At 40.1% G+C, this 555,306-nt stretch overlaps 20 protein-coding genes, 3 long non-coding RNA genes and 2 pseudogenes across 40 annotated transcripts; 13 read left to right on the top strand and 12 right to left on the bottom strand.

Moving 5' to 3' along the window:
• The first annotated feature begins 1,403 nt into the window (after nucleotides 1-1,403).
• lsm4 (LSM4 homolog, U6 small nuclear RNA and mRNA degradation associated) lies at nucleotides 1,404-6,707 on the top strand. Its single transcript, XM_033621154.2, has 5 exons — nucleotides 1,404-1,533; nucleotides 2,108-2,149; nucleotides 3,524-3,622; nucleotides 4,063-4,243; nucleotides 5,786-6,707. The coding sequence occupies exons 1-5, from the start codon at nucleotides 1,531-1,533 to the stop codon at nucleotides 5,899-5,901; spliced, it is 441 nt and encodes a 146-aa protein (XP_033477045.1). The 5' UTR covers nucleotides 1,404-1,530; the 3' UTR covers nucleotides 5,902-6,707.
• A 2,255-nt stretch (nucleotides 6,708-8,962) lies between these two features.
• LOC117254283 (E3 ubiquitin-protein ligase rnf213-alpha-like) lies at nucleotides 8,963-65,128 on the bottom strand. The gene is made up of 67 exons (XM_033622451.2): nucleotides 65,026-65,128; nucleotides 64,294-64,400; nucleotides 63,749-63,867; nucleotides 57,736-58,470; nucleotides 57,361-57,557; nucleotides 57,032-57,181; nucleotides 56,598-56,797; nucleotides 56,145-56,407; nucleotides 55,735-55,988; nucleotides 54,739-54,945; nucleotides 54,150-54,342; nucleotides 53,560-53,615; nucleotides 53,303-53,462; nucleotides 51,527-51,658; nucleotides 51,281-51,379; nucleotides 51,065-51,187; nucleotides 49,947-50,136; nucleotides 49,490-49,663; nucleotides 45,688-45,837; nucleotides 44,650-45,275; nucleotides 44,001-44,160; nucleotides 43,705-43,922; nucleotides 42,286-42,423; nucleotides 41,886-42,041; nucleotides 40,446-41,727; nucleotides 39,538-39,722; nucleotides 39,248-39,391; nucleotides 35,161-38,742; nucleotides 32,095-32,225; nucleotides 31,744-31,839; nucleotides 31,506-31,627; nucleotides 31,205-31,318; nucleotides 31,016-31,065; nucleotides 29,972-30,122; nucleotides 29,680-29,815; nucleotides 29,265-29,450; nucleotides 27,901-28,025; nucleotides 27,639-27,799; nucleotides 26,844-27,047; nucleotides 26,281-26,468; nucleotides 25,155-25,275; nucleotides 24,790-24,890; nucleotides 24,490-24,669; nucleotides 23,948-24,093; nucleotides 23,591-23,693; nucleotides 23,216-23,330; nucleotides 21,976-22,183; nucleotides 21,696-21,886; nucleotides 21,431-21,553; nucleotides 20,635-20,745; nucleotides 18,936-19,178; nucleotides 18,602-18,689; nucleotides 18,313-18,347; nucleotides 18,093-18,196; nucleotides 17,575-17,719; nucleotides 17,156-17,330; nucleotides 16,551-16,639; nucleotides 15,817-16,068; nucleotides 14,857-14,986; nucleotides 14,621-14,698; nucleotides 13,603-13,783; nucleotides 13,130-13,334; nucleotides 12,690-12,767; nucleotides 11,944-12,141; nucleotides 11,357-11,446; nucleotides 10,652-10,830; nucleotides 8,963-10,303 (listed from the first exon to the last, which is right to left on the bottom strand). Exons 1-67 carry the CDS (start codon nucleotides 65,103-65,105, stop codon nucleotides 10,147-10,149), a joined length of 15,570 nt encoding a protein of 5,189 aa, XP_033478342.2. The 5' UTR covers nucleotides 65,106-65,128; the 3' UTR covers nucleotides 8,963-10,146.
• Nucleotides 65,129-85,522: 20,394 nt separating this feature from the next.
• LOC117253464 (transcription factor JunD-like) lies at nucleotides 85,523-87,579 on the top strand. The gene has a single exon (XM_033620938.2). It carries the CDS (start codon nucleotides 85,722-85,724, stop codon nucleotides 86,541-86,543), a length of 822 nt encoding a protein of 273 aa, XP_033476829.1. The 5' UTR covers nucleotides 85,523-85,721; the 3' UTR covers nucleotides 86,544-87,579.
• A 4,288-nt stretch (nucleotides 87,580-91,867) lies between these two features.
• rab3ab (RAB3A, member RAS oncogene family, b) lies at nucleotides 91,868-124,647 on the bottom strand. The gene is made up of 5 exons (XM_033622285.2): nucleotides 124,557-124,647; nucleotides 102,752-102,976; nucleotides 96,176-96,294; nucleotides 93,864-93,988; nucleotides 91,868-93,574 (listed from the first exon to the last, which is right to left on the bottom strand). The coding sequence occupies exons 2-5, from the start codon at nucleotides 102,974-102,976 to the stop codon at nucleotides 93,384-93,386; spliced, it is 660 nt and encodes a 219-aa protein (XP_033478176.1). The 5' UTR covers nucleotides 124,557-124,647; the 3' UTR covers nucleotides 91,868-93,383.
• LOC117254194 (uncharacterized) lies at nucleotides 96,977-102,927 on the top strand. 2 transcript variants are annotated; one of them, XR_004501457.2, is made up of 4 exons: nucleotides 96,977-97,130; nucleotides 98,292-98,356; nucleotides 98,469-98,552; nucleotides 102,789-102,926. It is a non-coding gene; the product is annotated as an uncharacterized LOC117254194 (long non-coding RNA). The 2 variants fall into 2 exon arrangements; XR_004501456.2 differs by lacking the exon at nucleotides 98,469-98,552 and having other exon boundaries at nucleotides 102,789-102,927.
• A 3,900-nt stretch (nucleotides 124,648-128,547) lies between the features above and the next one.
• On the top strand, nucleotides 128,548-136,659 carry LOC117254304 (mpv17-like protein 2). Of its 2 annotated transcripts, none has more exons than XM_033622487.2 (6): nucleotides 128,548-128,661; nucleotides 131,835-132,158; nucleotides 132,305-132,466; nucleotides 132,842-132,918; nucleotides 133,899-134,027; nucleotides 134,519-136,659. In XM_033622487.2, exons 2-6 carry the CDS (start codon nucleotides 131,969-131,971, stop codon nucleotides 134,615-134,617), a joined length of 657 nt encoding a protein of 218 aa, XP_033478378.2. In that variant the 5' UTR covers nucleotides 128,548-128,661; nucleotides 131,835-131,968; the 3' UTR covers nucleotides 134,618-136,659. The 2 variants fall into 2 exon arrangements, with proteins under 2 accessions (XP_033478378.2, XP_078025006.1); XM_078168880.1 differs by having other exon boundaries at nucleotides 132,842-132,922; nucleotides 133,903-134,027.
• Nucleotides 136,660-140,615: 3,956 nt separating this feature from the next.
• On the top strand, nucleotides 140,616-146,289 carry LOC117254303 (mpv17-like protein 2). Its single transcript, XM_033622486.2, has 5 exons — nucleotides 140,616-140,981; nucleotides 141,860-142,021; nucleotides 142,121-142,197; nucleotides 144,450-144,578; nucleotides 144,724-146,289. Exons 1-5 carry the CDS (start codon nucleotides 140,792-140,794, stop codon nucleotides 144,820-144,822), a joined length of 657 nt encoding a protein of 218 aa, XP_033478377.1. The 5' UTR covers nucleotides 140,616-140,791; the 3' UTR covers nucleotides 144,823-146,289.
• A 5,904-nt stretch (nucleotides 146,290-152,193) lies between these two features.
• Nucleotides 152,194-154,235, top strand: LOC117254464 (mpv17-like protein 2). The gene is made up of 4 exons (XM_078169124.1): nucleotides 152,194-152,591; nucleotides 153,646-153,807; nucleotides 154,037-154,117; nucleotides 154,216-154,235. Exons 1-4 carry the CDS (start codon nucleotides 152,402-152,404, stop codon nucleotides 154,233-154,235), a joined length of 453 nt encoding a protein of 150 aa, XP_078025250.1. The 5' UTR covers nucleotides 152,194-152,401.
• A 3,430-nt stretch (nucleotides 154,236-157,665) lies between these two features.
• LOC117254289 (mpv17-like protein 2) lies at nucleotides 157,666-161,600 on the top strand. 2 transcript variants are annotated; one of them, XM_033622461.2, is made up of 5 exons: nucleotides 157,666-157,913; nucleotides 158,455-158,532; nucleotides 158,870-158,946; nucleotides 160,464-160,592; nucleotides 160,834-161,600. In XM_033622461.2, exons 1-5 carry the CDS (start codon nucleotides 157,724-157,726, stop codon nucleotides 160,930-160,932), a joined length of 573 nt encoding a protein of 190 aa, XP_033478352.1. In that variant the 5' UTR covers nucleotides 157,666-157,723; the 3' UTR covers nucleotides 160,933-161,600. The 2 variants fall into 2 exon arrangements, with proteins under 2 accessions (XP_033478352.1, XP_033478351.1); XM_033622460.2 differs by having other exon boundaries at nucleotides 158,455-158,616.
• Nucleotides 161,601-166,514: 4,914 nt separating this feature from the next.
• On the top strand, nucleotides 166,515-181,429 carry cist1 (colon, intestine and stomach enriched 1). The gene is made up of 4 exons (XM_033621184.2): nucleotides 166,515-166,682; nucleotides 172,523-173,023; nucleotides 173,435-173,598; nucleotides 179,157-181,429. The coding sequence occupies exons 1-4, from the start codon at nucleotides 166,622-166,624 to the stop codon at nucleotides 179,199-179,201; spliced, it is 771 nt and encodes a 256-aa protein (XP_033477075.2). The 5' UTR covers nucleotides 166,515-166,621; the 3' UTR covers nucleotides 179,202-181,429.
• Nucleotides 181,430-182,787: 1,358 nt separating this feature from the next.
• On the top strand, nucleotides 182,788-184,797 carry LOC144463677 (uncharacterized; annotated as a pseudogene).
• A 753-nt stretch (nucleotides 184,798-185,550) lies between these two features.
• On the top strand, nucleotides 185,551-317,115 carry pde4cb (phosphodiesterase 4C, cAMP-specific b). 7 transcript variants are annotated; one of them, XM_033621125.2, is made up of 18 exons: nucleotides 185,551-185,735; nucleotides 201,708-201,758; nucleotides 213,747-213,949; nucleotides 295,753-295,944; nucleotides 296,721-296,762; nucleotides 298,174-298,210; nucleotides 299,725-299,798; nucleotides 299,882-299,931; nucleotides 300,200-300,312; nucleotides 303,347-303,440; nucleotides 308,113-308,285; nucleotides 308,374-308,472; nucleotides 308,692-308,856; nucleotides 308,968-309,067; nucleotides 309,535-309,689; nucleotides 310,334-310,456; nucleotides 311,543-311,725; nucleotides 313,515-317,115. In XM_033621125.2, the coding sequence occupies exons 2-18, from the start codon at nucleotides 201,744-201,746 to the stop codon at nucleotides 314,109-314,111; spliced, it is 2,415 nt and encodes an 804-aa protein (XP_033477016.2). In that variant the 5' UTR covers nucleotides 185,551-185,735; nucleotides 201,708-201,743; the 3' UTR covers nucleotides 314,112-317,115. The 7 variants fall into 7 exon arrangements, with proteins under 7 accessions (XP_033477016.2, XP_033477018.2, XP_078025003.1 ...); XM_078168877.1 differs by lacking the exons at nucleotides 185,551-185,735; nucleotides 201,708-201,758; nucleotides 213,747-213,949 and adding an exon at nucleotides 218,308-218,690; XM_033621124.2 differs by lacking the exons at nucleotides 185,551-185,735; nucleotides 201,708-201,758; nucleotides 213,747-213,949 and adding an exon at nucleotides 260,157-261,316.
• Nucleotides 254,368-267,174, bottom strand: LOC144463676 (uncharacterized). Its single transcript, XR_013491718.1, has 3 exons — nucleotides 267,036-267,174; nucleotides 265,469-265,580; nucleotides 254,368-256,102 (listed from the first exon to the last, which is right to left on the bottom strand). It is a non-coding gene; the product is annotated as an uncharacterized LOC144463676 (long non-coding RNA).
• A 2,800-nt stretch (nucleotides 317,116-319,915) lies between the features above and the next one.
• Nucleotides 319,916-323,634, bottom strand: ifi30b (IFI30 lysosomal thiol reductase b). The gene is made up of 7 exons (XM_033621131.2): nucleotides 323,424-323,634; nucleotides 322,040-322,228; nucleotides 321,889-321,960; nucleotides 321,714-321,803; nucleotides 321,431-321,583; nucleotides 321,012-321,080; nucleotides 319,916-320,177 (listed from the first exon to the last, which is right to left on the bottom strand). Exons 1-7 carry the CDS (start codon nucleotides 323,565-323,567, stop codon nucleotides 320,118-320,120), a joined length of 777 nt encoding a protein of 258 aa, XP_033477022.1. The 5' UTR covers nucleotides 323,568-323,634; the 3' UTR covers nucleotides 319,916-320,117.
• A 443-nt stretch (nucleotides 323,635-324,077) lies between these two features.
• On the top strand, nucleotides 324,078-363,486 carry LOC117254145 (uncharacterized). Its single transcript, XR_004501455.2, has 3 exons — nucleotides 324,078-324,229; nucleotides 324,395-324,558; nucleotides 363,319-363,486. It is a non-coding gene; the product is annotated as an uncharacterized LOC117254145 (long non-coding RNA).
• On the bottom strand, nucleotides 329,028-353,227 carry LOC117254143 (phosphatidylinositol 3-kinase regulatory subunit gamma-like). Its single transcript, XM_033622182.2, has 12 exons — nucleotides 353,103-353,227; nucleotides 349,294-350,039; nucleotides 346,031-346,162; nucleotides 345,494-345,599; nucleotides 345,221-345,319; nucleotides 343,971-344,151; nucleotides 342,182-342,307; nucleotides 341,871-342,013; nucleotides 341,535-341,711; nucleotides 339,329-339,400; nucleotides 338,678-338,839; nucleotides 329,028-338,494 (listed from the first exon to the last, which is right to left on the bottom strand). The coding sequence occupies exons 2-12, from the start codon at nucleotides 349,556-349,558 to the stop codon at nucleotides 338,305-338,307; spliced, it is 1,653 nt and encodes a 550-aa protein (XP_033478073.1). The 5' UTR covers nucleotides 349,559-350,039; nucleotides 353,103-353,227; the 3' UTR covers nucleotides 329,028-338,304.
• LOC117254144 (GTP cyclohydrolase 1-like) lies at nucleotides 355,334-357,446 on the bottom strand (annotated as a pseudogene).
• On the bottom strand, nucleotides 361,983-402,284 carry kank3 (KN motif and ankyrin repeat domains 3). Of its 4 annotated transcripts, none has more exons than XM_033622179.2 (13): nucleotides 402,186-402,284; nucleotides 381,220-381,294; nucleotides 379,462-379,576; nucleotides 378,686-378,770; nucleotides 375,989-377,782; nucleotides 375,095-375,197; nucleotides 374,362-374,625; nucleotides 374,110-374,200; nucleotides 373,396-373,615; nucleotides 371,921-372,063; nucleotides 366,355-366,555; nucleotides 363,504-363,605; nucleotides 361,983-362,772 (listed from the first exon to the last, which is right to left on the bottom strand). In XM_033622179.2, exons 4-13 carry the CDS (start codon nucleotides 378,720-378,722, stop codon nucleotides 362,710-362,712), a joined length of 3,018 nt encoding a protein of 1,005 aa, XP_033478070.2. In that variant the 5' UTR covers nucleotides 378,723-378,770; nucleotides 379,462-379,576; nucleotides 381,220-381,294; nucleotides 402,186-402,284; the 3' UTR covers nucleotides 361,983-362,709. The 4 variants fall into 4 exon arrangements, with proteins under 4 accessions (XP_033478070.2, XP_078025001.1, XP_033478071.2 ...); XM_078168875.1 differs by having other exon boundaries at nucleotides 378,686-378,766; XM_033622180.2 differs by lacking the exon at nucleotides 379,462-379,576.
• A 22,547-nt stretch (nucleotides 402,285-424,831) lies between these two features.
• Nucleotides 424,832-428,278, top strand: LOC117253338 (angiopoietin-related protein 4-like). Its single transcript, XM_033620698.2, has 7 exons — nucleotides 424,832-425,553; nucleotides 425,809-425,919; nucleotides 426,058-426,148; nucleotides 426,752-426,865; nucleotides 427,177-427,272; nucleotides 427,366-427,650; nucleotides 427,757-428,278. The coding sequence occupies exons 1-7, from the start codon at nucleotides 424,861-424,863 to the stop codon at nucleotides 427,936-427,938; spliced, it is 1,572 nt and encodes a 523-aa protein (XP_033476589.2). The 5' UTR covers nucleotides 424,832-424,860; the 3' UTR covers nucleotides 427,939-428,278.
• Nucleotides 428,279-430,627: 2,349 nt separating this feature from the next.
• On the bottom strand, nucleotides 430,628-448,455 carry LOC117254323 (dipeptidyl peptidase 9-like). 2 transcript variants are annotated; one of them, XM_033622518.2, is made up of 21 exons: nucleotides 448,287-448,455; nucleotides 445,105-445,195; nucleotides 443,792-444,036; nucleotides 443,083-443,195; nucleotides 442,580-442,753; nucleotides 442,030-442,198; nucleotides 441,821-441,931; nucleotides 441,495-441,623; nucleotides 440,949-441,010; nucleotides 440,768-440,868; nucleotides 439,810-439,987; nucleotides 438,333-438,492; nucleotides 437,760-437,839; nucleotides 437,090-437,260; nucleotides 436,244-436,379; nucleotides 435,867-436,012; nucleotides 434,668-434,814; nucleotides 434,173-434,325; nucleotides 433,870-434,012; nucleotides 433,483-433,594; nucleotides 430,628-431,927 (listed from the first exon to the last, which is right to left on the bottom strand). In XM_033622518.2, the coding sequence occupies exons 2-21, from the start codon at nucleotides 445,158-445,160 to the stop codon at nucleotides 431,835-431,837; spliced, it is 2,679 nt and encodes an 892-aa protein (XP_033478409.1). In that variant the 5' UTR covers nucleotides 445,161-445,195; nucleotides 448,287-448,455; the 3' UTR covers nucleotides 430,628-431,834. The 2 variants fall into 2 exon arrangements, with proteins under 2 accessions (XP_033478409.1, XP_078024999.1); XM_078168873.1 differs by lacking the exon at nucleotides 448,287-448,455 and adding an exon at nucleotides 445,390-445,683.
• Nucleotides 448,456-449,112: 657 nt separating this feature from the next.
• Nucleotides 449,113-476,491, bottom strand: dazap1 (DAZ associated protein 1). 5 transcript variants are annotated; one of them, XM_033621511.2, is made up of 13 exons: nucleotides 476,355-476,491; nucleotides 475,108-475,148; nucleotides 472,860-473,026; nucleotides 472,233-472,298; nucleotides 469,562-469,669; nucleotides 469,279-469,327; nucleotides 463,280-463,362; nucleotides 459,894-460,041; nucleotides 459,684-459,716; nucleotides 458,916-459,086; nucleotides 456,372-456,536; nucleotides 452,604-452,696; nucleotides 449,113-449,996 (listed from the first exon to the last, which is right to left on the bottom strand). In XM_033621511.2, the coding sequence occupies exons 1-13, from the start codon at nucleotides 476,384-476,386 to the stop codon at nucleotides 449,827-449,829; spliced, it is 1,326 nt and encodes a 441-aa protein (XP_033477402.1). In that variant the 5' UTR covers nucleotides 476,387-476,491; the 3' UTR covers nucleotides 449,113-449,826. The 5 variants fall into 5 exon arrangements, with proteins under 5 accessions (XP_033477402.1, XP_033477403.1, XP_078024997.1 ...); XM_033621512.2 differs by having other exon boundaries at nucleotides 458,916-459,065; XM_078168871.1 differs by having other exon boundaries at nucleotides 469,562-469,666.
• Nucleotides 476,492-491,116: 14,625 nt separating this feature from the next.
• gamt (guanidinoacetate N-methyltransferase) lies at nucleotides 491,117-496,125 on the top strand. The gene is made up of 6 exons (XM_033621017.2): nucleotides 491,117-491,386; nucleotides 494,147-494,292; nucleotides 494,417-494,480; nucleotides 494,744-494,811; nucleotides 495,071-495,181; nucleotides 495,855-496,125. The coding sequence occupies exons 1-6, from the start codon at nucleotides 491,209-491,211 to the stop codon at nucleotides 495,993-495,995; spliced, it is 708 nt and encodes a 235-aa protein (XP_033476908.1). The 5' UTR covers nucleotides 491,117-491,208; the 3' UTR covers nucleotides 495,996-496,125.
• A 5,582-nt stretch (nucleotides 496,126-501,707) lies between these two features.
• ndufs7 (NADH:ubiquinone oxidoreductase core subunit S7) lies at nucleotides 501,708-508,718 on the bottom strand. Its single transcript, XM_033620995.1, has 8 exons — nucleotides 508,641-508,718; nucleotides 507,674-507,710; nucleotides 506,629-506,700; nucleotides 506,405-506,525; nucleotides 505,183-505,362; nucleotides 504,810-504,856; nucleotides 504,560-504,648; nucleotides 501,708-502,189 (listed from the first exon to the last, which is right to left on the bottom strand). The coding sequence occupies exons 1-8, from the start codon at nucleotides 508,654-508,656 to the stop codon at nucleotides 502,092-502,094; spliced, it is 660 nt and encodes a 219-aa protein (XP_033476886.1). The 5' UTR covers nucleotides 508,657-508,718; the 3' UTR covers nucleotides 501,708-502,091.
• A 3,854-nt stretch (nucleotides 508,719-512,572) lies between these two features.
• Nucleotides 512,573-523,681, bottom strand: LOC117253670 (uncharacterized). Its single transcript, XM_033621256.2, has 5 exons — nucleotides 523,447-523,681; nucleotides 519,218-519,502; nucleotides 517,314-517,880; nucleotides 516,517-516,730; nucleotides 512,573-513,629 (listed from the first exon to the last, which is right to left on the bottom strand). Exons 2-5 carry the CDS (start codon nucleotides 519,489-519,491, stop codon nucleotides 513,374-513,376), a joined length of 1,311 nt encoding a protein of 436 aa, XP_033477147.1. The 5' UTR covers nucleotides 519,492-519,502; nucleotides 523,447-523,681; the 3' UTR covers nucleotides 512,573-513,373.
• A 2,240-nt stretch (nucleotides 523,682-525,921) lies between these two features.
• ctdspl3 (CTD (carboxy-terminal domain, RNA polymerase II, polypeptide A) small phosphatase like 3) lies at nucleotides 525,922-537,824 on the bottom strand. The gene is made up of 11 exons (XM_033621137.2): nucleotides 537,554-537,824; nucleotides 535,258-535,381; nucleotides 534,188-534,331; nucleotides 533,332-533,446; nucleotides 532,942-533,053; nucleotides 530,744-530,830; nucleotides 530,272-530,334; nucleotides 529,781-529,860; nucleotides 528,271-528,397; nucleotides 527,873-527,968; nucleotides 525,922-526,433 (listed from the first exon to the last, which is right to left on the bottom strand). The coding sequence occupies exons 1-11, from the start codon at nucleotides 537,689-537,691 to the stop codon at nucleotides 526,368-526,370; spliced, it is 1,152 nt and encodes a 383-aa protein (XP_033477028.2). The 5' UTR covers nucleotides 537,692-537,824; the 3' UTR covers nucleotides 525,922-526,367.
• Nucleotides 537,825-555,306: the final 17,482 nt, after the last annotated feature.

Raw genomic sequence — 555,306 nt, 5'->3', positions numbered from 1 at the left:
CAATTCTTGATTTTAACGGGTTGTATTTTTTTTCCTTTTTCACTACATATAGTCCCACAGGATCTTTGCCTAGTTGTTCTCAACCCCTTTCACTTGGGGGCTTGGGGGCTTCTAGTCCATACTCAGCACAGATGTTCCTGTACACTATCCATGCCACTTGGTTGTGCCTCTCGGTGTACATTGTCCCAGCTTGCATCTGATATCCTGCTGCTGGACTGATCTTAGGGACCACTTTGCACAGCCTGCACCTCGGGTCCTATCTACTATGGTAGACCCGTGCCTTTATGGATCTGGTGCTCAGGGCCTGTTCTTGTGCTGCCACGATCAAGACCTCTGTGTTGTCCTTCAGGCAAGCCTTCTCAAGCCACTAGTAGGATTTCCTGATGTCAGCCACTTCCTCTATCTGCTGATGGTACATCCCATAGAGGGGTTTGGTCTTCCACGATATTTCCTCTTCCTCATCATCACCCTCTGTCCTCTGCTGCCAGAAGCACTCAGTCAGCAGGTCATCCTGGGGGGCATCTTCCTGATGTATTCTTGGATGCTCCTTGTTTAATCCTGAATTGTGGCTCGGACACTCACTGAGCCTTGCCCTCCCTCTTTTTGCTGCTCATAGTGCCTCGGGGTGCTTGACATTGGGTGGAACCCACCATGCATTCTGAGGAGTTTTCGTGTCTTGACATCAGTAGCATCCATTTCCTCCTGTGGCCAGCTCACTATTCCAGATGGGTATCTGATGACTGGTACGGTTTACATCTTGATGGATTTGGTCTTATTCCTCCCACTGAGCTGCCGTCTTAGCACCTGCCTTATTCTCTGTAGAAGACCTGAGCACAAGCTATATTCACAGAGCCTTTACTCTCTGTTTCACAGCCTCGTCCTACATTTAAAAAGTATGCAGCAAAACAACCAAAGAGCTAATAGAACAATGGTCATATCTATCAGTTAGTAAGAGGTCGTCAGTTTACTTGTAAGAAAATAAAATAAAAAATATGTGGAACCCCTTACACAAAATAAATAAGTGGCAAAAAATGAAAAACATACTTTTAGTAGTCCCAACGTTTTTCATTTATTTATTTCATGTACAAACATTTCATGTTTTTTAAATTTTCTTTTTACTTCATTTGTTAGAAAAGTTGAACAGCTTTTTGTTATCACTAGGGCCTACAGTATCCCTCCCTGGATCACTCGTCCTCCAAAATTCTAAATGACAATTTAATAACTTAAGCTTTGACATCATTATAATAATAACCATAAAATGTTTCCATAAAATACTTCTGGTGGAAAGTATCACCAGCCTTTTAGCGCTTCACTCTCACACATTTATTTGGCTCCACTCGACCTAAATATGATGTAGAAATGTCTGGCAGTACCTCTTCTTGACTGCAGAGGGCAGCATCTCACACAGCCATTATTACGCACCACAGCACCGGAAACGCATTATCAGAAGAAGAAGAGTAGGTTGCAAAATCGTGTTACTGAAGGTCCAAAACAGCAAGTGAAACTTCAACCTTAAAATATACTATCACAATGGTAAGTATTTTACTGTGGTGTTCAGATTAAGTGTTTTATTTTTAAGTAGCACCTCTGCTTCTAAGCTAACGCTAACTGTGTTGGCACCACTGTAGCGCCGGGTCACAATGATGCTCGTTATGCTAGCCAAGTTAAGCTAATAGCTCCTGCAGCTAAACTGAACATAATTGGCACAAAGCGGCTGTTTTAAAATGTGTGGCGACTTTACAAGCAGCGACAGGAAACCCCCATATCATGCTGAAGTGATGACATGAGCTTACTAAACGTTAAATTCTGGTGGTTTGTTGTTGCCTGTCAAAGCGGCAAGTTTGTATAGTGAGCGTGACGCTATGAACACAGGATTCACATAGAAATGCATGCTATGAGAAGCTGCAAATAACAACTGTCCCCGTCACCCTTTGTCAGACACACTGCTGGGTCAATCAATGTATCAGACAACTTCTAGTAACGTTAGCTGTGTATGTATGAAGATGAAAGTTGTAGTCCTGGGAGTCAAGCTTACTCAGGTAACTAGATAATGTTGATGACAGGTGGTTTCCTACATGTGACCTGTGTTTTTTCTGTCATTTAACAGCTTCCACTATCTCTGCTGAAGACTGCCCAGAACCATCCTATGGTGAGGAGACACTGAACTCTTTCTGCTGTCAAGTAACTTGTGATATCACTGTGGCAACTGCATATATTTTAATGCCAATTATCTATACATCATTTGATTAAATACCCTGTCAATCATTATGAGTAAGGTGTATGTCAGTGTATCAGATTAGAAAGTGATCAGTGAAAAAATTCATACAGACTGAAAGCAGTTGAGAAATACAGTAAGTGTCTTACTGTATGTAAAACTATGTAAAGCAAGTAATCTTTCACTGAATGTAGATCTGTAAGCAGAAGGTAATATTGTTTTAGTCTGTCATCCAATCAGTTTATTTTTTAGAACAACTTGTAGACAGTTACATGGGTTTGGCTGTCTGCTTCCCTTTGACTTCGCTTACATTTTTAATATCAAATCAAATCTATATAGCACATTTAAAAAAATAAACGCAGTTGACCAAAGTGCTGTACAAATGAAAAGAAAGACACACAAATCACATAGTACTATAACATGTACAAATAGGGCTGCAACAATTAGTCGACTTATCGATGACTAATCGACTATTAAAATAATCGGTGACTATTTTAGTACTCGACTAATTATTTGAGTCATTTTTCATAGAAAAGTACTATAAAAATACCCCAAAATACTCTTATTGCAGCTTCTTCCATTCAAATATTGGCAGCTTTACACACCCTCCCATGATGGTGAAGTAAAACCCTTTGGCATGAGTACGAAACAAAACATTAGATGACATAATTTTGGGGTTTGGAAGAGACAGACTGACATTTTTCAACATTTTAACACATTTTTTGATAAAATGATTAGTCAACAATGAAAATAATTATTAGTTGCAGCCCTATACACAAATACAAAACAGAGTAAGACCGAGATAATAAAGATAATAAAAATACTGAAATATTAAAACCACTACGAGCAACCAAAGGCCATTGAAAACATGTGCATCTTAAGATTTGTCTTAAAAGTGTTAATGGAGGGTAGCATTTGATCGAGAGTAGAAGGCTATTCCAAAGTGTTGGAGCAGCTACCGCAAAGGCATGATCTTTACTGTCTAATGTCTTACTATGTATGTACTGCGTCTGTGTGCCTCTGTTGCTACTTCAGCTTTGACTGGGTCAGTTTTCTGGTGAAATTTGTGTAACATGACTCGATAAATTACCTCCAATCTAGGCTGCCCTCTCACCTTCAAAATTTAATTGGCTGAAGTTCAGTTTGGTTGTTTTTGCTGTTATTGGGAAACAGCCTATAATCCCTGTGTGTAGTTTTTTGGGGTTATACCACAAGAAAACTTGTGCCCTAGCTTCTGTTGTACACCCTGCACTGTGTTGTCAAGACTCTAAAGCAGCTGGCTGTTTCTTTGTGCCCTTGTCTCCCCAGCTGGTGGAGCTGAAGAATGGGGAGACGTACAACGGTCACCTGGTCAGCTGTGACAACTGGATGAACATCAACCTGAGAGAAGTCATCTGCACCTCGAGGGTAAAGCTGAGCTTGGGTTTTATACAATTATACATCTGTGTGTCCAGTGTTTACATGTAGCTTTAGCTGTAGGTGTCAGTGTCTGCAGAGTCTGCTGTAGATATGTAGGTGCATCTCTCTGAAAATGTAACAGCAAAGAAAGAGAGTGTTTACAAGCACTTACAAGCATACACGTACTCTAAAGTACACATTTTTAAGGTTTGTTTCTCTTTCTTTTTTTGTCCTGTAAATAATTACACAAACAACTTGGGACCTAAGAAAGAAAAACAGACGATAGAAATGTCAATCACAGTACAAAACAGTACAACCTGGCATTATAATCTTGATCTACAGACCTAAAAGGTGTAGAATGAAGCTCGTCATGGCCACCCTTTTTACAAAACAAATTTGTTGTTAAAACATGACTAGGATGCAATGACACCTCCACTCCACTCTAACAGGATGGAGATAAGTTCTGGAGGATGCCTGAGTGCTACATCAGAGGAAGCACCATCAAGTATCTGCGAATCCCCGACGAGATCATCGACATGGTGAAGGAGGAGGTCGTGTCGAAGGGCCGCGGACGTGGAGGTGCCCAGCAGAACAAACAGCAAGGCAAAGGAAGAGGAGGAGCCGGCAGGGGTGAGTGGAAACGCTCTCTGCTGATCAGACAGACTACTGCAGGGGCGTGCTTTTGTGCCTGCTGTCATAATGTGAATATTTGCATGCCAATTTTGGATTGTTCTCAGATTTCTTAGCTATTCGTCAAGAGTTTTGCCTTAACATTTGTAAGAGGGCTCAAGAGCTTTTGAGCACCACCATTTCGACTATTATGAAACAAATATCTGGAGCAGATAATGTACTTTTAATTTGCACAGGTATCACACAAGTAAAATGTGTCCATATCTGTACCCCTTGGGTACTTTGTACTCTCTTTTAGTAGCTAAATAGTTCTCAAAACAGATCTGAAGCGCAATTCTGAGGCTGTTCTGTAAATGGTTTTCTAATAGATGATAAATATAGCAACTTCTAATCAACCTATATCAATTTCAAGATTAAAAAAAATCAACGATTACATCCTGTTCATGCCTGGGTTAAGCCACACTCTATTTTCAGTTTAAACTCTGCCCACTTATAGTACAGATACAGATAATTTAGTTGGTTAACCCTATGGGCCCTAGGCGTTTTTGGGGTATTTTTACTGCCTTTACTTTTAAGCTCATATCACAGTCATTATAAAGGCTACATACACATGCTATATCTTGGTTTTTTTTTTCAGGACAATCTGGGCTAACCAGATTTGCCATCATTCCATGTCCTACTGTGTGCCTGTATTTTATATTAATTTTTATATCAATGAAAAAAACAAATCCTTGTGACTAAATTCTTACATTTTTACATGTATCTCAGCATAGCAAGTTGGAAGTTGACATATTCTGCCATATCTGAAGAGGGGAGACTCTCTGGAATCTGGCAATATAAGAACCATGATGCTGGGACATTCTGTCACTTCACAGCTGTCCAAAACATGTGGTTTGTGCCAGGCGGACATGATTGCCAGTATTTTTTCATTATTGCAAGAAATTTGACTCATTCACAAGTCAAAAATGTGTTTTATCTGAAAGAAACATGCAATATTTACATCTAAGATAATGACGGCACAATGATGTGTGGTATCATTGGAAAGCTCTGCTCCTGCGCTTTCATGTGATATGCGTGGCATTTCTGTGCGACCCTGCATTCGCGAGTAATCCATCCAACAGTAATGTGTGTGCAGAGCTGTATGAAAGCTCTGTTATACATAATTTTAGTGTAAATTTATCTTTTTTTTTTCGCTGTGAAAACATTGGACTACCAACAAGTGCTTGGTCTTGTCGGAAAGCTATGATTCCGCTGTTTCACGTGATATGCGTGGCTTCTCGCTATGACGCACGGTCGCGGAGAAAATCCACAGAGAAGAACAGGTGTGAATTTGGAAGCACTATGCGTCGTTCGGGCCCATAGGGTTAAACAGATGCAGATTATGGTGTACCAAATCACCAATGTACCAAATATAACAAATCCAGCAAGCTGTAAGTGAGAACACATTGCAAATAGAAATCTCTCTGAACAGCAATTATCACAGCTAACAAACATTAAAATATTTCTCATGTCTTTCTCGCTCTCTCCTATGTCTCTCTGTAGGTCTGTTTGGCGGTCGTGGCAGAGGAATGTCAGGTCCTGGTCGCGGTCAGCAGCAGCAGATGCAGCAGCAGGACAAGAAACCAGGCAAACCACAGGGAATGAAGAACCAGCACTGACGGACAACATCACACCTTCAACAAGACATCCTGTTATTCAGAGTGATTTCTCCTTCAGTACACGAAGATAAAATGAACTCTCTGGTGTTTCCCTTTGCTGTGATGTTCGTCTGAACTGACCATTGCAGAAATCACACTGGGAGACTTTAGGAGAAGCTGTGCTTTTGCACTGAATTTTGTTTTTTTTTTAGCATCTGTAAGTTGGTATTAACATTTTTAGTATGACCATTTACCAGAGTATCAGTCACTTCTGACAGACTCCTTTTCTACATTAGTAATATTTATCATTACAACTCTGCAATAACATGATGCATCATAAACTACATTATATTACCCCAAGCTGTTTTCCATCAGTTGGTACACTGGATTGTGGTTTTTATTTTCATTTTTTTTTGTCTCTTCAGGTGTAGTTTTCATGGTGAAAAACCTCCTCAGCCCCAACTTCTGTTGCATGAACATTTTTATAATGCTCTTTATTTTTGTCTTGTTTATGACGTTTTGTGGTCTGTCTGCTGCACTGCCATGTGGTCAGATGACGGCAGGTGAAACAGTAGACCTGGCAGTTGGGTGGGCCAAAGTTCAGTCCCCGAAAATAATCCCTTATGTTGAAGCATTTATAAGATGACACATCATGATGAGTGAGATTTCCAGATTAAAAAAAAAAAGATTCTCATATTCTTAAGTCTGAAATGGATAAGTCCAATATGTGTCATCATGGTTGGTTTTCATTTTATTTTTGTAACAGAAGACGATGTTGTAATTTATTTACACGAGAACATGAGAATAAAAAGACTTTTGTTAAAGCAGTCGTATTTACTTAAACATCATTTGTGTTATGATTTAGCCACAGTTGGTAGCTATTTGTTCTGCTAACGAAATACTTCACCCACTAAATGATCATTCATTTATCATCGAGACTAAAAGTGAAACATGTCTATGCTTAAACTTTTAGTCTCTTTCAGAGAGGGCTGAAGGCAATGCATGGGTTAAGGAGGTACTGACGACACGACTGAATACAAGAGACTTGGATTATACTGTATGAGTTGTGTGAGAGTTTGTAAACAAATGATCTGAGGTAGTTTTGCTGTTGTTAAACATGGTCCCCAATTACTTCAGTTGACCTTCGCTAAGTCCCGCCCCCGGACGCAGACTGACCAATCATAGCGTAGCATCAGGCCAGCTCAGACCAGGGTCTGACAACAACACAGCTGTGCTCCATTGACTAATGCAGTTGTTTCAGGTTTCCTTCATTTTCAGGCTGGTTTTGTGGATTTGGAGCTAAATGTTGTGCCTGGGGCACGTCGTGTATTAATGATACTCGTTACCTGGAGAGGTTGGAAAAAGATGTACGTTTCTTCCCTGTTCCAAAACCAAAATCAAACCCTGAAAAGTGTAGGGTTAGCTAGCTAGCTACTGAAGATATAGCCTACTGAATGTATACACATGCTGCTTTTGCTTTTTAATGATTATAACAGTGAATAAAAGCCGACCCTGCTGTACAGGAACCAGTGAAGGGAAGCAGGGAAACTTTGCTGATATTCAACCAGCTGTGTGTCATCACATTCTGAAACACTGTTCATCTGCACACACCGTGATGCCACACAGCTGGTTCAATATCAGCAAAGTTTCCCTTTATATTCATTGTCTTCTGTGGTGATCAGCAGTGATGTGGTGGTTCACTTTTACATTGATCTGTAGCCTATAGTTCGGCTTTAGCTTCTAACTATCTTTGTCTTTTTAACCTTGTTACGACCCCTAGCTCGTGGTGGGAAAAGGGAAGCAACATAAACCAGTTGTAGTTGGTAAAAGTAAAATTATTTATTAAACAAGGTTTGGCAAACAGAAATTGTGAGGCGAAGCTAAAGGAAAGGGCTGATGGATGCTGCTCAACTTAAAGAAACAAATAGAACCAAAACTAGAGTATTAATAAGGAGACTAAATAAATCTAAAGCAAGAAACAAAATCGCTAACTAACTCTAGACTGGTTCAAAACATAATACAACTAGAGCAGCACCCCTTAACCTAGTGTGTCTAAACAGTAGAGATACCTGTCAGTATCGATAGTGCAATCAGTTATTGAACCTTATTTTACCTAGCCCAGTCTTATCTATCTAGTGCCTCATATACTTCAATCATTCAAGTTAATGCCACATTAACATTTCCATAACCCGAAAGACACGTTTGGCAAACTACTGTACAGCCGCGCCGATTGATGAGCTGGCTGAGGCTTATATAGCCTTGCTCCTCAACTGCAGCCTGGGGATTGGTGGAGCTGATGTGGTACCGTGCCAATCCAAACGAAGGAGACGTGGCCAGGAGATGGACGGTGGGGGGGAAGGCACACCTCCTCAGCGTGAGCCAATCAGGTGCAGGGGATCACACAGCCTGCTCAGCATAAAACACACAACTATATATCAAGTTAAACTATGAGGCAGGGGTACGGCGGCGGTGGCCGTAATAAACCTGTTGTTGCTGCTGAGTCAGTTTGACATCCTGGATATATCCTTCAAACACGGACTGTAGACCCCTCTGTCTGCTTCTCTCTGGAATCACTGTTTTATTGTTCCAAAAATATGATAATATTTCTTCAGGGAGTGCAGTTAGTTACAGAGCGGGCTCCATGCTTACTCTGACAGCTTGTTGGACCATCACAAAAGGGCGGGGCTTAGCAAAAGGTCAATTAATTGACATAGTTTTCTACCCAAAATTCAAGGTAACAGGGCTTGTGTAATTAATCTATAAATGGTCATTTTGTGGGTGAAGTATTCCTTTTAACAGCCTGGAATCAAATTGCAATATTTTTGCAGCTACACTCATTCACTTCCTTTAATTAGGTGTGTCCTTTACATTTTATATAGATATAATATTCTTGATTTATAGCCGGAATTAGCTACAGAAATGATTTTAAATACTTAGAAAAAAAGAAAAGTAGAACTGGAATGAGTGAGAAGGTGCATGTGGACCATATGCTGTATAATGAGAATAAAAGTTAAAATTCAAAGGCAATGTCACAGTTTTCAACAAAGATTCAGTCTCACCAGTTCCATAATCACATAAAGGATTTCATATGATAATCATAAACTTTATTTATTCAGCATTTTTTAAGACAAAGTCAAAACAGGGTTGAATAAAGTATAAAATATTTTAAGGACAATCAGGCAGATAAAGTCAGATGATAAAAATAAAACAGAATAAAAATACCCAACAATGATATAAGATAAAAAATAAAAAATATAAAATATGCTAAAAGAATTTCATATAACAGCACCTGATTGTTCTTTTTCCTTTCTGAGTGAAAATCAGTTTACACTCGAAACAGTACGGCTGTTGATGTCACAGGCTGCACATACATATATATAAAATGATTCATTGATCACTTACACAAATTTAATAATTTCCAAACTTAGTAATCATTCATTTAGAAAATAGAAATATGAACTCCAGCTCACAAATGTACAATTGTGAAACTGACTGGAATCTCATGACACGCATTATTTATTATTTGACATTTTAAAAATTGTCTTAAAAAGTTTGGAGACATTTTGCTCCCAATTTCCTTATTTAGATTTTCTAAAACTAGGAAACACACCCATATCCAGGCTTTCAAACATCCCTGGTGTCACTCATGGGTGATGTCACACCCTATGACCATTTTCCAGAGCTTGTCACCCTTTAACATGACCAGATGGAGCAAAAATAAATCAGATAAATCAAAAACATCAATTAAATTCTCTCAAATCAAAACAATCAGTTACTTAAACCTATAAGAGATAAAGATAAAAGAGATAAAAAAAAAGATAAAATAAAATGCAAAAATGTGTATCACATTAGTATCACATTTTTTCTGTGCTTGCTTATAGTGCCACCGTGCAGATTCATTACCCTCATTATCAGATTGTGGTGGTCAATAGTAAAATATATTTTAGCACAAAAATGTAATCCTGAAACAGATAATATAAAACAGTTACACAATATATACTAATCAAAGTCACACATTTCCTGAATGCATTTTTGTTTGAGTGAGGCTCACACAGTAATTCTTCAACTGATTTATAATATAGTTGGTTGTTTCATTCCATTTAAAAGAGCCATAAAGTTACATTTTTAGTCTTTCATACGTAATTATCACAGAAAAAAATAAAAATATAAACATGTAAAGGACAAAATAAAATGTAACTTCTTTGGTTGTTCAAAAATTAAACTGAAAAACTCAAATCTCATCTCAAATCTCCAAACTCCTCCGGTTCACCCCTCCCTCATCCAGTCGTGTTTGACTGAGACTGTGTATTTCCAGGTCTCCACAATCTGGGACAGCAGCAGATTTTCAGGAAACGTCTCCTCCACGTAATGAGGCACCTCAACTTCTTTCCGGTCCATGTAGGCACCCACCGTCTCTTTCACACTGACAAGAAGGAATAGTTTTTCAGTAAGGGTCATGTTTGCATACATGCAATACAGTATATACTGTACACATACTGTTTTCTGGCTTTTACCATGATAGGAGATTCTTGTTATTGATCCTTTATCTTTAAAAGTTGTTTTTTAACCTACTGGTACTTACAATACAAGGAATTAAACACATAGAAGAGAGCAGCGACTCAAAACTGCAGCTGAGAAAATTGTAGGTTTAATTTCTGTTGTGGATTTGGGTGGAGTCAGTCAGGTATAGGGAGTTAATACACATCTCTTTCCAGGGCTACTGGTGGGAATAACTGCATTAATAAGAAACAATTTTGTTTAAGATGTTTACCTCCAGGATGGGTTGAAGTTGTCGGTGGCCCGTAGGCGGCCCAGACTCAACAGGAGGAACTCGTGCATCTCAAGCAGCCATTGGTCCACGTTTCCCCTGACCACGAAGCCTCTCAGATCAATCTTGTTTTCCTCCGTCAGCGGCATCAGATACTCAGCTGGATATCCCGAAAAGGGCTCCTTTTTATAGAAACAAGCCAAATTATTTGAAATGACTGAAATAAGAGTAGTGTAAGTCGTGATGCTAGTGCCTATGTTTTTTGTTTGTTTGTTTTTTTAAGTGATTTTCTATCAAGTGCTCTCATTTTACTTGGAACCATTCATTCATTTTCCTCTAACCATTTATCCTGTTAGGTGTCGCGGGGGAATGGAGCCTATCCCAGCTGACACTGGGCGAGAGGGGTACATCCTGAACAGGTCACCAGACTATCACAGGGCTGACACATAGAGACAGACAACCATTCATGCTCACATTCACACCTACGGCCAATTTAGAGTCACCAATTAACCTGCATGTCTTTGGACTGTGGGAGGAAGCTGGAGCACCCGGAGAAAACCCACGCTGACACGGGGAGAACACGCAAACTCCGCACAGAAGGGTTCAAACCAGGAACCCTCTTGCTGTGAGGCAACAATGCTAACCACTGCACCACTGTGCTGCCTACATTTAACCAGTCCCCCAAAATCCTGCATAAGGAAAACTTACCCTCCTGAGAGGCAGCATGTGTTCAGATTTGAGGGAGGAGAGGAGTTGCCACAGAGAAACACAGTGTCTGAGGTGACATCTGCCCAGAGCCTGAAGAGACAACACAGCAGAGTTGAGAGCCTGACAGCACACAACAGGGAATTAAAAAAGATATTAACTTACATCTACAGTTTATTTTCTTTAGTTTATGGGGTTTTGAGGGTATAATTAAGATTTTTGGGACTTGGCCTTTACCTGGAAAATGCCACTTGAAAAGACATGTACCGACTAAGAAGAGACACATGACCACAAAGAAACATGAAGTGACTTAAAGGGACATAAAATGACTGAGAGGTGCTAAACAGCTGCACAGAGACACAAAGAGACGACTACAGAAAAGACAAAACCAAGGACACAAAATGTCCACATAGAGACACTAAACCACAGAGGCTAAACAACAATAAAGTCTGTGTGTCTTGCTCCTTTGTAGAAGAGGTGGTGGCCTTCTGCATAACTGTGCCCAGGAGCCGTTATCTCATTTTCTACCTATGCTTGAGTTTTAGGGAACCTTAGAAATGATTCCAGACAGAGGCTGCATATGCACCGACCTGCAATACTTGGCCATCTGTGTGGTCGGCCATCTTCAGAGTGTCGTGGAGGTAAGTGACCAGCGGCATCGTGGGATCACCACCAGTCATCGAGATGAAACCCAGGATCAGCTCTGCAATCTTGAGCGCCTCACACACCTCGCTATAGGAGTGCAGCTCTCTGGACAGGGCATTCCGGGTCAGAGAGGACAGAGCGGCCTACGGGGACAACAACAACAACAACAAAGTATGAAGCTTGAAGCCGAAATCTCCTGTAAATGTGTGACCTCTGTATCTGTATGTGCATAACAAATGTCGAATTGTAGAGTTAAAGGTGACGACTGTGAATTACATTTGCCATTCAACTTGACCCTAATGTAACAAAACGGTTCTTAGCATTTAGGTGAAACTAGCTGATGTTTACACTGTTAATTACGACAAAGCAGCACTGTGAAAGAAAATAATGATCTGTTTTAGATAAGATTTATTAATGAGTAAAGAACCCTCAGCTGTGGTAACCTGCGTAAGACAATTTCAGTGTTTTCTGATATTTTATAGACATAAAATTACCAGTAGATTAATTGTGATAATGTGTAATTGCAGCCCTAGTAAAAGCAAACCTTAAATCTGTATTTGTCTTTCCAGCTGGGCTGGTGTGAGGTAAAACACATTTAGGGCAAAGCTAATTGTATAATCTAATATGTAGTCAAACATCATAATTATGTTGCTAACTATGCAAAAGCAATGTACAGCATTCAATCATTTACCTGAGGTACTTTTCCTTTGACAGCTTTGAAAATGGTTTCATAGTCTCTTTCTTGTGTGTTGACCAGCGTGGGGATCCCCTAAAATAAAACATAGTGAGCTGAGTGAAGCAAGGAAATAATACAATCACCCATTCTTGAGGATTGGGACAACTGTCGTCCTACCAAAAAAATTATGAAAAAATTATAACTCATCAACACACTAATTCTGTTTTTGGGGTGAAACTTTTTTTTTTAAAGGATTTATATGTATGACAAAAGTTCTCTATACCACAAGGACCCCTGTCTCACTTCCTGGTTTCCAAACAGGCGTGACTGCTGCTCTAGTATTGGTAAGCAAGGTGGTGCAGTACACATTACACTGTACGGAAGTGGTTAAGCTTGTGAGTGTCCATTAATGCTCCTCTCATTTACTTTAACTAAATCCGGCTGTGTGGACTCACTGTGCGGGTGATGAGGGGTTTTCCCTGCAGGAAGCGGGTGAGGATCTGCTGCTGGATCCTGGACAGGTCATACTGTGATATCGTCTCGTGGCCGCGTTCCAAGCTGTACTGGCAGTTGGATAAAACCAGAGGAAGCAGGTCCTTCTCCAGCTCATAGCGGATCACATGCTGCTCCGTTAGCTCTGCCACACTCACCCTGTAACTGCTGCGCACATCACCATCCAAATATGAACTTTATAGTCCAGTAATATCATTTATTTTCCCAAACTAATAAACCACAAGCCCCTTACTCCACATTTTTTGTTTTAAAGTTGTTGTAGATCTTAAGAATACAGAAAATATATTTATCTTTGTGCTATGTTTTTGCATGTTTAGCTTGTTCACTACAGCTGTTTGAAAAGTCTGCATGTGCATTTTGGAAGTTTTTGGACTTGGACACTTGTTTTTTATGTAGTTCCATGTGTATGTGGTACCTGCTGTCCTCTCCAGTGTGTTTATCCACAGCGTTCACCAGCTCATTATGTAGAGCCACCAAGTAGCTGACCAGCCCTGTGGCACACAGGCCTGGACCCTGACGCCGGGGCAGGAGGTACTGCAAGTCGCTGGTCAGGTCCAAATCCTTGCTGCAAAATTCATCTGGGATCTTCAGCTCACCTGTAGGGCAAAAAAGACAGAAATGATTTCTTATTCCCAACATAACAGCATGTATGTATTCAGTGTGTTATTTCATTAAATTTGTTCATTCAAACAATCACTGTTGCACCAAAGAAACTATTTCCACCAACTCCCTTTCCAACGACACCACTTTGAATCCAGTCTGTGGTGAGTGGGCAGAATCACAACATTCATTCATTCATTTTCCATAACTGCTTATCCTGTTAGGGGTCGCAGGGGGGCTGGAGCTTATAACATTATAAAAAATGGCCTCATGTTTGTAGTAAATGTAGTATAGCTGACATTGGGCGAGAGGCAGGGTACACCCTGGACAGGTCGCCAGACTATCACAGGGCTGACACATAGAGACAGACAACCATTCACACTCACATTCACACCTACGGACAATTTAGAGTCACCATTAACGTAAACTGCATGTCTTTGGACCCGGGGTAAACCCATGCTAACACGGGGGAAACATGCAATCTCCACACAGAGGAGCTCCCCCACCCTGGGTTCAAACCAGGAACCCTCTTGCTGTGAGGCGACAGTGCTAATCTAATGCTATTCTGTTTACTTGACAAGATGAATTTAAGAGAGTTGTGACTATCAAGGCTCAAATAATGGAGCTACAGTAGATGTACTCTGATCACTGTGTAAATGCAAACAACGTAACACTGCTCAAGTGCTCACAGGATACATGACACAATTGCAGAATTGCATTGCTCTGGTTACAGATGAGTTACTGAAGGTACATTTAAACTAAACTCTTCTTTATCTTTATGGCAATTTTAACAAGATGGAGTTTTCAAACAAAGGAGGAGGTGCTTTACTTACTACTGGTTACAGACTCTCTGAGCAGATTCCATGTTTTCAGGAAGACGTCGATGTGTTTCTCATACCATGCCCTCATTTCTGAAAGAAAAAAAAAAATAAGTGAGACAAAGAAAAATGTGCAATCTTTTTTGTTTCCTGTCCCCATCAATTGTCAGTCTATTAGATTTTAGCCAATGCACTTTTAATAACAAACAAGTCTTGAACCCAGTCATTCCTCAGAGATGTCACAGCTGTACCTGTCTGCCTCTCAATGAACTCTCCAATGGAGCCCACTATCTGGTCTGTTGCGTTCTGGAATTTTCTCACCAAGCGTTTCTGCAGGATTAGGATCTCTGGAAGGAGCTTAATCTGCCGAAATTCTCTCTCCTGAAAAAGAGTAACACAAATTAAACAGATAATCAAGCCTTATCCATGTCCTTGCACCCCTCCCACAGACTTTTCACCCGGCTGTCGTCAGGAAAATAGTAATGGAGCATCTGCTGAGGCCCTTCAGATTCATTTACACCCTGCTGTCCCTAAGCTCAACATAACAAGTATTACTTGCACCATACTACAGAAATATCTTTGGGTAACTGCTGTGCATTGCAACACTTTACATTGGCTTATAGTTATTTACATACACTACTTATCTTTATATTTTCCTTATACTGCGCTGCATTTTTTGCACTATATGTTTTATGCTTGTCATGTATTTAGTTATGTACCTGTTCTTGTATCTTGTTCATTCGTTCATTCTTTTGTTTTGCACCAGAAACAAGGGCAAGAGAATTTGGTTCCTCTATGTATTGTACTAGATAGAGATAAATGACAATAACGTCTCTCTTGTCTTAGTTCTTAATTTTTTATGAGAAAATGACAACTTATTCTAAGTTATCTTTTGGGCATGACTTACATTTGGTCTCAAGGTTGCATAAAAGAAAGCCCCATGGAGTTTCCAAAATGCAAAGATCCTCTGAATGTGCACACATTTCAATATTGTGTAGAGGTGGACTTTTTAAATTGTTGGTGGCACCAGATCATAGGTCAGGAGTCAAAAATAATTATGAACCATCCTTTGGAAATTAATTTCTACAACAAAATTTACAACAACCTCGCATGTGATCAAGAAAGATGTCCTGCTCTGGTTCAAACTGTTGGATGGTGAAGTGAATTGAAAGCCACTTAGTCACAAAGCTTTACACCTCACAGACATTCACCTTCTGCAGGAACCTCCAGAGAAGAGGCAGCTCCTCCTTTTGGTCATACTGCTCCACAGTGTGTGTGAGGCTGAGCAATGAGAGCCTCTCCCTGCAGCTCCACACCGGTGAGCTGTGGACCTGAGAGCCCTGGGGCAGCGACGTCAGGAAGGTACAATCATCGCCGAAGGTCGTCCGCATGATGAAGTTAGAGGACACACGGGAATCCATCCTGATGCTTTCCTTTGCCTCTTGCAGGAGATGATCAAGATCCTAGACACAAAATATTGGCAGTAGTGGAGGGGGAGTTTACTGCAGCGATGGAAACATTTGTCTTGTGCAAATGGAAACCATGAAAATTTGAGGTAATACATGTGAGAATATGAAGAGAAGCAGCTCATTCACATTAGACATAATATTTAGATCATACTAAAAGTAGCTCATAATAAAAGTAGATACCCATGCATTACATCTATGTTAATGCACATTTTCAAATATCATAGAAGCTTTATCATTCTTCATAAGAAGAAAAGAAGAATATAAAAAGTTTTAACCCTTTAAGGTCAGACAGGGATTTCCGACGAGGAACTGAAGCTGTTATATCACCCTCTTCTAAGCCAGACTCCATACAGAAAAACAGTGATTTAACATCACTGATCACAGGAGCTGCTGGTCTACTGCTGCATCCATCAGTGTGTTAGTTTGTGTTATTGTGTGACTTCTGTGTTTTAAAGGGTTAAGGTGAAAGGTGTTACCCTCAACCGAGGCGTCATAATATCTGCAGCCACAGTAGTCTCCCAGGTGTTTCTGGATGCTTTGGTTGTTAGGCGAGGATCAATACCAGCTGGTTAGAGTCAAACAGAGCGTATATTATAAACACATAATGTACTGTTGTGTTTTATATTTATAAAAATTACGTAAAAATAAACAGAAACTTCCAGAAAGGTTACACTTCTTTCATACATGTAACATTTTCACTGTATCCTACAGATTCAGAAAATTCAAAGCTCAACTCTCTAGTCATTAGTGTAGGTTGTATGTCTGTACATACTGATGGACAAAAATCCTGGAATTCCTGACCAAGCAAGAATACCTAGGATGGTAAATTGACAGAGGGAGCAATAAGCTCCATGATTTATTTTATAACAGACACAATGTGGAAACAGCCACTTCCTGTCGATCCTGTTGTTTCCCGTTCTCCACGAGCACCCGACACAAGATTTTGATCTACATTTGTAATACAGAGCAACCAGTCGCCCCTCTTTGTCTAGTTTATAGAGCTTGTTGGAACAGATAGAAACATTGTGAGAAACAACTGTGTGTGCTAACTGATCTTGGTGTTAACTAGTGGTGGTCTTACAGTGACTGCCCGGCACTAGCTCTTGCAGGGATTTGATCACCAAGTGGACAGTCGTAACAGTGTTGTCAGCTCCTCCTCCCAGTGCCTGTGACAGCTGATCCAGATCCTTTATTATGTGTTGACTGAGAAACAAACAAACATCCTCCACAGGTGGCTGGATGATGGTCTGAACGAACTAAAGAAACAAAGAGTGGGGGACAAGTCAGCAGGCACAATTATTTGTTACATTTATCTATTTTGCAGAGAGATCATTATTTGGATAGAAGCACTTTATATCTCAGCTACACACAATCCAGCACAGTTAGCCAGAGTTACTTTGAAAGTGCTATTACTGTGGTGTACTGCTGCTACAGTAACTGCTGATGCACATTTTCAGAGAGTTGATGTCTCATTTTGAGAGTAACTCTTCATCCTCTCACCTGAGACTTCTCTGAGGCTCCCAGCAACATGGCCAAATGTGTAACCAGCCTGACCAGAGTGAACGGACCCAGAGACATGTTTTTGGTGTCTGGGTTGTTTCTCCGCTCAGGGTCTCCCAGGATGTGGCCAGGCCTTGTGCGATCACTGAAACAACAGATTGGGGAGTTTTTCCTTATCCAAAGTGAGGGTCCGTGACAGACCGTGATGTGTTGTTGTTGCTGTATATATTGTAAAAAAACCCTTGATGAGGGGTCTACAACGTTTTTCAGGCCAAGGACCCCTTAGCTAAAGAGAGATGGAGCGGGGACCCTCAATTTTTTTGAGTCTCCAGAAATCACATGACATTGAAACAACTTGAAACCTAGTAGTTCCCATCAATCTCAATAATATTGGCAGCTGGCAATATATTAGATATATCAGGAAGAGATTTAACAGGAAGTACACTTAATTCGGAGAAAACATACTTTTAAAAAATTCATTTTCAACATGAATGCATGACTGTGGCTTGACCACTTACTTCTGCAGCTGAATTGGTCTGAATCCAAGCACGGCGAAATGATTTACCCCTCCAACCTGCTCGCCACACTCCAAACATTTGCCTCTCTGCATGGGCAGGCCACACTGCAGCGGAACATAGTAGATCAGATCATTTTTTTCATCCACTGTATGATTTTAGCACATCGTGTCTGTAATCACTGCGCAAATAAATAAAGTACAGCTATGTAAAAATAGCTTACCTCATCAACAAAGCACGGATGATTATTTGGACATACTGTGAAAACATATAAAAACATAATAATTCTATATAACCTGGTTTACTGAGACAGAAAATGAATGAAATTTAGAACCAGTGGGTGGATTTATGCAACTCCTTTAGCATTCACTGTGATAATGCTAACCCAGAGCAATGCAATTTATCTGAGGACTTTCAGACATCTGTTATATTTGAGAAACTATCCCAGAAACCCAGGCTGCAAGAAAGTATAATTTAAAATTGAGGTTTATATATGAATGGATGATTCTTACCATACCAAGTGAGGTTCCCATAGTTTTGCTGTATGGCTGCCTGAGCAACAGCTAACATGTCATCAGGCATTGTGGGTATAAATGCCGTCTGATAGACAAAATCAAATGAAAATGTAAAAATTAGCATGAAGGTAACATGAAAAAAAAAACATTTTTCATACAACTGTTCTGTTATAATAATCTGTCTTGGAAAAAAAAGCCCATCCACTTAAGTTTGAAAACACTCCCAACACTAACGTGAGGCACCTCAAGGCTGTAAAATTGACAGCCCTCTGTCATCTGACACGAAGGAGAGCTGCAATGATCAAGAAAGGCAGATATGACACATGCTTACCTGCATGTTTTCAGGAAACAGACCAAGTTGCTTGAGTGGCATCAGGAGGAGGTGATTCCCAGTGAGCAGCACAGCTGCCAGATGGATGGTCAGCTCAATGATAGTGTGGTCCAGGATGGTATGACCAGGGTTTATGGACAAGTCTCCCAACCTGTTATGAACCAGGGCTGAAGCAAAATCCCTTACTGCTCTCTGATGTAGGTACGTTGAGCCCTGGATGAGCTCTCCAAATGCTTGACATCGCTGCAGGGAAAATGTAAGATGTTATACAGTGGCAATGAGCAAGATTTTTAAAGCACCATTCTACAACATGACGATGAGATATTATCTTAAGGTTGCACTAGGGTGGTGACATTTCCACCTTTGTGTAATAAGTAAGTGGAAACTGGAGCTCTGCAGTATGCAAGTGACTCATTTTATTTTAAATCAGTGGTTTGGATGTGTGTGCATGTACTGACAAGTGGAAGGCCTTATTGCAGCCATAAAGCACTATCCCTCACTGGCTTCTCACACTTTCAACAGTATAAATTGTGCTCTGCCAAGCTAGAAGTGCTGCTGGCTGAAGAAGGGTAAATGTTTCCTTTCTCTTTGACTCTGTCTACAAATTTTTGATAGATGACCTGCAGAATGTGTTCCTCTTTCTTGTGCAAAGCTAAAGGGATTTGTTAGCGTTATGCACTGCCCACTGAGGTGCATCAATATGGAAGCATTTTCACTCAACATACAATCTTACTATATAATGACGAAACTCTGAGTGTCTGTGTGTGTGTGTGTGTGTGTGTGTGTGTCTGTCTGTCTGTCTGTCTGTCTGTGTCTCTGTTCCCCGTTTTTCTCCTCACTGACTTGGTCAATCCATGTGAAATTTGGCACAGTGGTAGAGGGTCATGGGAGATTGTGAATGAAGCAATATTACATCAATTGGCCAAAGGGGGGCGCTACAGCAGCCGATTGAAATTGCAAACTTTGAATGGGCATATCTCATGCCCCATATGTCGTAGAGACATGAAACTTTGCACAGAGATGCCTCTCCTCATGAGGAACAAATCTGCCTCAAGAACCCATAACTTCCGGTTATACAGATTTTCCGCCATTTCGAATTGTTTGAAAAACACTTCAAATCAATCTTTTCCTAGGAAGTTTGACCGATCTGCATGAAACTCGGTGAACATAATCTAGGGACCAATATCTAAAGTTCCCTCTTGGCAAAAGTTGGAAAACTTACTAAAACTGAGCTTCTATAAGGCAATGAATATTGTGGAGGGTGTGGCTCATCACATAAAGGTGTATAACATCTCAAGGGTTTCACCGATCACCACGCAACTTTGTAGGCATATGACCACACATAATCTAAGGGGACCCCTCCATTATTGACCCCATCAAACAAAATGGGGGCGCTAGAGAGCTAATTTCTTATCTAGGCCTAACCATATCGATTTTTACTAAACTTGGTAGATATGTACAACAGGACGCCTCAAGGTGACCAGAGAAATTTAACTCTAATTGGCAACTGGGTGGCGCTATAACAATGCGACGGATCGCTGCGGCTCCCACTGTGGCTGAATGTTGTTGTTTTTTTTCTAATTTTTGATATGACTAAGTCATGGTATGGTATGCTGTACTCAATGGGTATGGACTAGTCCTTGGATTATTTTACACACATTAACACTACAGCACAGCATCAGCATTTGGGGGTTGGTACCTCAGGGGTTGGATGGAGACCTGTATTTGCAGATCTGTACAGAGTGGTAACCTCTCGGAAAAGCGCCAGAAGGATGAACAGTGTTCGATTCCTTGGTGGTGCGGTGCATCTCTAAATCAATGAAAAACAAACACAGATTAATTTGTGAGCAGCTGATATTCAGACTGACTAAAATTGGTCCTAGTATCAAATATAATAATGAAACAGATCTCAAGGAACAAGAGTTATAGCTCTTTAACTGCAAAATTTTAGACCTTTAAATATATATTTCCTCTACCAGGCAGTCATTGACTTCCATTCTATACAGTACTGTGTGAAAATCTGATTTGTGCAGTCCATTGCAGCGAACCTTGAGTCACTCAACTTATTTTTGGTAAACATTGCATCATCATTGCATGGTTATGCATTTTCAGAGCAGATTTCCTCACAGCTATACTAAAACTATCGGTGGTAACCCTAAACTTGACCCATTTAAAAAACCAAGACGCTGCTAGTTCATTTTCATACAATACAGAAATTAATGGAAGCCATGTCTACAATGGTAAAGACTAAATAAAGTAGAATCCTAACACACAGCAGCAGTGTTTGATTGATGAAAACAATCACCTATGATGTAAAATAACTTCTGGTAAAAAGGCTAAAGATTAAAAATCACTGACATACCGTGCATTACATTCACTGAATAAGTGAAAAGACCTTATACATGAACTACCCATATAGATAGTTTGGAAGAAACCGCATGGAACATTTAGTCTACTTGTGGCAGCAAAGAGTTTGGTAAATTGAATTCAAATACCTCACAGACGTCTTCTATCTGCTCAACATCACCGTCCACAACTGCCTTGGCAACTGCATCCCTCACCGCCTTGTATTCCTCTCCATACACAAGATACTGGTCCATCTGGCCTCCGTCTTCATTCTGTTCACACCATGAGTGGAGTTAGAGGAGCAAAAACAATATTAATGTAATATAGCCAAATTGAGGTGTTATTTATAGATGTTCTGGTGGCTCCCTGATTCAGGATTTGTTGTAGTAGATATGCTCATGAATGGCGGTGTACCTGCTGGAGGATCTCTGTCGGGAAAAGCCAGCTGAACTCTGGTTGTTTCACCAGCGTCTGGACGAACTTGACACCCTGCCATTCGCTGAGCTTACGGATCAGGTAAACGCGGTACCAATCGTTCCCACTGTCCTCACAGAGCTTAATCACCATGTTCAGGAAATCTTCTGCTCCATCTGGGACATTGTTGTCTGTAATGGCAGCGCAGTTCATAGACTCTTATTTCATTTTACCGATAACCAATGCAAGCTGTCAGAGCAGTTGTGAATATATCTCTTACCGGACAGTCTGTCACTGATGAGGTGGGCAGCCATGGTGAGGGACAGACGCAATCGGGCAATGTGCTGCAGATGTTGAATAGACACTGCTGCTGAATCAGCAGTGACTTCAGCCAAAAAGAAGCGCAAGAACTGTGTTTCACCATTGTAAAATGGCTTCAGCAGTTCAGCCCTGTTGCCCTCCTGAGGCATTTTCTCCCACATGGAATCCTACAAAGACAAGATGTTGAAGTAGCATCAGTTACCTCACTTCAGACACTGAAACAGCAGTTTGTGGTACCGCACTGTAGGACAGTGCTAGGCAAACAGGGTCCAAATCTGGCTCTCGAGCAAAAGTATCTACCCCCCTGACAAAGTCAAAGTTTTCTCTTTCATATCCGCCATCAAAACTTTTGCATATTTTTTTTTTTACATATTTAAATCTAGTTGTGTAGAGGTAGTTGATTGGGTGGGTGTACTGCCAGGGAGATAGGTAGGTTACCTTGTATACCCTCTACCACACCACTGTGTAAATCCCAAATATGACCTTCTAACATGTAATACTGCAGCCCATGAGGAGATAAATCAATATATAAATGAATCTGTTCCTTAAATGAATCAATAGAAATAAACAAACATATAAGAAGTTCAGACTTACATTTCCACAACACCTGTGCAACAATACAGAAAAAAATGGCCTATGATTGAAGCTAATTGCTGCCCTCTGCTGGCGGGTATCCTGTAATTGTCCTGTTTTGTATAATGAGCCGACATAAAACACCTCCTGTAGACGTACACTGACCTTACATTGCACCCAAACCTGCACTTAACCAAACACAAATTATTCCTGCCCCTATGCTCATATCATTGGTGTAGACTAAGTCCCAGAAAGGCTCAAGTTAAAATGACAGAAATCACAACATCTGGCCTCACTATTTATTTTTATCACCACACAAATAGAGAGTTTGAGTCCTACACTCAGATGTCCTGTAAAGACCTAATAGAAATAAATAGGATGTGCATCGTCCTGCTGGAGAAATAATTTGGTTTTGGGAGCTCACACTAAGTGTAGACTCTCACAGCAACACAGTTTCAATGCTGCTTCATAAATTGTAAAATGTTTTAAAAGGTTTCCTTTACTTATTTTTTTATGTGAGAACTGAATGTTTTGAAGTCTTCGCGTCCATCTTTCATTTATCCATTTCTCCTCTATTAAACATAATAAAACAGTACTGTAATAGTTTTGTTTAAAAGATGTTTTACCTCCAAACAGTTGATGTACAAAGCGTAAAGCTCTGCTTTGTCCACCTCATCCACAAATCTGCTTTCTTCAACTGATGACAAATGCTGCTGCAAATATTCCTCGACTTTATCAAAGCTGAAAAACAGTTCGGTTTGTTATACACTTGATACAGCTGAGAAAAGCTTTGTAAGCTGAAAAACAGGAGCTTAAATTTGTTCAGATATTTTTTCACAACCGAGTCCATTTATGTGATTAAAGAAGTAATGCTGCCCAGCTCCTCTGCAGTGTTGCTGACAGAGCTGCCATTTACATCTGTATGTAGCTCTACTGATCTATGATTATTTAAATTCATCTGTTGAATTTTAACATTACAGTGACATGTTAAGTTTACCAACCTGAACTTCAGCAGCAGCTTGAGGATCACAGATCGCACGACTGGGTTTTTATCTGGGGACTCATCAAAAGGCGACAGATCTTTGGTGTAAATCTGTTTTTGTTCTGGTTCAAGAGAAAATTTAGAGTAAATATTAGTAATAACAAATGAAATGAAAAAAGATAAATTATTATCATTGTCTAAAAAACAACCTGCATATATGTAAAATAAAACTGTATTGAAGGTCCCCAGTAATAGACGTTTTTGAATATAATGGCTAAAGCTGTCACATGCAATTTTCAGACAAATCGAGGTTCATTAAGACAAAACAGATTTTGTTATTTCATTCTTTGATAAGGGGCTCTTCAGTAAGCAGTACCTGTCTCAACCATCAGGTAGGACAGCAGATGGTTGATGACATCTCTGGCTGGTGGTGTGTTGTCCTTGAAGCACACAGTGGAGAGCAAATCAATGAAGAAACCATTGCAGCGCCGCCGGAATTCTGTAATTTTCCCGATAGATATCCTGCGGTCATAAAAATCAAACATAAAATAAAAAATAAAAAGCAATGGCATTTCATTAGTGTTTATTAGAAAATATCCAAATGTTACAAAGCATAGCCAACTGATTCCCCAAATATATATACACAGGATATGTGTATGTACAATAGAGTGCACACATTTCTTTTATGATGAGCAGCTCATTAAACAGAGGTGCTAAGCACTGCACAGTGCAAAAACAGGCTCCTGTGCACTTAACAACAGTGGTGCTGTGACTGAAGGCCTACAATCAAGTTAATAGCTTATATCCCGTTAACAGTTGAACCCTACAAGCTCTGCAATGGCTATTCTGTAACTAATCCTGAAAAGAGTGAGTTATACCTTTGGAATGATATATGAAATATTTTAAAAAAAAAATTACCTGATATCCTCGGAGACGTTTGGCTGAAAGTTATCTGGTAACCGCTGCCTGCACCTGGGACAGGAGGTCTGTCCTGCATCAATGCTTTCCCTGATGCATGTTGAGCAGAAGATGTGATGGCATGGCAGCCCTACAGGGTCCTGAGGCTCCCTCATGCACACCGCACACTGAAATCCAAACCTAAAATAAAATAAATAAAAAATCAAACCAACACCAATTAGTGTAACTGAAGTGCAGCCAAAGAGCATTCATCACTATTTTATTCAAAATTACTGAACTGTCAAATGATCAAACTCCTACCTGAAAATCTGATCACTTGCCCCCTGCTTAGAGGACCTCAGTACTTTAATTACAGCTTGAAAAGCCTTCATTGATTTTACATCCGCATTTCCCTCCAGAACCTTAGAAATAGGTGAAAAATATTGGCCATAAATAAACCATGAGACACTAAAATTCTCCTCAGGGTAGATGAGTTAAAAAAGGACCTCCATCATATAAAAATCTTTTTGACCTATAATCAATTAAATACAGTACAGAAACAACATATTTAATGTTCAAACTATTTTTATTTTTGTTTTGCACACCATCCCAACCTGAATCAGGATTCAAGTTGCACTGCTTGTGCCTATTTTGTCAAATACATCGCTCATTAAAAATCAACTCACCCTGCTTAAGGTCTGAATGTGATTCAGGACGAGTGTTCTGAGCTGATTTTCGTCATTCTGGAGACCCAGAAGCATGTGTTCCACAAACAATGAAAGGATGTGGATGCGCTTCCAGCCATTGCTATGAAATATTACAGACAATAATCACAGTTAGTTTGTTGTGGAAATATATGCAGATTCATTTCAAGAAATGTTACATCCGTGCAAGGTTTCCCAGTAGTAGAGATGTAAGCTCCAGAGGATGGTTTAAATAAAAGTCACAAAGACTTCCTCAGCCCTGATTTTCTCATTCTGCCTCCCTGTTTCTTGCTTTACCCAAATTTTAACTTCTTACTTCCCCAGATGCCCTCAGACTGTCTCCCACCTGTCCCACTCTCTTAATTGTCTGCTCGCTTATTTCCACTTGTCCTGCAGTATATAACCAGCTGATTTCCACTCATTCCCTGACAGATTGTCACTGTTGCTTGTGCTTTCAATCTTCTGAAACCTATATCCTGTACCTGTACCTGCCTGGCTGCGCTTTTTCCCTGCGCCATTGCTGCTGTCCTGCGAATTCAATACCTCTTCTGTTGGGACTTGCCATTAAGCGCATGTATCTTCACATCTTCAATTCACACTGTTACTGTCTGCCTCACACTTGATCTGCATGTTAAACTCTGTGGGTAACCTTGCTCTGCTGCTTGAGTTAAAATCATTTTTAAGGTGTTTGCTGAGAGATGTCTGATAGACAAGTTGTAGAAGCAATCAACAAGCCCTCAGTAAGATTGAATGATTACTTTCATCTCATTTGAGGATCTAGATCCCTGCTTTACTCTCTGACCTGCTCCCTCCAGTAGTTATTTTAATAACAGTAGTTGTGAATACAGTTTTTGGGCATTTCAATAAGTTGAATGAGGCTTTATTTATTTATTAATACATCTATGCTATTTACTTTGACTCTGACATTTTCTTACCATGTCAAATACACAACCATCTAAGCACACTCACACTTATGAGCAATTTAAAACTAAGTCAGGTAACATGTTTGTGACCAGACTGTGGGAGGACACCAGAGCATCCAGACAAAACACATGCACACACATCATCTAGTATTTTACTCCCAATCCTGTACAGAGCAGCATCTTACCTGACACCAGGGAGTCTTTCTTTGCATCGCTCTCCATATTGTCTGGTGTTGTGTTGAGAGCCAATCAAATCCAAAGAGGCTTGCAGCCTCTTCACCTGCTTCAGCCACTGCTGGCAGAGCGCATCCGTATCTAAAGTAGGACGCTCCAGGCATTCAACACATGCCATGGCTGCATGGACATCCAAAACCTACAGGACAGCGAAATAGTTCGGAAGTGATTCAGTAGTTTTTGCAAAATTTGAAGGAATACTTTAACCACAAAAACCTGAGTACTTTAAATTTAACTGAAAATGAAACTCATCTAAGCTCTCTTCAAAGCCAGACTTCAATCCTAGCATTTATTTCATTATTTTAATTTTTGATTTATTTTTTTGAAAAAGCCTTTACTGAAGGTTCTGGTCTGATGTCTGTGATCAGTCATAGCACGATCCATGAATGTGCATTGAAATTACTCAATGACAAATTAAAGAAAATATAAGCATCACAGGCCTGAAGTTTGTAGGATGGATATATATTTGTTTTATTTTTGCAGTCTGAGAAGTCTCCTCAGGAAATGTGTTTACCATCTCTGGACAATCTCTATTGAGCTGCTTTCTTCGCAAAGGAGAAACAACCTCCGGATGTAGAGATATCATCCGTGAGAGGTTCTGAAGACGGCTCTGGCAGAAATGGTAGGCGATGTGGATGTCAGAGAGAGACAGCTCATTTTCATCTCTTCTCCGTGTCCGTACTTCATCCACACAGCTGGTCAGGGCCTGACACAAGAGCTGAGGAGGAAATGCACAAATAGATCAATCACACAGTATTTGTTTTTAACTACAGCAGCCTTAATGAGTAATCAGTTAATGGTAAGTTTGACTGAAGCATTTTCAAGGTTTGTCAAATCAATTTCTCTGATAACCCAAGTATTACAAAATTAGAAAAAGGAAAATGTAGGTACATCGTTAATGCTTATTTATGTTCCATGAGTTAAACTTTTTCTGCCTTCTTCTAGCCATGTGCAGCATTTAACCACAGTTGTAATGACTGGTGGTTTTGCCTGTTTAGAACTGCATTATTAGTTTAGCCCACAGAGGGCCAAATCTGCCTATTACTTATCAAAAAGCACCAGGTTAGAATTGCAGTTTGAGTGTCATTTGTACAAGTGCTTGCAAAGAACAATACTCTGCCTCAGAAAAGCAGGCATAAATGTAGCACAAATGAAATTTACCACAAGGAAGGCTGTAGTGGGGGGAAAATAAACTTGCATTAAAAATGAATGGTTTGTAATTAACAAAAAAAACCCACAGCATTAATGAGCATAATATCTGATTGCTATTGCAACGTATACAATACACATACACTTTGTTTACCCTCACCTTTAATTCTTCATCTGATGCCACTTTCATCGTCATGGAAACAAAATCCTGCAGGTAGCGCTGGAAGAATTCTTTCTTCATTTTTTTATTCACATTATTAGCAATGTAACTGCCAAGTGGAGTGTTCAAGAACACCTCCTGGAATTGACGAGGTGAATGAGCTGCAAAGAACAGTTAAGAATTTCACTAATAAGTTGGGGTTTAATCCGTCAGTTACAAAGCATGGTTTTTGGATATGTTATTTATACAGGAAGATATTTACTTTCATGTCTGGATGTCTGCATCATGAGCCCATCCAGGAAGTCTTTGATCCACCAGCTGAAGGGCATGACGCAGCGCATGATGTGGCCACCTGTGCTATGGCTTTGTACCATTAAGACACCAGAGCTGAAAGAGAAGCAGGTAGTAAATATTAGGCTATGAATGCATTTTTGCCAGACAGAGGAATCACATTATTTATTTTTTAGGCAGACTAACTTCTAGCTGGTGCTGTAATTCACTTGAATTTACTTGCATATTTTCTTGAGTCAGAAAGCAAACCATACAAAACCAGCAGATGGCAAAACTGGGTTTTTTTTACAATTATTTTTCTTTAAAAAATAAAAATAAAAAAATTATATATACATATATATATATATATATATATACATACATACATATATATATATATATGTAGAATTACAGCCTTGGGGTCGTATGCCTCTGGGAAAAGTTAAGTTGTGTTTGCTTGTGTTTATCCTATTAGACATTTGAGCAAAACTTAGTCATAACTAGTGTATGAATTCTTGAGTTCTGACCAAAAACATGTTTTTTGTGGTCAAAGTGACCTTGACCTTTGACCACCAAATTCTAATCAGTTCATTCTTGAGTCCAGGTGGATGTCTGTGCTACTTTGAGGAAATTCCATCAAGGCCTTCTTGAGATATCATGTTCACAAGTATGAGACAAACGCAAGGTCACAGTGACCTTCATCTTTTGACCAAATTCTAATCAGTTTATCTTTGAGTCCAAGTAGACGTTTGTGCCAACGTTAAAAAAAATTCCCTTGGGGTATGCTTAAGATATCATGTTCGCTAGAATGAGACAGACAAGGTTAGAGTGACCTTGCCTTTGACCACCAGATTTTAATCAGTTCATTCTTGAGTCCAAGTGAACATTCCTGCTAAATTTAAAGAAATTTCCTAACAGTGTTCTTGAGAAATGCGACAAATGGGATCACAGTGACTTTGACTTTTGACCACCAACTTCTTATCAGTTTATCTTTCAGTCAAAGTGGACATTTGTGCCAAAGTTGAAGAAATTCCCTCAGGGTATTCTTAAGGTTTCACATTCACAAGAATGAGACACAAGTTAGAATGACCTTGGTCACTGACCACCGAGTTTTGATCAGTTCAAGCGGATGTTTGTGCCAAATTTGAAGAAATTCCCTCAAGGATTTCTTGAAATATTGCGTTCATGGGAATAGGACAGAGGCATTAAAAAAACTAGATAAAAAACAGACTAAACAACATCAGTGGTATATTGTCAATAGTATTTTCAACATTCAGACCAAAGATGTAATTCAATCTGAAATCAAAGCATTTGTGCTGAACAGATACCGTGATCATACAACCAAGAGATACTCACTTGCTTTCCACCCTTACGTAAGGTACATGGAGCATCTCCTTGCTCCCAAATATCTCAAGCCATAGGTTCCTGATGTCATTGCACTCATTCAGCAGAAGGTCCAAATTGCAATCTCGATCAATGACTGACACCAAGTTGGCTAGAAGTGGAGTAACAACTGCTTGGATTTTCCTCCACAGTGTGTGTCTGTGAGAAATATTGATGACTGTCTTAAAATCAGTCTGACATTTGCATATGTATTTAAAAAAGTGATAAACTGACAGTGATAAATAGCTGAATATCTTGTTTCGCTGAAGTTTGCAATAAATGATGAATAAATGACAGCTGAAGATTGGATAGACAGACAGACAGATAGACAGATAGACAGATAGATAGATAGATAGATAGATAGATTAGGTAACTGCGAGGGACCTACAGGAACGTTCCCCCCTCTTGAAGAGCGCTGATATTGGATGCCTCCTTGAGAACCCAGCCCTTTGGATTAGGGGTGTCAGCCTCATAGTTCTCTAACAGTGAGTGGAGCCGCTTCCTCACAATGTTTGTAAACAGACCTTAAAAACAAAATTAATTTAGAAAAGCTCTTTTGTTTCAGTAAGGCAAATTTTGAAAAACATCTTGACCTTATAAATTTTCACTGCGCACAGAGTAGGCATGTATAACGATGGCCCGTTATCAAATATGACCCAGAATGAAACTTAATTTTTAACCTGGTGTCTGATCTTCATCCAGAAGTGTGAGCAGGTTCTCAACTCTGTTAGTGCTGAGTTCTCCACCGTCTGCCGCATCTCTGAGCATGCTCACTGCACTCTGCACACAGCTCCTTATCAGATCTGTTATATCAAACAAATCTCCCAAAACCTGCAAAAATATTCAAAAAATAAACAATGAACAATGGCAGCCCAGCATTTGAAAAAAACCTTGACAAAAATAAAAATCCTGGAAGTAAATCCTCCAGCAAAGTTCAAAAGCCCTGGCGATGATGCCGCACTTTTGTCATACTATGGTAAAAACTGTGAAATCATGGTGAAACCATGAATTTTATGCCAAACCATGTAACAGTCTCAGCTGTGCATGGATTCTTCCCATTTTTTATCTCAGTATACCTCCTGACAATTACTTCTAGAAGAGTTCAGCTTGAGATCTTTATTATAACTCTCAAAGCCCTTCCCGACTGGTACCAGGTTACATCACTGATCTCATCTAAACTGTATAATATATTCTATATCAAGTGTTTGATATAGACTTTACAGACCTAGCTCTCTTAAATTACTTGTTATGCTGGGTATGTCTTGTGTCACCAGTTAAAAAATACTGCACAAATAGATGAAAGCAGGGGAAAACTAGAGACCATCTTGCAATGGGATCACTCCAGCCACCATGCAGCAATCCACAACTTAAAAAAATTGGGCCATGGCCATAAAATGAGGGAAGGTAAGGGTAAGGCAGACATATAAACACCTGGCAACATACTCAGAATGGCCTCTGTGGTTGTTCCCGTGACAACATGGGCCACCAGGATCACATTTTGCCATGATGACACACAAACTCACAAGGTGAAAACAACATCAGCCTTCGCAACATTGTCACAGCTGGTCTAAATTGGCAGCAAATGTTAAACTGCTCCAGTTGGTTAGTACATGACCATGGAGAAAATACAATCATTAACTGAATTTTGGTCATGTGGCCTGACTCAGCATCAGCATCATCTTGTTCTTCCAGGTTTATAAATAAAGGTGATAAATTACACTTACAGCGGAGTCATCATTTTGTGGCACACCATTGTGGTCCTCTGTTTCCATGGCTTAGACATAAAGAAAATTAGAGGTGAATTTATTGTCTCACTTAAAATATATATCAAAATGATTTTTGATAAATTTCCCTCAGGTGGAGTATTTTCATAGACTTAAAATATATATATAAAATGACTGATGATGAATTACCCTCTGGTGGATCTTTAAAAAGTTCACTGATGCGTCGTTTTTTCAAGGAATGAACATCAGACACAAACTCTTTTGATCTTCTCAGATCATCAATGTGAACAGACCTCCACAGACCTGAAAATAAATAAATAATAATAATTTTTTTTTTTTTTTTAAAAATCAGATTAATGAAAACACAATATGTACGTTTTACTTGTTAGTTAAATTGTCTGTTCTTTCTATTTATTTGACTGATTTGATTTTGTGACCATTTTGCCAATTTTACTACTTGTGTTGATACATGGGTGACAGCAGGACTAACCTCCTTGAAACCCAACAAAGGAGGTCCCACCCTCGATTCGAGGAAGTTTGGTGATAAAGTACACAAATGCCTTTGTGTCATCAGTAGTGGCCCACTTATTTATTTCGTTGATGCATGAATACCTGAGAAATCAACACATTAAGTATTAGTTAAAGAATAAAAAAGACAACAAATGTGATCTTTTGCAATAACGTTAGAGATGTAAAATAAAGTAAGATAATGTGGTCTTCACACTCACTTGGCTGAGGAAAGAATGTTCCTCCTGTGGGAGTCTTCATCATGGTCTGTTTGGATGATCAGCACTTTGTTTGCAGGTGTTGAGCCAAGGAATTCCCTAATACCAAGACACAGACATGAATTACATTTGAATAGACAGTGACCACTTGACAGTTGTATGGAGGCCCATATATTGTATTTTCTCGGTAAATGCACAATATTATCAGTTTTATAAATGTCAAATAATTGACAAATCCCCCCCCCCCCCCCAAAAAAAAACAGGCACAAGTACGTGTGGAAAAGGCCACCACTTAGTTAGAAATTAGCTAGAAATTAGCAGATGTGACATGCTATTTATACTATATTTACACACCTGATTTTCTTGAGGAACGAATACTCCGTGTCAAACTGCTGCAGAGATAGTAGCTTGATATCATCAAGCTTTATCACATTCTGCAGTTGTTGGGTGTCTGCTGCAGTCAGCAGCCTGGAAAATGTTGTGACCTTAAAACAGCCAAAAGAACTGAGAATTACAAAATGTCAAGCAATTCATTTTTCATTTGCCACTGCTAACAGAAAAGGCCTCCCACATATAAACTACTACAGTATATTGTTTTGTGTCATCAGTTTGGTATTATTTATCATAAACACCAATCAGCCAGAACATTAGAACAACTGGCAGGTAAGGTGAAATGATCAATGCTGTCATTGATCGTTTTGGTACAGTGCCCCCCAGCAGGACAATGCACCATGCCACACCATAAAAACTGCTTAAGAGGAATGTGACGAAGAGCTCAAGGCGATGACCTGGCCTCTAACTTCCCAAGATTCCAATCTGATCAAGCTTCTCAAAATGTCTGTAGAGGAGCGCTTCCAGGACTCAAATTGTTTGCTTGAGGTGCTCTTTGGATGGGATGATTATATATAGCAAAACTCAGGAAACTCCAAGGCACTCTCTTTCAAAAAATTAAACAGCCTTTATTGTTATGGCTTGGTCATCTTAAACCTTTAAAAACTCTGACGCGTTTCGGCATACAAGCCTTCGTCAGGGAGTCAAAAAACGACTCCCTGACTCCCTGACGAAGGCTTGTATGCCGAATCTTAAACCTTTAAAAACTGTGACGTGTTTCGGCATACAAGCCTTCGTCAGGGAGTCAAAAAACGACTCCCTGACTCCCTGACTCCCTGACGAAGGCTTGTATGCCGAAACTCAAAGGACCTGCTGCTAATGCCATGGAGTTAGACACCACAGGACACCCCCAGAGGTCCTGTGCTGATGCCTTGACAGGTTAGAGCCATGTTTGATCCAAGGAAGCCAAGGATCGGTGGTACCTCTGGGGTACCATGTATGTCCCACAAATGCTTTTTAAGACTGGGATCTGGTGAATTTGGAGGACAGGTCTATGCCTTGAGCTCTTTATCATGTTCCTCGGACCACTCCTGAGCAGTTTTTATGGTCAAGCAGGATGCATTGTCCTGCTGAGGGAGGGGCACTGCCATCGGTGAGTGCCGTTGCTAAGAGGGGGGCTACTTGGTCTGTAAGGTGTTAAGGTGGGTAGACTGCATCAAGTGGCATCCACTGGAATGGCAGGACCTAAGGTATTGCAGCAGAACGTTGCATTGGAACAAGATGATGAATGGCATTCACTTCACCAGTCAGTGGTTTTAATGTTTTGGCTGATTGGTGTACATATTGCAATAATTTATACACAGTCAGGTCCATAACTATTTGGACAATGATACAGTTGTCATCATTTTGGCTCTGTACACCACCACAATGGGTTTTAAATGAAACAATGAATACCTGCTTAAAGTGCAGACTCTCAGCTTTCATTTAAGGCTTTTTTCAAAAATGTAGTATGAACCGTGTAGGAATGACAACCATTTCTTCACACAGTCCCCCAACTTTAAGGGCTCATAAGTATTTGGACAAACTAACATAATCATCAATTAAACAGTCAGTTTTAATACTTGGTTGCAAATCCTTTACAGTCAATGACTGCCTGAAGTGTTGGACACATAGGCATCATCAGATGCTGGGTTTCTTCCCTGGTGATGCTCTGCCAGCCCTTTACTGCAGCCGTCTGCACTTCCTGCTTGTGTTTTGGGTGTTTTGCCCTCAGTTTTGGCTTCAGCAAGAGAAACGCATGCTCAGTTGGATTCAGGTCAGATGATATGACTTGGCCATTGCAGAACATTCCACTTCTTTGCCTTAAAAATGTCTTTGGTTGCTTTTGCAGTATGCTACAGGTCAATGTCCATCTGCACTGTGAAGCATTGTCCAATGAGTTTTGAAGCATTTGGTTGAATCTGAGCAGATAATGTAGCCCCAAACACTTCAGAATTCATCCTGATGCTCTTCTCAGCAGTCACATCATCAATAAATACAAGAGAACCAGTTCCACTGGCAGCCATACATGGCCATGACATAACAGTACCTCCACCATGCTTCACTGATGAGGTGGTGTGCTTTGGATCATGAGCAGTTCCTTCCCTTCTTCCTTCTCTTGTCTTCCCATCATTCTGGTAGTTGATCTTTGTTTTATCTGTCCATAGTATGCTGTTCCACAACTGTACAGGCTTTTTAGATGGTTTTTGACAAACTCTAATATGGCCTTCCATTTTTAAGGCTAACCAATGGTTTGCATCTTGTGATAAACCCTCTGTATTTATTCTAGTGAAGTCTTGTCTTGCTTACAAGAGCAGCAGGATGAAAGCTGAAGTGTTTGGGGCACCATTATCTGCTCAGATTCAATTAAATGCTTCAAAACTCATTGGACGATGCTTCACAGTGCAGATGGACATTGACCTGAAGCATATTGCAAAAGCAACCAAAGACATTTTTAAGGCAAAGAAGTGGAATGTTCTGCAATGGCCAAGTCATATCATCTGACCTGAATCCAACTGAGCATGCGTTTCTCTTGCTGAAGCCAAAACTGAGGGCAAAACACCCAAAACACAAGCAGGAAGTGCAGACGGCTGCAGTAAAGGGCTGGCAGAGCATCACCAGGGAAGAAACCCAGCATCTGATGATGCCTATGTGTCCAACACTTCAGGCAGTCATTGACTGTAAAGGATTTGCAACCAAGTATTAAAACTGACTGTTTAATTGATGATTATGTTAGTTTGTCCAAATACTTATGAGCCCTTAATGTTGGGGGACTGTGTGAAGAAATGGTTGTAATTCCTACACGGTTCATACTACATTTTTGAAAAAAGCCTTAAATGAAAGCTGAGAGTCTGCACTTTAAGCAGGTATTCATTGTTTCATTTAAAACCCATTGTGGTGGTGTACAGAGCCAAAATGATAACAACTGTATCATTGTCCAAATAATTATGGACCTGACTGTATATAATTTGTCTTATGTCAATTAAACATGTCACAGTGTTGTGTGTGGACTGTTTCCTGTAACATTTAATGGAACAGTAAAAAAATTACCTCAGTGAAGAAGACGCGGGACTGTTCCAGTTGCCTTGTGTGATAGACAATGTAGTCTCCCAGTGAACTGTGCATCTCATCTTGGACGTATTTTTCCATTAAATGTACTCTTTCGTCATCAGGCAGCCTGGATTTGTCCAAACGAACAACCGAGTCAGGAGTGGCACAGTTGAGCAGAATGTCTTTGGCTTTGTGCAGCATGGTCTGAGCATCTGTTTCAGCACCTTCATTCTCTGTTACTTGCAGGACCACAGAGGAACAGGTGTCTGAGTGGTAGCCAATGAAGACATCACTTGGAACATATTGCTTTTGCATGGAGTGTTGACTACTTAGGGAGACAAAATCGTCAACCCATTCCTGAAGTTGTCTGGCAATGTCCTTCTGGTCATCACTGAGAACAGTGTTGATGTCAAGGTAGTGTTTCTCCAACCTGTTGATCAGTGGGATTGGAAATTGCTCATAGACCACCTCTTTCTCTTCAATGACGATGAGCCTGAAGTTTTTGTGAACTCTGCATTTCACACGATGTGTTCCTAATCCAAGATCAACATACTTTTGACCCCCCAAAGTCACATAGTATTGGTTGAGAGCATCATACAGACTTTCATACAGATTCTGAAGGTTCAGAAGCACAACTGTTTGTCCAGTCTCCATGCAAACCTTGACGCGATTGATGTTCCTACAAATCTGTGTGTACTCCTGATCCTTTGGGAAACTAGACCCAAAGATGATTTCTGGATGGATGTTGTGAAGTGAGAATATCTGTTGGAGAATCTGAAGAGCTGCGTAGTTCTTTGTGAGGATCAACAGGTAACGACTTTCGTCTCCTTGGCAAGTTGTAGAGATACTTTTCTTGACCAAATCAATGGTGGTGAGGTTGGCATTGGCAAAGTCATCTCTGAGTTCCTCGCTGAATATGCCCATCACATTCACATCATCTTTTCCACTGAAGTTTCTCAGGACTGCTCCAGTGATTTGCTCTGCGGAGGGTCTCTTATTACCTGATTTGGTAATTGAAAATATCATCTTGATCAGACTGTAGAAATCCCGCAGACCAAAAAAGCCCCTGCCTTCTTTGCATACTCTCATATATGCCTTTGCAAAAGGCTCAAAGAGGTGTTCGATCTTTTTACGAACCATTTCTTCAGACGAGCATATCCCTTTAGCACTTTTGATGAGCTCTTTCTCATTTGGATCTCCACGGGACACAAATATTCCACGATTCATCTTGGCAGGGTCCAGTGCCCAGTTGGAAATTCCAATGAACCCAACCCTTTTATGAGGTTCTGGCTCATCATCGACACAGCCCTCTTCCAGTAGTGGGTGCAGTGTTTTCAGTGGCATTTTAGGGGAATCTTCAGCCAATCCAATCTCATCAAGAACAACTACTGAAATATATTCATCCAAGTTTTTGCTTTCCTGAAAGCGGGCACACTGTTTGAATGTGTTAATGATTCCTTCAGGAGTTGAATGAGGGCTGCACTGGAAAGACACCAGATGTATCTGCTTCAGCCTCTTGTAGAGCTCAGAATGAGAGGAAGGGCCCTGCATCGCATCTGCAATTAGGGTTTTGGACAGTGATTTGGAGCTCCCTGGTTTCCCAACGATAAACAGGGGAATTCTTAGTTCAACACAGATCACCATCATGAAGAAGTTTTCTTTCAAAGCCTCATTTCTGGCTATTGTCTTCCCCATGGGTACACCGTTGAGTAGGAGGTCCTGCATGAGATTGATTTCCTGCTGTACTCTCTTTGTGTTGTATTCACGAGGAAGCAACGGGCTGATGGTTTTCTGATATGGCGTTTTGTCCTCCAAGCAGGACTGATAGCACACTCCAGTGGCCATCAAGAGTGACCAAATTACTCTGTCATGAGCAGGTGAAAACGATGACATCTTTGTGTTTTTTTTCTGAGATGCATCTTGAAGGAATACTGTCAGCTGCGCAGCAAACATGGAGTGATTTTTGTGAAACCACACAAACACATGCATGCAACGCTCAACATCCCTCAAACTGACAAAGCTGCATTCATCTTTCCTCTCCCTCATGAACTTTTGTGATGACGACAGCACTTGAGTTATAGTTGGAATATAACTACTTGCAATTGAGTTGGCATTTGCCTCTCTTTGCACTATTTGTTTGATGTACATTCTCTCTGCTGTGTCACTGAGCTGCCCAAAGTCCCAAACAAGAGGAATCATGCTGGGGGGTAACGCATGTACACGATACACAAGCTGGCGGAGAGGGATTGAGCCAAGCCTTTCTTCAGTCTCCTCAGCCCTGACCCGGTAGCCCAATCCAGATGTCTCCAACCTTTCAATCATCTTGTCTGTATGCTTTCGGTAGGGGTTGCATGCAGCAACAATCTGTAGTCCTGTTTGAGAGCCAAGTTGTTGTCCCTGCACAGAGTTATCACAAAGTATCTCCTTGATGCTGCTGATGGCTTCTGTGGTGTTTGCCTCATCAAAGAAAAGAACAGAGTAAAATTCATGATTCTCTTTATTGGTCCTTGCAAGATGTTCAGCTTCCCTCACTTTCTCATATATCATTGCTGATGTTGTTCCTCCATGGACCTTGACCAGTTTCATGTTTTCTGTGGGTGCTCCACACCTTCTCAACTCACACATAAACTTGATGAGCCTCGTCTTACCACATCCTGTTTCACCCATTATGATGACTGGGATGCCGCACCTAAATCTCATATGGATTGCCATCATTTTGAGAATATTATCGGTGGTCAGCTCATATGTTTCATCAGGATCTGTTGGCCACTTGATGCCAAGCACACTGCACAGATGCTCAATCTTGTCAGCTCGAGGAAGCTGATCAAAGTTCCTATTAAAAGGGACTCTCTGATGTCTTAAGCCAGTGTACAGCTCCTGAGTCATGATGTTACTCTCTATCACCTCTCCTGTCAAGGGATTTATGGCATCAACCCCCCTCTGGTTATTGGGCTTCAGGTGAAACCCAATGAAAGTCATGGATATTCGGTCATCATTAAAAAAGATGTATGGATGTGGCTTGGATTCCCACCTTTTTCTGATGAGGAATGGGGCCAAGTCTCTTTCATTAAGCCCACTGATGTCAACTTGTTGTCTCCCTGGGCTCTGGTCAGTGATGTTTAGTGAGGGGGTTGCAAAGTCTTTGGACATCAGGATCATGAACTTAACAACAAAGTTTTTGAACCCTTGAAGAGTGTCTCCAACCAACTCAAATTTGCAGAAGACTGAATTTTCACAGTCTTGCAACTGAAGATTAAGGAACCAGACAAAGTTACGTAGCTCTGCCCAAGATGGATCGAGAACGCCACAGTAGAATAAGAATATCTGAAGACACTTTGCATGAGTCCCTTCAGTGCCCTGGTAAGTAAAGTTGTCAAGATTGGTATTGTTGTAAAAACGCGTGAGGTACTGGTATGGCCTTTGATAAGCTTCACTCCTGAAACATTCGTCATCCATGAGAGGGTCGTCACTCTCCAAGTCAGGGTTTTCCTCTTTCCTCATTTCCAAAGTCATAACATCCTTTGGTGCACGACAAAGTACCTTTGGAAAAACATCTGAGAAGGCAAAGTTTTCCTTTTGTCCCTAAAAATATAGAAATAAATATATGCAAGTTTATAATCAATTCAGCCTGTCCTCTTATTCTAAAATCTTAAGAAATTTTAATTCACTAAATAGTTATATCTAAATCTCTTTCTATCTACTAATTGCAATCACCATCAATTATCCCTGTCCTGATAGCACTTAACACAATATGCTAGATGTGGTTGCACTTGGGGTATCACCATTTCATTTCCATCTCAATCGCTAAAATCAAAAGCAGGATTGGAGACATCAAAATCAAAATTTGAATCGAACTGTGAATCTAAAATCGAAAGTCTAAACAAATGGTGAATTTGGTGAATCATGACTCCCCTAGTATCTCATTGTGTAGAACCACAAATCACATTAAGTTATTTGAGGGTCTTTTATCAAAACATTTCAAGGAGGGGTGGATGGACAAGGATACAACGATGATATCCATAATAATAAAAGGAAATCAATACAAATGTGTGGTATGACCAAACACAAACAGTAAATCTCAACTTACAGATCTGGGCTGAGTATTTGTGGATTCTAGTAACTCGACGATGTACAAGTGTTTGTGGCTGCAGCGCCACATCTGTCCATCTGAATCCATCAGGTACCGCAAAAAGAAAAGCTTGAATAGGAATTCATTCAAGCCTTTTTGCACCTGGGTATTAAAAATTGTATAAATAGAAAAAAGTCTTAATAGTATTGGATAAAGCAAATTTTGAACATCTCTAATATTCTCTGAGAACCACATTGTTCAAAAACTCAAATAACTTTTATTATCATGGTGATGTAAATATTGCTTACCGAGGATGTGACATCAAAGTGAAACACCTTGAGGTCTTTTTGCTTTGGTGTGTCATACAAAGACTGAAGAACCTTGTGGTCATCAATCTCATGTTCGGTTAGTCGGATGCACTTCTTAAATGCAGTTCCTTGTTCAACACTTCCCTCCAGCTTTTCATACAATCTTTGGACATACAATGACTTGCCTAAAATGGTAGAATAACCAGAAATCATTTGGTTGACTGAAATCATGGCATCAACAACAATGATCACTCATTAATAACTGAGTAGAATATGCTATAGATCTCTGTCTCTAGGAAGCAAGAATTTAATTCCCATAAATCACAAAACAGGATCAGTTTGATTCTGCACCTTGTTTTCTATAATTAAAAATGTATAACTGATTTCAGTCCAATGATCTTATAGACTTATAAGGTCATTTTCAAAATCACATAATCCAAACCTGAGAATGCTGATATTTATCTAGAGACAAGCATTATTCAATACAACAACTGGTTTAACAAAATGCAGTAACATTTCCCATACAACTCGAAGCCTGTTTTCAAATGGCACACCAAAAAGTATTCCCATGTCTCATGTTCCCGAATATGTGACAAAAAAACTGCAAATTGTCTGGATATCCAGCAGACAACTTTGCCAAATGCACAGATTAAGACTTACGGAATTAAACACATGAATCTGCATATGGATTTAAAGATTTGGATGTCACTTCAAGATATATAAGCAAGTGATCTCTCTCAAGTTCAAATTCTCAATATTTACCATATAATGCATAGCTATAGAAATTGCTGTTATTTCTGTAGTTGGTTTTGTTGATGGGCTATCTGCATAACTACTTTACATATTTCTGACACAGAGAGTAAATTAGTGATATGAGGAGAAAGACCTACTGTACAGGTAATACCCACCTACTCCTGCACGTTGGGAACTAACAATGCCAACAGAATGGCCACCTTTGAACACAGCATTCTTGTGATCTGAGGGGACGGTGTAATGCCTGGACAAGTACCTCTGAATCCTTTTCAATGACTCTTGTGGCACAAAGTCTCTTTTGAACTGACTGAATGCAGTAGGAATGTAAGTGTGCTCCCTGTCAGAACTGCAAAAGATCACTAGCCTGTAATCATGTTTAAACAATGACCGCAGTTTTTGAAAACACTTTTCCATTGCACAGCTAACATCATAGGTTAGTTGGTCCGCCCAAAGCATTGTGTAAATCTTCTGGCCGATGTCACCTGGTGTGAGGCATCTCCTCAGGAAAAGCTCTACCTGCTCGTAGGATGTTGCAGGGGTACACAAGAGGACCTCATCATAACTTGGCAGTGGCTGATAGTCACTGGTCATGTACAAGCAGATACTTGAAGTCAGGACCTCATCTTGTGGACAGATTATGAGATTAGGTTGGTTTGGGTTAAGGCCTTTTGGGAGACTTCTTCTAAGAGAATCATCTTTTGACTCTGAGAGCACTGGTTCTTCCCATTCATTTTCAGTTTCGTTTTCTGTGACAGTCATCATTTTCAACAGATCCCCTAAACTCCTAACATCCAAAAGGTCATGGAAAAATATTCCCTCATTCTTGATGTAGCCATTCCACAACTCTTCCAGTTCTTTCAGACCAACAGTCTCGTCTGCCTTGTGTGCTGGATCATCGACTATAAAATGACTCTCATTGGCTGAAGACATGTTGCTGTCTTCCTGGTGAAGAAAGTGACTTCGAAAGTCAATATCTCCATTTATCCTTTTTCCAGGATCAAATTGGTTGTGAAACCTTCTCCATGCGCTCCAGACATCTGATGTTGTGCAATTTGGTTTGATGAAAGTGAGCATCATTAAAGCTTTGTCCTCTATATCTGCATTCACATTTGTCGGAGTCACAACAGTGCACAGGTAGAATATTTGTTCTGCTGTGAAGTAGTTAAGGTAATAGTGATCAGACCTCTGTTTGTCCATGAAGTTTCGCCAGTCATCAAGAAACAACTCCATCTTCTCGGACAGTGCTGTAAGTTGTTCAACTAGACTTCCGCATATCTGGATGCGCTGCTGGATCTTGCAAAAGTTGATGTCCATAATGATACATGGGTCACTCTGAGGTTTGCAATAAATCTTTGCTTCCCAACACCTGAATAGTGGGTTTCCTGCAGCATAGAGGTCTACAAATACTTTGGCAAGTCTTTGGACATTGTCAAACACCTAAATATGAAGAGAGAAAAAATTAGACTACAGGCAATGTACAAAACATAGATCATTCTTTTAAACATGAATTTACAGGAAAGCAGGCTTAAACTATACTGTTTTTTTGTAAGAGAACTATAAATCTCTTATCACGAAGATATACAATTAATATACACCTCAGCAAAATGTTCCACTTCACTCTGTTTTTGTTCCCCTCTTCCAGACATGAGCATAAGCTTATTTTGCAACTCTTTCAGGTCCTCATAGGTGTATGTCATGTTTTTCTCATGTCCATCCTGAATTTGCAACATCAGGGAAGTCTCTAAAGCAAGCTGTAGAGGGAGAAATCAATATGACATGGACTACATTAGCGTACATGTTTCACATAACATAAACAAGACAATAAAATACATTTTAATTTTGTTGATTCATATTTACATTATAACTGTTAAAAATTGTTAGGTTTCTGTACAATATATTGTTATGTTTTTTGGTGTGTTTTGTTTTGTGTGTGTGTGTGTGTGTGTGTGTGTTTCTTTCAAATTAAAGCATTATTTCACAGTCAATTTAGTGTACCTTTTTCTGGTTTTGGCCCTTGATGGTGTATATTCCTCTCTCATTGATGGATGTAGCCAGCGACAGGGATGAAAATTCAACAGATCCATGGCTTTCCTTAACAGTCTTTAACCATTCCAGATGACGTGCTGTATCCCACTGAAACAGACACCAAACAAAAAAGAATCTGAATGTAATTACAAAGTAAACTAAAAATGATCAAATTTTTTGTGCTCTATGAATAGCATTTATAGAAATGTATGAAACCGGATAAATAAGACTCAGCATACATAGCAAACTAGGTAGATAGGACGCCTTAGAGGATACTGCTTTTCCCAAAAAAATTGTATTAAATGTTGAATGTGCACTAATTATTGTTATTTCATATTTCATTTGACTGTAATTCCTATTCATTAAGATAAAGTTTTACTGGCCAACCTAATTGCTGATATTTGTGAAAGAAGACACACTAGAAACTAGAAACTAAAATCTAGAAACTACTTAACAAGACCTCTGAAGCACTCACCACACTGATGCTAGTGGTTTTCGAGTGTAACCTTATCATTTACTTTTTTGGAGAGCTACTTCCTGTTTTAACCTTGACCTACCAAACTCTTTATAGTTGTCCATGTTCTGATATAGGATATAGCTGATTAATCAATCTTTATTTTTCACTTTCAAATACTTTGGTTTAGATAATACGACAGCAAAGACCCAGTTCTGACCGAAGACTCGCGACAAGACTGTTTAAAAACTTTACAGGGAAAAGCTGCAGCACTGTAATCTGGCCCCACTCAGCTCAGCTCAAGTCGGTTGATAGACGCTCTGCAACTTAAGGCACATCCTCTGTTTCATCTGTCCCCTGTATCTATGGGCTCTAGCTCGCCTGTTGTCAAGAAGTGCAGAGTTATTATCAGCTGTTCCCCCGCTGAAACGCTCTCTAGATAGTAATTTCTCTGCTGATTAGAGATGCCACTTACTCCTCTAACCAATGAAACTGGTCTAGGAATAGATGTGAGAAATTGCCAAAAGACGGGACATCTTCTGTCCCAAATTCATGGCATAAATTTGCATAAATCCCCTTGGTATTCCATTGAAGCATCCGTGGATGGCTCCAAAATCTCTAACCTCTTTTTTTTTTTATGTCTGTGCCATTTAAAGAAAAAAAAAAAAAAAAGCCTGAAAAGCTGTAAGGTAGGTTGGAAGTACAAAGAGTCGTTTTGATGGAGACAATACACCATCTCGTTTAGTTGCATTGGTGTAAACTGGCAGGTTTCAGAACATTGTAAACCGGCGCATTGCAAGTAGTTGGACGTTTTAACACATCATCTCATGAATCTTTGGTCTAAACTGGTCATTTTTGACAGCATGTTAAAATTTAGTGGTTCTCATTTAGTTATAGTGGCAGTAATGGTGGTAATATAAAGGGTGGAATCTCACCAGCTTCGTTGGTATCTCTTTGTCATTTTCAAATGCCTTCCACAATTTTGACAATGCCTCTTTGAAGGCCTCAAAGTCAGAGTCCTCCTTCAGTCCATACAACATGGAAGAGTAACCGAGAACAGCGTCATGAAAACAGGCCACTCGATCCACATCCAGGTCATTTTCTCCAGCAGAGATGGTTGCCAGGTCAACAAAAACTTTCAGCTCACTGATATCTGCAATTACAAATTTCCTGAAGCTGACACAAATCGTTGTGTTTAACACTTGATAACAAATAATGGTATCTACTGTACCTTTAAGTTCTTCTTTAACCCATAGGACAAACTCTCCGCTCTGACTGAGCTTCTGAAGACATTCCCTGCGATCCTTCGTAATGTCCATCAGAATCGTTTTGGCCTTTATGAAGGTATCATCTATGTAATTCAGGTTGTTTTTCTTGAAGTTAGCTTGATTCTGAAAAAAAATGAATGTACAGTATGAAGTCACTGGGTTTATGATTCATGATTCCAGTTTAGATGGCACTATAACAGCCCAATTGACAACAGTTTATGACTACACGAAGTTCAATCTTGTAAAACTCTAATCTTAATGATATAGGACAGTGAGTGATGTACTCATCAAAGCTTATTATTTCAATCTTCATTTCACATTTCAATCTACACAACAACGAATGTGTACAGTGGAATAGCTAATTACTAACTGACCCCAATGTACTTCAGTATGTCTACAATCGTGCATGTAGAAAATATATATTTTACAGCTGAATACAACTACATCTCCCTCTATATCCACCAAGAGTATTCCATCCTTATGAATGATGCCATGTCAGTAGGTCTGCTGCTAATGTCTTACAGGTAAAGGCATTTCTGTAAAACACCTTTTTAAAGGAGAGATCTGGTCTTCCGAACTTTAGGAAGAGCAGCAAATTGTTAGGAAACGTACCATTTGCAGCAATTTCTCCAATGCTTTAAAGTCTCCATCTGGACATATTGTTTTCCTGATATCCTCAATGATTTTGGCAGATTCCATTGCAAGATGAAGATCATGGTACTGTTGAATCTGCTGAATCCTCCTTGTGATCCATCTTCTGTTGTCAGATGGATTTGTTCTGCACATGATGTACAAATCTGTCCGCAAGTCTTCGTACTTTCCCTTATAGTCCTCAAAGAGGCTGTCTATTTCCTCCAGTAACAGTTCCCCACTCTTCAGACCATCATAAAGCTCTCTGTACTTGCTGTAGCAGTTTTGGAATATTCGACTGTAGACCAGGTCGAGAGTGTAGATTTCTTCATTGACACCATGATGTTCAGTGTCATCTGTATCTGTATCAGGTTCGCCTCTTGACAACTCTTCCACTTGATTCATCCAGCACATTTTGAAGATTGAGCTTTCTTTAATGGCATGGAGTTCTGAAGCCATCTGACGGGTCTTATCACAAAGGTTGAAATAAGTGACCTGCCCAGCTGTCGGAGAGGTCTGTCCATAAAGAGTGTGAACCTTCATGAATTCACTCAGATTCATCATCTCAATGTCCTGATTCAGTTTTTTGTCCAACCCATTGAAGTCAACTGTGGATTAAAAATATATTATTAAAGATGGTCTTTTCATAAAACTAGGCAGTCTATGCAGTAACAAGACACAATCACTTTCTGAAATTGGTGCTACATGATCAAAGAAAAGAGGGGAAAAAGGCTGTGGCAATTGCTTTTGCTCAGTAAGTAGAAAAACTACCTAAATGCAATGTGTTGCACTGCAGCAATAAATGCTCCCACTGGTAAGGGACATAATGCAAGCTCGTCTGTTTGACCCACTGGCGGCCGGCTGGTAACAAATGATCTTGTATTACAGTTTAACAGTAAGCTTAAACATGTTTCTGAAGACATTTGAGGTGAGAAATAGGCAAAGCAGTAACAGAATCATGGTTCTAAAATAAGCTTGAATTTTAAACATTTTTTCTCTCAGTGTGCCAGGGCTGCCTACCTTTGACATGTTGTGGAAGCTCCTGACAGATTTGAAGAAGACCCTTGACCAACTCCTTCTCACGATGGACAGCTTCTGCTTCTTCTTTTCTTAGTTTCAGTAATTCTCTCATACTGTCATCTCTACATCGACCATCATCACAGAGGCCATCTAAAGGAAATTATAGAGGAAATTACAGATTAACAGTAGCACAACAGTAGACTTACAACTGTGAGCCTCAACAAAGAGTAACAACCACTGGACCTGTTAAATATCCCCATATTGATGTATGTACAAACACACAGCATACAAAAAGAATATGAAGATAGGCATGCTTTAAGCAGTGGTTCTCCACCTGGGGAACCGCCCCTCCCACCAAAGATCACAAGATAAATCTGAGGATTTCTGAGATGATGATGGGGTAGGAAACAGTAGAAAACAAACTTCCGTGACACAAATGGTCCATTCATTTTTCTGATTTTTCTCTGATCTTTTTTTTATTTTTAGTAAAATATTGAATAATTGACCAGTCCTAAGTACCAACCCCTTAATTACTGTTGCTAGGTCAGACAACCTTATCTAAAAGAAAACATGACAATGCTGGTTCAAGCAATGTAGCTTCAGAAAGCTGTGTAGAGAACTAGTATGACAAGACTGTTAGTTCCCATCGCTCCTGCACTGCTGGGAATGTGTCCCCTTTACCCCTCCTGAGGATCAGTAAAAATACTATATATGCACTTACTGACTACAGACCATGGTGCTGACCTATGCTGTGTCTCAAGTCGCGTACTTCTGTACTTACACTTAATATTTTGAGTGCATAAGTGCGTTCACACTGAGAAGTATGGAAATATGCAGTGCACTATGAGAACCCAGATTGTGCACTCAAAACGGTCAAGAAGTTGAGTGTGGAACTATGGACACTTCTCAACCTCAATGGTTGCCACTGGGCCACTTTTAAAACTGGAAATGGCGGCCAAGGACTGTGTGACCGTGAATGTCACTGCATTGTACAACTTCATGTTTTTTGCACAAAGCACCACTATACTGTTGTCAGGAATAAGCCAGCAGTATGTTTATTGGGTTAATTTAGTCTGTAATGATTTGGTACTGCGAACAATAAGGTGAATGCTAATGCTAGTTTGCTAACTAGCTAATTTGCGGTCGTCATTTCCAGTGAGTGCACAATGGCCGTGTTTGGCTTGAGACAACACTACCCTGTCAAAATTCGCACACTACGCCAGTAAGTACATAGTGCACAAAGTATACTACATGGAAGTGTACTAAGGGAAGTATGTGATTTGAGACACAGCACTAGTCTGTCTTTTTACTGTAGAAAGTTACTTTGGGGCGGCACATTGCCTTACAGAGATAATATGAACATAACTTATATGAACTATAATTTAAGTCATCCTAAAATATGTCAACAAATTAACATTACTACCAAAATAGGGAGGAAACAAACCTGATTGACGCTGGTGATCTGACATTAGACTAACTCCTCTTGAGGCTATACGTTAACTAGCTAGTTTGCTAGCATTTCACTAACATTAGCTAGCTTAAAATGTGACTATGTCATGTGTCCATGAAGATTGTGAATATTCCCCAGCCACATCTTTTAGCCACCTTCAAAGTTTGGTTTTCCCATAGCATATCTAAGTCCCCAGGACAGGGGAAAGTTAAAAGGTTCTGCCATACCAAAATTGCTCAACCGTTATTGGAGCACAGAGTGAAAGGGGCGGGACATAGGAAGGGCTAATTTGACCTCCATAGACCTTGAACTGCTGCAGTCTTATGCTCCAAGCTTTAACAAGTGTAGACTGAAATACACTATTAGGTTGAGCTGCTGACAACTCATAAACAACTGATGCGGGATTTATACTTGTGCCTCAGCTCTACGCAGAGTCAACGCCAAAGTCTACGCACGTGGCCTACGCTGTTGTGAGCATTTATACTTGTGCGGTGGTGTCTGTGTCACTCTGCAGTTACACCTCCAAACCACTAGTTGGCAGTGGAGGTTTCTGTGAAGTGCTGTAAAGTTTAGTTGATTCAAAACATACATTAAACATGGCTTAATAGAGACAATTTCAAACACAAGTACAAATCGGCTTCATTATAACTCGCAGCATTCACAGACAAAGCACTTGTCTTTATCTGAACACATTTTCCCCACAAATACAACATGCTAATGTTATTAGCACAAGCATTTGGCATTTTACATTGTATAATTAGCCTTGCAGCTAGCGAACTTCTCTCTACTCATGTGAAGCCAGGAACAGCAGCAACATTTAACAAAGGTAATATTACAAAATTCAGCTAAATTACAACTCACAAGATTCACCAATAAAACAACTTCCTTATACTAAACACGTCCTTCAAACAAATATAACATGCTAACATTATTAGCACAAGCCTATGGCATTTTACATTGTAGAAATTAGGCTAGCGACGAGTGAAGATTTCCTCTACCCATATGAAACCGGGATAAATCCCACACAAGACTTAAAATGCTATTTTGTGGAGGCTTTATTGTCCTCACAATTTATTGTTTCTTATCTGTGAAACTGAAGTAAAAAAAACTTTGTTTCCACTGAGGGAAATGGTTTCAGCTTACAAAAATATACAGGAGGTCTGCGTCACTGCGACGTGTAGTTACATTTCTGCAGAGGTGCACATCAGGCTACGGTGTAGTCTACAGCGTAGGCTCTATGTCAATGCAGAGCCTACACCGTAGGTACAGCATAGATTCCACGCAGAAGTATAAATCCGACTTAAAACTACACAGGACCACAACTACACTTAGTCTCTTACACAGACGCCGATGACGTCAGCACGCTGGCTGACTCTGTCGTCTGTGGACCTTCCCATAGGGAAGTTGTAATAGAACTAGTGCTGGCTCCCAGCGACAGTGATGTGATTGGATCCAAATCCGTGTACTTCCGTACTTCCTCGACCAACGGCTGATTAGCTTTGCCTTACACCCGCCTACACCGGAATTGCTGTTCCACGAATTGTTGCCCGTAGTACAGCAGAAAAGGAAGTGTTCAGTGCATCGCAAGAAGAGATTAAAATGGATATGATTTCATTTGATTCAGCTACAGTGCAGAGCTGCAACATCTCTGTTACATGTAACACACGTGCCGCACCTATGGCAACGCCGTCACGTGGTCTGGATATCCCCGCCCATGTCTATTACAAAACGAAAGACGAATGTCCCCAGACTCCCATTCCGAAGTAAGGGAGGCTGGTCACGCGAGACTAAACTACACACTGCTTTTTTGATAGGAGGTACCAAGTCAAACAGGCTGGAGACCACTACCTTAAAGGATTAGTTCATGTAGTTCATCACAGAGACCTCTGCTGCCCCTGCAATACAGTGCTGGTGATTATTAATTTGATTGGGCTGCTGATAGCACGAAAGCATTATGACTCCATATGAAAATTCAACAGCATTGTCTTAAGAACTATATCATTCTTACTATTGGCTGGCTGAACAACCCCCCCCCCCCCCCCCCGAAAAAAAACTTGCAGTAGAGGTCTCATTGATGGAGATCTCAAAAGTTGATTAAATAAAAACAAATCTACCTGCATCATTGGATATGACCACTAAGAGTAAGTGGGAAAACTGCACTAGCATTGACATGACTAAGGAATACAGAACTAAATTCTGGTTCAGCTCATACTTAACTTTACACAGAGAATCTGGAGTAGCAGTAGAAGAAGTAGAGGAAGTAAAAAAAAAAAAAAATGAATAAAGAGAAGTCAAAGCAAGAGGAAGTTGGGGAGAACGAGCAGCAGAAATAAGACAGATATTCCTTCTCACCGATCTTCAGCAAGTCAAGAAATTCATGTTCTTTCTGGAGGATTTGCTTTAAAGTTTTGATTTGGATTTCTCCACTGAGGAACTTCTCTGACACAGATTTGAATGCTGAAGTTGCCAAAGTCATCCTGATTTGTGCGTCATCGGACAATTTGTCAGTCAGTCCTCCTCTTAAACCTGGAAAACAAGCATGCAACCATAAACAACAAAAGAGTTTCCTGTGCGTTATGTACACAATAAAACCTATAAAAACAGTTGATCACTAAAAACTGTGAGACAATAATTAAATAGACTGACTTGAGATGAGCCCAAAACTGCCCAATGCCAGCCAGCCTTCACTCTCTTTCTTTAAGCATTACTATTATCTTTTAAGTAAGAGAGTGCCCGTATGCTATTCATCAATGAAGAACAGATTCCAAATTCATTCTTGTAACATTGTTTATTATATTTAAGTATTTACCTGTCATTTGGAAAACAGTTTTGGCCATTGGCCAGTTTAGAAGGTACTCAAATATTGATTCCTCGCCTTCGATGTATTTTCCATTTGCATCTGTGGGCCATGTCTTCATCACAACAACAGACATCAGCTTTCCAAACTTTGTGATATCATGTTTCTCAAATAGAGCTGAAACAGCTCTGCCAGATTTATCCTAAACAGAAAAAAAGGTTACAGTGAATATAAAATCATTTAGTACCAAACACTGGTAGAGTCCAGCCTATGAAAATTGTTGCTCTTTTTTATATTTTGTTAAGAAGATTCAGAAAAAAATGTGCACATCTAATATTTGTCATGTAGGTGTGTTGGAGGGGAGCTCAAAATCTTAAAGAAAAGAGAGATGTACTGATTTCATCAATGCATTAATTGCATGAGAATCTTTTTGGTCAAAACTGTATTTTTTGTCTTTCTTTACAAGGTTAAGTGTCTTTGGAAGTCATTTATTACAGGTATTCATAATTGCAGCCTTGTAATATTAATATGAGTTGTTAAATAATTGTTATAAACCCTTAAATAGTTTACAACATTAATGCTCAAAGTGTGGCCCGTGGGCCAGTGGCAGCCATCAGAAAAATTATGTGTGGCCCCCAACTATTGCATGAAATGCATGCATCATACTTTCAGTTGTGGTCCATTTCAATAATTTAGCTTACATTTAATACACAAGGAGACTGCATCGAACTGCACCTCCCTAACAAGCGTCTGTCAGGTTATGGATTGACAACTTGTTGAAAGCTATTGGTTGCATAGCAACAAATGGTGCCGCACAAGTGTCCTGAAAATTACATTTTATCATCAGCGCTAATGGCTAAAGTCAGCGATTTTGGTGAACAAATCACAGCTGCACTTTTCCTGTACAGCTCTCAATCATATGCTGGCTTCCTAAACTGGCACTTAGTCATCAAAAGTTTGGGCACCACTTATCTACACAATCTCTCACTGCTTATAGAAGGAGTTACAATTATATAATAATAAACACAAAAAAGAGATATCCTTAAGCACTTACATTTACATTATATGATATTACAAAGCATTCATTAACTGCTTATTCACCACCTCAAATCCCAAAGCAGAAATCATACCTGACAAACAGCTGCAACTGCCTCCAATGCACATTTCTCCATTGTGTTGCATAACAGTGGACTTGTCTTGCTCAGTTCTTCCATCTTGTTTGAGTATATTCCAATTTGATTCACTGGTTGTTCCTAGCACAGAAGCACACATGTTCAGTTTTGTTTCTCAAGTGCACATGTAAAGATCTGTACAGCATATAAACACAAACACAACTTCAGTCTTACTTGTTTTAGTTTTCCTTCAAACTCTTCCATGAAGGTTCTTCTCCAGAATGAAGTGTGTTCCTTGTGACTGAAGGATATTGAGAGTAACTTCTCCCATACCTTGAAAGAGAGACATTGATTTTAATATGTCAGCTCTGTCACAAGTACTTTATACAACATCAAATGGCTATCACACTGGAAAAAGACTATTTCAAGGTAAAACCATAACAGAGAACAACGTATACATTATAATATTTTTGGGCTCACCTTGATTTCATCAAGTACAGCAAAGGAACACCTCCAATCATTGAGCAGTTTGTTTTTGAAGGTTTTTCTCCGCCATTCCCTCACTGTCTCCAGTGTCTCCCCTATTGACTCTTCATGAATTCTCTCTCTTGCCTGGAACAGCAGTTCAAAGTTACAGTGGATGTCTCTATCTTTTGAATTTATTTTACATGATCCAAAAACTCTGCTTGCATTTATGCATTAAATTTAGCTAGTCATTACTTTAAGCTTTGCTGTGTACCTTGCTTTAAATGATGAACAACAAATTAACAAACAAACGTGAGACTTCTTTTAAACACATGAAAGTGTAGCTACATATCCCAAAACTGGTGGTCACAGTATAAAACCAAGTCAGTTTAACTTCAGGGATATCAGTCTATCCATTTAGGAAGCACAAGTGATTGTGAATCAGGTTCATCTGCTTTGGTGCAAATGAAAGTGACAACAGGTGCAATGGAGAGGCAAAACCAAGTTGTGTGTGTTGTGTTTTTACATGTGGTGGCCACAGACAGTTGCTCTCTCCTTATCCTTCCTGACTGATTCTGCTCTACTTTTGTGTTCTGCTAGTGTCCTTGTCACCGCTGGTAGCATGAGGCGGTACCTGCAGCCTATTCGGGTTGCACTGGTGATACAGCACAGTCTCAAGAGCATGGAGGAGATACCAGGAGACTAGCCATTACACAAGGAGAGCTGGACTGGGCCATAGAAGGGCATCAACCCAGCAGCAGGACAGGTATCTGCTCCTCTGTGCAAGGAGGAACAGGAGGAGCACTGCTGGGTCAGTGATGGTGTGGGAAGGCATAACCTTGGAGGGTCACACAGACGTCGATGTCATAGCTGACAGTACCCTGACTGCTTTTAGGTATGGAGATGAAATCCTCACAGCGATTGTCAGACCTTATGCTGGTGCAGTGGGCCCTGGGTTCCTCCTGGTGCAGTGGGCCCTGGGTTCCTCCTGGTGCCGTGGGCCCTGGGTTCTTCCTGGTGCAGTGGGCCCTGGGTTCCTCCTGGTGCAGCGGGCCCTGGCTTCCACCTGGTGCAGTGGGCCCTGGCTTCCTCCTGGTGCAGGGGGCCCTGGGTTCCTCCTGGTGCAGGACAATGCCTTGCCTCATGTGGCCAGAGTGTGTAGGCAGTTCCTGGATGATGAAGGCATTGATGCCACTGACTGGCCCTCTCATTCTCCTGACCTAAATACAATTGAGCACCTGTGTTTTGGTGCATCTGACGCCACCAGGACCATCACAGACTGTCCAGGAGCTCAGTGAAGTCCTAATCCAGGTCTGTGAGGAGATGCCCAAGGACACCATCTGCCGATTCATCAGGAGCATGCCCAGACCTTGTTTGGAATGCATACAGGCACGTGGGAGCCATACACACTACTGAGTCACATTATGAGTTGCAGTGATAAAACGTATGCAAGTTGGATCAGCCTGTGATTCTAATATTTACTTTGATTTTTGTTGTGATTTTAAATTCAGCCCCCTTTGTTGATTTTGGTTTCCACTGACTGTTGTCATGTGATTTTGTTCAAATTACACAATGTACATCAATAAAACCTTTCAACTTGAATGCTTCATTTATCAAGATCTGTTTTTGAGCAGTGTAATTAGTAATCCATATTGAGTTGAATCTTTTTTCTCTGTGCAAAATAAAGAAGCTGTTGCTGTTAACTGCTTCAGGCATTTTCAGCCTTGACTTTGGCTAAGTATGGACACAATAAAGTGTGGCCTGTCAAACAGACTGACAGATGAGTCTCACCTGGGAATTGGTGTGGTCATATGCCTTGGTAATGAGACAGACCAGATCAAGGAAGTAAACAGGAACATCACAGCGACCTGGATCTGTTGTGTGACAGCAGATAGAACCAAGAAGCCTTGCTGCAGTTTTCAGGCAACACTCTCCATGTTTATCATCAAAACTATGGAGAAAAGTATTTGATTATTGTTGTGCATTGTTGCTGAAATTCCTAGGCATTACTGCAGAGATAGTGTATTACTGTACTAATGATTTTTTACCCTTTACTGCGATGGCTTTCTCTGTCGATAAGACATCGTGCCAGGTCTTCCAAAGCCTGTAACACATAATATGAAGATATAGCAAGACATGCAATAACTGGGTCAGTGGAACAAGTTGTAAAACTGACATCATCATCATCTCTCAAGTTGATACTGCAAGTTTGTTAGTAAACATTTGCGTATCCAGTAGTTAGCTCTCTTAGCTCTGTTTTTGGTCTCTTACAAATCTTGAAGGAAATGTGTTACAGTTCTCTATAATGTTACCCAGCCAGTATCTAACTGTGTCTGCCTGTTGTCTGGTGCTGAGGAGGTTATCCACAGTGGGTTTTGAGTGTTATTTTCTACTGAATGTAAGCAGTGAGAGTGAACCAAATCAGTAAAATTGCAAGTAAGACACTTAAACAACAGGTTTAAACTTGATATAAAGCTTCATAAAGCCGAGGGGAGCTGATTTAGGTGATAATTCTCTGAAGGTTAATCACCATGAGTGACCCCTTTCATATTGTTGCATTGTTTTTACACTCATTTGATGCCATCAATTTATTGTTATTATAAAAATATGATCTTATAGCCAATTTAAGGATACATACCATGTAGTTGGAGTGATTGATCCCAGATTTGATACTGAACTGTATGTAATGAAGAATGTCTAGGAGCTCCACGCGCACGCTGGACATGAAACTTTTTAGCTCATCCACATTCAGCAAAGACATCCAGGAGTGCACAAGAAGACGATCAATGTCTGCCAGGTACGCATGCTCTTTCATGGTCCAGATCACATTCCTTGGGGGTGCCAGGTGGTGAGGTTAAGAAAAAGAAAATCAGAATATTCCACAAATAATACATATCACAATCTGGGCTGCTCTAATAGCAAATCAAGGAGCCCCAACAGGCCAACAGAAGAACATTTACTCACTTATATTAGGTTTCTTTAGGGAATATGTGGGATAAGCAATGACATACATTTCAATCTTAATGATACAAAGCTGGCTATTGCGTGAAGAAGTTTGGGTTTAGGAAATATATGAGGACAAAACATTTGGGTTTGGAATTTCAGAATATTTAAGTGATGTGCAAGATTGTTTTTTATGATTTTTTTGTTTAAAGACTTTTCCAGATATTTCAAAAGGTTCTTTAGGCCTTCATGTGATAAAGTTTTTGTAGGAGAAAAACACATACCTAAGATAAGGATCCCTGTTTGAATGTGCTCTGTTGCTCCCACTCAAACCTGTCCAGGATTCAAACTCTGGATTCAGTTTGGGTGGAACTGGCCCAAATGGTTTGCTTTCTCCTCTCAGTAGGTGAATCAGAGGGATGACCAAGACCCACTTCTCAATATGGCGTTGTCTAGCATTGTTGCACAACATCTCAACAGCATCTGCAACACTTGAAGTCAATAACAAGTTAATGTTTAGTTTCATTATATTTACAGTGGAAAAAAAGAATTCAACATTTGAAAGTTCAGCATCTACATTAAAGTGCCAAAACAACAGAAAAACACTGGCATCTCCTCCTCTTCCGGCTCTTTGATTTAATAGCACTGTTACTGGTAATTAATACATTTCTGCCATCACCTGTTAAAGGGACAGTTCAGTTATTTTTAAGTTGGTTTGTATAGGGTATTTATCCATAGACAGTATAATACATACAATTGATGTCAGTCAGCATGTTCCACATGGAAGCTAAGGAATCTACCCACAGAGGATACACACATACACAAATATGCTACAAAATTAACCATCTATAGTGGCCACCATCAGCTTGGGCGGTCACCTGGTGGAGAGCTGCACTCTACCGAGTGCACTTTTCTAATTTTCCCTGTCTTGTTTTTGACTACTCTATACAAATAAATAAACAAACCTGAAGTTTACGCCAAGTTGAATTTTGGATCATGTATGAGAACAGCTAACAGGGTCCCTCTGACTGATACAATTTCCTGGCCAAATAACAAAACTGACTGAACTTTTAACGTTAGAGTGAATTGCCTATGTAGTGTTCAGGGTGACAGTCACTAATGTCTTCTCTTAAAACTAAAATCTAAGGGTCTCTTGGTAATATTTTTTTCCAGTGTTTTTTTCTAAATTATGATGTGTATTGTCATCATGATAATAGTAGAAATAATAATAATAGAAACATTTGTCAATGTTATGCAAACTTAACTCACACATCAATTACCTCTTTTTATCAGTCAAAGGGCCTGCAAAGTTTTTCCAGAAAGAGAAGAAATCATGTGGTGGCATCTTCGGCAGGCAAAGAAGATCACACAAGTTGGATAGCTGATCCATCATGTCAACTTTCAGATACTTGTTGTAGATCAGCAAACGAACTACTCCTGCATGCAGAGGTAAGAGGGATTTTGTTGTTCCTTTTTGCCCTCTGGGTGTGAGATTGATGTTCTCTTTCAGAATGTGTCTGAGCAGGTTTTTCACCTAGAAAAAGTAAAGGAAGAAAGTAACAATCAATGTCTCCACTGTACTGTACTGTACTGTACTGTACTGTACTGAAAGCTCTTTTTAAATTAATTTAATTTGCCTCAGTTTTTCAGGGACCATGAGCTGTTCTAGAATAAAACACTTGAGATGTACCTGTTCTTCATTGTATGGTAATCCCCATGGTTTTATCATGCCATCATGAAGTACAGGATAGCTGTATGTATGAAAGAACTGGCGGAGCAGTAAAAAGAAGTTGTCCACATTTGGTTCAGTCCAAATTGTAAGAAGGTCAAAGATCATATCCAGCATCACCCTGCCAGCTTCATCTCTCCCTTTCATCACAATGTCTTTGGTCGAACGCCAGAAACCCTTCTTCAGCTCAGGATAGATGACATCATCATACTGGTGCCACTCCCCTTGAAAGTCCAACAGATCAAAATTAATAGGGGAATTTTATGTGCTACAGAACAGAGCCTTCAACCAAATCAAACCATATAATGGTAGACAATCTATGTGTTGTAAGACTGTGTCTCTACAAGACCTCAAAGGTATCCTTTGAGACATTTCTGTGCTGCAATTTCTTGTAAATTATCAGTCAAAACTTACCTTCATGTGTTAAAAACTCCTGCCTGATCGCCAGGCACCTGTTGATTAGATAATTTCCATCTTTCTGGTAGATTGTCTCATACATGAGGTGATTTTCACTGTGCTTGTAAATTACATATTTGTAGGGTATGTTCTCATGAACGATATTCTTGGGAATCATGATTTGTCCTTCAACGAGATAGCTCTTGTCTCCTAAAGGCCTGTGAAACACAGCAGTGATTATGAGTGATAGGACAGGCAAAGATGTGACAAACTCATAATTTCAGAGAAGACAATCCACTGGATAATAGTGGCTATACTGCTAGGTGGTGAAGAAAACTAAAAGAAAAACATGCACATCATCACAGTCTGATTTTATTATTTCTAGGTGGAGCAATGACAAAACAGTTGTTCTGGTATGATTATAAAGAATATGTTTTTAAAAGTAGACATACCTAGAGAAGGACATTTGCATGCCATGTTTATCCCATCCTCCAAACAATTTTTCAGACCTTAAGAAAATCATATCCTTCTCTGGATCCAAATGAAAATCTTTGGAAGTGACAGCATGGAAGCACACAGGCATATAGTCACTGCTCAGTAAACTGAAAAAGAAAAACAAGTAGATAGAAGTTAACATACATCATATTTTCTTTAAAAAATCAAAACCACATTATCAAAATATTTTGTAGTGGATAACATACTGGATTAGAAAAACCTGACTAAATTATAGCGATTAAATTAGATTCGGTTTTTGTAACTCTAAAACTTATTATAAACGTACATTTGTGTAGCCTGAAGTTCGGTAGATGTTTCTGAGATATTTGCTGCCACTAAAGGACCGGCCTTCTCATCAGTCCAACCGGAAGGGCTGGAGGGCACTGGTGGCCTGTGGATATTTACATCTCTGCTGCCTGGCTGTTGCTCCTGTCTCTCTGCCAAGCGTGTGCTTGTTTTCTCATCTGATTTGGTGTCAACAGCCTGTGAGGAATAATCAAGATTTGAAGATTACACAAATGTAAAACAACAAGTTCCTGAAGTCCTGCAAGACAGAAAGAATCAGCTGTGTAGATCATGCCTGTCAACTCTCACAATTTACTTGTGAAACTCAAACTGTATTGTCTTTGCTATTTATAAAAATCTTGACGATATAAACTACCTCAGTGTTTTGGTAGGTTTCCTTTGTTGCTGGATGGGGATCAGCAGAATACTCAGACTTTTTGGTGTTTGGGTCGACTGTGTAACATCTCTTATCTCTGGCTTCTTGGTCTTCTTTGGTGTCGGTTTGCTTAGCAAATGTAAGCTGTTCAGTGTTAGGCTGATTTTCATTATCAGAGAGATTTTGTGTCTCCTGAGATATTGTCTCATCCTTATTTGGTACAGAGGCAGACCGATTTACTATCAAATCACATTCTTGAGGGATTTGCTCAGATCTTTCAGGTGCAGTGGAACCTGTTTCTTTAGCTGATGTTAGAGATGACAGTGGCCCAGATTGAGTGTTACTCGGCTTGTCAGCAGGAATTTGAACTGCATCAGGTCTGTCCTCTGTACTGTTATCTGATGAGACCTCTGTTTGTTGCTCTGTTAGTTTATCACTGACAGGTGTCAGGCAGGGCGGGCCGGCGGAAACAGCCAGGTTGGATCCAGGCGCCGCCTCACTGCATGGCTGAGAGTCTCTTTCAGGAGCTGTGGCAGAAAGCCTCTCTTCCTCTGTACGAGTCTCAGGGACTTGTGTCCTCTTGGTAGTGACAGATTCACCATCTGAGACTGTCTGGCTGGGGGATGAGGGTGTGGCTCCTTTTTCCAGAGTATCTGGGCTGGCAGTGTTATCTGATGACTCCTGTGTTGTAGCACCACCTCTGGCTGCCTCTAAGTCATCACTGACTGGCTGCACCTAAAAGACTCGAAAAAGTTAGCATGGCAAGTTGGCAGACATCAGTTTCAGACTTACAGACCTATCTCTAAGAGGCAGGTATTACCTCATTATTTGAATGGTTGATGTGTGAAGCCAGTGAACCACATTTTTTTCAGAAAATATATTAAGATAAAAAAGTAAGGCAGTGCCATGTTTTTTAATCATTTATAACCATGTGAAACTGAAATGTTAGTAGTAGCTGTTAGATCGGTCTGAACTTGCAGGTCGAACTTGGTCTACTTGGCAAACTAGGTCACTATAATAACTTAATGTGACTGACTTCATTTCAGTAAAGGTCCAGTGTTTGAAATTTAGGGGGATAAACTTGGAGAAACTGAATATAATAAGTATATTTTCTTTAGTGTATATTCACCTGAATATAAGAATCAGTGGGTGAGTTTAAGTACTGCAGCTACCCTTAAAAATTACGTACTGCTGCATGCAGTATGCACACAATCTGGACATAAGACTTCCTCATGACGTTATGCCTTGAACTTTGACCCTCTGACTCATATATCTGTTACCATGGAGATAAAACAAAATGTTGTTCACTAAGCTCGCCAGAGAGTTCAACCCAGATGGCACTGATGTTGTTATTTTGCAACATGTAATAACAGCATACATTGTAGATTCTAACATATTATATACACAATAGTAAAATTACAAAGGTTACACATTTCTCTGTCACTGTTATTTAATACTTAGGCCCTTATGTTGTTGGCTATATTTATAATTATTTTATTCAAGTAAACATTTAATATTCCTATTGCTGCATTCCAGGCAAGTTTCTGAGCCCGTAAGTCGCCACTTCAAGTCACGACTCATGACTTCATAACGTTCCAGGCAAGTCACACCAAACTGTCAAACCAACATGGCGGACCGTGCAGGGTTTATGTTTGTTTACGATCACTTCTATCGCCAAAGGTGCCGGTTCCTTGCTCATTTGAGCGAAACGGAGAAGGAGAAACGGTGCATAAGGTCACAGATGCTATTATACTTTTTATTTGATGTTATCTGTGTGTTTGGAAATGTATCGATTTATTCTTGCACTGGAAACTAGCTGTTAGAGCGGCTGCCAATAATGCGTTAACATTAGCAGATTTAACGTTAACGTTAGAGCAATACCTTGCTATAATACACCATGGGGGCTGCCACTGTTGTTTAGAGGGCTGTGTGACTTCAGAGAGCGTAACTGGGAGTACATCGATCTGGTAAGAGTTCACGGGTGGTAAGTTATGGGTTTGACTGCCATTCCAGTGCACTCTCATGGGGAGAAGGTTGTAAAAACACGGGTTACGGGTTGCCTGGAACGCGCCATATCATTGCGACTTCTAACAGTCAATGTGATGTATCTTTCGCTACACAGAGGATTGTGTGTCAGAATACCCAGAGAAGTATGCTAGCTTGCATAATGCAAAATTGGACCGGATGTAGTAGAACATCGTGGTATTTTGCAGCAGGTTAAAAACATGAGCGGAAATAATTTATGTAATTCTTATTTTTTTGTGGTATGTGTTCCATTATATTATTTAGTAATTTTACCAAAATCCCTCACTTCTTCTGTTGTTTCAAAGTTAGTCTTCTTGGGAGTGGGAGTACTGTATTTGTTAGTGTGACTGCGCCGTCTGCTGACTATGAGTAGATGTACCACGCTACTTCTCTTCTTTTACTTCTGGCCTCTCGTCTTCTCCTGGTTTTGATTTAAGTGCACAGAGCAGCTTATCAACACATGATATAACCAGGGTAGATGATTTGAGTAGGTTTTCTGTTGGGCATTTTACCTGTGAAGTGAGTTTTGAGAGATTGAGTGAACTAGCTAACCACATTGTTCCTGTGTGTGCTAGCCATTTTATCTTCACATGGCATACACGTTTAAGCTTATCTTTTTCTCGTGTCAGGCCTCTTGTTGTGAAGATAGAATACACATGACAGCGTTTTGCTCTCTGTGGACTCAAAACAGGTAGCCCTATGTGTGTTTGTGTTGTACTCTCATTACCATGTTCCGCAAATATATTATTTATTCCAGAGTTTCTATATTAAGTGACTGTGATGCAGAGTAGTTTTCATGACAACTGGTTTGCTTGATGTCAAACATGTCAAGGTCATTTATTAACTAATGGTGTAAATCAGAACATCTGTTATTCAGGCTCCATTTTATTTTTTTTTGTATTTAATGTACATGTTTTGTGTTAGTTTCAAGTTGTTAGTCAGTCTGCAATGAACTTGGCTGCTAGAGGCGTGTTGTTGTGAAGACTGAATATGCATGACAGCATTTTGCTCTCTGTGGACTCATAACAGGAATAAACCTGAGTTTGACAAGATATGTCAATGTTCAGCATTTGATTGTGCACCAGAACACAATGCAGTGTGGCCAGCATCTGCAGACCGTTCCAGCTGCACATTTGACATACTATGTATTAGGACATACTACAACTTTTTTGGGCATACAATATAGTATAGTATCGTAATGCAGAGATTGTGTATTCTTTACCTTAGAATGAGCTGTTTGAGATTGCCTGGCTGCTGCAAGGCTTTAGCTCTGGAGATTGGTGGTGTAACGTTACCTGTGAATGCTGTACCCCAGTGCCCACAGAAGAGGAATGCCTCTGTTGCAAGGAATGGGTACCGGTTGCAGCCTTAGCTAAATGGTAAACAACAAACATGGCACCACACCGGTAAGGTAAGACAACACGTTTACATGTCGTTTTCTACATGTTCTCTGATATTTATCCTAACGATATGAGGCGGTCTTTGTGGAGAAAAAGCTTGTTTAGTGGACTAACTTTGCACTTGAAAGGATGCCCGTTCAATTATGTTTTAACAGGTCTGATGCTACGGCTGTATCTAGGCTAACGGCTAACATGCTAACTATTATTTCTATGTCACTAGTGACTTGAAACAAATTTAGGACGATAGGAGACGGGTTGAAATAAACCGAAATTTCCCTTTAAATATAGGCCTCTACCAAACAGTTGATATGTCACTTCATGGTAATGGTAAAATAGAAAGAAAAATTCACAAATCATGTACTGTTATAATGCCTACAGTATGGACATATGTCAATTTCTAATCCCTGGAAGTAGTAGTATTAGCTGTACTATTATTACTGTATCTCCACATATTTCTTCTAGATATTTATCATTACTGTACTTTGAAAACCTCTCAGAAATGGAAAAAAAATCATATTGATAGAATTCTTTTCATCAAATATGTAATGGAGTAACATAAATGTATGGTATTAACAGCTGTGAATATTCATCCTTTTTTATTTGATAAAAAAATGTTAATTTATTATTTTAGCATCACTGCATTAACCATAAAATGCCAACTCAACCATTTGGTTCAGCATGGCTTTAGACAGTAAAAAAAATCATACTTATAAAATTATTTCACCATAATAAAAACATTAAATGTGTCATTTAACAACAATGAATGATCGGAAGATTTTTTAATTTCTTAGCAAATAGCTTTATTAGCTTTACCATTAACAGACAAATGAAAAGTTTGGTATAGCATGTTTTTAAAAAAATGTTTGACTCTTATTAGCTTTTATTCATTTATTTATTCATTGTATGAAGTTACATAAATCTGTTCAGTAAGACCTCTGAATCTATAACATGCTGAATAAATCTGCCTACCTTTGAAAATCCCACCACACACAGACCATATCTAGAGTGACTTTCTTTGTACCTTCCTGCAGGAGGCAGACTGCAAAGGCATACTATTAAAAGAGACTGCGACATTTAGTGGATTTTTTTTAGCATGACATACTTCAACTGAATCGTAGATATGGTTTAATCAGGTTGAAAAATTAAATTCAACACATTTTTTTTATTAAGATACAGTGATTCAGGGTTTAACCACCTGACAGGCACATCTGTGATCCTCCTTGATTTTGGGGCCATGATGGGGCCTCCAACAAGCCAAAGTGTCACCTTAGGCTGAAGCCCTTTTGAGTCCCAAGTTGCCAACCCAGTCTCACTCTGAAGATGTTGAAATCTGTTGCTTGGGCAGTGACTTGCAGTGTCAGACACTGATGAAAAAAGCTGGCCTTTAACATTGGCATGACACACAACCGGTTGCCATTATAGTTGAACGCAATCAGCGGCGTGATAAGAATGAAAATCAATGTGGCGAAAGACTGAGGGTAGTAGGTGGGAGGGGTGGTGGATGGGCCCAGCAAACACTGACCTTCACCTGGGAGAGAGGTGTTCACATCCCACAAGATTATAAAGCCAAACCCTGTTAGTTTTTCCTAAACCCAACCACATGTGTTAGTTGTTGGAGGAAGAAAAATGTCAATTCGCATTGTTTTACTGAAGTAGTGCTTTTATTTTGAAAGAGACTGTATGTAAACTGTAAATTTCCTGTGAAAATGGAAGTGTAGTTTCAAAGAATACAATGCATGTCACAGGCAGAGCTTGACACTGCATCCCAGAACGTCAGCATACAACGCACCCAGGGTTGTTTCTAGATGTGGAAAGTCCACAACCAACCGTTGATATGTGGTCAGGGTCAGAGCAAGAATGTGTTGAAGTTATGCCGACAAAGCCCGGTAGCATTATGATACATTTGTCATATGTTTACATTAATGTTTGCATGAGTTTTTATCATACAAGCATGGCTAAAATGATGTCAGAATCCTTCAGAATTTCATATTACTCAGTCACACCAGAGCTGGAGCACTGAGCAACACTCTCTCTGTTCAGCTCTCTTTGCCAAACCAAACATATCTGCTGCTTTGTTGTAGCTGTGTTACTGCTAAATAAAAAAATAGTCAGCATAACTTCATGTGGACACATTCAGTGTTATTTGGTCAGCTAAAGTGTTTAAGGAAAAGGAAGGAAATCACAGTGGGTTAGGAAGATAAAAAGCTGCAGGCGGAAGGCTCTTACGGCAGCCATCAGGGTAGACTAACTCAAACCAACACCACAGCCCAATTCTGTCTTTACAAAACAAAGATGTTTAGTTTTTGCTGACACTGTCACAGAGATTTTAATTCAGCCATATGTTGATGACTGAGATAGTAGTTGGAGGTGGTGTTACACTGGATAATATTGTCTTGAAAGGTATTTTCCATTTGCTAATCATCAAACCTGTTCCTCCTGTTCCTGCAGTGTATGCATGTAGACAGAACGTGTTTAAATTTAACACAAGAGGAAATACAAGTTGCTTCAGACTGAAAAACAGTGCATGGACTCTTTCTCTTTCGATTTTTTTTAAAGGTTGTTGGTTAACTGTTTCTTAGCCTTGTCACCTTTATCTGGGCGGTGTTTTTCTCGTCCTCTGCAACACCTTTGGTGACCTGGTCTTGATCCTCCTTTTGGTTCTTTTCCTCAGCAGTAGCTGAGGGTGCGTCTGCTGACGGGGCCCCATCTGGATAATAATTAATGTTATATGACATATTAGTTAGATAACACAGTAAAGGTATCAGTCTTTTAAGGTAACAGGACAATAAATGACACACTTCAGCTGTAAGGCAAAACAAGCTGGGCTTTCTGCTGATAGATAAATCATACTTATGCAGCACAACAATGTTTATGGTGATGGAAAACACAGTCTATCACAGAAGACTAGTGGGTGTAAAGTCCTTTTTTTCTCATTTTCATCTTGGTTAAAAGTCCACCTGCAGCACTGTTTTATGTTTGTATATGAGGAAGCTTTCTGTGACTGTGATGACATTGATAGCACATTAGTTGTTAATACATTAACAGATGGATGTCAAAACAATCCTGCACTACTATCTATTTCACCCATTACTGACATTAGAGGGAAAAAAAAACAGTTTGTGAGAAAACTTACCTCGGCTCCTGTTTTGGGTCAAGACAGATAACTTGAAGCCACATTCAGGACAGAATTTATATGACCGATCCACCTGATTTCCACACTCAGGGCAAAACATGATGAACCTGTTCGGACACATAACATAAAGAATGGAAGCAAAAATTTTGATCTAGTTGCTGACAAGGGTGTAGGTTTCATTTCAACACAGAGGGACACATATGAAACAGGCAGTGTGGTGGGCGTATGGCAGAAAAAAACACTTCCATGCATTCTGATGACTTTTTATGCACCAATGTCTGCAAGTTTTTGTGTTTGTGTCTTTAATTTTTCCTTTTATTACCATACAGTTATAGTAGTTAGTAGTTATAGTAGATAGGCTACTATAACTGTGTGGTAATTCACCCCAATATGAAACTAGTAAAGGATTTATGTCTTCCTGTGTTATGCGTGTAGTAGCCCTTTAACAGGACTTATTTTCTCACTTTCTTCTCCTCCACCTTTTATCATTTTAACTAGAACACAGCACAAGATGGTCTGGGAAACCCTCTTAAAATTAGATAACATAAAGTCAAGACAAATCCTATGATGAATTAACAAAGAATACTCATAGCAATGCAAAGAGAGATACAAAAAAAAGCTGGTAATATGACTAATCTCAGATTTAATATTACAGACACACCACTTGAATATTCTAGTCAACAAAACTTACTCTCAAACTTGTCAGTAAAATGAACTGTTCAGATAACCTACCTTGTTTGCTCATCTTCCTTGCATGTTGGCACTAAATGTCTGAGCTGACAGCTGACGTTATATAGCCTACTGAGGCTCATGGATTTAGTTTTGCTTTCATTTACAATAAATGGGTGTGGCTACTTTGGCTTTTCCAGTCACGCTCATTAAACAATGACTTGCCACAATTTCTGCATATTGAAAGTGAAATTTTGAAAAGGCTTGTTTTGTCAGGCTATGAGAGATGTTTCATGTACTCTCATAGATGACAAAAAACAGCAGATCTTTACATCTGAGAAACTGGAACAATGGATTAGGTCACGGTCCTCATTCAAAACAGAATAATTCATTATCAGAATAATTTCTGATACTTTTTTCACCTAAAAATGCCACTGACACTTTTAATATTATTTATGCAAATATCATTAACAGAGACCACCTTTACAAAGACAACCAAACATAAAGTGCAATCTAATATATGATGCATCCAGGTGTTTCCAAGGTGGGAATGATCTCATTGATACTAGTAACTTCTACTACAAATAATAGTTCTTATGTAACTCTGTCTTTCAAATAAACATCAAACAGACAGTTTAAATGACTTACTTTCAACTGAATTCAAATTTTAAATTCTAAAAAGTTGAAAGTAATAAGTGAGAGGTTCACAAAAAATACATGTGCAAGAGAGAGAGATTTCTTGCCTGTGCTTTTATGTATGTGTTTATGCCCACTGAGCCTTAAAGCTGCCACGCCTGCTGTTAAAACAGGAATGATTTTCTGTAGCCTCAGCCAAAGTACAACACCCTTATCTGTTAACTGGTTCTCACCAATGACTTGAGGCTGGTGACCCACTTATGTGTGACTAAACATAACTGAACCATAGATAAGATCTGTTTGCTGATCCATACTCTCCCTCCTTACTCTCCCTTCAAGGGGCACTTCACCACAAAATCGAAAAATATATATTTTTCCTCATACCTGTATAACTGTTTAACAGTCTGGATTGTTTTGTTGTGAGTTGCCAGCTGTTATCTGGAGTTATCGGCCATAGAGATGTCTGCCTTCTCTTGAATATGATGGAACTAGATGGCACTTGGCTTGTGGGGCTCAAAGTTCCCAAAAAACAACACACATTTAAAAAAATCCTCAACAGCAAGGTTTCTTTCCTGAAATCGTGACCTAGTTACACAATACAATCCACAGACCTTGTTGTGAACAGTTTCATGTAAGAGCTAAGCATGCAGCTACTTATGGACGAGAGGGAGAGCGTGAGATATAAACACCAATGGCATTCTCCTCAGCTGAGCTGTAACGTTGGCTAGCTCAGTGGTGCTAGGTGAACTAATAGATGCACACTTCCTTCTGCAACATGATATGGTTGGCAGCTGTAGTTTGGTGCAAAGAAAATAGTTCCTCCATGAAACTGTTCACAACAAGGTCTGTTGATTATCTTGAGTAATTGGGTCATGATTTCTGGAAAGAGACATTGCTGTTGAGTTTTTAAAATGTATTTTTGGCACTTTGAGCACCACAAGCCGAGTGCCATCTATTTTCATTGTATTCAAGTGAAGGCAGACATCTCCACGGCCGATCTCCAACACTCGACAGCTCACACCAAAACAATGTAGACTGTGAAGTAACACTATAGGGAAGAGGAAAAATACGTTTCTGATTTTGAAGTGAACTGTCCCTTTAATCCTCTGCCTCCAGCTCAAGAGATTATTATTATGCAATTTCTATGTATTCACTCTGTGGTCTTTTCATACACTGCCATTCTCCAACTGTCCAGCAGCCGTCACTAAAGAGCTTTCCTGCCCCGGCTATCACCACCTAAAGCTGTTCCCTGTTCCCCCAGCACAGCCTAGTATTAGCACTCAGCCAGTACCTTCCCATTGCCAGCTTACTAGTTGTAGAGTGCCAACCATTACTCTATCTTGTCTGCCCTTCTCAGACCCACTGATCACCTGCCTGGCCTTAGCCTTCTTAGTACTCTGTTGTCCACATTTAAAGGGCCAGTGTGTAAAATGGGTTGAAAACAGTGACATCAGTGGTCAAATTCTAGATTGCAGGGCTCACTCGGTCACCCCTCCCGTCGGGTAAATGACGGTGGCCTCGTAGGGACAAAAAGCCTTGCGCACGAGTTTTTCAGGAGTAGGTCTATCTAGCGACGAGGTGAATATTTATTTAGAAATCTAAACCATGTTACGATATTGTAATGAATCCCTCACGAGCAGGAGACCAGAGGAGCGTTCGGGAAAAAGGCCAGTTTATTTGAGCACTCCAGAAACTCCGGTAACACTCCAGGGGGTAAAAGACTCCGTCCCAAACTCTGACTCTTCTGGCGTAACACACACACTTCATACACACATACTCGTTTACCATACCATACCACCAATCTCCAGCCCGCACACTGACTGACAGCGTAGCCTGTAAACAGAGCTCAGCTGTTTATTTAGCCTAGCAATATCTCCGGACTATAGTAGCTGCAATGGACGACTTTGAATGTGGTTTTGAAGAGTTTCTTGTAGCGGACACAGACCCAGAGCCATACCTGTTTGAGCCGGAGCATACAGATGAGGAACTCCATGTGTTTGATGCTGAGCGGGCAAGAAGAGAGGCTGAATGCACAGAATGGGATTCGGTGCTACTGCTACCATCATTGGGGAGACATATCAGGAGGAAAAGCGCCGCAGAGAGTGCATCACAAGGAGTGAAGTTGCGTCTTCTTTTCCTCGCAGATGACGGTTCGGGTTCATTCTCTCCTGTTGCGTGGTAAGTGTGGTCCATTCGCAAACTTTATAACTAAAAAAACTTTTCACTACTCTCTATGGACGAACTACTAACACTCTCTGCTGTTTCCTCCTCCTTCTTCCTTCCTTCCGCTGTCTTCGTTGGTTCATTTATACACGCGAAACACATTCTCTGGCTGGCTGGATTGACCGCTCGGGCTGCCGTACATACATGGCAGCGCAAGATGGCGACCTCTCTAAAGCAAGGCCCTTGCTATATATATATATATATATATATATATATATATATATATATATATATATATATATATAAAAGCATAATTATAAGGCTACGAAAACCAAACTCATTTTATTTTATAGCGATTATACACTTGTATAAACATATTAATGGGTAGAATATTCAGATTCAGATTCAGATTGACAATAAACCATGCCAAATATTACACACTGGCCTTTTAAGTTCCAACTCTGTGTACAGATTGTGATGCCACCTGTCCAGGTTAACCATTAAGTTTTGATATAGGACAACCACCGCTCCACCTAGCTTAGTCTTGGCATGGTGCTGGAAGCATCAGTAAGTCTAAACTGGTAGAAAAGATCACCAAGATCACACTTACGTCTGTGCTGTGTGTTACTTTACAACTTAAAGTGAAACACTGCAGAGATGTAAATGTGCAGAAATCTTTTCATCCATAAGTTTTGAAATCCATAATGCCATCACATTCATCTGTGCAGTGGAGTGTTATAAAGTAACGCTGCAACTTTATCATGATGGAGACACTTTCCACGGGGACATCCTGGACATCTTTCAGCCACCTTTTTCGGGTATCAGTCTGACAGAACTACTGCCAAGACATCATGACCTGGCTTCTGTGCTTAAACATACCCTGTGGAGTTTTTCAACAACGTTAACTCTACGGTACAGAGTTTTGATGATCAAGTCCCCGTATTGTATCTCATGCTGCACTACCTGGACACACAAGGACTCCCAAATACCCACATAGAGATGACACAATGCACATTACACATTACTTCGTTTTTTTTTTTTATCTCCAATTGTGGCTCTAAGATATTGTCTTACATTTCGTCAGATTAAAGCACAAAATTACATTTCTTGATGACTGGACTTTGAATGCTTCAGAGGAGTACTGTTGCCGAACAGAACCAGTTTAGGGCCCAGAAGACAAGGAGGAAGTGTCGACCAGAAGCGCCATACCAACCTGAGTTGCCCATGCCGTTTCATTCATCATTTCCGTAAATACTGGATTGATGTTTAAACACCAGATTGCAGGATGACATTTTCACTGTATGACAAACAAGTTCACCCAATATGTAGCTGGAATGTGTTGTATCGTAGCTTTAACATTTTGGATACGTACAGTAAATGTTGGAAAGAAAACAGATGTAACATTCATTGTTCTTTAAAATAAAACAGGAAGGGTTGTAAACACTGACTGGGAGAAGAAAATGGACAACTGGAAGAAAAACTGCAGTAAAGAAAAAGATCATGGGGCAGAACAACCTTTGAAATGTGATTAAATTCAGAACTAAGGCTTTGCCAAAGCAGCTGAATTGCCACAAGGTCTATTTTAATGGCGCTGTAATGAAACTGCGGGATGTAATGAGTTCATGTGGGGGGAATGTGCAGAATATTTTCCTCCCAAAATGCATGCATGCATAATAGCCAAGATGGCATTTGTAAGGGGGAGGAAAATAGCACTATTTTGCACTGCCTCTGAAGTCAGTGCTCAAGGAGTGTGCTAAATCATATCATCTTATTGCCAGGCTGAATTGTTGACCGTGCTAACAGGCTTGGACTGTGTGTGTGTGTGTGTGTGTGTGTGTGTGTGTGTGAGTGTGTGTGTGTCTGCTGGGGGTGTGGGGGCTAATCTCAATGCTGGGCTATTGAGTCCTCCTCTTCTTCTTTACCACCCACACATCTCTTCCACACACATTGCAGTCGCCAGCCAATCGCTACCTCTCTCCCTTTCTTTTCCTTTTACCTGCGTCACTCTGCATGTGTTGCCATGGCGATCACTGATGCTCCCCCCACACTTTGTCTCTCTGCCTCTTCCAGTATGAGGATGAAGCCGACTTGTGGCTGATGATGCAGGCAGGCTGCACACGTCATTACTTCCCTCGGGAAGAAGGCCTATTTTTACCACTGGGCACAAAGTATACCAAGCTGCCCAACATATTTATGGAACCGCATCTAATCCCAGCCTGCCTGGAAAACATCTCTCCCCACGCTTCACATCTCTCTCTCTCCCTCTCCATTCATCTCAAAGAAATGCCATTCCTTCAAAGGCATATTTTTATCCCTTTAATTGAGATGACAGCACTTGTGAAGGTTTTGATAAAATCTTGTTTTAGTATCTGCACTGTTTTATCTGTGGTACTGAGGGAAGATTCCACAAACATACTCGCTCTCCACAGGGAAGTCAGAGGTCAGTGTCACAGTCAGCCAAGAAGCACTGGCCCCACAGCTGGAAAAGATTCAGTGTTTTGCTTGAGGCTACTTCAGCTGCCTGTTGTATCAGGGACAGTGAAGGAAATCGGCATGACATTGCCCGCAGGTTTCTGACTGGTCATTTTGAAACCAGGAATTTGTGTTTTCTGTAGAGTTATGTTGTATTTTTGGAGGCAGAACATCCACGGCTGGGCACAGAAAAAAGAAAGCCAAGTGGACTAATAAGAACTTTATAAGGTTACTGCACACTACCACGAATCAAGAATGTGCTAGATGCAAAAAATATAATAAATGGAAAAAAGTTAAGATGTTCACTGATTGTTTGCAACGGAGATAAGAGTGTGGATGTTTTGTCTTCTTTTCAAGGCAGACCAAAATTCACTGTGTTATCTAATGCAGACCTACTGTGGCAACTGAAGATGGTGCATACACTCCAGGCTTAAACTAGGACAGAGAAAGCTGGAGCTCAGCTCTGTCTCCTTCAATATCACATCCTATCCCACTAGTCTTTTAGTTATTTAGTCTCTCCTTAACAACAACATTATTTTGATAAGTGATTTTCTGAGAAACCAATTTCTACAACCAAGCTGATGTTGACAGCTAGCGATTAATGTTATCAATTTTTGTTGCTTTGTTGTTTTGAATATGACAAAGGCAGGTGGGCAGGTATTTCTTGTTTTACAGATGGTAAAACAAAAAACAGAAACAACTGAAAAGCATCTATAAAGAAGCAGATAATAAAATATAAGCACACAATTTAAAAATACAATACACAATGATAAAGGCAAGCTGAAACCAGGAGACTTTCTGACTATGGAATGCATCAGGGTGTCTACAGATATAACCAAGTTCAAATTGAACAGTAAGGAATAATGTCAACAACTGGGTAAGTTTAAGTTTAATGTTACTTACTTACTTATGCCTTACACACTTTTGGGGTATAGGCCGTTGACAAGGGACCTCCAGAGTACCCGATCACTGGCTTTCTTTTCTATCTGTGACCAGGTGTATCCCAGCTTCTTGGTGTCTGCCTGCAAAACCCTTTGCGAGGTGTTTCTTGGCCGACCTCTCTTTCTCTTCCCCTGAGGATTCCACGTCAGAGCCTGTCTGGTGATGTTTGACATTGGTTGTGTGCCCTATCCATTTCCATCTTCTTCGTCCAATGTCATCTTTAGCTGGAATTTGCTGTATCTTCGTCCAAAGATCTTTGTTGGTGATCTTGTCTGGCCAATGGATTTTCAAGATTCTTCTCAGGCACCTGTTTACGAAGCTTTGCACTTTGCTAGCTGTGTTATTTGTTTTTCTCCAGGTCTCGGCTCCACAGAACAGGACTGATTTTATGTTGGAGTTGAAGATTCTTGTTTTTGTTTGTTGTTGTATCTCCTTTGAGCACCATATGTTCTTAAGTTGTAGGAAGGCTGCCCTTGTCTTACTTATTCTGGCTTTGACATCTGCATCAGTTCCTCCCTCTTTGTTGATGATGCTGCCCAAGTAGGTGAAGGACTCTACTTCTTCAAGTTGAGTATCTTCAAGTGATATTGGTCCCACAGTTTAAGGTTAGAAAGTTTAATGTATTAAATGTAAAAAGACAAAAAATCTCATCGCTGTCATACATGCTTTTTATTATTGCAATTCTCTGGTCCGTTCAATAATTGTAAACAGTCATTGGGTCTGTCAGGCTAGAGAACTTTTTGCGGTAATGTGACCGAAAATATTTAAGGCCCATCAAATATGAATTTAAGACTTTTCAAGGCCTTATATTAAGAAAACTTAATATCAGACATTTTTAAGGACTTGTAGACACCCTGATACATGTTCAGAGGGGCAGTAAATACTGTCACTAACAACATTCAAATAAGGTGAATCTTGACCTAGATTATTTATGTAAACCCAGAGTCACAGAGGTCCTAGGATCGTTCCCTGGGGGACATCATTTAGGGAACTGGAAGTGATGCCTTCAGCTTGTATCAAATCATGTGACTTGCATGTCTTTGGACTTTGGTAGGAAATCTGGGCACCCAGGGAAAACCCGCACAGACATGGGGAAGTACAGGAAAACACAGAAAGCATCAGCACGGCTATTCAAACCCACTTTTCCTGCTGTGAGGTGGCAGTACCAACCACTGAGCCACTGTACTGCCCAGCAGCAGCAGCAGAAGCAGCAGAGTTTCTGTTCAGATGTGGCAGATCAACCTGTTGTCGTCCCACATTCACTGTAAGTCTTTGTGGCGACATTTAGCATAAGACCAAACAACCAACCTCAAGGGTGATATTGACATGGCATGAGACAGTCACAAAACCTTTCCACAAAATGTCATTTAGATTTTTCTGTTTCATAGTCTGTTTGGAAAATGGATGGAAACCTCCATTTGAGGTAAATGAGGTACGTTGTTTAACACTTCTGTCTCTACTATCACTCTCATTTTCTTTATCTTTGGTTCTGTGGGATTATTAGATTGTTGAGACAGCAAAATAATAAGAATAAATGCGTACATATTAAAAAAAATGATACTGCAAAACTTGCTTAAATTAAACTCAACAGGCCAATATCAGGGACAGGCACCTATATGGGACAGCCTTTTAATTCATTTTACACATAACTGTTGCTAAGCAAAGATGGGGAAAACAATCAAATTGTTGATTTAAACCAGTATTGCATAAAAAATTAGGCTACAAATAACAGCAGTTATGTGTCACGTTAGGAGACTTTTTTCACAGCACTCGAGGAAAACACCACTTTCTCCTGTTAAAACAGTTTTCATAACTTTTATTTTACTGACAAAAGTTTAAACATTTGTATGTGCAATCTAAACAGCTATCTAATGTTATCTCAGGTGGGTAGTCAATAATCTGGTTTTATACATCCAAAGAACTTCTATAAAAAATATATGCTCGGCAACCAGACCAGGCGTCTAATTGACCTATGGCTAAGCCACGCCCCCCTCCACTCACTCAGACAAACTATCAACATTCATTGACTGGTCGCTATGGCAGGTGTCACAGTACACGGCATTTCACAGGAGGCAATTGATGATTTTTGGGGACATAATGATCAGATGTCATTGAGAAGTAACCAAAAGGGCCTAAACTACACATTGGAGGGACATAGTCATCATTTTATTGTTGAGAAGGTCGATGAAAAGCTTAAATTACAAGCCAAAATTTACAGGTCACAGTGTACGCTTGTGAACCGCATCTTGTTGCCGTCACCATCAAAGACAACAAGATAAGTGCCACTGAAGTTAAGGTTTTTGGCTCAGAATATGAGAAAAGGATAACAGCCTTTTTATCATCTTTACCAACAGTGTCTTTTCATTAGTTTGGTGCTACAGTATTTACACTGAATCATTCAGCATAACTTTTTCCAACCTTTGTTATCTCTGCGATTACAGATAAATTAATGAAGCTAAGCTCCAGAAGTTAACATTAGCTTAACTAGAGCCCTCTGGACAACAGCTAACAATGATGTACGATCACGAAAGTACAAAACTAGAACAAAATAGGCTAATGATCTCCCAGCAAACAAGGTGACATGATGAGCAACGCAGCTAGGAGCTAACGTTAGGCTAACTTTAGCTAACGTTAGCTAGAGATGTTAAAGATAACTTTATATTTCTTTCCAGCAAAGTGACAATATGTTGCCTCAAACACAATGTTGACTTACCTTAAAACAGATGTAGACATCATTGTTAATCTTATTCACGTTAAGTTGATGTTGTGGTCTACCGCACAACTTTATCCAAAGGAGACACTTTACTCAGTTGAGATGTGGTTTAGGAAAGGGTAAAAAATACATCACCCAGCCTCTCAGGATACCTTGTGTCGGAGTTGCATGTACCCCATGCACACCATTTGATCATTTTTAAACTTCAAATCTCCGAAAAAGCTCATAAAACCGAACAAAACTGACTTTCTGTAATGCATTTCAATGAACGTCCAGGCAGAGAATGTCCGAGTGTATGGGAATGGCTACACGCACTGTGATTGGCTCATCACATTTGAGGGCGGGACTTAGCCATAGAACAATTGAGACAGGCCTTTATTTGTCTGTAGGTTCGCCAGGCTAATAAAAGGGACTGGGCATTTAGTTGGGACGAGGCTTTTAACTGAAGTTTTATGGTAATCTTTCTAAATTGCTACAAAACTAATGAGGGGTGAGCAAGATAAGCAGTTTAGTATAGCATTGAGTACACTCTCAGTTTCAGTCTTTTTTCAATTTTAAATAAGCAAGAAAACAGGTAAAAAAAAATAAATAAAAATAAGGAGTAGTACCAAATGAGTTCAATACTGAAATTTCTTAGTGTGAAGACTAATGTGGGGTAACATTAGCGTGCAATGCTCCAGTGTGTTACATGTGTAACATGTCATGGAAAAAAGTATTAATCAATTTTAAGATGCTTTTGTCTGTTTTTCTACAACAGCTTGTATTTAACTATGAAAAGGTGTAGGCCTGATAAGGTTTTGTGGTTTAGTGTGTGAAACTGACAGAGTGTGTGTGGGTACAGGTGTGTTTTGTTTGAACACACACACACTTTGTGCATGTGTTTCTCACGCCTTCCACGAGCGGAACTTCCCACACTTTGAAACTACGTCATCGGGTGCAGTGGAGCAGGTTAGCGGGACAAATACTCATGTACCAATACTTGTGTTTTTTTTTTTTTTTTACCTTATTACTGAATGTATAGTGATGAAAACAAATCTTCATCTCAAAGTACCCGTGATAACTGAAAATTCAAAAGATGTTTCACCAAAATCCCATTCTTGTCCCTTTAAATAGATGAGGAGTGCAATGAGGACACAACACACTCCTCCCTTTATATATACACACTGAACCACAGAACCCTTTCACAATAAACATTTTAGGCATTGCATGATCTGATCTTTAATTAAATCAAAATGTTGCTATTCACCACAGCTGCAGCACCACATCTGCACATGGAGCAATATATATTCCTGTAAACCCAGTATGATGTGTGAATGGTAAGTGCTGCAAAAGGAAATGAGATCTAAGATAAAGTTTTGTCTGAAAGGTTATTATTTTTGAGCACACATGCCCACACAATTCACATACCTGCACTTTATCATTGTTGGCCCTACATTTATCTAGCTCACTTCTTTGAGAGAATGCCTTGCAAGCTTATATACTTCCATGTTTGCTTGCCAACCAGTTGTCAGCAAAGCTTCCGAACTTCACAGAAATGAGGGTGAAATTAAGCTTTAAAGTTTTGCCACACACAAGAAGATGAATGCTGGTTTATATTTATACCTCCAACCACATATTGCTCAATACAGTACAAAATGTTCCTGATCTCCTTTGCACTCTGGTACAACGGAAGTTGAACTGCTCCAACCGATGCCAGGCATTCCTGACAGCTCATCACTCTGTGCCCCAACTTGCAGCAATACCCCACAGCCACCGATGACAAATTGTTGCTGGAGGTCTGAATTTACTCCTCAGCGCACGGTGACTGGCATTTAAAGAATTTATAACATTTAACTGTCAGATGACACACCATTATTCATGTCATCAGTAGGTACACTTTCATTGCTTTTTCTTGCCATCATACGCCCCTTTCCTCATCTTTTCTGAGAGGGAGCTGAAGCCATCTCAAAGCTACCAGACTCCACAAAAACAGTATTTTTACCTTGTAGAACATGAGTTGCTGATCTACCGCTGCCTTGAACACCTAGTGCATAAGGTCAAGTGGTGAAAATATTGAAATTAATTGAAAAATATAGAGCACACTTAAACTGATATTGATTTTTTAGCTCTGTGTTTTTAGGTGTCTAAAATATATATCTTTTTTTGCTGTGCCCCCCGTCTACAGCAGTCCACTGTTTATCCTTTGTGCTGATGGATTTGTTTTTATCAAATATCCCAAAAAAGCAACACAGTACACAAAATAAACACAACAGAAACGTCAGGTGGGACCTCCATGTTTAACTATTTATCTTTAAATGTTACAGTTACAGCTGAAAATGACAACAGACGTAAAGAGGTTTTCCCGCATATCTTTGCAATTGCCAGTTTAATTTACAAATTAAATTTTCTAGTTGCCAATTGCCAGTTGTCCGCTTGGAAGTGATTGTAGTCGTTGGTGCACCGTCACAGGAGTTCGATATTTTTCAACCTGAACCCTATTTTTTCCATGTTTTTGTGTCTAGTGACTAATTGAGACAACAATTCTTTGTGGTCCTGTGCTGAGAGAAAGAATGCTACAGGAAACTGTGCACCATCAATTTACATTCATAAAATGTGTATAGTTTTGCCACTGACAGGCTTAGATTGTTATTAGAAGTGTTTGACAACATTACAGACAGAACCCTACAAAGTCTGCACAGTAGTGATTTCCGCATTGTCAAGGTCCCGCACAAACACCTGTATGACCAGTCGCAAGCAGTGCCATTGATTGTGAGAACACCGTTTGGCGAGCCTGGTCTCACTCCGAAGTCGTCGAAATCCGCCACTTATGCAGTGACTTGCGGCATTAGAAACCAGCAGGAATGAAAGGCATCCTTTAACGTGGGCATGATACACGGCCAGTTGCTGTTATAGTTTAATGGCACCCGGCGACGTCAGGGGGAAACGCGGCAGGACAAGGATGAAAGTTAAAAGCGCAGAAAGTCTGAGTGGGGCAGGCGGGAGGGGTGGTAGATGAGTCTAATGCATCCCGTAAAATTCTAACGCCAAACTCTGTTCTTTTTTCCGAAACCTATCCACGCGCTTTTGTTGCCTAAACCCAACCATGTGTGTTTGTTGTTGAAAGAGACTATATGTAAACTAGGGTTTGGAATCTCTCTGTGATAGATGATTCGATACGTATCTAGATACACGGGTTACGATACGATTCAAAAACGATATGTTTTTAATACAGAATGATTCGATACGATTCGATACAGTGTAGGAACGATACGATTCGATACGATTCTATGGTTAACATTTGTTGATGTAGACATTAATCATACATTACAAAATAAAGAAGCCAGTTCTATAAAAGTGACATTCTTACAGTATTTTCAAATTTGTAAAAGACCACATCCCCAAGCATTGTTGCTGTATGGCACTGGCAAAAATAAAATAAAAAGTCAAACAACAACAAAATCACATGTCAAATGTATTTATTTTTAGACATAGACCAAAAAAGTCTTGCTGAATGAACATCATTTTGTTGGATGGGATCAATATAAAAATGAGAAGAAGTTTTAAACTTTAAGTGAAGTGAACTCTAAGTAAAATTTAAGTGCTTTAAACCTACTTGTTGTGTTGTTTTTATGGTATTGTCTGTGGTTTTGTATGTATCTTATATGGACTTGAGTCTGGAATAAAGTTTATTATAACGCTGTACAATATAAACATAAAGCAGAATAAAATAATAACATGCAATGTAGGGGCAGAATCTGACATCTCCTGTTATTAGTTGATATCATGGACTGTGATGACTAGCGGCCTATCACTGACAGCATGTCAGACTATTTCTCTGTGTTTGCTACACTCTGTTTGTCATTTATAAAAAGATAAATCACTTTTCTATAATACATCAATGATATTTCAATGGAATAAATTACTTACTGACTTATTCGTACTTAAAAAACAGTATCAATAAGTGATTAACATAGGGGGGATCAAAATAAAATAAATAAATTAAAAAAAAATCAACCAGCCACCCTCCTCCCCTGACAAGTAAAGAACAGTCCCTAAAGTGTGGTGAGGTTTGTGGAAATGTGACCTGCTCGTTTCTCCTCTGACACGTCACATACCTGTGTGCTACCAGGGCTCGCCTGGTATTTCTGGGCAGTCATGACACCGACGAAGACTTCTTGGACCTGGAGCTGGGCTTGTCGGTCACCAGTAAGCCATTATCATGCACCGCCATATTTGACAGGAATACGTATTTCTGTCTGTGTCTGTGACCCTGCGTTCAACCCACAACCGGCAGGATTCGCCTTTAGTTTCTGCTGCGGCTTGGCTGCTCCCTGGTTTATCCAACCAGCATTAGCTTCTGTCTTCTGTTCCTCATCTCTACCGGTCAAGCTGGCGCTTATATTTACATCTATTATCGTTGTCAGTAATGCCTGCTACGGAGCATGCCGCCAGCTCTCGTGTTGTTTTAGAGATGCAAACTGTTAAAGCCAGACAACCGATTGCTAGTCTCGCGATACCGAATCCATGACGCAATCGATTCGTCTAAGGATTCATGGCTGATTCGTATCGATTGAGGAGGCTGCTACCAACGTAGCCATATCTCTTGCTTGTCAAACCGGATATCCAGTTGTATCGGTTAATTGTTCCCAACCCTACTGTAAACGGTAAATTTCCTGTCAAAATGAAAGTGTATTTTGAAAAAAGGCAATGCATGTAACAGGCAGAATTTAACACGGAGTCACAGAATGTAGACAACCAACACACCCAGAGTACCTTGCACATCATGGGCTCTAGTTTCACAGACCTGGCGAGGCGCACCGCAGCGGACCTGCGCTTCGCCAACTGGGTGTGGCCAGGCGGATTTTGCAAGTTTGGCATACCGTGCGCGTTGGTGCAGCTACTCGTCTTTCCCACCTCCGTCCCTCCTACCTGCGCAAGTCGGAAAGAGGGAGGAGAGAAGGCGCACCAATCAAATGAGCCCCTCTCCTCGCCCTTAAATGCGCTGCACGAAGGCATAATGAGAGTTTACTCAATTCGCCATGGCAGAAGAGAGCAACAGCGTCAGACGGCCAAACTTCTCCCAGGAGGAAACTGATGTTTTGGTCCGGGAGGTCTGCTCGCAGTGTCCGAATATACGGAACTACGAGCAGACCTCCACGGGCTGATGATACAAAGGTAGCCTGGGAGGAGGTCACCACAATTGTAAATCAATGTTGCGTTTCTCTCGTGCGCGTGCACTCTCTATTTCTCTCTCGCAGTCTCACTCAGTTTCTTTTCTTTTGACTTTTCTAGGATGACAGATGCTGAATATATACTCCCTATCTGATGCTGTGGCCGTTTGTGGTTGGCTGAGAGGGATGTGAACTCATTAGTTTTGTTAATCAAATCAGGTTGGGTTTCCATTACGCGTGCCAAACGTGCCAAACGGTGCCAATCCCCTTTGATCTGACATCAGATGTGACAGATAGAGATACATTTATGTGCTGATTGCAGATAGTTGAATTGAATAGTGTTTTTTGGGGTATTTATTGCATCGTTAATGTGCCTGATATTCTGGAAACCTGCCTGTGAGGGTTTTGGTGACGTGTGCGCACTGTCCGCCGGTCAGCCAAACTTCGGCTTTCACCGGCTGCACTCCGCCTGCGCTGACAGTAGACCTGGTTTCAGCTGGCGAGCTTTTAGCGCACCTTCGGCGAAGCCTTTTGGCACGAAACTGTCAGTGCGCCAAGCTGGATCTGTCGACACCTCCCCCTACTGCGCCGCCACACCCATCTCAGCGCACCTCGGTCTGCCAAACTACCAAACTGCGCGCGCCTCAGGTTGCGCTGCTCGAAACTAGCTCTGTGCGGGGTTCACCACCCTGCGCCACCCTGCGCTGCGCCGGGAAACTAGAGCCCCATATCTGGAAGTGGAAAGTCCATGACCAAACACTGATAGGCTATGTGACTAGGTTGGAGTGAGAATGTGTTGAAAATACACACAAATTACTGGCTCATGATTAAAGGGATATGCACCAATTTTGGTGCACTGCTTTTTGTAGGAAAGTGAAACAGTGAATAAGAACAGCCTGATTAATTGTGCACAATGGCCTGTAGGGAATACAATGCAGCCTGTTTCACTGCTGCAGCAGCAGCAGCAGTCTCTCAAAACAGGATCAAGTTTTTAAAAAATGTCTTCATTAGTCACTTAGACATTAAAACATGGGAAAATAGGGTCCAGGTTCAAAAACCGTTTCCCTTTAAGCTGTAGTGACTCTGAGGATGACACCGCCTGTTGTCAGTTGGTCAGCACACCTCTTTGGTCCAGAGGGAAATATCTCGACAGCTATCTGATGCATTATCATGAAATTCACCACAGACAGTCGTGTTCCCCGAGGATGACTCTTGATGAGCTGTCAATCCTCCAACTGTTCATCTAGCGCCACAAGCAGGTCAGCGTTTGTGCTTATCCAGTGAAATATCTCTGGGTTTAAAATTTAATTCAATAGTCCAGTTTGCAGTTTCACTTTGAAATTAGGTTGTCTATTTTCTGCCAGTTTGAAAATGCACATTAAATTAAATTTTCTTGGCAGTGACATGTTATGGTCTAACTATGCATTCACAAGCATGCAATTAAAATTCAGTTTTTACATTTTTGAGTTCAGTCATGCACACGCAAGAGATAAAATCATTCATAGATTCATATTAACTCTACATTTCAACAGTTTTCTCTGACATTTTTCACTGTTGTTGTCTCATGCTCACATGCTATTTTTACATGCATGGCTAAAAATCAATCCACATGAAAATAGTCCTGCAACAAAATCGTCTTCTGCTTGCTTGGTATGTTTCACCGACATAAGTTCACTGCTTTTGTGTTTTGATTTTACACACTGATAACATGGCAACAAACATTTTAATGTTTTTAGGGTTTCCACAGTCGTGCAGAGCTGATCATCACGTGTCAAGAACAAATTCATCAACATTTATGTGATTATTAATGTGAGAGTAAACTGTTGTGTTTAACTCATTGTAAATGTATGTTGCTCACATTTTGTACTGGTGTCTTTCAAATTAAAGGGAAACGAAAGACTGTGGTGTGTGCATGTGCTCTGTGTGTGTATGTGTGTGTGTGTGTGTGTGTGTTACATCCTTTTCCAGCAACCGCTTACCCTTTTTTTCATGACTGCAGGCTCAGCACCCCCACTCTCCCTACACACTGATACCCAGCTTTCAGACAAAAATATCTCTCCTCTGTTGGTTTACTCCCCCCACCTCCATTTCCGCCACAGTGTTAAGAGATCTGACATCACAGGGTCCATCATGTGATCCACCCACACAGAGCTTTGCAGTGACGGATGGGATGGGGCCTACCTGTGACGCACATACCTCCTCTGCATAACCCTTTACAAGCCAGAGCACTGGTTGGTAGTGAAGGAAACAAGGACTATTATTTCATGATATTTGGTCACATCTGTGTGTTTATGGACAAAAATAACATCACATGGAAAGGGAGGAAACCAACGCAGAGTTGTCACATTAAAGGAACAATCCATCTGCAGTATTCGGGTGCTTATTGTGTTTTATATTTATAAGCCACCTGATGAAAAATCACAACAATATCTAAAAAATTAATTTACTTTATTTAATTTACTCCTTTATTTGCACAGTAGTATGTTACCCTATGTATATATTTTATATTTTAGTAGTTGTAGTTTAGTATTGATGGTATATTCTTGTATATTCTTATTATTGTGTATTCTATAGATATTTTTTCTCCCTTGTATTTACCATCTATCTATCTATCTATCTATCTATCTATCTTGCTGTGGCTTGAAGTGCATTTGTACACAACAGTAGTTTTATACAAGTGTATAAAAGTATGGGATATTATAGGAGTTAGAAAAAATAATATGACTATTACGGGGGATAAATGCCTATTGGATGTGGCAGCAGGAATAATATGGAAAATCCTGACGAGATGTATCACCATACAGAGCTTCCACTAAAATGAAGATTTTACCGAAGGTTTCCACCTCATTTATTTCACTTTTAAAGAAACCCACTTAAAACAGGCACTGCTAATATTCTTTAATGTCTTCTAGTTGATTCATACAATAAATATTAAGGGAAATACATTTCTAAAAATGCCAATTTGATATCAATTTAAAAATTGGGAGGGAAAAAAATAGAAAATCTGTGATGGAAAATTGAAACTCTTTAGTGGAAACTGAAATAACCATGTGACTTCTTCATAGCAAGGGTGGGTGTGTGAGACCAGATCCACCTCAAAAACATCTTGAAACTGTTAACTGACCGGAGCAAGTGTTGAAATCGGATCAGTTTCACATTCAACTTCTCCAAATTCTCAAGTGCAGGAAAACAAGTGCCTTGTCTGGGAGCATAAAACAGAAGCAGCCTTTCCTGAGAGCAGACAGCTGTTCGTGTCCAGAATTATGCAAGCTGATATTTCCACTGTATCCTGTGGTTTAGCAATTATCATTCATATGTCGAATATAAAGGAATGAAAATGATAAAATGAGGAGAACAAGGTGCAGAACATTCTAGCCCTTATGTTATTTGTTTAAAAATGTTTGTGGTGTATCCCTCCTCTCCATGGCAACGAAACTGGTAACAAAGATCATCTATTGAGAAAATGAGTGACTCAGTATAAAAAAATCTCAACATGAAGTCCATTTATAGTTTTTCACAGAGCTTTCAACCACATTGAGGCCATAACAAACTTCCTATTAGTTGTTTTTTTAAGGTAAATACTTTATTTAACTATAACTCAGGAAGTGGGGGGAAAAGAAAGATGTCATATTTTGTTGTCCTTATGCTAAATATGGTTGGTGTGTTTTTGGGAAAACCCACAAAACCCATCTCTCAGACACAGTTAACATGAACATCAAGCATCCTTTTCATGGAAAAATTTACAGCTTCAGTGACAGAAAAACTTTCAAGACTTTGAAAACATGCTGGATGTTCACTAACACAATGGATCCCACACTGGGGTGCATTTTGCCTTTGACTTTGTGGGTATGTACAGAATAATTGTTAATCGTTTCCATTACTCGGTTGGACCCAGAGGGCACCTTAATGACTCTTATGAGTTTATAAAGTCAGCTAATTGACCCTTCGCTAAGTCTCGACTGGACGCAGACTACAACGTTTCGGTCATGGACCTTCATCAGGTAGGTCATCTAACTGATGAAGGTCCATGGCTGAAACGTTGTAGTCTAATAAATTTAACCTTTTTCTGCAAGTGCAAACAGTGTGCAGGTGTTCTCCTTTTTTATTTATTGTTTGCCCCACCTATGCACCTGTCTAAGACTGTTTTGGTGTGCACAGGACTTTTTTGACTTTCCATCTCAAGTCTTAAAATAAAAGTAAGTCTTTCTATACAGTATATTTTGTTTATAATCCCCAGCCATTGGGCCAATGTTGGAGGATCAACTTGCGAGTTATGGCTTTCCTGCTACTTGCCAAAAGTATCTTTAAAACCGTTTGAAACCCTTTGAAAGTGGCTTGATTTCTTTTAATCTCAAAAAACAGTGGAAAAACCAAGCAGGGCTTCCAAGGGCAAAATCATAAAAAGAAAAAATGAGGGAAGCCACTGTGAAGCAAAGAACACATCCTTTAATGGCTCAAATCTACAGCAAACAGCGTCAGGCAGGCCACCCTTTGGCAACTCACTTTGTTCAACATGGACATTTGGAAACAGAACTAAACTTTTGCGTTATTGAAAAAAATTGAACCTTCTTCTCGTGGTGGAGACTTTGAACGCAAACTCTTACGAGCAGAAGCACAGTGGATACACTACTTAAATACAGTATCTCCACATGGCCTAAATGAGTCTCTAGATTTTCAATGCTTCTATTAACTACCCTTTCTTCTTCTTTCTATTTTTCTGTGTATATGTGTATGTATATTGTTTGGTGCCTTATAGCTTAATAATTGCAATTCCTGTAATGCCATGCATTTTTTGTGCAGCAGAAAGCTCCTTTTGACTGAGTTTTTTGGTTTGTCTCAATTGATTCATCTGTGTTGCAGACCACACCCTATCCACACCTGCCTAAGATGAAGTGTTCACTAATTGAATCCCCCCTCCTACCTATATAGTTGACAGGACTGCACATGCTTACCATTGCTGCCTGAAGAAGACTTTGACTCGAAATGCGTCGCAGAGTGGCTGAGTGGACTGCATGTTTAAGAGTGTATGTGTTTTTTGGCCTGCCTAATGCTGTTTGCTGCAGATTTGAGCCATTAACAGACGCATTCTTTGCTTCACAGTGGCTTCCCTTGTTTATTTGCCTCGATTTCCCTCGACAGTTGGCAATGAACAATGAAACAAAAAATGACCCCAAAATTAGCAAGAAATTAGTAAAAAGAAAAAACTGAAAACAGGAAAATTGGTAAAAAGAAAAAAAAAGAAAAGAAAAAAAAGACCAAGAAATAGTGCTTGAAAATTATAATAATTCTCTAACCCACTTTTAATATGTCATAATTATAATATATATAGTTTATATGGCTTTTCCTTTTCCTTATTTTTTCATTCATTCATCTTCTAACCGCTTCATCCTCTTGAGGGTCGCGGGGGGGCTGGAGCCTATCCCAGCTGACATCGGGCGAGAGGCAGGGTACACCCTGGACAGGTCACCAGCCTATCGCAGGGCTGACACATAGAGACAAACAACCATTCACACTCACATTCACACCTACGGACAATTTAGAGTTATCAATTAACCTAATCCCCAATCTGCATGTCTTTGGACTGTGGGATGAAGCCAGAGTGCCCAGAGAGAACCCACGCTGCCACAGGGAGAGCATGCAAACTCTGCACAGAAGGGCTCCCACACCCAGGATCAAACCAGGAACCCTCTTGCTGTGAGGCAAAAGTGCTAACCACCACACCACTGTGCCGCCCTTTTCCTTATTTTTTCTAAATAATTTTCTGAATCTATTTTTTTTTTTTCAATTTGTGGGACATTTCTTACCAAGTTGCTCAGCTTTATTGTTCCATGTTTTTGAAAGAAATGGCACCAATTTGCTCGAGGTTTAAAGGTTTGAATACTCGAGAAAGGTTTCTAAAGCAGCACAAGCAAAGTGATGTTGCTCCAGCTTTCAAAGGGTTAATAAATACTTATCTTTGTTTGGGGAAATTTAGGGTATTTTTCCTAAGTATAACGTGACATATGAATAGACTAAATCCGTCCCAGTTATGTTATGATGTTTTTTGCTTTTAACAGTGGCCTAAGCACATGCATAGAGACTCATGGGAGTTGAAGTTTTTGATAAGCCAACATTTAAAAGCATGCAGTCATAGAAAAACTAAAAGCTTTGTATTACAGTAAACATGAATGGACATACCGTAATTCAATTTTTAATATTTTTAGGAGTAATACAGTACAGTTGATATAGGCCTAGGCCTAATAAACATTATTACCATATATTTACATAGCCCACAGAGTACTATTTTAATACCTTATGTCCAATGTGCACATCCCTCTGTCTCCTGGTCTGTATCTGGGGCAGAGTGAGACATCTGTCCTCTCTCCTCGTCTCTGCTCGGTTCGTCCCATTATTTAAATTACAGTCTGGAAAACGTAATTTCTGCCCAATGCGCGCGCGCGCTGCTGTGACATAATGGAACGTGCCAGCCTAGAAAAGCTTGAGGCGGCGCGCGCGGGCGTGCAGTACACTGAGATCCTTTACGAGAGTAGAAGGCAGTCAACGGTCTCTGTTCAGTGTTAGACATATTTGTTCAGTACAAGATATTTAACAGTAGCTGCTGTGTGTTTCTGTGAGGTTATGGGTAGGGCGCCGCTGTGAGGGAGGGCCGAGCACAACTACTTGTCATTTTGTCCACGGAAATAATGATGAAGAAGGATATTAACTTGAGCCTGGCGGACGAGGCAGACCTCAAACCGCATCTCCGCGACGCCGAGAGCATCCTCAGCTCCCCGGACCTCGGGCTGCTCAAACTGGCCTCCCCGGAGCTAGAGAGGCTTATCATCCAGTCCAACGGAATGGTCACCACGACACCGACCAGCTCCCAGTTCCTCTACCCGAAGACGGTGACAGACGAGCAGGAATTCGCGGAGGGCTTCGTGAAGGCGCTGGAGGACTTACACAAGCAGAACCAGCTGAGCGGAGCCGCGCAGACGAACAGCAGCCTGGACCTGGGCGCTAACATCGCCCCGGTCACCGTTCAGCCGGACCTACCGGTGTACACGAACTTGAACAGTTACGGCAGCGGGCCACTGGAAACCACTGTCAACTACTCCACAGACACGGTCCCTTTCCCGCCTCCTCCGTCGCATCATTTGGGGACAACCCCGCCGCAGCCGGAGCTGTCTCGGGTCCAGCCGCTGAAGGAGGAGCCTCAGACGGTCCCGGACGTTCAGAGCTTCGGGGAGAGCCCGCCGCTGTCTCCCATCGACATTGACTCACAGGAGCGCATGAAAGCCGAGAGGAAGAGGCTCAGGAACCGGATTGCAGCCTCCAAGTGTCGGATGCGCAAGCTGGAGCGGATCTCCAGGCTGGAGGACAAGGTCAAATCTCTGAAAAGCCACAACACGGATCTGGCCTCCACGGCTAGCCTGCTCAGAGATCAGGTGGCCCAGCTGAAACAGAAAGTCCTCACCCATGTTAACAGCGGCTGCCAGCTGCTGCCACACGAAGTACAAGTACACTAGTCGGAGGTGCTGACCTGCAGTGGGGCTACTGACCAGCATATAAGCTTCATGGACAAACTTAATGTTGGTTATTCTGTATGTAGCGTAGCCCAGATGTGTGCTGTTGCCAGTAGAATGAAGGGTGCCAGGCTATGTAGGCCAGATTGTACATTAAAAATCGGCTTTTTAAATGGCTTTGAGCATCGGTGATATGTAAAAATACATGGTAGAACACAATTCAAGATAATGTGTGATGAGACTCTTCTGATGTTATCGGCTAGACATTTCATTCGTGAAGCAATTTACATGATCCACCTTGTCGCCTCCGCCCAATTGAGACCACACATTGGTATCAATCACTTGATTTAAACATAAATAATCACGAATTGGCTTATTGGATTAATGCCGAATTGAAGATCGTTGGCCTGCAATATGAATCTATGTATTAAACCCTGTTCTACCTCGTATACATGTGTCCTGGTGAACAAAGCAGCATTAAACTGCAGTTCTTTTCAGTGGACATTGGCCATGATGACAGAAAGAGGCACTTATTGGGACTATATGCTCAACTTCATTACAGAATGGACATATCTAGATATTTTTTTCTTGTAAAAATGTTTACAGACTGGCTTTAAATATATACAGTCTCAAACCTGGACCAAACATATTTAAAGTATTTCTACAGTGATATAACATTTATGACATATATCCTTAATATATGAGGAATTGGCTGTAAGATAAAAAAAAATGCATATACACTCACATTTACCATTTGTATTTGCATGTTGTTTACATACTCGAATGTTGCCCACAGCTGGGTGTCAAAGGGTGCAATTAATCAGTGTTTATAATCTTTGCTCTTTACAAACACATGTATTAATCTTTTTTTAAAGAACTGTACTGTGTCCCTATTTCACTGTGTTCTTGTTTCAGTGTGAGGAGTTGTAATGTTTTTGTTGCACTGACTGTTGCTGTCACCTCCAGCCTACAGTTGTTTGGCTGTATGCTGCTGTGTTCTGAATTAAATGCTGCTTGGCAATAAACACTGTTTCCTCCATTTTGGTGAAGCTCTCATATTTATGTGCATGTTGGCAGTGTGTGCAGCAGTAAACCAGCTGTTTGTGGTGGTAACCATTAATTTTCAGACTGTGTACTGTCTCATGAATGTGTCCAACTAACTGGGTTTCCTGAGTATTTTGTTATGTCTTTCATTGCAAGTTATTCTCAAGAATAACATTAAAAATATTGCAGTGATGGTTTTATTAGGTAACAAAATATTAAAAAAGACAGTAAGGAAATATATTGTATATTGTTATATGGCAGTACCAACACAATATTCTGAGACTATATCTAACTACAACTTAGTCAATACAATATTATAGAAAGTTATTTTTTCCTGGATCACTTAATTTACATTATTCTAATCAGAGATACATCTATAGTTGCTCCTCTGATGGAGACTGAATAAGTGAAGCCAGTGTTGTGTAATAACAGGATATTGGGACTGTGTGTGTAGATGTCTGCATCACATCATCATATTGGTGTCTTTCTCCCTCTGTTGGTTAGTTGGGATATTGCAAATGATGTTGCAGTGATACTGGTTGAAATTACATTTTGGTGAATATATCTAGGCAGTTTTTGATATCAAAGGATATGAGCCCAGCCATTAAGTTAGATGAGTGGTAGTGGGCTGTTTTGCTGCTGTTAGGTATGCCACATTTTGTCCAAATCCATCTCTCCCTGCCTCAAAGTGACTGACTTCCTCCAGTGGTAGAGATCAATATGCCCAAAACAGCATATCTGTTCCCACACTTTAACCCAGCGTAAACATTACATGATTAAATGTTGCAATTATTGTTGAACAGCCTGTAGTGCAGATTGGTATTGTATGAGTAATAGTAATGTTAGCAGTAGTAATTAATTTCGGTCCTTATTAACATTTTTTATCAGATGAATGCAGGTAAAAAGAAAAAAATAACAATGAGGCATTAAATTAAAAGAAAAAAAAAAGACTGAAAAGGTGTTTCAAAAGGAATGTGACTGAGAGATATGCTGCTTTGGGCAGATTGATCTCCAGTACTGGGTGAAGATCTAATTATTGCACCACAGGTCAGGTCATATGGTATGACAGAAGGAAGCATGCTGTCAGTCACTTTGAGCCAGGGACAGATGGGATTTTGACAAAATGTAGCACAACTGTGGGCGGCATGGTGGTACAGTGGTGAGCACTGAGGCGTCACAGTAAGAGGGTTCCTGGTTCAAACCAAAAGGTATGACAGAAGGAAGCATGTTCTCAGTCACTTTGAGGCAGGGATAGATGGTTTTCTTCCATGCAGAGATTGTTCTCCCTGTGTCAGCGTTTTCTCCGGGTACTCCAGCTTCCTCCCACAGTCCAAAGACATACAGATTAACTGGTGACTCTAAATTGACTGTAGGTGTGAATGTGAGTGTGACTGGTTGTCTGTCTCTATGTGTCAGCCCTGTGATAGTCTGGTGACCTGTCCAGGGTGTACCCTGCCTCTTGCCCAACATCAGCTGGGATAGGCTCCATCCTCCCAGTTACCTCCAACAGAATAAGCGTTTACAGAAAATGAATGAATGTAGCATAACTAGTAACAGCCCACCACCACTTGTCTCATCTCGCCCTGGGCTTGTATTCTTTGCTGATATGAAAGTCATTTTTGCGGAAATTCTAATGTAACACATGAGCAATAGTGGATCATAGTTTTCACATTCACCTGGATAGTTGATGTCAGGAGCCCAGTGCATGGGTGGATTATGCCCCTGGGCACAGGTATGCAAAAGGCCCCACCACCTCTCATATATAGAGGCAAGACACATACTTTGTGGTGGTTTTGTGTCTCCTTGTCTCCATCTCTTTGTGGTTTGTTGTGTTGTTGACTTCGTTTTGTGTCACTTAGAGGCAATTTTGTGTCTCCTCGGTCAGTATGCATTCATTTCAGTGACATTTTGCAAATAAAGGCCTGGGAGCCTGTGAAACTTTGGGCCCCTAGGCCTGTGCCCTGTAGGCCTGCTCAGTAATCCATCTGTGGCATTATGCACTAATTAATTATGTACTCACTGAGTGTGTGTGTGTGTGTGTGTGTGTGTGTGTGTGTGTGCGGTGTGTTTTCACTATAAGCAGCAAATCTGAAGAGCTGCTTCTTGCTGCACAATATATTTCTGCATCACTTAACGGTTGCGCTGCTGCCATGGTCCTGCCTAATCTGTTTTGTACACACATCTATTACACATCTGTCATCCTGGAAGAAGGATCCCTCCTCAGTTGCTCTTCGTGAGGTTTCTACCATTTTTACCCTTGTCAGAGGTTTTTTGGGGGAGTTTTTCCTTATCTGCTGTGAGGTCAGGACAGAGAGATGTCGTATGCTATGAAGCCCTCTGAGGCAAACTGTGATTTGTGATATTAGGCTTTATGCATAAAATTGAATTAATTTGAATTGCCAAAGAAAAGTGAAACAGTGACATCTTGAGGCTGCTGGGACAATATGCATCCAAACATTTGCCATCAACGTGACAAATAATCTGCTAAACCTATGTGACTCTGAGCTTTCATGACACCAAAACATTAAGTTTTTATAAATAATGTTTTCCACCTGCAGTTAAAACATTTATGATGCAGTACAAGTTTTTTCTCAGTTAGTGTGTATCTATAACATCAGTTAATTTGAGGATTCTAAACAGCAGATACCCATCTTACCCTCGATGGCACAAATCTTCAAAAACAAGAATAAACTGATTGTTAGTAACTTTTTATTGTTTTACCACAAAGTACAGATAAAAACATCCACAGCATATTCTCTCACCTTAATGGCCCAAACTGAGGAGGAAGTGACGAGGCAGTGATACGAGACCAAAGAAAGTACATGTTCCTGCGTGCTAGTAGAAGATCTACAGTCGGCAACTTCTACCAAGCTTGATGGCATTTCTTTTTTTTGTGTGTGTGTGTGTGTGTAGATACTGTAGTGTGTATTGCTTTTGTAACAGAGTGACACATTCATTCACAAGCAGGCCTAGTAATGAATGCAGATACAGTACAACATGGCTCTTTTAGGGGTTTTCAGGTTTTTACTGTCATTTTTTTCCTCTTTTTTTTTTCTTTGTTGCAAGCCTGAGTCGATACAACACAATCCACATATATGACTCGAAGGTACAGTATTTACAGATCTGGTTTATATAGAGAGGAAGACGTATTAGAAAGGAGAGAACAGTTTAAAAGTTTGGATTTTACCGGAAAAGAAACAGTCACAACCAGTAAGAAGTAAAATATACGCAGGGTCGAGATCGTCTCCCAGGTTTGTCGTGATCATCACTCCCTTTCTTATAGTAATCAATACTTTGGTGGGACACTGACTGGGGCCTCATTTTCTCACACTTTAACAGCTCGTCTGTGATTTCAGGTTGGTATGCTACACTTGACTAAACTTAACTAATGCAATGATTAACACTCAAAATAGACACTTTCCTGGATCTGATCTGCTTTAATCACATGGTGGTCGATGATTCCAACCATCATAATGACTTTGCTTGACGAAACATGACATAAAATTATCCCTAAATGACCAGAGTTCACTTCAGCGCTTGTTTTATTACAGTTTTAAACTCAGACATGCTGCTCGTTCTGGCATCCTACAGCAAAAACAGTGAGCTGCTTCTACAGCAATCTTTGGTGAGGTGAAAAGAAGGAGTACCTGGCAAACCAACTTTAGCTGCAGAAACTGTATTAAAACAAGTGTACAAACATGGTCTGAGTGTCTGGTGTAGGGGGGATCATGCACGCCCAGAGTGGGTGATGGTGTGTAGCCTTGTTGTTACACAGCATTGGAACCAATCTCTAGTGTTAGAAAACTGAGCAGCAGCCAGGTCTGTGAGCATTTCAGCCTCCAGCTGTTCGATGCTTGTTTGACTTTTAACAGTGCTGTCCATACTTCACCTGAAGACTGAGCATCGGAGGTAACGTTACACACAAACAGACATGCAGACACTGTAATACTGATTCTGAAAAAGCTGCTTACTGTCAAGCTGTCTGTTATGAAGCAAGGAAACCCTATACTGCTGTGTGTTGGCTGTATGGTGATTTTTCCTTTCACTTCCTGGGTCAAACTATCAGATAAAGGCAAAATACCACAAAATGATGCCACAAAAAATATTGTTTGCATCTTCTAAACTAATTCCATCATGCTTTTGAGACTGATGAAATGTTTGAATGATAAATGTTACAGGAACTTTTGATGCTTGATAAAGTAGCTGTGACTTGAAAAAGATATCAGGGAGATAAAAAACAAAAAGTTTGCAACTGGAGTCAAGAAATTGCACATTTAGCATTGTTTTTCGATTTTTAGATATCCTTTAATTTCCTTTTTTTGTATCAGTACCAGTAGGAATCATCTTGAGGCTGTTGGGACAAGAAGCATCAACCCTAATTACAGTGTTACTGCTCACCAGGAGTGAAATCAAATAAAGATTTGAGCCTTGTCCAGCTCCAATCTTTATTTCATTTTGAAAATCTCCTGATTTCAGCTTCACTACAGTCGCTGTCTGGCTTAATTCAACATTTATGATGCAGCACAAATCCCCTTCTTCTAATCTGAGAGCCATTTTAAAATGCTTCAGTTTACTAGCAGTCGTGCTAGGAATCACACTCGGTGAATTTGAAGGATGATAAATGTATCAGTAATTTTTCAAGGGTCACAAGCAGGACGTTTGAATTTCTGATGTCTCTGAAAGGAGGTGTGAGACCAAACCGACGGGGAAATGAAATGATTCACGGAGGAGCTGCCGAGGCTGCAAACAATTCCACACATCATCCAAACAAACCCAACAACACAGACCTCTTATATTTGTTACTATCCTCATAGAACTTCATACCTTTTCAAATTCATTTCAAGAAATGCATACCTGTAGATATTATATATATTGCACAACATTTATATGTACATTTGAAATAAATATAATTAAATAAAATGTGTCTCTTCATTTTTTTTTTTTTTTGCAATTTTTTTTTACGTAGCTCTATCTTGTTCGTATTTTCCCCCGCCCAGTGTTGAAAGAATAAATGCGGCACCAGAATACAAAAACATAATAAAAAAAAACGCCAAATGAAAAGGCTCGGATGAATAATGAAAACAAAACACTTGCTCAAACCTGCGATATCCATGTTTAGATAGCAGCTGAGACAACAAATGAAACAGTTTGATTCTGTGTGCATCCAGAATCATAAAAGAAACATAACACATCAGGATGGAGCAGATTTCAGCTGGATCATCCCTCCCACACTCACTCCACTGTGACTTTCTCGGTCACCAAATCCGAGGCTGACATCTATTCAAGACATCTGACTGACATGAAACAAAGTACTGTAAACATCGGAAGGATTTAAATGGCACTCTGAGGACGGATGCCGTCAAATCCTTCTTGTAAAACCACACTGAGGAACAGGGAGACAACGGAAGATGGCTTGAAGACCTTCAAGAACCTGGTTTGTAAAGAGTCTGAAACACTGGTTTGATTAAACTTGCTTTGGCATCAGACCAACTCCCACACTGATCAAAGAAACACTTTCTAGCTCTTTTATTAGGAGGAACCAGACACAAACACACCTCTAGCACTGATCCACTAGCATCTCCAAGTGTTTCAGACACTTTTCAACCTGGTTCTTGCGCCCCTAGGCAAATGATCCTTGCTAGGTTACAGAAAGAAGCAGGAAAATGAGCAAAGAGGGTGATGGGAGGATTTGACCCGAGGCTCGAGGCTCGAGGCTCGAGGCTCGAGGCTCGAGGCCCGAGGCTGAAGGACGACAAGGAGGAGGAGGGAGGAAAAGGGGTTTGGGGGGAGTAGTCAGCTTTAACATGCACAGTCCTGGTGAGGAGGAGCGGGCTGCTCTGTCAGCTGGGGCCCCTGTTTGGCCCCTGTGACGGCGGGATCTCCAGCGTCCAGGCTCTCGGACATCTTTTCACAGATGATGTCGACCAGGCGCTCAAAGGTCTGCTTCACGTTGATGTTGTCCTTGGCGCTTGCCTCAAAGAACTCAAAACCTGGAGAGGAAACAGGATGTGGAAGAGGGTAAGAGGTTTACTGAGGATGTGGTCATTTGTGTAACTCCATAAAATGGTAAAATGTAAACGTAGCAGCTTGTTCTCTTGGTCAGTGCACAGTGAAATATCCTGATAGCTTATAAGATAGATGTTTTGATCCCCTGACTTTTCATCCAGCTACACAAACAGACCAAACTTCCTGCCTGTCAGTTCAGTTCAGGTCAGTTTACCTAACAATGAGTCACAGATAGAAAGTGTGTATTTGTGTTTGTGTGCACCACAAACTCACCGAGGTGCTCAGACAGCTGCCGGCCTCTATCTCCGCCCACCACTCGCTCGTCCTCCATGTCACACTTGTTCCCAACCAGCAGCACCTGGGCATTGTCCCACGAGTACGTCTTAATCTGAGTCGACCTGGGAACCAACACAGCCAGCAGTCAGAGACGGTGAACACACTGCATGCAGGCTGAACGTGACCCAAAGTACCAGTTGTTCCTCTCACGTGTTTTCTAATCAACGTGTACAGTAAAAAAGCTACATCCAGTCTTCAAACCAAGTTCTGGATCACAGCGACTGAACAGAGCTACAAGATTAGAAATTGACAGCAAGGAAATGTTATTGCATTATTATTTTGGCACAATTTGGTACAGTGTTAGAAGAAAACTTGATGTTTCAGTCACAGCTGAAAAAATCAGACTGTATACGAAATGTTTTGTTACAAGAATGAAAATCTGTTTCTCGGGTATGTCCTCAGAAATTCCAAAGCACAAGAATATTTGTTGAAATATTGCATACTTAACCCTCGGGCTGTGACTAACAATTACTTTCTTGATCAGGTTATTATTTGTTTGGTCTATAAAATGTCAGAAAATACTAAAAAAAATGTCAATCAGGGTTTCCTTAAGCCCAAAATGGCGTCCTCAAATGTCTTGTTTTGTCCTCAACCCAAAGATATTCACTTTACTGTCATATAGGAGCAAAGAAACTAGAAAATATTTACATTTAGGGAGCTGGAATCTTAGCATTTTGACTTTTTTTTTTTTTTTTAGAAAATTATATAATAGTTGACAACTAACTAATGAATCAATAAATCCTTGCACCTGTAACCCCATCCGTAACTCCTTCGACCTCTCTGTACATTGATTGGCCAGGAGTCCAGCTCAGCCACATCTCAACAGTAAACATGATCAAGACAAGCTTTTCCTCTGACCCTTATACACTATCTTACTATATAATGACAATAACTCTGTCTGTCTGTCTGTGTGTCTGTTCCACGTTTTTCTCCTCACTGACTTGGTCAATCCATGTGAAATTTGGCACAGTGGTAGAGGATCATGGGAGGATGTGAATGAAGCAATATTACATCAATTGGCCAAAGGGGGGCGCTATAGCAACCCATTGAAATTGCAAACTTTGAATGGGCATATCTCATGCCCCGTATGTCGTAGAGACATGAAACTTTGCACAGAGATGCCTCTCCTCATGAGGAACAAATTTCCCTCAAGAACCCATAACTTCCGGTTATATAGATTTTCCACCATTTTGAATTTTTGGAAAAACACTTTTGGATCTCTTCCTAGGAAGTTTGACCGATCTGCATGAAACTCTGTGAACATAATCTAGGGACCAATATCTAAAGTTCCCTCTTGGCAAAAGTTGGAAAACTTACTAAAACTGAGCTTCTATAAGGCAATGAATATTGCGGAGGGCGTGGCTCATCACATAAAGGTGTATAACATCTCAAGGGTTTCACCGATCACCACGCAACTTTGTAGGCATATGACCACACATAATCTGAGGGGACCCCTCCATTATTGACCCAATCAAACAAAATGGGGGGCGCTAGAGAGCTAATTTCTTATCTAGGCCTAACCGCCATATCGATTTTTACTAAACTTGGTAGATATGTAGAACAGGACGCCTCAAGGTGACTGTAGATATTTAACTCTAATTGGCAACTGGGTGGCGTTATAACAACAGAAAAATGCTTAAAAATGGCTAAAATGCGACCGATCGCTGCGGCTCCCCCTGTGGCCCAATGTCTGTTTTTTTCCCTAATTTTTGGTATGACTAAGTCATGGTATGGTATGCTGTACTCAATGGGTATGGACTAGTGAGTGTTATTAGAGTTTCACTTCCCACCATGACCAGGTTTTTTGTTTCATCCTCTTAAATTATAAGTAGACTGTAGATGGAAAGCAAGAGCTGCTCTTAGTATGATGAAAAGAAAAAGGATGAAAGTGGCATTAAAATAAAAGACTTTGACATACTGTAGTAGAGCAGTTCACAGTGAAATTAAGATGAGCTTTAAAAACCTCTGGACTTTTTCTTTAAGGACAAATGAGAAGACACAACAAGCCAAAGTCCCAGTAGGAGACAAAATTTGATGCTCTGCACCGTTAAAACAACACATGCAGAAACTTGAACCTGATCATGTGCTCTGTTCATCAGTGTATCTCTGCATCTGTTTCCACGCCAGTTATCTCAATAGCACTTGATCCATCCTCCACACAGCACTCCCTCTCACAGGCAAAACTCCACGGTGTCAGTTTACACTCCAGTCATGTGACACACACACACACCAACAAGCTAATCACACACCAGTCCTGGACGGCGCTGAAGGACTCCTCGTTAGTGATGTCATACATGAGGATGAAACCCATGGCTCCTCGGTAGTAGGCCGTGGTGATGGTGCGGTAGCGCTCCTGACCCGCCGTGTCCTGGACAAAAATCAAAAACAAACAACACCAGCAGTTAGTTTTAATTAAAATCTTAAAGAATCAATTTCACAATGACTTCTGACTGATTAGGGGGAGGATAAACTTTTAGTCTAATGGATCTTTTTTTCCTTATTTCTCACATGTCAGACATTTGGCACAAGACCTGCAAACACTCTGCAACAACAATATCATCACTTATTCTGTTAGTCAAAACCTCAAAGACAACAAAAAGACAAAATAGGCTGAGCAGAAACATAAGGGTTTTTAAAGTCTATTTTTCAGACTGTCAACACACACAGTATCAAATTAAAACATCAGAATCAAGCTCAATAATAGGAAACTGTCATGATCCTAGGTTTTTGTTCATATTCTGTTGTCCTGTGGACTTTGTTTATGAGTTTTCTGTTTGTGTTCCTTGTTTCATGTTATTCAATCATGTTTAATCTGCTTCCTGTTTTATTTTGTAGATTCTCTCCTCATGTGTCCTGTCAGGTTTTACTTCCTGTCTTTGTGTGTTTTCCAGCCTGTTTTCTACCACACCTGTCTTCCTTCAGTCTCGTTAGTCCTTCCCTGTTCCCAGAGTCTTCTCTTCACACCTGTTCTCTATTAGTTTTGTTTGCTCCACCCTTGTTGTTAGCCATTTCCCTCCTTTTGCCCATGTCTTCCTACTCCAGCTGTGTCTCGTTCTTGTGATTAGTTTTCTGTGGATAAATACCTGTGTTTCCCTTTGGTCTTTGTCCGTATGTCTGTGTTTCTCCTGCATTCATCCTGTTGGTCATCCTGCATTCATCCCTGCGTTACTCCTGTGCTCATCCCTATTCACCGTGTTTTTCCTGGTTGGTTTTCATTTTTCATTTTTTTTCAAACCTTGCTTTTTGGGTCCTCCCGTAAACCATAACGTAACAGAAATATTGAGAAATCAAAACAAAAAGCACTGTGGAAGCAGAAACAGCTGATCAGTCATGTGAGTTAAACGTTACGCTACGTTGACGGACACACGACTATTGGCTCATTGATAAGCCTCTGTTATTCTGACATGAGTAGTAGGCATACTGAAATTCACTGCCGGTCTGCCAGCTTTTTCACCCCATGTCATTTTTATACATGTCTAAGCTTAAATAAAAAGACCCAGATTTTTTTCAGGCTTCAGGTTATGATAATTAACTGGTATTATACAGCAGGATAATATTGTCATAGTGCAGCAATCTAATTAGAGATGGTCTAACCCAACTGGCAAATACCCAAGAGCCAGATAGTGTTTAACTCTTCGATTTATATGTCTAACATTACAATGAAACACTTTTAATAGCCACCACAACACACGAAACAGCCAGCAGCTCAGTGTTATTTCAGTGTAATAAGTTACTTCATCGATGCTATGAAAGAGAAACACCGCCCACACTGCTGACGACTGCAGAAGAGAAATTAGGAGAAACTTTTGTCCTGCACTCAAAGCTTTGGTGCATCAGCAAATTAATACAAGCCAACATTTTCAAATCTAGTGCTTTAACCTAATGAATCTGGCTCGCCAAATGATGAAGTAGAATCTGTATGGTGCAGAATTTCAGGCCAAATTCACAAGCTGTCGAATCCTTTTTAATGCTACCTGGTTTTGTATTTAAAGACACAATCCTTGATCGGTTTATGACACACCACTCTCTCATAGCTAGAGTCATGTTCACCAATCTTGTGTCCTGCAAGATTTACATACCCGATTTTAACAAACAAACAACAAAACAAAACACAAAAAGTGTTTTATGAGATGTGTAGACACAGTGCAAAGATTCAGGAACTTATTTGAGAAATTATTCACAAATTTAAGGCCAAAAAACAACTTTGGGTTCTCTGTAATGATTTCAGAATACTTGAGCCTTAAGAAAGCCTGAACATTCAACATGTCACACTGACCCATAATTCACAGGTGCTCCAGTACAGCCAGCGTATTAAAGGGCCTCTGATGGTTTATAAAATCTTCATCACCTTTATTTTTGTTGCAGGTTTTATCAAACAGTGATCCGGCCTCTCTCTCCCTCGCTCTCTCTGTGCTTGGCCCCAAACCCAGGTGAGATTGGATGTCAGTGCTAAGCCCTAATGAATGCTCAGAGAACCAGAGCCCAGTGTTTCTGATACCCAGCCAAGCAGCTCCTGGTCCAACAGCATCTCTCTTCTGTCAGTGTGGAGATCAGCGGAGCAACAGACTGAGACTGACATGGAACCAGCTGCAATCACTGCCGCTACTGTGAGCGGACAGCTTTTTGGTATACCTCGTTACTTATGAGTATTCACAAACTGCTTACAACTACAACTAGTGTATCACAAACCATTTATCAACTGTTCATACACTGCTTAAAGGGACAGTTCACCCCAAACAAAAAAATCCACGTTTTTCCTCTTTCCTGTAGTGCTATTTATCAGTCTAGATTGTTTTGATGTGTGTGAGCAGTTTTATGTAGGAACTATTTTCCTCCGACTAAATTATACTTCCCAACTGTGTCACTGCGCAGAAGGAAGCGTGCATCTACTCATGGACAACAGGTTGGTGCTTTTAACAGTGCAAGATGTAAACGTTAATGGTGTCCTCCTTGGCTGAGCTCTAACATTAGCTAGCTCAGTGGTGCTAAGTTAGCTAGCAGTAGATGCACACTTCCTTCTGTGCAGTTATTCATTTCTGATCCAGTCAGTGTACGGTGAACTCCCAAGCTCGTCCAACTTGCATTGCTGGGCGCTAGCAAAAACCCAAGCATGTCCACTGTGCCCAGCAAGAGGTTCCCCAGAGCACATTGTGAGCTGCTGGCCTAAAGCCCTGGGAGAGGGGAGGTACTCCTGGTGCCATGACCAGGTGCTGAAGGCAGTGGCGGACATCCAGCAGAGGTAACATCAGCTCCCAGCAAGCCACAACATTGCCTTTGTCAGAGCAGGGGAGAAACCTCGGGCAGAGCGTAAGGTCTCAACTGGGCTGCTAGCCTCAGCTCGTGACTGGCAGCTGAAAATGGACCTTGGGAGGCATCTTAAATTTCCGGAGCATATTGCAAGGATGTCACCAGGGCCAGATTTGGTCATCATCTGACTCCACAAAGCAAGTAGTGCTTCTGGAACTTACAGTCCCTTGGGAAGATGTGATGGAGGACCCCCATGAGCGAAAGAACGCTAAATACCTTGAGCTGTTAGAGCCCCAGAAAGAGTGGTTGGAGGGCCCGTTGTGAGCCAGTGGAAGTAGGAACTCAGGTTTCTTGGCATCAGAGGGTTGCAGGAGAGGAAAGCCATCAGAAACATCAGTGAGGCTGCAGAAAAAGCCTCAAGGTGGCTGTGGATCAAGAGGGCAGATCCATGGTGTAGCATGCTGCATGGACACAAGCCGAGGACTGAGCAACCCCAGCTGTGTCGCCCAGGTGAGTGTGTGGTGATTCAAGAGCAAAAACATCCTGACCCTGAGTTCAGCCGCACCATCTAGGTGTTTCAAATAACTACGTTTGGTGGGTGTAATTTGGCAGCAAGAACATTGTTCCTACATGAAACTGCTCACACCAAGGATTCTGGATTATCTTGAGTAGCTGGGTCATGATTTCTGGAAAGAGACTTTGCCGTTGATTTTTTTCAAATGTATCTTTTTGGTGCTTTGAGCCCCACAATCTGAATGCCATCTTGTTTCATTATAATGGAGAGAAGGCAGACATCTCTAGGGACGATATCTCCAACACTCAGCAGCTCACATCAAAACAATCTAGACTGATAAATAGCACTACAGGAAAGAGGAAAAATATGTGTTTTTGATTTTGTGGTGAACTGCCCCTTTAAGAATGCAAAAAAACCAACAGGCTGTACACAGATATACCTCTTGGCTTTTCTGTTCCTTTCTTGGGCTCATTAATGTCCATATTCACACAGTCACACTACAGAATATTATGTGACATGTATTGTAGCGAGCTGCAGCTCTGACATTTCCATACTGCTGGTTATAATGTACTGCTGCTTTATGTCCTGTTCATCCACTCAGTGTGCTGCAGGCCACTCAGGATGAGAGTATCAGCTCTATACCTAAAATGTGTAGTCGTGTAGGTAGCACTGAGTGGTGTTACATAATGAACACATTGGAGTACTCATCTTTCGTTCACCATGAACCCTGATGCAAAGTTAAAACTGTGAACATTTTACTGTAGATGGGCAAACAGCTTGTATGCAAAAATGAATGTGTTCTTTTTACAGCAGGGAGATATAATCCAGTTAACTAGTCTAATTAGGTGAGAGGCTGGACATAAACTTGCTGTGAATACTTGAGAAAATCAAGAAAGAAAAAAATCAAATTTTTAAAATTAAAGGGAAAATATACAGTTTTTAAATATTTGGGCTTTATTAATTATTGATAATATAGTCAGCCCAATATCTGAAAAAAGAGGGTGTGCAACCTTCAGTGTGATCTACAGAACACCAACGTTGTGGCATTTACTGTTCAACATAATACACACTGAATTAATGGAAATAATGCTACTGTTTCAAGTGAGATAATATGTATGACACACACTATAAGTGTGCATCTGCTAATCTATATAAATGGGATTAACTGCACACTGTGAAATAAATGTGTACATACTGTATGTTGACTTTTGAGCTCATGACCAACCATTTTCATTTTTACTCTCAGCTGAGAGATGGGGGGATTTTATGTGTGTGTGTGTGTGTGTGTTTAATATCTACTCGGGTGAGATGTGTTGTAGTGGGGGAGGGGAGAGCAGCACCCAGTCATCTATTTCTCGTGCTCTGATTGGCCGATCATGTCTGCCTTACCAGAGGCAAGACCTGGCAAAGGCTGACAACAGCGACAGCTCTACACACACACACACACACACACACACGAGGCTCTGCTCACCATCACTGCTCTGTTTGCAGCAGACCGCGTAGTAAAGGTGGAGATGATGCTTTGATTGGTTCCTCGGGGAGCTTGTCTTTACTCTGCTCTATGATTGTGTTTACTGCTGAGTCCTCAGGAGACAACACATTTCTAATGCAACAAACGCCGCCCTGTTTCCTCCTAAAGGCACAGCAGAGTTACTCACTGTGTTTTGGTCATTATTACTTCTATTGTATTCGACCCCATCTGAGGGTCAGCTGAATGAGCAGGCTGCAGAGAGGACAACACTGCGTGCAAATGTGTGTGTTTACTGTGATCTGAGGACAGTTTGTGTAATAAAACTGCACCAAAGGGCAGCGTTTCACAGAGCCTGCTGCTCTGTTGAACCTGTTATGAAATATCTTATGAAATGTTATTTGCTGTATCATTAAACATTGTAAAAAACAGGACTAACATTCAGGCGTTGCTTTAGAGATTCAAATGAGTATTTCGAGGACAGAGCATCATCTGAGTCTAGCTCACCTTCTAATCCTGATTTTGGAAACGTGTGAACACCAAATGCAAAAGTGTTTGTAGCTGCTCTGAACTGGGTGAAACGCTTTGGTGAATAATGGCTTGCAATAATGTTTTACTCGTTTTCATTAAAAGTGACAGAAATAGTTGTGTGGTGTGAAGGAGAGGGGCTTTCAAACGTTCAGCTATACAACATGCATTTTGTTTGATGCATACCAATGCCCAGGGAATTAAGAGGCCACTTTGTGTCTGTACAGGTGCTGCCTTTGCAGCCATAACAGTGCAGAAAACCTCTAACAACTTCAGCAAATCTATCCTGGAACTGTGCAGAAATGAACAGAGGACAGAAAAAACAAATAGACCTGAAACATGGTGGAAGCACAGTAAACAAGGTTGGAAACATGTAGCTCAAAGATCATATATGAAAATGCTGCTCACATGTTAGTCTCACCACCAGACAATCAGAGATCTCCGCCTTCTGATAGTCTGGGGACACTCCTTTCTAAAGTGTGTTTAACACACCGGAGAAAATGGCCGGCAACAAAGCAACGGCTCTTACATTTTTTTAAAAGGACACGCCCTCCTGGAAATGTGCGCTCCCCCTTTTCTCGTCCACAAGGAAACAAAAACACAGACAGCTTGAAAATGGATGCCGATAGATTTAACTCCATTTTATCAAACGTGTGCTCAGTCCACAAAATTGTGGAAATGAAGGACTTACAGTGATTTTGTTTAAAACTTTTAACGCAGTAGGACTATCTTTACGAGCCACCGAAGGACCGCCCTGCAGATTTACTATTGGTTCTGCAACGTAGGGAGTTTTTTTAAACTCTGAAATTGTATCCGCCCATCTAAACACAAAATCAGGGAGAAAGACATCAGTCTTTAGTTAAGCAAAGCGTCTAAAGACTGACTTGTGAGTCTACTCATATGTTATATGTCATACTAGAGGCAGACCCGGTTGTGTCATCTGTGTTAAAAGGTTGAGTGAAGAAAATCAATGGGACTCACTGAACGTCAGCCTGAAATTCACCGCATACATACATGTAAATTATCTGTTTCATGAACTCCCCCTCTAGGAAACTTAACATTTCTTACCCAGATCTGTAATTTGATCCTCTTGTCGTTCCTGTAGATGGTCTTCACCTTGAAGTCGATGCCCACCGTACTGACAAAGGCCGGTGTGAAGGAGTCATCGGCGTAGCGGAACAAGAAGGAGGTTTTGCCCACACTGCTGTTGCCAATGATGAGGATCTTGAACATATAGTCAAAGTTTTGGTCCGAAGACTCCTTCTGCCCATAGGTTGCTGTTGCTGAGGCCATCTGTGGACAGGGACAAAAGAGAAACACAAAACTTTAATCAAATGGCCGCTGTGACTTCAGTCATGGCTGCTGCAAGTGGTGCAACTGCACAGAGCCTCACAATGCAGTCTGATGCCCTAACCCAATAAACTTTAAAGCTAATTTTGTGTCTGTCTAGTGACAATACAGGTCACATGAAAAAAAAACAAAACATCTATGGAATTTTGGAAATCCCAGTTGGAAATTTCAACTGGAATGCCTTGAAGTCAGAGGAACTTCACCAACCCCAGGCTCTAAATTTCAAGATGGCTGCTTTGCACATCGACACTACTGAAACCTGTAGCACTTCTGTCTGATTTGTGTCTCATTAAAACGGTCATACAGACAGTCCTGTCCTGTGTCCTCCTGTGGACATGTTGCTTTTTGGACTTCATGTGCAAAATACAGCATAATGCATTGTGATCAATTAGATTGCTAACAACAGCTAACCTGGCTTGAACTAGTATTGCTAACAATATCTTATTTTTCTGACTTGAGCTGAAAAGCAGACAACTCGGGTGTGGCATCATTCCCAGCTTTGACCTCTGAGGTACATGGAGCACAGCATTATTTCTTCCTGGGTGGAGGTCCAGGGTATACCATACTATTTTAACAATAAAAGGATATTGCATCTGAGATATTACACAGATTTTACCACTGAGTTTGCTGCAGAGAGAGCAAAAAAAAGTGATTTTCTTGTAATTAGTCACATTTAGCTTATGATGAGTCCATCTACAGGATTTCTTTTAGCGTTTCTGTATTAAAATGCAGCAATGTGACTATCAAAAAAAAAGTTCTACGTTCTTTCTCAGGCTTTACCTGTGCCCAGTCACCCAGCTCCCATTCAGTAATTTTCCATTTACCCTGCAGCACCTCAGCATTAGTCATGCCCACATCACCAAGGCTCCTCAGTTCACCTGTTCCTCATCACTCACAGCCAGTATAGATACTCCAGCCTCACAAACACTCGTTGCCAGATTGTTCTTCACCATTCATGCAAGACTCTCCAGCACTTTGTTCCAGATTGATTTCCTGTTGCCAACCCTGCCTGCCTCTGACCTGCCTGCCTCGTCTGATTTCCGGTGAATGCATCAGCATTCTGTCCCTGACCATCAGCCCTGCGTTTGCGTCCTTGATTCGTGTTTGCTTGTGGCTGCTACTACTACAGTGTGACTGTTTCCTGTGGTCCAGAGATTTTTACCATGTGGCCAGACTTGCCATTGTGTTCACGTCCTGTGGGTACTGACCTACTACCCTCTGCCTGTACCCTACTGACTTGTCTGGTTGGACTGTGTGTTTACATGGTTCCGGATCTTTGGCCTTCATGACTTTGTCTCCTGCCTTATGGGCTAATGTCACCGCCCACTCACCTGCTTCCCGGCCCGATTTGACCTGCCAGACCAGCCAGGCCATCAGAGACTTTGTGAAGAGAGAACTGCCCTGTGTGCTGTTTACCTGTCCTGTGCCTGCTGAGTGGTGCTATTAAACGTCATTAACAACTGTTCCTGGCTTCCTGTGTGCTGCAAATGGGTCCTAATACAACCTGTTACATGAAAATTGTGTTGTACAATTTAACTTGACTAATTTAATTCAAATAACCAGACTACCTCACTCTCCTCCCACTTTAATAATGGTGGCAGCACTTTAAAATAGACCTTTTCTGAAAGAAAAAAAAAATCTCTTTGATCCACTCCTGAAACTTTCTTTCAAGTAAGGTGATAAAAGTTTTAGGGTAAGATCTGATGGCACCATGAGGTTTTATGATGAAATCTATGCTGTAAGTTTCTGGCTCATCCTTCTCCCCCTTTAAAGGGATAGTGCACCCAAAAATGAAAATTCAGCCATTATCTACTCACTCATATGCCAATGGAGGCCCTGGTGAAGTTTTAGAGTCCTCACATCCCTTGTGGAGATCGGCGGGGGGAGTGGCTAGCACACCTAATGGCTGACAGCGCCCCAGACTAACGTCCAAGAACACAAAAATGAAACCACAAAATAACTCCAACATGCTCATCCGTAGTGATCCAAGTGTCCTGAATCCCCGACATAAAAAGTTGTTTCGAAAAACTCAACTCCGGTTGAGCACTGGAAACCTGGTGGTGTAGTTGTTTCAAATGCAAAGCAATGCCAACAGATGAGGAAAGTCTTTGCTGCTCAGACTGGGAATTGGCGATGCCTGCACTTGAGAATCTGGACATCAGTACTGACGAGACTGCTGCTCTTCAGAGACCGTGCATCACCGATCACCCTGAGAGCGCACACGTGAGCGCGGAGCACAGAGAAGCAGTCAGAGCTACAGGCTACAGTGAGGCTAAAAACAGAGTTCAAATGACATTTTTCGAAACAACTTTTTATGTCAGGGCTTCAGGACACTTGGATCACTACGGATGAGCATGTTGGAGATATTTTGTGGTTTCAATTTTGTGTTCTTGGACGTTAGTCTGGGGCTCTGTCAGCCATTAGGTGTGCTAGCCACTCCCCCCGCCGATCTCCGCAAGGGATGTGCAGACTCTAAAACTTCACCAGGGCCTCCATCGGCATGAGGGTGAGTAGATAATGGCTAAATTTTCATTTTTGGGTGCACTATCCCTTTAAGGGCAGTGGCCTTGTGGGTAACCTGTGAGGGTGTGAAGTGTGTTTCACTCTGCGTATGGAGGGAAGCAGCTCTCTCAGGGTGTCATGGTGAAGACGCATGCAGCAAATAGTGATCATTGTCAACAGAATTAGGCGTCTGGATAAGGTCAGGGCTACTGTTAGGCCTCATGAGAAGTAACGTCATTGCTGTGAATGGCACCTGAACACCCATCCCTCCTTCTGCAGAGTGGTCCGGACCACTACAAGCTGGTTACCAGCTAAGAACAAGCCAAGCTAAAATTAATGTTAATAAGCCAGCGTGTTCCCAACTATGGTTGGAGCCAGTAAGCTGTCACTGAGAGAGGTAACGTATACATCTGAGGTATTGTAGAGAAATTTGGAGAAAAAATCTACTACACAGTCTGGATATTTACAGGAAAAACACAACAATCTTTTTAACACAAATCAGGAGCAATGGAGCAACAGAGAAGAGCATCCAATCCACCCCCCAAAAGGGATATAACTATACAGAAGATTTATATATAACTTAAGAACATAAAGAAATCTGTAACTACAAAGGTGAGAATGCTAAGACAAGTTAGCTGATCTGATACAGCTTAAGGTAAAACTACTTGAGAAAATGAGGTGTAGAGGTGCAAGGATTAGTTTGCTTGATTGAGTCATCATTTGAATCATTTTGTCTAAGAAAAAAAAAGATGGTTTAAGCAGATTTGCTGCTTTGCTGTGCCATTAATGAGAGTAAACTGAACTGTTGGTCAAATAAAACAAGCTTTTTGACTACATCTTCTTGGGCTGTGGGAAATATACTGTTTTTCAGAAAATTTTATAAACAAAAATGTCAGTCCATTAATTGAGAAAATAAAGAGCTAAATGATCAAGGACTCTTGCTGATTTAGATGCAGATACTGCATAGTTTAAATTCTGGACATATGTGCCAGAGTGCCACAATCCTTCATCCAGGCACATCTGTTCCTCCTGATGTAGGCGTTGGACAGAACTCTGGGGGGTTTCTGCCTTATCTGAATTAACAGCCGCCTCCTTTACAGTCATGAGCAAAAAACACACTTAAATAAAATGAAACCCAAACCCTTTAAAAACATTGGAGGGTATTTTTCATATAAAGGTCATACATTTAATGATTGTTTAGACAAAAGATGAGGTTCTGTCAGCATCTGTAAGACTCAGCCTAACAGATGATGGTGATTACCTCGTCAGGCTTAAACACTGCACATTTGCTTTATGGTAATTAATCAAAGCGGCACATTGTTATGTCAGGGGAAAACAGAAAACCCATCAGTTTTTTCTCAATTTGGCAAAACATCGTGGAGGCAAATGGCTCAATCAGTCACAATCAGCTGGGGACGTGCGAGGAATAATTCACTGCACAACCAGCTGCACGTTGAAGTCAGTTTGGACTTTGGTATTCAGCCGCTAAACCTGTATTTTAACATCAACAGCTTGTTTTGATGTACCATAAATTAGCATTTTAAGAGGATTATTTAGGGTCAGGTGTTACAAACATTGTTGATGGTCCCTTAATGACAGGAGTCTCATGCTTAAAGCTAAAGTTACAGCCTAGGAAAGAAGCAGCCTGACATCTACACCAATGATCACAGCCCTAACAAAGGATTATATGTCAGTGACAACTTTAAATTCAATGGCGTACACACTCACAATCTACAATGGCAGGTATTTACTTCAGGTTAGCTCTATCTGCTGATCATGCATTTCCTTCATCAGCTACATGAATTTCCAGGGATCTACTTTCTTTGTTTGCTATCGATCGGACTCGAAGAGCCTCATGCTGCTTGCCCACATTGCTTTTGTGCTTGTGAAGGTTCAGAAATCTCTATGACTGTGGTGAGTAAAATGTTATCATGACAAACGTATTAACACCCAGGCTGACGGATACCAAATTTCCCTTTAACAGCCTGAATGTGACGCAGATCATTAATAAACCCTGAACTGGCTTGAGGCTGCATGCAGGTGGACATATACAGGCCACATTTAGAGACATGTGAGTGGTTATTTCTTTTACACATGTATGTACAATTTGTATAAAGTTAAAAATTGTCTTCCTCTGTTTTGAAACTGCCCCCTGACACAAATTTAAGCAACCAACGGACCTGCTTAATGTGCAGGTCCGCATGATGCGTTGTTGTGATTTGAGGGGTGTGTGTGTTGGCTTCTCTACAAACCTGAATGGCCCCTTACACACACACACCATAAACCTGAAACTACCTGTACAGTACATTACCCGGAGGAGCTGTATGTGAGAATGCAATTTCCGAATCTCAGACATTAAACTGACTTTACCCTGATGGCTATCTAGAACAAAGTCGGTCTAATGTCCGATTAAACCCATGTGTGAATACAGCAGGTCACTGTCCGAAGGGCTCACAGCAAGCAAGTGGGTGTGTGGATCAGATTTCTACAATGTGACTCATGCAAAACCGTACGAAAACAAACATGCAAGGATGGAGAACATGGGTCATCACACAAAGATGCCAATGAAAATGTCTAACTGGAGAGATGATGAGATATGGGCAATTCTATTGGAAGGACCAAAGCCAAAATCATCGGACAAATTCACGGAACAGTATGAGACTTTGTTATTTATGATCAGATTACGAAACGGTGACATGATCACAGTGGTAATCTGCGTCATGTTCCGCCTTCTGCATGCTCTACCCAGGCACCACCCCTTGGCCTAGACCAAACTGAGTATTTCCAGGAGGTGAGAATGCTTGTGACACAAACATCTCCTGTTGTGTGCTACATGTGTGAAACTAAGTTCCTAAGAGAAGGGTTACCCCTAACACCTATTACTGCAAAGGTCTACACTGAAGTGTACTTGGAGACCTTTGCACATGGGTCTGGTTATACTTTAAAAGAACAAGTTGGTACACTAGTCAATCAGAAATCTAAAGTGTTAATACTGTACACCTTGGAAGGCTGGATGACAAGCCAGCTATTATACATGTAGAGAGGGGGGGTGTAGATGTGAAACTGGTAACATATGGGGATAACAGGGCACATCCAGGTGTCTCCTGGAAGAATTCACACTGTTGACCTTGGCTGTTCACGTGAATAGTGACAGAAATCGTTGTGTAAAGAATGAAAAAAGAGAGCAAGAGAGAGAAGTTCAAACCCTGCTTCCACCTCCACACAGCTGACCAAACATGGCACGAGGTGGGTGTGAATTGTCAGTTTCGGAAAGTCACAGTAATTATCGGACATGTGCGACCAAATCTATTCGACCATCTGACAAACAGCTTTGAAGAGGCATGCTGGCACCTTAATTCTGACCTCAGTAGAAAAAACAATCAGCTGAATGACTGAGACTTGCAACATTTGCTGGTATGCAGCCACGCTATCTACGAGTGGGCTCCGAGAGCTCAGGGCTACAAGGGCTAAAATAATTCAGGAAACCTTGTCGACTCTTGAGAGCACAATGACTCGAGCCCACAGGCCTTGGAGTCACTGCACCCTGCTCTATATTTAGACCGTTATCTCCACTCGGCTGCAGTGGAACACGAGAACTCACAGGGAATAAAGCACAAACAAAACAACTGCACCCTCCTTCGAGCTCCGGCCTATCGGTTTACATGAAGGAACACAGAGATGCTTGTTAAATAATGAAGAAGCACCGACCCTTCCTCAACACATTGTGGTGTTTTTATGCAAAGAGGCTGAGGAGGCGGTCAGAGATGTGAGTTAAAGCCATCACCAAACCTGATACACATAATGTAACTGTATATGGGGTTCGACGCAGGAAGCTTAAGTGAAAAACAGTAATGAAACCAGAAATCACACAAAAACGGTTTTCATCATTTCGGGTTTTATTCATGTAAATCAGGATTTTTTTCCCCAGATACCTTATTTGAGAACATCTCAAAGAAAACGTAGCAGCACGGTTGTCAATTTCAAATTTGTTCCTCAGTGTCATTTAACCTTTATTTAAAGCAGCTGTGTGGAACTTTTCGTTTTTGTTGATTATAGCGCCCCTTTGGTAGAAGCGGTATGACACCCGCAGCCTGGTGTCGTAAAATTCCGACTGCAGCTGGCAATTACAGCATGCATTTGTTTTGGAGAGCGAAAGGATTAACTAACGTCAGATCAGTCCAAGTAATTAGTGGAAACAACAAAATTACTCAGTAAATTCTCCTGTCGTGTTTCTGTTCTGATCTAATCTAATCTGTTGTGTATTTTGAGCTACTAAGGCTACCGTAGTAGTGTGAGCCTCAAGTTATTCTGGGTAATGTAGTAACCGTTGTTGTGCTACTGGAAACAGTGAGAAGCAGCCGTGTACGTTCGGTGTAAGGAGAAATAAACAGTTAACAAGTCATCTGCTGAGTCCGCATTATTATGTGAAAAGAATACTCCGACGATTTGGGAGTTATGCCCTTTCTCTATCATTTTCATATTGAGACAACATGATGGATATCTTGGCACTTGTAGGGAGTCAGTACATCTTGCGCGGAGGGATAGACCGGTGAGCTACAGCTGCAGCTGGCTCTGGGACAGGTATGCTAGGTCACTTGGTAAAAGCAAACAAAGAGACGACACGGACGATATTACTCACCCGACTGAAATCTGTCCATCAGCTCCTGCAGGCCTGGGGCGTTTTTTCCAGTTCATCTTGAAAAAAAGTTTCAATCATGCCAGGATTAGTGATTGCTGCAAAGTTTTCACTCCTTGTGATGCACTCTCTGCGGTGCTTTTCCCCCTGATGATATATCTCCCCAACGATGGTAGCACCGAGTCCCATTCTGTGCATTCAGCCTCTCTTCTCGCCCGCTCAGCATCCAACACATGGGAGTTCCTCATCTGTGTACTCCGGCTCAAACAGGTATGGCTCTGGATCTGTGTCCGCTACAAGAAACTCTTCAAAATCGCGTTCAAAGTCGTCCATTGCAGCTACTATAGTCCGAAGATATCCTTAGGCTAAATAAACAGCTGAGTTTTGTCTACAAGCTACGTCTGTGCCTGCTCACCGGTGTATCCCTCCGCGGATCACAGCGCAGGACGTACTGACCCCCTATAAGCGCAATGCTAACCACTGAGACCCAGCCACTGGACGTACAGACACAAAAAAAGATATCGATCATGTTGTCTTAATATGAAAATGATAGAGAAAGGGCATACCCCCCCAATCGTCGGAGTATTCTTTTATGTGAAGATACACAGTGAAGACATAACATAATCCTAACACAGCAAACCTGTTACCTGCAGCCTTCGCTTGCAAAGCTAACGCTACTAACGTTAGGTCAGTCCAAGTAATTGGAGTAAGTGGAAACATGCTAACGTTACACACAAATTAGTAGTAAAGTAAGACCTGTTCATAAATGTTCTGGTGTAGCTCTGAATTTCTTATAAACTGAGGACAACTGCCTGCTGTATATTTGTGTTCACGGTCACAGTCACAGATAATTTTAGATGATGCTCCTTCGTTATCCGCCATGACATCAAAAGTACAACCAAGTCCTCATAGATACATTTCTGGTAAAACTGTTAGATGTTATGTGTTCAGCAATGCCCGTTGTGTACTGCTTACTTGAAGAACACTGTAAACACGGCTCCTTCTTCTTCTGTGGTTTAATGGCTGCAGGCCGCTGCGGGCGAGCAGAATCACTTCCGCCTCGGGTGCTGTATTCTGGTTTGCTGACTTCCGCTGTGTCCGACCCGAGCGAAGCTACGCTAAATAGCCATATAGAGAAAGGCTTTTTTGTCGCTGTTGGGTTCAAATAAATATGCGGATCTTCAAGGGGGGGTGATACGAACTAGGGACAGTTTTATTAATGGTAAAAAGTTACACACAGCTGCTTTAACTAGGGAGTCACACTGAGATTAAAACCTCCTCTACAAGTGAGACCAATAACTGAGAATAGGTTAAACAGCAGCATCCAACACAAACAGGACGACAGCATCAAATCACTACAACAGGTACAAAATACATCACATAATATGATGCATTCACGAGGATGCAATATTTAGTCAAGAGATTGTTACTTAATTGAAGCAACTGAAACTAGCCATAACCACTTCCTTTATTCTAAAGGCCCAAACACACCAAACCAATATCAAAGAACTTGTGGCAACAAAGGCTGAATGTTGCATTGCCTTGTGTCTGTCTTGGTCAAAAAGTTGCAATTAAAAACAACAACAACAACAACTAGCACGTACGTTCTTTCCTGTGAAAGTAAATAACTCTCCGTACCAGTAGGTGGCGGTTGTTTGTATTTATCATTCAAAAAGGGAAACCAGGAATCAAGATGATAGGCAGTTAGCACATTAACAACACAATCCACTCTTGAAAGAACAAAGAATATTTACCGTGTGCTAGCATACAATAACACAAACAATTACAAACCATTTCTGCTTAAGAGCTCATTGGCTAAAGAAAAATAGTCTGACCTTATGGAACAAATTTGTTTTGGTTTCACTCCCTCTTGACTTTAGCACTTTGTTTACTTTCCTCACTTCCATTTCACTTCTTGTGCTCTGAGCTGACCTGTCAATCAGAGTGATTTCATTCACTGACAGGCTCTGCTGTCGCCAATTCCAACCAGAAAAAAGCCAACAAGGGGCAACTGTGCGGGACACACCACACCAACTAAGGCAACAGATGCTCACTGACGGCCCAACATTGACCAACGCCCGATTGTAAAAGCTTGGTGTGTTAGGCCCTAAGTTTAAAATCATTTTAAGAAGTAAGGGTCAGAAGTGTAAGGCTTGGTCTGCAGACTGTTCCAGGAACAAGGACCATATTAGAACACACTTACTGGGGCAACCTCAAGCTCACCTGGCAGAGTGTGCGCCCCATATAGGCTGAGCCCTTTGTAGCGGCCCAAGTTCCATTCCAACCTGCAGATCTTTGCTGCGTGTCATCCCCACTTTTTCTCCCACTCTTCCTTCAGCTATACCATTATTAAAGACAAAAACTGACCGTGAAATAGTCTTAAACAAAAGAGAACAGGCTTGTTTTGCCAGCCTCCGTGCTGATAAAAGGCACCTTAAACCTGAAGCCATTTGTGTGACCTACAATTACTGCTAATTATGTCTGCAGATTTAAAATCTTCTGGCTTAGCTGAGTAGGAAATTTGCCCCAGGTGATCTTATAGACTAAATGCACAAGTGTTACTTACACAACCCACACATAGTGAGAGACGACCATCCTGTTGTGTTGTGTAAGGTACAATGATGGCTGCTGGAGCTAGAATTAGTGACATCCTGCACCTCAAGGCTGAGTGTTACAGGGGGTCAAGTTTGGACAAGGTGAATGATGAGGCAGATCTCTAAATAGTTTCACCAAAATCGATCTGAGTCAGAAATGGGCCTTGGACTAAGTGTTTTCTTGATGCCATAGAAAAGCAGGAATTTAGCCTGTACAGAAATACCAGTGCAAATGTAATGTCTTTATGAGATAATCAGCATAGTGTTTAAAATTTGACTTTTGTCCAACCTAATTCCCAAGTACTTGTAGTTATCCACCGACTGAGACACCAGAATCCTAACATATTAAGAAAAAAAAACCTAGCCCTCTGGTGTGTTGCTTGCACGTTGTTCTCAATATTTTGGCTCTTTTTTGGCACATTGTGTTCATATTTTCAGGCATCCATTCAACATTAGGACTTATTTATACTAATTTGTCCAACTACTCTCCATCTCCAGCCTTTACAACGGGCCACAGTTCCTGCACTGTTCATTAGCGGCAAACGTAAACAACTTCAAATCAGCCGTGACTCAGCGTTTTGACCCTGCCGCACTTGATCGGCATCCAATCAAGTCTTTTTAGAGATGACTGAAAATGTGAGTCTCAGTGCTCTGCAGTGAAGTGAACTGCAGTGTGACTCACTGAGGGGGAGAGCGTAATCCACACCAACCACAGGAAATGAGAACAAACACAGAGGTTGAAGGAGACATACAGTACGATGACAACCGAAGATCCTGCCTGAATCAACTGACCCACAGGAGATACTGACATCCCACAATTCATTGATCCAACAGCACTCAAAGGACAACACGCCTACAGACCAGTGCCACATGATTATGCCGTCTAGTGTACGTATTAGATTCTCTTAGCAGGAAAAGACTGGTCTGATGTCTGAAATGATCCACGTCAGTCATGTGTGCAAATGTAAGGTTGCTTTCATGCACTGTTTGTATGTATACCAAAAAAAACTAATACACCACAATTTATCCCATATAATTATGAGAATAATTTGTGTTTAAACCATGAAATTGAGAAGGCTGTGATCATGTGACCAATGCCCCGATGGGAGTGAATAAGAAACTAGTCACAGTAGGTTGGGGTGGTGGATGGATCACAAAACACAGGACTTTCTCCCAGGAGAATGGTGTTCAGAATCATGTGAAACCAGGTGAACTCCGAGTTTTTTTACGGTATATTATCACAATGTTTCTTTTCCTAAACCTAACCTACATAACTGTACTTGCTTAAACCTGACCTAGGCTACGTAACTTTAAGTTAAGTACATAAGTTTCCATGAAGTATGTAATGTCATTGGTGGAGTGCTAATTCATTAGATATTATACAAACTGTTGTACGGGCATACCTTGTCTTGAAAATGTTTTTACCTTAATTTTTATATGGACTGTTGAAAGACTGGCCTTGAACTAAAAGAGATCCGGATACACAAAATGGAAAAATTGTGACTTTTGTTTATAAGCCCTGGTTGGTTTGTTCTAGAGCATTACAATACGTAAACTTAAAATCTGTTAGCATTGGACCCATTATGTGCTCATCCAGATAATGTTCATTTATTGAAGAGATTATTTTCCTGATGCAAAAATTTAACAAAAAAAAAAACCTCGAATCCTAACCCTAGTTGAAAGAAATACAGATGGGTGACATGTTAACCAGAAAAGAACAGCTTTAAGTGTCTTTATATGATGTTGAACCACAACAAGCTGCCTGAACAAATTAAAGAACACCAAAAGATACTCATATTATGATCATATTATTTTGATGATGGTGGTCAAAATGGCTGACCAACACGATGCTCCAAAATCTCTCACAGGTGTTAAGTTTGGTTAAGATCTGTCCAAAGTTCAAAGTTTGCCTAGCTATAACTTAAGGTATTTTCTAAGTTGAGATTTATCACTAAGTCAAAACGGGTTGCACCAATGATGTTCAAACTTTTTGTGCCCAAGACACACCAAAGAGCAAACCAAAATCTCATGGAACACCTGTATCTGTGCACAATAGCCTCTGTAACATATGCTATCACTTTTATCACAACATAAGACAATAAAAATAAGAATAAGAAAAAGAAATGTAAGGTAAAAAGGTAGCTTTTGTGTTAGTCTCCACACATAGTAGTTCTTATGTACAGATTAGCTGTTACAAGTTATTTACACTCAGTAACTGTGAGGTGTAACTGCTGTGTAACAAACTGATTAAAACAAATGTTAACTTGCTAATATATGACATATTAAAGGGATATTATTGGTGAAGTTTCCATCCAAATGTTGTGCAAACTTGAAATGAATTTTCAAAAATTCTATAATGAGTTATGTGCATCCAGGTTAACAGTCGGTGGTGCTGATTCTACAGGTTCTTCAACCACTGCAGCGTGTGCATGTTACTAAACTGCTTTTTTAAATTATGTTGTGGCAACATATTCACTGAATGAATTATGTTCAGAGACAATGTTTCTTTCCCCTAATGAAACACTAGATGCTTGTGCAGTGTAGACTTTGCAAGGAAGTGGTCGGGAAGGATGGTGGGCGCGCAAAGTACATGATCTTGACACCAGAACTTCTGGTTCGCGTCCAAAATCCTGTCTTAGGTTTGGGCAACAAATGCACTTTGGTTAGTAGTCACTACAAGTGGATACTCTATTGCAAGACTGCCCATTTTGATGGAAAGCAACTTAAATACTTTATCAGTGAACATACTATTCCCTCAAAATGTAATTGCTGTTTCAAATAAGTTGTGTATAAATGTAATTTATAGGAGACAAGGCTGTGGAGTCTCCTCACAGATTCACCTGGCGCCATTTTTCATCTTGTCAGCTGAAGCTTCAGTGACAAAAAGGTCACACGTGCATCATGATTTATTCACTAAGTCTGTGTACATTTGCATTTTGTTTTTATCAATACATCTACGTTTCTTCCTCAGCCGAGGGTAAAAGATTTTTTGCAAAATGTTTTACATGTGTAGGATTTTCATTCAGTTTTTATGATGCGTAAATTAAAAATGCACACATGACAGATGGAGACACACACTCATCAACATATCTGATGTGGTGCTCAATCAGCTACATGATAACGTCAGGTGGGAAGATTTTAACAAACTGAATCTAAAAATGTGACAAAGAGTTTTTCTCAGGCACCGACTAAAACAAACCTGCTGGAAGTTAGATCACACTTGATCACAGTCGGGGTTTGGTGTTCGATTTCGTCTTTGGCCGGCCTTATTAAAAATGTATCTGCTCGTGTTACTGTTGCACCAAAGTGTCTACTCAGCACAGCAGACATTTCAGGCCATGTGCTCTTTTATCGACGAGTTTCTCTGGGCTGAGTCAGCGGTGTTGCAGTTATAGCGCATTAGGCGATAAGTTTTAAACTTAGAGCCAAGGTCTTACAGTCCGTTTAGATTCTCCTCTTCTTCTAAAAGTTCTGATTAAGCTTTCCACCTCTGCCCTTTAAACCTTTCTCTTTTCTTTCCTAGCCTTTCTCTACAAAAATTAATCAGCACTTCAGGGATATTTGCTGCAGCATGATCTGACCCTCTGACTCTTTCCTAATGTTTTTTTTTTAAATGTTGGGTATCTAAAACTATGATTTGTGGAGCTTGTTCTGGACCAAAGTGCTGGTTTAAATACCAAAAATGAAACGCTAGCACGTGACAGTTATTAATAGCTGCGATTAGAGGAGGTTAAAAATTAGCAGCCACAGTTAGAAGCCTGGATCTTGTCAAACACTATCACAGACTTTTGTTGGCTGTTGAGTGTCTACTGTTGGTGGTGAGATTACTGCAGCCTTTCCGCTGCGTCTCTGAGATTAGCTGTGGAGAAGAGAGTTTGCTTAACCTTCACCAAACACTGATTTGATACAGAAGCTTACAGACCGCGGGCCTCTGTGCTTAATCTCAAAGTAATTAACAAATTCTCATTATGCAAATGTCTTTCGGGCTGCACGACGTTGCTGCTGCTTTCATTTGGCCTCGATGGTAAACTGCCTCTGAACAAAGCAACAAGTCAGGTGTGCTGGACTGTGAGTTTGTTACAATTTATGATTTAAAGAAATTGCATTTGTACAATGGACTATAAATTACATTTATGTGACGCCTGGAGCTATGGAGCTGTAACTAACAAAGTGTTACATCATTGATTGTTAGTCTTTGATATCTTTGAATCTTTTGCCTGAAAAATGCCAAAAATAGTGGAAAATGCACATCAGCTTTTTTTTTTACTGCCGTAAGTGACGTCTTCAGATGTCTTGTTTTGTCTGACCAACAGTCCAAAACCCGTAAAATATTTATTATGATATAAAACTGAAAATTTCTTTCACTGGAGAAGCTGGAGACAGATCATTTTTAGCATTTTTGCTTTTAAAAAATGACTAAAACAGTAATTCGACCATCAAAATAGTTGCTAATTAATTTTCTATCAATTATCGATTAATCGACTGATCGTTTCAGCTCTACCTGTTGCATAAACAGAGAATCTGTTCAGCTGTTAAAGCTGCAAAACCTGAACTAATATTCTTGCATATTTCGTGAGGGTTTCTTTATCATTTTCCCTGTGTCATTTCTTATTGAGCCCAGTCTCACTCTGAAGTCGTCGAAATGCCTTTAGCGTCCTTTAGCATTGGCATGATACGCAGCCGGTTACCGTTATAGTTTTAATGGCGCCCGGTGGAGTAATGTGGTGGGACAAAGACAAAAGTTAAGGCAGCGAATGTCCGATTGTGGCAGGGGGGAGGAGTGGTGGATGGGTTCAACAAACACCAACTTTCAACCAAGAGAGCGGTGTTCGTGTCCCTTAAGATTCTAAAGCCAAACCCTGTCCTTTTTTCCTAAACCTAAACACATGCGTTGATTGTTGAAGGAAAGAAACGTCAGTTTGCAGTGTCGTACCGATATACGATGTAGTGCGTTTATTTTGAAAGAGACTGTATGTAAACCTTAGATTTCCTGTGTAAATGGAAGTGTATTCTGAAAGAAGACAATGCATTAAGAGGCAGAATTTGACACGGTGTCCCAGGACGTCAACAACCAACGCACCCAGGGTACCTTGCACCTTGTATGTGGACATGGAAAGTTCATGACCAAAACGTTATTATGTGACGAAGACGGAGTGAGAATGAGCTCATTCTCCATTTGTCCTTTTTGCTGCTAAATGTGCTGACTCATGACTCTATATCAATCAGTCAATAAAGTTTCATCATGATTATTATTATCATTTAACATTTGGTGTAGCGCAGTAATATTGACTTTTTAAAATAGATTTCCTGTATTTCCTGTGTGTCAAACTGATTCTAATGGTGCAAGAAGAAATGAAACAATCTCCAAAATGAAAGGCAAAATTCTAAAGGTCCCGTCAAACTGGCATCAAGAGTAAATTGCTCTCCTGCAGTCTGATGTCCACAAACAGGCCGCTGAGGCGAGACTGAATGTCAGGAGGGACGTGATTTGAAAGGTCAAACTAGGCTGCGAAATGGACACTGACACTTGCTGCTAAGGATAACTCGGTGCCTCCGTCATGAAAGAGAAGGGACACGATATTATCAGAGAGAGAGAAATCTGTTAATAATAACGATGGCCAGACAACACAGAAATCCCCGTCTGATGTCATTGCTGTCAATTAAAGACCCTGTTTAAACATGGTATCAACATGCATCTTGGGCGATCAGATCACAAGCAGATAGAAGAAGTGTGAATCCAGCCAATGCATCCTCAATGCATCTTGCGACCCCATCGCTCAGACTACTATGGGACGTGGTCTGGGCCACATGTGGCTACTCTTTTAAAGCAGTGTGTTCGAGGCCACATTAAAGAATCATCTAGTTGGCTGGCGGTCTCTGCATAGGTGAACGTACATTCTTATTCGCACACCAATGGCGTCATTTTAAAGTGAGAAACACACCACATATATAACACATTACCAGTGCAACAAATATCTTGGGCAATTTGGTTTGCTAAGAACACGCAAAGGAATGGAGCCCGTCTGTATTGTTTTGGTTTTACCCACGTGTCAGTGTCTTGCAATGTTCTTCTTCATCGTCATCTTTTATCTGTTGGCAGACTAGGCAAACTAAGTACATAGTACAGGTGAAAACAAACAGACATAGAGGTGTCTATATGTGATCTGATCACTCAAGCACGTGTTAATATGAAGTGTAAACATGGCTGTAGTTTTACATTGTGAGATGGTTGTCCAAATATCAAAAGTGACTACCTGGTTGAGTTACTATGACAGAAGGTTTTTATATGATATAAAGATTACTTAAAAAGTTATGAAATTATGAAAACTCTATGGAGAAAACATTCAGCTCCACATCCATCCACTTTCACTGATGCAGCTCAAGAGCACATTGTCAGTAGTTACACCTTCGAGCCCCCCTCTCTAACCAAGTGTTTTTCACTAATCCTAATTCAATCATGACTAAGAGTTGAGAGCGTCTGTGCTGGACAATGACATCATCAAGCTCTCCTCTAAACCTGTCACCTAAAGGAGATTGACGTCCTCCAGGAGCTGAATTGATCCATAGCTAAGTGCTGCTGCGGCAAGCTAGTCAGGCTCATTTAATCAGTTGTAGCTGGCTTCCTGCGGACTCACAGCTGATCCTCAGCTGATCCCTGATCATCCAAACACCGTCCTGCTTTAAGACAGTTACTGACGAACCCACTGAGACGACTGACGGAGGCGTCTTCACCATCATGTGGCAAAGAAAACACTCAGAGAGAGAGAAAAACATGTTGGGAGTTTTCTGAGGTTGGGATAATCTCAGTGGTTTAAGTTAAAGTTTGCTGAATCTGGGGAAGTTATATGATGCTTGGTGGAAAGTAACTGAGAACTGCACTTATGTACAGTTTAGAGGTACTTGTGAATTACTTGAGACATCTCTTTTCTGCTACTTTATTCACTTGGAGTATTAATACATGATATAATCAACAAATAAATTATGATGTAATGTTAAAGATTAAACTATCAAACAGAATATAACGTCATTAAAATTAGCTCCACCTTTACCAGCTGCGACATTTAAGTGATGCACTCATTGACACACCAATACTTAATAATGTAATGTAATACATTACTCTGAAATGGGTCATTCTGCATAAGGAGTACTTTTACATTTGGTACTTCAAGTACATTTTGTTGCAAATACTTAGTGAATGAAGTATTTGAATGCATGGCTTTTATTTGTAACAGTATTTCTACGTCATTATTATAGTATTGTTGCTTTTAATTCCTTCGCCCATTTCAGAGTCAGATGGCCAAAGTAAATTGGCTGAGCTAAATATCTAGTCGGCAGGGTTGCCTAATTTGTTTCATGTGTCAGAGGATCAAAACAGCAAAATCGGAAACGTCTTTACAATGTCTATTTTGACCAAAAGCACTTAGCAGCACAGTTCATGGTGCTGTCTGACGACCACATCCATACAACTGATACTAGAAAACACTTGAATGCAGCATATAAAAAAACGAAGTGGCTGAAACTGGAAAGACAAAAGTCGTGGAAAACGTTGTGGAAAATCTCAGAGAAAATCAACAAGCATCAAGCACACGTGATCTCAAGTGATATGTTTAAACTAGCTAACATTAGCATTCAACAAACTATTAAGTATAAACCTCCAAATCAAAACTTGCACTGCCAGTCATGATGCATCCCTCTTGTTCTATTGCCTGTACTCTTCATACCCAGTTATACAAATAGGTACCTTGAAAAGGCATCATCTTCCGAATCAAGCAGTAACTTCCTACCTCTCTCTTTAACCAACATTAGCGAGTGTAGCTATTTCACAGATCAAATGTCAACCAGATTGATCTTCACACAATTAAAACAATTTTGCAACAGTGAGTGAATGCATCACATTTCCCTCCTTATCAGAACAAACAGGCAGTAGTGGAAAGTAATAAAGTACATTTACACCGGTATTGTACTTAAATACGATATTGAGTGTCTCCAGTTTATGCTACTAATGATTAAAAGTAGTTTAAGTCAGCTCCACCGCGACCAGCTTAAACATTTACATTTTTAGTTCTGTACCACTAAAATATTAATACATCAAAAATAATAAGCCAGTAATATGATATAACACTGACAAGGGCCATTTAGCATAAAGAGTACTTTTACTTATGCTACTGTACAGGGCTGGGTATCGTTTAATAAATGATGATACCAGTATGAATACCAGTACCCTTCAGTGTTACCAATAGACGAGTACTTTTGTACAGTACATTTGATCCAAGGGATGCACAATATTGGATTTTTTGGCTGATAACTGATACCGCTATCAATATATCCACTTTTTCGACACCTAATTTTCATCATCATCAAGTCTCTTCTGTAGTGGAATTAACATCATATAATGCATACATACTGTTATCCACCAGCAGATGGAGACATGAAATACAATTCTTTTCAGTGGATGTAATATTCATTCATTGTGCCAAATAAGCAAAAGCAAGTTGGCCAATTCATTTTAAAGCCAGTATCGGGCTATACCAATGACACACCGATACTATCGTGCACCCCTATTCTTTTTTTTCTCCTTCATTCAATACCATTGTAAATGGAAGAATTCGGTTACATAAAATGCCAGCAGATGTCACAAGTGTATACTACAGCCATATTTTCAAACATTCTGGTGGCATCTTGACCCATTGAACTTCCAACTCCATTAAATACGTTGCACTCGACCTCACCACACCAAAGACCCTGTTGGGGGTTGTGGGGGGGCTGGAGCCTATCCCAACTGTCATTGGGCGAGAAGCAGGGTACACCCCAGACTATCACAAGGAAGACACATAGAGACAGACAACCATTCATGGTCATATTGACACCTATGGGCAATTTACAATTGACCTAACCTGCATGTCTTTGGACTGTGGGAGGGAGCTGAAGTGCCCGCAGAAAACCCACGCTGACATGGTGAGAATGTGCAAACTCCGCACAGAAGACCTGCCCCACCCATGGGTTCAAACCCCCCGACCTGGGTATGATCCAGCAATCCTCTTGCTGTGAGGCGACAATGCTAACCACTGCACCACTGTGCTGCCTGGCTGTATGCAAAACCATACAAATAGTCATATTTTTGTAGATCTGGGTACAAGAAGAAGTCGCGTATTGTTTGGGAGAAGTTTCAATACTACTTGGTATTAGGTTATTTCGGTCTATACTTTAAAGTATTCAGCCCTGATTCCTAGCCCCACTTCTTTGAGTACATGTTGTTGCCAAAACTTCTACTTCCGTAATTTACATTATTTGTATAGCATGGTATATCAGTACTTTTACTTTGTTACTTTTACTTAAAGAAATGATTAAAATATTTCTCTCACCACTGCAAATAGGCTGCAAACAGACTCCAAATGTGAACAGACTGAGAGCTTAAAAGGTTTGCACAGTTCTGAAATGTTCTACCAAACATGAGAATTATGTTTTCTCACCCAAAATCACAACCAGGACCAGTTAGCAAAGCTAGTAAATCTAAAATTAATTAAACAGTTTGCCAAACTTTGATGATTGTAATATTTGTCTACCACTGGATTAAATCAAACATGATTCAAACTCAAAATATCTGTGAAAATATGTAAAATAGACCACTCACACTGCTGTTTGCATCTGTCCTCGCTGCCTGCTGTGCTGCTCTCTTTCTTAATAAATGTCTACTAATCAGTGGTTTTGATGCTAAATGCTAAGAATAAAGAAATAAATAAGATTCAGACTTATTTTCTCAGCAGGGAGCAAAAGTGGGACACTAAAAACTGCACCATTGCAACACAAAGTTGTACAAAAAATCATTGAAATAAATCTAACAACACTTCACCTCATTTATCCGCACATCAGACAGCCCTGTGTGTGTGAAACAATAACCACCCATGTACCAAAGCAGAGAAGATGCAGTGGCTTTATGCAGCTGCTGTCCTGCTCCCAGGTTGCCTGAGACGGCATTTTCCCCCTTTTCCTCCAATCACGTGTCTCCTTTTCTAGGAAGCGTGGGGATGCAGATGAGAGGAGGGGAAGCTAAAAATAGCTTCTCTTCTTTCTTTCTGTTTTTTCTTTCTCCACAGCAAACAGAGAGCAGAGGGCGGGGGGCACTCGGGATGTGGGAGGGGTTTTTTGGAGCTGGAGTCTGCAGGTGAATCCAGGACGGTTTGGATTAAATACAGTGTCTGTTTGTGAACCGGTTTGTACTGAATTCATAAATATTTATGTGACACATCTCTGCCTTGTTTTTATGTGCCTGTTTCTGAAACATACTGATTGAAATGTAAAGGCTGTTGTTGAGGTAGAAATCTTTTTTCTTTCTGCACAATGACACTTATGGATATAAAATAGCATATTTGTTTTTTCTTATTAGTGTGTAGCAACATCAGATCATTAGACAGTAGGTATAAAATGTCTTAATTTAGACATAAATCTGAACTTTGAGTCTGTTTTTCAGCAGCTGTGGTCACACAAGACTCATAACTCTGAAAGACTGACTCAAATGTAATAAAGTTATCGACCCAGCGAATGACTCTGAGTCCGGTTGGTGCTGTAGCCGTGTTTGTCACAGGCTACATGGACGCGTGTTTAACCCAGGAGAGGCAGCAGATGCGTCACTCTTGCCTCCAAGTCTCACTGCCGGTAACTTTACTGTCAGCAGAGGAAGTGCAGATGCGACCTGCAGACTGTTGGCTCACATTCAGACTCATCAAACACAAGAAACTTTGCAATCCCTGCAGGCAAAATGAAAAATCACTGCAAGAAGTGTCTCAATCTTACAGTTTATATAGCTCTGTTGTACAATAATATACATTTATTCTAATGATCAAACTGCTGACTGACAAGGCTGAAGCAACAACCACATTATTACAGTTTTCAATGCTGTAAAGCTTTGAAATCAGCACACACACACACACTGCATACAGACGCTTTCATGTAGCCTATAGACTCAACTGATAATATCCATTCAAACAGCCTATACTGAGGAACCTGGGAGCTATGTTATATGTATTTTTCCTCCTGTATGTGCAGGATAACTATGTATATATAGCCTTTTTTTCCTATTACATATCCATTCATTCTGAGGTGAAATGTGCTGTTGCAGTGTAGGAAGCTCACACATACACGCCAATTTCCATGAAGGCACAAACCTACATCTGATTGGTTTACGACTAAATGTTTCACCTAACCCCAGGAACACAACAGTCCATATGGCTCGTTTCTTGTCTTAGATTATAAAATAATACGCCTGTAATCATTAATATATTTGGACTAATAGTAATTCCATGGTGACCCAGCACGTTATTTCATGATAATGATCAAAATGCATGTAAAATAAACATACAGGCTATGACTGCTCTCGCCTGGTTTGCTGTATTAGTTGATCTGAAGTGTTTGAATTTATTCTTTTGTTCCTGCCTCACACACATTTAGACCCATTTTCCTGGGTAAACCATCGGACGGTGTGAAACGCCTTTTCTCCTGCAGGACAGGCCCCGAGTCAAACCACAGATCCACTACACCAGCAGCAGCCTTCACATCCAGCCTCACAGATTACACCAATACATATGCATTTCATTCATTTACGACGGATTTATGTGTTGTTGTTTTTTACAATAAAATCAGCTGTTCTGAAGCATCTTATGCCAAAGGGTCATTAATCTGAAATCATTTAGTATATACTCAAACAGAAGCGCCCAATACAACAGCAATATATACAACACAATGTAAATATAACATGTATGTGTATGCGATAGATTAATAAAGACGGATATCCCACCTTTATAGATTTCTATCCGGCTGATATCCACCGCGTCCAGCACCCGCAGATACACCACCACTGTCAAGTCAAAGAGGCTGAGTAACACCACTTCCGACGGAGAATTTCAGAATAAAAGCCGTTAAAAATGACGAGCCTTTTTTTTGTTTTTGTTTTTAAAAAGGAAAATCACAATACATGATTAAAGAAAAAAAAAATCAATGTTACTACTCTGATTTCATTCACTCAAACCAAGAAATTAAAATTCTAATTTTTATTTTTTGCATTTCGGTTTTATGTAGCCTAAACTCGACCTCAGACAGTTTGGTTGAAGACTGTGGTATGTTGTCTTTATGCAGTCTCTGTGTGTTAGTATGAAAAAAATGTAAGTTATTACTCAATAATAACTCAATGTCATTACTTTATTTTATTATTATTATTATTATTATTATTATTATTATTATTATCATTATTATTCATTACACTCCTTGACATAATACATTGAGCCTACATTACACCTCACAAAATTCTTGATTGTGTCCTTTATCCCCAAAATTCAGACTTTGCACGTGTCCGTCTGTGTAAGGCAGTTCAGGCTATAAACCATGCATTTAGCCAGGGCTTCTTGTACACATGACTGGTATTTTCCCAAGGATCAGACTGAAAGGCAAACAGTCAGTCATGGAGATAGGCAACATTTCATCCACCACGTATCCAGCCACACGTTTGATTAAAGTTTTCTAACTTGTGGCCTGAAATTGCTCATGATTACAATCCAGTTTTGGGGTGCCAGTAGCTTAGTGGGTGGGCGTCCCATGTGCGAATTTACGAATCCTAGGCTAGTGAAGGACTGACCCACCTTATTCTGCCTTATTCTGCTTCAGATTGGCTGACCCTGACCTCCTGCTTCAGATTGGCTGACCCTGACCTCCGTACCCTAACCCTAAGTAATCCCTTAATCCCAAAGGAATTAACCTAGCCACTTCAACCAAATGAAGGCAACAAGTACTAGCCAATGACAGGGAGAGTAGGGCAGGTCATTCCTTTGCAACCCTAGAATTCGCAAATTTGCAATCTATGTACGAAGACAATGTGTTTCCTGTAGTGGACATGGATTGGATCCCAGCCTAAGGCTTCATGTCATCTGTTCTCTTTATCCCCCCTTTAATGCTTATACTGTCCTTAAATGCAAAAGCCAAAAAAAGTCTTCGAAAAAAAAATCAGTTTTGGTTGTTGAGCCAGTGTAGGGCTCACTTTTGGTGGGGTGTATTTCCTGGTACTTCTCCTTACAGCAGTGTGTTTCAGGAGGTTTGTGGGTGTGTTTTTCTCAGTGGAAGGTGTCTTTGTACCACAATCTGGAACAACAATGTTCTTTCTTGAAAGCAAACATTTCTATCTTCCAAATGAGCTTGCCATTTTGTTATGTACATACACAACAAAAAATTAATCCCAGGGATGTGATTAATTGCTGGACTTCACATCAGTTGTGAGGGGTGATAATAAAAGTAAGGTTGTAATGAGTTATTTGGTTTTTAGGGTAACTGTAATAAAATTATTGAATTGTTATGTTAAACTACTTGTTACTAGGAAAAGTAATTTTCTGACTGTAGTGGGTTACTGCCAAAACTGGTTGCAGCTAAAGTAGCCTGATGCCTCAAGAGGCCTGGTTAGTACTTCACTACACCCCTCCAGACTGTTTCATTTTAAAATTTGTAGTCTCTACACCCAACAGACACTGACTCAAGTGACATTACTTTAAATTTAACGAGCTCGTGTTCTCTACCTTCACGCGAGTCAATGATTTTACTGTGAAAGAAAGACACATTTCCGGTGTTTCTGTACCTCCACCATCTTTACGCAACCAGAGCAGTGTTGAATGACAGGTGGGCGGGATTTTGTGGAGGATTGACAGTCCGTCTGACCAATCAGAATCCACAGCGTGACAACTGTCCTGAAACACCCCGCCTCAAATACTCAACCTGACATTTTTTATTGATGAGCGCTGCCGGAGAGACTGAATTATTGATCAGGAGGTCAGCAGTAACCACTGCGGCCGTTTCCACCCATTAACAAAAATATTACTGCAAAAACACAGGCCTGTCAATATTATAGGAATAAAAAATAAATAAAATTAATAAAAAGTTTAATCAGTCATAAGCATAGTTAAGAATATTAAAGGATAAGTATAGTAATACTGGTGTATGTAATGTAAGTCTGCTGATTATTCCACTGAGATTAAATTAGCAACAACATATCTGCAATGATAAATCATAAAAAAAACTAAAGGGAAAGCACACAAAGCCTGTTTTAAAAAGAGGTTAAAGAAATACTTGAATGCACAGAACACCAGCCCATCTCAAATAGATGATGTCATATAATATCTGACTGTATGAATCTTAATGTGAAGCTCCTCTGGTCTTTTATTTCTCACTCACTGTTTATGCTGCTTTTAGTAGTACTGTTAATTTTGAGCTGTAACATTATTTTATTTCTGACAATTTAGAAACAGTGATTTTTTGATGATTGTTTTTGTAGTTTTCCTGTTTTCTTAAGTATGTTGTTCCTTTTTGCCTTGAATTTTTGAATATATATATATTTTTACGTTATGTTGTAATGTTTACTTGTGTGAACCCCAGGAAGAGTAGTTATTTTGTAGTGGCTAATAGGGATCCAAATAAATAAAAAAGACCTGAAATAAGATACAGGACATTGGAATGGAACAATCACAACATATTTCAGAGATATAGATGGTGATAAGATGGTCTAGTTTTTATACATAAGTCTCTGTAATAACAGAGAGGGAACACAGGAGGAAGTCTCTCTGACACAGACACACACCTGTAGACTGATGCAAAAACACAGATATCAACCAGCAGTGTTCTGTCAGCAGAAACAGAACAAGAGACAACAGAAGATGAACGTAGTGTTTTACATTTTTATGGAATGATAGGCTAGTTATAAAATGTAAATATGAAAAATGGGATTTGTTTTTGTTCATGAAAATAGATGTAATGCAGATAATGGTGCTATATTTGATTAAATCAAATGTTCTATGACATTTTCAAGTTGGCACAAGGCCAGTACGGACAATAGTAGACTAAAAATAGCCAGACAAATCAAATCTTGGCAAAACAAATACCTATTTGTGAAATTTAAAATTGCTATCCCATCTTGTCCAGCTTAAAGTAAAATATATACACATTTTTCTTGATTTGTTTTTATTGATATTATTTATATTTACTCTGTCTGTATTTTATGTCTGTTTCTTCCTCTTCTGTTGTTGTTGTTTATGTTCTTGTTCTTGTTGTTGTGAAGCACTTTGGACGTCTGCTTATAGAGAGGTTGAAGATAATTCTTTATTTTTACTTAGATATATTTTGAATGCAGGACTTTGAAATGTCCTATTTAGGTTATACAAGATTTGCTCCTTCAAAATGAATATATAGGCTATATTCTATATCTTTTTTTTTTTTTAGGTAAAGAGGGAAAAAAGCCAAGTTTTTGGATAATTTTATATTTCTAGTTAGCTGTATTCGCCTGGAGGTATCACCTGCTCATGTCTTCATCACTCTTGCGTCTGCGTATCAATCAATCAATCAATCAATCAATCAATCTTTATTTATAGAGCACTTTTAATACAATAAAATGTAGCACAAATGCTTTACATGTTAAAAGCACAGCCTCCCCATCCCTAACAGATTCCCCACATACCCCCTCACCTCCCTCACCCCCATCCCGATGTGATTTTTTTTAAAAAAAAAAAAAAAAAGAAGAAGAAGAAAAAGAAGAAAAATAGAAAGAAAAAAGAAATAAATAAAAAAAAAACTAATAAGAGAGGGAAAAAATGAAAAAAATAAAAAATATATAGTGTATAAAGCTAGAAGATATTGTGGATTGTGTTACAAAGACCAAACACTGAGTCAAATTATGATCTGTAGGTTTAATGGAGCTGTTTTGACAACTGTTCCTCCAGACCAGCAGGTGGCGCTTTAACATTTACTGTATCCTGTGTAAAACAGGTCTGGTGCATGGTCTGGTGCCAAAGTCTGTTCCCCGACCAGGTGTTGTTTCTCTCCTGTAGGACGAGTGTTTCTCCCTATAGTTTCTGATCCGTGGTTGGGTTAAGGTAAGGTTGTGTTCAGATTTAGCACAGTTAAGTGTTTGGGGTCAAATTAGGTCAACGGGAGGACTGCATATTACGGGGGAGCAGATTTCTTCATGACACCGGCTCAGACGGGGAAAACGTCCGTCAGATGCATGCGGAGTCCAATGGAAAACACTGAGCTCATTGTAAAAATAAAAGTATTATTTTGTACACATAAGGTGAATGTCAGTGCGGGAGTTGTACATGATAATAAACGGTACATTAACCGGTTGTCTCCGGCTTCATGGTGAGGGCAGCCGAGCGGTTAGTCCTGGTTTAAATTAGCCAGGCAGCCTCAATGCTAGCTAATGGCTAATGGCTAACTGCTAATGTCATTCACAGCAGCATCTGCGTGATCTTTGGACCTAACTCTTACACAAGTTTCTGTCTGTGTCATCTGCAGATGTACAGGCGAGCCTATAAATAGGATAAGATTAATCCCCTGTTAAACAACGAAATAACTGATATGATAAGCAGTCCATGCAACAAAGTATATTTAAAGTATATTCATTTAAAGGCAGGATCAGTAAACACAGGAGCTCCATCCATACAGGGCACAATTGTTTGCTGGGCACCTCACTAAATTGGTGTGGTGGTCAGGTTTTTATTCTTTCTTTAATAAATCAGATACAGTATACAAGGCATACATGGAATAGTTCTGGAAAAATAAAAGTAACCAGCGATGGAAGAAGTATTATATGATATTTTAAGTAAAAGTACCAATACTACAGCATAAAGTATGTTACAGGTAAAATTCAAACTCTTTGACAAGTATAAAACTATTAGCATCAAAATATATTCAAGGTACCAAAGGTAAAAGTAGGCACAACCATTATTCCTTCAATCCAGTGGTGTAAATATAAAAAGTGCAGGCAGTGCGATTGCACTGGGGCCCCTGTGATGGAGGAGCCTGTAGAGATAGCGGGCCCTTGCGAGTGATTCAGATTGCCACCTTGGAAATATACCTGTGTTCAAAGATAAATGATAGAAAGAAAAGAATATTATTAGGTGCCTTTTGCTATGTATGTCCTCAAAAAGTCAAAACCATCTGCGTCAGGTTTTTTTTTTTTTTTAATAGTCTGTAGCTATCTAAAACAAAATGATGTGCTCTTTCTATATAAGCTATAAAATCTATACATGTACTATAAAACCAGTCAGTTAAGTAATTCATTTCTTGCTTTCTTTCATATTTTTTTCAGATATTCAATGATGATTGCTGGGTAATATGAATGTTGATGTTGTCCAGTGTCAAGTCTATATTTTTGTTAAGACTATACATGCATGAAAACGTGCACAGGGCCCGTCGTAACTTCCTTGTGCGACTGCTTCAGTCATATATATTATCCTGTACTATTATCCTGTACTGTATTTGTAATCATTGATATATTAATGCTGCAGCAGGTAAAGGTGGAGCTCATTTTAATTGCCTTATATAACCTACTGCTGGGTAATCTATAACCTATACTTTTATGTCTGTTTTTATTGTCATTTTTATGACGAAATATAAAAACAAGATACTGTTTCACGTCTAAAACCGGCACATTTAAATCTCTAAAATTATTCAATTAATAAATTGATAAGTAAATAAATCTAAAATAGAAGCTACTATAAAGGCCATTAAAGTGCAGGGAAAAAGAGTGCAGTCAGAAGACTGGTGAGTTCTACAGTTAAACAGTCTGATCGCTGAAGGATAAAACTGTTCCTCAGACGTGTTGTCCTGCAACAGATGCTCATAATTTATGATGTGATTCATATTTTGTATTTATAATCTTAATTTGTAAAGTAGGTAAAGTTATCAAATAAATGTAGCAGAGTAAAAAGTACAATATGTGCCTGAATTGTAGTGGAGCAGAAGCATGAAGCAGCTTAAAACAGAAATACTCAAGTGAAGTACAAGGACCTCAAAATTGTACTTTAATACAGTACTTTGATAAATGTTCTTTGCTAAATTCCACCATTGAAAGTAGGCTAACCAAACCAATACAAAGCCACTCTGGAGTCCAATCAGAGCACATTCAGGCGTAGACTGAGACCAGCGAGGAGCAACCACAGGGGATCTACTCTACCTGTGGCCATCAAACAGAAAACTCCTCTCCCTTCTGTAGGGAGGAGAGCTCAAACAAAGGATACTGACTGCAATATTCACCTACATTAGGTGCACTGTTACTTAATATGATGCATATTATTACTTTTTAATATCTTGTGCAATATTATTCTTTAATATAATGTTCACTGCAATATCATTTTCTCAGTCATGTGTTATATCATATTTAATATAACATTGATTATCAGGAGCAGTCTGTTTTTCCACTATTTTAGTTCATTTTTAGTAACTCTTGTACTTCTGTCTTATATATTTGTATGTTTTGCCAGATATTTAATACTCTATTGTTTTAAAACTGGGCCCAGTGAGTGACCCTGACCTGGAGAACCCATTAGTTGACTGGTTTGTACTGGTTGTGAGGCGTTAAAATTGTGGTTACTGCACTTAGTGTTACTGTAATTCGAAGCATTGTCTGGCACAAGAATTTTCTTTGGGATAAATAAAGTTCTACTGAATTGAATTGAATACAACTTGACTACAAGTCTGAAAATATCTGGCATTAAATGGAAAATGAAGCAGACAGAGCCTTTGTAATGACCACTATATTTTCTTTGTGCTGCTTGCATGGGGCCCTAAGTGGTGTGGGCCCCTGGGCCTGTACACAGAATGCCCATTGGATGATTGCCCAGGACCTAGAACACCCAGTAGCCTGACATTTTTTAATCATGCATTGGTATTGATCAGGTCAGTTTGGGACCCAGAGGTGGTGATATGACTTCCTTAGGAAACAAAAAGAAGCCATCTGGATTTACAATTTCAGAAGCTAACAATCAAATAAGAATGAAGATATTAGCATCCGAGAGCTTTACAGTCATTTTAGCAATTATTTGATAAAGATTTTAAATACCCAGGTTTTACATTCTTATTTTTGTGAAGACGTTTTATGACTGTGAGATGTTTGTTATTTTGAACGCTCTGCTGTGTTGAAAGTGCAGCATCATTTGGAGGCTGGTCGTCTATGTCTGTAGCCCTCACTGGATAACCGATGGACATTCAGCTTGCTTGTAGAGTATCTATAGTCTGGTTTTTTTTCCCTCTTCTTTAACTTTAGGTAGATCACCCTGATGAAGGCCCTGCGGTGAAACACATTAAAATAAAGAAGGTTCTTCCAGTTCATCAACTTTCCTACAGAGAGAGTCGGAGAGGTGTTTTTCTCCCGCTGATGAGAGCACTCTCGCTGCAGTCATGCTTCCCCGGGTCGGTAAAGAGTTTCTGGTCCGGATACGATTCAACTGGCAGCCATTTTTCCGGGGCCGGGCCCTGCTGATCACAAACACCCTGAGCGGAGGAGTCATGCTGGGGACGGGAGACATCGTGCAGCAGAGCTGGGAGAACTTCAAGAAGCCAGGCAGAGTCAGAGACTGGAGGAGGACAGGTGAGAAAGAGGGAAAAGTTGAACTCTGTCACTCAGTAAATCTCTCAAGTCTTACTACAACAAGTTGGAGAATAGTTGTGCAATGTGTTAAATTTTGTCATTGTTATGAGTCTCTTTCTTTGTCCCTCGAATTTCTCTGCCTACAGGTTTCATGTTTTCAGTGGGCTGCTCCATGGGCCCACTGCTGCACTACTGGTACATCTGGCTGGACGGAGCGTTCGTGGGTAAAGCTCTAAAAACAGTTTGCAAGAAGGTTCTGGTGGACCAGGTGGTCGCCTCACCGTTTTTGGGGATGTGGTATTTTTTAGGTGAGAAAGACTTCACATTTTATTGACACTAAGCAGCCTGTCTCCTTCTTCTCCTAGTGCCCACATACACACCTCAACATTAGTCAAGGTGTGTGCACATAAGCAGTTTCACTATGAAACACACACGTAAAACAGAGTGAGTCAAAGGTTGTACTTAAAGACGTAGGTGAGGTAAGACAAAAGTCGATGTGTGTCAGTATCAAAGGTGGATGAAGTTCAAAGGTTGTCTGTGATAAACAGTTTGGATCTGACTGAGGTTCTGTTCATGAGTGTCAGTCATGTTTTATAAGAGCTCGTCCAGCCCTTATCTGAAGTTGGAATTGATGACGCGTGACGCTGACGCACATCTGACAGACTAAACTCTGTTTATTGCAGGTATGGGTCTCATGGAGGGACACACTTTGGCCGAAGGTTGGAAGGAGTTTACAGACAAGTTCTGGGAATTTTATAAGGCGAGTAACATGTAGGGGTTTAGATCACCAGTTTCATCACCATACAATACTATATAGATTATCTGGACAACAATACAATATTTGCAGATATCACAAAGATTGCCATGATATGATTTCAAATCGATTTCATTCAGGGGCCTGCGAGCGATATGAGATGGTATTATATTAACACACACACACACACACACACACACACACACACACACACAGACAGAAGGAGCTGCCACCCTCCTTAATTGTAACCGATTAAGTGCAGTAAGTTTACTTCAAATTAACTCCACTAACACACATAACACAGCACATGGGATAAGGTAACCTCTCTGGAAGAAATCTTTTCATTTTAACCCAAAATATAATCTTTTCCCTAAAACTTCAGCCCTATCTGGCTCAAAGCCCTGAAGGCAACCTTTCCAAACAGCCATCAAACATGGATGACTAACAAGATCATTTAACAAAAGCATACATTTTAGCACAATAATAACTGTCAAGGTTCATAGACAGAACAAGTATTTTTGCTTGCCACTGTCCGAATCAAAAGCCAAATTAAAAAGATAGGTCTTTAATTTATGTTTTTAAAATGCAGAGAGAGCTCACCGTTCTAATATCCAGAGGTAGTGAATTCCACAGTTAAGGGGCGTAAAAACAGAAAACGCTCTCACCAGTGCTTTTATGGGACACATGAGGAACATTTAAAAGTGAAGCAGTGGAGGACCTGAGTGATCTGGCTGGAACATAAAGTGATAGAAAATCTGTGATGTATGTAGCTAATGTATTGTTATTATTATATCAATGACTTCTGCAATGATCTTTTTATATCGTTAAGATAATAACGTCTGTGAAAAAGCTTACTGGCAGTTTCCTCTCAATGATTATTAAAACAGATATTTTGGTTAACAGTCAGCTGAAAGTGGCCGTTTCTACAATGTTTGCTCTGTGTCATCAGCCACACTTTGTTTATGCTCATTTGTGTTGTTCTACAGGCAGACTGCTGTGTTTGGCCTGCTGCTCAGATGATCAACTTTTACTTTCTCTCGCCCAAATTCCGTGTTGTCTACATCAACTTCGTCACCCTAGGGTGGGACACCTACCTTTCCTACCTCAAACACAGAGTAAGTCCACCACACAGGAGATTCAACAGAAATTCTGCATCCTGAATAGTTTTCACCTCTTTTATAAAGAGAATGGGTTTGGTTTGGGGGGCAGACAGCATGTTGCCTGTTACATCATGTGGGCTGCGTCGTTGAGCGCAGTGGCACTGAGAACATTACGTTAAACACAGTTTGAGCTGTTCGAAGAATCGTTTGGTTTGTAATACATACTAAACCAAAAGCCTCATACTGAATGGTTCAATACAAATACATGCATTGTTACACCCCTACTATGCAGGATTTTCCTCATAAAAGATAATGTATCGACTCAAACAGGAGAAATTCCTCTCAATCATCAATTAAAACCCACTGGAAGTGTGTGGTGAAGTGTTTTTCTGCAGACTCTGCGCTCTAGCTACAACTCTTCTCCACTATTTCTCTGCTCATGCTGTCGATTCTGTCTGTCAAAGTTTGATTGGTAATGTGTGTACTGGTTTCTGTTGTGTTGACAGGATGAGAGCCACCCCACTGAGCTGGTATCAGACAGCAGTGCTGCAGATGTACAGCAGGAAACGCTCCCACCACCCAAACCTCTGAAGGAAAAGGCTTAGAGACAGAGTTCACACTCAACTGTGAAGTCCCTCATTGAGGCAAAAGAACATTTTGCTTTTTTATCTGTTTAAACTTATTTTTTGCCTCTGCATTTGTAAGACTGTAATAACAGATGGTGTTTTTCCTCCGACAAACCGTTCCTCTCTCAAGAACACAACCGTGTTTCAATCTGGACTCTAAAGAGTTGTGGATGTGTAATCGGAAGTGCTGGAACACTTTCCCCGTCATGTCTGTAGAGTTTTAATGTGTCTCCGTCTCATTTGTCAGTTTATTTATATCTTAATGATGTGCACTCCTGCAGGAACATTCAGGGATGGAAAGCTGTCTCACTGCCTGTCATGTTAATGACGGTACTGGTTCTCTTTTTTATCACATCCTGAGTGAGTGTTACTGCTGCATTAACAAGACTTCAGTGTAAGTCCCCGTAGATGAGAGGTAGATGAGAGTGTCTGTAATGTGAAACTCGCATCGTTGTTGCACTCAAAGATTTAAACTGTCTTGACATCCAACCATCCAAGTGTCATTCCTTTTATTCGACATATTATATATTTGACATGATATTATATATTATATATATATATATATATATATATATGATGTGAAAGAGCTGTTATGTTTTTATAACTATTACATTAACAAGAACAAACATTGCCTTAATATATAAACCTGTGCTGTGCGCCCTTTTTAATGCCAAATGACCCTGTGTTCAGTTTGTCCCTTTGAGGTAGCTATAAAAACAAATGCCTGATTATGATTTTGTGTTTAAAGAAAATGTAGAACAGGATTATTTTTAAAGATCTTCTATTTTTTTGTTATATTAAATTGATTGTGCAGCTGTAAGTGGAAACCTGATCCAAGACTGCAGTAGTTTTATACTGGTGACTGTGCATGTGAATATCTCCAGCTGCCAATTTATGACTAAGGCAGGTTTAGTTTTGGCAGGTCAGGTGATTAATCAGCTCAGTGCATAACTGTGTGTGTGTATATCTTTAGTGTTGCTGCTGTGTTTATATAACAGATTTACCACCAATTTGCACCCCTAATACAACATAACATGTATCATTAGCGTACCAGTGTTTTTTTTTAGATTTTTAATATATCATTGTAGAGGCCTTTAAAGAAATCTGACTGCTGAAAAGGTGCTTTTGTTTTATTGTTTTTATTGTTGAGTAACATGAAAGTGCGCGATGACTTTGTTGTAGTACCTTGTGTCCAAATTATACATTTTGTGGCATATAATCAGAAACTTTAAACATATGTAGCTATTATGTAAATTATGGAGCAATAAAGAACCAGGAGAGACAAACCTTCCAGTAATTACTGCTCTTTGATATTTTCATGTCAAACAAGAAAAAGACAGGGACATTCACTGTAGGTAATGTGTGTGTGTCATCTTTGCATTGCTCTGCTAAGTATATTTGTCAGTCCAGTTTTGCAACATTTTTTTAATGTTATACAAACAGCAACAATATGCAAAGTATAAATGCAAGTTTATTTGTGTAGCAGCACCTTTCTATTGTAATTCAACCTTATTTTCATGTCTTGTCATTCCTAGATGGTGCAACCTGCTAAAACATGTAAAAGTACACAAAAAATAACTGAAGGTTTTGTGGAAAATTCTGCAAGGTAATTTTATACACTGTCAACAACCTAAAGACACAACATGCATTAAAACAACAGTCAAAAATAGGAGTTTATTATAGTAAAATGAGTTGAAAACATGAAAGGAGATATTTGGCTGCACAGAAAGTAAAACATCACACTGTGTGTCGCAGGAAAGAGCTTCAATTGTAATTGGTGACTATTTAGAACCACCATCGTACAAAGTGAATGTCTATGTGTGGCAGCTGCCAGGTGTATAGTATAGATATTTAGACACCTCTTACGTGAGCCAGACAGAAATTTCCTTGTTTATTACTGTGCATAAATCTTCTGTGTGTACTTTGGCCTCCAGCTCAAGAAACCCTCTGGTGCTGGCACTTTGTGTGTGTACATTTTTTGAGTGTGCAAATAATAGATAAATAAATAAAACAAAATAAAATGTGGTAGGGATGCCCTTTTTTTCCACTTGAACACTGGCTCTGCAAAACGTCTGTGCACAGCACTGGGCCCCAAACAGCCTTATTTGTTTCGATATGAAAAATGTTGAATTATGTTATTATTCTAAGTCACTGTACCCCAAAATAACAAACAAAATGTCCAAAAGTACTTAAAAAATATGCAACTCCGCTGTATACTACCTCCTAGCTGTGTTGTGTACTTCAGAGGAAAACATTGCACTACTGCATTTACTCAGCAGAGAAATGTTACTTATGTTGCAGATTGAGATTTTACCATCAAAACACAATAAATGTGATGAACTAGAAAAGCACTCAGAGAGTGCAGTGCTCTGCCAAGTATGTGATACCCCCCCCCGCATCAGATTTTGCAGCCTGCATCACAATTAGGTTATTCGCATCACTATCATTATTAGGTTATATATGCCTTCACCATGGAGACACTGTGGTGTATTTATGTCGTTTTTATTTGTAGCAACACAGAATATGATATGTTTTTTTGTATTTTTCACTTTCTTTTTTTCCAACACAGAACATTAACTTCAACTTTAGAATTACAACAATATTTAGGAAGTAGAACAAGACGTGCTTTCCGGCCACCAGATGGTGCTATTTTCACCATCTTTAGAAATTGGAATTGCTGCTGAGGCTGTCAGACGATAGACTTTATTTACTATTTTATCCACTTTGCTTCAACCGATCACCACCAAAATTTTATCATCTGTTCCTTGTCCCATTATCCACCTTTCCTCAAAATCTGTTCATAACGTTCTGAGTTATTTTGCAGATAAACAAACAAACAGGCAGACAGACAGACAAACAAACAGACCAATGCCGGCAAAAACATAACCTCCTTGGTGGAGGTAATAATTATTATTAAACTATCAAACAGTTTATTAGAATTGAAAGCTCCACCATGAACATAAAGAGGCAACAGATAGGATTCAGGGTTTTTTTTAGCTTGGCGCCATCTAGCGTCAGTGGTGTCGCGTTGCACTATCGCAATGACCAAATTGACCGTGGGGATCAGAGATAATCAATAAAATGTAGGTTGTAAAGCCACCGGTATACCTCTATGTATTTGTAGAATGAGAAGGTGTGTGGGCATTTTTTTTATTTATTACTAGCGGTAAATAACTATTTGTAACTGTTTATAAGATCTCGCGAGAACTTGTTTTCTGAGACAGACAGGGCTCAAACAAAGTTAACGTTCTCTTGATCTGTGCAGATGAAAAATGCAGCTTTAGTGTCAGAATGTTGGTAAGATGTGTAGCTTGTGGAAAATGAACCCAATATTTACTTTAGTGACTACAGGGCGAAAGAATTGACCATAAATTGTGATCACGTTCATTTTCCTCATTGACGATAATACATTCAGAGCTGCCGCAAGTCTCCTACGGGGGCGTGGCGCTGATGTCACTGAATCAGGAAGTGAGTTGAATGGGGTATCTTGTTTTATCCAATATCTCTGCAGAAGCTTATTACAAAGCCACTAAGTAACCTATGTAAACACTGATAGTCTGATTTTACTGTGGCCACTACCCTGTGCAACCTACATTATTTTCATAATGATATATTTAGGAAAAGATGCTATCTGTTGCCTCTTTAAATACATTAATTATGTGGTATTAATAGTTTTACTATCAGTAATTAATAGTTTTACTTAAGAAAAACTAAGTTTTGGGTACTTCTTCTACCACTGCTAATACCAACAGATCACAAAATCTGCCCCTGAAAAACACACCAAAGTCCCAGCTGCTCGCGGTCAGAACCACTGGTGAAATACACGTAGCATAGGTGTTCATTTCCAATTGTTAATTGTTTGCTTTGATATAAACACTGAGGTGTAGAGTTAGTGTAGAGTTAATGGATATCATGGCTATAATAAGCGAGGATATTTTGCTGACGGTAATGTTTTTAGTGTTAGAAGTTAGAATAGTTAAACACACTAAGTTGTAGTGGCAGGGTGGAGCTGCCTATGCTCCTTGACTTCAGGGAAGTGAAGAGAGTCCATAGTAATATTAGTAAATCCACCATCAAGCAGCAAAGTAAACTCAGTCCACACTGCAATGTCCTTGGGTGCCCAGGTATACATTATGTGTGTGTGAAGTAGATTGTATGAACAGTTCTCAAGATATGTGTGTAAGGATATGCACACACACACAGAAACCCATATTCCAATGATGTATATCATGTTGTTTCTGTTATATTTTAAAATGCTGTGTGATCTTATAAGGTTGCTGCCTTGGTGTAAAAGACATGTTTTGTCGTCTCTCCCTCTGTTCCTGAGATATGACATTAAGTAATGGCCAGAAAAGTGTTTTATGCTGAACATTATGATGTCACAGTGAAGTTGACCTTTAACCTGTTGGATTTAAAACGTTATAACTTAATCATTTTATCATATTAGACATTTGTGTGAAGTTTTGTCATAATTAACATATGAATTCTGGAGTTATGGCCAAAAACATATTTTGTGAGGTCACTGTGACCTTTGACCTTTGATGACAAGATTCTAATCAGTGTATTCTTCAGTCCAAGTTGACATTTGTGTTAAATTTAAAGAAATTCCCTAAAGGCATTCTTGAGATGTCGTGTTGAGTATGAGACAGACAAGGTCACAGTGACCTTGATCTTTGACCACTCAAATCTAATCAGTTCATCACTGAGTCCAAGTGGACATTTGTGCCAAATTGAAGAAATTCCTTTGAGGTGTTCTTGAGATATCGTCTTCACAAGGATGAGACAGACAGATGGACAACCGGAAAACATACAAAACATGCCACAGCCTTGGCTGTTACTTGTTTGGAGGACTGACAACAGAGGCAATTGCACCTAACACTATAATAACATTTCTCCACATCAGAAAACATGGATTGCCAGAAGCACCCAGGAAGCCATCAACACACACTCTGCAACGTACAGCTAACAGCTGCAGTCTGGAAACATGGATAACAATAAAGCGGCAGCCTACAATGTAAAAAGAGCAGTAAAAAGTCAAAATGGGACCACAGGAGGAAAGTGGAACTACAGATCCAGGAGAGCAATCCTAGAATCATGTGGCAAGGTCTAAGAAGTATGCCAGATTACAAGCCCAGCCCCACCTTCTTGTCAAGTGCCGATGTGTCTTTAGCTAGTGTGCTAAACAATTTCTATGCTCGCTTTAAGGCCATCAGTAGTCAACAAGCAAAAACAGCTGGATGGGTGGGTGCACTTTATACATTTGTCACCCTTTCTGAGCATGACATCAAGAGAGCCTTTAAACCTTGAACACCAAGACAACAGCAAGACCAGACAGTATGAGTCAAACTATGTACTGACCAACTAGTGCCAGTGTTACCATGATATTCAACCTGTACCTAAGTCCAGTCATTCTTGTGCCCAAGAAAACAAGACCAGCCTGCCTGAATGATGACTGCCCAGTGGCACTGACCTTAATGATGAAGCGCTATGAACGACTGGTTAAGGATTACATCTGCTCCTCACTGCCCAGCACACTGGACCCACTGCAGTTTCTCTACTGTCCCTACTGATAAACAGAAGACACTGTAGCACACTTCCTCCACACCGCCCTATCTCACCTGGTCAAAAAAAGGAGCTTCATGAGATTACTGTTCATTGACTACAGTCCAGTGTTAACACCACAGTTCACCAACACCAGGATCGTCACAAAACTCAGGGATATGCCTGTGGATCCTTGACTTTCCTTGAATTCCTACAGGCAGACCCCCAGGGGATCTGGGTGGGTGGACAAACTTCTGTTGTTTTAAATACACAGCAAATAGCTGTACAAACAGTGACTAACCAACCTGTGTACTTTTGTGTTGAGGTGTCTGTGTTTGCGGTGCAGCATCATTTGGAGGCGGGCCACCTATGTCTCCAGCTGTCATTGGATAACTGATAAACATTCAGCTTTCTTGTGGTGAAGTCCTACATACATGGTGTTTTTTTTAACACTGGTAGATTACGCTGACGATGGCCTTGAGCTGAAACATGTTGGAGTAAATAAAGAGGATAAACACCAACTCAGAAGTTAGTCAACTTGGCCACAGTGAGAGACAGAGAGCTGCTTCTCCTGCTGATGACAGACAGTACGTACTCTGCAGTCCAAAGGTCATGCTTCCCCGGGTGGGTAAAGAGTTTCTGGTCCGGATTCGGTTCAACTGGCGGCCATTTTTCCAGGGCCGGGCCCTGCTGGCCACAAACACCCTGAGCGGAGGAGTCATTCTGGCGCTGGGAGACATCGTGCAGCAGACCCGGGAGAACTTCAAGAATCCAGACAGAGTCCGAGACTGGAGGAGGACAGGTGAGAAAGAAAGAAGAGCAAAGCATGAGGGATGCAATTATTGCTTCGTCTGAATAGTTCACCATCAACCCTGAAGGTGCTGGTGACTGCTCTACACATGACTGAATGACTGGCCTCACAGTCAATGAAAAGAAATGTAGACAGTCATCATAGCGCAGTGTGTTGGATAAAAGTGTCTGCCAAATGAATGTGGGGGCTTTTCATCAGACTGGTGACTGTCTGATGAAGAGCATAACGCTCGAAACGTCACTTCATTAAACATTTCAGCATTGGAGCCCTGCGGTGTGCGAGCTGTTTGTTGTTCGTTTCAAGATATATGGCATTGCAACCAAATTTCAAAATGTTTTTCTAATAGTGTAATACCCCCACAATACAGTACCATGGCGCATTAGTTGAGAGGTTGAATCTCTTTTTTTCAATGCAAAATAAAATTCCAAACTCTCTCAACCAGTATTTCCAAATCTCCATCTATTAACCCTTTGAAACCTGAGCAAATGGGCTTGATTTCCTTTAAAACATGGGGAGAAGACAATGAACAAAAATGAGCCAACAAATTAGCAAAAAGAGAGAATTAAAAATGAGAAATTTTGTTAAAGTAATGTTAGTAAAATGTTAGTAATTTATTTATTTTTGCAATTGGTGGGACATTTCTTACCAAGTCAGCTTTTGTCCCATGTTTTTGAAAGAAATGGCACTAAATTGCTCGAGGTTCAAAGGTTCAAATACTCAAGAAAGGCTTCTAAAGCAGGACAAGAGAAGTGATGCTGTTCCAGGTTTTTTATAGAATAACAATTGTATTCTGGAGAATATTTGTGTTTTGAATGACTCATTCATTTCCATTAATTCTCCCGTTTCTTTCCTTGGCCCTTTACCCAAAGGTTTCATGTTTTCGGTGGGCTGCTCCATGGGCCCACTGTTGCAATACTGGTACATCTGGTTGGACGGAGTGTTCGTGGGTAAAGCTCTAAAAACAGTGGGAAAGAAGCTTCTGGTGGACCAGGTGGTCGCCTCACCGTTTTTTGGGATGTGGTATTTTTTAGGTGAGAAGGATGTATAAGAGCTCCTCCAGCCCTTAGATGAAGTTGCTATTACTGAAGCGTGACGCTGAGGCACATCTGACAGACAACTGTTTCTTGCAGGTATGGGTCTCATGGAGGGACACACTTTGGCCGAAGGCTGGAAGGAGTTTACAGACAAGTTCTGGGAATTTTATAGGGTGAGTAACATGTAGGGGTGTAGATCACCAGTTTCATCACCACTGCTACAGAAGAAGCTGCCACCCCTTTCTTTTTTGCTTTTGTCCATAAAAGATAAAAACAACACATAGATGAGTGTAAATAAGTACAACCAATTCAGTGCAGCAAAGTTTACTTCAAATTAACACCACTAACACACATAAAACAGCACATGGGATAAGTTCATCTTTCTGAAGGAAATCTTTTCATTTTAACCCAAAATATAATCTTTTTCCTAAAACTTCAGCCCTATCTGGCTCAAAGCCCTGAAGGCAAACTTCTCCAAACAGCCATCAAACATGAATGACCAACAACATTGTTTAACAAAGGTATCACATTCAGCTCAGTGATAAGTGTCAAGGTTCACAGATGAAACAAGTAATTTTTGCTTGGCACTCATTCTTAGCTTAAGCACTTTTACATTGCATAGTCACTGCATGCTCCGACACAACAGCAGTGTTGAATTTCATCCTGCATGCTGAAACAGAGTAGCTAATGTTGCTGTAGCGAGAATTTAGCGTGTGAGATGCAAGCGAGGCAGGTGCGGTGTGTTTCCTGAGTATTTTATCTCATAACAGCATTTTTTACATATCACGTGTGCTTATTCTGTTCACGTGTATTTTCTCAGAAATCCAAAATATTTCCATTCTGCTGATTTATTCCTGATCGTCTTCTTTTAGTATGTTCGCCATTATCTGCCTGGCACTGTCTGACAGTGACACAGAATTTCCAAATAAAGGCGTATCCTAATGACGAGGATGGCTCGATGTTTTCACTTTGCATCGATGATTTGATTTGATTTGATTTATTTATTTATTTGAACATGTAGAAAATAAAAATAAAATAAAAATAAGCAATTGATTAAAGCAATTAGAAAGAGACGAAAACAATATATTCACATCTCATTTACATGTTCAAAAGGAGTAGGAAGAAGTATACACTTATCTGGTCCTACCCCTTGTTCACTCAATACTCATATCAATAATAATAATAATAATAATACTGTAATAACAACAATAGTAATGATAATAGTAACAATAATAACAACAACAACGACTACAACAATGACAATGACATACGACAACAACAATAACAACAACAACAACATATAGATACACTCACTTACATATAACATATCAGTTATGACTGTTGTAATCCCTCCTCCCTGTATTTGATATCGGATCATCGATCACTGAATCAATACATTGTCACAACCCTAATAACATGTCAGGACTCACCTGTAGATCTGGATCAGCAGATATATTTGCATTGTCATCCACTCATCACATCAGAAGTTTTCCTTTGTTCTTAACCAGAGATAAAAAATTAACTTTGAAGCTTTTTTTGCATTTGCTTCTGTAAATTGAACTGTAGCCTACATGTCTCGTCTGTGCTTGTGTCCTTTGGTGTTTATGTAAATCGCAAGTAGAAAAAAAGTCTACCACTTTGATCCAGACTGAAATTTCTCAAAATTGTTTGATGGATTATCAGGAAATTTCGCACAATTATTCATGACCTCTTGAGGATGAAATCTACTGACTTAAGCCATACCCTGACTTTTCCTCACCTGTAACTTCATGTTTATTGCTAATCAGCAAATGGTAAACTGCTAACATGCTAAACTGAGAGTAAAGACAGTCAGCATTTAACCTGCTGAACATCAGCATGTTAGCACCATAGGTTAGCACTGACATTATGAGCATGTTAGAACGCTGACATTAGCATTTAGCTAAAAGTAGCAATGTGCCAAAGCACAGCCTCGCAGGGCTGCTGGAGTTCCTGAAGTCTCTCAGGCTTGTTTTGTGTTTTAAGGCTTCAAGTTGCAGAATATTTACTCACCTTCAGCATCAAACAGTTCCCCCAGTCTTTCTTTGTGTTACCACTGACCCTTTGAACTGTGATCAGTATAGTTGATTTGTAACAATCATTTGTAATCACCATGTTAGCTACACACGTAGCAGGAAACCACTTAGCGTTCAGCCATCTTGCAGTGCAGTGTAGTTAATGTATTAATGTATTAATGTATTGTTATTATTATATCACTAACTTCTGCAATGACTTTTTTATATCGTTAAGATAATAACGTCTGTGAAAAAGCTTACTGGCAGTTTCCTCTCAATGATTATTAAAACAGATATTTTGGTTAACAATCAGCTGAAAGTGGCCGTTTCTACAATGTTTGCTCTGTGTCATCAGCCACACTTTGTTTATGCTCATTTGTGTTGTTCTACAGGCAGACTGCTGTGTTTGGCCTGCCGCTCAGACAATCAACTTCTTCTTTCTCTCGCCCAAATTCCGTGTTGTCTACATCAACTTCGTCACCCTAGGGTGGGACACCTACCTTTCCTACCTCAAACACAGAGTAAGTCCACCACACAGGAGATTCAACAGAAATTCTGCATCCTGAATAGTTTTCACCTCTTTTATACAGAGAATGGGTTTGGTTTGGGGGGCAGACAGCATGTTGCCTGTTACATCATGTGGGCTGCTTTCTGTTGTGTTGACAGGTTGACAGCCCCCCAACTGAGCTGGTATCAGAGAGCAGTGCTGTAGGTGTACAGTTGGAAACACTCCCACCGCTTACACCTCTGAAGGAAAAGGCTTAGAGACAGAGTTCACCCTCAACTGTGAAGTCCCTCATGGAGACAAAAGAACATTTTGCTTTTTTATCTGTTCTATTTTCTGCCACTGCATAATTTTGCAAAACTGTTATAATAGATGGTGTTTTTCCTCTGACAAACTGTTCCTCTCTCAAGAAAGCAAGCACATTTCTGTCTGAACTCTAAAGAGGAACATTCAGGGATGGAAAGCTGTCTCACTGCCTGTCATGTTAATGATGGTACTGGTTTTCTTTTTATCACGTCCTGAGTGAGTGTAACTGCTGCATTAACAAGACCTTAAATGAGGCACTACGGAATCAAATTTGTTTCATATGTATTGTAACCACGTGGAAACGTTTTGTAACTGTGTGAAAAAGTTTTGTATGAATGCATTCAGATCCGTGAATGTGTAAAAAAATATCCGAACAAATACACTGAACTTTTGAATCCGTACAGAGATCCGTGGCTGTGCATGACATTTTGTGAGCAAATGAAAAAGATTTGCAGTTATGCATCAAAGTTGTATAGTTGTGGGGCGTCGGTAGTGTAGTGGATCGTGCTGGTGCCCCATATAAAGAGGCGATGCCTCGCTGCAACAGTCGCGGGTTTGACTCCGGCTCACAACCATGTTGCATGTCATCCCCCCCACTCTCTCTCACTCTCCCATTTCACTCTGTCCTGTCAATTAAAGGCAAAAGCCCCCCCAAAAAATCTTTTTTTTAAAAAAAAGTAAAAAAAAAAAAAAAAAAAAAAGAAGAAGAAAAAAAGAAAGAAAAAGTTTTACAGCTAAATTATTTTTTACAGTTACACATCAGATTTTCACAAGTACGAAAAGTGTTACAGTGCACCAAGTCCACAGTTACAGATCAGACCTTCAGGTACAAATCTAGTCAGTCAGGCATGAACTGATGAAGCCTCTTGGATGAGAGGTGAAACGTCTTCATAGACAAATACAAAGTCCAGTTGCGTTCGATTCAGTTTCCTTGAGAAAGCTATTAAGTTGCTCACAGAAAAATAATAAACCAAAATGTCCTTTTATATTTTGAGAGTGACAACATGTTGTTGTAAACAAGCCTTACAGTTACAAAACCGTCGTGTTTTAAACAACGGTTAATAATGAAACGCTGCATCCTTAGCTGCTACAATTATCCATTAAGGGTAGGTTTCTTTGCTCCACTATGACAGTAAACTGAATATGTTTTACCTGTGGACAAAACAAGACATTTGAGGATGTCATTTTGGGCTTGGACCAGATTTTTGGTTTTATATGTGTAGATGCTGTTTTTTGGACCATAAAATGGTAAAAAAAATCAGGTTCAGTTGATCAGTGTTTCTCAAATGGGGGTCCGCAGTCTAATTTGTGTCAGTTTAGGGCTCCCTTGTATGAAAAAGTTTGAGAACCACCGGACTAAAGGTTTGAGGGGTGCAGCCTCAATACAATAATGTTGAATAAATATTTATTCTGTTACTCGACCTGTATGTTCCTTGTGTTATTTTGTTAAATCAATTCATTGAACACTAATTCATAAATTATAATTTGGCTCGGAGGGCTTTACCGCTGTGCTGTACATGAAATGTATTATGCTTATACAGTCACGCCAAGAAACTTACAGACATACAAACATGCATGTTTTCATAATAGTTGTGATACATGTATTTCTGTAGCCCAGCCCACGGACTGAGTTTGTGTTGTGAAAATTGCAGAGAAGTAATTCCAATTTAAATGTAAGTCTCACATTGTCAACTTGTCAGGCTTTTTTATATCTTTTATTGTAAATGAATGGTTCATAAATGGCTCATACTTTAAGAATGTAGGTTAGTTTTACTTCCTTACACTAAAAGAAAGGGAACAAATTGGAATGTGTTATTTAATATTCAATGGATTGACCAGACTGGCCAACATCTGATCAAATTGGGCAGTATGTGGCCCATGAAGTAAAATTACTATGACACTCCTGGTGTATATCATTTCAAAAAACAGAACACAGGAAAATTACTTGTGAAATCCCCATTATTGCAGACATAATAAATACTAGTGACTGGCAAACACCATAACAAGTAGACATCCAGTTTGATCATGGTTTTATTACTTCCATCATAGCTGACTGTAGACAGTGTGATGTAAAGTCTGACCAGTGTAACTTAGTGTATAGACTGCAAAAAGGAGGGAGTTAGTTTTACTGCATTAGAAAATGTCAGAATGCAGGAACTAACATATTTCATGCTAGATGGGTTGAAGGTAGAAGTAAATTTCAGGGTATACTGTTGAACATTGAGTCAGTTCCTCGGTTGATTACAGACTGTCAAGTGTCTGTAGGTAAATTACAATGTCACACTACAACATTGGAAATAACTTTACATAATGTGAGGTGAAAAAAGAAAATAAAGAAAAAAGCAACCCGTAGGATTATGAAAAATATAAACATGAACCCCATGTGAGGTATCTTTTATACAGGTATGGATCCTAAAAGTATGCATGCAAAGGGTTGAATGCACAGCAGGCGTGAAAAGAAATTTTCAGTTTTGTACCGAAAATGAAATGCAAACTGTACATCAACTCATCATGCTGTGCCTCACGAGGGTTAACTGCATGGAGATGGATATGTAAACACAGGTTGGCCTTTACAAGCACAGTATCCTGTGTAAAAACTGAATTTAAATAAAAAATATTCATACTACCTGCATGAAACACAAGGCACTGTGAACAAGTATATACTGTGCATAACTGTTGTTCATGTGCTTATAACGTGAATCATGGGGGAACTAACTAATTTTTCAGTAATAGTAAAAGATTATGAAAAGAATGTCTTCTTTTTTTAATAGAAGATTTTTTTTATCCACATTTCATAAACACTGAACAATGTACCAGAGACCAAAGTGCTGTCTTCTCTTCCTACATAACTTTGACTCAAATTTGGGGAACAGAACACTCTCTCTACTGTCATGGGTCATCACTGCCCCCTCCCTGTCAACATCTAGGTCAGTAAGGACCTAGGAGAAAAAAACAGGGTTTGGTTAGTTCATACAGTACAGGCCAAAAGTTTGGACACACCTCCTCATTCAATGCGTTTTCTTTATTTTCATGACTATTTACATTGTAGATTCTCACTGAAGGCATCAAAACTATGAATGAACACATGTGGAGTTATGTACTTAACAAAAAAAGGTGAAATAACTGAAAACATGTTTTATATTCTAGTTTCTTCAAAATAGCTACCCTTTGCTCTGATTACTGCTTTGCACACTCTTGGCATTCTCTCCATGAGCTTCAAGAGGTAGTCACCTGAAATGGTTTTCCAACAGTCTTGAAGGAGTTCCCAGAGGTGTTTAGCACTTGTTGGCCCCTTTGCCTTCACTCTGCGGTCCAGCTCACCCCAAACCATCTCGATTGGGTTCAGGTCCGGTGACTGTGGAGGCCAGGTCATCTGCCGCAGCACTCCATCACTCTCCTTCTTGGTCAAATAGCCCTTACACAGCCTGGAGGTGTGTTTGGGGTCATTGTCCTGTTGAAAAATAAATGATCGTCCAACTAAACGCAAACCGGATGGGATGGCATGTCGCTGCAGGATGCTGTGGTAGCCATGCTGGTTCAGTGTGCCTTCAATTTTGAATAAATCCCCAACAGTGTCACCAGCAAAACACCCCCACACCATCACACCTCCTCCTCCATGCTTCACAGTGGGAACCAGGCATGTGGAATCCATCCATTCACCTTTTCTGCATCTCACAAAGACACGGCTGTTGGAACCAGAGATCTCAAATTTGGACTCATCAGACCAAAGCACAGATTTCCACTGGTCTAATGTCCATTCCTTGTGTTTCTTGGCCCAAACAAATCTCTTCTGCTTGTTGCCTCTCCTTAGCAGTGGTTTCCTAGCAGCTATTTGACCATGAAGGCCTGATTGGCGCAGTCTCCTCTTAACAGTTGTTCTAGAGATGGGTCTGCTGCTAGAACTCTGTGTGGCATTCATCTGGTCTCTGATCTGAGCTGCTGTTAACTTGCCATTTCTGAGGCTGGTGACTCGGATGAACTTATCCTCAGAAGCAGAGGTGACTCTTGGTCTTCCTTTCCTGGGTCGGTCCTCATGTGTGCCAGTTCCGTTGTAGCGCTTGATGGTTTTTGCGACTCCACTTGGGGACACATTTAAAGTTTTTGCAATTTTCCGGACTGACTGACCTTCATTTCTTAAAGTAATGATGGCCACTCGTTTTTCTTTAGTTAGCTGATTGGTTCTTGCCATAATATGAATTTTAACAGTTGTCCAATAGGGCTGTCGGCTGTGTATTAACCTGACTTCTGCACAACACAACTGATGGTCCCAACCCCATTGATAAAGCAAGAAATTCCACTAATTAACCCTGATAAGGCACACCTGTGAAGTGGAAACCATTTCAGGTGACTACCTCTTGAAGCTCATGGAGAGAATGCCAAGAGTGTGCAAAGCAGTAATCAGAGCAAAGGGTGGCTATTTTGAAGAAACTAGAATATAAAACATGTTTTCAGTTATTTCACCTTTTTTTGTTAAGTACATAACTCCACATGTGTTCATTCATAGTTTTGATGCCTTCAGTGAGAATCTACAATGTAAATAGTCATGAAAATAAAGAAAACGCATTGAATGAGAAGGTGTGTCCAAACTTTTGGCCTGTACTGTACGTCTTTGTTAAAGGCTCGGTTATGGGAAAAAAATTAAACATTCCAGGAAAAGTGTATTACATCACCTTAATGTATGTCTCTTCCTGATACGGGGAACTGTTAAGTCCCATTTGCTAAAGCTGATAAGGAGTGTGGCTGCCAGTCTGCAGATGATGATCAATCCACACAGATGCACATGGGTTAGGGGGAGATACTTGGCAACATGGAAGAAGGATGTAGTTAACGCAGAGTAGGTGCAATGTGAAATGACAAGGACACCATCTTCATCAAGTATGTGAAACACATTATAGATACAAGTCAGAGCTATCAAACGTCACATAGCACTATGCTTGGAATTCCTCCATCACACTGCTTTCACAGCCTTCTCACAAATAATAACTACCTGTTTTGCCTGAAATTCTACATGTAGGCAATAACTCATCACAGACAACAGACACATCAGATTATACTACATGAATGCAAATTTAAGCAGGAATGGGGGGTTTTGTCACTGAACTGCTAACATACAGGTTTGTGAGCCTGACAAGTTGTCCAGGATAAATGTGTACAATGTATTGAATTAAGTATGACTTCAAAATGTCTCTGTTTCCTGCTAATGTTACATGACGCACACAGGTAAATGTTGTGACATTATGATTGATAATCTCTGCAAAATATTTATATTGTCCTTCATGTTAAAACGTTAGAAAAAACACTGATTCATTTCCACAACTTACTTATCTACAGTGTAAATACTGTGTACATGAAGTATCAGTCTGTTATAAAATCAGCACTAAACATATGCAGGTTCTAATTCCTAATTTCAGGTGCAAATTTCAGCATAGGAATGATTTCGGCTATCTTTTATAACTTAGATCTCCGTAAGGTATGTGAGGACTCTAAAACTTCACCTGAGCCTCCCTCGGCATATGGGTAAGTAGATAATGGCTGAATTTTCATTTTTGGGTGCATTATCCCTTTAAGTAATGGCCAAAAAAGTGTTTAATTCACAACATTATGATGTCACAGTGAAGTTGACCTTTGACTTTTTGGATTTAAAATGCTATAACTTTAATATTTTATCATATTAGTGTGAATTTTTGTCATAAATAACATGAATTCTGGAGTTAGGGCCAAAAACATATTTTGTGAGGTGACCTTTGACCTTCGATGACAAGATTCTAATCAGTGTATTCTTCAGTCCAAGTTGACATTTGTGTCAAATTTAAAGAAATTCCCTAAAAGCGTTCTTGAGATGTCATGTAAATGAGAATGAGACAGACAAGGTCACAGTGACCTTGATCTTTGACCACTCAAATCTAATCAGTTCATCACTGAGTCCAAGTGGACATTTGTGCCAAATTGAAGAAATTCCTTTGAGGTGTTCTTGAGATATCGTCTTCACAAGGATGGGACAGACAGATGGACAACCGGAAAACATACAAAACATGCCACAGCCTTGGCTGTTACTTGTTTGGAGGACTGACAACAGAGGCAATTGCACCTAACACTATAATAACATTTCTCCACATCAGAAAACATGGATTGCCAGAAGCACCCAGGATGCCATCAACACACACTCTGCAACGTACAGCTAATAGCTGCAGTCTGGAAACATGGATAACAATAAAGCGGCAGCCTACAATGTAAAAAGAGCAGTAAAAAGTCAAAATGGGACCACAGGAGGAAAGTGGAACTACAGATCCAGGAGAGCAATCCTAGAATCATGTGGCAAGGTCTAAGAAGTATGCCAGATTACAAGCCCAGCCCCACCTTCTTGTCAAGTGCCGATGTGTCTTTAGCTAGTGTGCTAAACAATTTCAATGCTCGCTTTAAGGCCATCAGTAGTCAACAAGCAAAAACAGCTGGATGGGTGGGTGCACTTTATACATTTGTCACCAGGGCCATAGCCAGGGTTTAGAAATTAGTGAGGTCCTTCTATTCTTTTCTCTTTGAAATTTTTACTAAGTTCCGGACCTCGGTGACCTCATAGCTGGCTACAGCCATGCTTGTCACCCTTTCTGAGTATGACATCAAGAGGGCCTTTAAGTCTTGGACACCAAGAAAACAGCAAGACCAGACAGTATGAGTCAAACTATGTACTGACCAACTAGTGCCAGTGTTGCCATGATATTCAACCTGTACCTAAGTCCAGTCATTCTTGTGCCCAAGAAAACAAGACCAGCCTGCCTGAATGATGACTGCCCAGTGGCACTGACCTTAATGATGAAGCGCTATGAACGACTGGTTAAGGATTACATCTGGTCCTCACTGCCCAGCACACTGGACCCACTGCAGTTTCTCTACTGTCCCTACTGATAAACAGAAGACACTGTAGCACACTTCCTCCACACCGCCCTATCTCACCTGGTCAAAAAAAGGAGCTCCATGAGATTACTGTTCATTGACTACAGTCCAGTGTTAACACCACAGTTTCCCCCAGGATCATCACAAAACTGACTTTCCTTGAATTCCTACAGGAATGGGTGGACAAATCTCTGTTGTTTTAAATACACAGCAAATACCTGTACAAACAGTGACTATCCGGCCTAACAGATTTGATGTTCACCAACGCAGCGCTTAGAGTACACTTCCTCAGGCACAGGTATAGTTTATGACTGTGAGATGTTTGCTTTAATTTTGTGTGTGCTTTTGTGTTGAGGCGTCTGTGTTTCTGGTGCAGCATCATTTGGAGGCGGGCCACCTATGTCTCCAGCTGTCACTGGATAACTGATAAACATTCAGCTTTCTTGTGGTGAAGTCCTACATACATGGTGGTTTTTTTAACACTGGTAGATTACGCTGACGATGGCCTTGAGCTGAAACATGTTGGAGTAAATAAAGAGGATAAACACCAACTCAGAAGTTAGTCAACTTGGCCACAGTGAGAGACAGAGAGCTGCTTCTCCTGCTGATGACAGACAGTACGTACTCTGCAGTCCAAAGGTCATGCTTCCCCGGGTGGGTAAAGAGTTTCTGGTCCGGATTCGGTTCAACTGGCGGCCATTTTTCCAGGGCCGGGCCCTGCTGGCCACAAACACCCTGAGCGGAGGAGTCATTCTGGGGATGGGAGACATCGTGCAGCAGACCCGGGAGAACTTCAAGAATCCAGACAGAGTCCGAGACTGGAGGAGGACAGGTGAGAAAGAAAGAAGAGCAAAGCATGAGGGATGCAATTATTGCTTCGTCTGAATAGTTCACCATCAACCCTGGAGGTGCTGGTGACTGCTCTACACATGACTGAATGACTGGCCTCACAGTCAATGAAAAGAAATATAGACAGTCATCATAGCGCAGTGTGTTGGATAAAAGTGTCTGCCAAATGAACGTAATGTTGCAGGATAGCGTGGGGAACATGTTTCTACAGAGCATGTTTCAAACTTTGACTGCTCATACAGCACCTCAGATAATTTGCACAACCTCAGTGAATGCAGACTAAAGCTTTTATGTGTTTTTGGTTCTAAAAGACCATAAAGGAGAAGGTAAAAAAGGGTAAATGTTAAAAAATACAAGATATATGGCATTGCAACCAAATTTCAAAATGTTAGTTAAGAGGTTGAATCTCTTTTTTTCAATACAAGATAAAATTCCAAACTCTCTTAACCAGTATATCCAAATTTCCATCTATTAACTCTTTGAAACCTGAGCAAATGGGCTTGATTTCCTTTAAAACATGGGGAGAAGACAATGAACAATGTAAGAAAAAAATGACCCAAGAAATTAGCAGAAAGAGAGAATTTAAAACAAGAAAAGTAGTAAAAAGAAAGAAAGAAAAAAAGAAAGAAAGGTAAAGACAAACAAGGTAATGACCTGGAAAGAGTGTTTAAAAATTATAATAATTCTGTAACCTACTTTTAAAATGTTATGGTTATAATAAATATAGTTTGTTTTGTTTTTTTCCTCCTTTTGAAATTAATTTTCTATTTTTTTTTATTTTTTATTTTTTTTTGCAATTGGTGGGACATTTCTTACCAAGTCAGCTTTTTTCACGTTTTTGAAAGAAATGGCACTAAATTGCTCGAGGTTCAAAGGTTCAAATACTCAAGAAAGGCTTCTAAGGCAGGACAAGAGAAGTGATGCTGTTCCAGGTTTTTTATAGAATAACAATTGTATTTTGGAGAATATTTGTGTTTTGAATGACTCATTCATTGCCATTAATTCTCCTGTTTCTGTCCTCCACCCTTTACCCAAAGGTTTCATGTTTTCAGTGGGCTGCTCCATGGGCCCACTGCTGCACTACTGGTACATCTGGTTGGACGGAGTGTTCGTGGGTAAAGCTCTAAAAACAGTGGGCAAGAAGATTGTGGTGGACCAGGTGGTCGCCTCACCGTTTTTTGGGATGTGGTATTTTTTAGGTGAGGAAGACTTCACATTTTATTGGAGACAAACACACAATGTGTGTCAGTATCAGAGGTGGATGGAGTACAAAGTTCATCTGTTTAAACAGTTTACAGGACTTGCATAAGGTTCTGTTTGTGAGTGTCGGTCATGTTTTATAAAAAGCTCCTCCAGCCCTTACCTGAAGTTGCTATTACTGAAGCATGACGCTGACACACATCTGACAGACAGCTCTGTTTATTGCAGGTATGAGTCTCATGGAGGGACACACTTTATCTGAAGGATGGATGGAATTTAGGGGGAAGTTCTGGGAACTTTTTAAGGCAAGTACACCTGTCAGGTCTCACCTGTGGATCTGGGTCAGCAGATCAGTGCAAATGTACTTGCATTCATCCACTCATCACATTGGAAGTTCTTCTCTTTAGCCAGATATAACCAGGGATAAGAAGTTAACTTTGGAGCTTTTTTGCATTTGTAACTGTAAGTTAAACCAGTACTGTGCACAGACATTATGCAGAGCAGGTGCTCAGGTGGAAAAAAGGGCACCCCTCCCACAAATTGTTCACAAACATTTGTGCACAGTAATGAACAGAGACATTTCTGTCGGGGACGCTCTCCTCTCCTCTCCTCTCCTCTTTTGAAAATAGTCATGCACTAATTCTTATAATTATTTTCCAAAGAATCCCAGAGAACAGAAATGAGCAGCCCAGCACTGCTCCTCTGCTCCCTTTACGCAGCACAGCACCAAACTGCATGTCATTTTTTTTTAAACTGATTGTCAGAGACTCGACATGGGAGACATACACATTATTTCAAATTTAATTTTGGTTTAAAAAGACACATGTAAGTTGGAAAGCAATTCGGCATCTGTCTCCGCCTGCACCGGGCAGCTGGTGAACCTGAATCTGGCACAGAGTTGGAGGTAAAAGGTGTGATTTTACACCACACTAGCTTACTTCTTGTTACTGTAATGGTGGGTTACTGCCTGAACTAGACAGACTGTATTCAGGTGAGCCTTTAGAAGTTATAGATAGGGGACAAACTCTCCCATACTGGACCCCTAATCCACATCCCCTCCAACACCACCGGTGCACGTGGGGTCTATCTGTGCAGGTGCCTGAATTTAACTGTAGCCACATATCTTGTCTGTGCTTTTGTTCTTTGGTGTTCATATAAAACACATGGAGAGAAAAAAAGCTGAAATCGAGCATCAGTCTGATTCATTTTGTTGCTGCCATCTCGAGCCTTTTTAGCCACGCTGGCAGTGTGGCTCTGTTGATGTCAGTGTCAGTCCACCACTTTCAACCAGACTGAAATATCTCAAAACGTATCTGATGAATCGCCATGAAAGTACAATTATTCATGGTTCCTTTGGTCACTTGTTGTGTAATCAGTTCAGCTTTATTTATGCTCACCTGTGTTGTTCTTGCCTGCAGGCGGACTGCTGTGTTTGGCCTGCCGCTCAGATGATCAACTTCTACTTCCTCTCACCCAAGTTCCGCGTTGTGTACATCAACTTTGTTGACTTAGGATGGGACACCTACCTGTCCTACCTCAAACACAGAGTGAGTCTGCCACACAGGGGTTTCAACAGAGATTATGCTTCCTGGACAGTTTTCACTCCTTCTATTGAGAGAATGTGTTTCATTTTTACTTATTGTATAAGCATTTAACGCCATTTAGTTTTATATCTGTGCCTTAATAAAGGTTAAAATCTTAAAACTCTGCCATTAATGTGGACGAATTAGGAGAGAACTAGTTTTCTACTTGATCAGTTATTAACAAGTGAAGTGATATTCATTAAATTGATGTGTGTATTGGATTCTGTTGTGTTGACAGGTTGACGGCCACCCCACTGAGCTGGTATCAGACAGCAGTGCTGTAGATGTGCAGCAGGAAGTGTTAAAATCGCCCAAACCTCTGAGGGAAAAAGCTAGAGATGGAGTCCTTGTTCAACTGTGAAGTCCCTCATCAAGGCAAAAGAACATTTTGCTGTTCAAACGTCTTTTCAGCCTTTGCAAAATGCCGCAGGACTGTCACACAAGACGGGCTGTTTCTTCCGACAGACCTTTTCTCTCTCAAATTTAAAACAACCACGTTTCTGCCTGACCTCCTGTCAAAAAAAAAATACCATTAAAAATTACTACAAATATGTATTTTAAGAATTTAAACCCTTTAAATGCCAGTTTTCATTTGCATAATGCACCTTTTTTTTTGGTTGGAAAAACAAAGCTCAAAAGTTTAATTATTTTCTGTATATTTAAGTCCAGGGGAACTTTTTAAAAAAAAAATAAAAAATAAAAATATTCATTCTTTCACAGCCTGGGATGTGTCAATCATTAGCAACAGCATTCTTTTTCTTTTTTTTTTTTTTTTTTGATGCCTTTTATATTTTTTGTGCAGTGTCAGGTTTAAAAAATCCATCTGGTTACCTTAGAGGGAAAAAAATGTCCCCTATTAAAACTGCCATAAAGTTAGATATGAATTTTTTTTTTTTTCAACCAACATCAGTCCTGAGCAAAACGACCAAATATGAATTCCTTCTCAGAATTTTAACCCTTTAAATACAATTTTTGACATGATGCCATTACGTTCATTGTGTTGTTAATAAATACTCACACACAAAATGAATTTTCATCCATAAGCTATAAGCTATAAGACATTTTGTCACAGCTGCATACACAACTGTAGCCTAATCTCCCCCTGTGTCCTGTGAGACGTGAAATTTGACACGTGAAATTACAACAATTGACTGACAACTTAAAACTGAATGTTTTTATAAATACACTATTTGTTGACTTCACAACTGTAGCACAACTATATACACAACTGTAGCCTAATCTAACAGCACAGTTTGCAGCCTGGCTGAGAGCACTTTATTTTTCTTGATTTTTTGAAAAAGAGCTCCAAGGCTCTGTCGTATGGAAACTCGGTCAGAGTGGTCCATGGATGCTGAGTAGCATGCATGCAGCCAGATGGTTCCTCTGCAGCCTGTTCCTCAGGTCTGTCTTCAACTTCACATAAAAAAAATTAGAAGTGTGTTGAATACTGTTGATCTTGAATGTGCTCTTACACTGAGCAGGTTGTCTGTAGAGGGAGCGTGGTACCTTTCTCTCACCCTTTTCTCTCCCTCTACTTCAGACTGTCATCTCTTTGCCTCCTCTCTACTCTTGAGCGCGCCATAGTACAGCCAGACAGGCAGGTGTTCGCTCCTCCTTTTCATGCTGTGTCTGACTTATCAATGTCATCTTGTTGTCACAGCGTCATTGATACTGGCTCTGCTCTGTTCCTGGGGGGTGTTTGCTGCTGCTCTCCCTGCCTTGGATTTCCCATGTAGGTGCATGGAAGGGCAGAGAAGTGTGCTCTGTCTGCCTTAAGGCTTTCCACATAGGCACGCAGAAGGGCGGAGAGGTGTGCTCTCTCCACCTGAGGCTTAGGCACGTGGAAGAGGCATTCTGTGTAAGCTTTGGAAAGGCAGAGGGGCCCCAGAACAGAGTCATACCCACAAGTATAATACTGCAAATGGAAATAAAGTTTTCTTTGACTAAAGTGGTTCTGACTGAAATAGTAATACTAAACTGAGCAATCACAATAGGATCCTTATACCATTTGGTGCTTGGGCCGTAATGATGTTTTAAATACAGAGCAAATACTTGCTCACACCAACCCACTGTTTAGAGCATTTACTCCTCAGGCACAGCAATCTTTTTGAATGTGTATTTTGTTGTGTGCTTTTGTGTTTGTAGTCCTACATACATGCTGTGCTTTTTTATTTTTTTCGTTTTTTTTTTTTTTTTTTTTGGTAGCTTATGCTGATGACAGCCCTGAGCTTAACTGTGTTGGAGTAAGAGAATAAACACCAACTTAGAAGTTAGAGAGACAGAGAGCTGGTTCTCCTGCTGATGACAGTACTCTCTCTGCAGTCCTAAGGTCATGCTTCCCCAGTTAGGTAAAAACTTTCTGGTCCGCATTCGGCTCAACTGGCGACCACTTTTCCAGAACCGGACCCTGCTGCTCACAAACACGCTGAGTGCAGGGGGTATGCTGGCACTGGGGGACATTGTGCAGCAGACCTGGGAGAACTTCAAGAAGCCAGGCAGAGTCCGAGACTGGAGGAGGACAGGTGAGAAAAAGAGACAAGCAGAGCTATTGTGGAAATAGCTCACCGCATTATATTCCATTATACTTTATATTTTGAATTGACACCTGGCACCTAAATTTTGTGTTTTCCTTTACATAAGTAAAGACATTTCCACTATGAACTGATGCCAGAGGGCACAAATTGATGTACACAATCTTTGATTGATTCTGTGAGAGTCATCAATTTCTACAGTAATAAATCAAACTTTGATTGCTCTTACAGCACCTCAGATAATCTGTACAAACTCAAGGCTCAATAAAAACGAAAACTTTTATTTGAATTTGGTTCATGTGTTGATAAAAGATATCTGTGATGCCTGTGCCAGGATCTGGGTGGCCTATCACCTCTGCAAAACAATTTCTTCCCGGGAAACATAATATTCAGCAGAATTTGAACAAACTGATGGCTTTTATTTTCGAACATGTATAAAAATATTATAATTAAATATTAATATTATTAAAATATATTAGTATTTTCATTCAAATTAATTATTTCTTTTTGCTCTGACTTTCTCCCCCTGAAGGTAAAATGTTGACATTTGGCTGCTCCTTGGGCCCGGTGCAGCATGGCTGGTACATCTGGCTGGATGGATTGTTCGTGGGTAATACTCTCAAAGCGGTGGGCAAGAAGGTTCTGGTGGACATGCTGGTTGGTGCACCAGTTGTGGGAATAGTCTTTTTTATGGGTGAGAGGCATTTCAGAATTTATTTGGCACTAAGCAGCCTGTCGTAAAGTGGGTGAGGTAAGATGACGATGTGTGTGTATCAGAGGTGAATGAAGTTCAAAGGTTGTCCGTGATAAACAGTTTGGATCTGACTGAGGTTCTGTTTGTGAGTGTTGGCTATGTTTTATAAAAGCTCGTCCAGCCCTTATCTGAAGTTGGTATTGAGGATGCTTGGTGCCGATGCACATCTGACAGACAACTCTGTTTATTGCAGGTTTAGGTCTCATGGAGGGACACACTTTATCTGAAGGATGGACGGAATTTAGGGAGAAGTTCTGGGAATTTTATACGGTGAGTAACATGTAGGGGTGTACATGACCAGTTTCATCACCATACAATACCATATAGATTCTCTGGACAACAATACAATATTTGCAGATTTTTAAGGCAACACCTGTCAGGTCTCACCATGTACATGCTTATCACATCAGAAGTTCTTCTTTGTTCTTAACCAGAGATAATAAATTAACTTTGGGGGGGGGGTCGGTGGCTTAGTGGATAGAGCAGATGCCCCATGTACAAGGCTGTTGCTGCAGTGTGTCATCCCTTCTGTCTCCCCCCCCTTCACACTTGGCTGTTCTGTCCATTAAAGGTAAAATGCCCCAAAAATAAAAAATAAAAGAATTTAACTTTGCAGTTTTTATATGCATTAGCTACTGTAACTTAAACCAGTGGTTCCCACATGGTCCAACCACGAGGTCCAGTTTTCTCCTTAGTCATCAGTTCAATTTAATATATTCAGTGTCATACTTGCTTTTGGCCATGTTGTCAAGCCTGTTTGTTGTCTCTGTGAAGTAGCTGTCCGTCAGTCACTCTACAGCAGGAAAAATTTCAAGATAAAAGCTCTATGCCGTAAATTCACTGTACTTCATAACAAAGTTTTTTTATTTTTTACAAACTTGACACTTTAGCGAGTCACTTGCGGTCCATTTAGAATGGATCTGCAACCCACTTTTGGGCCGCAACCCACCAGTTGGGAACCAGTGACTTAAACGGTCCTGTCTATGCTTGTGTCCTTTGATGTTCATGTAAAACACAAGGAGAAAAAAAAAGCTGAATGTGAGCATCGGTCCAGTCCGCTTCATCTTGTTGCAGTCATTTAAGCCTATATTGTATAACAATCATTTGTGATCAACCAGCCCTGTCTCCTAGAAATTAGGTTTGTATGTTACTAAACTGCTTTCTTAATTACTTTGTTATGGCATGTAACCGCTGCCTGGATTACGTTCAGGGATGACGTTTCTTTCAGATAACAAAACACCACATTCATGTACTGTGTCGGCTTCAAAAGGAGGTGGTTGGGGAGTATGCCGAGTGTTCACAGTGCAGGACTTTGACACCAGAACTTTGCGGGTTCTCGTCCAGGTGTCCTGTCTGAGGTTAAGGCAACAAACACATTCTTGGTTAAGGTTAGGGAAAGATCGTGATTTCAATTAAATGTTAATGAAAAAGGTAATAGAAAAAATAATACTGTCGTCAGTATGAGGGGACGGTCTATTGCAAGACTGCCAACTTTGGCGAAAAACAACTGAAATATGTTGTCAGTGAACTATTTCTGAATCATTCTCAACATTTTTGCGACTTGCCAGATGCCTCAATCAGCAACATTTTCTCATCACGTTAACAGAAAACCTAATTTGCTCGTTATTACGTTTCCCTCAAAAATCTATTTGCTGTTTCTGATTAGCTGTATTTAAACTTCTGTAAAAAAGATATTTTGGTTAAAAGCCAGCTGAAAGTGAGTTCAAACAATGTTTGCGTTGGGTAATCAGTCTGTTCTTGCTCACCTATGTTGTTCTTGCCTGCAGGCGGAGTGCACTGTTTGGCCTGCTGCTCAGATGTTCAACTTCTACTTCCTCTCACTCCAGTACCGTGTGGTGTTCATCAACTTTATTAGCCTAGGGTGGGACACCTACCTGTCCTACCTGAAGCACAGAGTAAGTCAGCCACACAGGAGATTTAATGGGATTCTGCTTTTTGGATTGTTTTCACTTCTTTTATTAAGAGAATGTGATTTATTTTTTACTGACTACATTGCCACTAATACGAATTTGAGAGATATAGTGTAACTCTTCTCCACTATTTCTTTGTTCATGCTGTTGATTGTGTCTGTCAGAGTTTTCTACTTGCAGTGATATTAATTAGTAATGTGTGCATTGGTTTCTGTTGTGCTGACAGGTTGACAGCCCCCCCACTGAGCTGGTATCAGACAGCAGTGCTGTAGATGTACAGCAAGAAATGCTCCCACCGCCCAAACCTCTGAAGGAAAAAGCTTAGAGACGGAGTTCTTGCTCAACTGTGAAGTCCCTCATCAAGACAAAAGAACATTTTGCTTTTTTATCTGTTAACAAACGTCTTTTTGCCTCTGCATAATTTTGCAAAAGTGTTATAACTGATGGTGTTTTTCCTCCGACAAACCGTTCCATTCGAGTTTCTGTCTCAACTCTGAGGAGTTGTGGATATTTAAGTGGGAGTGCTGGAACACTTTTCCCATCATGTCTGTAGAGTTTTAATGTGTCTCTGTCCAGTTTTTTCTGTTTATTTATATCTGAATGATGTTCACACTCAGGGATGAAAAGCTGTCTCACTGCCTGTCATGTTAATGATGGTGCTGGTTTTCTTTTTATCACATTCTGAGTGCGTGTAACTGCTGCATTAACAAGACCTTCAGCAAGGCACTTCAATGTAAGCCCCAGTAGATGAGTGTTTGTAGAGTAAAGCTTGCATCGTTGTTGGCTTTGAGGTTTTCAAAGAACTGTGAATGTTGATGAATTACATTTGTTTTATTGTTTTTTGTTTGTTTGTTTTTTGAATGACATGAAAATCTGTTAAGTATGTGATGACTTTCATTTAATACCTTGTATCCTAATTATGCATTGTGTTTGATCAAAAACATGCAGTTGTCATCAGTTTTCCCCACAACAATAAAGTTTGGACAAGCAGATAATAAATACAGTATTGTGTACAAAAATCCCATTTCAATTAGGACCACTTTAGTCAAAGAAAACTTTATTTCCATTTGCAGTATTATATTTGGCGGTATGGCTCTGTTCATGTGCCTTTGTGGAAAGCCTTAAGGCAGAGAGGCAAACCCCCCTGCCCTTCCATGCGCCTACATGGAAAGCCAGAGGCAGTGACAAACATTAATGACATTGATAAGTCAGACAACATGAAAAGGAGGAGCTGGGGTGGAGGCAGGTTGCAAAGCAGCTTGCAGAGGAAGCAGCAACAGTAGACAGGCCAGAGCAGAAGAGGGCGCCCTGAATGACATTGGTTGCATAGAAAGGAATCATGTGATCTATCAGCTGACTCCCTTCCATCAATCAGCTGCTCCATCAGTTTATTGGGCTGTTTGAGATCAGCTGATGTAGCTGGGATGTGAGCTGAGCTTGACATCGTGTCCTGCCTGGGAGGGCAGGGAGGTTTGCTTTCTCTGCCTCAGGCTTTCCTGATTTGTACGTGAAAGGGCAATCAGGTGCATGGAAAGCAATCAGGTGTGTTTTCTCTGCCTTATGCTTTCCATGCAGGCGCCTAGAAGAGGCTTTCTGCCTAGGTCCGAGGAAAGGCAGAGAGGCCTCAGAACAGCCATACCACCAAATATAATACTGCAAATGGAAATAAAGTTTTCTTTGACAAAAGTGTTCCTGAGCTTTTTCCAAGTCAAAGCACTGGGAGCGGTCGCACATTAAAAGTGTAGCGCTGGGTGTGACACCTTTTCTCATATGCTCTCGCCTCATTGAGAACCATTAAAAAAGAAGCTAGTGCTAAGAAAAAAACAGTATGTGGACATAGGCCAAAGTTTTCATGACCGTGGATAACTTAGATCATTCAAATGAATGGCTCTCATTTGACACAACTTTTTTCTGTATTTTTCAAATCTTGACTGCTCATTCAAATATTTATGTAGAAACGTCATTAGAACTCTGAAACAGTCACAAGACATGGGACTTTCTTTCTTCTATTGAATGTTTTGATATCTTTTATACTTTGCCAATAGCAGATATGCACAATCACAGTTTAAGTCTTAAGCGATTTTCAGACCTCTTTTTAATCTAATGTGTGTGAGAAAGTCAGAGTACGTGACATCACACTCACTGTATGTTGTGTTCTCACCAGGCGGGAATAAAACGATTCAACGAGTGAATTACGTGATGGTCGCGACACAAATGACACGAAATACGCGAATTAAGCAGCGCAAATTAAGATTAATTATGAAATTATGATTTTGTATCATACGCTTACTTGCGAGAATTTAAAAATCTGAACTTCAGGGACCAATTTGCACTGTGATAGCCAATCAGCATTAAGATCCATCACAACCTCCAGCAGTGTTAATTTTGACAAGAGTTTTTAATTTCATTTTAGTCTTAGTCACTCACCAAAGACTGGATTTAGTTAAAGTCAGATTTTAGTCTTTTAGTTTTGTTTTGTTTTAGTTAAAATTTAGTCAGTGGAAATCAGTTTTAATTTTAGTCTTTTGATGTAATTTGACAGTTTTGTTATACTGTAATAGATTTTGCAAAAGGATGTTTGTCATGGTAGTAAAAACTCCATTGTAAGCATACCTTTAACTGTGTGTTTAGTCATTTAAACTAAGAATGTACCGTATTACTCTTGTATAATAAAAATGAATGTCTAAGGCTCGTTAGAAAAAGTGCAATACATAATCATGTCCTTCACAGGTTCTTGTTTATTTTCTGTATATTTGTACAACAAATGACTTACAACCTGCAAGAATAAAGCTTAAATCCTCTTAAGACATCAAAAGAAGATCAGCTTAACTGTTATGCCCATTTTAATTTACTATTTTCTTACAAGGGCATCAAAACACATTTAATCATATGCCCATTTTAATTCAGTGTTTGTTAAAGGGCCGCCAGGATTACAGCGCCCCTCCAAGGGCCGCAACGGTCATATGTAACTTCATTGTTTATGCTGCCCGTGTGCTCAGAAGCACACAAAAAAATGCATTTTTGAGTAATTTCCGAAAAGTTATGATAAAATAAAAAAAATATTACAGACTGACAACCACTGTCCAATGTCTCATGTTAATTAATTAACACTATTTGTCGGCTTTTTATAATGCCTTTTTTTTTTTTTTTTCGCTGCAGCGCTGTCTCCAGTTGAAAGTTGTGATTTACTGAATACATTCTACAATAATAAATTAGATTAACTTTTGGTCTATAATATTGTTACGCATTTTAATAAAAAACAACTTAAGAATAAAAGAAATAGACAACGAAATAATTAGTGGAAACTTTTTTTTTATTGATACTCCTCCTCTCTGACATACTAACACACACACACACACACACACATTGAACACGCGATTGAATGAATGAATGAACATTGGAAGTGGTTCAGCTGCAGTCCCGCCAGCTGGTGCGGTCACTGTAGAGACTACATTAGTTTTTTTATTATTAACAAAATGTTTTTTTATTGACCGTATGAATGGTTTCGTTTTCAAATAAATATTTGGAAACGAAAATGTATGCTTTGGTGTACTTTTACAGAGTTTTACAGGCGTTGTTGTTCCCAGCTTCCCGCTGTGGAGCCAAGGCTTGTGTGGCAAAACTGGACGTGCAGCGCCACCGCACGGAAGGCGGGGGGAGGTCATCCAATCAGAAAGATAGACTGAGAGTTTGAATTTGAATTTAGATAATTAATTGGTTAAAAAGGAAAACAATCAAGGCATTGAGGATGGTTGTAATCCGGATTGTCTGGCCGGCCAGCGTCAGCTTTTTCGGCACGTTTTTACTCGTCACTTCACAATGAACAGAGATTTCGTTTTAGTTTTTGTTGTCAGTACTTATTAAATTTACGTTCTCGTCACAAATTAGTCACGGAATAAAGGGTCGTCAACAAAAAGTTTTCGTTTAAGTTTTAGTTGACAAAATTAACACTGCCCTCCAGGGATGAGTGACGCTGAGGACATACCAGTAGCAGTTCATGCATCGAGCCAGAGATTTTATGTGCGCATGACACGAGTTATTCGCGCATATGCAGCGAGTCAACACAAAATGTTCTTGCATTCAAACTTGTGTGAGTAACGCAAAGCGAAAATTCACATCGTGTTTGGTGTGAAAACAACATTAGAGCGGAGAGCAGCTTCAAACTCAGCAAGGTGTCTTCTCTCAAGGTATCAATATGTAGGTGATTGGAGTTACAGTCTTTGAGGTAAAAGCAGGAGTTTGAGAGGTGTGTCTCAAATTAAACTTTCTGAGCCAGGAGTGACTCTGCAGTTACCATCACTATCAACCTTTATTTCTACTCATACTGAAAATATTCCTCTTTTGACATTTAGAAGTATGATGGGTGTAAGTAACAAATATTAACTAATGAAAATTGAGATGATGAAAATACATGGGAATTGAAAAACAGAGGGGTAAAATGTCAACCCAATCAGTAGACAAAATGTTGGTGCTTTTACAAACCACGGATACGTTACATTTCTACATTATTATGTAGCGGATATGTTGAAACTTTACCTTTCTTTATAATTCAACAACACTGTGGTTACTGTGGTACTTAGGATTAGGCACAAAAACCATTTGATCATGGTAGGAAAATCTGAACACCCGCTTTTCTTATCCTGGCTGGAAACACAACAGTGTCTCAGTATAAAGCAGTCACTTTTCATGGCACTTTCCTAGCAGGAAACACAGTGTGAAAAAAACAAAAGCATTTCGTGGCACTATCCCCAGTGAAAAATCAGCATTTGATCTCTGAAAAACATCATGTTTGGTGCCTAAAAAGCAGCTTGTAAAACAGCAATGGGTTGCTAAAACATAACCAATTTTGTTGTTGGTCTCCAATAGCAGTCTAAAGTGGTTTGCATCTTGGCTGGTGTCTTGTGTAGGTGTCCCTCAGTCCACCATCCACTATCCCTACACCTCCAGATGACAAAGTCAGCTCATATACATGTAATCTGAACCATGTCACTTTAGAAACGTTGATATGTATGAAATGAATCAATGTAACATATTCTGGGATTGCAGGAACATTCAATGCTGTTAGCTTCTTCTGGGCTGAAAAGGGTGTGAAATGAAAAATAGAGTGATAAGATATCAAGTGATTTGGTTAATTTAAAGCCAGTTTGATTAAACAGATGGTATGATGAAAACAGAGCCATGTTTCGTCACTTTCTACATCTTACATTCATCCCCAGCCAACCTTTGTATGTGGGGTCCACATGAGTAATATATGGGCTGAAAAATGGGCCCTATATTGGGTCATGGGTCATTCTGGGGCTACCTGAGTACAAAGTAGGTATGGGTCCAAAATGGGCATCCTGTCTGGGGCCCACTTGGGTTAACCCACCTATGTGGGAAAATGTCATGGGGCCGGTATGGAACCTGTGGACAGTCCCCTATAGGGCCCATTTTTCAGCCCATTTACTACCCACAAGGGGCCCGCATACAAATGTTGGCTGGGCCAATCGTCATTCACAAAACAAAATGCATCACTGAAGGAAAGTGGCCTCAGGAGTGGAAGTAACAAAAAATTATTTTGAAAAAAGGAAGAGAATTAAATGCTTACGAACTAATAACAGAAGTGATGAAATACGGTACATGTGAATTGAAAAACAGAGTGATAACTTGTCAGTTGTCTGCTATTGAAACAGTGTTGCTCTGATAATCAACTTGGCTGCTTTAACATCGTCTACCATTCATTATTCACAACATCCAACTGATTTACATCATTTACAGCAAGCAACTTTTGCTACTTCCACCCAGAATGTCAATCAAAATAAAAAACGCCCACTGAATGACTGTCGCTTTAAACCGAGAGCAAACACACAGCATTGTTTAAACATTGACCAACCAGCCTGAAGGATTTCATATGTACCAACCCAGCGTTTAGAGCACTCCTCCTCAGGCACTCAGCACATCCTGCTGTCAAGGATGTAGACTGTGTGTGTATTTGAATACTGTCGATATGACCGCCAGCCTTTTCCTCTCTCAACATGCCTGCAGCGATGCACCTCACTGTGCTGTTGTGCCTGTTTGCAGTCGCCGCCTGTAAAGGTAAGCCAACATTTCACATTTCTACCTACTGAACTGACGTGTTTCATTTGTTTGAGAGTTTGAATTGAACGTCATGTTGAAATATTATGAAGATGCAAAGTTATGCAAACTGGAAACGTCCTGTAGTGGGAGGCAGCTTTATTAGCGATAGGTTTCTTCTCAGTATGAAAAGAACACTGTATTTAGTACCATTTTAATGTCTACAACAGCAATATCTGAGGCCAGGGTTGCATTAGAAGTTGGACAACAATCAGCCTTGAAGAGAGAAACCTTTAAACTGAAGCAACATATTATTGTGTATTGTTGTAAATTACAAGTCAACGTTGGTCCTTCTCCATTTTGCACAATAGTGATTATTAAAGTGAAGTATGAAGTGCTACTAGTAAATCATGAGAGGAAGTTAAAGTAGCCTAAATAGGAAGGTCACATAAGGGTGGAAAATGAAGCAAATATTTAATCAGGGAAAGTGATCCTGATAACTTTCTGTGGCGTCTGCTACTTAGGCAAACACATTAATGCACACAGGCATGCAATGCCAGCTGGCTGCCACCTGTTTGTCTGCATCATCAGTAAACACATATCATTACCTGACAAACAGATGTTTCTGCTTTGGTTAACACGTCACAGACTCTACGGCCTTATCTGAACCTCAAACTGAACTGCTATTTTATGACAGGACAAACAGCTTCATTAGTTGACCACCTCACCTCAAGGTGCATCTAGAAGAAGAATAAGATATACTTTATCAAATCCATTTTCACTGTTGACATTTACACACAAGCCTGAAATACACACACATGCACAAATGGGCACCTCTCCAGATACCAGTCCACACTCCAAGCTTGGTCAGTATACTTGAGCTGGCGACCCTCCAGTTCTTAAGTCAAGTCTCTGTAGACTGAGCTACTGCGGCCCCCAAAGAGGCTGTTAAGAAACTTTTGATAATGTTATTAACAGATGGAGCAGATAAGTAAAACTATGTATGTGTACTACTACTATATAGAGTAAAGCATTAGATTATTATTACCTATCTATCAATGTTTAAGCAACAGTTTATTGAAGTTAATTGTGTAAAGGTAATTTTTTAACTATGTTATCTTCATTATGGATTGTTCTGCTTATTTTCCTGGTCAATTCATTTGTTGTTAGTTTATGAAACATAACGAAGTAGCAGGGATGCACAACATTATCGGCACGTCATCAGTATCGCCCAATATCGGCTTTAAATCGAACTATGAGAATGGCCAACATGCTTTTTCTTATTTTTCTCAATGAATGAATATTACATACATTAAAAAGCCATGTATGTCATGTCTCCATCTGCTGGAGGGCCACCATGACAAGATTATGTATGCATAATATGATGTTTATTCCACTACAGGAGAGACTTGCTGATGGCTAAAATTAGGGAGGGAAAAAGTGGATATAAAGATAATGGTATCTGTTGACAGTCAAATGAGTTTTTACATATCAGCATATCAGCTATTGGCAAAAAATCCAATATTGTGCAGCCTTAAAAAAGTGAGAAACGTCCATACCAATTAGTGACACAGTTGGTAGTTTGTGATCCCTGGAGCACTCTGTTCGCAGCAGAATAAGGAACTGACCATTTAAACCACGTCTCCCCTCCATAATTCTGTCAAACGTACACTCACTCCAGAATAAAAAGGACTTGCTACACACCCGTTGCCGACTAGGAAGGGCTTTCTGAGACATCTATATCATTGCCCTGACCAAAACCTGGCTTGATGAGTCGGTCTCTGATGTGGAAGTCAGCCTGGACATCTTCACAATCATCAGGTCTGACAGAACGAGCCAGTCAGGGAAGATGCGGGGTGGTGGGGTCTGCTTTTACATCAATAACAGGAGGTGTAGCAGCATCAAGATGTGTATGCCCATCCTGGAGATGCTGACCCTGTTCTTGCGTCCTTACTATCTCCATTGGGAATGCCCAACTGTTGTGGTCAGCTGTGTTTACATTGCCCACAGCACAAACATCAAGGCAGCAGGGGAGTTGGTGGCTGAGGATACTAATGCTATGTTGGATAAGTATCACAGAGCCCCAGGGTTATTAGTGGGGGATTTTAACAGTTATAGACTGGACTGTGTGCTACCATCATTTCTTCAGTATGTGGACATTCCCATCAGTAGGGATAACATCTTAGACATATGTTATGGCAATGCTTTGAAGCCAATTTACATAGTGGCTGGATGGTTGGATATGTTTTTTTGCGTATCGCAACCCCTGCGAATTGTCATGTTTCAGTATCAAGATCTGATGTATTCGGTCCACTAACATTTAGAAAGTTATTCAAGACACAAAATTAAATAATTTTATTCCCATTCAAGTTAGCAGAGTGCTAAACCAGAAGTCAGCTGTTTGACCGGGACAATTTAGCCACTCAGCTGCGCTCGGCCATGCTCAGCAGCTGTTCAGTGGTCAGTGGTCGGAGTACACCATCATTCAACTTCAACACTCCCTGGCATGGCTCTCTCTGACTGGGGTATTGTTGATGGAGATCTGAACATTAGGGTTTCTGTCATCAGGGATTACATCAGCGTTTACATATACAGCACCATTCCAGTTAAGACAATGAAGAAATATCTCAACTCCAAACCTTGGATCACTCCCCAAATAAAACAGAGCTGAAGGAAAAGCTCATAGCCTTGAGGCAAAAAGACAGGCCTAAACTCCAAAGGGCAAATCAAAGAGTAAAAATGAAGGTATTTAAGACAAAACTGAAATTCAAGGATAAATTGGATTTTGAATTCAGCAACATCAGCACCAAGCAGGCATTATAGAAAGTGAAAACCCTAACTGGACATGAACCCAAACCCAAACTGAGTGCAGGAACCGACCCAGAACTGAATACACTCGACGCCCACTTTGATACCCACTCTCTACTGTATGTGAAGAGTGGCTGAGAGCTCTCCCCCTACCAGATCCTGAGGAACAGTGTCCTTTATAGAGTAGGGGATACGGCGCCAGCTTAGCCGACGGCGTCAGCACCTTTGCTGGGACAGGGCCATGGAGCCTTTACCAATTCTCCACTCACTCTTTTGCAAATCTTACCAGACTGCCACACCTGCTACCCTCTGGAAAACTGCTACCATAATCTGTGAACCCAAGAAATCTGCACTGTCACAACACAGGTGCACTCTTCACCCAGTGGTGTGAGACATAAGAAATAATATTTGGTCCCCCCTCACCTCAGCATCCCATTCTGATCAAAAACCAAACAGTTGAAATAGCTGACAGTTTCAGATACCTCAGAGTGACACTGGACAATAGACTTAGGTTCAACTGGCACACCAATGACATCATAAAAGGGAGCCACCAAAGATTATTAGCCATCTGCAAACTTTAAGGACTCTAAATTGCCCCGTCTCCTCCTATTGCTGTACCAGAGAGTTATTCAGCCCAGCCTACTGTACAGCTCCACCTGCTTCTTTCACACGTTATCAGTTACTAATAGGGCTGAACTCACACGCATAAGCAACACCGCTGCAGAATAATTGGTTTCTCCACACCCAACCTCACAGAGTTAAAAATTAGCCATTGCACGCATTGCTATCTCAGTAGAACAGGACATCAAACACCCAGTCAATCACTTCCTTACCCCACTGCCCTCCGGGTGCAGGTACAAAGCACTTAGGTGAAGAGGGGCTAGCTTTGGGAAGAGCCTGATCCCTGCAGCCATAGCTGCCTTCACTATTAGGCCTTGCTGAACAGGCCTGAGTGAGCACTCCTGTCTGTGTTGCTACTGTGATGTTGTCCATGTTGTTACTGTTTGCTGTTACCAGATAGTGTGCATTGCTGGGGAAAAAAGTAGCAGAATTGGAAAAACTTAAAGCATCCATGTTAGTGCATGTTTGTATCCCACTGGCTAGCTCATAGCCGCTGCTTTGCACTGGACTCGTATGGTGGTCACTACTGATATCAGAACATTGTGGAAGTGTAGTGCCCACTCTCCAGTTCCCCCCTGGCTAACACCATTAGCTCTGTCAACACTGTTGCTGTTGTTTAATTATGGAGTTAACATCATTAGCTGCTAGCTGCTGGCTCAGCCACCTTCATGTTGAGGACCGTATCAAGACAACTCATAAAGCCTTAGAACATAGAACCTTTAAGGAAATTACAAGTACCTCAAAATTCAAGACTTTTCTAATCATCTGGATGTTAAAATATTCCGTCCACTGCATTATAAAAAAAATCTCATGTTGCAACTGTTTCCTATCCAAAGAAATGGTAGCTGCAGTTGTCACATCTCCTTGCTCAGTTTGTATGAAGTGAACCAAAATGTTCATTCTTACCAACATTTTATATTTTCATACAAAATAATTTGTCAACATTTTGCTTGTGTTTTCCAAATAATTAAGAATATACATGATTTATGGTGAGTGGGAGACGCAGTTGCAACCTTAGAAAGTGGTTAAAATATTTTTTATTGTGATGTAGACACAATATTTTTTCATGTTGACGGTTAGAGTCTTTGAGGATTCTGTTAATAGTCCAGCGCAAATATTGCTAAATGACCCTCTGGCCAGTGATTAATGTATTTACTTGGATGGGGCCACAGGCATTGAAGGCTTCAACTGACACACCAACAATGCTGCTTGTTGCTTGTTTTGGTGCACCGAGCCTGGACTCCAGCTAAAGAGTGTTTCATTTACTCAACACTTAAATCAGAAAAGCAAACACACTTCATCCAACAGCTCAGCTTTGCTACCTAATCTACGTCTTCTCTCACCAAGCAAATAAAACAAACATTGAGATTGAAAATACTGTATTGAAACTAAACATTTTAATTCAACATAAAGGCAGAAATTTTTATTTGATTTTTTTCCCCAAGATATTTTATTTAGTTTTAAATCTTAAAAAAAAAAACAAGACACAGCAACAACAAAAAAACTTAAAAGACCTTAAAGCTTAATGCTTAAAGACCTACTGTTTCTGTGCAGATATGCAATAGTGCATAATAGAACGTGGCAACAGTGCCATCTTGCTCTTCACTTTTTGTTGCATTGTCACCGTCTGCTGGAAACAACTAGCACTGTAATAATGAATAAGTGTGTCCTATGGCAAGGTGTTAAGGTGCTTATAAAGAGTGCACTCTGTCTCCCTGGTACTGATAACACAAATATTAGACCTGATTAAAAGCGTGGAATACAGTGGGTAAAAGTCTCTGCTTCTCTTATGATAAGCAACAGTTATTAATAGCACAAGAAATACAGACAGAAACAGCCTTCTTTGCGTCATGTCCTGATTGGCTACTCACCCATTTATCTGTGAATCATTGTTTTATTGGTTTTACACTCACTTACTAATATTAGATGAAGGTGGGGTCAGAAGGAAGCTAGTGTTTAATTAGTGTGTATTGTTGAGCTGGGCACACATTAGATAATAATATGAGGCATAAGACAATATGAAATAGACTAAGGTTTGTGGTTAATTTCATACAGTTTATCTTTATTTGAAGTAATATTAAAATGGCTTAAATGCAAAAACAAATTCACTTGATCATTTAAGATATTTGGTAATAATTTATTACATTTGCTGACTCTTTCTCATTTGATGAAGCACATAAAAGAGGAAAACTTGGGCGAGTCTAAGTGCTGTGTTTGTGCATGCAGTGTCATTAAATAATACTAAACGGAACTGGATATAGTCACCTCCTGTGTGACACGTAACTCCCAGTTACGCCTCTGCTTTTAGTCCAAAACATCAGCTTGGTTATCAGCCTTGAAAGTGCCAACTAATGCTCCACTAGCCTTATATTGATTAGGTGCAAATGCCATGCATCCTCACAGTGTTTTTCATGCTGTTTGTTTCTTTGCAGACACCACCACTTCCTCTGCAGTCAAACAGGTAACAGAGATTACCACAAGTGCACACCACACCAGTTTGACAGTCACTACCAAAGATAAAGTCAGTCCGGCTGTGACTACACAAGATAAAGTCAGTACAACTTTGACTACGCAAGATAAAGTCAGTACAACTTCGACTACACAAGATGAAGTCAGTACAACTTCAACTACACAAGATAAAGTCAGTCTATCCAGTGTGACAACTACCAACAACACACAACAGCCTCTGACGACAACAACACACCAGAGTACCTCAGCAGCCACTTCAGAAAAAGTGTCAACATCACCACCACCCTCGACTTCCCCCCACACACCCAACAGGACAGAGGAAACACATTCCACTGTCACTCCTCCTCAGACTCCAACGACCGACCAGACATCCAACGCGACAGTTTCCCACGGACCGACACTCCCGCCAACGTCAGACTCACCAAACGTCACGGCAACAACCTCTGTAAACACAACCAGCTCAGGTGAGACTATTGTTAGAGCTTAGGTGTCTGGGTGTATTCTGTTTCTTTCCTGAATGAGAGAACGATGTTTAAATCAATGGAGAAAATGTGACAAAATCAAAAACCTGCTACATTTTCCCTCATTTAGTCCTTGGTGGTTGTTTTTGCAGCAAAAGAGATCTGTAATACATTTTGCACTTTGAGAGCTCTTTATTGGCAAATTTAGAGTTGCAATTCTTTCCTCAGTACACCTTTCTTTTTGACTGAAGCAGAAATATGTCTTATCCAGTTTGTTGAGAAGTTAAGAAGTAACTTTTTGCAGTGCTGGACCTGTCACATTTGCCCCCCTAAGATTTTTTAATAATAAAAAAGGCCACTTATGCCGCCTATAGGAAGATCTGTCACTGAACTATTGGTTTGTCTCACCCTCAGGTCTCTTACATGAGTGGGGAAAACATGACTTGGAAGCAAACCCCGGGCTTGTGGCCATCATTTGTATCTTTTGTATCGTCTTAGTTCTTTTGCTGGTGATTGCCGCCATGAAATGTATCCAATCACCGAGGTCCAACTTCGAGAGGCTTGATGACATGCCGATGGTGAGTAGAAAAAAGGAAACTGATGTTTTAACTAATTTTGAAGTTTTCATTTGTGTGAAACTACTTTTCAACTAAGGCAGCCTGGTGGTAGCATTGTCGCCTCACAGCAAGAGGGTTCCTGATTCGAACCCAGGTTGTTCTCCCCGTGTCTCTCTGTGTCAGCGTGGGTTTTCTCTGGGTACTCCAGCTTCCTCCCACAGTCCAAAGACATGCAGGTTAATTAGTGGCTCTAAAATGCCCTTAGGTGTGAATGTGAGCATGAATGGTTGTCTGTCTCCATGTGTCAGCCCTGTGATAATCTGGTGACCTGTCCAGGGTGAACCCTGCCTCTCGCCCAATGTCAGCTGGGATAGGCTCCAGCCCCCCTGGGACCCCAAATGGGATGAGGGATTATAGAAAATGTTTGAATGAATGAATAGTTTCTAACTACTTACATTTAATCTTATCTTGAGAATACATTTGGATGAGCCTGAAAAAGGTTATGTTTTCATTTTTAGCCATGCTAGCATCGCATCCATCAGTCAGTTGGTCCAGACTGAAATATTTCAGAAATTACTGGATGGATTGGAAATTTTGTGGGCCTACATGCTTTAATAGTTTCCAGAGGATTAGCTATGATCTTGTTGCTGATCCTTTACCTTTTCATCTAACGCAGTCATCAGGTCAAAACTGATGACATATGACACGCTTTGTGTTTAGTGCTAATTAGTGTTAATGTAAGCGAGATAGTTTAAGATGATAAACATGGTAAACATTACCATTTACCTGCTAAACATCAGTAGGCCTACAGAGACAGAGCACATTTAAGTCCCGCCTCCGCTGGAGGGAAAAACACTTTATTGATCTCCACTGACTTTGGATTGAGTGAAGAAGCCTCCTTGTTTTTTCCATCTGTTAGCAAGCAACAGAAAAATGTCTAAAAGCTGCTGTGTGATGGGATGCACTAGCAACAGGTTGAAGAACTCAGCTTTGAAGAGGATAAAAGTGGATACAGACATGAGGCATCAGCAGAGAGAATGGGAAAACTGTGGGATTCTAATACTTTGTACCCTGTGGACAGCAAGCATTTTGCTAATTTGGCCAGACAGACTGTAGAGGTTGAAGCTAACGAAGCTTTGCAAGGCCCGGTTTTGATCTGTGTTAGCTTGTGATTCGGTCAGAAAGCTGTAAATATTAAAGTATGTCACTACTGGCCATTCATTGGGATAATTTCTCTAAGATAAATAATGTAAGGAGGAGGGACGCTGAGGAAGACAGACAATATTGAGTCTGTAACTTTTCCTCTCTGGTAGACAGGTGTTAATACACAATAAACATGGGCGGATAATGAGACAATGGGCCTCTGGGCACAGATACTGTATGCTTCCTCTTCTACACAGGAGCAAGGCACACAGACGTGTTGTGGTTTTACATCTCTTTGTAGTTGTTTTGCACCTTTTTGTGGGTTTGTGTCTCTCTGTGGTCACAGTTAGTCTTTTCCTGCTTGGTACATGTTAATTTGACATTTGTCATTTTGCAGATGAAGGCCAGGGGTCCCCTGACACTTGGCCCATTCAGTAATCTATCCATGACACTAAACAATGATGATATGATATGGTGCCATGCCTTGTGTGTGCAAGTTGCCTGGTATTTTCACCAGCAGGGGGCAACACTTGCTGGCGATTAGCTGCATGTACACTATGATTACAAGGTGTGACTCTGGCAGCAGTGCAGTGTCTTGCTCCGCAGGGAAATGAACTGTCAGTCCTGTCAACTGTGTAGGAGCTGGCATTTAAGATGTTTTCAGCCTCCCTGTGTCATCTTCTTCCTTTTTCTCTCAGCAGTGAGCAAAGTGGTTTGCTGCTCTCTTTTTTCACACAAACAGGAAACCTGACTGGATTATCAGTGTGTGAAAAAGTTTCAGAAACAGGACAGTGTGTGGTGAGCAATGACTAAGCACTTAGTTCAGAAATCAAACCTTACTGTCAGAACTGCATCAGCGCCTCAGATGTCACCTCAGATGATGGGAGCAGCCATCAGGTCTCCACTGTGTTACTAACAGAAACAAAAGTAAAAACACACATAGATTAAAATGACTGTCACCAGCTATATCTCTAAATCTTTATTGCCACAGGAGTGTAGCTGCTGTAAATAGCATTCAGGACACTGTGTGCTGCGTTCAACATACACAGCAGCAAACATCATATGGGTCCAAACATAAAACAGCTGATTTTGCAAACTGGGCAGGAGAAGATGAGCAGATAACTTTCATGGTTAATAAGTGTCTTTAAGGTCTGTTTTCAGGGTTCAAAGTGACATTGTGTTATGTTGTTCGCCTATTTACACTAAAATTAGTGTCCTTCATCCAGAGATCCCTTCTTTATTTTAATCTCCTCCTCCATCCTCTCAAATTTAGCTTAAAATTTGTGCAACAACACTTCAGAAAAGTTATAAAACAGAACCTTCTGCAGCCCTGTAGTATCGACACTGAAGAATAAGCAATGGAAAAATGTGCTTCTTTGCATTTTTTATTTCTTTTTGGGCAATGATACCCAACCCAATCATGTACCCATCACACATTAACTCAAACACTTGATGTAACATTATGAAATCGTGTTATATCTTGTTGTCTTGTTGTAGTTTTATTGTTGTTGTGGTGGTGTCTTAGTGTTGTAGTGTTTTTATGTAATAGTGTCTTTTAGCAGGGAAATTATTCTCTGTTTCCTGCCCAGGGACTACAGATGAAAATGAGCTTATAGCTAACTCTGGTGCAGATAAGTAGCTGTACATATATATATATATATATATATATATATATACAGTACAGGCCAAAAGTTTGGACAGACCTTCTCATTCAATGCGTTTTCTTTATTTTCATGACTATTTACATTGTAGGTTCTCACTGAAGGCATCAAAACTATGAATGAACACATGTGGAGTTATGTACTTAACAAAAAAAGGTGAAATAACTGAAAACATGTTTTATATTCTAGTTTCTTCAAAATAGCCACCCTTTGCTCTGATTACTGCTTTGCACACTCTTGGCATTCTCTCCATGAGCTTCAAGAGGTAGTCACCTGAAATGGTTTCCACTTCACAGGTGTGCCTTATCAGGGTTAATTAGTGGAATTTCTTGCTTTATCAATGGGGTTGGGACCATCAGTTGTGTTGTGCAGAAGTCAGGTTAATACACAGCCGACAGCCCTATTGGACAACTGTTAAAATTCATATTATGGCAAGAACCAATCAGCTAACTAAAGAAAAACGAGTGGCCATCATTACTTTAAGAAATGAAGGTCAGTCTGTCTGGAAAATTGCAAAAACTTTAAATGTGTCCCCAAGTGGAGTCGCAAAAACCATCAAGCGCTACAACGAAACTGGCACACATGAGGACCGACCCAGGAAAGGAAGACCAAGAGTCACCTCTGCTTCTGAGGATAAGTTCATCCGAGTCACCAGCCTCAGAAATGGCAAGTTAACAGCAGCTCAGATCAGAGACCAGATGAATGCCACACAGAGTTCTAGCAGCAGACCCATCTCTAGAACAACTGTTAAGAGGAGACTGCGCCAATCAGGCCTTCATGGTCAAATAGCTGCTAGGAAACCACTGCTAAGGAGAGGCAACAAGCAGAAGAGATTTGTTTGGGCCAAGAAACACAAGGAATGGACATTAGACCAGTGGAAATCTGTGCTTTGGTCTGATGAGTCCAAATTTGAGATCTTTGGTTCCAACCGCCGTGTCTTTGTGAGACGCAGAAAAGGTGAACGGATGGATTCCACATGCCTGGTTCCCACTGTGAAGCATGGAGGAGGAGGTGTGATGGTGTGGGGGTGTTTTGCTGGTGACACTGTTGGGGATTTATTCAAAATTGAAGGCACACTGAACCAGCATGGCTACCACAGCATCCTGCAGCGACATGCCATCCCATCCGGTTTGCGTTTAGTTGGACGATCATTTATTTTTCAACAGGACAATGACCCCAAACACACCTCCAGGCTGTGTAAGGGCTATTTGACCAAGAAGGAGAGTGATGGAGTGCTGCGGCAGATGACCTGGCCTCCACAGTCACCGGACCTGAACCCAATCGAGATGGTTTGGGGTGAGCTGGACCGCAGAGTGAAGGCAAAGGGGCCAACAAGTGCTAAACACCTCTGGGAACTCCTTCAAGACTGTTGGAAAACCATTTCAGGTGACTACCTCTTGAAGCTCATGGAGAGAATGCCAAGAGTGTGCAAAGCAGTAATCAGAGCAAAGGGTGGCTATTTTGAAGAAACTAGAATATAAAACATGTTTTCAGTTATTTCACCTTTTTTTGTTAAGTACATAACTCCACATGTGTTCATTCATAGTTTTGATGCCTTCAGTGAGAACCTACAATGTAAATAGTCATGAAAATAAAGAAAATGCATTGAATGAGAAGGTGTGTCCAAACTTTTGGCCTGTACTGTATATATTAATTTAATTTAATTTAATTTAATTAATTTATTTATTTATTATCAGACCCCATAGTTTTTTAAATATAGGCTTCCACCAAATGGTTGAGATGTCACTTCATGGTATTTATATAACAGTACATGATTTGTAATTTAGATTTTTTTTCTGTCTGTTATAATAATAATAGTAATATAGTATAGTATAGTAATATGTTAGTATACCAGTGTGTCAATTTGTTACCATTGAATTAGTTATATTACCAGTATTAGTATTATTTCCACATATTTATTCACCAGTAGAGGCACTTTGAAAGCATCTCAGAATTGCTGAAAATTCCAATATAATTCTTTTCGTCAAATATATAATGGAAGAACATTAGCTATATGATATATATATGATCTTTTTTATTTTATAGAAAATACATCTATTATCTTAGCATCACTGCCTTTATTTATTTGAAATACATATTATTAATATGAAATTATTTTGGCATATATACAATGGATACCATTAAATGTATCATTTAACAACAGCGAACGATCAGAAATGTATTTATTTTCTATTTTTTTTGTAGCAAATACTCAGTTTTAGTTACATTAGCTTAGCTTCACTACCTTTACCACAAAAGAATAAATGAACTGTTTGGTAGAACTTGTTTGCAAAAGATTATTTAACCCTTATTAGAGTTTTACATTTTGTATAAAGTTACATGAATTTGTTCAGCAAGATCTCTGAAACTATAACATGCTGAATAAACATGCCTACCTTTGAAAATCCCACCACACACAGCCCACATGTCTTTTTGTTTCCAACCTCTTGCAGGAGGCGGACTGAAAAGGCATCCTGTTAAAAGACATAGCAACATCTAGTGAATTTTTTTCAGCATAACTTACCTAAACCGAATGGTAGAGATAGGTCAAATAGGTTGAGTTAAGTTCAACAAATTTTTCATTAAGATATAGTGACTCAAAATGTGCTCTACCAAATAGGTGAACACAATGTTAGACGGGTAAAGGTCAAGACAAAAGCAGGTTTGAAACACCAGATGTTCTAAACAGGCGTTTTAACACCACGCTGGTTGCAGGTTAATATGAAAATGTTTTGCTCCTTCTAACCGTTTTGCTGTTTCCTTTCATCTCTCCAGGGCAAAGTGAATGAGGAATCTCCATTCGCACACTACTCAAAATAACAGAGAAGACTTCATCAGACGTTGACGTCCAAGAGGAGCTCAGTCTACTGTACGACTCTGATGATTCTGGATAGAGAAAAAAAAAACAGAAATGTTGTCCACCCAAGAAAGAGACAAGTTTGATATTTTCCTCTCAGGCTCTTATTTCTCTACAAAGCACTTTTGTCAATGACTGGAGAATTTCTGCCTCACCTTTGACTCTTGACCTGCAAGTTTGGCTGCTTATAATTCTGCTGATTGAAGCTGGATCAACTGTTGCACTTAGTCTTCCTCCATAGGTTCTTCTGAATAGAGAATCAGCATGAAAGGTACAAATATAAAATGAATGTTTCCTCAATTGGTGATGCACGTCCTGGTGAGCATTTGTAATTCAGAATTGCACTCTTGCATGTAACAAGTGACATTATAAGAATACAGCACATATAAAGTTTCCATGATAATGTGGGGATTTGTGTCGTCAACAGTGCATAGGAAGTTATATTTTCAGGGTTGAAAGTGTACATGAAATTAATATTATCTGCATGTACAATGCCTTTTTGGGCAGTTATTATATAGAAATACAACTCTAATTGGAATTGACACGTATTATGTTATTTATTGCCACATATGATGTATAAATAATGTCTACCCTGGCCTGAGGCATCCAGTACAAACAGTTTTCAGATGTAGGAATAAACTCATTGGCTGAGATACAATTCAGCAGGAACCGTGAAGAAACAATTTGATAGAATTATTATGGCAAAGAAATATTAAGACTGCCAACACCAAGGAAAGATGAAGACACAAGAAGCAGGAAGGTAACATTTGAACACTAGCGAGAAAATGCAAACTAGTGCGGGACTGTACTTCGTCATGCCGAACCTGCAAATTGAAATAGTTTCGCTTTGTTGACTTATCAGTAAAACCAGTGGTTCCCAACTGGTCCAGATTTCTTAGTCATTAGTTCAAGGTCCACACAGTATAATACATTCAGGGTCATACTTGCGTTTGGCCATGTCATTGAGTTAGTCTGTTGTCTCTGTAAAGTATCTGTCCACTAATCACTAAATCTACAACAGAAAATGGCACTTCAAAATAAAAGCTCTGTGCCTGAAATTTACTGTACTTCAATATAAAGTGTGTTTTTTACAAACTCGTGAGTCACTTGCGGTCCACTCAGAACAGACCCACAACCAACCAGTTGAAAGTCACTGAGTTAAACTGTAACTCTGGTCAATTTGAGTATTTTGGCTTATAACAAACAATGACACAAGTCTGTAGACACATGACAGACAGATGTTAGACAATATAATAACACTAAATAGAGTGCATTAAGGATGATGTGTTTTATAGGCCAACAGGGAAGTTAATGTTGCCGTTGTTCAATTTTTCCATTAAATTTTGGATTTCTGCAGAAAATAAGCTCTGTGGAAAACAGAAGTTTATGACATTTACATGTGTTGTTAAGCAAGATAATCTTCACAAAGCAATACCAATTTTGCAGTCACCAGAAGTAAAAAGCTAACGTTAGCCTATAAACAAACTACACCATGGATGCATGACGTAAAGTCGCCATCACAACAAGACGTTAAAGTTGTGTTCGGCGTGATGACACACAGTACTCTCATTTAGCCACTTAGCATCCGCCTTTTCTATCATAAAGGCAAGTGCAGGCTTTAAAATTCACAAGTGGGGAAATTTTCTGACGTATTTACGACATAAAACAAAACATGAAAGTCTCTCAAGCTTGTGTTAACCACAGACCTTATTTCAGGCATCTAACTAAAAACCCTTTCAATAAACCCTTTGACGTAAAGATGAGGGAACCAGGAGTGCTAAAATGCTAACTCATATCCGGGCTTTAGGTTTCATTCCTGGAGCACTGCATATTTTTCACTCTCACTCTATATATCTCTTCACCTACAATGTTGACACATGTAATCCTTTACCAAATCTTATGTGTGGCAAAGCTGCTCTCTTTCATTCATTTTAATTCTGTTAACATCTCTCTCTAGTGATGGCTGGGACACACACAGCTCTCTTCCAAAGGAGAATAATATATTCAAACTACTTTCATACCTCCACAAAGTAATTTTGCTGCATGTTTACGCTCAGGGATCACAGTAAATGCTTTTAAAAATCAGGGTGATCATCATATAACCCAACAAGTGTGCATCACACACTGGCTGTTAGACAGATGTACATAATTGTGACATTTTGAATGAAATAAAAGGAATATTCCCAAAACACTTTGCTGTTTTTTGCTTTTTCATATCACTGGATGATTCCTGACTCAGATTAACGTTATGCTCAAAAGAACCACTCAGCACCCTGCCTGTTGTCTTTACCCCCAACGTCAACGTGTCAAGTTTCTCCAGGTGGATGACTCAGACTTCAGATGAGGGCATCCTGGACAAAATACCTGAAAACTGACACTAGCTTTCACGTCTTTTTGATATTGATTTCTGTTTTTCATTTTCATTTTTGACCCACTTTTAACTGTAATGTTCTTAAAGTCACTGCTTAGCCTGTTTGTGCTAAATGAAAAAACATTTGTATTGTGTTGTAACCTATTGGCATAAACACAAAGCAAACTTTTGGCAGGAGTGCAAAATGGAAATGAGGGGTGTGTGTGTCTTCCTCAAGTTCTGGTTAACCCAGGTGACGTCTACGCTGAGTTTTATTACTCTCGCTCATATTCTGAGATAGGTTTGTGTGTAGCTGGATGCTCAAACTGGGGTTTAAACCCACAATCTGCTATTCCATAGATGATGTCACTATCCCTTGTGCCAGGTATATCCACCAAAAACATTAAAACCTCTGGCAGATGAAGTGAATAACAATCTTACAATAAAATGTTCTTTTTGGAAATCTTGGGTCCTTGCATTCATGTTGATGCTACATGATGCTTCACCCACCCAAACACCAATTCAGACCAAGTACACCAACCCCCCCTGCCCCTGCACTATGACAATGGCACTCCCCGCGATGGCAATGCCCCATGTCGCCCCACAAAAACTGCTCAGAATGGCCCCAAGATGTCAACCTGGACTCCAAATTCCCCAGATCCTAATCTGATCCATCACATGCCGGTACCCCAGAGGACACCCAGATTCACAGTTGGATCAGACTCGGCTCTAACCTGTCAAGGCATGGAAAAGGTGTCCTGTGGTGGTTGGAACCAGGGTGTTGGAGGATTCTTTGAGTCCTGTTGTGCATGGTTGTTCAGATTAGGATCTGGGGAATTTGGAGGCCAGGTCGATGCCTTGAGCTCTTTGTCACGTCCCTCAGGCCATTCCTGAGCAGTTTTTGTGATGTGGCGTGTATGCATTGTTGTGCTCGGGAAGCCACTACTATTGGTCCTGTTGCCATGAGGGGGGTGAAGTTAAATGAGTTGTTAAAAAGGTTTTTCAGCTGCTATTGTGGCCAGATTTTTCTTGAAAAGGTGCAGACTTCCTGATTAAATGAAGATTAATCAAGTAACTTAAAAAACATTACAAGATTGCATGCACATTATTTCATATTAATAACGCCTGTAATATAGCCTACATTAATAAAACACACAGGGGGCACTCTGCATAATGAGGACTTATACTTTTGAGTTGACTTTTCTATTACAGTTTTTCTCAAATGCTAAAACACAAAAGCCAATCCTCTAAACCAAATGACCAGTTGTCTAAACACATTTACTAAATCTAGCCATCATTTGCCAATATCATAAACACATTTCACATGAAGACACAATTCACAAAACACAATCCTCCGTTCTCATAAATCTAAACACATTTTTCCTTGCTAAAACACAAGTTGCAAAAGAACTCTGCTCATATTCTCAAATGAAAGCTCATGTGATGCAAAATGCTTGCCACAGTCAGCAATATTTGAACACAATGAACACACCTGGCGTCATTCATTACACACAACGACTCAAAATTGAAGACACCTGTTGCTAATGCTGTGACCACATGTATAAAAGCAAGTTCAGAGTGCACAGTTTCCAAACAAACACAATGGATGAAGGCAGAGTCAGGGGAAGACGAATCCGAGTCAGAGGAGGGAGAGGAGCTGGCCATGAAAGAAGAGGAGCAGGCCAACGAGGAAGAGGAGTTCAAATCAGAGGAGGAAGAGGAGCAGGCCAACGAGGAAGAGGAGAAGGTCCAGGAGGGAGAGGAGAAGGTCCAGGAGGAAGAGCAAGACAACCTCGCACCATCATTACAGACGAGATGCGAGCAACAGTCATTGACCATGTCATTGTCCATGGCATGACAATGGCTGAAGCAGGACTAAGAGTCCGTCCAAACCTGAGTAGGTTCACCGTGGCCAACATTATCAGGGCATTCAGACAACACAACAGGTATTGTACTCTATTGCTTTCTTTGTCACAATACAGTTTTACAAGCCTGTGAAAGTAGTCTATTTATTATATATTTCAAATCAGTTGTTATTGTAAAACATGTCAATTGACAACACATGTTTCTGTCTTTAGAGTTGAAAGAATGCCACATAGAGGTGGGAGGGCTGCCATATTTACAGCGGCACAAGAAACCCTCATTGTGGATATGGTTCGTGAGAACAACCTCATCAGACTCCGGGAGATCAGAGACAAAGTCATTGCCGATAATGTCAACTTTGAGAGCATTGATGATGTCAGCTTGGCCACAATAGACCGAGTTCTCCGGCGCCAAAAGATGCGGATGAAACAGGTCTATAGGGTTCCCTTTGAGCGCAACTCTGCGCGACACAAAGACCTACGTTACAAGTATGTGCAAGTAAGTATACATCCATGTTCACAGTACAGTTAGTGGACATACTGTGTTGCTCAGTGGCCTACATTACTTCTGGACAATACTGTGCTACCTGATTGACTGTTGTTCTGAACACCTGTGCACTTTCACATTTTCACAGAGGATATTACAGTTGGACGCGATGGCCAGACCTCATGAGTACCTCTTCCTGGATGAGGCTGGCTTCAACTTGCAGAAACGAAGGCAAAGAGGCCGTAACATCATTGGCCAAAGAGCCATCACTGAGGTTCCTGGCCAACGGGGGGGTAATATTACTCTTTGTGCGGCCATGGGTTCGGAGGGGCTTGTCCACCGGCATGCTGTCCTTGGGTCTTACAACACCCAACGTCTCCTCACCTTCCTAGAGGAGCTAAAAGACATCCTCCTGGACCGCCAACAACACCATCCTGGGCCCGCACATCCCATTTATGTGATCATTTGGGACAATGTCCGCTTCCACAGAACAAACCAAATCAGAGAGTGGTTCACCACCAACAGTAACCAGTTTTTAAACGTCTGTCTGCCACCCTACTCCCCTTTCCTGAACCCTATAGAGGAGTTCTTCTCATCGTGGAGATGGAAGGTTTATGACAGACAACCATACACTAGAGAGAACCTCCTAAGGGCAATGGAGCTGGCCTGTGCTGACATTCCAGTGGAGGCCTTCCAAGGATGGATTCGCCATTCCAGGGGGTTTTTCCCGCGGTGCCTGGCAAGAGAAAATATAGCCTGCGATGTGGATGAAGTGATGTGGCCCGATGCAGCTCAGCGACATGATGCCGCACAGTGATTGTGGTGTGAATAAAGTAAATAAAAAAACTTCACACCCTGAACATGTTTTCAAGAGTTGTTGTGTGCAATAGATTCTGTTTTTGCATTGAGTTGTGTTACAGTAGTGTAGATGCAGTATTTTCTATAGATTTATACTCTTCATATGAAACTCACAAATCTAAATGCCTAATCCTCTACAGAGATCTAAGAAGATCCGTTACTGTAAAGTTTCTAAAAAAAATATGCATTGGCAGTTATGAAACAAAGAACCTTCTCACAAATTGAGCATTGTGTTTTCAATTGTTTTGCTGTAGTGTGTAATGATGTGTATAGTGTTTACATTTTTGAAAGCTTCGAGCTGCTCTTTTGGTGTGAAAGTTTGAGTTTTGAAGTGAGAAGGTGTGGTTGTGTTTATGTAGCTTTAGAAAAGGGTGTTGTGTTTAGACATTGGGGAACATAGAGGAAACGTTTGTGAAATGTGTTTTAGCATTTGAGAAAAACTGTAATACTAATGCACTTAAGACAGACAGACAGACGTTAGGGAGTCACTGTGCAGGCGTCAACCACAGACAAAAGGTCAAGAAAGATGAGTAACAGTGAAAAACATGCAAGGAGGCATGAGTAGGCTAAACTGACAGATAAGGACACACGTACACAGATTTAGGTGTGTGTGAGCTGTGTGAACAGCCAGGTTAATGTAGGGTAGTAAAAACAATAGAGGGCCACCGTAGCAGACCTCATGGTTAGTGTTGTAAAGTTGTTTACGTCCCACAGCTCCACTTCCTGTCATGTGATCCGCGCTCGCTGACGTCACAGTGACAGCCGTACATGTAGCGCTGCATGTTGCAGAGTTTGAAGTCTAACTTCGGTAAGTTATCTGCGGCAATAAAAATGGAAAAGAGCGATAACTGCGGCAGCATTACCTGACGGACGACTCCGACAGGCTCAGAGGAATTTTCCTGCAAGAAAAAGCTACGAGAGAGAAGACGGCTGCGGTGCGGTGAGTGAAAGTGAATCTTTAAAATTAAACTTTAAAATACTGTCATATGGCGGTAGATGCGCTCACAGAGGCAGCCGATGTCTTGATTGTGTATGTTTACCCATGTCAAAGTAAAGTTGGTAAGTGCCTGGCAGATGGTTTGCTCATGGGAGAAGAAAATGATTAAGACACCGATTTCACTACGGGAGTTTTGCACTATACATACAGAATACATACAGGGACATAAAGCGTGTCAGTGATACTCAACAGTGATTTTACACTGATAAGAGCTTAATGAATGTAATGTGTCATCCTCATAGTGCACTCAGTAGATTTAATGTTGTGTTTGTGCTGCATTACAGCATGATTTCTTCAATATTCTCATGATATTCCTGTAAAAACATGAAATATTTATATGGAAGTTTGTCACAGTATTCATGTATCACTGCTATACTCTCTTATAAAGACACCCTGTTGTAGTGTTTGTATAATACTCTTTAGAAATATCCTTGCGGCGCATGTTCAGTAGTAGTTTTCCAGTCATGCTTGTGTTGTATTGTAATGTAAGCAACACTGTGTGCTCAGCTGTTCAAATAATTAAGCTTCATCAGCAAACCAACATGGAATGTATTTCCCCAAAATATTTATGCATTCCCTTCTCCTGTCTTTATCTCCTTCCTTCCTCCATATCTGCTTCCTTCATTTGGTCTCTATGACACACACACACACACACACACACACACTGTGCGACATCGTCACATCCTTTTCTTTCTTTCATGATCTCTCCCTCCTCCCTTATTCAGAGGAAGAGGTAAAGGTTTTGCTGAAACGTATCTCTTTCAAGCAATCATCATTTTTGTTCTGACTCATACACACATTCAGAATTGGGAGGTAAAAAAGATTTGTCAGGAAATTCATATTTCAGCATGCTCAGACTACTCTCTGTCTCCACACGTGTTTATTCCCCTTCATCATCTGGCTGGGGCGGCTTTTGACCTTCTGTGAGTTGGGATAATTTGATACCTTCTTTACACTGGGATGATATTTGGCTTTCTTTAAGTAATCAATATGATTAATCGAATTAATCTAATCTTTTTTCTTTCACTGCTGTGTAGGGTAGGATCCAATGCGCTTGTTTAGTGCCTTACTCAAAGAGAGTGCACTTAATTATTTGTTGTAGATTCAAACCAGCATCATGAGGAAAAATAGAGTAAAGAAGAGTAATTATTACAGTTCTTCTTCTTATTATTTTTGTTGCAATTAGAGCGATTTTATAATTTTATATGTACATTTTTATTTATTTATCATTTACATTTTGTCTGAATTGCTGAATTCTTTTCCAAATGTCTGCCGTTGAAATGTCAGGGACCTTTTGGCATTGTCTGTTAAAATCTTGAGGAGTTTTTTCATCAGCCTGAAAGTAAAATGTGATCCTTCGAGTGATGCAGTGAGACATATTGTGTGACATAGTGTATCAGACTGAGAGTGTTTCACTGTCTTCACTGTGCTTACCTTCATACTCACAGTGCAGTTACGCTATGCAGCACAGAGCCCCCTCAGGGTTAGAGTCACTCTGTCAGACCTGTTTCACTGATGTAGGAAACTTTGGGATTCCTTCACTCACATCAGTTAAACAAGAAACACAGAAAATCAGGCGTGACTGTCCTCTCTGTGTCCATTAGATGGCGTGCTGCTCCAGCGCTGAGCCGCCTTGTCCTGCTCCTATCATCCATCACGATCTGAGGCTGTTGTATATGCAAACATTTGAAGAGCCAGTCCCCAAATTTACTTTTGTCTGACTGGATGACTTACTGGTAATTTGACAGAAAAATGCCATTTGTCTTGTCACCTCCCCACAGAGATCAATCATGAGAATTAAAAAACAGACCTGGGTTTTTATTGACAGGTGACTTTATTTGTGATTTGCAAGTTTGTCACAGCAGCAGTGTTTTTTTTCTGTTTGTCGTGAATGTTGGTTTGAGGCTGTTTTCTGTCCCTGTCCAGTTGCAGAAATGATGTCATTTGTCATAGCTGTCGTGTTTTAACAAAATGCAGAGTTGCTGGTTTAAAACTCACTAACAGAGAGTACTGATCCACTACAGAAAACAAGTAGAAACACACCTACATATGGAGATTGATTGTGACTATGACTCGCTCCTGTCCTTTAGTGATTACTGTCCACTGTGTCCTCTGTTTGCCTGAGTAACAGTAAGTCATTTTGTTTGAGCTGGAAACCAATATGTGGGTTTAGCTAAGCTCCTTCACTTCATGTGTAACAAAGGTGTGAGACACAAAGATATTTGGCCACAGTGGAGGTCAGACATCTCACTCTGTAGACTAACAACTATTTGAGGTCGCACTTAACATATTCTGCTATTTTTTATGAAAGGCTGTTTGGAGGGACTGCCGCTGCATGAACCTTTTATCTCGACTCAGCAGTGTTTTTTTTTTTTTTTTTCTCCCATCAGGTCCACCACAGAGTGGAGCAGTTGTCTAAGAAGATGTGCTTTTCATGATTTAACAGAGCATTGGTTATCATGAAAAAAAAGGTTTTATGGTTTTGAAATTGCCATATTCTAAAGATGTAATCAAATTTTGAGCACACTGTTAGTTCAGGCAGGACACAATGTCAAGCTTAGCTCACATCCCAGCTACATCAGCTGATCTCAAAAAGCCAAATCAACTGATGGAGCGGCTGATTGATGAAGGGAGTCAGCTGATAGATCACATGATTCCTTTCTATGCAACCAATGTCATTCAGGGTGAGTGGTGTGGTGAGTCTCATTCAGAGCACCCTATTTAAACTGCTCTGGCCTGCCTACTGTTGCTGCTTCCTCTGCAAGCTGCTTTGCAACCTGCCTCCACTCCAGCTCCTCCTTTACATGCTGTGTCTGACTTATCAGTGTCATCTCTGTTTGTCATTGATGCTTCTCTGTTTTGTTCCCGAGGGGTCTTTGCTGCTGCTCTGCATGCCTTAGGCCTTCCATGTAGGCGCATGGAAGGGCAGACAAGTGTGCTCTCTCCGCCTCAGGCTTTCCTCATTTACATGTGGAAGGGCAAAAAGGTGTACTGTTTGACCTAAGGCTTTCCATGCAAGTGCATGGAAGGGCAGAGAGGTGTGCTCTCTTTGCCTTAAGGCTTTCCACGTAGGCACATGGAAGGGTAGGGAGGTTTGCTCTTTCTGCCTCAGGCTTTCCTCATTTGCACGTGGAAGGGCAGAAAGGTGTACTGTCTGACTTAAGGCTTTCCACACAAGTGCATGGAAGGGCAGAGAGATGTGCTCTCCCTTCCTTAGGCTTTCCACGTAGGCGCATGGAAGATGCTTTCTGCGTAGGCCTGAGGAAAGGCAGAGAGGCCCCAGAACAGAGCCATACCACCCAGTGTCAGAAATTAGCAAGGGCCACGGGCCATTTGGCCCGCAGTTTATCCAAGAATGCTGCCAAAAGCCATGTTCCGGGGGCCAAAATTGCCCCCCAAGTTTTTGAAACAACTATATGTATTTATATTTTTAACAGTATTACAATCTGACATTAAAGTATAATTTTATTTTCATTAAATTAATTTACCGTCACGTCTACAACTCATTTTCCAGACATAATCAATGAGATTGCACTGATTACGTGAGAGTAATCTGACAGAGAAGGGGAGGGGGCTTTGCTGTACCATAAGTATAAATTAACCATTTCTTGGGTGATCTGTGTCTACACAATGACAAATTAATGAAAAATTAAGGTAGAATGAATGCTGAATTTTAAATTAACTTACTTCCAGGATGGCATCTAAGGAATTTACAGTAATTTGGCCTTTTTAACAGTAAAAGTAACTGTAATGTGGTGAAACATTAGTACTGCTATCAGTAGATTAATGGTTAAATCATCACATTTAAACTGGTTGAATTATAGGAAATCTGAGTGATATTTTGCAACCATAACTTTATGTAACCCATTATTTATTTTATTTATAGTGGTTTCTACTGAAGAGTGAAGACACTATATTAGTTGGTTTTGCTTTTCATGTGCTTATTGTTATAACATAATTACAATTTTTTGATGGCCCCCAAACATTTTGAAAATGCTCCCATTTTTTAGACCGTGGGGGCCAAAATTGCCCCCAAAATATTTTGTTAATTTCATACCCTGATACCACCCAATCTAATACTGCAAATGGAAATAACGGTCCTGTGTGAAATATAATCAAGTAACCCAGACAATGTAACTTTAACCGAATTGCACTAGGATGATTATAGTTACTTGTTTTTTGTAATCTGATTACATGTGATCTGTTACCACTCATCCTGCAGCACGTAATAATAATATATAAAGCTAGAGCTGCAGTAATCAGGGGAAACAGTTAGCCTGGCTCAGTCCAAAGATGACAAAATCTGCCGACTAGCGAAAATCAGTGTGCACATGGGTTTTTAGCATGGAGATCAGTGAAAATATCACAGTGGTTACCTCTGTTTTATTCTCTTCATTTAACTATCGTTCTGTTAAACTTAGTGCCAACTAAATTTTGAACGATGTTTGAGTGCTGCTATGGGGGAGACGGCTGTTATTTTGTGGCAGCGTGTTAAATTTCCCATTAAGTAAAAAAGCCAGATGTTAGCGGGTGAAAAAGCTTTTCTGAAGTCTCCGGGTAGAAATTGTTGATCTTATTCTTTTATATTGTATCAACAATGGGCTGTAGCGGTAAGACATAGCTGTAATACTGATGATTAAAATTCATAGGGGTGTGTTGGTTGGGGATGAAGGTTGTGAGTCATATTTTCCCGCAGTGAATACCTTGTGTCATAGTGAAGCTCTTGAATATTGCTTAGACTCTTTGTGGTCCCTTATCAGCTCAAATCTTAACAAGCATATCAGATGTGCGTCACCAAGACAATGACGGCATCACAAGATGCCTTGGGTGTTCACTTTATGATGGCTGATTGTAGAATTTAAGACAGGAACACCGCCATTGAGGTAGTTAATCATTACAGACCATGCTGTGCCAGGACAGAAGGCTTCACACTACGCACACTGTGAACTTTTGAATAATTGCAGCATGAGATGTCACAGCTGTTAAATAGGTAATGCCGCTGTCCAGGTTTGAAAATGGTTATATTAAAAGCATTTTCACTTTTAGAGTCACTGCTCTGAAATGTGAAATATTAGTACTGAACACACTTAAATAAACAGCTTTTGAAATTTTAATTAATTGAAAATAACCAAGATTTCTCTGACTGTAAACAGCAGACAACATCCTGTATATTTGCCTTTCAGCTAAATGCTGTTTGCATGTGCAGGAGACGCATTAGTATCTGAGAGCTTGCCTATTAAGCCCTCAAAGTTATAAATTGAAGTTATAAATTCTCATTGCAGAAAAATCACACATATAACTGGCAACATTAATGATGGCCCCTTGGTGAAACACTCCTTAAAATCTGCATCGTTTGAATTAAATGTCAGCTCGCTACAGATAAGAGAGATGGCAGGCTGTCTGCACCCAGAGCATCGCCTTACAACTAAACTGTCCGAAACTGATCAAATGTGTTGCTGCGCTGACGCTGTCAAACGGCATCTTGAAACTGGGTAGAGCTGTGGTTCAAAGAAGGTCTGGCAGACTGTGGTGAAGCGTATCAGGGGGCAGAGGGTTTCCACGTCCACTAGAGAGGCTGAAAGCTGACGATTTTTTTCTTGGGGGCAAAAGCAATAAAGAATGCCGTGAGTTTTTTAAAGACTTAAAGATGTGGAAGGATTCATATACTGCAATTAGAAATCTCTCAGTGAGTTCATACTTCTGTCAAGGCTCCACATCCCTCTGATTCTGATTTTCACAGCAGACATTTTGACTTCTCTCAGAGTTGTGAAGTGGGAGGCGCTATTTTGGACACCTCTGGTTCTGGAAGGAAAAGTCTCATTCATTTTTCCCATGCACAATGTTAGGTGACTCACAGTTGGAAGGTTCCTCCGGCTGATATTGGTATGAAACTCTCCTGGTTGAGTCATCAATCACATCCAGGCTTTGTAAGAAAATATCTGGTTCTTTAAATTAAAAGTTGATGGTAGAAGTGAAAGAACCTTGAGGGAACATAACTTTGACTCTCAAGGTGCATTTTGGCAAGAAATATCCAATCATAGAGGTTAAACTTCTGTTTTGTGCCACTAACGTTAGACAGGAGATAAAGATGAGGTTTTGAGAAAACTGAAATGGATTCATTCAGCAGCTGTGGCATTGTGTTTTGTTCACAAATTGGACAACTAATTTGATTGGATTTAGCTATCACTCTAATTTAAGCCTCGGGCTGACTTCTTTGTTTTTTTTCCCATAGCAATGGTATTCCAGACTCATGGGTAAGCAGCGCTACAAGTCAAAGCCACATTTAAGATGTCACAGGCACTTTTATAAAAACAGACTGTGATCAGAATAAAATGCAAAGACAGGGATTTTTTCCCCCTGTTTGAAAATATACAACTGCACAACATGTCATTGAAAGTTCTATAGAATAAAAAGCAGGGCTGTATGTTAACTTTTTGCACAGCACAGGCCACAAAACTATAACATGAGTATAAAAGTATCAGGTAGGTCTAAACCCATTGGAGTTTGGAACAATTATAAATCTTTGTAGGGGGAGTGAAAAAGTGGTTTTCCATGGCCTTTCAAATGAATCTTGTGCTGGAAAATGATTGAAATCTTTTTATTTATTGAGGCTATTAATTTTATGTATGCACAGAACATCAACAGATAGACCGAGGGAGGGAAGGAAAGAGAGAGTTTGTTTGAGTTATATACGTCTTGTATATGAAACGTCTGTGTTGTTGCTGCTTTTTTAAGACAGATCTCTTGCCTGCATCCAGTTGCTGTCTCAATGTCAAACATTAGACTACAACTACTGGAATGTGCGTGTGCTGCGGTAATTTCAATCATCTCACAATTTAGCATAGCACGTGCATCGTGTAGACCTTTGTCACACTGTAGACTAATTAACAGACAGATTAAACAGAGTAGCAGCTCTGTGGTGCTCTTAGTGTTGCTGGAGAACTTGTGAGTGCATGAGTGAGGCGGAGCTGAGAGGAGAGATGCACACTGGTATGCGTTATGTAACGCAACTTGACCCTATATTGATAAAAACGGTATTGTCTAAATTTCTATCTTGCTTGAAAATAGTAATTTTATCGCCCAGCCCTAAGCGTAATTGCCTTGTTAACTTCAGAAAGCACACTTTATTCGAACTCACCAGCAACAAACCTCACACAAACCATCTTAGTTAGTTGTGTTGTCAATTAGTCTTTTTTTCATTGTTCCAACAATCACCTGCACTGGTTTTGTCGAAATAAACCCTCAATTCACTGAGTTAGATGTAAAAAAAAATTCAGCACAATCTCTTTCACGTGTTCCTAGCTGGTTGTTTACAGTCCTGTAACATTATCCCCACCACTGGCAGTCGCCATGTTTGCCAGCTCAGCCGTCTGTTCCAGCAATAGAGACTGACTTTTAGAAGAGAAGTGTGTGATGTGCGCTCCATACAGTACGTCCTCAGTACAGCCTTTCCACATGAGTTTGAGAAAGATGAGTGTCTGTATTTTTGAAGGTATTAACAATATTCTACATATTCTGGTATACTGTAATACCGTGATACCACCCAGGCCTACTCATGGGTATTGTAGTATTTAGACCTGACTGCCTCACTAAAGTGACAAAACAACCTGTCTCAAAAACAAAATGGGAATGATTAAAACAGTTGGATATCATGTAAGGGAAAGTTTGAAATGGGAAAACAAAATTGTGAGAAACATTTACAGACCCAGCTTCCCCATTCACAGCTCTGTAGTATTGTGACAGTTTAAGTTTAATTAATACCATTAAAGACTGCTCTGTTCTTGTGTTATGCTGAAATCAAGGTCCGCCCTCATATTTTTGCCTCTGCACCAATGTTCGACATGGGTGTGCAAACATACCCACAAAATCTTTTTTATAAATTGCCATCCAAATTTGTCAGAGCAAAATTTGTACGTGGTGTAAACGGGTTTTAAGCCCTTTAAATTTTTTAAAGCTGCACGTATGTACGTATGGGTCTGTTTTACAAGTCAGATGTAATGTAGAGTAAATTAAATTGCACACGTCTACGAGTCTGTCCTTTATTCCTTCAGTTAGCCATAAATGGATGCAGACACACTTCAGCTGTTTGTGAATACACCTGAATAACACCTGTTAATCAGGAATCTTTTTTAGATTACAGCCCTCATATCAAAAGCGATCAATAAAATGAAAACACCAGTCTACTTTCGTTCATATCAGTGGGAGTGGACAAAAGGTCAAACACATCTTTCAGTATAACACAACACCACGAACTAAACTAACTTTAACAGCAGATTATGCACATGCAAACAAGAGACACATTTCAGCCCTTTGCATGCAAACGCAGACATGAAAGGTTTTTCTGTTCTCAGTCTCCAAAATCTTAGACCATTAAAAAACAGTTAATCATTTTAACCATCATGAAGGTGGAATTTATCCAACAGGTTCTCCGAATGAATTATAGTAATAGGCCTAATAGTAATAATAATAATGATAATACATTTTACGACACGACACTCAAGGTCACTGTACAGGCAAAGATAGAGGAAACATCAGATGAAAAAAGTCAACGAGGTAAGGTATAAAGTAACATAGAATAAATAAATAAATGATAGAATAATAACATAACAATAGATAAATATTCACCAAAACAAGTTTACAGTAAATAAAATGCTAAGGAAATAGTGGATGTGTGTAGCTAGACAGATGGGAGTCATACTGAATAGGCCAGTTGAAAGAGTTTTGAGGCGGGGTTAGGTTGTGGGGAGAGAGCTGACACTACGAATGTCTGGTGGAGGGGGTTTCAGAGGTGGGGAGCAGATTGGCTGAAGGCTCTAGACCCCATGGTGGTCTGGTGGGCTGGCGGGACAGTGAGATGGATGGAAGAGGAAGACCTGAGAGTGTGGGTGGGGGTGTGGATGTGCAAGAGTTGGGAGAGGCACAGATTAGAAATTTACACAATGCATCAATTGTCCATTCCCTTCAGAATGTTTTTTGATCTGACGCTCATATCAGCAAGACAACATAATTTGTCTGCGGCTCTGCACCTTCCACAACTGTCAAGAAAAAGCTGATGTTGTTTGTCTTGAGAGGACAGTCTACAGCAATTTATTGAATGGATGTTGTATAAGACTAAATTGATTTTAGCTGGATGTACTTTTACTGCTAACTGAGTGCATGCAGGTGAACGTTCTTTATAGGTGAGAAATAATATGCTAACTTGCTTTATATGTCAGACACAACAGTTTTTGCAGATGTTACAATACCAGAGGAGAGAGGAAAAAGGTTATTCTGAGTTAGCAGCAGATGTTGAGTAGAGATGCGATACAATTATTCGATTAACAGAAAATTAATGGGCAACTATTCTGATAATTAAATAATCATTTTGGTCATTTTTTAAAGACTATTTCTTCAGGTTTTTGCCTTTATTAGACAGGACAGGAGTGAGTGTGAAGGGGGAGAGAGGGGATGGCATGCAGCATGAGGCCATAGACTGGAATTGAACCCACGGACGCTGCAGCAAGGACAATGCCTTTGTACATGGGACACCCGCTCTAAGCACTGAGCTACTGGGCGCCTCTGTTTTGGCTATTTTTAAAGCAAAAATTACAATTACTAGTCCATTGGTTCCGTGATTATGTACAGCATACCATACCATGACTTAGTCATACCAAAAATTTGAAAAAAACCCATCAACATTTGGCCACAGGGGGAGCCACAGCGATCGGTCGCATTTTAGCCATTTTTAAGCATTTTTCTGTTGTTATAGCGCCACCCAGTTGCCAGTTAGAGTTAAATTTCTCCAGTCACCTTGAGTTGTCCTGTTCTACATATCTACCAAGTTTAGTAAAAATCAATATGGTGGTTAGGCCTAGATAAGAAATTAGCTCTCTAGCGCCCCCATTTTGTTTGATGGGGTCAATAATGGAGGGGTCCCCTCAGATTATGTGTGGTCATATGCCTACAAAGTTGCGTGGTGATCAGTGAAACCCTTGAGATGTTATACACCTTTATGTGATGAGCCACGCCCTCCGCAATATTCATTGCCTTATAGAAGCTCAGTTTTAGTAAGTTTTCCAACTTTTGCCAAGAGGGAACTTTAGATATTGGTCCCTAGATTATGTTCACAGAGTTTCATGCAGATCAGTCAAACTTCCTAGGAAGAGATCGATTCTAAGTGTTTTTCAAAAAATTCAAAATGGCGGAAAATCTATATAAGCGGAAGTTATGGGCTCTTGAGGCAAATTTGTTCCTCATGAGGAGAGGCATCTCTGTGCAAAGTTTCATGTCTCTACGACATACGGGGCATGAGATATGCCCATTCAAAGGTTGCAATTTCAATCAGTTGCTATAGCGCCCTCCTTTGGCCAATTGATGTAATATTGCTTCATTCGCATCCTCCCATGATCCTCTACCACTGTGCCACATTTCACATGGATTGATCAAGTCAGTGAGGAGAAAAACGTGGAACAGACACACACACAGACACACCCACAGACACATCCACACACATACAGAGTTTTCGTCATTATATAGTAAGATTGCCAGTTTTAGCTTCATAAATGTGAGTGTGTTTTGTGCTTTTCTTCTTTGTACACAGTAGTACACAGTAGTAGAATGAATATCTTTGGGTTTGGGACTGTGGGGAATTATAGAAGGGATTTTTTTCACATTTTTTAAAAATCTTTTATAGACAAAAAAATTGGTTAAATAATCTGCATATTAATTGATAATGAAAATAATCAAAAGCTGCGGCCCTCATGAGGACAGAAAGCAGACGTCCACCCTGTGTTAATGGGCTGAACTTTGTAAAAGCATTAATATTGACTGGTATTCACATTAAAAGACATGAAAAGCAGAAGTGTTTTTCTTTTACAATAAATGTCTGAGAAATTGATGTACTCAACTGTTTTGGATGCAGAGCATGAATAAAACATATTCATGTTCTGTTTAATGATGTTTGTATGAAAAAAAATTGAATAGCAGATTGAATTGTTATAGTCTGAGCTAAAGGAAATTTCAATAATTCATGACCTTCATTGATTTCTTGCAGCTGATAAAATGGTCTCCTCGGACACAAATCTGTGGTTCAGCTCCTCGCCCAGAGCTACTGTGGGTTTTAATTGACAGGAATAAAGTCTGATTTGAACTGCAGAGTAGGATAATGTAATGAGAGCTGTGACACAACATAAATATTCAGTGAGGTGTTGATACATCAGCATAGAATTACTGGAATACTGTGAAAACTGTTCTGTACCATAAAGCCTGTGTTACAAATTGGAGGCAAGTTTGAAAGACGTTGGTATTTTTAATGTGTGCTTTTAATGAAGGAGACACTATTGAGTTGCATTATGGGAAATGTGGGATTGGGACTACAAGTCAAGACCATTTTTATACCTCTGTTCTGGTGACAGCCGTGGCCGAAAGCATAATGTTTTCAGGTTGTCCGTCCATCCATTCCATTCTCATGAACACAATATCTCAAGAACGCCTTGAGAGGATTTATATAAATTTGGCACAAACATCCACTTGGACAAAAAATGAATGAATCAGACTTTGGTGGTCAAACATCAAAGGTATTTTTGGCTATAACTCAAGAATTCATACGCTTATTATGACAGAATTTCACACAAATGTCCAATAGGATAAAATAATGAAGTTATGGTGTTTCATATTCTAAAGGTCAAAGGTCAACTTCACTGTGACATCATATTGTTCTGTAAAAACACTTTTCTTTCCATTATTCAACATGATAACTCAGGAGCAGAAGGGGAGACATTTGGTCAGATACTGAATTGCAGACACTAATCTTGGGCTCCCACTTTGAAGCTGTGCTGATTGTACAGGGCTCGACAGTGCGAGCATTTCACTCACATTTGCAACTAAAAATAGGTGTGTGCGAACTGTAAAAAATATTTAGGGGCACGTGTGCGCATAAAAAAACAGCCGAAGCAGCCTATATTTTTGTCAATAAAAAAAAATGATAATCTAACCGCAGAAGCCGCCTTCCCTCTTCCCTCTTCCCCGTGTGACACGGTTATGGGCGGTTTTCCAAGCCACTGTCGGCACAATGAATATAAGTCCCACTAGGGCTGTAAAGGAATATTCTAAATTCAAATTTAAATTCGAATTTGAAAAAAAAATGGACCTTCGAATGTGAAAATTGATATTCGATTGTGGAGAAAAAAAAAACACCACCGCAGCTGTTCTTTTTGCAAGTGGGTGTTGGCCTGGGCCGCTGCACTGAACGCACTGCATAAACGCCAGGGCCACGCCGCCCGCGGAAGTGCTGCTGGTCGACAAGCGGTTCTGCTCCCAGCTGTTGCCTCCGTCACCCCCCGGCTTGACACATTTGCTCACGGCGCGAAACGGAGCTGCGTGGCGCAGCCGGTGTGGATGACACAATCGGTTAACATGGGCGGCAAAAGGAAACTGGCTTCGCTTCGAGGCGCTTCGAGGCTATTCGCAGCGCTTCCACGGGCGGTGTGGCCACGGGTCAGAGAGGGGGGGGCGAGCGAGAGGTCCGCGGTCGTTTCTAACGTAATGTTATAGATAATTGTTTTATGTGTTTTAATGTGTAGGTATGTAAATGTTTTCAATGACGTTTATGTTGAAATAAAAATACCTACAAGTAGTTATGTTTCCTTGTGTTAATACATTTACAAGTATGTTTCCTTGTATTGGTTTGCCCTCTTGTGGACATAATGCGAAAAAAAAAAAATTTGAATGGTTCGAACCTATGAGTTATTCAGTTGCAGATATCCGCAATTGTTATTGCGGATATCTGCAACTGAATTGTGGATATCTGTAATTCCAGTTTGAGATATCTACAATTTAATTTTGACTAGTCATAATTCAAGTTCAAGATATCTTTAATTATCATCAATTGAAGATATCTACATGGTCCTTTCTAGATATCTTGAATTGAGTTTCAGATAGTCAAAATGACGTTGTAGATATCTGTAACTGAATTATGACTAGTCAAAATGACGTTGTAGATATCTGCATCTAAATTATGACTAGTCAAAATGACGTTGTAGATATCTGCAACTGAATTATGACTAGTCAAAATGACGTTGTAGATATCTCAAACTGGAATTATAGATAGTCATAATGTAATTGTAGATATGTATAATGACAAACCCCATACACATGAATGGCAAAAATAGTTACAGATATCTGTAATTCAGTTTTGACTAGTAAGAATGATGTTATAGATATCTGTAATTCAGTTTTGACTAGTCAAAATGACGTTGTAGATATCTGTAACTGAATTATGACTAGTCAAAATGACGTTGTAGATATCTGCATCTAAATTATGACTAGTCAAAATGACGTTGTAGATATCTGCAACTGAATTATGACTAGTCAAAATGACGTTGTAGATATCTCAAACTGGAATTATAGATAGTCATAATGTAATTGTAGATATCTATAATGACAAACCCCATACACATGAATGGCAAAAATAGTTACAGATATCTGTAATTCAGTTTTGACTAGTAAGAATGATGTTATAGATATCTGTAATTCAGTTTTGACTAGTCAAAATGACATTGTAGATATCTGCAACTGAATTATGACTAGTCAAAATGACGTTGTAGATATCTGCATCTAAATTATGACTAGTCAAAATGACGTTGTAGATATCTGCAACTGAATTATGACTAGTCAAAATGACGTTGTAGATATCTCAAACTGGAATTATAGATAGTCATAATGTAATTGTAGATATCTATAATGACAAACTCCATACACATGAATGGCAAAAATAGTTACAGATATCTGTAATTCAGTTTTGACTAGTAAGAATGACGTTATAGATATCTTCAATTAAAATTCATACTAGTCACAGTGACATTACTACTAGTCAAAATGACGTTGTTGATATCTATAATGGTAATTCTGGATAGTCAAACTTAGCGATTAAATGTTAAAACAGCTTGCCATAGAGAAGAGCCTGAAGTAGACCCGGAAGCGGTCACCATGGAGCTGTAACTCCTGAACGAGCCTGTACTCCCCCAAATCCTGTCTTGCGCACCTTGCTCTCCGCTTGCTCTGCGCCCTAAAATTAAATTGCAATACTTTTTCAAAACTTGATGATTTTACCTTTCTGTACATTTTGTATACAAATTCATTAAATAATTTTGCTCGAAAATGTCTATTTGCATCACGTTTATTACGGAAAACACATTATTTGATCAATTAACATTGTGCCCCTAAAGTTCTTTGCGCGCTCCTTACTTTTCAACTTAGGAGCACATGTGCTCCTTGGGGAAAAAAGTTAGCGTCAAGCCCTGTTGTATAGATTTTCATGCTGCCGGGTTGAAGATGTGTGAAGCGTCCATGTTTTAGATTTTGTAGTGTCTTTGCAGCAACATCCATATTTGAAGCATTGTAAACAGTCATGGCTACATGAGTCTGGACAGACATAAACTGTAACTCTAACTTGACTGGTTTGCGTAGATATACACCCCTAAGGCAGTAATTCTAGTTTAAAAAAGTGTGTGTTTGTGAGTCCCTAGTGCAATACCCTGGAGTACCTCTGCAACCTCAGGGTGAGTAGTTTAATCCCCAGCCCCCCCTGGGTATTGAAGCTGAACTCTTAGACCAGTGTGTGTGTGGTGTGTCTGTGAGTGAACGTAAGTTGAGCCATAGCCAGGATTTTAAAAGCGCTGAAGAGACGAGTTCCTCTTTTTCCTAGTCATTTTATTTATTTTGTTAACACTCATATTGTCTGTAATTTTATTTCCTAACATGAGGGTATCTGTTCTGTAAAACAATGTATTTTCAAGTGTCAAATTTTTATTAGCTAAGAAAAACAATCCTGTTTTCTCAGCTTTTTTTTATACAATTTAGTCGGAGAAGTAGAATTGACGCAACCTGTGAGGAAGAATTTAATCCGTTGGTTTTTCTGAAAAATGGTCCACTTAAAAGATGCCTAGTTTCAACTGGGTATTGATCACATGCTGCCAACTACAAGGAAAAAATAAATTTATATAAAAAATAAAATATAAGCCTAAATAACTACTGGACTAAGCCAGATACAGTCCCCAATGTGGAATGTAAACTTCCAAAGTGTCCTTAATGGTATACACTGAGTAAAGGTACTGTGAACCACTTGATCTCAGGTTACAAGCACTACATCAGCGCTGTTTACCATTTTATGACTAATTACCCCTCATATGAATAAGAATGTCTCTTAATTTAATTTAGCTTTGAACCCTACACGACACATTTTGTCCCTGCTGTCAACTTTTTGTAACCATTTGTGCTTTTTGTGTTAAACTTTTTTGTTATACCATCTTGCATCTTGTGGGCTGAGCCCTCTGTGCGTGTGTGTTTAGAACATAAATCAGTTAACTAAAGTCATAAAAGTGCTTCATCATGTATTTTTGTAGCTGGACAGAAAGGCTTTTTAGCCTTTGTGGTGCCTCCAGCGTGCTCATAGATCAATCCGCCATCACTGAGCACATGGTAATGCCAGGTGGTGTTGATGAATCATATGAATACTTTGTAGATGAGTCCTCATTAATGTTTAGTTTTCATAGGGCCAGTTACACTTTAATTTTCTTCTTTATGTGTGTTAGAGACCTGCATCATACTTCCTATACTACTTATTTTGTTTTTTTTCTTGTGTAATTTCATTTACGACTGCAAAACCAAAGTAAAGATTCAAAGTGATTCCCGTAAAATGACTTATCAATGCCAGAAATCTTTGCAGACAGTGAAGTGATAGATGATTAATTTGCCAGTGAGCAATAACAGAATGTTTATGTTCATCTTGTCATGTGAGACGGCACCAGTCTCTGTTATCTCCCCTTAAAACAAACATATTCTATCATACCCTGTACTTCATAATGATCAACTTGGATTACAAAGAGTGATGAACGTCATTTTAAAACCACCTCTCTGTTGTCTTTTACTTTGTTTCAGCTGCTGTCTTGCTGCTGCAACAAATAACCAGCATCAATGTCACGGCTTGAGGTAAATAAGGTTCATGACTTCCCCTCTTACTCACACACATACACACACACACACATACACACCCCTCCTTTCTTCCTTATCAAGTCCATGGTTAACTGAAGTAAGATCTGACACTGCAGCTGTACGTCACATTGTATCTCTCTGATAAAAGTTTTATCTTTACTTCAGGGCATTGTTCGCAGTTAATAAAGACACAGGGGACATGCATATACACATGCACACACACACACACTCAGAACAAGTGTCTGATCTGATGACGAGAAAGAGTCACGTCTGTTGTTGTTGGAAAGCTAGGAGCATTTTAAAATGGCTTTTTTCTCCTACACAGAATAATGCTTCAAAGACTGTTTTGAAACATGGATTCTGAAGGGCATATTGGTGATTATAAATTTAATCTTAAATAACTTTAACCTCAGAAGGTCTAAAAGTCACAGTAGTGAACTCAACTTCCTGGCACATTACCAACAGGAGTCAATGTACACCAGAGGTGGGAGTAGGTCACACATGTGCAAGTCACAAGCAAGTCTCAAATTGTGGTGAGAATCAAGCAAGTCAAGTCATTGCTCAGGTCAAGCAAGTCACAAGTCAGGTAGGAAATTCTGATGGGCCAGTAAGCTAATAAATTAGCCAAAGAGACACATTCACATACCTTTCTTTTTGGTTCTATAGTAATAGATAAAGTTGGATGTTGTGTTGTTCTTTTCTTACTATCGTCAACAACAACATAATCCTTGAATCAAATGTCATTATTTTTGGGCTAGTCCCCTCTGTGAAAGCAACCTCGTGCGTTGGTCTCTGCTGCTCTGATGCGTCCTAGTAGGTTGCCAGATTTACAGGTATTGCTGTAGAAATAACCCAATCAAGCTTCAAAACCAAAATGTAATTTCTCAATATCTAGGAAAAAGCAAATATTAAAAAAAAAGGCAAGTCCTTTTGAGTCATCTGTCTCAAGTCTAAGACACGTCTCAAGTTATGAATACCATATCAAAGTCAAGTTGAGTCTTTTATCACTGTAAGTCAAGCACGTCTTAAGTCCTCAAATTTGCTGCTCAAGTCAAGTCAATTATAAGCTCTGGGTCGTGACTGACAGAATAAGATCCAAGCGGCCAAAATGAGTATCCTCTCTGGGGTGGCTGGGCTCAGCCTTAGAGATAGGGTAAGGAGCTTGGGCATTCGGAGGGAGCTTGGAGTAGAGCCGCTGCTCCTTCGCATCTAAAGCAGTCAGTTGAGTTGGTTCGGGCATCTGATCAGGATGCCTCTGGGGCTCCTCTTGGGAAAGGTTCTCCAAGCACATCCAACTGGTAGAAGGCCTCTGGGCAGACCCAGGACACACTGGAGGGATTATATATCTCGTCTGGCCTGGGAATGCCTTGGAGTCCCCCAGGAGGAGCTGGAAAGCATTGCTGGGGAGAGGGATGTCTGCAGTGCTTTGCTCGGCCTGCTGCCCCCACGACCTGGCCCCGGATAAGTGGATGAAAATGGATGGATGGATGGATGTTGCGTTTAGTGTTTAAATGACACTAGCAACACTACAAGTTAGATGACAAAGTAGATGTTAACAGTCTGCTGCTTTTATCAGATTCTTGCCAGTAAACATTGAAAAAAACTAGAGCTGATATTTGTTTTTTAAAGCACAACTTTATTTCCTACTTGAAAGAATCTCCATCTACCCTGAAGTGTTTCCAAAAAGCTACAGAGATCAGATTTTTTTATGTGGGGTTGTATGAGGTACTTATAGTCAGTGTGTTCGTGGTTGGCACATCCCCAGTTTAGAGGAGCAGGCAGGAGTACTGCCACAAAAAGACGTTGTCTTTTTAGTTGAGTAAAAAAATCATCTTCAATTAAAAAGTTTCTGCGATTAAGAGCAAGTTGCATATTATGTAAAAAAAGAAAGAAATTCCCTCTCTGTGTCTGCTGTTATCTCTGAGCTGCAGAGCAAATTCAACCACTCCTGTGTTCAAAAGGACATTTTTCTCCATAAGAGAAATACTGTTTTCCTGATTTCAGACAGAAATGTCAGCTCCTTACACTCTGTTTCCATTTACACTCTGACATTGCGTCCACTCTAATAGATTTCTGTGGGGAGGGGGATTTAATATTCCCTAACCAATCACTAGAGACTAACATATGCACCTGAATCTAACGTCAGTTTGAGACCACACTGATGTGTAGCCGTGCCAACATACTTGTTTTGTTGGGGGTTTTAAGTGTGAAGCAGAGCAAAGCAAAAAATAACTATGATGTTGAGAAGACGTGCCGATTTAGGAGAGGCCTCAATAACTGCGTCTGTCTTGTTTATAGCGTTTGCCAATGTTGTTATTACTCCTCACTGGCTCCGGCGCACAGCTTGACAACACTTGACAACAGCTTGACAACAGCATTAGTACCCCCCCCCCCCCCCCCCCCCCCCGCTGCGCTCATTGGTCTTTTTTGTTTTGACCGGGAAACTGCTGTTTTGTGTCACGATGCCAGACGAACCTGTCAACTCGACCTCGGTGGAGTGGGCGGATACAAAGGTCTTGACCCAGGCACAGTGACTGTGACATCCTTCTAAACCTGCTACTTATTTATGTTAAGAAAGCTCTGAGGTGCATTAAACCAAAAATGTCATCAACATTTACCACAAAATATCTAAATCACAATAATACAATAAAGGTTGGAATTATATCAAAATGAATAAAATGCTTTAGTCTGACAGATGGCAGAAAATGACCATTATGCTTTGTTACAGATTTCGACTGATGCAGCAGTGTTACTCACTCTCAGCCTTTTATATTTATGATCACAGACAAGTTTAATAAACTGAGCTGTAACCATAAACCCCCACAGCTCTATAAGTTAACTTTTTGAGTGAAAAAATTCCATCTTCCACAAAAACATTGTGTTTCCATCTGCCTGTAGAGTTAATCATGGCACACACACACACACACACACACGCTTACAGAAATAGAGGTAGAGGGTTGATTGGAGACTGGTTCTATTTATGGAGCGACAATAATTATACTCTTTGCACCCCTGGGTGTTATTATATGTACAGGTGAAGGTTTCCAGCTTTGCATCAGAGGAACAGCTTCTTCTGGCTGTCTGCCCTTTAACACTCACACATGTCACACATCACTTGCACAGTGGGAGGAATTTCCCCGCACAGCTCCTCTCACCATTAGAATAGATTAATATTCATTTTCCCAATTAGGAAAACAGCGGCGGCTTTGATTGCTCTCATGGAAGATCACCCTGTCCTGATGAAATGCTCTTGTCATCTCTGATTACATCACACTGTTAAAGGGAAAGTTCACCTCTAAATCAAAAAGTGTTGGAGGTGTCGGCCGTAGTTTATGTAGTAAGGTAGTACGACCAAACTTCACTTGCCAACTGTATCACTGTGCAGATGGAAGCATACATCTACCTGTCACAGTGTGAGATGTGCCATGGGGAGCTGCGCCACAGATAGACCTTCTCAGGAGTAGGTCCAAAAGCTGGGCTGCCTGCCCTCAAGCGGGAAGCAGTGACATCTCGCCACCACAGCCAACACCCGACAACACCAGACAACCCCGCTTCTCCCCCTCAAACAAGTGTGTGTGTTGTGAGACTCTACTCACCTCTGTCTGCAGGAGACCACTGAGAAATACGGAAGTGTATTGCATTCACTTGACAAATAAAAAAAAGCCCTGTTTTTCTGAGTAATTTTTATTTATTTATTTTTCTGTTTTTTGGTGTTATTGTTTCTGTTTTTCTGAGTAATGTTTCCCCTGTTTTTCTGAGTAATTTTCCCCGTTTTTCTGAGTAATATTTTCTGTTTTTCTGAGTAATATTTTATGTTTTTCGTGGTAATTTTTTTCTGTTTTTTTGTGGTAATTTTTTTCTGTTTTTTGTGGTAATTTTTTTTCCTGAACGAGGAGACGAGATACTTCAAAATTGGGTTAGGTTAGTAGCAGGTTGTAACAATGTTAGCTGACAAATGTGTATGGGCATGATTTCAGTTGTCAGGTAATGTTGTTACAACCTGTTACTAACCTAACCTGTTACATTGAGCGATAGGCCTGCACTAGAATGATGCAGTCGAAAACATAGCTAGATTATCATACCCTGTGTGTAACTATTTACATGCCTTACCCTTATTGATCCCGTAGTTGAAATTGTCTAGGAGCAGGAGCATGGGTGCAAAATACATCCATGAGCAGGAGTCACCATGGATGCAGGGGTCACTTGCAGGTGCCAGGTGGGAGCTTCTTGCAAGATTTTGAAGTATCTCGTCTCCTTGTTCAGGAAAAAAAATTACCACGAAAAACAGAAGAAAAAAAAATACCCCGAAAAACAGGGGGAAAAAAAATACCCCGAAAAACAGAAAAAAATTACCACGAACAACAGGGAAAATATTACTCCGAAAAACAGAAAAATAAATAAATTACTCCGAAAAACAGAAAAAAAATACTCAGAAAAACAGGGCTTTTTTTATTTGTCAAGTGAATGCAATACGCTTCCGTAGAGAAAGGTGTTGTAAGTCTCTCAGTACTTTTGTAGCTTCTAACTGAATCTCTGTGGTTTGGAGTTTGGGTTCTCTCCTGCGTCTTGCTTCATGTCCGCTATCCGCCGTATCAGAAGGTGTATGAAGTTTCTGCTTGAAAAGTCAACATTTCCTTATTTTGCTGCTTCACAATAAAAGTTTTACATAATAAAATAACATGGGACTGTTATTGTGAAGGATCTACAGGAAATGAAATGTGTTTATCTCTGAATTAGCGGAACTTTGTTAGCGGCTTTTCTTCAGTAAAGGCAGGTGTAATAATACAACAGGGAGGAAAGTGAAATCAGAAACAGCCACAGTGAGATGCTGCAGACGAGAGGCTCTTACTGCACCTCTGCAAACAGCTCACACCCAACAGGTAAACTTCTTTTACCTGCCCTGCTGTGTTAAAACACACACAGCAAAAATAACAGGTGACTTTGGCCGTGGATCAGTTTGCAACTTGCAACTGAACATGTAGCTCATTTGGTAGGAAATACAGAGATATATAAATCGTGTATCACCAATTAGCCTGTAACCGAGATATGAATTTTTGTCCATATCGCCCAGCCCTGAGTGCTAGATGAGCAAGCAGTAGATGTGTGCTTCTGTCTGTGCTGTGATACAGTTAGCAGGTGTAGCTCAGAAGAAAGAAAATAGTTCCTTCATGAAACTGCTCACAACAAGGTCTGTGGATTATCTTAAGTAATTGGGTCATGATATCTGGAAAGAGACATTGCTGTTGAGTTTTTCCAAATGTATTTTTGGAGCTCTTAGCACCACAAGCCGAGTGTCATCTAGCTCCATTATATTCAAGAGAAGACAGACATCTCAACGGCCGATAACTCCAACACTCTGCAACTCAAACCAAAGATTGACAAATAGCACTACAGGTCAGAGGAAAAATATGTATTTTTCGATTTCAGGGTGAACTGTCCCTTTAACAGTCAGAGCTTGTCTGTGTGTGTGTGTGTGTGTGTGTGTGTGTGTGTGTGTGTACACACTATGTGCAGCGGGGTGTGCATGTATAATGTCTTAATCTGTAAGCATATGCATACCTGTTTTTTTGCATGGGGATTTAGTGTATACATACATGCGTATATGCTGTGTAGGGCAGATGGGAGCACAGTGCATTGTGGGATACCTGTGGAGTTAAACATTGGATGCATATTGGATTGTGGACAGAGCAGCAAGATGGATCAGCTACCACTGACAGCACTGATCACACACACAAACACTCTGAGTATTACGGGCTTCTTCCTCTGATGGCTTAAATTGTCCACAATTCTATTTTTCCTTTTTCTTTTTTTAAATTTTGACCAGGATGTCTGATACTAGTGGAAAAAACACTGTGGGGAGCAGGCAGGCTTCAGCTTTAAGCCCTACCAGTAACAGACAACATACAGATCATAAATATCTAGCACTCGGCTCTCCTGATGAGCTGAAACTCACCTCTGACACTCATAAAGTCCTTTATTTTGAGCACAAGAGGCTGAATTATGACGGCGGCCTTCTGTTTTTATCTGCAAGACAATCATGAGGATTGGTGGAAGGTGTCCAGAGCCAAATCACAGGGATCTGTGTAGTGACACAAAAGCTTTGATTAACTGCACTTAAGGGCAATTACCACATTTACACAACAGGCTAATCAATTGCTTTGCAAAAATAAGAACAAGAGGCCGATGGAGACAGAGAGACATTATCAGCAGAGAAAATCATAAGTCTAAGATGAACAATAAAACAAACTGTAATAATGGAAATAAAATTATGAATGAGACTTGCCAAAGAAGCTACAACGAGAGCGTAACAGTGTAGTGGAGTAGAAGTACAGAGTTGCATGAAATGGAAATACTCAAGTAAAGTACAAGTACCTTAAAATTTTACTTAAGCACAATACTTGAGTAAGGAGCAGGTGTCATGTTCACCCTCTTAGTTTGGCTTGCACTTTGGGGTTTGAGAAATGACTTTGTGGTTTTGTATTGACGACACATTTATATGCACTCAGCTGAGCTGTGATGAGCCACTACTCCGTGACTTCAACACTAGTGAAGTTGAGGTTTGGGGTTTGATTCCCACTGTGTCCCGCCACGCTGTGCACTCAAAATACGACAAGCACTTTGGGAAAGAGCGTGAGCGTTAAAACCCTCTTGATTAACAGAGAAACGTGACGAGGATGAGTCCCATCAGCCCATTGGTTTTTGAGAGGCAGAGCACCTGTTGTCACATCTGATCACACACCAGCCTCACTGCCTCCATCTCATTCTCGCTTCTTGTGTGTGGCGTGGCAGGAGATCGGTCAGGTGACAAGACAACCAGCTGTTTCCTCTCGGCTGCTGATTGGCTGGAGGAAAATGTGTCATTCAGATAGAAAAATAATAAAGGAAACAACATGTTGTAGCAAAGCAGAAATGTGTAAATGAAGTTATGTTGTGCTGTTGTCAGGTGAAAATGTCATCGCTGCAAAATGTCAGCGCTGGAGGGAAGATATCAGATCAGTGTGAGCACTGAAAAACAGCAGTGTGCAACACTACAGAGCAAACTAATGTTCATCCAGTGGCTGCTCTGACACAGAGAATAAAACCCAAAATAATAAATAAAAATTTCTGTGCCACAGAAACCAGTATGAAAGAGTGAATTATTATTATTATATGTGTCAACCGAAAACCAGCACTGGGTTTAAATGCACCTGTGTAACCAGGTTATTGTCTGATACTCCAGAAACCTGATTTTTTGAAATGTCCTGCAAACAAAAAACTCTGTTGCTTTAGTCAGGGTAGAGGATTAGAGTAGTTTCCATATCTCGATCCCTTCTCCTGTTGATTAAGCAGCAACGTCCATGGCAAGTGGGGGGACTTTTATGTAACTCACCCCTGTAAATGTTATTAAGGCTTACACACAATTAAGGGCATGGCTGCTTTTAGTGACAGGCTGTCTGCTAGGCGCATGAGACAGATCCTGCCCATGCTCCTCCCCAGCTCCATTCTCTTGTTCAAAAATGGTCACCCTGCGTCACTCCTGGCTCCAAAAATCCAAGATGGCAACAGCAAAAATGCCAAACTCCACAAACCAAGGAGGTTACAAAGAGAAGAAGTCACAGCGTCACAGTGCGTCATTTCCTTGTGCTCAACACACACGCGTAGTATCTGGTCTGTGACTGCCAAAAGGCTCAACAGCTGGCACACTATCATACAACATGGGGATTATTGATTTGTTTCACTGAGGCATCTCCAGTCAGCCTCAGGTTGGAATATATTTTATACGAAACATAAAGACGGGGTGAGAATTACAATTCTGCAGTTATTGAAAAGGTCTTTAATAGCAGACAATAAACAAATGCTTTCTATATGAAAACATTGTATTGTATATCGGCCGCCATCCATTCGAGCATACTTAAAACTTCTGTTGGGCCGAGCACAGCCAAAGAGCACCTAAGGCAGAGGTCAGCAACCCTAAATATCAAAAGAGCCATTTGTGACCAAAAAATAATTAAAAAGAAATCTGCCTGGAGCTAGTTCTAAATGAGCATTCAAAAATATGTTTTAGCACAAAATGGCTAGCACAAGGGGTAGACTTTACCTTTGAAGCGTTGGCAATGAAAGCAAACAAATCTGTCAGTGCAATATTAAATTCTGTATTTCCCTTGGAGACCTCAGAATTGCATCTCTGCTTTTCGCAGATGATGTGGTTCTGTTGGATCCATCACACCGTGACCTCCAGCATGCACTGGGGCAGTTTGCAGCCGAGTGTGAAGCAGTTGGGATGAGGGTCAGCACCTCCAAGTCTGAGGCCATGGTTCTCTGTCAGAAACCGGTGGATTGCCCTCTCCAGGTTGGGGGAGAGTTACTGCCTCAAGCGAGGGAGTTCAAGTAACTTGGGTTCTTGTTCACGAGTGAGGGTAGAATGGAGCGTGAGATGGTTCAGCGGGTCGGTGCGGCTTCTGCAGTGATGCGGGCGCTGTGCTGGTCCGTCATGGTGAAGAGGGAGCTGAGCCGGAAAGCAAAGCTTTCGATTTACTGGTCCATCTATGTCCCAACCCTCACCTATAGTCATGAACTCTGGGTAGTAACTGAAATCGCTGATATAAGCGGTGGAAATGAGTTTCCTCCGTGGGGCGGCTGGGCTCAGCCTTAGAGATAGGATGAGAAGCTCAGACATCCAGAGGGAGCTCAGAGTAGAGCTGCTGCTCCTTTGCATCGAAAGGGGTCAGTTGAGGTGGTTTGGACATCTGACTAGGATGCCTCCTGGACGCCTCCCACTCGAGGTGTCCCGGGCACGTCCCACAGGTAGGAGGCCCCGGGGCGGACCCAGAACACGCTGGAGGGATTACATATCTCGTCTGGCCTGGGAATGCCTTGGGGTCCCCCAGGAGGAGCTGGAAAGCATTGCAGGGGAGAGGGATGTCTGGGGTGCTTTGCTCGGCCTGCTGCCCCCATGACCCGGCCCCGGATAAGCGGATGAAAATGGATGGATGACTTTTACTTCTATGGATTTGGAATCCATAACCAGCCTAGCTATGGAGACTCAAGACCAGCCACTGCTGTTAAGGTTTGGCAAAATTTAGAGGAAAAGGCGTATGATGCACTTTTTAGTTGACAAATTGTCAATTGTTTTTATTTTTTTTTAATGCATAGGCTACACATTTTTACAGTTGGAGAATGTAATAATTTCTTTAGGCCTACAACAGTGATGATTAAAAATGGAAATGTTGAAAATAAATAAATAACCGTTATTAATTTTCATGTGATGTTTCATGTGTGTTTTTTTTTGTCAAGAGCACAAGGAGCCACTGGAATGGGGCTAAGGAGCCACACATGGCTCCAGAGCTGCAGGTTGCCTACCCCTGACCTAAGGGGACACCATTCTTTTATCCTAGCTCCAGTTACTTTGTGCATATATAAAACCCCGTAGCTCCAATGGGGTCCGAGAGTGTGTCCCAACCTTTCTTTAATAGCCTTGCCACAAACCAATAGATGACGTGTTGATGGCTACATCCATTATGTTTACACAGTCTGTGCTGTATACCTGTAACCATGATAAAAGCCAAAGACTCTCAACAGGGAGAATAGAGTTGTGGCAGCTGATTTACTGGATGAAAGAAAACATCATAAACATGCAGCGAAACATCCTCTTAGTTAAAATAATTCCAGCCAAAGGCAGTCTAAAAACTGAAAATAACACAAAGAAGCCTCTAGAAATCCAATTAAATAAAATTTCCACTTTCAAACATTTGACTGTTAAATTCAGTCACATTCTTGTAAAAGCTTTGGAGAGAAAGAGAAGGAAAAATTGTGTTCAGCTCTCCGACACAAGCACACAGAAAAGAAAGTAATAATTCCAAAATAAGGTCATGGTAGAGGACAAATCTCATTACTGACTGGTTTCATGTTTATGATGGTTTGCATAACCTGATTTCTCTGCGTAACCTGGTTTCTCAGTGCATGTGAATGCACCACAGTGCAGGAAGTGAATTATCTGAGTGTGAGTCACCAGCACTGCTCTTTAGAACGTTTCACATCCATACGGTTTATGTTTTTGTGGATGAAATTTTACTGGTTCCTGTGTGTAATTTTGGTTCTAAAGGTAGTAAAGAAGAAATAAAGTAACCTGGTGTTACTAGAAGGGATTCTTGAGCCTCTCTTCAACTTGCTCAACAGATGGAAGTTTAGATTTTTCTTGTCTATGTGGGCTTAAGGCAGCTCCTGACAAAACAATCCCAACTAAAGGTCCGTTTAGGTCAATCTTGCCAAACTGAGGTCAGTGAGGACAATTTCTTTTGGAAGCTCAGAATTCGACAGTCACACCCACTTCACACCATGACTGTCTAGCAAGGTTTAAACTAATCTCTCAAGCCCTTTTTTTTACATTCTTTACACAACTATTTATGTCACTTTTCATGCAAACAACCAAGTGCAACACTTTCAACGTCTTCCAGGAAAGACTACAACCTTTGCATGCATCAACTCCAAGACTGCGGAGCTGTACATCCAGTACACGGGTTAAAATCCTTTGTCTGATTGTAACTGCCTAGGAGAAATTAACCAAAGAGAAAACCTGTTATTTCAAAATCTGTAGATCCACAGGAAAGAGTTGTATCGATCTCCAACAGCGCTGGACACAAAGACGATGTGATGGGTAATGGGTGTGTGTTGCAGCTTGAGGTGGCCTGTCATGTTTGATTTTTGATGCCTGACAGCACCAAGCAGGGAAATGAGACTTGCTGTTCGCAGTTTCTAGGATGGCAGATCAATATCTATCACCTCTCTCTGAACACCTCTCACCAGGTGACAACTGTGCCGACTCAGCTGAGGCACAAATGATATAGCTGCTGGGGCCAGCGCCAAAATGAGCATGGATTGTTTTTGGGCTTTGTGTTATCTTGGCTAACTCAATATCATTGGACACTTTTGAATTAGGAGAAGTAGTCTTGGTTTTGTAATTTAACAACACACACACACACACACACACACACACACACACACACACAGAGGCAAAATCTCACACTGGATTTGCAGAAAAAGCTGCTGTGTCTCCGCTTGTCGTCTTTCGCTGCTGCAATCCGCAATCACAGTGCATTAATGGGTATTAAATGGATTTGGAGGGAGAACATTCAAGAATAGCCAATTTAATGGTCAGGGCAGGTGACAAACAAACTACTTACTTAGTGTCAGATGTGAAAAGTGTCTCTGCTACGCCTGCAATAACCACAAGGCAGATCGGGCAGATGCCACACGTCTGTGGATCAATATGTGTGAATTCATTATTGATTCAGTTATTTCAAATTGAGACAGCTAATTAATTTTAGCACTTAGTTTGTCATGACAAGACTCTCATGATTTTCAATTGGACTATTACATCATATATAAACATAATATATTCATGCACCAACAGTGATGTTTTGCACACATATGGTAATTGTAACTGATTAGATGATATTTCATAGTTTCTGTGGGACATCAAAGTCTCATCTCTAATGTTTTATTAATGAAGCGTCATTTGTGTGGTTCACTTAAATGAAGTACACAACATACTTGAAGAACAGTGTGTATCAAAACATCTGTACATCAGCACATTATGTTGTAAAATCTACTCTTCATATACACTGTAAGGTTGAAGTGGTAAATTCATTGTCTGAAAAACATTGTCTACAGAAAATGTATTGTGCCAATCCACCAACTGACAGACAGACATTGCCACATAGAGCCTTGGTACTGGCACAGTGAGGAAGAGCTTCTGCATTGAACTGCATTACACTGAGAGGTATTTGTAATATTGATGTAATTCAGGTCGGCAAAGTATTAAAAACACCTCTCAGTGTAATGCAATGCAGTTACACAGCACTACAGACAAACTGCAGCCTCCAGAATGACCAACAAGTTAAATAAACATCTCTCTAGCATCACACTGAAGCTATGTCTAAACTCATGTCTATATCATGTTTGATGTTTTAGACACGTGTTCTCTCTCTCTCTTTCTCTCGGGAGCAGCGTCGTCGGGAGTCTCTGCCTGCGGTGCACCAGGTGGTACGGCGGCGTTTCTCTGGGACGCTGCAACTGCCCCCTATGTGTAGGAGACACTCCTGCCAGGAGCACCCATATGACGCCCGGCGGCCATCTGCAACACATGGGCTGCCCCTGGACCAACTGGAAGTGCTGTACAGCCAAGCACTGGCCAGTCATGATGAGAACCGGTCAGTGACACACACACTTTTATTAATTATTTAATTTTTTTTTTTTTCCCCCTCACATATTACGGAGATTAAGCTCTCTTCCTGTTGGGTCTTATGCTTTATATCACTGGTGACTGTGTGCACCACTCCTACATTATCTGAGAGCTTTTTAAATGCCGCCTGGTGAAGTTCATGCAGCATATTTTCATCTGAAAAAAATGGGGTTTTTTTGTTGTTGTTGTAATTCATCATCAGGAGTTGTTGTGGTGTGTTTAGTTTTGATTTGTAGCATCTGTTGCCCTGCGTCACCAAGGCAAATGATGTGTGTCCCACTCAATGCTGACGCTTTTTCCAGGATATCTGGTTGATCACTCAGTGTGATAGAAAAAGTCCAGACGAAGTGGTTGAAAAGCCATGGAGATACAGCATTTACACTTTTTCCTGAATACAGACCCCCTCCCCCCTTCCTTCTTTCTTTCGCTCTCCCTTTCTCTCTCTAAGGTCAGCGGGCAGAGTTACCTCGGCTCATTAGCTCTGACTCCTTTTCTTGTATCTCAGTGTTTGGTGCAGATCAGGTGAACGCTGGGGAAACAGCAGGGTTTCTGTCTGTCTGTCTGTTCAACTGAAGCTTTCTGAGTGACAGTGAAGTTAACAGCTCTGCACACACACACACACAAACACACACACACACACACACACGAAGAAGGGCGAAATGTGTTGTGTGGTTGCAAGTGATAATGAAAGCCTTCTTCCTTTCTTAAAATGCCTGGTAACTGCAGAAACAGTAAGAGGCCTGTCACTGAAAGGTCAGAGGTGTGTGTGTGTCTGTCCCTATCTTGACATTACTGTATCTCTATCTTCTCTGGACATAACAGTTTACAATCTTCATGCTGCAACACTTGGAGACATCATGTATGTGTGCGCTGTCCAGATATTAATGATCGAGAGGTAAACACAACGTGATTATGATGTTTGAGTGTTGGTGTCTTTTCCTGCTAATAAAGCTGAGTTTATTAGAAATAATGGCATGCAGCCAATTCTTTCAGCGAGTAATAAAGAACTGTATGCCACCCATTAAAGTTACAATGTGTAATTTACGTGGTTGTTTATTAGCAAATATCAACTATTGCTTTCATAAATATATATTTACTAAAGTGTAATGCAATTCACATACAAATGGAAGCTTTCTCATAGGCCTAGAATGATTTCTCTACATATACACAGGCAGGGCGCGGTCTGCTGCAGGCTGCCTTCTTACATTGCCATATTTGAATACAGTGGCCGAAAGAGATATACGCACTTCGCCTTTCGCGTTTACCTAGAACTTGCTGTCACTGGAGACAGAGAAGGTGAAGCTCAATCCGGGGCGCTTCTGCGTGAACCTGCTTTGTACTTTTATGATTCTGTCGCACCTTAAATGGAGGACCACACACATGTTTTGCCCTGTAAGAGGGAAACCACGCCACCAAATGAAAGAAAAAGATCAGATAAGCGAGGACAGGACAAAACGTGAGTGAATATCGGCGTTGCTTATTCCGGGTGGAAAAAACTCCTGTGGAAGAACACTCTGGAGACGCATATATTATAATCGTACCAACCTATATTTGCTGCACTGTGCCGTGACTATCACATAAACGTGTTATTTTAGCATTACTGTGCTAATGTTTGCTCGTGTTACCAAAACAATTAGAGATAAAACACTCCTAACGTAACACAGATAACCTATATGTCACTGGTAAGCTATAACACATTGTAGCGTCTGCCAGGACGTGTGGAAAGGATGACGCAGTTATTCGGCAAACCACCGTTTATTACTCAACAGTACAGGTTACTGTTGGCTGTAACTACACCAAAACAACCAACAAACAAGAACTTAGCTGTAACTCCAACTGTGCACTCCTGCTCTCTCCTCCAGCTCGCTCATACACACACCAGCACACGCACTCACACAGCTCTCATCCCCATGACACTCGCACCCCGCCCCCCTACCTATACTCATTCAATCCCAAACATGCCATTAACTCACAGAACATTGACATTATAACAGAACATTTACTGCAGGGTCGCTACAATATCGTAACATGGTTTAGATTCCTAAATAAATATTCACATCATCGCTAGATAGGCCTACTCCTGAAAAACTTGTGGATGATGCCATCTCTGTCTGCGCAAGACCTTCTGTCCTACAAGGCCACCGTCACTTACCCGACAGGAGGGGTGAGCGAGTGAGCACGAGTGAGCCCTGCAATCTAGAATTTGACCGCTGATGTCACTGTTACTCATCATTTTTACACACCGAAGCTTTAAATAAAACGGAATGTTATATTAAAACGAGCAGTACTTCATCAAAAATGGCCTAAAGTAATAAATGCCGACTACACTTTTTGTCCTAGATTGCCATTGCTGAGCAATCTTTCTGTGTTTCTACTAGTGATCATAGTCTTTAAAATTTCATTGGCCCTCAGAGCATGACAGAAATATTAAAATGGTCTCCATAATCAGCCCCTAATGGTTGCACCAAGTCAGTATGAGCATTCGAGAGTAGCCTTCAGTATTATATGGAACCACAGTCTAAAAACAATTAGGTTTACAAGTAAACAAACAAGTCTGCAGGCTTTCAAATAGGCTGTACAGTGGTGCCCCCAGAAGTCTTCCATTGGGGTGGCCAGATGGGCCCTCTGCAAAACTTTGAGTGGCACACCAAAACCAAAAAACATAACTGAATTTAAGAAAATGTATTATGGTGTTGTAGTACACAGGCAGAGTTGTAAACTACGTCAATATAGAGCAATGGATCTGCATACTAATACTTTAGTGTCTTATTTTACAGTCAAATACAAATTATTTGATGTGCATAGACTACTACGGTACAGTCAACATTTTGAGTTCCACAACAATCATTTTTTTATGTGTTATCTATCTATACATGTCAGGCGATTCATTGTTCTTCAGATAGGCTGGTTGTCCTTAAAAAGATATACAACATTAGTTTAAAGGAGTACTTACTAGGAACAAGCCTTCTTAAGTTTAAGGGAAATTTGTGGGTGCCCGTAGAACCTATCTTCATTCAGATACCTGGAGGTGAGAATTCCAGTGATCCCTTCTGAAAATGGCCGTTCCAGTTGTTCCCTCACTAAAATTTAGCTAAAGTTTGGAGCATTATTAAGCCCCCTGTCCTGACAAACTATGCCAACATGGTTGATACTAATTGATGCCTTAGGTTGTCTAGTTTCAAAAGATGCCAGTAACTTAACCCTCGCTTAAAAAATGAGCATAGCACAGCCTCTTAAAGGGACAGTTCAAGTTTTTTGAAGTGAGGCTATATGAGGTACCTTTCCTTAGTCAGTGTATTACCTACAACAGAGGGTGGTCAGCACACCCTCAGTTTGGAGAAGCAGGTAGGAGTCCAACACGGCAGCTAAGCAATGCAGTGCTATGGAGGGGGTCAGCAATTAAACATATTTAGCCACCTAAGAAAAGTCCCACTTAGAAAACATCTATGACAGACAGAAGTGTACTTGGTTGTAACCAGTGGTTATTTGAGTTACTGTTGCCTTTCTATCATCTTGAACCAGTCTGGCCATTCTCCTCTGACCTCTGGCATCAACAAGGCATTTCGGCCGGAGAACTGCTGCTCACTGGATGTCTTCTCTTTTTACAATACGATATGATACGATATACTTTATTGTCCCATAGGGAAATTTGTCTCATATGCACTGCATACAATGAAAACACAGACAAACAGTACAGTAAACAGCAACTAATCCCCAGTGCAATATAAATAACATCGTTTTGGGACCGTCCTCTGTAAACTCTAGAGATGGTTGTGTGTGAAAATCCCAGTAGATCAGCAGCTTCTGAAATATGCACCAGCAAGTTCAAAGTCACTTAAATCACCTTTCTTCTCCCTTCTGAGGCTCAGTCTTGACCATGTTTACATGCCTGGATGCACTGAGTTGCTGCCACGTGATTGGCTGATTAGCTGTGTGCTAAGGAGCAGGTGAACAGATGTACCTAATAGAGTGACCTGTAAGGGAATATATTCCTTATACTTGGAAGATTAGTGGCCTATGTTATCAAAATTGATGTCCTTTAATTTGATGTCATTTGAGTAGTTTATTAATGTTTCACCACACAGAAGTGACAGACGACACAAACAGCTTGCAGGTGAAACATGTAGCCTACCTACATTTTGTGGTTGTGTTATTTTGCTGAATAGTGATCATTGGCGTTCAGAGAAACAGATGGAAGACTGTAGCGAATGAACAGAGAACAGTGAAGACTATAAAAGGAGAGAGAAGCAGAGACGAGATGAACAGAGAGTGAAGGAGGAGAGACAGAGGAGAGATAGAGTTGGTGTTGACTGAGAGGCTCACAGTCGTTTCAGCACTCCGGCTCGTGGACAGCAGCAGCAGCAGCACCATGCCGCGCGCGCAGCTCTAACGGTTTGCAGCGCGCGAGGCTTCCTCCTCACATTCCTCCTCACACAGCCCGTTTATCGTCGCTTTTCTTCGACTAAAACTCGGTTTGAAGAACAAGTAAGCGCGCTAAAGTAGAAAATGGAGTGTACCACGCTGAGCAGAGAGGGCGCGGGACTCGCCAAGCCGCCGAAACATCTGTGGCGGCAGCCCAGGACTCACATACGGATCAAACAGCGCTTCCACTCGGACACCGAGCGCTACCTGTGCCGCAACCGGACCCTGGAGAAGTTGAGACCCGGGCTGAAGAAACCCCGCATGTCCTGGCCCTCCCCGCTGAGACGGTAACCCCTTTCCCCTCTCAAGTGTCTGAACAAACCACACCTTAATTCGGCTTACTGAAGTTAAGTCAGTTTTTTGGAGATAAAGAAAGATATATGAAGAAAAGTCCCAACTTCTATCGGACTAAAGTTGACCCGTCATCAACTGGAGCAATAATTGATGATTCATAGTTTGTTACTCTGCTCCCCATTAATTTATTTTTTTATGTGACATGTTAATGAAGGAAAGGTGCATTAATGTGGTCAATTAGGAGGTAAAAATGTCATAAACCAAGGTTATAGCAAAGTCTGATAAGACTGGCAAGATATAGTCAGGCTATTTAATAGATCTACTCAGTTACATGAGATAAACCATGGAGACTGTGGTTTTGAAAGTTATTTAGGATTGATGACACCAACTCCCAGTAGACAAAGTGTAGAAAAGATTTGGCAAAATGTTGTTATTTATATTGATTTACTTACCAGATGTGTTCAGGGTCATCAGTCTCTACTGGCTGTTTTAGTGTCAAAGCAGAAAGTCCTTCTCCTCTGTGTTGCTCTCCACCAAAACATCCTAACCCTGCTTCTGACATAAATCCATGATGAGTGTCAGGGTGTTGGCGAAGCTCTCTTTTAAAATATTAGTGAGTCATTAGAAAGGCTGTAACAATGGAGTTATGATGTGATTAGGGCTCTGAGTGCTCCCCTATGTCATTTGGTTTAGATATTGAATCAATAAATCGTCAGTCAAGTTCAGTAAATTCTTTCCTTAAATCTTAAAGCTGCCCAGGGCTTCTGCCAATATGACGTTTGTTTCTCTGTCTGAATGGAGCACAATAGAACGAATGAAAATAATCACAGATGGTGAGGAATCATCCTTTTAAAAAGATGAAGGTGTGTGTCTTATCATGTCAGCCTTCATGATCCCAATATTCCCCTTAAATGTTGCTTAAAGTAGCTTCCAAGTCTGTGATATTATCAGAGATTATTTATTCTCTATATGCCTGTGCTGATGTAAGTCAGTCATGCTGAATGTCTTAATTTAATAGCTAGAATCCATCAGTAAATTATAAATGGATTGTTCATCACTTTTCTATGCATTGGTGTCTGTGGAAACTTTAGGATGTTTACTTAAATTGACAGAATTCATTATATTTGGAGAATGCCTGTTTGCACAATAGCATTTTCACTGATGGACCTGCAAAGGTGTTTGTGTCGTTGAAAGCCATTGATTTTTATTGACTTCTTGGAGCCTGTCAACTCAGTCAGTTTGCCCACCTTCCAATTAGCCCCTATAGCGGATATTGCAAAGCACTGAGATGGTGGTAGCAGTTGAGGAAATTGCCGAGGAATGTATTAAACCTTATAGCCTGTATCCTGGGGAACACTTGTTCGCTAGGTGTGCTCGGTCAACATGGCAGAGGGCTTCGTGAGGGATCAGGTTCACATGACTTTCCATGCTGCTGCTGGCCTGTGACACAGGCTGGAGGAAAACAGAGACACTGCCATGATTGGGATGTTTGATATTTGATTTTTTTGACCTCTTGCAATAAATAAAATAAATAAAATCATGCAATTACCCTTCATTGCAAGAAAGCATGCGGTTACAGAATAATTAGTTGTCATGATTATTGGAATTAATCAGACTCCCAACATGTGACAAAATAAAGAAGGCTGTAATTTTGGTACTGGCAGGTGTTTGGGATTAAAAGCCCGTGAAATAACACACTGTGATTGAGCGGATGTCTCCTGCAGAGGTTGTCTACCTGTTCCTCAGGCTGTGCTTTCTCTTGTACTCCGTGCATTTTGAGGGATGATGGAGGAGATCTGAGTGATGGTTTAGCTAACACTAAACTGCTCTGTAAACCTCATCAGTCAGGCTGACGGAGGGCTCAGACTCCCTCTGCTTCACTGTGTCATTCCTTACTCTTTGTACTGGAGCACTGCCAGGGAAGAGATTGATGGCTGTTGCTCGGGGTTTGCCTCTTTTTGTATTATTTTACAGCTCCTAATTTGAAATAACAGCCTTGCTTTTGGGCTAGAGAGACTTGAAAATGCGTAAAAGAGAAAGAAATAGAGGAATACAATAAAATTATTATTTTTTTTTTTAAAGATATTTTTAGGGCGTTTTTTGCCTTTAATTGATAGAATAGTGAAGTGTGAAAGGGGGAGAGGGAGAGAGAGACATGCAGCAAAGGGCCACAGGCTGGAGTCAAACCTGGGCCGCTGCGGCGACAGCCTTGTACATGGGGCGCCTGCTCTACCACTAAGCCACCGACGCCCCATAAAATTAATATTTTATCACAGTGACATAACTCTTGGTTAAAAATGTATTTCATCCAGTATGGGTTTGTGAAAACTCATTTTGCGGGATGTCTATGTTTCTGGGTGGAGATTTAATGCCATGGCAGCTTTCCATCTAACACTATTCTAGGTAAACACTGCCCATTCTCACATTGCATCATCATATGTGTCCTGCAGTTCAGTGTGTCAGCGGCAGACACTGACCCTCCACATTTGGCCCGTGTGTGTTGTCTACAAGAAAGAAGATGAAAAGCTAGAGTGTAAAAGATAGTAAACCATCTCTGTGACTGGCTGAGTTGAACAGGCATAAAAACCGCTGTCAGTTCAGCTCTGCTCCCCAGACACAGCTTACTGTCAACAAGCAATGCTGCGGATCGTCTCACCTCAGAGGCTTTTCACACACAAGCTGAAGTGCTGTTTTTGTCCCCTGACAGTGCACTGAGAAGATAATAACCAACAAAATTCTTTCAAGGTTTTTGTTTTTTTCCGTCTTGGCACCAGTGAAGCATGGACTCTGCAGTATGGTGTATATCAGTATTAGCATTTACATCTGTTGTGCACTATTTGGTTTGTGCATTGAGATACTTAAAACGGAGCTGGAGTATGTTTACACTTGACAGAACGTGTCTAGAGCTGAACCACATGACTCATTTCGGACTGAATATCAGCTTTGTTGGGCGTTGTTTGTTGTGCAGCATACAGGAGGGAACAAGGAAGGTTAACTGCTTGCCAGATGTAAGATTACATTTCTGACATGTCAGAAATTTTGGTTGTCTGTCTTCTGGCTCTTGTTAAGTTGAAGCAAAGCCATAGTCAGTGCCTTTTTCTTTTTTTCTCACACAATCAATCGCACAGTGAAACCGATACCCAGCTAGTATGTTGATGCTGCTAAGTTGTGTGTACGTGTGTGTGTGTGTGTGTGTGTGTGTGTGTGTGTGTGTGGGGGGGGGGCACAAGGGAATTTCTACTTCACCTCCCCTTGTAATTTACACATGCTTTAAAATAGACAGTAAATCCCTCGCGGAGCTTGTCTGTTTTGAATTGTCCTGTTAGACTTAAATGAGCTTCCTGCATGAATCTGCAAGTGGTGGTTTATTTCCATTTAGATGGTTTCTACAAGTGGATTGTTGTTGTCCAATGTGTGTTTACAGGTGTTCGCTGCAACTGGTCTGGAATATCTTTAGACATTGGCCTTGTTTACACATTTCAGAAAGATTTTTTTTGTTTAGTTGGCATTTTTACCCATATTTTTCACAGCTAAAACTAAAACTGTCGTATATGCCGCCTCAACCATCAGGCTACCAGGGTGCCCCTTGTTTACACATTTGATGTAGCCTAGTGTTTTTGTTGTATCCCATTCTGTTTACCATCAGATTATCCAAAATGCATGTTAGATGTTTTTTGGTGTGACACTCTAGGGTTTGCACAGGTAACGTCTTTGATAAGAAAGAATGGCTTTGAATGTAAACCTGTCACAGTGAATCAGTTCTTAGCATTTGACCTTTTGTGGAAGGGACAAAGGTCTGATGCATTTCCATTCCATGTGGCTGCAATGGGAACAGTTAGAATAAGATTAAATAAATGTTTTTTTCGCACACCAAGTGTCAGGTACATTTGCATTTGCTCCTCTGCAACCTCTTACCCTTAATGACTGAACGCCTGCACTGCGGTTTCATTAATGTGTACCAATAAATAGTTTACTGCTCTTTGTTGAATATCTACAAACAGGTTATGCTCGCTGCGTTTTTATTGCTTTATTTCTATGTGCATAGATTGTTTCAAGGCTGAGGTTGTTTTGCATTGATGTTACATGTGGATCTCATTGTGGAGCATAAAGATCTGAAATGTACTTTATTCATTAGCGTCATGGTCTTACCTAAAAGTGAAGTTAAGATGATTAAGACTCAATAAAAAATCAATTTAAAGAAAGTAGACATTCTAATTTGCCTGCTTTAATGCAGCCACATCAAATGTATTTACGTATTAGACCTTATATACCATACTTAAAATGCATCAAAATCACAATACAGTAAAAGACTATAAAAGCACTGACAGGCAAAGTGAGAATCTGGCAATGAGATGATACAGTGTGTGTGTGGAGGTGTCTGTTTTTGTCATTGCATGTGTGAAAACAAATTATAAATACAGATACTAATGGATGGTCTGAGTTCACTCACACCAGCCTCTGTAGAAGTTGAATGGGCATAAAAGAAACACGCTTGCCCAGTCAATGCTTTCCTTCATCCTCACAGTCACCACTCTACCTCGACGATATCATGTCAGTTATTTCCAGACACTATCTAGATTCCTGCCAGTGTGAATGCCGTCTGCACTGACTGCCCAGCATTGAATGATGACGGTAGAAATGCTAACAAGTTAAGATGGTGGTAGGAGTAAGAGCAATGAGTCAGCCAGTTTTATAGCCACCAACGACAACACTGCTTGTATCCTGCGCTGAATATATCTTCCTTTATTTGTCCCAGAATGTCTCTGATTGTGTGATCATTCCAGATGACTCAGATCAGTTTTAAATATAAAATATCCGCAATACAGGTGGGATGAAAATTTATGTAAGGACTGAAATAAATCATGAAAAGTTATGAAGCCACCTCTGCTTTATGACAGCTTTATTATGATAACTGGTTATAGCCAGCATGGATGTGGAAGCGAGGATGTTTTGCCTTGCTTGCATTGAACATGTAAGCCCTATCTAATGTGTAGAAACCTGTTCAATATGTGGTAATTGTTCTGAAAATGAGCCAAAATGCTGACATTTATTTCTCAGTGAGCTCTGCAGTCCTTTAAAGAGAAGGTTTGAAACACAATTACTTTTAAAAGGGATATTTTGTGAAATGAGGCTGTAGACTAAAGTGTGTTAAATTCAGTCTTTATAGAGATGATATTGGGTGTCATAGTGCTGGGCGCTTTGACCCAAATTTTATAATGGTATATTTTAAGATTCTCGAGGTTTCATGATATATCATGGTACTCTTTGTTTTTATTTATTTATTTATTTTTTAATGCCTGGACCTTTATTTAAGCAATATCACACTCGAGCTTGTGATGTTATACTCGTATATTGTCACGGCTGTGATTCGGTCATAGGCACGAGGCCGCAGGCAGTTAAATAAGCAGGGCTGATTAAGAAATGTTGAAAAATGAGGACAAAATAGATAATTTAAACATTTTATTTATTTATATAATGCAAACATGGTGCACCAGGCACTTACTCTTTATACACATTTATCTGCACATTACTATTAATTGTGCAGCCGGTGAAATAAGTCTCTGATGACTGCATGGTGGACTGTCGCTTCACAGGCACAGTCGACAAGTTTGAAAGCAGTTGACGGCCAATTTTGTCTGCCTCACAGTAGTCTCGCCACCAGACAATCAGAGATCTCCGCCTTTAGTTAAGCAAAGCATCTAAAGACTGACTTGTGAGTCTAGCCTCATAGTCGCAGCTTCGTTCTTGCTTTTCTCCAAGTCATTGAGCTCCGCTGATGAAACATTGATAAACCTGGATGTGTGCTCAGATGGATTCAGCTTCTCCTCTCCCTCATCTTCCTCTGATGACCATTCATACTTCCATTCAAAACTTATTTTAGGAAATAAATCCATATTTTTGTCTGATTTCCACATAGCACTGTGAACACAGCGTAGTGACCACTTCGCTTGCGATGATGGCGTCCGGTCGGTCGGGTCAATCTGCTGGAGCCCATACATCCAGCACACAGGTGAGAAATGTTAACCAAGTTTTGGGAAATCATAACAAACATTAAGGGGTCGTTTTTGTGACAACATACATTTTTTTTGTGACGTCTTCTAAGTGGCGAATTTGTCAGAGCTGGAAAGTGTGATTGTCCACAGCTCCATCATCACGGCCCTGTTGATGCTTCCTCATCCAGTAAAGGTGTCCTCTGGATGAAACCTTTGAGCTTGGGGAAAAGGAAACAATCCTAAAACACCTCCCTACTCACCTAACCCGGCTCCAGGTGATTTTTGTGGCTCCAGGTGATTTTTTTCCCCAAGGTCAAGCTTGGGGAAAAAAATCACCTGGAGCCGGGTCAGGTGAGTAGGGAGGTGTTTTAGGATTGTTTCCTTTTCCCCAAGCTCAAAAGTTTCATCCAGGGGACACGTCTGGATGTGGAAGCATCAACAGGGCCGTGACGATGGAGCTGTGGAAATGTATGTTGTCACAAAAACGACCCCTTAATGTTATGATTTCCCAAAATTTAGTTAACATTTCTCACCTGTGTGCTGGCTCCAGCAGATTGACCTGACCGACCAGACGGCATCATCGCAAGCAAAGTGGACACTACGCTGCGTTCACAGTGCTATGTGGAAATCGGACATATCAGCACTTAAAATGTGGCTGTTGAACTGCAAAATCTGGCATAATTTATCGCTCTTATACCGCAATTGGTGCTCAGTACTGTCTAAAACAGATTTCTAAATGCAAGTTTGTCACTGGCATCAATTGTTACACTGCCAGTCACATGAATATGGTGTATATAAGTGTTGAGTCAGAATTTTTTTAGTTCGTACGTTCCCTGAAGGCACTGTCACTCATGATTCCAACCCCTCTCAGTTGATGCCACACCCCTCACGCCACATCAGGGTCAAAAGTCTGAAACTGAAAAAAAAAAAAAAAGATTTGAAACTGAAAAAAAAAAAGATCTGAAAGTGAAAAAAAAATTGAAAGTGAAAAAATAAGATTTGAAATTGTAAAAATTAAATCTGAATCTGAAAAGATTAAACATGCAACTGAAAAAAATAAGACCTCAAATGTTAAAATATATACGGAAGTGAAAAATGAAAATAAATTATTCATTCAAAAGAATTACCAAATTATATTTAACGTGAAAAAAACATCTCATACACTTATTTGTATTTTGAATACACTGTTGTATTTTTCAAAATTCAAGCTCAACACATGAATTTTCAGTTTCAAATTTTATTTTTTCAAGTACAAAACTTTTGACCCTAATGTAGCTCCATACAGTTCCAGCTTTTCTGTTTTTTTCTCGGTCATATAAAACCTAATATCTTTGGGTTTTAGACTGTTAGCTTTTCACATTGGACTTTTGGGTAAGTTGTAAAAGAATGTGATTTTTCACTAACTTCTGACATTTTAGAGAACAAAGATTAATAAATGATAAAATGATGATACAGTAGCTGCAGCACACTGGGTCCCAGCAGGATTGGAGAGTGATTGTTACATAATTTCTGGAATTCAGAGGTGTATGAAATGAACTGTTCCTCTGCTGTTCTCTACAATGAAATTGGTGCTCTCATAACTTTGGCTTCCTGTCAATGCCAGAATGTCATTGAAGTTTGGCTAAAAACCTGGTGGAATATCAGGGCAGTGAGCACTGCTAGGGGTTTGTTTGTGCAGCGACCCCAGAGAGCGTGGTCTCTCCTTTCACTAGAAATCATGATGTCAGATTAATTCTTGCTATGCTGTGTCTTTTTATGACTTTTATTGGATGACTATTATTTTAACTTTTTGAAAATGTCCTAAAAAGGATCAAAAGACAGATAATTTTGCAGAGTAGTAACATAACATTCACTCCTGTCTTTTTGAGTTAAAGAAAAATCACGAACTTGATCTGCATCCAGTTCTGTATGTGTAACCTGGGTCACGCTGACAGACTCATAAATGTCACTGAATGAGCTGGCAGAGCCAACAGGGCAGATGTCACTACAGAGTAAATGGCCTCTCAGGTGTGTGTCGAGACTGAAGGCTACTCTCCAGTCTGAATTACAATGAATTATCAAATAGAGATTCACAGTCTTGCTCAAGGACACTTCAACAACACATGTTGCTGGTGATGGAGACATGGGAATGAACTGGTGGCCTTTTGGCTATACAGCATGTTCTCATATTGTAACGTCTGCATTGTGTATTCCAAGTGGCTGTACTCCCAGGCCACGAGTAATGAGAGAGGAAAGTGCGATCTGGCGCAATGGTCAACTTGAAATGGGAACGGCCTGCTTCGAAAGCCCTTCTTACACCGGGATGGTGAAAAATTGCACCCGTTGCTATGGAGCCCATCTGTTTTCCAGGGCTAATCACATAAAGGGTTCCCCACTAGGTTATCGGGGGGGGGGGGGGGGGGGGGGGGCGGCTATCGAGACAGAGAAACTGAATGTTATCTAACCAATCTCATGTTAACAAAACACACAAAAGCATGTTGTTTGCTAATGTAGGAGTGTTAAATGTACATCGCTGCATTAGCTGACCTGTAGATGTACGTTGTTGTGTGGATGTTCTGAGTGACATTTAGGAGAGACCATTTAATGCCACTGGGACCACTGCAGGAAAAGGATTCTCCAGTGAAATTAAAGGCTGCTGATGGATTCTGCCTATTTAGTTCCCTTGTGTGTATAGCCCTTAGACAACTGCCATTGTGTTGTTTCTTTTATTCTTTTCATGGAAGGAGACTATGTTTTACATCATTTTTGTGGTCTTGTAGTTTTGATAATATTTTTTCCACTTGAGTCATAATTTAAGAGGTTCTTTAGTGGAAGATTCGCACCTCAAAATGAAAATATTCTCACACATTGTTGCTCCTTTTGGCCCAGGATTTAAGTTCATTTCTGGTTTCAGAGCTTCAGGAGATGATTATTTTACTGCTCGTTATGCGGCTAATCAAATTTCCCGTTCAGAAAACAGAACAGAGGTATTTTTTTAACTTAAAAATAGAGTTTGCTTTTCGAGCTTTGCAGCTTTTTCTCTCCACAGTTACATGTCTACCTCACTACATTCAGGCTCATGTTCTCATAACCTACTGATACATGTATCTACTAAAAGCAATGCACCAGAATTAATTTATAATCCATGTAATCAGGATGGCTGCAATCACATGACCAATGTGCAAGGAAGAAAGTAGTATAAAGAGCGATATGGAGGTAGGTTGGGGTGGTTGGTGGACAGAGGACCTTCCCCCAGGGAAATTGGTGTGAACTTTGAGTTATTTTAAGGTACGTCATCACCATGTCTCTCCGTCTAAACCTAACCTACATAACTTAACGTTAAGTACGTAATGTGACAACACCATTCGTGGGGCACTAATGAGGATATGGTGCTAGATTTGTTGTATATTTTCCTGTAGTTTCTGAGAACAGCCGGTGTTATTATTATTAGTTTGTCACACTCTGTGCTGCCCTAATGAATGAATTTACAGCCCAGAGTGCTCTCGTTGAGAGTCCAAGCAGTTAGGTGCTTCCTTTGAGAGGTCTGAAACAGAGTCGTGATTGTAAAAGGTGAAGATGAGTGTCCAGTGGTGGGCACATTGATTTATTATCATTGTGGTTTATTAAAAAGTTGACAGAAGAAACACGAAACAGCCTGAACCCGTCCCCCACACTGTCAGCCAAGACAATCAGAGTGGTCTGTGGAGACACTGTTCAGTCTCAGAGTTTGTTTTTCATTGGGGCTGTTCGGCAGTAACAATTAGTCAGGACTCTGGAGACTGCTTTCAAACAATGACAGGTTGAAGACAGGCTGAAAAAACTCTCAACATGTTACGTTTCAGAAAGGGCTCATATTAGTGAATAGCTATGAAAACAGTAATTCATGGAGTTATTATGTGGTCGGTCAGAATATGTGGGTTTATGAAGGCTGCCACCATATTAAGTAACAATATTCAGTGTCTTTAAAGTTGACTATTAGTTTAAAATAATAATCAATAATCTTGATGGTTTGAGGTTTTAAATATTCATATTTGAAAGTGTCTGAGTACAGTATGTTTACACAGATGCAGTACATATACATGCACTACATATCATACCAGGACTCTGCATTAGAAGAATAAAAAAGAAGATTTCTTCTTGTTACATGGCAATAAAAATGTTATTTACTTAAAAGGGAGCTGTTGGATTAAATTGTTTTAAGAGGTCAGGATGTAGCGCTTGTTGTATTTGGTGATTAAAATGTAATAAGCTATTAAGTTCCTTTAAACAGACTCGTGATACATAATGAATGTAATTTATCCCCGTGAGAACAAAGCACAGCAGAGACTTTATTTCTCCACCCTTTGTGATTTGTCTTTGCTGATGACAGAGCAGTACAATTAAAATGTAAATAGGATGAGGTTTAATTATTTTTCACAGAAAAACAGCCAGATACCCAACTCCCTGAGAGGCACTTGTGAGTTGAGTTGTTTGTTTGCTGACATCTAAGAGCTGCCCGGCATAAGAGACACAGCTTAAAATCCTTAAAAACAGGACACTACCTCTTTAATAGTTTCTGTCATCTCAACATATTTGTTCTTTCAGCTGTTTACTGTACTTTATTCCTCATGTCATGATGGCATTTTAGGCAAATCATGTATTCAGAGTTTGTCTCTGCTCAGCTGGCAGGATGGTGACTGTTTTTTTCAGGAGCCCATTTTGAATCAGTAGATTGCAAATAGATGAAGAGACCACCCCTGCACAGAACAATCTTTCGGAAAGAAGTGAATAAGCATATTCCCCAAAATGTTGAGCTATTTCTTTAAAAATCGCTTTTAAGTTTCATTCACTCATTATTTTCATGTGAACCCTGAATCACTGCCTTCAGCTGTTCAAGCCGCTGGTTACTGCAGAGCAAAGGCATATGTTTTAGTTTGGAAGATCAAACATTTTTCTTTGGATTTTTGTTTGTTCATAGCAAATACAATGTGACAGATGGGGATCGTGAAGCCATTTCTTCTTCCTCTATTATTTATAGCAGATACTTGCACTGAGCTGTCTATGATTTTATTTTATGTTGAAGAATGTTCAACCTGACGTATATAATAAAATTGTTTGTTTGAAACAAGACATAAAGCTGTGATGTAAAGGCACATTTGTTGAAAAAATGTTGGTTGCCTTTCTTGCTCTCTGTGCATTTGCCTCCAGCTGGTCGTAAGACTCATGCAGAATTGACAGTGTTTACTCATTTCCCAGACAGACCAGTCGCCCATGGCAGAAACAGGTCAGGCGTTTCTTGGAAACTGCTGTTGTTGCCTGCTTGATAAACTTGTTTGTTGATTTTACTCAGGATATGATGTTTAATGGGCTCTGATGCCCTGTTATACTTTCATAGAATAAATTTGTCACTGCCTTCCTCCCTGCGAAGGAACAATAAATGACACTCTCAAGCCTCAGCACGGGTGTAAACATAGAAAATGAAGTTTCCTCAAAGCTAGACATTGTAGATGTGTGTGGAAACATGACTCCTACTGTACATTATTCATCCACAGATGCTGTGTGTCGACTTTCACTCTAAAAAGCAAAGAGAGGCAACTGTATTTAAATTGGTTTTGGGAAATTTGAAAGCATACATAGTAAAGGAACCAGTTCTGCATGTTCCACAGGATTATGCTGTATGTCAAAAGATAATGCAATAGTGTACATAGCAATAACTTGTTCCCTGAAACCCTCAGTTCTGTCAGGAACACCTTAGTCAAAGAAAACTTTATTTCCATTTGCAGTATTATATTTGGCGGTATGGCTCTGTTCTGGGGCCCCTATGCCTTTCCTCAGGCCTACGAGGAAAACCTGAGGCAGAGAGAGAGAGCATACCTCTCCAGCCCTCCATGCACCTATATGGAAAGCCTAAGGCAGCAGCAAAGACCCCCCGGGGAACAGAGCAGCATCAATGACAAACATTAATGACATTGATAAGTCAGACACAACATGAAAAGGAGGAGCTGGGGTGGAGGCGGGTCGCAAAGTGGCTTGCAGAGGAAGCAGCAACAGTAGGCAGGCTAGAGCAGTTTAAATAGGGCACTCTGAATGAGATTTGCAAATTTGTTGCATAGAAAGGAATCATGTGATCTATCAGCTGACTCCTTTCCATCAGCTGCTCTATCAGTTGATTGGCTGTTTGAGATCAGCTGATGTAGCTGGGATGTGAGCTGAGCTTGACATCATGTCTTACCTGACTTAACATAACTGTGACTTAAGCATGAGGATTCATGGGGTGTTTTCAGACCAGAGGAACTTTTTCACAGTAGAACAAAGAATTTTATTATGTTTGCACCGCAAAAACTAGAAACAATCATAGTTCTTAGAACACAGTTTTGAGGGACTTGCCCATATTTTAGAGTAGCTACTCTCCCAGCACAAAAGGAACCATGAATGACAAAAGTGTACAGTGATTGGTTGAATTCATGAGACAATGCACCACTGGCAATTGCCATTTTTCAAAAACAGTATATTGGAGCAGTAGATTGCTGTTGTTGTATGTTGCACAGAAGTGGCGGCCGGCTTACATCACGTCAGAGTTCCTATTGTTGATGCGAATCCAAACAGAAAAAAAGCTGTTGAAGGTACGCTGTTCTCGGGACAGTGCCTCAGTGGGCAGTTCTTCTCAGAGTCACAGAACTGTTTGGTCTGAAAAAGCCTAATATCTCAACTCGAGGTTCCACTTACTATCCTTGTTTTTTTGCTAACTTACAGTACACATCCAAAATAGGGCCCCTCTCAAATTGTGTTAAAATAATGTTTCCCCTTTGATGGGACAGTTTGCCGGGATCCGACTACACAGTATCAGCTCGATAATGGCCTGACCTGTCTGACATGGGCTCATTTTATTCCTTGTAGTGTGTCAGATTGGAAGACAACATGCATGTATAAATCAAATAATATTAGTCGAGACCCCTCACTTGACCGATATAGCTTCAAGTAGAGTCAAGTCTTTTTTGTGTGTGTGTGATAGAAAGGCTTTTGCCCTATCAGGCTCCAAATTAATGTTATCCTCTGGCGTCTGCTTAGACGTGGTGAATTTAAAGCCCACAGCAACTCTGTATGATACAGTCTCTGGCTTTTGTTTGATAAATGTTTGAAAAAATGGCATTGCACATTTCTGATCTGTCGTTAGCGCAGTTAGCTTGTTTACTACTATATTATGAGTGTTACTGCCACACTGAATGTCTTGCTGAACCCTGTTAAAACTCTCAAACTCCACATGAAAAAAAAGGAATAGTTAAATTCATATTGAACAGCCAAATCTGATTCGACTGGCATCATTTGGAGTTGGGTACAGCCCTAAAAATTGCTACTTACAGGACAGGCTTACAGTGGAATTTTTCCCAGTCAGCTTGCGACAATTAATTATGAATGCCATGAATGCCAAATAAACAGGAAATTAAAAAATAAATGACTCCGCAGACACTATCTGCAATGTGAAGAATGTCTTTTATTATCTCTCCAGTGGCATCCCACTCACAAGAGAGCAAGTGAATTATATCCAAATGGCACAAGCAGGCGGTTCGATCGTAGCATCAGGCAGCACTGTTGCCTCTCAGCAAGAAAGTCACTGTGGAGACTGCACGCTCTCCCTGTCCATTTCATATCGAAAGACACATATGTTGGGTTTTAGGAAAATTTCCGTCTTTGCCTTCAAACTGGAGCTGGTCACAGCTTTGTACTGTGGCATTCACTGCCTCTAAATCATGAGGATTTGACTTATTAAACCTAGCCTGTAGTTGAGGAATTAGTGAGTCCTTAGAAATGGAAATGGCTTCCTGTTTGTGTAATGGACACAAGATGATCTGAGAAGGGGGAAAGCCTCTAATCTCAACTGAACTCATTGTTATTATTTGGAAAAATCCAAAGGCTGTTTTTCCTCTATCTGCAGCAGTGTGGGTTGTTGGGTGACGTGCCATCTATTTCTGAGTAGCAAGCAATCACAGCAGCAAATAGGGTTTCTGATCCATCTGCCAACAACAATGCAATAGCTTGATGATGGAGCACTACAGGAGATAAACAAAGCACTTCTTACCCATGTGTATTCAATGCCCGCTGATTCAGTCAATGTACAACAGATCAGAGAAGTGAATGTAGCTTCTCTCGATAAACCTTGACCAAGACTAAATACCAAACGATACTCAGAGAATAGAATAGAGATTTGCATCCCTGTCCTTGCACTGACCTCCCGTTTGTCAGAGGCAACTATAGAGAGCTCTTAGATGGCACATGCCTGTGTCAAAACCCAGCACTTTCAACACCCAGCGGATATCAAACTCATCACAACCAGCAAACTTCAGGATAAAATAGATTTTATTATCATGCAACGATGGCCTCACAATTGTATACAGTAGGTAACAATAAAGACAACCATAAAATATACTTTAAAAATCATTTATAGAGTTCCAACTTCTGTGACAGCAGACAGTATGACTCTGGCCCTAGAAGTTAAATAAATAGATAAATAAGGTTATAAAACAAAAGCACAATGCAGCACATATGGTACACTTAAAAACAGTAACTAAGTAAAATTTATATAGTGCTTTTGGCAGACATAGGTCACAACAACTGCTTCACAAGGGCAAGATACAACAAGACAGAAATCATAAAAACAAAGTGGCTACGTGAGCCATGTAGTGAAAAGTGCATGCAAACACACAAGAAAAAAAGAGAAATTTGAAATACACAACATCAATACATAAAATTTAAAAAGTAAAGCTCTAGTACATAGTTACCCAAACACCTGTCTAAACAGGTGTGTCTTCAGCTGGCTTTTGAAAGGTACCACAGAGTCAGCAGATCGTAAGAGAGCAGGCAGAGCTACGGCTGCAAAAGTATATGATCAAAGAGAGCGAGCTGAAAGAAAACAGGACTTTGTAAAACATGTATTGGTTACGATGCAGACTGGAGATCCTTGCAAGTCAAACCAATTGAACCCGTTTTGAAATGGGCCTGTGGAAAACCTAAATGAACCAAAAATAGACCCAAACAGAAACAGAAAACTAACACTGATGACAGTATAATGTGCCACTAATAACAAGCAGCCATGCTTAAAATAGTCTCGCCACTAGACAGTCAGAGCTCTCCGCCTTCTGATAGTCTGGGGCCACTCCTTTCTAAAGTGGGTTTAACACACCGGCGAAAACGGCCGGCAACAAAGCAACGGCTCTTGCATTTTTGAAAAGGACACGCCTTCTCTGAAATGTGTGCTCCCCCTTTTCTCGTCCGCAAGGAAGCAAACACACAGCTTGAAAATGGATGCCGAGAGATTAAACTCCGTTTTATCAAATGTGTGCTCATCCGTGAAGAAAATATTTTTTCCAGCGGATGTCTTAGTTACAACATGATTGAGCTAACTGGAGTAGTTTCATGTCGTATCCGACAATGGGAGGCTTTTAACAGATGACATCCTGATGCAGGGCTGCCAAGTTTCAGAAAATGACAAGAGTGAGACTTTAGTGTCATGATGCGTTCGGAAACTTTTTTTTTTAACATCGATTTGGCCTGTTTAAACGTCGATTTATACCTTAAGACTGATGTCCTCACCTCCATGCCAGCGGCTCTCCCTGCACTGTGGCCTCCTAATGCTAGTTTTACAGTGGTTCTCAAAGTGGATTCCAGGGACTCTGTGGGTTCCTTTAGGGGGGTCTAAATTGACCCTTACAAGGTCTGTACAAATGTGTACAAATGGAACCAAATGGACCCATTGGGGTCCATTTGGTTCCATTTGTACACTGTCAGAGTTAAGGATAGACCTTGAAATTTAGAATTTTGAGAAACACTGCTTTAGGAGGGTCTAAATTGATATTTACAAGTCTGTAACTCTAACACACACACACACACACACACACACACATTGAGACTAACGTTAGAGTCTCTTTTTCAAGTGTGAACTGGCCAGTGTGAACTGGCCAAGAGAAGAGGCAAATAAATGTTACACAGCTCTGCAACAAATACAGGACAATGATAGACTTATAGCAGCCTTAGAACAGTACATATTAACTAGGAAACTCAAGGAGAAACAGCGAATCAACAGTGAACAAAATTGGGTAGTTACCTACCGTCCGTCTTCTAGCAAGCAGGAGAACGTCGAGTGGGTTTTAAATGTCGGCGCTGTTGTGTGTGAAAGATAGTTAGAGACGCCAAGACCCGCCTTACGTTGCTTCTGATTGGTTTATATTGCGTGGTGCCTTCCGTGGTTGGTTAGATTTAGGCACAAAGGACTGATGGATTGGTCTGGGATTGGTTATCTCGGTCAGTCAATCAGAGTTACTCGAACTACAGCAAGCCGCGAGGACCAAAGTTTATTATCATGAAAAAAATAAATATAGTGTATTGAATGGGGAAGTATAAGTGTGAGAAATGTCAAGTGTGGCGAGTGGTGTGAGAATGGGTCAAATTGCGTGACTGTCACACTCAAAGCGTGACGCTTGGCAGCTCTGTCCTGATGTTAGCTGTCCCTGTCAGCTGCAGCCACTGATGCTTTCTAGACATCGTGATTTCCCAAAACTGAATAAATACCACACACAGCAACACAAACACAAACACTGCTTTGCTAGCTCAATCATGTTGTAACTAAGATATCCACTGGATAAGATATTTTTTTCACGTACCGTTTAATGAGTTATTACCTATTACAGACACTGCTAACGGCTAACAGGGCTAACAGCTAACGGTTAGCCCAGCTAAAGTAAACGTGCACACAGAAATAGTAATGTTTGTTCAATCATTGTGTTTATAGACTTTACAAACATCGGATTAGTCTAAACGGTGATACAGTGATGTGAAAAAAATGTGATATATATATATATATATATATATATATATGTATATATATATATACATATATATATATATATATATATATATATATATATATATATATGTATATATATATAAGCTCTGCTGGTTTTCTACCCGGAAGTATTTGTAAACAATAGGGCGATTCCCTCTATAGTCCGGCTGGACGGATGAGTCATGGCCTTGTAAAGGATTATGTTTGTTTCTTTTAGTTGGCGAGAATGTGTCGCCGCAAACGGGACAAACATCTACTAACTTTGACGGCGTTTTCTGCGAGCGCAGCTGAGCCATTTTGTACCGCTACACGTGTTTCTAGTGGGACTATGTTTACAAGCACAAGAGTTCAGCGAGCCACCGAAGGACCGCCCTGCAGATTTACTATTGGTTCTGCAACGTAGGGAGTTTTTTTAAACTCTGAAATTGTATCTGCCCATCTAAACACAAAATCAGGGAGAAAGTCATCAGTCTTTAGTTAAGCAAAGCGTCTAAAGACTGACTTGTGAGTCTATGCTTAAAATGAATAGCAGTACCTCTCATTTTTTTCTGCACATTTCTCACTTTCTCACCTCAAAAACATTTTTCTCGCAATAATTACATTATTAAGCATCATGTGATCAAAGTTTTGTTTCAGAGCTGCTGCAACAAAATGAGATCTTACTCAACCTGATTAGACTGAATACAATTTGGACACTACCCAACCTGGGTGCTATATTGGGTCTTGATTACTGAGCGGACTTGGGAAGGCTTCTGGTTCGTATCTATAGCACTATAATCTGACTTATGGTCATGTGCAAAAGGTGATAAATTTTACCCAACCAACATAACATTTTCATAAAATATGGCACAAAAACCCCTGCAAACTTGACAATTCTTTTAACTGATATCAGAAAGATATTTTACACAAGACATAACAGGTAGCAGTTATGGACGACTGCAAACTCTGCATTTGCTTTGATTTGGGCAGTGCATATCTTAATAATGATAAAACATTTTCTGGGTGCCCAGTCTGCAGTACAGAAAGAAAACTACACACACAAAAAGAAAAGACTTAGAATGTTCTGTACACTGACAGCAACATCTGGTGCTATGAGCCACATCAGCAGTTTCTTTTAACACAGCGATTTTGGTGATATTTGCCACCTCACCTGCTGATTGCTTGTTGGCAACAGCGTCTTCACCTTCACCCCTCCCTGTACCCACCTCACACAGAAACAATAAATCTGCACCGTCTGTAATTGCTTTAGCTTGACTGGTAATATGAGAAGCTAGGACAACAGATCCATTCCAGGAGCAAACAGGAGGCGGTAGGCATAATGACTCTGATTCATCACATCGTTGCAGATCTGTTGGTGTGTTGAGTTGAGGGGTATCTGTGCCGATTACTCAGACACAAGCAGAGAATGGGATTCATTTTCCTGTTTGAGCAGGAGGGCCTGGCCATTTTGCAGGGAAACGGTCGTCTCCCCGTTGCTGTTACAGCATGTTAATCATCATCATTGTATCGTTGCCAAATTAACTGTGATACATCAGTTTAATTGTCAGAAACAAAAGAGATCATGGTGAAGACAATAAATAGCCCCCATTCCATGACTTGTTGTCCTGTAAAAACATTTTTGATAGGAATTTAGAAAATTAACCCAAAATAGCAAGGTTTTGTTAATTTTTTCACAGACTGACTTTGTGTTGTAGTTTGCGTTAATGCTATACTAAAGACTCTATACAGTTTAGAGGCATGAAATATTTAAAATAGTTACTTTGTCAGTAAAAAAGTACTTGTTACATTTGTACTTGTTAGTCCATTGTGAATATATTACTACTGCAGAATCTTAAAGACAAACACAAAATCTTATTTGAGGTTTAATTCTCCTTAAATATAAGTAGAATGGGCCTTAAACTATTTATCTTGTGGCCATTGTACAACATGTTGAAACATAATATGGCAGTCCAGGGCCATTTTACACCAGTGACTCACAGTGTTGCTGAAAGCCTAAGCAATAATGAATTTATTTTAAAATGCTTAATATAGCACAACTATGGGCCATGCTACAGTTCATATGTGTAATTTGTTACATACATGTGTGTGTTGTATTCACAGATTCACTTCACAGCAGGTCTGTGATGTGTGCTTTGTGCTAACCGCCATCACACTGACACCCTTTGCCTCAAGAGACTGTTATAATGGGATTAAAGTAATAATTTGTGTTTTCATTTATTCCTAACAGAATTAAAGCTGCATTAGGTAAGATTTGTATGTTAAAATACACCCGCCTAACCAGCCCAAATCACAAACTGGTACTTTAAAGAGAAAAGAGGTTCATGTCCCCCAGCTGAGATGCTGTTGATCAGATGTAATGAAATTCTTGTCTGACATATGGAGACCACTGGGAAATCTCCTACACACACAGAAAGAGACTTTGAAACTTCAGAGCAAAATTCAGATTCAGATTTAACTAACTGAATTTGATTTTGAGAACAAACAGCATACTCAGCTGCAGGCATGATGTATGGCGTAAATTACTGCAACCTGTCCCCTTATCAGCGAATCAGAGAGAGCTAGAGTCACCAGACGACTGAGCTTGTTGCAGTTTTTTACCTCCACCATCGCCCTTTCTTGCCACTGCAACAGAGAAATGTAGGCCTTTAATCAGATAAGTCTGTATGACTTCTGGGTAAAGTGTTTCTCAGACTTGAAAAATAACAGCCAGTGTACCACAGACCACATTTATCTTGTTAGCTGAAAACAAGGCTTTTCAGGAGATACCTTGTTAGTTGTTATGATTTACATCAGGCTTTCGGACCCACCTTATCTAATCTGTCTCTTGCATTGGTAAGCTTTTTATGTTGTGTATGCTAGCAACACGTGACTTCAAGTTTTTTAAATTCCCTTTACCACATATGAATGTTCAGGCTACGGAAATTTTAAAACAAAGTTTTGCTTTCATTGTGCATGTACTGTTAGTCATGCACACCATGAGCTGATTATTATCAACTCGCTTTTGTTACCGGAAAACCACATCTTTTTTTGTTCTGGGGCTCTTTGTGTGATGATGCTGAGCAGTAATTAAACACTGTGAACATACATACATACTGTCATGCAGAAGTTTGATGGGATCAGTAGACGTCTTCTGTTGTCTTCTGTGATTATTAGTTGTCAGCGTCGACATATGTGTTTCTTTTCCAGCTGTATGCTTTGTCACCATCAATTTTCTGCCCCCACTCAAACGATAGGGGTAATAATGATAATGATATTCCACACCAATCACAGACAGACTTTACAATCATTTTGAATATTTAATTTCAGACAAACATTTCAGACTAGATTTCTGATGATCCCACAGATGACATCTTCCTTACTATCCTGTGTCCTTAAACCCAAAAGCAGCTGAACTTGAGAATCAGAGTCACTGGTTTTTAAACAAACAGCATAAACATTTCAAGAGAGATCAGGTAGCTAATGGTGCACAGGACTCAATTTTCTAACTCCCCAGAGGATGGCTGTTTGTGTCTCATGGGATTTCTCAGTCGTATGCCTCTTGAATAAAGTATCTCACTTTTCTTTTCTCTTAATTACACTTTAAGGTTTTCAGATGCCAAACCATGTACATATACACACTTAACTGTAATCCCCATGACAGACCAACACTCTCAGACATCAGGTGGACCTAATGGACACCAAATTACACTACACAAAGCAACATTTTTAAACACTGATTCAGCAAGGAGACCTACACTTCAAGGAATCCCTGTTTTTTAGTGAGTTCCACGTCTTCAAATCACAAGGTATGAAAAACACTGGACATGTTCTATTTGGCCATGTCAGCATGCAGCATGCTAAGTAGTGGCAAAGGTGTGGAAAACTGCTCAACTGGAGTGGCAACAGCTGGTGTGTTGAATCCATGGCTGAATGTCTCTCACGTGATGAGCAAACAGTGGCAGGTGGTGTGGCAGAAGCTGTGGTTATGCTCCTTGTTTAAAATGAAGAGTGCTTGTAAATGTGAAATATCAGGTAGGGCGTCAGCTGCAGTAACATGGATTTTTTATTGAATAGTCGTTAATTGCACGGAGGCCATCAGCTCCTGGAGGTGTTTTCAGTAACTGTAAAATGTTGCTGTTTATCAGTTGTATCATCTGTATTTTCTAAACTAAGGCATGGTTGTAAGGGGATAGGAACATTTAAGACCTGACAGTTGTCACAAATTAGTAAACTTTCAGATATGGAAACACTTCACTTCCCTGGACAGTATTACATATGCTGTATCTATATGATGTTTATGATAAACAGGTCAGGTTAGAATTAATTGGCAACTATGTAGTGATGAGCAAAAACTATGACAGGTGAAATGTGTCCGTTTGGCTGGATTTTTAACATAAAACTTTCAAACATATTGCAATTCAAGAATGAAATTATATTTATGTATTGTGCATTACAGCCGTGATTCATTCAAAGAATGAACTAGACTAATAAACAATATGTAGTGTTTATTGTTTTATAGATGACAGAATTAGTGGTCTGCAACTCAGCACCTGTGATGACGCAAAATGATAATGATTAGTATGTGTCTGAAATCTCTATTTACACTGACAAAGCTATTTAGTTTGTATCAGCAATCTGAGTCACATGGATTTGTTGTTGCGTGAGTTTGGTTTACATTTTTATTTACTGTAATTGGTAGCTAATGTAATTGTTCTTAACACTCTGGCGTCTGGAAGTTGTTATTTTTGTTTTGAGTTATTTGTGATGTTTTGCATAATGTGTATAGGCTACTGAATAGGGGTGTGCTGTATCATATTGTTTACGATAATACCAGTTTAATTTTTAATATGATATGAAAAAATCATGTCAGGATACTAGACTACGACTTCATAATGACGTCATACTGTTACACATGGCAACAACAAGCATGTCTGAAAGCTAAATTAATACAGACTCTAGTGTGGAATAAAGTCTGGCTTTGTTAGGCCTGGGTGTCCTGAATGTTTTATGAACAGTCCTGCACTTTTTCAGACTCTTTTAGTGACCTACTGCTCAGAGGGAACTCATTCAGCTGCTCCTCTGGCAGCAGCACAGCATCTCTCCCTCTCCTCTCTTGCCGTGCACACGGGAGTCGGTGTTGTCAAGTGATTTTGACATAAACCTTTGGTAATGTAAACTTACGTACTGCTTGTGGCTTGACAAAAAACTGCATATATATGAATGTGCAATAGTTATGGTAGCATAACAGCCTGTCACAGGTTACAGCGTGATGATTAGAGGAGAAATGGCAGAGCATAAAGGTCCAGGTGGAAAAAATCACAACTCAATTATGTAGGATTTGTTAAGAGAAGGAAATCACCTGTTGATTTTAGGGATGTCCTGATCCGATATTCGGATTGGTATCGGCCGCCGATATTAGCAAAAAATGGGCATCGGCATCGGATCGGACTGCATGGAAAAATGCTGATCCAAGAACTCAGATCCAGTTTTTTATGGAGTCCGCTCCAGGTTTTCCGGCCTGCCCAGCGCTCCACGATTCAAGCAGTCCATTCCAGTGATCTGCTCCAGCTCTTACTTTCAATCCACCAGGCCAGCATGCAGACGGCAGACACACACACGGAGAGTAGGAGGAGTAGCGGTCAACTTAGTTAACTGACTATTTGTTTTCTGCTCTGGTTTTTTGAGAGTGATATTTTTATTTGGTTTACACTCTTACTGTTTAAGTAAAGAGCACTGATGGCATTGTTTAGGGCACAATTAGTGAAACTGGAGCCATGGATGGACTACAAAAACACTACTAAAATAACTGAAAAGGAAAGGCTGCATTGTTTGTTAAATGCCAACAATATCTTGTGGTGTTAATCTGTTTTTTATTTATTGGGGGGCCAAAGCACAAGTGTGTGGAGTCTTGCTGCTATTTTAATTTCATTGTTAGACATTTTAAAGATTTCTTGTGTTGATTTATTTTCTATTTATTAAGGGGCCAAAGCAGCTAAAGCAAACCAGCTATATTTTTTATTTAATGTTAATGTTCAAGTTTAAAGTTTGTTTATTTAACCCTATTAACAATAAACAGGTCAGTTTCTCATACCAACTGTTGTGGATCATTCTAACTAACCCAATTATGTACTTGTTCTTGTTAGAGTAATATCGCTTGATCAAACCTTTTCTAACATGACTGACAACAAAATAAGTGAATATGTATAATACGCGCTTGGATCGGATCGGTATCGGTATCGGCCAAAACTCAAGGCTGTAATATCGGTATCGGATCGGAAGTGAAAAAAGTGGATCGGGACATCCCTAGTTGATTTATATATATAGATCCCAGAGTACAGTTTTTTGTAATTGGGAACTGTTTAAATGTGTAATTTGTGGTAGATTTTATTTTGTTGAACTATTAATATTGTATACAGAATCTAAATCTCTCTCGGAGTTAATGTTGTTCACAAACTAAAGAAATTATTACTTCATTATAAATTCATTTTTGTTTAGTTTTTACTGAATAATTGAAGGTAAACTTTTAGGTTGACATGTAAAACGATATCAATTATTTTGTTGCAATCCTATGTTCTTAAATGAATGATGAAAAATGTTTATATCGTTATTGCAAAAAAAAAAATGATGGTTTACATTATCCTCCAGGTAGAAAACTCCAGTGTCATGAACATAAATGATAACGGTGCGGTGCTAACGCTGCCTTAGTTGGTGTGTTTTTGGCCATCTACAAAAGGCCCACCTAAAAAAAACAGTATCAGTTTTAGTGTGCGCTATAAAATCTCCATTTTACTTTGCAAGCACAGAAGTTCCTGGTCTACCGCTGCCTTGTTTCATTAGTGTGTAAGATAAAGTGGTGAAAATGTTTTAAATATAGCATACACTTAAACTGATTTTTTTTTTTTTTTTGGTGGCTAAAGTACATTTTATTGCGGCCCCTGTCCACAGCACTACATTGAGTATCCTTTGTGCAGGTAGATTTGGTTTATGAAAGATGCTGGCAAAGCAACACAACACATAAAATAAGCACAGCAGAAAGGTCAGATAGGTCAGACCACCGCTTTAACTATATTTCTGTAAACATTACAGTTACAGCAGAAAATGACAACAGAAATAAACAAGTCTGCCAATTCCACATACCTCTGCAGCTGAAATCAATTGCCAGTTGTATGGCAGTGTATGTAATTGTCTGGCATTTTGTGTTGTTGAGTCAAGCCAGCAGGTGCCATTTTATATGATGAGTTTAGAAGGAAAACTGGCACACACAGACCCAATCGCTGGGTGGGTTTTACATATCAGAAAGGCATGTATGATTATCTCCACCCATCACAGGGTGACGAGGGTGGGGATGCAGAGCTCTGTCTGTGTCTCTCAGTTGTTATAAATCAGCCCTGCCTAGTAAATCATTATTCAGCAGAGATGTTATCTGGTTTTCAGCATTCAGGACAGACAAAGATCTGCATTATGGCCCTGAACCCTCTCAACTTCACCTGTTTACTCAATATAAATTAATGAGTGCTAAAGGGTTTGAAATGGTAATATGAAGACAGAGATATTTTTTTGCAGCAGAATCCATTTTTTTCATCAAAAAAGTCAAGCTCATATGTATGTCATTCATAATTTAATACATCTTGAGTGCCTGCAGGGTTGTTGGATTAGATTTGCTGAAAAGCAGCTGAGTCAGTGCTCCCTTATATTTTTGTGGATATGCCACACTCTCTTATATCTAAACGACAGAAAAGGTCGATTTCCACTGACTTCCAAAATGATATATATGACCGTCCTAACCAATGCAGTTTTACACGCACAGATGTTTGCTGGTACACTAAACTAAAATGCTAAAATTTGTGGTTAGGTTTAGGCGACAAAACTAGAACACATCAACATAACATGATGTATGACACATGACAGATGTCACATAAGTCACAGTATGCTACACACATGGTTGGGGAGTAATGGAATACAAGGAACTAAGTTATGTATTTAGAATACAAGATATGAGTACCTCTATGCCATTACAGTTATAGTTTAAATTGGTGGCATTTTGAGTACAGTTACTGTCTTTAAAAATAAATTACTTGGAGGGATTATTTAATTTGTTGTTTTATTTTCTCCAACACCATGCCCTAACTAAACGTGATGTGAGCGAGTGTCAGTTTGATTTTATTGTTTTTATTGAAATGTCCTGTCTGGCTATGAGTGTGCTGCCATTTTGAGCTGAATTTCTGTCAGTTGCCCTGTTTCTGTTTGTTCGTGTCGCTAGCTTTGAAAGCTCTGCAATGGCCGAGGAACAGTGGATCTGTGAAGCTGAAATGACATATTATCAATATGACACCTCCTCATTTAACTGTAAAAACATACATAAGGTGGCATCTGGCCGGAGGAAGATGTGTGTGTTCTTTTATGAACATAGAAAGATAGACAGTTCTATCTATCTTTCAGTTCTCGTCCTTTTTTAAGTGGTCACATCTCCACTGGATCACTCAGATGATTGGTAGCCTATATGGTTTGTTTACATGTTGTTTACATGAAATTCATATGAGGCACACATTTACCATGAACAGATTTTTTGGCATGACAACATAAGATCCAGAAAAATGAGCTCAGCGAGATGATCTTGGAGTATTCTAAAAGAAATCTAAAGGATTAAGAATAACTTTCTTAGTTTGAGTAATCTAATGCAATATGCTACAATTGACATTTTAGGGCATGTATTCAGTAATCTGTGGTGGAATACATTTTAAAAGTAATCCTCCCAACACTGACTACTGCTTAGAGAAGCTACCATGTATGCTCTCCTGGGTGAAAGTCCTGTGGTAGTCTTACCCATCTATCACCCCTCCCGCTCGTCCTATATGAACTTCTTCGATTTTTAACATTAAACAGACTGTGTTGTTTTATAAGCTGTGTCACCTTACTTCCTCCTCTCTCCCCTGAAAAAGTAATAATATAGTAATACAGTGCGTGGCAGTGGTGGCACAGTAGTACGGACGTTTTACAGTAGAGAAAATGTAGTGCCAAAGAAAAGGGCTGTCTGACAGTGAGGTAAAGCAGTTGAAAATAATCCCCAATAAAGCATCCACTTAGACAGATGTTAATGGGTGGGACTCCTGCCTGATATTCCAAACTGGGGGCACTCCAGGCATCATCTACTGAAGGTAATACACTGATGATATACAAGTATCTCATATGACCAGGGGTGGAAATCCCGGTGGGGACCGGGGGACATGACTCCCCCTTCAGTAAAGCTGTACCCCCCTAGAATCATTTGAGACACAATTAATAATTTTTGAACAATGCAGTAGTATTTATTGAAAGCACAATGTAAGTGGTGCTCATTTCCAACGGGTGGGGCTGCTTGGCAGCAGTAGCAGCGTGTGGCTGGAACCGCTGTCCACATCGTGCATCACAGACACAGTTTAACTTACACAAGTTACAACACATCCCATTTACTGTTACAACAAGCCCCAGGCCCAGGCTGATAATATAAACTGTCTGCAACATTTCTCCTGCATTGTTCAAAAGCCTACTCAATTACGAGTGCTGCTAAGCTAAAAGCTAATGATTAAGCTCAGAGTTTAGTGATAGTCAGAGAGGACAGGAGAGAAAGAAGAGGGAGAGGACAGGACAAGAGCAGTCAGTGGCGGAGCAATGGATACCTGTCTGTAGGCTCTCCACCTGTCAGTGAGACAACCATGAATGACGTGCACTCTAACTGACAAGGAGCGGTCATTACGCGCGACCATTATGCATGGTTGTGGCGGAGCGGCTCGTATGGGTACCTGTCTGTAGGCTCTCCTCCTGTCAGTGAGACAAACATGAAAGACATGCAGACGAGCAGTCATTACGCGCGACTATTACACATGGTTGTGACGGAGCGTAGCTAATGGGTACCTGTCTGTAGGCTCTCCTCCTGTCAATGAGACAAACATCAAAGACGTGCAGACGAGGAGCGGTCATTACGCACGACTATTACGCACGGTTGTGAGGTGCGCACCGGCAGATCTCACAGCACACTGTTTATAAACCAGTTTACCAGTTTAATTGCAGGAAATGTTTAGTTTTAGTTTTAGTTTTAGTTAGTATAGACATTCACTCTGCCTGTTGGAGAGATAGAGAGAAGATTAAAGCGTCAAATTGCGGTAAAAGATGCTGTATAAAAGACAGGCTACAACTTTTTTCCTTGTCCCCTCCTGGAATTATTTTCTAAAATTTTACTGTTTATTGTCCCCCCCAACTATGAAATGGGATTTTCGCCCCTGCATATGACCCCATTTAAAAAATCCCACACTAACCCTAAAATTAAAACAAATGACTATTTCCCTCTCAGATGAAAACGTCTTTCTACCAGTACAACACCCTTCACTGTAGTGTCTCCAGTGCCTCTGTAATAGTTAGAATATGGCACGCAAACAGTGCTACTAAACTCATTTTATATCAATTAACAAATAAGATTAATATAAAAACCTTAACAAGATTAATATAGAAACCTTTTCCTGTTAATATTACAGATGTCAAGTGAAGACAAATTGCACAAGCCTCCAAATGTCATGGTATTTCTTTACTTTCAGAGGAGAGAAATTGCCGATGGAATAAAAATTGTTCCCCCAAATGGCTGGGAACCCCTTAATGTTCTGACCTTTTGCTGACAGTAAGCCTTCCAGTCTCACCCAGGGTCTTCAACCAGAATGGGGAAATAAAAGTGTGACCTTCTGGTAGAAACTATCAATGTGCCACCACCCTTGGGACTGTCAAAAGGTTTGCTCATTCATGAGTTCCCCTTATTTTTGGATTAGCTCTTCCTCCCTGTAGTGTCTTGTGAATGGAAGTTTAACCTTTAGTGCAATTTATTTGCTGTTAATCATACTACAAAGGGCATATCATACTGTTCACTAAAGAGAGTGTTGGTACTGAAAATACCATAAATGGTGAAATTTGATGGGTGAAAAACATCTTTTATGACTAAGACAATGAGATAGATAAACAAGATACCAGCACAGCACCCTCAAAGGATGCCACTTCAGTAATTTATCCAGCTGTATGTTTTGATTTACTTTGCTGTTGGATACCAGCAACTCCAATGACATAATTTGGACTACATACCTTGTTTTGTTTTTCACTTACTCCACATACGTTCCCTGTCTTCACAACTATTTCAGCATAGGCATTGGAGAAGCCTAAATAAGCTCTAGTTTTGAGAAAAAACAGATATTTTATCCATCTACTGTACATTCGTACTCAAGATATCTCCCATGATGCCTTGAAACTTTCCTAGATAACTCGGAGTTAGACCACCTGTCAGGCTGTTCTCAGTGCTGCTGGCGAGCGAGCGCGAAGTGTAAATGAAGTGCAGTGTAATGGGATGGTAACAGAAGCCGATTGGACATGTGTAAATGAACACTCCTCAGCTTTAGTAACACATTTCAGTGCTACTTTCCTCACTATTCGGCGGTGAAACATTCCACCTCTCAGCAGTAAAGAACATATGCAGTTTCTAAATAAAGCTAATGCCCCAAAGTGTTCTCAGTTCTGACAGAACAACAGCAAATCTAACATGTTCACTCCTCTGAACGGAAGTTGGAAGAAATAATGACTAAAAGTGGCTTTTTTAAAGCCCAATATTTAATGGTTAACATCTGATGTGGTTATGAGGTGCAGGACAATTCATTCATTCTCTTTTTTTGTTACAGTTAATGTAGTCTGACTCACAGGATGTGGATTGTGTCTATAAATCTGCAATTGGCCAGCTATTTTAAGTCAGCATTCGCCCCCCGCTGCTGTCTGCTATGGTTTACTGCTAAGGTCTACAACGAATAAAATAGCTTGTAAATGCACCTCGGAAAAGCCCAAACTCCAGCTCGCAGGACTCTCATAGCTGATGTTAATCCTTTGCAGCAGCATGCACCAGTGACATTGACTTTACTAATGTACTGATCAGTTCCACTTCAAGAGCTTCTGTGATAGGGTCCTAATAATGTTCTGCTAGAGCCACATACAGCTAACAAATCTATCACTAAAGGTTGAATCACACAGTCCCCATGCGTCCGTTCCTTTTTTTCCCCAGTGTTTTCTTTTACAGAGAATTAGCCATTTTCATGCCAAGGCTCGCTTCCCCATGTGCAAAAGTTCCACTAAAACAAGTTTACCCCAACACTATTTTGCAAGAGCACTGTCGCTGCCCTCTGGTCTTAGCATAGCCCAAGAAAATTGTGATTGGTTAAAAGAAATACAAACAAGCGAGAGCATTTTTTTTCCTCTATAGCAGAATGTGCCTTCAGACCTTTCTCTAGCGCTGACACAGTGCTGTGGAGCTAGGTCTGGCTGAGCGAGACTACAGTAAATGTATGTTATTGTTTTATTATTGTGATTGAAGGCTACATTTTCACAAGGATTTTTACCCTTATTAAAAAGGGTCTTTAACTTTAAAGTATGCACACAATCAAGGCCTAAAAAAATCTGCTAGTTTTACCGATTACAGCCATTGTTTCATTGTTTTCTCTGCGTCTGATAAATTTAGGTATTATAGGAAAAGACGTGAATAATCAATGAGACAAATTAATTATACTGTAAATATATCCATATGGAAATCCCTCTGTAGGTAGATACATCTCAGAAATGGACAGAAAGATATTAAAGTCTGCCTGCTGTTGTGCCACTGGATCTGTCCCCGTGCCAAACTGAGGGATGAGGTAATCAGAGCTTTGCGAGCATTATCGATGAAGAGGTTTTCAGTGCAGGCCGTCCTTGTTCTTTTGGAGCCTTGCCTTTCTTTTCTCACCAGGTGATGTGTTATGTGAAGCGCCTTGCTGCTGGTCAGCTGAGTAGAGCTGTAAAGCTGCCTGAGGGCTTTGGAGATGCTGGTAGTGGGAAGTCAATCTCCTATCAGTGTTTCACAGATGGACATCTTTACTGCCGGGAAAAACAGAGGAGCATCAATGTGAATTTGTGAAAGGTTGGTAAGAAAAAGATAAGAGGAAAGACACCAACTGATTTTCTTACCAAGGCAAGAGAACATCACATTTACAAGTCTTGTAGCTTTGCAGAAAAAAACATGATTTACACTCTTAGCATTGCCTTTGTAGAGCAGAGTTGCTGAGAGGCTGACAGACCATTAGGACAGGGGGTGTTAACATCAGTGTCATTTCTTCATTTCTTGCGATAATATTCAGAATTTGACTGAAGTATTATAACTTTTATAACACCTCTTTAACAAGGCAGGCTGACAAAGATCATGGTCTTATTGACAAGAACAGAAGTGTATTGTAGTGTTTGATTTAGGACATGACAAAATTAAGTTGTATATTCAGTTGTTGATTTGTTAAAACTGCCCCTGCCCTCAATTTCCAAACAACTCAGTGTTTGCAGACCAAACTGAGTCCCATATGGGCTGCTTTACCTGTTTGTTGTGTTTGCTCTTACCTTTTTTTTTCAGCAGCAGATTGAACCATAAAATACTTTTCCATCTAAAAGTTCCCTCTGCTGTTTACTTACATTTGTTGTTAATTTTTTTTTACTACAAACCCTTTACCAGGGGGTTCCTCAAGGAATCCTCTTGGGTCTTCTTATAATTAAAATCTGCCACACTCCTTAAACCTTTTTGATTTACAGATATTGATATAATCATTGACATGATGATGACATTAACAATATCAACATTTAAGTTCACCTTAAGATGATCCAGTAGAACTTTTTTTTATCACCTGGTCAATTACCTTCAGATCTGCAGTGTGTAACTATGGCTGAAGCCCCAGGTGCGTGCAAGGTCACCAGGCGGAGATGGGGCCTCAGCAGATGTCCTGTTTGAATAACAACATACTGTTTGCCATTGAGGAGCTCCCGGTTGCCTAGGAGATGCAGCAGACCCTGACAGACAGTTGGATCTGATGCTGTGTGATGAAAGATGTGATGGTTGAGTCTTTTTCTTGCTGACAGTCTGGGCTGAGCTTTCATCTTCAGGGCCTTACTCAAAAGTTAAGGGCAGATAAACCAGTAGAAAGAGAAGACGGCAGTAATAATAGAGAATAGTTAGGTAAAGTAAGTAAGAGAAAAGTGTAATGTAGTTTAGTATGGTAGTGTAATGCATCATATTAATTATGGACATGTAAAATGGTCAGATGTATTTTATTTAAATTGTTTGTTCAGTTCATGACTTTCATGTGTTTGTTGAACCTTGTGTCAGAATGTAAGATGACAACTGCTTGATCTTAGACAACAAGGATTTTATGAAGCATTTTATGAGACATATCGACATCCCTCATATGTGATGGATGCATGTCATGTTGTTGGCTATGGTGAGATGTGAAGTGCTGTACCTCAGGCGTAAAGGTCAGATGAGTCACACATGGTTGATAGAAGTGACTGAGAAGGTGAACTTACCTGGTAATGCTTATGATATCCATGGGCAAGACTTGAGGAAAAATATTACCATAGTTTTTCCGCGCAGCTGCAAAGGACTGGGGCGCACACTTTACCTGATGAGCAAGAGGTCCCCCCCCCCCAATGAATGTTTTTGTTTGATAAATGTGTGAAGGAAGTGATAAATTCATATACTGCATGAATTTGAAATAGAGGAAAGTGGCTGGATGATCTACAGGCAGCAGGTATTGTCAAAAAATTTAATCTTGTTGCATGTGATCCATACAAAATGAAAAAAAGTGATTTTCCCACGACTTGATGGATTTGCCCAGTGTGGACAAGATTGTTGTTGCATATTACCACATCCTCCAGACCTCCTAACGTTACTAATGTTACACAGTGAGCCGATGAAAGTGTAACTATTTTGTGTGTAGTTGGGACCATGACTGTAACGAATGTTGTCTTGTTTTTGGCCGGATGAATTAATGTGCTAGTATAACTGTGTTTTATATTTCAACTCTTTAAGGTTGCATGGATGCATCAGGCTAATGTTACTAGCTAACTTAAGCAACTATGTTCTGGCTCAACCGTTCCTAGAGGTCTGATGAAACACAGCTAAAAATCTGGGTCGTGACTAAAAACCTGGAGACGCTGTAACAGCACATTGTAATTGCATCTAACTTGAGGCATGTTTAACACAATGCTTTATTGTTAACGTTTGACATTAGTTGAATCCACTCCTCCAGGCTTAAGACAGAGGTCTTTGTTGCACACCTGCTGCTGTTCTCAGTGAGTTTTTGTTTTTATTTCTCCCCTTTATGTCCTACTATTTTTTGGGATGTTTTTTCCCAGTTTGATCGATTGGAACAGCCATGAACAGTGCAAATCATAAGAATTTGTGCAGTGCTGGTGGTCTTTGCCTTGAGATGCCTGCCCTCGATCTGGACAGCATACAGATGTATGATGTCATATGCAAAGAAGCTATTGTTTCAGCCGTAGTGGCACAGACAGTTAAGCCTTTATGTAGAGTTATTAAAACTCAACTTTGTTTTTGTTGACAAATTTCAACTTTGGACCATGGTTCCTTTTTGCCCATGCATGTTGTCTGCACTTTGCATATATTGCTATAAGTGTCATGGACTTCGCCAGACCAGATCAGAAAAATGCAAATTTGTCTGGAACCTCTCAGTTCATTTTAAATTCCCCGGGCTGTTATCAACTGGTGTTGAACATAATGCCTCTGGACACAATTGGATAGACCCACAGCCAATTAGAGTGAATGCAACATGATGTAGCTGAGCAATGGACAAACAACCCACCACAGTGTGCCAAGATAAGCTGTGATGGTGTTGCAACAATGGGCTCTAGTTTCCCGGCGCAGCGCAGGTGGCGCAGGGTGGCGAACCCCGCGCAGAGCTAGTTTCGAGCAGCGCAACCTGAGGCGTGCGCAGTTTGGTAGTTTGGCAGACCGAGGTGCGCTGAGATGGGTGTGGCGGTGCAGCAGGGGGAGGTGTCGACAGATCCAGCTTGGCGCAGTGACAGTTTCGTGCCAAAAGGCTTCGCTGAAGGTGCGCTAAAAGCTCGCCATCTGAAACCAGGTCTACTGTCAGCGCAGGGGGAGCGCAGCCGGTGTAGGTTTGGCTGACCGGCGGACAGTGCACACACGTCACCAAAACCTCACAGGCAGGTTTCTAGAATATCAGGCACATTAACAATGCAATAAATAGCCACAAAACCACTATTCAATGCAACTATCTGCAATCAGCACATAAATGTATCTCTATATCGACTGTCCCGTCACATCTGATGTCAGATCAAAGGGGATTGGCACCGTTTGGCACGTGTAATGGAAACCCAACCTGATTTGATTAACACAGCTGCAAACTAATGAGTTCACATTCCTCTCAGCCAACCACAAACAGCCACAGCATCAGATAGGGAATATATATTCAGCATCTGTCATCTTAGAAAAGTCAAAAGAAAAGAAAGAGAGAGTGAGACTGCGAGAGAGAATGAGCGCGCACAAGAGAAACACAACATTGATTTACAATTGTGATGACCTCCTCCCAGGCTACCTTTGCATCATCAGCCCGTGGAGGTCTGCTTGCAGTTCCGTATATTTGGACACTGTGAGCTTGGACCTCCCGGACCAAAACATCAGTTTCCTCCTGGGAGGAGTTTGGCCGTCTGACGCTGCTGCTCTCTTCTGCCATGGCGAATTGAGTAAACTCTCATTACGCCTTCACGCGGTGCATTTAAGGGAGAGGAGAGGGGCTCATTTGATTGGTGTGATGTGTGTAAAACCCACTCCACACCTTCTCTCCTCCCTCTTTCCGACTTGCGCCGGTAGGAGGGATGGAGGTGGGAAAGAGGAGTAGCTGCACCAGGGCCCACAGTGTGCCAAACTTACAAAATCCGCCTGGCCACACCCAGTTGGCGAAGCGCAGGTGCGCTGCGCCTCCGCTGCGCCCGATCTGCGAAACTAGAGCCCAATATGTCTGTGAACGAGTGTTCCCGTTTTTGCCATCAGAATTGAAGCTAAAAAGCGTTTTTACTCACTCTACTAAAAATATTTAAGACAAGAGGAAAGGCCAGAACCTTTTTTATTGACTTGTTGATCTATGAAAATGCCTCCAAGGTGCTCCTTTTTACAGTCATCGTACAGTCAAGCACACTTCATTTTAGATAAACAGTTGTGATTGGCCCATCAGATCTCAAGTTGCTGGAAATCTGTCAAAACTGGCAGGGGAACAGACGCATATTGCAGAACAAATAAAACATTAGCTTACAGATTGATCTGGTTCCCAGGCAAATGAACTATCAACCCTTAGCATAAAGTGTTTTTACAAGTTTTTTCCTGTTGTACTTTCAGTTTTGACCTCAGTCTCATGTTGGTTTGAAAACTGGTATATAAAAATGCCGTCAGACTACTTTTATAGTAGTGAAAGTAAAGTATAATGTCAGCTCTTTGTTGATTTGTCCTCAGAGCTCACTCAACCTTCATTAGGAAATACTGTGAGGCGGTAGAAGGACTTTGTTTCGATTACTGCTGTACTGACGCCAAACATAATCAGCGTTGTGTCTTTTTGTTGGTATTTTATTATCATCACTAACATCATAATTGCTTGTCAACACTGAATGCTGACAGCAAAACATAATGAATGAGTCATTTTGAATAAACGACAACCTTAAGCAGCAACTATCCTAATTTAATGAATGACTAATCCTTGATTCAAATATATTTAGCTCAATATGTATGACATTAATCTAAAAATGATAGTGATGAGATTGAGGTATGAAAGACGGTCTGAAAAAGAAAAGGAAGCCTGCAGTGAGTAATAAGTTCTGGACATATTTTTTAGTGTTTAATGTTAAGATTCTGGTGATTTCCAATCAGGCTGTTAGAGACCATACTGCAAAGCTTAGTCGGTGCACCACAACCAGCTATTAAAAGCAAAGATGTCACCTTTGAACAAAGACACCGACAGATATCAATGGGGGTGTGACCTGTAGTCGTTCGATCAGTGGGAATGTGCTGAGTGCCTGGTGAGAGTCTGTATACCATGGATAATGGCTTTGATCCCAGCTCTCGGCCTTTTCCAGAGGAAGTTGTCCAGAATGAGCCTCTTCATGTTCCTGGCTCCTCTTCCCCCTGGAGCTTGCTGGGACTCGGTGATTCCATCTGGACAAGCTTATCGCCGCTCTGTGCATCACTCCTCGCTCTGTAACCTGATCTTATGTTGTTCCCCTTTTTAGGCATTTAGCAGGCATATTTATGTAGATTACTAGCAGATTCATCTCAAATCCTGAGAACACCAAAATTATGGAAAGACCGCTGTTATTACACACAATAGATGGAATAAATAGTCACATTTCTGCATTATAATTTTGTGAAAAATAATGTGCTGATTAGTATAAGTCTAGTGATAATTTATATATGTATTTTCTTACACTAAAAAAACACCAGGAACGCCTAAATACAAGTAATTGATCTTACTAACAAGTATTTAACGTGTAGTAGCCAAACACTGAGATTGCTTCTTCCTCTGTAGCACAAAACAAATCAATAACTCACTCCGCTGTGCTAAGAGGAGCTCTGTATAGTTTCAGAGCATTAATAAAGTAGCAAACAACTGTTAAAAACTGTAAAGATTTACTTTGTTCACTATGTAAAGTCACACTCCCTCTGTGTGTGTCTTAATCCGAGCATCTCTGTTTGTTGTTGTGGTAGACAGTCTGGCTGTGCGTGCATCTTAGTGCATGTGAGTACTGTGTGGCGAGCTAATTGCACTTCCCTCATACAGAGGTTAAGGCTGATAACAGGATGGGGTCATATTTATTTTGCCTCCCACACGAGCTGTTCTGCTGCTGCAAATACTCACCTGCGTACCAAATTTTTGGCATTAAGTCGTTGCCAACAAGGCACTATTTACTTCAGTGCCATTCTTCTTTAGTGAATCATTTTGCCTTGAAAAATGTAAAGGAAAGTATGTATTTATGACCTGTTTTTAATGATTTACATCCTGGCTTGAAACAAAGGGGCTTGTGGCTGAGAGCCGGTGACAGGGTAGAGAAGCCGGAAAGTAATCTATTTTTTCAAACTGATTTCATAACATTGGATTACAGGAGATATCCTGAAGCTCATGGCTGTAAAAGGCTAATTGTTGTTTACCTGGGTTAATGTTGATGAAACCTCATATTGGGTGTTGCACATTGTTCTCCAAAGAGAGGCGACAGAGGCAGCGAGAGAAAACCTGCCATCTTTAGCTGAAGGATGTTATTTAAAGCAGCACCAGGCCACCAATTAAGTCATCATTATCTGAACAATGAATAACCAAATCTTACTCACATTATCGCTGAGAAGTATTGTTGTCTTTATTTTTTTAAGCAGGTAGAAAGCATATTTTAAAGGAACAAAACTGATATTTGTTTTAATATACTCTACATAATAATCTTTGTGTGTGTGTGTGTGTGTGTGTGTGTGTGTGTGTGTGTGCGCGTGTACAATTTTACATAGTGTTCCAGCTCTTATGGATGCCCTTTAACTGAGACACAGTGTCTAAAAATATTTGTGTATTTTCCTCATCCCTCCCTTTTTAGAAACATGCCCAGTGATGAATGTTAAGAGTTTTCAAATGCCACTGGTAATGAAATCCTGCTTTGGAGAAAACATTAATACCTAATACTGTTGATAAATCTTTAGAGTGAATAGGCTGAATTTGATGGTTGTGCTGAAAATCTTTTTCTTTTCTTGTCTTTTTTTTTTTTTTTTTTTTGCAGGATGCTGAAATCAAGTTATTCTCCTGAGTTGAAATATGTGATTTTTCTTCTTGACGGAGTGAAAGTATGAGTTATTCAGCCCTCCTTCCCTTTCAAATTGTCATTTTGTCAGTCACCTTGATGAACTGTCATCAGTCATAAAGCTGCCTACACACACAGTACTGTATTTAGTCTGAGCTGCACTTACAGATGACAGAATCATTACAAAGTAAACAACTCAGCTATGATACGTTATAAAACAGTTTGTCTGCTGTGTATGCAAGAACTGTTTTTTCTTAAAAAACAATATAAATATCAGGGGTGTTACAGAAGTCATGTTTCAGTGGGAGTATTGCACAGCCTGAAAAAAAAAAAAAAACACATGTAGAAGAATATGTCTCTTTAAAGTTATTTCAAAGTTGTGTGAGAGTCAAAGACAGATAAAATCCTCCTGCTGAGGGCTGAAGGAACATTTTACCACCTGGCAACTTTGGTGAATTATTTTCATTATAAATATAATTTACGTAGTGTACAAACACTTTCTCAAAATGCAACAAATCACAACAGGCTATAAAACTGAAAAACTCATTCATTTTCTGTAATTGCTTATTCTGTTGGGGGTCGTGGGGGGCTGGAGCCTATCCCAGTTGTTGTTGGGCCAGAGGCTGTGGTACACCCTGGACAGGATATATAGAGACAGACAACTATTCACACTCACATTCACACCTACGGGCAATTTAGAGTCATCAATTAACTTGCATGTTTTTGGTTTGTGGGAGGAGTACCCAGAGAAAACCCACGCTGACACGGGGAGAACATGCAAACTCTGCACAGACCATGAACCAGGAACCCTCTTGCTGTGAGGCAACAGTGCTAACCACGACCCCACCGTGCCGCCCACATAATAATAATCATATGTGTATAAATATGACTAATAATAATTGCAGTAGTAGGAGGAATCAGACAGGACCACGGCAGCAGTGTAACCACGACACATGATTCAGACCTAGCTGCGATATGAGGGAACCTGCAAGACAGTGGAGAACAAAGGTTCCGGAGAAGAAGCTGAATTAGTGACATGCAGTAAAACCAAGTAGCAATATGCAGTAACAGGCTATAAAACTGAAAAGCATCTCTTATTCCAAAAACTGAAAATGCCCCAAAGCACATAATAATGATAATAATAATAACTAAAAAAAAATGTGCCTTAGTTCCACCTTGGCTATATTTAACCATTGAAAGCATCCCAGCATTTGTCATCCTGGTGATAGGATCATCTGGGTGATGCTACTGAATGTGCATTAGCATGTTCGGTGTGTTTCTGTTCACATACCCCACAACAGTGAAGCAACACGGACACACTGTCCTCGTCTTATACCCAACCCTCTCTCTGCACTGTTGGAGCTGATGAGGAGCCACAGGCGGGCTAAACATCATTGCTCCTTCCTTGGCAAAGACATGCTGGTGATTTGCCTAAAGCAGCCTAAGTGCAACGAACACCGGCTGTGTCACATGACGCTGCAGGGGTTTCATTTCGGTGTCTGTCGCACCTGGACCTCAAACACAGCAGAAGTAGTCATCTTGATTTCTACACCAAGCTCACTGCTGACCACACCCCGTGCCTTACTCATTTAACATGGTTTAAAATATCCTGAGAATCAGTGGAAATCTACAAAAAAAGGTGCAGGTGTAATCTTTAATCTTTTTTTGTTACATCTGTATCAGATACAGTTTGGTTCTTAGAAACACTTATTGTTTCTGTGTTGTTGCCTATTTCTAGATCTGCATACACCCAAGTAACCCCAAATCTCCCTTCTCCTTTTCATCTCCTTCACCGCATCGCCACAAAGCACCTGAAGGGTCATTCATTATGAAAGCTAAAATCACACGCACGCCCACTTTTAGAGGAAATCTCTTTTTTATTAAAAAGACAGCCTTGAGAGATTTTAATCGGAGCTGCTGCTGGCTCAGGAAGTGAGAAGCATTTCGCTCAAATGAAATTGTATTTATGTAGTTAGGTTGTTTCCATCCCTTTTTATTAAAAGTCCTTGGCTGAGCATGAGAGAGACAGTATGATGCAGTTACACCTACAGATAATGGAGCTTAATGGATAAAGCAGCGGCACGCTTTTCAGGTATCTAACGCAAGTTGATCTGTGTGTGTATGTCTCGGCGCAACCAGCACTGCTTGTGTGCTTGTGTGTGTTTGATCTTGTGTCGGCGGTGGGAGGAGGAAGGGTATGTGAGTCAGCCGAATAAATAGTTCCATGTATCCTTAGTCGCTTAAAGAAAAGACACAGGATTCAGCTCCTCGTTTTTCTCCCCATTGACTCATGATGGCAGCAGTTTGATTGACTCTGCCCACACGGTCTACAATTTTTTGTGTTTTTAATTATCAAATCCCACTCAACCAGCCGTATTCAGTCACAGGCGTAATGGTAGACTGTGTTAGAGATGATGTGGAGTGTTTCCAGGGTTAGAGGTTGAGAAAGCACTGGGGCCTCGTATTGTGGAGATACATAACTTATTTTAAGTGCAAAGAATATGCATGAGCACTTTTTTAAATCCCATTTTAACTGCATATGAAGTGTATGTACAAGTGTGTGTGTGTGTAGATTGTGAGTGGAATGGAAGCATTTATTTTTATTGCTATTTTATCACTATTTATTACCCAAGCCCGGTCCTTGAGTGCACCTGAATTTCCTTATATGTTTGTACAAGGACAGCAAAGAAATCTGAAGTCATTTGGATGCTGTGTGGTGCCTTGGAAAAAAAATTAACTGATGATCTAAAGTTGGACTTCTCCAAGTCAAATCCCCATAGGATGATTTGACATTTTGTTATCCTGAGTTTATGTCATCTGGCTCATATTAGTGTATTTGTCTGCCTAAGTGTGCTTGATATATATTTGTGCGTGGGCCCCATCTGCTGGTCACATTTGGCGGCTCTTCATACAACAGCTGTGTTTTTGTTAGTGAGCTCATTGCAGTGACCCCCCCTGACCCCTCCCGAGTTAAATCAGTACTTTGGCAGTGGGCCCCTCAGGCTCAAGAGCCCTCCTCTCTCACTACTTTTAATGCTTCGTTAAAATGGATGCAGAGTGACATAGTTATGAATATGAATGTTGGAATCATTTTATGATTTGCCATAAAGATGTGAATGCTCTTTAGATACTTTACAGACGCAATTAAAAGGCGTACATTGTGGGTTTTGAAGGTCCAGTGTGTAGGATTTAAGTGTATATATGGGCAGAAATGGAATGTAATATAACAGATATGTAATAAGTACCTGAAAATAAGAATCAAAATGTTTTTGTTACCTTAGAATGAGTGGTTTATATCTACATAGGAAGTGGGTCTTTGTCTACGGAGATTGCCAGAACAGATAAAACAAAACACTGAGCCAAGATAAGGACATTTGCACTGTAGTTTGCAGCCTCTTTGCAACGAAAGCATTGAAAAACACTGACTCCTTTTGATGTGAAACTGCTTTAATTCAGTGTCTTTACTGGTTTTAATCACCTGTTTTGTTTGCTTTGGAGAGGAGACCTCTGCGAATAATTCAGTTCCTGGTAAAAACCTCCTGAACCATGAACACTAAAGGAATTCTAACCAGGAGAACTCTCAGCTGGTTACAATCTGCAGTCCTCACCACTCCATGCCATTAAATCACCCTCAATCTTACACACTGCTCCCTTAAGTATTGATCACATTGCTCAGCACCATATGGCACATGATAACACTGATTAAACCTATACCATTTGCTGTTCTAAACATTGCGCTTTTAGCTGTGATTGAATAAACAAAAGGAAAAGCACTACCAACAGAAACCCAGACGACTTCAACATAAAACCTCAGCATTAAGGCATTGTAGTCACACTGTTTGATTGGCAGATTATCTCTGATAATTGCAGTGCAGAGATGGTGCAACAATGAATGTCTTGATGACAAAGAAGGCTAAAAAGAGGTGAAAAAAGAAGAAAGGATCTTGTGTAAAGCACTTTTAACTCTTTGAATAATGCCTGAACTAATGAAAGAGATTAAAAATCCTGTGTATGTTTCACAGTCACATTGTCTTGATCTATTTTCTGATGAGGGAGTTATTACATTGAGACAGATATGTGTTGATTTAACCAGCTTTGTTCTCAGATCACAATCAGAGTGAAAATATTCCAGTATTTGCTTTTGTCTGCTACCATCTTAGGCACACCAGTGCTAAGCATCAGGCCAAAATACTCCTATCAGCCATATGCAGCAGAATCCTGACACAAAGCCAACCATTGGCAACCTTTTGTCTTTCGAATCCAAACATGAGTGGGCTTTTTGCTGGACTGCTGAGGGCTCGATGGGCTCTTGTTCACAGGGGCAGGTGTGATGATTCAACAATGAGCAAGTTGTATCCATGGCAAACCACCTAAAGATAACACTGGTCCGGCAGAACTATGTTCATGCTGACCATCTTCGGACCTTCTGGTTAGATACTACACCAAGAGCGTTATAAAGTCCATGGCTGATGTGTGAAGCCCTGGATGCATGGTTTACACTAGTTAAAGATAGTGTGCCTGCTGTTAAAAGTACCATTTGAACCTTTTTTTTACATTTTGTTACATAATAAAATTCAGTTAAAATAAATTTAATTTAAATTTAATAAATAAATTTTCAAAACACTTTGAATAATGGATAAAGCGGTGAAAGAGATTCAAAATCCTTTGTATGTTTCACTGACCAATTGTCTAGACCTGTTTTCCAATGCAGGAGTTATAAAACTAAGACAGAAATGTGTTGGCTTAACCAGCTCTGTTCTCAGATCACAATTGGAGTAAAAATATTCCAGTATAAAGGTCATACTTGCTTTTGTCTGGTACCATCTTAAGCACATTAATGATAAGCATCAGGCCAAAATAGTCCTGTCACCCATATGCAGCTGAATCCTGACAGACAGACAGACAGACAGACAGACAGATAGCCACTGGTAACTCTTCTGATCTGTGAACCCCTGATACTGAACATAGTGTGAACCTGTGTATGTGATAAACAGACGGGGAATGCATTGTAAGGTACATGTGAGGCACGCTTACGGAGTATTAATGAACTGACTTGTGTAATTTAGGAGCAACTTGTATTTACAGCATGCTACTTATCAAGGGAAATGTTTAGGTACAAGCAGATTTAGGACTTTAGTTTGTGTATTTTGGCTGAAATCACAAGGTTTTGTTTTGGGTAGAGGAGGTTTGGGTCACTGGCTGTCTGTAGGTCAAAGATGAAACTTGATCTCTTTTTCCATCTCCCCTCACCCCCGTTGGGAAAGCACTATTCACTTGAGATAAGACATAAAGTTTCAGTGACATTTCCGGGGTTCCTGTTATCTTTTATCTCAAGCGGGCTCTGTTTTTAGACAGAGTGGAGCCCTGCTGACCGGCATAATAAAAACATAACCAGGCTGCAGCCTCTCAACGCAACGCAGCTCTGGCATGTGTCCACACAGGCAGAGCTGTAATCACTGCTTAATGTTTGTGCCCTGATGAGCTGAGGAAGGACACAGATGTAAACTGGCGTGCTTGGTGGTTGCCAGTTTACTCCTGCATGAAGGGAATGCTGGTCACAGCTAGCTCACCCTTGGTACAAGCTAACAACGCTATAATTCAGGCCTGGCCATATTTAGGCAGGGCTCAGTGCTATGTAAACAGAGCTTACTGCTGAGGGGAGGGCTCACTCCTGCACTCGTGTCCGTGTCCATCAACAGTGCTTGCACATAGCTCTGTTGTGAAAGGTAATAAGATTCTCAAGCCGTCAAGGAAAAGTGGATCTGAAGAATTCAGAGACTCCCACAAGTGTGTCTTAGTATGTGGTGCATCATTGCAAGACAGACTTGAGAGGTATTTCATGAATCTCTTTGACGAACGCTGCTGCTTTGAGATGGACGACCTGGAATACCTGTCAGGACTGCAAGGGCTGCACAAGAGATTCGCATAAGAGACCAGGTATCGTTTAACCTTTAAACGGCACCATGAGTGAGACACTCTGGGAAAGCTCTGGGGAGGCTGGTTCCTTCCCACACAGCAGCACTCAGCCCACCAAGTTGAAACCGCAGTCAACGTCTGGATCACCCTGTGGATCCCCAAGGATGTCCCCCTGCAACTCTCCTCGAAACTCCCCCCGACACTCTCCTCTGCTGTTCCGCAAGCTCCTCATGAATCGCAGCATCGCCCTGCAGAGGCGCTTCACCTTGGCACACACACCCAGGTAGTATTAAAAATGAAAAGCCTTTGGCATGGATGTTGAGTGGTCAGGATTTACAGGACAGGGACCCTGCTGAACCTGAATAAACTCAAGTTGTTTCACGGGGTTAATAGATACAAGGGCATGTCTCAGTATTACAAAAGCTGCTTTTTCACATCATCAAAATGTGTGTCATGGGTTAGCTGTGGCAAAAAAAAGGCCCATTGTCTGATGGGAAGGTAACTGTAGGGAATCATGATTTTGGTGACGTCGGGCCGGTGTCATCTCAATGGACCTCATTGTTCTTGCAATGAAAGAGAGCGTCTTGTTTTGTGCCTAAGGTGTTCAGCGCTGCCTTCATGGAGGCCTGGCATAGGTCAAATGGTGACGAGAAAGGATCCTATAGAACTGGACTGCTTTTCTCTGACCCGAGTTTCTGTGTAGCAGAGACAAAGCTGAGTTCAGACGGATTACGGACACCTCACCACAGTAAACCCAAGGCTGACGCTTAATGCTGTGCCATTTGTTCCTCATGACTCAAACAGGCGTCATGTGTCTCTTTTACGTCAGATCAGATTGAGCTGAATTAATGTTGTTGCGACAATGCATGTTTGGTATTTTCATGTCCCTTGTAACATAAATGTTTAAACATATCAGCAGACCTCGGGTATGTAGGGAGATCATTAGCCGTTTCAGAGGAGAATGTTAAGTATAGATATCAGCGTGACTTTTCTGATTTCTAAAATAGAAACTAACCATGGCAGTGCGAGAAAAAGCAGTTCTTGTGGGTAGTGACGAATGAAATAGATTTTCCATGTGCACAACCGTGACCTGTATGTCATTTGAGGAAACGCAGAGAAAGCTGCATGGAAAAGAAAATCACTCTGCTATCGGAAGCCCTCATTCTTCAGACTTGTCCGTTAACACACAGCAAAGGGTATAATTTGAGCCATGCAAGTTTAGAAGTCTGTAAGTGATGTTTTTGAGAAACTGTTAAATTGAATTACTTGTAGAACATGATTTAATAAGCTTTAAAAACATTTTAGGCTTTTTTTTCGTAGAATCGCAATGCTGCATGATGATCTGAGTAATTGCCGCTCTTACAGATAGCTGTTTCATCTGAAGAGGACTTTAATACTGTCAAACAATAGCGTTTCCCACAGTTATCTCAACAATGTTGTCCTAAGTCATTTGATATTACATGCTGTCACCATGAGGCTGTGGGGGACTCTTTCATGTGGCTACATGCTGTTTACAACAGTAGTCTTGGTTTTATTCCTGTGGTTTTAATCGAACCTTCTCATTGTCAGTTTCATATACAAATGAAATTAAAGCTAACAGGGGAAAACAAAGATTTAATAAACCTTTGAAAACCCAGAGGAGTATTGATATTACAGTATGATAAGGTGTGGCATTTGCATTAGAATTAGTTTGGTTACATGCATAGAGCATATACCACAGACACCACACGCACCTCTGCTTCCTCTCGTTACTCTTCATTAATCCAGCTAATGTTCAAGCTGTTCAACCAACACTTTCTTATTAAACTGTGATGAGAAAAGCTAACTCACAGCCGGATGTCAGAGAAAAGTAATTAAAGTTAACCAAATCTTACCAGGTGTGTCAAAGAGTAAAATTAAGCTATTATATTATAACTGGAAATCTTGCTGGGAAGTGAAGTGCAATAAAGAAGACTGACGACCGGAGGAACGGCTGTAATGTTTGTGTAAAATTCATAGTCAAAAAATATAATTACACTCAAAAATATAAATTTTCACAAGAACATATTGTGCAAACTGGTTTATTTAATCAGGTAAACATGAAACCTATGGGTGCCTCTACCATACACCGTGAAAGCAGATACCTGTAGGCTGTTCAGGGTTTTTATGTTTTCATATTTATCCTATTATCTCAATGCCTGGATCCAGTATCCTTGGATGAAATTGTGAGTTTAATTCCCTGCAAAACTCAAGCCAAGAAAACTTTTTTTTTTGGCAATTTTGCCGATATTTGACTCAGAACAGTAGGGAGGTGATTGTACAGAGGGTACATTCAGGGGTGCAGGTGATAATATGGTCAGTGTCTTAAACATTTGGGCCAGCAAGAAATCAGGCAAACTTAATTTATGGTGCACCTGTAATGCATTTGTGTGTGATTTAGACCCCGCAATAAATACTGTAAGCACTGCAAAATCTCTATAGAACTATTTTTATGTGCACAGTGAAACAGTTGAGCCAGTGTTTCAGTTGCAATGTGTAAGTAAATAAAAAAGGGAATATGAAATAATAGAAATTCATGAGTAATATAAACATAAAATCCCCCACAAGGCTTTGGTCGATCAAGGCACTACTGAAGGGTAGGGCACATCTAAATGTGCTTAGATTACTTTACAATAAATTGTTTAGTTTTAGGGTGTTACACCAGGCTCAAACATCTGTTATTTATTCTAGTATTACTTCAGTTTATTGTTCTTATAAGTTACTTTAGACTGTTCACATGACGCACAAGTTATACCACATTTGGAAGATAATCATGTATGTCTATACAGCATCCTCTTTTTAGGTCACAGTGTTCACGTAGTGCTCAGGGAAGTGGTTGTGGTGGCTTTGACTGTTGCCACGTAACAAGTGTCCCTCCATATAAAGCTGTTTAAGATGTTTGAAACCTTAAGTGTTAGCAGTTTGAAACACAAGCTCTACCCTCACTGCTGCCAGTGGCCAGTCCTCTCAGCTGCAAGCCATGTGGAAATGGAAAATATGGCACAATTAAAAAGTTATCAGAATTTTGTCCTGAGGTTTGCATTTGCTTCGGAAATCCATAAACATGTCTAGAATGAAAATATAAATATTTCCTCTGCAATGGCACATGAAGATCTTTTTTCTTTATTTTAACAATTATTTCAAAGACTTGACTTCAAGCTTATAATGTTTTCACAGCCTGGTACTGGTGAGATTTCACAGCTGTTTACTGTAGGTTAAAACATTATTGCTAGGAATCTGTTGTTGGGTTTCAGATGAGAGATGTGGGTGTGTGTGTATGGCAGGGGTGTAATCTCACCTCTGAGCCAATAGTCTATTGGCTGAAGCACCATCTAATACTGTAGCTTCTGACTTACTTTATATAATGTGTGAAAAGTCAATGAGTGCAGAGAAGTGAAATTTATTTTCACACTCCTCCTCAACTATCTCTCTGACTGTGGCAGATTCTTAAAGTAGTAGTTAGGTTTTTCCTTTCTGATTTTCCTTTCTCATAAGTTTTTAAAGTAACATCACCCTGTTGAGTCCCAGCGATCTTTATAACCTGTCGTTTGTGTGTGTGTGTGTGTGTGTGTGTGTGTGTGTGTGTGTGTGTGTGTACTAGGGCACGGTATCGTTACCTTTGAGATATCAACCAAAGTAATACAATAAGAAGCAGTATCACAACTTCCCAAGTCAAATGACAACCTTATTTGATCTTCTTTGCACCGGGATCCAGCAGGGAGTTGGGTTGGTCTAGACTCCCTGCTGGATCAGCAAACTTTCTGTTGCTGCCATCTCCAGAGGCGCTCTACTTTAACTACTTTAAATGGTCAGTTCAACATCTGTCCCAGTATGGAGCTCACTCTCTTGCAGTATAAGCTGCAATCTGTACAGTCTGTGGTGAAGTTGAGGGTGTTGGCACTTCAGCGTGCCACCAAAGGTTCAAACATGGCTGTGCTACAGGCCACTCCAATCGCTTTATGGGTTTCAAATGAAGTACTCTTTTACTTTTACTTTCACTTTTGTTGGGGAGCATGTTTGCTAACAGTAACCAATAATCCAGTATACCTTTAAGTATTCAGTTTTTCCATCCATATTTTTAAAATGTATCTTTAAAACATGTACATGTAGACCAAAGCTGAGATGTTGATGCTGATTCTTGTAATTTGATGATAACTGACTTTCGATTAATCCTTAAGCAAAAATCATAGACTGTATGTTAAGGTGGACGACATGACAGCTCCCCAAAAGTGAAGCCGGCACATCTCAATCGACCCCTGGTGGCTCGTTGCAGTACAGGTCATAAAGCCTGCCCTCTCCGTGTTAGTGGATGCGACATGGGTCAAACTAAACACTCAAAGTGTACATCAAATACATTTTTCCCAAAGATAGTTTCTCGGTGACACAGTTGATGCAGTGGTTAGCGTTGTTGACTCACAGCAAGAAGGTTCCTGGTCTGAACCCGGGGTGGGGGGGTTCGAACCTTGGGGTGGAGTTTGCATGCTTCCCCCATGTCAGAGTGGGTTTTCTTGGGGTACTCCAGCTTCCTCCTGCAGTCCAAAGATATACAGGCTAGGTTAATTTGTGACTCTAAATTGGCCGTAGGTAGGAATGTAAGTGTGAATGGTTGTCGGCCGCTTTGTGTCAGCCCTGCAATAGTCTGGCAATCTGTCCAGGGTGTACCCCGCCTTTCGCCCAGTGTCAGCTGGGATAGGCTCCAGCCCTGCTGCGACATCTAATAGGATAAGCAGTTAGGGCTAATGAAAGAATGAGATAGTTTCTGTCATTACAGGTAGTTTTTTCGTCAGGCTGCTGTATATTTAAGCCCAGCATTCTCTGATTCCAGTGCCTCAAATAAGAAGATTTGTTGCTTCTCTTTGTCATTTATCATTATAAAACGATTTCTTTTTGTCATTTCGTAGACTAAACATGGAATTGATTAGTGAAAAAATAATCTGCGGATTAATCTATAATGAAAATAAATGTCAGCAGCAGCCCAAATTTATACCATCATGTGACTGTAAAACTCTACACTTTTTGTTAATGTGAGATTGTGTTTGTTTGGTACCCTACCCCTCCCACCCTGCCTGGCACCAACTCTAACAATATCCCCCTGTAATTATGTAGCTGCAGGGCAGCAGAAGGAGGGTGTTGGGTCAGGCGGCCCGTTGATCTCACGTGTCAATGAAGGCTGAGCCAAGCTAGCTCTGCCAGACACAAAACCACCCGCCAGCCATGCTTTAGAATCAGATCTCCCATTTTCAAGTTAGGACTCACAAAAACATTTCTCTGTAACTGTCTAAATGTAGAAGTATTTTCAGTCTCTCAAAGCTTAGAAAGCTTAACTTATACTTAACAACAAAACTTTTAAGCGGAACCCTTGCATATTCATCTTTGTGTTGGATATCCTATACAAAACCTACTCCTTGACAGCTCTAGGGGACTCAGTGGGCTGTCCTCAGCGACCTCAGGGGACTCTGCATGCTCTCACACTGCTAAAGGAAGAGGTCAACCCTCGCTGACGCTACCCTGCAGTAATATTGCTCTCAGCAGCAGCTCAGCCCTTCCCCTTTCCTGCATAACAGAGTGAGTGACTGACAGAAGCAGAATAACAAAGCTGCTTTGAAAGTTTGTAGACTTCTCTACAGATCTTCTATACCATTTGGAGCTGTGCTACTAAAGACCCTTTCAGGAATGAAGTCAATGTCACGTCTGGGATTAGGTTGAGTATTTACAGCAAGGAATCACTGAGAGTGCAGAGACAGCTGTGGAAAGTCCTGTGTAGCTCAGTCTACACTTACAACAGCCTTTTCTGCTTCTTCCTTCTGGAGAGACTAATTGAATATTACACTCTAGTCAGCCTTGTTGAGTCTTGCCTGGGACTAAAGAGGAAGAACTCTGACACATTCCTCAATGTTTTTTTTTCTCTTCTGTATCTTGAGGTACTAGGGATTAATCAGATCAATCCTCAATCTGACTGTGTCCGTTTTGTTTTCATTTCTCACCTGGAGTCTTCCTGCATTTTGGATTATCACAGCACAAACCCTCATGGAGTCAATCCAGAACCACCCGGTGGTTCATGGGAGAGAGATAACAGACTGAGGTGTAAAGTTCAATAATCCACAAGAGGCTTGGTTCAGATGTGCCGGTTATTTCCTTCACAGCCCAGAGTGTCTTTTATGTGTCAGGAGCTCGAGGAACAATGAACAAGGACCTACGATTTTCAAGGAAAGGGGCGCCGACTGGTTTCGGACACGGTCGGAGACACTCGTGTTTGGGGTATGTTCCTAAAACTATGCATCCTGCATCCTCTCAGCGCTCATATTCATGTGAGGGAGTGTCCATACACGCTGTAGAGTACAGCTGCACACATGACTCACAGACTTGGAGTGATTGTTACTTACAAAAACTTACAGATAAAATGTAATCCGTTGTCTGAAAGTGAAAAATCACCAGTTGCAACATATCAAGTTTTGGTGGTGGTGCAGAATAAAAAAGTAGACCAGAACACAGTGGAATATCACTATAGTTTTCTTCATCTGCACAGTATTCTAGGAAATTTCATTGATCAGTCATCTGTAGTTAGTTGGTCTGTTAAGATAGAAAAGGATAAACTGGGTTTATAATTAACAAACTTGGATTTGTTCATCAGAGAAACTTAAGATGATCTGATGGGGAAATGTTCCAAACAGGAAATTTCATAATGAGTATTTCATAGACAATGCTGATGGAAGTCTGTACAGTAGAACATGTTGTATAGGCTGATATAGTGGGATGTGTGTCACTCAGCTGCCTGAGAACTGGGGCCAGTGTGGGGCTTAGTGGTTGTTAAACTGTATTTTTTTATTTGTTGGCATTTTACCCAACAGCTTCTGAGAGGAAGCGAGTTTTGTTTGTGGCAAGTGTCATTCAACAGACTTCCTGTTTTTGTATAAGGTCTTCCAGAGTTTGATGACCCTGAGACTAATGCTGCTGACTGAACACTTAACACTGACGTGAGTGTTGGACCATCTGAAGGTGTTTGTATTCAGGCAGTTTAAAAGCAGATGCTAATGCCGCAGAGTTTACATATTAATAAGTGTTGCATGTGCCTCGATTTGTAAATGCATTCTCTGACACTGTGGGTGTGTATGAGTGTGTGTGTGTGTGTGTGTGAGTTGCCAGTCTGTGAGCAGAGGGAGGGTTTTAGGGGGAGAGATAGCCCCGCCTGTTGTTGCTGATGTACATCGAGGGACTGAGTCATACTCATTACACTGACGACAAACACGCTGTCTTTTGTGTGTGTGTGTGTGTGTGTGTGTGTGTGTGTGAAGTTATAAGCACATGCATGTTCCCCTTGCATACATTTCTAAATGGGTTTTTATACTTTCTGATAAGGCTGGGTATCAGTACTCAATACCTTTTGAGGTATTGACCGAAACAACCCAGTACCAAGAAGTATCAAAACTTCTCCAGTCAAACCATACCTGCATTTAATCGTTTTTGTACCCAGATCTAGAAAACAATTGTGTGTGTTTAAAGCGTTCTTTAATGTAATGCGACATGTAATTGGCCCACTATGGCAGCAGCCACGGTCCATACAGTCTGTGGTGTGCTGTGGCGTCTGGTAGCATTTTACACAACTCTATGCTTTCACATAATGGGTATCAAATGAAGTATTCGCATTGTACCAGTATCACTGTGAGGGTACTGGTATTGGTACTGGTACTCTAATTTCTTTAAACAATACCCGCCCCAGGTTTTGCTGTGTTCTGTTTTTTGTTTTTGCTTGTGTTCATGCCTGTTCCTGAGCTGGGATTGGTGGGAACCACCCAGTTCTTCACTCTCCTGCTGGGTCAGTGGTTGACTGGGCCTCCCATACCGCATCCTAGCATGACCACAAACACATGCCACACCTTTAGTTCCATCACCCACAGCAAAAACCATACAGTTAAAGAAGAGCAAAACTAAGAATTATAACATGAATGACAAAACTGTCCTTGGTACAGAAGCGGACTTTGCTGTACATGTCGCTAGTAACATCTTTGACTGTAGATTTCGGGAATAGAAATATAAACTTAACCTATATACATGGAGCATTTCTGATGTAAAGTGCAGCTCTATACCAAAAATACTTTTAGTGGGCTTGAAGCATTTTTTGTTATTTTCACTGGCCCTAAATTGTGATTGTGGTTGTTTGTTTCTGCTATATTCAGGAATGTCACTGTTCCCATTCTTGCCAACAAAAGGCCTTTAAAAACTGGGTCTGTTTATTTCATATGTGTTTAAATCCGTCATCCAAAGGAAAAAAAAACAAAAATAATAGGCACGGAAACCTCACACACTGTGTCCAAGTCTGATCCGCAATACGGGACAAACTGTAAGGACACATTTGTTCCCTGGCTTCTTTCCTCCGGAGGTACCTCCCTGGCTGTCTCCACTCTCTGCTTGCGGTTTGCATTTGGCACCGCGGACACACCAAGGAGCTGAGCTGTTCTCCCTCTCTGTCTCCACACTGTTGCTCTCTCTGTCTGTATGCAGCCTTCATCCTCTGTCGTCATCATCATTCACCTGAATATTACTGTCTGACCTGTTGAAAGTAGACTATCTCAGTTATGAAATGATACTGTGTGACATATTCCTCTCTCTTGTTGCGAGCGTATGTGTCCTGCAGGTTACTCCCCTTTTTGTTCTCTGCCCTTTAACCTGTTTTGAAAACTTTAATAATGGATGGAAGTTTTGGAGTCAGGTATTTATTTTAAGATGTACAACATCAGGTGAAAATCTTATCTAGAAACTTGGCATATCTGTCAACCAAATAGATTGATGTACTAAAGGGTGAGGGAAAGTAGGGGAATTTGGCAATGTTACTACATCATGACTTGGCAAGTTTTCAAAGTGACTTCCCCAGTAAAGTGAATGCTCCTGATAACACATGACAGAAGTGGTAAATGTAAAATAGTCAATGTCTTTTCAAGCTGTGTGAATATCAGATAAATCTAACTGAGACAGCCTACGCAGTCCCCTGTCGGTCCCACCTTATCATACAGTCAAACAGTGAATTCCCAGTGAGAGACTTGTCTCTGACCCCGTACGGCCACAGCTGAGTCCAACCAGAGCAAGAGTGATAAGGGCGGGGGGAGCAACAATAACACAACAGACCCCCAAAATAAAACCCCCGAGCCTGGAATAGTTCCTCAGCCCCGCCAGCCTGGCTGCACATAACACGTGAATGTGACATGTGTTTCTCATTGTTCGTGTATACACTCTCACACACATGCAAACACCCCGCCAAAGCCACCCGTCCCAAAATCCATATTGATTGTTCCACCAGAGAACTGCTGTTGGTACTTTGAGGTCATGTTGCCATATTAGTTGTTGTGTTTTACCAGCAGTGGAAAAAAACAGTTGAGCGAGGTTTGGAGTCAGTTTTGCTCCGGCAGTTTGGATGTGGAGGATGTTTGTTTGGGATTGGGCGCGAGATGAGGTGTGGTCTGTCAGACAGAGCGTTGAAACATTTCATCTTTCACACTTCAGTGAAGTTTAAGAATCACACAAGAAATATAATAGCTGTAGAGATATTGACCCTTTGGAATTCTTGCTGTTTTTGGTTGTTTACTGTTGTATTTAGTGCCTTGCCCTCTTGCCTTGCCTTGTGTCTGTGGTCGTGCTCAGAGTGGGTCTGTATAAAAATGTTTGTTTTGCTCCTGTGTGTAAATTCACAGTAGTTTCCAGGTGCAGAGCGACCTCTGCTGGAGAGTCAGACTCTCTTCAGCAGACTGAATCAGCAGTACACTGACTTTACACACATATTGGCTAAATATCAACGTTCTACGATGTCTTAGATAAAAGAGTTTGGACACAGTGAATGTAAATGTGGGTGTCGTTGGAAATCCTGAAGCATGCTTGGTCATCTTATCTTGGACAAATAAAGATTAAAGCCAAAAACAACCAGATGAAGAGACACTACCCTCTGAAATGACTAATTCTGGTCAGCTGCAACTGCAGGTTGTGTGTTTTGTGGGAGGCGCAGGAGAAGCAGCATGACTTTAATCCTTCAGGAAGATATAAATACAATAAAGAACTAAGTGGCAACCGCAGGTCACATTGCCACAAGTCAGACGAGTATCACAGGACTGTATGTAAAAGCAGCACAAACTATAACTGGAAAAGTTTTCAGTGTGATTCTTTGTTTTAATTGGTGACCTCACAGATGTTGTTGTACACTCTGAGGCATTTTTTGTCCTGACTAAAGCAACTCCATGATAAACTCCACCTGACTGGTTTGAAGGATGTTAACCAAATCAGCCACAATGACAACCAGCAGGAACAAAATCCTGCAGACTGCATGGTTGGAAGTCTCTGCACTCAGATCAAGGATTTCTCCACAAGGTGGTGTAAGTCTTTATTTAGATTCTCTGGTGGCACTAATTCACTGTAGTGAGTGCAACTCATACATGTGCTTACAAAGTGTTGCCTGGTCTTTAAGACAGCCACGACCACCATCTCTGTTCAGCTGCACATTACTAAATTATTATTAATTATTATCCATTAAATGGAGAATTAAATCACTCAAAAATATATAATATAAAAATATACTACTTTCACACTCTCTCTTCTCTCTGACAATGAGTTGACACAAGCTCCGCTGCAGTGCCTCTGCAGCCCCGCCTCCTGTCACTCACAGTGCTTTCTTTTTGTCACTTATCTCATTTGCTGTGGTTGCAGACAGGCTTCTGCAGCACCTCTTTCTGTTTTGTACTTGTACTTTATTGTATTTTGAATAGGTGACAGTCTCAGAGGGTTTTGAACATGTGCACTAACACAAGAAGAAATTTTGATAATTGACTTCAGTCATTCTGCTGTTGTCTGCTACTAACTAAGAAAATGAAAGGCGTCGTTGTCATGTTATAGCCTTGTTAAGTATTTTTTTAATTAAAATTTTTTCCTACGGTGTCAAAAATCTCATCGAATATGAATATTTTTCAAGGTGATGTATCAGAGTTGCAAATTCCAGTATCGTGACAACACTGTGCAACATAACTGAAAGGGTAGGTTCAGTGTTATCAACTGTACTGACACCAGTATCGAGCTGGGATTGGTTCCAGCCTGGGGCAACCATCTAAAAGGATAAGCGGGTATAGCTAATGGATGGCATGGATGGACGATGGACAATTTCACACACATTTTTAGTTTTGATAAACTTGCTTGCTAAAATTGTTTGTCAAAGACTTCTGTGTAGACATAAAAAACAAACATGATGGATACTATTTCCAGTAACAGGAAACTCCCAGTGTAGCATACACATATTTACTGTACTGAAAAACAGTGAGTTTTATTAGTGTATTTTGCAGATGATATAATGTGCATGTACTGTTGATTAATTAGGGGAAATAAAGACAGGAAATCTGAAAGAGATCACAGTGAAACTTTCAGAAGAATAAATAAACCTTATATAGCTATAGTATGAGCTCCTGTTTTCAAGAATAAGATCTGTTGTGCCTTTTGAGGCCCAGAACCTAAAACCATATTACCACATCGAGTGTTTATGCTCACTGAGAAGCTGCAACTGAATGCAAAGGTTATCAACACTGAAGCTGTCGGTGAAGTTGTGTAATGTAGAGCTCTAAAGTATAGAAGACACGTACATACAGTACAGGCCAAAAGTTTGGACACACCTTCTCATTCAATGCGTTTTCTTTATTTTCATGACTATTTACATTGTAGATTCTCACTGAAGGCATCAAAACTATGAATGAACACGTGGAGTTATGTACTTAACAAAAAAAGGTGAAATAACTGAAAACATGTTTTATATTCTAGTTTTTTCAAAATAGCCACCCTTTGCTCTGATTACTGCTTTGCACACTCTTGGCATTCTCTCCATGAGCTTCAAGAGGTAGTCACCTGAAATGGTTTCCACTTCACAGGTGTGCCTTATCAGGGTTAATTAGTGGAATTTCTTGCTTTATCAATGGGGTTGGGACCATCAGTTGTGTTGTGCAGAAGTCAGGTTAATACACAGCCGACAGCCCTATTGGACAACTGTTAAAATTCATATTATGGCAAGAACCAATCAGCTAACTAAAGAAAAACGAGTGGCCATCATTACTTTAAGAAATGAAGGTCAGTCAGTCCGGAAAATTGCAAAAACTTTAAATGTGTCCCCAAGTGGAGTCGCAAAAACCATCAAGCGCTACAACGAAACTGGCACACATGAGGACCGACCCAGGAAAGGAAGACCAAGAGTCACCTCTGCTTCTGAGGATAAGTTCATCCGAGTCACCAGCCTCAGAAATGGCAAGTTAACAGCAGCTCAGATCAGAGACCAGATGAATGCCACACAGAGTTCTAGCAGCAGACCCATCTCTAGAACAACTGTTAAGAGGAGACTGCGCCAATCAGGCCTTCATGGTCAAATCGCTGCTATGAAACCACTGCTAAGGAGAGGCAACAAGCAGAAGAGATTTGTTTGGGCCAAGAAACACAAGGAATGGACATTAGACCAGTGGAAATCTGTGCTTTGGTCTGATGAGTCCAAATTTGAGATCTTTGGTTCCAACCGCCGTGTCTTTGTGAGACGCAGAAAAGGTGAACGGATGGATTCCACATGCCTGGTTCCCACTGTGAAGCATGGAGGAGGAGGTGTGATGGTGTGGGGGTGTTTTGCTGGTGACACTGTTGGGGATTTATTCAAAATTGAAGGCACACTGAACCAGCATGGCTACCACAGCATCCTGCAGCGACATGCCATCCCATCCGGTTTGCGTTTAGTTGGACGATCATTTATTTTTCAACAGGACAATGACCCCAAACACACCTCCAGGCTGTGTAAGGGCTATTTGACCAAGAAGGAGAGTGATGGAGTGCTGCGGCAGATGACCTGGCCTCCACAGTCACCGGACCTGAACCCAATCGAGATGGTTTGGGGTGAGCTGGACCGCAGAGTGAAGGCAAAGGGGCCAACAAGTGCTAAACACCTCTGGGAACTCCTTCAAGACTGTTGGAAAACCATTTCAGGTGACTACCTCTTGAAGCTCATGGAGAGAATGCCAAGAGTGTGCAAAGCAGTAATCAGAGCAAAGGGTGGCTATTTTGAAGAAACTAGAATATAAAACATGTTTTCAGTTATTTCACCTTTTTTTGTTAAGTACATAACTCCACGTGTTCATTCATAGTTTTGATGCCTTCAGTGAGAGTCTACAATGTAAATAGTCATGAAAATAAAGAAAACGCATTGAATGAGAAGGTGTGTCCAAACTTTTGGCCTGTACTGTATATAAGCTTTAGACTGTAAAATAATAAACATGTCTATTAAGTTGATCAATGAAAAACTAGATCTCTGTAGTTGTGAGTTTCCATCATATCCTCCAGAATCCTCCAATATAACTTTGATTCTGTATATCAGTATAAACTTGGTACAGTCTGACACATACACTCCCAAACACACTCATGCACACACATGCATGGCACTCCCCCCTTGCAGCTTATTCTCATTACCAGACGTTATGTTGTCATAGGAGCCAGCAGCCAGCTGGACCGTAGAAGTCATTTGGCTGCTGGATTTGGTTACACAGCGGCCTCACAAACACCTCATTCTCAGCAAACCTCCACCCCGGCATCTGTTTCGAGGTCCAACATGTTTCACAAGCACGTTGCAAAGGGAGAGAGGAGAGCATTGGTGGGAGGGGTACGGGGCTTCAGTTTAGTTGAACCAAGGCAAAAATCAAAACATGGTAAATAGCTCAATGTGATATTGGGAATCACAGCATGAAAAACGTAATACTTGTTCCTTCTGTGGTTCTTGGTATAAGAAACGGACACAAACAACAAGTTCTGGAGGATTTTTTGTTGCAAGTGAAGTACTGGAAGTCCGCCCTTTGTCTGTCTGTCTGACTGTGTTAAGTCCTGTGAATGATTTAGCTATTATTTGATGCATGACCTTAAGCTCAAGTCAGCACTTGTTTGTACAAAAATAAAAAGTTAACCAAAAAAGAAGTTTGAATGAAACTTCTGTAATCGACCTTATCATGGTGGAAAGGTTTGCATGTGTTGTAAAGGCAGTCTCTCCTCCTAAAGACAATGTGGACACATGTAGGAAGGTACTCTAGGAGCAAATCAAGACCCTTGTGGATCAGTGCATTGCCAGACAGGCAGAGGCCTTGGTGGTCTGGAGGGTTTTCTCAAACTATTGGTGTATTATTACTGCTCAGCCTCCCTGGGAAAGCCCATACCAGGATGCTGGGAAGAAAGCTATGACTGGTGAATCTGAGATCCCGTAGGGGCCATGCTGACTCTGTCCTGAGGGAAAAGGGATACCAGCTCTTTACTCTTGCAAGGTTCTAGAGGGGAACAACAGTCTAAATGTGCTTTGTGGATTTGGAAAAGCTTTGTTATTGTGTCGTCTGGTTGGCTTGTTTGGGGTGCTGCATGGATATGGAGTACTGGAGACACTTAGCAGCACCTGTGAGGCCACCAAACTGTATTTCCTTCTTTGGATTGGGAGAACAAGTTGCTTCCCCCAAGTGAAGGTGTTCAGTTGTCTCAACGTCTTGTCCATGAACGACGGTAATGCAACAGATTTGTGCAGCATTCTCAGTAATGTGGACATGATACCAGACTGTTGTGTTAACAGGGAACATGTGGTGTGATTCAGACCCAGCTCCACTGAAGTTGAGGAAAGGGTCAGTGTGAATAATCACGGTCATACAGAGCACAGAGTAGTTTAGGAAAATACTCGTAATAGTGTATTAGACTGTGCGATGGGTTGAGTTATACGAGGATTGGTTCATATGACATGTTGTCCGACAACATCCAAAGTGATTCGAATGGCCACACTCAAAGGCGAATGACAATCTGTGGTCATAAAAATGAATGGGGGAAATGGTGTTTCCAGGGCTTTCTTGACCCTGCGACCTGCCATTCTGATGCTGTATACCAGCCCCTGAATTCCATTTGAGCAAGACTGTGAGCTTCTTTTGTCTCCACAAATGCAGAGGAATCTTTGCCTGACTGCCTTAATTTTGTTTGTTGTTTTGTTTGTTTGTTTGAAGTAGCACGCATTTTAAATCAAACTGAGGCAAGACTTGAAGACAAGAGAAAAAAAATGCACCCCTTTATATCTTAGCTAGAGTGGAGAGGGAGTTCAGGCAGCAGCTTTCAGATGAACTGGGTCAACTTTAGCAGGTTGAGAGAACAGCTGAAGGCATAACATCTGATGCTGCCTCCACATCCTCACCACGTCATGGCTTTTGATAGGTCAAGTCAGTTTTTTAAACGTCTGACATTTTAATGCCCCGCGCACTCCACCTCCTCTTTCATGTGTCTGGCAGCACGTCCTATTCAGCGGCCTGCCCTGTTTCTTAAAAGACAAATATTTGTCTGCCATGTCGACAGCAGCAAGACGGTCAGTTGGTGAGATCATCAGGTCCAGCGAGTCCATCGGTCCCTGACTGGTGAGACTGAGTGGTGCTCCTCTGCTGGAGCATACTGCAGGTTGGAGCTCAGAGCTTTCCTGTGAATTATACAGTTAAACCTGCTGATGTGCTGTGTATGGTGCAAATCTAAAAACATCCATAAGGACATAGAGACTATTATAAGACCGTGGGAATGCATAAATGAGTTTTCACAGAAGTGAAGCTGAAGGAGTATGTGTTAGATTGTGATCAAGGATCTGTTTGTGGTTGCTGTATTTTGAAAAGGCTTTAACTTAATTTGTTTTATGTTGAGTCTGTCAAACGTGTGTGTGTGTGTGTGTGAGTGAGTATGCTGAGCCTGTAAACAGTTAAAATATCCACAGGAGGCTGCCACACTGCCTCAGAGAGCTTCCCCTTTCAGAGGCGGTGGTCATTGAAACACACACACTGCACACATACACCACACGTTTACCACATACTCTGCATATACATTACCCTACGTACACACACATTGCACAAACTCACTCTACACACATGCATACACGTGATGCAACTACTACGACCGCAGACCCCCTCTATCTCCCTCACTCACACACACATGCTGCACATACACTGTCACATAGTTCATGTCTTTTTTAAAGCCTCAGTAGTCCATGTGCCAGAAAAGACAGAGAGAGCCATAGAGAGACAGAAGGAGGGAAGGAGGGAGGGAGGGAGGAGGGTGGGATCTCCAGAGAAGAGAGAGAGAGCGCACTGAAGTTAAAGGAGCTGAACTCCTCAATGTGGATTTGAAACCAACAGCTCCAGCTCTCCTCCTTCAGCTCTCCAAACCGCATGAAACAGCAGTGCTGAGGAAATGACTCTTTAAAACCCACTCTGCTCTGATCCTGCTTCCTCCTTTTCACCCTTGACTGGTTTCTTGACTGGAGGCATGCCGCTGAAACACACCGAGGAGGGTTTTCCTCCGTCCGTCTGCGCCTCAATGGAAACCTGGTGTGGTGTGGAGACAGAGGGGAGAGCGCACGAGAGCCAAGGAGTAGAGGAGCACCCGGAGGAGGAGGAAGAGGAGGATTAGTGCAGAGCAAAGCAGAAGGGAGACAAAAACAACCACAAACATGAGTTTACCGACTAACTGTATGTATCTGGCCCCCTCGGTCCAGGATCGCTACTTCAAAGTGAGGAATGGGAATATCTGTGGATCGCCGTGCGCTGTCAACCGGCCCATCGACATTGTGCAGAAACGCAGGCGGTAGGCCAGATGTGGTTTTAATCCAGATGTTGTAGATGCACAACTCTAAACACACTGCTGTCTATTCTCTCTTTTCTTTTTTAACCAGTTACACAATTCTTCAGCTGACAAACACTTCAGTGAGTTACGATAAAATCACTGTAACTTTACTGTAATATTAAAGATATAAAATTCTCATAGGGAGATACAGTGTTTTTATCATAATGAATAATCTTTGTCTCCTATGGTATTATTTCAATAAGATGGGTGGTCATAACATCACGAAAACCCCAAATACATTGCAGTCCAATTCCACAGCCCTGCAACAAATGTGAGATTTATATAAGTTTATTCTATATGTAATATATTTGAAAAGGTCAGGGAGGCTTTTACTTTTTCTGTATTTTCCACTAAAATGTGTCCATTTTTTAGTTTATTATAAAGCACGTCTTGAAACATTATTTTAATACAGCTCTCATTATGTTTTAACTTGCTTGTGATATTGTACCCACCCCCTCAAAATCACAATATCACTTGACATTGAATTTATTATTATTATTTTACATGGTTTTAGCTGATCAAAAGTATATTTGTGACTACAGTTTATTGTATATTTTTTACAGTGTTACTGCAGGCATTTTATATTGTGTCAGGGCCTCTCAGTACTTAAACTGATCTTATTTTATTAACAACAATCACTCAGGTATTATCAAAAGAAGTTTCTGACTTTGACAGTAAAATTGTGCTGTAATATTCTCATCGTGATCTTGGTTCCAGGTGTGTCTGGATACAGCGTCTGCCTCCAAATTGTTCCTGTAATATTCATAATAAGATACACAATCTTTTTCTTGTTACTCAGCATGTAACATTTATAACCTCATGATATTCCTATTATTCATACTTGACTTAAAGTATAATGAGTCTGAGCTACTCAGAGGTCAGAGTGACCTCAGTGTACTTAATGATATTTGATGATATTTTTGATTTCATCTCCCGAAATATCACCATAACACCCCTACAGTCATCGTCTGTCTGTGCTGCTCAGTAGTGGGTTTATACAGAGACCTATTTCATATATTTTCCCTGATGGTTGGAAGATTTCATCAGTCTATTTCATCCCAAACAGGCATAATTAATTTGTGATTGTGTGTGTGTGTGTGTGTGTGTGTGTGTGTGTGTGTGTGTGTGTGTGTGTGTGTGTTTGGGGTGAAGCTTAGTCTTGACAGTTTTTAATTTCTCATCAATAATCGCACAATTTTTAGGAAAACACATGGACATTATTGAAAATACTCATCTTTATCTACTGTATCTCTGCTTGTTTTTTTTACATTTCTCACACACACACACACACACACAAAGAAACCTAAACTTAATGTGCACATACAGTCAGAAGGCTCAGGGTCAAGTGTGAGAGTATAATAATAATAATAATAATAATGATAATAATAATAGAAATTAAATGAATGTAGAATTGAAGTTGTAGACGATTAGTTTTTAAAGAAGAAAAACAGATAATGTCTAAAACAAAAAACAATGAGGGCAATAGCCGTTAGCTTATTTGTCTTTTAACAATAAGCGCTTATACTCACCAGATGAGTATACCTGAAAGTGCCTGCAGTCGTAAGGGCCGCAGAAGGAAATGTGACTAATTTTGTAGCCAGCCTTTCAGAAAGCCATGACGACAACAGACTTGTTGGGCGGGGAGGGGGGATCAAAGTGTCTTTATAATGTCAACCCACCAATAAAAAACCTTCAAAGGGAGATCGCTAATGAACACAGAGTTGGATGTATTTATAGCCCTGATGGATCGACCACATGTGTGTAATAACACACTCAGAAAGCAGCGGAGAAAAGTAGAGTGCACTTTGTAATTGTATGAATCCCTTTAACCCCGCACCCTGTGTAGTTTCCATTAATTCCTACATGGAAACATGCTGCTCTCATCATCATCCCTTTAACTTGTAAGTTTTACAGTTAGTTTTGGCAAACAGAGATTAACGTCTGTCAGTGCGGATACTTAGCTCATGATGACGTAGGAATTTGGTGTGTGTGAAAGGTTTCAGTCATCTCTTCTTTACCCACAGTCTGATAAAGTTACTCAGTTTTGCCATAGTGCCATATTCTGTCTTGTCTTTTCACTTTCTGTTCTGTCCTTTAGTTTTCTATTTTGTCCTGCTTTATTGAACTCTTCTGTCCTCTTACATTACACACATAATGTTTACCACAGTACTGTTGATTTGACTGGTAACATACATTTACCTTGGATTATCAACATCAGTGTTACAATATAAAAATACAGAATGATTTTATCCAAATCGGCCCTTTTTATCTTGTCCTAATCAGTATTGCTCATCAGTATTGCTCTTTTAATCAGTAGGCCTGTAACTTCAGCGATGTTGATAATGGTGATGATGGAGACTGCGTCAGACTCTGACTTACCACCCAGCGTGGACCAGTGATGTCAGCTAGACACTGACTCATACAGTGAGAAGTGGAGCTAACAGCTCATCAATCTTGTAATAATAACAACAATGAAAATGTAAATGTCACCAAAGTTACTCAGCACTGTGAGATCAAAGCACCTCAACAGCCCCATAAAAAGCCACCTAATGACAGAGTTAATGGATCTTGCAAACATTCACCAGCATAAATTACAATATACAAATAAAACATTTGTATTTGAAGGACCCTTCTGTCTTTTTGTTGCCACTTTAATGCTGTTTTTTTTAGTTCAGGTGGTTTAATCCTCAGTGTTTGACTCCATTTATAGCTGCTCTTCAGTGTGTTTGAAGTACTGAGTTAATTTAATACAATAGATTAAAGCTCTGATGTGATATTTCTTGAAGGTGGTAGTCGACATGATTTAGTTGCTGAGGTCAGAGGCGCTTTGTTCTTTGCATGTTGGTGACTGTCATGATGAAATGTGTAATGTATGTGTGGCCTTTTGCTCTTGGCTGCTTGCGAAACGTCACACTAAACACGTCACAGGTCATAGTTCCTCCACAGAATTTAACTGAGTTTGTGTTTACATAAGGATCAGTGTTCTAATAGTTTATAGCAGCATGATAACTGCAGTTTGATTTTTTAATTTGCAGTCTCTCTCTGTGTTTTGGCTAACTTTGTTTTGTTGTGCAGTTGTCAACCAGTTTGTATTTTTTTAAGTTGTTTTTCTATATTTTTATGTTGAAGCTGTTGATAGCAGATAGTTTGTGCCGCTTACATTCACATTTGACAATTTAATATCCACTACCTCAGATTTATCCTTGCTCTCATTCTTAAGTTGTCACATTTGTGCCTTTCTTGTTGGTGCATCAACACATAATCAAGCAATGCTGATTCCAGAGTTCTGCAAATTCCTTCCTTCCTCCAAATACTTCATGGGTTTTTGTCATGGTGGAAAAGTATCTGAACAGTATGTAATACACAGCTTTTTAAGGTAAGATAAGATAAGATGTGCTTTATTGTCCCCTGGGGAAGATTTGGCATGGCCAGTAGTGCTACACCCAGCTACAGTTAACTTGAAGCAATAGTCAGCATGACAGTTCAGTGATACCCTCAGACATAATACAGTAAGCTACACGTTTAGGAAAAGGAAGGCTCAGGGAAGAGCTTTGCCATCCCTGATTGTGTGTTGGAGGTCTGAGATTTGGCCACAGTGAAACAAGTGCCTGCAGCTCTTTATCTAGTCTGTGTACTGAACTGATCCAGAGACAAATCAGCAGTAAAAAATGTCCATCTGTTGATTGTTAACCTCAGTCCAAGCTTAACTATCCTAAACATCACTTCTTCTACAGCTGCTTTGTAATTAAAGTCTAATAAGGTTTCTTAACTGAAAGGCTGTTTCTTTGTTGCAGCTGCAGGAAGTGATGACAAGGAAAGAGCAGTATACTAGCGCTGCGAGCATGGTCGTGTTGATATAAGTGTTTTCAGCTGTAGCTGACACCTGCGGTCAGCTACTCTAGCTCTTTGTGTGTGATGTATTGTGCTCATTCTTTTAGGCTTAGATATGCATGGAAACTCTTGTGTGGACAATAATATTCTCACAGCCCAAAACCACAAGATCTCTAAATCACACTGATGAAATTAGTTTGTGGCTCTCAGCTTTTTTACAGCAGAATAACTCTTCACAACTATTGACTCGCTACAGTTGTTAGCAAATGAAATGCTTGGATACGTCTCTGTCTTTAACTGTAGAATTAATAACACTGTTGATGAACACCTACAACCTATACCAGCAGGTGAACTTGGCGCTCCCAGGAGCACTCAATTCAGGTCTTTTTTTAACTTTTATTCTTTCTCTGAACGCTAAATTACTTTCTTATCTTGAGCATCCACTCCAGAAACTTTTCTTGGACACTTCTTAGGGCTTTTCTGCATATCTTCCACCATAATCCTGGCTGCTGCTCCATCACAATGGTCTCCCCACCCTTGCCTGTGAAAGAAATCCTTATTTTATACTGTCAACATACCTAGTATCTGAAGAAAACATCAGTAGTATTCGCATACAGATGAAGTATTAAAAAAAGGAAACCAAAAGCTGTGCCAAATCTAACATAAATAAATGAGTCTCTCCCCCATTTCGCTCTGGCTGGTTGACGTAAAATGCACCAGGAGGGCGCCAAAACTGTGACACACAGAGGGCTTTCCCTGGTGCCGATAGACTTTATCAGCACTGTGCAAACTAATTTGGTAAGATCCTGAATGTACCAGACATTCATTTATATGTCGAAGTCCCACTTTAGCTTTAAGTAACAAACTAAATAATAAGATAGGTTCTATGTTTCCCTGGGGCTCTAGTCAGTCAGAAACTTCCATCATAGTAACCATCATCAGATCATGATACCAGTGGCTGGCTGATGTCTGATATTTAATTTAAGGCTGACATTTGAGCCAAATATCAGTTTAACTCATGTAGTCTCCATGCAGGTATCGTCTGACTTTTTGTGCTATCTACATACGATCTGTCCCTTCCAACGGCTCAGAAATGAGATATGACCTTTGGTGGTGTCACAGCAGGTTTGCCAGCCCTCGGGGCCTCAGCCCATATGTCAACACACAACGACGTGACGCACAGCTCCATCCACATGAGGTCAAAGGTCACCGTGAGCTGCCAGCATGTTGCAACATAATGTAAACGGAGAGTCACGTTAGTCCTGGTTCACCGCCCGTTTAAGTACGCTGTAAGTACCAGCTATTGGTCTTGGTGGTCGTATCATCCCCCTGCAGCTGGTAAGGCTTTACTGTCTCAGGCATGTCTTGCCTTGAGTATCCTCGCATGATATGGATCTGATGGGTTCAGTTAAGGAGACTCTTGCTTTCCACACTGAATTCTGCACAACTTCACTGATTGAGTAGGCTGACCAATCGCAAGAGCACTATGTATTCTGCCCCCCAAAAGGTGCTTAGGTAATAATGAACTTTATTAATGTACCACCACAATAAGGGCAGAGTGCTCTCACATGAAATAGACATAATGGACAATTCAATATAAAAGGACATTTAAAACAGTTTAAAACATGGATTAAGTGATTCATAAAATCATAGAGTTGTAAAACTAGAAATCATAAAACCAAGTAAGATTTAAAAGTTTAAAAAATTTAAAAGAGTTGCAGCAGCCTGAAGCATAAAAAGAAAGAGTTTCTGACCTGTTTCAAGACAGACAGAGCAAGTTAAAGGCTAAAGTGAACAGATATGCTTTTAGCTTTCTTATAGAAAATATTTAGAGAGCTAGCTTCCCTGATATCTATAGGTAGTGTGTTCCATAGCTTTGGGGCGTAATTGACAAAGGCCGCATCTCCGAACCTCTTCCAGCTGTTACTGGGAACCTCCAGTAAACCAGCAGCAGATGATCGCAGTGTTCTAAGAACAAGGGAGTTATCAATGTAGCTCAGTCCCAGCCCATGTAAGGCTTTGTATACAGGGAGGAGGACCTTAAAATCGATTCTAGATGTAACAGGAAGTCAGTGCAGAGCAGCTCAGACTGGCCTGCTGAGTTTTGAATGAGTTGAAGTCTCTCGGTGTTTTTTGGGAGGCCAGTAAAAACTACATTACAGTCGTCGAGTCAACTTGAAATAAAGGCATGAATCAATTTCTAGGCATGTTCTTCATTTAGAAATGGTCGTACCTTGGCTATGTTTCAGAGGTGGAAAAATGATAACGTTTTCGACGTATGATAAATTAGGTTACATCCTTCAGATGATTTTAGCGTATCCCCACATCACATGGAGAGGAAATTTCGTAAAGAGGCTGACTGATACAGTATGCTACTGTAGAAACACAGTGGGAATTCCTGGCACAACTTCACCTGCTTCCAATGTGTATGAATAAGGAAAACAGTCTATGGAGGTCAAAACTCCAGGAATTCTTGTAGTATAACTAACAACTTAATTTACAACAAAGCTTGGAAAGATATTTACCTGCCAATTAAAATTATTTTATAGTTTGAACTCTGCTTTAACCTGAAGTGTCGACCACATTCCTCCTCAGATGATAGAGGTTCTCAAAGTATGAAACGTGTTAACAGGTGGTTGTACAGTATGTGAAGGGGGGACCATAAATTATCTCTGTTCAAAGATGGCGTTTGGCTTCAGATGTTTATGGCCTCCTTGATCTTTCTACGTCCGTCCACTGACTCCTCCCAGTCGCTGCTGTGACTGATTTTGGTCAGATGTTCACAGACAGCTGTTGTTGTCTGTTTATGTCCATTCAGGATCTTTGCCATTTCACAGATGTCGTGCAAAGTTCCCCACAGCTGTTGCATGTGATGTCATAATGATGTAATACATCACTCCAGTTTTCCAATCTAGGGTTATTTGTCTTTAGGGTTTAATAACAGACGTTTTCAGATCTTTATGATATATACAGTATTCTACAAAGATCCATCATCCCCAATACATAAAAGGTTATACCTAACTCATATATTCAGCTAATAAAGTCTGAGGACTGACAGGAAACATTGACGTGCCAGTGGCTGCTCACTGGACTTGATCCCAAATCGTTCGCGCAATTCACGGCTTACGCCTCAAACCACTGAACCACAGGACGCCTCTGCTCTGTGTCCCTGGAGTCACTCCTCTGTGTTCCTACAACAAACACGCCTCAACAGAAATCCCACTGCGTCCACAAGTGCAGCCAGCTGGTTTCCGGCTTGTATCTTTTTAGCGTGTTTCATAGCATCCTTTGTGTTTAAGTCTCTCATTTGGTGGAAAAACAGAACTGCAGTGAGCGGAGCGTTCAGCTGGGAATAATTGCAGGCCTGAGAGCTGGTCGATCGGCATTGCAGTGACAGCCATGAAACCACAACTGACGTCAGCAGACAAAGTGTGACTGTGTTTGTGTGACTGCGTGTGTACTTGTGCAGAATATCACAGCTAGAATAGTTGACTGAGTGTTATCCTGACATCTCTGTGACTCCAGGAATGATGATCAACTCAAGGGGTAGATGAACTCTTCACAAAGAGGCTCTGTCACGCTATTTCCTCGCAGGATTAGACAATAGTGTGGTTGATGGACTTTTACATAATCTAAACAAATGAAGTAATAAGGAGTCCACATGCAGCCTGTTCCTGCGCAGTTTGTCACAGGTGAACTCGATCACCTACACAGACCTCAGGGCTCTGCGTACGCAGCGGGATGCCAGGTAGGGAAAGGCATGGGGACTGGACTTTATTTCGTTACAGATTACAAAGACTGCAGTGATGTGACAAGATGGTGTGAGTGTGTGTGAGTGTTTTATAGATGCTGTCATCAGTTTATGCTGCATGATACATGAACATTGACTCAGGGTCATATGGTGTCTGGTTTTTGCAGTTAGATGAGATTAAAAAAACAAATACTATTGTGGGTATAAACACGTTTGCAAGTATCATTGTTATGAATATCTGATATTTTCTGTTTCATCCTGGGTTATTAATGCAAAAACAAAATAATAATATTTGTGAAATATAGGAATGCATCCAATTTTTCTTCTTCCAGTGCCAGTTGTGATATCTCCACTCTGATGATAGCGAGCACTGATCCAATACCCGTGCTTATTTGTGTGCCTCACTGTGTAGAAATCATGGAGATCATTTTTAAGGATTGCTCTAGCACTAAAAACTAAGAAACTGAAAAATTGAGTGCATCCCTAAGAAAATGTACATACAAAATAGATTTTATTCTTTAATATGTTTTTTTATCCAATGCCGTTTATTCTATTAAAGAATAATCTTACTCCTCTTAATAGTGTTAATGATAATAAGTGCTACACACTGAAAGCACTTAAAACAATTATGACAAAAAAGGCACAGAAAGACTTGAAGAAAACACACTCCCCCTGTTTTCTGCATCTTGTCGTGCCCCGCTGATCAGTGATGTGATTGGCTGCTGCTGGTTTGCCCTTGGCTAATTAGAAGAGGAAGTGGCACACTCCAGCCTTACCGCCGGACTCAATCACTGTATACCGAAAGGCGCCAATTAGTGCCGTATGAACCTGATTAGAGGAGCACTCAGCATGGCCTGTTGCTCAGCAAAGACAGACAGTGTGTGTGTGTGTGTGTGTGTGTGTGTGTGTTCGTGCCCTAAACCAGCCTGTCCAGTTGCGCACCAGTGTGATGTAAGGTTGTTCGATTTTTACATTGATTCTGGAGCCAAATCTAGATCTCTACTGCTGGGGCTATAATCACACACTGCCTCTGTGAGCGTGTGTGTGTGTGGTTCTGGGTGGTTCTGGCCCAGTGTGTTACCCTCCCAACCATTTTCTAATGATGTTAATGCTCATCAGCCACTGTATGGATTTCTCCCTGGCTGGATGGACAGACCTAATCACTGCACATAGACTCCACGATCAATACTCGTCCGGAGGAGTGAATCAACCTTTGAGGCGCCCTGCACACCAAAAATTTAACCACTTGAGCACTACACTGGTCACTTTTCATTTTTAAAGGGCCAGTCTGCTGAAGAGGCCACCATTGAACCACAGTTCAAACACCCAAGACAGCAAACAGCTGCCCTGCAGATGTGTTTTTGACCAAACAACAAATCACTAGCCGCACTGACCAACCTCCCAACTCCCAAGACAAGAGAAAACATAATGTTTTAACAATGACCCATGGATAAAATAATCTAACCTAAAAAAAACAAAGGGAATTGTCAGGTTTTGTTGCGATCTATCTACTCTGTAGCTACAGTCATGGGCGGATTGTAAGACAATGAGCCTTGGGCACAGTTATGCAACGGGCCCCACCACCTGTCCTACAAAAGAGCAAGACACAAAGACTTTCTTTCTCTTTCTTTGGGTTTGTGTCTCTATGGGGTTATTTTGGGTCTCTTTTTGGCTGTTTTATGTCTCTTAAAGGGATTTTTGTGACTTTTTTGGTCGTTTATTGTGTCCCTGTGGTTATTTGTGGCTCTTTTGATCATTTTGTGTCTCTTTGTAGTCATTTTGTTCCACTTTGTTGTCTTTTTGTGATCATTTTGAGTCTCTTCCTGGTTGGTGCGTGTTAATTTTAGTGACATTTTGCAAGTGAAGGCTAGTTGGTCCCTTACACTTTGGGCCCCTGTGTCTGTGCCCTGTGGGCCATAGCTATAGTAAATGTAAGCAGAAAGTTAATGCCTATGCTCTGGATTATCAGAAGATCTACCTTAGAAGTTAACAGGGGATGTTATGGTAACAAAATACTCCCAGCTGCACAACTGCACTGATTGCACACACTGTAGTCACACAAATACAGTCGACACACGAAAGTTACAGTTTTAACACTCCTCAGTATGTTATGATAATTATGCACATGGTTGCACACAGTATTTGAGTATGGATCACAGCCTGTAATGTTAGGCCTTTTATCTCACCTTCTTTCTACCGTTCTCTGTTGTTGCAGCAATCAAAACACATGTCTGTTGTTTTCAAAGGCGAGAGTCCTTCCTCTGCCTGTAGGTCAGAGGTCACACAGAAAAATAATAACACAGCAGCTGGCTTGACTTGGTGCAACCTTCTCCTCCCCTTGGCTATATTTAGAGAGACATGAGCTGCTCTGAGATCAGATGTTGGGCAGAGAGTGTTTGCTCTGTTTGGACAGCGATCCACAGTGGCTGGTCAGGTGGATGGAAAGAGCAGCTGGCTCTTTACGGAGTTGTGGTAGTCTCGAAGAAGAGTAGTATTACATGATCTTTGCATGTTATGAAATGTACGCTTCTCTCTGTAGCAGACTGAAGTACAGTAACACTGCGGTAATTTAGCTAATTTAGCTAGGGCTAAGTGAAATAATGTTACTGCTAGTGGAAACTGTTTCTCATTTGGGTTGTCAATAAAGTCAGCTACAGCACCTTGAGGCCTTTGTGGTTACAGGGAAATTTTCTAGATGCTAACCATTTCTCTGAATGCTATTACCTGTATTATTGTGTATAGCGTTTCTATATTCAGGTTGAACTAAGGTTGCTTTATGCAGTGATGAACTCAGTATATGTCCAAGAGCCTCTTGTGGGCACCTCTTGTTCAGACAGTCAGCGTCTGTAGAGCACTGCAAAGCTGCCTCATTCAAGAGCATAATATAACACGCTAACGTTATTAGCACAAGCCTATGGCCTTTTACATTGTATAGATTAGCCTAGCGACGAGCAGAGATTTCCTCTGCTCATATGAAGCCAGGATAAATCCTAATGTATAAATCCCCGAAGGGTTAATCAGAAACAAGACTTAAATGTTATTTTAGTGGAGGCTTTACTGTCTTCACAATTTATTGTTTCCTATCTGTGAAATTAAAGTAAATAAAAGCTTCCTTTCCACTGAGGGAAATGGTGTCAGCTTACAAAAATAGACAGGTCTGCATCGCAATAATGTGTAGTTACATTTCTTGGGAGGTGCATGTCAGGCTACGCCATAGGCTCTATGTCGACGTAGAGCCTGTGGCGTAGGTATGGTGTTGCTTCGATTCGTTAGTATAAATTCCGCCTTGGCCTCTAAGCTGTTGGTGCGGACTAATCAGTTATAAATATGTAGCTATTTTGAAACAACAAATACAACTATTTACGGATGTTTTTTTATATCTTTTAAGATTGATTTCATTTATTTTATTAGCACAGGCTAGTTATATAAAGTTGAAGAAAAGTGGAAAGATACTACTCCTTCAGAAAGTGGAGAGTGTTTGTGATGAACTCAGAGCTATAGACTTTACTTGTGGTTTGAACCAGGTGGGGTTTTTTGTTTCTTGCTTTGATATACACAGATCTGGGTCTGCATAAATAACTCTGCTGCTTGTTTTTTTCCTGCCCTGCTGCCGAACATCTCCTCTCTGTGTGCTGTCATCATGAATATATAAACACACACACACACACACACACACACACACACAGTACAAACATTGCATAGTGACAGCGAAAGGAAAGATCTGTTAGGCAGGGGGCTGGATGAGGGGGAAGCGGGTTGTTTTTCTGCTGCTTTCAGATCAAATATACAATAGGTTTGAGGTGTAAAGCAAACAAACCCTCTCCACTCCCTGAACTCTCTTACTCCCACACACACACACACACACACATTGCCCTTCCAAAAGGTTCTTCTCTAACTGCTTTATATTTATGCTGTTTTTCTCATTTCAAATCATGTAAAATCATTAGTGAATTTAAAGGGTGGGAATCAGTAGAGTCCCCGCAGCACTATATTATCACGATACCCAAGTCACAGTGCCGTATTATTGTCATTTTAAGAATATTGTGATAACATATATTGTAGTAGTTTGCAATCAGTTACCTATTTTCATCTGTAAGTTACGCCCCCAAAGGCAAACTTTGTCAAAGTCTGTTTTATCTAAAGAGATAAAGTCTTCGGTCTGTTCTAGTAGGTTACTGTAGCTTTAATTTGTATTTTCAGTATTAATGATTTATACTTTTTAAAAATCGATAACTTGGCTTCTGTGTATCAATACAAAATTTCCACACAAAATATCATGACACTTTGCTGTATCGATTTTTTCCCACACACACACGTGCACACGCACACACACATTCATGTATACCCTAGCCTGTTTTCCTCCTCTCCTTCTCACCTCTCACCTCCTTCCTGGTGTGATGCTCTAGGCCCCTCGGCCAATTCCCACGCTACAAGGAAAGAAAACAGGAGGGAGCATGTGTGTGTATGTGTGTGTGGGTTGACCTCTGACCCTGTGCCTGTGTCATCCCCCATCAGAAACAGAAAGTTCCTTAAATCCCTCATCCCTGGTTCCCATGAGCACATCACAAACATGTGTGCACGGACAACAAGGGGGACTGGTTGTACTTTGAATTTCCCATCCTTAAGGGTTTAGATTTTGATGCAATTGCAGAGGCTAACTTTAGGAAGAGGCTTTACAGGGATGATATAGGCCTCGGATTCAAAAATGTTCTCTGGCTCTGGGCATGGCCATACATCAAATTGGTTCGCCAGTTTTTGTACAGTGACATTTTTAGATAAAGATAGTGACTGTAACTGTAAAAGTTAACCATGATGTTAATCCCTTATGTAATTTTAAGTCAGAGTTAAGATAAAATTGTTATGTATCCAAACAGGCTGGAGCCTATCCCAGCTGACACTCTGCGAGAGGCAGGGTACACCCTGGACAGGTTGCTTGACTATCACAGGGCTGATTTAAAATAGTTGGTGAATCATTTTCTGTCATTTCACTTATTGATTAAATGGCCAATTGTTTTAGCTCCATACTGTAATCCCAGTTTAATCTCACCATTCAGTTTCCAACGAAGACAAATAAGCAGTCCTTTTTATTTGGTTCCAAGGAAAAAGAATTCCTCCTCTTCGATATGTCGATGAGCCATAACCAAAACATCCTGGGAACAAAAGCAGAGGTTCAGATGTGGGTGTTGGAGGGTGTGTGTGTGTGTGTGTGTGTGTGTGTGTGTGGGTGGGTGAGTGTGAGAAAACTTAAGTAAAACAGAGTTAAAGAGCGAAAAGGGAGCCATCATTTACGTCAGAGAATTGGAGAACAATGCTGGAGGCACGAGACAGAGCAAGGTCAACTTGTTGTGTGTGCTGCAACTGAACAAGACGCCAGCCAGGCTGCCTGTTTATCTGCCTGTCTGCCCGTTTAAAGGGAGAATGCCCATCTTACCCAGTAGCAGGGGTACGGTAGTAGCTTCATCTGGAAATATTGTTATCAACTGTAGAAACTCAGACTGGTTGGGCTCTAGCTACAGTGTCATTTATATTTTACATAACAGCTTGTAATTAAAAAACTTAATATTTGTCCAGCCTTGATTAATAGCCTTTACATTTGCTCTAAAAGTTACATTATTTTTCTTTTTTGCAGCAGAAACCAAATATGTCCTCAAGGAGCCATCCATTGTCTGTCCAATACTACTCTGTTATTCTTGTGATGGGAGGAAAAAAAAATCATAAAGTACAACTGGATTACTTTACATGAAAGTAATGAAATGCACAGTATGTTCAGCTGGTTTCAGCCCTGCTGTACATAATATGAAAATTACAAAGAAAGTATCATTAGGACTGATAAAAAATAACTCACATAGACACAGTAAAGATAGATCATTATACAAAAGACAAGTTTTGAGCAGAGCCTTGTTTACAGGACATTGCAGTACCATATTTTCCTCAGTAGTGGGAGCTGTCTTACTATTAGAAGCCTGGTCAGCTACTTCTGAATGGGAATGAATGCCATTGACTAACAGCGAGCTCTGGTGAACTGCAGCCACTGAAAAGCTCAATGGGGTTTATCAATGTGTGAAAATCTTACAACATCAAAAGCACTAAAAATCTTAATAAGTCTGTGCTGTGTCCACAATTATTTATTATAATTATTACGATTTCTAATTAGCATGTATAATTTATATTATCTAATTTATGAACTTATAATTATAATTTAGCTTCTTCTTGGATGCATGCTTCTTAGTTACGGTCTGGCAAATGGTTGCTACCTTTTCATTAAGTCCCAAACATCATGATCACAGCAGAATAAGAGGGAAATAAGAAAGTACAGGCAGAGGGCAGACTCTCTGCAGATAAATACACCACCATACACTTTTAGTGGGTTATAAGTGATGATTGAGAGGGATTACTTCTGTATGAGTCCTTACATTTTGTAGGACATCCTGCATTTTATACCTTAAAAGAGCAGGGAAAATCCAACATGTTCAGTTGGTGTTTGATTAAATCTCAGTGTCATCCAGTCAGTGTCAGAGGTGGATGAGAATAACAACTTGAAAACCTCATTTCATTGCTTGCTAATATATTTTACAGGATATTTTTTCATTAAAAGCTGGTAATTAATATAAATAAATAGAGGTGGCAGGTGACTTTGAGATGCTAATACCAAAATGTACAAGTCTGTGTTTCAGTGGAAAGATTTAGTGTCCCATGATGGTTTTTCTCACACAAGAAAAAAGTGAGGTCAGATATTGCTGAGGATGTAAAAACTACAGATATGACACATCAATAAAAGTGTAAGCTGAATTTGAATTTGAAAGACATTTTAAAGTCATGTTTTACTGCTTCAAGGACATAACTAAGTAGCAGTAAATACCATCTGACTGTGTTCAGTCTTGGCAGGAGCCATGGACACTGTCAGAGCGTCCTTGAGCAACATGCCTCAGCATCCTACCTGCTCACTCAGATTTATCTGAATAAACAATAAAAAGAAAGTCTCAAGTTTAAGAACTGGAGAGAAAATACTATGGTCTTGAGGTCTACTTGGAGTCTTCTAGAGGCACTCAACCAATCAAAATGCAAAAGAAAATACTTCATGTATGTATTCATGAGGAGGAGAGAAATCATCTGCACCCTGCCTGGGGTGGGGGGTATCTACGTAAGCTCCGTCACAAGTCTCCCAGTTCCCCTCTTTCCTGGCAGGCAGATCTATTTATAGCTTCTGACGTCACTGGTCTCCTCTGATGGAGCCTCGTCACGGCCGACTACACTGAGCCAGGATGGGGGTTGGGGGGGTGTAAAACGGGGTTGGCTGAGGTGTAGTGAAGTGGTGGGGTGGGGGTGTTATCATTGAGGTAAGCCCTGCTGCAGCCCTGCTCCTCCTCTCTGCCGTGCCACACCAATCAGGTGTGAGATGCTGAGCCACATCACTGTGCTGGATACAGCCTTCCTGATCACCCCCACCTCCTCCTCCTCCTCCTGTCTGTCTCTCTCTGCTTCTGTGAATTGGGTCTTTCATTCAGCATCGATTGCATAATAGCCATCTTTCATTTATCAGGCAATGCTATTGCTGGAGCGCTGGAGGCAGGCTGAGCTAAAAATACACACAGAAGCAACCTTCCAGTGCTCTGTTGGTGCTCTGTTTTCTATTGTCATGACCAGGGAAGGAGGGGGGAGTTACAGCAGATAACAATGGACCTAACTGGTAAAAAATACACACGAATACCTTCAAATTACAACTCAAGTATCCACATACTGATACATTAAAATCTAACTTTAATCACAGAAAATTTGTGTCTTCTAATGCAGTAATGTGGAAGATATTTTGTGTTAGAGTTCAGGTCAGAGAAGAAAAGAATAGTTGTGACCAAAAGGTCACTGGTTTCAGTCTTAAAAAGAGTGAAGTTTGAGCAAGGCATAGCCCTGCTAAAGAAATGTAAACCGTGGTGAGGCTGAAAAAAGATGCTTAGGACACTTTCCATGAAGAAAAGCGTTAATCTTTCACTATCGTATCACCCCCTCTGTGTGCTCAGACAAAAACTTAAAGTCAAGATCTCTTCTGCCCCTCCTTGTTCATCTTCTGTGCTTCTTAGTGGTTACTTCACTAATTTGGTTCAAAGGAAATTTTGGGATAAAGAGAATTTGTTGTGTGAATGTTTGTGATACCAAACCCTCTAATTCAGACCCTGCAGACTGACCTCATCGTGACTGGAAGGATTTCAAAGGTATTAAATCAGGGTAGAGTCTTGCTGCATCCAGCTGGCCAAAAAAAGGCAGATTAATAGAAATACAATTTCATTTTGATCATACCAATGAAATCCAAATTTAAAAAAGGATGCTCGTAGACGTTAAAGAACTTTGTTCAGTCATAGGGGTGCCTTTCAGTGTGGTGGCTGCGATGGGGTGATAGCGGGAGTGGCGGGGGGGTTTTTATGGGTAAGCAGCTCTACTGACGTACCACGCGTGAAGTCAGTGTTGACGTCATGTGGAGATAGCGGAGGAAAAGAGGTGTGTGAGTGTGTGTTTGCGAAAAGTGAGTAATCACAAGGTCACCTGTTGGAAACGATGCTCACAATCAGGGTGGAAAAATTGAATCTAACGTTTTTGTCCTTTTTACAGCATGTAGACATTGCTGTCTTCTTGCTGTTGAGGATTTTTCATACCGTCAGATTAATATTCATATCCTGTTCTTGTGTCCTTTTTTAATTTTAACTGCCTTATTTCTGCTGTCACTGACTTCACTGTGATAGTTTTGTCTCAGCAAACATGCTGCTGCATTTCAGAAACATTTGATATTTGGACACACAGCCTTCTGTACTTTTAGCTCCACTCACACTTACACTGCATGGCTTTTATGATATGTGGTTTATCTTAGCTTTGTCTTATCCTTATCTTATCTTTGTTTTTACTGTTTCCATGTATATGTCTCCAGCAGCTACAGGAGCTGTTTTATATTAGTGTCAGATTGTTTGGGTGTCACAAGGTTTGGATGTAAAGCTGAGAAATGACCCCAGTCAATAGCCCTTTTTACACAGAGATCACGCCATAGGGCCATTAAGAAGTCCCGTCTTTATGCTGCCTTTCACTTTGTCGCAGAACCAAATAACGGCAGCGTCAAGCCACTCTATTGTGTGATTTTAGACAGCGTGCCAGCATTGCACAAGCAAAAGAAGCATGATGGGCGTGACATTTTAACACAACAGCGTCTGCCTCTAGTGTGATATATAGCATATACATTGGCAGCACTTCCTAAACAATAACAATGGCATTAACAAGGCGATTAATAATCATTTATAGTCCTTGTTAAGTGGCGGCAGATCTCGTCCTCTGTTTGAAGGGTAAGGAGCTCCCTGATCTCATTGTATTCCCAATTTGTGGACATTTTCGGTTGCTGTTCTTCTTCTCTGAGTTAGCTGGTAACTGCTACAAGCTGCTTTGAAATCTCCTGATGGTTGGTCACACACACAACACGTCATCAAAATGTCAGACCCATCCCGTCCATGCTCCTGTCCTGCCAGTTGTCCCTTTTACAAAGACGTAGATTTGGCACTGTTAATACCTCCGCTACTTGCTGAAAGACGAGACAACTCTGCCATAGTACCTGTTGAATAGCGATAGCGAAATATTCTATCGGCATCATGAGAATAAAAAGCAATGACTGTCCAACTTACTTAGTGTGAAAGTCCATGGCATGGGCTGGCAGTCCAAAATGTATCTGAGGCATTCAAACTTTAGTTAAAAGCCCATGGATATGTATATAATGCATAGATTAATGGCCCACACTAAGGACTGTCACACTAAGAAAGACAGTCATTGCTTTTTACTCTTATGTGACTACTTGCCCTATCCTTGAAGAGCACCTGATTTTTCATGATCATGTACACCAAGGGTCTTGACCCAGTCCAGCACTTTCTATTTTATTCTTTCTCTCAGTATCCTTGTTGAATACTTGAATACTTCTTCCACTAAATGACCATTTGCATGTCAGTTACTCACCCTGTGTTCCTTGAATTGATAAAGTTTTGCTGTTGTTAAATGTGGTCCCCTTTGAATTTTCTTCATTTTTGGATTCTTCATTTATCGTTGAAGCATGCAAAAAAGAAACCAAACAAACAACAGTTGTTGTTTTTTCACAAATTAGACGTAACATGGGGTGAGTAATTGATATACAAATGGTCATTTTGTGAGTGAAGTTGTGCTTTAAGTCATTGAGGTATGCAAATTAAGTTCAGTAGCATCAGCAGTAATAGTAGTGGTACTAGTGACAGTAATTGTAGTAGTAATTGTTGCATTAGTTGCATTAAAACAGTAGTGATATTTACAGGTAGCCTGATCCCAGACTACCCACAATAATTGAATTAAAGGACTAATGAAGTGAAACAAAATAGCACTCTGGCTCAGTAGCAGGTGGAAACAATAGACACTGTAACAGTAGTATTTATGTATTTTGTCTTTTTCTCTCTCTCTCTCTGTAGTTTTGATGTGGAGAATGGCCTGTCGGTGGGACGCAGTCCACTGGACTCTCAGACTAGCCCGGGTTCTGGTCTGGTACTTCAGGCCAACTTCCCCCACAGTCAGCGCCGTGAGTCCTTCCTCTACCGCTCCGACTCAGACTTCGACCTTTCTCCCAAAACCATGTCCCGCAACTCGTCCACTGCCAGCGACCTGTGAGTATTTTAACTACTTCATGTTCAATTTGACAGTGTGGGGTCACTGATTTGGAGGGAAATCTATTGGTTTGCTTCACAGCGCAAAGAATAAATGACCGTTCTTCCAGGAGAAACAGCTACGAACTATCTTAAAACAATGTAAGGCTTGAAAGAGCCAATAGTTTGACAGTGTTTAAAGATGTGTTTATGTAAGATTGTTTTTTTTTATCTAGGTCCAGACTAGGTGCTGGATACCAAAAAAACCACTTAATCTCCATGTTTCCCATGTCACTCAGTAGTAGTGTGCCTCCACATAAATTTTTGTGACAGTGGGATACATGAAGTAAATTCTGACGCCCTCAATTGTAACTCTTTCATGTGGGAAAGAAATAGATTTTGTGTTTCTTGCCCTCATTTGATCCATACAGTATATAAAACATACAGTAAATAGCATCAAATCACATGGAGTGAATCACTACTGTTACAGTAGAGGAAGGGAAACACTGGAATTTATTGTCTGTATTTACTCATGTCCAAAAAAGTGCATATTTGGCACCTGGCTTTAAAGAGGCTTTTGGTAGCAGAGCTCATGTTTGTCAGCATGAACATCAGTCAAGTTCAGTTAGTATGTACAACTAACGCTGAAGCTATAATCTTATCTGGGAACTAGTTTTTCATCCAGTTTCTACCTGTTTATACAGCTAAAGATTTTTCTGTACAGCTAGCAGTCTCTTTGAAGCCAGAGTGTAAATGGGGCCTCGACCACCAATAGCTGTCGCTCCTTTGTTTTGAAGGGAGGAGGGATTGAAGCATTGGGAAGTCAATTGGCTACCTCGGTGAGACAAAGTGTGAAGACTGCTGTGACCTTTCTGTCCATCTCTTCTGTTGTTATGATCCAAACCTATTACCCCCTCCACCTCCCCTCCTACCACCCCACTTATACACCACCTTTCCCTGACCACGACCTGAAGAAAATGCCTTGGATGCTCAACTCGAATATGATCACCCCTGCAAAGTTTTTGAAACAGTCCCAGCAAGCATTTGACAGATGGTGATTTGGTATCACAAGTACAACCATTTGCTAATTTGATGAAAAGGCTGTCTGATATTTAGGCTTTGATTTTACAAAACTGTGAGAACCAATGTGCACAGGCTGTCATACAGTAGCTGAAGTTATTCAACGTCAAAATGTTTGCTGGACAGGCTGACTTTGAACCTGTACTTTTCACTGGCAGCATGAATTTACCCTCAAGTCTGAATGGTTGTGAGGTGCATGTTGAGACCCTTAAACTTTCAGAAACCTCCACCTCTTCAAAAGTTGTCCAAAGGTTGTTTACCCAGCACCCAGCTGATGCACGAACACTGCTCCTCACCTGCACATAATACCAGTTATACAAATATATATCTTGGAGGCTTAGAACAAAATTAAATCTACATTAAGTGATTATAGATATTTGTAGAAACATGGGCCTGACACTGGGCTATTGAGTTGTTAGGATTAATGATTAATTATGTTAATGACTAATTAGCAAATATTTGCCGACATTAGCAACAGCATCCTAATAGAGACAAGTTTCTTATCAGCCAGTGACAGTAATTTTAATATTCACTAACCTTTGAGCTCCACCAACCAATTTACCAATCACTGTTTATTGGACCACATATTGGACAGGTAGCAGCAGACACTCAGCTTCTATGAGCTTGATTACTGGAAATATCAGTCAGTGGTTCTATATGGCAAACCTAATAAGAACCTTGAGGCCAGAGACCCCAAAAAATGGGCTACAAATGTATCATTTCAGTCATTTATTCCTAAAAACATCACTTAATGCAGGTTTATTGTGACTGGTTAAGTTATACCTCAATGGGTAGATGCAGTAATGATAAATATTCCCTTGCCAGTAATGAGTGTTAGTCTTTGTCTTTCTCCTCTCTCACCTCATGTGTGTTGAAACTAAATTTGAAGCAGTAGTTCCTTGGCTCCGAGGGTTAACTGTAACCTGCATCTTTGCCTCTAAGAAATGTTTGTATAACTAGAAAAATCCCCTCTCCTTATGTCCAGTGTGATATTTCAGACCAACTATGGGAACTGTACCCCTTACTCCTCCTTTACAATCCCCACATTAAGATGATGACAACAAACAAACACATTTGTTGTCATTGTTGGCGTGTTTGTGTTAAGAGTTTTTTTGTATCACACAGCTTTTTCATTGGATGTCTGTTTGTGTTTGTCTGTGGTTTTCGCAGGCATGGAGAAGACATGATAGTGACTCCGTTTGCACAGGTTAGTAGCTTTGCGTATAGTTGGTTTTGTGAAACGTGAATGTCCAAAAATGTACTGGCAAAAATATACAGAATCCCAATCCACTATTTCCCAGCATTGATTTGATGAGAGGTGCAAACTGACAATGTGTACAACAGGGGTCAAAAGTTTGGAATTATTTTATCTAAAACTTATCTAAAACTGATTATAATGTTGTTTAAACTTTCGGTGTCAGTGAAGCTTCAGTGGAGTCCTGACCGGGATGGTAGCTCATTGCTGCAATACACAGTAACCACATTAGCCAACTTCATTTATTCATTGGGTGGATTCATTAGTCCAGCTGATACAATCAGTGTCAGCACCTCCTGAATAAATGTGGGTAGTAAAAACATTATGTCAGCACCAGATGCTGTCCATAGTGTGCCTGTTAGGATTGACTGTATATGGTATTTAATTTTTATTGCGATATCCTAGCTCAGAAACTCCTGTTGGTCCTGCTCTGACAAACTGGGAAGGACACAGATTTCTTTTAAGGCACTAATTATATCTACTGAAGATTTATTAACAAAGCAATCACACAATCACAAAAGTTTGAATGTGACAAAAAAAGGGGGGGGGGGGGGGTTCATGTAATGTTACTTGATGCTGGCTACTGTACTGTATTTGGTCTGTAGCGGTGGGTTTAAGAGTATTGGCTTTTAGCGTTGAGCATGATTGAGCACAAACATTCTGGTCCTTACTCACCGGTTTGAGGAATAAGAGATGGTTCATTTTTCACAGAAAACACCCACACACACACTTTGTATTGAACAGCTTGCTCTGATTATGTGTGTGTTTATGTGCTTCAGCGTTCGCCCATTATTAACACAATCTGTGTACGTGTTATACTTCCAAACCAATGTCTAAAATTTTCTTTTGGTCCACCTGCAGTTGGATATTAAAGTGGAAATAGACAAGTGTTTTGCTTTAACTTATCCTTATGAAGTAAATATGTAATGCACAGTGTTATGGCTGTAGGATAATGGCACCATTGGCGTTTAAAAGTTGTGTTGAAAAGTCGTCTGTTTCCACTTTAAACTAATTTACTGTACAAAGTGATATTATTCTACATGTTTTCAGTGCTGCATTACAAGACAGTATTGAAGTACAATTTTAAAGCTTGAGCTCGAGCAAAGACCAACACATTTAGATACCACTGCCTCAAAAGCGACCGTACAGAAAAGCTTTTACCCACACTGATTGCATATTGCACTGCATATAAACAGTGTAAGCTGCTGGTTGCTGTCCATGTTTGTTTTGGACCAAGGACATGCAACATATTAGCGCTCTCACAGGATCTGCCGGCACGAGTACATCCAGTCATTTAGTCATTTGTGCTCCAAGTTGGTCAAAACAATCTTTATGTGTGGTTTGTCCATCCTTTGTAGGTTTCAGCTAGTCTTTACGTTACGCGAAGTGTGGACATGTGTTGGTTGTCTCCGTCCAGACCCATTCACACACCTCCAGCACTCAGACTTCTGTTTTTACCCTTTTAGGTTCTTGCTAGTCTACGAACAGTGAGAAGTAACTTTGCTGTTCTGACCCATCTGCAAGATCGTGTGACAAACAAGTAAGACCAAGAAAAACAGACTGGATGACTAACTGCTTGTTTTCTTCTTATTCTACTAACACCTCATCTGTTCCTTGTTCCAGGCGGCCGTCGAGCAGCAACCAGCCATCTATGTGTAAACCATGTCTCACAGGTCAGTGTTAATATCTCTGTATAGTGGGACGAACTGCAGACACTTTCATGTCATTGTGTTTCTATGAAAATGATGTACTATATTACTGAACATGACTTGTTAAAGAGTTTGACCTTTTAATGGATTTATGCTGTTGCTTTTGATAAATGTAAACACAAGCATAAACACAGAACACCTCATGGCTCTGTTTTTAACCAAAACATGTGCATGTGGATGTTTTCATAGCAGTCTGACGTATAACGTGTTTGTGTGACCTCTAACCTTTCAGAGGAGCCCTACCAGAAGCTGGCGGTGGAGACACTGGAAGAGCTGGACTGGTGTCTGGACCAGCTGGAGACGCTGCAGACGAGACACTCAGTCAGCGAGATGGCATCCAATAAGGTGAGAGGACATGTCTCTCTCTCTCTCTCTCTCTCTCTCTCTCTCTCTCTCTCTCTCTCTAGATACTCTTAAAGAATGGATCAGTGAAGTTGTCTCAAAACATTTCATTACAGATCTTAGGAGGTGCATGTGGACAAATGTGGATAATGTATTTCTGTTTAGGTGGTTGAAAGCTGATCATCCATCATACGACATTTGGCTTGACAAACTATGTGACCTTTATCAGATGGTGCAAATCGCATTTTCACTGAGGCTCCAAAAGCCCAAATTCATATAGAGGTGGAGTCCTGTAATCATACTGTCCTAAGTGGCTTTTACATCAGGGACCCAAGCTTGGATCTGAGTACACTTGACCCCAAAGCCCAGTTCATTTGAGTAGTGTGAACACTGTGTACGGTATGCAGGCATGGTTCATCCATCTGTCCACATGAAAAGGTGGTCCAGAGTACAATTCACATCTACTCCAGTACAGTATGCATTGTGTGTGAACAAGTACTAATAAAACACGGAAGTGGACTGCTGTTTTAAGTGACTACAAAGAGTTTTTAATTGGTTATGGAACAGTCTCAAATTAACATTGATGCCTCTATATCAGACAGCAACACAGCCCACCGCAGTTAGACCTAGATCTGGTTTCGCTCCTACGCTCAGCCTGAGTCGAAACTCCGGCCAGGAGCAGAGTCTCACCTTGCTGCTCCACCAGTCCTTGATGATGATGGTGCCTGGGGCAGCAGTGTCCGTCTGCGCCGCTTTTTTCTACACTAGAGCAAAACAAAAATGTGTCGTAGATGGTGATGCAGGTGTACTCGGGTACAGAAAAACATTACAATGTGAAAGCTGAGCAGAACGGGAGAGGAGAAGGGGGACAATGGTACTCAGGCCTGGTACGAATCAATTGTAACCTATATGAAAACAACCTGAAACTAATTACATGCCATATATTCACTTATTCTCCAACAATTTACACTACCTCTCCCTTCCCTTAATCAAAGGTCTACATCCATAAATAACACATAAAGTTATCTATGTCAAGAAAAACTGACATAATGAACTGTGAAATTATAGTGAAATTGTTTTGCACTGGCTGAAATTAAGATGAAAGTAAGTGCGTAAAAACTTGCATCAGCTGTAAACACAACGAACTTCTGTTTCAACAGCAGAGCTGTCCTCATTTGGGAGTCATTTCTACAAAAAAATATATTTATTTTCAATCTAATTTTGCCTGAGCTGAGCCTCGAGATGTTTGTTTTCATCATGACAACAATGGCTTCTTTTTTAGCTTAAAAAAGAATCACAAGCAGGTCATATGCTTTGAGATCAGATTGTGTTGCTCCTGTCCATGTGTCCGGAGCAGTGCAAGTCCTCTTAGCTTTTTCCTGTTTATTCATGTTAGGAAACGTCATGAGGGGAGAGGTTCAGATGTTATGACACATGCAGCTGCTCTGTGAACACGGCCAAAACCACTCGGGTTCATGAATGGCGTCTCTTTCCATTGAAAGAGTTAATCAGCTTCTCCTCACTTCCCTCCTTCCTACTTCTCTCCACCGTCTGGCTGCTACTCTCAGAACCCCTTCCATCACCCAGTCAGCCAATCAGATCCCTCTCCTTCACCCAGCCCCTAAAGCCAGACGAATCTGATTGGATTGAGAAGGGGACTAGTGCGCAGGGCGGGGGAGGGGGGTTCCTCACAGCCTCTCGCTCTCCCTCTCTCCCTTTTTATGTTTCTCACTGACAGTGTGTGACAGTAGTTGGATGAGCAACTGCAGTCCACACCCAGTCTCCCCCGATGGTAGACCACATCCCCAGTCTTCCCCACCTCTCCCCACCCCTCCCCTCCCCCTCCGACCCCTCCTCACCTCCAGGACCGCACATGGGACGGTGGGAACTTTAATTTACAAACAGACCTCTTTTCATGTTGGGGTCATCCGTGCTGAGCTCGGGGTAGAAACTGAGCGGGAAGCCCGTCACTAAGCAAGCAAACTTGTCTGCTTGTCGTTTTGGATTTCTAGCGACCTCTAACATCAACATGCGTGGGTTGACATGCCTGCGTCGGCTCTCTGCATTTGTCTGTGCTGGAGACTCAGACAGGTGAGCGATGGGGAGCGCTGCCGGCTTGCCTTGTTTACATTGGGACGTATTGATCGGCAGTGCAGGCTTTGCAGGGGAGCTGAATGCTGAGGGAGCGTGCCCGTTGGATCTGACTCAGGGCTAGATCCACAACAGGGCTGAATGTTGAGATTGTGTGTGTGTGTCTGTGCATGTATGTGTGTGAGTGAGTGCATGAGAAACTGAAATAGAGGGAAAAAGGAAATGCATGTAAGAAGGAGTAGCTGTCATGATTTTATAATGTAAACAGATTGTTAAGAGCTGTGACTTCGTTTACAGCAGCCGGAATATGTTATTTGTAAATGATGTGATGGCGTGTGTGTGTGTGTGTATATAAGAGTAAATCCTGAGAAAAAGCATGAAAGAGATAGCAACTGTGTTGAGAAGCTACAGGAGAAGCAAATCAGATGATAAACAGAAACATCTTTGTTAAAGCTACAGGGTTATGTTTCGTGTCAGTATGTATGTTTTTGTTTGTGCCCATATGTGTGTCACATAGTAGCCACTGCAGCATCACTCTCTCACACAGATCCCCTCCCTCCTCACTCAGCCACCACGTGCCAACGTTACATAATCAGTGTGGAAGTTACCGCTGCGATAAAACTCAGGGGGAACACTGAACAGTTCTGTTTTTAAAAAACTTTCACTGGTGCCACAGTGCAAATTTCTCCTGCATGTCTGCAGACAGACAGCATAGTTAGAGATGTTGCAGCTTGTCTTCTTATATTGGTCTTGGTTTGTTGACACAAAATACCTCCACCATGGTCTTATGTGTTCTGTTATATAGAGGTATCACAATTAAGTTTACTGTTATAATGATAAATGTTTAAACATGCATCTTATTAGTGCATGTATTTTACCACATGTATCTGCAGTCCTACACTGGCTTACCTCACTATTTGTTTATGGTTTTGTTGTGTCTGTGCAGTTCAAAAGGATGCTGAACCGCGAGCTGACGCAGCTATCAGAGACCAGCCGCTCAGGGAATCAGGTGTCAGAGTTCATTGCCAACACCTTCCTAGGTGAGTTTTAACACCAGACATGGAATGAATGACAGGACGCTCACTCTGTAGAGAGGAAAGTGTTTTAGAGAGAAAGAACTTAATGGTCATTTTTGGACGCTGTAGCTTGTAGTGCTGTTAAATTGTGTTGCCTTATACTGAGAGGTGTTTTTAATATTTATTCTACTCCCATACATATAAATGGAATGCACAAGAAAAGTATCCTGAAATATAATAAACTACATTTGGCACTATCACAGACATATCAGTGTCTGCGTCTGTGGTGCTACCTAGCTCCTCTATCAAGAAGTAGTTTGCGTAATTGCCTCATCTGGCTTTATTGACTGTTCTGCTGTCAGTTTTATTATATGACCATTACACCGAACTGCTGCTCTGTTGGTGGGGGTGGGGTGGGGTGGGGGAGGTCTTTAAAGAAAGAGGAATAGTTTACTTGTGTTTTATTGGAACAAAGGGTCAGAAAAGAGGGTCAGGAAAGAGGAGGAAAAAATGGTTTTAAGTAAACCAAGAAGAAGAGAAGGATTTTTTTTAGTAGAGAAAAAATTAGGAGAGAACAATTTAAAAAAGGATAACATGGAAGAGGAAACTGAAAGACAGTAAAGGAAGAAGAGAAGTGGCTATTTAAGAATAAGTTAAATATATAAAATACAAGATTGCTTAAAAAAGAGAGAGGGAACAGGTTGTTTTTGAGGGAAAGAAAGTGAAAGAGGAGGATTTGTAAAGAGTCAAGGAGAGGGGAATATCAGCATTTGGAAGGCAAGAAAGGAGAAGGAGGGAGAAACTGATAATGTAAAGAGGATTTTTTTTTTAAATGAAGAGAGCATGATTTCAAAGCAGAGGAAGGAGGGGAGGAGTGTTGGTTAATAAGGAGGGATGAAGAAGGTGAGGATTTTTCCTTCCCTAAAAGAGAAGGAGGCGCGGCGACAGACAGCATTCCCGGACACATTGTGTGGCGTTGTCGTAGCAACAGGGTGCAATATTATTAGACGGCGTGTTGCATCAATAGGAGGCTCAGTCTTCAGCAGCCGTGCCGGCAGGATGGAGGTCTCGCCAAACGAGGATGGAGCTGTCAGTCGGTTGCCGTTTTGACATGAGTACCTCGGCATCAAGCCCAGCTGCGTTTGGAAATGAACACCATGGTTTTGGGTGTGAGGAAGAGGAGGCACTGTGAGAGAGGTGAGAGAGGCCAGACAGCGCCTCGTGTGACGCTGCCACTCAGGTCGCTCTGCATCCTTATGGTGGCGTGTGCTTGTATCTGGGCTCACATCTGGATATTGTTCAAGCAGTCTAATAAAAAAGAAGGATGTGAAACACTGAGGATGATCTGTGGACGTGAGGTAACGCAGGCTGTCAGTGATGTCAAAATGGGATCATTATTTCCTCGGTTTGTACAAATACGGATGAGTCATTTTCAACACTATCATGTCAGCTGGGACATCACCTTCGTGTCAACAAGTCATATGGAGATTTTGTTGATTCTGTCAGTGGAAACCTTGTTTTGATGATATCCGTGTTTTTGCTTAAAGGACTACAAGCTCCACTGTGGGTTAGAAAAATAAATCTCCAACCTGTCGACACGATGAAGCCTTCTCTAACCCACATTTGGAAAAACACGAGAAGCGCTTTGTCATCAAGCTCAGGACAATGCTGAGCTCCTGAGAAGCTGACCGGTTTTACCCATCATCCTTAGCTTTCTACTACAGGCATTCTGCAACTACTGCCATGTAGCCCTCTTCATGTACACCTTGTTTTGCTCTGAGAAAATACCTAGCTGTATACTGCAGGTGTACTGAATCATACCTGTATACATTCCTGTTTGTGTTGACCTTCCAACCGTGGTCTGTATACAGTAAATACAGCATACGTGAATAACATATTGCTGAGATTTAAATCTAAATTTAATTCTATTTTTAAGTTACAATTAGATTTTACATACCACATGTACTGCCTTAAAACGGTCTTTAATTGTTTAAAAGAATTTGTGTTTTATACTGAATATGATCTACATGAGCAATGCGAAGTGTATTTATTCACAAGTTAGTTAACACAGATTTTAGCTGTGTTATGCTGAAAAGAAGCACACTTTCCCAAATTAGACACATTGTTGTGTTGATTTAGCATTCATTCATTCATTTTCCGTAACCTTGAGGGTCGTGGTGGGGCCTGGAGCCTATCCCAGCTGACATTGGCCAAGCGGCAGGGTACACCCTGGACAGGTTGCCGGACTATCACAGGGCTGACACATAGAGATGGACAACCATTCATGCTCACATTCCCACCTACGAGCAATTTAGAGTCACCAATTAACCTGCATGTCTTTGGACTGTGGGAGGAAGCTGGAGCTGACACAGGGAGAACATGCATGATATAGCAAAAATGACGTATCTACGTGTCTATTTGTGTAATATTTAGGTGAAGATCTGTATGTGACACATCCTTTACTTGTGAACACATCTCCTTTTAGCCTGCCCGTCTTACCTCAGCTGAAAACATGTACAACTATAACACTTACAATTGTACAACTAGTAGTTTTAGTTGAGGCTGTTGTGATGTTAGCAGCTGCAGTATTAGTGAAGTATCAGTAGCGGCAGGTGCAGTATTGGTAGTAGAATTTGTATTAACTGATGCACCCACTATAATAATTGTAGTGTTAGTGGTTCTCACACCTGTAACTGTGCATGATTATTTAAATGCTGACAGTATAATCAGAGATCAAACGGTTACCGGTTTCACAATAAACCCCAGTAAAATTCCCCATGGTTAGTATTACTGTTGCATAGTTTTAATTATCTTTAAACCGTGTTTGATTGCTGTGCTTTGAAAAACTCTCAGTAAATACATTGCAGCATCAATCAAAGTTAGCAACAGAATCCCAGACGCAGGTGGGCAAGGCGTAGCACGCAACATTTTTTTTTTTTGCATCACTCACTGGAAACATGGCGGACACCGGTACCAGCACACCGCAGCTTTTTCAGCTTTGCTGTTAACAGAGTGGGCAAACCCAGTAATGCCACTGGTGCCTGGTTCTCATCTCCAGTGACACAGACACTCAAGCAAGCATTTCAGAAAAAGACTGCTTGTGCATTAGTACAGGTTAAAACTGAAATGATTTAGTGTGTGTATCAGTACATGTTTGAACATGTTCAACACATTTTAACAATACTGCAATTGTACTGATAACCGAAATGTTTAAACCGTTTCATGACAAATATAACATTTGTATCAGCAGTATTAATGATAGTATAAGTGGTTATTGTAGTTGAGTAGTTGATGGTAGCAGGATTGTAGTAGTGGACCAGCAGCAGCAGAGGTAGAGACCATAGTTGGTAGAAGCACTAATAGTAACAGTACTGCTAATATCATAAACATTAAAAAATAATAATAAATCAGACATCGTGCGTTCTACTACTGCTAATTGCACATTTCCAACACAACCCCATTGATACAGAAGAAGTCAAAATCAGTTACAGTCAAAGTTCAGGCAAAGACATTCAAGTGTTCTTTGACAAGAAGCTTAACTTTTAAAATCTTGGTCCACTGAAGCTGAAGAACGGTTTCATTTACCAAAATCTCTCCTGCAGGAAGTGAACGCCAAACAGACTGAAATATTTAGTGGCATTTTTAGTGGATATATAATAACATAAAAAGATACATGGGATGCTGAGGACAGAGACGAATGCTTCAAGGTGTGTTTGAGAGACAGAGAGAGGGGGAGAGAAGGTGGACTATTTCACACAATGTCTCCCTAAGTTATTAATAACTTACTCAGAATGCTGCTTTGTCACTTTTTGTCCCGTCTGCCCAAGATATTTACATGAATGATCAATCACTAATTATAAGATGGCATGGCCCCCATTAACATAACTGATGTGAATTGAAATGTTAGTGTTGTGTTTATTTTAAAAAAAAAAAACATAATGCTTTTTGTAAAATAATGAAAATAATTATTTAAAAAATGTATACATTTTAACAATATTATTATATTATTATATTATAATTTAAATCCTATGAAATACTATACAACTGTAGAATTGATGAAAACACAATAATCAATTATTGCACAAACACCTCAGCACAAAATGTGTGTGTGCGTAAATTCTGTTCTGACCTAAAAACATATCCCAAATAAAAAAACATCGGTGACTGTCGGAATCCTCGTGAAAACTGTGTAAATGGGTTTTAAGAAGAAATTTGTTATTGAAACAGTTGGTGAATGAGGCCCATTGAGGTGAGGCATTGTCTCGGTCAGTTGTTAGAGAAGGAAAACAATGACACTATGAATGTGACTAATGGCTAATAAACATACTTTATGATTTACGTTAGCTCGTGCAGGGTTACAGTAGAAAATATAGCTGATTGTAATCAGTGGTTACTAACAGCTGTCAGCCAGATCATATTCGTCAAGGTGTGAATGAAAACCTACACGCCTCCTACACAATGTTACATTTTGTTTAATTTAAGAGGTGTTGATGTAGCTCTATAAGACAATTATCTATAAGAAATTTGCTGCATCTAATTTGTGTTGTAATAATAGCTTACCTGCTTGAATATGACACAATCCCTTTGTCAGTGGCGCAAATGTGGAACAATTGAGCAAAGTCTGAATATTTGGAATGACTTGAAGACACATGAATATTCAACAGTATGCGTCTATGTCTGTTTGTACACGTTGCAGAGAAACAACATGACGTGGAGATCTTGTCTCCGCCTTCTAAGGAGAAGGAGAAGAAGAAAAGGCCAATGTCACAGATCAGTGGTGTGAAAAAGCCCACACAGAGCCCCAGCTTAGCACCCGCCTGCATCCCCCGCTTTGGAGTCAGCACACCCCACGAGAGCCTGCTTGGCAAGGTGGGTCCACACACACATTCACAGACACAGACATAGAAACACACACAAATACACTTTGGCTGACAGGTGTCCTGTTTTCCCTCTCCAGGAGGTCGAGGACATTAATCGTTGGGGTCTGGATATATTCAAGATAGCAGAATACTCTGGAAACCGCCCTCTGACGGTGATCATGTACTCCGTCTTCCAGGTATGAGGATCCCTCAACTCAAAGTCTGCTCACTTTTCAAGAGAGGTGAAAAATTATGAGGATGTGATACGTTATAAAACTTAAAACCTGTAAATGAAGTTGGTTGGTTGCAGCTAACCTTAAAGCAACTTTCTTAGTCATTTGAACCAACGCCACTGAAGAGAAAAACTGTGGTCCATACTTGATGTGATTCTGATTCTCTCCTCTTCACCTTGTCAGGAACGGGACCTTCTGAAAACCTTTAAGATCCCAAGTGACACCTTCATCACCTTAATGATGACCTTGGAGGACCACTACCATGCGGACGTAGCTTATCACAACAACATTCATGCAGCTGATGTGGTGCAGTCCACCCACGTCCTCCTGTCCACCCCCGCTTTAGAGGTGAGCTGAGGAAACTGATGTTATTGTAGCTTCTGGTTAAGTTATAGTTACTATATAATATCAATGTATTTGTTTTTAATTCATATGTTTCCTGTTCTTTGTTCATCCCAGGCGGTGTTCACAGACCTGGAGATCATGGCTGTTCTGTTTGCTAGTGCCATCCATGATGTCGACCACCCAGGAGTCACAAACCAGTTTCTAATAAACACAAGTATGTTTCTTTTCACACAACTACTGTACCACAACAGAATAAAAATTCAAATTCAAATTTTATGCTTGAGCAATTTTAGATTTATCTTTAGAAAAGAAATGTTTTTTACTTTAAGATAAATAGTTTTTTTGCAGGCCAATTACATTACCTACGTTTCAAGGATATAAAAGTTGAAACATTTCAAAAATGTAACAGTTAGAAATATGTTCAAATGGGGCAACACTTAATAACTGCTGGGACAAGAAGCATTCAGGACGATTTTCAAACACTTTATAGTAACCAAGAACAATTAAATTGTGTGTTCCTCATAATCACACTGACGTATTGACTTCTTACGCTGCAGCTGAGCTAGGTCTGCTTCATTTTGACTAGGTTACCATTAGCACTGATTCAGAAAGCTATATTTAGAATCATGTTTGAGGTGTTCTGTTTCATGGTTTTAACAACTTTAATCTACATTTCTGCAGGTTCAGAGCTAGCACTTATGTACAATGATGCCTCGGTGCTGGAGAATCACCACCTCGCTGTGGGCTTCAAACTGCTGCAAGAAGACAACTGTGACATCTTCCAAAACCTCAGCAAGAAACAAAGAGACTCCCTCCGCAAGATGGTGATCGACATGGTGAGTCTGATGCAGTTTTCACACGACATATTGAAAGAATTTTCAGCCGTGTTGTACATGAACTCCTGAACTGTTGCTTTACAGTGTGGTTTTTCTTTTGTTCTCAGTTCTGTAAAGTTTGTGTACAGTAAAACCCTGCTGATGCAGTATATATAAAGGTTTATCACATTATGAGTCGGCCAGAACATGCAGAACAATCTGAATCATGAGAAAAAGATTTTGTCTTGTTGTTGACCCACCCTAGGTATAACTTGAAGCAGAGAGGCAAGAAAACAGTGTCTTTGTTTTCTTTTCTTTTCTTTTTTGTGTGTTTTTGTTTCCTGAATCAGATTTAGTAACTCTTTGCAATAGTGGAAAATTTTAAAGAAGTGCAAGGACAAATATGTGCAAAACTGTACCTCACCTCAATTTAAAAAAGAGTCGTTGCAAGACTAAAAGTATGATCAGAATCATTTCACATACACACTTCCTGCATCATTCATAACACTCCAATCACTGTTAAACCCAGCACAACCTGGTGTCTTTGGAAATGTAAGAAAGAACACGAGAACACCACATAATACAGACGGCATGTAGCCTACAGGTCACACAGGAAGCATGAACATGCATCATTTAATTGATGATGTGTTGAATGTCTTCTTTAGGTGCTTGCCACAGATATGTCCAAACACATGAACTTCTTGGCGGACATGAAAACAATGGTGGAGACCAAGAAGGTGACTAGTTTGGGAGTCCTGCTGCTAGACAACTACTCTGACCGCATCCAGGTGAGAAAACACCCTGCTGACACTGAACATCAGAATATATGTACTGAATAAAGTGTAGTATTCATAAGTCCTACACTGGAGGATTGGCTAAAAAAACAAACAACCCCTAATATATAAAATAATTAAATGTATGTTAAATATATTTGATACACTTCAAAATACATTTAAAATAAAAATAAAATAAAATAAAATAAAAATGTATATTAAATGAACAAAGAAACAAATAAATAAGGGGGGGAATTATATTGGGAAGTAAATAAATAGGGAAATTAATACAAAGGTAAATAAATAAAGAAGCAAATTTAAACAAAAATATCCTTTCATGTTCACATTTTTTCAATTTATTACTGCTTACATTTCTTTTTAATATTTTTGGTTACATTTATTGACATATCTAGGTATTACTGAGTCATTTATTCATTAATTTTTAATTTGCCAGCTTCTGTCCTCTGTAAAGTACATGATGCTGTAGACATACCATACAGACAATGGAATATATAGCTATTTATACTGTACAGTAATTATACAGTGTATGACCTGCTTACTAGTATACAACCATAATACAAGTAACTGATCATCAGCATTATGACTCTACATATTACACATATAATCCAGTATTAACAGTATGATCAGCAGCACAGACTTTGTGGTTTTATGTTTCAGTCTCAGTGAATTGTGTCAGATTTTAGAAATGGATCAATAATCTGTCGCCATAATGATAGTGAGCAGTAAACAATAAGCAGTAGAGTCTCAGACTCTGGCAGCAGCATGTTTCCACTCAAACCTTCAGTCGCAGCAAACTGAACAGTTCCTATGTTCACTGGGGAGTTGGTGTGAAACTGCTGCCACCTGCTGGACTAACAGTGGTTATTGCATCTGTATCTGTGTATCGTTGTAGAGTTAAAATATATCTACATATTAAATGTAACTAGCTTTCCTTACATTTAATATATCTACATATTAAATGTAAGGAAAGCTAGTTACCTTTCTTAAGTTATGACAGCTGCTTTTTCTGAGTAATTGTTGGTGAGGTTTTGAAAACATGACACATCACCAGCAGGGTCTGACTCAGCGTGTCTCCTCCAGGTTCTGCAGAACATGGTCCACTGTGCCGACCTGAGCAACCCAACCAAACCACTGGAGCTTTACCGCCAGTGGACGGACCGCATCATGGTGGAGTTCTTCACCCAGGGAGACCGAGAACGGGACAAGGGCATGGAGATCAGTCCCATGTGTGACAAACACAACGCCTCCATAGAGAAGACCCAGGTAACACCCACTGACACACATGGATGTTGAGAAAAAAATAGAAAGTTCAAGGAGTTTAAAGTTAGTTTCAGTCTTCAGGTTAACATGAGAGAGCATCGAAGCAAAACTTTAAGTAATCTAATGATTACAGGTAAACATTACTGTGTCCATCATATTTGTCATGAATTACATAATCATTATCCTGTGATTATTCTATTAAAGTAATTGTTTTAAAATGTGCCCAGATTCTGTGTTTTCTGGCCAGCATGCTGTTTGCCATCTTGCTGCTGCAGACTATCAGTATTGGTTGCTTGTTTATCAAACATTACATCAGCATTTTATTACACACATGGTGCATATTTTTTGTTTTTGGCAGATTATAATTTTGTAATAGATACAGTAAAAAATATTCCATACATTTAAATTAAATTACTTTTATCAAGTCCAGACCGCAAACACACATTAATGTCTTTCAAAATCTGACTCTAAACACAGATGTGTCTCCAAAAATTCAGCATCATTTTAAAATGATCCTTTGCAGCGCTCTCACTAGACATGTAGCACTGAAGTCAAGTCAAGTTTATTTATATAGCACATTTCATACAACAAGCGTAAACTCAGTGTGCTTAAGATTCATCATACACGACAAACATAAAATATCAGAACAAGCAGGACATGATAAAAACAAACAAAATAAGAAGGTATTATTATTATTATTATTATTAACCCCATTATTCTTAAAAAGGGTGATGTAATAACAATTCTAATTCCTAAATCAAATCAAAATACACTTTAAAACCTAACTAAAAACTTCTGTACTATAGTTCATGTGGAGGAGAATTCCAGAGAGTAGGACCATAATGACTGAAAGCACCATGAGCTGATTGAGAGGTGATTCTAGGTACAGTGACTCGACCTTTATTTGATGATCTAAGGGATCTCTCTGGTGTGTAATCTGTGAGCATGTCCACAACATAGGATGGAGCTAAACCATTAAGAATTAAAAACAATAAGAAGTATTTTAAAATCATTTTTTTGTTTTTATTGGGAGCCAGTGTAGAGAAGATAAAATAGGAGTTATGCGGTCAGACCTTTTAGTTGCGTTTCTGGAAGTTAAGATCAGCATCTAATATCACACACACCACAGTCATGCTCACTTTGACATGCTCACATGGTTTTACAGACAGGAGAGTTAACAAAGATTGAATTTCATTCCTCAGCCTTTGGTCCTACTAACAGAATCTCTGTTTTGTTGTGATTAAGCTGAAAAAAATCTTCACCATCGTAAGTCTGATATCTGCGATGCACTGGACGAGGTCACTGAAATCACATCCTGGGTGTTAAAAAGAGCAACAAGTTCATTTTTCCTCTTTGTAACCTGATGCCTGTTGTTTTGGTTTCATGGAAGTGTACATGCATGCCTGTGTCGTCAGCGACCTCAGATAATTTAACACACAAATCCTACCTGAGCAACTATATTACCTGTGTTATAGAGACCACACACTTAAGGTCACCAGTTTATTTGATTTGCATGTTAGGGTCGTCCATGGACACTTAAAAGCAGTTAAAACTGAATTTAAAAAACAAATTTGATATGTCTACAGTCTAAACACCGTCTCTGTCACACTGACATGTTTCAGTCCCAACACACAGTGCTGGTATTCATCCAACATGTCCCTAAACAGCATCTTAGCAACCTTCATCTTCACTAAATAAGCTTTACTGTATGCACTAATATGTCTTTTTGTTTTGTTTGACATCTTTTGTCCCTGTCTTATTTGTGTGTTATTAAAATTATTTCTGTGACTAGGTGGGCTTTATCGACTACGTAGTCCACCCTCTATGGGAGACATGGGCCGACTTGGTGCACCCAGACGCCCAGGACATCCTGGACACGCTGGAGGACAACAGGGAGTGGTACCAGAGCATGATCCCCCGCAGCCCGTCGCCCTCCAGCCCCGAGGAGCACCATGCGGAGGTGATGCCAGGAGGAGCAGCTGTGGAAGCAGGAGGGGCCGTCCCTTCAGGAGGAGGTGGAGGAGGAGGAGGAGGAGGAGGAGGAGGAGGAGACAAGTTCCAGTTTGAACTCACTCTGGAGGAAGAGGAGGAGGATGAGGAGGAGTTGGAGTTGGATTCTGACCTGGAGAGTCCCCTTGAGGAGGATTCCCACTCAGGTGGGGAGCGGCAGCGGGACTCCTCCTCCCCCTCTTTGTCCCCAGACCCCCGCAGCAGCACCAGCAGGTACCGTCCCCCCTCGCCTCACCCGTCTCGGACCCTGAATCTGGCTGCCATGTCGGTGCGGAGCCCCCACAGGACGCTGGCCTCCCCGGGACGGGAGGGCACCAACAGGGACAGAGAACTGAGCCAGGAGGGTGACGGGGTGGCGTGCCTGCGTATGGGCACGTAACAACCAGCACAACCTGCTCCGCCTGAGAGACATGAGCGCTGGATGTGGAGAGACGGAGGCAGGGCAGGCCTTTACCAATAAAGTCTGTAAAATCACTACAGTCCCTTTACACTGGAGACACCCGCTCTGGAGAACAGAGGGATGTTTGCCTCTGTTTTATTTTCTATTTTAACGAGAAGAATCATTTCAGCCACCTTTGGGTGCCCGATCGGCCTTTATGTCCCGTCCTGCTTTGTTGTAGCTTCAGTTCAGAGTGTCCCAGACAAAGACCGCTGCATTTTAACTGGGAAGAAAAGTGATACTCTAACAAGAACAAAAGGTAAAGGAAATGTCTTCCTCCAAAAAAATTTTTTTGTGACATTCAGACATGAGAATGAAGATCACGGTGGTCCGACAGGGTTTTGGAAATTATTTTGCACCATAGTTTTAATTTTAGGATATGAAATTACTGAGTCCAGTGGGAATAAGTGAGTATGATTTCTTTTTTTGAGAATGATGTGAGAGATGAATCATTTTACCAAATACAAGATGTAGATGAGAGAGAAGCGATGGACCTAAACCTCAGGGTATGAAGAGAAACATAAATCTAATGTAGCACGGATGTAGTGGGTACCCCTGACCTGACCCTCCACCCCAAACTGTCTTTCCTGTTTGATTTACCTCCAAACCAGAGACAACTGAGACTTTGTTCGACCTGCGTGTCTCTACATTTGATTAAAACCCTTTAACAGAAAATTTGGCAACTGAAGCAATCAAATAATATATATTTAAACCAGCTTGTAGCACCACAGAGATTGAACACTGAAGAAGACTGTGCCACAGTCTCACCTGTTGAAAGTGAAAAAAGACACCACCTGTATAATTAGTCTGGGCTTTATTTTTTTACCTGAGATGATTTTAAATGGTGTCATTGTTTTAGGGTTTTGAACAGTTCTTTGTTGTACATTTGCTGGTCTTGTCTGTGTTTATGTGCTTGAAAAGCATTTTTTATCAGGGTGCCTCCGGTCCGCAGTAGCACTTTACTGTCTCTGCCCTTCAGCTCTTCTATTCAGTCACACAAAGGGCTTCGTCCACTGTAGGCCTACTGATCACACAGACACAGCACAGGACGTCTGACTCCAGGTACCAGTAGGTGGGGCAGGAACACACACTGGTTGGTTGATTCAGAATTTCACAAACTAATTTAGCCAACAACAACTTTCACAACCTTCTGGCGGTCTGATAATTTTGGAATTATAAAACTCCTTCTGTTTTATGAGAAGCTTTATTTGAGTTGAGCTGCAACGATTAGTTGTTTATCAGTTAGCTGATTAACAGAAAATTAATTGGCAACTTTTTTGACATTCAAATAATCATTTTGGCCAAGCATTTGCTGGTTTTATGCTTCATAAATGTGACAATTAGATGCTTTTCTTTGTCATAGATGACAATACATCAAATAGCTTTGGATTTATGGGCTAATGGTCGGATAAAACAAACCAATTGAATGCTCCTGGATCAGCATCCCTCATGGCATTTCTAAACCAACATTGCGACCAACCAATCACAGCCCTCTGACATCATCAGTGTGCTGCTCCTGTGCTTCTTTCAAAATTCCTTTGTGCTTCTTCAGAGCAAACCTCGTTTTCCAAATCAAAGTTAGTACAATTGAACAAAATCCTCAGTAACATTGAAGAAAAACCTTGTAAGCTACTGCAGGGTTAGCGAGTTAGCTTGTTAAGTAGGTAGGCTATGCTAACGAGTAAACTTGACAATAGGCTAAAATATTGTTCATTGACATTAAAAGGAAGGATAAAAGCATTTTGCAGTTGCAAAGACCTGTAAAGGACACATTTTCCCTCCTTTTTAAAAGCCTATTCAAAACTTGATGAATAGCCATGATGATGATGATGATGGTCCTGGATAAACTTAACCAAATCTATCCAGGATCAACATGGAAAAAAGGAGGGAAAATGTGTGAACCACAGGAATTTGTAACTGAAAAATACCATTATCGTTATTCTTTGTTAGTCAACAGCTTACATGTTAGCATAGCCTACCTACTGAGCAAGCTAACGCGCTAACATTCAAGCCTATTGGCAAGCTTACTTGTTAGCTTAGCCTACCTAGTTAGCAAGCTAACTCACTAACCCTAGAGTAGCTTAAGGTTTTTGTTCAGTGTTGCTGAGGATTTTATTTAATTGTATTAACTTCACTTTGGGAAACTAGCTTAGCTCTGAAGAAGCATAAAGTGAGTTTGAAAGCACACTGATGATGTCAGAGGGCTGTGATTGGTTGAGTGCAATCTTGGCCCTGGAGTTCTATGAGGGAAGTTGATCCAGGAGCGTGTCCTCCTTGGCAAAATCATGGCGTGCTTTAAAGGTAGGTGTTTAGTTACTTTCTGACATTTTATTTACAAGATGATAAATCAACAAAATAATGGGCAGATTAATTGATAATGAAACAAAGCATTAGTTACAGCCTTAGAAAAGAGCTCTGTGCAAACTGACTGCCCCTTTATTACCAAATACAGGTGCAACCAACAAATCTACCTGGGCTGCATCTCTCTCTTTAAGGCAAACTTAAAACTGCACTGTTCTCTGAAAACATCTGAAGCTTGATACTGGGAATCTTCCTGACAAAAAACAGCAGCCTTTCTGAATCTGAAAAGTCTTTTTCAGAGTCTTGATGCCTCTGCTTTTGTATCCACTACTCAGTGTTTTGGAACTTGAATTGATAAGTGGTCCCAGTTATGCTCATACATAGCCTCACCTACAAATTGATAAAAGCCTGCTCTTCTTCCTCAAAGCTTTAAGGATATTGCAGGTGTACTTATATATTTTTCCTGTTGTCAACAGATCCCATGAAAAGACCAAAACCGTCTCTCAATATATTTACGACTTTCCATTTCCATCTGTGGTCTCAACCCAAATATTATTGTTCCTCCAGGGATGTAAATAATTTAAAATGTGTCACAAAATATTTATTTTCATTTTTTTAAAAGGGAATTTTACTTTTTAGCAAACATGACTCAATCAGCAGTAATTCACACATTAACACACCTTAGTTGTATGTTGTCCGACAACAGTGCACACGTTCATAATGAAGGAGTCTCTTAGTGCAATATTGTGGCTCACTGGTGTTTTTTTTGCACAACAGTGGAGTTCTATGGCACAGATAAGCTGCTACACAGTCAGTATTTGGTAGTTTGATCAGTTCATCATGGGTTTTTGTCTTTTCATGGGCTCAATAAGGAAAAATGTGTCATGTCACCACATTTATCCTTTAGTCGGGACCTGTCATTATTTCCTCACCTACAAGTTAAAATTATGTGAGCTAGAAAAGCTCTTCAATACTCAAACCTCAAGTGAATATGATTGTTCCTTTTCTTGAACATTTCACACAGAAGTTAAACATTAGCCCAAGTTAAAGGCCTGTCTGCTATTTTAAATGTTTTCTGTAGGGATCTTATAATTCCAATCAGTCACCGTGGTGTTACTGTCCCACCCTGCCGACAGGATCTGATGTAGAGATCAGAAGGTGCTGACAGGAATGAATCGGATCAAACAAACTAGATTGTGTTCCATCAGGTTATCAGTCTTATTTGATAGATCGACTGGGATAACTGTGTGCCATTAGTGTTTAAAACACACCAACACCTGCCAGCCTACGATGCTGTACATTTTTACACTAGAGATTTTAACCTGATGATTGTATCAAAGTCATTGACTTTATAGTGTTAGTTTTTACGAATGATACGTGTTAACAGTATTTAAAGCAGACCGTTTATTAGATTTTTGTGCAGCTCATGATCAGTCCGTTCAGCCCTTTCCTTAATCAGATAGCTGAGACTCGAGAATGTGTGTGTAGTTTTCAGGAGTCCATGTTCAGTCTAGAGCAGTGTTTGTCGCCGTCACTGAGGTAGAGAGACCAGGAAGCAAACGAGCACTACACGAAGAGATGATGCACTTCCTGGTCCGGCAGTCATAGAAAACACTAGTCTAACAGTATTTCATTAACTCAGCTAGTAAGCTATATCGATCAGCCTTACATGTGATGGGAGCGGCTGGAGCCTAGTGTTAAAGGACCATTGTGCTGTTTTTAACATGCCGAGCCTCAGAGTGGTGTTTCAGCTACATTTCTGGAAAACTAGAAGAAGCAAGGAGACTGCTCTCAAAGAATCAGAGTACATATGAATCTTAAATTTCTTATTACAGCAGCAATATTCTGCTTCTGTCCTTACACATATTCTAAAAAAAAAAATCAAAAGAGAAATCAAGCTACACATAAAGAATAATGTCGTTTTCATGTTTTGCTGGTTACACACTTTACTTAGCTTCCAGTGTCAAAACCCCTTAGAACTCCATGATGAAAATGCCAGAGCATTTGGATGTTCTGATTACTCACGGACCTCGCCTCATCGACAGGCCAAAGTTTATACTTGCACACAAGAAATGACAGAAAAGGCTTTGTTTTCTGATCCTTGTGGCCTTTTATGTAATAAATCTTTTTTTTGTTTGTTTGTTTTTATACATGAAAGACTTGTGCAGTAATGAAGGTTGCATCCTTTCCAAAAAGTTGCTCTGCAATCATCCACGTAGCTTCCTCTTCCTTTCCTAGTTTTGGGTCTTAGTACCAAATGTATCTAATATTTAATAGTGTACTCAGTATAAACCTCAAGTCCACCCATCAAACTCAAGCTCTTTTAATTCAGATGGCTGGTATGCAGGTACAGTACCTGTTAAACGCTGGTTAAAAAGCACATTTACTTTAACTGCAGTAGATAAAGGAAACAGTTAGAAGTCAGCACTTTGTATAATATTTTGAAATATGAAGCTGCTGTTATTCAAAAATGATGAAGGACAAAGAAAATTATTCTTCCTCTCTTAAAACCTCTGATTCTTAAGATTTATGTGAAACTTCTGTCTTTAGGAAGTATGTTCTTAATACAGTTTATATCATGGAAGTCATCTAAATTACATTACATGCCTCCCTTTGTGTGACGGCTTTAACACAGCAGTGTTAACACAGGAACTGATGAGTTTTAATTTTTCCTGTTAGTATTGAACACACTGAAGCAGTGACAGTCACCATGGCAGAACAGGAAACAATGCACAAGATAAAGTCAAGTACAAATCAATCATTTGAAGCCCTCATTATAAAAATTCCTCCATTTTGAATGAAGAAAACATGTCACATTCATGTGAAAAAAATGCTTAACATACAAATCAGCACTGCATTTTCATCATGTGGGATTACTGTGGATTTGAAACATGTAACGACGCCTGATTTCAGTTTCCAGTCAGCTGAATGTTGCTCAGTTCGGAGGCGTTCACATCGGCATGTTAAAACACAGCAGCGTGGCCCCTTACAAGAAGACATCGGTGCCATACAGTGTTAAATGTGTTGACGAGGAGAGTCGCTGCTCCCTCTCCGTTATTGTGTCACGCTGATACTGCCACCATTAATGTTCATGCTGTTTCCTCAGCCTCTGTGTTGTGCAAACTTCTATAAAAGATATTTATTCTCCAAACATGTCTGTCCGGACAAAGTACTGTAACATAGGACTTTTGAGTTTATGTTCTGGAGCCTAAAAATCAAGTATGCTTTACAAGTGTACGCCTGCCACTCCAATGTTTTTGTCAAAGAAAATAAAAACTATATTTTTGTTTCTCATTCTAAGCCAAAAGACTCTCGGGAGTTCAGGGTGTTTCAAGTGGAAAATGCCAATAAATAATATGGAAATTTAACCGACTGGTTGTTTTGTTTCTTAATTGATGACACTGACACAGGATCTTCACAGAAATAATTAATTAAGCACTATAATATGTATAAGACAAGAGATTTATTTCAATTTACAATCAAATCCCAAGAGGCCCCTAAAAAAGAACAGTATACCACATCCACACTGTTGTTATAAACTACAAACTAAATATATGTTAACATGTTTTTTGATGCTGTTATTTGGTACATTATGTAGGTTATGATTTACTGTTTTCACACATGTTGAAGTTGGTTTTGTCGAGTTCAGCAGAAGCCTCTGTTCAGTCTGACTGGAGCTCCTGTGCAGGCTGGAGGCTTCACACCCTGAAGACACCACACAGTTACACACACATTTCACACATCTGACGCTCACAGATTATAACTGTCAAATATAGTAACAAACACTATCTGTATGTTAATACTGGGACATACTGTCAGGGTGAGCAGTAATGGTCAAATATATAGAATAAATGTTTAATATTTTTAAAGTACTCATTTTCCCTCCTTCACTCTGGCTTCTTTTTTTTCACCCACAGTTTTGTTTGACATTTTCAGGGCCGACATGAATCAGAGTCTATGTTTCAATGCCAATTTACGGACAAGTAAATATACAAAAGTTAAGTAAGGCAAGGCAAGGCAATTTTATTTATATAGCACCATTCATACACAAGGCAATTCAATGTGCTTTACAAGAGAAATACATTAAAAGCGATAGATCATTAAAAACAAGAGCTAAAAGCAAGAAAATAAATAGTTAAAAACAGTGCAGAAAAAAAGTACCACTATACATTTAGACACAGTAATAAATAATATCAATAAAGGTATTATTATTATTATTATTATTATTATTATTATTATTATTATTATTATTATTATCATTATTATTGTTATTATTAAATTATTTTTAAAAATAAATTAATAAATAATACAGATAAAAAAATAAAATGGAAAGACGTAGTAGCAAGAAAAAGAAAGAAAAAAATCTGAAAAAAATTGAATAAATAAAATGAAAATATCTTTGGCTTCTTTTTCATTTTTACCCTATGAGAAGATTCCCCAATCTTCTTTACATGTATTTCTAACATGTATTTTACTTTAATATCCCGTGTGTAGAGTCACAGTAGCTGGAAACAAAACTAAAACAAAACAAGTCCTTACCTTGTAGAGTTGGCAAACAGAACTGAAAAGGGACGACATCGCCTTGTCCTCATTCTCCTCTGTGTATTCCTGAAACACACAAACAGCTGATGATCTTTAATTCGAGTACAACTTTTCGTCCTCATTACACATCAATTTTTAAGAGCGTCATCAGCAGCTTTCCAACAACAGGCAAAAATCCAGAGGTGGTGCACAGTATTATCCCAAACTACATCCATCAATCCATCATGAATCTGAGACTTCCATTAGATAATTATTTGACCTCATAATATCATGAAGGACATTTAGTATTTTATGATTTGAGTTCCTTATTAATTATTCAACTTTACACATTTTAACTCATCAACAGCTCAATAAATGACATTATAACTGGGTCCAGAGGAATATTTTTAGAATTAAAAGTGTGCATAGTGTTTTACCCCGTTGAAGGTGACCCAGGGGACGTGTGTGTGTGGGGGGTTCAGCGCTCTGGTCATGACAGCGTTGGCGTGCATCAGCTGGTGACCCAGACTTCCCCTCACACAGGAGTCGACACTCAACCAGGTGACGGAGGGCGCGTAGAGCTGGAGACACTGAGACAACAACATCAGCAACACATTAGATTAAAGCAAAAGTCTTTAGGGATTTTACATGTTTTTAAAAAATCACGTCACTCCCTACTGTGTTTTGTGCAAAGCCTCAGTTTATTTTGTGGATACTCACAGGCTGGGCAGCACTGAGAACATCTGCAGCCGACTCCATGCAGTAGATGATCTGAAATGCTGTATGTCCAGTTAAATGGATGATACAGGCCTGAGAAGCAGATCAATCTAAAGTCATCATGTTGTATTGATTGAAATGTGGAAGAGCAGCAATGCACGTTAGGATACATTCAAACCTCAATCATGTTTCCTCTGCATTCAGGCTCTCCATGCTGACAGGTGAAGGGAGAGTTGGCTGAAGGAAGCTCCTACAAGAGGAGAGTCAACTTTCAGAGGCATGTGATGATAGTTAGTTAATATATTAACAGAGGATAAGGATCAGTGTACCTTAGCGTTCCCGTAGGGGACCAGAGTGACGGTCATGATGTCCTGCAGCATCATCCAGGTGGGGAAAAGCTGCTGGGTGATGAAGACTCTGCAGGCTGGACACAGACTCTCATAGTACAGAGTGACAGATACTGGAGGAACAGCTTGGTAGGATCTGGTAGCATTCACTTCCATACACTGCTTCTGGACCTGCAGGATGAATATATGACACAGCAACTTTGGTTTCTGGAAAGTGTCATGTTATGTTTATGTATAAGTTTATAAAAGAGGTTGTAGTGAGCTAAGCAAAAGGAATCATCTTGAGCGTTTGAATCTCTTTTCCAGTTTGGTTACAATAGCATGCAGCACGTTCTGCCAGGTCAATAAAAATATTCCTGAAAGCAAACGGTATGCAGAAGAAGAAACAGCGGATAAGGTGGTGAGAGCAGACAAGATCCTGTTTTAAACCAGAGGGGAGAATTAATTCAACTGTTTAGTGAAAAACAAAAAGATGATTTCATAACTAAACTATTTAAAGACTAATACAGCATCTGCTTGCTTTTCTTCTTCTCATTTCATTGTTTACTGTGCATAGAGGCATCAAATGTCACTGTTGCCTCTGATGTCTTGCCAATGGGAAATTTATTAATGGTATTTATATTTTTATTAGTATAAACAGACAACAAAGTCTGTATGTCAAGAATCAAAGAAAACCAAATTCCTGTTTTTTTCTTTTTTTCTTCTGCTCAACTTTAAACTGATTAAGTGTTTGTGTGCTTTGACCCAGTCGGTCACATGAAGAACCACTGGTGTTCAATTTCTGAAGCATGACTCTCATTTAAACACAGACTCTGACTTTTTTTTTCCCTCATGTTTGGGACAACGATACTCACTGACAACACTAAAATTAAAGTTATTAAAATATAATAACAATCAGCATTTTTAGAGAATTTACTCTTTCCTCATACAAACGGGAAAAAAACTGCTTGGCATTTCAGCTGTTAACATGTAAGCACATGAGAGGACTGTTATAAATTTTCTAAAAGCCTGTAATTCCATCAATAAAGTAAATAAAAAGAATAAAATATAATTAACAAATAATAATAAAATTAAACAAAAATATCTTTCAGTATTTGGGTGATTTTTTTCCCCCTCTTTTGTGAGAGGATTTCATAGATATTTCTTCACATTAATCACTGAGAGAAAAACATATTAAGCTGTTGTTGCATTTCTTATGCGTCCACATTATTATCTAATAATAATAATAATAATAATAATAATAATAATAATAATAATAATAATAATAATAATAATGATTACCGTTTGTGAATATTGAAGTATTTTCTGCTGTGACTCCATATTGGCAAACAATAAAAACAGATCTCTGTAAACAGACTCCACTCACATTGCATGCTATCGCTATCTCCAGGGACCGACACCACTGAGACGGCGGGTACCGGCAGGACGGTTTGGGGTGAGACTGGATCCCGGAGCTGCTCCGGTCGGCCCACAGGAGGAGAAACACAGGCAGCAGTCCTGACAGCTTCATGTTTAGTATGAGGAGTTCACCACACACTGCAGTCACCGAGGAGGGAGGACTGAAGCTGCTCCTCCTTAGAGCCGCCCAATCATCAGCTGATTAACGCCAGGTGTGATTGACTGCTGCTGCCTTCAGGGATCCTCGGAAAACTCCTACTTCCGCCTCCGTGAAGAGACAAATTGGGGTTTATTGCAGCAGTTTAATGGTTCAAACTTTTGTCTTGGTATCAGTGGCAAATATGCAAGAAAAAAAAGATTTAGTGATGTGACAGCCTCCACTTGAAATACTTGGCTTTTAGTGTGGTGGTTTGCCTCCCCCTAGTGGTGACATATGAGTACAACAGGGTTTGGGCACCTAGACTTATTTCTAATTAAACTGAAAAGTGACGGTCAGTGGAGGAGCCACATGTTTTCCTTTGTGCTTATTTTGTTGTAATACACATTTTGTACACTGGGCGGCAGTCACCTGTAATGAGTGTGCATTCACACACAGGAAAGTAATTCAGCCAAGTGTGTTGGATGCCCGTGAAGCATACAGTGTTCCTACAGGTAGCATGGCTACAACTGAAATGTGGTTGGCCTACTCTGCAACTAAGAGTTGATGATGTTTGAGCTGGATGCAGGAGACGTTTTAAATATTTGTAAGCAAGAAATGAAGTCAGAAGAGCAAAGGTAAACGTTTGTAAACATTTGCTTTGTGAAACAGGTGATGACTGCTGCACCCGTCAGTTCATTTCACCGACACTGCAGCACCAGTGACTTCATGGACAGCCACTATAGTTTGGAAAAAATTGCTTTCTTTAAGGTTTAAACCTATCCTCGCACATTGTCTTATAGGTGAGGGGTGCTCCTGTACAGGGAGGGAGGACATGAAGGACGCCGACTATGGCTTATCCAGTGTGAAGACAACGACCCATGGACAAGGACCACACCTTGGCCAGCAGCACCTCCATGAGCTTTGGATTCAGCAGGACGCCGATCAACATTGATTCCTCCTGGAGGTATGACTAGCACAACTAAACAATATCCATTAGACTTTGTGTAACTTACACACAGTTTGGGGGCGTAAATCCATGCTTGGTGGTGGCTGAAAAGGAAACAAAACTTTGAGTTTTAGTGCACGTAATGTGTAAAAATTATGCTTACTTTTTCATATAACCATGTAGCTTGTACAGTTTACGGCCCTGAACATTTATAGAAATGGAGCCATCACAAAAATGCCTCATGGTGGCCATGGCGGCCAATGTAGTTTAACCAAATCATGTATTGTTCATCATATTCATCATATCTCCTGAACCAAACATGTTAACACAGAATAGGTGATGTCTGCCCCGAGTTTTAATGGTCAGTGACTACAATGATGCTATTTACAACACCATAAACCCTTCAGCTGAATTAATGGTGAATTCAGTGACATGAGAACGAAATCAGAGTGTCTGAGAAATAAGGCTAGACTGTATAATATCATATCTATTGCATACATGTTGTGTAGAGTTTAGATAGCTTAATTATTTTGTTTATTAACCCTGACAAGACTATGACTGTAAAGGACAAGATTCAGTATGACCTCAACAACCTAGTTTAACAGAATGTCAAACACACAGATTTTCTTCAAAAAATGTATTCCAGAAACACGTTTAATTGTTTTGTTGTTGTGGAACCCATTCTTCACTGTCTCCTTTATCGTCTCCTCCACATTGACACAGAGCTGTGCACTTTGAGGATCCTTTTTTGCATTAACAATGCCCCAGCAGCCTTTCTTGCAGCTACAGCTTAAGAGTTCAGGATGGACTGGCTTAGCTGTGGAAGAGTTAGCCACAATGGTCTCCATTCACTTGGGTCCATCCAACCTCAGTCTACTGAAGATTTGGTCTGACCTCAAGTGTTTGTCCCCAACAGTATTCTTCTTGGTAGACTGCGGCACCAGTGCGGTGCCAGTGTGGTTGGGAGGATTTGCTCTATTCCTCTTCCCTTCTTTGAGAACAACTCAAGATGAGCTTGACTGATGTTGAGTTTGCCTCTGGTGAGATCATATAGGAGGATTGTGATGTGCTCCACAATGGAAATGACCTCCATTGGAATGCTGTGTGCCTCTGACAGTCAGGAAGGTCTCTGTTTAAGTATCATAAGCATTCCAGGTATACCATGCTGTCTACTCTCCCCTGGCTGCAAATGCAGATACTGTACCACTGCCGGTGAAGGCATGAAACACAGAAAGAGCCTTGGATTGCCAGAGACTTCGCAGTCTCATGGGCAGGTATGTATCTGAAGTTCTCATCAGTCCCTTATTCCACTAACGGCTCCCCAATGTCCAGGTCTGACACATGTGCTGTGGCTAGGACTACAACATCTGTGTCCAGAGTGTGTAGGGTTAGCTTTTGTGGCATCATCCGCCACGCGGAGTATTATATGCCTCTTTATGCATATGAAGTGTAACCTGATCTGTTTCTTGTGCACCACTGGGTGCGCAAGTGGAAATGACCTACACAAGTGGTGGCATATAGGACTGGCAAGAACTTCAGACACATACCTGCCCATGAGACTGCCAATCCAAGGTCCTTCCTGTGTTCCAAGCCTTCACTGGCTGTGATACAGTATCTTTATTTACAGCCAGGGGAATAAAAGCAGCATGGGATACCTTGAAAGCTGATACATGGTTACAGAGTCCTTTATGACTTTGTCAAAGGCTCCAAACTGCATTCCAAAGGAGGTCATTTCCATAGTGGAGCGCTTCACATTCCTCCTCCATGATCTTAAGTGCTATATCATAGACAGCTGGACTTGCTTGAGTTTCTTGAATACATTTCACCTCTCATCCAAGAACCTGCTAAAGTTTTAATTGCTGGGTGAGGCTTCTGAATTCCTGTACCAGTCAAAGGGCATTCTTCCTAAATTGTTTAGTGATATGTTGGTGAAGATTGCTAGAGGATGAGAGGTGAAACATCTTCAAGAAACTCAAGCGAGTCCAGCTGCCTATGATATAGCACTTATGATTACCATGACCTTGATGACTGAGAATCTTCACCAGCATCTTCTCTGCAATCTCACCAGAAGCTCATCTTGAGTTGTTCACAAAGAATGGAAGAGGAATGGGGCAAATCCCCCTAACTAAGAATGCACTGGTGCCGCAGTGTACCAAGGAGGACACTGTTAGAGACAAGCACTTGAGCTGGCACCTAATATGCCATGTCCAACAGATGGGTGTTAGATGGACCTAAGTGAATAGAGACCATGGTGGTTAGCACTTCTAAAGGCAACCCAGTCCATCCTAGCTATGTTTTCAATTTAATGCTTCTGTAAAAGGTTTCATTGGTCCCCATGGTAATTAGAGACGCCCTTAACATGACTGGTTCAAGAGATATGATGAAAAATGCATTATTCGGTTATGATGGACAGTAAAATGGCCGCCATGGCCACAACGAGGCATTTTTGTGACGGCTTCATTTTTTAAAATGTTCAGGGCCCAAAGCTGTACAAATGTACCAAGTTTCATGCGTTTGTGAAAATGTGAGCATATCACCTCAAATTTGACACATTTTGTATAGTTCCCTTCTTGGTTGCAGTAGCAAAAATGAACAAGGGTGATGATTTGTTGGACTTGCCTGCTGAGGCTACAGAGGCTACCACAAATTACTTGGAACGACAGCCAACTGTCTGATGACTCTGATGATGATGGGAAAACCAAACCAGATAGGTAGCTGGTAACTAAGAAGCAAGGCAATTCATGAAAAATTGAAAAAGCTACAAATCTCAAAAAGGCTCAGTTAAACAGAGCAAGCAATCTAAGGGAATTAATGAAAGAGTTAATGCCAGAAAAAGATTGTGAATCTGAGGTAAAATGCACTTCTGCCAAGTTTGTTGCTTTGTGTGATAAAGATAGACCATTGCATAGTTCATAAATGGATTTGAACTTGAAAGGCATGAAACATGGTTTAAAGCAAAATATTATCATTACGTTAATGATGTGCAAAAGTGGTGTAAAGGTAGGTTGTTTCAGAAATGAAATTGAGGTCACTGATGATGTTCTCTCTGAGGACTGTGTTAAATCTTGCCATAAAGCATCGATGACGTAGGTAGGGGTGCTTTGGTCGTCTCTGTCAGCTTTGCTAAATTTATGCTAAATTTAGGCTGTCGTGTTGGTGGTGTTGGTGGTGCTTATTGTGGCTGGCTTTGTATGGTGGTGGCATGTGGCTGCGAGTCACTTATCAGAATGAGGAAATCAACTCACCAGTCTGTAAACTCTTCTTCTGCGGACTTCTAGCTGGCCAGGTCAAGGTTTTCAAAGGTGAACATCAGTAAACATTGAGGAAAAGATGAAGAAGAGTGGACACCAGCTGAACTAGTGTCCTGTTAGCCATTGTACAGACATTGAAAAATAAACTGGATGACCTCTGTGCTGCATCAGGAAATGTAATATCTTTTGATTTACGAAAACATGGCTAAATTTTGGACAGCGCCATTCAACCAGGTGACTCTTTTTTTATATGCTGATCTGACAGAGTAATTGCTGTTCGACTTTGGTTAGAGATTGTAAGATGTTGTGAGTGTAGCAGCAGCTGTTCAAGATGCTGAAGTAGATATTTCAAACCATTACTATGAGCAGTAAATGTCTAATTCTAGGGTGTAAACTATGTTGTTTGATACTGCATTGCATTATACGTAGGGCTGACAAGAATGCTTTGAATCCGCAACTATTGCCATGTGAATTTACATCCAAATCAGTATTCGAAATTCTCCGTTGCACCCCATTTTTGCATCACCTCAAAAATCCCAAATAGCCCATTAATTAAGAAACAGTAATCCAACAGTTTGTCATTATGCATCAACAATAATTATTAGTTATTTTCAGACAAGGACATTAAAACTTAGTGAGTTTTGAGACTCTGACACCAGCAGTCCAGCACTACTGAAACTGCTACAGTTTGACTAAAGGTGACAGGTTTACAGATATGCTACCAAAATGTCAAAAAAATCAAGTGTCTGGAATAGTTCTGAAATTTGGCCACCAAAAATTCGAGGGCCAGAGGAAACTGGCATATCTCAAATCTACAGTGAGCTTGGAAAATGCCTTAATTATTTTCTTTAACGAGTTAAGTCCTATTGAGGTTTTTTGCTTCTTTTGTCAGAATTTCGACTACATGTAGTTAATTTATTTTATTTTACCTTTATTTAACTAGGAAGTCCCACTGAGATTGGAAATCTCTTTTACAAGACAGACCTGACCAAGGTAGTAGTAAAGGTAGCAAATCTATGTGTAGTGAATATGCGAGATACTTGTGAAGCCAAAGTTGTGGTACCATAGTACAGTCTTCTATATTTGCAGTGTTTTTTTCTAGGCTTATTATCTAAATGGTATTTGTGCTATATAGTGGTTTATACTTTGTTAATCCAGGCCTGAGTTTTTTGATCAGACCACCTCAAACCAAAAGTGTTGAAGTCCTCAGGTTATCAAATAATACTCACAACAATTAATTAAACCACCATCTCAAATTTATTTGGGGATCTAAAAGTGTATACATGAACAATGATGTTCTGAAGTGGGTAAAGTCAGGTTTTACATCAACAAAAAAATGTTTGAAACCATCAGTTTTCCTCAGATATGACTTCTAAATGAAACACAAGCTATTAAAAAATGTATGTTATTGCATAATCAATACAGTAAAATTTAAACATTTTCAATAACAGTATTTTCTCACAGCAATAGGCTATCAACAAAGGGCAGCTAAATGCTTTAGATCAAAGCAGAAAGACGAGTCCATACAGCCACAACGGAAAAAATAAGAGTTACAGAAACATCAAGTACTACGTTGACTGTGATGCAGAGACAAGTAGAGGTATTTGATCATATGCACAGCTCAAAGTGAAACAAAACCTGTCTAAATATGTCAAGTCCCTGGATTTTAAACATCTTAAAAAGGTGATAAAGGTCCTCCCATTTAACTCAGGCTGAGATGGAAAACAAACCTAAAATGTTGTGGTTAGTGTTTGACTAATCTTACTGCTACACCCCACCACGTTTATGGCATGGAAGACAGTTGGTGGAGCCGAGCACTTTGTGAACGCAAATATCCCTAACTTACCAACCTCCTCCCTCTGAACCCTTCCTATAACCACTCCAAACCCTTAATACACATAACCATTCCTACACTTTATGAACTCAATCTGTCTCCAACATAACGCCTAACACATACCAAACCCACCTGTATCTCTTACAGTGTACCTACATATCCACTACATTCAGTCAACTCTATACCTTAAACCTAAACACAACCTATTCACCACACAGACCATTGATCTCCATTAATTCTGCAAAAGACTCAAAGTTTCATTCACTGCAAACATTTCTGAACATTTAGTGCAAACTGTTTTTAATTAAATATTTTCACAATATCCAGGCCAAGCCATACATTATAATTAAAGTTAGTCAAATAAAACTACTTTATAAAGGTTGGAGGAGAGATTGTCTTGGTTAAATGTACAAAAATTCAAATACCAACTAAGCCATGAACTCAATTCTCAACTCTAGTATTAAAACCAACATGTGACATGCCCATCCACTCTCCTAGCTTTCAAACCCACACCCTGTGCTTCCCTCAAGCCCCCAGGCACAGTGTTGGGCTTTGAGGCCAATTTGACACAGTGGTCAAACTGTGGAATTACAACTTCCACATCCGTCATGTGACGCTTTTGGACCCAAAAAGGCATTTCCCCATAGACCAACATTGTTAGATACACATCTATAATTCAATGGATAATTTTTAAGAGCATCACAAACCCCCTTCCCGAAATATTGGGATTTTATCCAGTCTAGAGCTGCACAATTTAATGATTTTATCCCCATTCAAATTAGTGAAGTACTAAACCGTAAGTTAGCTGCTTAGGTGGGAAAAGTTTATAGCGCACTTGCTTTTTTGGCTCAATGATTCAGAAGACAAAGTCAGTTTTTTTGGCTTCATGCCCCACAAAGCAGCTTTCATAGAAATGAACAAGAACCCACCTCCAACACTCTATCCAGTTCTCTTTATACATCCACGACGTCTCGCCCTATGTGGCTAACCATTTCCTGCCTTGTTGTTGAACATTGCAACTGGTGTAAATTGCATCCAATATGAACATATCCCAGGGAGAAAGAATTGTGTAAAATATACATCCCCCTCTAGGAATTACACCTTGCATTATTACCACTAAAACCTTCATCATGTCTTTACACCCCACAACTTTAACAAACAAGGTTAACTTTTTTTTTCCAAGCAAACACTAGTAAGGCTCAATCAATCTTCCATGCCACAAATCCATGGCATCTAGCACAACTTTAAAGAGTTGCTCACTCAGGGGAAAAAAAAATCCAATTTATTTTAACCCGTTCAGGATCCAGTTATGTTCCACAACACAAAAAAATATAAAGAAAATTATGTTGTGCTTTTTTTTTTTTTTTAACTCTAAATGCACTCTTAAATTATCAGGTTTTTTTTGGTTTTTAAATGAGGAGACTTTATTATTTGTTATTGTTTCTGTCTGTTCCAATGGACGGAGAATCTGAATGCAGAGACCACCCTTTATTAACAGTATTAATAGGTCTTAACAGGCCTTTTTTTCAACAACAAACACAAGTCAATTTATTTTTCATGAAGAATTAACTCATATTAATGGATTAAGTGCTGCTTTAAAACACATTGTATATATATTGTATTGTATTCCTTATCACGACTCTAAAATATTCTCAATTTCTTAAGTATCTCCAGAAAACAGTACAGCAAAAAATCCTCCTGAGATTATTATTCTGTGAACATAATCCAGAAGATGCATTAGAGGCTGATACAGTATTTTCCCTATGTAATTTGTATTTTATTTTTTAACAGTATTTCCCTATTTATTTGATGGTGCTCCAAAAAATCCTGATTAAAAACTATAAATATTTCATATGATTTTTTTGACATGTGTAAGTAATACAATATCGCATGGTTACTTTTAACAGTTTAAACACAAATTATGTACTTTAACAACATGATTTATACACCAAAACATGACTTGCACTTCCTTCCTTGACTCACAGTCGGACACATTTGTTAAAAAAGGGGGCGTGGCTCTATTGCAGTCCATTAGTCTGTGCATTTGGGTGGAGTCAGATGACAGTAATGTCTCGATCTAGATTTAGACATCCTAGAACAGTTACGTCCATTGGAAGGGACGGGGGGGATCTGAACGGGTTAAAATTCCCACATGGGAGGTTTTATGGAGCACGTGTTAGTTAACTGTCAAATAAAGACGACAGAAGTCTAAAAATAAAAATGGCAATCACTTATTTTTCTTTTCAATTAGTCAAACATTTATGATGTTGAAAGTGCGACAGGCTAAATGATAGCTTACCAAGCTAGCTAATATCTCAGTAATTGAAAAAGTAAAACTTTAATCTGCTCCTAAGGTTTTTTTTTCTTTTGACATAACAGTATTTTTTATAGCTGTGTATAATTCTGTTATACAACAGCAAATGTATCATGGTAACGGTTGTTAAAGCATTAGGTAATATTAGGTTATGAAGAATTAGTTGGACAGAACAATGATTGTGGCTGAAAGTACATTATGAGACACTTCATAATATGAGACACCAGTTATTCTCCTACGAAACATCAATCATTTTAAAATGTGTTTCTCGTTATTTCTCACGTCATTTTTGTTTGCACAATGATAAAACAGGTAAGTTACAAAAAGAGAAGGTGACAACCGAAAAAGACCAAATTGCACAGATACAATAACAAAATAAAGACGTCTGACTTTACAGAGCTAGTTACTACTAAGTGGTCAGCTCATTAAAGAGATGGGAAAAAAAAAACTTTTGAAAACTCATATCAGTGCTTTATCAGTGCTACGACAGATCAATCTCATAAGCAACTTGTCCATGTTTAGCACCACCACCTGCTCCAGTAGCAGGGTGGATGTACATGACGGCTGAAGTATCTCCACCTCACATGAGATACATATGTGCAAATACAATGCTTTAAATCTAAACCCCACAGAGCAGTGGTGTAGTCTATGTTGTGTGTTTGTGCACATATAAGCTCTATAACCTTTTCTGCATTCCTGCTACAAAATTAGCTGGGATATGTAAAGTTTTCTTTTCTGAGAATTCACAAAATTAACATACATTTATATTTCAAGTTATGGACTAACATTAACACTTAATTTATCTATTTAATGTGCAAAAAGTACAAAGAAAGAGAGAGAAAAACAAACCCCAAATGACAAGGGACAGATGGCTGGTTTTAGTTCCACATGCCAGACGTGCACTCCATCATGCCTTACGTAATAGCATTAATTTAGGTGTATCCATCCATGTTTACTGTAGAACAATTCACTTTAAGAGGAAAAAACTGTTTTACAATTAGGCCTGGGCGATATCACAGTATTACACCAGGGTGTTTAGAAATAACGAAGGTATGATTTTCAGTATCATAAAAAGCATGGTCACTCATATTTCTGTTAACTTAATACTTGAGAGGCTGTAATACAGATGTAGTGCACATCATGCACCACATGAGGTCAGACTGGTGCAACAGGCAGCTGAGCCGACTGCGAGTGGTGGGGACAACATTACAGGACTGTAAACAGATGGCCTGCAACAGCAGAGAGAGACCACAGGGGAAAACAGCACATTTTCACATGTTACCTGGTAAATTAAGACCCGTCTCCACCAAACACTTTTGGTATGGTACCTTTGAAACCAAAAGTAACCCTACAGACATGGTACCTAGACCGTAGCGTTTCCAGGGCAAACATTATTCTTAAGTGGAACAGTGGACTAACTCACTAAATGACTAACAAGATTAACCAAGGCGGGGAGTTTTATTTTTTTTCTGTGGAGTCAGAATTTAGTGTTTTACTACAAGTTAACAAGACAATTAAGCTAGTCTTAGTTCAGTAAAAGGGAGAAAATTTAATTCGGAAGGTGCACAATTGTATTTTTCTGTTTAATAAAAAAAATAGGTGTAAGAATATTATCTGTCTTAACACTGTGTGAGGTTAAGCAATGTTGCTGGTCAGGATGGGGTAGTGTCGCACATATATACCATCATGCCAGTAAAATTTAAGGAACATATGTAGGTATGAAAAAATAGATACCACCCAAGCCTAGTTTTAATGAACACCCTGTAAGGCTGGAGATTCAGGCGAACAGAGCTCAACAGTCTGTCAGCAGGTGTGAGTCATGTGTCCCGTAACTTCACAGTATTCTCTCTATTTGCTTTTAGACTACACCACTGTTACAGAGACCTTGTTTCTACACAGAGGAGTGTATCACTGCTTGTCCATAAGCACTGTGTGTTACAAAACAGCATCAACAGCTGATCAAAGTTTCAAAATTTGCTTCTTCACTTTAAAGATTAATGTCACACAGGTTGAACATCCTGTATGCAGCGCCATCTTGTGGCTGTGGTACGCTCTGTCCACAACCTGTGCAACGCAGCACTCTACATTTTACTACTGTGCAACGCTATATCGCAGATTCATGTGGTCACAAGCACAACAAAGCACACCCAACCTGAAAGCTTTTCCGTTTGCTTTGACGGGGCAGATATCACAGTATCACTCATACAGTATGACTGACAGGTGATCTCGGAGAGGTGTATTTAAGGAAAACTACAGCAATGACTGCTTAGCACCAGTGATGGAGACAAAGCAAAAAAAAAAAAAAAGCTTGAGGATTTCACAGAATACAGCTAACCCATCAAAGAAAGGTAACAAAACATATCTTTTATAGCTGGTGGTGAACTTATAGTACCAGAACCGGTGTCAAAACAGTATCCAGCCGTATATTATAATCAGTAATACATATAATACTTAGATAATCTGTTAATGATGGCATGCAAAATCAAACATTTACACCTTTTCACTGCCACAAAGTGGGACTTGGACACAGTGTTTCCAGCTCCCTTCATGACAATAACCAGTCTGACAGAACTGATAACTTCAAGTGTGCAACGAGCATCAAGCACATGTTTGACTAATGACCGCTAGTGCATTTAAAGTGACCCATTAAACAGGAAATACATACAATAACTTCAATGGGCAGCCCAACCTAACACTGCATATTTAATAACTACTGTATTTTTTACCTATAAAAATAGTTTAAATGATTCACTGTATCTCACTATAAGCACCACTTCATTTCCGCTCACAAAGTGCACGATCAGAGGAGTCCCTGTTACCTACCTGGGGCCCGAGGCTCCTGGGTAGGCCTTAAATGTAAACAACTTCAACTTCAAAATATAATATTTATCACCATTTTGAATATACCTCACTCTTAAAGAGAAAGTAAAAAATCATCTCAGGTATGTTCTGCTGCTGTGTACCAACATTTACCCCACTAGTGAATTCTAATATCATAATTTTGTCACATTTTATGGTAAAATACTACATTTGGTCCACAATAGCTGGAATCATACCTTGTTAGCTAGTCGTTAGTTAGCCAGCAAAGCTAACTAACAAGCCTGCAAAATTTAAGCAATGATAGTTTCATATGTACTTCTTTACTGCTCCTTTAAAATACTATGTATCAGTGATACATTTTCAGCTCCTGTGTCTTTAGTTTCACCTCAGGTCATGGCTAAGATTTAACAATTGTCTAAATTCTACACCACTAAAATTATGAGCCTTTGTTTTTCTAATTATCTTTTATAATTAAAACTTAAAGTAAATTTTAATCACCAGGGGTCAGATGCATAAAGGATGTGTACACACAAAATCCATGCATACGCTTTTTCTCACACATAACTCTGTATTTATAAACAAAGAATGTGTGCACCTCATGTATACGTGAGATTCAGCGTCCACACGTTTTTAGCTGAGATAGTGGTGGATGATGTGATAAAGATAAGATCAGATTGATGGTAACCTTTTTTTTTTTAGGTTGTCGAATTTCACTGGTTATGTTACTATTTTTGCAGGCTGTAAAATGTCAACCAGAGGTGCATTTAGAAAGTTAATTTCAATTCATTTTTTTATTTGCATTCCATCTTAGTGATTGTTTGTTACCCTGTGAAGCTCTTTGTAAAGTCAGTTTCAACATGAGCGCTCTGAGTGAATCACTGATCAATGAATAATTGTTTAATAATAATGATTATTAAGATTACTGTGTTGGTTTGCAGAAATGTTACTTGAGTCTTTGAACAGAAAATCCCTCACACTGCTCCTTCAACGGCTTTACGATTTATTGTAACACTAATGTTTTCGGTCCTACTGGGTCGTCTAGAGTGTCCAGTTGGACTGAACATTAGTGTTAGAAAAAATAATTGTGAAGCTGAACGAGAGCAGTGTGAGGGATTGTCTCTTCAAAGACTCAAGCGATTTTTTACAACGCACCTGCGTCTGCGAAAGTCAGATGTGTGAATATCTCCCTTAACAAATTGCAGAAATGTTAGTAAAAGTGGTACAGAAGCTACAAATCACCACAGCCGTGTGTGATGGCAGCCATTCTGGCACCATTTGAGAACACTGTTGATGCAACACAGTTAGTGAAATTGCACTTTCTTTACCATATTTCTCACTGTCTAATGAGCAGTGGAGGTGCACAAGTATCGATATACACACAGATGTATGTATGTGTATGTGCACCCAGCGCCGCAATGAATGAGATTTTAAAATCAGAATTGGGCATATGCATTGCTTTATAAATGAAAAAAAGAATGCATATTCATATTTCTGCCTTTGTGTGTACACACAGTCTTTGTCGTGAATCAACACAGTTTTATGCATCCAGCCCCTGGTACACAGGCCCATGTCACGTGCACAGCATCTCGTGCCAAGTGTGATCTGAGCTCAATGTGGAAATTTCTGGGGAATAAGATCCATGTGACACTCACTTTTACAAAACAGTTAAATGTAATTATTATAGGGAATATGATGCTATTCTAGGAACACAGCTACCTTTGATAATAATACTCTCTCTCAGGGTACTCCAGGGTTTTTGTGCTGTTGTAACCTTGTATCCAGCCTGACACAACGTCACTGTTCAGTCCATCCTAACATTGTTGATTACACCCAACACACCATGTAGGGGACGAGACATCGCTCCTGAGAGTAACACAAAGAAAATCACGATGGCTGGAACAGGAACACTTAAGGGCACTTTTCAACCAGAACCCAAAATCTAAATACCATTATCACTCCACATCAGACTCCAGAGAGTTAGCAAAGCTCCTGGATCAACAACACCAACCAAAAATATAGAAACTAAAAAACAGCTGACTGATTCTCTAAAGATTAATCTGAACCAGACTGATATCTCCCAGATACTTAGAAGTAATTGTGCTTATTTGGGGTCAATAATCCAAAATGTGCATGTACACGACACACAGAAATGCTTACATTGTCAGCCTGTGCCTCACGTCTGCTTCTTCACAGTTAATACCCACTCATATATTATTACTAACACATTAAAGTGTTCATGAGTGAGTTTAAAGCAACACGTAGATTACACTAATTTAAACATGATTGTCCCTTTTTTCAGTGAATGAAAATAATCTTCTGATAATCTGAAAGATGCTATAATGACAAAAATAGGGGCTGTGAAGCATAAATATACCCCAGAGGTAAAATCCATGAGCTCCTCTTTCCTCTTATTTGTAATGTCCTGAAGATAATGTGCAGAATAAAGATGACAGTAAGAAAATAACTTCTTATATATCACTGAAATAAAAACCTCTTTTCAACCAGCAACATCAATATACGTGAAATCAGTGCCTCACAAGTCTCCAGCTTGCATCTGTGTGCTCGTGTGTACTCTGGTTGTCTTGTTTTGGATAAAGTGCTTGTGTGTCTCCTCAGTTTCTACACTACACTACCCATAAAGCACATGTGCTTGGTAGTGCAGAGTCCCATCCTGAGCTCATTTCCCCAGCTTAAACACTGCAACTGCACTGACTGTATTGATTTAAGATATGCACTGTGGAGGGAAGGTGGCTGAGGCCAAGCATTAATTTGGATAGTTGGACAAAATTTTAGTCCGTGTTTGAGGCAAGACTGGCCAAATCTAGAGACTGTAGCGTCAACACTGTATGAAACCTGCTTCTTAAAAAAATCAGTTTCTCTCCACCAAGAAAATATATCCTCCTTTTCATAGCAAGCCAAATTATCTCTCTCTATTTTGATTGTTCCTCATCAGTTTAGTATTCTGAAGCTAGATACTTGTATTTTGTGTTACCCTGATATCATTGTTATAAACCACTACACTGCTAAGATGTTTGCAGCTTTAATACCGGCAGCAGTTTGGGAAACTCGCTGACACCACCACCAGTGTTGTTATGACGAGGCAGTATTCCAGGACTACCTCAGTACTGCTGCACAAGATTTAATTCAATGCCGAATTCTGTGAACAGCTAAGTACTTAATCCCAATTGTGTTTTGCAAGCTGTATGTGCAGATGGCGACTAAATGGGATTTTTAATATTAGGAATAATAGCTTTAAAAAAATAAACTAGATTAGAGCAGAGTTACCGTTAATATGCAGCCACTCTATTCAACTAAAAAAGCTGACAGGAAGTGAAGTCATCAACCTTGCTTTGACATCTTACCAGTGTAGGGTTTTTAGATATCCAAATCTGAGCACTGAAGCTGTTTCTGGAAATTCTCCTATAGTGACGACACTAACCGGTACCCTGTCAGAGTCTGGCAATAGTGTCCATGTTGGTGCGTCCGTGGTGCAAATACAGTGAAGCGTTTGGGAAAGTGCCATCAGGGTGGCGTGCTGGTGTGTCTCAGCTGGGCTGCTGGCTGAGAGCGGGCCAGGCCAGGGTTACATTCAGCTGCTGGTTGTGTTGGATCAGGGATGTGTGTCGGTAGTGGAGGACCAGCTCTTTTAGAGATGGGTACAGGTTGTAGGGCTCAGCGAAGCCATACCCTGTGGACGTCCTGTAGATCACACAGTGCTTCACATCCCCATCCACGCTGCATGAGACACAACATCACAAAAATAATAATAATAATATGGATGTTTTTAGGGACAGGTTAGGCATGAAATCTGCACTGCACCCACGTCTGGTAAAAACACATGATCCATTAGGATTAGAGAGGAGGCAAAATGTTGCGATTTCTTAAATGAGTAAGGGATGCAAATGTGATGGTACTCACACAACAGAGCAGGCAAAGGAGCCTCTCTGAGTCTGGCTGTCTCTGATCAGGAACGTCCCGTCCCTCCTCCCTCTCAGTAGCTCCTCTGCCTCCTTACGCCTCATACCACCAGCGTACCAGCTCCTCTCCTCCTGGTCGATATCATCTGCCAGAGTGTACGGGCTAAAGCATGATGAGAAGGTGGAAGGGTTAGATTAATCCAATAAGTATGTCACTGCTGGAAAGACGGTCTATTCATAAATTGGGCTGTCTATGCAGTAGAAAGACGCAAATATTTTTAAAATTGGTGCTACATGAACAGAGAGAGCTTTGGTAGAAAACCTACAATTCCCAGAATGCACTGTGCCACACCTAGAGTTTCACTGATGTAAAATTTTCATGGTACGATAACCATAAAAAGATAAATCAATAGTGTTTTTGAAAATGAATACAGTATCACAAAACATAAAATTAATATACTCAAGTGTAATGATATTTTCTCAGACCCCTGAATTGCACAGATATTTGCATGTGTCTGTGCATATTTTGAGACCTCGGCACATAGAAGCATGTTTCAGATTGTTGTGAGTGGTAGTTTGTATCAAGTATAATAGAAATTGCAATATATAATATAAGTTATATAAGCTGACCAGGATGAATGAGGATACTCACTCTTCTTCTTCATTCCTGATACCTAGCCAGTCATTGATTTGGCTCTGCCTGGTGCCTTGCTGGGTGAGCCAGCTGAAACGGAGAAAACAGTAAAGACGGCTGCAATATGTTGATTTTTAGCAAAACATGTGATATGATATACCCTGTCAGTTCTTCTATTTTTACTCTATCTTACTATATAATGACGAAAACTCTGTCTGTGTGTGTGTCTGTGTGTGTATCTGTTCCCCGTTTTTCTCCTCACTGACTTGGTCAATCCATGTGAAATTTGCCCTGTATGTCGTAGAGACATGAAACTTTGCACAGAGATGCCTCTCCTCATGAGGAACAAATTTGCCTCAAGAACCCAGAACTTCCGATTATATAGATTTTCCACCATTTTGAATTTTTTGAAAAACACTTAAAATGGATCTCTTCCTAGGAAGTTTGACCGATCTGCATGAAACTCGGTGAACATAATCTAGGGACCAATATCTAAAGTTCCCTCTTGGCAAAAGTTGGAAAACTTACTAAAACTGAGCTTCTATAAGGCAATGAATATTGCGGAGGGCGTGGCTCATCACATAAAGGTGTATAACATCTCAAGGGTTTCACCCATCACCACGCAACTTTGTAGGCATATGACCACGCATAATCTGAGGGGACCCCTCCATTGTTGACCCGATCAAACAAAATGGGGACACTAGAGAGCTAATTTCTTATCTAGGCCTAACCACCATATCGATTTTTGCTAAACTTGGTAGATATGTAGAACAGGACGCCTCGAGGTGACTGGAGAAATTTTACTCTAATTGGCAACTGGGTGGCGCTATAACAACAGAAAAATGCTTAAAAATGGCTAAAATGCAACCGATCGCTGTGGCTCCCCCTGTGGCCCAATGTTTGGGGGGGGGGGGGGGGTTCTAATTTTTGGTATGACTAAGTCATGATAATCACGGATTATCACGGAACTGTCAGTGTGTCATTCTGTCTGTCCCACATTTTTCTACTCACTGACGTGGTCAATCTATGTGAAACTGCACATAGGCATTGAGGATTGGCATAGGTAGAAGGTGACAAAGCTACCAATGGGTATGGACTAGTTTCATTATATTAGATTTTGCTTTTCTTTTTCTTTTTTAGAAATTAATATTAGTGTTGAGTATCATCGTTTCAGTATGCAGCAGTCTTATTATACATTGCCAAAACACACTTGTGTGAAATGGAAGAAATTTCCAAAGAAAGTGAAAATTGAGGGTAGTCAATACATAATAATGTCAGCAGACCATGAGTCTTGCTTTATTTGTTGTAAAGTAACCAGTCTGTGAGAATGATCGTCTAAACTTCTCATTCACAAAACCTGAATAGGACAAATCTGCTTATCTGAATGTGCTGAAGATAGGAAGACGCAGCCTTCACATCGAAGTGAACAACTCATGATAGCCTGCGAGATAGCCGTGGTTGGACACATTATATTTTCTACTTGTCCATCCCATTCTTGTGAACATAACATCTCAAAAAGTCCTTTAGGGAATTTCTTTAAATTTGGCACCAATGTCCTCTTGGACTCAACGAAGTACATGTACTGATTTCAATTTGGTGGTCAAAGGTCACTGTGTTCCCCAAACATGTTTTTTTGCCATAGGTCAAGAATTCATGCACTAATTATGGCAACAGTTCACACAAATCTCTATTAGGATAATAATTCATGAATAAATGATGAAGTGATGTCATTTTATATCCAAAAATTCAAAGGTCAGCTTCATGATGGTATCATAATGTTTTGCATAAAACACTTTTCTGCCCATTATTCAGTGTCATATCTCGGCAACAGAAGGGGAGACGTTTGTTCAGATACTGAATTGGTGACACTAATCTTGGGTGTCTGAAACGTATAAATCTTTTGTGCTGTCGGGTTAAAGATGTGTGTGAAGCGTCCATGTTTTAGAATGTATAGCTTCTTTGTAGCAAGATCCATATTTAATGCATTGTCAACTGTAATGACTTCACATGACTCAGGACAAACATGACTGGCATCCAACAACCGCAAGGTGATAATTCTAGTTGTCTATTTTGTCCTTTTTATGTACTTGATATATATTTTAATGAAAATAAATAGGATTAAGATATTAAATCTATAATAATCTGTAATCTGTACAGACATGCACCCACTCTTTTGAAAACAGAGTCAAATCTTCATCGTGAGGCACTGAGGGACTGAACTTACAGCAGGTATTGATCTCTGATCTTCCTGAGCTGCACAAGGTCGGGCTTCAGGCTGTTCATTTTCTTGTCGACCTCCATGTGAGTTACCGCCTTTCTCCTCAGCTCCTCCTCCAACTTCTTCTTGCTGTTGTGTATCTCCTCCACCCTCGACTGCAGCTCATCTGAATTGCTTTGAATCCTGGGAGGAGGAAGGAACATCAGTATGAGCATGGCCTGCAGTGAATGTCTTTAATTTAGATTTTTGCCTTTTGTTTTTTCTTAAAAACTGAAAATAAGTAAAACAGATGACACAAAAAGTGACTGAATTAGAAAAAAAGGTCAGTACTTTAAAGCATACTTGTCTGACTCTGTGCTGTTGTCTAATGTGAGGAACATGTCGATGTATTCTTTGCTGTAGCGTTCTTGAGTTTCGCACTCCTCCTCAAAGATCCGGATTATTTCACTGAAAGCCTCTATGGCTGTCCGCTTGCTCTGCAGCTCCTGAGGAGGAAGAGCAACAAATTTTTACCTGAATATTCAAGGCCTTACAGTGAAGACTCCGTTGTGGCAAAGCAATCAGAAGTGAAACATTTACTTTAAAAGATATTGCTTTGAACCAATAAAACCACAGTTATACTTATTAAAATGAAGATTAGGATGCTGCTGTACCTGAGAGGTTTGGTTAAACTTCTCAAACAGACGGTCGTACTCTTTGCTCTTCTCTCTGTATTGCTCCTGAAATATCCTCAGCTGTTCTCCAACTACATCAATGTCAACTTCCATCCCAACCTGCTGCTGCAGATGAGAATGTAAAAGATACTCAAGACCAAGTCCATGTTTTAAAGCTCCTGTGATGCCTTTTGTCTGATCTAAACTAAACAGAAGGTTATCACTATTACTAAAAATGAAGACATTAAACGCATCCTTAAAAGAAACTCATTATCCATATCTGATGCAGCCAAAACCACACACAGGCCCACAGAGATTCAAAGAAAATCCCCACAGTGGGTACGTTTACATGGACACTAATATTCCACTATTATTCCAAATAAGACAATATTCAAAATTTGATGTGGATCATGCAAACTGTATTGTGTGGATTTTCCAAATTAAGCGGGATTTATACTTCTGCATGGAATCAACGTCGTACCCTATGTCATAGCCTGACATGCACCTCCCCAAAAATGTAACTAGGCGTCGCAGCGACGCAGGCCTCCTGTCTATAACTATTTCCCTCAGTTGAAATTAAGTTTTTATTTACTTTAATTTCACAGATAGGAAACAATACATTGTGAAGACGATCGAGCCTCCACAAAATAGCATTTTAAGTCTTGTGTGTGATTTCTGCTTCGGGGATTTATACTTTGGGATTTATCCTGGCTTCATATGAGCAGAGGAAATCTCAGCTCGTCGCTGGCTAATTTATACAATGTAAAATGCCATAGGTTTATGCTAATAATGTTAGCATGTTATATTTGTTTGGAAAACATGTTGAGTGTAAGGCACTTGTTTTGTCAGTGAACCTTGTGAGTTGTAACGGAGCTGAATTTTGTAGTATTACCTTTGTCAAATGTTGCTGTTGTCCCTGGCTTCATATGAGTAGAGGAAAAGTCCGCTAGCTGCTAGGCTAATTTATACAATGTAAAATGCCATAGGCTCGTGCTAAAAACATTAGCATGTTGTATTTGTGGGGAAAATGTGTCCAGCAAAAGTGCTTTGTCTGTGAATGCTGCGAGATACAGTGAAGCTGATTTGTGTACTTGTGTTTGGAAATGGTCTCTATTAAGCCATGTTTAATGTGTGTTTTGGGTGTATTTTAAATCAACTAGACTTTACAGCACTTTGCAGAAATCTCGCTGCCAACTAGTGTTTTGGAGGTGTAACTGCAGAGTGACAGACACACCACCGCACAAGCATAAATGCTCACAACGGCGTAGGCTCTGCATAGAGCTGACGCACAAGTATAAAGCCGCAGTTTGTGACACATGGCCTCTTGTCTGTCTGTGTTCGCCTCTGTGCGTCATCATGGAGACATTTACACAGCTCACCAACAGTTTGCAAAGCTGGTGTAGAAATGCATCATCAAAAGGGGTCAGGAGGAGAAACACACCTACTTTTAAACCTTATGAAATACTTGAATATCAAGGGGTTTTTTGATATGCACAAATATCAAATAGCCAACCTTTTCAAGGAGGTGGTTTAAAGAATGAAAGAGGGAGGCTGTGTTCATATGGTCGAACAAGTCCGCCACCGGTAAGAAAACATTAAGAAAGTCGTATTTTGATGCAAAGAAACAAAACGTCAAGCTGCTTGAGCTGTTCCATATTAGGAATGTTGTGTTTTTCAGAATAAGGGCAAAACACCGGAATATTTTGTGCATGTAAGCGTACGTAATATTTAGCAAATAGTTGTAACATAAGACGGCACACATTCAGAGCTCAAGGCCTCATAAACTCACCTGCTGGTATCTGGTAATGGGGTAGAGTAGCTGTGTGTCCAGTTTAGAGTTGTACTGGGCCAGGGACTTGTTCTGGTAATACTTGATCAGGTCCACCACTGAGGGAAAGGCCAGTGGCTCAGAAAAACCATACTTCCCCCCATGATGAAAGATCTTTATCAGTCTGTTGGAGCCATCTTTCCTGCAAAAGTCAAAGCATATAACTGTCGCACAAGGCTGCCAGTAACCCCCCGCCCCCCACAAACACATGTACACTCACCTACCTTATACTGCTGTGCATTTTAGGCTGATTCAAGTCAAAGAAGTCTTTATTTAAAATAGACCATTTTGTCAATTTTCAGGCTCCTATGTTACTGTATTCGTCCTTTAACACTTTACCTTACCCTCTGTTGTCAAAGGAAAACTCTATTCAGCCACACACCCCATCAAAACAAACATCTGATGTTGCAGCAAGTAGCTGTAAGAAATCAATATTTGATATTTGCTGAGCAAATATTCTGGTTTCTTTAAGTTGAACAGTTTGCAAGTGGAGATTTTACGTGCCTGATGTCATTAAGGTGTGTGATCCAAAAATTTCACAAGCTCTGCAGAACTCAGCACAAATGTTGCTGGTGCAAGATATATTTACTCTAATGCAGACAGGAGCAGCCGGTCAGCATCGTACTTGTGGGCACAGCGCAGGATGAATTTCAGATATGGAAACATGAGAAGCGTTTCTTATCGGGCTTAACCACTGATGTAAATGCTTTGTCTTCAACACTCGACCACAGTCCTGCACGTCCAACCAACACAGTGAACCAGCATTAATTTAAGGTCTCTTCCTTCAGACAGATGTGAGACAGACGACTGGTAAAACAGATGACTGAAATGTATTCAGCATACTAAGGGTGTTATGTTGCTGAGCGCTGGAGTGGGTGCCAAACTCTAATCAACAAAGCTTTATATCTGAAACCTAGTCCGTCCTGATTCAACTAAAATTAGACAGAAACCAGGAAATGTATAAAGTTACATTATAAAACCAGTAAAACTAAATATAAGCATCCATACCAGCCAACTAAAGTTAGATGCAGAAACCAGGAAATAATAACTGACCTGATTTACAGCAAACATAACCTTCCCACAAGATACAAAGCACTGATATTTATTATATTATTACCAGCTCAACACTGTATTAAACACACACACACACACACACACACACACACAGTATCAGCTGTTCTCAAAACACAGAAGAGTTAAAAAGTAGTTACCTCAGTGTGAGAGTGTATTCCCCCTTCACCTTACTGGAAGCATCTCGGACCAGGAACGTGCCGTCAGGAGTGTTTCTCATCATCTCGTTTACTTCCTCTCTGGAGAACCACAAAAGACATTAACGTTTCAAATTACTAAAGCAGGTGTCTTAAGCCTTAAAGTTTTATATACTGTAATATACTGACTGGTAAATGAATTTACATGAATATAAACAGATTGATTTGTATTGTTGTCAGCAGATCATCAACATGCCATATGAAAACATTCAGTACCTCGAGGTATTTCCCCAGTACCACTCCGCATCAGATAGATGGTTGTCATCACAGCTGGAGTCACATGCTGCCATCGCTTTGGTTATGTTGTTCTTGGGTTGAAGTTCTGACCACAAAGGTGATTAAACTTTTGGTTACAAATACAGAATTACAAAGGCAAAAATTTCATGTGTGCATCAGTGTCAGATTGTTGGACTCATTTTAGTTTTAAAGATTAAAGGTGCTGTGTCTAACTCTGGAAAAAGATAGTTGATTGTCATTCCCAGGTCATCAAATACCGACTCTTTGGGTTGGTGGTTTGGTCCATTTTCCGATTCAAAGTGTCAATATTTGATGACCTGGAAATGAGACTCGACAACCAGTTACATACAGCATCTTTATACTTAAAGAAGCTACTTGTCTCCACCCATTTGTCTCCTTGCATTGTTATACAAGAGCATATGTTGCATATTTTCCCTTATTTTGGACCATAACCAATATGCTACAAAACACCTGTTACACCTCTAACAAGCAGAACAAAGAGATGCTGCAGAGTACCTCCGTCCTTGACGATGTTGGTTCTTAGTGCATCGTCATGACCAACAGGGGAGGAAAGGTCCTTCAGGAACTCCGTCAGGGTGTGAGACCGAGCCTCGCTGTCGTTTTGGCCCATCTTGGACTCCAAGGACTCTGCAACATCACCCGCACATTGACCCAGTGTTACTCCTGACTTCAGCTGAGACCAGACTGTATGTGGCTATCTGCACTTTGTAGCTGTTCAGCACACACTGCTGGCCCACTGACAAGGAGTCCAGAGGGAGATATCGTTGTGTTGCTTAGTCTTGCACCATGTGGGAGAGTCTGTCCAGACTAGTCTGCTGACAGGTGACACTGTCTGACTGCCTAAAATACCAGAACGGGCACTCCTCAACACTCAGGCACACTCAGCCGCGCTCGATGCTGCTCAGTGCTCGACCTCGCCTTGCCTCGCCTCGCCTAACAAACAACAGCTGTCTGAGGCGAGATGCCATGTGGGCCTGAAGGACTGGAGCTGATGTGCCACTGTTTTTGGTTTATTGTTCCTGTGTGTGTTAATGTGGCATTAGGGAAGCAGGGGAAGGTGAGAACCTGTCTGTCAGGCATTTCCTGAAAGCTTTACATTTATGTGTGAATTGTTTGTGTTTACTAGTATGTGGCTACGCAACACATGCGCTGATACGTGTGTGTGGTGCGAGGTGTGTTATTAGCAGTTGATGTAAATCATCCCTTCAGCACTTGTGATGGCATGTCTGGAGATGCATTGAATCGCTGCTGCCAACAGAGCTGTATGTTGGAGGGATCATACGTATGTGGTTGTAAAATTAGAAAGGGCGTAAACTCATTAACCCTGGGCCCACAAACTGCAAAGCTCTGTCAAAACTTGCCTACGAAAAGCTCTGCATCTAATAAATCTTGGATTTTGCTTAATCGTTCAACTCACTAAGCCCTTGACACTATGTGATCCCAGCTGCTGACATTTCTCCTGGAGTAATGAAATTCTTGTTCTCAAGAGCTAAAAGGATTCGATGATTAATCGAGCGACAAAGCATTATTTGGCAACTGTTTTGAAAAGTGATCGTGTGTAAGTAATAGCTCAAACAAAATGCCCAACATTCCCTAGTTCTAACTTAATCACGGGGATTTACTGCTTTTGTTTGTTCTGGTAGTAAAATGAATATCTTTGGGTTTTGGACCAAAAAACAGTCAATATGAAGATGTCGCCTTGGGTTATGAGAAATTTAATATAGTAACCGACAGATTTATCAGCTGTGAATACTATTGTTAGTTGCAGCATTGGAGTCCTCCATATATTTTTAAAAAGTCCACTGTAGGGTCATGTTATATTCATTAGTTTTCAATGTTTTCACCATGTTTCTGAGAAATCTGGAGCCTCAATGACTGCAACGGTGTCAGCAAGAGGTGCCACTCAGGCAAATCGAGAAATCTTTATCTTTAGAGTAAAAATATTTTAAAGAAACACTGGCTCACATTTGATTAATTCTTTAAAAACTAAAGTGCAAAGGAAGTGCTTTATTTATTGCGTGTCTGTCCATCCTGGGAAGGGGATCCCTCCTCAGCTGCTCTCATTGAGGTGTTATCAGTTTTTTCCTGTTTTTTGGGTGATGAGTTTTCCTTATCCAAAGTGAGTATCTAAGGACAGAAAGTGCCGTATGCTGTACAGATTATAAAGCCCCTTGAGGCAACTTGGGATTTGTTATTGGGCTGGAGAGGGATGTCTGGAGTGCTTTGCTTGGCCTGCTGTGGATGGATGGATGGATGGATAAATAAAATGGAGTTGACTGGATTCTGTAAAGGTTTTATTTGGCATTGATTGGACCTTTGTTACTGCAGTGCTCCTTAGGTAGTTGACTGTGTCCTGTCTTATATTTCGATGATTTTTTTTAAGAAACATATGAATTTAATGCCGAGTCATTTAATATGCTTCATGGCCAACCACAGACTTTATATAAAGATGGAAGACATGACAGCTCCAAGCCCACAGGAAGAGTGCCTGGCTTTGAAGATAATTTTACATAGAGGCCAAACCGTAGAATTACAACTACCCAGTTTGTCACATGATGCCACAGGGCCCCAAATAATTTTTTCCCATAGACTTGTGAAAGAGATGTCTCTAAATCAGTGGCTACATTGTTCTCAGCCTCACAACCTCTGAGAAACAACATTTTTAATGTGAAGAACTGTACAGTTGAATCATTTTATCCCCATTTATGACAGCAGAGGGCTAAACTGGAAGTTCCCCGCTTGGCCAGTGGAAGCCTCTAGTGCACTTGCTCAATGGGCCCAACGATGCAGAAGCAGAGCTGAAGGAGCAACTTTCAGCGCTGTAACCAGATCTCCTTATACATCCATAGACAACTCCCCCAAAAGTGAAGCTGGCTGCACTATAGGTCATAAACCCCACCCCCTCAGTGTTAGTGGACGGGACATAGGCAAAACTAAAAACTCAGAGAGCTTGTTATAAAAAATAAAATCCAAAGGTTTCTTTGATTTTAGGTAGTTCATATCATGCTGATTGTTGAAGTGTTGATTTTTTAATGTGTTTTAATTATTTATTTGATGCTGTCAAAAGTGGGTGTGAGCTTATAACTGACAGCTGTGTGTGTCAGTTGCTATGCTCACAATTGTTTCGGGCCAATGGCACTGAGGCTCAGGCAGGTGTATGGGAAGGACCTTGATACTTGCGCTCAACTACCTGTTCATTATTGCACATAATGGCAGCTCCCATGTGCGGGGTATTTAGGCTTCCTTTTCGTACAGTGGGAGAAACATGTCACCCATTGTTAAATGTGCCCACAAGGGCCTTTGAATAGTTCCAACCACCTAAACAATGAATATGGCTTTTACTCCCTGATGCTTGGATGACTGAGATAACTTAACTTTGCTACTCTGATACATGATATATGACATATGTTTACCATCGTCATTGAGATAGCACTATACTTAGTGTAAATGTTACCGTTACACAGTGGCGTAACAGTTACACGTAAAACACAGATGACACAAACTGGCAGTAGATACATGTACTGACAGACAGGAATGTCTCAACTTCCTAACAGCTCATTAAACGCAACAGGGTTTTGGAAATCATCTGCTTCGTTGCAGCTTGGTTGAGGTGACACTTTAGCAAAGCCAGTGGGATTGTTTCTGCATCTTTTTCTCATCTGACTGCTGTAATTGTTAACATGCATCACAGTTACTATTAGCAAAATGATATCAGCATTGATGCTTTAAAATACTTAGTATAGCACCTTTAATCTTACCTTGAACTGCTGGTGAAGGCTCAGGCCTAGTAGCCACGGATATGTCTGACTGCTGTCGTGATTGGTTAAGTGGTGATGACATCATCACAGAAAATACAGAATGAGGCTCAGGATTATCCCCCATATGGTTGGTGCTCTCGTGGATGACCACAGCCTCGTCCCTGAGATGGAGGGATGCTAGCGATGACGTTGGGAAGTCAGCTGGCTGCAGCTCTTTGTCCTCGGCGCAGTCGAGAGCTCTGAGCTGGAAACCCTCTTCTGCCATTTTCACAACACAGACTGAAACGGTTTTATTGAGGTGGTGAAGCAGCAGGATGTTGGGTGCCACGGTGCTGTTGATCACATACTATCAGCTTACAGTTACACTCATGGCTGAGGATGGAGAGGGTGACGAAGCAGAGTTCAAGGCTGCCCTGTGTTGTGGAGGTAGAGCATGTTTCTCAGCCTGAACACCCGGTCTGACCTCATCACAGCGCAGAGCGACATTGCCAGTAGATCCTGTGTTTTCACTTCAGTGTACTCAGTGGTCGTTTTCTGTGTTCTGCTTCGCAGTCATTTGCTTGAAGGGATTCATACCTGGGAGCTACCCACAACAACCACAGTTTGTTACTGAGCAGCACAGTGACGGCTTCATAGACACCTTGACACTAGTTATTGAGCTGTAAATTCACTGGAGAGTGACAGACCGAAGCGCGGCTGTCTGATTCCTTCCGCAAGGACACACACATCACCTCATGTCAGAAAACCTAAAACAAGAAGGCACAAATAAAGTTCTGCTGTAAAATGGGAAAATAAACCTTTTGGCATGCGAACATCTGGCCAAATAATGGTGGAATAATCTGCACTGTTTCACAGCTCCATCCCATATTTGATATTTGGGGCAGTTAAACTGTTACCTATTACCGCTTCATGTTCCAGACTCGCTGTCCACTGTGTAGCTGCTCAGTAATTTTGAAATTTAACCTCTGGTATTATCAGCGTGATTGAAGGGGCTTCCTGGAAAACAGTTTTAGATAAACTCAGTTGTTGCAGTTGTTGACAAATGTTCAACACTGTAATTAGCTGATAGGTGTTACATATACAGCCTTAAATGTATCAACCATGAGAGATATTTCCAACCTTTATTCTGTATCTCATATCCTCAGACCAGTGTCAGAAATGTGGCAAATAAATGAGCAGGACTGCTTTATGACTATATTGTTTTGTTTGTTTGTTTTTTACAAGATTTTTGCATGACGAATTACATTAAATTGTCAAGTATTTAATAAGACATTTCTGTCTGGTCATGTCTGGATTTCTCAACTGCTTTGCCAGGAAATTAACCATACATGGAACCTTTTATGTTACTGTTTGTAAGGAAGCAAATATTTTTATTGCATCACAGAAATGACACAGATCTTTTTTATTCGGCATTCTTGCCAGTGAAAAACACACCATATCAAAATCCAGGCTTTTCAACTATTTGAATGGTGTCATATCTTCTGATATGAAATATGCCAATGCTTAATAAAGATTCTTTGCATTTGTTTGAGGTTAATGTGTATGCATCCTGTTTTTGCAGAGTCTATTTCATTACTGGTTGTCCAGCAGTCTCTTTGGATACTGCAGGACACGATATTCACAATTATCTCAATAATGGAAATTCACAGCAATCAACTTAATGTGTTTTTATCACGATACGCGATAAAATTGTATATCTTTCTATCCCAAATCACAATATATATCTAAAATGCAACATACCGCATCATGTTTTGAAGACTGTATCAACATCACCCACTCTTAATGTTCACTGATATCAAGAGGAGCAGGTTCATCTCAGAGCTCTACGCAGAGGCTCGTTGTATTTAACACAGCTCACACTCTGTGAGTGCAGTAGAAGCAAACGCCTTTTTTTTTCCTTTACTGTACAACTTGTGAGGAATTCTCAATGCTACATACAAACGATGAACTAGAAGTCATCTATCATAAAAATGCCAGGTCCCAGAAGGTCTTAAGAAAAATGTAAGAGGTGTATTTGACAATTAAATATCTGCGCAACGGACAAGATCTACTGTAACAGAATAACTGGAAACATTAAAGTAGATATTACAATAAAAATTTCATGGCTTCAGCACTGGACCTTGTTTGTCCCGGGATCAACATTTAACATCCTGAGAAAAACACCTGACCAAATAATTCTCTCACAAGGATTGTTTTTCTTTACAGAAATGACAACGCACATATGTCTTTTCCAATTGTACATTCTTACTCCTTGAGTGAAAGTAATGGGGAAAAATAATCTGCGTGTAACGTCCAGGAGTAAAGGATATTGCCTTTTGGATTCCCTTGGATTTCATGGGATTTTGGTTTTTGGGATGTCAGCGTCAACATTTTTTTTAATATAATGACTGTAAAGTGTTACATCATGAAGCCCATTACATGGTTAAGAATTTAGGGGGACTGTGGTTAAATCTGCTTCCTCTCCCAAGCATCTGGGATTAGTCAGCGCTTTATTATCCTCCTATACCCTTTACAATATGACATCCTATTAAAGAGACGTGAGGGTATCATCTGCGCTACAAGAGGAAAATGACCGGAACTTTCATTAAAATTGATTTTGATTAAAGATCTGACCTTTTTTTGGAAACATGGTTGATCTGATCACATCGCAATACATAAGGTTTTAACAGAAAAACAAAGGGTGATATTTGCCGTAACTCTAAACTGAAGCTAAAAAAGCATGGTAACCTCATTTAACTTCTTTAATAAATCTTTTTCGTTTACTAAATCTGGACAGCTGATGCTCCTCAGCAACAATTTTAGTATCAAAGGCATCGAAAATACTGATTATGTGACAACGTAAATTTACTTGATCAGCACTGGTGTTGTTGATAAACGGATAACTTAAACTGCGTCTTTTCTATGAAGAAGCATGCAGCATAGTATCTAAGTTAACAGAATGGTGCAACATAGCAGATCAAAAGTCGAAGCATTGGAAATGGCGTCGGCATCAAAGTACTTCGAGTGGTACGCAGCCATGAAATCTTCACGGCTCAATGTTTACGGGACATTTTGTCCAGTTCCTGTTGAGCTGATGTGAGACACTAAACATGATTTGGACCAAGTCCTGCATTCTCTGTCATATAAGCCAATTTTCTCATGTTTTAATACGTTCCTAAAAAATAAAACCTTCCAGTATGCACCCATCTGGGACGACACACAGCCGGGTTATTTCAATATCAAAGCTATCAAAGCTGATAAGTCAGTTATAAGTCTGTAAAGCGTGCTGTCCCAAAGCAGGTTGTGTTTAATGATGATGACCTAATCAAAACAAAGTAATTTGTGTTTGATCAACACATGCATTATTATAGGAATGGTTGGTCCATGAGGAAAAGCATTGGTGAGAAGTTAAGTCTTTACGTATGTTGCATTTTACAGCAGCGCTCTGCTAAGACTGTCCCGTATTTTGTCAGCGTCAGTCAGTTGAAATCGGTAGTCCACCATCCAACAAAAAACGATGGACGATATTTATTTTGCTGATGACGGTCTACTGATTGTGTCTTGTTGTTGTTAAATATTCAGTCGTATCTGCTATCGATCAATGTTGAATCCCAAAAGCGGGACGGCTGCTGTACGCCATATTTCCCCCCCCCCAACGCCTTCGAGCTTTTCATCATCCCGTACCTAAGCTTGGAATGACGAAGAGATACGAAGGCTGAACATGCACGGAACTTTCAAAATGGCAACTTCTGGTGTAGATAGCATCAGGACAGCCTGTAACAATGAAACATCATCAGGAAACTCGGCAGGATGGGACAGTGCGCACCTACCTGGGCCAAGACAGGAGGGACCGAGCAGCAGGGGAAGACAACGTTTCATCGACATCCATGAAGCGGCGAAGAGACGTGGCTGGACGCACACGTGGCTCAGATCAAACCAACCACCGGCCTCTGTCCTCACGCCATCCAATGTCCCTCCACCCCCCCACTCCTCCCATCCCGTCCTGCCTCTCCTCCCGTGTCCTCCATCTTTTAAAGATCCTCTCCACTTGGTTGTTGTCCGTCCCCTCTGAGTGCCACATTTTCCCACGATGCCGTTCCTCAGGGTATTTCCTTTCCTCTTCACCGAAACACGTCATGTCTTCATTAAAATCAAAGCTTTTTCAAGACATTTCCCACTTTGTTTTTACTTTTACATGCAATGACAGAAGAAAAACTCCACTGATCTGTGGGGTGCAGTGTTAAAAAAAAGCTCTAAAAATATAAACAAGTATGAAAAAAATCTATAAAAATGCTGCAGGTTTTGGAGCTTGTGCAGGTAAAGGAGAGGGAAAAGTCAGAGCAGCTCTACTCTTCACACCGTAACTCTTTTTCACAGTTTGAGAGCACAGTGTGGATGCACAGTGGGGGGACAGGAGCATGAGAATGAGTCGGTGGGAAAAAAAAAACTCCTATATAAATAAATAAGGGAAGGATGCCACTGTTGCTATACAGAGCGAGGGGCTTAGTGGTCTCCTGAAATCCTATTGGCCGGCCTGTTGCCATGTGCTCGGGACTCAGCAGAGATGCTGCTAACAAATCAAGGAAATGTTCTAATATTAGACTGTATGTATCTAGGCAGCGGGAGCCCCTGACCTCTCAACTCAGCCAGCGTTACGTTCCACTTCACAGATCAGCATAATGAAAGAAGTGGTGTGGAAGTAACTGGTTAAAAAAAAATGTTACGGCACTGTAGACAAAACAGCAGACACAGCCCCCCACCACCCCAACTGCCTCCATGATATCCCAGTCAGTGCAGCTACAGACGGACAGAGAGGGAGAAAACAGATTCATCTTCTGTTGATCGCTGATATTTATCAAACACAAATGCTCTGACTGCTCTGCATGTTGGTTCTCTGGGCAATTTGTAGAACATGCAATGCAGTCTCATACTTACAGGTTCTGCTGTAATAAACTGGTCCATGCATTAAAAATTAAATTGTAACTGGTGAGCAAAGAAAAAAAGGCATTTATTTTTAAAGCATGCTGCTGATTCCTCTGCTGGTGTATGTTGTTTTACCCTATATCCTGCATTTGTTTTTGTTTTTTGAATCATACTTTATCATTTTCATTAATATGGAGCTGTTGTCTGTGTTGCTCATTCTTTAGAAAATCTGATGCAGATGAGTTTTTGCCTCTTTATTTTGATGCCATGGCTCCTAGCAGTGGGTTTCCAACACATCCATTATGAGGTTTTTATCTGCTAATTATCTGTTGACAAACTGAATTTCTCGTGCAAATGGATTTCACATGATCCCAAAAACTGATATTATGGAGCCCAGTAGATATGTGCAGCTTTCCTGTAAGAGGAGCCATTTACATTATTGTAATATGCTATTCTAAGGCTTTTAGTGGAGTAAGACATTCATTCATACAGTGCGTGGTGTTACTAAATATCTACTCATACTTCTTGTAGGTCTGTTAGGCCACTGATTCCCGCCCCTTTTTCTTAAGGGACCTGTTTTATGTCATTCAGTAAACTGACATTGCATGACTAAGTGATATGGATATTTCATACTATATTCAATGCATAGGTCCTGTGCAGGTCCTTAAAAAGTCTCAAATGAACAAAATACTGTGGGATCACATGGTACAATACGCAAGATCATAGTTTTTTCTACCACTGCTTCATTGTATGACTGCATGAAGATCATACAGTACCATCTACAATAACAAGGACATTGTTCTTTTAAAAATTAAAAAAATAGAATGAGCATTGACAAAAATAAGAATAGCTTTATGTTTATTTTCAGTGTAACTTTGTATTGGAGATATTACTTTAAGCACCATGTCGCCATTATATTAATTAAACATTACCACAGTGTGTTGAACATATTTCAAATTCCAACGTACGTTTGGTAAGACATTCCTCGTGTGTGACACTTAACAGGATAAATACATATAAATATCAGCTTAAGAAGGGTCACAACCAACACCATAAAAACACTAATTCCCTGAAAGTAAGACTGGCAGAAATGAATAACTCATCAGGTGTAAATGTTCCCTTCTCACATATAATCTGTTCACTTCTTTATTGCAAGTTCAGGGAACTCCCTCCTGATTTTGGGATCGTCATTAAATCCTCCCAGCATCACACTTGTAACGGTGCTGGCGTTCATCTTCTGCACACCTCTCATCACCATGCACATGTGTCTGAAATAGTGATTTGTGCAGAATACATGAGACATCAGAAATGACATGAATAAGACATGAATCTGGGTGTCGACCCAACTATCATCTTAGTTTCACCATTGCTTGAGAACGTACCTAACAATATCAAATATAGCCGTGATAAAGGTCAATATACTTGTTTATCCAAAAGTGATTAAGAAAAAATATCTACTTGTAATTATGTGCAAAATATTTGACCTGAATCTAACAGGATTGAAATAAATGCTGAAACAAAAGAAGCCCAGCAATACAATGTTATCACAATGCTTAAGTCATGATGCAATAATATTGCAGTTTTAGATGTTTTTATTACATCTTTTATTTTATTACTTTTTTTAACTGCAAGATATGTCCCCTAAGGAAAATTTTGTAAGCAACTGTTTTATCTGATAAAGTTTTCACTCTCGCTTCCGTTGTTTTTATTGCAGTAAAATATATCTATTGGACTGCAAAATCAATCGAAACCAAGCCTAAACCCTAACCCTAACCTTAACCTTTGGGTACCAAAACTTGAATTTGTAATTGCAGTATTAACAACTTTTATAAAAATGAAAAAGAATCAATATCTGGAGTCCCTCTTTCAATAAAATATTGCCATGCAAAATAAAGCAATGCTACGCTGTATAGATTTTTTTCCCCACACATGATACTTACACAGTGTCAATCACCAGTGCTACTCCGGCAGGCTCCAGCGCTTCAGAGATGGCTGAGGCAATCTGTTTGGTGAGACGCTCCTGAACTGTGGAGAAAGTAACACATAACATTTGACACAGAAATATAAAGAAATTAGGAGAAAAAATAAAGCAAATGAAGACATAAGTGTTTAATATATCAGTGTAGTATAATACTTTGATTTGTGTATGTATGTGTGCGTGTGTGTGTGTATAAACCACCTACCTAGCAAGCTTGCTTAGGCCAACCACTTTCTTGTTTGGGAGGTACGCTATGTGAGCCTGAAACATTTATATCATGAAATATAAATTAAAATATTGTCCATAATATACATATACATTTTTATACATAATACATGTATAAAAACATAGTATCGACAAGTAGTCATTAGACATGGGCCAGTATCGTCAATTGGTTTACGCTTATCACAGATAAAACTGTAAAACTGTAAAATATCTTTCTCAGTAACAATTCTGGTCTCAGCTTTTTAAATTTGAGGGATCCTTTTCAATAATATGTCTGTGTTTATGTTATGAAACAAATATTAGCCAGTAGATTTTTATCAGATATTCTGTATTGAATTTGACCTATTGTTTTTACATAATCCGGGTATCCTAAGTAGTTACCTTGCCAAAGAAGGGCACCAGGTGATGTTCACAGAGAGAAAACAGCTCAATGTCCTTCACGATCACCATCTCTTCGTGGTTTTCGTCTAAGATTGCGTCATTTAAGATATCTGTGGATTAGATGTGATCTTTACATTCTGTATTACACTGGAGCGAAAAGTTAAAAAATCAAAAGAATATGCTGTATATCCATCAATGAGGAGTATTTAGCAAAAAGAAATAATACAAGTTATGAACTTTTATTGTGTCATGAATTCGACATGAGACAAAACGTCTTGACATTTGAAAGTTGCCCAGAACCGTATCTATGATTTCCTATCACAAATTGATTGATTGATATTGAAATTCAGATCAAGTTAGCACCACTGAAAGTTTTTAACGAGATAAAGAAAGAAAATCCATCACCATCTTGAGGCGTTTCTTTGTAGCCTTTAGTGAGGAACTGCATGGCTTTGGCTGCACGTAGTGGTGTACGTAAAAGTCCCTCCCGGTTGATGTCCTCTCCCAGCTCACTCAGTATGATGGTATAAGCCTTCTTAATGTGAGACAGTTTGTCTACATCTTCAGAGTTCTTGGAGTTCTCTTCTTGGCCCAAACCATTATGGTCGCACATGTCCAGGTACTCGTCACCTTCTTTATTCATCTCTGAACCCAGGTGAGACTCCATTTTGGTTCTTGCTCTGCTGTCAGTCAAAGAGAGGCTACTGCTGGATACAGTGAGATAGGCCCTGTGGTACGCTGTTGCCTCGATGGTTGCAGAATGTACACTCTGGTTTTTATACCATGATGTGGTGCCCTAAGGCTACAGCATCACTGAAGCCTCAAGACACCCATGCAAAGTTTAATTATGTGAATAATTTTCTGATTTTTCAGTGACAAGGTATCAAATCACCACACAAATCAATTCCAAATCCCCTTGCATCAGATGTCATGAAACAGCATTTGACTGATCCTGTGATTTGAGTTTGAATGGACGTCCCACGCTCTGGTTTGAGGTCATAGACTTCGCTCACATGCAAGCATTAACGTGCTTGTAAAGCCTTTGTCTACGGTGAAAATAAGCTGAATGACAGAAATGACTGTGTGTCAATATAGCATCATCAGCTATTTCTTCAGCATATAACTCCTAAATATCTGTCACTGTCAGCCTTGTGAATCTGTTATCATCTGGCCATAGAAAATGTCATTTTAGATACCATGTGGATCTTTTACACAAACTTCTTGGGACCCAGTAAATTTCCTTTGGATACTTGGAAAAATTGTCAGTCTACCAAAGCAAGCTCACTCAGTTTTATGTTGGACATGATGCTCCACAATACCCTGGAAATCCAGAGTTGATGCAAGAGCACAATTTGAATTTGCTCTGCGAGTCACTCTGGCAATCAGTAATGATGCTCATTACTCATGCCGTTGGAGCCGAGCTGCACCAATCACATCGGTGTATCTGATATAGGCGGGCCAGAGGCGAGCTAAACAGATGACGACAGCGCTGCAACGACGAAGTCCGGAATCAGTCAGTAAACATTGCAAGATGGCTACGGATGAACACCAGTTGTTTGTTTCAAACAACTGGTGTGGCCGCTACAATGAACGAGTTAGGCTGTTTTGCCGACCGGATAGGGCAAGAGTCTAATCTACCAGTTAGCTCCGCTGGTAGCGCTCTGGATACATCACCCCATGTATTGTTCTGATTGGTTGTAGTGTTATCCAATTCTGTGCAGTGATATTTTCAAATGCATGCTTGGTGCCCCACGAGTTGGGCCATTTTCTTTACTCATAGCCAGACCCTAAATCTTTCTAGATTTGGGTCATCGGTTGTTGTATCAGTATCCACCACAACAAATAGATGATTATTGAAATTCTGTATCGTTGCATCTTTACAATACACATTTGTTGGTGACATTTAGTTCCGATGCAGGGAGTAGTGTGATATCCAGGCGTGTAGGTCAGACTGGGTGTACAGAGTGCTGACTTTAATTTCAGAGTCCTGGGTTCACGCTCTATGTCACAGTTCAACACAAGGTCAACCTTCACCCTGCTGACTGTCTTGTGCTTCAGAAGAATGCTGGTCTTTTTTTTCTTTTTCTTTTGTTAAAGATTATTTTTGAGAGGTTTTTGTCTGTTTTATAGCAAAGCTGGAGAGTGACAGGAAAGGAGGGAGAGAGGGGGTTTGACACATAGCAAAGGGCCACGGGTTGGACTCGAACAGACTAACAAATAATACTATGACATACTATACTATGACATTTATTTTTACTTTTTATGGCATTGTATACTATGACTTTTTGTTTTTTTACTTTTTATGGCATACTATACTATGACTTTTTTTTTTAACTTTTTATGGCATACTATACTATGACATTTTTTTTTTTACTTTTTATGGCATTGTATACTATGGCTTTTCTGTGACTTTTAATGGCATACTATACTATGACTTTTTTTTGTTAAAACTGTTAAAATTCATATTATGGCAAAAACCAATCAGCTAACTAAAGAAAAACGAGTGGCCATCATTACTTTAAGAAATGAAGGTCAGTCAGTCTGGAAAATTGCAAAAACTTTAAATGTGTCCCCAAGTGGAGTCGCAAAAACCATCAAGCGCTACAACGAAACTGGCACACATGAAGACCGACCCAGGAAAGGAAGACCAAGAGTCACCTCTGCTTCTGAGAATAAGTTCATCCGAGTCACCAGCCTCAGAAATGGCAAGTTAACAGCAGCTCAGATCAGAGACCAGATGAATGCCACACAGAGTTCTAGCAGCAGACCCATCTCTAGAACAACTGTTAAGAGGAGACTGCGCGAATCAGGCCTTCATGGTCAAATAGCTGCTAGGAAACCACTGCTAAGGAGAGGCAACAAGCAGAAGAGATTTGTTTGGGCCAAGAAACACAAGGAATGGACATTAGACCAGTGGAAATCTGTGCTTTGGTCTGATGAGTCCAAATTTGAGATCTTTGGTTCCAACCGCCGTGTCTTTGTGAGACGCAGAAAAGGTGAACGGATGGATTCCACATGCCTGGTTCCCACTGTGAAGCATGGAGGAGGAGGTGTGATGGTGTGGGGGTGTTTTGCTGGTGACACTGTTGGGGATTTATTCAAAATTGAAGGCACACTGAACCAGCATGGCTACCACAGCATCCTGCAGCGACATGCCATCCCATCCGGTTTGTGTTTAGTTGGACGATCATTTATTTTTCAACAGGACAATGACCCCAAACACACCTCCAGGCTGTGTAAGGGCTATTTGACCAAGAAGGAGAGTGATGGAGTGCTGCGGCAGATGACCTGGCCTCCACAGTCACCGGACCTGAACCCAATCAAGATGGTTTGGGGTGAGCTGGACCGCAGAGTGAAGGCAAAGGGGCCAACAAGTGCTAAACACCTCTGGGAACTCCTTCAAGACTGTTGGAAAACCATTTCAGGTGACTACCTCTTGAAGCTCATGGAGAGAATGCCAAGAGTGTGCAAAGCAGTAATCAGAGCAAAGGGTGGCTATTTTGAAGAAACTAGAATATAAAACATGTTTTCAGTTATTTCACCTTTTTTTGTTAAGTACATAACTCCACATGTGTTCATTCATAGTTTTGATGCCTTCAGTGAGAATCTACAATGTAAATAGTCATGAAAATAAAGAAAACACATTGAATAAGAAGGTGTGTCCAAACTTTTGGCCTGTACTGTATACTATGACTTTTTTGTGACTTTTTGTCACATACTAATTATGGCATTTTTATGACTTCTCAATGCAACTATACTGTGACTTTTTATGGCATACTATACTAAGATGTTTGATATTTTTATGGCATACTATAGTATGACATTTTTATGACTTTTATAACAAATTATACTAAGACTTTTTTGGCATACTATACTAAGACATTCTTTTTTACTTTTTGTCACATAATATACCATGACATCAATACAATGTCCTGTTTTCTCCAGAGTGATAACCTCAGAAACCAAAGATTTCCACATAGAAACAGAAGGAGGTTCGTCTCCGACCCATTTCACCATGATGACTTTCCTTGCAAGCATTAGAGTGATTGAACTACTTCTGTATGCTGTTTAAGAGAGTAAGGGATGTGTCCAGGCAGTTTTTTTGGGATATTATACTGTGACTTTTTTATGACCTTTTATTGCATATTGTGCTATGACATTTTTAGGACTTTTTATGGCATACTATACTGACTTTTTTCTTTTCTTTTTCTTTTACTTTTTATGACATACTATGCTATGACTTTTTTCTTTTCTTTTTTTTTTTTTTTACTTTTTGTGGCGTTCTATACTGTGACATTTTTGTGACTTTTTTGACATACTATACTATGACTTTTTTTTTACTCTTTATGACATACTATATTATGACTTTTTTTAAAACTTTTTCTTGCATACTATACCATGACATTTTTTTCACTTTGTCACATACTATACTATGACTTTTTATGGCATACAATACTAAGATGTTTGTCATATTTTTATAGTAAATTATACTATGGCTTTTTTGCATACTATACTATGACAATTTTTTCTTACTTTTTGATACATACTATACCTTTTTTATGACTTCTCATGGCAACGTATTATTACTTTTTATGGCATACTGTACTTTGACTTTTTTGTGATTTTTTTTTATGGCATACTATAGTATGACTTTTTGTGACTTCATATGACATGCTATAACATTTTTTTTACTTTTTATGGCATACTATGCTATGACTTTTTTTTTTTTTTTTTTTACTTTTTATGGAATTCTATACTATGACTTTTTTGTGACTTTTATGACAGTATGACTTTTTTTTTTTTACTTTTACTTTTTGTCACATACTATACTAATGACTTTTTTAAATTTCTCATCACATACTATACTATGACATTTTTATGACTTCTCATGACAACAATATGGCATTTTATTGCATACTGTACTAAGATGTTTATGATATTTTTATGGCCCTTGTCCTCGTCCTCGTCGTCCGCTTATCCGGGTCCGGGTCGCGGGGGCAGCAGCCTCAGCCTCAGCCTCAGCAAAGAAGCCCAGACAGTCCTCTCCCCAGCCACTTCCGTATGGCATACTATATTATGACTTTTTATGGCTTACTATACTATGACCTCTTTTGGCCAACAATATTTTGACTCTGTAAAAACTGCTTTAAAAAAAAAAAAAAAAAATGTTTGCAATCCTTCATGAACAACCACATTCCATCAATTTTTATGTAAATATGTTTATTTCAGACATGAATATATATATATATATTTTTACGTATATATTTATGAACATACAATGCACAGTTAGTGCAGACTATGAAGGTGAAGAGGTTCACAGATCAGTTAACCAAGGCAGGACAGAAAGGGAAGACCAGAGAGCAACACACACTGGCTGTGTCATGTCATGTGATATCTACAGTACACACCTCACATGCAGACAGAAGTAGTCAAGAATGTGTAGCCAGGATTTGCCAATTCAGGGAACCAATAAAATAAATTATCTTCAGCGTCTACACTTTATTATAAAACAGTGATGTGTCTTGACACATTTTATTATAACAGTGTGTGGGCTTACATGGAAAATTATAGTTGCAAGGTTTTGTTTTTTTTATGTGTATCACATCCCCGCGGTGTGTGTTGCCCTTAACAGTAAAAATATTAGTGAAGTGCAAATAAATGTAAAGGTCTCATCTCCTCTCACGGGAAAAAAACGAGTGCCAGAGACCTCATTTAGACAAGCCAGGAGCTCTTATTAGTCAAGTATATTATATAACCATTCATGGCTTTATGGAAAAATAATATTCTCATATTAACAATACTTATAAATGCAGGACATATGGCAATATATAAATACATATATATTTAGGTAAATTCCAGTGGAGCTTTTCACAGCTCAGATCCAGTTATGTTTGCTGGTCTGTCCGTCAATGTGAGTGGCCATGATCCTTTCAGTCTGAAGGCCAAGACTTACTGGGGCTGCTGGGGCTCTTCGGCTGAGCCTTCGGACTCCCCTGAAACACACAATGTGAAGAAAATGGTTTAAATGACGTTAAAATAATTATTTTGCTCTGCCATGGATTATATTTTAAGGTTAAGAGCCATTCAGTCTTGAAGGAAATTCTTCTGTATTGACTGTTAGTGTACCTAATTTGTATTGACATTGTAAGTTTAGATTAATTTAATGGGGATGTTTTTGTAGTGATAAAATATACGGTTTTCTGTCTCACCAGAAAACACAATCCACAGAGGCTTAGTAACACCTATAGGGGGCAGCAGTGCACCTTCAGTCAGTGCTGCCCACACCCAAACTGCAGCTTGGAGCGCAGCCGAGGAACTGATCCGACCCACTTTAAATACAACAGACGTTGCTCACTGTACAGCTATGTTGTAAGTTTGACCTGCACAGACTTCAGCCTGCTTGCATGCCATTTCCCAGCTGATCTAAAGCTGGTGGCTTTCTGACCTTTCAGCTTGTAAACCCAAAAATGAACCACGGCCATCTGAAAAGTGAACTCTTGACTCCAAATGTTGAAATATATTCTTTCTTTTTTTCCCAGACAGTTCTAACAAGATAAAAAACAGAACACGACAAGTCCGCATTAAAACTAAAGGTGACTTTCCCATGAGGTAGGCCATATTTTGAACTTTGTTTTGTTATGTCACTGTTTTTTAATACTTTTACAAGTGTGACTACCCAATCAATTCTCCACAGAGGAGACAGTGGGTCGGATGGTGGACTCACCACAGCAGGCTGGGTCTTTGCATAGTTCATATGGGCGTAGAGCAGTACAGCTGTGTCATTGTGAGACGCCTCCAGTGCGATTGACAGAGCATTGCTGCCATCCTACAGACAGAGGATAGAGGGAGAGACAGAAAGAGTGGGAGGGCAGAGAGAGTAAAAGTGAGTTTAATAAAAACATAAGAGAACAGAGAGCTTCATAGTTTGAGATGGACCATGTTACATCAGTCTTATGATGGATGTTGGGACAACTTGTTCATTCCAATCTGTTATGTCACTGTCATGCATCCTTGATTGGACAATAAACAAGCAGGACATTCACACGCCCTACATCTTCAGGATTTCTTTGATGTAATAGCAGAGAAAGTGCAATTACAAAAGCAAACACGTCAAGCAGGACTTGAATCCACAGTGAGCAATCCTGTGATTTAGACCCTATAAAAACTATTGGTAAGAAGTAATATGGTTTCATGTTATGCTGAAAAACCAGAAACTGAATCTTATTCGACAATTTAATCTTCTGCCATCCATGCAAATTTCTCTAGTTAAAATTAGAGGTGAAAAGGTGCATACATTTACAGTTAGGTACATAACTCAGTTTAGGGTTTAGTACATTTTCAGTACATTTTTTTCAACTATTGAATCAAAATGTCTGTTTAGGTTATTTAGTTATGTAATATTGGTCGATATGTTAACCGATATGTTTTTGTTTTCTTTAATTTCAAATACTGATATCAGTAGTGAGCACGACTGCAGCTGTAGGACACACACAACAGACTGAATTGTACACGTAAATAAACAGACGCATTAATTGGAGCAGTTGGGAGTGGTTTAGTCTGTTTGATTGTCTCTGCTTTTAGAGAAATAAATTCATTCAATTACCTTTCAACAGGTTAGAACATAGTTTTCGTCTGTTCCACTTTTGCTAACTGTAGCCACGACTTCCTGAGAAACCGAAACAAGAGATCAAAGGGCCCTGATGCACCAAGCCGACGGTCAGCTGTGCGTTAATATCAGGCCGATGGTGAGCACCCATCGTCCCAGTTTTTGCTGCATGCCCTACACCATAGGCACTAGTTGGCCCTGCCGGCTCTTTTTCAGCCAATTCAGCACGTTTAATCAGTGTCAGACCTGGCAGAGCCCATCAGTGAGTGAAATCACTCTGATTGGCAGTTCAGGTTAGTGCATGGCAACAGAAACACAAAGTGAGGAAAGCAAACAAAAAGCTAGAGTCAAGAGGGCGTGAGATCAAAGCAAACTTGTTATATTGGGTAAAATTGTGTTTTTAACCATTGAGCTCTTTAGCAAAAACAGTTCTTAATTTTTTTGCGTAATTGTTCACTAGCACACAGTAAATCCTGGCAGTCTTCCAGTTTCCCTTTTTGAATGACGAATACACACTACTGCCCACCTGCTGGTGTGGAGAGTTACTTCCTCTCAAACAGGCGCAGAATGTACGTAATAGTTGGCCACTGGCTGTAGTCTTTGCGGTGTGTTCTTGTGCAACTTTGGCCTTTGGCGCCACTAGGTCTTTGATGTCAATTTGGTGTGTCTGGGCCTTAATTTGCAGACTCTTCCAGTTTCTCATTTGCGTTCACTGTATGAGCTATACATCCAGGGGGCTAACCTGCATGGCGTGGTGTAGCTAACAAGCTTTCCAAGTGGAACTCTAATATGATGGCGTTTATTTTCCACACAGACGTAGACCATTTAAGACAACGTTAATTAGACAGAAATTTCATTTATAGAGTACCAAACCGACAGTTGTGTATCCTCACACTTCCAGTTAAAAGAATACATGAAATAAAAAAGGTTCAGCACTATTTTTTTTTTTTGACATGTAACTCCACTGTGTCTCACAGTCATGTTTGTCATTCTGTTCTGTGTTTTCAGAGGACAGCAGTAGTCAGCCCCCCCCACCCTCCCCCTTAGTCTACCTCTCCATCCAGCTGTGTTGCACTGAAACACAATCCAGGAGTTGCCTGCACTGAATGGCCAACTCATTCGTGGCACAGATGTGAATGCTCAAATATCTGTCTGCCTGGCCTTTCTTCAAGCATCCATACCAATCCTCTGTAAAATCGCTTTAAAGCACTCGGCTGTGCAGATTAACAAAAAACGAAACAAAAAAATGTCACAAGCAGCAGTGAGAGGAGTTTTGTTCCAGGGTAAGCATTCTGCTGTTTGAGAAAAGGAAATGATCATACTGACAGACTGATGCACTAACCCTATAACAATTTAATGGATTTTTGGATTTGTTGCGTAATACAAGTCAACTGGATGACAAAATCATAAAAGTCTGAAGCTTTTAGAGTCTAAAAGAAATTACTAATGGACTTTTTCCACCTTTTTTGTTGTTAGGACATTAATAGTTGCTGCTGACTTAGAGCATGTGGTGAAGTACGCAGAAGACTGGTGCAAGAGTCTGCAGGGCATGTTGTCTGAAATCTGCAAGTCTACAAATGTGAACACAGGAGTTATGGCTTTTTAATTCATCCCCTGGGGGCTTCTGAGTAGCCCAGTGATTGTGCTTCCTGTAAACAGCACTGATTTCAGTAGAAGGCAGATGAAACTAATCTGATCATGGCTCTTTAGCACTCAGCCTGTCCGTGCTAACAAAGAAAAACACGAAAGAAGAGAGGCAGAAAAAGAGGTGACAAGGAGAGGAAACTGCAGAGAACTATTTCCCATGAGGCGCCGTTTCCTGAGAACAGATTAAGCTGAATCCCAGACAAAAAAGTGCTCAGATATTTTCAGCAGTCAGAGATCCAACAGTTGGCTTCATCTGTAAGCTCAGGGTAAGTTACTTAAAGTTTCCCTCAGTGAGTGCATTAGCTAAATGTTAATGCCTTACATTATCAACAATGGATATGTCACAACCAGGCTGTTCCAGGAGCAGTTTGACGATCTCAGCACGGCCATGTTCACTTGCACACATGAGAGCTGTGGATCCCTCGTCGTCCTGCACGTTAACATCAGCGCCACACTCCAGCAGTGCCCGCACCATCTCCTGCCGACCATGGCTAACAGCTAGCATCAACGCTGTCTGGCCCGCCTGCAACAGTAAGGAAATATGAATGTAATTTCCTCCTAAGAGAATACAGCTGTTGTGAGGTTATCATATGGCTTACCATATTTATTTAGTGATGAGAAAATTTACACCTGAATAAATATTGCAAAACAGACAAAAAACACTGACCAGTACCAATGTTATTGTTCATCTATCTGAAACAATGTGAAGGAGGAAATTGTTTACTTTAACTAAAGATTAACTACAAAAGGTATTATTTATACAGATAAATTTCATTTTTCAGCCCTACACTACTTCATTTTTAAAGTCAAATAAATTTCAGCGAAGTGCTGCCAGTCTTCATAGCTCCTCAAAACTGTTGTGCCTTGCTTAAGAGCATTTCTGTTATTATGCAGCAATAATTTATTTATTCAACCCAAAATTTCCCTTGTAAGTTAAAGCTGACAGGTGAGTTTTTATAAAAACAACTTTTATATATATATAACATATTTGCTCAAGCTGTTTCTACATCCATACAGTAGTACATAAGACAAGTCTGTGGAAAAAAAACATGTTCCACCTCGTTGTGCTTCTAAAGGCATTTGTTAGAAAGTACTGTATGCTAAAAAAAAAAGTCATGAAAAAGTGATATTATAGTATGTCATGAAATATCATAGTATAGTATGTCATAAAATGTCATAGTATAGTATAACATAAAATGTCACAGTATAGTATGTCATAAAATGTCATAGTATAGTATGTCAAAAAAATGTCATAGTATATTCTGTCAAAAAAAAAAAGTCATAATATAGTCTGTCAAAAAATGTCATATAGTCTGTCAAAAAAGTCATAGTATAGTCTGTCAAAAAATGTCATAGTATAGTCTGTCAGAAAAGTCATAGTATGATCTTACATACTTGTAAGTATTTGAGTGTTACAGCTACTATGCTATTATTTTCCTATATGCAATGACGTGTATGTTGTGAACGAATGTATGCTGTTTAATGTAAAATCAATAAAAATTGTTAAAGAAAAAAGTCATAGTATAGTCTGTCAAAAAAAAGTCATAGTATATTCTGTCAAAAAATGTCATAGTATAGTCTGTCAAAAATGTCATAGTCTGTCAAAAAATGTCATAGTATAGTCTGTAAAAAAATGTCATAGTAGTCTGTCAAAAATGTCATAGTATATTCTGTCAAAAAATGCCATAGTATAGTCTGTCAAAAAAAATGTCATAGTATATTCTGTCAAAAAATGCCATAGTACAGTCTGTCAAAAATGTCATAGTATAGTCTGTCAAAAAATGTCATAGTCTGACAAAAAAAAGTCAGCATATTCTGTCAAAAAATGTCATAGTATAGTCTGTCAAAAAAAATGTCGTAGTATATTCTGTCAAAAAATGTCATAGTCTGAAAAAAAATGTCATAGTATATTCTGTCAAAAAATGTCATAGTATGTCAAAAAAAAAGTCATAGTATATTCTGTCAAAAAATGCCATAGTCTGTCAAAAAATGTCATAGTATAGTCTGTAAAAAAATGTCATAGTAGTCTGTCAAAAATGTCATAGTATATTCTGTCAAAAAATGCCATAGTATAGTCTGTCAAAAAAAATGTCATAGTATATTCTGTCAAAAAATGTCATAGTACAGTCTGTCAAAAATGTCATAGTATAGTCTGTCAAAAAATGTCATAGTCTGACAAAAAAAAGTCAGCATATTCTGTCAAAAAATGTCATAGTATAGTCTGTCAAAAAAAATGTCGTAGTATATTCTGTCCAAAAATGTCATAGTCTGAAAAAAATGTCATAGTATATTCTGTCAAAAAATGTCATAGTATGTCAAAAAAAAAGTCATAGTATATTCTGTCAAAAAATGCCATAGTACAGTCTGTCAAAAATGTCATAGTATAGTCTGTCAAAAAATGTCATAGTCTGACAAAAAAAATGTCAGTATATTCTGTCAAAAAATGTCATAGTATATTCTGTCAAAAAATGTCATAGTATAGTCTGTCAAAAAATGTCATATTACAGTCTGTCAAAAAATGTCACAGTATAGTCTGTCAAAAATGTCATAGTATATTCTGTCAAAAAAAGTCATAGTATAGTCTGTCAAAAAATGTCATATTACAGTCTGTCAAAAAATGTCATATTATAGTCTGTCAAAAATGTCATATTACAGTCTGTCAAAAATGTCATAGTATATTCTGTCAAAAAAAAAGTCATAGTATAGTCTGTCAAAAAATGTCATATTATAGTCTGTCCAAAAATGTCATAGTATAGTCTGTCAAAAAAATGTCAAAGTATAGTCTGTCAAAAAATGTCAAAGTATAGTCTGTCCAAAAATGTCATAGTATAGTCTGTCAAAAATGTCATAGTATATTCTGTCAAAAAATGTCATAGTATAGTCTGTCAAAAATGTCATAGTATAGTGTGCCAAAAAATGTCATAGTATAGTCTGTCAAAAATGTCATAGTATAGTGTGCCAAAAAATGTCACAGTATAGTCTGTCAAAAATGTCATAGTATAGTCTGTCAAAAATGTCATATTATAGTCTGTCAAAAATGTCATAGTATATTGTCAAAAAAAAAGTCATAGTATAGTCTGTCAAAAAATGTCATAGTCTGTCAAAAAAAGTCATAGTATAGTCTGTCAAAAAATGTCATATTACAGTCTGTCAAAAAATGTCATATTATAGTCTGTCAAAAATGTCATATTACAGTCTGTCAAAAATGTCATAGTATATTCTGTCAAAAAAAAGGTCATAGTATAGTCTGTCAAAAAATGTCATAGTATAGTCTGTCAAAAAATGTCATATTATAGTCTGTCCAAAAAATGTCATAGTATAGTCTGTCAAAAAAATGTCATAGTATAGTCTGTCAAAAAATGTCATATTATAGTCTGTCCGAAAATGTCATAGTGTAGTCTGTCAAAAAATGTCATAGTATAGTCTGTCAAAAATGTCATAGTATAGTCTATCAAAAAATGTCAGTCTGTCAAAAAAAAAGTCATAGTATAGTCTGTCAAAAAATGTCATAGTATAGTCTGTCAAAAATGTCATAGTATAGTGTGCCAAAAAATGTCATAGTATAGTCTGTCAAAAATGTCATAGTATAGTGTGCCAAAAAATGTCATAGTATAGTCTGTCAAAAATGTCATATTATAGTCTGTCAAAAATGTCATAGTATAGTGTGCCAAAAAATGTCATAGTAAAGTATGTCAAAAAAATTTCATAGTATGGACCGTTTCATTGCTTGGTCCCTGTTTACTTCCTGTCAGCTTCTGCATTAACATACATTCAAACAGGAAATACAAAGGGACCAATTTAGAATGTTTATGTTGTCCAGTTTGAAACGGTCCATAGTATGCCAAAAAAGTAGTAGTATAGTATGTCATAAAAAGTCATTGTAACGTATGTGATTTAAAAAATGTCATAGTATGCTATAATATGCCATAAAAAGTCATTGTAAATCATATTCCTGACATCACAATACTGAGTGAAGTTTAGACTACCGGTGAGATTAACAGGGTTAAAGCGTCACACATTGTTGGGTAGAAGCATATCTTTAAAGATCGATCTTCAAAGATAGGGGTTACAAATGAAGATCGGTTTGAATCAGATGAATCGATTGTTTTGACCCAGCCCTACTAAACGGTACACTAAAATATGTTTCTGAACTCATATTTGGCCAGCGCTGCCTAGTCAGTTAGACAGTTTGACTGAACTTCACAGTGACTGACATGATTGACAGCTGCTTTAGAGACCCCTCAGCTCTGATTGGTTGTTTTTGTCCATGCATGGTGGATTCTTGCAGATTACATTAGAAGAAGGAGGATGAGTGTGATTTTATTTACAGATTATATGTCTCATGTAATACTGTGTGGGTGTGTGGATTATAAAAGTTACCAACCACAGCTTTAAGGGGTGAAATTAATGACCTACACACAAACAGCCTGCTTCCCTGGCTCTGTCGGCCGCAGCTTCCCCTAAACAGTGCCAGGTGTAAATGTGGTCCCTAATTTAACATGGAGAAAACAGTTCTGAGAACAGCTTTGCTTTGAATTTCAAAACCTGAGTCACTAATTCAAAGAAAAAGTGTTTTTATAAATGTCACCCAGCACATAAACACCCCAGAGTCCATAAGCTGAACTTAAAACACAGCAGAAAATAGTACAACTTGAATTCCTGATTCCAAAATTGCATTGCGTGTCTCGTGTTTTGTTCCCCACAGCAACAATAACAGTAATTGGATTTATAGCCAGTGGTGCTATAAATTTAGAGTCCTATGACTTGGCAGTGTGAGAGCCTGTCAGGCGCCGTGTCCAAACACACACACTACACAACCTGATTAGATCAAGCAGAGAGATAAAACCACTTAAAAGTCAACAGATTCTTACAAATGTGTCACGTTGCGTTACACATTCCCCTAACTCAATCTAACCTATAACCAGTGAATAAACCAATTATTCATCTGGCTGAGAATGCAGTACTTCATTACAACACAGGAAGTACTCTTTTAACACGTCCCCTGCTTAAATAGCAGGCAACAAAGACGGCTTTTATCCCATGTTTTCTTTACCTTCACCTGTCAAGTAGGAATCAAGTACACATTCATTCATTTGTTTTGACTAATTTAAAAAGTAATTAAGTTGTATTTAACTTCTTTGAGTGTTTGTGTGTGTGTTGCTGCAAATGTTTTTGTGAGTGTCACACACTATAAACCAGCAGGGAGAAGCCAAGTTGAGATTCGGCAAAGGAATGCTGTAAAAACTCTCTTTCGAGTGCAATCTTAGTAACAGATCAAATTAGTGACTCGTTCACCTCACACTCTCTTATTTGGCTGTAATAGGTAGAACTGATTCTATGTTTGGTTTTATAGTGAATGATTTCACATCAGCAGTTTAAGTGGGATTAAATTCATTTAATAAAGCCAGCTGAGCCAGGATCGGCACTTTTTGTAAGTGATAAAATGCTTCAGGCTGTTGGAGCTGACTACAGACTCACTGTGAGTCTTTGTGTTCTTTTTATGGAAACATGTTGGTCATTCACACTTCTCAGGTGATACATTTTAAATAAAGAACTGTATATTGGAAAATATGTGTGTCACAAGTAATGACTTAATCCAATATGCACATTTTAGAGCATGAGAACAAATTTTAATAAGCTACATAATTATCAAAACCAGCATACACTGATAAATCTATTTAATCCCACGACTTTTATTGTATGGTTTTACTGGCAGGGCCTTTACATCAGAAGTGACACACACACACACACACACACACACACGAGAGGAATGACTAACTGTGGGAACACTGAGGGAGTCACAGAAAGTGGCTACAAGCAGCATGTTAGGAGTAAACAACACAGTCAAGTGTTGTGTCTAGTTCTGCGATGACCTGACGATGACTTGCCTGGCTGGCCTTGGCGTTGACGTTGCCCTGACTGAAGAGCCTCTTGACCACAGCCATGTCCTCCTCCTCCTTCACAGTAGAGAGAGCAGCCAGCATGATGGCTGTGTAGCCCGCCTTGTTCTGCTTATCCACGTTGCACACACCTGCGGGAAACATGCTTAATACTGTACTGTACTGTAAGTACTGTGTACTTTAGCATATATGCAAGGTCACAGATACGCAGAACACATTGCTACTTGCATATAGATACATATACATTTACACTGAGTTGCTAGTTTATTAGGTACAGCTAAAACTAATGCCATCTAAAACAACAGTCAGTTTTATTCAAGAGAATATATATTAGAATTGGTTTCACAGGGTTTTACAGGTCTAACATAAAGCTTAGTTCTCCAGCAGGCTAACGTCACCTGTCCTTTAACAAGACTGTATTTCTTCAGGTAATTAAGCATAGTAGTCCTTTCACACTACTATGACAGTGTGTCCATATAGGGTTTCAGAAAGGCACTGGTGTCAGGCAAGCAATCATATATTAGATGGGGTGGGACTCATCACCCTGGTAACCAAGAAAATGGAGAAGAAGCTTGTTCTGCAGCAGCTGATCACTGACAATCACTGGTTACTGCTGTTTGATGCAGCGCTGAAGGAGCATCTCCTTAAGCCACTCTCCTCCTTTTCTCTTTGCCTGGTTAGCACGAGCTAGCACAGCAGCAGCTAACAGCCGACACCGAGCCGTTAAACATTCCCAACAAACTCACATGGACACTGAAACAGCTTAACACTCTCTATGTAGTAAATGTTGGGTGTAGCCGTGCAATGCTAACAGTAAGCCCTGTCACTGCATATACAACTTTCCTGGGCACGTAGCAGTGATCTCATGATAAACAGAGACAGACTGTAAAACAGAGGGACAGGGAGACACAGCACCTCTCTTTATCCTCTTACAACAATTAACCATTAACATTATAAGACATTGATGTTTTGTTGAGTTTAGGTTGAGTTGTGATTTTTTTTTTTTTTTGGGACTGTTTAACAGCATGGTGTTGGATGTTAGCTACTGCTGCAGCTGAGTAGCTCATGCTTACCCAGCAGATGTTAAACTGACTGTTTACCCAGGAGGATGGCAGCTCTGGAGATGGCTTTAACAGAAAGTCTGATAATCCGGCTAGAGGACAGGATGGTCTGGGATCAGACCAGCACAAAAAGGATTGAATGCAGATATCACTTGACTGGAGACATTTGGATACTACTTGGTACCAAGTTGTTTCGGTCAATATCTTAAAGGTATCAAGTGCTGATTCCTAGGCTTGGGTGTAAATACAAGAAATTGGCTCGCAGACATTGGGTTCCCAGACGTGAGGTCCACAGTTGGACCCTTCTCAAATAACTGCTTGCGTTATTACCAAGATTATCTTCATAGCCTGTTTGCTAGCATTTTATAGTGTAGTGTGTATTATTCTCAGAGGGTCACTGACCTGTGTCCAGCAGCAGCCCCACCACACCAAAGTTGGAGTGGGAGACACTGTAGTGGAGAGCTGTGTTGCCGTTGCCATCCGTCATGTTGACTACATGCTCCAGCAGCACCGAAGATACCTCCGAGAACGCCATCAGGTAGTCTGAGACCCGTGAAGGCTGAGCCATCTTGGCGCTGGAGATGCGGAACCACTCGAGCTGGACTGTGTGGGTGCTGGAGAGCTGAACATGAGGGTGGGAAGTCATATCATCTATAAGTATCCATTACACACAGACACAGCATCTGGAGCGTATTCATCTCAGCAGGTAGACAATAATAAAGCTGTATTTTACTAGAGTTGGTTACTCACCCACATTTTCTCATAATATGGTGAAATTAAAAACAGCTGTGTAAACAGTGTGTTTTGGCAGAGTCAAACTGTATCTGATGTGTATATTATCCTAACATTTCACTGAATGTCAAGGGAAGTTTTTTTTAACCATCCGTTGTTAAACTCAACAATGATCCCGTTCCCAGGTCTTTTCTCAGTCTACACACCTGTTATTGTCCCATGAGGCTCCTGTTGTTTATAATTAACGTTTGCTGGTGCCTAAAATATCCCTAAAACATCAAATACAGTCGCACAGCTTTCATCAACTTTAAGTAATTACGATTTTGCACTATTTTGAAAAATGAGTAGCTTGATGAAAGAGTAAAGAAGCATGCAGGGACGCACCACTTCCTTACTCTTCAGTGTTTTGACATCATCGTTCAGGTGGTTCTTCATAATCAGGCACGCTTCACGCATTTTCGAGCTCAGCTCAAACCTGTAAAAAAAACACGTCAGTCAATGTGTTCAATGATCAGATTTGATCTTTGAGATGTAAATCGCAGCTCTGCACTTTAATCAGGAAACTTATTTCTGAAAGTGCATTCAGCAGTGTAGCAGCTCGCAAAATGTACTCTTTGGTACTAAGTAACAGCGTACTTCTCTTTCACAGCATCAGATGAATAATTTGTGGCTCTCAGGGTTTCCTCATCAGTGTCACTCTCATCCAGGTTGACGTTTCTTTCCTCCTCTGACGTTTCGTCGTCCAGAGCCACCTCGTCCTCCTCAGTGCTGTCCAAGCACTCGCCTTCTCCACTTTCTCCAGAAGAACTCCCATCCTCCTCCTCCTCTTCTTCCTCCTCCTCCTCCTCCTCCTCCTCCTCCTCCTCCTCCTCTTCTTCTTCACTGGATGTAGATTCATACCTGGGGGAAACACAGATATGTGGTGGAATAAAGTGCAGCTTGGGCTGTTGAAATTTTAGGCACTCTGATGGCTCCTTTTTTCAGTAGGCAACACGATAAGTGAGGAAAATGTTTTTTTGCTACTTGTCAAACCTTTAACCTGGTCACAATTGATTCAGTTTGACTACTCGCCAACTGTGTCAAACTGCGTCGCCCTACAAGTGTCTGTCAGGTGAGGAATGACAACTTACAGAAAGCTTGACACCTTGTGGGAATTGCACTCTGTCACTGATGCTAGTGCTGTTAGCATAAGTTAGCAATTTTGGTGGACAACTGTACAGTTTAATGTGGAAGTCAGATGGAAAGATTTTGTTTTATGCGTGCACCTTTCCTGTGCTGCTCTCAGTGAGAAGCTCTGCTCTAGACCGTCTGCCGCTCTTATTTTATTTTTACTGTGGTAAAAAATAATATAAGGTTTCGTGTTACCCACCCTCCATTTAGAATACCAACAAACTGCAGGCTCTTCTTGCCAGTGGTGCGATTCTCGCCTGCGTTACTCCCATCCTTCCTCTTCATGATTGATTTCAGCATACCTGTTACCGCGAAGGAAGCAGATTGATCAAACATTAGTTCAAACAAAGAGAAACACTCACACATGACGTAAACAAAATCAGTCTGTCACTGGGGGATTGAGCCATCTCTTTAGACTATGACATTTTTGCTTTCTAGTAGAACTGCTTATGAAACCAATTTGTTTTTTCAATAGCTGTGTTCATTTTTCAGTAAATATACTTCATATCTGAGAGGGTATTTCTGTAATTTCTGAATACTGACAAATAATTTTCAAGGAAAAAATGATGTTATTTCTAACTTATTATATTAGAAAAAGACATTACAGAGACATACAATCATAATTAATCATGAGTGTGACCTATTGAGTCTTTGATCCAGTGCACACAGGTCAGCTTGTCATGCAATAATGTGAAACTGCCTGCAGGCAAACACAACATTCAGCATACATGCAAGTGTCCACTAAAAAAATGAAGACTTAATATTTACTTGGTTATAAATGAGATAGTTCTTTGAAGCTAATTCCTATTTTCCCTTTACATTAGTATCAGATTACAGGTGCTGTAGTTGACAAAAACAGAATTGATGGAAGAAACTTTGACCTATGCATACAAACATTTTGGAGACAGAAAATTGGCGACACAGATGGTGAGGTGGAAGCCTGATTGTAAAAATTGTTGAATATGTTTTGGCGCATGCCGTTTTTGGTTTCTGTCTGTACATACATTCTTAGTATGGATCCTAGGCATTGTTTTCTAAATGAGACCCCTGATGTGTCACCCTTCACCGAAGGCAAATACCTTGAAGTTCTCACCTGTCTTGGTGCTGCTGGCTGCAGTCTTCTCTTCTCGATCTTCCTCTTTCTTCTCAGCCATACAGACCACCTCCTCTCCTGGTGAGACCTTGTAATCAGCGATGGTCAACTGTCTCTTCTTTGGGACTGTAACTTTCTGCTCCTCCATCTTTTCCTCAAACAAGATCTCCCACTGGCTCGCAGTGCTGACCACTGCAATGAGAGCTGGTTCTTCTGTCTCTGCTACAGCATCAGTCTGAGTGCCTTGTTCCATCTGAGCTACCTTTAGGCTCTCACCTACACATGCATCGCTTACCTCAGGACGACACAAAACTGCAGCATGCTTTACCGCAGCAGTCAATGTCTCTACTTGGGCATTCGTCATGTCTGGTTTTGCAAGAACCCCCTTCTCAAACGTGACTTTGGAGGTTTTCTCCTCCACCTGGGCTTTAAGGAGCCCCATGTCTTTGTCGGCCGCACTCAACCTGTCCTCCAGAGCCACAATGGACTCCTGCTGGAATTTAATGGTGTCCTGTAAGGTGTCAATCTCCCGCTGTGCTTCGCTGGTCAGCCCAAGTAGTGACTCCATAACCCAAACCTCAGCCTCCTCTGTCTCCACACTGGCCTGTACTCCCTCCTCATGAACCAGAGGGACCTCAGTTTCTGTGCCCCTCTCACAAACGTTTACCTCAGTGCCCTCAGAGGCATCTTTCACACCCTGGCTGTAATAGAAAACAACAGAGTCCATCGGCACATCGTCCCCAACAGCCACTGATTTCTTCTCAACGACGGGAACTTTTTCTGGAGCTTTTATCAAGACTTTCGGTGAAGCTTTTGTAGCTTTCTCATCCTTACACTCAAATTTCTCAGCCAGCCTTTTCAGCTCCCCAGATTTTGTGAGGGGTTTATGTCCAGGTGAAGTTGGTGCAGCCAGTCGACTGTGGATACTGTGGTCAGACTGAAGGGTCTCTGTGGTTTGGGTAAAAGATTCTGTGGTCTGTTGCTTCTGCTGGGCCTCCTCCATGGCTGCGTTCTTCTCCTGCAGGGCTAACAGGAGCATGTCTTTCTCTGCACGAAGCTTGGCCACCTCTTTCTCAAGTGCAGGAACACCTTTTACCCTCTCTTCCATCTCCTTCAGCTGTTTCAAGGCTGTAGCCATCTGCTCTCTAACCGTCTGCAGCTGGCTGGGTGGGATTGGTGTCATTGTGGTGCCAGCAGCTGGAGTGCTGCGCCCAGAGGTCTGAGGGCTGGGTTTAGTCAGGCTACTCAGCAGAGGCTGGGTGGATGGAGAGGGTAAGCGCTGTTTGGGAGGATCTGTGAGCTGGATGCGCCCCCCGTTCTGGTGCTGGTGGGTTTGTTCCTGCTGAAGCCGCCGGCTGGTTTCCAGAAGAGTCCGCTCCACTCTGGGGTTGCGCTGCGGTGGAGGAGGTGGCACTTTGGCTCCAGCTGACAGGGGAGGAACATTGAGGAGAGTCACGGGGGAAATACAGAGTCCTTCACAAGGTGCTGACCCAAGGCGGTTTCGTGGTGGCGGTGGCGGAGGCGCTCTGCCATCCTCACTGGCCGGGGACGCCAGAGACTCTGTGGATGTCCAGCCACTGGTACGACCACCTACACTCCTCTGAGAGAGTTTGACCCCTCGGCCAGAGCGGCGGGAACCGATGGGTGCCCGACGGAGATTGTGCCCACTTTCTATCTCTTCTACATATTTGAGGAAGTCCAGATCCAGCTGGAAACCATACGGAGTCTGGACGGAGTAGGAGCCTGACTGGTCAGCCTCCTCCTGGCTGGGGTAGATGAAAGGAGAGCCCAGATCTGAAGGGAAAAGGACATGTGACCGGACAATATGGCTATGAACTTAAAGGTAGCCTTTGAAGCTTCAATATGAATGAATAAAAGTTCTGCTTACATTCAGTGTTTTTCACCAAAATGCATAGTGTGGAATCAAGTCAAACAAACACATTAAATGTACTTCTTGTCTCATAAAACACTTGCAAAGCCCATTTTTAAAAATGTTTTACACCTGCATTATTTGGGATAATAAACTACTACTTCTTCTATGTGCCTCAGGGTGCTTTCAGACCTAGAGTTGTCGTGATTTGGTCTGAATCAGGGACTAATTTATTTACACAGTTGCATAATTGCCTAGAGTTGGTTCGTGTTCTCACGGCAGTATTTACAAGTGGATCAGATCAAATGCCTGCGTGAGAAAGCTGCTCTTGATTGGTCAGAATTTCCATGCGGGAAAAATCCAGGACATAAAAACGTTGAAGAAGAGTACGCTTGCAAGATAAATGTGACACTTTCTAATGTCACAATGGAGGGACACTATGAGGGTTGCAATTGTTGTTTTAACACCTGCCAAAACGAATCGCACTTAGATTCGAACAGACTTAGATTCGACTTGAGTTCGATTGAACCGAACCAAACAGGGCAGGTTTGAAAGCACCCTTAGTGTTAATACAGTATATCTCATATTCAATTTCAAATATATTTTGTTTCTTGTGGTTTGACAGCACTGTGATTCCATCTGAACCATTTCAATGTGGTGAACTAAACAAAAATTATTTGGCTTATTACAACAGTAAATTGAAACACTACCGCACCCTGCAACACCCAAACCACATCTCAAAGTCTAAATATTGACATGTTCAATATTATAAAAGAAACTGGGATATGAGAGACAGAAAACAAGAGCATCTTCATGCAGTTCCTTACCAGGCAGCTTTGGGTTAACTTGCACTGACTGAGTCATTTTTCAGGAGTGGGACCTTTCAGCACACAGCTTCAAATCAACACCTGACTAAAGAAAACACACGGTGACATGAATGCATTTGTCATGACTGCACTTAACAAAGAGGAAGGAAAAGGATCATAGTTCTAAAAACACTGCACAGTAGTTTGGTGAAAACATCGGCACAAGTTCATCACTTGTTACCTTCGGACTGTCAGCCTGTGTTGTGAGTTTATATTATTTTGTAAGCATCAAAATCATTCTCTAAATGCTCCCATGTTTTTGGTCATAGGAGACACAACAAACAAGTGGCTCCTTGCTCTCACTTTGATGGCGGACACAGATGCTTCTTTATAGGAGTTGTAAACGTACTACAAAGTGCAAAAGTGCCTCAACAAGTTTATGAGTTTTCTTTTGGCTCCTTAGCACGTGTGACTGAATTCAAAAGAAGGTGAATTCCTTTCCTTTCCTTTCAGAGATAAAGTGGGTTGGTTAAATGGACTGTTTGCTTTTCCTCTTTAGAGGTTTTGAAAGATGTTGAGCCTGACATCATCTGTACCTCTGTGTGTGAGTGTGTGTGTCTTCAGCTTTCAAGCTTTTGTACTCTTTACTAGAAGTTGCTTGAGCTTTCAGATCTCTGCAGTAGACTTTCTTAACTATAAGAGACGTTTTGAGTCACTAAGAGTGCAAGATGCGTGCCTGGAATTCAGATCGACATTTGTGTGCGAGTGTGTTATGTAGAGAAACTTCTGGCACTCACAGTGAAGTTGGCGGTCAGGGAAAACACCTCAGAACAAAGTCAAGAACAAAGAGTTGAACAGTGTCCAAAAACCACAAGACAGCTGCTACATTAATGACAGCTTCACACCATCCATCTGTAATGAGAAACCACAGGATTCTTGTCACATACATACTGCCCCAGTGGGAAATCCAACATTCTGTTTGTCTCATGTGTCTGAATAAATACATTGTATGCCCAAAGAAACTAAAGGGCCCTGAAACACCAAGCCGACATTCGGCTGTCAGGCCGTCAGTAACGGTCTGTCACCCTTGTTTTTGTGGTGTGCCCACACCATTGGCAGTAGTTGGCCCTTGTTGGCTTTTTTTAGCTGATTTAGCATTTGTGTAGACATCAGATATGATGGAGCCCGTCGACAAATTAAGTCACTCTGATTGGCAGTTCAGCTCAGGGCACATGAGGAGAAACGGAAGTGAGCAAACAACTAAAGTCAAGTTTTATTAGTGAATAGTAAATATCCTTTGTTCTGTCAACATCAGGTTGTGATGTTAATGTGCTAACTGACTATCGTCTTGATTCCGTCCTGTCAATCTTCTGGTTGCCCTTTTTGAATGATGAATACAGACTAACGCCACCTGCTGGTATCAAGAGTTATTTCCTCTCACGCAGTCGTAGAACATGTATACTTGTTGTCATCGTTGGCTGTAGTATTTGCGGTGTCTTGTTCAAGTGCAACTTTTTAGCCGAGACACTGGATATTAGGCAACACAACAGTCAGCCTTTGTTGTCACTAGTTGATGTCAGTTTGGTGTGTCTGGGCCTTAAACTACGTTGTAAAACAATGCAAAACAACAACAGCGACTTTATTCTAACATTAATTTTTTTAAACAATATTCTAGTTTTAAGTAGGAAGCAGTACATAACATCTGACTGAGACTGAAGCTAACTGATTTCTACTCTTCATCATCTTTAAAGGAATACTTACCCACAAGATGACTGTTTCTATATCAGTTACACACCGTGTTACCTTGAATTCATTAAGAAAACTGTTTTTATTGCATGCCACAACATTAAACGAAGAATCCAAAAATGGCAAACATTCTCAATGAATTGAAGTCATAGGCAACCATATTTAACAACATCAAAACACCAGTTTACAAACTCTCACCAAACTCGTGAAGTATAATCCAAGTGTCATTTACCCAGTCGTATGCTCCATACTTCCCAAACACATGCATTTTCGCTAAAACCTTACTATTTAAAAAACTTTTGTACGAACAGTCCTACGCACAGATTCAAATACGTGCTTGCCCATGTGCACTACTCATATGTTGAAGAGTTTTAAACAGTTAGGTTGTAATGCATGTGTTTTTTACTACAATTCATCAAGAATTTTCTCAGTTTTTGGATTCTTTGTTCACCGTGGAGGCATGTGAGAAAAACAAAGTTTTCTTCACATATTCAAGTTAACACGGTGAGTAATTGATATGCAAATAGCCAATATCTGGGTTAAGTATTCCTTTTAGAGACAAACGTGATCTGTTCAAAATGTCTCAATAGAATCAACAATGCTCTTCAGTTTGATCCAAACAAACAAACTGTGCTTCAGGAAAAGAGCCGAGAGAGCTCATAACACCAAGTTGAAAACTGCATTTAACTGGACACTGTCTGGATAATTGTATACCCATTACAGAGAAAAGATGGAAACGTTGACTGTAATATGACACACTGTAACTTAACACAGTAAAATGAATGCTGTTATGTTGCAGAGAAGGTTACCTCTCTCAGCCGCTCAGTAAGTGATTCATGCAGCTGGAGTTCAGGCTGGTTCCCTTCTTCCTGCCGCACTCAGCCCTGGGAAAGAGAAAACACCCACCATCAGATCTCACACATCAACAGCAGTGTACAGCACATTATTATTTATATTATACAGACATGTGACAAAATAAATAACAACCCTGAATATAAATAGGAGACCAGCATAATGGATGCAGATACTTCTACGAGAATATATGCCAACAAGCACTGAAGCTGCTCAGGAGGATTGTGGCGGCCCAACACCTTCCAACAATGTGCATGTCACAGTTTGTCACCTATGTGTAAATAGTACACAGATTGGGCTGCACCGAATCGTTGGCTCCAAAGCTTCATTTGTAATGTTGGCATCATATTCTAAAGCAACATTCAGATGGTGCATGCCTGTTCATTCTGTTTAAGCTCGACATTTCTGCACAGCTCCAGATAAACATAAGGTAAAATGGTAAATGCACTTGTATAGCACTTTTCTAGTCTTCTGATCACTTGCTGGCTCCAACACATTCACACACTAGTGGCCAAGGCTACCATACATAGTGCCACCTGACTCAATACATCAGTTTATTACCCCAAAAGTCTTTCCAGCTGTTGCTCACCAGGAAGTGTGTTATTTTTCTATCTTTTGCAGAAATACATACATCTTTTTTTTTTTTATCTCAAAATTAAGAAATGATGAGAAACATCTCCAGGGTGTACAGCATGAAGAGAGAAGTCAGAGAAGCTAGAATAAACAGCAAGAATGAAAAAGCATTAACACTGGACAACAGGATGCTAGTGTAAACTCTGACACGATGTGCGTCCATCTGCACCGCCACACACCTCACTATCACAGGTGTGAAGGTTTACTAAGTAAATTACAGAGTTGCTGTCCATGTGGGTCATGTAAAGCCGATGTTTTTTGGGTGTAAAACTTTTAAAACACAGAGAGACAAAGATTCATGCAGCAGAAAGACAGATACACTGTGTCTTTAAAACACGTACAGTCTCAGATACTGTAACATGTACCCCCGACCCCCCTCCATACACTCAAACACGCAAACATACGTGCAGTCATTCATTTTGTTTCAAACACACACACAGATGTGTTTTCCAGCAGCCTCAGGCACATTCCTAACACATGCTGTTGCAACACGCTGGTCGTCCTTCTAGCTGACTGACTACTGATAACCTATAAACACACACACACACACATCACCTGTCAGCTCAGACTGCGGCAGACAGACAGTTTATTGTTAAAGTAAAGACCAGAACATTTAGACAGACAGAGGACTAATTACCACAGGTTATATGATGGAGTTATTCTGGACAATAGCTGAGTTTAAACACTTGGTGAAAAGGAACAAGACTTTTCTCTCACCGATAACGATGTTTCTGCTCAGCATCAGCCGCCACTCTGTTTCTCCTCAGCGTTTCTGTCAGTTTCTGACTCTCAGGTCAAAACACAGTGAATGTGATGCTGCAGCAGTCGAGCCAATCACACACAAGTTATACAAAAGAGGTTTTCAAAGATGTGGTCTGACCTTGTTGGCTTACTTTGGTCTGAACCAGAGGGAGGTGGTAGTTTACTGTAGTTTGAGTTTGTTTAGGATCAAACACGAGCTAACCAGAGCTTATAAACAAGTCACATGACTCAAAGGCGGTTAGTTTATTGGGCAATTTTAGCGGCATGTAATCCTGTCTGGATGGAAGAGGTTTAGATGTTGAAACAAATCTGGCTTCAGTTGATGAAACTTAAGCTCCTTCTCTGCACTCTTGTTCCACATATATCATCAGATGTGTTTTAGTGACATCTGCAATACGGTTGGATTACACTGCTATTTATATTAAAAAAAAAAGGTACAGTATATCTCCTTTGATGTCTTACTAAAGCAGGATCGTATCAGACTGAACTTGTTCCAGTACAGCTGCGACACAGTTTGTATCAATGACAACAAACTATGTATCTTTAAAGATAAAACAAAGAGCACATGCACTTCTGGCGAGGTTCTGCTCTAACATCATCATTATTGGCTCACAGAAATGCACACAGCACCATGTTTTCTATGCGTTAATAATTATGACTGTATGCAGGCACTACGTCATTCATAGTTTGATAACGACCCCAAATTTAACATTGCAAACTAATGCCAAGTACATATGATGATGACAGTTTTACTCAGACATACTGCAAACTGTCAGAGCTCTAACAAGTATTAAATGCATCTCTATACCACTAATTTATGTATCTTTATTGACCAAAATTCAGGTGACATCTTTAAACCAGGATAAACGTCTCATAGGACCAAAAAGCTGCACAAAGATGTAAATTTTGAGCTATTTCCACTACAGGAACTTAACAAGCGGTAACTTGGCGTACAGCCATCGCCACGGGTTCTGCTTCTGTTTCCACTAATGTTATTTTTCTAATATATCTGGAGATAAATTTCATCACTGCTTAAGATGTGGTACTAAATCCAAACACTGCCATCAATAAAGCAGGATGTGTGTGTGTCAATGTACAGATGACACAACAACACAGTGGAAACACAGAGTGGAATGAAAGCTTTACAGGTTACAAGTCATTCAAAAGACCCTTTAATATGCCAACTGAGTCCATGAGTATACAAGTATTGTATTTTAAGGCTGAGTTTAACCGCACTAAACTAACACCATCTACACCATTATTATCATGAAATAGTATCTTGGCATGTCACAATACCAGAGATTTAGTAGTCGATAACGATAGCAGTGAAATTCCACAATTCTCAACAGCAAATTTACAACAGTAAAAACAAAAACAAAACTATAAATCCTGCTTAAACATGCACTCCTTTATTAAAAACATTTAAATTTCATGCATTCCTGATGAGCCGTCTGGAAAACAAAGTACTAGTCTCTGTGGGTTCATGAGATTTTGTGGGCAAACAAGCCTCAATTTTTATATAGCTGACAGTACGTTAACACACCTCTCCATTGTTGTTATTCAGCACATGTGCATGTGAGATATGACAGTTGGTCTTTGTGTTAGGCTGTTTGTCCCGCCCCTCCTTCACTGTGAATGGACGGATGGTGTCAAAGTGACGAGTGCACTGTTAACCTGAAGAACACTTCCATCTCTGCAGTGTTTCACTTTATTGTTAAGCTATTTGACTGAAAGCAAATATACCATAAACTCAACAACAAAGTGAAACACTGCACAGATGTAAGTGTGCGGAAATCTTTTTCGACCAGTTTGAACTTACTGATGTTTCCAGCACCTTGCCAAGACCAAGGCGGGTGGAGCAGTGGTTGTTCTGCATCAACTCTCTGTGACCAGGGGGAAAAAAACACCAAACATGCAGAGCTCAGTGAAGAACAGACGCTCAGCACCTCGTCACACTGCTGGCGTTTGTATCATAATGTAAAGGCTAAACTGTCGCTGCAGCTGCACTTCTGACTATGTTCAATGTGTTGTTGTTCTTCCTGGTAAGTGTTCTTCTTTTGGCACTAAACAGCTGACTAGAACATTTGTAGGTGTTTATGTTGCCTCTTCAGGTCCATAAGAATCGCATCTCCAGTGCCATCAGTACTGCAGAAAAAATGAGTGCTGTCACGTTTTCAGAATCATCAGTTCTCATGTCATCCCTAAAAGTGTTTTAAACTTTTCTTGAAGTGTCCAAAGACACAATTATGCACTTTAAAGTCTCGATCAGTCGTCCACAGCAGCAAACAAAAAACACGAAGGGCAACCAAAAAGATGGCTGCCTCTCTTAGGGGCTGAGAAGTACTCATTTCTGTGGAGCATTATTCATAAAACTGGATTGCACAATGTGTTGTTAAGTTAATTAGATTGTTGAGTAAACAAAATTAACCCCCAACAGTCAAGTCTTTCCTTTTCCTCCTCCTCCCCACATCTATTCTCTTTATTCTCCCATTCATCATTATCCTTCTCCTCTTCCAGTCATCAGTTTCCCTCATTTAAACATTCTCTTTTTTCTTTCTCAGCTTCTCCTCATCTCTACCCTCCTCTAATCACATGACTCACTTCTCCTCTGACCCTCTTCTTTTCTCACCCACCACACACACACACACACACACACACACACACACACACACACACACACACACACACACACTCTCCTCTCAAGTGTTGCTGTTTTTCTCCCTGATTTGATGACAGGCAGCAAATTACAGACTTCAGGGAGAAGCTGCATTCCTTCTCTCTGCACCCCCCGAATCCTGACCAGCTGAGAGCCACGCTGTCGAGTCTCACACACACCCACACACACACACACACCACTGAGTGCCAATGCACATAATGACACTTGCAAGCCAAAAACAAAATAACAAAAATGCACCAGAAACACATGTACGTGAGGGCACATACCAACAGAAACACAGTGCATATATTCACACAGACAGCCAAAACACACACACACACACACACACACACACACAGAGTCACATGATGCAGTCAAACAAAGACGATGTTCACGGCTACAAATTTCAGCGAACACACTGCGGTCATAACACCTTAATTTAGTAAAGTCTTCCCTGTGTTCCTATTGTGAACAGATAAAGCTCATTGTTCTTCAGACTCACTAAAAACAGCCTGAGACGTCTGTATTTCCATGGTGACAAATTACGTTACATTCTTCAGTTTTCACACAGCAATCAGTTTTAAACTGTGGCAGCTCATAATCAACACTACAGCCACATTTCTCCACACTGCAGCCACACAATAATGTGCGCTATCTGCCAGCACTATCAGCAGCTAAAAGTGTTAACTAAAGCGAGGGTGTGTTCACTGTGATCCAAGAAGGCTCTACATCTATTTTCATCTGTTGAAGGATGAGTGCGGTGTTATTGTATGCTTCCAAAATGTCCAGGAAGTTTCCTGGAAAGATTGCTGCAGAGAAAACAGAGACAGTGTTCAACTGGCACAATCCCAATTATTTTCCTTTTAATTAGTGCACAGCAAGTCAGCTGCACACGTAAATGAATTAAAAGATCAATGACTGCATATTTCCTTGGCTTGCCTTTTGAGAACATTTCTATTTTCTTTATAACTTCAGGCCAATTAAATTATTAGGAAATTACAAACGCCTAAAGTGAAGCACTATCTTGCTGTTATTGTACTCACCAACATTCTTGCTGAGGTCTTGCAAACACAACCATGTCCAATGGGCAGTCAGATGATTTTACGGGTTGTAAACAAGCCGACAGTTAACCAAATTATCTGAAACACTTGATCTGGAGGTTTAATACCAAGCGACACAGGAAATGTCAGTAACTTGCAGGAAAACGAAGCATGCACGACTACACAAGTGTGGTAAATTTCAATCTATGAATTGTGAAAGATGTTTAGATCATGTTAGATTGTATGAGTGTTCATGTTCTTTATTGTGTGTGCAGATCTCAACAGTTAACTTTAGTGAGCATAGTTCCATTATCCCTGATAGAAATTAATACTAAAATGAGACCAAAGTGGATCAGACTTCAAGCAGTTGGGATGCAACAAGCAGAAGTAGAAGTAACACACACCTTATGTCTATAAAAATAACTTCAATTTGTACTTAAGTGAGCAAAAACATTTCCTAAAAATGTCAAACACAGAACACTCTGTTGTTGGTACAGTTTTTCCCCCTCGGCTTCAGTAGGAACATGTGACGAGTGGAGAAGTACCACGAGCGGACTCACGGAGCAGAGAACATCGAGCTGTCCTGCGTTAAAGAAGAGGAAATGTCGTGCTGGTTCGAGGCTTTGGAGCCATGTTCTGAAACGGTGACCTCATTCCCACCGCCAGCACCACCACCCTTTTTCCCCAAGAAGAGAAGTCAATCTGACAGACGAGGAGGGAGTGAAAGCCGACATCCTCTCTCGGTGACAGCAACTTGTACCGTCCTGCTGCTTTACATGAGAAAAAAGTCATTCAGAATTCCGCACACACAAACACACACATGCACACACATAGCAACAGAGACACAAAGCACAAATACAGGCCTCCACCCTGTATGACACACCAGGATTAATTTACATGTGAGGAGATTCACTGATTTCATTTTCAGTTTGACACAAAAGTCAAATCTTATCCTGAAACTAACCACTGTTCATTTTTTGGATGAATAATGGATATAATCATTCCAGCTGCTGATCTGAACTGTATTTAACCAAAGTAAATTGAATATTGGGTATTTAACTGTTTTTTGGTCAAAACAAGCATTTTTCTGACAATTCATAAACTAAACCAATCAAATATAAGAAATATTCAATTCAAATCGACAACAAAACTTACCATCAGTTGCAGCCATAAACAATTTACTGATAATAATAGCATCTAATTTCTTTAATTTAACTGTAATGCTTTTTGTTCCTTTAATCCAGTCTCACCTGAAGATCCATTTAGTAGCAGTTCTGGAGATTTTGAACCTGACCCATGACCTTGACCTTCATCAGCAGAAGAGCAGCTACTAGATGAACTGTTGTGTTGGAATATTCCATTTGATCAAGAACAAACTCTGAACCTCGACTTTGAAGCCAACATGGACAAGAAGTGGTCAGAAAAATGGAAATGGGAACATCTGTGATTCCTCAGCTGCTGACAAAAATCATGTGATGTGATCAAACGCTGCAGAACAGCTCCTAAATAGACGCTGAGGTCAGAATGTTCTGCAGCTGCTGTGTCCAAAATCAAGCATGAAGTCTGAAGCTCGACTTATTTGTTGCTTTCTGAAACAGGAAACATCTTGACGCAAATGTGTGTTTTAAAAAATCTTAAACTCTCATCCCAGATCATCCTAAACTTAAATCTAACCACTAATCCTGAACTTTATCTTCTGTAGGAGGTTTGTTACATGTCTTTATCCTTGTGAGGACATTTAGGCCTAACATACATTGAACACAAGCAAACACACACACACATGAGGGCCTCTCTGCTGCTGGGATAAATCTGCAGTTTCCTGAAGGGAAGCCCACTACTCCCCTAATAAATCCCCCCTCATCACCACACACACACATAACCCCTCCGTGCCCCTGTGGGAGACCTCCCATTGTCTCCCAGTAGGAACTGGTGGGGGGAGGGAGGAGGGGTTCTGCCAGGAAACCCATCAGGCCGTCCTGAAAGCTGCTTCCTGAAGGCAGCAGGAAAACACCGGCGAGAAGACAAGCAAAAGCTGAGAGCTGAACAAATAGAGCCAGTGTGACACGAACACACACACACAAACACACACACACACACACTGCGGCATCCTGCAGCCAACAACAGCACACAGGCCGACATCACATGATGCATCACATGGAGGTTAGATAACATGTTATCACTTTTGGCTGAGGACTCAAGTGTTTGTGTCACACAATAACACACGCTCACCTCTCGCTATACATACAGTATATACACACACACACACACACACACACACACAGCGTTCTGCCACTTCCTGTCTGCCATCTCTCAACATATAGATGCACACTGAGTCTACATCTGTAGTATGAAATGTGCTATATAAATCAACTTGGCATAAATCACACGCTGACCTCACGTCACTAACATCTTGTGTGTCCTGCTGTATCCAGATAAAAAAGAAAATCAATTTTTTTTCCACAATCAGGTTGACTTCAAACATCACATGCGTCCTGCCTCCCCTCCCTCTTCCTTCCAGATTCTCCAGCAAACACAATCAGGCACATTCAGCCTCCACAATGAGGCTTTATGCCCGTTTGGTGGCAATGCTGTTTTCAAGAAGTTTTGTGAGGCCTCCTTGTTTTCTCCACAACCACCAGACCCCCCTCTACACTCCCTGCCTTTTCCCCGACTGTGTCCAGGTTCAAAATGTCACATAATGAATTCAATAAAGTCGCCGGGGAAGTCGAAGACATGATGAGAGAGTGAACTTGAGCAGAGAGCTGAAGGCTCCCACAGTGGATCTGAAGATGCTGAGAAGCAGCTGCTCTGACTTTAAGTGTTCACATGAAGCATCTCATGGAGGATAAAGGGAGGCGACTGTGAATGAATGCTGACATCCACTGATTTAATACTGCGCCTCCTTCTATGTCAGATCTAATTTGATGTATAACATGATGAAAGAGTTGCAATCTTTTTCTACTTTAATTGGTGATTTTCATAATTGCATTTCATTTCACTTTAATTCATTCAGTCTAACATGTCAGCCTGTTTCTTTTTGTTTTGCCCTCACCAGCACTGTCACTGTCAAATGTGCAGATTTAAGAGTTGTTATTTTCTGTGATTGTTGCTCCAACTGGCTGAAACAGCTGGTTTTCTCACTATAATTCAGATCTATTTGGATCACAGAGCAGATCAGAGATGTGGGCAGGGATTCAGAGGTCTGGGACCAGGCTTTGATCACTTATGTTTCCCCAAAAAACTCTTTCAACGTCAACATGTGTTTAGACCAGGTCTAATTTTGACACCCAATTTGGGATGTTTCTGGTCTGTAGCAACAGCCTCACTGCACTTTAATTTGGTCGACTAAATCTCAGGACATATTTAACCAAGATTCATTTTAATTTTGTAACTTTTAGGCATTTTGGTCAAATAATCGACATGCAGAAAACTATCGAATAACCTGCAAGCAAATGTGGCCAATGACAGCAGTGCCAGCTCAGGCTACCTCAACTCCTACAGCACACCTGAAGCTTTGTCCATTTCATGTTCTATGTTTATTGATTGAACTTGAAGGATAGGTTTTGAGTCTGTGTTAATACAACACTCACCATACTGTATGTACATTGAAATGGGTATTGACTGCTTATATAGTCCTTATTCTGAGTAAAACATGTTCCAATTTGAGGCTTCAGCAGTCTGAATTTGTCAAATCATGTCGGTATCCTCCAAAGCTGCAGTCTTTTTGGAAGAGAAATTTGACTGTGTGTTCCTGTCTCTCACTGCTGCTCAGCAAAGAAGCACAAAGTTTCAAATTAACGCTATAAAAGGAAAGAAACTTTGGAAATGTCCTATAAAAATGACTTACAATTAGAGTCTCTTAGTCAGTTTCTGCATCTGCCGGTAAAATTGTGGGTTTTGATCCAGTTAGGTTTCAAACATGGATGACCACAGAACCAAAAGATCTGAGTGGACATGAATGAATTGTGGGGATGGCAACATTGAGTGTCTCTCTCTGGAAATATAATGCTGTTAGCATTGGTTTGCAGCCTAGAGAGCTGCCACTTAGTCAGCTGAGACTGAGGCGGTCCCATGGCTGAAGGCTGGCTGCCCCTCCCTGAAACAAAGCAGCGCTCACAAATTGAGTTTTCCCCAATTAGCCAGTTTCCAGCACTGATGTCACGTTGCATTTTGGACCAAACGCACCTTGTTTTCCCTCCATGGTGAGATAAACACTCCAGGCCTGTTTCCCCAAACATTAGACTGAAGCTTTGTAGAGGCTGCTTTTTAAATGCATACTTAGTTTTCCATCTGAACTGCACAAATGTGTCTTTTTCTCTCATTTCCTTTCTTTTTCTAATAATTTCAGGTCTTTGTGTTTTCTAGCCAAGCCAATAACTCAAATAAACCAGCTTTAAGCATCTCTAAAAGCCTCCCTGAGTTGACCTATATATCAGGTCCACAGATTTGTGTTTAAGACTCTGACCCATTTGTCTCTTTCACAACAGTAGCAACTGGAGCCTCCAGATGTTTGATTCTCGTAACTGCAGAACAGCACCAGATGTCAGCAGCTTTCTGCCCAGAAACAACTGAAATATGTGTCCGTTATCGTGCTGTTTCCTCCACCGGTGAAAATTATACCAGTTCAGCATCTCTTTGATGGAGAGTGTCGGGGTAATGACAAGGCACTGGATGAATGTAGGTCTTTGAAATGTTTCACAAAAGCTCCTGCGAACACACCTTCATCACCATGGAGCTGCTCCTGTGGAAAGTACATGTTTGTGGGCTCTAATTCAGTTTTCCATCAAGCACTGATTCAGTTAGCTTGTCAGTTTCAGGCCGCTCATTACTCCTGAGAGGCGATCTGATGTCCACTGGGCATTACATAACTTAATTAAACATATCGATACCATGCAGTCGATGCAGAGACCATCTGCAGAGTGATGTCATCTGAACTGCAAAGGGGACTCCATTCACTGAATTTGGCTTTAACTCACTCTTCTTCTTTTGCCCTTTTTTGGTCATTTATTACACTTATTCTGTGCTTACAAAAACCTCCTTGTTTTTGCCGTTTTATTGATCTGTTTCTTTCCCAGTATGTTTTTGCCACTTTCTAATTAGACTTTTTTTTTCTAAGTTAAATCATTTACTAATGCTTCACGTGAGTTATAAGCAGTGACAACCAACTTTTAGACATGGTTTCCTAAAACTTATTCTAATAAACAGCATATAACTGCTCTGTAAATGGAGAATTAAATTATTTATTGACCATTAAAACCTTTATAAAGAATGCCCTATTAGAAAGTGAAACCTGTATTTTTAGTCTTTATGATTTTACAAAATGACTGATATTCATAAAAAATACAAAACAAAGAGAAAGACATACAGTTAAAGCTCAGAGAGGCAGTTTCATTTTGGCGTCATTTGGCAAAAATCTTATAATAAACTTTGAGCACTAGACCTCTGCACCTCCTCTTCACTGTTTTCAGAAAGCCTCTAGGCCCAGACACACCAAAGCAACTTCAGAGAACCAGCGGTGACGAAAGCCCCTTGCTGCATCGCTTCACGTTACCTGTATCTCGATCTAAAAGTTGCACATGAACATACCGCAAAGACTACAGCTGACGGCCTACCAGTACGTATGTTCTGCGCCTGCACCAACAGGGTCCGGGGTTGCCGATTAAACATGCTAAATCAGTGGAAAAAAGGCCGTCTAGCACCAACAAAGGCCAGGGATGCTCACTGACAGTCCAACATTGACTGATGTCAGACAGTCACCTTGGTATGTCATGGCCTTAAAAGAGAATCCAACAAACGAAATAAAAAATGTTGATACCAGCAAAAAGTTTCAGAGATGGACAGAGAATGCTGTTAATAGTTCACAGCGAACAGCTGCAGCTTCATGTTCAAGTGTAGCTAACATTAGCTGGAACAATGAATCACAGTGTGTCATCCACTTCACTCCCCGCCACTACATACCATCTCGCCAGGAGACGGACACCAAATCAGTAACTGTAGCAACATGATTCCAGCCAGCGCAAACCCAAGCTCTGGGTGACTGTACAGCCCTGACTCCCTACTGGATCAGCAAACTTTCTGTTGCTGCCATTACACAGGTTAAACTCAGCACTGCCACTGGACATTAGCCAGCTGTGACACCCAGTGCTGGGGAGTTTGTGCTGGCCGAATTCAAGCCAATACAGCTGTCTACTGATGGTCTGTCTCCTAAGCTGCTGCAAGCTTAACTACTGGGGAAGTAGTCCACAGCGGTGGGGGGCAGTGGGATGGCTAACGTGAGCTTGTTTATTCTTGTCTAATCTGTGGTCTGATAAACAATAAACTGTTGGGAGGGGCTTGGGACAGAGGAGGGAGAAAGTTGGGCTACAGGAGCAGGGCTGCATTTTCAAATTATGCTAATTTTGTTTTAGCTTTGTTTTGTTTTGTTGGCCTTTTACAGATTTCTGCCAACCCCAGCTTTACATAACAGTTTAAAAGAAAAAGAGAGACAAACGGGGATATCAAAAGGAATAAAATTAGGATATAAAAGATTGTTTTCATCTTGCAGTGGAGACTCAATGTGTCAAGCCTTTTTACTGTATATATGACTTCATAGGGCAGAGGTGCTTTTTCAGAGTGCTACAACATCTGTTCCACTATGAGCCAGTGAACAGAGGTGATCTCTGAGCTGCCACACCAGTCTAAAACTGGAGTTCGAGGCCTCACTCTCACTTTACCCTCACAGACATCACTCTCACTTTGCCCTCAGAGACATCACATTCAAAATCTCGAGACGGCGTCAGAGAAAGTCTGACTTCAACCACAGACTCAAACATCCCTCTCTTCAGTAGCACACAAAAACTTTTATTGTTTGATCCAAAAATGAAAATTGGATTCAAAATGTTTGTGGCGTTGCAGCGACAAGCGGGAAGTGTTTCCAAAAGCAGTCGCGGTTTGGTTCTTCCACAGAGAGAAGTGGTCAGTTCTGGCAGAGCGAGAATCTGACCTCTTCGGTGCTCGAGCCACAAGGGTCAAACCAGTCTGCCACTATCACCATTTCACCAGCCAAAAAGTCTCTTAGGGTCAAATATCACAACCTGTAATTTACGATCAGTGTCTGGTAGACTCAACAAATTCACCAGATGAACCAAAATGCAGCAGCGACTGGTTAGTTTGGCGTTTTCCCACCCTGATGTTTGTGCACACAGTTTGATTATTGCCTCTTTCCCAAGTACTTGAGTTAAGATGGGTATTTTTAGCCCTGTGTTTTCTCATCCAGGGTTTCTCAGGCAGCAGAGATAGCAGAGGGAGGAGCATCTGAGTGGACCACAGTGGTAGAGGCTTACCGTCTATCCTATAATCCTGTATTTTTGTCTCTGTATGCTCTTTATAGTTTTCTATTTTTATATGCATGCTTATTTCTGTTTTATAATACACCACTTATTGTTTACGTCTTTTACTTTATCTGTTTACCTGTAAATTAATGTCTTTGTGCTGCTGCAATTACAGAGTTACCTTGCTGGGGATCAGTAAAGGTTTACCTTATCTTTCTTATCTGTGGTCCTGTTTTGTTTTCCTGTTTATTTCATAAGAAAGGTATGACTGGTTGTTACTTTATGTTCAGTAATTTGCAACAATTTAAAAGATTAATCTGGTGATACGTTTTTTTTCTTTATGTAAACAAATCCTACGAAAAGACTAGGGATGATAACGATTTATTGACAACCGAATAAATGGTCATTAAGACACTGGACAATGAAGCAGGCAAAGTGAGGCATTCTTCCGTTATATTGGATGTCTTTCATATGTCTAAGCCTCTATATCTTTATATGATTCATAAGTAATGCAATGTTTTCAGAGAATAAGCGCTATGTATTTGTGAGCTTTGATTGAGTAGAAAAGCACCTTGGTATTGTTTGGTATAAGCCGTTTTTTTTTTGTTTGTTTTTACTTAATCACGATTAATCAATTGATGGTTACCAATGATTGATCAGGGACAGTGCATACAATTTGAAGCACTGGAAAAGACTAAATCCAACAATGAATTGACCCCAATAAAGAAGTCTTTGTAGCCGAAACCTGTGCCATACAGCTCCACTGTTGCTCTGGGTGACATGTTCCTTCATTATGATGAACTCTGGCACTGAGGTTTATTTTGGGTGCCACACAAACACCGTCCTGCTGCTGTAAACACTCTTGAGCAAGAAATGTGTGTTTATCTGTGGCTGAAAATAGTCCCAGACAAATGCACTCTTTACTCCTGTTTGAATAGAATTAGCTAAAAACTACAGTGCCCAGCTGTTTTAGGAAATGATTTACCCCAGGATTCCTGTGGATCCTCAAAAAGTGTTTTAATAATCTAAAAATAAGGCCTTGATTCGTATAAAAGTGATTAAAATTCATCTTTCAAGTCTTAAAAATGCTGAAACATGGAAAGTCAGATTTTATACATCTTTTTTTCTAATGCTGCACTTCAAAATCTCAAAATAATTAGTAACATCTGTCTTTTTTAATCTTTTGAAATAATTTACCAAATGCCTCTCACATTAACGTCACACAGAACACTATAGCGGAACCAAAGACAAAAACACTCAGAGCAGAGGATCCACTATCAACTAGCTAGCTGTCTCTGAACCCTGGACGACACAGATTAGTGCAAATCAACAAAAACTGGCTACATAAGCAAGATTTTGTCCCATGGCTGGAACTAGTACAAGGTGATGCATGCGAGGCTTGGTGTATTTTATGTAAAATGGTTATCAAATTCAGCACTATGGGAATCAAGGTAGTGGAACCCAAACACAGACACAAATCACCAAGTCATGTTTTACATTACTATGAAATTTGGGCAAAATGATCCCTAACCCTAAGTAACTGATGTCAGTTCATGTTTTCTTTCTTTTTTTGTTTTTTATTCAATTTTGGTTGTACTAAAATTGGTCTTTAATAATTTCGAAGTGGCATCAAGATAGTCTTTATAAGTCTAAAATCTAACCTAAAACATATGACATATTTGGGACCTGTTTTTTGAAGATTTTGTCAGTATGAAGAACCAGTGGGTTTTGGGACAGACAGGGAATGAAAGTCAGGAAGCCACTGGTATGACAATAACTAAAGAATTCCTGCGGCCTTTTCATTAAGTAACTTTTAATTCTTTCCTAAACTGTTCATGATGTTCCACTGCTTCAGAGTCTGAGATAAGAAGTCTGGAGCCTCAGGCAAGAGCTGACTGTGGATCCATTCAGAGAGACGACCTTTGGCTAATTTCCAATCAGTAAATGAATCTACAGAACACAGGGGTGGTCTGTTATATTCAGGTCACAACGTAGGTATTTAATCATCTGGAGATGTACATCTTTTTCTCACCCTTATAAACTCATAACTCTCAGATATACTGAATATGATCCTGAGATGCTTATATGACTTTTTTAAACATATGATCACAAGTTTTCTCAAACGATCAAACACTATTTTCTCATGATCACAAATGAAATGTCTTTATTTTCCAAGATAATTGAGTTTTTCTGAGATACAGTGTGACTTTCTCATTTCACTAAAAAGTTTGTCTCAGTCTAAAAGCTGGACAGAGTTCTATAAATGCCAAAAGAAGAGATCACAGCTGACTGAATTTATACACAAGGCCACAAGGAAAGACTTCATGATAAAGTTAATCAGACAACTAAAGTCAACATTATCAAATTAAGTTAAATTTCTGCAAAACCATGAGTCTGCCATCTCAAGATGACTTTAAACATGTTGGACATCTCGAGATCACAATTACATTCAAACTCAATCAGGGGAAAAAAACACTTAAACTGTTTTTGTGGGCTTCATAAACCATGATCTCGAGACTAACAGGGCAAATAAAATTATGAGAAACTCCTATGAATATCCAAGCGTCTACCAGACACAAAACAAGTGCCTTTGTTTCACGATTAAATGTTTGTCTACTTACTGTTTATTACATTCTGCTTCATACAGTTGTCTTGTTTTGCAATTGCTCTTTAATTCTTGTCCAGCTTGAAACCAACTCTGGAGCCATTGTAATTGTACTGCTACAAAAAAAAATACATTTTAAATAAAACACTTCCTTTTTCTACCTGGTAAAACTAAAACTAAATGTGGGAAACAGGCAGCTGCTTTTCTCAAACGCACTGAACTTCTGAAGAGCTTTTCCTTCTTTCAAGAACAATTTGGAAAGCCACTCCAATCAGTGGATCTGGCATGAAGCTGAAAGTGGTAATTTCCATTTTCAAAGCCTGAATGCCTGCTAATTATGATGAAAACCTGCAGCTATCAGGTTCCAGGCAGCCCTGGCACTTAAAACTAACTGCTGCCTTGGAAGATGAAAAAAAGCTTGAACTTTAAAAACCTAAACAAACTACAGTGACTTTCACAGAGAAGAGAAATCATGTTTTAACTCTCCTGGAATTATTATTGTGATTTTAAATCAGTGGATATCAGCATTAACAACAAATAAAAAACAGGCTCAAGATTACTCCTTTAACTGATGAATAACTGATCAATGGCAGGAGATGTATTCACGACAGCAACAGACAAATATTCCATTTAAAAGTAAACATAATGTAAAACTAGAATCACCGCCTCATGGTTGCGTACCTCCACCAGCCAGTCAGTTACAGCTTACATCCATGTCTGTCCAAACCTTGTATGTAACCAATACAGTTGACAATGCTTTACATATGTTGCTGAAAAGTAGCTACAAATTCTAAAACATGGATGCTTCACACACATCTCCCTGACAGCACAGAAGATCTATACAATCAGCACAGTTTCAAAATGGACACCCAAGATTAGTGTCACCAATTCAGGACTTGACCAAATGTCTCCTCTTCTGTTCCTGAGATATGATGTTTAATAATGGCCACAAAAGTGTTTTTGCAGGACATTATGATGTCACAGTGAAGCTGACCTTTGACCTTTTGGATATAACACATCATCACTTCATTATTTTTTGCAGCTAGACATTTGTGTGAAATTTTGTGTAATTTTTTAAATTATCATAAGAATTCTTGAGTTATGGTAAAAAAAAAAAAAAAACATCTTTTGTGAGGTCACAGTGACCTTTGACCTTTGACAACCAAACTTTAATCAAGTCATCGTTGAGTCCAAGTGGACGTTTTTGCCAAATCTGAAGAAATTTCCTCAGTGTGTTCTCGAGAACCGACAACCCAGAAAACTTTGAAGTTGAATCTTTAGCAATGCATCATAAACTTATCATGTGTTTTCTGTATAAAATATTAATATGAAATGTAACTAATGTGGTGGAGTAAAATAACAATATTTGCCTGAGATGTAGTGAAGAATAAAGTAGAAAAAAATGGAATTACTCAGGGAAACTAAAAGCACCTCAAACTGCACATAATTACAGTGCTTCAGTAAGTGTATCGAGTTACTTGGAAACAGTGGAGGTGTCAGCGGAGAAGACTTGAGCAGTGTCATCCAGCAAAATGCTGCGTTGGCAAATCAAGACATCAAAGTGTGCATTCCTGGTGTATTAGTTTGTAACAGCAACACTGTATTTCTACAGTTTACTTTGAGACTATTGAAACAAAAAGATAAAGCTGGTGCCTCTCCAGACTTGTAAAATCCAGTGTCACAGTGCTACAATCCTCTGCGCTTTGTTTGGGCGTCTGACGAGACTTTTAAGGCTTTAATCTGTTACTCAAACTGTTTCATTGTCTCGCTTGTATCTGAAAAAACCACCTACGTCTGAATGTCCATATAAAGCTGCACTCAGACATTCAACTCATTTGTACTTCAGATGGATGCAACAAGAAGCTGCTTGAAAACTTTGACATTCAACACAAAAGGAATCCAGTGAGGTGACGTCAGGGAACTCATGTTTAACAATCTGGTTTGTTTGCAAAGAACAAAGAGGAAACAGGAAGAGGTTGTGAGCACCATGATTCAAAAATCAAATCCGAAGAATTCTCAAAGGCTGCAGAAGCAACAAGAGGTCTGTCCGCCCTCAGCAAGAGTTACTGTTCACAGTAAAGGAGACAATAATCCAGACACAATCCAAATCAAATAACACAGGCTGTTAGTCAACTATAAATGTAAACACGGACGCTGAATAAGACTGTAAAAACTGCGTGTTCACACAGCGGCAATTAACTCCCAACACAAGGGTTCTTTTCAATTGCAAACCCACCAGATCACCTGTGGAGAAAATGACAATTTTGTTTACGTCGTAGTCATCTTAACGCCAGTAAGTCCAGCTTTCTCTTTGCTCATCATATCACTGCAGTGCACAGTCTGGAGGGAGGCGCTAAAATAAAAACCACTTGTAATGGAGCTAAAAATACGACAGCATGCATGTTATCAGGCTCATGAGTGCAAGCACAAAACCCAAATTTAATTCAGTTTGATTTAATAAACTGTCTGTTGTGAGGTGTAAACAAGGTGAGAACACATGAACATGAACACGTGTGTGTGTATAAAATAATTAATAACAGGACCAAGGGAGGAAATATCAAGAGTATCAGAGTGTAACACTGACCTCCTGACACCTCCAACTAAACTTACAGTGAATCTATTTTTGAGGCGACAGCAGTAAGTCAAACCCCAGAGTCCCGTTGCAGGAAGACAGATTCCCCCCGAGACAGCGTCAGAAAGTTGTCAAGAGATTATCACTAATTTAAAGGTCAAGTTTCTGTTTACTCATCCCTGTATAGCAGATTGTCCCGTGGTTATCAATCTGGGAAAGTGCTTTGCCTTAGTTATATTTCAAAAACAACAACCTTAATCTAAAAGTGACAAAAGAAGAAGACAGCAGCCATTTAACACGGCGTATCAAGCACAAAGTTCTGTTTCACTTTACCAGTTGAATTTCAACAAAAAGGCCACCACATCCTGACATTCCTCACTTAGATAAACAAACATTCATTGTTTCTCTTCAGCCTTTTGTCCAGTCGGTGTGTAACGAGTTGTTAACGTTTATTCCCAAACCAGACAATAGACCCCCCCTTTATCTGTGGTTACTATCAAATCATTTACTAATAAACAATAAAAGATAAACATAAACAGGAGCAGCCATCATCACCATCATCATCATCAAATTGGACGATCTTAATTTGTAATCAAAATCATATGTGCAACTTCCTTTAAACAAACACAATCTATTTTCTTAGTTAAGATTTTAAATAATGCCGCTTGATGCTTAGGGCGTGTGTTGTGTGTTTACAGTATGTGCAATACTGTGATGTGTTGTATGTCTTTAATATATTTTTATGACATACGCTTTTCATTTCTTCTGGACTATTATTGTAAGGCAGCAATACTTGTGCAACTCCTGAGTCCAAGACAAATTTCCCTACGGGGACAGTGAAGTATATCGCATCGCATCACATTGAATCGTATCGCATCGTATCAAATCGCATCACATCATATCGAATCATATCCCATCTTATTTATGTAAGCACAGCCACCAGAAAGAGCAATGATACCAGAAATTTCAGCAAAATTCCAGCTTTCAATTACATTTTTTGTTTTTGAAAAATCCAACACCAATATTTTTTAAATTATTTTTGTTCTCCAGTATCTGTGCAGGGCAACAACAGTATGGTTAAAGTTCAGAGAAAGATGATGGATATGGAGAATGGTTAACCCTGCAATAACTGATTTGTTTGGGCCAATTGGAGCAACAGGAAAAAGCTGCCGACATATTATTAACATAACATCATTTCAGTTGATATGCTGAACATCCAGCAGTGATGGAGCAACATTATCATTCATTTAAAGGTCGTGTTTGTGTCACCTGATGAACATAAGTCCAGTATTCACTCTGTTTTAGCTCCATTTTGGTCTCCATCCACTCCTGAATGAATTATCTGTCTTTTTAGCTGCTAAATGTTCCGTTATGTTCACCAGCTAGTCTCGAACTGCGTCTGTCTGCTGTTTGCTGCTGAGCAGGTTGTGTACAAAGGGTTTTCAGAGCTTTTTCAGCTGCCTGCTTCGGCCGAAAACAAAGCCGAGGGAGCGGAGAGCGAACCAAAACAGTAAAGTTGCGGCCAGACAGCAAAACGAGTGAAACTCAGTATAAATGTCCGTAAATATGAGCAGAGCTGCAGATTCAGGTGATAATTCTCTGTGTACTCATCACTACAAGCGACACCTTGCACATCAGTCATTACTTATGTTTTTATTATAAAAAAAATAAGATTATAGCAGCTTGTGTATGGAGAGCGAAACAGAATGTTGTGCTCACGTCATCAGGATGGTCTCACCAGACTTGAAAGATACTAGATCCAGATTTAAAAAACAGCGGGCAGTGAAGCGCACACCACTTCCTGCGTCTCCTCTTACAGCAGATGACATTATTACTGTTTATTAGCCTGATATTTTTAAATCAGCCGCCCTCAGTTCCAGCAACACAAGCAACAAGCCGCCCTCAGATCATCTCACACTGTCAAAGCTCATCAATCTGTCACGTTAAATGTATTCTCGGAGTCTTTAATTAAACTTTTGATTTTCTGCGTCTTCCCAGAATCCCGTTCCACAACCCGAGGGTACGGGAGTGACCATCTTGTGCTCAGATGTTTCTGCCTCTTGTTTGGTGCATTTCTTCCTGTATTAAAGCTTTTTGATACTTATGGACTGTTTAAAAATCATGTTTTGAATTCTTGATATGACTGACTCAACATCCAACACCACAGAGTAAAAACTCTGCTCTGGAAAACTGAGGAGACGGAGATGATGCACTGAGTAATAACAGACCAGCTGAGAGCGAGGAGGGGGGGTCAACACTTCTGACAATAGCAGAGGTGGAGGGGGGGATTTCCATCCCATGATACAGCCTCACCCACAACACTAGCTCAGATAGGCTATTTCTTCTATCAGCTCCATATCTACCAGTAAACAAACAAACCTGATTTACCAAACACTTTCCAAAATAGAAGTGCCTTACAGGAGAAAGAAAAGGGGAGAGAGGAGGATAAAAGAGCCAGAGAACAAGCTGAATGATGTGTTCAAAGCACAAAAATAAACCAGGGTATGAAATCAAGAGGGAGCCAAAGAAAACAGAGAGGGGGTTTAAGATGCTTTTTAAAGACTTGCACTGATTTGTGGAGCAACAACAGCAAAAGCATGATCACGAAAAGCACAATACTGTGTTCAAATCTGCTTTACAGATCAATATCTATGGCTACAGATTACAAAGGTTTATCACTATGTCTGTCTGTTGAGAATATCTGCATCTAAAATGATCAGGCTGATCACAGTAACTGTTTACTCCTAGACTATAACACCACAAAACACCAGCTTTAAGAAAGTAAAGTTACATTTTGAGTACAAAAAAGTAACTTTGGTTGGGGGATTACTTAAAATGTTATATGTTAGAGAGACTTGCAAGTAAAATAAACACTTGATATTAAAGATATGTCTCAGAAAACCCATAACAAATTGATCTAAACTAGAAGTGCCAATGAGTTACAGTCACTTTTAGGGCTATAAAACCCATAAATAGACATGCATCACTGTAAAGATAGAAACTAAAAGTCTATATTAAGATATTAAAGGATTTTGGTGACATTCATGTAAGTTCAAAACAATATAACGCACAGTAAGATAATAAACATACAAGTGTAAGACACTGAAAGTCCAATATATAAAACATGAGCATCAACAACACACATTTCCTGCAGCTTTTCTTTTCTGCAAAGACATTAAACATTAGTTTCTGATCTATACTTCACCATAAAACTTTGATGCAGCTAATAACTAAAATACACGCAGAGTGAATCGTTTAGTTGTTTGTTCACAGAGTCGATCAGTCGGGCTAATCGATATGTATCAGTTTCATGTGTGTTAATCGATCCCTCTGGCTGTGTCTTACCTTCTGGCTTCTCTCCGTCCAGCCTCAATGAGACTTGTCATGACTTTCGGAGAAGGTAAGAAAAGTTTGGGAGGAGAACGTGAAAAAAAACTCTGCCACTCTCACTGATGTCAAGTTATATAACATTAAAAGGAGATTTCCAGGTAAGGTTTTCAAAATAAAAGCACAAAGGCTGACGTTTTCGTTGATTCCTGCTGGATCCCTGTTGTGGTTAAGTAATTTATATGGATTTTGGCTATCTACTGTTTTATCTAACATAATGGTGATTACACTATCTAAAAACTGGGTAAAAGTCGTAAAAGTCAAACATATATCAACCAAATTATTATTTTATTACAGGCTATATGTATTATTATAGAAAACAATTAAAACACAGTTTAAAATAAAAGGACAGAGGCCTCTTTGTCACATGTGGTTTTGAGGATGTTTGACTAATGTGCAGATTTTTTTTCAGCTCATTCAACAGTTTAAATTTATATTTTTCACCACAGACTGCTATTTTGTTATGTTGTGTTTTTTAATGTTTCTGTGGTCTTAAAAAGATCAGCTGCAGTTAGTTTATGTGTCAATGTTTATGTGTAAGGTTAATGTGGCCCCGTAACTAAATAAATCCACGTCGTTATTTTTTCTTTTGTTTTTATTTTATTTTTTCTTTTATTTAAATTTTTTGCTGTGTGCTTAACAATTCTTTAACAATTGTTGGTACCTCTCACAAAGTTGGCCTATAAAGGAAATTTATTTTACTTTAATTTAGCCTATTCAAGCAGCCTACATGTGACCATACAAGTGTTCTTTTTTCCTCTATGACACTGTAAACTTATCATTATGTAGACCCTATATCTTTCTTCATATACAAGTGGCCATTCTCCAAACATCACACAGTGATTTGTTGTTGTTTATTTCCCTGCCTAGCAGCAACTCTAGTTTTTATTTATTTTACTACAATACAAACAGTAATCTTTTCGTAACCAAATTTTGTTCAACAATTTGCATATGGTGATACAGTAACACAGTTTCATGTTTTTATTTTTCAGAAATATTAACCCTTTACCCCCCAACCCCACCCCAAAACAATCTCCTCCCAGCTCATCAGAAACGCAAAGTAATGAGAAATGAAAAAAATGATTGAATAACATGCATAGACACAAAGTAGGTGTGTACCTTATTTAAAAACAAAGATGGAGAAATAAATGAAATAATAAAGAAATATTAATAAAATAAAAGATAAAAGTCAGCTGGTGATACTCAAGATCAACATGTCAGCCCAACCTTGTCTGCCCCTACAAAATCACAATCCAAAATGGATGTACCCACCCTGTTCCATCTCCAAATACAGTAGTCGCTGTGTGCATATGCTTTATACCCCCAAACAATCAACACTTGTCTTTCTCTGACCATACTCTAATCTAATGTGATAGATTGCATTGTTTTGAAGTTGGATATAAAAATAATCTTTTCCATAAATGCTAATCTTGCTTGTCCTGTCAACCACTTATGATGCATTTCCATTATTATAAGAAGATGCGACAACAAGAAGCAGACATGACATTATCGTCATACTGGAGTTATAAATAGCTGTCTGGATTATAGGAGCAATTAAAAAATACATGCACACCACATATCACAGCATGCACTGAAGAATAGCATGATTAAGGGGAAAAAATAGGCTAAAACATGCTTTGTTCTTTAAATGTTATAATGTAATAGAACTTATAGGCTGTTAAAGGCCAAGACAACAATGGTAACTGCACAACAAGACAGTTTGGAAGGCTGAATGTAAAGTATTTTGTTCCTTGTTTAAACCAAAGACTACATTTTAGCCTGTCTTTCAAGTCACCAAGTCTGTGCTTTTATGTTGAAAGCCTAATCACGTATTTCATGTTTAGCTGTTGATGTTGACGCAGCTTTCTTGTATATATCGCTGACTGCAGCTTGAAGGAATCAATGACAGGCAGCTCGATCCTCCAATGAGGAGGGAGATCCAGAGTAAGTGCGCGGTGACGCAAGAAGGGCGGGGCTTGTTTGTCATTTTGGTCAAATGGCGCCAAATCATACATTACGTCGTGTTTTCCAGGATTTACATCAGAATAATAACAAACTGTTGGGCCCATTGACCTCCTTATAAATATAAATATAAATGTTTTCTTACATCTTTTTAGTCAGCATGAAGTTTGTCTTAATATAATGTGATTCTACTGGTTTATTTTTATCAAAGACAACCTGTGCTCTTATGTACATATATATAGTTTGTAGATTTTTTTTACAGCCGGTTAGTAACAGTTAGAGGAAAGAAACTGTAGTTAATATGTAAATAAACAGCTTGGCCTTCCATAATAAAGCCTCATAAACTGCATTATCCCCTATTCAGCAGCTGAGGACGCTGTTGGCTTTCAGAAGGCAGTCAGAGGCTGTCTGTACCTGAAACCAACTTCACACTTGACAACAAATTACTGTCTAACAGTGCTGGAAAATAGACTTACTAAACAGACCAGTTTGGAGGTAGTTTTACTTTAGTTGAATATTTAAATCTTATGCTACTTTATACTTTGACTTCGCTACATTTCAGTGGGAACCATTGTACTACATTTATCTGACAGCTGGAGCCTATGATCAATTTATAAAAGATAGATAGATAGATAGATAGATAGATACTTTAAGTACATTTTGCTGTTCATACTTTTGTACTAGTGAAATCTTGAATTTAAAACATTAACAGACTCTTTAAAGAGCGGTATTGCAACTTTTACTTCATTAAAAGATTTGAGTATTGCTTCCACCAATGAGTTCTGTTACATACAGTAGGTAAATGTCATCAAAATGCTTTTGAATTAGAAATCTAAATCTGATCTATCACAATAACTGAACAATATAACTGTATGACTGCTGCTGTAAAGTCCAACTGAGCATCTGGTTTGCATCTGTTGCTCTGGGAAACAACATAAACTATCAGAGAAACAGGGATGTTTTTATTTAGTTATAGTTTCCACTGCCTTCAGTTGAGGCTGTTTCACTTTTCTTTTAAAGGCATTTAATGAGGCTCAAGTTCAGTTCACATCTTTCAGCTTACTGAATAATAATATTTCTTTAGATTTAAAGGATTTAGTAAGCCTATGTGCGTCTTACATTTGTTTGGAGTGGGAGTAAATATGGGGTTCATGTTGAGTATCAAAGTTCATTCTTGGTTTTGGAAACAGTTTGACTTAAATAGAAATCATCTGAACACTTGCTGGCTTTTTCCTGAGCTTTTAACTGGATCACATGTTTTTCCTCACTGTCTTCCTCAGGTAATGGATGTTTGAATAAGAGGCCATTCACATCTAACATGGGTTATAATACCTGTTATCAGATGACAAAAGCTAAATTCATACAAAAAATGTGGTTGAAAGTTCATGGAAAAAACAAATATTAAGTGGACCCTGATGTTTCTGTTTTTTCAATCAGAGTAAAGTAAAATGAGGTTACATTAGAACACGTTATCACATGACTGACGCAAGTGACACAAGACTGAAAGCTTCACAAAAGGCTTGTAAATGAACCTTGAGTTAAAAAAAATTTCTAATTGTCACAAAATGTCTTCAACTCATGCTGGATTTTACAGATTAACCGTTTAAAATACATATAATAAAATCTCTCCAACACTCTTGCAGCTGTTTATATCTTTCATCAAGCAGCAGGGAAAACTGATATGTGTGAATCTGAGTAATGAGGAACAGCAGCAGTGATGATGTTTTTATCCTGCTGTCACAAAAGAAATGTCAATAGATTGATTGGCAGGTCGCAACGACCAGGCAGGACAAAAAAAACAACAACGATCAACTTGACACAAGATGCCTGCGGCGCGTGCAGTTTTCCAGGTGGCCTTTTACCTCTTACCATTGTGTAAGATTCACCTCAAACACCTCTCTAAGGCTCACTTAAAATTAAAAGCTGTTCTTTTTCCATTTTTTTTGTAGGCTACATCTGAAAGGTAACTCTGAAGTTTTTTTTCCCAACAGTTAGAATCACTGTAAGTGCCTCTGTCATTGAGTTATACAAGTTTCAACTCACTAAAAAAAAAAAAAAAAAAATTAATCATTTATTTTCTTGAAAAAAAAAGACAGTGATGGCAGATGACTAGAACTGGGAGGTATTAGCTGGACAACACAATGGAGCCATATTATAAAGCCATATTGTCAAAGTTCACAGTAGATAATATCACAGAAAATAAACATTATAGATAAGTTTTGTCAAGGCGCTTTTCAAAAAAAGAGGGTAAAACGATGAACCAAATGTGTGGATATGAGGAAAAAAACAAGTCAACAAAAACAGAAATGTCTATTTAGGAACTCACTGTATGTAAAACACTTCTATAAAACCTTAATTGATAGGAACAACAGAGGAGCCAATTGTTAGTTTTCAGTGTACATATAACTCTCTATGGTGCCAGTAACCTGTTCAAAACTGCACTCAAGGTCAGGAGAGTCAATGACTACAAGACCCATAAGTCACCAGGCCAATTGCTGGCTATTGATTGGCTCCATGACCTGAGAAGTGAGGCCCCTTCTTTTCAACACAGGCTCTCGTTGGCTATTGTGGCCTATAAGGGAGGGGATATAAGCTCTCTATTGGGTCAACTCAGGTGTCAACCAAAAGGTCAGAGTTCAATTGACATTTTGATACTGAGTTCTCTGGAATATTAACATGCAAACATGAGCTGTTGGGTACAGTAAGAAGAGGAATATGAATATATGAAATGATGCAGCAGTCTGTAGATATCTATGGATGCAATAAAATTAACTAAATATTTTGCTGGTTTTAGATTGTCTTGACCTTTGTGAGTGTATGAGGGCCGTTTCTGTTGGGTTATTGCTCTGTGGATTATGGTAAGGCATAATATAACTGTTAGTTTGTTTGTCTGACAGAAGTGTTTATTGTACCTGCCGTGGTAGCTATATCTTGCTTCAACTGAACCGTAAGGAGTGTAGCTTTCTATTGATAGGTCATATGAGTAAACCACTTAAACACAGCTGTTGCTTACATATCATACCATAATCATCTAATAAACCGTATGAGGGCTTGTGGGCGACCTGTTGGATTGTTTCTAGCACAACAAAAAGTGGTTGTTTATCATCGAGACGTCGCTGTGTTTCCAGCCAGGATTGTGCCACCAAAACCAGGTATTTTCTAACTATAACCAAATGGATTTTGTGCCGAAACCTTATCACATATTAACCACAGCATTGCTGAAACTTAAGTTTTGAACGTACCCGCTACATAATAACATACAAATGTAACCTATCCATGAACTGCAGTAGTAGCCAAAGGCAATGTTTTCAGGTCACTTCAAAATATTTAATCTCCCTTCCTGGTATAATTGCTGGTGTCAAGATGTCCACCCACTGACTGTACTCCTACAGTGACCGTGACGAACGTGACGCAGTCTGCACGAGTTGTTGTGTTCTGATGGACGGTACAGATGGAGGAAGCTGCAGTTAGTTGAGACATTTTACGGCTTGTCTTTCCTGCAGGTCAGCTTGACCTCCAGTCCAGAGGGTCACGCTCACTCACAGTAAATTAAGCAGACCCAAGAGACACAAACACACCCTCATCCTCCCACAGCTTATTTTACTGCTGTCAGCTAAAATCCTGACGGCTGCAAACTTTTCTGAAACCTGACAGTAAATTGCAAAAATAAGTGAACATGAGAAATACATCAACATATGCATTATTATCAAAGAACAATTTGTGTTGAGAGTAATTCCTTATAGCCTGTAATTTAGTTTTCCCTTTTCTTCCTTCTGTCAGTGCACTTCTGTACACTTTGTTCTGCTTTATTGCCTAATTCTCTGTCTTTTATTCTAATGTATGACATTTGAATATTTGTTTATATTTTTTCTGTTTGTTTAGGCCACAGCTGCATTTCATTGTGCTAATCCTGTATTGCACAATCACAATAAAGCTGAACCATGGACCTCAAAGAGTTAATTCATCATTGTACCAAATAATTAACTAACATAACAAGAACTATTAGTCAGACTTTTTAACCTTTCCACTTATCGCCCCTTCTAGTGACACTACTTTATCTCACTCAGGCTGTTTTGGTAAGAAACCACTAACATATGTTGTAAAGTTATTGTTCTGCAATATTACCACAGATCAGACACAAGACAACACTTCTCTAAGGCCTCCACCCTAAAGTGTTCTCTCCTTATCATAACGTTATAAACTTTATAGGCGATAAACATCATTTTTCTTCCAAATTCAACCAAAGGGAGGTGAACACCCAGTTTATCTCACCAGAAGAAAATATGGGCGGCTGCCATGATGGAGAACTGGCACCGTCACTCTCAGTGTGAGTCATTACTTCCATGAGCGAGATGGTTTTTATTCAACAGTGAAACATGGACAAAGCCAGGAAATAATCACAGTGGCTGCTCCATGCAAACTCCTCATGGCATGTGTGACGAGTGTAGAAAAATGGAAGTTGCTCACAGATCTTCCTGAACGAGCAACATTTAGATTATTAAATTGGAAATTACAGTCACAGTATGTTTCTGTACTTGAGCTACAATGGAGCCGAAGGAGAACGATCAATTCATGGAAGATAGATGTTATTTGGATGCTCAATATGGGAGATTAGTAGATGTTTTTTGGCCACTAGGGGCGCAGCAGCATCACCTCATGAAGTCAGTATGGTCACAGAAGTCTAAATACTAATTAAAGTCCAGGTAAAGCAGAAATAAATATGTGTAATGAGTTTGTCAAACCATAGAAAATGTGTTATTAACCACCAAGCAAAATTTGAGTTAATGAAAAAAAAAACGCCTAGTATATAATATTAATAATATATATATTATATATTATTAATATTATTATTATTATGATATTATTATATAATATTAGGTTTCAAAATCATGAAAAAATGAGCAGCAGTTGCTGCTGAAGCCGAAACAAAGATTGAGCCGCTGTCTGTGAGGCGTTAGAAGCTAAGCTAGTAGCACAGTAACTTATATGACCCGCAAGCCGAAAAACGAGCTGCGGCGCAACTTCAGACTCTCGTTAGCAGCTAACCCAGTGGCACACTCAAGTCTATGGAAGAACAGCACACGCCCTCTGAACCACTGACCAAGAACCACTCCCCAGCTATAGCCTCTTGTTCATTAGCTAACGGCTAATGTAAGCACAAAGCACACACCCACAGCAGTGAGCAGCAGCTGTCTGCAGGCCAGGGTGCCAATTCAGGCTGATAGACTGAAAGGTATTGTGAAATTTCAATTAGTAGCCTGGTCTATTATTTGCTTAAATAGCTGCACTCAACAGGCCATTAATTTGATGTAGCTCTGATAGACAGTGCATCAGAGAGAAAGAGAGTTACGGCACCCAGCATACCAACACTTTATCCTGTTAAAACAATATTCACAACTTGGATTAATTTTTATGAAAAACTCTTTTAAATTCTTTTTATCTGAGGACCCTTATGGACTAAAGGAATATGAATAACTTACAGGGTAATTGAGGAATGGACACATAATTTGAGGTAGTCAACAACCTGCTTTTCTACATCTGAAAAACTTGAATTAAAAACATTGAACTGCTTGGCAACCAGACCAGGCATCTAATTGAGACAGGCCTTTATTTGTAAAAAAAAGTGTGTAGCCACACCAGGCTAGTTAAGGGACTGGGCTATTAACTGCAGTTATGTTAGTGATGGCTGCTGTGCTTGTGCCCATATGATTGTTGCATATCACAGAGATGTTTATTTATGTATTTATCAGACTGACAGAACTCAGAGCTTGTGGAGCATAACGAACTCGCCTCTCACATGTAGGGGCTGCATAAAATGACACTGATGCTATGTGCTGCACTCTAACACTGGTAGTTATGTACTATCTATATAGCATAGGAGAAGTTGTGATAAGGATGGCTTCAGTGCGTCATCGAGCATGCTTTTAGCCCTGCCTAAAAAATCCTGGACACAGAAATGGTGAAAACAGTTTAACAGTCTAACTCCACAGTGCAGTACTACAGTTCCGAGTCTTTGCATGTGTTTTCAACAAGTATTTTTTAACATGGATAATGTGTTTAGAAAGAGATCACTGATTTTGCTTGACCCACAGTTTAAAAAGACAGAGAGCAACATTAGTTTTAGTTTTAAGTTGTGTTTCTGGCCACATAACCACCTCTACTTTAATCTCCTGCAACACTTGAGGGAAATTTTCATACAGCAGCAGCAGCATACAATTGGTTCATCAGAGCAATTCACTAAAGCTTCATTCCACCAAGCAGTTACACATTGGAACGATTATTTTCGCATTTCCATTGTCAAAAGTTGTGGATGGTACAGAACTGTTCCATACCATCCCATTTTTTCATCACCCCTCTGCTGAGGTACCTAGCACACTGACTGATACTTAAAGCTGGAGCTAGAAACACTGCAGTCTGTTGATCAGTCATGAGAGTATCATCACTCTTGCCCGTCAAGGCTGCAATGCACAAACCCACTAATTTTAAATATCCCACTGATTGCAACAGAGACTGTAAACACTCCAGTCTGTTCTTTTTTGTTCTGAAAACAAAATGTAACCCCGTTAATAATGCAAATGTTCCTCTGCATTGCCCGAGAGGAGGAAATACAGTAAATTCCGCCAGTACGTCCTCTGCATCATACATCCCCGGAGGATCTCAATGCTGATTGGCTATTACAGTTCCGGTTTTGCAACTCTTGGAATAAGCGTATGGCGCGAAATTGTACTACTTGCTTTATTCATGCCGCTTAATTTGCATCATTCGCTTCGCATCCATCATGCTGCTAGGTGGGCATTCTCATCTAATCATGTCTTTACATGAACTTCACATGTAATTCACTTGCACGAATTCTTTTATTCATGCTCAGTGTGAACACCACATTACAGGGAGTCTGTACCAAGGAGCAGCGTAAAAGTGAAGCATGTGCTCTCTGCAGCAAAATCAGGGGGCTGAAATATCCCCAGAGGAATACTGCACACTATCCACCCTGTTGTGCCCTGTTCACCAAGTGTTTGGTGAAAACATGGCTTAGAAACAGCTGCCAGCGAGAGCCACAGGAGTGAACCAAAACAGTAGAGCTGCAGGTAGTAAAACCAAAACAGTGAGTTAAAGATGCTACAAAGATCTATAAAGCTGGGGCACCTGTAGCTCAGTGGCTAGAGCAGGTGTTCCATAGACTCTGTCCTTACCACAGCGGCCTTGGGCTCGATCTCAACCACGCCATCACCTCCATTCTCCTCCCTCACACACAAGTCTGTCCTGTCTAACAGAAAGGCAGTCGCCAAAATAAAAAATCTTAGAAGTTGCTGACACTTTATACATAATGTGCCATCGCATTGATCCATCAAACAAAAAAAAAAGATTGGTGCAGCTGCAGCTTTAAATAGCAATGTTTACAGATTTTAGAGTTATTGCCTGTTGTAATAAAACACAGATAATTAACTGGTTTTAGGTATATTTCTTATAAAACACAGTACCTGATCTTTAAACTAAACCCAGACAAACAATTATTTATTGTGCTGGTTTTTCCTTGTAAAGTCAGTGTGGAGAACAGGGTGCCTCGCCCTCTGACTATTTACAGTACTCTCTGCTCCCAGGTGACACCTTCACCTTTTATTTGTGTGTCTTTGACCCTTCACCTCCTTCACTCTGTCATGGTCACTCTGTAGAGACCTCTATACACAGTGAGTGACCGCAGAGGAAAACAGAGTTGGAGGCCAAACACCAGCAGCTCTTTATCAGAACAAAAACTCATTTCCCCACCTAGCTGCCTGTGGTACTGACAGGATGGAGATAGGAGGAGGATACCTGTTCGTCCCGTCACCATGAATCAAAGTCCAGAGACTCTGGCAGCAAAACATGTTTTCTTTAGTGTGGGCCTCAAGGAGAGTCCAGGCAAGACCAAACAGGAAGAAGTCATAAACATATTAACATTAGTTTAAAGGCCTCGGAGGCGGGGAACGGGCCCCTTGTTTGGCTTCAGCAAAACAAGTTTAAGTGGTCGTTAAATTAGAGCTGCAACTAACAGGTATTTTCTTTATTGATTAATCTGATGTGTTTTTTCCCATTAATCGATTAATCATTTACTGTGCAGCATATAAAGAATTGGCATGTAAACATGGCGATGTCCAACACCTGCTTTTTGTTTTGTTCAACCAACAGTCCTGTTTTCAGATTCAGGATATTTATTATTTTGTTTGACAGTGTTTTTTTTAAATACCCTTTAAAATACCCAATTATGCATCACAGTTATTGATCCATGTTCAGAGGATTTAAAGGTATACTGTGCAAGATTTACTTAAAAAAAGTATAGATGAAATAATCTCTCTCAGTCATCGCTTATGACCCACTAGAAGTGTGTGGTGGTGTTTTTATCTGCAGAGACTGCCATCTGCCTGGACTTTGTTATTTTCTTCCTATTCTGCTGTGTTTGGATGCTCCTGGGCACAGCGCACAGGTGAGGTCAGGACTGTATAAAAAAGTAGTGACCAGGTGCCAGACCATAAGCCAGTGGTTCTTAAATGGTGTGCTGCGGCACACTGGTGTGCCGTGATGCCAATCCAGGTGTGCTGTGGGATTTTGTGATAACCACACATTATTACTGCAATATTCAACTGGGCCTGTACAGAAAGTTATAGTAAATTTTTAATTGACTGTATCAGTATGCTCTGAACACCAAATCCCTAATAAATAGGCAAACTTTTGCAAAAATTTTTAATTTAATTTAAAACACCTTTACAGGGAACCTATTTTTCACCGTTCATGTAACATATAGACTACAGACAATTCTTGCATTGAATACCCTTAAAGATCACAGCTAACCTAATCAGGCTACGGCTGTGTCCTTCTCTACATGACTAACTCTGTTCAAATGAAAAATGACTGTACATCATGTCATAAACGCTGACGGGAGGATGTAACTGCACATGTCAAGCTCAGACAGCTAAAACTTGTCTTGGCTCAATCAAAAAGTTTTAGATCCAGCAATCTTTCTGCTTCATTTTCAAAATAGGACAAATACCCGTTAATATGCACAATTTTATAATTTACATTTCTTTCCCCTTTAACATTATGCATGTAATTGTTGTAGGCTGTAGTTAACAAATAAAATATTCAGTAAAACTATATTTAAATACAATGTTTGTTTTGTTGAGTTTGGTTTCAGCAAATCATTTTAGTGTCTCTTCACCATCTAGGTGTTCTTTCAGAGTTTTTTTTTTACAGTGACAGATAAAAGAGAACTCATTTTAGCATAGCAATTAAACAAACAAACAAACAAACATTATATTAATAAATACCGACATAATGTAGCAGTGATCGGCAACTTCTGTGTGCAAATACCAGTTAAGGTTTCCCTGGATGTATTTATGTTTACAAAACACAACAAATAAAAATGTCAAATTTTCAGTGTTTAAAAGTGAAAAAAAATTGTCTCTTGATGTTTTCAATGCTCATGGACTGCTATATGGAAAAAGATCTGGGCCATATTACAAGAACAAGAGAAGACACAACAAGAATTCAGATTATTTTCACATAATTTTAAAATTAATTTTAATACCATTAATATTATAAAACAATGAAGACAAGATTACTAAGTGCTGAGTGAATATCCACAAACATTAATCTGATATCTGTTTTAATACACGTGGTTACAGATAACATCATTTGGGCTGAACACATAAATTTTTCTCCTCATTTTCACATGCCTGAGGCTTTCCTCCGAGTTTCTGGGTAAAAGGTGAACTATGTAAGAGAAGTGATTTGACCTGTCTCACAGTGGAGGTCACGGACAAGCAGAGCATTAAGTAATGTGACAGTGGGTGCAATGAACCTTTAAGCCCCTCGTGAGTAAATATCTGGACTGAAGTAGAGGTTAATACCTGGTTAATACCACGACAAAAAAAAGGTCAACTGGGGTTTTACTTTCAGAAATGGAGCAGAGGTCGGCCAGTTATTTATATTTAATACAACAGGATGAGTTCAGAAGAATTGTTAGGCGCACATTTGTTGTGTCATGTATTTAAACTGAAAGGCAGAAATGTCATTTTAGTAATGCAAACACAACAGTTATTGGGTTTACTGATGTGGTGGGCAAAGGTAAGACAAAGAGTTGAGAGTCCCGTTAAGTTCAGGCTACGTTTAGGTGAACCTGAATCTCTTCAACATGGATATCACACAGCAGGTTGTCATGTAAAACACAACGTCTGGTCTCGAACAGCCTTCAGTTTGTTTGATTGTGGAACAGAAGCACACAATGCAGCTGCCTGTTCAGCATCAACAGATCCTGTCACAGTTGTAACCAAATAACGCTCCTGGTCAAAACAAGACTAAACATGTCAGGATGCTTCAGCCAAGGTGCCTGTTAGATGGTGGAACAATGTAAGAAACATCCTCCGCCCCACACACACACGCTTCCACCGTTGGAGCTGGCAACACTGCATCTGACAACTTCTGTAACGTTCCAAACATAAACAATGCAACATTTACACCCACTTCAAGTTGTGATTGGCCCGCTGTGCAGAGACGAGAAAGTTGGCAGGTTGCCTCTTTTCTCAGAGACAATATCCATCACTTTTCATGTTTACGACAGTACAACACTAATGAATGTCTTCCAGGAAAGTGTGCGCTGGTATCCCCAGTTGAACTACAACAGCGTCCTCTCTACAATGACCGAATGTTAACCCCACTGCTTCAAGTGTGGCTGCCCACGACAGCTATAAACACTCTTCCTGCAGAAGCAGTCCCACAACATCTCATCAAAACTAGTTTGTTTCGAGGACGCCGCTGCCTTAATAGTCTAAAGCTACTTCAGCAGCATTGTGGGGCCATGTGCTAATAGGAAGACTGGCTCTTTCAAGCAACTTGGTTCATGTTGTTTACCTGCCACAAGTGAACTGACTGACTGTTTGCTACGTTCCACAAGCTGTCTTAGATTTTATGGGATAACCAAAATGCCACTGCACCACCATGGCGTGGTAGTGGTTAGCATTGTTGTCTCACAGTAAGAGGGTTCCTGGTTCAAATCCTGGGGTGGGGGAGCCCTTCTGTGCAGAGTTTGCATGTTCTCCCTGGGACGGTGTGCGTTTTCTCTGGGTACTCCGGCTTCCTCCCACAGTCCAAAGACATGCAGGTTAAGTGATGATTCTAAATTGGCCGTAGGTGTGAATGTGAGCGTGAATGGTTGTCTGTCTCTATGTGTCAGCCCTGTGATAGTCTGGCGACCTGTCCAGGGTGTACCCCCGCTCTCGCTCAATGCCAGCTGGGATAGGCTCCAGCCCCCCCGCGACCCACAACAGAAAATAAATGAATGAAAAAATGAACTAAAATGCTACGCCACAGAGAGATGAAAAATGATTTTAAAATGAGTAATATATTTCATCATAATTTTAATCTACAATGATCTCCCTGTTGGTCACTGTTTCCTGTTATTATGTGAAATACTTTGTAAAGTCTGTTTAAACGTAAGCATGTATGAATCAGTGATCATTGCTCCAATGGTTCCTAACGATGACTGAGATTTTACTGTGATAATGGTTTACAGAAATGTGTTGAATGGTGCTAAAGAAAGCCACAGCTGTAAAAACAACAGTTCCTGCACTGTTGGAGAACCTCGCCAATGCGACACAGCTGGTGAAACTGCATTTCTTCTTTGCTGCATTTCTCACTGACAGGTCAAATGAATGGAAGAGGAGCACAAATATCGATATATTCAAATGCATGATTGAGAGCATTTATAAATCCATTTATGGTAAATTGTGGGTGTAGAAATGAGGCTCGTGCATGTGCACCCAGCACCACAATCATCGAGATTTTATAAACAGAATCATGCGCACAGCTTTATAAATCTGACGAAAAGAATGTGTACTTTCTACTTTCATGTATACACAAAGTTTTAGTCGTAAATCTATAAAGAGTTTTATGCAGCTGACCCCTGGTCTCAACTGATGTCAATCAAAATGTTTCAGATTCCATGAAGGGACCATGAATGTTATGTACAAATTTTGTTTCATGTCATCTAATAGATATCAAAATATTTCACAGGATAAGTGAAAACTGTGACCGGATGGTGGCGCTAAAGGGAAAGTCAGAGGATCATCAGTGAAAATCAGTAGGATTCATCCTCTAGGATCATAAATGTCTCAATGAGATTTAAATCCATCCAGAAGTTGTTGAGATATTTCAGTCTGAATCAAAGTGATGTATCGACCATCACTATTGTATTGTTTTTTTTGGTTCAGGTGCTGATTTAATAACTTGAGATGTATATTTTCAGTGTTTCACAGAAGTCATTAAAGCCTCATTAACACATGAAAACAGGAAAAGTATTTACACAGCCCACCTCTGGCTTACATACCTTCGCCTCTGTTGCACTCTTTGATCAGGGAGTGGATGCCTCGGAGAAACGACGCTGCTTTCTAGGTTAAAGTGCAAACTGGAGAATTGGATTGTAAAAAAAAAAAAAAAAAAAAAAAAAAAAAAAGGCAACAGGTCCTAAAGCAAGCAGGCAGGAGCACAGGATATAGATGCTGTGTGGGGGGAATCTGGGTAAAAGGTCAGTGAGATGCACGTGAATGAATGGCGGACCAACCTTTGAACTGTAAATAACAGACGCTTTTTATGAATCCCCCATGACATCAACATAAGCTACACGCTAGCGTTACCTTTCACACACTTTTCTTTTCTGCCAGATGAACTGAACTGCCCTCTAGATGCTGAAAAAAACTGAAGAGACAAGCCAGAACGGAAGTCTGTTTTCCAAGAGGTACATTTACTGTTTGAAATAGAGACATGAATAAATAAATAAAAGCACAAAACATTAAAGTTCTGGTATTTTTTAATAGGATTTCTGGTGCAAGTATCTAAGTATCTAAGTATCTATAAATGTCCAAAGACAACAAAATCCACCTAACAGAACCTCTCTAGCTCACTAACTAATGTGTCAATTGTACATGGCGGGTGAGTTGGTTTTGTTTTGGTTTTTGTGGTTTTACGGGTTTATGAGCCGGACTTTTTCTTGGCAAGGACCCAGGAAGTTACTGGTCCCAGCCAAGAAATAGTCCAAGCCACGTAACTGCCAGTAAAACCACAACTTGTCATTTTTACCCTTCAGTGTTTGTACAGATTAAACAAACCAGATATAATGTGTTAATACTGAGCTTTAGAGGTGCTGGTAAATGGATTTTGTCATCTTTGGACAGAGTCAGGCAAACAGTTTCCCTCTGTTTCCAGTCTCTAGGATCAGCTAAGCAAACCAGCTGCTGGTGGTAGCTTCATATTTATCGTACATGACATGAGAGTGGTATCAATCCTCTCATCTAACCAAGCAGAAACTTCCGCTGCTGAGAAATGCCACCAAGGGAAGTGCCAAAAACTGCAGTTCTTTGAACGGCCGCTTGAGGCTGCCTCCAGAAGCCATTTGATCCTTATGGACCCTCATGATAAAATGCCCACCTTAACAAAAATAAGCATATTTACAGTCTGGTACAAAAAACAGTCTCTCTAGCTAAGAGACTCTGCCAATCACTCACATATATTTTGGTCATGTATAAAACTACAAACATTCTGAGATGGGATTATTCTGATTCTTGAGAGACTTTCAGGATCCAAGGGACCCACAGATTTTGTACTTGGGATTAATACCTGACAACATTATTCAAAGGACAGACACTTATCTGGCATGCAAAAAGGACATTTCTGGGAATTGGCTGAAATGTGACCCTCCAACTCCAAGACAGTGGAGGGATATTGTAGAGGAACTATATTCCATGGAAAAACTGACCTTGTACCTGAGGACTAAAGCAAGGACACATGTGCAAAGCTGGGATACATGGACAGACTATAAGAGAAACGAGGTGCTATTTAGTCAGGCGGTCTGAAGACATGTACCCAGATGTTTGGTAAATAAATACTTGAAAATCAATAGATATAGAGTTCGCCATTAGCGGTGTCTGTATTAACTCATTAACTCAATATACGGTCCGTGAAAAAAATATTTTTTCCAGCTGATATCTTAGTTACAACATGATTGAGCTAGCAAAGCAGTTTTGTGTTGCTATGTGTGGTATTTATTCATTTTTGGGAAATCACGATGTCTAGAAAGCATCAGTGGCTGCAGCTGACACGGACAGCTAACAGCAGCAGCAAAGCTAACATCAGGACGTCATCTGTTAAAAGCCTCCCGTTGTCGGATACAACATGAAACTACTCCAGTTAGCTCAATCATGTTGTAACTAAGACATCCGCTGGAAAAAATATTTTTTTCACGGACCGTTTATCGAGTTAATACAGACACCGCTAACGGCTAACAGCTAACTACATCCCTACGTCGCCCTGGTCAAAATGGTCGCGCAACGATTAAGTCACATCCAGAGCCCGTAACTTTACAGGAACCTTCCTCCTACTCCGCTCTCTCAGTGGAGACACGGCGGTTGAAAGGGCCGAGCGAGAGAACGTTCCTGTAGTAGTTCCTGCCCCCCAAATAGTACCAGGAACTTCTTCAGTGGAAACGGGCCTGGTCAGATATACCCTTCGCTCCTACACAGCTCCAGCCTCTCACCCGAACACGGTCACTTCTGGCTCCAAAAAATCAAGATGCCGACGGCTGAAACACTGAACTCGAGGCTTCAAAATGGAAGTCCACAAACCAATGGATGACGTCGTGGTAGCTACATCCATTATTTTTAGAGTCTATGCATCAAACCCTAAGCAAGAAAGCAAATGAGCGTATTCCCTAAAATATCAAACTGTTCCTTTAAATTATATTAACTGTGCATGCCAACAATGAAGTTAACTGATCCATCCAAAGGGTAAAAAGAATTCTGATGTATTTATTGCCTCAATAATGGTGTTTGAGTATATACTTACAAAGAAATCAACACACTGATCTGAAATGAAACTGGTGGAATAATAAGAACATATTAAAATGGGATCGATGGACATACAGTCATCTATAGCAAAGACTACTTCATTAAATCACATTACAGTCTCTGATAATCTTGAGGTGAAAAAGAATCATATCCTGAGGATCAGGCAGGATAGTTTCATCACCAAGATTCGTGTGTTAAATCTGTGTCTCTGCTACGACATCTAAAAATCAAATCAATCTCTAGTCGCTAATTTTAGGTTTTTTGTGTCCTCATCTTGTGTTTCTGTGAACCAGCTGTGTTTGTTTTAACTGATAAAGACTACTCAAACACTCGAGGTTGAAGATCCCGATTAAAGTTAAAAATAATTTCTGATCCAGAGGGGATGTTTTCGTCTCTGCAGGCTTCGAGCATGTCCGTCTCGCCCCTGCAGCTGAACATGTCTGATCCTAAACACAGTCGGATATTTTCTGCCTCTGAGAGGCTGATGCAACATACCAGACACGTGACATCGTCCTCACCTTTTACACACTAACCCACTGGTGCCTAAAAACACAGTCTACCCCCACTACCAACAACACTACCCCGCCCAGCGGTGTGGAAGCTCATGTACTATACATGTGCAGATCTGATGGGACATGTTGTCTTGCTGTAATCTGCCCACCAGGTTCAGGAATGTTTCTGCATGTGTTAGAGGAAGAGAAGTGTGATGAGTTAAGATTTATAATGTGCAGATAACCCCAGTTCGTCTGATGTTTAGAGACAGTATTATTATTTTATCAGATATCTGCCGGTCAGTGTGTCATGCACCAGATACAGTCATGCATGTGTAACTCTTATTATGTCATTACTATCACTGAAAAGCAGAAATAAATATGTAGGGAGATAACTGCAATCAACATCTACATTTGAACTTTGACACAGTCACACACATACAAAGTTCATAGAGCTGATTTGCATTAACACATTAGTTCTAAATGTAAGTAGGCTATGTTAGGGGAAGTGTCGAAAAAATTGACAAACGTTTTAGAAAATTTAAATCCTTCATTTAATCACCAGATTTCCTGTCACTGAAAAGGTGCAGAGTTTAAATTTGTTTTAAAAGTGTTTCAACTGATGGCACAAGCTTCAAATCTTTTAAAGAAACTATTTAAGTCTGAAGAGTATTCTTTATTCAAAAGGCAGGGTTTTCTGTGGGGCATCACTTTAAAGCTGAATTAACTGATTTGTTTGAACACTTGGAAAAAAAAAACACTGACATATTATCAGCTTATCAAATTGACATTTCAAACTTGCTTGTAAAGAGTCAACCGTTTAAATGTCCTGCAGACGCTAAGCAACATTATTATTATCATGTTTCTGACCACCTGATAAATGTAAACCCCGTATTCAGTCTCTTTTAGCTTTGTTTTTGGTATCCACCAACTGAGGGAAATATCTGGTTATTAAACTGCTAAATGCTCCACTGTGTTCATCTCTAACTGTGTCTGTCTGCTGTTTGGTGGTGAGCAGATAGGGCATGGTGGGATATAAGAGGTTTTTCTCTGAGACCAGCTGCTATGGTGGCTTTATACTGAGTTTGAGCTCATTGTTTCGCCATCTTACCTGCAACTTTACTGCTTTGGTTCACTCTCACTGCTGTCAAAGTGTAGTTTTCAGCCGCAGCAAGCTGCTGTTTTTCGTGAACAAGCTCTAAAAACCCAATGTATGGGGCATCGGTGGCTTAGTAGATAGAGCAGGCGCCCCATGTACAAGGCTGTTGCTGCAGCGGCCCAGGTTCAACTCCAGCCCTTTGCTGCATGTCATTCCCTCTCTCTCCCCTTCACACTCAGCTGTCCTATCATTTACAGGCAAAAACGCCCCCCAAAAAATATCTTTAACAACCCACTGTACACAACCTGCTCAGCACTGGAGCTGGGGCAGTTTGTGTACTTGTGCAGAACTGTCACAGGGGTCAAAATTTGGCGTGTGCAGCCAAACACAGAATACACGTAGACTGAGCCACGTAATGCAGATCCAAAGTTCAAAAGCGTGAGTTCTTCTTGAAACTTTAGATGAACACCGTTTGCAACATGTGCACATCAAGTGGATTGGCGTGGAGGTCAGTCACAATATGGCAAGTGCAAATTAAACTGACTGACCTGCGGGTTCCCGTTCAGCTAAAACAACAGAGGGTTTTTTTTCATGAGATCCAAACGATGTGTCAGCGTTACTTCACTGTTGTTGGTCATGTGAATGGAAATACATTAAACATGCTGATGCACGTTTCACAGCATCACCAAGATGTGCTAATCACCAAGATGATAAATGTTTGGGTGCCTAAATATTTAAATATAGCCAAGGTCAAACTAATTGAAACACACTTCTGATGCACAAGTTTCAATGTGTATTTTGATATTTTCAATTTCATATCAAAAGAGATGCTTTCAGTTTATAGCCTATTGTGACAGGTTTCTTTTTGGGACAGTGTTTGTTTAGCATTGATACAGTGTGACACAGAAGTGTTTGAAGTGTTCCTAATGTTTATAGTGAAAATGTAGATGCCAGAGGGCAAAATGCTCCCTCAGTCCTCAGCAGGAGGGTTGAGTCTGTCTTTGACTCTTGCTCAAACGTTACTGCCTCTTCAAAATAAATGGAAAGATAGGTATTCTAGTAGATTTGGGGATGTTTTTTTCTGCTGCAACAACTCACACCAAACCATGACTTTTGTGTACCATTACACCCCAACTCACCACCAAACAGCAGAAACAGTTAGCAACTACCTGGTGCACATAGCGGAGTTGTTAGTAGCCTAAGAGCCAGATATTTCCCAGTTGGTGTAGACCAAAACAAAAGTAAAAGTACATGTAAATACTGGACAAATAATGGGCAACACTCATGAGATCATTACTGCCTGTAATGGGCAACAAACAATAATTTGCTGACAGTGTCATTAAAAAACTAAAACAAAACAAAGACTTAAAAAACTCAAACACCCTCAGTTTGCTGTTCAACATCCTGACTCTGAGGATTTAGTTTCAACATTTTCTGACTACCACCACAAATTTAAACGAGGGTAATTTCAATACAAACACTCAGATCCTCCAGTGTCTGAAACCTCCCAAACATTTTTATTTCAACCTACAGGAAACAGCTGTTATTGTAATGGAGGCCATGGACATGCAGGCTGCCTCGTCCAAACACAACTTCATCTACAATTCGAACATTGTGTCTCAGTACAGCTGAGTAGGGACGTAAAACTTCCTGCTTCCAGCTGATTCAGGACAGAGCACATGAGCTGGGAGGTTGGAGGATACGTGCAGAAAGTCTGCAGCACAGACTATACGTGCACAGGATCACACCATGACTGTGCGAACAATGATGTAAAGGCAGCTAGATGTCCCGAAGCTATATTAGGAATACAAACAACTGAAATCAGGTCTCTTGGTTCATGTGTGAGACGAGCATCAATGTTTGTTTAAGTTTTATCTTACTGTACTTTGTAACTGTGCAACATGTCATGCAAATATAGTTCCTCTTTGACTGTCTGGTTTCACTTTGAGTCATGACCTTAAAATTAAACAAATGTCTCAGCAGTTTTAAAGCCTCCAAACCACCTATTCCTGACAGGCTATTTCTTGGTGTATGTGTCAGAGGGTAAGAATAAAGGAATTTCCACAACAGTTTGTTACTCGGTGATGACAGTCAAACTTTTAAGGTAAGGTTTAAGATATTGCTAAAAACACAACATATAAATCACTGACTGTGTAAAGATGTACAACACGTCTACATCCCAAATTTGACCACTGCCATCTCACACTGTGATGTCATTTGGAGCCCGAGTCTGCGCAGTAGCAACCTCTGAGGTATCAAGTTCTCGCACAGACACTTGTCCAACCAATCGCAAGTAGCGTCACTGATGATGAGCTCACAGACTGGCACACAGCGGTCAGTCATGACGTCAAACCCCCTTTTTATAGCATCAAATACCTAATTAAAACCAAACTTGTCTTACTGACTGGGGTGATCCCGACTTTTCATCTAGTGCCGCCATGAGGTTCACATTCGTGGTTTTGACTGAAATGTCTACTCAACTTTTTAAAATTATTATGGAATCAATCATGTCCCACATACATCATGATGAACTGTAATAACGCTATTAATAATCTGACTTTTCCTCTTGCGCCACTGTCAGGTCAAAATCTGAATGTTTCTATTACTTTGGTTTATAAGAAAACACATATAAAACCGATTTCTCCATTTACTGTATATTAAGTGCTAATTAGCCAGTGTTAACACGCTATATTCAGAGGTTAATGGCTTGTTTTTGTATGTAGTATGTTGATTATAAGACTAGGGCTGTTACTAAGGACTATTTATTATTCTATTTTTACTGACAAATGCTTTCTTGATTAGTATGTTTTAAAAACATGGGGAAAATTGTACAAAAATGAGCATAATAAATTCCCTAAAGGCCAAGGTGACGTCTTCAAATTATGTGTTTTGTCAGACCACCAGTTCAAGACTTAATAACATTCAATTAATCAACACGTGAGACAAAGAAAAGCGGAACATTCTCACAATTTAGGAGCTAGAAATGTCAAATGTTTGTAATTTTAGGTTAAAAAATATCGATTGATTGTTTATATAGATGCAGAACATTTTAAATGTATTCATAAACTGATCCTTTCATTACCACATAACTTCGAGCTTACAGGAAAGTTCCCTTTTTAATCTGACCAACATAATGTGTGTTTCCTAAAAATGCTTTCCTGGACTAATATCACAGAGCTGTGGTTTGCCAAAATGTACCGCATGTGTGCGTCATGTCATCTGTACCTCATCAGTACACCACGTGCCTTGTGTCTGGGTGTATACGTGGTGCGCGTGTGATTGTTGGATTGTGTTGTCAGGCCCGAGTCCGTAAAGAGGCCTGAGGGGTGAACTTTCCCCTACTTCTCACACTGACTCCTCCATCTTTGAATATTTTCCAGCATTCCTGTTTCGTCCTGAGGACACACAGCAACTCCCCGCTTCACTTACTGAGATAAATTTTATTCAGTTATCAGTGTTTTATTTGTGGAGGATACAAAATGTGGTCATCTTGTTAACCACTGTATTGAATCACCTATCTTTTTATCTGTTATGGATGTCATACTGGAATTTTGTTTTTCTTTTTTAGGGATGAAAAACACTGAAGTTAGATGAACATGTCAGTCAGTAATTTAAGTTTTCAAAGTATTAATGCAAACAGAATATGAACAAATGAAACCTGTGAGATGTGGGATTATCATGTTACATTAAATTCCAACAATGAAACAAACATTAATTGATTAGTCGATCAAAATAAAGTTCAATCGGCCACAATTTTGAAAATCCATTAAATGTTTTAAGTCATTTTTCAGCCAAAATTCCAAAACATTTGATTGTTTCTCAAATGTGAAAATTAAATGATTGCTCTTGGAATAGTATTTAAACATTTTGGGGTTTCCAACTTGTTGGTCGGTCAAAACATGACCTGTAATGATGTCATCTTGTGCTCTAGGATACTGTGATTTTTCATTTTTCAGTGTTTTCTGATATTTTATAGACAGTTAATCACTTAATTTAGACATAATCAGAAAACTAGTCAATAGTAAAAATAATCCTTAGCTGCTAGTATTTGAACACAGCTGGAAAAAGCTCAGATTACATGTAAGAAATTTTAATTTACTTACTTATTAAACTTTAATTATTTCACCCACAAAGAGCTGAGCTTATAACATAATCCATGTCTCTTTCCTGTATCAGCAAGAGTTTAATCAGTAATTTAGACCTTTCATTGCATCATGATCCAAGTCCTCATAAAGGGCACCCACTATGAAACTCTCCACGCCTCCAACCTCCCTCCACCCCCTCCTCCAAGATCCAGCAGCCAATTAGAGGAGCCCTCTGCTGCAGCACTGAGCTATAAAAACCTCACAGTGCTGACCGTCAGCACACAACAGAGACAGAGAGAGAAATCAGAAGCAGCTTTCACACTGAAACAGCAGGACACAAAGATGAAGATGCCACAGCTTGTCATTCTCCTGCTGACCATTCTGGTACACGCAGTGGCTGCTTTCCCCACAGACAGAGGTGCCCAGGACAAACGTGCCTCCTGGGACGACGTGAACGTGGTGGCTCACGGCCTCCTGCAGCTGGGCCAGGGTCTGAAGGAGCATGTGGACAAGACCAAAGTCCAGATGAGAGACATCAACACCAAACTGAAGGCCTTCAACGGCACGGTGGCCGAACTGGAGAGGAAGCAGCAGGAGCAAGATGAAGCTCTGAAGGCAAGAAGCAAAGAGGGAGAGGAGGAGAAGGAGAAGGTGGTGGCAGAGCTGGTCGAGGAGGTGAGGGCGAAGGTGCAGGAGGGGCGGACACAAAGCGAGGACATCCACACCAGGATGGACAGACTGGAGGAGAGGCTGGATGAGATGCTTAAAGAGCCAACACTGGACAGCAACAACAGTGAGCACACGGGAGTCCCATTTGTCCAGGTGAGAGAAAAATACTGCTTTCATGTTAATTCAGCTTAGTGGATGAAAACATACTGTAAAGGCCTGTGTCATATTTGGAGTCCAGATCCTTCAGAGATCATTTTAACTTTTAAATAGACTTCAACAGCTGATCTGAAGCCAAAATAGATCTACATATGAATCAATACCACCTAAATACCTCCATCCTACAGGGAGGGATGTTATATTGAAAACACAATGATGCCCCCATGCTGACGAAACGTTTTATTTTTCCAGAGGCTGGTGGCAGCTCAGAACAGACGCATTGACGCACTGGTGGAGAAAATCAAGCAGCAACAAGACAAACTGGAGAAGCAGAGTCTACACCTGCAAACACTGCAGAGCAAGGTGAGCTACACCACAATCAAATACACAACACGCCTCGTATGATTTAGCCGAGGATACCTAACTAAAATATTACATTTATCTTAACAATAATGTAAGTGATACGTTACAGTTTTCTGACATTGCTCTGTGATCCACCAGGTCGGAAACAAGAGAGTAAAGTCACACCGACGGAGAGATGGAGAGACGGCACTGAGGGGAGAGCCAGTAGAGCAGAGCATAGACGCATCAGGTAAGAAAACACAGTTAAAAAAAAAAAAAAAAAAAAACTAAATGATGTCGAAAAACCTTTAGACCAATAGCTGATGTGAGAGGTTATACACTTTGAGGGGAAACTTGAGCCACCTTAGAAAAACTAACTTTCTCCGGGCATTCCTCCTTAAGTACTAAAGGTATACAAACACGTATTTTGAGGTGAAACACAAATGCCTTACAAGTACACGTCTACAGATCACATAAAATAGTTCTAAAATCTGAGCAAACGTCATCCAGTTTAAAACAATTTGCAGCAAGAGAGGGAATTTACAGGATTAACAGCACCAAGTGGACCAATATAGGAGCTATTAAAACATCCCCAAGTGATGTAAGGAGAAAAAAAGTTCACCTTTGCACCTGAATTTATACTACACGACTCGCTGGCAGAGCAGCTCACATGCCGTCCAAAGATCAGGAGAAAATGAGAACGACAACTTTTCAAAAACACACCTATTGTACTGAGTGTTGTCATGACAAGGAGCAAGCATGTAATCAGTATCTGCATATGCACTGGAGTGAATTTCCGAAATCAAACCTGAACTCGACTGATCAGAGTTTTCTGTGTTCTGATTTTTCCCAGGTTGGGCCAGAGACTGTCAAGATCTGTTTGCACGAGGGCAGCGAGCCAGCGGCGTCTACACAATCCAGCCAGAGAACTCTGAGCCCTTCAACGTCCTCTGTGAAATGACTTCAGGTGAGTCTCAAGGCCGTCTGGTTTGAATTTGCGCAACAACACTGTTCCACGACTGAAAGCTGAAAGAGGCAACTTTTTGTCCAAAACTACAACAGTTTAAATCAGCAGTTAAAAACACTAACAAGAGGGACCTACGCAGAGAAGTTAAAAGGGTCGCACATTTCAGCATTGACAGACCCTTAGAGATTTAAACCACTTTCACATTTTGGCCAACAAAGAGTAGAGTATTCCAGCACAGTGTCAATACAATAAAACATTCATTCTGTGTTATAAGCCTCGTTAGCTCAATCTTTCTCTTCCTCTCTCTGCAGAAGGTGGATGGACAGTCATCCAGAAACGTTACGATGGATCCCAGAACTTCAACCAGCTTTGGGAAAGCTACAAGAAAGGCTTTGGCAACCTGAATGGTGAGCACAAGCTCAGCAAAAAAAAAAGTTCTTTAAATATCTGCGTCACTAAACCTCAGTGGCAAAAATTAATCTTAACATTCATCCCTTCAGGTGAGTTTTGGCTGGGCTTGGAGAGCATCCACACCATCTCCAAACAAGGCCAGTACGTCCTACAGGTGGAGGTCTCTGACTGGGCGGAACAGCAGCAGCAGGAGGCTCGTTACCGACTCCAACTTGACGGAGAAGAAAAGGAGTTCGCTCTCCACCTGGAGCAGGAGTCTTCATCCAGTAACCAGGTGGCAATAATGACAACTGGAGAATCTGGTCTTCCTTTTTCAACAGCCGACAGAGACAACGACCTTGCTGCAGATGTCAACTGTGCTGACCTGCTCTCAGGTACGACGGCTTCACTGACCCTACAACCTGAATACACATTAACTGTCTAAGTGGCTTAATCACTGGATAAATGAAGTTATTCATAAAACTGCTCTTTCTCTTGCAGGTGGTTGGTGGTTCAGTAGCTGTGGTGAGTCAAACCTCAACGGCAAATATCCCAGAAAGCCGAACATGCTCAGACAACAGCATCACAGAAGACAAAGGATGTTTTGGACATCCACAGAGGGGCAAAACAGCTCAGTGAAGACCACTCTTCTGAAGATCGCCCCTGCCACAATAAAGCAATAAGCAGATCAGTCTGTCTCAGACAGCACAGGACTGAAGAAAACATGACTGTATTTAACTTTAATGAATGATCTCTGCTGTCACGCACTGGATCATCAGATATTTCTATGCTGTGCCATACGATCAGCTCATTGTCTCAGTGGATATATTCAGTCATATTGACAGTAACTTTATTCCCTTTGTAAGGGCTCCTTAAGCTTATTTTGTTCTACTTACTGTATATGTTTTAAACACCTCTTTGATAATGCACAGTGTATTGTTTTTAACATTTATACACTTTAAATATTTTATATTTCATTTATATGAAGTGAATGAAAATAAAGTTTTTTAAATGTTTAATAAATCCTGAGTCTTTGGTCATGGTTGAAGGCGACTGAACGCAAACACAGCAACCACCCAGCAGCATGTGCTTCCTCTGATGAATGACAAACCATAACGAGAAACACTTTAAGTTCTTAAAATGATCATTGCAAGTACAGCAGCTTGCATAAGTAATGCATTTCATAATGAGTCTCTATACAGTTCCAAATAAAATACAAACTTTGATTCAATATATGATTATATATAACATATATGTGAGATATAAGGCAATCCTATGAACCACTGACACTCAATTTAGGGCCCGCGGGTCAGACAGAGTGCTGGGTGGCCCCATGACCTTTTAATTCACAGTGAAAATACATTGATATACAGTGGGACTTTGAATGCATATAAGGTGACAGAGTGCATAAAAAAAGCATCAAAATGAAGCTTGTTTATTAAAAGACAGCACCATGGATTATTAATGTTTATTTATTGACTGGTCCCTAGCCTCCTGTCATTTTGCAGACGTGACCCCCGGGCAAAGCAAGCTGAGAGGAGAGCTGAGCTTTATATGCTTGTTTGAATCAATATTTTCCTTTACTTGTAATATCTCTTACTGGGGAATTCTACATGTCTGTTGTGAAGTGAATAAACACAAATGTAATTTAGGTGTTTCTTGCATCATAGTTAAAGGGTGCATGTTGTTGAAGCTGTGTTGTTACCTCTCATTGATTATGGTGATGTAATTTACAGACATGCTGCAGCTTCAGTTCTAAAGCCTTTGGACAGTGTATATCACTCTGCTCTTAGATTTATTACTGGTGACAGGTACAGAACACATCATTGTGTTCTGTATGAGAAGGTTGGTTGGCCTTCTCTGGAAGAGAGGCGCAACAAACATTGGCTTTTATATATCTTCAAGGCCCTCGTTGGAAAATTACCACCTTACATCTCAACCTTGTTAGTGTGGAATGCTGGTAGCTATACAACCCGCTCTACCGATCTGCTACTTCTTAAAGTTCCTCGAGCATGTACTGAACTTGGTAAAACAGCTTTTTCTTTTGATGCTCCAAGCTCATGGAACATCCTCCAACACTCTCTAAAAATTCATGTTCTTCCTTCTCTTTCAGAGTTCAGGACTTTGATTTCTAACCATTGTGTTTCACATTGCAACTGTTTTACCTGATTCTATTCTATCTACCTGGTCACTGATGAGATTGTTGTTCACAGTGATTATTCTGTACTGTTTTTATTGTGCTGTGGTTCAAATGTGTCTGTAATCTCAACGACATTGGAAATGAGGGAAACCTCAATGTCCTTCGAGACTAAATAAAGGTTTGAAATGAAATGAAAATGTTTTATATATGTTTCTACAGGGAACTTTATAATCTACCTGATCTTGATTTAATGGCTCTCAGGAGCATCCAATGCATTATTTGGAACCTAGTCTAATTTTTATTAAACATCTCGTGATTTTCAAAGGGTTGAGCAGGATTTGTTTGATGCTGCTGCTCCCTGCTGTGGAAATGCTAAAAATGCAGATGTGTCAGGGTTAGATACACGAAAAGTCTCTCTCGTGCTCTAAAGTAAAATGTTTTCAGCTGATTTTCTGATCAGTTTTGAACTTTGTCATAAATGTAAAATAATTCTGTTGCATCTATGTTTTACCTCTGTACATATGGAGCACACAGTTGGAGCAGAAACAGAGTAGATCCATGAGCAAGCAGAGGATATTTGAGTGCGAGGGCAGGGTTTTTGAACGTAAAATCAATAAATAATGCTCTCAAACTGATAGACCACTCTCTTGAATAAAGATAGGGATAAAGCTCCATATGTACATTGTGTGATATATGTGAATAGGATAAAACTCTTTATTTATTCTAGCTGCTTCTTTTCAGCATAACTCCAGACACCAAAATAACCGTTGCATTGAGGTTATTCATATGTCTGTTGAGTGTTCGTTGTGTTGTTTTTCTCTGTTTGACTGGGGAGCCCAAGGATGAAGTCTCACGTAGTGCAGATTTTGAAGCTTCTTGGGGTAAATGTATGATTTTCGGTTGGTGACTTTTGGTATGTCTGTGTTGAGAAGGTGTCCTCATAAGCCCCCTGAATCATCTCTCTCACTCCTCTACAAAATATTTGCATTTAGTTTCTGTATCTGGCATCTTTAATGAGGGTCATGAAGTTGGTTCATGTTGTATTTTTATCACTTTTTGTTTCATTTCCTCTCCCCAGAAGCTCAACACATATCAAAAGGCCCAAACTGTTTATATACAAATTATCTAAACTTGTAGAGGAATTATTTTCTGTGTTATTTTACAGGGGGAAAAATACATATGAAATACCTTTAAAAATAATACATTTCATTTGGTGACAAGACTTTGGAAAAGATTGTTCACTTCTGTTTATTTCTTCAATATCTGAGAGTACATTTAACCATGAAACAGGTCACGGTAGTTCATACAGATGGTCATCAAACGCACACGAAACAAGGCATTTTATTGTCTTAGGTCCTCAGACAGATTCCCTGATATATACTATACGAGCGGGGGCTCTTTAACTCTTGCAAGGCACCTCAGACTGCCAACAGTTGTGTCATACATCATCTTATAAGTCAGTTTGTTGGCACCAAGGCAAATATACGTAATATGTGCAAAAGTCCTCAGCAGCAGAAGAAGAAAGAGAAGCTCTCCGTGAAATTAAAGCAAGCGAGTGAGTGAAACAGCAACAAGTCGCTACATATTTCCACCTTCTATGAATGCATAAGTATTCATAAAAATATTTTTTAACAATACACAATAAAAATGTGGCATGTAACTTTTTTTTTCCTTGTAAATCTGCCAAAGTGTGGCACAGTACATAAAAGGTTATCTATGAGAGCACACGAGGGCACAGAATACACCACAAAGGGGGTTAAGAGCTCGCTTGTGTGCTCTTATAGAGTTTCATGTTTACTATCTTCACTCCAGTGTTTATTTGCAGACACAGGAAAACAACAACTTTATGAGTTGGGTCCCAAAAAAACAAAGTGACAGCTCAATAAAAAAGGAATAGGCACAAAAAAAGAGAGAAAGCTGCACACGTCTGCACGCGGCAGGTCGACTTCTATACTTTTTGCATTGCTGAAAAATTCTGTTTATGGTGCAACAATCAACATTTTCATCATCAACATCATCACTGTGATTTTTTTTCGTTCCACCACCTGTCGACGTTAAAAAGCCTCAGCCCTGTTTGTTCTGGGCGAATGGCGCCCTCTGCTTGTTTTGGGGCTTAAAGCAATTTAGCAGATCCCACTCCACTGTCAAATACAGTGTGAAGACTTTTTTCTCTCAGTGATGGTCTCATTCAGGGTGACTCCACTAAAATCTGAATATCAATATTGTAATCTTTAATTGATGCTAAAATGCTTCAGCACCTTTAAGACTGATGAAACAACTCTTGAGGTGTGATGTGGTTTGGCATAGCTTGCATTCAGAGCATCATAAAATCGAGTGGGAGGAGGTGCAGGTTTAAATAAATGGAGGAAAGGGAGAAGAGGAGACAAGAAGAGGAGGTTAGGAAGTGAGAAAGGGAAGGTCAGTGTGTAGAAAGGCTTATCAGAGGTTCTGCTGGAGGAAGTGCAGCAGCGTGATCTCGTAATGCTCTCCAGACTCCGGACATCGGATGCTGTGTCGCTCGTTGGGATACACCTGGAATAACAAAACGGACATGTTTGACCATCTCGGGATCAGCTGGATTCTTACATCAAACATTTTTAAGCTTTTCCAGCACCTTGCAACAGCTACACATGCGTATATACAAAGTATACTGATTATTTCATCGCTATAAACAACCAAAGTTTTGTGACAGAGTTCTACAGCAAGGTGACACATTAAAGGAAAACACCACATAGTTTCATGTTTCAAAATGACTTCAATTTCAATAAATATGTAAAATAAGAGAACATTAATCTCTGAGGTGTGCAGTCAATTAGCCCCAATAATGTAGGTACAAAATATTGTCCAAATCAAAACAAAGCAATGATGCTTTTCAACATCTGTGTTAAATTACATATTTATATACAGTGCATATATGTGAGTATTTCACTTCTTCTTCACGTTAATCCATTAGTCTTTATTACGATTATTATATATTGAATCTAACAAAATGATACATGATGTTAGTAGTCAGGTTCCAGGTTTGTAGATATACTTTTTTGGATTAGTGAGAAATAATCAAGTATCACTTCTGAATTTTTCCAAAGCCTGTCTTGGATTGAAATACTAGAAAAACTGCAGAAGCTTTTGCACCTTCCTTCCTCCTTAATTTAATGTATTAAAAATAAAGAGACCAACTGAAGAACAAGAGCCAACATGACTGTTTATCTTTTACACTCATCCTATTTTAATGTGCTTTGTTGTGTTGTATGATGACCCGTCGGTCTCATGATAAAGTTGTTCTTTATTCTTTATACAAGTGTTGTGTTGTTTTGACCCCCTCAGACTTTATGAAAAAAAACACATCCAGATTCAGTTTCCCACCTTCATCACTGACGCTACATCCACACTAATAATTTTCATTTTAAAACACTTTCATTATCGCTACATTTACGGCTAGCATCCACACTATTCTGCTGTTTCGGGACCCCGTCGGGGGAGACATCTGAAAACGCTGCTTACCTCGTTTTCCTCTGAAAACTCCAGGGTTGCCTTTTGGAGACTTTTGTAAAATCAAGGAGCACACACCACATTTGCTTTCTGATTGGGTCTTATCAATCATGGCGTCATGGCCAGAGCATTATAGCTATCACTAAATACTTTTTGTGATTTCATCATCCATGTGCGAGTACTAATTTACTTTAACCATGACTTCCTTCGGAGATGGATAGTGCTTCCGACCAGGACCACTCTAATTAGCTGTATTTGCTTTGCAATGACTCCCAATCTGTTATCCACCTCCGTGACCGGCTCATTCTCATATTATTCTCAGTAACAGTTTCACCTCATTGTCGGTCTAAGCAAAGAAATCTGATCTTTTTGCCATCTCCTTATTATTTTCTGTAACTAAGCAACCAACCGCAGGGTAGATAATCTGCTTCCTGTTTACACTGCCATGTGCATGTCCAGTGTATGTGAACAGTAATGTCATATGCATATTTAGGTGTGTCAGTATGGAGTCAGAAATTATTTTGTGTATGGTGATCAAGAACGCATTTGTGTGGAAGTGGCTTCATTAAAGTCAGTATGAATGATTAAATCCACCTACCTGCAGGCTGTAAGGCTTGCCTGCCCGGATGAGTTGAGACACCAAGAAGTTGGTGTGGAAAAAGTGCACATTCTCATCTAGAAACCCGTGAAGGATCAGCAACCTGTTGGGCCTGGATTTAACAGAGAGATGAAGTTCTTAGTTTCTCTTGTCATGTTCTCTTGAGTTAACGTAACTGATATGACAGCTTACAGGAAATCAAATTGTACATCTTGACCTCATTAACTGCAGAAATCAGCCTTGCTGTGAGGTGGATGACACAAGCTACAGTATAATATTGCCTTGTACAGTGGGCGTCTATCACAGTTGATTTGTGGACATAGTAACTAATTAGCAATAAATTCAGAGCATTAGTACAAAGTCTGTATATTTAATGACAGTTCTCACTCAGTGGGGAGTTTGTCGACATGCAGTGCGACTGAACAAGCCTCGTATCCCTTCTGGTTTTTTTCAGGCGTGTCCAAATATCGCTCTGTGTAGCCGGTGTCGTAGGCCATCCATAACGTGACCGGAGCTCCTGCAATGGCAACCTGAAAAAGACATAAATGGGAAGTCAGACAGAAGCGTTTTTTTAAATTCCTTCCGCTATAAAGTGTATTTGGAAATGCAGCTAAAAGTGCAGATTGAGTTATTCATCTATCAATCTCTCTACTGCTGAAGGATCCGTAAAGAAACGTTAGTGGTTTTGACCTTGAAGACGTCAGGTTTGTGGATGAGGCCCATGAGGGAGAGGAAGCCTCCATACGACCAGCCGTGGATAGCAACACGACTCAAGTCTACAAACTTGTACTTCTCAGCTACGTAGTGCAAACCCTCCACCTGGTCTTCAATCTCCACCTGGCCCTGGTTGGAGGAGAACAGAAAAGTAACTCACCTGGCATTGACACCCTTTCACTGCCCATCTACATCCAATGTGAACACACGCACAAATTTAACTATCCAAGTTAAAAAAAGTGCTACAACACAAACTCAGGGGGAAAAGGGACTATATCTTCTCATTACAAACAGTCGTATGTGAATTGATGTCACATATTCTGCTATATAGTGATGAGGTCATAAAACACCATATGTTATTATCAGTAAATTATCTAATTACTTCTGTAAAGACATAAAACATTTAAACACAACACTGTTCATTCCTCTACACAAGTCTGTCCTGAAGCAGATGATTCATGTGACAACTACCATTTTGTCCTTCACAGCTCCTTCAAACTTGAGACCCCGCTGACAGGACCCTCGTCCATCAATGACCAGCACGACATAGCCCAGAGACGCCAGCGTGCTCAGCCGCAGGTACTTCACTCCTTTATAAGAGTTATTCACTAACTGGACCTGGAGAAAAAAAACACAATCATAGCAATGTCACTTGGTCAGAAAACATTCCCTGTTGCACTTAAATTATATGCTCGGCTAAAGTGTCCGAAAGCAGGACTCTTACTGCTCGCTCACAAGTTTCTCTTGCTGATCTGCCTGTTTGAAAAAATCAGCAACATGCCTTCAAAGGCAGCTTCGTATTTTTCATCCTGAACACTATTTTCCCATGTTTATGTGTCTAAGAAACTAATGGGAACAGCATTTTTTAACATTGGTCCAGTATTGAGTGAGAGCCAAACAGGCTGCAGTGTAGTTTGTGAACCCTTAATGTACATCCACTAAATGTTCTTGTTTTTGCCGCTGACAGGCTCATATTAATATTCATGTTGTCTGACAATATTATGGAGAGGATCACTGCAGAAGCATATTTTTTCAGATGCTTCTTGTTTAACTAGAAACTGACCAGAAATTGCTGCACCCAAACCCACCAGACTCCATTTTTTCATCATTGTAAAACACACTTCATCTGGACTGAAAACAAAATAAAAGACGTCTTGGTTTGTCTTTTTACCATTCCAGCAATCACCAACTCTGGTTTAGTTACAATATAACTATAACAAGTCAGATGTGAAAATATGCTGGCTACACACGAAAATCACTGTTTAAATGGAGTCTGGTGGGTTTGGCGATGGTGGTTACAGGGCTGTTCCTGGTTAAACAAAAAAGGCTTTACCATGTAACAAAAAGGTCTGTCTCTGTAGGAATCCTTTCTATAATGTTGCCAGACACTTGAAATAACAATCTAAACCTGTCAGCGGCAAAATAAAGAGCTGCTAAGCCGAGAGGTGGTTCATTAAGTTTCAGTTTAACTATTGTGCTGTCATAGCATGGTGCACTCGTGATAAACACAGATCAAAAACTGAAGGAAACCTTCTTAATATCAAATCCTGCTGGGATGCATTCAGTTAACCACATTTAAAAATAATCACAAAAAGAGAATGTTGATCATTGTTTATTGCTCCTAAGGCTTACATGCCGTGAATCAAATGAGACAGCGGAAAAGATCAAACCTGCGGACCGCCGTAGACAAAAACAACGGTGGGATGCTTCCTGCCAGGAACCAGGTTGTCTGGTTTGTACAGCATGCCGTACAGCTCGAAGCCCGACTTCCCTGTGAAGCTAAAGATCTCTGGAGGACTGGTTTCGTACGGGAAAACTGGGAAAAAAGCAGACACAAAAGAAATAAGATATAAATATATATTGATGTAATATAATGTCGTGGGAATTTACTTTTAAACACAATGTACACACGTCTCAGACAGTTTAAATCACTACTTATGAGTGTCATCTTAAACAAGTGGTAGAGAAAAACAAACTGAAAAAGGAAACTTTCACAGCTGCCAGAAAACATTTCATTTCATCTCAACAAAGCGTTTGTTTTCAGTACCACTGGACTCCATCATGCTCGCCCAGAACTCAGGCTCTTTGTGTAGTGGGTCGTCTTCAGAGCCCTGCAGCTTGTAGACGTGCACACAAGGTGATGTGGTCAAGCTGCTGTAATGACTGACAAACAAGTCAAAGGTCTGCGAGGGAGAAAACAAACAGATATACAAAAGAGGGTTAAAAACAGCATCTACACTAATTTATGTTTCTTCAGAAATCCACAGAGGAAAACAATTTTTTAAAAAATCCACCATGCAGGACAACAAGGGTGAGGGTGCTTATTTATGATATTTTGTGCAAGTGAAAGTGAAACAGCATGGACACACTTATAGCACACTTGTGAAATAAACAAATACAAGAACAGTTTTATATCACTTTTAGACAGACGCCTCAATTATATCAGAGGTGAATGACACTGACTGATTACAATAAAACACAAGTGTTGTCCTGATAATCTGTTAGATCCTAATTGTTAATCACAAATTTAAGATGTATGACTGGCAAATGTAGCACTAAACAAGTTGGGACCAAGCAAAAAATGTACCACTACCACAGAAATGTCTGCGTCAGTTGCCTTATACTCAGAAGAAAAGATTAACAAGGACACTATGTCATCTGACGTGTTAAAGAAACATAATAAAAAATTAAATATTAAATGACACAAATAGTTTCTGAGCAGCTTGTTTTGGGAACATGGAGAGAAAAGTTGAGTAAAACTTCCCATTCACAAACTTAAAAAAGTGAAAACTGCACTGAAAACTACTTGATTATTATGAGTTGGAGTTGGAGTTGGAGTGTGTGTGTGTGTGTGTGTGTGTGTGTGTGTGTGTGTGTGTGTGTGTTGAGATACCTGGCTCACTGAGCAGCTGTGGGAAAAACCAGGTTTGGTGAGTCGGACGATTTCCCCCGGGGAGTCGTAGCTCACAACATAAAGGTGATGCTCAAGAGGAGAGTCTTTGGTTCCCTGGAAGTAAACCAGCTTTGCTTTCTCGTCCACCCAAATCTGAGGACTGGACGAACGCTGCACAAACAACACAGGACAAGAGACACTGTTTGTACGTGTTTTCTTAAAGACACACACAAGACAAAAAAAATCACCTTGTTTCAATGTTGGTTTCATCATTAATTTGCTTCGGTTACTGCACATAACTGTCGTGCTTTTCATTTCAAGAGTTTATTTTACACTGGTATTTCTTGTGTCATATTCTTTACACTGACAGTTATGAGTTTGTGTATAATGGGGGCTGAAGTCTACAAAAACATGCAGTTATATGTACACTGGCTCAGTTCAATTATCACACTTAAAAATTATTAAGACATCATAACAATCTTATTTATTTAAAGTCTTGTTGCAGGAACTCTGACGTCCATTGACTCTGCTCACTGTACATCATGCAGCGCATCTCAAATGTTATTTACAACTCAGTGTACTGACGAGTTGGTGGTGTTGGTTCATTAGTGCTGCTCTAGATACAGTTAAATGTCAGCAACCATGAACAGATATGTGGGCAGGGCTTTACCTTCGCTCCGTGATTGGCCAGCACCTCCCACTCCCCGCTGGTTATTGTCACCTCCTCTTTAACTGGACATTTGAAATCATCTGGTGAGGGAGGAGAGAAAAGAAGTGTTACACTGATTAATCAACTGACTTGTTTGACAACACAGGGGACATTAAATGACTTCACATAAATCATTTCAGAATATGTTTGAACATGGTGCCTCATGAGAACACAGTAATATTTAACTGAGACAATGATTTAAAGATTTGTTTGCAGACAAACAATAAACAGTCAGTAAAATAAAAACTACACCACACCAAAACGAAACTTAAACTGGTTTTGTTTTTAGGATGCATTGTTGTCAAGGTCTATGGTAAACTATTCCTCCGTTTTTTTTACTATATCTAAAATTATCCACAGATACATACAAATTGTGTTTATTACACAGCTGAAATTATTTCCTGTAATATGCTGCCCGCAGAATGCTTCATTTCCTTCCTAAATTATGTATTGTATCTTTTTAAAAGTTTTATGTGTGTAAATAAAGAAAGAAAGAAACAAACTGTGACTTTTTGTGCTTGTTGATGGTGTTACCTTCAGAGTGTGTGTAGCCTTTGGCCCAGTTGTAGCTGCCCCGCTGTAACACTGAGGTGATCTTATACAAGTGGCAGAAACCTGTTTTTGATTCATTTACTGTGATAAAGGTGATCTCATCATCACTGGTTTGGATGAATGGATGGAAGATGTCATGGACCTGAAAGACAATCAGACAGTCATGATGAAAGCTGCACTATTTCAGCGAGATGTCAAACATTAACCTATCTTATCAGCATAAATCATTAAGTGGGGCTAAAACAATCCATAACAAATAACTGAATACATACTGCTCACAGTGACAGAAAGAACCACAGCATGAATTACGAAACCTTTCATTTTCAATACCATCAGAGCCTTATAAGGGCAAATAAAATGCCACGACAAGCTAGTAAATCTAGCAACTCACTTGCCCGACTGCGCAAGTTGTTAAAATAGAAATAAACACATTGTTTTTTTTTTTACAAAGCTGATGATGAAAGTCGCTGGAAGTGAGCTGTCTTGCTTCCTTTTCATCTCAGTTGAGAGCTGAACATGCACAACCCTGACCAGGCACTCACAGGAAAATAACATTTTCTAAAATCTTAAATCAGATACTTCTATTAGAATGCTTGCATGTAGTGTATTTTGACAGAGTAGTGTTGTCTCAAATCAAACACAGCTGTTGCACACATACTGGACATGACGGTCACAACATTTGTCTGCTTGGCGAGCTACAACTGGGTGGAGCACCATTGCCAACATTTGACAATGATTGTCACTTGCCAAAATATATTCTTGCTATGGCTGCTTGTTTTCTCACGTTTTCTTCTGTATTTATTTATTTAGTTATTGTATTAAAATTAACGTGCTTTTGCAACATGTTATGGATGTCTGTGGCTGATACTGGCTGGCTCTATCACCAGCTGATCTACCAAATTAATGATAGCTGCTGCATTTTGCAAATATTTACAACTAAAGCATCTGACCACAAATCTGATACTAAAATCCTCTGCAGGGAAGACGACAATTTAATATGCATAAACACCAATGTAACCCATGATCGCAGATGGTATAGCTTACACCTCAACACATTTAACTTCAATGCCTGATGATAAATGTGCCGTTGGCGTTTGTATCATCACTTGTGGTACCAAATTACTCCAGAATTAATCTACTAAAGCGGTAGTCAGCTAAACTGAAGGGCAAGCAGTTATTCATATTATCCTGTAAACATGAGTTTAGTTGGGTGGCATTAGAGGATGTGGGCGAAACTCCAATGTATTGTGAAGTTTGCCGCAAGTTTGAGAGCAAGGCTTCTATAACAGGGTCGTTTTCATGATAGGTAACTCAAGTCTTTGTTGTCATTTGATAACTGCAAATAAAACAATTTGTATAGAGGGAAGGAAAAACTGACTTCAGGCAAGTAGATTTCTGAACCACTGGATGGAACAGGCAAGAGAAAAATGTCTTAGAAAGATGTGGTGTCGGGCCTCACATTGATCCAGATGTCGCTAGTCTCCTGGTAGATGACGAAGGGCTGGACGGCGTCTCCGAGGGCCTCCAGGCTCTCCTGCCTGCTGGCCTCGTCCTGATGCGCGGGGATGAAGAGCGCTGGAGGCAGCAGGACCAGCTGGAGATACTGCTGTCGTCGGTCCATCATAACCACCCACGCACTGACACACAGAGAGACGAAGAGCTGTGACAGGTGTGAGCATGCGCAGTATACCGACTCCATGCTACTGAGTTGTAGAGCTCAGGTTTAAAGGTACAATGCGGAAGATATGGCCAGAAGTTTAGTTAAAGACATTCAAAAAATAAACTCACATTATCAACAGAATGTGAAGTAACAGTTCTGACATTATGTCAAAGACATCTATCAACTGTGGTGCAGAGTTTTCTACTGATTTAGCATGCTAACCCTAACTAACCAGTCCCGCCTTGTAATGCCACTATCACCTCAAGAGGTGATAGTGACTCACTGTAGCGTCCAGTCTACTCTCAGTTCAACATGGAAGGTTGAAGAAAAGCTGCACAAAGCTGAACAATCCACACTGAAAAAAATTCCAAATGGCGTCAATATATGTGGTTTTGATGTGGCTATTTTTTGCTACTGGTCTTGTTAAACTAAGCAAAGCAAGCTATAACATAAACTAAAAGGTCAACGCCACAGGTGAAGATTATAAGGTAGCTGTGTTATTTTGACCATCCCTCAGAATTTTAGCAGTTTGGTTTAACTTTGCATATTCTTGCCTTGGTGCTAGTTAATAGTAGTTAGGTTTTTTTTTTAAATAACTGACGACTGTAAATTTAGGTTGTATAAACCCAGGAGTAGATAGACTGAAAAAATATAGAATGGTTCATCACAAAAATTTTTTGGAGCATGTGGTCAGGCGTTACACACTGCACCTTTAAAAGCTATGGGTGGTGTTTTTTCTACATCTTAAAGAACTTACTATCTGCCGTCTTTTGTCCATCCAGCACGGGTGATATACTCAGCATTAGGGAACAGGCTGGTGAAGGGAGCAGGCAGCACTTTCTCCTGTGTGCTGACAATCTGAGGGAGAAACAACAAGAAGCTGGCATCTGGGCATCTCTCTGAAGAGTAAACTAACACGGCACTGCACAAGCACTCACTTTGCCAAGATTGTCCGTCCTGATTTCTGCTATTTTGAGAGTAATGTCGGGATTCTTGCTGCCTGGAGAGAAAACAAAACTGAGTTATGTACCAACATATAAACACACATGAAACCTCTGTCATCAAGTGGAGTTTTGAATCTGCATTAGCTCATTGGAGCAGTTTTCGTATCTTATCATTCTTAACGTGCCACAACAGCACCAACAATGACACCTCTGCCAGTGAGTAAACATGGATGTTAACCATGCAGCTTTCAAACTTGGCTTTGCAAATGTTTTATGAGGAAGGAAATGCATTCAGCTCATGTTTGTCAGACCTCAAGAATATACACAATGTATTTTTTGGAGTAACACCTAATGTAAACATAACTTTTATTTGATTGAAACTCCACGGGCCACCTTTAAATGAACTCGCCTGCTGCAGATTTATTTTTATCATATTCTTCTTACCAGAAGCAACAAGTGCGTCACATATTTCACAGTGCAAATCAAAAGTGTGTGTGTGTGTGTGTGTGTGTGTGTGTGTGTGCGTGTGCGCGTGCGTACCTGCACGTGGGTATCTGTAGACATCCGTCTGCCGCTCCTCCAAAGCCGGAGATGGAACATGAATGATCTCAACCTCAGACTCGTCCACCTCCTCGTACAGAATCTGCAGAGTCTTACCACCATCTGATTCTGAAGCAGAGGGAGACCAGTAAAACCAGTCAAAGACAGTTTTGCTTACAGGACAAACCTGACCCATGTTTTTAAGCATTTTGTCTCATATAAGTAAATTCTTGTAATTATGCATCTAATAATAATCAATCTTAATTTTAAAACTGCCTACATTATGATTATTATGATTGCCTCCTGCTGTTGTCTCTATTTCTCACCTTCACGAGCAGCTGGCGACCACCAGTATCCTGTGAAGCGGTCAAACTCTTCCTGCGTGACAAAAGTGGCTATGCCGGCAGATTTGGGGTCCTCTTTTGGGTTGTCAATACCTAAGATGAAAAAAGAAAAAAACACACAACCACTGTGAGAAAAACTTCAGAGTACCAGGAAAGACTCTCTACGAACATCTGACCATCTCAGTCCTGACCTTTATGGCAGAAGGTGAGCCTCCTCTCTTCACCCGTCTCAATGCTCGTCACCCATATGTCATTGTTGTGGATGAAGCCGATAAAGTTGGAGTCCCCGGGGCAGATCTTGGGGTCCATGCGTGTGCCTGCACTCTGGCTCTTTATCTCGACAGGCTTCATGGGAGACGTCTGCACAAACACACAGAGAGGTTAACGCCTGACGTAGTTCCACACTTAATGATTAATAAAAAAGTGAAAACCTTAAAAACATCAACTGATTTTCTGCTCTAAAGTCTGACCAGAGCTTCTGTCTGCTTCTGAGAACCACTGTGCACATTTACGCACAAGGAGCAGTGTTACTTAATTGATTCTTTCAGTAGCTAAAAGGTTAGCTCTGTTTCCTCTGTCAAGTAGCACTTGCCCTACAGATTGTTTAAATAAGGCCCCATAAGTGAGAACAGCTGAGGCATTGACCAACTGTTCAGAAGCCTTATTAACCCCTGCAGGCCTGTGACAGTCATTCTGTGCTGTGTGGCAATGACAGTCTTACTGAACTGTCCTTCAACTCACAATGAAGGTGTTGTTTCCACCGTCACGGCAGTAGTACAGACTGCTGTTGGCCTGGAACAGGAAGAGGCCACTGGGTCGGTGATAATCATAGGAGGTGATGCCAGACACCCCCAAACGTTTCCTCTCCCGCAGCAGCTCCTCCTCCCGTGAGAAGCCCCCGTGGAGAGGGCTGGCCTGAGGTCAGGGGTGACAGGAGGACACACAATGTGACAATGCTGGCCGAGCGAGGTTAAAGTCAAAGGGAGTTTGTTCAGGGCATGAAAAACAAACGGTAAGAAAACACTACCACGCTACAATAAAGAGGGAATCATTATGAATGTATTAATAAACAGAACATGATGTGGACTAGGTTATTTTGTCTTTGGGAGGGGAAATGTATAACAATGGTTTTAAACTCCTTGAAGAAAGAAGCCATTATGAAAGGAGTGGTTCATGATCATCCTCTGAACAAGAATACTAAAAATCACATTAAAATGTCAGAGTTGACTAAAAATCCTTCTCACCTGAAAGCGATCCAGCATTTGTTTCCAATTCAAAACCAACAGAGCATCTTTGCGGACCTTCTTGGGAATGTCTGAGTAGAGTAAAGCATTTTCCCTGCTGGCGTAAGGCATTCCTGTGAGAGCAGAGATGCTTGTTATAGTCAATACCCAAGCTACCATGGGTACAGGTTTTACAGGCTCTATGTGGTACACATCACGACACTTGACACAGCTCTGGAGATGATATCACACATTACAACTAACTGCTTGAGACATGGCAGCAAAGAGTGGCAACCATTTTGCAGACACCCCGCGCACTACAGCTGCAACAGTAAGAAGCAGAAAGATGGCCATGAAGCAAAATGGTGTTCCTTGTTGAGTTTCAGGTTTTCTCCAGCACACACCGACTTGATCTACTGCAGCTCTGTGGATATCAAATGAGTCTGAAAACAGTTGCAAGCTGGCAGCTCTGACTCACCAGCTGTATCCACAGATTATTCACAGAAGCATGCTGTTTTTCTAACAGACTGCGACGAAGCAACTGAATCCACAGGCCAACAAGTCAGCGCCCACTAAAAGCACCCAATCTCAGCTGTGACATTTTTTGACATTTATTGTAGAAATTTACATTATTTGGCACTTAGCATGTATTAATTTCAGACTCTGCCTGAAAATGAAAAGATATTTCAACAACTGTAACAGCTCCCAGCTTTCAGGCCCCCGTGCTCACCAAGGTAGTAGATGCGGTGGGAGTGCGGACTGGTTTCATCTTTCTGGATGAACTGGAAGTCGTGTGGAGCCTTGTTGATGACCACGCCTGTGTACTTGCGGCCATTGTGGATGATCTTCCGCAGGCCATCCCATGTGTGCTTCTCCACCTGGAACTGGGTGGGATTCACATCCTCCATCTCAACCACTTCTGTGCTGTCTGAGAGCTCGTCTACCCCCGTCATACCTGCCAGTGCTTGTTTGACGCTGTGGAGAGACACTCAGACCGGTCAGATACATCTACAGTAAATCACAATGGGAAGGTAACTAGCAAACTGGCAAATGTGGATCTATTTTTGATTACCTGCAGTCTGACAGAAACCAAACTATGTGTTAGTCCTGTAGTCATATAATAATGCAGTACTCCAAAGTACCCCTGAGGATGCGTACCCCCATTTGAGAAACACTGATCTAAGTCCTGGATAAAGCCAAGGTGGCAGCGTCGCTCTATGGATAGCAATGGTGATTGTTGATACGTCCCTCACTTTGGTCCAGAATGAAATATCTCAAAAACTACTGGATGGATCATCATGAATTTTGGTACTGAAATTCATGTCCCTCTCAGAGGGAATCCTAATGATTTTTGCGATCCCTAAACTTTTCATTTATTGCTACTAGCAGGTCAAAACTTGCAAAAATTGCAATACTTTGGTTTATGATCAGATTTGTGCACAACTAATGATATTCCCATCAACCTCAGCTGTGCTTTGCGCTAATTAGCAATTGTCACCATGCAAACATGCTAAAGTAGGATGGTAAAGATGGTAATAATGACCTACTCATGAGCATGTTAGCATGCTAATTTTAGCATTTAGCTCAGGACAATGCTGTACTAAAGTACAGCCTCACAACATGGCTGTATAAAAATCAAATATTTTTAGGTCGCAAAAGCACAATGAATGAAATAAAAATAAAAAAATAAGATAAAATAACATAATAAAACAAAACATAAAACATACTAAAAATACAGTATACCAGATCAATAAAAGGCTTTACATGATGTCAGACTAAAAAGTAATACTGGTTCTGCAAGCTCAAGATCTTGGTCAGCATACATATTTTCATTAATCCCAGCAGAATTTAAATGCCAAATGACAGATTTTGCCCTCTAGGTCATTTTCTAAAATACAAAGTCTTATCTTTTAAACTTTCTGGGCAGTAAACACTATTAAAGAAACTTGCTTTGACTAAAACTGTTCTTTCATCAAAATGAATGAAAATGAAAACCAAATAAAAATGGTTCCAACAGCTGTGAGTTGTAAAAATGCCCCATACCTTTCCTGGCCGTCTTCTGTTTTGTCTTCAATTTTCAGCCTCTTTACTCTGTGCATTAACCGTTCAACGACCCTGGACCAGACCTGACACCCTGTGGGAAACCAGGTGAACACATGAGAACTGAAGACGTCAAACAGAGAGGTTTGTTTCAAGATAAAATTAATTACAGATGGTTTCAACACCTGGTCTAACTGACAATCAAATCATTTAACAGAAGTTAATGTATGAAAAACCTAAACAGTGCCCTGAGCTAAGCTCACATGTTATCAACAGTAAAACTGTTACCGAAGTAACAGCCCCGCTCAGGGCAGATGTCTCTGTGCTGCTTCATCGAGGTGTTTCTGCTCTTCAGCCAACCTCCGCCACACTTCCAGCTGTGTCCCTGATATGGAGTCTCACTGAGTGACTCAGCTGCATGACTCTGACACTTCAATGTCTGTGTCATAACTGTGGCAAATGTTACACTGTCACTCTACATTTTACTGTCGGCTGCATACTGTAGGCTGTTGTGTTGCCTGGGGCCAATATAAAGTGCTAATTCTACAGAAGTTCATTTCCAGAAAACACTACAGTAGCTCCGGTCAGCCAATTCATGCGTCTGTCAGAAGAACAAATATACTCAGAAATTTAGCATTAGTCATTTTGAGTGAATTATGGTGTAGGGAAACAAGGAGGCAAGGCTGAAGGTTAGTTTTTTTTCATTCATTCATTCTCCCCGAGATACAACCTGTTATCACATGACTTAAGTTCCAGGTCAGGTGATAACAACTGCTCAAACTCCATCCGCTGATCAAGGCAGTGAGATAAGGTTAAAATCCTTAAGTGGATTTGCTGACTAAAAGTCTGATTTACATTCTATATGATATAAACAGCCTTATATCTAATGTTTGAATGTATTTAAATGTTAAATGTTTAAATATGAAAAGCACGTTTGATTTTCATTATGCTTGCGAGGGCTAAAGACACACACTCATAAACACAGATATATATTTACATGTCTAGCCTCACAGTGATAATTGGCTTTAACCCTCTGAGACCCGCCAGGCCACCGGTGATCCCAGCTGACTTCCTGACTTTAAGAGGCTGTGGCAGGCTGAAGTTATAAAACTATAGTGATGATAATAATATAATATGAAACTAGAGGACCTAAGGAATCCACTGGTACCAAGTGTTGTTTAGCCAAAGAGCAAAATCACATTCCAAAGTTTGGCTGTATTTTGGCGAGGGAAAAACAGCATGGCCAATTCACAGTGGTCCCTTGTACTCTCATCTCAAGATATCTTGATGAAAATGGGTTCTATGAATACCCACAAGTCTTGTCGTTACAGATGTGACCACTTTATGCTAGTCCCATGTAGTTTTAGACAAAAACCGTGCAGTTTTTTGCATGCAGTATAAATGTGTTATTTTCACTGATTGTATTTGAATCTTTCTGCAGACTGGGGTCCCTAAACAGTATTGGAACTGTGTAAACGAGGTGTGACTGGAAACAGAGACTCTTGTGGATTCAATAAGCCCAAATGTAATCATGTGTGATGATGTCAGCAGCCATTGTATCACATCACTGAATGAAATGAGCTATAGTGACCTCAGACATTCACAGGTATATTGACAATAAGGGGGTTTCTCAGCAGTTTTCAGAACAGAAGTGCTCACCATCCAATCCCCGAAAAAAAGACAATTTATACAGAAATCTGCAAATGTCAAATGTTTTTGATACCAAATCACAGCATGGATTTTTCTATGGTGTCCCTTAAGGTCTTGGTGTCTCAATGTGGTATTTTGGAGGGTTTTTAGTCATTTTTATCAAGGTTCAAGGTTCAAAGTTCAGTTTATTGTCATTCATACATGTTAAAAACATGAGAACTAAATTCGTTACCCAGGTTCAGCAACATACAGAATAAATAATATTTAAGATAAACCTCTAATTAATAATTTATAACCTAAATGCCTATAATAAATACAACACAGTTAAAAATCTAAGCAGCATGTTAAAGTGCATAATAGTGCATCAATAGCCGAATGCAGTCGCAGCAGTATTTAGTGCAATTCGAGTGGTTTAAAAAATAAGTAAAAAATAGCACCAAATATGTGTAGCAATTGGTATCAACTCAGTAATTGCTGCAACAACTTATACAGATGTAAGAGAGCATGAGAATGCCCATCATGTACTTCCATCATAATGTTCTAGGCCCTCATACACCCTAAACTTTCAAAATTTTAATAGACACCTGACCACACAATATATATTACAGATTTATGACTAGAAAAACTTGACACACTGTGCAGAGCTGCATATCAAATTAATTTTCTCGCTTCCAATTTTCAGATGATGTATACCACCTCTATGTGGCATATACTTTGACCTACTATCTCTCCATAAAGATCCCCTTTACCCCCTAAAGAAGGACAAAAAAGGGTCAAATAATAAAATATATATTACTATTTTCAGACTAAATGAATCCATGAATAAATAGTACGTAATATGCAGCAGTAGGTATTCTCAAACATTATGTCTATGGAAAATTGGAGCTCTGCTTAGTTTACAGTCCTGTGAAGACTTGTTTTCCAAAACAAAGTGTTTTTAATCGAAAGCAAATATAAACTCCTGTGAACAAGAGAAAAGCTGAATCACTGATGAAAAAGCCCCCCAGTGAGGTTTGTGTCTACTTTCTGTTTCTGGTTTTATAATCAGTTACCAGTAGCTATTTGTTTTGGTTGATATGTGGCTTCAACAACTTCACTGACAAGACATTGTATATGTTATCATGAACTCATCAACTATGAATGTACATACGCCATTATGTAATTTTCGGCACTATTTTTAACACAACACCTCGGGCATCATCCCCTCAGTCTGTTGCCACAATATGTATGCTGTCTAGTAACTTATCCACAGACAAACAATCAAGCTCATGTAACAGACAACAAATAGTTTCGTTTTCGACTCAGCTAATGACGCTAGAGTCCACATAGTAAACGACAGCTTTACACTACATAGACACCATGTGGCTAAGTGTGCCCTCCTCATCAAACCCAGTAAATCCTAACCATACATTAATTAAACCCACTGTGCACACTGCGTTGCTTGGTACTAAGCAGTTAGCCGCCCATTAACGTTAGCTAACATACCAAAACGGAAGCTAGTCAAAACAGTAAACACTCATTCATACAATGCTTACACTTTCTGCCCAAAACCTTGAAAGCTTCTCTCCTGTTGTCGAAGAAACGTCCTTGGTGGAAACACCGGTCGGGGTCTGAACAAATGACAGGAGTGAACTACTTTTCAGAGAGCAGGTAGCTTAATGCTAACAACGCGGAAGTAGCTTGTGAAATCAAACGTTACAGGATTATGACCTGTGACCCGGATGTTGTTCATCAAGTTTTTATCTGCGTATTCCGATAATTTATGGATTGTATTTATTCTTTAAACTAATTTAGTTTAAAGCAGAAATACCCCTTATGTTATTTTGTGGAAATATAAAACCATATTACCAGCAAAAAATTAGAAATCTTTGGTGTTTTCTTTAAAGTTGATCACCATAAAATCGTCTGAATACTGGTGGTATTCAGCTTGTTAAATATTAACTTAATCACAGAAAACGGTGTAATTGACTCATCTTTTGACTTGAAGGCTACAACTAATGATTATTTTCTCTTCTAACCACTGAGTTGTTTAGTGTGTTAAATATTTTTTTGATGACATGAAAAAAGAAATATCCATCAAAGTTTATGAGAGCCAAATATGCCATCCACAGAAGTCTTTTACCCAGTCCAAAACTCTTATTTAGTATACATTATCAAAGAAGAAAGGAAGTAAATCTGAACACTGGCATTGCCATTTGTGCTACAAAACAACTGAAACAATCAAACATTCATTAAAAAGATGGCAATTAATTTCCTTTCAATCTACTAATGGAATAACTAATTGTTTCAGCTCTACTTTGCAGGTCTTCCACTGATGCAAATACATCCACAACAAAATACAAACATCTGGGACAAGCTCTGTTTCCTTAAAACATTTATTTTTGTAATAATTTGTCCTTTTTTTCTTTTTGCGTAAGTGCAAAAAATGCACCCAAAAGAGCCACCTGAGGGAAGTCTACATCTTTAAATAAAAAAACAAGCAAAGTGTACATTTATAGTACAAAATTCTCTTTTTAAAAAATTGCACAGTTTGTGTATAATATATATATATTCATAATCTCAATTTTAAACAAACTTTAAAGGCTCAGAAAGTAAACAAAATACACCAAATGAAAAATAAAAACATTTTTCCCTAGAATTTAAAGCTGAGGAAACTTGAGACCCTGTTTTCATTTGTGTCCACCATAAATATACATATTTATATGCAAGTCTCTTTACATAAAGTCTCTGTGCTAGTGTTTGACCAGACAATCAAAATTATTGCAAAGTAGTTTAGTTCTACTATAAAACATGGGGATGGGGGTGGGGGATAAAAGCTTCTTTCTGCTGAACGTTCATTAAGTTATGCAAAAAAAAAAAAAAACCCTGGGTTTCTTTAGACCCCATTTTGAATTTACTGGAATCCCTGCTTTCACAAAGGTTTCTGTTTCACAAACTGTGTGCATTCAACATTCCCATAGAACAATCCAGAACTCCAGTTTTGCTTTTTAGCGAAAACACACATTTCCCTGACTTCTTTTTTTTGTTTGTTTTTGTTTTTCAACTTTACACAGCACCACTGCCCAGAGGTGGTGGTCAGCGTCGATACGGGTGGAAGCCCTGTACGTTGTGGTTCTGCCCTCTGCCGAACGCGGTGGCGGCAGGCTGGGCGGCGGCGGGCTGTGCTGTCGGGGCCCCGTACGAAGCCGTCGGCTGGCTGGGGTCCGCGAAGCTGTGGCTGAAGGCTGTCAGGTCTTGCCCGTACCCTGTGGTGGGTGACAGAGGAGAGAGCAGGAGGGAGAGAATATGATGTCAATGTCCTGGTCACCACAGGGTGTTTAGGGAGAAGCCTTACTCCTTTAAAACATCGCCTACTAAAAAACTATTTTAATGTTGAGGAAAAATCCACCCCGTTACCCTTTCGCTATACAGTGTATTCCAATTGTTATTGTTTTAATATTTTAATTTTTTTGAACAACAAACTATTGGAAGTATTGACAAGTCACAAAAAAAGTTTATCATCATAGTTACTTGCTGGTTTTAACAAATAACATCACATCACCCAAATCCTTGCCTCACTTCATTGCCTTCCTGTTTGCTTTAGTATTGATTTTAAAATTTTATTGATCACTTTTAAAGCACATCTAGGTCTGGCCCCAAGCTATACAGCAGAAATGTTGACCCATGTTGATCCTGGCTGTTCCTAAGTCAAGGCTTATATCTAAAGGTGACTCTGCTTTTGCCATCAGGTCCTCTTGGCTTTGGAACAACCTGCGTGAGGAGATAAGGATCGCAGAATCAGTGACTTTGTTTAAAATCACTTCTCAAAACCCACTTTTATGTGATGTCGTCTTTGTATTCCTTTTAACATCATTTCACTCTTTTTGTTTTGTATTTATAGTCAATATCACCTGCTTTTTTTTTTATCTCACTATTTGGTTTTTACTCGTTATATTGTCTTCCAAGTATCCTTCTTTTGCTTTGTCTGTCAAAGCACTTTGTAAACTCTTTGTAAATCTATTTAATTCAATTCAATTCCATTCCGTTTTAGCAGGTAGCAATAGGGCCGGTCCAGAGGAAAACCATGGCCGAATTTGTTCCCAGCCCGACCCTACCTGTAACGTTATCCCCATCTCTCGCCATGTTTCCCAGCTCAGCTGCCTGCTCCACCAGTAGAATGGTGGTGCTTGCTGTGCACTACATCCAATACATCCTGGATACAGCATCTCCATCTGAGTGTTAAAATGGAGCATCTGTATTTTTGACAGTACTGAAAATAATACCGTCAGGATTTTTAAATACTCTGATATACCGTGATACATTGATACCACCCAAGCCTAGCCCGAGCATACTACTTTATAATCAGCCTTTAATGCACTTGATTTTTTTTTCCTGATAACTGGTAGATTAGATCAATTTAATATCTTTTTCTTTACTTTGTCCAGTAATTAAACTTTGACTAGATCTACATATTTCATATATATTGGGATCTAAAAGATGTACTTCTTTCTATTGTTAGGCTACAAAGGGCTCTGAGATGTGTCTGTGATAAAGGGCTCTATACATGACTGAACTGTGAAACACCAAACCACTTAATGGACCAAGATTGGAATAATAGTGTGTTTCTGTATAGCAAGACTTGAGGGTTCATGATGGGTTTTTCCTCTACATACTGTAAATACTGTATTCCTTCAATGAGCCCTTTAATGTTGAAAATGATTCTGTAACAGTGTTAAAATGTATAAAGACAAATGTGACAATTTCAGGGGAATTAAAAAAATCACTTGAACCAGGCTTCATTGGGGAAAACAATCTCCAGATTATCTTTATAATCAGTGCAACACGCACAATGTTCTTCTCCTCAGACACTGGATGGCACCATGTCCCTGCAAACAGACAAGGGAATCAAAGTGACACCCAGGGAAGGAAGCTAATCTGCCTGAAAAAAAAGAGGCTGGGGCAACCCAAAATTAACCAGCCACTGTCCGAGCCAAAGGGACGTCAGGGGTGAAACAAACTGAGTGGTTTATATCAAATGGCTGGTAGAATATGAAAACCAGTTGCAGCCAAATCTTTTCCAGCATCATGTTAGCTATTTTCCTACCCTGGTAACACCCAGGTTAGCATTGATTTTGAAATATCACTACTAAATACTGGAATGGGGGAACCTTATAAATAACTAGTATGAAAAGACGAGATAGAAAGACAGAAAGAAAGAATGAAGGCAGGAAAAGTTAGAAAATACAACACATATCTTTTAGGGTGTTCAAAGTGCTCCATGAACGGAACATAAAATAAGAAATCTGAAGAACAGGGAGCAGTCCCGACAGGACCGCCTGACAGAAGAATCTGAGAGGAATTGGAAATTTACTGCCATTGTGTCCTCCTTTAAATCTTCTTTCCTTTCTCATCCCTTTAGCTATAATGTGGAGACAGTACATGGGGGAAAAAAACAACGGGTGAATGGACTGCTGATGCATAGAGACAACTGAACCATGAACAAATTTTCTGACAATTAGATCATCCTTCTATAATCAGCAAAGCAATGCGGACAGAGAGAGTGGACAAAAAAGGAGGACATGGTTAGTCTTCGTATAGTAAAACTACAGCCACTGAGGGAGATCACTGCTTAGAGCTACGAGTGCCAAATTTAAATGTAAATGTCTTTCAAATCCACTCAGCGACAGTCGATGGCTGTGTCTTACTATACAAGAGTATTCACAGTAATTTGTATGTACATGCAAAATGTACATGCAAAATACGAAACACTGAGCAAAAGAAAAGAGAAAAAGAACCAGGTTGCAGCTCTATAAACACTACAGTACTGAACAAATGCTACCTTTGTGGTTGGAGAAGACGATGCTGGCACCTACCTGCACTATATCCTCCCTGCTCATCCTGACCATAACTGTGAGAAGGACGCGTTGGTCCGTAGGCAGAGGGGTCCTGAGGGTAGTTACCCAAGCCTATCAGGGAGATGAGGAGACCAGGTTGACTGAACCCAGATACTGCTGGCCGACTACTTATCATAGTTCCCCCCTTGCTGAGCTAACAGAGCTGCACATTTGTACTCAGTTACTGCGTCTGCACTATGCTTGGAGAGGCATCACTGCTCAGCTTCATCTGGAAGTCAAAACAGAATGGAGTGTGAGTGTGTGAGCTATCTGCCAACACGCCTGACTTTTTAAATCATGCCAGCCTGGTCTCATTAAATTTTGTGAAATGTGCATGATGTGCTAAGATGCAAGTAACGTAATAAAAAAAAAAAGATCCCACCAAGATAATACTACGAGAGGGAAGCAACTGGCACTAGATCAACCGTACCAGTGGTTTTGCATGCTGTAGTCCATTGAATACAACCTGTATATACGTCACAACAAATGCCGTAAGTGTCTAGATTGATTTCCTATCTTCCTCACTTTCAGAACGCTGAGACAATTGACTTCAAATTGACTTGATTTACCTTTGTGTCACAGTACGGTACTGTTTTGTGTACTTGAGCTGCAAGCACTGATCATTTTCAGAACTTTATGTTATTGGTGAAACCCCTGTTCTGAACAGCGTGCATTCGGCGTGCAGGAGTTCGCGCGTCATTCAAGGACGTTTTAACATCCCAAAGTTAAGCTATAGCCTACTGTTGAGAAAATATCACTACCATGGGCATAACTGAAGGGACAATGTTAAGTTAATCTCTATAAACAGATATCTACATATGTATGCAGAATCTGTAGACAACGGCACAAGACTTTGGTATCGGACGTGTTTATAGTCAGAGTAGCATTGACCAATCATGTTTGGGTGGCAGGTAAGTGGTGTGTGGGTGTGGGTGTGTGTGTGTGTGTGTGTGTGTGTGTGTGTGGAGAGCAGGAACACAGTGGCCAAAATGGAATCTCAAACTCATCGGCTATCTTCTAACAACGATTTAGCTTTTTAAAAAATCTATCTGCATTCATACACAGACATTTGTTTATAAAGATTATCCCAAATGACTAGCATATGAAGGAGGAAGTCTACCCTGAATGTCTGCTGACTATACTGGATCCCTGGATATATGGCCGTTGCCCCCAGGGGCTTATCCTTTGAACACCACATCAGAAAGACAACTCAAATTTGCTTCTATCAGTTAAGAAATATTTCAAAAATCAGACACATGCTCAGCTACAACAACAAAGAAAAAGTTATTCACGCTTTTATATCTTCACACCTGGACTATTGTAACTCGCTCTTTACCTGCTTAAACTCACTCAGTTTCACAACTACAGGTTATTCAGAATTCAGCAGCTAGATTATTAACCAAATCAAGAATGTCATGTCATATCACACCAATCTTAGCATCTTTGCACTGGCTGCCCGTTAATTTTAGAATTCAGTTCAAAATTCTATTAATCACCCATAAGGCAATTCATGATCTGGCCCCAGAATATATTTAAGAACTTTTAACGCGGTCACCAGCCAGACCTTTGAGATCAGAGGAGCAAAATTTATTAATGGTTCCTCACTCAAGATTAAAAACAAAGGGTGACCGTGCTTTCTCTGTGATGGCCCCTTGCTTATGGAACAGTCTTCCCCTCAGCATAAGATCAACAGATTCCATCACAACTTTCAAAAGCCTTCTCAAAACCCACCTCTATACTATGGCCTACAGTTAATCACATATTATGTTTTATGGTTTTTATTGTCTTTTGTGTTTGCTTGTTTGTTTGTTTTATTTTGGAAAGCACTTTGTGCATGGCTTGAAAAGTGCTTTATAAATAAAATTATTATCATTATTATTATTATTATTATCGTTTTCAGACCGACAGGCAATTAGTTCCGAAACTCATGTTAAGTTGCTCTTCAGTAGTCAAATTTCCAATGTCACAGTGTTCTTGAACGCACCAACAAGGGGTTTTGACGAAAGAGTCAACAAAATGTTTATTGTGACACAGTACACTATAACAAAACGTATAGCCAGCGCCTGCCTAGAAGTTGGGAATCATTGACATACACTGTATGCATTGGAAAATGTCAATGAATAATTACATGCAGAACCACTGGTTTAATCTTTACATGATCCAGATTAACTCCCTAACTCCACATAAGCCAAATGTAACAGAAAATCGGACTTCCTTTATTTGTCTAACCTAAACCATTTACTAATCATAGTGTCGTATCCAGTTCCTGATATCGTCACATAAACTGTCGTGGTTGAGTTGTGTAACTTGTGTCCACAACATCATCAGCGTTTCTAATTTTCTGATCATTTCACAAAAACTTTGTGAGACTGTGTTGCTACTGCTGACTTTGACTACTGGACTAAAGTGCCTGAACGGGGCAGCACACACTAAAATGCAAAAAGCTGGATGGAAGATAAGCACAAGCAGGAAACACTGAACAAGATGGGCGCCTGTCCTGACTGACAGCAATCACATGGCTGCTTTAAATGTAGATCCAGCAGTGTGAAGCAGCTGTAAGCCAAGTCAGAAGAAAAATACCAGCCAGCCAAAAAACTGAATGTAGCTTTCGAATGAACATCTGACTCTTATCTGTGTGCTTATGTAACTGAATGGGTGGATGTTGAATGAAGCTTATTCTTTTTCCATGGATGCTGGTTAGCTTTCACTGTATCTCTGTCTTCATATGTATATAGAGTGTCACTGGAGATGCTACCTCCTCACAGAAATTAAAAAGGCACATCATTTTCTTCAAGTGGCTTTATGAAATGTCTTATTTTCTACACGCTGGCTGAAATTTGGCCAAGAATTTACCAGCTCAGTAGAGATCCAGGAGGAATAATTATCCTGGCTGAACGCAGTCCAGCTCAAAGACCACAAAGACACCCACCAGAAAACGAAACCTACAGACACATTAGTCAAACACTGATCTGCCCAGGAATCTTACTGATATCTGCATGTATCCACAAGGCAGAGGGTCAAAGTTAACATTCTGCAGACAAGCATGCAAAGCTCCGGTGTGATAAACTGATGAACACATTGAACATTTTTGATAGGTAGCTTGGCAGGTTGGACATGCCTAATTCCAGAAATAAGGTTTCACGGGCAAAATATTGTCATGCTTTTGCTCTTCTATGGCTATCATGTCAAGACCAGGAAAATAAGCCAGCAAAGTCATCAACAGGGAGGAAGAGGAGGAGATGTAGGAGGGAGTAATTAAAAGGTAGGAGTATTTGAACCAAGTCAAATGTTTAGTACAGTCGGTCAGGAGAAGGTTGCACTCCCTTGAAAAGAATAAAATAAAATATAAATGCAAAACAAAAAAAAAAAAACATTGCAAGGCAGGATGATCTAATTCAAACCTACCAAGACCTACCAATCTTTTTACCAATCCACAGACCAGCTGGAAAAACTCGACAGAAATGACTGCTGAAGACTCCCGGATATGGTTAAACTTCAGCAGCATCTTCATGGCAGAGCCAGAGGGGTTCATGTATGCAAAAAGCATGTTTGCATGTGGAGCAGTTCAAGCTAAATGGTACCAAGAGCAAGCTCCTGCTTGTCTAAGGGTTGTAGATACGCACTTAAATGAGCTGTAGTTGCACCCAATAAAATATCCAGGGAGATGGGCAGGGCCGAGGGGTGAATACAAACCAAATGGGAGAGAAAAGGGGCAGCAAATTGCTTAATGCACAATGCTTTTCTTACCATACTGGCTATAAGGGAAGTCAGGCTGCCCAGTGGGAGCTTTGCTCAAGTCCTGAGTTGGTGTGGTGGCGGGGGCAAAGCCCAGAGGTGCAGTTCCCGGAGTTGTGGGTGGAGGGGGAACCTGTGGAGCATACTGGTCTGCTTGTGGTGTGCCGAAACTGTAACCTGTTGGAGAGTAATAAGATTATTTCTGTGACTGTTAGTTTATGACAGATGCTTTATTACATGAGTACAAAAGCCATACATCAGATGACCGGCGCCAGTGTTGGTGAGTAAAACATAAAATCTCTTTCACAAGTAATCTAGTCTCGTCAACCTTGTTGACCACACCGCATCATCATACAAAAACTTTTAGCCAGTATGAATAAAAGTTTTACATCCACGCTTTTTCTAAGTATCAGTGGTCGGTTGAAATTGTGACCACTCTGCTACTACAGCGCAATGCAAATTAGATTTAGACTTAAAGACTTTTTATAATGCCACTCAGATTGAAATTTAAGACCAATTTTACAATGACAAAACTAAAGAAAAACACAAACTGACATCAACTATTTAGGTTAGGGACAATTTTGCCAAAATTATGTTTATTGTGACATAAAACACACATAAAAATATTGCTCCCTGGCCCGACCTAACTCTTTCCTAGCCTTTGGACAATCATTATTGTTTGACCATCTCTAATGGCAAGCTGTGTCTTATTGGCCAGAGTTAACAGCTTGATGTGTATCGGAAAGGACAGTGCCTATAGACCCAATGTAATCTAATACGTTGTTACATTATTCAAAGTGCAATATTGTATTCGCTTGCAATGTGTTTACCGTACAAGTCGGCATAGGCGTCACCAGTGGTTGAATTGTTAATTTTTAACAAGGGGGATGCAAATGTTGCTTTGATTTTTTGCGTGCACACATCATTAAATATGATAGCATAGATGTGCAAAATTAATCAAGATAAAGAAAAATGGCATGACCTATACCTGCTGCCTTTAAAAACACAAATATTGCAGTAGTATTGCTATTGCAGTACAGAAAAAAAAACATTTTAGAGTATAAAAAAGAGTAATTCTGAAATAGCTGTGAAAATTAATCTTAGAGTCACTCTTATCCTATAGACATTTCCTTCGCCGGTTATAATTTCTCCTCACCTGTGAAGCCTTGGGCTGATAATTGGTGATGCTGTCAGGTCCCTGTCCTGATACCTGCCTGGTTTCTCCCTGTCCCTCTTCTATTGCAATAATATAGATAATAAATGTGCAAAGCAAAATTTAGAAATAGAATTAGGAATAGTAGTGGTGACATAGCTGTGGAATTAACCTCAAAGTTACATTTATGCTATAGATATTTTCTCTCAGTCAGTTATAATCTCTCCTCACCTGTGAAGACCCTGCATGATCATCCTTGCTGGCCTCTGGTCCACTGTCTCCTCCCTGACCCTGCTCTTTATATTGTGGCAATAAAGATTAAAAAAATATGTGCAAAGCAATAATGAGCGCAAGTTCTGCGCAGAAATTAAGGAGGAGTGGGGTTTTTCCCAGCATGAAACTAGCTAGCAAGTGATTTAACATAGGTAACAATAACATTAGTATTCTTGTTAACTAGCTTAACTTGATACATTGGCATCTATTAATTAGTCATCATTTAGCTAACATTATTTACATGCAACAGCATTACTCAACTTACACGGTTTGTTTGGAAGAAACTGTGCAAGGTTTTTTGCTTCTTGCTGGCTGGTTTGCTGAACATAGTTAACACTCAGCAGCACCGCCCAGCAGCACACATCTCGTCTGTGCGATTGATTCTGATCACAACAGGACAGCGTGTGTATGCCGCCTGGCGCTGCCGACTCATGGTGCGTTTAAAGACGGATCGGAAAAACGCGTTACCACATGTTAAAAACTAACTGAACGGATGTAACGGCTGTAAAAAGTGCGTGGGATGGAGGGCACAGATACGGGAAGTGCAGGGGACATGTCCCCTGTGCCCCCCCCCCAAAATTACGTCAGTGCCTGCACACACAGATTCTAGATTAACAAGGGGAATGGTTTTTGGTCAAGATCAACAAGAGGGGGTTGCTTTTTGGTCAATTTTCTAACAAAGGGGATGGCATGCCCCCTCATTTCGACCACTGGGCGTCACAATGAAAGAAAAACAACAACAATATTTTGCAGCCCAGCTGCCCATCTCTGATAGGGTGGAGGTTCCTCCCTGACCACAGCAGCAGCAAAGCTGTCTGAAAACCTGACACAGATTCCACTGACACATCTTACAAACCCATTTCAGTGTTAATAATCCAAATGTACTTTGTAAGGCTTTTTCACTCTGAGGGAGAAAAGTACTAGAGATAAGAATTAGAACACTTTGTGGCAGAGAAGAAGTGTTTCAACACACAGGACAGTCGACCATCTGTGACCGTAGTGAAAAATTACTTTTCAGAAACTCTTGAACTCACTCTCTAATTCACAGAGTTACTTTCCATATGTTATTTTACCTGTAACTACTTTGTGGTGACGTTTAAGTGTAACAAGTGAGTGTCAGTATTACTGACCAAACTGAGGTGCTGTGCTGTAGCCCTGCTGAGGGTAGGCCTGAGGTGCAGCGAAGCTGCCCGCCGGGGTCGTGACCAGGAATGCGTTGAAAGGTGACGGAGGTTGTGTGGGGGTGCCACGGCTTGCTGTCAACGGGGGTCCATACCCGCCTGCTCCAACAGAGAACAGATCTATTATATAGAAATGTTTTCACATGAATATATGTTTTATATAAATTATTAAGACCTAAATAAAGTACACAAGCAATAACAGTAATTATGAAAAGAAGAGCCTGCCCAGCACAGATCAATCTGAATTTGTCTTACTGCAGAGCTGAATAATCAGACATAATGTTGATAAATAGTAATAACAGCAATAATAATAAACTGAAGTATCTTCTGAGAGAGCGCAAGGCTGACGCTGCAGCGAGCGTTGCAGGTTGACCCGGAGGTGGTGATATGAAACCGAGCCTGACCAATAGCAGAGGGAGGCTGGAATCTATTCAAGGCTGCCATCTGTCTCAAGCAGCAAATTATCAGCAGCCTCAGCCATTATGAATCAGTGATAACACGTGCTGTTAACTGTCATCAGCTTATTGGCCACACAGAGTGCAAGCCCAGCTCTGTGACACAAGCGTTTCAAGATAAGCACATGATCACATGGCAAAGACACAAAATCTATTTGCAGATCAATTCACAGTTATGCAACATACAGAAAAACAACTAATTCTCTAAAACGGTAAGGAAAGATATTTTCTGTGTGTTGTCAAGTGCAGATCAAACACCTACCTATGGGTTGGCCGGTAGTCGACACCCACACTCCTTCAGGAAGAGAAAAAATAATTTTAGACTGGGGACAATAACTGGAATGTAAAATGTTCACAGAATCCAGTTTCACATTCACACTGACAGTGTAACAAAGTTAATGTTAGAGCAGCAGGTTTAACACATTTAAACAGTTACTATAGTGTCTTCCTCACTCGCTCTGCTCCCACTCACCCTGTGGCCCGTAAGGCTGTTGCCAGCCCTGGGCAGGCTGTGCTGTCCAACCATTAGCTGCACTCAAGATGCCCCTGGGTGCCCACTGGCCCGGGCCAAGCTGGCCAGGAGCTTTGCTGTCACGAGGTTCAGCCTTCTTCACTTCCACCTGGACAAAGGACAAGGAGGGCACAATTGGCAACACCAGTATGAGGCCCATCAAGTCCCTCACCTAGACAGACCTGTCCTACTGCTGATTATTTAATGTCAACATTTTGGGCCAGTTTGAGATCTTTCACTTTACGTCTATTGGAATAATGTGGGCCAACTATGTTAGTTAATATTACTGTGTAGCCATGTGTGTAGCCATGTGCAGCTATGTGTCTCAGGTACTAATTATCAAGTGAGATTTTCACAGTGGCCTAAAATCATAATGCAAAGACAGAAAATGATGCACATTTTCTTTTTAAATCCATTATCTCCAGGTCACGGCCTCTTAAGATGTACCTGAGAAACATAGATCTATTGTTTTCTTCAAATGAATTGCCCTATATAATGATAAAGACATCTAATGGAAGGTTATGACTTACCTTTCTCCAGCTAACGCTTATAAAGAATCTCATTTTTATTTTATTTGGAGTAAGTTTTAGGAGGGGAAATGGATGTAGAGAGAAATTTGTATCTCAGGTCTAACAGAATATATAAGGTAAACATGCAGATAATACAAATAAACATTCTTTTCAGTCAGTCTAAAATTGAATCTTCATACTGTGTCAAAAGTGAGATTATTTTTTTAATTGAGTACAAGTGACAAAACACTTTGACCTCAACATAATGTCAAATTGCTGCTGGAGGACACCGTCTTTATACAACCTAAATCTCAAATGTAAGAATGGTGACCTTAATTTCTTTTTGATGATTCAGTTAAAACAATTAAGAACACTTAGTTGGTAATCACTGCCTTAACACTGACAATTCGTTAACACTCTGCAAACTGACGTCATCCATCCATTACACTACTTAAATTTTACTTTTAAATGTCATCCATTGCTGTAATAGTTATACGCCATGGGTCAAACATAAGTTTATTGCCCCAAAAAACAGAAATAAGTCCTTCCTGTAACTAGGCAAAGCTACCAGCAGTTAACCAGAGCAAAGAAACAGGCTGAGATTAGGGGGGGCGACCAGAAATAGACTGAGGGGTTGAGTTATTGGGGTCACCTTGCAGGAGGAAAACGAATCACAAATTCCTCCCCGCTTTAAGGTGTTGCCACCTTCCCCAGCCTCCCCTCTTCCTTCTCTGTCGACCTAATTACATGCACATGTTTCCGGCAGTGGCCTCACCGCCGCCGGCAGCTACCTGAGCACTTTCTCCCGTGGGCATCACAGCTACGAGTGATGGATACCATGACTTCTGTACAGTCCCCAACAGCAGAACTGGGATTTGTTCCACAGTTTGATATGCTCCAATTTCTAATTTTGTAACTCATATCTCCCCACCTCCCTCAAGTCCCAGCGTAAGGTAATGTCAAGTCAAGAACAATGGATTAAGTCGAGTCTTGATTCCTGCTGGAAACCAGGGCAAAGTCAAGGGGGGCGGGTACCACTGGAGAGTATACAGGTTGAACCATTTACCAAGGAAATGGGATTCAGTTCATCTTTTTAATGTAATAAACAGTGACATTTCAGTAAAAATGTCTTGTATTGTCTCAATTTAATTGATTAATATACTAAAAAACATCTTAAATCCAGCTCAGGGAAGCCATTACATCCCCTTGTCTAAACAAAACAATCTGTCTGGTAGCTCTCTTCTGGGGGAAAAAAATGAATTGGCACACAAGAAAAAACAATTTAATTTTGTAGTTTGTTTAGTATAAACGCAGGAGGGGCACCCTGGGTGGTCAGGTGGTTTGAGGTGCTGACAACAAACCGCAACTTCCTCCAGCCAGGGAGCCTGATTGCATATCATTCCCCATCTCTCTCTCTCCCCTTATTCCCTGTCATCTAGCTACTGTCCACTTTCAAATAAAAGCACAAGAAGGCCCCATTATTCAACGCAGTAACACCACAGTGATTAACACTATTCAGCAAGCATTAACTCAGCTTTAATGCTGTGAATATGAGTTAAAAACCTCAAATGCCAAACATGCACAGAGGTCTTCTGGGTGTCAAGTGTCGCAGACTGTCCTTCAAATATTCAAAACACTAATGCAGCCATGTAAAGATCAAGGACAGAAACAAGATACATGTGATGGATATGATATGACTGACTACACTGTGTTTGACTTTGATGATTTTCTTATGCCCACAAATCATTACTGAGGGCAGAGAACAAAATGTCTCTATTGGGGAAAAGGGCGGGCTACTAATGAATGAGAGCTTTAAAAGTGCCTTTAAAACCCAAGTGTCAGGACCAATTATAGCCCAATATGTACAATGTTGTACTTTATTGTTTTAATGGTTTGTTTTACTCAGCCGAGATGCCAGGTGGGTGGTGTTTGCCTCATGCAAAAGAACAATAGATGAAATGCCAGAAGGTTAGGAGGTGTGTCTCAAATATAACACCGTAATGCATTTATAGTTTTCTCCCGGATGGACAGCTTACCTGACACTATCTGAATTGCCTTTGTGCAGTAAACCCCATCCATCTGGTGCACCCACTGAGTTAAAACAAACACTAAGAAGTGACATGCAAATATTATTGTGCGACTCGTGTCTCATCCTAAGCAGCGTTTCGGGGAGAACTGTCATTTGTTATTTCGAGAACTAAAGGACACAGTGTGGAGATTCTTCAACTGAGGTCACTGAGTTGAGCTTTTTCTTTAACTTTTCAAAAGGAGAAACAAAAAGAAACAGAAAGAAAAACATGTTGACGTGTAAGTGACCTGCCAACAAAATATCAGAAAACAAAAGAAACAGAACTGATTGGACCAATCCTTTAGGTGTTTTATAGTCACTGAAATCCAGCTTTGAAAGTTTGTCTTTTCTGTTGCTTTATCATATTTCAAAATTATGTTACTTTAATATTTTAAGTACAATCTAATGTACTTAAGACATCCTAAAGGAGTGGTCGATTTAAACAAAGCCTTAGGCGACGATTGAAACTGTAATATAACAGCATGAATAAAGGATTGTTGTGCTTCTGGAAGCTTTAAGTCATAGCAATAAGTGTGAAGGTAGTATGTGTTCAGAGCAAAGTATAATAATAATGATAATAAAATGAGTAAATGAATTAGAAGCCTGATCATTTTGAGATGTTAAAGGCTAATTTTGTGCTGTATGATGCTGTCACCAATGAAGAAGCCACTGGGAAATGCACAAATAAAACAGTATCACAGTATCATTCTCACTCTGTCGCCCAAGCCTCTGTTTGATCTTAAGGGTAAAATAAAACTACAACTACACACTTTTTTGCCCATGATGTCGTGAAAATGCATGTTGACAGCCTGGTCCACTGATTGTTCGGCCTCGAAAGTAATAAATCCAAAACCTAGCCAACGACCAAGAGTGAATCAAGGTAGCAGGGGGGGTTGTGACAACACAAGATGAAGAACAGTATTGGGCTTCAGCAGAGTGAGGATCCGTCAAGACTGAGCAAGAGGCTCCTGGGGTTCGGATGATGTCGCAGACTTGCAGAGCAACACAAATCCAAGACTAAAGCCTGGGGGATTGAAGGAAACTTTTCTCTTTACTGTGCAGGGAAATGTTTTGTGAAGAGAACAATACAGGACTGCTTAACTGCTAAACATGAAGAATGATGAGTGCAGCATTTGATTTAATGTGAAATGTCACATAAAAAAAGTCAAAATGATCTTCCACCCTTCCACATTAAGAAATGCCAATTGAATCAATACTATGTTTTGTTACTTCATGCCGTTTCATCCAAACCCCACCTTGATCTGTCCCTTGGTATATTGCTGTGGAGCACACACTCGCAGCAGCCATTGTTAATGCATCACAAAAACATGGAGAAACACAAACTGTAGAATGCCTAAAGCTTTCTCCAAGCTTTCCCAAATTCAGTATTTTACTTTTGAGTCAGCCAGGATAAGCCTACAATGGACAATTAAAATATTGCTCACAACGGTAACACAAAGATATAGGCCACAACTGGTTTCCCAAAGTGACGAGTTGCTGATTCTGATCAGGAGTTTTCATGGGGAACATACAAAGTTCATCAACTAGAATGCGAACTTTTTGGCCCAACAATTCAGCTCAGTTAGCTCGTCTAAAACAGGACTTTTCAGAGCGTTATCAGGCCGCGGCGCGCTGCAGTGATCTACTTTCAACTTGATTAACTTTCCACTATGGCAGAATTGGGTTGTGTGCACGGCTCTACTTGGGGACCTAACCTGAATCCAATTAAACGTCCTACGAGACGAGTGAGATTTTAGAGACCTCTAGTACCATGCCAAGCGTTCCCAAGCCTCATGATCTATTGCTATTAATAACATCTGTCAATGACCCGTCCTTAATCTAAATTTATACCAAGTTGACACATTAAAGTCTGACAAATCTCCATTACAGCGAAATGGTTACACTCAAGTTGAAATTTTAAAGACTTAGTACTCAAATCAGATTTCAACTACTGATGAAAACGATGTGTTCCTAAAAAATGTTTGATGACAGGGAGACAAAACTTGTAGTCAATGAACTATGGCTCAGACTACTAGACGTAGAACTGGAAAATAATTAAATATGATCATTTATAGAGCCACAACACCTACTTTGATTTTTTAATTATTCTTAAAAGCTTTTTTCTACATTAAAAAAGACTAAAACAACTTTACTAGTTTCAGCTTTTTGGAAATGAATATTTTCCTGTTTTTTAATTAATTAATTTTTTTTTTATTATTATTATTTTTTTTACTTTTTTTATGATTGTAGATGGAATATCAGTGGGTTTTGGACTGTTGATCAGACAAAACCAGACATTTTAAAACATCATCACAGGCACTCTGGAAAATTTATTTTTAATAAACATTTGTAAATATTAGCTGACATTTATAAACCAAATCAACCTGATGAAGACTGTCATCCATGTATTAATAAAGGATTAAACTTACAGTCAGAGTGCCTTAGATGCTCCTCAGACTGCCAGCCTACACAGTACCATGGAGTTCTACATAAAGTAAGCTGGACAGTCTTTGTTTTTATTCTTATTTGACTACTTGCTTCAATTTATTTATTAATATTGAAGGTAAATGGTTGATTAATTACTGAAAATGATCATTAGTTACAGCCCTAATCATTTATTCTATGATTGTGTTATTGCAATATTATGTGATTAAAGTATTTCACATCTAAAGATACCAACTTCGCATTTGACTTAAATGGATTCAATTTTTAATGTTTTGATTTTTTTAGCTACTGTTTACTATGATAAAGTTCACATCACCCTCCAATTTTAATCATAAATGTAAGAAATAACCATTCAGATTATGCACGTCAACACTTGTGCCTGTTTTCCACCAAACAAACTCATTTAACGACTACCTCACTTCCTGTAAAACTATGGAGGCAAATCCTCAACAAATTCTTTCTCTCTAACCACAAAAAAATAGATAAGTCTTCAGCCAGTTTCACAATTTGATGCACCTTTGTACACACCCCATTTTGACCAAGTAATAAATTTGGTTGCTTTTACATTTGGCCTGTACCTCTGTGCTACCAGTCAATGCACAGTAACCTAAAGGAGAAAAGACAAATCTTAAGAGACACCGTTAATCACATTCAAACCATTCACAAGGAGAAGGGGGACAGAAGAAAGAAAAATAGAAAGGGCTTACTTACAAAAATACTTAACTTTCTACATATGGGAAAACACATACTATGCCATTTAAGATACATGTATCAATTACGTCTAAATCAAGGCAAAGAAAACTTATTCCAATGTTGAAAGTCTAATGGTTTTAGTAAAAGAAACTGATTATACTATTAAAGATTATGTAATGGTTGTTACTGGTGCAATACATCATGTTAAATTCCAATGACAAACTATTCTGGGTTTCTCCCAATAGAGAATGAATGGGGGTTTTGAAGGGAGAGCAGTAATACATGTTGTGGGTCAGTGGCCGCTGCATCATTGCTATGTAGGACAAATGCAGATGTAACAGCTGTGACTGTAACTCAGCGGGCAGAGTCTGACACCAACACTGCCAGTGGCACTGGGTCTGATTCCCAGTGAGGCCATCCATGCTAAAAGTGTCAGCACATGTCATAAACTCATGATACATTTATGATTAAATGGACAAACTCCTCTGAGACTTTAAAGGTCTGTCAGCTCTACTGTCAGGAAATACTGTAGGTAAGAGAGATACTTTTGGAATAGCAAAGTAAAACCTTTTAAATTGGTCCCATTGTTCTGGTGATAACAATATAATATTCACCTTCAGTGTCTGGGCTGAAACCAGGCTCTTTGAAGGACAAATCCCCCCTTCAGATACTCAAACTGGTCTCAATATGCCAGTTGCATGTTGTGATAAAGTACTGTATTTTTTGGAGCACCTACTTTCCTGCAACTTGCCCTCTCTCCTTTAGTTTGTGATTTCCCATCCACTTTTTAAAAAAACCTTTCAATTAGATGCATGAACGTCTTGCATTTTATACGTTTTAGTGGAGATACTTTCTCATATTCCAGAGAAGGGCAGAGAATATATCAATATTTTATCAATATTATGACATTGATTAGATATCATCTTAGATTTTGGATATCGTTTTATCATAAGTGTTGTTAGTATCATTATTTTATACATACATACACTGTTGAAGGGAGTCTGTGACTCAGGTTTTCAATGGCAACAACTGCTCTTGTAGTCGTTGTTCATTTGACAAAAAATACCCTTGAACATTACATCATATCCACATCACTGATGTTCTTTTTTTATCAAAAATCTCTATTTGTAAATACTGTGTGAAGGCCCCAGTAGTCAACCCTGCAATATTGTTGTAATATGAATATCCAGGTATTTAGTCAAAAATATCATATTTGTTTTTCTCAATATCACCCAGCCCTATTTCAGAGCTTACACTCCTTAAAATATGACACACCTGGTAGCTGTATTGCATTCTGCTTTATCAAATGCTACTCTAAGGACAAATTGAAATGTCTGAATTGACTTTTCTTCTTTTCATCATTGATGTTTTAAATAGCTTACAATTTCTTTAGTCAAACTTTATCTTAGAGATTGATCAATCAAGTCATCAATTAATCGTCACTTTTTAAGCATTATGTCAAAAATTCACTGAAAATGGACATTTGGTTGATCAAAACAAGCACTTTAAGTGTTAAGGAAAATTATGACACACATTTTTTGCTATTTTCTAACTGTAGTGCACTGCCCTATAAAAACGCACCCTTTCAGAGCGGGCCGTTTGCTTGGCCTCTGGTTTTGCTGCTTGTAGCTTTCTTGAGAGCCGCTCCTCCAAACAACTTCACACTCAACACTGCTCTTCCTTGAGTCCGACAACAAAAACAGTCGTTCCAAAAGTTACGTTGCTGATGCTTGAAATGTTTAAGTTGGTCTCTCTTTCTTCATCTGTTCTTGACTGTACTGTAGTTAGCCATAGCGAGCGACCTGTACCCAGCATGCCGTTTGGCAGTGTAACAGTTAATAGTGGTCCCCTCTCAACACACTACACAGTGTGTACATAACATACTACTAGTAAATATGTCCCATAGATCTCAAGAGCTCGCACCTGACATGGCACTTTCTTGGGTCATCAACAATACACCCACCAAGTGTGAAGCTGACTGAATGAACTGTTGTCGAGGACATCTAAGGACAGACATACAGACAAAGACTCCTTCTATTTTAGTTAGATTTAAAAAAAAACAATCAATTAATAGAAAACTTTTAACTGCACCAGCTATTTGGATGTGGTTTAACATTTATGTGAAACTGACTAAGCCAACTGTGCTGCCGTCTTGACCGGAACTCCCTAAAGGAAGAGATCTTATATCTCAACAGGACCTTCCTAACTAAATAAAGGATAAATAAATAAAGACATCACATTTAAATGTGGCCAGTAATAAATGGTAGTGGGAACAACAAATACAAAAAACTGCGGAAAAGCAGTAAAAGTGTTGAGTACATCACCTGCTAAAGTCACTATTTATTTTAGGGTGGATTTGTCCTTTAAAGGTTATGTTCATGTGTTTTCAAGTCTATACTGAAACAATAGTCAGGTGCCCAATTGAACATTAAAACAGGTTTTGCTTGTTGTGATCATTCTTCCTGTTCATACTGGCCTTTACAAGATCCATTCCTAATATGGCTCCGGTTAGTCGTTAAAGGACCTTTACTTTGCAAGAGTTACACTGCTGAGGCAGCATTTATCAGCTTCAAGTAAACACTTGATTACATTGACATGAATGCGGACTGTGGATTGTTTCTCCCCATCAGTTACACTGGGAACATGTTAGGAAGGTGTCGTTTAACAGCCAGTGTGAACAGGAGGAATAATTACACAAAGTAAATGCTCATTAAATGTTCATATAACCCCCTGACTATTGTTTTAAGACAGAATCTATCCTGTAACACGAGTGGACTTAAACCTAGTAATTCTTAATACATCCTCATATAAAATCTGACATGTCACTGAGCTGTTTGAATCAGAAGAATCTTCCTCAGAGGTTTTATAACATGTATGAGAGCCCTGTGTGCACAATTAGCTGTGCCTATGGATGTAGTGTTTGATGTAGTGATTATTATCACCCAATTGCAGGGAACCTTGAGGTGCTCTTGAGGATGACCGTTTTCACTATTTCAGCTCAGATGAAGACCCTGTGAGGTCAAACCGATCTGTGTTTCCATGTGCTGTCTATTTAACAGAGTAGAAATGTGTCCATGGAACAGACTCATGTTGTCACACAAGGTCATGAAGGACACTGCATCAGTCCAAATAAAACAGCATGTAATTTCTGAAAACATGTTGCAGATTTGAGCATGTGACAAAGGCAGAGATGAGGTTTTTAAGGTGCCTTTAACTATCGTGTCACGTGGGCATATTACATGCACGTAACACGGTAAAATGTGTAACCATTACATGAACTGAAGGTACTGATTTAATGATAAATGTTTAAGAATTTCATGTATTTCACAGGAGAGCGGTGTGTTTGATTTTACACTGAGCTTTTCATTCCACCTCTTGAAATGTCAAGTCAGATTTTCCATTTGATTGTACGCTGTGGTGACTTTGTGCGGGGTTTTATCCAGCATGCCTTTGTGTTTTATTGTGTGTCTTCCCCACACATAAAACTCCTGTTATGGGTTTGTATGTGTTTGAATTGAATTGAATATCTGGGGGTGAATGGGCTTTTTCTCTTTGGGCCAGAATAGTTTGTCATGAGATTTAAGATGGTAAGGTATGGAGAGGGGAGAGAAAAAACGGGATCAGCTTTTACCTCGGGGCCTCTGCTTCTCCGCATCATAGATCATTACCACCTCTGTGACCTTGAATGGGACAAAGGGAAACAGTGGCTCCATTTAGAAAACCAGACAGGGTCTGTTCTTAAACAAATTAAATATTCAGCCTTAAATTGAATGAAAAAATTAATTGTCCAATCCCATCCCACAGTAAATTCCCTATTTTTTTTAATAGTATAGTATCGACCCTGTTCAATGTCACATCCATTCAAGCAGTCTTAATTACGATATGAACGGCATTATGCACTTGGCAATACTCACCACTCCGAATCTATTGAAATAGTCCCTGAGTTCAGGCTCGCCGCAGTTATGGGGGATTCCACCTACAAATATCTTCTTTGATTTATTGCTATCAGCTTTGCTGCCCTTCTGAAAGAAAACAGGGAGTGTATGGATTTCAATATCTGTTAAAGGATCACTCTGGGAAGGGGCCAGTTAGCCATCATCTATTCAGACAGTGCAGAAGAAATTAGGTTCTCCTCTTGCCCTGGGGTATAATTCTTAACATGTCATGTCAATGCAAACACTAGTCTCCACAGATCAGAGAGCACGGCTTCCTCCACTTACTCTCAACCACTAAGCATTTCACCATTGCTGTGCGCTGCACTCATGCTGCAAAGGCTAGAGGCTGCTTACAACAAGGATTTTTTTTAACAATTAAATCTTCTGCTTTGTTAGGAAAACATTCAGCAGCAGCTACTCAAGTGCAAGTGTTCTAGTAGCAGGCCTCATTTATAAAAGCTTCTGACTCACACTTTATGCTTACAGCCAATTATTTGACATGTTAAAATCTTGTATTGACTGCAAAGGTGCAATAACTACAACCTTCACTGCCCAAAGGGACAAAATGGCCATAAAAGATCTGCAGTGGGTTGTTGATCGACCCACAAATTTCTCAAGTCGCTGCAGAGATTTCAAACATTTCCCTGCTGAGAGCTATAGAGTGCTGCAGGAATGAGTCCTAAAACCTGGAAACGAGTTAACATGTTTGTGCTTCCAGTTACCTCGTCTCAAAGTCTATGGGTTTTTAGTGTGATGGCTGAAATAAGAGAAGATAATAAGAGATTTTCCCGTTTTGTTCTATGACATGAAATACATCAGTAAATAACCCATTCATGAATTTCTAAGCTTTAAGGTTTCTAAAATGGAAGGCTGCTAACATGTGGCTATATGAGACTACAGAGGTTGTCCAGGGCATTAAACATCATTGAGCCGAACACAAAACTTATCTACTCATTAGTCCACCTTTATAGCCTCATTGTGTTTACACTGTACACTTTACTGTTGTAAAGTATTCTAACTCAAATCTTATATCTTGACCACTAGCTAGATCAGGTTACACTATGGCAGGGGCCAGTAACCTTCACTATCAGGAGCCATTTTTTAACCAAAAGTTAATTAACAAAAAATTTGTGTGAAGCCACGAAACATATTTGAGCCTTATAATGAAGGTAACACAGCCTATAAACATTACTCAGAGGTCTAGATGAGCATTCATTAATATGCTCTACCGTAGGGTGGCGACTCTGCAGGGAGCTATTTATGATTATTTGGTACCTTAACACTGCATTTTTGGTGGCGAAAGACATTAAATCTGACTATGCACAATTAATTCTCTGTTTTCCTCGGAGACTTTTCTTTTTTTTTTTTTCTTTTTTTTAAATTTCCATTACTAGCCTAGCGAGGAAGACTCAAGCCTAGCCACCGTTTTTGAGCTTCGGCAAATTTTAAAGATAAAGCGACAGTCCAGATGCAGGACACATATTTCGTATGACAAAACATTTAACATTTTTTCCTTTTCAGTGTATAGGCTACACATGTTTACAACTGGAAAACTTGTGAATTTCTTAAGGCTTACAACACTGATTACTGAAAATTAAAATGTTGAAAAAATGTTAATTATTTCCATGTGATTTTTTTTCATCAGAGTCACATGGAGCCACTTAAGAAGATCCACATGTGTCCCTGGAGCTGCAGGCTGCCTTTCCCTGCACTAACTGAAAGCCTTTTGTAAAAGTGGCAAGGGTGAAAAATCAAATTTACAAGTTGGAAACTTAGCTGTGGCAACACTGAACTCATGCGACCATGGTGTAGTTCATTTACAGCCTAACATCCGTTTTTCACTTTTGGCGATCGTATTTACACTTCAAAAATCATAAGAGTGGTTTTAACTTATAAAGATTATCTTCCTGAACAAAACGTTAGTGCCAAACTTTTGTTTGCCAAAGAGCTTATTTTCTGCAATTACCCAAAATCTACAGGAAAAATCCCATTGGCTTTTTGTCAAGGGAACCAGAGGGTGATGCTAACTTCGTCATCCCTGCAGCACTCTAGCCCTACTTGTGTTTAATTCAATGAGGGAGGGTGGTTATAAGAACAGGTTTCAGCTTAAGATGGCGAGAAAATTAAATTGTACTAAATGATGTTCTATATTCAAAAAATTAAATGTGAAAGAGTTATTATAACTCCAATATTTAGCATGGTGGCATGAGCCTATGACCTCTTTATGAGTCACCTTTGTGAAATCTGGGAAAATGTGATTTCATCATGTGTCCATTCCCGGCAAGTGTATGCTGTACCAAATATCTGCTGATGTTGATGCAGTCCCTTCATCACAAATAGAGGTCGTTATGGGGTTGTTACAAGTTATAAATTTGTTAATGCTTCCTTGATTTATCAAAGCCCAAAATGAATTTCAAGCATTCTCAAAGTTATAAAGGCTGTACACAGTGATTGTTTTTATTGCACTCTTTGAAGAAACAAAATGTAGGTCAAAGTCAGACAGCTTTTATACATGAAGCTCGAGGTCTCCTCAAGGCCCATGAAAAGAGTTCAACCTCAGGAGGAGGGGATGGAGAGACTGATGGCCTGAGTCTTATTCCAGCAGAAACACCTAGCCTAGCCTTCCCAGTAGAAATCAGATTCCTCTTACCCAGCCCTCCTTGGTTCGAGACTTTTCAGGTTGCATTCCTCTGGGAGTGCATGGCTTCGGGTCAATCTGACAGCGGGGGGAGAGAAAACGTTTGACATTAGCCCCAAATAAAAAGGCACCTTCAAATGTTCTTTTCCACTGAAACCATTACAGTGTATTGACTCGCCTAACATAACTGTGAAATACATTTACTGACATTAATTTAAATATGTGGCCAATAAAATTTTATGCCCTTGTCCACCTCCTTCAGCAGAACAAAGGTGGTAAAATGTAATCCATTATGAACTGTGTGGAAGCATTAATGCAGAAGGAAGATTAACAACTGCTGCTTCTTTCAGTCGTCTCACAGAAATCCAGGTTCAACTGCCAATTTTGCTAATTTGACTTTAAACAGGTAAGTCTTGTTGGGCAAACAAATGTCACAATTTTGCAAAGTGCATCGTCTGTACTAATGTCTGCAGGCAAGTACAACCCACAGCATAACTGTGCTTCTCCTTGAATAACTTCTAACTATTCTGAATGGTGAAATACAGTATGAGGTTTTTTTTTCCCACATTGCTCACACAAAGCGCAGGCAGATTACTGGGGATGATTTGACTATCTGCTCCTTTGATTTAAAATACTCACATTTCTCCCATCAAGATTATGCGGCTTTGTCTCCAGCACTGTCCGTACACAATTGGGGTCTTTGAATTTGACAAAGCCGAAGCCTCGCGACTGATTTGTAGTTTTGTCCTTCATGATGACACAATCTACTACTTCCCCATACTGTGAGAAGTAGTTTCTAAGTGTCTCTGAGAAAAAGAAAGAAAGTAATTACGTAACAGTGGTGCTTCATTAAAACAAGCACAGAAACATACAATACAGCAAATGTGGAATTATAATAGAAGACACAACTCAGCACAGTTTGCCTCCTCAACACAAATAAGGGTAGTCATGAGTTACAGAACTTATGCTTTCATTATGATACATGACGCTATGAAAATATCTTCAGCACTTCAACCTGCACAAACCAAAACAGATGTGGGGGAAAATTACAAGCACCACTCTATGAAATTACTCAGGGAACACTACAAGTCATTCAGTGACCTTGATTTTTTTCTTATGGTAGAATATTGGGAATTTTACCTTTGTTTTTTATGTAAATACACAAAAACAAAGCACAGCCAGATTCAAGTCACACATTGACACTCACAAAGACCAGACAAAGCACTGACCCACTGTCATGTTAAAGAACACCAAACGTAAACCCAACCACTGTAACGCCCGCACACACCCACAGTAGCAAGGCATGCAAGTTTGAACAAATGAGGAGTCACTTTGGAGAGTTATCGTAATAGCTTCTCTCATTGCTGCGAAGCCCTGGGGCATCAGCTAGGGAAACAAGCTCAGAGCGGTGTAGTTTAGATCCTAATGTTAACAGTGCTGTTAACACAGGCAAGGCCTTGTTCAAAGTTATACAATGGCCAACCAAGCATGAGCCAGTAAAGGGCTTTGGACAATCTAGACCATCTCTGGGTAGGTCTGGGGAGGGGAACGTAGAGGGGGGGTCAACTCCACTACCAGTGTTGGCAACGCCTCATCGGTGATTATGCAATATCAAAAGAGAGAAAATATCAAAAATCCCAATGACAATCCAAACACAGGAAAACTGAATAAAGAGCAGCAGCGGCCACAAGTAGACTTCACCAAAAGTGTGTGGAGGACACTTCTTGGAATATTTGCATTAATACACTGCAGTCTACAGACACAAAAATAAACCGTACAGCTGCACCAATGTGGTGTTTTCTGCAGGGCTACAGCGCTGCATTGCAATATGTTTCTACTTAATATCAAGACATTAACCTCTTCCACTCTGCAGGGACAGCAGCGTCCTTGGCCGACATTACTGTCTTTCAGAGGCTGTAATTTTGAAGTTTTCAAGCTAAATCTGTGTAACACATGGTATCATATTGCGGGAACAACTTATGAGAAATAATGAGCATGGGAATGCCCGTCAGATACTTTCATCATAATGTTCTAGGCCTCTGCACACCTTAAAGTTTGAATGGGTGCCTTACCAAAACATGTTTATTACATATGTATGACTAGAAAAACTAGAAACACAGTGCTGAGCTGCATTTAAATTATTATTCAGCTTTCCTGCTTTTAGATGATGTATACCACTTCTATGTGGAATATACTGTTGACCTGCTATATGTTCTTAAAGATCCCCTGTCCACCATATAAAAAAAAAGACAAAAATGGGTCTTTGGTAGGGAGCGACAGAGTGGAAGAGTTGATATTTTATACATATTAAAATGCATCAGTCAGTGGTGTTATATCATCCAAACCATGTCATATAAGCACATCAATATCATCATGCAGCACTTGATATCATCTAGAATTATAACTGCTGTAACAATGTGACATTAGCATAAATATAAGGTGAGCAAAAGAATAATTTAAATAAGGCAACATCTGATCAAAGAACAAATATGCAAGACTGTCTCTACCTGCAACACCATCATGGCATCTTAGTAATGATTTTGTCAGAGACTATATCATGCACCCTTATTTTACTAAAGTTATGAAAACACCAAATGTCATATGCAAAGTATCATACACTGACAACAATTTTGACAATAGGACATTTCAACAGTATTGCCCAGCACTACTCTGTATGTCAAAGCTTAACATCACCTGATAATCTATAGAGTTTATTCAACTTCCATTCAAACTCTGAAGTCTCAACATACACCAACCAGATCCTCCAGCCTGACAACAAATCCACGCAGCTACATCAGTGTCACCTTGACAAATTCCTGTCAGTTCATTTAACAGCTCTGTTTGCATGAAGCGACTGAGCCTTCATAGGTTAAACAGCATGACTTACCTTGTGTGGTACTCCAGTCCAATCCACCCACAAAAAGTTTCCTGCAAAGAGGAGATAAATGACAAGTAAGTCAACCATTAAAGATCACTTTGAGTCAGAGTATAGGATAAACTGTTTTACAAAAAGCATGACAAAAAGCATGGGGACATTTCTGCTTGTCTAGAGGGCCTTACAGGACTGAAAACACAGACAGAGAAGATTGACAGCACAGTTTCTGAGCCATAACAACGCTACAGCCGACTGAACAGCTAAGTACACAGATATTACACAACATGAGGCAACGCTGCCACCAAAGCTGGTGCAAAGGAGGGAGATACACACAGGTTCAGTTAAAATGTATTCAGTGTGACTCATGTTGAGGTCCAGTCCTAGTCGTAGATGTCACCGTGGTCCTCCAACACTGACTGCAATGGCCTCGACAATAACGGTCTTTTTATGAACCTCCTGCCACGTAAGTTACCCCGGGACAGAGCTGTAGCGTTTAGCAAGCTAACACAGCACTCAGCTGACAAACTGGCTCCAGGAGCTCCAGCGGGCACCAACTGCCTCCGGCTCCAGCCTCCACCTCTGAAACACCGAGTGTGCTCCAGCCGGAGCGGAGCGGAGGACGGGACAGCGGCTGCTCGGTTCCCCGCATGCGGACCGGTGAACTCCGATGCTGGCTACAGCACTGGAAGTTTAACGGCTGTTTAAGCGGCACTAATATAAAACTAGCCAAGTTAGCGAGTTCATTAATGATTAAGATTACCGCTGAAACACATTCGTGGTGAATGTGGCGGCTGCGATAAAAGTGGAGGGTTGCTGCAGACGAGGATGCTCCATCCTCCAGCAGTGTCCGCTAAATGTCCTCGCATCGGCGAAGTCAAGAAGAGGAGACTTTCGCTTCGCTGGCAAGCGTTAGCTAGGCTAGCTCAGGTGCTTCGAGCTAACTGGGAACAACACTGAAATAAGTAACTACTCTTCACCATATTCCCTTGACATGCCGAGTGGCAGCACTCAGGATAAACAAAGTGTATTTCCCTGTAAGCAATAACACCAACAACTGCGCTACTTTGAAGACTACTTTCACTTTTTGGCCGTCTTTCCTCGGGCTAGCGATCTCGCTAAGTTACTACAGCTAGCTTAGCCTGCTAGCTAACGTTAGCTGACAGATGACAGCTTGACAAGAGAGCACGCTAATTTTAAGTTACGATGCAGTTCACAGTTTGACGCGTCCGCAGCGGAAGGCTTCGTTAAATGGCTCTTACCCGACTTCATCTCCGACTAAGTTGTTGTTCATTTCTGAGGCTATAGCGGGGGACTATAGGCGCTGTGACCGGCTTATTGCTTCAGTGCTGCCCCTCTCAGACTGAGAGCGGAGGAAGGTCACTCCGCTTTTTGGTTCAAACTGTTCTGCGCAATGACGACGCTGCAGGGGGCAGCGGCCTTTAAAGGAACATTACACCCAACCAGTCCGCACCATGCATGTGTTATACGTGTATTATTACTGCACCCATGGCGTGGACTCACTCTCTTTACTTTTTTTTTTTTTTATAATCCGCAGTCACTCCTTTGACTATTTTTAACCACCCCACAAGGATGGCTAAATGCTGTACACCCAGGGGTCCTTTTATTAGCTCATTAAGTATTCCTATCAGGAAACTGCTGCTACAATGAAAACCTGGTAATAAAACAGCCCTAATAACAATTAATAATGAGGAAAATAATAAAAAGCAGAAAGCCCTCATAAGAAATAATGGGTTTGATGACAGAATATAAAGATTATTAGGCTCATGGTGGAATGAATAAGTTAATGTGTTAACCAAAATCAATAGTTTTCCTCCTTTTCGAAGCACACTGTCTACAGCAGGGGTGTTAAACTCATTTTAGTTCATGAGCTACATACAGCCAAATTTGATCTCATATAATCTGGATCAATTAAGCTATTTCACAATAACCTAGAAGTACCATCAACTCTCTCAGTAGACTCTGTAGACCTTCATTCTTTTATAAAACAGATAAACAGCTTGAGATGTCTTACGAAAAATAAGTGCAATTTCAACTGTATGTCTCAGTTTTTCCACATTCAGTCTTCTTCTCACTGTCATTACATAGAAGACAGATAGATAGAAAGAACTTTATTCATCCCCCATCCAAGGAAAATTCAACCGTCCAGTAGCTCATAGAAAACAACCACCACACTTCCTCTCATCAGCAATAATACAGTGGTATTAAAACAAGCATAAAATAAAATGAGTTAAAATAAGTGCATGAATAGAAATTATAAATGAAATTAAAATTGCCCATTTCACAGTCCAGTCCAGTTGTGGCTAAGGTGATGTGTGTAAGTGTGTGTGTGACTTGATTCAGGAGGTGTTAAACAGTCTTAATGCTGTGGGGACGAAGGATCTCCTGAAGATAAGATACACCTTTATTAATCCCACAACTGAGAAATTCCAATGTTGCAGCAGTCAAGAAGAGAAAGAGTCAGATTAAGAATAAAAAAAAACTAGGCATGTGAAAGATACAAAAAATACAAGAAACAGCAATAATAAGCATAAGCAGTGTCCTACTGTAAAAGAGTTCATATTTAGTGTAATGACTGTATGTGCAAAAAGACAACAACCAGGGTGTTACTGTTGTTGCAGTAATGCAGTGTAAAAAATGTTAATGAATATTGCTATGTAAAGTGTCCATGGTGCAGTTTATTGTGAGCAGTGCTGGTTATGTCTGACAGCAGCAGGCAGGAAGGACCTGTGATATCGCTCCTTCACACACTTTGGGTGAATCAGTCTATCGCTGAAGGAGATCTCTGCACTGGCCACCACCATGTGACAGAACATGGTCAACATCTCCACACACATCAAAAGACCGCAGTGTCCGCAGGAAGAACAGCCGGCTCTGCCCCCTCCTGTAGAGGGCATCAGTGTTGGAGGACCAGTCCAGCTTCTCATCCAAGAGGACCCCAGATATTTGTAGGTGTGCAACACCTCAATGTCCTCCCCCTCTGTGGGTGACCTCTTTCTTCTGATATCCACCACCATCTCCTTGGTTTTGGCTCTGTTCAGGTGGAGACCCATGGGCCGTATGTTTGACACACCTGGTCTGTAGGTTAGGAGATGTCACGTAAACATGTTATGTTCCCCCTTTATTTAAACAATTAGTCTAATAAAATAACAGTTTCCTTTCAATAGAGACAACAACAAACATGGAAAACATACAGTATAAAAGCAAGACCACTACATCAACAGACAAATCATGAAATAAATCAATATTGTTTTGAAGTAAAATAGCATAAGGGATTTTTTGCTACTTATTCCACCTATAGGGAGCATAGTATTTAAAATATTTTTTCCAAGCTGAGTTACAAAAAAGTTACATTCATTATCAAATGTCCTAGATGAAATTTAGCAAAGTGCTAATCTTTTTAAAGATGCATGTTTTTTTATGCATCCCAGCATCTAAAATCAAAGGATGTCCTATTGACATGAATTCAATTCAGTTTTATTTATAAAACCCAGTATCACAAATCACAATTTGCCTCAGAAGGCTTTAAAGCAGACAACATCCCTCTGTCTTCACAGTGGCTAAGGAAAAACACCCTCCAAAAACCCTTTAATGAGGTAGTAAAAATGGTACAAATATGCACAACAAATTCCTGCACATCCACCCATTACATTTCTGCTGAGATGACCACATGACATCCACTCTGGCTGACCTAATAAAACACCACACAAGTGAAGTGACAAGCATTAAACAGTAACATTTAAATCATGAAATGCAAATTTAAGTGACAGAGGTGACACATAATGTGGTGTGATTAAATAACACCTTTCAGGCACAATGCCTGTTCATTTCATTTTAAAAATAGACTGTGACGACTTCAGCTACTGAAGTCTGAGAGTAAATTGTGCGCATGTTAACAAGCCACAGATGCACAGAAGTGTTCACATACTATACTGTATTTATCAGAGAGAGATCTGAGGAATTAAAATAAATATAGAAACAATTACAGTAACAATCACATTTTCACTCACTGTCACATTTATACATTACTGACAACACCCAATTAACTCTATTAATGTGTATTTACCAATTAAAAAACAGGAAAATAACAGTCGTGTAAAGTAACTAAGTACATTTACTAAAGGCTAATTTACTTAAAGGTCCAGAGTGTGGGATTTACTGGCATTCTTCATGGATACAAAATTACCCAGTTCTTCTGGGTCATTGGGCCATAGCGACTTCGCCAGTCGAGTATATACTTTCCACCATTCCAGCTCGCTACTTCCAGTTTAGTCCTCCACTAACATGAATGGGGGAAAAAATGAATAATTACGCAGCTCTTCTTAACTCTCAAAATGTTCTTAGACCGGCTAAATCAAACGTTGATAGTATAACAAGTCACTTTGCAGGGGTAGTGATGCTCGGAAAAAAAGTACCCACTGATTCACAGACATCTCTTTTGCAATGTAAGTCTATGGGAAAAAGTCTCTTGGGCCCCACTGGCATCACGTGACAGACCCGAACCACGGTTAAGCCACTATGTCAAACTGCCTTCAAAGTCTGGTGCACCTTCTGGTGGCCTGATAAGGACATAAACAGTTAATTCCAAAGTAACAAAAAGCAATTCTTATTTTCAGGTGATTATACACTACAGAAAACATACCTATGGATATTATCTACCATATCTGCCAATAGATGCTCCTAAATTCTACATCCTGGACATTTAAGTACAATTTTGGGGTACTTGTACTTATACTTGTACTTTTTATTCCACTACATTTATTTCCCAGCAATAGTTACTAGAGATTGAGATTTTGCACACAAAACATGAGTTCAGTTCATAAAATATGATACATTGCTATAGATTAAACTATATACAGCAATTACAATTAACTTCACCTTGACCAACTACACAATCAAAGTCCTGCTTACATGTTAATGCATGAGTAATAATGATCCAACAATACAACAGCACTGATAGTGAACCACTCAACATAATAAGTACTTACATGTTTGATACATTTGTCAAGTTTTGCCAATATTTTTGTACTGTTATTTAACATTTTGGATGCAGGACTTTGACTTGTAATGGAGTACCTTTATAGTGTGGTATTGCTACGACTTTTACTTTAGCAAACTATTAAAGTACTTTTTTCTTTCTCTCTTTCTTTCAAATTGTAGTTATTATTTGCTTTTTTCAATGAAACAGTTTTTCTGTCATTAAAGTTTTATCACCAGTCAACAAAGGAGCCCACTCTTACAAAAATGTACCAAAACACAGGACTGAGCTATTTTGTGACATTAAAACTTAAGTATAAAAATGTGCACATGAACAGGAAGGCTTTCATTCTCAGAGAAGATTTTGTTTTCCTTCAAAGGAAAACTCATATTGTGTATTAGAGAGCAGCATTTTTCAGTTTTTGAATCAATGCTGCAACACTTCCTGGAGGTTCAACAATACCTGCATTCAGTTCATGTCAGGTTTAGTGAAGAAATGTCTGGCCAGATGGGAAAAAACACTCACATCAGCCTCCCCTGGTGCTAAGACATGGGACATTTCTTACAAACTCATAGATCAGCAATTACGGCAGTAAATTTACCCAAGTGGCTTCTTTTACTTGCAAGGTCTGTGAGTAGATATCTTTATATACCTTGTACACTACTTCATTGTGAAAACTAGACCATCACATTCATGCTGTCTACCTGTCAACACTTTCTGTGTCATATAAGGCACATGCAAAGACAAATATATAGCTTACTTCATGCAATAATTGTAGAACTAATTAAAAAAAATAAAAATAGAAGTACACAGGTATCCATTTTGGAGTATTCCCCAGGCTTAAACGCAGCTCCCAGTGGGTACTCTACATGTCAGAATGAGATTCACCCTCTCATTCAGTGTTCCTGTTTCTCTTTATCTCTTTAATTTCATTTTTGGAGGACAAAATGAGGTCACACATCAGTGTGTCAAGATTTATAAAAGACTCTCCACTGGGACCGGAATCCATCAAAACAAGGTTTTTCAAATTATAATATGTGCAGGGGAAAAAAAAGCTTGATCACGTCTCTCAGAGCAGATCGGCTCACCTGAAATGGGTTCTTTATTGTTAATAAAGAGTCCAAATAGAGCAGGAGGAAGAGAAGGCGTGACGTCCTCTGGGTCTGTTAGCAACTATTTACTCTTTTAGTGGTTTGTAAACTCTGTTTATTTCATTTATTTATTGTAATTGTAAGGAGCCATGTATAATATTGAACAGAATTGTGAACATTTCAGATATGCGACCATAGTTAGCTTATAGTTAGTTTTAATCTGCAGTCTCTTGGGAGGTCACAAATAAAATCAATGTGTGGCAATGACAGAACAACCACAAAACAAACTGGACAAACAGGACAGGACACATAATAAGTAATTACACACACAGTAGTGCATTACATACCAAGTCAGCAGCAGGTGTGTGTTAGACAAATTAAGATATTTGCATACAAAGCAAAGCAAATAAAATCCAGAGTCTGTGGTTATGAGTTGGGAAGCTCTTAGTAGGCTGGTAGAGCTGCAACTTATGTCACCTGGTAGTGAAGATGCAACATGTAACACAGACACAATGTTTTCTAATCAGTGGGTCATACCATATTTTTTTTATTTATAACCTACTGCAGTTTAAATCCATGGCATTTGACCAACAGTCAACTTCTTAACATCTGTTCTTAGCATCTGTATGGAGAGACTGCAATTAAATTTAATCTTAAATCACCCATTTGAGACAAACGTCATAGAGCCAGTGGGGGAAAAGTACTCAATCTTTTACTTGAATATAAAATACCTTTGTCTAAAACATATCCCATATCAGCAAAATAAATTTAAAGTAAAAGTACTCATGATGTAAAAGTAATAAATACCTGTATCTGTGAAATAAATGTAGTGAAGTTAAAAAGGACAACATTTCCCTCTGAGATGTAGTGAAGTATAAAATGTAAATACTCAAGTAAAGTAAAGGCAGATCCATTTACACTGTAGTCCAGTGGGTTGTGAGGTGGGTTAATGGCACGTGCCACAGATGTTCATTCAGATTGGGATCTGGGGAGGCCAGGTTGACACTTGGAGGTCTCTGTCACATTCCTTGGGCCATTCCTGAGCGATGTGTGCAGTATTGCATGGTGCATTAAAGGGTCAGTTCACCCAAAACATACACACTCAAACACTGGTATTGTCTAGCCATCTGTGAGATGTATGCCACCATCCGAATACAGTGGAGGTAAATAACATTTTATCAGTGGTTTAAAAAATTAAACAGAAACATCTCTTTAAAAAAAAAAGACCAGTATTCTGGATAATTCAATCAACGCACTTTTTTTAAATTGTTTCCACTTTGGCAACAATCCTTGAAATGATTCTGTTGTGACAAAATCATCTACAGATTAAAAGTGATGGACTGACTTTTTCCTTTTTCACTGCAGCAGCACACAGTATAACATCCTGTAATCCAGGAGCCATAGTATGAGCTATCTGGTGTTCACATGGGATTTGTAAATGATATTCTGAGTGTTTGTTTTAACCTCTTTGGAGTTGGGTGGGGTTTACCTCCGAGTAAAGAAGACAGAGAGTTTAAACTGTACGTCTGCGACTGACAACTTGTTTGGATTGTTCTTTATAGTAAACCTCGTGACATCATGACGAGATACTAGCTGACTGATTCAAAAGCTTCAGTGCCTTTAATTATAGGCAAATAACTTCAGCTGAAAGGACTGGTGTACGATGTGTCGCGTCAAATCACAGAAAGAACATTGGTGTGACATATCATTGGTACAACTTACCACAATGTGTGATGTCAAACATGTAGACCCAAAATCATTTGTATTTTCATGTTTATAATCAAGCATAAATAAACTAAAGCAGTCCATACCATAGATCATTTTAATTTTGTTATGACTTGCAGCAATCATTCATGCCTGTTTATTAGCTGTTATATTAATAGGAACCACAAGGGGGCAGGTTTTCCATGGTTTGTACACTTTGTTTTTCGTAAAAACAAAGTGTAATATGTTATCAAACCTAAAACAATGTGTCATAAACCTGATGGACTGTTCACCTTAATCCATATATGACACAATTTTCCTCATCAAAGACATACACAATCTAATTATTCATCACAATTTTCCATAACTTTGACTTAATGATTTATTTTCAAATGATAACCAAAGTCATATCACGCTCTGGAAGACTTCTGTTAATAAAATCTGTTGGCATGTGAGCTGATAAACACAGAGGAACTCTGAACTGCCTGATGATGAAATGAGGGGATTTTATCTGGTTGACCTGTGGAGGACAGGCCTATTTTCTATGTGATACATAAACTGTGTCAACAGTTATTATTTACAGTAGACATGCATTATGGTGTGTCATGTTAGTGTATTGAGTTGTGTCAAGTGCATATTTTGTGTACAGTCACCATGTAACTATGTAGGAAGAATGGCTGTTGCAATGCAAAAGCTAATGGGAGTCTTATTTAAACAAACACACAAACTTCTTCTGCCCTTTGACTCTCGATAGCCGGACGTTACCTTTAGTCTGAGCCTGGTGGAGAAATGCTGAGGGGAGCAGTATGTTAGATGGGGAAGGGGGAAACAGAGAAAGAGCATCTGTGGTGAAACAGGTCACGTGATAAAGTAACCTAACGCTGAGATAAGTAAGTGGAAGTGTCAAACAAAGAGGCCGTAAAATAAAGTGCATGTTGTTTGTGCCCTTCTGAATAAGATTAGAGAGATACTTGAACAGGAAAGAATCTGGTCCATGAGAATATGTGATAAATATTACTGAAATATTATACTGAACAAAAATTTAAATGCAGCACGTTTGTTTTTGTCTCCACTTTTCACATTTTTAAGTTGAAGATCTGAGATTTTTTTCTGTACTCACTAGATATATGTCTCCCAAGTTTTGGTCACAAATTTGTTAAAATCTGTGTTAGTGAGCACTTCTCATTTTCCGAGATAATCCATCCACCTGACAGGTGTGGCATATGAAGATGCTGAATCAACAGCATCATTACTACACAAGTGTACCTTGGGATGGTCACTCTAAAATGTCACAGATGTAAGTTCTAAGGCAGTGTGCCATTTATCATGCTGACTGCTGGAATGTCCACTAGAGCTGCTGCCCTGAACTGAATGTTTGTTTCACTACCACAAGCTGTCTCCAATGTTGTTTCCCTAAATTTGGCAGTACATCCAACCGGCCTCACAACTGCAGACCACATATAGCCAAACAGGCTCAGTCAGGACCTCCACATCCAGTGTCTTCACCTGCAAGATTATCTGATATCATCCACTCTGACAGCTGACACAACAAATGATTAGCACAAACAAAGAATTTCTGCACAAACTGTCAGACACTGTCTCAGGGAAGCTCATCTGCACTCTCAGTGTCCTCACAAGGGTCTTGACCTGACAGCAGTTTGTGATCGTAACCAACTTGTGCGGTTGTGAGGCTGGTTGGATGTACTGCCAAATTCAGGAAAACGACACTAGAGATGTCTTATAGTGGTGAAATGAACATTCAGTTAGCAGGCAACAGCTCTGCTGGACATTCTTGCAATCAGCAGGCCAATGACACTGAAACCTTGTGACATCTGTGGCATTGTGATGTGTGATCAAACTGCACGTTTTAACGTGGCCTTTTATTGTGACCATCCCAAGGCACACCTGTGTAGTAATGATGCTGTTTAATCAGCATCTTGATATGTCACACCTGTCAGCTGGATGGATTATCTTGGATAAGAAGAGCTCACTAACACGGATTTTAACAAAATCTACTGAGTGCATAAAAAAATGTCTTAAATCTTTTACACCTGTAAAAATGGGAGCAAAAACAAAAGTGTTGCATTTAAATTCTTGTTCAGTGTATAATATCATTACACAGAAATTAACGTAATACTGGGACAGCAGAAGAGATTAACATCATGTAAGTTTTAGGAGTTGCTAAGTGGTTTTTGAATACATTTTTTAAATGAAATAAATAATGGCCCATAAGAATTCAAACATGAGAGTATTTTAATTTTATGCCTGGTTGTTTGAATGTTGTTGTTTTTAATTTTTATATTTTTATAAGTTTTAATGTAAAATGTAGTTTTGAGCTGTGCTTAATCAATGGTTTTATGTTGTATCTACTCATTGTCTATGTTTTAGGTGACCAGTGTTGGCTGAATAGGATAAATTATTGTGGATAAACACTTGTGAGTGTAACCAAGTATCTTTACTCAAGAACCATATTTAAGTACAATGTTGAGGTACATGTATTTACTAGAGTATTTCCATTTTATGCTGTTCTGTTCACTTCTACTTCACTACATTTTGGAAGCCAATATTATATTTTTTACTTCACTACATTGAGATGATTCATTTTTAACTGTTGTTGTGTCTCATCATGCAGTGACTCATACAACACATTGGAGAGGAGGTTTCATTTTAAGTAAAATGTTTGACACCCTGAATCAGAGTTTGGCAACCTTTACTATCAAAATAGCCAGTTATGGCAAAAAAATAAAAATAAAAATTAAAGTAAAGGCGCCAGGCCAAAGACATACCACTCACATTTTAGTTTAGGAAATGTTTAAACAGTATTTTATTCAGTGTGTGGGCTACACATTTTTACAATTGCAGAATGTAAGAACCACTCTAGGCCTACAACATCGGTAACTGAAAATTAAAATGTTTTACAAATAACCATTATTCATTCAACATAATGTTTTGTCATAGCCACAAGGAGCCACTGGAGAAAGAGCTGCATGTGGCTGTGGAGCCACAGGTTACCTTCTCCTGCCCTGAATGAAAAATGAAATGAAATATGATCCTACTATTCCCACAGTGTCTTACTGTGTCTGTAATCCTCTGGGAATTTATGAGAACTGCAAATCCAAAGCTGTTATGGCTGCACTAACAGTTCCTCAAGTACCTTTACGCAAGCATCATATCTAATAGAATTCTGAGATACTTATATTACTAGTATTTCCATTTTAATGCTGCTTGGCTGTATACTTCTACTTCATCACCACCTTTTTTGAAGCCAGTACTATACTTTTAACTTCACTGTGTTTATCTGACATTAGTTACTTTTCATATTCAGATTATTAATACAAAATATATCTCAATTAATTTATCATAATGTATTATTATGGATTACAGACATTAACTAATGAGCACATTAACATCACTAATTATAGTGATTACAGTGATTTATAATTCTGAATAGGGCCATTCTCAGTACTTTAACTTTTTGTATTTTAAGTATATTTTGATGCTTATACTTTTGTAAACTTATTTAAGTTAAGATTTTGAATGCAGGATATTTTTACACTGTAGTACTGCCACTTTAATGTACATCCTTCTTCCACCACTGTGGATGAATAAACTAAACCTTAAACCTTCAAATGGCAGACAATATTTACTTAAAAAACTATAGTCAGTTTGTTAACTTAGGTTCAGGAGCAGGGCCACGCCTCATCCACACCTCTAATTACCTGCCATGCCTGCTTATACCTGGTCAACCCATCCTGCTCTGTTTGTCTCAGATTTCTGGACTCAGCATCCCTTCCCTTCATCCATCATCCTCCCTACCTTATACCTACCAACATTCCTTCATCCTCTCTTCCCTTCTCCCCTCATCTTTTCTTATTTAATCTGGTCCATAGCTCTCCCATGTCTCACTCTAGGTACCATCTGGTGGGCCTGTAATTAGTTCAGGTGGAAAAATGCCTGAGACGGAGTCCCAACACTGAGTCTCCCTCTGCCCAATCTCCAGTACATCCTTCCAGACGAACCTTCCTTCACTCCCACTTACATCCATTCACCAGTCCTCAACATCTAACACCTCCTGAATTAGAATTAAACATTTAAACGACATATTGTTGTGCCGTGGTCCTTGCTTGTGAAAGATACATGCACAACAACGGGCATCTGTGGGGATATTTTAAATATTTGGCAGTGATTTAAACGTCATGTGGCTTTGAGAAATGCTAATCCAAAGTAGCAAAGGCATGTTCACCTTTAGCCAGTGAACAATCCCAGCTGAGTGTCTCTACAGTGGTGTGAAGGGTTAGCAACTGTGTAATGTTTTATAACTCACATCAGGCATTGATATAACGGATACCCTGAAATCACTGGGAACGATTCAGTTAGGTTTCACCCCCAAGTGGTTCTGCAATTCAATACCAACATTTACCAAAGTGGGACATTTCCTGGAGCCAAATCTCATCAAAAGGTTTCTGACGGGCTTTTCGGAGTCTGTGACATGACAACTTTTGAGAAGTGCAGGAAAAAAAGAGGAACGGTTTATTGTTTCCCGTTTCAGAGTGCTGTGGTTGCTGCATGAATGTGAGCCTCTGTGGAAATAAGCATTATTCAAAGGCAGTGCAGATGAAGAGGCTCATGTAAGAGCGGTAGGTGGATGAAAACCTGCGATCTGATGAGGACCCTCACCGAGGAGCCGGTCCCACTCAGCTTCACCTAATGGGGCTGAAGTGGATGATGGGTAACCAGGGCAGAGGGGCTGTGAAGATGATCAGATGATCCATTTTTGACTGCCGTTGTGTCTCATCGTGCAGTGAGTCATACAACACATATGGAAGGCTAAGTGACATTGAAAAATAGTGAGATTATGATTTATTAGGAGTTTGGGGGCACAGTTTTTAGTTCTATTGTAATTTTTAAATTAAATGTTTGACACCCTGAATGAAAACTGAGATGAAATATGATCCTAATACTATTCCCACAGAGAATTACAGTGTCTGTTTTCCTCAGAGAATCTATGAGAACCTAAAATCCAATGCTGTTATGGCTTTGATGAATCTATCAAATAATTCCTAAATTAATTATTAATTAATAGTCAATTATGGAAAGAGTGGGGCATCGGTAGCGTAGTGGATAGTGCCGGCGCCTCATGTACGGAGGCGATGCCTCGCTGCAAACATTTCTGCATGTCATATACATGCATATACTGATGCTATACTAATTGCTAAGAAAATAATAACGATGAACTGGAAAGATGCAAAACCACCACCCATAATCCAGTGGATGCAGAGACTCAAAATGGTTTACACGATGGAATGAATGACAGGAAGTCTGCAACTCAAAATGGACACTTTTACACAAAGGTGGGCTCGATTTACACTATATCTGGAGGTCTGATTGAATAGAATTGGGTAGTTGTAAAATATTGTATTATAATGGTATATCATAAAAAATGCCACTCTTGTGTTCCTTTGTAACTGAACCTGCTCTAAAATTTAGCATTAAAAAAGGAAGCACTGTCTGGCACTGCAGAAAGTTCCACTGAAACAACAACGGGCATTTAAAATTATTTTATTTTGGTATTTTTTGGATTTTTCAGTGACAATCTTCATGTTATTTCATGTTACCCTGACAGGTTTTCTTTTTATTCTTTTTCGAATTCAACTATAGCATCAACTATACTATCCATTTTGGCAAGATACAACCTGCATACTAAGGCGAGATTGTCACTCATATACATGCACAGTCTGCTCTGAAGACTCGGGCATGACCACACGTCTAGCATACAGCTCCTGGCACTGTTATAATCTACTGAAGATATGTAAAGTCATAATGTTTTATGAAAGTTCAAATATGAGGAAATTGTCCAAATGTCCTTTAATATGGACTGTACGCTAAATGTGTGGTAAAGCTACAGTCTTCAGAGTGTATGTGGGTCCAGAAGAGTGACGTTTTTTCCTTAGTGTGCTGATATGTGTAAATCACACTGTCCTTGCCCCTCCTCTCAAACTCCACCCCTCCAAACCAAAACAGCAACGTTAAGTTGAAACTGAAAACAAGAGACTGGGAAAAAAAACTGTCAGCATAATAAAACTAACACAGAAGAACAGAGACATGAAGGTAAAAAAAAACCCTGTCACTGAAGAACACACAAGTATGCATTAAAATAAAGTGGTTTTCAATGTCAGGGTTTTATTTTTCAGTGCCAGTGTTTCCTTTAACAATGCCATTGTTTGGGGGGATAACACAAAAAAAAATCACTGCTAGCCTCTTATAATTCCTTGTATGGGCCAATAATCACAATTCTGATAAAATGTCAGCAAAAAGCAAACATGTCCAACACAGTGTCCCAGAGCCCATGGTGGACTTCTTCAAATGTTTTCTTTAGTTTGACAAACAGTCCAAAATCCAAAATTATTAAATTCACTATCAGGGACAAACAGAAAATAGTCACATTTAAAGCTAAGCTAGAAAGTAATCAAAGGATCAATCAATTATCAAAACAGCTGCTGTTTAATTTCCCATGATCCACCAATCACCTAATAGTGTCAGCTTTAACTGCTATTCATTCATTTATAAATTTATAGTAAAATATATCACACCTAATGCTAATTTTATAAAAAGCTATCAGGACCTTGTGTTTGCACATGATCACCTCAGTACAGTTATAGGATGAATACAGCATCAGCTGTGTTTGTTAAAAGAGGATCAAATATTTTTGCACAGGAGGAGGAGTGGCAGTCAAAACAGCTGTGGACATGAAACAGGTGTATTTACAGGACAGTTTGAACTATAAGTGAACAATATGTTAACAATATTCACAGCAGATAGCCAATATAGACTATTTTTCATTTAACAGCTTTTATTAAACATAATTAAGGCTGTTCTTATGACATATATCTGGTTCATCAAGCTGCAAAATGATGTTACGCAATAGGAGCAAATGTACATATGTGAATCAGCTCCAGTGTAATGGTTGGCTTCAGCTGTCCATGCTCAGAGAAAAGGAATAAATGAAGAGCTCTCACTCTGCTGCTAATACAGCAAATAAGAAACAATATCTAAAAGACAGGAAATGAGGTGTGATTCAATTCATTTAAATTCATTGTTAAAAAGCAAACCTGGAGCATTTGATTTGTGAACAATTACTTAATTTAATAAACAAATATATTTTCTCTTTTAGAGGAATAATTTGTCATTTTCAGGTTATTAACTATCTTAGACAATAGATCAATACCAGTCCATCCAATATGCAGTTAGAGCTAAATAACACATTAGTCTAGTTTAGCATAAACAGAAACAGGTAAACCTACAGTGACCTGATTCCTCATGCCCCCTAGTGGTTAAAATTACTTATCTCAGCTTTAAACAATAATGGTATAGGCTATGTTATGCCTCCACGCCACAGAGCTCCACTGTTGTCCAAACAGTCTTAAAAATACACGGATCGGAAATGTATGTGGTGCTATGGACATGCACTTTTGAAGTGCATGTTTAAGATAAGACAGAACTTTATCTGTCGTGAGGAAAATTGTCCAACAGTTGTAGTACAAAAGTATGAAAGAGTGCAAATATATAGGCTTTAAATAAACAAAATATGAACAATAGAGATTATCAATTAAGGTAAAAAACAACAACCATAGCACCAGAAATATAAACGAGTTAACCTAAGTGTCATATATATAAACTAGTTAAAGGTCCAGTGTGTATAATTCAGAGCCATCTATTGGCAGAAATGGTATATAATATTCAGAACCATGTTTTCATTAGTTTATATATCACCTGAAAATAAAAATTGTGTTTTTGTTTTCTTAGAATGAGCTGTTTATATCTTCATTGGAGCCAGTCCTCTCTCACTGAGTCTGCCATGTTGCTCTACTGTAGCCCAGAGGAGACAAACCAAACGCTGGCTCTAAATAGGGCCATTTGCTTTTTTTTGTCAGCCGCAGTCACCTGCTGGATTCACATGTTACATTAATCATTCATTCTGTATTTATTCTTGTACCATTTGCACCCTGAACAAACTTCATTGCATTGTTATAGGCCTACAACTGCGCAGGTTCAGTCATAGGTCTAAATGCTGCAGAGCTAAAGTGAGTCAGTTATTTAACACAGAGTGAATCATCCTCTCTCCAGAGGATCTTGGACGCCTCCGTCCCTTCTCCGGGAATGTGTGTGTGAGCCTTTGACCTGTAGTGAAACTCCAGCGGTGTCAGCACTTCTGAGCCCGATATAAACCGCCGCCTCCTGTCTGTCACCCTCTTCTGTGTGGAGACACAGTCTGTCAAACCGTTCACCGGCACCACCACTGCCTCCTCCATCACCAAAAACAAAATGAGCACCGCCGCTCAGCCCATTTTCTCCAAGGGAGAGGACTGCAAGGCCTCCTGGCACGACGCTAGCGCCGGCTACGATGACACCGACACACACCTGGAGATCATGGGCAAACCCGTGATGGAGCGCTGGGAGACCCCGTACATGCACTCTCTGTCCACCGTTGCAGCCTCAAAAGGTAAAAGTCGTAGTTGTAGAATAGCGGTGTGTCCACTATCGGACACTGTAGTCTTTGGATGTGCTGCGTCCGATAATGGAATCCTGCCCCAAAGATAGCAGTTCATTCAGGGAGGTTTACACATATGACAACAAATTAATGTCAAAAATCACTGATATTAGTTTTGTTAACAGCTAAAATGCCATTAATCTGCTATTAAATAATTTGAATATGACCTCAAGTCACACAAAGCCAGTAAATAGCCAAGTATGTCCTAACCCAGCATACTTTAACCCCAAACTGCTGCAAGAGTGCACAGGTTGCCTAAAAATATGAATTGAATTGCAAAAAAAAAAAAAACAAGATTGTGCTCAAAATTTAAAAAAATAGAATTTTTATCATCATGTATTTTTTTGCAATAAAAAATAAATAAATAAATAAATCACATAATACTTTTAAAACAAACCAAAAAATATATATAAAAGTTTGCAGAGAAGTGATTTAATTTTTAACAGTGTCACTACTATTTAAAAATGTGCCATGGTGTATTTTGTACCAGAGTCATTTTGGGAGTCTTTTTTTACACACATTTCAGCCTGTTTCTTCACTTTTTGAGGACACGTGTGAGAGTGCGAGCAGCATGGTGCTCAGCGCTCTGTGAGTACTACAGCAGCTGTTTCTCCACTCAGGGGAACCGGCCAAGAAGTCTGCAGGGGAGGGGAGCAGCTCATCTGCTTTATGTGAAAATAGACTGATCCACACACCCTCACAAGACATGTGGGAAGGGACTAGCATGTGCACTGAATCTGTCTGCACAACACCATCCAAACACACATTTCTCTTGCACCTAACTACTTACACAGTTTACAGCGTTGTTTTAAAACACATGCATGTTGTCAGCATGATGCTGTCCTCTAATCTGCATTATTTGTGCAATACATTTGGGCCAGTCACAATATATTTGGGTTAATTCTTTATTGCAAGTTCACAAGATAAATAAAACTACTGCCATTACATGCAACACCTTTAAATGTGAACATTTTGGTTTGCATGTACAGGATGTGTAAAGGTGTCTTTTTGGACTTTCCATGTCCCATTTGAACTAATTTCAGCTCCATGCAGTTTGCTGTCACTTTTCTTTAAGTGTGTACAAACACAATGAATTAAATCAAAGTGTGAATAGCACACTGAGCGGCTGATTAATGGCGCAGTAAATCATCATGAATGGGTCAAGCAACAACAAATAGCCTCTGCCCCCTGTCTATTTATAAGCTTCTCTGAAGGGAAATGAAATCCTTTAACCTTTCTGTCCAGCCACACGTTACAACCAACTGGTTTTCCCTCCAGTCTGCACCAAAAGGAGGGAAAAATTTAACCTTAAATGACAAAAAATCAGAAGGTATGGTCTGACGAGTCACTGAGCTCTCAAAAACTGCATTGTTATAGTTGGGTTCTACAAGTGTAAGCCAAAAGATTATGGTATTGTTGCTGAGCATTTTGCTGTATTATTAGTAGTTTATTAGTTTTATTAGTAACATTGTGGAGAGACAGGTACATGTTTGGCTGTAACTAAAACCAAGATGTTGTATATACATTGTATGCACATAGGACAATGTTCAATAGAAAGTGAATGTCACAATGTTTTTTATAAATATTCAGGTGTAAGGTTGTCAAAAGTGTCAAAATATCAATACTTTTCTTGATACCATGTGTTTAAATGTTACGGTCCCTGTCAATTATACATTTGACAGCATCAAAAGTACAGAAGAAATTAAGAAAAAAGATCTACTATCAGATTTTCAAGTTGTAATAATTATTAACATTTTTACAAATTTGTTGGTATGCATTCAGTGACTTTTTCTTGCACCAGCATTGTGTGCAGGCTGTTAATTAAAAAAAAAGTCCTATTTTGTGTGCAGAGAAATTGTTGTCGTAGTATCATAAGAGATGTCTAGTATTTTTTTTATATATAATTCAAATTTTTATTGATATCGGTAAGGTTGGTACACTTCCTCTTCATACAGTTCTACACATCAAATGAGACATTCAATCTGGATGAACAAAAATAAAAATACAATACAAACAGGGTACTAGTGATCCGTACAGGAGGGGGTACAGCACCAGTCCCAGTCTGCCAAAAAATGATCAAAATGACAAAATTAAATTTGAGTAAATAAACACATTAAAATGAATGGTGATAATAATTTTTTTAAAAAAAGGAATGATTATAAAAAATAGGCAGGGCAAAACAAAATAAAAATCACACTATCAGGCCCCCAGAAGGTGTCTAATATTTCTTTATGCTGGCATTGTATTGAAGTTTAAAATCCCAGTATCATGATAATATTATTATTTTGTGGTTGTACAAATTTGTCACAAAGTTTGGGGAATATTTGGGCTCTGCAATATTTTGATATTGTATCAATATTGTGATATGAGACTAGGTATCGTCTCAGATTTTGGATATTTTTATGTTGTAGGTGATTTTTCTGGTTTTAAAAGCTGCATTACAGTAAAGTGATGTCATGTTCTGGGCTCACCAGACTGTAGCTGTTCTTTACCCACTCAGTCATTATATTCACATTACAGATGGTTATTTATCAAAAATCTCATCATGTAAATATTTTTTGAAAGCACCAATACTCAACCCTGCAATATTGTTGCCATATAGATATCAAATATTTGGTAAATTTAGCAGTCATTTTCGCTCTGAGCCGCTGGAGAGCTTCATCAGATTTACATTTCCCTGACTGTGCTGTTTTCTTGTGTTCTGTCTGATAGGCGGTCGGGTTCTGGAGATCGGTTTTGGCATGGCCATCGCCGCCACCAAGATTGAGTCTTTCCCCATCCAGGAGCACTGGATCATCGAGTGCAACGACGGTGTCTTCGCCAGACTGGAGAACTGGGCCAAGTCCCAGCCACACAAGGTCAGTAAACCTGACTGCCAACTTTATCTGCCTGTGTTGGTTTATTACTGATACAGTTGTTGCACGTGTAATTAAATGCTACAGTCCTTAAAGCTGAGTGTAACTGGTGTTTATGTTGCTGCAGATCGTCCCTCTGAAGGGCCTGTGGGAGGAAGTTGTTCCCACCCTGCCAGATAACCACTTTGATGGTAAGAAATCAAACCAGACGTGGGGGAACTTTCATCATATGTGGAGATCTTCTGCTCACAGTTTGGCTTTTCAGTTCAAGTTATTGATTGCTGAAAAGCTGCGTGAGGATACATAATCCATATAAAGGTCCTCAGGGCCACTGGTGTCACTGGGCCTCACGCTTATGAACAGCTTGACAGATGGAAAGTGATAAAAAGCACACAGAAAAATGAATGATTTACTTGTTGTATGCGCTCTGCTGACACTGTCCCTCCTCCCGCAGGTATCCTGTATGACACATACCCTCTGTCAGAGGACACATGGCACACTCACCAGTTTGACTTCATTAAGGTGGGTAGTTAAAATCCACATGAAACACCCAAAGTCTGGAAAAGATTAAAACTCTGGAGGAGGATAATCGCTGCATACATGGGATTGGTTGCATTAAAAGTGGATTAAAGATACTGAGTAACTGTACAAACATGTATCAAGAATCAATATTAATGACTCTAGTGTGAGGATAGTGTGTGGTGCACATACTGTATTTTTCTTTGGGTCACATCCCGACAGGGCTAAAGGACTGAGTGATCTGACCTGTGTGTTTCTGCAGGGTCACGCTCACAGGATGCTGAAGTCTGGTGGCGTCCTCACCTACTGCAACCTGACCTCCTGGGGCGAGCTGCTCAAGACCAAATACAACAACATTGAGAAGATGTTTGAGGTTGGTCACCTTCATTACTCCCTCAAGGACAAGATGTATAACTTCATTTAACTCCTCTTATATTGTATTATTTCTGCTTTACTGCTCTGTGCTCTGTCTTCTTTAGTTACCATCCATACTTTGTGTATGCAGCAGACGTTTTGTGATAGTGCAATTAATAGAAGAGAAGTGGTGTAGGATGTATGATGATACCTTAACAGTTGGGCCACAATATGCAACCAAGGGCTGGGGCACAAACAAATTGGCTGTAGCTAGCTAAAACATTAGATTTCAGCATGTCAAAGGATTATTTTTGCACCCAAAGTCTCCCAGAGGGGAAACGTTTTATTGAAATACCCAATAATGTTGGTCGATCTCAGTGTCCCTCTCCTTATCTGGATTATCTTGGAGAAATTATTGCACTGACCGTCATAATACACATCAGCACGTGTGGCTCAACAGAGTGTGATTGGCCTTGTTGGCCTGTGACGTGTATTTCTACAGGATTGTTTAGACTTGTTTGATATTGTCGCACAGTGCTGAGTAAACATCTCCATCAGGGTCGAACCGAGTGCAACCTGAATTACACGCCGCGATAATTCCAAGGTTTATGATAAACACAATCAGGTTAAAGTGAGTGATAAGGCAGCAAGCTCGGTTACACTGACCAGCTCTGTATGTTAATAATTTTCAGGAGACTCAGGTACCGCATCTGGTCCAGGCCGGCTTCAAGAAGGAGAAGATTAGCACCACCACCATGGACATTGCACCACCCACCGAGTGCAAATACTATTCCTTCAATAAGATGATCACACCCACCATCGTCAAGGAGTAAAGTCCGAAGACGCTGCTGCAACCTTTGTTTTTTTTACCGTGATGTGCCTTCACACCTGAACCCCCTGATCTCCTCACTGCTTGTTTCACTGTCACATATTTCAATAAACCAGTTTACATCCCCACTCAAATTACAGTGCTCATATTTATTATACATTTATTGTATCCTTAGTTATTTTACCTGTTGGGCTGTTTACAGACTACTTTATTTGAGCTGAAGTTTTGTTCATGTAGCCGCTCTCTCCCAGCAGACTGCACTTTATCAGTCTACCGATACATTTTATTCTTCACAGCAGCAAATATGTGACACAACAGCAGACAGAAACCACATGAAACCACCAAAAATGCATTTACACCCCACTGAGCCTCATCTGTTTCAGGGCTTAAACCACCCAGTATCTGTTCTCGCCACGCATGTCCCAATTCTAGACGGAGCAGTAAATATATCACTGCATGTTTAAATGCTTAGTTTGTCATGAAGTTCAGAAAGTCTTCTCTCCTCCACAGCAGAGTCCTGTTAGTCCTCTGGGAATTTGTCTATGAAATGCCAAACCAGTGCATAATTGCTCAGCAGCGTGTGTGTCAGAAGCAGCGGTGGAAGAAGTGCTCTTACAAGTAAAAGTTCAATTGAAAATGTTACTTAAATAAAAGTACAAAAGTATTATCAGCAAAATATAATTTACGCATCAAAGGTAAAAATATTTATTATGCAGAACAGCCCCCTTACAGTGTTAGAATTTTATGTAATATCCTAATGTGACATCTCTTGCTTCACAGAGGACATATTGCATCTTTGAATACCGTCAACTTTTATTGGTATTTAGCAGATGATCAACTTGACTCTAAGCTCAGTGGGAAAATGCAGCTGTGGTCATGAGAAGGGATAGCCAACTCACTAATGATGCAAACTACAAATTAACACACACGTGACAATACCTAGCATAAACCATCCTGTTCTGAACAAACCATAGACAATAACAAAAAGATGACATTTGCATTATGGAACAGAATACAGCAGGCTTATCAGCAACTGCAAACTACTCAGTCATTTATGAATATATATGTAAGAGCAATTTAATGTAGTTCCTCAATGTGGAGATAATTTTAGATTCTTTGTATATTACAGAGTAGTGGCGTAATACTCAGAGGTGGGAACAAGTCATTGTATTGCAGGTTACAAGTAAGTCTCAAGTCTTTGCACTCAAGTCCAGAGTCAAGACAGGCAAGTCTCAAGTCCTGAACTTTGATTTTAAAGTCCTGAACAAGTCATAATGCTCTCATCACCAGCTCTAATGCCATTTTACAGCAGAGTTATCTTACATTTAAAATGGCTGCTTTTAAATTTTGTACGTATTTGTTAAAACAAGTTTGTTCAAAGTTGTTGCATCTCTGTCTATAGTTACATAAAACAAATGCACACTGCACTGCAATTTGTTTTTTTGTTGACCATCATGTTGTTTCTGTACGTGACTAATATTATCTTTGATATACTTTTTTCTAACTAGCGCTCTGCAACTTTACATTAGTTCTCTTCTGCAACTTGACTGGATGCTGTCTGACTGGCTCAAACAAAGTGGATCTGGGAATTAAGTGCTGACTTGCTGAAAATAAACAGCGTTAATGTTATCAATCAATCAATCAACCTTTATTTATATAGCGCGTTTCATACATCAATGTTAGTTGATTCAGGAAATGAAGGGAACTAAATTAATTTGTGGCACACTTTTTAAATAACATACTTTTTATCTTTGGGCCTGGGGGAAGGTATCAAGTGTTTTCGAGTCAAAAGGCTCAAGTCCAAGTGAAGTCAGGAGTCAGTGGTGTAAAAGACCAATTTGGGTTGCAGTTTTTCTTCTAACCGCTTCATCCTCTTGAGGGTCGCGGGGGGGCTGGAGCCTATCCCAGCTGACATCGGGCGAGAGGCAGGGTACACCCTGGACAGGTCACCAGCCTATCGCAGGGCTGACACATAGAGACAAACAACCATTCACACTCACATTCACACCTACGGACAATTTAGAGTTATCAATTAACCTAATCCCCAATCTGCATGTCTTTGGACTGTGGGTGGAAGCCGGAGTGCCCGGAGGGAACCCACGCTGACACGGGGAGAACATGCAAACTCCGCACAGAAGGGCTCCCACGCCCGGGATCGAACCGGCAACCCTCTTGCTGTGAGGCGAGAGTGCTAACCACCACACCGCAGTTGCAATTTTTATTTTTTTCTATTTTATTTTGTCAAGTTTGGTCTCAAGTCATGAAATTTGTGTCGGAGCTCGACTAGAGTCCTGGTCAAGTGCTTTGAGTCAACACCTCTGGTAATACTGTATCATATCATACAATATTTGTCAAATGTACAAGATTATTTCCATCTGAAATGAAGTGGAGTCGATGTATACATAGCATAAAATAGAAATACTCAAGTACAAGTGTGTCAAAACTGTATTAAGTGTAAATGTATGTAGTCACAGACCACCACTGACCATAAGTGAGCTTATGAGCATCAAAAGGTAAAACATATTAAAGTGGCCTCTTAAAAAACTGAGCAGGTTGACGAACATAAATCTCTAATTTTACGACACACCTGAGAATTAAAAGACTGAAAATATGCATTAATGCATAATATACTGTTGTCAAGCACCTTTACTAAGTGTCTAATGTTCTACATAGTGAAAAGTCTTTATTGCATCAATAAGTTAGCTGTTAAATATTCCACTGAGATGGACCCAGAATGCAGCACACACTATGTTTTAATCTATGATCGCAGATAACGCTGTATGTTATCTGAACACGTGGGACTGAGTTGCCACCTGGCCGGGACGCATTAATCATTAGATGGATGGATGATGCAACACCAGGCTGCAGTCAGGTGGGAAACTACAGCAGCTGGCAGATCTCAGATCTGAATCAGGAGCGCATGACTCTTATATTTTAAGAAGTTCAGAAAACAGTTGCACACAGAGAAATATGAGGAGGGAAAATGGATCTTACAGCTATGAGAGCAAGAAGTTGAAATTGGAACAACTAGTCGATCAGTCATTTTACAAGCAGAATATAGAAATATAGTCTGGTTTCAGCTTCTCAAGTGTGAAAGTTTGCTTCTTTTCTTTGTTCTGTAGGAGAGTGAACTGAATATATTTGAGGGTTTATACTGTTGGTCAGATAAGAAGAGGGATGTGAAGATGCATTCATGGGATTGGGAAATTATAGCAAGCAAAACAATTAATTGATCATGAAAATAATAGTCAGTCGCCGGCCTAGATGTCACCAACATTTATTAAAGTAGGCTGACATCCTACAGTTTTTCTACTTACATAGGAACCTGTAGGGATGGAAAAACTCATTGATATATAATATACTGTTTGAGGTATGTGGTTATTGCACAAGCACCAATATCTTGATATGTCCTGTTGTTATAATGAAGCTCATGTGTTTCTTTCTTCACCAGGGGGTGGAGTGGACAGGTGGTGTCTGGGAAGTTTTCTCAAAAGCCCCAAATCTGTGCTATTCCTCAGAGACGTCTAATAAATCTGAGTACATGTTCTTCTGTTGGCCTGATATTTCATTTAGATTATTGAAGACCACATTTACACGGCACTGCTGGAAATTCTCATATTGCTTGAGCAACCTACATTATTCTGGTGTGGATATAAATGTACCAGATTGATTGATTGATTTTTATTTTGTGTGAAAAATACATGTTGTTTAACTACTCAGTCCAGAAACAGAATACTCTTCCCTCCATCTGAGGCCTGGCAAAGAAATACAGCCACAAAAAAAGAGGTTCCCTTTCTGAAACAAAACTCAAATTTTTCATGCTCATCCAGCCAAAGGAATCAACATGGATAAAAGTCATCTTATTGAAAATTGCATCTCTTGTGTCTTCATATACAGGACAGTAAAACAAGAAATAAACCCACTTCTCAGCTTCACCTAAACTAGACAACAAGCAAATTCTGTCCTCTGGTGTGGCGTTAAACCTTCCAGTATCAAAGGCTGATGGTAACGTCCCCGGGTGCAACTGTGCACACAGGGATCTCTGTCTCTTGTTCAGATTATACTTCGTATAGGGTTCCATGCTGTAGCTCTTCTTTATGAGACAATAAGTTCATAGTTTTGGTTTCTACCACATGTCAACACACCATTTTTCTCTGAACATGTGAAACATTTCACTCCTGATCTCCTGAACACAATAAAATAAATGACAATAATATAATGATTTCAACTCATTAGCCCAGGGATGACAGGGGGAGGTTTCCCAATTAAAAATCTTTTTTGCGAGTCTCTGATCTGACATCTTCACAAGTCTATTCCAGAGTCGAAGCATTTGACATTTATGCCTGATGTTTGGAGGTTCCCATCCCATATCTCCACACAAAGTGAAGTAAAGTTATGGACACCCAGGGAAAGATTGAATCGCCCTGTAATGCACTGTGTTGCAACTGGCAGATTTATCAGCTCATTCTGCGAACTTCACTCTAGCAGCATAACAAAAAATAGCCTTCAAGATTAGTAATGCTGTTTACACCAAATTCCTACCCTACCTATGTAATGTGACTTGAAATTTAAAACAAAACAAAACAAAACTTTTTTTTGCTGTGTTTTAGGTAACAGGAGGGAAAATGAGTCATCCTCAACATCTGTTGTGTTATGGTCTCAGAATGATGAAGACAGTTTGAGAACAATGAGATATAAAGTAGGATTCTACAGGATGATTTTTGTCCTTTGAGAACTATCAAGACTTCCCCAAAATGACGTACAACCATCCTACGACTGAAAAATATTGCACATAGCTGCAGTAAATGGGAAAACAATCTCCGCAGGGTCTCGTCGTCTGAGCCTTACAACATCTGGCTCTGCCCCTGGTCTTTAGCGCAGATGTTTAGGGTAATTTGTGTTTAAGACTGCTCGACAGGACTCTGACATGTTATGTGCTTACAACAGATACTTTGGGTAATATGAAACAACAGAGACAACAAAACTGTACCACTATCTTATCTGTATCCGCATCTTAGTCGCAATTCCTTTTCCATTTAAGGATCCTTATTCAAATCATCTATTTTCTTAATAAGAAAGAGAGACTTGAATATCAGATTGCTCACACTCTAAAAAAAAAAAATCAAGAATGGTCTCAAACATCCAGCATCAATCAACGAGACTGAAACTTTTCTAAACTGTAAATACAGTACGTGACTGCTGCCTCCTGACGCCTCTTTAATGTGTAAAAGATTCACAAGAAAACAAAAACTTCAACCAGCATATTGTAATGGTCAACGTGACATTGCTTCTCTCCATCGCAGCACAAAAGCTCAGTTATTCAGAGCAACTTGAGACAAACAGGCGGGAAGGAATTAAGCGTCTCACTCGAGAACCCTTCAGCTGCAGAGGACTGAATATACGAGTCTGTTTATTCACACTGAAGATGCTTAAAAGCAACTCTGCTCTCCGTCTCTGCATACGTGATGAAAGCAGCTGGTTTACAGTTGAGCTGAATGTATAAAATATTGCAGCTCTGTTAGCAGGAAACCTCCTTCATTGGTGCTGGTGTTTCACTCTGTGGGTTTGTGTAGTTAACACACGATAAAAATGCATTTGGCCTCCAGCGTGGACACAAAGCAGTGAAGGTCAGAGCTGGTGATCACAGGAGCCACCTAGTGGTTTAAACCCTGCTTTAGTGGTCGCAGTGGAAATAATGACACACCAGATGTTGGAGTACTGTGTTTTCATGTGAGCCCAGTTTATTTAAAATAATATTTAAGATAAAACAGGATGACTTATCTCACCTTATGGTCATGACTGAAAACTTACACATTTGACGACCTGAATAAAGATGAATTATAATTTAAATTCTGACACAAGTGCAAACCTTTACAGAAAGTCCCTGGATATTAATACTGAACTAAAGAAGCAGACAAACTGAACTGAGTGACCGCTGCTGTGTTTGGTTGAAAATAAGCGGCAGTGCACTGTGTGTAAATTACAGTAATGACTTTATTGAGGTTAGTTCCTGCAGCTCTACATGGAGGAGGAGCGGCGCTCCAAATGAAGCCAGAAATACAACATTTACATACCAGATACAAACACACATATAATGCTATCACTTTCGATACCAGATCTTAACCTTCTTCTCTCGTTTGATTTTCTTCTGCAGCTGTAAAGTCCCGTAGAGGAGAGCCTCTGCGGTGGGGGGACAACCTGAGGACAGGAGGGACAGAAACAGAGCAACTCTTAGTGTTGTTTGTTGGAAATGTCACATCACAGAGCCACTGAAATTCAGTTTGACTGATGAACGGCATCTGTTAATTAATTATATGGTAATTCAGGCTTGGCTACTCATGTTGCATATTGATCAGTCTGCAAGACAACTCTAAATAAAAACAGGATTTGGTTAAGTGCCAAACACAATATGAAGGCTAATGTGTCGTACTGACAGCAAGACAATATCATGCAGTCATTATGTACTTCCACTATTTACTACAATAAGACAAGCACTACCAGCCCTACTATCACAAAGCCTCATTAACAATCCAATTATTTGGTAATAAATCTACTACTCCTAAATTACAGCTGCTACCAATAAAACTGCTTGTAGTACTGATACTTATAAACTACTACTGTTAGCTGTACAACTTCCTCTTTTCCTATATCTAATTTGGGGCAGTAACTTGTCTGGACTCAACCTACATGCCCAGAAGTATCTGAGCACCTACAAATTACACCTCTATGTGATTGACTCTTTGCTAAGTACCGCCCCCAGAAGCAGACTCGCCAATCATAATGTAGCATCAGGCCGGCTCAGACCAAGGTCCGACAACAACACAGCTGAACTCTGTTGACTCTAAAGGCTCATTTATGCTCCCTTTATGTACGAAAAGGTGTACGTCCGTTTCAAACGATGTTACCGTCACTGCCCACATACTTCCATGCGCCCTTTACGTTGGCATGGGTGTTAACCAATATATCCACCAGGAGGCAGCCCAGCGTCAAAAGTTTATGACAACAACAAACTCAAAAGCAAACATGGCGACTGTGGAGGAGATACTGATAATGTACCTCTTGCATAAAAGACAAAAACAGAGGCAGCGTTGTAGGAGGCGGTGGTCGGTGAGGCCGTTAAATACATCGCGACTGGAGGACGGAGAATTCTTTTCTCTAGTACTGCCGATGAAAGAAACTGAATTGTTATTTCTTCTTCGTGTCTCACTAGAGCTACGTATCGGGTAGTGACAGCAACACTGCCCCCAGGGTTCCCGGTGGTACTGCTCCGTTTGGCTCGTATCCGTAAGCTTTATGGAAACGTGCAGAAACACGGACGAAATGAACACGGAGCACGGACAGAAGGCTCCGTCCGTATCCGGATCCGTATTTAACGTTGAGCATAAATGAGCCTTAATGCAGTCGTTTCAGAGTTCCTTCATTTTCAGGCTGGTTTTGTGGATTTGGAGCTAAATGTTGTGCCTGGGGCACGTCGTGTATTAATGATACTCGTTACCTGGAGAGGTTGGAAAAAGATGTACATTTCTTCCCTGTTCCAAAACCAAAATCAAACCCTGCAAAGTGTAGGGTTTGCTAGCTAGATACTGAAGATATAGCCTACTGAATGTAGACACATGCTGCTTTTGCTATTTAATGATTGAATGTTGAGGATCCAGGGAAACTTTGCTGATATTGAACCAGCTGTGTGTTGTCGCACTGTGTGCAGATGAATGTTGTTTCACTTCCCCCGGAGACCCCGAGGTCCAGGTGCTGGCAGCGGCAGGGAATCCAAACACACTGCGCACACTGCGATGCCACACAACTGGTTCAGTATCAGCAAAGTTTCCCTTTATATTCATTGTCTTGTGTGGCGATCAGCAGTGATGTGGTGGTTCACTTTTACACTGTGATCTGTAGCCTATAGTTCGGCTTTAGCTTCTAACTATCTTTGTCTTTTTAACCTGTTGGGCCATCACAAAGGGCGGGGCTTAGCAAAAGGTCAATTGTTGAACATCTTTTCCCACTGGCTTAAATCTGCTACTAGAAGAGTCTCCACTGTTCTAAGAGTGCTTTTCACAAGATTTTGGAACCCGGCTGCAGTGACTTCCTTGCCCTAATTAAGCCACAGGCAATGAGGTCAACTTGCAATCAGCATTTGATTCCATCCCACAGATGTCAGATGGGACAGAAGTCAGAGCTCTGTCAAGTTCTTCCACACCAGACTCTGCACACTGTTTCTTCATAGACACTGCTTTGTGCACAGGGGCATTTTCATGTTGACCTAGAGCCCTAAGAGCCCTTCCTCTCCTCTCTGGTGTTCTCTTTTGGGGATGTGTGAGTGGGTATGTCTGTGCGGGTGGGTGGGTTTTATTCACACATGCTGGATGTAAAAGTGCATTGAGATTACTTTGTAGGGAATGTGCTATGTAAATAAAATTTGATTTGATTTTTGATTGTTGTCCACATACTTTTGATCATAAAGTGTATGTTTCAAATGTCCCAATTTTAATGGACAGTACTTCTCATTGCCATTTATTAAAAAACAAATCAGTAGATTTGATAATTTCCACATTGTGCAGTAAAGTTTACCTGGAACATAAATGTCCACCGGTACGATTCGGTCACAACCTCTGACGACAGCATAGGAGTAGTGGTAGTAGCCTCCTCCGTTAGCACAGCTGGAAGAGGGAAATCATGAAAACTGTTAGTTAAAAAGATAAAAAGGTTTAGACCCTAAACATAAATTCATACAGCCGGACTTAGACAGCTATAAAAGTGCATAAGATGATAATATCTTTGATTTGCTGAAGAAGAGGAGGGAACAGTGGTGTTAACTTACCTTCCCATGGAAATGACGTATCTGGGCTCAGGCATCTGGTCGTACACCTGTTGGAAAGAAGCCGCAGTTCAGTCACGGTTATATAACGTCTGACTAAGAACTAATCTGTCCTTTCAGCTGGAGGAAAGCTTCATGCCAGTCTACCAATCCAGCAACAGGCTGGTCGTAATCCAGCCAGCATTTAGACAGCTGTACTGTTCTCAGCGCTGCCATCCTGCAGACAGAGAAGGCAGCTGACAATGTCTATGCTTTTCTCATTTCACACACTGGCTGGGGTGTGTGTGGTTGGAGCGCCACTAGCTGAATTACACTTTAATGTATGCTGCTGATGTTTGCACTGTTACTGTTACATCCCACCCTTTCCTTTCCTCACCTTTCGCAGAGCCGGAGCCATCTTATTGGTCAATGTTCCTGCCACGATCATGACGTCAGCCTGTCGGGGACTTGCTCTGAACACCACTCCGAAGCGGTCCATGTCGTAACGAGGCGCCGCCATGTGCATCATCTCCACCGCGCAGCACGCCAGGCCAAAGGTCATGGGCCAGAGAGAGCTCTGAGGGGGTCGCACAGCAGTGATGAGTCAACAAAACACTAACGAAGCAGACACATAAAAAGAGCTGCAACAATTAATTGAAAAAAGAAGTTCTCAACTTTTAAATTAATCGCCAACTAATGTGATTATTGATCAAAAAATTGTCTGATTCCAGCTTTTGAAACATGAATATTTTCTGTTTTTTTCTACTCCTCTATTAGAATAACTTGAGAAAATAATCAACAGATTTATTGACAATGAGAATACTTGTTACTTTGCAGCCCTACACATGAACACAGCACATGCACAAACAAATTAGAAATAAGTTGTTTTTCTTGATTTGTGTCCGACAAATACAAGACATGAACAAAACGACACCTGAAAATGGAAGAGCCCAACTGACAACGTAATAATTAAAATGACAGTTTGACGAAGCTCAGGATTTGTGTTTTTGTTAAACTGATACCCCATGACTGCCCGTCAGTCAATGTTTGGAAAGGTCGACTTAGAAATGCTTTTAGCATGTTGCTAAGATTTTTAAGATTTTCCTTCTTGCTACTTTGCATAGCTGTGCTGTGTTTGCAGGCAACAACTCTCTGGCTTGTTAGGACCATTTTGATGCCTTGAAAACTTGAAGACTGTGACTGTCAGACCTCTGATGTAGCTGACAGATACTGTAATCAACTAACTGACTTGACATGTGTAGCTGCCTTTGTAATTATTGCCTTAACTGCTGATGTGTACATATATGATCCATCAAGCAACTTGTATAACAAACACTTTTCCTACAATTGGTGGTGAACACTGCAAGATCAGGGCATCTGAACAGTTACAAGGCTCAGATAATTCACAATTTCTGATGACTAACAGATGGAGCGGTGGAAATTTAAGTAAAAGACAAAGAAATCCATTTACAGACAGCAACACCACCAAACTTTTGACACTTTGTCACACACTGCATAGAGTCACATCGCACACCTCGGGACAGAAAAACACTGTAGATTTTGATCAATTCACTCCACATGTGGGTTTTAACACAGCCAACATCCTCTCGTCAACTCACCCTGCGTGCCCAGTTAATCAAGTCGTCCAACCTGGCGACAACATACTCCCCCTTGCTGCTGGCTACAGCTGCTGGTTTGGCTGCTGCCACTGCCGTGCTCTTCTCTCTGACCGGAACCACACTGCAACAGAAGGATGGAGGAGATCTTTACCATGTGCAGAGTGTTTACCGAGTGTCTGTTCTTCATTCTGATATTTACACCAGAGTATTTCTGGTAAACTCACCTCGTGGTGGTGTTCTCGCTTTTTGCACTGTTGTGCAGACTTCTCTGATGAACAGCAAACACTGAAATGGGCCTGTGACAACAATAACTTTAAGTTAATGAATTGAATGAACCGAGAGGGAATGGTGAAAAGTTGATATATAAATATTTTTAACATAACGTGTAAGTTAAATCAGTCAATGAGAAAAAAGGAAAGCTCAATAACAGTCGGTTCCACAGGAGGGCAGTAATACAACAGTGTAAATACACCGTGTGTGAGGGACAGATGGGCAGATCTTATTGTGTGACGATGGTTTTGTTTGAGCTTCCTAAACTTGATGATGCTTTAAAGGATTATCTTGACTGTCCCTCTGCACAACACACAGGCTGAGCGCTCCTGCTGCCAAAAGCAAGACTGCACAACCTGTCGAGCACAGCAAATGTTTCAGCGTTTTCTTTTCAGTGAGGACTGGTTCAGCTTGCTATAATATTCAAAAGGGAGATGGTCTGTCCTCCAAAATTGACAAAAATTAACAAAATAAAAGATGGGTATATTCCATCTTGAGAAGGGCTCATTGCATGAGTTAAGTATATGCTCAATCAAAAAATATAAAATGCAAGTCTCCTTCAAAATTGATCCAAGGCACACTGTGGGGTTTGTGCAAAAATGAAACACAGTGTGCACCTGAGGTATCCAAAGAGCACCTGTATGTGACTACTACTAAGACCCAGCAGCACTTCTGCTCCTTTGTCTTAAAAAAAACTGTGCAAGTTGGAAGTGAGTTGTTAAATACAGTAAACACTGTACCTGTCAGTGTTACACGACCTGCTATGATGTCGTAAATAATCATACTTTTGGGGATATTCCACCTTGCATTTCTGCCTACTGAGGTTGAATTGGAGTAGTTGGTCCTTAATGACAGCAAAGTAATAAATATGTTGTGTGGGTATAAGAGGATCAGATCAATCCTGTAAAGGGTGTAATACTCGGGCAGCTGTGGGACCAGCAGGACGGAGCTGAATTAAATAAAGTTTTGAAACTAGGATAAGGATTAGAGGGTTCTTACCTTGTTGAAAAGCAGCCAAACATGGCCAGGCGAGGCGCTGCAAAATAAATGTATAAAACAAAGTGAAAACATTATATAATAAACGTGATATATTGTAGGTAATTCAGATGTTTTAACAGCTGTACTGTACAATCACTGACCAAAGGGTGAGCCTGCTTAAACAGTGCATTTAGTTGTGACACAAACTGTTACTTTGCTGACAAGCATCACGGATTTAGTTATGAACACAAAAGCTTCAACCCTGTGAGTTACCTGAAACCAAACACTTCTGGAAAGTCCTGACATTGTAGTCTCACCGACAGCTAACTGTGCTGGCCCCAGTAAAAAAATAAAATAAAAATACGTCACATATTTAAAACTGAATACTGCAAGATACCACGTATTTTGTAAGGTACAGGCAAATGTTTTATAGGCTATTTTTGGCTATATTTAGTGCTGCTTGGTGTGTTTACTGCAAGCCGAATTGGAAAGCAGCCCCTGGCGATTTGTAAAAACACCGAGGGGATACATAACACAGCACTGTCTTCTCACATACACCTGCGAGCCCCAAACTTGCAGAGTTTCAAAAGGAGTTTGGCTTGACAAGCGTATGTCAAACACTAACGTTAGGTCTAACGACATAGCTGGCACGGTAGTCCATCCATAATGTATATAAAGATGTACTTCGATAACAGACACCCTGGTTAGTTTAACAGTGACATAAATCGTTACGTATGTTAGCTAATGTTAGCTTGTCTGCAGCTGGAGCTCATGTAAGCGCTAACCTGGTTAGCCGCCATGCTAACGCAGACAGAGCAAGGTCAGTGTGCGCATTCACTTTAAGCTACATATCTGACCACTGACAGACTCTCACCACTGAATAATGCACTTTTACTTGCTTAATCTCTATAATACACAGAATAAACTACGTCTAAAAACACTCAAATGTTTATTAAAAGCGTGTTGGTTTCATCAAAACATCACTTACCAGTTAACGCCGCCATCTTTGGGATTGTAGTTACGTCACACTGCTTCCGGTGCGAGTATGAGCTCGAGCTGCTGAGGGCGCTGTTGTAATGATGACTGTATATTTAGACCACAGAAGGTCAAACTGTGAGGCATCTTTACTCACAATATAGAGGTTTATATCGCGTCTAACGCCATTGAGTGCCATTAATGTTAGCTGATAGTATTTTCGCCATGTATCCCCAGAATATTTGGATTATATAGTCTGGAAAATCTTCTAAATTAGTTTTAAGACTTTAATGGAGCATTAAAACTCACAACTGAAGCACTGAAATTTAGGTTGATCAGGGTTAGATGGTATCTAGGAAATTCAATGAGAAGGCAATCCAAAACCCCAAGTTCAAAGAAACTAAAACTGTATGTAAGAACGTCCTATTTGTTAATTACTGAGGTCCAAAGTCCCTCAGTACACATATCCCTTCAGATTCTGACCACATACCACAAATAATTGGCAAAAATTATTATTTTTATATTTACTTTTTCATGATTTTCTTATCTATTCTGTATCTTATTTATATTCTTGGTTTTCTGACTTTTTTTTACATGTTACCTGGCACTATATACGGTTTAAATCCTCTTTCAAAAATGTCTCAGTATGCCAAGAATAAAACTATGATGGAAAAAGCATTTAATTCTGTATTTCAAGGGGAGTGGGGTGGTCATATGTAGTCAAATTAAAGACTATTGACTCAGATTAATCAACTGTCAGAATCACGAAGTGTGATATGTATGTAATTATAGAACGTTAACATTTTCTTAGTTTGTTAAAACTCCCAAGTTCACAGAAACAAGACTGAGGACATGGTCTCACTGTCTTCAGTGGTAGCTACGGCCCTGAATTGGACAACACCTGCATATATAGTGGTGAATATATAGTCTGGATATTGTTCATCATACAGTCTTTTTTATAGCTGTTTAGCTCCCTCCGGTGGGGTGACTTGGCGTAATGTGACAGACTTTCTACAGTGTATTTCTGGATGCAGGTTTCCATCTAGATGTGTAAGAAAAACCCCTCTATGATGATTATATTCAAATTTAAGTTAAACAAAACTGAACTGAGTGGTGTACACAGCTAGGCGATACTCTCACTGACACATTTTGAATCATTTTTATGGACTTTATGTTCATAAGTGTCATGCAGAGGTGCAGTAGTTGCAGCTGGTGATCAGGATATGGAAAATGAAACAGCCTGTTTTCATTTCGTATTATTTATTTTAGACCCCTTATTACTTCTTCAAAGCATGCAACACATATGTGAGCATATAACTGACCAACTTAAAGACACAAAGTTAACAATGACCTCCACTAAAATGAGACATCAAGATAGATCACAGAGTTGGCTAACTCAACTAGACTTTTATATAAGAAGGAGCTGTTTAATCCCTCACAGGGTAATCTGCGAGGAACCATTCAAACATGATCTCAACTTTGGAGCACAATCTGCACGAGTTACTCACTGTAATGTTTAAAAGAACTGGTTTTGTACTTTCACTTCAGAGGTTAGGACTTGTCTGACCCAGATAATTAAATTTGGAGCAGCAGCCCTGCTCTACTGGTTGAGCTGCATTCAAGATGTGTGCTCTCATAACAGACACATTTATTTAATCACACTTATCAGTGTCACAGTAAACCTCTTATGTCAGACAGAGCTACCTGAGTAAGATTCATAAACCCTCTACCTGTTGTGACTGGGTTTTGGAGCTCTTGAGCAAGGCACTGACTGGAGCTGTTCAGCGGCTGACAGCAACAGACTGTGGTTTTACTGGGCGGCTTCCAGCAGAGTGAGAGCTGATGAATGTGAAGTGAAGTTCAGCTGTTTTTCCATGGATTTAAAAGAATATATCCTGAATCCCACGAGGCTGTGGCAAAACAGCATCACACACAAGCACAGAGCAGAGCGGCCTGGCACTGGAGCACCAATTAATCAGTCCATTATTTTTTGATGAATCATTTAGTCTATAACAGGAGTCTCAAGATCAAATTACCTAAGGGGCCACTGGCCAGACTGAACACTCACTGGAAAAAAAGAAAACTCCAGAGACAGAAAGTCCATGCTTAACGCTGGAAAGATAAGTTGACAAAACAATCAAACGTGTTTTTCTGAGTTTAAGGTCAGCTCATCTTAAGGAAGAGTGTGTAACAGGATCAAGAACACAAACCTCTATATCATAGTTGCCCAGCTCTGCAGTATGCAACGCTATATGTATAGGTGCAGAGTTTGGGTGGGATGCAGGGGACACGACCCCACCAGTAAAACCATGAAAGTAGCAGAGGACTTTTATTTTTTGCAAAATTAAAGATATTTAAAAGTTAAACTGATGAAAAAAGGCAGAGATTGGTGCATAAAAATTCAATAGAACGCACGAAATTAAGTGTTTAATACTCAAAATCGGGTGGCACAGTTGTGCAGTGGTTAGCATTGTTGCCTCACAGCAAGAGGGTTTCTGATTTGAGGGGGGAGCCCTTCTGTGCGGAGTTTGCATGTTCGCCCCATGACAGCATAGGTTTTCTCTGGGTACTCCAGCTTCCTCCCACAGTCCAAAGACATGCAGGTTAATTGGTGACTCTAAATTGGCCATAGGTGTGAATGTGAGTGTGAATGGTTGTCTGTCTCTATGTGTCAGCCCTGTTATAGTCTGGTGACCTGTACAGGGTGTACCCCATCTCTCACCCAGTGTCAGCTGGGATAGGCTCCAGCCCCCCCGCAACCCTCAAGAGGATAAGCGGTTAGAAAATGGATGGATGGATGGATGTTGAGACATTTTTGAAAGAGCATTTAAACCATCATGTACAAAATACAATTTACAGAGAGTATAACCTGTGGAAAAAAGTCAAAAAATCATAGATAACATAAATAAAATACTGAATAGATAAGATAGATATGAAAAAAGTAAATATAAAAATAATATCTTAACCAATAATTTGTGGTATGTGGTCAGAATCTGAAGGGATATGTGTATTGAGGGACTTTGGACCCCAGTAATCATCAAATAGGACATACTTACACTGTTTTACTTTGTCTGAGTTTGGGTTTTTGAATTGCCTTCTCATTAAACTTTTCTGTTGTGTTACATTATTGTATTGTTTCCACACTGTAGTGCACCTCTGACCAAATGTATTTTGTTTTTTGTATAATACAGTTAAATCCAATTCAGTATGTAGATTTGAGTGCTGCTGGCGTTGGCTTAAGTCAGGGATACTCAGCTTGCCTTGGGGGCCACTTCTGCAAAATTACAGGAGGTCAGGGGCCAGTTCATAAACAAATATTTATTATTTATTTAAGTTATTAGCCTGGACAACTGTCAGGGTGACAAACAAGCTGTATTTTGATGGTTTTTGTGCACTCTGGCACCTTATTTACAGTCAAAAAAAAAAAAAAAAATAGTGTGAATCAATTTATCAATTTTATATTTATTCACTCTGTGTCACTATCACTGGCTTAAAAGTCACTGTAACAAGTTGCACATTTAGGCACAGCTTCCTAAATGTTGAATTTGAAATGAACACTTTTTATGCTCTTGATAAAATATTAAATAATTTGGCAAAAAATAAAAAATAAAATGGGGAGAAAGTGTGGGCCCAGTTCTGGTACCCAGGTGGGCAGTTTGATACCGCTGGTGTGGAAAATGTCAAATATGATGTGTAGCCCACGTGGATGAGCCGAGACTTCAAACTTGATGACATAGTCTGACCTGCAGTCAATTTTTTAATTTTTTTTTTTATGTTAAATTGGGTAAAACTTAGTGTGCTGGAAAATAAAAAATCCCACAAGAAAGAAAGACACTGTCAGCACTGAGTTTATCAGAGACTCGTCATCGTCAGGCGGGCAGGACTTAAACCTTTTCTTTTATTAAACTGGTTACAGCGAGTAAATCTTTAGGAGGCTGACACATGTCAAATGAATTGCCTTTAATTACAGTAATTTAGAAAGCTCTTTAATTTCTCGTTGACTAAGTGGTGAGAATAAAGTCAGTGCAGCAGTCTTCAGCATCCTGTTTTTGTTTTGGCCTCATTTTGTGCCACAAACCCAGCCGAGCAATAGCAGCGGCAGCGGCAGCGAGGACGCCAGCAGGGTGGAGATGGAGAGCAACCAGAGAACATCGAGAGCATGTTATCACATAATGACAGTCCCAGCACTGAAAACACACACTACAGTTCTTCCAGGAATAGCTGCTCAGTCGAACCGCTCAAATGTCAGAGATGGAAGTGAAAACTGGGAAAGATGAAAAGACGTTTTTACAAATGTCTTTTATTCTGTCTTCTTCATGTACAAACTTTCTGGACAAGTTGAAGTAATAATAAAGTCTGACAACTGCAGTTACTTTACTTGTGGTATTTTAGGTCAAACCAAATTCAGCCATACATAGCAGAGCTTTAAAGTACTTAGAGTTCAAAACATTAAATATAGGCACTGGAATAGCTTAAAAGGACAAATGTTTTAAGACTACAGCACTGTCCAAAGGCGTCCTCCGCCACTAGCAGGGAAAGAGCTCTTGCATTTCAGATAATAAGCATGAATCCACATTAAAAAAAAAAACAGTCCTGTATAGGAGGAGCAAAAATACAAGTTAAGCCGTCACAGACTTGGAGGTTATAGTGGCAGCGTGTGTTGCTGTGCTGAACTGCAGACCACAGGAATGACCTATTTTGGGAAAAGATCTCCTCCTCTGAAAGAAGAAAGCGCAGCTCGCCTCCTCACTGAGCGTCCAGGATGTCTGTGGGTAGGATGTCTGGTTTGCCACTCGGGCTCTGTGATGTCTCCCCTGACCAGGAAGAGGGGGTGACCTGATTATAGAGGATGTCCTGAGAGCCAAAAAGTGGGTCCTTGAGATTCAGGGTGTACATGAGGAACAGATTGAAAGCCACCATGGCCAGGAGCGGGAAGACGGTCAGGCCGGAGCCGAAGCCTCGCCAGGAGCTGCATGCGTTCAGGCTCACCCAGTAAACAAGCCTGGAGAGGATTAAACAGGAAATCAGATCAAGTTCAAACTTCACTGATAAACACTCACAACCTCCCAGACAGTGTTTTACGGAGCCAGTTTCACTTCTTCAGCAGTGTTGACAGGAGTAATGTAACAGAGTGTCTGCAGGTATACACAAGTTAAATTTAAGACTTTTTATGAGGGCAGAGCAAGCACACAGGTGTTGTGTTTAAGTCTGTTTCTCTGTCAAATAATGTCTCTCTCCTGTTAAAACAAAGATTCCCATAATACCAATACCAGAAATTCTCATGGTGACATGACTAAAAAACATGACTGAAATCAGTGGTTGTCTGCAGGGGAGGAAAACACATCCAGAAGTCTAAAGTGCTTTGCATGCTTTGAGGAAAACTGTAAAGCATAGATTAAGAAACATTAAAAAATAGAAAATAAATATAAGTATAGGTGATGTGGTATTAATGGATGGAAACATTAAAACAAACGTGCCTTTAAGAATAGAAAATTATATTTATTTCAGTCAGGAACACTTCAGTCAAAGAAAATTTTATTTCCCTCTGCAGTATTATATTTGGCGATATGGCTCTGTTCTGGGGCCTCTCTGCTTTTCCTCAGGCCTCTTCCAAGCGTCCACATGGAAAGCAGCATGGAGAGAGCCTCAAGACAGAAAGAACACACCTCTCTGCCCTTCCATGCACCTGTGTGGAAGGACAGAGAGAGCACACCTCCCGGCCCTTCCATGTGCCTACATAGAAAGTCTATGGCAGGGAGAGCAGCAGCAAAGACCCGCCAGGAACAGGGTAGAGCAGCATCAATGACAAACAGAAATGACATTGATAAGTCAGACACAACATGGAAAGGATGAGCTGGGGTGGAGGCAGCTTGCAAAGCAGCTTGCAGAGGAAGCAGCAACAGTAGGCAGGCCAGAGCAGTTTAAGGCCTTTTATTAGTGAATCTGTATGTAACACATTTGAGGCATTTTAAAGAGTCCACAGCCATCCTGTGTAAAAGTACCAATACAACAATGTAAAATAATCCATTACAAGTAAAAGCTACTTTTGAAGTTTTAAGTGAAACATGTCAACAGTCGTGTCACTCTTAGGATAAACTAAAATAATTTCTATTGATCCTCTAACTTTTCTCATCTCTGTTTTAAAAACAAAAATCATCCTCAGCTTCTCTGTGTTTAGTGTTAATTAGCAAATGTTAGCATGATAACACGCTAAACTATGATGGTGACCAGTGCTGGGAAGGTTGCTTTTGAAATGTAATAGGTTACAGATTACTAGTTACCTTGTAAGAAATGTAATATGCAATGTCGGTGTTTTAATTACTTCATCAATTTAACTCAACATCCCACAAAACTCAACGATTCTAGGCTTGGGTCACAGAATTTGGTGTCACATCTGGCAACCCTTCACAGCAAAAAGATGCAAAGCAACTGAATTAATGTTTTATTTTACATATAAGCTTTTTACCAAAAGGAATACATTTGGATGTAACCCCTTGTAATCCCAAACATTTTGATTAGTAACCACAATTTAATTACATTTTTTTCTCAGTAACTGTTTACAATAACATTTATTTTGTATTTGAATTACATTTAACTAATTTTAATTACTAATTTTAATGTAATTACATTTAACTAATTTTAATTACATTTAACTAATTAATCTAATTAAAATTGTATTTTAATTACTAGTTTTACTCTCCAAAACTGATGGTGACCATGCTCAGTGTTGGGGAGTAACTAGTTACAGTAATTAAATTACAAAACAAATGTAATTTTAATCAGTTACAGTTACTGAAAAAACATGCAATTCAATTTTACAGTTAGTAATTAAAATGTTGGAGATTACAAAGAGGTTACATTCAAATGTATTCTTTTTGGTAAGAAGCCTATATGTAGAATAAAATATTCATTCTGTTGCTTTGCATCTTTTCGCCGTTCAGGAATGACTTCTTTTGGCACAGTCTATTTCCTGACATTTTTTTAGCTTTATTGCCTAATTTAAAACATCTGTTAGAAAAGCAGTCAAAACATATCCAAATGTAATAAGTTACCTTAAAACAATGAAGTAATCAACATAATTAAATTACTTACATTTTCAGCAGGGTAAGTAGTAATCTGTAACTTATTACATTTGAACAGTAACCTTCCCAGCACTGACCATGGTTACATTTTAACACACCTCACCTCCATCCACAGAGAGACAGTACAACAGGTCAGCATCTTCAAATATCTCAGACTTATCATTGATAATAAACTCGATTTCAATCAACACATCGTAGACTTTCATCAACAATCCAGGCAAAGCCATGCATTACTGTAGAGCACTGTCTGTTGGCCCCCACCTCCTGTTGTTGCTTTACAAACACACAATCTTGATGTACCATCTCGAGCAAAAATAAACTTACCATCATCAAACACACTGCCTCTAAAATCATCTGCCTTCCCACACCCAGATATAAACCTCAGAGCCATCACACACCTAGCACTTAGACGAGCCAATGACACTGATCATCCCCTCAATCAACACTTCACATTGCTCCCATCTGGTCGGAGACACAGGACTCGTTGAGACAGTTGTGAGCGGGGTTAATGAATGCATTCATGGAGATTTTGGGTACTGTCTTCATCTGTGTATTGCTGTGTGTTTATCTGTACTTTGGTTGTGACAACGAATATCTCTCATGGACAATACCTCTAAATCTAAATGGTCACCATCACCTAACATCAGCACGTTACAATGTCACTGTGAGGGTGTTCTAATGACTTTGTTGTTGCTGTATGATTTTGTTCTTCATAGTTCAAAGGTCAATTTGCTGATCTCACTTTTGTTTTAACATGTCTTCATTGTTAGTTGATGATGTGTTTAATGTCTCATATCTTCGCCTCACCTTCCAAAGATGAACACGGCGACCAGTATAGGCACCAACTTCAGCTGGTCTTGAGGCAGTAAAGCAGCCATCACGACGAGGTTGAGGACATAGAAGAGTAACTGCTCCAAGGAGGCCGTGACAAACAGCTGCTGCACCGCCCGTCTTCTGGGAAACGACTCCTGCAGACCGAAGGAGCCTGTGCAGAACTGGCACGCTGCGCCCATGAGCATCGCTGCGAGGGACAAAAGAGCAATAAGTCAGTTAGCATCTTGAACCTTCGCCATCTTTCCACAAACAACTCCTAGCTGCACTTGATCTCGTCTGACAGTACACTTTGTCATTATAATATCTTCATTTGAATATAGCAACTGCCGGCAGAATGGCCCACATGCAAATACTCCTCACTGTCATCAGCTTGACAAATAGGTGAGAGGAAAATGGTCTGGACAGGCTTTGGTTTGGATGTTTTTGCCACCTGCCCTCTCGGTTTTTGGTCGCCCAGGTTGGAAAGTGATTAAAATATTCTGAAACAATTAGGCCACAGCCTGGGAGATGAGAGACGCAGCCAACCTCTTATTGTAGTTTCCATTTAAAGCTATGTGCAGGAGAAGGAAATTATGCTTCTCTCCAGAGGCCCGGGGAGACGACTGCTGCACTGAGGTTGAAAGCGCATGAAATTAAAGGGGACAGGAGACACTGAAACATTCCAAGACGAGGCGGCCAGACAAACCAAATCCTCTCTTAATCTTTATCTTTCATTTGTGGTGCTCACACGGCTGTTTTTTAATGTCAGTGTGCAGGTGTTTGAAGTGTACCGAGCAAGATGGGGACGGCTGCCACCACGCAGCAGCAGAAGGTGAAGACGATGCGGCTGGCTGTGTCGGGACAGTCGGGGGGTTTAATGGGGACATAGAAATAGAGTGCATAGAGGATTCCGGCTGCACACAGAAGAGAGGCCAGGGCTGAGAAGAAAGCAGGAACTCGGCCGCTCTGACAGCATTTACACTGGCAGCAGCGGCAGCAGCATCGTCCCCGATCTGAAGCCTCCTCTGCGGCCTCGCAAGTCTCTCCCCGCCCCTCTGGGCTCCACACAGTCAGCTCCACGCTCTCTGGCGGTGGGCCTATCAGAGGCCGACCCTCGTCCACAGTGCAGTCCAGATTGGTGGATTCTGGACTCCATCTCGGTGTGTCTGTGCCATTGGGAATGTCTCCCTGAGAGGCTGGGGTTGGAAAGCTGATGCGGTTTTCCGTTGCAGCGTCCAAATTGTGTGCTGTGATGATCGGACTGGAAAGAGTTTGATCCAGCTCCCCCTCCTCTGTCTGATCTGCTCGTGGCTCCTCTGGGAGGTCGTCGCCGGGCTGCTGGTGGCAGGGAGCAGAGCCTGTGCAAACCAGAGCACATTTCAGTACACAATCCAAAACCAGATACCGAAAGCAATCAGCTGCAGACTCACACCAATCAGTCATTCCCTAACTGCAAGTCAGGCCTGGGCCTCATGTAACATTATGAAAGGGTGGGCACATGGCTGGATTAACTTATTAGGAGGCCCTGGGGCCAAAGACTACTGCTGGGCCCCTATTGACCGCACCTCCAACCCTCTGTGTGTTTGTACTCCACAATCCCATTGTTACAGTGTACACAGAGACACAGAAACCAACCAGGTCTCCTGTGCAGGAAAACTACAGCATGACCACACGTTTTCTTCCTGTTGATTAGCTTGCTATAATTCGATTAAGCAATTTAGGAATATGCATCACACAGACACACTACAGCTCTGAAACTAAACCCTCTACAATACAGGATCACAAAATAAGTTCATGATGCAGAACCCAACTTAGTGTGCGTAGTCTGGTTGCAAATGTTCACCCACTTCACATTAGACATGAGGTCTCCCTCCTGCAGCACTTCAGACTTTGAATAAGTTTGTCTCGTGTCTGTTTTGACTTAAGACCAAAAACCCCAAAACTTTTTTTCTAGGTCAGTTAGTTCTTCATGTTATTTATTGTGTCATGCACATGCACGTGCCCGGTCCACATGGACTTTATACGACGCCACAACTGCTTTTGCAGTGGTCAAATATTTGTCGGACAAGAACATAACTTTTTACATATAACATAACAAAAAGCTTTGTCCTCTCTCCAGAGCTCAACAAATAAAATCTGCCACAAGCAAAGGGCTCCAACTTGAAGTTATTATAATATTCCATCCAGAAGAACTCACGCATGACATTATGCTACAAAGTTCAGTCCATAAATCGTCATATAATGTGCAATAAAACATGAAGTTTTGAATTGCACCTAATTTATGTAACAAATTAAAATCCTTTCTCTTCAGGGAGACAATTAAACCTGCCTGTATGTGAGGCTAATGGTGAAGATGTTCCTGAATGTGTCTGTATTTCATTGTTTTTTCCACCTCACAGTGCTTTGTTCAACAACTTACATATTTCAACCTGTTTAACAAAACTTCTATTCAAGGCACGGATGTTGATTTAGTCCAGAGCTCCTGCAGGTAGATCTACATGTCTGCTAAACCTAATAAAAACCCTCCTTTTATTACGCACTGCTCATTAACTGTCGCTCCGCTTTAATCAGCCCTGTCTCTGTCTCAACCCTCTTTGGATCCAGTCTGGTCTCAAACTCAACGTCAGCCTTTGCTAATTTGCTCTGGCCTCCACTCAAATCCTGCAGACAGTAAAAAGCAGCAGTAATAACTCACTCTTCGGCTGATTGGTTGCTGGTGGCGGTTCAAGGGAGCGCTGGGAGCCCGAGACGGAGTGGGAGGACGAGTGCAGCTCCTCCACCGATGACTCGGGACTGTCTGACACCGGCGCCAAGGAGATCTGAGTATCCAGGTCCAGGAAGGGGGAGAAGGAGAGCCTGGTGGGGTCGATGTCCTGGAGCTGGTTGATGATGTCGCTGATGGACTCCTTCATGCTGTCGAGCTCCTTCACATTCTGCCGGTTAGTGGCCTGAAGCCCCGAGGTGCTCATAGTCACACAGCCTGAAGGAGCAGGAAGAGGTCCAGACAAAAAACAGACCAAAAATCAGTTATAAACACCAAACCAGGGACACACAGGGCAGTAAAACCACCTCCTTTCTCCTCCAAGTACCAGAGCAGCCAAATCAGTGCACGTTTCGTCTGAACTTTCTTTCAAAGAAAGAAGTTTTCTTTCTTCAAGCATCTGGTGGCATTTGTGCAGAAAGAGGCCACGTCAAAATATTTAAGGTCACTAAAAAAGATCTGGAAAATGTTTCCAACCAGACTGACAACTTAAGAACAGTTGTGAGTTGTACACATAATTTTTCTTGTTTGTATATTTTGTCTTTTGTGTTTCTTGTATCCCCATTTACCCTCAAAATCTGACAGGTATAAATCCTTAAAAACTGAGCTTTACTGGGACTTCATTTGGATTGATGTCAAAGTTATGTTATGTGAGGAAAGGAGCTGTTGATATGTCTGTTGTTGTAGAATGATCAGCACTGACAGGAAGTCAGAGTTTATCTTCCTCTGCAAGGTAGGTTTTTTTAGCTTCTGTCACAAAATGAACACATGCAAAAGAACAAAAATTATAATCTGATGTAATTTTGACGACACTGATTAGGACAGATCCAAATAAGAACAGACTGGCACAAACTACATTGTACACATATTTCTACTTCTGTGTCCAACAGATTCTGCACATATAAGACTACATCATTTGATCATGCATCAGTGACACTGAGGTCATGTCCTCTGTATCTCTGTCTAAGAATCTGGAAGTTTCAGCCACCTGGAGAGAATTTATAATTGACAATTAAAAACTTACTAACGGTAGGTATTTTGGAGGCTTATGCCAGTGTGGTTGGACTCATTATGCTCACATCTGACGAAGTATTGGAAGAACAAAGGTGAGATATTAATATGTGTCTGTAAAATACTAACAGGAGCTGTATAGGGCAGTCAGTGCATATCTATGATTTGAGGTCAGAGCCAGTATTGCCTGCACATGGCTCTCAACATGGTGGTGGCTAATCAGGGTGTCAACAGACGTAACCAAGTTAAATTTAAGACTGTTTTAATACCACCTTATATTAAATTTAAGACCAAGCCTGCAATGGAAATATACATTATATGTAGAAATATGTGTGTGCATGTGTCAGTTCAAGATGAACAGTAAGGAAAAATGACAACAATTGGGTGAGTTTAAGTTTAAATGTTAAGTTTATATTAAGTTAAAAAGAAAACAAAATCTCTTCGCTGTCATAAATACTATATATTATTGCAATTCTTTGGTCTGTCCAATGATTGTAAACAGTCACTGGGTCTGTCAGGCCAGAGAAATTTTCACGGTAATGTGACCGAAAATATTTAAGACCTACTGAATCTGAATTTAAGACATTTTAAGGTCTTACATTAAGAAAATTAATTAATTTGAGACATTTTAAGACTTTTTAAGGGCCTGTAGACGCCCTGCTAATGTTGTTAACAGCACCAACAGCTCTAACAATGGCAAAAGTGCTTACAAAGCTAAAAGTGTTAACCAAGGGAGAAAGCAGAGGGTGGGTGCTATGCGCCGGCATCATCAATGTCCCCCCACTATGGGTCGAAAAGGAGCTATTGGCGGTAACCATCATAAGAGTGAAGTGCAGAGCGGCAGCGATTAGCTAGCCAGCGGGATACACACAGACTCACATGCACTAAGTCTCATATTTGTCCGCTAATTGTGAAGTTACAGTAAACAGCCCACTAGCTTAAACTGTAAACTTAAAGCTTAAAGACTATAAACAGGGGGAAACAGCTAGCCTGATTCCAAAGGTGATAAAAACTGCTTTTAAACTTCGGTTGTTGCACGTATTAAACAAATGATATTGATATTGTGTTTATCAGTGATCTGTAGAGGTGTCTGATTCTGATCATTTTGGGCAGAGCCAGGCTAGCTGCCCCCCCTGTTTCCAGTCTTTATGCTAAGCTAGGCTAAGCAGTCTCCTGGCTCCAGCTTCATATTTAATGTAATAAGCATAATTCCCAAAACAATGTCTTGTATCAAACTGCTAATGAATCAGCGTTAAATAAAGAGCTTTGCCTATGTTCAATATAGGCTAATATTTCCTGCTTAAAAGCCAAGACTGACAAAGTTTGAGGTGCTGCTGGCACATTTTTTTGGCTTGATTCCTGTTGAGGTTCAGTACCTGCATCTTTAAAAGAAATATTTCCCTACCAGAATTTCATTCCTAAAATTAATGACCTCAGTATTTCTAAAACCCTGTTGTCAACTGCACGCAGCGACATGATGGAGCGTTACTCTAGCACAGTGGTTCTCTCAGGTTATGACCTCAGTGTGATCATGGGTTGTGAACAGTGATCCTTGTCCTCTAAGATTTTTAGGGGCCTTAAGAAGTATCCAGTATATCAATTATTTGATTATTTCTAAAGGCGTTAGTGGTGAATGTAACCAATATTTAACTAATTTCAAGGATGTCTATGGACCTACAGAAGGGCAAGTATGTAGTATTTGACAAGAAAATAGCAAACTTAGAAAAAAGTGAGATAAAATAAATAACTTTCTATCATATGGTGACCCCAAAGATTCATCTTGGGACCCTGTGGGGGGGGGTCCTGAACCTGACTGTAACAGCATATTGTGGATAGGATGATCAGAAATAACATGAGGCAGGACTGAAAGTTAATGTACCATAAAAAATGATATCCTTTTTTTCTTAAATACCTAAAATTGGCTTTACTCAAGACAATAACTCAAGACTGAATCAGTTGCTTAGCTGTAGTGAAAAGTAACTGAGTACATTCACTTTAACACTGTATTTGAGTACAGTTTTGAGGCACTTGGATTACTTGAGTGTTTCAGTTTTATGCTGCTTTGTACTTCTGCTGCACTACATGTTGTATTTCTTAATCCACCTAACGAATTTATGAGCTCATGCATCAGATGAAGATATTACATATAAAACATGTGACCAGTTTATAAAATATGAGGCATTCTTAGAGATTAAACATAAAAGTACAGTTTATGTAGATGACTTAGTAACAATGATCCAATAATAATATGATTATAATTGACATTTTGCAGGCTTACTTTTTACTTATTTTGTTGCAAAATGTCAATGCAGGACTATTAGATTTCTTGTAATGGAGTATTTTCATAGTACTTTTACTTGTGAAAATGATCTGGATACTTCTTTTACCACTGTTGGATACTATTTTGGTCACTTCTATATAAAAAAGCGCAAAATATAGGGTACTCATAGCTGCCCACGACGATTGGACAAGAAGCATGAGACAAATGACTGTAAAATAACACCCATCACGCGCCTTTGTTGCTCCGCTGTTATTTCCACTGCATGGTGAATTTTGGAGGTCTTGATTACCATCTGCAGATTGAATTTGGAGCATTTTCTCCTGGATGTTTCTGGCGCACACCCAACTGTGGCGCAGAATCGGCACGTAAAACCTGCGGTGGGGATCTTTCTCCAAACAAATGAGGACTTTACCATGTATAGAGCGCAAATTAGGACTCAATGCCTTCAGGGTCGGAGGGGGAATAAATCTCGCTGCTTATCAGAGCTGGCGTGGATGTGGAAACGCGCGTAGGGGGGCAATGTGCTTTTACTGCCCCGCTGAAAAATGACTTTGCTCACGCTGCTGAGCCACAACTTCTTTAATACAAAGCAAGTAAAGTGTGGTGTTGTGTGGTTTTAGTATCAGGGCTGCAGGAAATGCCTCATTTGGTGATAAATAAATCAAACGCGCCCGCGTGAATGTGCGCGTAAAGGACACACAAGTCATGCTCAAATAGCAGCGCTGAAACCTTATATTATGTGGCCATTCAGCAGCAATTAGAGCAGTTAACAGTCAGATCTCACACATAAATGTAAATTGAAGTAGCTCCATGAATTCCCTGACTAAGCGCTTTATTCATTAAGAAGCATGCCGCGTATAAATGCACTTACTTTAGTCGGAGGTTGCAGAGTATTTGGTGAGTTTACTCTTCTCGCAGTAAAAAAAAACCTCTCTCCGTCCTTCTCTGCCTTTCTTCCCTCCCCCTACGTTTGCTTTTTGTCTTCCAGGATCCCGAACTTCTGAATCAAATTTCAGGACGGACAAATACTAGGATTTTCCTCCGCCCACAAAACGCGTTTTTTCTTTCCTGGGTACCATGTCCAACACCATATGGAGCAAATAAAGCCCGAGGAGGAGGAGGTGGAGGAGGAGGAGGGAGAGGAGGAGGAGGAGGAAGAGGAGGCACTTTCTCCCAGTTTACCTCCAAATTCAACATTAACAATCACATCCATCACACACACGAGTTTGACTAAACAGGGCGGTAAACATTTACACTCAGACTGAAGCTCAGCACTTTAATATTCATACACAGAATGACAGTGTGTCCTACTGTGTGATGACGTTACTGCACTGTGTTTAATACTACCATTATGATGAACTACAACATACTTATTGTGTTTTTATTCACTGTAAATACATTATCACGCGATCCCTTTGTTTTCTTTAGTATGATTTAGTATCATTAACTCATAGATACTCAGATAATTATCAGCAAAATTAGGGCTGGGCCATATGGAGAATATTTTTGACTAAATACTAACCACTTTACTGTAATCCAGCCTTTAAAACCAAGAAAAGACAACACTTATATCCAAAATTTAAGATGGTATCTTAAAATCACACCTACAGTATATTCCTATAATGATTAATTGTGTGTTAAAACAGAGTTTATATTAACTGTATTGGGCTTTGGTTCTTTTCTATAATGTTTCTACAATTATTTTGTGTCATGTTTTAGGTGTAAAATGAGCAGCAGACTATTATTGCCCAACTATTTTGATGATAAAAGTAATTAATAAAGCATAAAAGCCAAAAACATTTACTTGTTCTATTTTCTTAAATGTGTAGATCTGCTGCTCGTCTTCAATTATATTTGTTTTGAACTAAAAAAAAACTCATTGGTGTCAAACTCATTTTAGTTCATGGGCCTCATACAGCCCAATTTGATCTCCAGTGGGCCAGACCACTGAAACCACTGCATAAAAACCTACATATCAACCCCTTCAATTTTTTTTCATTCTGAAAACATTCATCCATTTATCAAACAAAGAAGAAAGAGAAAATATGTCAAAATTCAACAGTACAATTTAGTTTTTCCACGTTCAGTCAGTCTACTACTCACTGTCATTACATGTGCATTTTTTCCATAATTTTCCACTTAAGTAGAAGCTATTGAAGAAGTCACCCCCTGCCTTATAAACCATTTATAATGTGAAGTTTTGTCAGGGCCTCAGCAGCAGGGTTTCACTAATATGGTTTTAAGATAGAAGTCTGACACAGATTCTTTAGGTTGACAGTATTTTTCACAATGTTCAATATCCTTAAATATGACCACAATAAGTATTCATTGTTATTTCAGAGAACTGTATTCTGGGCAGGGTGGAAAGCCTCAGAGGCAGCATTTTACATGTTTAAATTGCTCCTGACACCTCTCAGCCTTCACAAGTGCATCAACATTAAGTGTGCAAAGTCATCTGGTGGGCCAGTTGGGACCCTGTGGTGGGCTGGTTCTGGCCTGCGGGTCATATGTTTGATACCCCTGGTATAAATGATTCACCAACTAAAAAAAATAACAGATTAATCTATGCTGAAAATAGTTGTCAGTTTCAGCCCTCATCTGTTTCATTGCATCTCATATTTTTTGGTGTCGCTATAATATTCATACATTAAAACCTAAAGTAGAGTAGAGCAGTTTATTTTGGTGTTTCTGTTTACAAAGTCAGTGGTTTGTTTTTATAATCAAAGATTTTTTTCCCTCAACAAATGAAACCTGTTTTTCTTAAGTTGTTCTTATTAAACTCATCCAAATGGAAGCTGTTTAATGCGATTCTTATTTTAATACACTGTTAAGCTCTAACCTACCTCTGTAAGTGAGCCCACCTATTCATCACACATCTTTTCCACTTGCTCGTGGCTCTTTCCTGCTGCACAGGAAGTGATGAGTTTTATTTGTTAAGCAGCAGGAACACTTTTTTTTTAATAATAACTATTACAATACTGTTGTGACACCAAAGAAACTCATCTGAAAAGCCAGAAAAGAGGTCTAAAAGACAAAACCATAATACCTGCCTGCAGTTTCTGACTTTGTTGAAACACACCAGAGGATGTTGACCAGGTTCAGGCTGCAGGCCTGTGAAAAATGTTATTTTGTCATTTGACATTTTAGTGAAAGGATGAGACTAAAATGAGATTTCATTCTGCTCCTTCACTATTACCTCACTGAGAATCTTCACAGCTGTCCTCCTCCTCCTTTGCATCATCCTGAAGCAGCTTTAATCGCAAACCACTCACCTCACACGACGAGAGACGTGCCTCCAAATCAAATGTTTCACCGACCTGACACAGATTACACACTGTGCTGAAAGTAAAGCCAACATAACTGAAGTGCTTTATTTTCCATTTATTATCAGGGCAATTTGAATGCATAAAAAAGGATATCTAAAATATACAGAGATAACAGCAGTTGATTAGCAATATAATCAATAAATAAAATAAAAAAATTACCACTATAAACATCATATTTCAAGTTTTGTCTTGTATATGTACACAAACAGCGGGCAGCAGTTTATTGCCCTGTGGAATGAGTCTTTGAGAAATGGGGTTCTGGCGACGAACGACCAACAGCATGTTTGAAATACCAATCTGCCGTCCTTAAAAGTCATCAGGGGGGAGAGGGAGCAGGTCCACCACAAAGGTTAGCTAGTTCCAACTGGATTCTGCTTTTAGCCAAAGCATAAAGAAAGCAAACATGAGCTGTGAAAGTCACATAAAGTAGTTAAAGTGTGGGAGGGGGGAGGGTTGGAGAGTCCTGTTAGTCCTCCGACAGCAGCCTGTGGAAGTGATCCTTCCTCTTCTTCAGCACCTCCCGAAAATCCTCCTGAAAAAACACAACAGGAGATATTCAGACTGAATGATGAAACCAGGGGAGGAAGGACAGCGGATCTGCTGCTGCAGCAGATAACCAGCTGTTTTATTCACCACTGACTCAAAGGTTTACTGGCTTGCACGGACCACCACTGGAAGAACCCGAATTATCGCCCTGCGGTTATATGCTTCTGTGCACCAATCAGGTTCCTCTTACAGTTTACATAAATGTCTGTGACAACATGGATGCTTCACACACATTTTCCTCCCAGGCAGCACAGACCATCTATACAAACAGCACAGCTTCAAGGTAAACACCAAAGATTAGTGTCACCAACTCAGTATCTGACCAAATGTCAGTTATGACGCTGAGTGGTGACCAGAAAAGTGTTTGTGCAAATCATTATGGTGTTACAGTGAAGTTGACCTTTGACCTTTTGGATATAAACCATTATCAGATCATTGTTTTATCCTATTAGACGTGTATGAAATTGTATCATAATTTGTGAATCAATGTTTGAGTTATAGCCAAAAACAAGTTTTGTGAGGTCACAGTGACCTTGACCTTTGGCCACCAAAATTTAATTAGTTAGTAATCAGTAATTATACCAAATTTGAAAAAAAAAAAACCCAATCCCCTAAAAGCATTCCTGATTTTGTATTTGCAAGAATGAGACAGACAAGGTTACGGTGACCTTGACCTTTGACCTATGATCACCGAAAACAATTCAGTTCATCTTTTAGTCCAAGAGGACATGTGCCAAATTAAAAAACATTCCCTCAAGGTGTTCTTGAGATGTCGCGTTTGTGAGAATGGGATGAACAGACAACCTGAGAACATACTGCCTCCAGTCATGGCTATGGCTGGCGTGGAGGCATAATAAAACTGATACCACAGAAACAGTGTTTTTCACACTTCAAACACTCGTCCTCACACAGTGCTGAAACAAGTCTGACAGTAAAACACTTCTTCATACGGATGAAATCTTCTTTATATTTGATACTTCAGCACATTTTTAGTGATGAATTATTTTGTTTTGTTGGAGCTGCTACAATCAGTTTATTAATGGATTAGTCAACAGACAGAAAATGAATCACCAACTGTCTCTGTCCATCCATCAAAAGATGTCCATCACAATACCCTCCAGCACGAGATGATGTCAGTAAATGCCTTTTTATGACTAACAGTCCAAAATGTTCAGATTGCTGTAAAGTGAGACCAAGAGGAGCAACAGATTCTCACATTTTAGAAGCAGGAACCATCACAAGGTGACATCTTGGCCTGAAAACTGACTACAACAATTTATTATTTAACAATCGAGCTGGCAATTCATTTTCTTTTTGTCAACTAATTGTTTAATCAGCTGGACATTGATTATTGGGGGACACTGCTACTTATTTATGCCACAAAACGATCATCTAACAACGAAGCTAGAAACATGACAGACGTACCGCTGCAGACATCTTCTCCATGTAGGGGATGAGTTTCTGGAGTTCTCTGTCCTCCGGCTCCCCAGACCAGCTCTTGATGGGAATAGTGTTCATCAGCTGCAAAAACACAACACACATTTTAGGGCTTTTGCCTTTATTATAGAACTGCAGTAAAGTGACAGGAAAGAGGGTTGAGAGAGAATGCAGCAAAGAGCCACAGGTGGAAATCAAACCAGAGCCGCTGCTGAAGACTCAGCTTATATGGGGCGTATATACTCTAGCAGGTGAGCTAGGTGGCTAGGCTAGTCCCGTACTGATAACTTGTTAATACAATAACTAACCACCAGCCCTGACCATTAAAAGCAATGAAAATGACATAGCATTAGATTTTAAAGTTTCATTAGAAGCACAGTTCTCACATGGTACGGGTATGTGTGGGGTGCGTTGTCCAGAACAACCGTCTTGGCGAGATCCCTCCCGAGAAGGCTGAGATCTTTGATGTAGTGGCCAAGAACACAGGCACAGTCGTCCTGATAAAGACGGTGTCTACAAGAAAAAATATCAATGTTAAAAACAGTTACACTTCTCTCTGTAAATGTGTCAGTATATTTTGAAACCATGCAAACAGTAACCATAGACAGTAAAACACTGGCACACATTTTTACATTTTGCTGACTGGGTTTTGTTTTTATCAGTGGGCCACCATCATCCTTTTGAATTTACTATTTTCATTAACAACATATGGGCACACATTCCTGTAAATAAAGTAGCACATGGCTTCACCAACTCTCTTTGCACTGTCACTTTACTGTCAGTGTACACACCGCCTTCTTTAACCTGCAATAACTGATTTTTGGGCTACTTGGGGGCAACAAGTTGTAAGTTCTCCCCTGAGAGAAATAACTGTCTCTTAAGCTGCTAAATGCACAATGCTCACTAGCTAGTGTTAAACAACATCTGCTGTTTGGTGCCAAGCAGGTAGTATACACTGAGTTTTAAGAGCTTTTTCTCTGAGAACAGCTTCCTGTGGTGGCTTTATAGTGAACCTGAGTGCATTGTTTAGCTGTCCGGTCCACAACTTTACTGTTTTCGTTCACTCTCACCGCTCGTACAGCTTTGTTTTTGACTGCCGCAGACAGCTGTTTGCAGTCAAATGGCTCTAAAGATCCACCGTACATGACCTGCGCTGCACCAAACAGCAGAGACAGCAGAGACGGTTAGTGACTAGCTGGCTTTTTCAGTGAAAACAGCTGCCTACTGCGGCCAAAACAGCGCTACGCTATGAAAGCTGTGAGTCAGAGAGATAAACAATGAGCTAAGACTCACTCACTGATAATTATCTGTGGGTTTATCTGCAAGTGACCTCTTTCGCATTGTTTTCACATTATTTTATACGTTGTTATCACAAAAAAATATAGAATATAGCCAATTTAAATAAGTAGAGAGGTTTGAGGAATGTCTTACGATACAGGCAGCAGCATACATAGTAGTCTGAATTACATGTAGAATTTTATTCACACCTGATTTTACTTTTATTCTAGTTTTCTGTCAATTATTTATTAATCTCTACATATCTTCTTCTACTGACATTAACAACTTGAAGCCAAAAGGAAAAGCTAATCTCTGCTGCCCTCACAATATGACACAATCACATCTGCACTCATAGTACTTCCATCTGGGCATCAGTCAGCTAAATCCTTGACACTATTAAATGAGAAAATCGCAGAGTGACTGACAAATGGTCAAACCACAGACAAACCACGTAACATTTCCAAGCAGTATCCAGAGGTCAGCGTGACAGTCACAGACAGGTCAGCTGCGGGCTAACACTCGCAGGCTGAGTCTAATAAACCTGACGGAATGCACATCTCTGCGGTCATGCGAAGAGTTTATAAAACACAAGTGTAAGCAGATCTTAAGGAGACATACCGAAACAGTTTTCTCTGCGGGTCCAGGATGTCCAGTATCTTCTCGGCGTATTCCTTCTTTGCACATGTGTAAACAAACAGCTGGAACAGAGTACAAACAGCAGCTGGGACCGATTCCACAGAAACCAGGACTGAGCAGGCATCAGGACATCATGAGAACTACATTTACTTTTAATTTTTTTTCCATGCACAAAGAAAAATAAGATAAAAGATGGAAATAAAGCAGCTCAGATGAACTCAATTAAAAAAGGGGGGAAGGTATGAATGAAGTGTCTGTTCAGAGATGGAGTGTATAGGTTCTGAAAATATGGGGCCAATCAGTTCATCAGAGAAGCCTAAAATATTTAAAGTTTCAGTTTTGCAGATTAAAGCATTACCTGATTCACTAAAAACAAACTGAGACTGTAGACGGCACTCATCCAGAGCCAACTGTGCCAATAAACAACCAGACAATTCATTCTATATCAGGTTAACACACTGATTAACACATACCTCATAGATTTTTGCCATGGACTGCAGAAACTCTTTCACATGTGGTCGTAAGATCATGTACACCTGTTGATAAAAGCAGACAGAATAAATTAACAAATTTATACATATTTCGTTTCTATTTCTTATCGAACACTGTCAAACAGATGACAGGATTTTCTTGCAAGTTTCTGCAGCACTGAAACGTAAACACAATAAACCATTTTTTGTCAGTGACTTGAATCACTGATAAGTGAATGAAATAAGAGATGGTAGAGATGACTGCTAGCCACAATGTGCCACCAGTGTGTTCTTGTTAGTTCAGGTATTTCCCCATATTAAGACTAGACTTCCTCACATCTCCTGCTCCCTGTCATCCCTCACAGGGACAAACAAGAGGACAAACACACTCAAGTGAATCATCCATGATGCTTTCGCTCTCTTCACAATGTGGGAACATCTACTTCAGATTCAAAAACATGCAGTGAGTGGTTACCTTGTACTGATGGTCCTGGAAGGCTGTGTTGAAGGTGTATTCCGCTTCCTCAATCACATTCAGAGAGCTGAACATCAGGGTCTCCTCCTGTAGGGACATAAATAAATGTGACTTAGTTTATTTCATTTTTAAAACAAGGGTTGCCAGCGTTGACAGCAATGCGATAAAGGTGCGAACATAAGGCGTTACTGTTTTCTTTAATCGTGTGCTGCTATTTTGTCTCTTCCTGCACCCTGGTCAAGCTGCTGCAGCAACTTCCTGCTGCCACAGTGATGGAAAATAACGACAGCACTGCTCTTCTGACAGCTCAGTTGACAAGTCAGAGGTAATATGTACATTGTCGCAAATATCACCAAAATCCTTCAACTTTGAGCTACCTACGACCCTACAAACTAAGCATACAGGTGCAGCTAATCAGACTGATGTCAGCAGATTACCGCACCGCCAAAGCCTGCAAAGCATTATTTTGGAGTGTGGGAATTGCCACAGACCTGTGGATGAAACTAAGTTGAGGAAGTTTACTACAGTGTTTGCTAAATGGGTTGGAACTGGCCACAGACCTGTCAACACTGGGGAAGACTCAGGTCTAAGGGATTTCAGGAGAGGGATTTTTTAGTTAGTTTCTCAGAGTAAGCAATATTACAAAGATGACTGATTCATCGTTTTTTCTTTTGTTAACCTCACAATCCTCAGTTTTCAACTGAACTTGAAAGTTGTCTCCTACCTCTGCATCATGGTAACAAGCATAAAGTAAATTTCTTTGCATTCATTTGGTTCCCAATCAAGACATTGGTAAGAATTGCTTAATCTTGTTAATATGGACTTCAAAACTGTTTTGAAATGCAAAATAATGGAATTTTAAACATGCAATTAAAAATGTGATTAATTGTGATTAATTAAATTTTAGCGATTAATCATGATTTAAAAATTTAACAGTCTGGCAGCCCTAATTAAAAATCAAGACTCTTCTGATTATGGGTGCATTGGTGACAGTGCAGTATCTGTTTTACCTTGCCTCATGGAGGAATAAGCTGCCACATTGACTCGCCATCATCAACTCCTACTTACATCCAGCACAAATTATCTCACCAAACAAACCAGGTGTGCAACATTTTTGGCAACTGAACTCTGGCATCATCTCAGCCTGAAACAAAAGCTCTTTATGAACTCACACGCCTGTCTCAGTCAGTGTGACAGAGTTAATATGGTCTCCGTAAGAGATCTTAAGCAACAGCAAATAAGCACATCTGAACCAAAAAGGCAAGATTTGAGACAGATGGGGGAAAAAACCACCACTGTGTTTGAGTCTAGCTCAAGAAAACAACATCCAGCTATTGTGAGGCAACAAGTTTATGTCATATTACATCCAGACTCCTGAGGTGCAGCACAGTCAGTTTGAATTTGGGACGGCAGCGTTCTTGCTGACACCTCCAGTTTGGCTCTGGTAATTACACTTCAGCAAAACTATTTTACTGTGCTGTGACAAAATAATCTCAACTGAACAGTCCACTAATAGACTTTTACGAAAGAAACCAAGACCTAATTGACAGTGAGATGCAGTCACAAGACACAACTGTTATGCAGTCTGTAATGGAAATCACAACATAATTTAATATTGATGCCACATCCTCCGTTCATTTTTAATTTACAGCTGGGCTGCAAGCTGCATATGTCCACACAAATTTCCAAACAGCAATTATTTGGAAACATCTGCCACATAATCAAAACCTAATTTAATTTAATAAGCAACATAATAGCAGCTGCACAAGTCAGCTCCCAAAATATCTTTGGAAACAGGCACAGCAAGAACACTCGCTGGCCAATTGGACTGTGGCTTGCTGGATGTTGACTTGGGCTGTGACTGATGTTTCACAAGAACACAGCTACAGACGAGAACCTACTGCTAAAGCAAAGACTGTGGAGAGACCTGCTCTGCCCAGTCGGTGCATGTTTTAGCCGCAGTAGGCTCTTTATCATTCGTACCAGCAACTCAACCACTGCATCATTCAACTAAATTGCACCAACCAAAGGATACCACTCATAATAAGTATCTCTGTTTTGAGAGAAGCTCAGAAAAAATGCTAGGGGATTAAAATTAAGATTAGTTTGTCAAAGTCCAGGTTCCATGTTGGCTTTTCGTGTGTCTGAACTGTTGTCCCCATGTGTATGAGCACGAAGCTCCAGAGGATTAAACTCACCAGGTCGACCACCAGCGTGGCCTCCGGAGTGCTCCTGGTCTTGGGGGGAATGTCTCTGATTTGGGGTCGGGAATGCTGAGACTGGGACGGTATGTTCTTGATGAATGTGGAGCTGGAGAAAGATAATAATGCTCTTATCACTAACGACAGGAGAGTTATGTACACATGGACATGAAACAGGAACATGGCGATAAGCTCTGGCACTGTAGAAATCAATTCATAAAGCAACAGTCACAGAAGAATACTGTATTATTTATTTTAAGTACCACTCTCTGTTGACCTCCGGGATATGCTGGAGTATAAATAACATATCTGGTAGGGGTGTAGGTTTTTAAATTGCCATCAAATTAATGCAAAGGAGAGCATCTGTGAAAGAGGCTTTATACGTACGGATTGAAGATGTCATCCTCCTCCTCTCCAGCCAGAAGGTCAATGGAGCCAAAGCCAAATACACCTTGTTCTGGGCTCATCAATACGCTGTTTCCAGTGCCTGCACGCTTTACATCTGGACAGAAAAAACAAGTACAAGCTGTAAACAAGTCAGGCCTGTTCATTTTTGAGCAACCTGAGAAACGCAATACTTACAGCAGATTTTTCAAACTACACTTATTGTTTCCTGTCTACGGTCAATGTCAATGGGCGCTTTATAATAAGCTTTAAAACGTAATACTAAAGCAGGAAAAAAAAATCAATGTAAAGTTTACATACGGTTTCCTTTCCTAAAATTTTTTAGCTGCACCTGACCACAACATGGATGCAATTTTAGACTCACGTAATGCACACAGCACAACAGCGTGACTCCTTCTCCAAAGCTGTTTACGGAGTCAACAGTTTCTGATGTTTTCAGAAAGGAAAAGCAATGACTCATACTTGATCTGAGTTACAACAGGACACTGAGTCCTCCACCAGTAAAATAAATACCAACTGTCAGCTCACCACATTAGTGGCTGCTGAGCAATTCAACGGGCTCACAATGTTTTTTCTATTTAATGCACCCAGGGTGGGAATTTACCACAAGCCACCAGCAAGGAGCTGGTACATAAGTTTATCCAACCAGGCACTTTCGTCATGAGAAAAGAAAACAATCTTCAAAAGGATGACTTGATATCTCCCAACATTAAAGCACGGAGTACATTTTTACTGCCCCACAGCACATAATTAAATAAAATATCTGGACTCGTATGAGTCTATTTCAGGCCAGTGTATCTAAAACAGAGAAGTGCTGCGATAGTAAGGCTGTACTCACTCTCTTTGGTGGGTGTGAGGAAACGCACGATGGGCGAGTAGATGTTCCTGGCTGTTGTATTGCGAGGAGACACTGGGTCGATTTCTGACAGGACGCGCTCATGATGGCGCATGATGGGCCTGATCGGAGTCTTGAAGGCCAAATCTAGACCGAGAGATGATGATCAGTTAGAAAACACAAGAGGAGGGAACAGTGTGGGGAATTCACATTTGGGAAAAAACATGTTAATATATATGAAAAAGCATCCTTAAGAATAACTGGAAGCTGTCAAACACTATGGCCATTCAAACATGGTGTTGCATCAACAAGTTAGAAAATACTAACGACCAAAGATTTGATTATTTGCACAAAACAAGATCTGAAGACAGAGCCAGTTTCACTTATTGGCCAACGTGTTGAAACTGGAAAATCTTAAATACCTTGGTTCAATTCTGGACTCCCATGTGAGCTTCTCTGGAAATACTGAGTGTATTTTCGAGAAATGCTCACAGGGACTTTATCTTCTTAGGAAACTCAGTGGCCTTGGTGTTAGTCAGCAGATTTTAGAATTAGTGTGCCAAACCATGGTTGAGAGTGTTTTAACTTTTCATCTTCCTGTCTAGTGTTATCACCTTGACTGTACATCCAAGAATAAACTCTCTAGGATTGTGACAATAGCAAGTAAAATAGTTGGCAGGCCACAAAAGCCCTTGACCCAACTCTCTGCAGAAAGGATGAGAAAGAAAACGAGGTGAATCTTAGCAGATAGCTGTCATTATCTCTTCAGTTTGAGCTCTTGGGCTCTGGGAGGCGCTAGAGTCCCTCTGATAACCAAAAATGTCTTTAACAAGTCCTTCATCCTGAGTGCCAGCAGTATCCTTAACTCAATAAAGTGACTGATGAGTTTTAAACCACAGACAGACAATGAGCTGATCTAATGTGTTGAAGTATTTGGTAATGACTTTATGTGCTTGTCTTACTGACTGTCTGCTTTTTACAATGCTGCCTTTTGTGTTTGGTGAGCCAAAGACAAATTTCCACTCCTGGTGGACAATAAAGATCTATTTTATTTGATTCTCTTCTAAACATACCAGTTTCTCGGTCATCAACAGCAATGGCTCTCTTCCTTGCCCGGCCTCGAGGCAGTGGTCGCCTCTTCATTGTGGGAATTTCGTCATCTGAGTGGTGATGGTCACTATCAACAGTCTCTTCAACCTGCACAGTAAATATTAAAAAAGTCATTAATTAAGAACTATAAAGTGTGATTGTCTAGTTGTGTTCAGACCAATGCCCCATGACATTGCACCGTTTCCCAACAGCTGTGGAATAATAAGAGTAACTCACAGTTCTCAATAATGTAATGTGTGAATTTAAAATACATCCAACTATCTGTGTAACTAAAGGAATGCTACAGTTACCTCAATAAGTGTAAGTTGCATGGGCTTTGTGCACATTCTGCATAAAACCTAAGCTGTTGAAAGAGACAAACACCAGCCTCAATACTACCTGGCTGTACTATTATTCAAATGCAAAACAGACTAAAAAATATAAAAAGCTTAACTACGACAAAGCAGAACAGTTTCAGAGTTAAAATGTCTGCAGTAAAGAAAAGCTGCACTCAGTAGTGTCTGTTGCCAATAAGGTACTGGAATTGTGTATCACAGATGTATAGAAAAATAATAATAATAATAATAATAATAATAATAATAATAATAATAGGACCTGTGAACTGCAAGATTATGCATGACCATTTCTTGATGTTTTGCCCATGACCACATCAGTAACAGGGACCTTCTATTTGCTTTATGAAGTCACAGACACTGCCCTGCACTACATGGTGTGTATTATATTTGGCTTGCTTTTTCATTAATTCCCCTACAGTCACTACAAAGAAAATGCCCACATGTGAGCCATAAACAAAATGACTCAAGACAGCAAGCATACATCTCTGGAGTCCTGCACGTAAACATACTGCATGCATGTGTCCTAGTGACCTACTTTTACTGAGACCCTCTCTCATGCAACTAGGCTGTTAAATCCTCTGCTGCAGCAGCAGCAGCAGCATCAGTCCTCTGTCAGACACCACGTCATAGAGCTGCACGTCTGAGCTTTATGTAAAAGCATCACAAGGGAAGACACTAAGGTCTGGTGATGTCTATATGTTGTAGTGTCTACAACAAGGGATGTCTCAATGGACATTACTCAACGTATGCTTTTGTAGACTTAAAGCATCCATTGAGGGATTTGCAACCTAGTGTAGAAAACGACTGGATTGCTGTGTCCACCGCAATCTGCTTTTACAACATAAGGAGAGTCTGTGTGCAATGTTTGTTTTATGCAGATGAAAACACACTCAAATTGAAGTGGCATTTCAAATCACAGACACTGTACATACTGAATACACTATGTTTATTCCATCTTGTGAAGGGCTTGTTGCAGTGAAGTATACTCTCAGTCAAACACTATAAAATGCAAGTCTCCTTCAAAAATGTACATTAAATTTTTGCACAAACCCTACAGGGTGCTATGGATTGTTTTTGGAAGAGACTTGCATTTTGTATTTTTTGACTGATTGTATATTTCACTCATGCAATGAACCCTTCACAAGATGGGATAAATACAGTGGACCTGAAGTATCCACAGAGCACTTGATTGTGACTATTAACAGGACCCAGCGAAGCGTTTACTCTTTTATCTCAATGTTCCCAATGTGTTAAATTTGAGTAATAGAGAGAGGCAACGCAAGATAAAGTGGTGGTGAGACTTTATCCATTATAGTTTGGTGCGTTAATGTCGGTAGATTTTACATAATCTCCTAACGCAACACAATTCAACAGCATCCCAAATCACATTGAATCAAGAGTTCTAACACTTATAAAAACTAATCATCAAAACATGGAGGTAGGATTTACTGCAGTGCTTTTCCTTAGCTGCGCTAGCTTTTAGCTTGTGTACTCAACACACTGTAAACCATGTATATCACCCCTTCTCACAAAATTTAGCGTAAACGTTAGCTAACGTAACGTTAGCAGGTTCGGGTGCCCGTAAAACAATAATTTATTTAACGAACCCAGGAAGTGAGAATAGTTAACGGAAGTAACGTTAAACAGGAACGAAAAGCCACCTATCGTCCAGATTCTGCTTCAACACATCAACGGCTAGCTAACGTTAGCATCGCCGTCTATGGTTTTGTTATGAGAACACTGGCTAGCATAGCTAGCTAACTACCTAGCATCAGAACACAGACGTGATAACTGGTGGTAACGTTATAGCTGTATCTGGTACCTTTACGTTAACTCACAGGATGTTTATTAGTGCGGCTAACATTTGAATAGCTATGAAAACGTTACTAAGTGGGAAAACGATCGTAGCAGCAGGTAATGTTACCTTGGTTTGAAGAGGGTTTTCGGTCCCAGCAGGTAACGTAACGCGCCTAGGTCTCGGCGTCGCTTTGTTGGACCTCTGGCGGTTGCTCCTCGGTGTCTCCGGGCAATAAGCGACGGTTCTTTGAGACCTAAGTCTCATTTTTCTTCTTCAAATGATACTTGTTATCATCCACATAAAAACTCCACTGTGAGTCCGATGCTTTGCTCTTCTTTTTTCCCAGGGTTTGTTGGCGGAGGGTCGGTGTAGCTCCGCCCCGCTCATCGCTGTGTCTTCTCGAATCATTCACTGTGTTTAAATCTGCCGGGGTGCGATAGGTTCAACTCCGCGGACACCCATTTTGGGCGGTGCTTCAGAAAGCTCCAGCTCTAACGTGAGACGGGAGTCACGTTGCAGGGCCGGAGAGGGAAGGACCACCATGTAGATCAACACAGAAACCTCGTTTTTAAGACAATTTCCCCTCAAAATCTCTTTTATTTAAAATACATAAAATGTTGACCTGTAAGTGGAAATACCACTAAATATGCAAGATAAAATGTTAGTTATTGAAACAATAGCAAAGTATTTAAAGTAAGTAGGCCAGAAACAGAACTTTGTACTGCACTATCCTCCTGAGACCCAGATGTTTGGTATGTTTTTTTAATTTCTCCCAGGTATTTGGGATTAGTAGGACCTGGTAAGGATAAAAAACCTAAGCATTGCCAACAATAATAAAGTCCCAATGTTCTCAAATGAGCAATGATAAAGTCCCAATGTCTTCAAAGGAGTACTTCGTAATTAACAGTGTCTTAGCTTGTTACTGTTGCTAAAATTGGTAAATTTATTGGCACATTCAACTTCAAACATTATTAATTGTAAATAAACACGTTTCAATGGTAAAAATGTGATCATGTTTTGGACCTTGTCCACTTTTGTGTTGGGATCAGCTGCAGACTGTCTTGGCAGAGATGGCTGCCATCTTGTTTTTACATGGACTAGTGCTTTGGGGTCTTACTGTCATTAGATGGCACAAAAAAGTGTCCACGAATGAGGACAACTGGTCTAAGTTAAGCAGAATGGAGTATAAGTTAACCCAAAATGTGACGTTAACCCAAAATGTGACGTCCTCTTAGCTGGGATTTAGACTCCTGCAGCAGACCCTATGCACATGTTGTTGTGAGCATTTATACTTGTGCTGGTGTGTCTGTGTCACTCTGCAGATATACCTCTAGAACACTAGAGGTCAGCGGAGTTTCTGTGGAGTGCTGTTAAGTTGATTCAAAACACACATTGAACACACATTAAACAAGACAATTTCGAACACAAGTGCACAAATTGGCTTCACTGTAACTCGCAGGATTCACAAACACGTCTATCTTGACACATTTTCCCCACAAATACAACATGCTTTAACGTTATTAGCACAACCCTATGGTATTTTACATTGTTTAAATTAGCCTAGCAGCTAGCGATCTTTTCCTCTTCTCATATAAAACCAGGGACAACAGCAACATTTAACAAAGGTAATGGTACATAATTTTGCTCTGTTACAACTCACAAGGTTCACTTACAAAACAACTATCTTATACTAAACTTGTTTTCCAAACAAATACAACATACTAAAGGTATAAGCACAAGCCTATAGCATTTTACATTGTATAAATGAACCTAGCGGCCGGCGATCTTTTCCTCTTCTCATATAAAACCAAGGAAAACAGCAACATTCAACAAAGGTAACATTGTAAAATTCGGCTCCGTTACGGCTCACAAGGTTCACCGACAAAAAACAACTGTCATACAGTACCAAACACGTTTTCCAAACAAATACGTCATGCTAATGTTATTAGCACAAGCCTATGGCATTTTACATTGTATAAATTAGCCTAGCAGCTAGCAATCTTTTTCTCTTCTCATATAAAACCAGTGACAACAGCTACATTTAACAAAGCTAACGGTATATAATTTGGCTCCGTTACAACTCACAAGGTTCACCTACAAGACAACTGTCTTATACTAAACATGTATTCACAAAAAAATATACCAGGCTAACGTTAATAGCACAAGCCTACGGCATTTTACATTGTATAAATTAGCCTTGCATCTAGCGATCTTTTCCTCTTCTCATATAAAACAGGGACAACAGCAACATTTCACAAAGGCAACGATACATACAGTAAATGGGCTCCGTTACAACTCACAAGGTTCACTGACAAAACAATTGTCTTATACTAAACACATTTTTTAAACAAATACAACATGCTAACGGTATTAGCACAAGCCTATGGCATTTTACATTGTATGAATTAGCCTATCGATGAGCGGAGATTTCCTCTGCTCATGAAGCCAGGATAAATCCCAAAGTATAAATCCTGAAGGATAAATCACACACAAGACTTAAAACGATATTTTGTGGAGGCTGTATTGTCTTCAAGATTTTTTTTTTTTGTTTTATCTCTGATTAAGTCAACAAAATCTTCATTTCCACTGAGGGAAATGGTTCCATCTTACAGAAACAGACAGGAGGTCTGTGTTGCCACAGCGTGTAGTTACATTTTTAGGGAAGTGCCCATCAGGCTACAGTGAGTGTAGGCTCCATGTCGAAGCAGAACCTACGCTGTATCTACGGCATCAATTCAACGCATAAGTATAAATTCCACATTACATTTCTAGGGAGGTGCACGTCAGGCTACAACGTAGGTTAAGGCGTGGGGAAGATGTCAAGACAACATATTATCGTGATACTTTGCATTGCCATATTGTATCGATACACGGACACCAAGTATCAATCTTTTATTATATATGTAAGGCAGCTGTCCGTTAAAGCCAGTAGGAAATGCCGTTGCGCTGTCTGTTTCGCAGCAAATGTGGCAGTTCACACTGTTTGTCCCTGGCAGGACACCACTTCGAGATTTGCTCTGTTCAGGATGCCATGTTGTCAAATTTATTTTCTCTTGCCCTGCAAGGTCAGCATTGTAACAGCCTCCTGCATTATATCATAATATCAGCGGTAAAACCACACATTTTGTTAATTTGTTCACTGTTACTGTTTATTAACATTTCAGCCTACAGTCTGCAAACAAGTTTTGACAATGTAATTGAGGTGAGGCCATGAGTGTGGCTAGTGTGCTGTAAAGGAGTTGATGACTGATATTGTGTAAGCCTGGCAGGATGGAGCATTAGCTTTTCTGTTGATTGTTAAGTTTATTTAAGAATGTATGTTTTAAGTTGGTAATTTATTCCATTCAGAGAGTTGTATTTAGTTCGGCTTGACAGTTATGTTTTTTGATGTATTATTTTTTAATGTTAATTATTGTTTGAGTACGAGATTAATTTCCCAAAAAAATGTTTATTTTCTTTTGCTCTGCAAGGTTGATAATTTTGTTGAGGATGTGATATCAGCAGCCACTGTGACAGCCAGCAGCAGAAATGTTACTGAGTGTGAAATAAAACCACAGTCAAGGTCTCAACCACAATCCTGAATCCTGCTTCTGGTGCCTCCTTCTCTCAACATCAGTGGTGTAGTGGAGGGTATACTCAGGTATACGGGGTATACCCACTTCTTTTTCTATCCAGTTACAGTATACCCACCTATCAGCTAAAAAGCTATTATAATACATAGGAGAGTATGCCCACTTCCTCATCGGTAACCTACCTATCTATCTAGTAGTACACCCACCTCAATTACCACTACACCACTGCTCTACATGACACTCCACCACAACTGTAAAGAAAAATCATGATGGGGGAGATGTAGAGGGAGTCTGGCAACAGGTGTGCAGAGGCAGTGGGTTACATATACATCATTAATTTCTACAAATACTCATTTTAATACAACTTTTGGTGATATAATAATATAATCAATTGCTTTTTCTGTCCACAAGATGGTGCTGATGTTTTTTTTCCTGGCGAGGTTAGCAGAGGTCTCAGTCAGTGGCATTTGGCAGAAAAAAAAAAGATGGAGGCACCGGGGAAAGATAATTAGAAATGCACCATTGGTGTTTAAATAAAACATCTGGATTTAATTTGGATTTTTTAACACTGAAGAAAGAAGGTCTTGGATATGACACATGAGATTTGCAAGCGTTGTCATATGAGATTAAAATACTCTGGTAATAACATGAACATGATAGCTCACCTAACACTCAACCATCTAGAGATAGCGTTAGCCACTAACATCAAACCTGTTTCACTGAAAAGTCAACCAACACTGGAAACACTTAGCTTGACAACACTACCACCCAACTCTGAGTTAGTGGGAAAAAAAACAACAACTCAGTCCATCACCTACTTCATGAGCAGATCTGTGTCCATACAGCGTTGTTGAAAATGAAGGCTTTTGTTATATGCTAAAGACACTGGAACCCAGGTATGTGACTCCGTCCCGATGCATTTTCACCGATGCAGCTCTAAAGAGAAGTGAAGCATAATGCTGAGGAATCTTTGAGTGCAGTAGGAAGGGTGGCATTAACTTGTGACCCCTGGACTTCAAGGTAAGTGGATTCATATGTGACTATAACGGCACATTATCTCACAGAGAACTGGTGACTGCTGTCTCATGTTTTCTAAACTTGAGCAGTACATGAAAGTCACACTGGAGCAAACAAGGCAGACCTCCTGCAAAATGCAGCACAAAAATGGGGAATTGCCAACCAAAACCTGCCCACCAAAACACTTCCAACATGGGTGTTGCCATTCAGTTAGTGGGATACCTGCATGTAAAGTGTTTCTCTCACGTGTTTAATCTGGCCTCACAGAGGGCAATAAATCTGCCAACAGTTCAGTTTTTCAGGTGTATGCAACATTTCTGACAGGGTTTATGATGGAGTTGGTCAGTCTGTCTGCTTTGCATCACATTTTGCTGCAATAAAAATGATGAAAAGTCAGATGAACAGACTGAAAACCTTATCTGATGATGTAAAACTGATGTTTAGAATGTTTTCCTTTGGGGAAATAATTTGCAGTCAGATAAAAGGTAAAAAAATAACTTTATCGCAATAGCATTTCACAATATTGCAGTAATATCGTGTCATGACCTTTGTATCGTGATAACATCGTATCGTGGGTCCTGGCGATTCCCACCCTTAATGTATATGACCTCTGGATTCACAGTACAATGGAATTCTTCATTATGCAGAGGAAGCTGTAAAAAGTTTTCGCCTTGTTAACTAGAGCTGTCAACTATTACATTAATTGCCAACTAATTTGATAATCAATGAATCTGAAAAAAAAATCTGATTCCAGCTTTTTAAATGTAAATATCTTGTGGTTTCTTTACTCCTGTACAGCAGTAAACTGATTATCTCAGGGCTGAGTACAACACAAGACATTTGAGAAAGTCGTCTTGGGCTTTGGGAAACACTGATCGACATTTTTCACCATTTTCTGACATTTTATAGACCAAACTAACCATCCATTCATCCATGTTCATCCACTTATAGGGGGCCAGGTCGCGGGGACAGCAGGCTGAGCAAGGTACTCCAGACATCCCTCTCCCCAGCAATGCTTTCCAGCTCCTCCTGAAAGATCCTGAGGCGTTCCCAGGCCAGATGGGATATATAATCCCTCCAGCGTGTTCTGGGTCTGCCCTGAGGCCTTCTATTTGGATGTGCTTGAAAAACCTTTCCCAGGAGGAGCCAAGGGGGCATCCTGATCAGATGCCTGAACCACCTCAACCGGCCCCTTTTGACGTAAAGGAGCAGCGGCTCTACTCCGAGCTCCTTACCCTATCTCTAAGGCTGAGCCCAGCCACCCCACGGAGGAAACTCATTTCGGCCACTTGTATCCACAATCTCATTCTTTCAGTTACTACCCAGAGCTCATGACCATAGGTGAGGGTTGGGACATAGATGTGGATATATTGTGTATTGTATAATTGTATTTCAGGCCTGTGTGTATATTACAACATTCAATTATTTTTCCATAACCGTTTATCCTGTCAAGGGGCGTGGATGGGGGCTGGAGCCTATCCCAGCTGACGGGAAAACCCACGCTGACACGGGGAGAACATGCAATTCCGCACAGAGGGGCTCCCCCACTGTGGGGTCGATCTAGAAACCCTCTTGCTGTGAGGTCACAATGCTAACCACTGCAGCACCGTGCCGCCTATATAGGTTACACCAAAGTGAAAAAATTGATTTCCCCTCTGGGATTAATAAAGTATATCTCCTTCTTCTTCTTAGCTGAGTGTATTGCTTACAAAGTGAACACTGTGTGTGGGCAGTTGTCAGAGGCGAGAGATCAAGTTATATCAGGAGAACAGTGGATTAGATTTAGTGAACATGAACCCCTCTGTACAGATGATAGGATTCAAAGAAATAACGGGTTAGTGTACGTAAGGAACTACAGCACTGAGTCTGTCCGCTAGGGTAGCACAGACATGAAGCCAAACATCTCTTTATTATCACCACTCTTGTGTCAAAACAATCATACAAAAATTCCAGCATCTAAAATCTAAATTATTGAATCAGGAACATGTAAAAACACTGCTCCGTGATCCGTGTATGTTTAACTGTGCTTCCAACCAACCTCAATTACTAATCTCAAGAAGATCCAACTTCAAATTCACTTAACCTCCTCTCCCTTTATCTGCTTATTTCCTCCCAAGTTTTCTCAGCACCGACATTCACTCATCTGTGGATATCACTCAGTTAACGTTGGATCCAGTGTCTCTGTGTCCCTGCTCAGATTGGTTTCCATGGTATGAGTGAGTCCTGACGTTAGGCCTCCTGCTCCCCTCTTCTTTCCCCCCACCCTTCACTGCTTGAAAACTCCTACCTGGACCAAAAAGACAACCAAATCTTTTTCCTGTAGGACCATTTGCATTCACGAGCTAGTGCTGTGGTCACTACCAGCAGCTGCGTCCACTGGACACGTTTCACAGGCATCTGGATTGGAATCAATGAGGTAAAACTACCACAGTAAGATGCAAAGCAATTGCAAAGAGACTCAGTGGGACTACAAAGAGAGACAGAATAATTACAGTAAATAAGATGCAAACTATAAACAGACTCAGTCACTACAAAAAGACTTAAAATGACTACAAGGAGGCTCAAATGTACTACAAAGAAACAGAGACACAAAACGATCACAAAGAGACCATAACGACTACAGAGACAAAAAACAACTACAAATAGATTCAAAATTACCACAAAAACACACAAAGTTACTGCAAGGAGACAGAAAATAAGGGACAAAGAGGCACAAAATGACTATAACGAGACACAAATTTATACACACACAATGACTACAAAGACACACAAAATGACTAGAAAAAACTCAAAATGTGTACAAAGACACTCAAAATGACGACAAAGAAATTCAAAATCACTACAAAAAGACATCAAATGACTACAAGGAGACTACAAAGAAGCACAAAATGAAAACACATAATTACTAAAACACACACGTAATGACTACAAAGAGACTCAAAATGACTACAGAGACACTAAACGATCACAAAGAGACCATAATGACTACAAACAAACACAAAATGACTATAAAGAAACTCAAAATGACTATAAATGGACAAAAAATGACCACAAAGAGACACAAAATGACCACAGAGGCACAAAGCAACAACAAAAAGACACAAAATCACTAGAGACTCAAAATGACTACATGGTATTTTTCTAAAAGTGACCAACTGTAGCTTTAATGTGTTACTGTGTTAGTTAATTCGGTGATCTAGCCCCTTTGCTTTAGTAACTGAACGTGCTAAGTGCAAAAGTCCTCGTAGTGATGAAGATTAGCTTTTGGTTTCACTGTTAGCTGGAAACCTTCAGTAACTTATAGTAACTCATTAGCAAAGTATATATATAAAAAAAAAAATTATTTGGAACCATGTTAATCGGAATGCATGTGAGCATCGGAATTCTAGAACATGGTGTCACAAAGACGTTCTAAACTCACAGACACAGTAAGTAGGAGTCAGATCAGATCCACACAACAGACCAACTCGACGAATCTTAGGTGACACAGGTAAGTCACTGTTTTTGACTACATATTACTAGTTACCTGTTAAAAATGTAATGAGTATTGTGACTGTTTTAATTAGTTCATCAGTGTAAAGTAATTTAGTACAGTTGATTGCTTTTCTAACAAAAGTTTTAAACTGGTCAATAAAGCAGAAAAATGTCCATAACTAATTACATATAGCTAGTTACTCCCAACACTGTGTAGACAAGTGAGAACTTGGTGAGTCAGAGATGAGATGTACAATATAAGTCATGCTTACATGAACAAGAAGCATGAGCTGTTACTTTTTTGAGATGTTATTCATACTGAAAATTCACGAGACGATGGTTTCTTGTGTATTCACACAGCAATAGATGAGACAGATTATCTGTGGAAAAACTCAGACTCCTCTGCCCACTTTATTGCCTTGTAGCACTTCTAATGGTTTTTCCGCTTGTGAGCGGAAAACAACCAATCAGAGCCGAGGAGTCTGTAACACAGCTGTCAATCATGTCAATCGCTCCACGAACTGGGGTCAAACTGACAGACAAGGCAGCTCTTATCAAATCTGAATCAAGATTCTGTAACTGCATTGCCTATGTCTCTCCTCAAATGTTTTCAGAAACATATTTAAGTTCAGTGTTAGGCTGTAAAATGAGAGAGTTTGTGACCTGGCCACCATGTTGGATACAGTTAAAATGATTACCAAGCAGTGCCCACCAGTCAGAGCAAACTTTCCCCTTTAACAGCTCAACAGTACACTATGGGTGTTTTCACACCTACCCTGTTTGGTTCGGTTCATTCAAGCTTGAGTTTGTTTGCCCCCTAAGTCTGGTTCATTTGGACAGGTGTGAACACAGCAAGCGCACTAGGGTGCTCACCAAAACAACCAGACCCAGTCTCTGGTGAGGTTTGTTTGTGGTGAGAATGTGTTCCAACCTCGATCCGAACCAATTGCAGCCGCATTTTGCATTGTTTGAGTTAAACATGAGCATGTTACAGTCCCAGAGGATTATTAATGTGCATCTCCTCCTGTACTGCCTTAATATGCACATTCAATGCATCCAATGCATCAAAACATTGTTTTCTAGTTGGAGCCGCGCCTCGTTTTCAAACTGTATGGTGAAATGAACAATGCAAGCAATATAGTACACGATGAGCAGCACTAACATCAACCGGCATAGTTGTCCCTCCATTGTGACATTAGAAAGTGTCACATTTAACATGCATGTTAACACTTCGTCAATGTTTTTTTTTTTACTTCCTGGATTTTTCCTGCATTGAAATTCTGTCCAAACAAGAGCAGCTTTCTCGCGCAAGGCATTTGATCTGGTCTACTTGTAAATGCTGCCGTGAGTGCACAAACCAACTCAAGGCAATTATGCAGCTTTGAAACAAAATTAGTCCCTGATTTGGACCAAAGCAGGCGAAGTCTAGGTCTGAAAGCACCCTAAAATATGTTTTTTAAAAACATTTGAGGTGAGAAATAAACAGTACAGTGACAGAATCTTATTACAGGCATATTCAGGCATTTTATCAGCACTGCCTAGATTGACAGTTGGACTGCAATTCACAGGCGACTAACATGATTGACAGCTGCGTTAGAGACTCCTTGGCACTGATTGGCTGTTACTGGGCACCACGGTCAGATTCTACTGAATGCCACTAGAGGCAGTAGGTAGAGGAGGGACGTGATTTTTTACCCCACAGATTATCTGCAACTGAACGTGGTGGAGGCGGCTGAGAAGAAAGAATGCATAGATCTGCTGAAGGCAATGCTTCAGATGGATTCCAACGAGAGGATTACCCCCAGTCAAGTCCTCGCACATCCATTCATCAGGAGAGGCACCCTTCAACCTAGCTCTGAGTAAGTGTCTGCGTTTGCAAGTGAGCTTTAATGGGAGTTACATTACAATTCAAATTTGAGATACTTCTTAATTATATTGTGACTGCTACAAATGAACCCAGATATTTTTTATATTACACATAGTATTAACAATTGTAGAGCTGAGGTTATAATAAATTAATATGAGTTGGATTTAAGATATCTAAACACAGAGGAGCTATGGATATCCTGAAAGGACTTTGTAGACAAAGAAGCGCCAGAGTAAGAGCTATATTCAGTATACAAGCAATGAGTTTATAAGGTGATGCTGCTGAAACAGTGTTTATCTGCCCTAACAGGAGCTAGTGGAGTTAACATGCCTGGCTAAGTAGCTTACTATCTCCAGAAACCACACACACGTTGTAGCTTTTTAAACTAGTTATGATCATTATAAAAATTCAACATGGATCAGTGATATTATTGCATTTATTATCTCTAGTGAGCTCTTTATTTTAATTGAATTGTGCCTTTTTAATAACTGCTGCCTGTCTTCATTCAGCAGCATACCTGAAGCCTTGGCTCAACCTCCACAAACACCGTACAGCACGTCGATGGAGTATAAAAACTGGTAAGACTGTTCTTCTCCTCATTTCAGACATGTCTATTTCTTAAACATTAAATGATGGATACGTTCTCAGTCAGCTGTTTGTTGTCCTGCATGTGCCTTAATTCCACAGGTTGGGTTCTGACAGTGAGTGTCATAAACCTGATGCAGCACAAATACCTCCAGGTGTCATCTTGGTGCAGCCTGCACCACCTGAATGCCGCCTGTCGTTGGCGGAGGACAACAGGCAGAGTGAAAAATCTTGGTAAGAGAAAATTCTCTGGACATGTCATTCATCAGATATGGAGTTAGGCCATCATTAGAGCAGATTAGGGAAGAAAATATTAACTCTGCGTTTGTGTATTCGTGTAGTCCATCGGATTTGCTGGAGGAACTATGTGAAAATAGCTCAGTGGAGCTCCCTTCCCATTCAGCTGAGGGCTCTGACATGCAACAGGAGGACACAGAATTCACCGACATCACGCCTGGTAGGAAATGCTCACCTCCTCTTGTGTCTGAATTGTTAAGGTCTTTCACATTGTTGTTGATTCTACCAAGGAGAGCTGAGTCGTTAATGTCCTTTTGATTTCCATCATCATAGTGCCCCAGAAGAGGAAAAAGAGGAAGAACTGGTTCAAGCGACTCTGGGCCTGGAACAGGGAGACAATCGGCGGCTGCAGCAGTGTGGATGTTGTGGAGTCTTAGAAATACCCCATGAAGGTGTGTTTTCACATGCATACACACTATTGACACATCTATGTGAAAGTGATGTCAGCTGTCAGGAGTTGTATAATTATTATTAATGTCACATACAGATACTATTATATGTTAATATATACATGTAAAATACACTGATCTGCCAAAACATTAAAACCACATAAAAGTAATTCACTTTACCTGTCAGTGGTTTTAATGTTTTGGCCAATGAGTGTATATACTATCATATACTACTACTATTATTATTATTCTTATTGTTCATATATCTATTATTGTTGTTAACTTGTTACTGTATTGTAATTGCTGTGTATTTCTCTCTCTCCCTCTCCCTGTAGGTATTTCGTCCTATAGGACATCTCCATAGGACATTTACATATGACATCTATTGCACGTCTGTCCGTCCTGGAAGAGGGATCCCTCCTCAGTTGCTCTTCCTGAGGTTTCTTCCATTTCTCTCCCTGTTAAAGGGGATTTTTTTTGGGAGTTTTCCTCATCCGATGTGAGGGTCAAAGGACAGAGAAATGTTGTATGTTGTAAAGCCCTCTGAGGCAAATTATAATTTGTATAATTAGTTTTATGAATACGATTGAATTGAACTGAATCTAATTCAGCAAATTAATTAATTGAACCTAATTCGGCACAAAATTTAAAAAAAAAAAAAAATCACAAATTTGTGTCATGACTTCTATATTATTTTGTGTATCAGTCTATTGGTGAGGAATCATTTAAATGTAGACATGGTTGTTGTATTAACATTAACTTATCACATAAAACAAGACACTGCATCTTTTCTTCTTGAAAAAGAAAGGAATTTATGTTATATTATTTGCTAACATATCTTAGGATACATAAAAAAAACAACCAAAACTCTGGTGACATTTAAGAAAGATGATATTTTATTAATTTCAGATTCAAAATAAAAGTATTCACACAAACACATATTGAGTAAATAGGCAAGAACAGCTCTTCACTCTTCAAAAAAAAACAAAGAAAACAAAAAGGATTAAAAAAAAACAAAACAGTTGCATTGCCCACCTCCACTTCACTGTTACCGTGGTTACCGGGAAATATCCCATTCATCAAAAAAAAGGTAATCATTTGTAGAAAAAGGAGGAATAAGCACACATTAAAAGAACAGAGTGAAAAACAACTCGCAGTACTGACAGTGGTATTAGAAGTGGTACGACAACTACTTGTTGTAGTACTTAAATGTTGAGCTGGAGGTTCCCTGTTGATGCGCAAATAAACTAAACAGCAGATGTGTTACGAACCTGTAACACGGAGAGAGAAACAGAGAGACAGAGAAAGACACCCCAGAGTCCAAAATAAATCTCTCACTCACCGACCATGGTGATAAATATACATCTGCTTCTTATTTGTCTCCAGCCAATATAATTATATAAATACACCACAGTACTTGTTGAAGTCATAACTAATCTGAAGTACTACACCGGTATGTTGGAGTTCATTTCAGACACTGGTGCCCACTTCCATGCCCTCTTTTTGTACCCACTAAACTGTAACTTGAACTGGATTAAATGCATCAAACTGGAGGTAGAGGTAGATTTTCATGAGAAGTTGTAAGAGCAAGAGCCTTGTTTTAAATGTGAAGTTAACTCAAAGACACGTGAAGCCCACGCGCACATCACATGCTTCCCTAAAATAATCACATTATTAATCATCATCATTATTGTCACTCTATTAATAAATCTGCTCTGAATGTAATCTCTGTGTGCCCGGGTTGCTACAGCATATCAAAGAAAAAACAAAGGTACAATTCATAGCCCTAAAAAGCCATATTCCAGAGATACTCTATTAAATGAATCTTAGTAATACAGGTTAATTCATACAACAATTGTCACAGCAGAAGGCATATCGTCATTACTCATTTTCCTTGCCCACAGTCGCCCTGATGGAGGTAACGTCAGTGGTGAAGTTCAGTCAAAAGCCCCTAAACCCCACATGCACCTTAACCCGTAAATGTTCCAGCAGGATTTCCATGTCGGCAGCATGTGGGAACAGGAGTCAACTTTCCATGCAAGACACTCTGGGATCTATAAGGTTTTAGGAGGTCCTTTAGCTACAGGCCTTTGTGGGAATCAAAGCAGTAATATTTCAATGAAAAATGCTTGAAAGTTATGACAAAGAGTGAGCAAGCCGACCACAGGAGACTCCGAGGGTTTGTGCTGATTGATTTACTACCTTCCTTTAGTCCTGATATCACACTGCAGGACAAACAAAATGCATTTTGCATTGAGAATGAGATTAAAAATGTAATCTGCTTTTTTATAACACACCGCATACATTTAAAAAAAAAAAAAAAAATGGGTAAACAGCAGCAACGCTGGAGACAGAGTGAGCAGACGAGTGCCAATCACATGTATAAAAATACAAACATTCTGGGACAGGGTTGTTCAGGTTCTTGAGGAGATTTTATGCAACAAGATGGATTGTTTACCTGGGATTTTTACACATTGACAAAATTTAAATGGACATCTATCGCTGCAAAATCCTGATACTTGCATGTAAAAAGGCAGGACAGTGGCTGACAATGTAAGGGAAATATACTCCATGGAAAAACTGGACTAAAAAAGGACTAAAGCAGGAACGCTGGGAAAAACGGACTTCATACAATAGAAAAGATGAGCTGTGCACTCAGCCGGTCTGAAAAGAACGGATCATAAGTTTTTATATTTAAATTTCTTTCTAACAAGGTTGCATTTGTTGTGGATTTGGTTCAGTTTAATTGTAACTGAAAAAATAAATAAATAGGCAAAACAGGAGGAAAACAAGATGAAAATGAGACTGGCTAAGTCTTTGTTTTCCGATCTATACAACAGTACATGAATGCACCAAACAAGCAGACTTTTGAAATCAACCCAAGCTTTTAAACTGCAGTACCACACGACTATAATGTAAGTTTGACGAATAAAAAAAAAGCCAAGAACTGCAGATGCAAACTCCTGTGTGAGCATGATAAAAACAAAGCGGCTACAGAAACACAGACACATAAAAAGCAGCTGGTAGCATTCAGAAATAAAAATGCCAGTCTGAACCATAACCTGCTAGTGAGTCTTTTCTCTCATAGCAGAGTTAAGACTGATACAGTTTCCACAGCTACAGTGCTCTGATGTTTTTGATTATATGGAGGAACATGCCGGACTATAGCTACAGAGAAACAAGCTAGACAGTGTTTGATTATTTGAGTTTGAGTCTGGTTTCAGTGGAGCATTTAGTGTCCCGAGATGATCTAAAGAGGCTTCGTCAGCTCAACTAGGAAAACACTGAGGAAACACTGGAAGGAAATGAAGATATGAACACTGAAATGCATTTGTTTTGCAGTTAATGTTCAGACTGCAGTACGCTGAATCGTTGCAGTCTAAGCTCAGACCCTTTTTGCATTTCCATTTAGAAACTGATTGTGCGTCATAACAAAAACCTTCCACTGAGAGGAGCTATTGGTACAGGTTTTGAACCCTCAGCTACACCGATGTCTCTTTTTCCCCTTGCATAACTTAGGTTGATATCCTTACTGCCATTAGATGGCACAAAAAAGTGTCCACGAATGAGGACAACTGGTCTAAGTTAAGCAGAATGGAGTATAAGGTCCAGTTAACCCAAAATGTGATGTCCTCTTAAGCGGAAATTAGACTCCTGCAGCAGACCCTACGCAGGCGCCGTTGTGAGCATTTATAATTGTGTGTGTCTATGTCACTCTGCAGTTGCACTTCCAGAACACTAGTAATAGAGGGCGGCAGAGTTTCTGTGGAGTGCTGTTAAGTTGATTCAAAACACACATTAAACATGGCTTAATAGCAACAATTTCAAACACAAGTGCACAAATTGTCTTCATTATAACTCACAGGATTCACAGCCACATTTTTCCCACAAATACAACATGCTGACGGTATTAGCACAAGCCTATGGCATTTTATATTGTATAAATGAGCCTAGCAGCCGGCGATCTTTTCCTCTTCTCATATAAAACCAGGGAAAACAGCAACATTCAACAAAGGTCATGTTGTAAAATGCGGCTCCATTACAGCTCACAAAGTTCACTGACAAAACAACTGTCATACTAAACATGTTTTCCAAACAGATACAACATGCTAATGTTATAAGCACAATCCTATGGCATTTTACATTGTATAAATTAGCCGGGAACTGCCCATTGGTTCAACAGCCCATTGGTTCGACATCCCATTGTTCCGACCATATTAGCTCATTTTTCCTAAGTCCGTTCCGAAATCATCATGATGCCCTGTGGTTAAGGTCTGGTTAGGTTTAGGCACAAAAACCACTATGTTAGGGTCAGGAAAAGATCATGGTGTGGGTTAAAATGAAAAAGAAAGTGACAAACACATAAGCCGTGAGCCTGCTCTGCCTCAAGCCTGTTCAGCACCATGGACAGTCGGACTAATGGGATGTCGAACCAATGACATGGACCCAAATTAGCCTAGCAGCTAGCGATCTTTTCCTCTTCTCATATAAAACCAGTGACAACAGCAACATTTAACAATGGTAACGGTATATAATTTAACTCTGTTACAACTCACAAGGTTCACTGACAAAACAAATATCTTATACTAAACACGTTTTTTGAACAAATACAACAGTATTAGCACAAGCCTATGGCATTTTATATTGTATAAATTAGCCTAGCGATGAGCGGAGATTTCCTCTGCTTATTTGAAGCCAGGTTCAATCCCCAAGTATGAATCCGTGGAGGATATATCACGCACAAGACTTAAAATGATATTTTATGGAGGCTAAATGGATGTCACAATTTATTATCTGTGAATTAAAAGTAAATAGAAACTTCATTTCCACTGATGGAAAGGGATTCAGCTTACAAAAACAGAATGTATGCATCGCTGTGACATGTAGTGAAGCAGGATTTATACTCATGTGTCAGACCCTACGCCGTAGCCTACGACGATGTGAGCATTTATACTTGCGCATTTATACTTGTGCAGTGGTGTGTCTGGGTCACTGCAGTTCCACCTCCAAACCACGTCGGTGGCGGAGGTTTCTGTGAAGTGCTGTAAAGTTTAGTTGATTCAAAACACACACTAAACACACATTAAATATGGCTTAATAGAGATGATTTCAAACACAAGCACACAAATTGGCATCACTTTAACTTGCAGGCTTCACAGACAAACACTTGTCTTTATCTGGACACATTTTCCCCACAAATACATCAAGCTAACGTAATTAGCACAATTTTACATTGTATAAATTAGCCTAGCAGCTAGCGATCTTTTCTTTGTCTCGTATAAAACCAGGGGCAACAGCAACATTTAGCAAAGGTAACGGTACATAATTTTGTTCCTTTACTGCTCACAAGGTTCACTGACAAAACAACTATCTTATAAAGGGAATCGCCTTGTCGTTTACAAATACTTATGGGTAGAAAACCAGCAGAGTTGAGCTATAATATCACATTTTTCACGTCACTATATCACCGTTTAGACTAATCTGATGTTTGTAAAGTCTATAAACACAATGATTGAACAAACAGTACTATTTCTGTGTGCACGTTTTGTAATTAATAACATGGTTATCATAGATTAGCTGAGCTAACCATTAGCTGTTAGCCATTAGCGGTTTCTGTAATAACTCAGTATCTCAATAAACAGTCCGTGAAAAAAATTTTTTTCCAGCGGATGTCTTAGTTACAACATGATTGAGCCAGAGTGATAGATAGAACAGAGTGGCGACAGCCTTTGATGATGCCGCCAGAGCGGTCACGTCCCTGCTGAAAAAAACAGCATGGACCAGCATAGAAATTATGTTGGTCCATGCTGGTTTATGCTGGTCTAAGCTGGTCTGATGCTGGTCTATGCTGGTGTTATTTTGGTCTGATGCTGGTGTGATGCTGGACCATGCTGGTCTATGCTGGTGTGATTTTGGTCTGATGCTGATCTATGCTGGTGCACTCTTAGAAGAGATGTGTTAAAAAATGACACAAAAAATGTGTTGTTACTTGTGTAACACATTTTGTGTGGATATCAACACAAGTTGTGTACAAAATGCACAGAAAGCTTAACACATTTAATGTGCTGGACAGTTTAACACAATGTGTGTGTTACTTTAATTGGCGGCAACCAGTTTAACACAATCGGTGTGTTACTTTAAGAGGCGGGAAGGGGTCGCCCTTTACGTGTGCTTTACTCTGAGACAGACAAAGGGGAGGAAGATGGAGGCTGCTTTGCCTAGGGTGCTGTTAGACTCTTCGGTAAGTATCCATTACCAGTTTAATTTAAACTATCTCATCAAACTGTTTATCAGTCAGTTAAATTCGACGTGTAGAAACCACCAGCTAAATCATATCTCTAAGAAAATCCAGATACGGTAAGCTTCCCATTTTGTTCAGCAGGGCTGTCGAACAGTAAGCTAACGTTAACGTTAGCTGCTAATGTTAGCTTAAGTTCTACTGTGCTTGTTACCAAAATTACACCAAGTAAAATGCAGTTTAGGACAGTATAGCAAAACAGTCGCTCATTCCATAAAGTCCGCAGAAACCTCATCTAGTTTACTTTAACAATTAACTGGGTTTGAAGTCAATGCCACAGTAATTCATTCATTTAGCAATTCAACATCACCATTTTGCTGGTTTCACTGCAGAGTTGGGGGGAGGGGGGCAACCATTGAGACTTACGGTAACGTTAACTT

Source organism: Epinephelus lanceolatus, chromosome 6, assembly GCF_041903045.1.
Source record: "Epinephelus lanceolatus isolate andai-2023 chromosome 6, ASM4190304v1, whole genome shotgun sequence".
Lineage (NCBI taxonomy): Eukaryota > Metazoa > Chordata > Actinopteri > Perciformes > Serranidae > Epinephelus > Epinephelus lanceolatus.
The sequence above is the reverse complement of the archived record's forward strand: the minus strand, read 5'-3'. Positions and strand labels throughout refer to the sequence as shown.

What these genes read in the sequence shown, in the direction of transcription:
- lsm4 (XM_033621154.2), top strand. An exon ending in CTGCCCAGAACCATCCTATG is followed by an intron (nt 2,150 to 3,523) that starts GTGAGGAGACAC and finishes TTGTCTCCCCAG; the next exon opens with CTGGTGGAGCTGAAGAATGG. An exon ending in AAGTCATCTGCACCTCGAGG is followed by an intron (nt 3,623 to 4,062) that starts GTAAAGCTGAGC and finishes CCACTCTAACAG; the next exon opens with GATGGAGATAAGTTCTGGAG.
- LOC117254283 (XM_033622451.2), bottom strand. Translation starts at nt 65,105, where the DNA reads ATGAGCCTCAGTAGGCTATATAACGTCAGCTGTCAGCTCAGACATTTA. An exon ending in ACTTTGATGTCACATCCTCG is followed by an intron (nt 39,392 to 39,537) that starts GTAAGCAATATT and finishes TTTAATACCCAG; the next exon opens with GTGCAAAAAGGCTTGAATGA. An exon ending in GTCTCCATCCAACCCCTGAG is followed by an intron (nt 19,179 to 20,634) that starts GTACCAACCCCC and finishes TTTTCCCTGCAG; the next exon opens with CGATGTCAAGCATTTGGAGA.
- LOC117253464 (XM_033620938.2), top strand. Translation starts at nt 85,722, where the DNA reads ATGATGAAGAAGGATATTAACTTGAGCCTGGCGGACGAGGCAGACCTC.
- rab3ab (XM_033622285.2), bottom strand. Translation starts at nt 102,976, where the DNA reads ATGGCCTCAGCAACAGCAACCTATGGGCAGAAGGAGTCTTCGGACCAA. An exon ending in TTCAGCGCCGTCCAGGACTG is followed by an intron (nt 93,989 to 96,175) that starts GTGTGTGATTAG and finishes GTTGGTTCCCAG; the next exon opens with GTCGACTCAGATTAAGACGT. An exon ending in GCAGCTGTCTGAGCACCTCG is followed by an intron (nt 93,575 to 93,863) that starts GTGAGTTTGTGG and finishes TTTCCTCTCCAG; the next exon opens with GTTTTGAGTTCTTTGAGGCA.
- LOC117254304 (XM_033622487.2), top strand. Translation starts at nt 131,969, where the DNA reads ATGCTTCCCCGGGTCGGTAAAGAGTTTCTGGTCCGGATACGATTCAAC. An exon ending in GGGGATGTGGTATTTTTTAG is followed by an intron (nt 132,467 to 132,841) that starts GTGAGAAAGACT and finishes TGTTTATTGCAG; the next exon opens with GTATGGGTCTCATGGAGGGA. An exon ending in TTTCCTACCTCAAACACAGA is followed by an intron (nt 134,028 to 134,518) that starts GTAAGTCCACCA and finishes TTGTGTTGACAG; the next exon opens with GATGAGAGCCACCCCACTGA.
- LOC117254303 (XM_033622486.2), top strand. Translation starts at nt 140,792, where the DNA reads ATGCTTCCCCGGGTGGGTAAAGAGTTTCTGGTCCGGATTCGGTTCAAC. An exon ending in AGTTCTGGGAATTTTATAGG is followed by an intron (nt 142,198 to 144,449) that starts GTGAGTAACATG and finishes GTTGTTCTACAG; the next exon opens with GCAGACTGCTGTGTTTGGCC. An exon ending in TTTCCTACCTCAAACACAGA is followed by an intron (nt 144,579 to 144,723) that starts GTAAGTCCACCA and finishes TTGTGTTGACAG; the next exon opens with GTTGACAGCCCCCCAACTGA.
- LOC117254464 (XM_078169124.1), top strand. Translation starts at nt 152,402, where the DNA reads ATGCTTCCCCGGGTGGGTAAAGAGTTTCTGGTCCGGATTCGGTTCAAC. An exon ending in CCGAGACTGGAGGAGGACAG is followed by an intron (nt 152,592 to 153,645) that starts GTGAGAAAGAAA and finishes CTTTACCCAAAG; the next exon opens with GTTTCATGTTTTCAGTGGGC. An exon ending in CTGGGAACTTTTTAAGGCAA is followed by an intron (nt 154,118 to 154,215) that starts GTACACCTGTCA and finishes TCTTCTCTTTAG; the next exon opens with CCAGATATAACCAGGGATAA.
- LOC117254289 (XM_033622460.2), top strand. Translation starts at nt 157,724, where the DNA reads ATGCTTCCCCAGTTAGGTAAAAACTTTCTGGTCCGCATTCGGCTCAAC. An exon ending in GGGAATAGTCTTTTTTATGG is followed by an intron (nt 158,617 to 158,869) that starts GTGAGAGGCATT and finishes TGTTTATTGCAG; the next exon opens with GTTTAGGTCTCATGGAGGGA. An exon ending in AGTTCTGGGAATTTTATACG is followed by an intron (nt 158,947 to 160,463) that starts GTGAGTAACATG and finishes TCTTGCCTGCAG; the next exon opens with GCGGAGTGCACTGTTTGGCC.
- cist1 (XM_033621184.2), top strand. Translation starts at nt 166,622, where the DNA reads ATGCCTGCAGCGATGCACCTCACTGTGCTGTTGTGCCTGTTTGCAGTC. An exon ending in TGTAAACACAACCAGCTCAG is followed by an intron (nt 173,024 to 173,434) that starts GTGAGACTATTG and finishes TCTCACCCTCAG; the next exon opens with GTCTCTTACATGAGTGGGGA. An exon ending in GGCTTGATGACATGCCGATG is followed by an intron (nt 173,599 to 179,156) that starts GTGAGTAGAAAA and finishes TCATCTCTCCAG; the next exon opens with GGCAAAGTGAATGAGGAATC.
- pde4cb (XM_033621124.2), top strand. Translation starts at nt 261,081, where the DNA reads ATGAGTGAGACACTCTGGGAAAGCTCTGGGGAGGCTGGTTCCTTCCCA. An exon ending in ACCTTGGCACACACACCCAG is followed by an intron (nt 261,317 to 295,752) that starts GTAGTATTAAAA and finishes CTCTCTCTGTAG; the next exon opens with TTTTGATGTGGAGAATGGCC. An exon ending in TCGTCCACTGCCAGCGACCT is followed by an intron (nt 295,945 to 296,720) that starts GTGAGTATTTTA and finishes TTTGTTTTGAAG; the next exon opens with GGAGGAGGGATTGAAGCATT.
- ifi30b (XM_033621131.2), bottom strand. Translation starts at nt 323,567, where the DNA reads ATGAAGCTGTCAGGACTGCTGCCTGTGTTTCTCCTCCTGTGGGCCGAC. An exon ending in TCCCCTACGGGAACGCTAAG is followed by an intron (nt 321,961 to 322,039) that starts GTACACTGATCC and finishes CTCCTCTTGTAG; the next exon opens with GAGCTTCCTTCAGCCAACTC. An exon ending in CTGTTTGCCAACTCTACAAG is followed by an intron (nt 320,178 to 321,011) that starts GTAAGGACTTGT and finishes TGGTGTCTTCAG; the next exon opens with GGTGTGAAGCCTCCAGCCTG.
- LOC117254143 (XM_033622182.2), bottom strand. Translation starts at nt 349,558, where the DNA reads ATGGCAGAAGAGGGTTTCCAGCTCAGAGCTCTCGACTGCGCCGAGGAC. An exon ending in CAACATCGTCAAGGACGGAG is followed by an intron (nt 345,600 to 346,030) that starts GTACTCTGCAGC and finishes CTTTGTGGTCAG; the next exon opens with AACTTCAACCCAAGAACAAC. An exon ending in ATCAGAGATCAATACCTGCT is followed by an intron (nt 339,401 to 341,534) that starts GTAAGTTCAGTC and finishes TCTCCGTTTCAG; the next exon opens with CTGGCTCACCCAGCAAGGCA.
- kank3 (XM_033622179.2), bottom strand. Translation starts at nt 378,722, where the DNA reads ATGACTCAGTCAGTGCAAGTTAACCCAAAGCTGCCTG. An exon ending in GTTGGTATTCTAAATGGAGG is followed by an intron (nt 374,626 to 375,094) that starts GTGGGTAACACG and finishes TGTTTCCCCCAG; the next exon opens with GTATGAATCTACATCCAGTG. An exon ending in ACATATCCATTGTTGATAAT is followed by an intron (nt 363,606 to 366,354) that starts GTAAGGCATTAA and finishes CTCTGTCTGTAG; the next exon opens with GATGGCAGCAATGCTCTGTC.
- LOC117253338 (XM_033620698.2), top strand. Translation starts at nt 424,861, where the DNA reads ATGATCCAAGTCCTCATAAAGGGCACCCACTATGAAACTCTCCACGCC. An exon ending in GCAGAGCATAGACGCATCAG is followed by an intron (nt 426,149 to 426,751) that starts GTAAGAAAACAC and finishes GATTTTTCCCAG; the next exon opens with GTTGGGCCAGAGACTGTCAA. An exon ending in CTGTGCTGACCTGCTCTCAG is followed by an intron (nt 427,651 to 427,756) that starts GTACGACGGCTT and finishes TTTCTCTTGCAG; the next exon opens with GTGGTTGGTGGTTCAGTAGC.
- LOC117254323 (XM_078168873.1), bottom strand. Translation starts at nt 445,549, where the DNA reads ATGACACAGACATTGAAGTGTCAGAGTCATGCAGCTGAGTCACTCAGT. An exon ending in GCTCACCTTCTGCCATAAAG is followed by an intron (nt 441,932 to 442,029) that starts GTCAGGACTGAG and finishes TTTTCATCTTAG; the next exon opens with GTATTGACAACCCAAAAGAG. An exon ending in GAGCATGATGGAGTCCAGTG is followed by an intron (nt 436,013 to 436,243) that starts GTACTGAAAACA and finishes CTTTTTTCCCAG; the next exon opens with TTTTCCCGTACGAAACCAGT.
- dazap1 (XM_033621511.2), bottom strand. Translation starts at nt 476,386, where the DNA reads ATGAACAACAACTTAGTCGGAGATGAAGTCGG. An exon ending in ACGACATCATGGGCAAAAAA is followed by an intron (nt 460,042 to 463,279) that starts GTGTGTAGTTGT and finishes TCCTTTGTCCAG; the next exon opens with GTGGAAGTGAAGAAGGCTGA. An exon ending in GCAGGGAGGATATAGTGCAG is followed by an intron (nt 449,997 to 452,603) that starts GTAGGTGCCAGC and finishes CACCCACCACAG; the next exon opens with GGTACGGGCAAGACCTGACA.
- gamt (XM_033621017.2), top strand. Translation starts at nt 491,209, where the DNA reads ATGAGCACCGCCGCTCAGCCCATTTTCTCCAAGGGAGAGGACTGCAAG. An exon ending in CACCGTTGCAGCCTCAAAAG is followed by an intron (nt 491,387 to 494,146) that starts GTAAAAGTCGTA and finishes TCTGTCTGATAG; the next exon opens with GCGGTCGGGTTCTGGAGATC. An exon ending in ACCAGTTTGACTTCATTAAG is followed by an intron (nt 494,812 to 495,070) that starts GTGGGTAGTTAA and finishes GTGTTTCTGCAG; the next exon opens with GGTCACGCTCACAGGATGCT.
- ndufs7 (XM_033620995.1), bottom strand. An exon ending in TTTGGCTGCTTTTCAACAAG is followed by an intron (nt 506,701 to 507,673) that starts GTAAGAACCCTC and finishes TTGTTGTCACAG; the next exon opens with GCCCATTTCAGTGTTTGCTG. An exon ending in AGCGAGAACACCACCACGAG is followed by an intron (nt 506,526 to 506,628) that starts GTGAGTTTACCA and finishes CTTCTGTTGCAG; the next exon opens with TGTGGTTCCGGTCAGAGAGA.
- LOC117253670 (XM_033621256.2), bottom strand. Translation starts at nt 519,491, where the DNA reads ATGAGCACCTCGGGGCTTCAGGCCACTAACCGGCAGAATGTGAAGGAG. An exon ending in AGCAACCAATCAGCCGAAGA is followed by an intron (nt 517,881 to 519,217) that starts GTGAGTTATTAC and finishes TGGTTTGCACAG; the next exon opens with GCTCTGCTCCCTGCCACCAG. An exon ending in GCCGTGTTCATCTTTGGAAG is followed by an intron (nt 513,630 to 516,516) that starts GTGAGGCGAAGA and finishes AATCCTCTCCAG; the next exon opens with GCTTGTTTACTGGGTGAGCC.
- ctdspl3 (XM_033621137.2), bottom strand. Translation starts at nt 537,691, where the DNA reads ATGAGACTTAGGTCTCAAAGAACCGTCGCTTATTGCCCGGAGACACCG. An exon ending in TGTTGATGACCGAGAAACTG is followed by an intron (nt 534,332 to 535,257) that starts GTATGTTTAGAA and finishes CTCTCGGTCTAG; the next exon opens with ATTTGGCCTTCAAGACTCCG. An exon ending in CCCACACATACCCGTACCAT is followed by an intron (nt 527,969 to 528,270) that starts GTGAGAACTGTG and finishes GTGTTTTTGCAG; the next exon opens with CTGATGAACACTATTCCCAT.